General features: G+C 42.3%; 3 protein-coding genes across 8 annotated transcripts; all 3 read left to right on the forward strand.

Annotated features, from left to right (window-relative positions):
* Nucleotides 1-131,598: 131,598 nt before the first annotated feature.
* HPSE2 (heparanase 2 (inactive)) lies at nucleotides 131,599-391,901 on the forward strand. Its single transcript, XM_037050907.1, has 10 exons — nucleotides 131,599-131,695; nucleotides 134,950-135,123; nucleotides 158,143-158,314; nucleotides 188,724-188,771; nucleotides 238,261-238,354; nucleotides 252,493-252,599; nucleotides 257,703-257,817; nucleotides 360,449-360,594; nucleotides 367,582-367,728; nucleotides 389,325-391,901. Exons 1-10 carry the CDS (start codon nucleotides 131,599-131,601, stop codon nucleotides 389,488-389,490), a joined length of 1,266 nt encoding a protein of 421 aa, XP_036906802.1. The 3' UTR covers nucleotides 389,491-391,901.
* A 5,965-nt stretch (nucleotides 391,902-397,866) lies between these two features.
* Nucleotides 397,867-420,659, forward strand: HPS1 (HPS1 biogenesis of lysosomal organelles complex 3 subunit 1). Of its 6 annotated transcripts, none has more exons than XM_037050780.1 (20): nucleotides 397,867-397,913; nucleotides 399,346-399,461; nucleotides 400,445-400,561; nucleotides 405,644-405,781; nucleotides 405,936-406,078; nucleotides 406,491-406,599; nucleotides 407,329-407,489; nucleotides 407,929-408,040; nucleotides 408,685-408,780; nucleotides 408,901-408,976; nucleotides 411,096-411,151; nucleotides 412,274-412,441; nucleotides 412,532-412,711; nucleotides 413,755-413,816; nucleotides 414,280-414,414; nucleotides 414,502-414,567; nucleotides 415,594-415,738; nucleotides 417,751-417,864; nucleotides 419,336-419,418; nucleotides 419,875-420,659. In XM_037050780.1, exons 3-20 carry the CDS (start codon nucleotides 400,445-400,447, stop codon nucleotides 420,035-420,037), a joined length of 2,124 nt encoding a protein of 707 aa, XP_036906675.1. In that variant the 5' UTR covers nucleotides 397,867-397,913; nucleotides 399,346-399,461; the 3' UTR covers nucleotides 420,038-420,659. The 6 variants fall into 6 exon arrangements, with proteins under 6 accessions (XP_036906675.1, XP_036906674.1, XP_036906673.1 ...); XM_037050779.1 differs by lacking the exon at nucleotides 397,867-397,913 and adding an exon at nucleotides 397,920-398,141; XM_037050778.1 differs by lacking the exon at nucleotides 397,867-397,913 and adding an exon at nucleotides 397,920-398,130.
* Nucleotides 420,660-421,841: 1,182 nt separating this feature from the next.
* On the forward strand, nucleotides 421,842-444,899 carry PYROXD2 (pyridine nucleotide-disulphide oxidoreductase domain 2). The gene is made up of 16 exons (XM_037050785.1): nucleotides 421,842-422,644; nucleotides 426,189-426,208; nucleotides 428,195-428,288; nucleotides 428,374-428,447; nucleotides 430,374-430,529; nucleotides 432,381-432,534; nucleotides 434,498-434,559; nucleotides 434,659-434,756; nucleotides 436,790-436,931; nucleotides 437,288-437,422; nucleotides 438,751-438,823; nucleotides 439,077-439,233; nucleotides 441,363-441,517; nucleotides 442,234-442,340; nucleotides 443,781-443,901; nucleotides 444,628-444,899. Exons 1-16 carry the CDS (start codon nucleotides 422,530-422,532, stop codon nucleotides 444,696-444,698), a joined length of 1,734 nt encoding a protein of 577 aa, XP_036906680.1. The 5' UTR covers nucleotides 421,842-422,529; the 3' UTR covers nucleotides 444,699-444,899.
* Nucleotides 444,900-532,388: the final 87,489 nt, after the last annotated feature.

Genomic DNA, 532,388 nt, shown 5'->3' on the forward strand with positions numbered 1-532,388 from the left:
TTATTGATCTTGTTCATGCTAATCTATTTTGCTTGAACGACCTGCAGTATTACCTTACACCTATTCTGATTCTACTAGCCCTCCAATATTCATCTTTATCTCAAGGTACCTTTGTTTCTGGGAATTTTCACATCCTATTGCTTATGCCTAATTTACTGTGTTTTCAGAATCCTACTCTTTTGATCATCTCTGATCTGGAGAAGTGTAAGACTTGCCTTTTAAACGGACTGCATAAAAGGACATTATTCTGCCCCCAGGTTTTCCAGAATCCCTCACAGTAGCTTCCTATAAGTAATAATAGTTTACTTTCTTAAAGGTAATATAACATTCAGAAAAAAATTTATTCTGTTCAACAAAAATAACGGGATCCTAGATTTGATTGATAAGAGGAGCCTCAGGCAATCGTTTGTTTTTCTGAATGCAAAAAAGGTATCATTATCTCTTTCTGACACAGACAGTAACAGGGGCTGCAAGAGATTCTATGATTTGTCAAACTCTATGTACTCTAGTCATTCTTTTCTCTGGGTTAAGAAAAATTAAGCAAGTCCTTTCATCTTCTCATATTCTAACATAGTATAAAGTATGTATACACACAGAAGCAGTAATTTAGACCTTAGTTTTATTTTTTTAATTTTACTATTTTTTGTTTAATTATTTTTCAAGTTCAGTGTTCTGTCTTTTACTCCCATCCCAGCCCACTCCCCCGTGCTCCCCACCTCCCTCCCATTTTCACCCCCCTTAGTTGTTGTCCATGTGTCCTTTATACTAGTTCCTCTACATCCCTCCCCTTTTCCCCCTGAAATTCCCTTCCCTCTTCCCTGTGGTCACTGTCCCCTTGTTAGTTTTAGAGTCAGAAAGAACTGGCTTTGAGTCATTACTTCATCATTTCCTGGCTGTGTAACTCTATACAAGTTACTTTATCTTTGAAAGCCTTAATTTCTTTGTCTGTAAAATGGGCATAATAATAGTACTACCTCATAGCATTGTTGTGAGAATTAAATATGTAAATAAGGTATATGGCATGCTTATTTAACACAATAAATTGAAAATCATTGTTATTACAAATATTAAATGGCTAAACTACCTTCATTATTAAGTTGTAATATTCTGCACTTTTAATTATTGGCAAATGTTTAATCTATATACTCTATACAAAATTTTTACTCTGTATTCTTAAACTGTCAGTTTTCTCTCTTCGCCTGTATCTGAAATAATTCCAATTCTTTGACTTTTCCTCTGACGTTCCTTTGGCACCTCTCTGACTCTGACTCCTCAGGTTTTCTGCAGCTTATTTAGTTGTCAAGTACCGAGTTGAACATCATAACTGAGCAAGAACCTGATCGGCTGCTAGTGTCCTGGGTTACCTAGAGACCCATGATGTTCCTAATATCAGAATGTCTTCACAATGAAACTGCGTGGCAGTGTTTCAGTATCTCCTTGGCTTTCTGGTTTGGTTTTCCAGAAAGTGATTCTGAGGTAGAGATTAGCACAGAGGGAGTTTTTGTGGGGAGTGCTCTCAGGATCAACACTGAGAAGGAAAGAGGTAGAACTGGGCAAAGGGGGAAGTGGATTGTGGATACATTCCAAACAAGGGCTCAGGAAATTCAGCCAAAGCTCTGGAGCTGGGATGGCCTTTCAGAGTGGAGACGAGGGAGTCAGTCCTTCATACCCTGACATCAACCAGTTATTGGATGCAGGCTGCATGACTTTGGAAGAAGCAGCCCGTTTCAGCCAGCGGCAATTCCTGGAGGCGGCTGTCAGCTGAGGGTTGTCAACTTGTGGCACTCCCGGCAGCTGGGTCATCTAACCCTGAAGGGGGATCTGGTAGGTGCAACACTGCATTCACTACACTTATTTTGTGCAGTTGTTTCTCCTAATCCCAAACGGCATTATATTCCATTTTCTCTGTTGACTAACTTCCTTTTAGTTTCCAATTATGTCCTTCTGGTCTTGCCGCAGAATTTAGACAGTGCATCTGAATACAACAAAGGGTTTGTCAATCCAGGACCAGTAATTCTTAACCTATTCCTTTCCAGCCTTTATTGAATAGTACCATGTTGGTGCTGTTTATAGCAACTCATGAAAAAATATTTATAACCATTAGAAATATTTAATGCTAATCTGGAAGGGAGGGTTGCCAAAATGCAATGGGTAATAATTACATATATTGTAATTACTATATATATACATGCCTCCATACCTATCAACTGGCTGCATAGGAGTCATTGGGGCATGAACAGTTAAGTATTTCTCCTAAAATGCCTCCCTTCTCCTAAGGTTAGTTTAGTTTTCTCCCCTTCTCATCTTTCACTTCTAGGCTCCAATCAGAAGTACTTGTTGGTAACCATATAAGTATTATGTAAGAATAAATGCAAACATATAGCCATATATATGATTGATGTTATTTGTGATCTTTATTTTACTCCTGTCTTTTATTATGCCCAAATAGTGAGAACTGGCAGTGATGTATTAGACATTAAAGATTTTTCAAAAATATCTTAAAATTATATGTCATTAAGATTGAAATATATGTATACATGCCCCTGGCCAAGTAGGTCAGTTGGTTAGGCCATCATCCTGATATGCCAAGGTTGCAGGTTCGATCTCCAGTCAGGGCACATACAAGAAGCAACCAATGAATGCATAAGTAAGTGGAACAACAAATCAATGTTTCTCTCTCTCTCCCTCCTTCCCCCCTTCCCTCATTCTCTAAAATCAATCAATTAAGAATGAAATAATAATTATATGCATACAGGAGTTGGAAATTGAAATGTTGAATATCAAATAGTACTATTAACTTTTCTGTTATATTGAGTATTATCTGAGGGTATAATTTAAATTGTTTGCCTATTTCTAATATAGATAATCAGTCTGTAGAGCCACCTTTTACAATTAATTATTTTTATTTCTTGAGTTTATATCATTTATTGATTAACTTGTTTTTCTAGCTCATAATTTCCTTGATGGTTTTTTTTGAAGATACAGAAGGGTAGGAAATATGCACATAATCCCCAATTTTTTTCTAAAGCCATTATTGTACAGATAAGTAAATCTTAAACCAACTAGAAAACATGCTGTTGTGTATGCCTGTGTGTGTAGCTGCATAGATCCTCATTTGCGGGAGATTTGAACTACAGTAAAACTTCTTGTTTAAATTATTCAGGGAGAGGTTATGAGATAACTTCACTTTCACCTTTTATTTTTTTAAAATATTTTATTTATTTATTTCTAGAGAGAGGGGACAGGAAGGAGAAAGAGTGGGAGAGAAACATCAATGTGTGGTTGCCTCTCATGTGTACCCTACTGGGGACCTGGCCTGCAACCCAGGCATGTGCCCTGACTGGGAATTGAACCAGCGACCCTTTGCTCCACAGGCCCTTGCTCAATCCACTGAGCTACACCTCCCAGGGCCACTGTCACCTTTTAAAAGAAAGTGCATATGATTGATAAGAGTACAGCAAGCTTATAGCTCTCACTAAAATCCCTCCTCACCTTCAAAGCTCTTCCTTCAGTACCATGTTTTCTACCACACCTGTGCTCCATTCAAGCTCACTATCCTGTTGGCCTTTGTCTATTCCAGCTGTGATCTAACACTTCTTCCATGTTACTCTCCATCTCCTCCGTCAGTCTTGAAATCATTACATTTCAGGCTGTTTTCTTTTCTTCCAGAAACTATTAAAATTCCATCTGTTACTCTCAGTTACAAGAAAAAATATTGTATTTATTATTTTTTCAGATCTTAGGCCACATTACTAATTTTATTCTCACTAATTTACAAAGAAAGTAGGTAAACAATTATTTCTAAAATATTGATATGCCACAGTGTACTATAATACACAGTTTACAAAATAGTTTCATGTTATGTTTTCACTTATTATAATAACCCAGTGGGTGGCATTTTTTCTATTTTACAGTTTCAAAACTGGGATTCATGGTAATTAAATTACATGTTCAAGATCACAAAGCTATTAAACCTACTTTATTTAACCCATGTTTTCTGAGTCTAAATCTAATGACAAAACGTTTTCTCTCTGTGTGACTGAACAAATGTGAGGGTTCAGCTGCCTGTTGCCACAAAAGACAAACTCATGAGACAGTTGCAGATGCAAAAGGAAGGAGGTTTTATTCGGGTGCAGCGCAACCTGGGAGACTGGTGGACTCTGGTCTCAAAGACCATCTCTTCTTCCTGCCATGGAAAAAGTCCAACCATGTCCTTGGTGAGGCCAAGACAGAAGCCAATGTCCAGAGTTCCTGCCTCATTTGAAAGTACAGTCCTTTGGAGCCTGCAGGTGGCTGCTAAGTGGTCTTAGTCCTCATCCTGGTAGCTTAGCTTGGTCCTGGCTGCTGTCCATTTCAGATCCCGTGGAGGCCATGGGCCATGTGGCTGCTAAGGCCATGGAGAGAACAGGCGAGTGCACTGTGTGAGTACAGGTTATGAATAAGAGAGAGAGAGAGTTGGCTCCTTTGTCCCCTGGGATTATATTTGCTTGGGCATGGGATGGACCAGGTGCTTCCTCAGAATGACCAATGAACTTCCCAAACGTTGGTGTACTTTCCCAATCATTCCCTTCTTTCCTCTGGCTAAACTGACACATACCTTTTTGATACAGCACCTCCACCATTTTGGCTTTTATCATGCATGTGCCTGCCTTCCCCTGGTCCTACCCCCAATCTGGTACTAGGAGGGGATGGGGAAAGGGTTTTTTTTCTATCCAGTTATCTTGTTAGCTTTTCACATGCTCAGTGTAGGAACCACTCCCTGCTGCCACCATCTTGACCAATGGGAGAGACTTTCCAGTGCTCCAGCTGACTGTTCTGTGATAACATTAGCAGTTTTGGTACCATACTCCAGTTATGGTACGTGATCATTTCTGTTTTAATTATGTGTTGATGTACCTGCCTCCCTTAAACTTTTTGAGGGCAAGCATCAAGTCTCACTTGACTTTATACCTTAGTTGCTTCATAGAGTGTCTGACATGACATAATTACTTTATAAATTTGTCAAGGATAGTCTCACAAATTATTGTAGTCCAAGAACACAGGTGAAATAAGACTCCAAAAGAAAATTTGAGGAGCAGCTTTCCAGGAATATGTAAGAAAATTTTAAATGACTTTAAAGCAAGAGACAAGAAAAAGAGTCAGTGAAACAACTTCTTGATCATAGTAGAAAAGAGGCATGGGGTGGAGAAGAGACTGGAGAAAGATGGACATTTTTTTACTTGATTTTTAATTTTTTAACAGTTTTATTAAGGTATAAGTCACATACTATACAATTTACCCACTTAAACTGTTCAATTAAGTGACTTTTAGTATAATTATAAAGATGTACGTCTATAACCACAATTAATTTTAGAACACTTTTGCTACCCAAAAAGAAAACCTGCACTCATTAGTCATCACTTCCAAATCCTTATCACTTTTACCCCTAGGGAACTACAAACCTACTTTCTGTCTGTCTAGACTTACTGATTCTGGACACTTCATATAAATGGAATTGTACAATAGACTTCTAAATGACTGTCATTTGTTTACTCAGCCCAGTGTGTTCAAGTTATCCATGTTGTAGCATGTATCAATACTTCATTTCTTTTTATGGCTGAATACTGTTCCATTGTATGGCTACACCACTGTGTTTTCCACATAGCTCATCACTTGATGAACACTTACGTTTTCCACCCTTTGGCTACTGTGAATAATCCTCTTATGGACATTTTGTTCAAGTTTTTATATGGGCACATGTTTTTACTTGCCGAACATTTGTTATTGTCATCTTTTTATTAGCCTTGTTTTTTATGTAAAGGAGGGACTAAGGGACTTGCCGAAAATATTAGGGAAAAGAATCTTCCTATGTGCTGGGGTAGGGGGTGTATAGGATCAATGTTTTTTGAATATGTAAGAAGAAAAAGAAAGGCTGTAGAATATTTTTTCTGATATTTAAATAATTTCTTAATTGCTGTTTTCTTCAACATTTTATTATGAAAATTTCAAATGTGCAGCCACATTGACAGAATTTTATATTGAACACATATACTCACCAGATAGATTCTACCATTAACATTTTTGTATAGTTGCTTTATCACCTTTCTATCCATCTACCCACCCTTTATTCATCTTATTCTGGTACATTTGAACATAAATTGCAGAAATCAGTATACCTTATTTCTAAATGTTGTAGCATGTACAACATTAATTAAAGTTTATTATTTGCATATAGTGTTTACTCATTTCACGTAAAATTTACATACAATGAAATGCACAAATAATATTTTAATGATTTTATTTATTTATTTTAGAGAGCTGGGGAAGGGAGGGGGAAAGAGAGGGAGTGAAACATCAATGTGTGGTTGCCTCTAGCACATCCCCTACTGGGGACCTGGCCTGCAACTCAGGCATGTGCCCTGACTAGGAATCAAACGGGCAGTGCTTTGGTTCGCAGGCCTGTGCTCAATCCACCAAGCTACACCAGCCAGGCTCGTATTTACTGAGTTTTAACAAATAAATATATACACATGTAGCTCAGGTTATAGGGTTTTAAGTTACAAAAGATCTCGAAAGTCATTAGGCTCCTCCCTCCCATTTTACAGATAGGAAAACCTGATACCCAGAGAAGAAAAGTAACTTGTTCAAAATCAAGAGAATAGAACATCAGCTTAGCATACTTTTACTCACATTGTCATCCAGACCTTAGGTATTGAGGTTCTTGTGATTCATAGACAGCCCCCTAACATGGCAATAATCTTAGGCTTTAATTCATGCTTATTGCACATAGGCTTAAATGAAGCAGGACTTTACATGTCAAGTAATAAAGTTTCCTCTGAGAGAACTTAATGAAAAAAAATAATACACTGAAAACTCCAGTCAAGATCATAAGTTAGATTCTCACTTCTTTCTTCAAACACACCTTTATTCATATACTTCCTAGTTTGCAAAATCATATTCAACTACAACAAAATCATATTCAAAAACACTATTCCACCTCTCTTTTCTTTATCTTATCCCCTTATTATTTGTTTCATGTAATTATTAACTCTTAATTCAGTGTTTTGTGATTGTGAATTGAGATCCTAAGGTATCTTTAATGATGAAAGAACTAATGGGTGATTGTGTGGGTTATGATATACATTAATAAATTGTAGCATTTTAAGGCAACCTAGATGCCAAGTTCTCTGGAATAAACATCTTAGAGACTGAGGTGCCCAGTGTTGATTAGCCTGGCTACGAGAAATGAAGAAAGCTGGTAATAATAACTGAGGATGTGCCATAAGTGAAGCATTATGTGAAGTGCTTTACATGCATTATCTCCTTAATTCTCATAATCCTCAAAGTGCTAGTATTATGAATATTTAACAGCTGAGGAAACTGAGGCCTAGAGAGGTTAAGTAACAAGATCACTCAGAAATGATATGTCTAGAATTAAATTCCAGACCTGTCAGAGTCCGGAGTGCATGTTACAACTCTGCTATACTGTATCCAAAATAGGTATCTTTGAATATTCAAAGGCTGTCAAGAGAGATTATATTTTAGGGCAGCTGCTGAGGTCAGAATTTGTGCCAAATATGGCCATTAGAGGGAAGTATATTTTGACACAGCATAGGGAGTTTTTCTGACAGCCTGAGAAGTAGACAAGGCAGCCTTGTATTAGCAGTAAGCTTCAGACATGAGAAACATTTGGATAGGTCTAGGTGAGTGCTATAGAGAAGATACCTGAATACAGGTGGAGGTTGTATTTGTTCAGAGATTTCCCCAATAATGGAATTGGAGGATTTTTTTCCAAATCGACTTTATTGAAGTAAACTTAACATACAATAAGGTGTATCCATTTTAACTTCACACTACTGACAAATTTATACAACCATATAACCAGCACCAAAATTAAGATATAAAACATTTCAGTAAGCCTCCAGTGTGCCCTTGTGCTCCTCCCAAGTGAAGGCCCCCTTCATCCCCAGCCTCAGCAAACACTAATCTGTTTCTCTTACCATAGATTATTAGATGTGTCTTTTCTGGAGTTTAATATGAATAGAATCATACTGGATATTAGTTTGGCTTTCTTTGCTCAGCATAGTGTTTCTGAGAGTCATTCATGTTGTAGCATGTATCAGCAGCTCATTCCTTTCTGTTGCTAAGTAGTATTCTTTTGTATGAGTATACCGTAATTTATTTATTCATTCACCTGTTGATTGATGTTTGAGTTGTTTTCAGTTTTGGGCTACTATGAAAAAAACTCCTATGAATACTTATGTCCATATTTTACACAGACATACATTTTTATTGCTCTTTACTTAATACCCGAAAGGGGAATTCATGGGCTGTATAGTAAATATAAGAAATTGCCAAACTGTTTTCCAAGGTGGTTGTGCCATTTTATATTCTCACCGGTAATGTATGAGAGTTCTCCTTATTCCACATCTTCACCAGCATTTGGTGTTGTCAGTCTGTTAATTTTACTTATTTTGGTGGACATGTGGTAATACTTCATTGTATGTGTGTGTTTTTTTTAAGCTTTGTTGGAATTTAGTTGACAATCAATGAACTGCACCCATTTGAAGTATTCAACTTGATATATTTTGACACATATGTACACTTTTAAAACCATCATCAAAACCAGGATATATCCATCATCCTGAAAAATTGTCTCATGCTCTTTTGCAACTTCTACCTTTTTCCTTCCTGCCTTCCATGCTGTTCCCAGGTAACATCGATCATCCTTTAATTATTGTGGGTTATTTTCATTTTCTAGAATTGCATTTAAATAGAATACTACAGTATGCATTCTTTTTGGCTTCTGTTACTCAACATAATTATTTTCATATGGATTCATGTTGTACTATTCTTATTTATTGCCAATGGTATTCCATTGTAGGGCTCTACCATAGCCTATTTATCTTTTTGTCTGTTGATGGACATTGGCTTTTTTCTAGTTTTTTTACTATTACAAATAAAACTTCTATGAATATATTTTTGTACATGTCTTTATTGGACATGTGCTTTTATTCCTTTTGGGTAAATACCTAGGAGTTGAATGTTTAGATCACATGGTAAATTTATGTTTAACTTTTTAAGAAACTGCCAAAATGTATTCCAAATGCAGTTCTTTCGCTTCTTTTGCCGTTTTTATTCTTAAGTGTTTCAATATTTGAGGGCATTGTAGATTGTATTTTTAAATTTTAAATTTCTTATTTTACATTGCTAGTATATAGAAATACTATTGATTGTTGTGTACATAACTTATATCTTGCAACCTAGTACCTTTTCTTTGTAGATTTAATTGGATTTTCTATGTAAATAATTATGTCATCTAAGAAAAAAGAGTGTTTCTTTTCTAATCTGAATGCCGTCTTTTCTTGGTCCATTGACTGGCTGGTCCCTCCAGAACAATGTTGGAGCTAGTGGTAAGAATGGACAACCTTTTCTTGCTTAGGGCGAAAGCACTTACGGTTTACCATTAAGCATGATATTTGTATGATTACTTATAGATACTTTTTATCAAATTGAGAATGTTTCTATTGCTATTTTGCTAGGAGTGTTTATCATGAATGGGTGTTGAATCTCGTTAAGGTATTTCTGCAATTACTGACTTTATGGTTTTGTTCTTGATCTGTTGATATATTTAAATACATTTGATTTTCAAATATTGAAACAACCTTGTACTCCTGGAATATACCTCATTTGGTTGTGATGTATTACAGTTTTGTATATTGCTGGGACTTCCCTTGTAACTTTTAAATTCTAAATGAACTTAATATATATATATATATATATATATATATATATATATATATAGGGAGTTCTTCAGATTTCTTATTTCTTCTTGAGTAGCTTTTGATAATTTTTTCAAAGAATTTTACATTTCATCCAAATTGTCAAATTGATTGTCATAAAATTATTTATAATATACCCTGCTTACCCTTTTTTAATGTCTACAATATTTTGATTCTTTTATTTCTGATGGCTACATGTATCTTTTTTCTTTTTTAGGGTTAGTCTATTTAAAAATTTTATTGATTTATATTTTCAATGGACTAAATTTTGGTTTAATTAATACATTTATGTTTTTCTCTTTTTAAAAATTTTGTTCATTTCTGCTGTTATTTTGATTTCTAGCCTCCTTATAGCTTAATTTGCTCTCTTCTTTTTAGAATCTTAAGATACAGCCTTTTATCATTGATTTTATACCTTTTTCCTTTTCTCATAAAAGCATTTAAAGCTATAAATTTCTCTTAACGACCACCCTAGCTGCATGTTCTGTTTTCTTTTACATTCAGTGCAAAATATTTTCTAATTGTGCTTTCCTTTTCTTTCATCCAAAAATTATTTAGAAGTATGTTGTTTAATTTCCATATCAGTTGAGAATTTCCCAGATATTATACTACTGCTGGTATGTAGGTTTAACACAATTGCTCCCAAAATCTCAGCAAGGTAAAAAAAATATTTTGTTTTCTAAAAATGTATTTGTTGAGGCAGAGAACAGAGAATAGTTACCCATTTTGAAAAGAATAAATGGAAGGGAATTAGCCTACCTATCTTAGTTTTATTATGTCACTACAGTAATCAAGAATGTGTACGTTGACAGAAGGATAGACACATAGATCAGTGGGACATAATAGGTAACCCAGAAATAGAGTTACATGAATATGACCAAATGATGTTATTTTTTTGCTTCGAATTTTGGACAAATTTTAGACTTATAAGTAAGTCTAAAGCTGCAAAAATAATACAGAGAATTTTGAATACCCCTCACCCAGCTTCCTCTTATTTTAACATCTTACAAAACCAGAGTACAATTATCAAAAGCAAGAAATTAACTTTTATACAGTTCAAATTTTACCAGTATTTCTATCAATGTTATTTTTCTGTTCCACAGTCCTATCCAGGATTCAACATTATATTTATTTATTTATTCTTCTTCATCTCCATTAGTTTGTAAAGTCTGAATTTTTCCTTGTTTTCCATAGCATGAACACATTTCTTAAAAATAAACTTTTTGATTTAGACAATTTTAGATTTACAGAAAAATTGCAAAGATAGTACTGAGAATTTCTATATGTCATACCCTGTTTCTCTTACTAGTAATATTTTACATTAGTATAATATATTTGTTACAATTAATGAATTAATACTGATAGATTATTATACTATTAGTTAAGGTCCATGCTTTGTTCAGATTTCCTTAGGTTTTACCTAGTGTTCTTTTTTTGTCCGAGAATTCCAGCCAAGAGACCACAGCACCACAATGCATTTTGTTGTCATGTTTCCTGGCTCTTGGCTAGAACTTCCTCAGACTTTCCTTGTTTTTGATGACCTTAGCAGCAGTCAAGTATTTTGGAGAATGTCCTTCATTTGGGATCCATTTGATATTTTTCTCATGATTAGACTGGAGTTACTTGTTTTTGACAAGAAACCCGTAAAAGTAAAGTGCCATTTTCATTACATAATATCAAGGATATATACTATCAGTATGACTTATCCCTTTTTTTATTTTGATCACCTTGCTGAGAAACCTAACATTTGTCAGATTTCTCCTCTGTAAAATTACTACCTTCCCCCCACCTTGCTCATATTGTGCTCTTTGGAACGAAGTTACTCTTTTTTAGCCCACGTTTAAATAGTGAAGAGTTAACACTCTACCTCCGTGAGGATGGAATATCTCTATACATTATGTGGAATTCTTCTGAAGAAGAGATCTGTCTCTTCTCCATATTTATTATTTATTCAATCATTTGTATCAGTGTGGACTTTTGGATATTTATTGTGTACAATGTATAAAGTGATACGTTCAATATCACTTTATTTCACTGCTCAGTATGGATCATATATTTAAATATAAAATGCTATACTATACAGCTTCATAATCTTATCATACAATTCAGCAATTATACTTATAGGCATTTACCCAATTGATATGACCTTTTCTGTCCACAATAAACCCCCCTGCATATGAATTTTTAAAAAGATTTTATTCATTTCTAGAGAGAGGGGAGGGAAAGGAGAAAGAGCGGGAGAGAAACATCAATGTGTGGTTGCCTCTTGTGCACCCACTACTGGGGACCTGGCCCACAACCCAGGCATGTGCCCTGAGTGGGAATCGAATTGGTGACCCCTCAGTTAGCAGGCTTGTGCTCAATCCACTGAGCCACACAAGCCAGGGCTGCATGTGAATGTGTATAGCAGCTTTATTCATAATTGCTTAAAACTGAAAGCAACCAAGATACCCTCCAGTAGGTTAATGTGTAAACAAATATGACACACCCATACAACAGAATGTTATTCAGTGATAAAGTAAATGTTATTAAGCCACAAAAGACATGGATGCATCTTGAATGTATATTGTTAAGTGAAAGCCAGTCTGGAAACACTATATGATCTGTATGATTTCAAATCTCTAGATTCCCTAATTTCTACCATCTTTGATTTCCCTTACTTTCTTGCCAGCTCAGTAGTTTTACAAGATATTTTATATTTTACTCAGATTTAATTTTTTATGCAAGTTAAGTAATGCTCAAGGTATGTATTGTAATTTGCCGTCTGATTAGAAGTGCAGTTAAAGCATTTTCTTTTAATATTTGGTATTCTAGTGCATGTCTTTCCTGTAATTTGACTCCATATGGAGATGTTTGCATTGAATACATACCCTTTTTATTTCAGGAAAAAGGAATATCTTTAATAACTTGTAACTGTCTAGCAATTACTTAATCTTTTTAACTCTCATTCTATACATTAGTGTGATAATGATACCCACTCCATAGTATAGTTTGCAAGAATTAAATAAGACAGTGTATATAAAGCACTTAGACCAGTGTATGGCGTTTGGTAAGTACTCAGGTTAGCCACTCACCTCTTCCCTGCTTCAGGAGAGATGACAGCTGTACAAGGCTTACCAACAAGAATAAAAGTGTTAATGGCATTTTCAACAATGTACTTCCCACTTCTGTCACAGAAATTAGCCACAATTCTTGGCTACAGGGATAATTAAAATCATTCAGGGGGAACAAGAGACTTGTCATAAAGCAATTTATTTTCATTGTGAGTTAAGTGGTTGATGAATTAGTTTGTGGTTTTTGGAAGTTGGGACTGAAACTCAACTCAGTTGTGAATATCTTGTTTTTTCCTATATTGATCTGCAAAGGGTAGTAGAGGGGTTTTTGTTGTTGTTGTTCAAGAAACATCTGAGAGTTCATAAATTGGGAATATAAGAGAAAGTTTCATATTTGTTTATTTCTGGTAGATTTTCTGTATTCCCATGCCTTGTACATTGTAAGCACTTAGTAAATATTTGCCAAATTAAGTAAAAGATGGATTTAGTGGTATCAGGATATATTGAACAATTTTATTCCAGATTTATTGCAAAATTCAGTTAGGATCTTTGGACTTGTAATAGGGCCTGGATTGTAATATTAGGTTGTGACCTTTGACAGTCAAGGATGTGGACAATGCAACAGAGATACAGTGTGCCTAATCCTGGGGGGGGGGGTCCTTTCATCTTCTGATAACATTTGTTTAAGTTTTTCTTCTTTTCTTTTCACTTAGTTTTGAGAAGAATATTTTTCAACTTTTGGCTCATCTTTATTTTATGTTTTCCATCCCTAGTTTTATGTCTGAAAGATTTGTGACCAAATGCCAGAAGTATAAAAAATTTTCCCATACTCCTGATTTAAGAATGTAAAAACTATTGCCCTAGCTAGTGTGACTTAGTTGGTAGGAGTGTTGCTCCATAACCAAAAGGTTACGGTTTTGATTCCCTGTCAAGGCACATACCTCGGTGGTGGGTTTGATCCCTGGTCCGGGCATGTACTACCCCCTTCCAGGCACATATGGGAGACAACCGATTGATGTTCCTGCCTCACATCAATGTTTCTCTCTCTCCTTTCCTCTCTCTCTAAAAGCAGTGAAAATATGTCTTGGGTGAGGATAAAAATGAAGATTAAATTATTTTTTTGGTTTAGGTTTTTTTCACGTTTTTTTATTGTTGTTCAAGTCCAGCTGTCTCCATTTTCTCTTATATAACCCTTGTATACATGTATGCACATTTTTGTGCAGTTGAAGTCATACTGAACAAGCAATTTGGATCATGCTTCTTCACTTAACATTATTCATATATATTTTTTCCATAGTATCATCTACCTGTTATAATAATGTCAATGGCTTCTTAATTTTGTTAGGTTTTTTACTTTTCACTTGTTGAATGTTTGGATTTTTTTGCATTTTTCTACTACAGTTAGTAATTCCTTAAATCATCTCATAAAACACCTTTTTTCTTTTTCACAATTATTTCTTAAGGATAAATCCTCAGATGTAAGGTTATGGGGTCAATTCATTATTAAAAATAATAGTGCCAGGTTGTGATTGGGGAAGGTCTTTACCTGAATTTACTTTAATCTTTACAAAAACCCCATCAGATAGCTGCATTATTATCTTTATTTTACACAACGGATAACTGCATTAAAAAACCTAAATGGGCATTGAAACCTTGACAGTCTGAAACTAGAGGCTGCAACTCTGAACCACTTATGTGAGTCTCATGTTCTGAATGCATTTATTAATTTCTAAGCAGTTCTCCACCCTGTCCTGTCCACCCACCCAAGCTGTGACCCTTAGAAAAGGTTAGGCATGCCTCTCTCACTCTCCTTGCTGCACCCTCTTCTCAGCTTTGTTAATTTAATAAAAGCAAAAGGCACCCCACAGTTAATCTAAAATTTTGGGAGCTGGGCGGGAACTCCTGGAATTGTTTTATTGATTATCAAAGTGAGATTCAAAGGAATGAAGCAATTTGTCCAAGACTGACTTGGGATACTTGATTCCCTGGGCAAGTGCCTTCGCTGCCATCCAGCTGTTTGTGTCTTCCTCTTGTGTTCCCTTTCTTGTTTTCAACTAGTCCTTGCCTGCAGATGCCAATAATGCTGCAGAGCGGACCCAAGAATAAAAATGTGAAAACAAAGACACATCCAATTATGTGACTGAGACAGCCTCATTTCCAGTTCATTTTTATTGGGGAAGGGGCAAGAAAAAAAATCTGAGACAAAAAGCCTTGCTGTTTCAGAAGAGAAAGTGATTGATATAACACTGGTATCACTGGCAAGATAACTAATTCTGAGGATGTGGCTTCAAATGATAAGTGTTCACATATCTTTTAAACAGTTCCAGATCAAAAGAAGTATCAAATTTAATTGGCATCCCACAATTCCTTGTTTTTGTTGAAGAAATGCCTTGTTCATAGTTAACAAGAGGTTTACTTACGCCTCATGGATTGTAGAGAAACAATCCATTTGATTGTTTCAGTGTGTTTATGCCAGTCAGATTGAGGAGGAGAAAAGGAGAGGATAACTGAGCACTTAATATGTGCCCAATTTGTGTTTAACATACCTTCACTTATATAAGCCTCAAACAGAGGATGTTATTATTCCTCTTTTATAGGTGAGGAAACTGGAGCTCAGAGAAGTTTACTACTTACTCAAGGTCACGACAGATAATTAAGAGGTGAGATGCCTGGCAGGTGTAGCTCAGTGGATTGAGCTCGGGCCTGCGAACCACATGATCATGGTTCGATTCCCAGTTAGGGCACATGCCTGGGTTGCAGGGGACTCACGAGAGGCAACCATACATTGATATTTCTCTCCTTCTCTCCTTCCCTTCCCCTCTAAAGATAAATAAATAAAATCTTTTAAAAAAAAATTTTAAAAAGAGGTGAGATGGTATCTGTCTGAGTTCCATGATGTGGACCCCAGCTTGTGGGGTCGGCCACATTGTGGATGAGGCATGAGAAATTCACACGGACTACCCAGTCCTGTGGAGGAAAAGGGAGAGCATGGCTTTTCTCTCAAGGTGAGAAAAAGCTGTGGATTCCAACATGACAGGCCTTTATTTCTTTTTTCTTGGACATTACATGAGGTCCTCATTTACTATGCACAGGTTTGCTTTAGGTAGTTACCTTTTACAGATAACAAAGGAGGTGATGCCCGCTAATCACATCACAGAAGAAGGATATTTGCAAATGAAAAGGGAAAAGTGGTTGAACCAGTTACACTCATCCTTGGAAGGTTTAGCTTGGATTTAGGACGTTACTTCCGTTACTTCGCAGTAAATGTTTGCTGCCTCAATTCAGGGGTAAGGGAGTTTAGGAAAAGCAAGTCTCAAAGAGGCCTAGGTACATTGCAGGTCTGGTTCCCCATGGGAGAACCTATCCATGGGCGTGGGTCCTGTGCATCAGACCTTGCTTTCCACTGGGAGCTGGGCTCACGCCACTCTAGAATGGTCCCCTACATTTCCACTATGGTTTCTTCTGTCATTGAAGATCACTGATATTTTTTCCAAATTCCTAGTGCAAAAATTGGGATAGTCAATTACCATTTTTAAGTTAGTAGACAAAAACATGTGTTAATTCTGACTTTAGAAAAGGTGATTTCCGAATAGTGACTCTTAAGAGTTATTGTGAAACAATTTTCTTAACTATGAGGATATAAGTGATCAGACTCCACCAAAAGACTTCAATGGGGGAATACATGTAGAGATAATAGAAGGATGAACCTATTTATTAAATTTCAGGGCTGATTATCATGCACTACTGGGCTTTCTTTGGAACTTATCTTAATGTTCATGTGTTTGTGTGTGCTTATATGCATGTGCGTTTAAAGGCCTGTCTCTATTAATTTCTGCAACTAGTCTTTTTTGTGTGTTCACATTTTCCTTTTTATATTCCTTTAATTATATTTTCCTGGTATCATATTGTTTTCACCAACGCTTACATTTCCTGTTTCCCAAAGGATATATTTGCACCAAGGTTGGCAAATGCTTGTCCTTTATTTCCCCTCCATGAGATTTCTCTTACTCTTCCTTTGGTAGGTTTTCCTTTTAGGTGTTCAGGATTGCATACTTTATGCCCCTCCTCCCTTTTTTACTTTTTTTGTTCATTTCTGGTTTGCTGAATTGTTTTTCTTTAAACTCATCCCTGTGACTATTTCTGTATTAATCCTAATTTGCTTTTGAACTCCTGCCACACCTCAGATGCTTTCTTTCCTGACCCTGTGGCTTTCATAATGCCTCTCTGTCTGTCTGTTCTTCCTGATCCCATTTATTAGACTCACTGGTCCTGTGTTGTCCACATGGTTTGCATTTTTAAACCAGAAACATCTGCATGGGGAGGAGATGCTAATAATAAATAATTAAGTTTAGCACTTTCCATGTCTTAGACCTCTTTATCCATGTTATTTAGTGTTTTCACACAACAACTGAGCTAGTGGGCTCAGTTCTGCAATATCGTTTTTTTTTTTTTCTATTGCAGAAACAGAGTGGGCTAACGACTTGAAGAAGTTGAGATAAATTGAGATCCAGCCCTGGAATTCATGCAGTATTAAAGCTATCATTATGTTTCCTAGTTTTGACTAAAAAAATTAACTTATACTGTATGTTTGTGTTCTATAGAGCATTATCAGAGGTTATTTTGTATACTTTGTGACATAGGAAAACTCATTTAGCATAGTAATCATTTGAAATTTGTGACTTTTTTGATAGCCAGTACTGAGGCATTCCTTTATGTTATCACTATAAATTTACAGAGAACTCCAAACCGTAGTGACTGCTTTGCCCTCTTTGGAAAATAGAAGATTAAGAAGGATTTGACCATATTGTTTGTTTTATATAAATATGAGTAATTGTAAATTAGACCCATTCAGATTTGGAAACTGTTTTTAAGCAGCTGATTATATAATTATATCTTCTAAAATTCATGATTAAGTCTATCATTCCCCTGCTTTAAAAAAATGGCTTCCCATTCTCTGCTGAATTAAGGAAGTGTTCTACCAGCTATACCTGGCTGGTTCTTCCTTAAATATCCATCTTGTGCTTTTCTGATCCTTTCAACCAGTTTCTTCTTCCAAATCTCCATTCTTAATAAATGCACTCATCAGGCCATTCCAGTATCTAGCACTAAACTGGGGTTAAGAACTCATGTTCATTCAACTCTTTGTTGCATGGATGAATCTCAAAAACGTACCTTTTATCTCTCTCTTTTGAACCTGAACTCTGCAGGAGCTTCCCTACAGTGCTTTTCTTCTCTTAGTTGGCTTTGTATCTGCGTCATTAGCATGCATTACTTCTGTCCCCTACTAGAGCTTTCACTGCCTCTGGCTAGAAATTATGTATTTCTCCATGTTAAAGCATTATGCATAATAGATGCTCTATAAATTTATATGGAGTTGGGGATGTGTGAAAGTGATAAATCTTTATTAAATATATCCTAAATTAGATTGTCATGCCTTTTGTTTAGTCCAAGCAAATGAAGTTTTTTTGTACTGTCTTTTTCTTTTAAATATATTTTATTGATTATGCCATTACAGTTGTCCTATTTCCCCCCTTCATTCCCCTCCACCCTGCACACCCCTCCCCCACCATCCCCCCCTTTAGTTTATGTCCATGTGTCACAGTTCTTTAGATTCTACATTTCCCATACTATTCTTGCCCTACCCCCTGTCTATTTTCTACCAACTGTCTATGCTACTTATTCTTTGTACCTTCTACCCCCTTCTCCTCCTCCCACTCCCCTGTTGCTAACCCTCCATGTGATCTCCATTTCTATGGTTCCACGCCTGATCTAGCTGTCCTCTTAGATTGCTTTTGTTTTAGGTGTGGTTGTTAATGACTGTGAGTTTGCTGTCCTTTCACTGTTCATATTTTTTATCTTCTTTTTCTTAGATAAGTCCCTTTAACATTTCATATAATAAGGGCTTGGTGATGATGAACTCCTTGAACTTGACCTTATCTGAGAAGCACTTTATCTGTCTTTTCATTCTAAATGAAAGCTTTGCTGGATAGAGCAATCTTGGATATAAGTCTTTGGATTTCATGACTTGGAATACTTCTTTCCAGCCCCTTCTTGCCTGTAAGGTGTCTTTTGAGAAATCAGCTGACAGTCTGATGGGAACTTCTTTGTAGGTGACTGTCCCCTTATCTCTTGTTGCTTTAGGATTCTCTCCTTCATTTTAATCTTGGCTAATGTAATTATGATGTGCCTTGGTGTATTCCTTCTTGGGTCCAACTTCTTTGAGACTCTCTGAGCTTCCTGGATTTCCTGGAAGTCTATTTCCTTTGCCAGACTGGGGAAGTTCTCCTTTATTGTTTGTTCAAATAAGTTTTCCACTTGTTGCTGTTCCTCTTCCCCTTCTGGTACCCCTATAATTCAGATGTTGGAACGTTTAAAGATGTTCTGGAGGTTCCTAAGCCTCTCCTCATCTTTTTTGAATTCTTGTTTCTTCATTGTTTTCTGTTTGGTCATTTTTTTCTTTCTTCTGGTCCACTCCATTGATCTGAGTCCCAGTTTCCTTTCCATCACTATTGGATCCCTATGCATTTCCCTTCATTTCAATTAGTTTAGCCTTCATATGTTCCTCTAATTTGTGACTTTGTTCCTCTAATTTGTGACTAAAATCAACCAGCTCTGTGAGCATCCTGATCACCAGTATTTTGAACTATGCATCTGATAGGTTGGCTATCCCTTGGTTGCTTAGAAGTATTGGCTCTGGGGCTTTGAGCTATCCTTCTTGAGCCATAATGTTTTAGTCTGTTCGTGCCTGTTATGTATGAGGGGCGGAGCCTTAGGTGTTCACCAGGTCAGGGCGACCTAGTCGCTGGGTTGTGACCTTGTATGTGGGGGCGGGGTCAGAGAGGGGCAATGGCGTTTGTTCAGTTCTCTTGGATTTCGGTCCCCTCTGCTGCTTCCCGCAAGCAAACCTGGCCCCACTGGTGCCGGCTCCTGGATGTGTGGGCCTGTGCATCTTCCAGGACTCTGTGGGTCTCTCCCACAAACTTTCTGTGAGCCTGGGAGCTTCTCCTGGCACCTCAACCCTGGAAGTTTTTCCAACACTGGGGCCCTAGCCTGCACGTTGTATCTCACTGCTCGCTCCTTCACCTGGTTTATCTGCGCATAAATGTGTGACTGCGGTCAGCCAGCTGCCTTACGCCCTCACTGGGTCTGCCCGTTGCCTCCCCATGCCTGGGATCTGCCAACCACTGCCTGTGCTGCTGGGTTGGTCTGGCTGATTTTTCCTGCGCAACCCTGCTATGCCAGCCGCTGACTCAGGCCCTCTTACCAGTCTGGATTAATGGTTTGTTGTTGTCGGACTTCCATACATTCAATTTTCTGTGGTTGCATTTTTGTTACTAAAACTTTGTTGTCTTTAGACTCGGTTGTGCGAGGAGGCACAGTGTTTCCACCTAGGCCTCCATCTTGGCTGGAAGTCTAGTCCAAGCAAATAAAGATTTGACTTAGGTGTTTTGCATGTATTTGTGTATACAATTATGTATAGAATATATAGATATTTACAATATTTCTTCCTCAGTCTTGTTTTTGAAAAATCATGAGGCAGGAGATTTATGATCAAGAAATATAATTTGTGACAAAAATAATCTTAGAAGGAATAAACTCATCTATAAATGTTTATATAAAATTCTTTATTTTTTATATTTTAATATCTATACCTCAAAAGAAACTTTTCAGATTCTTTTTATCATAAAATTTTAACAAGACAGTCATAAATTAATTATCCTTTTTTATTATACTTTTTTTCACATAAGAGGATGTTTATTTTTCTATAGTGGATCTTTCATCTAAACTTTCAACACCTTTCAGGTTGTATGCTCTGTCTTCAGGTTTCACCATGATCCCAGAGGTTTAAATAATTTTGATACTTTAAATGGAAGCACAAAAACAAAAATTAAAAAACTACATATAGCTTTAAATTAGTAAACTCTGTGGAACTGACTAGGCATTTCCAGCTTTTCTCGGCCTTGTTCTCTCCATACCAAAGCATACTTTTTTAGCCTCTATGTATTTTAGCTTCTTTTCCCCTAACAAACTGAGCAAACAGTTTCTAAGTCCTTAATTTACCTTCTATTGTTTTCTTTACGTACTTTGATAAAACATAGCAAAAATTCCTGCTTCTGCTCTGTCAACATGTGTACTTCTTAAAAATTCCCAATACCATCCTTCTTTTTCTGACATACCCCCAAGTCAGCTGTTCATCATTTGTATCTCTGAATAATTATGGATGTAGGATATAGCACCTATTGAAACCTTTCTCATCATCTCTCACTTTCTTTAAAGCACCAGCAGAAATGTACTTTGTTGCACATTTTCTCAAGAAGCAGAGGAGAGAGTTTCTATCATTCACTCCACAGCTAACTCCTTCAAAAGACCTGTTAGATATTCCTATTCTTTAAAGTTTCTTGTTAGCCTTGCAACTGTCAAGAGTTTTCTTCCCTTATTTTCTCTGCAGGTACTACTCAGCTTTTTTCGCTCCTTTATCTACTAGGTTTTCTATGAGAAATTCTCCATTTCTCATAACTTACTATACAAAGTTATTGAGGTTAGGTCTATCACCTACTTGCAAACTTATATATCTAAATCCATCACAGGGCTCAGTAAAACAAAAAAGGAAACAAACAAACAAACAAACGAAAACACCAAAGGATCCTTAGTAGTAGGATCTATATTCCGTAGGAGGCATGATCTTCTTTATTATTTGAGGGGTCTTACTCCAAACTCTAACCATATAGAATATTATTTCAATTAAGTACTGTGCTGTCCCTAAAAGAAGCTGACTTATCATTTTCTAAGAGAATAAACAATTCTCTATATTGTTGTCATATCTCATCTCCAAGAGGATTGGCTTACATTGAACATATTTTGGATTATATTCATTGGAAGAGGAAAGATACACAAAACTCTTCTAGAATTTTGTCCAAAGTAGGTGTTTTGGAAGAATTCCTGTTAGGAGTATTAAATAAGAAAACAGATATTAGGATAATGTCTGGCTATTCTTATTTTTATTTATTATTCTTGTAAATTTTATTAGATACTAAACTAAAATGATACACAAAAATCTTTTAAAAACAAATACATTAGAACTTTAAAGACCAAATGAGTTTTAATTCCTTTAAAGTGGTTCTTATTAGATGTCAGACACATATTATAGCAGTATTTTTTTATCATGATGAACATTTTCTTACAAGGAATTAGCTTTTAGGCAGTTATGTTAAGGCCTCATCAGAAGAAAATTGATTTCACTCTAATGTACTTGCTTTCTTTATTCCAAAAGTAATTAGGTAGTTTAGTCATAAACTTTCTTTACTAACTTGGTTCCAAATTGCTTTTGATTTATCACCAGTAAGAGTATTTATTTAGAATAATGTGCAACAATAAAAAATAAAGAAAAAATAAAATAATAACACCACAGGCTCAGAAGTCCAAGGAGAATCAATGGTAGCAAATTTGGACTAAATATACCATTTTCTAAATACTTGTGTGTTCTTAGGAAAGTCGTTTTTTTTTCTTCTTGACCTCAATTTCCTTCTTTAGTGTATTGAGGGGGTACTGTCAATGAACACAGTAGAAAATCAATGGCGTATGAAAGTCAGGAGCTGAAGCAACTTGGTTGGAGCTTCAAAACAGGGAAAAGAAGTATGAGTTTATGATATACTCTTGCTTGTTTTTTAATCTATACAGTTCAATTTTAACTCTTCAGATTTGGAAAAAATGCTTCTTGCAACTGTTATTTTTTTAGGAGAGGTAGGTCTAAATTGTATAGCCAAAAATAGGTATTGTGTTATATAAAAGGCTGTCAGAAAGGAATGAACTATCCAGTGAAGAAATGGTTAATTGTGAATTTGAATGAACCTAAAGAAAACAAAGGAATCCAGTATTGTCTTTTTTTGTTACATTGTCTTTCAGTGATCGGAACCCAAAGTTGAATGTATAATTTAATTGGCAACCAAGGCAGCTGAGATGCTCTCATAGAAGATAGGAGCTGTCTCTCAGAATACCTATTAAGCAGGAGTCAAGGCTGAAGCCATAGTGTCCCTGAAAACCTCTCAGAAGAAATGAATAGTTGTGGAGAAAGTACAAAAGTACAGGTTTTAGAGTCTGATATGATCTAGGTTTACATCTTGGCACTAATACTCAGTTTGGTGACCTTAGGAAAATGATCTCACTTCTTTCAACCACAGCTTCCACCTCTGTGTGATAGGAACAATTCTACCTACTTTGTAATCTTGTTGTCACAGTGAAGTGTATGTAAAGTATAGATCCTTAGTAAATGAGATTTTGATTATATACCTGGGTTATGTTTTGGGTCTCATGGAAATCCAGTTCTAATCTATGCACCCCCAGTAGTGGTTAAGAACAGGTGAAACCTAACCCTGTTGGTATAACCTCAGCATTGTTGTTAAGGAAAGCAGTTAGGAGCTATATGAGGTCCTTTACTCTCTCACAGCAGGATTAGACAGAGCCAGATACTTGTCTTCCCTACATTCACATCAGTGTTGGTATCACTGGGTCTTGGTCTTCAAAGAAGAAACAGAAAACCCTGAGCATTTTAGTTAAAGTAACTTAGATTCTTAGATATGTTGAAATAATTTAATAGTATATAATATTATTTATAATTTAATGATATCTAACAGCAAATATTTCAATATTAAGATAATTATACTATATAATTGCATTCTTATTTAAGATCAATTATTCATTGATTAAAGAAATACTTATTAAATTTATGCTGAAAACATGCTGAAATCAACATCTTGAAGGAAGGATATAGACATGCAGATTTAGTAAGGCAGGCCGGGCCATTCCAAGCAGGAAAACAGCCTGAGCAACAGATTCCAGAAAACTGGCTGCTGTCTACAAGCAGGTAAAATGTTGCCTATCTTCGGTAGAGTTGATACCTCTTTGAGCAGTAATCCACTGTGTGTTATTAGAAAATTAGAGACTATTTTTATTTTGAAAATAACCTCAGCTATGGAAGTTGAAAACCTGACAATTAGATAGGAACTTATTGAAGATGCAAAATGGCAAATGCAAAAAAAAAATCTACCAGTCTGCTTCTCTGTCTTTATTCTCCTACCTATATGCAGGAGAGAAAAATTAAAAATCTAAGATGAATTCTTTTTCTCTTCTATCTACTGTTATATCAACTACTTAAGCATTTCATTTAGGTTCTTTCCTATTGGCCAAGAATTAAAAACTATTTAGGAAAAAAAGTATATGCAGCCTGGATGTCAAGGAAGAACTGTTTTTTCTAGAGGTTTTCTTCCCCACTGAGAAATGAAATGCAATCAGATTCCTCTAAAAGTACTGAAATGACAAGGTTATCTTGCTTTACTCTATGTCCAATCCTATGCGTAGAATATCTGCTTTTCCTTTCTTTTATGGAGAGATTACTAAACCCACTTCTGGGGGTCAACACGGTCAACGTGAGATACACAATACCAGTATTAGCCTGAGCAAGAGTTTCCCAAACTTCAGTCATTTATACCATCTTACATGATTTTGGCCATAATTACTCACCATCTGTTCAATTGTTGACTTCATTTTTCTTTCTAGCAGCTTACACTTTTTATGTAAATACTTACATTTACCTCACCTAAGGTGCTAGTTATATTTTTAAATTCAAATAAAATTTAAAAGTTTGCCTGTTTACCACCCAGAATCTTCTCATGAATCATCAACACGATGCATACATTTTTAGCAGTGATGATTTCAAGTCACCACTGTGCCTTGACACTGCTGACTGGAATATTTAAGAAAATGGTTTCAGAAAAGTACCAAGAAAACTACAACAAGTTGTTGGTATTATTTATTAGCATGCTAGAGTATGCAGCTGTCTTGTGCATCACTGTCACCCTGTTTCTGCCATGTGACAGATTTTCAATAAACTTTTGTGAGTGAACTTATGGATAATTGAAGACTCAAGGATATGTTTGCCTCTTGTTCTTTTACCCAGAAAATTTCAAACCATGGCTTCCATTGAAGGGACACCAAGCAGGATCTGCTTGTTCCATGTAGATTAACCAAAAACTGTTAACTTAACCACACTTACTTTTCTTAGTGGCATCACAGTCAAAGGAGTCCCTATCTAACCTCACTTAATCCTGGAGTTTTGTTTACTAAAATATAGGACAATTTTAGGTGGTATATGAGTTGATTTAACATGATTTATGGACATGGAATTGAATAGAATTTGAATCATGTAGTAAGGAAGTTATTCTAGTTTCAAGCTTTTTAAAATTCTGTTTACCCAAGTACACTTCCTTAGTTTAGCACTAGCAGAATATCTCAAATACTTCAAAAGCCAATGGTATGTAATTCGAATTTAATAGCATTGTTTTGTTTTCCATTTGTATCTGTGTTTACAGAGAAGTGTATTATAGTGGTTAGGCGACAGGCTTTGGGATTACTCAGCCTGGATTAATAGGCCTGCTACCTACTAGCTTTGAGGTCTTGGATAAACATAGGTTCTTTCCCCCATGTTTATTTGCTTTTAACTGTAAAAGGAACTAATGGTAATAACTTCATGGGGTTCATGTGAAGATCGAAAGAGCTTATACATGTAAAGCATTTAACATAGTGCCACATACTAGCAAATACTCAATAAGTATTAGCTACTGTATTTATTTTTGACAAGTGATAATAATTTTCATTACAGTAAGAAATTAAATTTATATTAAAATAAAATTTGAGAATTAAAAAAATGGTCGACATATTAAAATATTAAGTAAATACTAGCATGGATAATAGGAAGCTTTAGCTAAAATCATAAAGGTAGATAACTAAACTATGAAAAGTACTACGCTGGGATATTAATTACAAGTACATTAACCAGTTTTTACAGAACCACCAAGAGGCAGTTTTCCCCAAATCAAATGTTTCATAAAACTACTCTGAAGATTATTTGTGACCAGTGGATTTAGCACATAGCCTGGCACACAGCAAGCACTCACAAATATTTGATTTGTGTAACAAATATAAATATCTGTTGTAATGAATGAATGCAGATAACTGGTACATAGACTAATAAAATTTCCTTGGCTAAAACTTACCTTTTCTGTTTTATTTTTGGAGGAAAATGTTAAGCCTCTTTTCAGCCACTCTGTAGCCCATTTCTAAGCAGATTTAAGGTGGATTTTTCTAGCTATTTTCATAATACATTGGCAACTTTGTCATCTGTATATTAATATTCAAAGCATATGGATTTTCTTTTTTTAAGATGTTATTTATTTATCTTTAGAGGGGAAGGGAAGGAGAGAGGGAGAGAAATATCAGTGTAAGGTTGCCTCTCCCACGCCCCATACTGGGGACCTGGTCTGCAACCCAGACCAGGCTGATTGGGAATCGAACTGTGATCTCTCGTTCACAGGCCCACACTCAATCCACTGAGCTACACCAGCCAGGGCTGCATATGGATTTTCTTGCAAGCAGCAGCAATAAAATATCTTCATTTCAGACTCTCACTGGAGAGCTTTTCCTGCAATGTCACTCGCACAGATGTTGCCACAATCTTAGCTGAGCTCACTAAGAATTGAAGAAGGTGGACAAAGGAATGCTCTCTACCTTTCTGTGATTCCAAGTTTAATTCTCACACCAGATAAAACAACAGATGAATATTTATCTGCATTTTATTACTTCTTATTTTGCATATATACTTTTATTGAGTTTTTTATGTTATACCTCTGGAATTAATTGGACATGGTTTTATTATAGGGAATGCTATTGAATATTTTATAAAACCATCCTCAAAATCATCGTTTATTGTGAAATACTGGGCTGGCCAAAAAGTTCAATTGGTTTTTTCCATAATATGGCTCTAGTTAGTACTTAGTTGTCTTTAATTTTACTTGAAACAATTTTGTTAGATTATATTGTTGTGGCAGCTGTCATATCAGCCTGCATTTTATAAACATCATACTTGGTGAATTTTTGTGTAGCTATTTTAATATTGAAAGAGAGAAAATATGCAAGATTTCTAGTATATTATGCTTTATTATTTCAAAAAAGGTAAAAATGCAACTGAAATGCAAAAAAAGATTTGTGCATTGTATGAAAAAGGTAACTGTGACTGTTTGAACATTTCAAAAGTAGTTTGTGAAGTTTCATGCTGGAGATTTCTCTCTGGACAATTTGAGAAATCAGTTGGGTAGACCCTTTGAAGTTGATTTTGATCACATCAAGACATTAATTGAGAATAATGTTACACCCTGCAGGAGATAGCTGATATACTCAAAATAGCCAAATCAGTAATGTTATTGATGAAAATGAAAAATGTATTTTTATTTTATGGAAAAACCATATGGAATTTTTGGCCAATCCAATATCTATTATGTAAGAACTTATTGCCTACATTCCTTTTAGAAGATGAACTAACATCCTTTCTTTTATTATAAAATAAAATTTATTTGTTTGACTCATTGAATCCCTTATATTCCTAAGTGATGGGAAGCTTGGAACTAAAATTAATGATCTTTTACAGGAATATATATTAACCTAAATTTTAAAGAAAATATGGGCTTTAAATCACTCTTTTATTTTAAATTTCTGTTTTAATGAAATGTTTTGTATAGGTCTTCTATTTCAAGCCATCTATAGTCCCATTTGGAAGTAGAAAGTACTAAACAGCAGTTTAGGCTGTGATAAAATACACATGCTCACACTGTGTTCAGATCCTGGCTCCATTGTGTACCAGCTCTGTTATATTGATATTTCACCTAATATTTCTGTACCTCACTTTTCTCACCAATTGAATGGGAATAATAATAGACATCATCTCATAGGTTGGATGAAATAAGTTAATGCTTAGCATAGTGGCTGCAAATCATAACAAAATAAATGCTAAATTGTTTTTTTAAAGTAGACAATGTGATAAATAAGTAGGATTTAATTATTTTGAAGAATAAACTGATAAAGAATTGAAATAGTTAAAAGTTAAATGTGAATATTTTCACTTCCAAAATCAGTGAACCAGTTATTTATAGGATTGATTTGCCAAGGCCTATGTCCTACTTTGGGCTACCCATATCTGGATAACAGATATGCAACGAGTGAGGATATTTCGGGGCAATTTTCATTGAACTTCTAAGTTGTTCAATGTCTGTATGTTCCTGTGTTGCTCTGGGCTCTGGGGATTCAGGGATATTTAGAAATAAACAAAATAAAGTCCTGGCTCAATGGAAATTAGCATGTGGGTTTAAGTGGGTATCAAGGGGGAAAGGCTAACTAGCTTCAGGGAGGAAATAGAATCTAAACCACAGAGAATGCTAATATATAGAAATTACAAAGTAAAGTATGTGAATTTTAGTCTTGAAAACTGACCTGAAATGTTCACCTCCAGCCAAAAGGGAATAACAGAAACCAGAATTGTGCTCTTGACTTAAACAACTAAAAAGTTGGATAAACTGTAGATAGGTTTCAGATCTTGGACAATAGGCAGCACAGAAATGTGATCACTGAGAAAAGGGAAACAAACAGCTCTAATTCGTTTTCTGGAAGTAGTTCCTAGATCATAGACCATGTACAGGATGCTATAGGAGTGTGTAGTTAAGGGATCTAATTTTTTTCTGGGAATCATAGAAAGCTTCATTGAGGAAATGGTATTTATACTAAGACCTAAAATATTCACTTATTAATTCAACCCATATTTGTTGAGCATCTAACATATGCATATGTTGTTTTAGGCAGTAAAGTGGCAAAGCTGAACAAGACAGAGAAGGTAGGAAACTGGCTGTTGTGGACTTTTTTCCTGGTGGATAAATATGAGATAAGCAGGCCAAGGTAGTTGAGAGTGATCAGATGTTCCAGACTGAGGAAAGAGAAGGTTCAATGACCCAGAAGTGGGAGATACTAGTATGTACAATTGATTAAACATTTAGTTTGATCAGAATGGAAATAGAGGGACTTGGCATGTTAGGGGCTGTGATGAAGCTGGAGAATGCTGCAGAGACCAGGAAATGGGGGGGGATGGTAGGCCATGTTAAGATTATGATGCTTCATCCCAGTAGTAATGGGAAACCATGGATGCTTTTTAAGCAAAGAAGAGATTGAATTAATTTGTGTTATTAAAAGATCATTCTGACTCCAAGTCAAGAATGAATTGGAATGGCAGGAGGCAGGGTGTTCAGTTAGGCTAATGCAGATGCCCCAGTGGGTGGTTGTAGAGACTGGATTAGACTATGACAATGCAATAGAAAGAAGTAGATGTGTGAGATAGATTGAGTGGTAGATTAAATATCTGGGGAGGAGGGGAAAAAGGGGAGAGAAGTGAAGGATGACCTCCCTGTTTCTGTGTTCAGCAACTGGGAGAATGTTGCTCTTTACTGAGGAGGCAGTTCAAGAAAGGAACATATTTGGGAGAAGACAAACTAAGTTCTACTTTGGACACATTGCATTGAGATGCTATTAAATACCCATGTGAAGTTGTCAAGATAGTGAATACACAGGTCTATACCACAGGTGAGAGTGCCAGCAAGATTTGGGAGGCTTCACCATGTAGATGGTAATAGAAGCTACAGATATTGGTAAAAGTATCCAAGTCACCCGGATAGAAGTAACAAAGCTGAAATGCTGGAGTTACTTCTCTGTATGTTTAGTAGACGTTTCAAGTAGGTGTTTCACACATCTGTATTCTGTAAAAGATGCTTTTGGCCTTTGATTTCTTTTAGAGTACTTCTGCTTCTTCCAAGCTTCTGGTGTAAACTTCTGTAAAAAGTGCATGCACCATAAACATTGCTGACAGAGATATCAAGAAGCATTATTCTGGTGACTGGTAAGGACCCACTTTTCTCTCTAACAGGTAAATCATTCCATATCTGAGGCAATAGATTTCTTAGGAATTACAGGAATTTTGAAGGATTTTTCTTCCACCATAATGTGTATCCTGGCAAAATAAACATGCATTCTCTTATTGGATCAGGCAGCCAGGAATGTGGGGCTCTGGGAAATCCCTGAAGTAATGAGTTCTGCAGTGTAAAGACCCATGTGAATTATTTTCAGGCACAAGTTGATTGAGCTTGTCCCCAAAGTGGCAATGGTTTTATGGAGCAAACATCTGTGGCCTTGGTGGACCTCAAGGAAATAGACTTATAGCTGATAGTTATTGAGTTAATACTGGGGAACAACTGTAGTTCTTGTTCTCTCTCTCTCTCTCTCTCACTCTCTCTCTCTCTCTCTCTCTCTGTGTGTGTGTGTGTGTGTGTGTGTGTGTGTGTGTGTAAGATGCATTTCTGCAGAATTCTATTCCAACAGGGAACATGAGTTTTACATTATGATTGTTTGCCTCTCTGTACATGACTTTGCCTTCAGTCTTTCTCTTGCAAAAGCTGCAGTGCTGGTCTACTCTGATGTTTCTTCAGTGCAGCTGGAGACATGTCTTTTGGCAAAGTTCTGTGTTTATTTTAATCTCTGTGATGTGCAAAAGTAAATTTCTTCTTTAACTTTCTTTTTAAATACTTAGAATTATGAATGTGGCTTTAATTAAAGATTTCAAATTGAAACATTTCCTTTTTCTTAGGACAGTTTTCAGTTAGAATATTTTAGGGTTTTGAGAAATACCAGATCCCCTACTCACAAAGTGCAAAAAGAGAAATCATCAGTCACTCTTTTAAGCTGCCATGGTGTGGCTAATGTTGTAGGGCATGAATTTGGGTCCCAGTTACAACCAAACAACTCTTTATTGCCCCTTTAAATGGCTACAGTCTATTTACAGATTTGGAAAATTTTCCCTAAATAATATGGTGGCTGTTTTTCCTTTATGTAAACTCATGCCTGTTATGCTTAGGTCTTACTCCAGTCCTGGCTTTTCAGATCAGATACTGACTTTTCCTCTTAATAGACTTAAGACTTTATCAAATCAATTAGCCTTTGTGAACCTCAGGAACTTCATATGTGTAACTCAGATGTTCTACTCTTTCCAGGTATAAAATGGACGTTCAAAATTAAATGAGTTTATGTGCTCTGCTTCCTTTTGATTATTAAATGCTATGTGTATAAATATGCTTGTAATTACATGGAAATAACTCTGCAAAACTATGACAGAGTCTGAGTAACAATTGTTGCCTCTAAGGATTGGCCAGAGGCAAGAGGGAGACTTATTTTTCACTATATAGCCTTTTATGATTAAAATTTTTCCATGTTCAAATATTACCTTTAAAAAACCAGCAAGCTTCTGTCTTGTGAATTGTGGGAAATGTTTTCTATTCTTGGCATTTGTCTTTTCAGATATTCCTAAGATTGCCTTCCTAGTCTAAGCAGTCAATGTTTACTGTCAATGAAAACTCTGTCATTCCAGCCAAAGATGTGTACCCCACTGCTAGTGCTGCTCTTTCTACCCATAGCATTGCTCCTTTATTCAGGGACGGCTTGGCAGGACCCATTAGTTCCTGCCCAGAAGCAGAGCTCTTTTTGCTTCCAGATTTGGCCCTCCATCCTCCTCTCCCCTACAGACTCATGGCCTCAACACAGGCTGCAAGCAGCTGCTCAGGAAGAACACGGAAAGAATGAACTTAGAGAACTTTCAGGGCTTTCAGGAGGCCTACTTTTGCCGAAAGCAGTCAGCTCTGTTTTTATGGGTAGGTATTCCACAGCTTCTCTGGGTAGATATTGTCCAGTTGAATCCTTTCCTTCTATGTTATCAGTGAAACATTTTTCTCAATGACTTGGATGAAGATAGAGTGTACATGTATGACACAAAGGTGATAAAATCAGGGCCCCAAAATATCTGACTAGGCTGCAACTAAATTAAATGTAACAAGATGGACTTCATTATACATACAGCTAAATGATCTTTCACTTAATGGGAAGTAATGTTTAAGCACCAGTCTGCATGGAATAAAGGGCTGATTTTAGGTGAGAGTAATGGACTACCAAAATTTTTAATGCTTACGTCATTTTAAAATAAGAAAAAATACCTAGAATGAGAACTATGATAATCTTACCGAGTCAGACCATATATAACCATTGCTTTCTGTATCAGCGTCTATTTTTGAGAAGTATAGTAACAATGGACATTTATAGGAGAGTAACAGAAATAGAGAAGGACCTTAATTATTGTTTAATTATGATAGCTAGAATTTGCTTACCAATTTCTATGTACCAAACATTCTGTTGAGAGCTTGTGCTAGTTTTTGCTGCATAACAGTGGTGTATTAGATTATCATTTAGTTAAATATTCACTCCTCCCTCACCCCAAATCTATTAGAATAGTAAAATTGTCCATCCTATTAACGTTGAGCATGGCTGTGTGATTGCTTTGGACTCAAGGTCTACAGAGTTTACTTCTCCTACTCTCGATTTTGGACTTGGGCACATAATTGTCTTTGACTAATGGTTAGCAAGTTGATGTGACAGACAAAAGCACAGCTTGTGCTCTTTGTAGTTTTTTTCCGTTGGGTTTGCCCTCTTACACTCTTCCTGTTCACTATAAGATGAATATGTCTTGGATAGCTTCTGGTCTGAGGAGGGTAGGACATATTAGGAGCAGATCCAGACCCCATCTTCAGCTTTTGGAGTGAATCATAGCCCAGACCAACATAAATCTGCTGAACTCCAGTCAGCCTGGCAAGAGAGCTAGAGCTAAGTGTTTATTGTTATATACTGAGTTGAGGGGTATTTAACTATTGCTGCATCATTGTGGCAATAGTTAACAACCTTGAAGTCTCAATGGCTTACAACAAAAAACTTTTTCTCAAAAGTCTGTGTATCAGTTTTGGCTCTATTGGACTTGAGATAGGCTAAGCTTGTCTTCAGAAGGCAGATTGGGTTTAAATTGACTTTGTGTGGTCACTCCTTGAGGGCATATTCTGATCCAAATTCATCACAGCACATGCCAGCATGTTTAAAGTCTGTGATTATATCACTGCTGCTAATGTTACATTGACTAAAGCCAGTCATTTGTCTAAACCCACCATCAGTGGGACAGAAAAGTATGTCCACCCATAGTAGCTCTGCAGACATGGCAAAGAGCATGAATGTATACTTCTAATACAGGGAGGATTTGAAAAATTGGTGACAGTGGTCATCCTGTCTACCCCAATGCCCCACAAATAATTTATTTTACTCTTTACAACAATGTATGGAATTGGTACATTACTATTTCTTTTTGGTAGATGAGGGAAACGGAGATACAGAGAAGATATTCACCATCCGAATACAACAGTGAGCAAGTTGTGGTTATGGGATTTGAACCTTCAGAGTGTGACGCCAAAGACTGTACTCTTTACCAGTATGATTTCCCTTCTCCCAAACATATCATATGAACAATGTCTAAAGGAAACAGAACTGCTTTGTCTGGAGAGGAGAAACCATATGTTCACCATCCTTATAGCTCTGAAGGGCTATCATATGGAAGAGGGAGATAAGATATGTTTTATGTGTTGTCAAAATGTAGTACCCTTGGTAGGGGTAATGGATAGAGAGATCAAAGGGATATACATTTTGGCACAATTAAAGAAAATCTTTTTCACGTTTGAAAGTTCTCAAAGATGGAATATATCCAAACAGATACCCAAGTGACCATGGGCATGGCTGTTATAGAGAAGATTCTAATATCGTATAGAGAATTCGGTTAGCTTGAAAGAGAACTGAAACTTTAAGAATCCTTCCAGCCCAAAACCTGTAGTATATGAAAATGTAAATTGTTCTAAAAGTGGATATTCATTCTCAGTTAATAAAAACTTTACCAGCAGTAATAAATCAGAATTTTCCAATGTTTAAAATGGCTAGAAATTTTAGCACTTGCTAATAATTAAGAATCTTATGTCATGCTCTGAGTCAGCTGTGTCTCATTCTGTAATATTCCAGATGTGTGCAACAGATAACTTAGACGTGGGTTATTTATGACAGGGACATATAAAGATAATTCATTGAACTTTAATTCACTAAAGTTACTAACTTATGTCCTTGTCCCACTCTGGAGCTGTTTTCCTGTCATGTAAAATGGGTGATTTTAGGTTAGATACTCCCTAAAGACTTTCAACCTGACTCTGATAGTCTGTGATTTTATATGTTAAATATGAAGAATTTAAAGATTTATTGGGTGCTTATCTTTAAAAGTAATTTCATGCGTCCAAAATTTACACTTAAAAAAAAAAACTTTCTATACCCAGGCATCTAGGAGAACATCAGGTATGCAAAACAAGGTGTGATTGTGTGTCTTTCTAGGTAATATGTAGGAATCTTTCTCCCTCTTTTCTTTTCCTTTGCTCATTATCTTCTTCATTGGATTTTGTGTCAGACCTTTAAGTTTAAAGTTGAAAATTAATGTAAAAACTGATAATAAAGACAGCATTCCAAGTTCCAACTACCCACTTCAATTCTAAAGAATACTTTTTAACATAAAAACATGCTCAAATATGTATCTGATAGCATATTCTGCATTCTCATGAGTTCTTTCTTACCCAGCAGAATATAGCTTTTTAGAATGTTCTGTGATGTGATGAACTGGAATTAGTTAACAGGGTCACATGTGAATGTCCTCCCAGGTTTATACCACTTGACTTTCTACAATTTCAGTCTCTTATGTAACACAAGCTTTCAGCTAAAAGTCAGAGAATTTCACAAGACAAAAAAGGATTCTAGGTGGTACAAAAGCACCATCCTACACTTCATATTTTTCAGGAGAGAGTCAAGAGACCAGCCAGTGCAGTGATATTTGAACCTTCTGTTTCTGCTGAGTGTGTTGCTAGAGTAGAAATATAACTGTCTTTGAGCCAGTGTGTCTTGCTATGGTTAAGTGGCATGGTCTGTCCCAAAAATGTACTTGTTACAACAGATTATAAGAGGGATAGCTTCCTGAAGACTTCATAGTTTTTAAATCATGTAATTAATGATGTATGTTCTCATAGAAATGAATGTGAAGCTTTGTAATCAAGATAGAAAAATTTTGACTTTAATGATGCTTTTGTTCTCTTTATCACAACATCACAACATGAAATAACTCAGGAGAAATTGCCCTTTTGTAAATTAGCATCATGACAAACTGTGGTGGCTGTCTAGCATTCTTCATGGCATTTTATCAGATCTAATGTTCTTGAGTATACTTGTAAACATGAGTTCTACTACTGAGTGAGTGATGGGACCACATTGTTATTAGCAAAAATTATATTTTAAATTGCAAGGATGGCCACTGTTAAAATAACTGCACAGTAGTTACCAAAACATCTCACCCAAATTTTAATATACAGAAATAGTATAGTTCTCATCTTACTTGGTCTATCTGCTTATCAGCTTAAATGGTACCACTAATAGGCAAATATAAACTGTTTATAATTCACTTGGCCTGCCAAGTGTGAAATTGTATTTTTTTAATTTTCTACCCAAATTTTGCACACAAATTGCAGCTTTATTTCTTTTTTATTTATTATTTTAAAATTACAGTCGACATACAATATTATATTACTTTCAGGTGTACAACCACATAATTAGACATTTATGTAACTTACAAAGTGATCACCCTAATAAATCTAGTGTCCATCTGATACCATACATAGTTGTTACAATATTATTGATTGTATTCCCTATGCTGTACTTTATATCCCTATGACTCTTCTATAATTACCAATTAGTACTTATAATTCCCTTCACTTTTTTGTCTATTCCCAACCTCCCTCCTATTTGGCAACCTTCGAATTGTTCTCTGTATCTATAAGTCTGTTTTTCTTCTGCTTGTTTGTTTATTTTTTTAAATATTCCACATATAAAGGAAATCATTGGATATTTGTCTTTCTCTGTCTGACCTATTTCACTTAGCATAATAACCTCTAGGTCCATCCATGTTGCTGCAGTTGGCAAGATTTCAATCTTTTTTTATGGCTGAGTCATATTCTATTGCATGTATGTACCACTTCTCCTTCATCCATTCATCTGTTGATGATAGACACTTTGATTGCTTTCATATCTTGGCTATTGTAAATAATGCTGCAATAAAAATATGTCTTTTTGGTTGAGTATTTTGGGTTTCTTCAAATAAAAACCCAGAAGTAGAGTTGATGGGTCCTTCTTTGTCTCTTGTTATGGCCTTTGTTTTAAAGTCTATTTTTTCTGGTTTAAGTATAGCTGCCCCAGCTTTATTTTGTTTCCATGTTTATGAAATATCTTTTTTCCATCCCTTTACTTTCAGTCTGTGTTTCTTTTGACCTGAAGCGAGTCTCTCTTTTAGAGCATATGTAAGGTTCTTGTTTTGTTATTCATTCAGTCACCATGTGTCTTTTGATTGGAACATTTAATCCATTTGCATTCCAAGTAATTATTTATTGCCATTTTAGTATTCAAAATTTTTAATCTTTTTTTCTTCATAAAGCAGATCCTTTAATATTTCTTGTAATACTGGTTTGTGGTGATGAACTTCTTCAGCTTTTACTTGTCTGGGAAATTCTTTATCTGACCTTTGATTCAAAATGATAGCTTTGGTGGGTAGCGTAATCTCTCCTTGATTTTTATCACCTTGAGTATTTTATGTGTCTTTTCTAGCCTACAGAGTTTCTACTGAGAAATCAGTGGACAGTCTTATGGGAGCTCCCCCATAGGTAACTAACTGCTTTTCTGCTGCTTTTAAGATTTTCTCTTTGTCTTTAATTTTTGCCATTTTAATTGTGATGTGTCTTGGTATGGTCCTCTTTGGGTTCATCTTGTGTAGGACCCTCTGCACTTGCTGGGCTTGTATATCTATTTCTTTCATCAGGTTGGGGAAGTTTTCTGTCACTATTTTGAAGTAGCTTTTTAATTTCTTGCTTTTTCTCTTCTCTGTCCAGCACCACCAAGATGCAAATGTTATGCCTGACATTGCACCAGAGTCTCCTTACCATGTCCTCATTTTGTTTTTGTTGTTGTTGTTGTTGGTTTTTTTCTGTTCTCATTGGCCTTTTCTGCTGCCTTATATTCCAAATAACTGGTTTGATCCTCTGCTTCATCTATTCTACTTGTGATTCCCTGTAATGTATTCTTCATTTCAGCTAGTGTATTATTCATTGGTGGCTGGTTGTTTTTATGGTTTCCATGTCCTTTTTTATGCTGTTGAAGTTCTTACTAAGTTCCTTGAGCATCCTTTTAACCATTGTTTTGAACTTTGTATCTAGTCATTTGCTCACCTTGATTTCATTTAGTTCTGTTTCTTGGGATTCCTCTTGTTCTTTCATTTGGGCTGCTTCATTTTGGGTGCTTCCGTGTGTTCATTTCTATGTATTAGGTAGAGCTACATTTCCTGGTCTTGGTAGAATGGTCTTATGTAGTAGATGTCCTATATGGCCCAGTGGCATAGCCTCCACAGTCACTGGAGTTGGGTGCTCCAGATACACCTCTGTATGGTCTTTGTGCACTATCCTCTTGTAGTTGAGCCTTGATTGCTGTTCACACATCACTGGGAGGGATTGACCCCCAGGTCAACCAGCTGTGAGGACCAGTTGTGACTACAGCTGAGTAGCTGCTATGCAAGAGCTAACTCCACAGAACAGGACTTGCTTCAGCAGGGCTTTGGTGCCACCAAGTTCACCCCTTGAGTGTGTCTCTTGTAGAGGTGGCTGTGTTGTAATCAGCCTGGTCTGAAGCTATCTTCTGGGTGCACTGGTTCTGGGGCCTACTGGGAGGTGCAGAACAAGGACAGTCACTGCTTGTTCTGTGACCAGAACCACCTGGCATGAGCAACAGAGTGATCTGAAAATGGCTGGTACTTGTGCTGGGCTTGGAGCTGCCTGGGAGAGACCAAGCTGTGGACCAAGTCTGGCTGCCACTGGTGCTGGGCTTGAGTCCACTTAGCAAGAGGTATCAGTTATTCAGAGGCCAGATGTCACTTGTTTGAGAATTTTTAGGAAAGTCCAAAGCAAGAGTTAAGAGAGGCTGTTTGTATGGAAGTCATTGGAAACAGTTTGGGTGGGCCTGCAAGTTGGGTGGAGCAGATTCTCAGGGAGTCACCAGGGTGAGGTAAACAGTATATATACCAGATTTATGAAGACTCAGATGTGGTTCCTGTTTCTGTGAGGGGAGGAGGGCTCAGCAAAGTAAAAATGGCCTCTGCCAGCACTTTTGTCTGGAGAGAGCTGCCCCTCCAGCCCTTGCCCAGAAGTAAAACAATTCAGTCCTTCCCCTTGTGTCCCTGGTGCCTTTTGAGCTGCTTCCCTAGTGCTGGAGCTCAGCGCCAGTGAGTCTGATTAATTTTATGTGTGGGTCCTTTAGGAGGAATGCCTTCCTAGGAACCCTCTGTTTCACTTAACTACAATTTGTTGTTGTTATTTTAAAATCCTCACCCACATAGCTGCCCAGTTCTCCCAACACCATTTGTTGAAGAGGCTATCTTTACCCCAATTTTATGTTAAAATAAAATGGGGTAAAGCCCCATTGTCGAATATTAATTGACTATAGAGAGTTGGGTTTATTTCTGGGTTCTCTGTTCTGTTCCATTGGTCTATGTGCCTGTTTTTATGCCAGTAACAGGCTGTTTTGATTACAGTGGCCTTGTAATACAGTTTGATATCAGGTATTATGATCTCTCCTACTTTGTTCTTCTTTCTCAACATTGCAGCTGCTATTCAAGGTCGTTTATGGTTCCATATAAATTTTTGAAGTGTTTGTTCTATGTCTGTGAAATATGCCATTGATACTTTAATAGGTATTGCATTGAATCTGTAAATTGCTTTGGGTAATATGGACATTTTGATGATGTTAATTCTTCCAATCCATGAACACGGTATATGTTTCCATTTGTTTGTGTCCTCCTTGATTTCTTTCTTCAGTGTTGTGTAGTTTTCTGTATACAGGTCTTTTACCTCATTGGTTAGGTCTATTCCTAGGTATTTTATTTTTGTTTTTGCTATATCAAATGGGATTTTTTTTTGATTTCTGCTTCTGAAAGCAAATTGCCAATATCATTTATGAAAATGGGGCATTCCAACAAAAATTAAATAAATATTGTAAACATCTGTATACCACTAAATTCACAATGTAGATTAAATGGGCAGCTATTTTGAAATAAAACTGAGACAGAAATATGAAAAAATAATAAAATCATCACCCAACAATATGCAGATATATTCATTGATTTTAGAGAGGGAGGAAGGGAAGGGATGGAGAGAAAGAGAAATGGAGAGATAGAGAGATAAACATTGATGTGAGAAAAGAACATCACTTAATTGCCTCCTGTATTTGCCCTGACCAGGGATCGAGCCTGCAACTTAGGTATGTGCTCTGCATGGGAATCGAACCCTAAACATTTTAGTGTATGGAACAACACTCCAACAGAGACATTCAGTCAGGGCAAAATTTCATTCTTTTTTATAGCTGAGTAATATTTCATTTTATATCTATACCACATCTTCTTTATTAACTTGTCCATTTATGGGCACTTGGGGGGTTTTCATATGTTAGCTATTGTAAATAATGCTGCATTGAGCATGAGGGTGCATATATGCTTACAAATGAGTGTTTTGGATTTCTTCAGATATATACCCAGAATATATATCTGGGTATATATATTCCCAGAGCATGGTTGGTAGGGTACATGAATGTCTTACACATGATGGACAGCAATTTGAACATTTCATGTGAAATGTTATATTGTGTGCTTGAGAGTGATATTGTTATGTTACAGAAATACATGCTTATGATTTTGTAATAAAAGACTTTTACATAATAATAAAGGGGTGTTATTTGTGCTGCACCTTGTATATTGACAAGAGAAATGTTCAAGATTTTATTGCCTATGTTTTCTTCTAGGAGTTTTATGGTGTCAGGTCTTACATTTAAGTCTTTAATGATTTTGAGTTTATATTTATATGTGATGGCCCAGTTTCATTTTTTTCATGTATCTGCCTGATACCATTTATTGAACAAACTATCTGTACCCCATTGTATGTTCTTGCTTCCTTTGTCATAGATTAATTGACCATATAGGCATGCTTTTATTTCTGGGCTCTCTATTCCTTTGATCTATGTGTCTGTTTTTATGCTATTACCATACTGTTTGATTACTGTAGCCTTGATATCAGGTAGTATGATACCTCCTACTTTGTTCTTCTTTTTCAAAATTGCTGTAGCTATTTGGGGTCTTTTGTGTTTCCATACAAGTTTTTGGATTATTTGTTGTAGTTCTGTTAAAATAGCCATTGGAGTCTTGATAGGAATTGCATTGAATCTGTAGATTGTTTTGGGTAGTATAGATATTTTAATGATGTTAATTCTTCCAATCCTTAAGCACAGTATGTGCTTTCATTTATTGGTATATTCTTCTGTTTCCTTCTTCAGTGTCATACTTTTTAAAGTAAAGGTCTTTTAGCTTCTTGGTTAAATTAATTCCTGGGTATTTTTTATGTAAATGAGATTATTTTCTTAGCTTCCCTGATAGTTCTTCTAATAGTTCCTTATTAGTGTATAAAAATGCAACCAATTTTTGAATATTTATTTTGTATCCTACTACTTTACTGAATTCATTTATCAGCTCTAGTAGTTTTTTGGTGGAACCTTCAGTGTTCTCTATATTCACCTTTATTGTTCAAAAGACATTTTTGCAGTGATAGAATTCCAAGTAGACAGGGTTGATGGTCTTTATTTTTTAAAATTATTTTTAAGTACTTCAAAAGTGTTGCTCCTGTCTTCTCACTTGCATTGGTTTCAGTGAGACATCTGACATTTTAATTGTCTTTACTCTTCTGTACATAGCATGTATTTTTCTTCCTTTGGTTGTTTTTTTTTCCCCCTTTTTTATTTAATTATTTTTCAAGTACAGTTTTCTGTCTATTACTCCCATCCCATCCCACCCCCCATACTCCTCCCTCCCTCCCATTTCCACCCTTCTCAGTTGTTGTCCATGTATCCTTTATATATGTTCCTCTAAATCCCTCCCCTATTTCCCCTGAAATTCCCTCCCCTCTCCCCTCTGGTCACTGTCAGCCTGTTCTCTATTTCAGTGTCTTTGGTTATATTTTGCTTGCTTGTTTGTTTTGTTGTTTAGCTTCCTGTTAAAAGTGAGATCACATGGTATTTGTCCTTCAACACCTGGCTTATTTCACTCAGCATAATGCTTTCCAGTTCCATCCATGATGTTGCAAAAGGTAGGAGCTCCTTCTTTCTTTCTGCGGCATAGAATTCCATTGTGTATATGTACCATAGTTTTTTCCTTCATTCATTTACTGACGGGCACCTAGGTTGCTTCCAACTCTTGACTATTGTAAATTGTGCTGCTATGAACATTGGGGTGCATATGTTCTTTGGGATTGGTGTTTTAGGATTCTTAGGATACAATCCTAGCAGTGGAATTGCTGGGTCAAAAGGCAGGTCCAATTTTAGTTTTCTGAGAAAATTCCATACTGTTTTCCATAATGGTTGTACCAGTCTGCAATCCCACCAACAGTGGACCAGAATCCCCTTTTCCTTTGGTTATTTGTAAAATTTTCACTTTATTATTTATTTCGAGCTATTTAATCATAAGATTACTTCTTCTTTTTATGCTTGTTGGCATTCTTTGAACTTCTTGGATCTGTTTTTTTAGTATGGTTTTTATCAAATTTGGAAAGTTTTAATAATATTTCATTATTTTCAAATGTTGTTTATATCATCTCTCTCTGCCACTTTAATTCTCTCTCTCTCTGTTTTCCTCTTTCTGGAAACTAGCTTGCTGCCTCTTTTCTTGCATTCTTGTGTTATGGGTCTGATCTCCAATACTCTTGGAACTGTGGTACCAGAGGACAAAAGATGTCACCTAACTCCATACAGTGGTATATATATTGGAGTCTTAACTTCATCCCCGCTAGTATCCTTGTTGTAAAATCAAATGAAATCCTTTCTTGATATATCTGGTAACCAGTATTTAATTAGGAGCACATAATTAATTTTTTCAGTTTCAGCAAGGATTTTCACCTTGATATCATACTAGACAACTCATTATCTCTGTAAATACTGTATTTCAAAGTTCCACTCCTTCTAGGTGATATTTAAGTCATGAGACAGTTTGGAGTCATAAGCAACAATACCACATTCCTTACCACTGGTGAGACCTGGGTCAGCTTCTGCAATGTTGAGATGTGGCCCTCTGAGTCCTTTTTATCTGCATCCCTCTCTTGATAGTGTACAGGCTTATGATCTTTTGATTGTGCAGTAACCCTCTGATATGGCTGCAGTCTAACATGATTATTTTGAACTTGTGGGCATAGGAAATCTGGGAGCAAGGCTTTATGAAGAAGATGGCATTTGAATTGACTTAAGAATTGGAAGGGCTTTCAAAAGTTGCAAAAGAAATATAGCTTTGTGGTTAGTGGATAAATTGCACAATACCCAAGTTTGTTCTAGATTGCCAAGGTTTTGGCCCTGGCACTTATTAAGAGTGTTACTTGCAGCAAGTTATTTTAATTTTTCTTGGTCTCAGTTTTTTCATCTGAGTATGGGCATAGATGGGCATATTAATAGCAACTGTTTCATCTAGTTGTTGTGAGAATTAAATAGAACAATGCATGTAAAAATACTTAAAATATATTGAAAATGCTCAATTTTGTTAACTCACAAATGTTAGCTATTTTTATCATTTTTGTTGGGGGAAGTATATTCCAATTGGACTGGATAGCACAAACAAAGGTATTTAAAAGTATTACTTTGAAAGATTTGCTTTGATATTCACTGCTTCCATGTTGGAATACCACTGGCATTCTCAGAAGATCTCTAGGCATAGACTTGGGGATGCTGTTAACACTACAGCATAACCACATTTTAAATCAGGGGTGTCAAACTCATTTTCACTGGGAGCCACATCAGCCTCACAGTTGCCTTCAAAGGGCTGAAATAATTTTAGGACTGTATAAATGTAACTACTACGTAATTGTTGAGGAGCTGAAATTACATTTAGTCCTTTGAAGGAAACCTCGAGGCCCATGTGGCCCCCTGTGAAAGTGAGTTAGAAACCCCTGTTTTAAATGATATACTTTTCACTAGCTAGTCTGGGAGTGTAATAACAATTTGTAATGAAGACTGGCAAATTTCTTTTGTAGAGGGCCACATCGTGTGTGTGCCTGTGTTTTAGGCTTTGCGAGCCATATGGTCTCTGTCTCAAGTCTTCTATGTGAAAGCAGCCATAGACAATACATAAACAAATGAGTGTGGCTGTATTCCAGTAAAACTTTATCTGTGGACACTGAAAATTGAATCTCATGTAATTTTCATGTATCATGAAATGTTAGTCATCTTTTATTTTTTTCAACCTTTTAAAAATGTGAAAACCGTTCTTAGCTTGTGGGCCATACAAAAACAGGTGGTGGGCTGGATTTAGCTTGAGGGCCATAGTGCTGATCCCAGATTTGGGACAGTGGTCCCTTGGTGAAATGAATTCTGCATTCTAAACAATTGGCTTAGAAACAGACTTTTGTAAAACAACCTGTGACTAAGGTAGGGGCTAGGTAGCCTCTACTGTATATTCTTTTAGCAGCTCCCTCTGCTGGTTGATTTCATGCATAAATACACTATGAATTCTCAGGAATTCATTCCCTTTGCAAATAATTTGTAATACCAACTCACATTTACTGGTAACATTGAGTTTGGCATTCTTCCATACAATTCCAAAGAGGCTTTTTAAGCAAATTTTCTGTCTTTAGCTTTCAGTCTCTGGTACAGACCACTGTTCCTTCTCCAAACTTACTGTTCTCTAACTTCCTGCCGATTTATTAATGAAGGCTGTGGATTTAAGAGCGTGGAAGTCAGCCTACCAAGAACAGGAATGGAATTTCTACTGTCAGATTTGGTTTTCTATTAGTTCCCCTAAAATATCTTAGACATTTAAAATTGCCAAGGAGTCAAAGCTTAATAATCATGTGTCACATTTTGTTTTGTTTTTTATAGCTGTATCCAACAAGCATTGTAGCACTGGGCAAACCACTTAAACTTCTGAGCCTGTTAGCTTGTCTATGAAACAGGAAGAATAGCTATTGTGAAGGATTGTTAAGGATTGGATGAAATGATGTATATGATATCTTATAACTATTAATAGTTGTGATTATTATTTTCTGGCTATTATTATTTTTCTTTAAGACCAGTATTGTGTTTTTTGTAAACTGTCTCTTTCTCAAATAGTTCGGTCTCCATAATTTTTGGAGTTTTGGGAAATCATCTTATGTTACATTTTGTCATCATTACTTTGACATCTACTAATCTAGAAGAGATTCTGTATTCCACAAATGTAAAGGTTCCACTCTGCATTTCCTGTTTCAGATGATGCATAAAAATGCTAAATAAAACTATCCTAGGTAGGATCTCTGGGCAACTTCATTATTAAGACATCTTTACTAAAAGTCATGTACATTTAACTCTCATATTTGCTTCTGGTCATTAATATAATTCTCTTTCTAGTGTAAGACATACCTCTATTGAAATCTATGCTATAAATTTGCATGTCTTTGAATCTTGATTTGGTGTGTGTGTGTGTGTTCACTGATCTGTATTTCAGAACTTCTTTTCTGTTGTAAATATTGTGCTTCTACTAATATACTTTGGAGAATGACTTAAATTTATGATGTTTAGTGTTTTTAACCAATAAAGAAATATCTGTTGCTCCAAAAAGATTATACTGTTCCCTTTCCAGCTAACAATTGGAGGGCTGAATTGCCTTCACATTGTAGTGAGCTGTTTTTTAGCTTATACAAAGATATAAACATTTGACTTTTCTAGTACATATATGTCGAGCTACAAAATACAGATATGAAATCCTCTCTATCTGTGCAAGTAAAGTACTCAAAGGGGACTGTAAGTAAGAGACTGTAAGTAATTATCAACATAATTAGGTGAATAGAAGGCCCAAGAGCAAGAGGATGAATGAGTACAGGGTCCCAAAACGGAGCTGACTGCATATATGTGGTTTGATATCTCCTGAGAGATGATATGTTTGAGTGAGTCTACTAATTATAACATTTTGTGGTCAAGACTTGATGGACATTGCCTGGAGGTAAGAGTTAGCTGAATGTGAAGAAGTGATAGAGAGAGGAAGGAGACATTATCTATGTGTACTGTGGAAAAGCTAGACTACCTGCTGGGTCACTAAGTCATGGCCATACTTGGCTTCCTTAAGTAGCAAGGGTTCTCTTGTGAGAATAATACTAAAGTAGTTCCTAATACAATATTTCTGATTTTTACTGGAGATGAGAAATAGGTACATGTGGGATGACTGTGTGCTTGCTTAGTGGGAAAGGCAGGGAGTTCATTCTATGTTGTCCAGGTTCAGACAGCAAATAGATATTGTGTCCCTAGATCTCAGGGGTGGGCCATTCTTATCAGTGATTCTGCCTCACCTGGATGATAGAGAATCTGTGATGGTCTGAACTCAAGTCTGTTTCCTGCCTCACCCAAAGGTGTAATGGGTTCTTTTCTAATCCCATCCCTCAATTGCAGTTGGTTTTCAACTGTGCCCTGAGAGTGATAGGGTATGCTTCCAATCCTTTAGCAGTTTGGAGATTTTGTACCTTAGAGGAGGTAGGGAAGAAGGACCTTGACAGGCTTTCTGCCTTTTCCAGAAAGACTCCCCACTCCTCCCCTCTTCCAGGCGTGAACCACCAAGTGGAGTGCTCCTGGTCTCCTGCCCCACCCTCCTTGCCATCACACCCAGTCAATTTAATGCATGCCCAATGAGTTCCAGAAAGAACAGCCTGCAAGTGGATGCCAAGCTTCCTTTGCATCTTTGTACCTCAGACTCCCGGGGGTTCTATGCTTTCATGCTAGTCCACACTCTGCCTTTTGCAGTTTGTTGAAATTTTTGTGAGTGCTTACTCTCTTGCTCTGCCCCAGGTAAGCAAATACAGGCATCCCATCCCTCCTTGAAAGTGCCTTTCCTTAGAATTCAGGCTAGTTGGTTGCCCTGAGATTATTTAACTGTCTGACAGGTTCAAGAAATAATTTTGTAGACTATCTGTTTTTTTCTTGCTGTTAGGGTGGAAGTGGAGCTTCTCGTATTACAACAAGACATCAAAAGTCCAGAGAGTTGACACTAGAATTTGTAAAGATGTTCAATAGATCAATTTCTCTCTATTTGTTAGCTTCATTGGTTGTAATAAGTGAATGTTATCTATTAAGAACCTAGTGGTTTAGAACAGAAAGCTTAGTTTTCTTGTCCCTCACTAGTAGTAGGTGACCCTTTCTTGTCAGTGCCTATGAACTCTAGTTTTCATGTTACTCAGTTTGTTTCTTACATGTTGTGTATTCTTCCCTTTTTTACCTATTAGAGTTTCAGCTCCCTGAGGGCAGCAGTTATATCCGTTATTCATATTTGTTCTTCTCCACCTCCCATAGCATGCTGCCTATATGTAGCAGTAGGTTTATACATGTTTGCTAAATACAAATTAAAGAAGTTATTTAATTTAATGAGCTCTATTATAGAGCATTAGACTACTTGGTTTTTAGAATCATTTCATTCCTTGAATGGAAAGTTGAAATGTCATGAGTTGGCCTTGACAAGCAAAGAAATACTGTCATCGATACCTAATGATACATTAAAACAAAACAAAAAGGAGTAGGTTTCAGTCTTCTCTGTATGAGCAGTACATTTAGCAATTCATAATTGAATTTCTTGTAAGTGAACCTTGAGACAGTTCTCTCTGCTTGATTACACAGAAAACCATTTCTTATAAAAGAATCATCAACTCATAAAATAGCCATTATGATGCAAATTGTGCATGAAACGTGCAATATAAGGAAATCAGTCTAAAGGAAATTAACAGAAAGAGCAGAGAACATCAAGAAACTTTCAGTTTTAAATCTTCATTTTTGCCTTTAAGCTTTCAATTCACAGAGTAAAGAAAGGGGGAAACTTTTTCTTGTTGTATTATTTCACATTTTAATATATTTTTAAAAATTATTGACATACACAAGTCCTGCTTATTGTCTTGATTTTTATTAGCCTATTTAGAATTAGAGAAGAAGGAAATAATAACACTCCCTTTCCCTTGTCTAACCCTTTACAGTTGACAAAGCAACCTTACATACCTCGTGTGTGAGACGGTTAGGACCTTTAGTTCTGTTTCACAGAGAAAGTAACTGAAGTTCAGAGCAGAAACATGAATGGCCCAAAGTCATGCAGTGAGTGAGAAATAGAGAGTTGAATCATCTCTTCTGGCTTAACATCAAAAATTGCCTCTTTCTAATTGCTCTGTTTTTGTTAAGATTCATGTATATATTCATATGTATATTCATGAATGGAATAGCTGGTGCTGAGGAAGAGATTATTGTAGGTGGGTGGAGCAAATGGGGGAGACAGCATTTTTACATTTTTTTGGCCATTTTACTCTAAACCATGCCATCTCGATATGCTAAAACACTTTTCCTAATGATATGCATGGACAGGGGATTAAAATAAAGACATAAATGAGAAGACGAGACAAGAAATGAGAGGGAAAAAGTGAATGAAAAAAAGGTAAAGATAGGAAGCTCTATTTTTCTTTCTGCCTACTGTCGATACCAAAGCAGTAACATTGACTGGGAGAACTTGGATTAGCTGTAATCTTGGGGAGTTTTGGTTGCTGAAGCACCTTGTTTCTTGGGAGAGGGATGGAAGAAATTGCCTTTGTGCATTATTTAGTTTATGGAAGACATGAGAGGGAAAGCATCTCCCCTTTGTGTGTGTGTGTGTGTTTAAAAGCTCTCTATAAATCTCAGAACTTTTAAGGTAAATTTTACTATTCCTCCTCATTTAGCTGTGAGAATAAAATGGTTTAGCCTTTCATAAACTGCCTATTGCATAAGAATTTTTTAAAGAAGATTAATGACAAGGATATTTATGAAAATGTCTCTGTGACTTTCATTTGTAACTATTCAGATATGTGGCTTTTGCCATTTGTATTTAATTTACATTTTAAAGCTTGTTTTGGAGCTCAGCCAGACAATATATAGCCCAGCAGAGGGCCTTGAAACTGTGTAAACAAATAAATAAGTGATCCAATGAATGTTATATGCATATAGGAAACTTTTCATCTCTTGTTCAAGGAAGTCAACAGCTCTCTAGTGGCAGGTAAGGAGAAAAGCCCATCTTAATGTTTCCCCTTCTTTCTTCAGTTTCTTCATTCAGTTTATATATTGTTACATGAGATGCTGAGTTATAAATTTTGTGAAATCTTTCTCTAAAGAGGATTAGTTCTCAAATATAAGTGAAAGTGGGAGCTACTATAGTTGGACAGTCTTGCTGACATTGTGGGTTCATGATACACCCTAAGTTTTGAGTCATTTTAGTCTCCGTTTCTAGTTTACCTTCTTATTTCAGCATCTATTGTCAAAGTATATGTATATTAATTATGCAGCCCATGGTGAAGCTTAACAGGGAGAGAAACCTATGTTATATACTACAAGGTTGATTTGGACAATTCACCTAATCTCTTTGGGCTTCAATTTCTTCATTTATAAGTGGAGATAATAATTCCCTATCCTGCGTGAGAATATTCTTTATAAAGTGCTATGAAACTATAATGGATTATAGATTGTGGGGCCTTGAAATGGCAGAGAGTGAATCTGATTCACTTGTGTAAAGTCAATGTATTAGAATATAGCAGGCCCTCAACAATGTCTTGTGAGAGTAATGAAAGGAGAGAGTGTAGAGGGGAGGGAAGGGCATCAAGGGGCAGGGACAGAAGGGAACACGGGAAAGGGGGAGGGTGGAGCAAAAGCGCGTTTGGTACTTTGTAGTCCTGGTGGAGTCTAGCAGGAGAGATTGTGTTGCCGCTAGAGGAACACTAACAGCTTTACTTCCGTGCCATTGGTTTAGGACACTCTCCCGTTTCCATGGCCTCTGAAATGTATGTTCCCTTCTTTGTACCCGTCCTCAAGGTTTACTTTGGCCCATCTGTTTTAGTGCAGTGATAAAAATGACCAAAACAGAGGCAGTAAGTAAATAATCCTTTCTCTGTAGTAAGACCTGGCTTTTATGGGTTTCCAGCTTTGATCTGATTCTTTTTTTGTCTAATCTTGTTGCTCTTTGGCCTTTCTTAGGTTTTAATCTCTTTGCTCACTCCCACTAAATCTGTTTTCTTTTTTACTCTCAATCCTGAATTAACTTCCTTGGCTGTGGACAAGTCTGCTTCACCTTAGTCTTCATCTTTTTAAGACTATTTTTCACCTGAATTATTTTATGAATGACATGAACAGAAAACATCTAGCTAGTGCATAAAGGGTTGTTAACAACTGACAGTGACCTCAGGGGAGGAGGGGGATAGTAGAGAGAGAAGGGGAAGGGGCAAACCAAGGAACACGAATAGAGGACTCATGGGCACAGACAAAGCGGGCGAGGGGGGATGACTGTGGGAGTGAAGGGGGTAGGGCAGGGGAGAGCAGTTTGGAAAAACATGGTACAACTGTAACTGAACTACAGCAAAAAAAATAGATTTGCTGATTCCTATTGTTCTGTCAGCCCAGTTGAACCATCAGTTTTTTATGGGAAACTCAAGACTGGTTCCTGTTACTCACAAATAATGCAGTGACCATACTGCCTGGATATTTTAATACAGTACTAATTAAGGAAGTTCTGTTTAGTTGACAGTCCAACTATTCTGGCAAAATATGGCCACATAGACATGACATAAGCTGGTCTATAGAACAGATCACACATTATATGTAGGGAGAGTAATATTTCATAGAGGAAGTATTTATTACCTAGGGCAGAGTTGGCAGAGAATTGAGTATATGTCACAGCTACCACTTTTCATCCCTTACACATAGCAGACATCAATAAACGATCACAATTCTTTTTCCCACTGAGGTCACAGTTTGCCTAAGAATCCAGGACTGTATTTCTAATTCAAGCAAATTGGCATATAAAGTGAAATCCAATAGCCGCACTTGGATTAGTGGTTAAAGCCACAGGCTTTAGTGCTTAGGCAAATTTGGGTTCACTCTAAGCTCAAACATTTATTAGCTGTGTAACCTCTTTTGGCCTCAATTTGCTCAATGGGGATAATAAAAAAATTGCCTCCTGGGGTTGTTGTAAGTATTAAATGAGATACTATGAAGAACTACAAATGCCGGGATACATAATAAGTGTTTAATAAATGGTAGCTGCCATTACGATTAGAATTAAGAGTTACCAAATACATTTTGGTGAGTAGTATGACCCATCTCTGACTGAAAGACCAGGGGAGATCGATTCTACTCTTAAAATATTTTCTAAATAGCTCTGAGAAACCTCTTAATGATTTGGAGTTTGTGTTTCCTGTCAGATGTTGTTAATTAACCTGCAGGTGAATGGTGAACTAAAGAAATGATTGTTCCAGACTGGCAAGGACATACTTGAGATAACCTCAGCCATCAGTATTCTTCCTCTGTGCTTTATACTTGCTTGAAATTTCTCTGGGTTTCTTTGTATTGTAGGTGCACACTCCTTAGCCCTCATAGAATATTGTGGAATTCATCTCCCACACTCCTCAGTGTGAACTCGGTCATTAAAAAACAATGTGCCATTACAGCAGTGTAGTAGCAGCCTCAGGGAAGCTCATTTTAAAACAGCATTTGTTTATTTGTTGTTTTAATCTGTTTCTTTCCTTGTTGGCTTGAGTTTTAGTAAGTTTTATGTTTTTCAGATTTTACTTAAACCTTTTTCCTTAATGATTAAGATGCTTGAATTTTGCATCAGTTATCCCAGACATATCTCCAACAGCTGCTGCCCCATTCCTGGTTTCCTAGACAACAAGGAAAAAATGTGTGCAGGAGTTATGTAGCAAGGCATGTCTCCGGGCTCAGCATACTCACATACAGCCTCGTGCTATATTTTCAGGTTCCTTTTCACCTAATCATGTATTTCAAAATGCAGGTCATGATAAAGAAGAAATATAATCAAGTGTAGCAAGTAGCAAAACATAACTAACAGATCTAGGAGCTTTGGATCCTAAAAGTATATTCAGTATTTAATGCTGTGTTTGAAAGCAAAAAGTATATCATCCCATAAATAAAAATTATAGAAACTAAAATTCAAAAACTCTCCATGGTTGGTAGAACATATGTTAAAGACATTAAAAAGCAAAACTTTACAGTTATCTCATACCTTTTCTATATTTATTTGCCATATAAGAGATGCTGGGATTTGTTAAAACTGGCATGTTCAAATGTGAATATAACACAATTTCTGGTCTCTAGGAGCTAATTAATAGACAGTAATACCCTTCTTTGTTACCTTTACTTTCTAGTCTCTGCTCCTTGAACCCTTAAAAGTATTTAAAAAGTATTTTTTGTTAATTTTAAGGCATTCTTTTAAAGTAATATATCTACTGCCATTTCAAAGTTTTTAAAGACTATCCCTTAAAATAATGCTTTATGTCTTTTTTTATTCGAAATACCAAAACATGAAATCTGAAAATAAAATACCAGTCACATCTTTAAATTTCTAATGCCAAAGAATGTTTTCTTTGAAAGGGATGGAAAGTCTTAATTCAATTTTTCTTAGTATAACTATGAAAAGAAAACTTAGCTCAGGCTGGTGTGGCTTGGTGGATTGAGTGCCAGCCTGCAAACCAAAGGGTCGCCAGTTTGATTAGTAGTCAGGGCAAATGTCTGGGTTGTGGGGCCAGGTGCCCAGTTGGGAGTGTACGAGAAGCAACCACACATTGATGTTTCTCTCCTTCTCCTCCTTCCCTTCCCCTCTCTCTAAAAATAAATAAATAATTTTTAAAAAAAGAAAAGAAAGCTTAAAATAATTCATATATTACCATGTTCAATAAAGCCATTAAGTTTAATTTTCTTCACAGTTTAGTAATCATATATTGGATCAAAACAGAACACTTTACTTTTAAAAGCACTTTCAGATAAATAGATATGTATAGTTATTCTAGGAGGTAGGCATCCAGGGATTATATAGCCATTAAAAACTTCAACTTCAACTTGCTTCTTTTTTAAAATTCTCAAAAGGTGATACAGGCTTTTTAAGTCAGCTTATTTTTTGTTAAGCTGTATAAAGACAAAATAAAAATTGTCTTAGTAAGTTTATAATAATATATTTCTCTGCAGAATCAGCCATTACAAAGCCCCATGCAGTAAAGAGAATCTGTAAAGTTATCTCACTTGATAGGAAACAGAAATCCTGCACCACATGCCAGACCCATGGCCCTTTATTTTGCATCTGTTCAAGGGGGAAATACTTGGAATGGAAAAGCATTCCTATTAGTTGGGATACACACTACTGGTAATTAAAGTCTCTGATTCCTTTACTGAGCAGTCCCAAGACAATCAGTAGGAGCTTGTGCGCTGAAGACTCCAGCTGCCTTCAGCCTGCAAATGACCCAGTTCCCAATCTATGTGAGTCCACGACACACCTGTGCACTGGCCAGGACACACTGGAGAGTAGACGGGAAGTCCCTCGTCCAGCCTGCTTGCAGCCACATCAGAGACACACACCAGGTGTGACTGGAAAGTAATGAGGCTCACTCAGAAACAAAACATGACAACTGGACCAAGAACAGGATTTATGCGTCCAATTGAGGATTGTTCCTCAAAGTGCATGGAAAACATAAAGTGCTGCCATTGCTCATAACACTTTTAGAATGTCTCCTTGAGAAGGCCTATAGAGACTGATCTTCTCAAGAAATTTGTTCATTTCTTAATACTCACAGGTTGGTCTTTTAACCAAAAACTTTGTGATTTGCTGTATAGATCTGGTACTCAGAATAGAGGTCTACAGTAGGTAAATGCCACCATTGCCACTAACCACCCATTAGAAATGGAAAAAGGAGATAAGAAATGATGTCGAAAGTCATCTTTAGGCTACTCACCCAGTTTCCAGCACTGCAACATTGATTTCAGTGCAGTGAGTGCTCTCCTGCCCTGACCTCATGCTCCTGACTTTGACAAATTTCCCTTTTATTTTTCCCTTTCTCCAAATTTTGTTCATTCCTGCCTAGCTTGGAGGCAGCTCCCTTGTTCCTGTTTCTTCCTACCTTTTCCATCCCAACTACAAATTCAGGAGTTATTTCTATTTCATTTATGTCCCACCCAGCAGTGCCTTCAGCCAGGAAATTAAAATTTTAATGGTATTTTAAAACTACCTTGCCTTGCACATAATAGGAATTTCTTTTTTAAATTTTTTATTTTTTATTGATTTGAGAGAGAGAGAATGACGAGAGAGAGATGAGAGAGAGACAGACAGACAGACAGACAGAGAAAGAAACTGGTTTGTTGTTCTACCTATTTATGCTTTCATTGGTTATTTCTTGTATTTGCCCTGACTGACAATTTAACCTACAACCTTGATGTATTGAGATGCCTCTCAAACCAACTGAGCTACCTGGCCCGGACAATAGATATGGTCTTGATTTGATGTAATTTGCTAATGGAGAAGTGCACTGGAAGGAAGTTGGGTTTTCAGTTGGGAGGCCAGGGTGAGAATCTTGGTGTTCTCAAGTTATGTTACCACTCTGTCTTTAAGATTCCTCATCAGTACCATGGTAATATTAATACCTGCTTTTCAGGATTTGTTAAGTATTAGACATATATATCTAATGTAAACCTACATATGCCTACAACATCACACACACACACACGCACACATGCACACACGCACACACACACACACACTAGCCATTACTAAAACTAAATGCTAAGGTTCTCAGAGACTAAGTGACTTTTCCAAGGTCACATGGTTGAATGAGGTCCTGGTGTGTTGAATCTGTGATTATAGCTAATCCATGGTTCTGACTTTTCATTTCACAATATTAATATTTCTCTTTGTCCCCCAAACCTTACTGTATACAGGTCAAAACTTGACAAAGGTCTAATTTTTTTTAGTTTTATTTATTTGCTTATTTAATTGTTGTTCAAGTACAGTTGTCTCCATTTTCCTGCCACCACTTTCTCTCATGCTTAATCCTACCCTTAATCTACTGTCTAGTTCTACCGAAATGACTTGAATATACTGATATCATTTAAATAATGATCACAACCACATAAGAATATGAATAGATTAATATTATAAATTCAAGCGTAGCCCACAGCCCCAAAGTGTAAGCAGTTCTAAATGAAGATTCTTACAGTCTAGAGACTGATCACCTCATCTGTTCTTACTGGAAGCTTTAACCTTGCAGAAGCCTTCTGGGGAGTTCCTCTCCCCTTCTTTTATATTTAGCAGCCCAGAAAACATCAGAGATAAAAGAGACCTCAGCAATAATCTAGTTCCCTTTCTCAGTTTACAGATGAGAGAATTTGTGCCCAGAGAGGGAAAATGACTTGTCTAGCATCACATAACTTAGAAATAGAATAGATCAATTAATGTGTAATTTAAATGAGCTCCTGTTATCAATAACTCCTTAGAAGCAAGAAGGAATTCCAGTCTTCCAATGAAATTACAGTCTTAGGGATGAAAAAGAGTCTGTATTTAGATAGAATTATAATTTAGGTAATAACGTTTTCTGAAAATAGAAAATATATATATATCTAAAACTACATCAGGAGACTCAGGATTTTATTCACATTTACTCACCAGGCACTAAACACATTATTTGGAGGCTTTAGAACCAAACCATTTGAAGACAATTTCCCAACCTGGGGAAGGAGTAATGCACAAAATAAATGTTTGGTAAGAAAGGAAGGTTTATTATTTGTACATTTGTCATAAAATGTTAGTTTTTCACGAGAGGTAATGTTATGTTAACTTTCAGTAGTGAAAATGGGGATGGAATAACTTTAACAGTAGGTTAGGGAATTTGAAGGGCTTCTCATTTCTTTTTCCATTGGTCTTTATGTTATGGTTTAATTTGAGTATTTAAACTTTATATAGTACAGTTCCAAAACCTTTTTATATTCAAACATAGATGTCAAAATCTAAAGCTAGATACAAATAACTTTTAAAGTAGCTATATTATAATTTAACTTCAGTTTGTCATAAATGAGAATGTGTTGTGTTCTCTATTGGACTCTCCTTTCTAGTACCAACTGTTTCTTTATATTCCAACATAGAATTTTAAATACTTTGGATTCTATAAATTTTATATAAGAGATGTTAAATCCCAGTGAAGCCAACTTAGCATCAATGACATGACTATAAAATAATGAGGCAAATAGTTTGACAAACTCAGTCAGAACCAGTTCATCCAGATGGATGCTATCCCTTATATTATTAGACTCATGGAGGCAGATACCATAACCATGATGAACTTGGAGTCTCCGTTTGTTGTTGCAACTAAGTAAGAATATATGGAGATAGTATTTCAATTGATTTGCTCTGTCTTTAGACCAATGTCCTTGTATATTAGATCCCATACTTCAATGTATACAAGTAAATATTTTTAAGTATCTATTATGAGTCAAGCAAGGAGATGCAGCAGTAAATGAGGAAGGCTAATCCCCGCCCAAAAATAACATGAATTTTACATTCTACTGGGGGAAGATGATGTACTTTTTGTCATATTCTTAACAACTGTCTTGTTAGTATATTGCATGGGAATTATTGAAAAAGAGCCCTTATGGAGAACATGCTAAGGGGAAGTACTTGTGCCCCTATTTCACTTGCAGTTACAATTCTGGGGGCAAGACTGAATGTGATTCCACAGATGACATTGTAGCTACATAGAAGTAAGGATCTTTGCAATACTATTGAGTGAAAAGTATGTTACAGAAGATTAGTTACAGCATGAGTGTAAAAAGTCATGGTATCGGACTTCCAGTCAAGATGACAGTGTAGATAAACATACTTGCCTTCTCTCACAACCACACTAAAATGACAACTAAACTGCAGAAAAACCATAATTCAGAACCATGAGAAATCAAGCTGAATAGAAGTCCTACAACTATGGAGTTAAAAAAGAAACCACATTGAGACTGGTAGGAGGGATGAAGATGTGAAACAGATGGCCTGAGGGAGTGGTGGCTGGGTGAAGGCAGGCGAAGAGGGAGAAATTGAGACGACTGCAATGGCATAAACAATAACATATAACTTTAAAAATTTATGGGCTCTTTTTTTAAGCTAAATGCAACTAAAACTAGAAATACTTTTTAGTGCTCTATATCTATCTATCTATCTATCTATCTATCTATATTCAACATATATATAGTAAAGCTAAGGGAAGTATAAACAAAAGATTAAGGTAGTAGTTACCTCAGAGTAACTATTGTCTGAGAGGTGGAGGGAAGGCATAGGGAAGGAACACATAGGTGAGTGTATGTTTTTATCAGTATTACTCTTCTTGTTTTAGGTGTCAAGTTCATATGTGTTAATATTAGTTAACTAAACAATAATCAGAGTGCGTCATGAATGAAAAATTATGATTAACTCAATCCTGTGTACAGTAGATTAAAATAATGTTTCATCTTAAACTGACAGACCTTTAAATAGACGTGGCTGTCATGACTTCCTTTCATTTTCTTAGACTAGGCTGAACATGTTAATTTCTTTAACCATTTTCACATATCTCAGTATGATTCAGTGTTGACCTTTCTTTTTCCTAAACATTTTTTCCTCTGGATTTCGTGATTCTGTTGATGACAATATCCTCCTCTGAGTCACTCAGGCTTGAATATTTGGAGTAATCTTTGAAGCCTATTTTTTCTTTGTCTATTCCCCAATCTAATCAATGTCAAGCCCTGTAGAGTCTGTCCTTGCCCTCCTATTCTCTATTTCTGACATCATTCTAGCCCCAAGCCCTTATTATGTCTCTCCTACAATATTGAATAAACTACCAACTATTGCCTGTTTATAGTCTGTTACTTCTCCCATCCATTTTCAGTGTGCTCTCAGATGTGTTCTCCTTTCATACTTTCATATTTCATGGTACTCTGTTGCTCAGAACTTTTTAACATCTAAGGGTAAAGCTCTCAGTCAATAGCTTTCTCTTTTAGATCTGCTCCTACCTATTTTCAATCATATTTTTTATTTTTCTCCTTTACCCATTATATAATTCATCAGCTGAACTATAAATTCACTTTTCTATAAATGGTTTCCCACCCTATCCTGGCAGTCAGGAGGTTTTCTTGATTAAGGGATAACTTGTTTACTGGGATAAACAACATACATAAAGTGAGATAACTTGAGTTTACATTCACTAGCTATAGGATCTTGGACAAGTCACTGCATTTCTCCTAAGTCCCAATGTCCTTATGTGCAAAAAGTGAAATACATATGAAGATTGTCCTAAGGTTTAAATAAGAATACATGATCTTAAATGTGACTGTATATTTTTAAGATGCTTTGTGAAATATTTTTAAATGTTATTAGTTCTTCCCATTTTTGCTTTCCAAAGATGACCTTAAATGCCACTCTTGGAAATTTTAATTTAACATCATCACCTCTTTCTTTAACTGAAAGTAAGTCCTCCCTTTTATGGGACCCAGTAGCACTTTCACCATACCTACTTGGGTCACTTTTAATGTATACCTTTTATTATATTTATGTGTATGTTCCATCTCTTCTACTAAACTGAAAGGATCTGAAGGACTGGGTTCCTGATCACTTATTTCATCTTTGTATGCACCTCCTCGAACTTAGTATGGTGTTTGAACATTGTGGATGTTCTATTATACTTAATGGACGAATGATGGATTTGAATTCACGATTACGAAATTACCACTCATCTTTTAATAATTCATTTATTTTCCTAATCTCCATCTTATCTTTCAAGCACAGAGTGCTGGTGAGGTTTCAGGAAGGGTTTGTATCTGATAAGAGTTTAGAACTTCATAACTGATATCAAATGCAACAGCAGTGTTATCTCAATTGAGTTTCCAGACATCGTCAATAACACGAGAATATTATCTCTCCTCGCTTCTGCATTCAAATTGTCAGTCTTAATGTCACATGTCTTTGGCTTGGCCTTTAATTTATAAATTTTCTGTATTTTAATTATCTCGAGATGAATGAAATGAATGTTCTTTTTATGGCTCATTACCTACGTTAGTAGAGACATACTCTAGTAAAATGTGAATCACATATATTTTACTGGCTTATTTCTAGAAATGATCTATTACAGTTTTATATCAACATCTCTAGGTAGTTTATGAATTTTAAATATAGACTTGATTATAAATTTCCGAACTCCTGTAGCTGGGTGAAGACTATAGAGAGGATCCACAGAGGTGCCCCTTTATTATTAGGAGAGCTCTGCCTCACAGGAGGTCAGCTAGAGCTTAGGAGCACAGGACAGAATGTATACCTTCCCGCATTTTTCATAATTGTTTGAACACCCAGACCTTTTCTAGGTGCTGTGACAAACATAAAAATGCATCAGGCATGGGTCCTTCTCTAAAAGAGAGGATGAAAATGTAAAAATAGAATTATATTACAAGGTAGACAGCAGTAATACCATAAATTCAGCTTGTATGTGACAGGCTCTATGCACATTATTTTATTTTAATTTATATAATATTTATAATAAAAGGGTGAGATACACATTATTATCTCTGCTTTACAGATGAGAAAACTGAAGCTCAAAGGAGTACAGTAATTTGTGTGTGGTCACTGAACTCGTAAGCTATGGAGCTGCGATTTAAACCCAGGTCTATCTAACTGGAAAGTCAATTACAATAGGAGTTGAACCATAGGTGAGAAGTACAAACTACTGTGGGAGATTAGAGAGAAAAAAAAACCTTACAACTTGCAATTTTAGGGATCATTTCAATTATTTTTTATTCTCAGGCATTTGTCTGAATATATAATATACTTTTCTGATGTTTTTAAAAATTATGAAATAGTTCAAGCATACAGGATAACATAGAGAATAATACAATGAATATCTATGTATTTACTACCAAGATTTGTCACATATTAGTATTTTATGAAATTTGTTTCAGGCTTTTTTAAGCAAAACCTTATATATCCTTTCCTAGATCCAGTTTCTTCTCTCTCATGAGGTGACAGCCATCCTGATAGTGATATTTCTTATTCTTATGCATAGAAAATAAGAAACAGTACTAAAGGCAAGGAGTGGCTTTGCACTAGTATTCTCTCATCACTTTTTGGTACTTGCCCCATTCTTTGAAATAGACAATTATAATTTCCCTACCTTTTGTAAAGTACCATGCAAGTGGGGTTTAAGTTTTTATTCTAACTAGCCTCTAGGCCTGTTAACACAAAAATTCTTGAGTCTAGACTGACTGAAACTAATGTATACATTTCAAGATGTAAATGGGCCAAACTATGTACCCAGCTTTTAATTAAACACTAAATTAGGAGTTGCTGTGAAAATATTTTGTAGATGTGATTAAAGTTCATAATCAGTTGACTTTATTTAAGGGAGATTATCCTAGATAATCATTGTGGACCTGATTCAATCAGATGAAAGTCTTTAAAAAAGCAGGGCTGAGACTTCCTGAGAGAAGAAAATATTCTGCTCACAGACAGCAGCTTTAGGTGGTGCATGTAAGTTTCAGCCTGTCCTTACTGTGCTTTTCCTATACATTTCAGACTTGCTAGCCAGACCCCACAATTGCATAGACCTTTTTAATAATTACCTATAAATCAATCAATCAAGCTATCTATCTATCTACCATCATCTATCTATCTCCCACTGGTTCTGCTTCTGTAGTGGAACCCTGACTGATATGTACAGGGCCCGGCACAAATAACACTCCTTTTTTACTACATAAAAATCTTTTATTACAAAATTATAAGAATGTAATTCTGTAACATGACCATATCACACTCAAGCATGCCATATGACATTTTAGGTGAAATGTTCCAATTGCTATTCATCTCATGTGAGACACTTATGTACCCCACCAACCATACTCAATGGCATTACTTCTGCTGGACCCTGTGTATTATATTGAAAAAATATTATGTTAGGGTTTGCTTGCTTCCTTCCTTCCTCCTCTCGCTTCCTTTTTTATGTTAGTATGTTATTATTGTTCAATCATTCAGAAGTTATTATTTTGAGTTCTCTATTGCCTCTCTCATTTTGAGGATATTTTTATCTTCCATTATTTAATAGTGTATTTCACATAATAGGTACACAATACATTTGCTGAATTGATGGCTTATAGCCATCATTCTCCATTTCTAAATTGACAGTTCTAACATACTATAAATATATAAAGCAGACAAGGAAAGATTTTAGAAAAGTGCATGAGGTAAGAGTAGATAGGCTCTAAGTGGGTTGGAGGAACAGAATAAATGGCACAGGTCCCTGTGCATCTGGCTCAGATATCTGTGAATTCTTATAGGAAGCCACTTTGACGTTTGTCAGATCTAATGTACTTGGTTTGTGAGAACCCGGTTTGTGCCCATCTAGTTTGAAGAGGCAGATAGATTGTAAATGGATAGAGACAGCAAAGCATTCCAGGTTCTGTGTTAGAGATTTGCATGGGTTACTTCAAGAGTCTGAAGGAGGCAGGAGATCACTTTATAACTCAGGCTACCGACTAAACACATGAAACACTATGCACTGTATAACAACATTCAGTTAATGACAGACTGCATACATACAATGCTCGTTTCATAAGATTATAATGGAGCTGAAAAATTCCTATTGCCTGGCGACACTGTAGTCCTTGTAATGTCATAGCGTAATGTATTATACATGTGTTTGTGGTGATGCTGGTCTAGACAAATTTAATGCGCTGCTAGATATATAAAAGTAATACACTTAGGCACAGTACATAATACTTGATAATTATAATAAGTGACTGTTACCGGTTTATGTATTTACTATACTTTGTATTATTATTTTAGAGTGTACTCTCCTACTTATAAAAAAATTGTTATAAAACAGTATGTTGTGTTACTCCAGCAGCAGCCTCATGCATCTCCTGTTTACCACATCTCTTGATCGCATCATTTTCTCTTGAAGTTGATTTATAGTGTTGTTTTATAAATTTGGTCTAGCCTAAGTGTACAGTGTTTATAAAATCTACAGTAATGTACAGTAATGTCCTAGGCTTTCACATTCACTCACAACTCACTGAGTAACCCAGAACAACCTTGGTCCTGCAAACTCCATTCATGGTAAGTGCCCTATAGAGGTCTACCATTTTTTAAACTTTTTATACTGTATTTTTTTCTATATTCAGACACACAAATACCTACCATTGTGTTACAGTTGCTTAGAGTGGTCAGTGCAGTAACATGCTGTGCAGGTTTTTAGAGTAGGAGCAGCAGGCTGTGCCATAGGGCCTAGGTGTGTAGTAGGCCATATACCATCAAGGTTTGTGTAAGTGCATTCTGTGATGCTTGTACAATGACAGAATTGCCTCACAATGCATTTCTCAGAATGTATCCCAGTTGTTAAGTGGCGGGTGACTGTACTTCATTTTCAAAGATGGTTGGAGATTCTAAAGAAAAGGTGTTGAGAACCCGTGATTAGAGTTACAGACACAAGGACTTTAGAAGCATATAGCTAATATCTAATCTTCTTTTAAATATGTGGTTGAAGACTGATCTTTTCGAGTTATGGCACATCCATCAGTATGACAAAATGATTAAGCAGGTAGGCTTTCCACCCACTCTTGCATTGGAAAGGATTAAGTGCAGTGGAGACTTACCATATCTTATTAATTCTAAGATGTACTCTTTAGAGCTTGATGAGTGATTTTAAGGCTAAAACCTTTATAACCACCACTGAGGTCAAGAATTAAAACTTTTTTAGCTATCCGAAATCCCTTAGTGTGCCCCACTGTGACTAACCCTGCCAATCTCTCCAAAGTAACTGCTATAGGAATCAATTTCTTGTGTTTCTGCATACTTTTATCATTCAAGTGTGTATCCCAAACACTGCAGTTTGGTCTTGCCCATTTTTAAAAAATTCACGTTTTCAAAGTCTCTTTTATTAAATTCTTGCTTCATTCTTTTTTGCTCCTTACAGTTTGTGGAAGAATCTGGGACATTTGACCTATAGATTTTCCCACAGTCTGAGTAGTGCTGATGACATACTTATGTTGCAGTTCAACATGTTCCTCTGTCCTCTGTATTTCCTAAGAATTGTCAGCTGTGTTAGAGGCTTGATCAGACTCAGGTTCAAGCTTTCTGGCAACACTAATAGTTCACAAACATTTTAATTTCAGAATTTCTTTATTTCTTAAAAGTTTTTGAAGGCCCCCCCATCAAAAGCTTTTGCTTTAGCCATGTTTATCAGTATTTTCCAAATTAGAAATTAAATCTGAGAAATTTAGAAATATTTGTGTAAAATTTATTTAAAATTAGCCCAGTACATGTTAACATAAATAACATTTTAAATCATAAGTAACTATATTTTACAAAATGAAAAAGTGTCTACTCAGAAGAATGACATTGTTTTGCATTTTTTTGCAAATCCCTTTAATGTCTGGTTTACTAAGAGACGACTGGATTATCATATCTGCTTTTGCATTCAGTCTGTCACATTATGTTGTTTTATTTGAAGTGCATGACGAAAACCTGCCCTCACACACATTTGTAGTTGGAAATATAAGGACCTCACAGATGCCCTGAAAGGGTTCCATGGCTTTTATACTATACTGTAAGGATCTCGGGGCAAATTGATAGGTGGTTTGAGGTTTTTCATGGAGAGGGACATGATGTTAGTTGCCCCTTTTGTGCCCAAATTCACGAAATTAAATCACTGGAGGTTGCAAAAATGGTGATATTCTGTCTTTTACTTTTAACTTATTGCTTGGAATACTTTTGTAAAAATCTGCTCCCCACATCTGCGGTTATTCAATGGTACAGTTTGTATAGGAAAGGTAGGATAAGTGTTTTTTCCCTTATTTACCATTTTTCAAGATAATTTAGTTCTCTGTCAACTTTCAAAGGTGACCAATTGGTTTTTAAAATATCACTATGGATTAGTGACATAAATATATTTTTGTGTTCCAATCAATTATAATTACTACCATTTTTGAAGCTTGTATCGCTCCATCCTATTTGGAGCCTCTTGAAATTGCCTCCTGAGTCCTGATTGTGAGGAAGCGAAGCCCTGTCATTTTTTCACAATCAACTTCTCTGAAATAAGAATGTGCCCTACAATGAGTTGGGTGTCACTGTTTACTTGGTAACTTTTTTCTTTCTTAGTGATATATCTGATCATATATCCAATTACATATAATATAATATGTAATATCTAGGATCACCAGTAGCATCTTAGATTTGTTGAAGTACTTTAACACAACTAAGGTTTATTTCTTGCTTAAGGTATGACAGAGGCATGTTAAGCACCCTTGTCCATCTTGTTATATTATCTGAAACATTGGCCTCTAAGCTTACTGTGGCAGGGTTATAAAAATCTGAGGATTGTACCAGATGCTTTAAAGGTTTAGGCCCCAGATTGGTAGCTAACACTTCTACCCACATTCCTCATTGGCTGAATTTAATCACATGGTTGCAATTTAATTTTAAGGGATGCTAAACACTGGGAAATGTAGTCTTCCTTTGTGCTTAGGAAAAAGTGATATGAACACTGCAGTGCTTCTGTAATATCAGGTAACTTGCTTACCATCTGGGTCTCAGTTTCCTTATCTACAATGTAAGGATAATAACACAACCTCCTTTATAGGGTTATGTTCGGGATTAAATAAGTTATTATATATAAAATATTTCATATAGTACCTGGCATACAATAAATGCTCAATAAATGTTACCTATTAATAGCAATGTTTTTCAATAGCAACGTCTTCAAACAAATGCCTAATATGTTCCAGAAGCATGGTTATTCCTTAAAAGGTATTTTAAGAACATGTTCAGACTCAAGAAGCAGAGAAAGTTTTGGCAGATATATTCATGCTCTAAACCAGTCCCCTAATGCAGCCATCTTTTTTGAATTCACCTTGAATTGTCAGGTCAAAGAATAAAGATCTCCAGGAAGAAAACTAGTTGGTAGTCATGGCTTGAGTTTTGCTTCTTCCCTAAGGGATCTGGTTCCATTTTCATCTAAGAGCCTTGTGGATTGTTAGGTGTTTGGAGAGCTGTCTGCCTTTTGACTATTTGAGTTTGCTTTTAAAAGATTCCAGAAAGTGCTGTTTGTTGATAAATCAGAAAAATCAGAAAGAAGAGTATTAGTGAAACTGTAAAAGTAGGAACAAGGTTTTATGCAGTGGTGCCAGCTGTCATCCCACTTAGGAACACACATCATAGATTTCAGTGCTTTTCAGACATCTGCTCTCTTAGCCATATAAAACAGTCATCCTGTCAGCAAAAGTCCTGGCAAAATAGCTCCATTATTTCAGGAATCACATTCACAGGCCTGGTGCCTTCATCTCCATAGTTATGGGTATAGAGAAATCTCATAATATTCTCTTGCAAAATTAACCCATGACCTAGTACTTGTATACACATTTTCTTAACCCATGGCTGGAATTCAAGCTTCTTTCTACATTATCTAAATATGAAGCCCTAGATCAGTGTTATCTGGGCACCCTCTCTTCTTGTAATCTGAAAAGAGTAGCCCCCATCTAATCCTGTTCCACATGGATCATGACCACAAGTTGTCTCTAATCATCTGGTGCAGATTCTCAGCTACCTCACCTAGACTTTTAGAATCCTCCAAGCTGAACTCATTCCTCATGACAATTATCTAAACCCTTAACATTTTGAGATTGAACCCAGATCTTGCAGTTTATTTCAAGCTGTTTGTCAGCTTTCAGTTGAACCTAGAAACCATTGTTGTCATTTGAACTCTTTACCATCTGACGATTGAAACCAGACCCCAAGCTGGTCTTTCAGGCTTTTTAATGACAAGAGATTGAATGCAGACTTCACTCCTGACATCCAAAACTCTTACCATTTGAGGATTAAATTCATCCCCAAACATTGTCCAAGCTCCATGCCATTTGGGGACCAAACCTTAGGTCTTAGGACTTTTATCTAAGTTCTTTAGTTTCTGGATTTAACCCATGAAGCTCCACTGTGTCGACTGAAGATTGACTGCACACCACAAGGCGGACAGCCAAGCTCTTTAGCAGTTAGATATTGAACCCAGACCTCACTGAGGATTGTCTTCCCAGTTTTGTGCCAGCTGGATTTTGAGCCCAGTCTGTGGCCGCCTTCCAACCCCCTATTGATGGAGGAGAAACAGAGGTCCCAAAACCATTTTAAGCATTCTATCCTGAGGGATCAGACCTATCTATGGTAATTATCCAACCTCTATACCAGCTGTGGATTGGACTCGGCTGTCAAAAACCAAGCAGAAAGATTGTTTGAAAGCTCTATTTTTCTTTTTCAGCTGCTAAAGATCTTGAATGATGATATTAGTAGCTCCAAGGAGCAGTACTTCTGAAAATGTGGTTTCCCACCACCTGCATCAGAATCACCTGAGGATGCTTATTGCAAAGGCATATATCTGGGTCTTATCCAAGTTCTTCTGGCTCAGAATCCTTAGGCCTGTGACCACAGAATCTGCATTTTCAGAAAACACTCTAGCTGATTCCCATGCACACTAAATTTGAGAACCACTGCCCTTGAGCAAGGGTCTCCCTTATCTGTTGGAGAACAATCCCAGGTCTCCCAGCTGCCATCCAGCTGCTCACCAGCTGGGTCTAAAATGCAGGTTCTTATTAATATATTCTATCAGTACATTACTTTATTTGCTTGGATGTATAAGCCAAGATTTTCCTGTTATTCAGTTGTGCTAGTTGATAGGATGGGACTCATTCCCCTGGTTCAATAAATTGGGAGGAGGGAAGTAAGTCGAGTTGTGGTATAGCTCAGCCAACTCTTCACAGGGGTTTTATTTCCCACTCCAAAAGGACCACCAATATAGTACCTTGCCTTGGGGGAAGCATACCATCAGCCCCGAAAATGTACATTCTTTAGCACCACACCATCCTGCAAATACAGAAAGGCCAGTATAGCTTCTGTGAAGGTATAAACAGGTCCTTCCCAGCTTCTCTTTGGCAGTCAGGCATAACAGGTGAGATTCTAAATTTCTTGCCCAGCCTGCTTCTCTCTGCTTTCTTGTGTACCCCACAACACTTCCCATATAAAATTCAGAACATTAACAAATGTACTGTTTTATAAGGAAATGCAGAGGGGTGGAGAATGAAAAACAAACAATCTAGATGTTAACATCTGGAGCAGACCAAATTAAGACATAAGAGCTCATTACTGTACCAATTACTTACTAAGTCTGGGAAACTTAAACTTAAATCTGGGTTGAAATTTTTCAAGCATGCCTTAATATAAAAATAACTTGGGAAAAAATCTTCATGGACTATTGTGAATCAAATTGAATTTTATGTCCACTACTGAAAATGCATGGCCCTGCTTTCCCATTGATTCTGAGGGGAGAATAATGCTCTCTAGGGCTGAAATGTGTATTTGCTTTAAACCAAAGGATGTTAAGTTAAAGAGTATTTGAAACCATCAAGTCTTTTTCCCCCACACATGAAAGGGCTGTTTATTTTTTAAACTGCTTGGTTAAAGTGAAAAAGTTCTCATAATGTTAGAAGTTTTGTTAGTAAGTGTCTATGTGAGCACTTTTAATATAGAGCTAGATTTAGGAAGTGTTGAAAATAATTTTTGTAAATCCTCCCTTTCCCCAGTAGGGTGTAGCCCCTGAGGTTCAAGGTTGTCATTGAATCTACTATTTTCAGACTGTAAGTCTTTTGTATCACAGGTGCCTTTTGCTCATTTGCCCATTAAGTAGAGGAAAGCATGATCCTGGGAGTAGTGAGAGGTAAAAATAGTCTCTTCATTAAGTCCTATTCCTTACCCTGATTTTTTTCTTTTTCTTTACGTTCCCTTCCTCCTCTTAATTCTCCTCCATCTCCTTTCCCACTTCTCCATTACACTTATTATTATTGTTTTCTGTCTTCCCCACTAGAATGTAATTTCCATTAGGAGAGGAACTACATCTGCCTCATTCACTAAAGTTTCCTCTGTACCTGGTATATAGTAGAAAGTAATATTTATTGACTAGCTGAAAGACTGCCTAATTAAGTGAATGAATGAGAATAGCCAGAAAGAGGTAACTTAAAATTCTCTGTGATATTGGATCGTGAAAATTTCACAATTCAAGGTAGTTATTGAAAATCACTTTGAAATGCAAGGCAAGCCCTTATATCTTAGGCTGAATGGCATTTGAGGGGGTTGGATATTCACTTTTTTAGAATTTATTTTTAACTGTGGCAAATATACATAATCTAAAATTTACCATTTTAATCACCTAAGTGTACAGTTCAATTGCAGTAAATACATTCACATTGTTGTGCAACCATCACCACCATCCATTTCCAGAACTTTTTTCATCTTGCAAAACTGAAATCTATACTCATTAACAATAACACCTGGCTGATGTAGCTCAGTGGATTGAGCACGGGCCTGTGAAGGAAAGGGTCGCCAGTTTGATTCCCAGTCAGGGCACATGCCTGGATTGTAGGCCAGGTCCCCAGTGTGGGGCATGCAAGAGGCAATGACACATTGATGTTTCTCTCCCTCTCTTTCTCCTTCCCTTCCCCTCACTCTAAAAATAAATAAAATATTTAAAAAAACAATAACACCTTCCTCCTAGCTCCTAACAACCACCATTCATTCTTCTTTCTGTCCTTATGAACTTGACTAAGTACCTCATATAGTATTTGACCTTTGTGACTGGTTTATTTCATTTTAAAATAATGTCCTAAAATTTTATTCATGTTATTACATTCATTAGAATGCTCTTCCTTTGTATGTATGCATATACCACATTTTGTTTATCCATTAATCTGTTGATGGACACTTAGGTTGCTTTTACCTTTTGGCTATTGTGAATAATGCTGCTGTGAATATGGGTATGCAAATATGTGTCTCAGCTTTTAATTCCTTTGGGTATATATCCAGAAGTAGAATGCTGGGTCATATGATAATTCTTATTTTTAAGCTCTTGAGGAACCTCCATACTGTTTTCCATAATGGCTATACCATTTTACATTCCCACCAGCTCTGCATAGGGTGCCAATTTGTCCACATTCTTGCCAACAGTTATCTCTCTCTTTTTTTTATAATGGCCATCTAATGGGTAGGAAGTGATATCTTACTGAGCTTTTCACTTGCATTCCCTAATGATTAGTGATGTTGAACATCTTTTCAGGTGCTTATTAGTCATTTTTATATCCTCTTTGGAGAAATGCCTATTCAAATCCTTTGCCCATTCTTGAATTGCACTGTTTGTTTTTGTGTGTGTTGAATTGTAGGAGTACATGAAGTTTTCTTCATCACAATGTCTCAAAGTTCAAAAAGAGGGCAGGATGATATAGCACCAATAATCTGTACCAAGAATCAGACGATTATGAGTTCTAACCCAGGCTCTAACACTTAGCAGACTTGAAACTTTGTTCCAAATTATTTATTCTTTCCAAGCTTCAGCATCCTTAAAAATTTCACTCTTCTTACCTTTCAAGTGTGTGGGCATTCAAAATAAAGTGCATATGAATGTTTTTGAACACTACAAAGCTTTATGAAAGGGGGAACATTGTGTATTTTTTAGGGTTCTTCAGAGAAAAAGAACCAGTGGGATGTGTGTGTGTGTGTGTGTGTGTGTGTGTGTGTGTGTGTGTGTGGAGAAAGAGAGAGACAGAGACACAGAGGGGGGAGAGACAAAGAGATGGAGAGAATTTTAGGAAATTGGCTCCTATGCTTGTGGAAGTTGGTTAGTCCATAATCTGCAGGATAGGCTGGCAGGCTAAAGACCCGTGGAAAAGTTCCAGTTCAAGTCCAAAGGTAGACTACAGGCAGAATTTCTTTTCCTCTAGGGGGGTCTGTCTTTTTTTCCTTTTAAGGCCTTCAAATGATTGGATGAGGCCCACACACATTATAAAAGGCAATCTGTTTTACTCAAAGCCTACTCATTTAAATGTGAACCTTATCTAAAAATATCTTTACAGAAACATATGTAGTAATCCTGACTGGTATGGCTTAGTTGGTTGGGCATCATTCCACAAGCTGAAAGGTCGCCAGCTCGATTCCTGGTCAGGGTTGCAGTTTCGGTCTATAGTTGGGACATGTAAGGAAGGCAGCCAATTGATGTTTCTCTCCCTCTCTCACTCCCTGCCCCTCTTTCTAAAATTAAAAATAAAAATAATTAAAAAATAGAAACATGTAGAACAATATTTGACCTAATATCTGGGTGCCATGGCCAAGCAAAGTTGACACATAAAATTAATCAACACATAGTGATACAGTGGGGAGATATATTCCTTGGTAACACCACTGCCCTAACAACTTAAAGCAGCTTTTAACTATTATTTTTTACCACATAATAAAATATGTAATTCATTCAATCTTTCATTTCCTCTCCTTTAACTTCCATGCTTATAACTACCATTATTGTTTTATCATTGTAACCAAATTCAAGCTGCTCTTATCTAAGTATCTTTTTTCTTTTTTCTTTTCTCTTTTTTTAGAGAGAGAAAAGGGTCCGGGGGGTGGAGAGAGAGAGGAGGGAGGAGGGAAGAATCTTTTTTCTTTTTTACTGTTGAAGGCTATTATAGTTATCTATTGCTTTATAACAATAGACCACTCCCAAAACTAGTGGGTTGCAACAATTATTATTTAAGTTTTCAGTTTGTTTGGTGCTTGGCAGAGAATGCTAGTTTCTGCTTCGCATGGTATCAGCCAGCTGGCCAGCTTGTTCTGAGGGTTGGTGGATCCACTTCCAATACTGCTGATTCACATGGCTAGTAAGTTGGAGCTAGCACAATGCCTGCTGGATCTGAGGGCTAGGGGTCTCAGTTCCTCTACACATGCATCTTCTCAGGGGCTGTTTGTCTTTCTCAGGGGCTGTTTGTACTTAGAGAAAGCAGTCTAAGGGACAAGAGGTGGAGCTGCCAGTTTCCTAAGAGACCTGGTCCAAAGAACTCATACCTTATCACTTCTGGAGCATTCTTTTGGTCAAATAGTCAGAGTCCAGATTCGAGGACAGGTGGACATAGAGTCCACCTTTCAGCAGAAGGGGTGTCAAAGAACTTGTGGCCAAGTTTAAAATCTGCCAGAAAGATACTTCCATAAATCTCATTGTTGTGTCTTCGCCTTCTTTTAAGATTTGCTAGTTTGAATTTAAAAATTTAAAGTACAATAAAATGAGTATTAAAAATATTAGAAATAGGGTCAGTTTGGTTCTTTTGCTCCTGTACAGCACAGACACTTAACATCTTTCAGAGTGTTCTCATGTATTCATTCAACAGATATTTACTGAGCATCTACTATGTATTTGGCACTATTCTGAACACTTGGAACACAATGGTGAACAAGAGAAACAAGATCTTTGCCTTCTTTGGCATATACATTTTAGTGGGGAAACAAATACATGATAATCTAATGATTTTAGATAATATTCAGAGAATTGAACTGCAATTATGTGATAGCAACTAAAAATGAAGTTTTCAGCTGCAAGTAACAGCTGCAATTAATTAAGAGCAGTTTAAATAGTGAGTCTGGAAGTAGGGTGGTTCTGGCTGGTTAATTTAGGGGTCAGAGACAACATCAAGAACCCAGGTGCTTTCCATCTTTCCCCTCTCACAGTCATAAAGTGACTGCAGCTGTTCTGGCATCACATGCATTCATGACTATGTCCCATAACAGAGAGATAAAAAGAAGGGATGTGTATGCACATCTTCTCTCTTTTTCTTGCTCATAAGTGAGGGAAATTTTCCTAGAGGTAGATTTCCTTCATGTCTTGTTGGCTAGAGTTGTTATGTCACATGCTCATGCTTAAACCAATCCTAGTAATGGCAATGAGACCACCATAACTGACTTAGATAATAGGGTTCATCCCCTGGGGATGGTGCCTCTCTCCCCACAAGCACTTTCTGCTCAAGGGAAGGGTAAATAAAATTTGAGTTTTATTAGCAAAGAAGAAGGAATTGGCTTTAACTTTAGCAACTAAATTTTGGTTTAGGAGGTTAGGAAAGTCATTTCTTGAATAGATGACATTGAAGCTGAAATCTGAATGACAGGAAGGAGCCAGCCTTGCTTGAGGAAAAGGAAACTCTTAAGGAACTATGTAATTGGCCTTTTGATAATTCTCCAGCCTTTTCTTAGGTAATTATGCCCATATCCATTTCAGCCCTTGCTTATGACCTTCCCAGTGGCTGTATGCTTTCCTTTCTTTCATCGTAGTAATATAGTACTATTTTTCTTTTATTTTTAAATTTTTTATTAAATATTTTATTGCTTATGCTATTACAGTTGTCCCAATTTTTCTCTTTGCCCTCCTGTACCCAGTCCACCCCCAACTCCCACAGTCAGTCACCATACCATTGTCCCTGGGTCGTTTATATATGTCCTTTGACTAATCCCTTCACCTTTCAATTAGTGCCTCCTCTCCACTTCCCCATCTCCCTCAGAGTTTTTCAGTATATTCTAGTTTCTATGACTATGGTTCTACTTTTCTTGTTAGTTTATTTTATTCATTAAATTTCATTTATAAGTGAAATCATATGGTATATGTCTTTCTCTGACTGGATTATTTCACTTAGCATAATAGTCTCAAGTTTCATCTATGCTGTTGCAAAAGGTAAGAATTCCTTTGTGTTTACCGTTGAATGGTATTCCATTGTGTAAATGTACCACATTTTTTTGATCCACTCATCTACTGATGGGCGCTTAAGTTGTTTCCAGATCTTGGCTACTGTAAACAGTGCTGCTATGAACATAGTGATGCATAACTTCTTTTTGGTTGGTGTTTTGATATTCTTAGGGTATCCCAGCAGTGGAATTGCTGGGTCAAAAGGCTGCCACATTTTTAATTTTTTGAGGAAATTTCATAGTGTTTTCCACAGTGGCTATACCAGTCTGCATTCCCACCAACACTGCATTCCCACCAACAATGCACTAGGGTTCCCTTTCCTTCACATCTTCAAGAGCACTTGTTGTTTGTTGGTATGTTAATTATATGCATTCTGGCAAGTGTGAGGTGACATCTCACTGTGGTTTTAATTTGCATCTCTCCGATTGGTAGTAACATTGAGCATCTTTTCATATGTCTATGGGCCATCTGTATATCCTTCTTGAAGAAGTGTCTAATCAGGTCCTTTGCCCATTTTTTTAATTGTTGTTCAAGTACATTTGTATGCATTGTCACCCCACCAGGCCCTCCCACCCCACCCATCTCTGCCTCCTGCCCTCAAACCACCCCCTTTGGCTCTGTCCATGTGTCCTTCATACATGTTCCTCCCCTCCTTATCCCTTATTATCCCTCTCCCTCCTCCTTTCTGGTTACTGTCAGTTTGTTCTTTATTTCAATGTCTCTGGTTGTATTTTGCTTGCTTTCTTTTGTTGATTAGATTCCACTTACAGGTGAGATCAGGTGATATTTCTCTTTCACCACCTGGCTTATTTCATTTAGTATAATGCTCTTCAGTTCCATTCATGCTGTCATAAAGGGTAGCAGTTCCTTCTTTCCTTCCTTCCTTCCTTCCTTCCTTCCTTCCTTCCTTCCTTCCTTCCTTCCTTCCTTCCTTCCTTCCTTCCTTCTTTCTCTCTTTCTCTCTTTCTCTCTTTCTCTCTCTTTCTTTCTTTTCTTTCTTTCTTTCTGCTGTGTAGTATTCTATTGTGTCAGCGTACCACAGTTTTTTGATCTACTCATTTACTAATGGGCACTTAGATTGTTTCCAGCACTTGGCTATTGTAAATGGTGCTGCTATGAACATGGGGGTGTATAGGTTCTTTTGGATTAGTGTCTCAGAATCCTTAGGGTATATCCCAACAGTGGTGTTGTTGGGTCCAGAAGCAGTTCCACTTTTAGTTTTCTGAGGAAATTCCATACCGTTTTCCACAGTGGCTTCACCAGTCTGCATTCACACCAAGAATGCACTAAGGTTCCCTTTTTTCCACCACCTCTTCAATACTTTTTGATTTGTGTAGATAGCCATTTTGACTGGTGTGAAGTGGTATCTCATTGAGGTTTTAATTTACATCTCTCTGATCTCTTGCCCATTTTTTAATTGGATTGTTTGTCTTCCTGGTATTGAGTCATATAAGTTCCTTATATATTTTGGATTTTGAACCCTTGTTCAGTGTATTATTGGCAAATATGTTCATCCATACAGTTTCATTTTGATGATGGTTTCTTCATCTGTGCAAAAGCATTTTAATTTGATATAGTCCCATTTGTTTGTTTTTTCCTTTATTTCCCTTGCCCTAGAAGATATATCAGCAAAAACACTGCTACGTGAGATATCTGGATTTTTTCTGCCTATGTTTTCCTCTAGGCATCATGACTTGTATTTAAGTCTTTTATCCATTTTGAGTTTTTTCTGCTGTATGGTGTAAAGTGGTGGTCTAGTTTCTTTCCTTCTTTTTTTTTTTTTGCATGTACTAGTCCTGTTCTCCCATCACCATTTTTTTTGAAGTGACTGTCTTTACTCCATTGTATACTCTTGCCTCCTTTGTCTAATATAAATTGATCATAAAGACATGGGCAGACAATTATTTTTTTCTTTAGGAAAACTCAGCTCAAGTATTGCTGAAGGTTTCAGGAAAACTTTTTTTGCCTCTCCTCATGTCACATACATCCAAAAACAATAGAATGTTCTTGAATTGATAAAGTGTAGAGAACCATGCATTTTTGTAAGATACTTGTATCTCTGTTTTGTGTAATTATTACAGCAGACATTTTGAGTATAGTAACTTGAGTAGTGTGTGGGACATGTACCATAACTTTGAAGAGGATGTCAGAACACAGACATCATACTCATTATTCTCAATATTATATTCCTAATATAATATTGTGGCTCAGTGCCTGACACATAATGTTCCATAATGTTTGTTGAATGAATGAAATGGTATGGAAGGAATTCCTACTCTTAAGAAACATACAGGCTACTAAGGAAGATGGAGAAATAAATCAACAATTTCAATGCAGCCTGCTAAAAGCTATACTAGAAGTAAGATATTAAAAGGGTTTTAAGAGAAAAAACAGTAATAACTAACTTTGCCTGAAGGATTTTCTTGAAAACATAACTGAGTCATGAAGTGGTTTTGATATTCTAGGTCAATACCCACCACTTAATTCTGTATTCACATGCCCAACTGAATAGCTTAAGGGAGTAAAATAATTTTAGTGTGAGAATCAGACCATGGCTGAATCTTTTTGCCTAGTTTATAGAACCATAAAAGATCAGAAATGAGGTGGACATTTGAAGTCATCTAATGACTAACTCTTTTATTTTAAACATCACTTTGTTAACCTAGTCTGGTCTCTGTGATGGTTAAGAGACATTGGCACACACACAAAATCTTTAAGTACACCAGAAATTAAAAATGATGGAATATATTTTGAGGTATTTTAAATAAAATTTTCTTGAATTAAAACATACATGCAGAAAAGTGCACACAGCATTAGTGAATAGCTAGATGCTTTTTTACAGTGAGCACACTGAATAACGACCACCCAGGTCAAGAAGTAGATCTTTACTAGCACTGAGCCGATCTCACCATGGCCACTCTCCTTAACCTTAATCTTTTTGAAGATAATGGCTGTTCTAACTTTAAACATCATAAGTTGGTTTTGCCTGGTTTTGAACTTTATATATATGGAAACAGAGTATATACTGTTTTATGTTTGGCTTATTTCACTTAGCATTATTTTTGTGACTTCACATTCCATGTAGCTATAGTTTGTTCATTATCATTGCTACATAGTATTCTATTATTTGTATATACCAGGCTTATTTAATATGCCTATTATTGATGAACATTTATGTTTCACCAGTTTGGGGCTATTAAAAATAGTATTGGGTATATGTCTAAGAGTGAAATTGGTAGGTTATCAGATAATGTATTGCCCAATAGTTTTCCAAAGTGGTTACACACCCATTAGCTATTCCAGTTTTCCTATGTTAGTATTGACGATCTTTCATTTTAGCCATTCTGGTGGGTACATAGTGTTATCTCATTGCATTTTCTGGATGACTAATGAAGTTAAGCACCTTTGCAAATGTTTATTAACTATTGGTAATCCTGTTTTATGCAATGCCTTTTTCAAGTGTACCCATTTTCTATTAACTGTCTTTTTCTCATTGAATAAGTATTCTATCTTTATGTATTCTGAATATATATATTGATTATATATATTACATATTATATATATTACATCTTTTATTACAAATATCCTCACCCACTCTGTATTCTGTTCACTGGCTTAGTGGTGTTGTAGCTCAATTTATCAATCTTTTTCTTTTCTGGTAGTGATATTTTATTCAAGAAATTACTGCTTACTCCATGTAATGAAGATATTCTCCTGTGCTATTTTAGAGAATTTTTATTGTTTTACCCTTTACATTTAGACTTGCAATACACACTGAATTGATTATCTTATAGATGAGGTGGGAATAGAGGGGTGGGTTAAAATTTTTTCTGTTTGCATATCCAATTGACCAAGCATCATTTTTTTTGAAAAGATTATCCTTTCCTTGCTTTTCTGCAGTGTAGCTTTTATTATAAAGCAAGATCCAGAAAGGATAGGCATTAGGTATGCTTCTGGACTCTCTGTTCTGTTTTATTGGCCTATTGTCTATCCTTATACCAATACCACACATTCTTAATTACTGTAGATTTATAAATCTTGATATCTGATGGAATAAATTTTCCAATTTTGTTCTTCTTCATTGCCTTAGCAGTCGATGGTCTTCACATTACCATATAAATTTTAGCATTGGCTAATCAACTTTTACAAAAGTTGCTTGTGATTGATTGAGAATGTATTTAATCTATAAACCAGTTAGGGAAAAGTAATATAGGGTTTTCTAGTCATGAAGACAATATATCCACTCATTTCTTCATCTCTTACTTTAAGCAATATGTCATAGATGTCTAGGTAGATGCCTAATACATCTTTAAATTTACTCAAAGTTATTCAGAGCAACGTGGCTTCATATGCAATATGCTATTTGAGATACTCTCATGTTTCTTTAACTTGATTTTTTATTGTTTGTTGGTGAAATACAGAAACACAATTAATTTTTTTGTATGTTGGCATGTATCTAGTGACCCTGCTTAATTTACTTATTCACACTAAAATTTTATCTGCAGATTTCTGGTATTTAAAAAAATTGAAGTATATTTTATTCATTATTTTATTATAGTTATCTTATTTTTTCTCGCCTTTATCTTCCTCTACCCTGTACCCCACCTCTGTCTAGCATTCCCCACCCCCTTAGTTCATGTTCATGGGTCATACATATAAGGTTTTTGGCTTCTTCATTTCCTATACTATTCTTAACCTCCCCCTGTCTATTTTATGCCTATCAATTATAATTCTTATTTGCTGTACATTTCTCCTCCATTCTCTCCTTCCCCTCCCCACTGATAACCCTCCATGTGATGTCCATCTTTCCATGATTATGTTCCTATTCTAATTGTTTGCTTAGTTTTTGCTTTTGTTTTTTAGGTTCAGTTGTTAAAAGTTGTAAGTTTGTTGTCATTTTACTATTCATAGTTTTTGATGTTCTTTTTCTTAGAAAAAGTCCCTTTATCTTGTTGTATGATAAGGGCTTGGTGATGATGAACTCCTTTAACTTTATCTTGTCTGGCATTTTAAAGATAAGCATTTTATATGCCCTTCCATCCTAAATGATAGCTTTGCTGGATAGAGTAATCTTGGATGTAGATCCTTGTTTGTCTTGACTTTGAATACCTCTTTCCAGCTCCTTCTTGCCTGCAAGGTTTCTTTTGAGAAATCAGCTGGTAGTCTTGTGGGAACATATTTGTAGGCAACTGTTCTCCTTTTCTCTTGCTACTTTTAAGGTTCTCTCCTTAGCTTTCATCTTGGTTAATTTAATTTTAATGTGTCTTGTTATGTTTCTTCTTGAATCCAACTTCTCTAGGACTCTGAGCATCCTGGACTTGCATGTCTAGTTCCTTCACCAGGAAGTTTTCTTTCATTATTTGTTCAAATAACTTTTCAATTTCTTGCTATTCCTCTTCTCCTTCTGGCACCCCTATGATTCAGATGTTGGAATGTTTAAATTTGTCAAAAAGGTTCTTCAGCCTAACCTCACTTTTTAAAAATTCTCGTTTCTTCACTCTGTTCTGGCTGAATGTTTATTTCTTTCTTTTGCTCCAGATCGTTGATTTGAGTCCTGGCTTCCTTCCCTTCACTATTGGTTCCTATATTTCACTTTGTATAGCTCTTATTTCTTCCTTTTCTTGCAACCATACTCTCAATCATTTCTGTGAGCATCCTGCTTACAGGATGAACTTGGCATCTGATAGAGGTTAGCTATCTCCTTGTCACTTAGTTGTTTTTCTGTAGTTTTGATTTGTTCTTTCATTTGGACCAGATTTCTTTGTCTTGGTACACCTATTATGTTGTAAGGGGTAGAGTCTTATGCATTTGTCAGGGTGAGGCAACCCACTTTGCTGCGTTTTGGTGCTGTATATGGGGGAGGGGTCAAAGAGGGAATAATGCTGCTGGCTCAGCTCTCATCCCACTTTCCCTCACTTCCCACAAGTGGATTGAGCCCTTTCAGGTGCTGATTCCCAGGTAGGTGGGCTTGTGTAAGTTATAGGATCCTGTGGACCTCTCCAATGGACTGTCCTGTGAGACTGGCAGTTCTCCTGCCACTACAACCCCCACAGGTTTTTACAGCCAGAGGTTTGGAGGCTTTATTTCCCTGTGCTGGAACATTGGATTACATGGTTTATCTCACCCCCTAGGTCCTCCTAGCTGGGTCTGCCATCTGCTGCCTCACCGGCTTGGTCTACCAGCCACAGCCTTGTTACACATACTCTCTGCCTCAGCTTCTGGTCTCTGCTCCTCCTACCAGTCTGGATGAATGTTTCTTCTTTAACTCCTTGGTTGTTGGACTTCCAAACAGTTTGATTTTCTTGCAATTCTTGTGTTTTTTTGTTTTTAAATTGGTTGTCATCCTTTTGGTTGTGTGAGGAGGTGAAGTGTATCTACCTATGCCTTCATCTTGTCCAGAACTCAATTTTTGGTATTTTTAATGTATATAATCATGCCATCTATAACAATGACAATCTTATTACTTCCTTTCCATATCTTATGCCTTAATTTTTAATTGGCTTATTAGTGGATGAGGACTTCCAGTACAAAGTTGAAAAAAAGAAGTGGTGCTAATGGGCATCCTTGTCTCATTACTAATATTAGAGAGAAACCTTTCGCTTTTCTATCATTATGAAGTATGAATTTTGTTGTAGATATTTGTTGATAGCTGTTATTATATTAAGGATATTTCTTTTAATCCTATTTGTTCAGAATTTTTACTGTAAATGGGTTTTAACTTTTATCTAGTGCTTTGCTGTAATCAATTCAGATGATCATATGATTTTTTCCTACATGGTAAATTACATTTATTTATTTTTGAATGTTAAACTAACTTGGTTAGTTTAACCAAGTTAAACTAATTCAGTTTGGTTTTGATGTATTATACTTTTAATATATTGCTAGATTTTGTTGGCTAAATTGTACTTAGGATTTGTACATACATGTGTTTGCCAACAATACATCAGAAATTAGTTTAATCTCCAAAATATATAAAGAACTTATACAAATCAACACCAGGAAGGCAAACAATCCAATTAAAAAATGAGCAAAGTACCTGATTAGATACTTCTTCAAGGAGGATATACATACAGATGACCCCAAGACATGAAAAAATGTCAAGGTCACTAACCACCAGAGAGATGCAAATTAAAACCACAGTGAGTGGAAAACAGTATGGAATTTCCTTAGAAAACTAAAAATGGACCTGCCTTTTGACCCAGCAGTCCCACTCCTGGGATTATACCCTAAGAATCCTGAAACACCAATTCAAAAGAACCTATGCAGTCCAATGTTCATAGCAGCACCATTTATAATAGCCAAGTGCTGGAAGCAACCTAAGTGCCCATCAGTAAATGTGTGGGTCAAAAAATTGGGATGCATTTACACAATGGAATACTACTCAGCAGAAAGAAAAAAGGAGGTCCTTCATGACACTATGGATGGGACTGGAGAGCATTATGCTAAGTGAAATAAGCCAGGTGGTGAAAGAGAAATACCACCTGATCTCACCTGTAAGTAGAACCTAATCAACAAAACAAACAAGTAAGCAAAATACAACTAGAGACATTGAAATAAAGAACAAACTGACAGTACCAGAGAGGAGAGGAGAGAAAGATAATAGGAGAAAATAGTGGGAAACCATCAAGGAACGTGTATAAAGAGCATATGGACAAAGCCAAAGAGGGTAGGTTCGAGGGTGGGAGGTGAGAATGGATGGGATGGGAGGGGGTGGTGGGGTGAAAATGGAGACAAGTGTACTTGATCGACAATTTAAAAAATGCTTAATTGAAAATAAAATAAAATTATATTTTCTTCCTGGAAAAAAAATTTAAGATAAAGGTGGACTGGCTGTGGTCCATGAACCAAACCTGGCCCATGAGAGAGGTGCTTTTTCCATTTGTAAAGAGTTGAAAAATAAAAAGAAAAATAATGTTTCATGTATTAAATGTAACATTATTTGCAGTTCAAATTCCAGAACGCACACTCACACACACACACACACACACACACACACAACCACAGTGAGATATCATCTCACACCTGCTGAAATGGCTATTAATAAATCAACAAACAAGTGCTGGTGAGGATGTAGAGAAAAGGGAACCCTAGTGCAGTGTTGGTGGGAATGCAGACTGGTATAGCCACTGTGGAAAGCAGTATGGAATTTCCTCAGAAAATTAAAAGTGGAACTGCCTTTTGACCCAGCAATTCCACTTCTAGGAATACAAGGTCTGTCCAGAATGTATCCAGACATGTAATATGAAAAGTATAGACATTTACTGAAGAAGTTACAAGATACAAAAACACTGTACATAGGACAATGTTGCTTCAATCCCCTTCAAAGTAAGCACCTTGGGACCTCACTCAGTTCTCCCAACCACCATCAGCTGCCCCATCATATTTTCCTGAATTATTCTTTTTAAAAAATTTTCCTGAATCTTATCAACAGGCTAAAATTTCTTCCCTTTCAAAGGTAATTTTAGTTTTGGGAAAAGCCGGAAGTCACAGGATGCCAAATCTAAGCTGTAGTGGGGCTGAGTCACCTGGATGATTTGATGTGTCACCAGAAAACTGCACAAGATGTGATGCATGAGCAGGCTCATTGTCATGATGAAGCTGCCAATCACCAGTTGCCCATAGCTGAGGCCTTTTGAATCATCTGAATATGTTTCCATGGAGAAATGTTCAAGCTTAATGCAAAATCTGATACAGATTCATTGCTCTGCTCACTCAGTCATTTTGAATCTGACAGCCACACGGTACACATGTTTGCTCAGCTAGTCACCTTTTAATTGTCGATAATAACTTTGATCATAAAAAAATCCTTCGGGGATAATGGCTGTTGCTTATCTCCTTCCTTTCAGATCTTCCATACATTCCTTTTTTTGGCCACCTCTAATCCAGAACTATATGGGGAAGAGGTTTGGGGCAGAGTTCCCAACTTCACCAAGTTAACAACACAAACCATCACATGCTAGGTGTCATTTTCCTCCAGAAAATATTTACTTTTGTTTTTGTTAGACAGAATAGGGAGCCAATTACTTTAATCCACTTAGGACTGAGCTGATTTAAATTTTGTTTCAGTCTTTGTGGACTTCTATTTCTGGTTTGTTCTAACTCTTAGCGTACATCCTTTCAGCGTCCCAACAGAAAGCTTGGGACAAATGTTATATCCCAGCACTGTGAGACTATTGGAAGCTGTGCTCAGTGTCTCAGTCCTTTAGACAGTTTCCTCCTTGACCGTGCAGCTTCTGGGCTCCGCACTGCATATGAACCAGCAAATGTTTTGAGAAGGAGATCATGCAAACATATTCAGTTAACCAGTAAGGTATCCTTTTTTTCTTAAATCTGCCTCTTATGTCCTACCTGTCTTAGTGATTCTCTGATGCCTCCAAACTGATTTTTAAAATTCAGTTTTTCTATCAACAGGAAGGTAATCTTACGCAACATGACTTCATAAACAAGAATGGAAATCTCAGAGTTATTTTAAAATTCATCAGCCACAAATATATAACAATAAAAAGTTATATTGAGTGATAAACAGGAAGGGGCAAAGACAACATTAGGAAACAATAATGGCTATTTTACTGGTTGACTTCCCTATTGCTGAGAAAGTTGCTTATCATAGTTAAGTAAATAAATCTCTGCTGCTTCTCACTATGGAGCATCATAATACATAGAGTTGCCCAAATGAAAAGCAAGTTGTAAATTATGGCTTGATATTTCCCCTATTAATATGTTCCTTAATTGGTTGTTTCTGGTATTTTAATCTCTCCCTTTGGTCGTTCTTGAGTAGACTGTTAGCCAATCACAAGTCATGGCCTCTAAATTTATAGACATCTATGTGGTTATTTTCACTTAATTTAGAACAAAGTAGTAAACATATAGTTATGTTTGTATTGATTAGATCTGTATAATGTACAAAAATGCAGGTAGTACTAAGTGATTTAGATTTTTAGGCTATTTAGTCAATATACAAAAAATCAGTTATATTTCTCCATACTCGTCACCAACAACTGGGAAATAAAACTTCTAAAAATACCACTTGTAATGGCATCAGAAAGTACTTAGTAACAAATTTGATAAATTGTATCTGTGAAAATTTACATAAAACATTTTAATAACATGTATGAGGCTTTTGGGATTAGACAAATTCAAACCCTGGCTCTATCAATTACTAACAGAGAAAACTTAGACAATAACTAGCCTCTCTAGACTCTGTTTCCTCCTTTTCTTTGAAATTAGGATAGTAAGAATTACCTTAAGGAGTTGAAATGCTAATATATAAGCAGGTGCTTAGTAAATTAGTAATCTCTTCTTTGCGTAACAAAGTGCAGGGACCATGTTCTACCTATGAATTTAAAATGCTTTATTTCATACATGGCCAAATCAACTACCTTAACTTTTTCAGACACTTCTTGGTTGATTAAAGCAAACAAATATTGAAATAAGAAATACCATTAAAAATGTAATGAGCATAGTCATTTGTTAATAATCAATTCACAAAATAAAGGCCAGGGAAGTGTCCTATGAAAAAATACTACCTTATAAATTTTGCTGATAGCAACAAAGAAGGTTATTTATGGAGAGATAATAATTTAGAACTCACAAGATAAAGTAAAGGATTTTCTATTTTAATAATGATACCTGATACAATTGATGTTCTGGTCATGAGTCTTTGATCTAGGTTTGTGTTTAAGTGGTTCAAGTCTTATGGAGAGTGACACTTGTTGTTAGTTGTTTACCTCTCATTAGGAATGATAGATCAAAAAGCAACTTTTCTGGGAGGAAGAAAGTGAGGTCATTGAACATGATAGAAATATCCTTGAGGTAAGGAAAAGTAAATAGACTTTACTTTTTACTTTTGGAGAGGCTGGAGAAAACCAGGATTGACCACCAATTCTTTCATATTCTGAGATCTCTTTTTCATGTGTTTGTCCTCATCTGTTTGTCCTCATTCTCAGAGAATATTTGCTCTGAGAGTCCACATGAGCTATGGTCCATGCTCTGTTGCTTTGAGTCCCAAACTTCCCTGATAATAAAAATCACCCAAAGTGGTACACATTCTTGGGTTTCCCCACCCAAACTTACTGAATTAAAGTTTTTGAGGGAGAACTTATTAAGTTATATATTTAACAAACCTTCAAAGAAAAAAGTATAGAAAATTCAAGGTGACTGTCCTCATCCAAGAAATTGAGAAACAGTGCTTTAAATCTGTGCTGTTTCATACACCAGCTACATATGGCTATTGAGTACTTGAAATGTGGTCAGTACTGTATGTCAGAATGATAATATTTTGGGTGTATGGGGCTAAAATTAATTTTATCTGCTTTTTTCTTGTTTTAATAGGTCTACCAAAAACTTTTAAATTACATATTGGTTTATATGACATTTGTTTTTCTGGAAAGTACTGCTTTATGGAGCGCAGAATAGATGAGTATTTCTCAAGTATGGTTCATGGGCCACCTGTATCAGACTCATCTGCATAAAATGAAAATTTTTATGGCTGATTAAAATGACAGATTCTTGGGTACTAGGTCATGAATCTCAGAGGGTGGATCATAATTATCTGTATTTTTAATAGGTGTTCATAGGTGATTCCTGGAGAAGTCCTTTATTATTTTTTTCCATTTCCAAATCATAGGAGTTAGGACAATTCAGATTATTGCCAGGTAATCTCCTATGGCCAACTAAATCCTTCCTGAATAATATTCCTTGTGGGTTAAGGATGGAACAAGAGTTACCCTTAAGAAAATTGTCTGATATTAATGTAGCATTTTCCTTGGTTAGTGCAGGTCTGTGAGAAAGAGTCACAGTAATCAACCGAAAGCTGGAATTGCTTTGTTGAAAACAGACAAAGTAGACTCAGAAAAACAAATATTGTCAAAGGTAAAGAGGAATACTATATAATGATAAAAGAGTTATTCGTCAAAAAGACAGAACAACCCTAAATATGTATACATATAACAACAGAGATTCAACATATATAAAGCCAAACCAGAACAAATTGAAAGGAGAAATAGACAAATTCACATTTCTACTTGGTGACTTCAATACTCTTTTTACAATGACTAAGTGGACAGAAAATCAATGAGGGTGTGAAAGACCTGACAACAGTATTGCCCAGCTTTACTTGATTGACATTTATGGAACACTCAAACCAACAACAGCAAAATCATATTCTTTTCAAGTGTACAGAGAATATTTACCAAGATCGGCCATATTCTGGCCATAAATCCAGGCCAAATCTTAATAAACTTAAAATGTCTGAAATCTGCAAACAGTGACAGTTTTGTTTCCTCCCTTCCGATTTGGATGCCTTTTATTTCCTTTTCTTGTCTGATCACTGTGGCTAAAACTTCCAATACTATATTGAATAGAAGTGGTGAAAGTGGACAACCTTGTCTTGTTCCTGATCTTAGTGGAAAAGATTTTAGTTTTTGCCCATTGAGTATGATGTTGGCTTTAGGTCTTTCATATTTGGCCTTTATTATATTGAGGAATGCTCCCTCTATTCCCACTTTGCTAAGTGTTTTTATCATAAATGGGTGCTGTACCTTATCAAAAGCTTCTTTCGAAATTATTGATATGATCATGTGGTTTTTGTCTTTGCTTTTGTTTATATGATGTATTACATTTACTGATTTGTGAATATTGAACCATCCTTGCATCCCTGGAGTGAATCCCACTTGGTCATGGTGAATGATCTTTTTAATGTATTGTTGGATGCGGTTTGCCAATATTTTGTTGAGGATTTTAGCGTCTATGCTCATCAGTGATATTGGCCTGAAGTTTTCTTCCTTTGTTGTATCTTTATCTGGTTTTGGGATTAGGATGATGCTGGATGGAACTGGAAAGCATTATGCTGAGTGAAATAAACCAGGCGTTGAAAGACAAATACCGTATGATCTCACCTTTAACAGGAAACTAAACAATAAAACAAACAAGCAAGCAAAATAAAAACAAAGACACTGAAATGGAGAACAGGGGGACAGTGACCAGAGGGGAGAGGGAAGGAAATTTCAGGGGAAAAGGGGGAAGGATTTACAGGAATTAGTATAAAGAACACATGGACAACAACTAAGGGGGTTGGAAATGGGAAGGAGGTGGGGAGCACTGGGGTGGGGGGTGGGCTGGGATGGGAGTAAGACAGAAAACTGTACTTGAACAATAATTAAATTAAAAAAATTTAAAAATGTTTGAAATCAAATAAATTATGTTCTCTGACTAGAATGGAATTAAACTAGAAACCAATAACAAAAAGATATCTGGAAAATTCTCCTAATATTTCAAAGTTTCTCAAACATTTGTAAATTAAACCACACATATCTAAATAATCCACAGGTCAAAAAGGAAGTCACAAAGGAAATTTTAAAATATTTAAAATAGAATAAATATGAAAATGTGCCATATTAAGATTTGTGGGATACAGATAACACAGTGCTTTGAGGGAAATTTGTAGCATTAAATGTTTATGTAAGCATCAATGATCTAAGCTTCAACATTTTGAAAGTATAAAAAACAAGACAAATTTAAATTCAAAGCAAGTAGAAGGAAGGAAATAATAAAGATGAGAACAGACATCAGTGAAATTGAAAACAGAATAGCAGTAGAGAAAATCAATGAAACAAAAGCTGGTTCTTTGAAAAGATCAATGCAGTTGATAAACCTCTAGCCAGATTGACCAAGAAAAAATAAATAAATTATAAGCCCAAATTCAAGAACTTAGATGAAATAGACAAGTTCCTTGAAAGACCTCAGCTACCAAAATTCACTCAAGAAAAAAATAGATCCTTTAATCTCATATTATTGCATTGGTAAATTCTGCCAAACACATAAGGAAGAAATAATACCAATTACATACCAAGTCTTCAAGAAAATAGAGGAAGAGGAAATACTTCCCAACTCATTTAATGAAGCTAATATTAACCTGATATCAAAATCAGACAAAGCCATTAAAAAAAACTACAGACCAATATCCCTCATGAACAGAGAATCAGAAATCCCTATCAAAATGTTAAACTGAATCCAACTACATGAAAAAAGGATCAAGTGATATTTATCCTGAGAATGCAAGACTGGTTCTACATTCAGAAAACAATGTTCCTCAGACTAAAATCAGAAAAACTATATGGTCATCTCAATACATTCAGAAAAAGCATTTGACAAAATTCAATATCCATTAATGATGAAAACTCTCAGTGAGCTAGGAATATAAGGGAATTTTTTCAACCTCATAAAGAGCATCTGCAAAATCCACTGTAATGCTTAATGCTGGAAGACTAAATATTTTTTCCTAAATAAAGAACACAGCAAGGATGTCTACTTTAACTACTTGTATTCAGCAAGACAATAAGCAAAAAAGAGAAATAAAAGGCATTGAGATTAGAAAGGAATAAGTAAAACTGTCTTTATTCACAGACAAAATGGTTGTATAGAAAATTTTAAAGAATATGGAAAAGTACCACTGGAATTAATAAGTGTGTTTAGCAGGTTTGCAAGATACAAGGTTAACATATAATTTGTATTTCTGTATCCTAATGAAGAACAATTGGAAATTTATATTTTAAAAATAGTATTTTTTGGCAGTAGCATTTCACACCATGTAACAATTGGGTATAGCTCTAACAAAATATGTGCAAGATCTGTATGTTTGCAAACTGCAAAACACTGATAAGTCAAATAGTACTTGAATAAATGAAGATACTTCCAGTGTTCATGGTTTGCACTACTTACTGCTAAGACATCAATATGATCTTTGAGTGATTTATAGAGTGAAAGCAATCCCAATTGAAATCCAGCAGGACTTTTTGTAGACTTTAACAAGCTTATTCTAATATCTACTTACTTATTAGGTTGTTCTGATGATAAGATAACTATGTATAAAAAGTTTACTACAAACTCTTGCATACAGTAATTAAAAAATATTAGCTACTCTTATGCATTGCTTCCTTTGGCCACTGCATTTCCTTTAATATATACCCAGAGTTGTATCCTCTTTGGCATTCATCCTCATTCATTCATTTCTTCATTCACTCTACAAATAAGTATTGGGCACCTACTCTGTACACAGTGTTGAGGTAAACTGAGGAAACAATAAATAAATAAATGAACACACTGACCCCTATTTTCAGGTTTTCATCCCAGTAGCAAAATAGGTACTAAATTACTTTTTTGGTAAAATTATGTAATTACAGTTGTCAAAAGTGTTTTTGAAGACGTAGGGAATACTATGTGAGATAACTTGGGGATTTAACCAAGAATAAAAGTCTTCCTTGACAAAGTGTCATTTGAACTGACATACGGGGTAGGAAGAGGGGGCTAGACAGAGGGAACTGCCTATGGGCATGGCAGGTCCTGAGGTTGTGACAGAAGGCCAGTGTATACAGTGAAAAAGAGAAATTCAAGAGGTCATTAGAGAAGAAGGCAAGGGGTAGATTATGCAGTAGTCTTTCTCATTTTAAGAGTAATGGGAAGCCATTGAAGGGTTTATAACAGGGACTTAGTAAAAGGAGGATTAATCCATCCATTCCTGCTTTCATGCACCACAGCCATATTTGAAGACCATATTTGTAACCTATATGTGACATACACGTATGTTACATATCTGTAACATACTAAGTTGATTGCTGAGACTTCAGCAATGAAGAAGCCAGGCATAGATTTATGGTGAAGCTAATGAAGTTTGTTTGGATTTTAGGTCTTGCCGTTTGCACAGGCCGTATGAGTACTCATAGTGAGAAAGGAAAGCCAGGTTGCAATACATTCCTATTGTAAGCATTTCTAGTAAACTGCCTAAAGAAGTCTCAGAAAAGAAAGATTTTAATCTTTAAAGCTTCAGTAATCTGTTGTGATTTATTTTCTCTTTACAAATAAAATACATGTTTATACTCAATTTTGTATGTATAATTTATATTTTTTAAAAGAAGACTTCCTATGTTGTCTTAGTTTCAGGTCCCACAAAACCTGGATCTACCCCTGATTGCAGCCCTCTTACAGTCTTACAGGGAAATCAGATAAGTAAGCAATTCCACTATAATATGACAAGTGCTGTGCTAGGAGAAGGCACCAGACCCAGACATGGGTGCAGAGGTAGTGAAAGGCAGGGAAACTAGTACCTGAATGTCATAAGAATTAGTAGGTCAAGGATTATGCTGAGTGAAATAAGCCAGGCGGTGAAAGACAAATACCATATGATCTCACCTTTAACAGGAACCTAAACAACAAAACAAACAAGCAAGCAAAATATGACCAAAGACACTGAAATAGAGAGCAGGCTGACAGGGGCCAGAGGGGAGAGGGGAGGGAATTTCAGGGGGGAAAGGGGAAGAAGGGTTTATAGGAACAAGTATAAAAAATACATGGACAAAAACTAAGGGGGGTGGAAATGGGAGGGAGGTGGGGAGCACTGGGGGGGATGAGCCGGGATGGGAGTAAAAAACAGAAAACTGTACTTGAACAACAATTAAAATAAATATTTTTTTAAAAGGAGAGGAGCAGATTCCATAGTACAAATAAGGAACTAGTAGGAGTGTCTTTGCGTAAAGCAGAAAGTTAATAGCTACTGGTTGCCATGGAAACACAAATTGTGATCATGCTTTTGAAGAAAATTATGAATTTGGATCAGACTAAAGGACAAGAAAATCTTTTGCGGCTTTCCTCCATCTGTTCTGCCTAAAAGAATTGCCTTAAACCTTGCCTGGATATAACAGAAGGCAGTCCCAGATAAGGTTGGTAGGAAATGTCAGTGCCTTGAGAGCATAGTAGGTCAGATAAATGGATTTTACTTTCAGTTTGCTTTGAAGTGTAGATGGATTTTTTAGTAGTTAATACCTCCAAGAGAATACAGCCTCCAGGTCTCTAAGGATTTTAGTTGTTAATATTACTATTTTCTTTATTTTTTAAATTTACAGTTGCTGGTAAAACTTCAAACCTTTTTGCATTATATAGAGCACAACATGTTCATCCACTCCTATCCCTCCTAATTCCCAGAATTAGCTATCAGTTTGGTGGGTCTCTGTCCAGCCCTTTATCTCCGGATATGCAAATATGTACATTCATAAACACACAGAGCTTTCAAAACTCCCAAATGAAGCCATACTATCCTTACTGTTGTAGTTCTTCACTTAACAGCACATCACAGTCCATTTCTTTGAGTACAGAGAGATCAATATTAATTGTTTCTGGTTACTTATTACAGGGTTGGCAAAAGTAGGTTCATAGTTGTGGTACATGAAACAGTTTATTTTTGTGTTATTTCTTGATTATTGTATTATTTTCCATAAGAACAATTGTAAACCTATTTTCCCCACCCTGTATTCATAGTGGGTATGTACCTTAATTTTTTTTAATATATTTTATTGATTATACCATTACAGTTGTTCTATTCCCCTCTTCATTCCCCTCCACCCACACACTCCCTCCTCCACCATTCTCCCCCCCTTAGTTTATAACCACGTGTCTCAAGTTCTTTAGATTCTACATTTCCCCCACTATTCTCGCCCTCCCCCCTATCTATTTTCTACCTACCATCTATGCTATTTTCTGTGCCTTCTCCCCCCTTCTCCCCCTCCCACCCCCCTGTTTCTAACCCTCTATGTGTTCTTCATTTCTATGGTTCCACTCCTGATCTAGCTGTCCTCTTGGTTTGCTTTTGTTTTAGGTGTGGTTGTTAATAACTGTGTGTTTGCTGTCCTTTCACTGTTAATATTTTTCATCTTCTTTTTCTTATATAAGTCCCTTTAGCATTTCATATAATAAGGGCTTGGTGATGATGAACTCCTTGAACTTGACCTTATCTGAGAAGCACTTTATCTGTCCTTCCATTCTAAATGAAAGTTTTGCTGGATAAAGCAATCTTGGCTGTAGGTCTTTGGATTTCATGACTTGGAATACTTCTTTCCAGCCCCTTCTTGCCTGTAAGGTCTCTTTTGAGAAATCCGCTGACAGTCTGATGGGTACTCCTTTGTAGGTGACTGTCCCCTTATCCCTTGCTGCTTCTAGGATTCTCTCCTTCATTTTAGTCTTGGCTAATGTAATTATGATGTGCCTTGGTGTGTTCCTTCTTGGGTCCAACTTCTTTGGCACTCTCTGAGCTTCCTGGATTTCCTGGAAGTCTATTTCCTTTGCCAGACTGGGGAAGTTCTCCTTTATTATTTGTTCAAATACGTTTTCCACTCGTGGCTGTTTCTTTCCCCCTTCTGGTACCCCTATAATCCGGATGTTGGAACGTTTAAAGATGTCCTGGAGGTTCCTAAGCCTCTCCTCATTTTTTTGAATTCTCATTTCTTCATTCCTTTCTGGTGGGATGTTTTGTTCTTCCTTCTGGTCCATTCCATTGATTTGAGTCCCAGTTTCCTTTCCATCACTATTGGTTTCCTGTGCATCTCCCTTCATTTCAATTAGTTTAGCCTTCATATGTTCCTCTAATTTGTGACTATGTTCCTCTAATTTGTGACTATAATCTACCAGTTCTGTGAGCATCCTGATAAATAGTGTCCTGAATTGTGCTTCTGAGAGGCTGGCAATCTGTTGGTCGCTTAGAGTTATTGGCTCTGGGACTTTGAGTTCTTCTTGCACCATCTTTTGGGCTGTTCGTGCCTGTTCTGTAGCAGGATCAGAGCCCTAAAGTGTCACTAGAACAGGGCAACTAAGTCGCTGGGTTGTGACGTTGTATGTGGGGGTGGGGTCAAGAAGGACAATGGCTTCCCGTCTGCCGCCTGCCGCTGCGGCCCCGGTGCCGCAGTACCTTAATTTTTTTAAATTTATGGAAAAAGTTTAAATGTATGAAAAAAGAAGTGAGAATTGTATAATGAACCTATCACTTGATTTCAGGAATTAACAACTCATGGCAGTTGTGTTTTATCTCTGCACTCACCCACTCTCCTACCTGCTTATGAGTAGACACTAAGGTTATAGCTAACATTTTACTAAACAATGAAACTATAGTGAATGTATTTGTAAATGTATCTGTGCATGCACATTACCAAAACTTTGAGCTCTGGAGTGAGTGTCAATTAGAGTATATTCTGATGGAAGAGTAACAAAGGAAAGTAAATGTCTGGACTCTACTAAATTGCAAAAGAGAAACTAAAAAGAAAACTAAAATCTGGAAGTTAGCTGTTTTGTGTAGTCGGGGACTTGGCATGAAAACTAGTCATTAGAGATAAATGTTCTCAGTTAAGATAAGCTCTAGCTTACAGGTTAAAGTAGTAAACTGGAACTTCAGAGCCATGTAGCTAGGGCACTAATTGGAGGCTATTAAGGCTGGAACTTTACGGCACTTTTGAAGGGCTCTCTAAATGTAATAATGGGAGTATAAGTTTTTATATAGAGACTATAAAATTAGGGAAATGTGAGCTGTATTTGAAAGGGCCCAGATTGTACTCAGATTTTGTTGGTGTGATTTCTCTGAAGATTATCAGATGTTTGCATTATTCAGGCCTAGTTATAAAATAACATGCTTTACCAATAAAGAGAACTTTGGTTTTTTTCTGGCTCAGAAAAAAAGATTTATGTCTTTTTAAACTCTCCTAAGTGTTAGTCGAAGGAATGCTGAGGCATGACTCTCACAATTCCTAAAACAGTTCAAAATTCTGGGTTTTTTAATTAAGCATTATGTGCTAGAAGTTATATTTTTTGACCATATTAGCTATCGCATTAATTAGGTTGTGCAATTGTAATGCCCCCAATTAGTGGAGTTGGGAAAAGAGTAGAGCAAATAAGAGAGATTTCTAAGGAGGAGTCACTCTTCTTTGGAGTTGAATTGGGTATAGGAGATAAAGATTTAAAAATGTAAGGATGAGGCTCTAGCTTAAGACAGAAAGACCAGGAGGTTGATGGTACCATCAATAGAAACAGGTTTCTGGGAGGGGAAAAGAGTTCAGGGGAATGATGATGCATTCAGAAGATTCTTGGAGTCAGAGTATTATGGGCTGGAGATGTTTATTTTAGAGTAGCTCATGTAGAGATGTAGGCTGAGGTCATGTAAATGAATTGTCTATTAGAGTTTGTTTAAAAAAAAAGTCAAGGCTGAGGACTAGGTCTTAGAGTATCTTCTCATTTAGTGCAGAAGGCTAGATTGGGGCTGAGGAGAATCTGTAAGAGAGATGAGACAGCCTAATAAGAACAGTAACCAAGGAGAAGGTAGGCAGTGCTTTCCTGTCCTTCACATGACTCAAAGTCAAAACTGGTTTTGTTTTTCCCAGCAATACACTTGAATAAGTGGCTGCAATGAGTTGAGAAACTCCTCACTTAGGTTACTGGAGTTTATTTTATTTTTTATCATTAGATACTATCACAAAGATATAGAGAATTTCTTCATTACTTTTCTACAAGACCATTATCATATTGGAAACTTAATTAGGTTTATACGCCCACCTAGATAAGGTACAAGAGAACAATGAAGAAATGTCAAGAAAATACTTTAAGTAAAACTTGAGAGTCATCACATCAGTGAAATTGAATTCATTGTGTTATCAGCACAGCTTCTCTGGGAACAGTCAGAACACGTGAATGGTGCTGGCAGTAAGCTAACGGTTATTGAGTACCTGCTATGTGGTATTACAGTGTATTTTTAAATATTTACAGCAGCTTTGAGAGAGAGGTGTTATGATTCTTGTGAACGGGGAACTGAGGATTTAGAGCAAAAAATGTTGCATGTGAATTTGGATGGAAATTGAAGTGTTAGCTGTGTGATTTAATAAGTGAGATTATCATAATCATGGAGTGGATAGGTGGGGAGTGGGTGGAGATTTAGATGAACTAAGAATGGGAGGCACAAGAGGTGAATGTATTTGATACCACCAAGCTGTACACTTAAGAATGGTTAAAATTTTAAAGTTTGTCATGTGCATTTTACCACAATAAAAAATAAGAATGGAGCCCTGGCTGGTGTAGCTCAGTGGATTGAGCGCGGGCCTGCAAACCACACAATTGTGGTTCGATTCCCAGTCAGGGCACATGCCTGGGTTGCAGGCCGGTTCCCTGCAGGCCAACTCCCAGCAGGGGACACACCAGAGGCAACCATACATCGATATTTCTCTCCCTCTCTCCTTCCCTTCCCCTCTAAAGATAAATAAATAAAATATTTTAAAAAAATAAGAATGGCAGAATTTTTGAAAATACCAAAGCTGGGTAAAAAGTACATGACAATTTGTTATATTCTGTTAGTATGTTTGAATTTTTTCACAATCAAATAAAAATTAAGATTCTTTAAAGTCAAATTTAAATGTATGCATCATCTTTTCTGAAGCATGAGAATTGGGTATATAAACTACCTGTTAATAGAACATCCATATAATGGTCTATTGAAAAATACTTGAGAAATATTGTATCTGTTTAACCAAATTGTGACTATAAGATCCTCATCAAAATGATACATCCTAATAGTTTTAATATTAATTGCTTTTTTACAAAGCACTTTTGTATTGCATATATAACAATTTTTATGAGGTGGGCCATGTCATTACATTTTTACAGAGTTACAGTGATTGCTCGTGGTCTCATAAGAGGCAGGCCTACAATTTTAATTACAGGTTTTCTGACCACAAGTCCAGTGCTCTGTTCCCTGTGTTCTCTGGGTGGTGTTATTTGCTAGTGATACTTCTGTGACATCTTTACCAGTGTTCTGGGCCTCCAAGCCCGAACTGTCGGATCACTAGGAGTAACACTGTAGGGTGACTTTGGCAAGCCAGTTAACTTTAATTACTTCATTTTTCTAAATGACACTCTTGGTTCTTTTTTTTTCAGAGTAGCATTATTCATAATAGACAAAAGTGCAAATAACCCATATGTCCAGAAACTGAAGAACAGAGTTTTATTTTTTAATGTCATAAAACTTTCTTTTTTCTTTATTTTTGGAGTTAATATTTTTTATTGTTGTTCAACTACAGTTGTCTCCTTTTTCCTGCCACCATTCCTTCCCCACCCTGCCCATCCCCACCTCCCACCCTTGACCCTACCCACCTTTGGCTTTGTCTATGTGTCCTTTATACATGTTCTTTGATGACCCTTCCCCTGTTCCCTGTTCCCTGCTTCCCCCTCCCCTCTGGCTACTGCCAGAAAGCAAAATATAACCAGAGACATTGAAATAAAGAACAAACTGACAGTAATCAGTCTTGGTTCTTTATCTTAAATTATGACTAATACAGGTATAGGAATAAAAAAAAAGAAGCAGCCATCCTGTTGGATGTGCTGGGTTGTATGTAGTTTCAATTTGATTTCCAGATACCATATTTGAAGACAGGCTTTGATTTTAAAAAAATGTAACCAGGAACAACCATAGTCCATGCCCTCAAGGCCCTTATGATCCAGTGGTCTGGTTAATTCATATTACAGAACTTCTTGCTCCATCTCTATCCACTCTCATTCTTTATATTTTCTGTATAGACTTTGGATTTCGGGGTTGATTCCTTCTTTACTATCCCCAGTGACAAAATTTCCAACTACATGTTTTATGGGTTTTTTTCCTCACACTTAGCTAATATTTGTGGCAAAATTAGCTATACTACACGACAGTTGAAGAAATGTTTCACTGCAGTGGAGACCCATGTGATTGCCCACTGGGTGTCTAAACTAATTCCACTTCATAAATGCTCAACAATTCCTTTTTCAATGTAAAGACAACTTATTTATTTACCTAAATATTTAGTTTATTTAATTTAAACCATGTAGATTTATATTCAAAATGTCAGTTATTTATATTTATTGGAAGTTTATAAATATATCTGTCTTATTAATAACTCACCTTTGTTATCCATCTCTTGCTTCCTTAATTTTTTAGTGACCCCTCAGATTTTTCTAAAGTCCTATCTATACTCAGTTTGAGTAAGTAATGAAAGTCTTCTATGTATGCATTTAATTCATAGGAATTTGTCCATATTATACTTCTGTTTTTAGAATTAACATTACATTTTGCTCCCATCTAAACCATAAACATACATTGATCTCTATCTATCAAAACATATTGGGTTAGCTAAAAAGTTCACTTAGTTATTCTATAAAATAAAAGATACATTTAAAATTTTCACCAATAACTTTATTGATTTGGATATTTTGAGATGTTGGCTATCTCTTGCTTTTAGTGGGTAGAGGTCAGGGGTGCTGCTAAACATCTTCCAATGCATAAGACATCCTCACAGCAAAGAACTTTCAATAGTGCCAAGAAACTTTGCAAACCAGTTTTGACATGTTTAATCAGTCAGAGCATCTTCTGCATACACTACACAAATCTTTATTTTTTGGGGTTTTCAGTTGTGTTTTTACCTTTCTTGAAGTAATAAAGTATACTATGCTAAAAATGCTGCTTATTTTCTTCTACCTTTTATATTAAAATGGCTACACAAAAATTCACCAATTTTGATGAGCTTTTTTAAAATGCATGCTGATATACCAGCTGTCACAATACAATCTAACAAAAGTGTTTTGAATGAAGTTAAAGATACTTAAACATTACTAGAGCCATCGTACAGAAAAAAACTAAAATTTTTTGGCCAACCCAATACATATTTTTTCTTTCTATCCTTCCTGGCTTATTAGTAATGGAACAAACTAATATAATATACCTTCTGATACTCTAAATTGAAAATTATAAACTTTTCATAGCCTGTATAACCTGAATCTAATCTCAAGGAGACATCAGACAAACCCCAATTTAATGATGTATTACAAAACAAATGGTCAGTACTTCAAAAAAGAAAAGTTAATATTGTAAAAGATAAAGAATAAAGGACAGTTCCAGAATAAAGGAGGTTAAAGAGGTACAAAAATTAAATGCAATGTCTGATGCTGGGTTGGAATAATAAAATTTCTATAAAGGACATTTTAAAAAATCTTTAAACATTTTAAGATATATTACAAATTAATATTTTAAATTGAGATGTAATTATAATAATGTTTTAATATTGTGTTCTGATTTTGATAATTATACTGTGGTTATATTAGTGAAAATTTTCTAATTTTGATCATTGTACTTTCATAACTTTCCTTGATCTTAGGAAAAATACACTAACATATTTAGGAGTTTTAAGAAATCTTCAGTCCTTTAGATCCCCATGTATAACATCTGCATAATTTAGCAGACCCTGCCTACCTCTTGCATCTCTTGGTATTCATGCCCTTCTATTTCTTTTCATTAGAATTCAATAGCCTTGGCCTTCTTTAGTTCCTCAGACATTTTGAGCTTGGTCTGCTTTGCAACCTTTTGTGCTTTCTGTTTTCTGAGTCTACAGCTTTCTGCTTCCAGTTATGTGCATAGCTGGCTTCTTGTCATTGTTGGGCTCTGGCTCAAATGCAGCCCTTTAGCACCTCATCTCAGGGCAGCAGTCTCTGACCACAGAAATAGTCCTCCACACAATTACTGAGCTGTTTTCTTGTCTTCTTGGAGTTAGCATATCTGAATTTATCTGGTTTATTCTTTGTCTGTTGCTCCCTCACTTCCACTCTTCCTTTCTTCCATAGTTAGAATACAGATTCATAAAAGCAGGGACCTATCTTCATGACTGCTCATAAGCCCATTGTCTAGAATAATACCCAGCACATGCACATACTCAGCTACATTTGTTGAAGGATGAATGCATTTATGTATACAAAGACTAGCGATAGACAGCAGAAGGAAAAATCAGTTGTAATGATGTTATAGATAACTAGAAAATTATGTTCAACTGCATGAATTAGTTGATTTCATGGTAGAAAGTGCCTATGACTCCCAAAGGGTTAACACCTACAGCTGTCTGCTGTAATGGCAGTGACTGATTACTCTCTACCTAGAGCCAGGGCCTGAGGGAATTGGACGCGGTTTAAAGATTAGGGAGAACAGAGTTTCCAAACTTAACTGGTATGAAAATTAGATGAGATCATCTGAGATGCAAACTATCTTGGACTGTTCATGGAAGAGTGGGTATGTCCCTGAGAGAGGAGTGGTTGCCATGCTGGGGGAAATAGGGCATTCATACATTTTGAGAACAACCCATCGTGCTGAGGGCCCATCCTAATGAAAAATTTCACATTCTAAGTTACGTTTTTGCCTGTGAATGGGCATGCTATTTGCCACATTTTGAGATGTGCCGGAGAAGAGCTGAGGCAGGCATTTGTTTAATAATGGCCCTAAGTAACAACATTCCTCATTTCATCTTCTTCCGACCCTTTCAAAGCCCTTCTTCAAAGCTGTTCTCTTTGAGGCTCTGTTTACTCCATATTAAATGTCTCTCTGAGTAAATTCTTTGGGTAAGGGCCAGTCTTCATGGTGTTCTTGCTAATGCAATCTATAAATGACAGGTCTCCTTTGCACAGTTGGTTAGAGCAATAACCACTGCTCTGACCCCTGGGTGGCGGGCACCATTTCTCATTCTTCATTTTTTGTAGGAATTTGTAAGGAGCTGGGCTTCATTAGACTCTTTAAAATGCATACAAATGCCAACCACACTTTGCAGACATGATGTTTTCAGACACTTGTAAGTTCAAAAATACGCTTTATTCTTTCCCACTCAGTAAGAAGGCTGTTCCCATGGAGGCCTAGCCACAAAGTAAGTTTGAAGTTTTCTTTGGTTTGGCTTATATGGAGTTGTGGGTGAACTAACTATACAAGTCCCTCTACCCTTTTTTCTGTATTTGGGGTGGAGAAGAAACAAAGTTAAAGTTGTCTTAATTTTACTCTTTCTTTGTGTCTAAAGAGATCAAAAATATGTTTATGCAATTAGACACCAATACTGTTTTTACCTTGATAAAGAAAAATAAAAATAAATGGCTGATAAATGATTCACTGGATCAATGATTCAGCGATTTATTGGATGATTTATTCATCCAATAAATGATTGGATTTATTGGTTGAAAAGAAAACTGTTTTGATTGTGTAGTGAGACTGTATTCTAGCAGAAGTACCCATACACCTGAAACAATAGGCACAAATCTTAGCTCTTCAATGATATATTAATTTGTAAGCTTTTCTTTTAAGTTCTTCTCAAGGTTATACTTGATTTTGTAAGAAGCAGAGGCAATAATGAACATATTTTTCCGTACTATTCTGGAGACAGGTAACTTTTAACTGTTTCATATCTGAGATATCATGAAAAATATTCAAAACAGTATAATTTCAAAGCACCATTGTCATTTTATGCATGCTAGAAAAATAAAATTAGGTAGGTGGAAAATTTGGGCTAGAAGTTAAGTGGCAGGAAGAATAATTTGATAGAAAGGGTGTGGAATTAAGCTTCAGAAAACTTTGGCCCATGACTGTTTCTGTCTATCTGCATAATGTCAGGCAAATCTTGTGATCATTCTAGACCTAGATTCAAACATTCACTCTATAGTCAGTATAATATGAGAAATAGGTATGATATATTTTGAAAAGAAATAAGTGCTATGCTATTGGGGCACTAAAGGGGTTATTTAATGGTTATTTAATTAAGTAGAAGTACCTCTGAAAGACAATTGCATTTGTTTTGTAGAGATATTTTTTTGTGAGGTCAACTTCCATTTAATAGGCATTTTGGTCAAATATTTGAAACAGGAATAAGGCACACAAGTCCTTATTTGGGAAGGGATGTCTTACAAGGAAAAAGTTCACCTGGTAACCCTCCTGTCTTACACAGCACATGTGCCAAACACATAGTCTGTGTACTTCCTCAGCACATTTTCATTTCTCCATACTAGGCAGTCTGACTTTCATTTCCAACAGTAGTAGTTTTCTTGAAGCTCATGCATCATCAACCAATGGCCAAATTCAATAGCCTCTCGTTTAGTCTTTGTACTAAGTATCTGCAGTAGCACTACATTTGCTCCCTCCTCCAAGTTCTAATGCCCGCCCCATGCCACAATCAGTTCCAACATTCACTATGTCTTCATATTCTAAAAAGAAACCAATCATAAGCTGTGGGAAAATGATAGAACAAGAAGCACAATGCTATATGTAACAACATAAGATACTCTCTTTGTTCTATGACAATAAAAAATGTACAGAATGTTTATTGATAGAAACTCAGAAAAAAAAGAGGAACTATGAGTGCCATCTTATGGCAAGGCATTCCCTACCACGTTTAAATTTGACATACCTCACAGGCATTTCCTTTCCCAGCTCTCCCTCCTCTCAATATTTTAACTGTGCTCTGTGTCATTCGACACTGGAGTCCATCAATCTTTTGAAGCTTTTTTTATCCCTAGTCTCTGAGTCACTGCAGTAATTCTCAGTCTTTATCTTCTTCACTTTCCAAGGCTCATTTATTTCACCTTATTTAAAAAATCACCTCCATCATTGGATCTCATTGCTATTATTTCATCTTGGATTTTGGGTCATTTTATGACTTCCTTTTATCTCTTCCTGACAATTCTACTTCTTTTCTGATGACTGTGGCTTTATTCTAAGACTTGGCTCTTAGTAAAATTACCAGATAAAATACAGGATACCCATTTAAATTTGAATTTCAAATAAACAACAAATAGAATCATTTGTATTTATTAAGCCTACCATTAGCCTCTCTTCTTCCCTCATTTGTGGTACATATGGAGATGTAGTGCTCAGATTTCCCTTCAAGTAAGGGGTTGCCCAGCAGTGGGGATAGAGGTCAGCAGATGGCCTCCAGCTATCAGCTCCTTCAGGAGTTTTCTTATCCAAAGTCAGCCCTTCTCAGTCAATGACTGAATGAAGTAGGGGGTACCGGCCCCAACCATTTTGATCTGATGCAGGGCAACTCTGTCAGGCAGTATTTGTTTCAGAGCTCCCCATCAGATTGGCCAAGGCAATTTTTAGCCTGCATTGCAGTTTGACTTCTTCCTTTGTCCAATCCACTTCCTCCCCTTTTTTCAAAGGTATTGGTCCTTAATAAACATCCAGATTTTGTCCCAGCTTCTGCTTTAGAAGAATCCAACCTGAAGAACTCATCCTCTGATAGAAGTCATTTCTGTGACTATTACCCTTCTAACTATGCTAATGTGTCCCAAACATGTGTCCCTTATACTTCAATTCACCACTGCTAATAGGACTTCTCCACTTGAGGGTCTGAATGTTTTCCAGACAGAACTAAAATTATATTTTTATTCATTCATCTCAGATATATTTTTCCCTTAACTGAGAACATTTTTTTCCATTTTTTTTAGAGAGAGAGGAAGGGAAAGAACCATCCATGCAAGAGTGAAGCACCAATCAGTTGCTTCCCTTATGCACCCAGCCCAGGGATCATAGATGCCTGGACTAGGGATCAAACCCACCACCTAAGTATGTACCCTGATTAGGAACTGAACCCACAGCCTTTCTGTTATGGGGAAACGCTCCCATCAACTGAGCCACACTGGCCAGGGCCCCACAAATATCTTCTGAGTGACTACTCAGTTTCAAGCACTATATCACTGGGGTTACAACAATGAATGGAATACACACAAATCTCTTGACCATATGGAGGACAGTCTATTGGGGAAGACAGATAATAAACAAGACAAATAAATGAAATGCATAAGTTATACAGTGACAAGCACTAAAAAAAAGAGCAAGAAACAAGTGTAGGAACTGTGTATTTGGGTTTTTTGTGGGACAATATGGCAGAGGAAATGTTGGATATGGTGGTCCAGGAAAGTTTATTAATCAAAATTAGCAATGATATGCCATAGTAATAAATCTAGATATCAATGGTTTAGCCCAACAAAATTTTATCTTTTATTCATAAGAAGTCTGATATAGGTAATTCATTGCTCCATCCAGCAATCAGGATTTCAGGCTTCTTCCATGTTTTGATGGTGCTGCATTGATATAAAGTTTCTAAGGGAAGAGAGAGCTGGGGATAGATAAGTAGCCAATAGGTACCTTGGCCTGGAAGTAACACATCACTCCTGCCCACATTTCCATTGGCCAAAACTAACTCACATGCTCCCACACTAACTACAAGGAAATCCAGGAAATGCTCTCCTGTCTGCATAGGGAAAGGAAATGGCGCAGTGATGGTACCATTTTTGCTTCCTGCCACAAAGGCTTCACCAAAAAAGTGACACTTGAATAAGACCTGAAGGAATTTTCTCAGAATTTTTGCTCTATTTTAAGATTTATTTGTTTCAAATACATTGCCACTCACAATTCCTTGCCATTTAAAAATATGTGGTTATCTTGTGTTCTTTTATCTTCTCTAACTAATCAGAAGTCTAACTCTTGTCTATAGTATTGCAATAATCTCATATAGTCTGTTTCTATATTTAGCCCTTTCCCACTCTCCAGCCCCCGATTCATCTTTCATGACACAACTAAAGTGAAAGTTCTAAAGAAAAATCCTGTTGATATATGCTTTTCCCCTTAAAAATATTTTAATGAAAGAAGAAATCCAGTTGTAACCATGCATCTGTGATTTTCCCACTAATTACTATTATTTACTTGTCTTAAAAATTATAACAAAGAATAAGTTTAAAAAACACTTCAATACAACTGACTATACTAATAAAAATCTAGCTAATTATTCATCATTACCAATTCGATAAAAAAAATTTCTGCAAATTAGAGATTTTCTGTTTTGTGTTTGACTATGTTTCCATTTTTAAAATCAGTAGTTTGCAAGTTTCCCTCAGCTCTTAAACTCTGTGCCTGTGATTTATCAGAGAAGCGTCACTTTGTAAATAGCTCTCAGAGCCTTCTTTCCAATTCTGCCTTCCCGCACACACCATCTTCTCTCTCTCACTCTCCCTCCCTTTCCTACTTTTGTTCTTACAGAGGAAATATTTTTCCTTATTGATATAAATTATTTAATAAACAAATAATTGGGAGTGGGTAGACAAATCTTCCATGAATAACTCCACACAAGGAGTATTGAGAGACAGGAAAGCCAGCTTTATAATAGAGAAAACTAATACTATAGAAGAAATAATTTTAATTAAATGTAATTTTTAAAAAATTTACTCAGAGAATTCCAGCTTGAAGAAGAAAAAAATATATATTATGGAGATACCCATTCTTGCAACCAGTGTTTGGCTCTCTAGCAAATGTCTTCCAAATGAAGCAAGTCCTTACCCTTTGATGTCAGTTTCTTGATAAAAACCTTTAGAGTTAACTACAATGGTTTGGACCTGAAGATAGTGTCCTTAAAGACATTGACAGGATTAGGATTGGTTTCTGGTTTGTGAGGTTTTCGAGATTAGGGACTCTGTCTTATTTATTTTGTATTCTCTTAACTTCACTCAGTATATGGCATGACTAGGTAGTCAATAAATGTTGAATGAATTAATGAATGAATACTAGAATCTTCTAGAAGATTCTTGCTAGTTTGCTTCTGAACCTAAAAGCACATTTTAAAATAAAAGGTTTTGACAATACATATTAATTTTTCAGTTCTCCAGATCATTCCTGATTAGGGCTTGATTGAGTAGAGCAGAGCCCATGGTGTGTGTAAACATCAGCTTTTTTAAGTGTTATTTCTTGCATGAAGTTTCACCCTGAATAAAAGAGTGGAATTGTGAAAAGCAGTGCCTTCCCTCATTTGTATTTTCACTGCCCATGTTGAGTGGGTGAATAATACTGGAGTGCTTCTTTTTAAAAAAAAAATTATTGACTATGCTGTTACAGTTGTCCCATTTTCCCCCCTCCACTCCCCTCCACCCTGCTCACCCCTCCCACCCACATTCCCCTGCTTTAGTTCATGTCCACAGGTCTCACATGTAAGTTCTTTGGCTTCTACATTTCCCATACTATTCTTACCCTCTCCCTGTTTATTTTCTACCCTCCATCTATGCTACTTTTATTCTCTGTAACTTTTCCCCCTCTCTCCCTCTCCCCTGTTGGTAACCCTCCTCCAATGTTATTATAGTTGATTTCCCCCCACCTAGGTTCAGTTTCAGTGTGTGGAAGGAGCTCTGAGTCTTTTGGAAGAAAGAGAGAGGGAGAGATTGAATAATTTCAAGGCATTCCTCTGTTAGTGATTTCAGAAGCTGGTCTTCCTTAGAGCTTTTTATGACTTATTTCTGCATCTCACAGATGAAGGAAAACAAGACACTAAAAAACTAATATTTCTTCTTCATGGGATACATTCACATAAGCACATTTGCATAGACTCTCTGCCCCGATCCAGTTTTCTGCCTGGTAACGAAACGGAGCTAAATCTTATTCTGCAGCCTAAAATTAACGTCTCACTTAACATCTGTCTCACCATATTATTTAAATTTTCATATGTAATTTGATATAAATCTCACAGATGACACATTTTAGATTTTGGTTACATCATCAGTGAAGTCCGTTAAACTTGAAACTTTATCCTTTATTTGACTTTCACAACTTCTTTGAGATGATTTCTCATAGAAGGAAAACTTCTTCTGTACCAGAATTTATTATACAAGTTCCCTTCTGATTTCTCTATAGAGCAACTTCATGGATTCATGAACAGTTATAACAGAAACAGGTAGACATCAGAGAGTACCTGATTTAACTGCCTCCTTTTATAGATGAGCAAACTGAGGCTCAGTGAGGGTGAGAGAATAACCTTAGCAGGAAGCAGAATTCCACTTAGAAGCAGAATCCTGGTCTCCTGACTCCCTCTATGTTTAGACTTGGTCTTTGTTGTTCTTATGTTTGATGTGCTTACGATGGACATGCCTGTGGTATGAAGGAGCACATCATATTTCCCTTGACTTAGACCACCACCAAGGTGTCCTGGTGGTATGAGAAAACCTGTACTTCAAGGAAGCACAAGAGTTCCACATGGCTGTAGCACAGGGAGTAAAAAGGGGTCGTGACAAGGAAAGAGGAAGAACAGGGAGACAGGGACTCCTATTCTAAATGCAACAATGATATTATCAGGGCTTGACATGGGGTTTTAAATTTTTGTTTTACTTTGTTTTAGAGCAAAAGAAAACTATAATATAGTGGACAAACAACAAATTAGTAATACTGTTAGGAGAAAAACAAAGATTCAACCATCCTGTTTTTAAAAGGTTAGCATGTTGCCCTAGCCAGTGGGGTTTAGTTGGTTGGAGCATGTATGGTAGCCGAAAGGTTGTGGGAGTCATGTATGTCATGTATGGGAGGCAACTAATCTGTTTCTCTCACATTGGTGTTTTTCTCTCCCCCATCCTCTCCCCTTTCCTCTCTCTTCTAAAAGCAATGAAAAAAATACCCTCGGGTATAGATTAAAAAAAGATTAACATGTTTACTCTTTGCAAACTTCCAGTATCATGTAATATGCACTTTATTGGTTTGACAGTTATAAAAATTCTAGGACGTAATTCAGTTTGGTTTTCTCTTGCTTTCTTCATCTTTAAGTGAATCTAAGTATCTCATTTAGTTAGTAGAAAATTTGCTTGTAATTGTTTTTTATGTCCTTTTGTGTAAAAGAAAATGGCTGGCTAAATTCCAATTTCTCTGTTGAACTACGTAGCCACTCCACTTCTATACATAGCTTTTAAGTCCACTGTTAACCAGTATTTGGGAATCAAGCCTGCCTGAGAGCTGGGGATAAGAGTAAATGGCTTTGCTAATTCAACCTTAATATTCTACTTACTGTTTTTTTTAACTCCAAGAAGTTCAGATTGTTTTTGTAAGATGGGAGATGTCCTCTGGTGGTGACTGACTGCTCTTGTTCATTTTTTTTCTCTATAGCTTTTTACTCTGAAAAGTGTAAAACTCAAAGGAAAACTGAAAGTAGTAACACGTCAGTTGTTTACATTTTGAACACTTACTTTCTTTTTTGTCATCTATCTCCCTATGTAACTTTTGGCTGAATCATTTGAGAAGAAGTTGCAGACATCATGACATTCCACTTCTAAATACCTTAAGCTCCATCTCTAGGTCCAAGAGCTTGCTCCTGTGCAACCACAACACCATTACGATACCTAAGAAATTAGATGTTTATTGATTCAGTACCATCTAATACACAGTTCATATCCTAACTTTTCCTAATTATACCAGTAATGTCCACAGTAGCTATTTTCATCTCCTCCCCTCAATACTGGATCCAAAAAAGGATCATATTTACATGTAGTTTTCTTTCTTTTTAATCTTTTAAAATCTAGAACAGTTCCCCAATTATATTTTGTCCCTTGTGACATTGACATTTTTGGAGAGTGCAGGCCAGACTTCTTGTAGAATGCACCTAAATGGGAATTTGTCTGATTGTTTCCGTATGGTTAGATTCTATTTAAATATGTTTGGCAAGAATACTACATGGGTGATATGTAGTTTCTCCTCTTTAGAAAGCTCTCTGGGCTGTAGTGTGGAGACAGGATTGGAGGGAGCTCCATGGGGGGGCGGGGGAGACTGTGGCAGTTATTTGGTTGAAAGATATGGTGGCCTTGATTAGAGTAGAGGTGGTGGGGACTGAGGGCAGGAAAATTGGACAAAGGTTTAGAAGATGGACTTGACAAGCTTTGGTTGTGCTAGGTGATAAAGAGGGAGGAACCTAGGATAATTCTCAGGGTTACTGAGTAATGAATTTGTCATTCATCAGTCCAGGGAATATAAGAAAAAATTTAATTGGGGTGGCTGATGAGTTTATTTGTCACATGTACCATTTCAGATGCTTGTGCATTGGTATGAACTGTGGTTCAGAAGACAAACTCTGGACCAGAGATTTAAATTGGGGACTAAAATATTAGCATATAGTTAGGGACAAAGCAATGGAGGCAGATCAGATTGCCTAGACAGAGTATTAGATGAAGAGTGATGGGGTGATAGAGCACTCTTAGTTAAGATTTAGCCATAGCTCCTAGTCCAGTGCTCTTTCCCTGGAGTTCTTGTTTAGTTTTTCAGCATTTTAAGTTTTCAAATTGTTCTACTGATTTGGTCTTTAGCCACCAACTAAATTCAGAATTGTTGGCTCTCATCACAGATTGCATTTGTCCCAATAGACTAGAGAATCACTGGTACTGACCCCACACTCAAAATGATCCATGTTTCATCCAGATACCCTGGGTAGGTGTGGGGCTGTCTTTCCCAAAGCAGCCACACCCTAATTAAGATGGGGCTGTAGTGCAGAGATAGGATTGAGGGGAGGCCCCCCATAGTTGCTTGGTTCAACTCAAGTAACAATGTGCTGAGGCACATTATGCAGATCAACCAAACACAATAAAGACTATCATACATCAGCTGTGCATGTGCACATGTACATTTCTGCAATCTGGATTGCAATTTTGTGGTGGAATAGTTCCAGACTGACCTAGCAGAAGAAAAAGAAAGGAGACCTGAAGAATGTTTTCCCAGCTCCATGTAATACTTTGACTTTATCAAATGTGTGTGCTGTGTTTCTGCCTGTAGCTCTCAGCAAATGGAGAAAAGAGAGTCAGTCTTTCCTCCCCATTCCTCCAGGAAATCTTTTATACTTCCCCCCACAGGTAGAAGCCTGAGTCACCAATAACACTAGATAGTGCCTTATTGAAACTGTGATATTACATTACCAGAAACCTTCCCATTCCCAGCATGCTTAGACTCATGTCAGGTGAATATCTACAAAATGGAAACTCTTATTCAATGGCCTCTAAAGAGGAGATGAAGGAGCTTAACAATGTAAGAGGAAAAGGGAAGGCTGAGTATTCAGTTGCCAATACCTGTTCCTCAAGGACTGACATTTTCCAGAACTCATGTCAGGGAAGGCAACACCTGATTTCACTTAAAGCTGCAGCATCTGCCCTACTTCTTTCCCCTGACCAGGCCCACACCTCACTAGCCAGAACCAAGACGGCTAAAGAAAGGAGGAGGCAATTAGTGGTGAGTGGGGGTTGGGATGAGTGGGAAACTCTTGAGAGTTCTGATCTGACTGTGCAGCTGCCTTAGGAGGTTTCTCCTTCACACTAACACGCATTAATAATATAGTCAAGTACCAAGAAGCAAGAGAGAGAGAGCTGACCCAATCACTTTAACATTAATGCGATATTTTGTTGTGGTTGTTTTAGGTATTGCTGGTTTAATTGTCTTTTTAATGGTTCTATAGTAGCTCTCTAGCTTCTGATTTACTTAATCACAAAGATTGCTCAGTATATGAGGCAGAGAGTTATTTTTTAAATATTTTGTTAGCCTTGCCAAGGACAACTCTAAAAGTTTATCAGGATACTCATGTTAAATTATTTTGGCTTTTTTTTATTTTTATCTTTAATGTCTTCTTTGCCTTCCCTGAAATTTTCTGTGTACATAGATACATACATCATATGTGTATACCCAAAATAGATACAATGAAGACAGAGAAGACATTAGGATCAGAATAGACTATGTATGTGCATGTATGTACAGGGGTGGGGAAAGTAGTTATACAGTTGTTTGCATGGAAAATAATATAATAAATAAATAATATGAGAATAAACTCTGCATTTCATGCACTCACAACTGTAAACCTACTTATGTGGATGGGGGTGGGCAAAAGTAGGTTTATAGTTGTGAGTGTGTGTGTGTATGTGTGTATACATATCTTCAAAAGATGATCTAATTTCCTAATGTTAATTTTAATGTTAAAGTTCACCATTAAGGCCAGAATGAGACAAATGGTCAAAATTACAGCCAATGCAGAAAACTTTAAAGCACAGAAATATTAGTTTAGTGATTTTTTAAAGATTTTTATTTTATTTATTTTATTTTTAGACAGAGGGGAAGGGAGGGAGAAAAAGAGGGAGAGAAACATCAATGTGTGGTTGCCTCTCACATGCTCTGTACTGGGGACTTGGCCTGCAACCCAAGGATGTGCTCTGACTGGGAATCGAACCTGTGACCCTTGGGTTTGCAGGCCAGTGCTCAATCATTGAGCCATACCAGCCAGGCCTGCTTAGTGATTTTTTAAACATTGAAGGTCTATTTATTGTCTTGAAGCCTACTATTTTCACTTAGCAATATATTAATATTTTTTCATGTCAAAAATATTTTTCTGTAGTGTATTTATTGAATCCATGTTATGGATTTATATATTTACTTCCCTACTGTTGGAATTTTTTTTCTCTTTCTCACTCTCTCTTTCTTCCCAACCCCTACCCTCACCATTAAATAAAGCTATGATGAACATTCTATGTACTTTTGCATCCAGTTCTGTATATTCCCTCAGAGGAAATTTTTAGAAGTAGAGTTTTTGAGTCCAAGGGAATATGCACTTTAAAGTTTTAGTATCTTTTGCCAAAATGTTTCTTTCCAGAGGAGCTTTTAAAGTTTTATAAGGGTTGTATAATCTGAAATTTCCATAAACAGATTGAGGTTTAGAGAGGGGATTACACATTACAAGGGAGGTCATTACTGTATATTCTGAAAGTACCTCATCCAAAATAATTGGGATAGTTGTCATTGAAACTATGCAAGAGTCTCATAAAAAATCCAAAAATATATAAGGAGATGATATTTTAGTAGAAAAATAAACTGTAAAAGAATAGATACTTTCTGTGTTCACTGAATTAAGTAATTCTGATGTACAGAATACCCTTGACTACTGGCTGCATGTTCACATACATCTGGCTAGGACCTTGGACACAGGCCGTCATAAGTAAGCTTTCCAATGGAGAGCAGGCAAAGTAGGAGTTAGGGGCCTTCACAAAAAGAGAAGGTAGATCTTTGTTGATCTCATTAGTTTACTGCAGCCTAATGGCAGAAATGTTTTTACAGCTCCTCCCTAGAAACCTCTCTTGTTTAATAAATTTCTCTTCAGAGTTCCAGTCTCTAAGCAGCAATTCTCGTAGTCAACACTTTTTGCTATTGATATTTTTGTCTCTAGAATTTATACATGGAAGATTATTTTCTATAGCTATATCCAAGGGATAGAACATTGTTTCTTATTTTCCATACCCATTCTGGCAGTAAATCAAATCAGTCAATAAATAGTAGACATCAGAAAACTGTACTTGAAAAATAATTTTAAAAAAAAAGATCAGAGAATGCCAGAATTAGGGGAGAGGAAGGGATGGTATAGCACAAAGGTTTTTAGGGCAGTGAAACTATTCTATAATGGTGGATACATGTCATTATACAATTCTCAAAATCTGCAGAACATACACCACCAAGAATGAACACTGATGTAAATTATGAACTTTGGGGGATAATGATATGTCAGTGTAGTTTCCTTTACTGTAATAAATGTACCACTCTGATATAAGATGTTGATAGTGGGGGAGGCTATATGCATGTGTGGGGGGTAGGGGGTAAATTGAGACTCTCTGTACTTTCTACTCAATTGTGCTGTGGATCTCAAACTTCCCTCTAATATAAAATCTATATTAATGGATTAACAAAAACAAAACAAAAAAACAACCACCCCAACAGGTTAGGCAAATGAAAGGAAACAGAAAAATGGTAGTCCTAAAAAAAATAGTAGACATCTAATCTGCATTAGCCATAGTTCTGGGACTCTGTTTATTATATGACATTTTAATTTTCACTCTAGTATGAAGGTCATACTGACACTTTGGCTCTCCAGGTATCATTTTTGCCCCCACTTCTAATGCTAAATACTTCTCAAAATATCTGGATGTTCCCTTTTCCTGGGTGTAAAATCCCTGAGTGAGTAACTATAGGACCTTTTAGGGAATGAGAATTATTGTACTATATAATGCTTCAGTGTTCCTCCTAAAGACCTGGCCATGGCTTTTGTCACTGGGTTCTGGGTTTGAAAATTGGCTCAGGACCAAGAACTAGCAAGGGATTATGCCTTTTCTTTGGAACAACTAGTCTCAACCTCCTGCTTATCTATTTTTGTCTTTCTGTGGTTGTAGATATCAAGTAACACTCTTGTAGATGCCAATCTGCTTGCCCTAAGGGTGTCATGCTCCATTAACCATCTCCACAACTGCCATCTCCTGCTGGTCAAGCCCCCTTGGCCACCCCTCTGATCTTGTTGTTCATTATGGTAATTGCAACCTTCTGGTTTATCAGAGTTAAGCATTGCCACTGGGATCTATTGCTTTGGCCCCTATCATCCCATCCTGGTGGTTATTGACCAGCCCAAACCTGGCTGCAGATTAGAGCCACCACTGAACTTCTTACCAATGCAGTGACCCTGTCACGAGAACAGTCTAAATGGCCTTTGTGGAATGGTGTCATTTGGGTTCTTCCCTGGACCATAACCCTCTGGTGAGTTTTCTGACCTTATTCATATAGCCATTTTTAGCACGACCACTTCCCTTAGTCTCTTTTATTCCTCCCTCTACTATCTTCCAGTGCAATTTCTACTTTGTTCAGCATGGCCATTACTTTTTCTAGTATTCTAAATGTCATTCTAGCAGTGAGTTTGCCCCATCCCCTGGGACCCTTGCCAGGATGTGAAATCCCACCCTAAGTCAATGAATTCTTTATTATCTAATTTTACATCCTGGCCTCCTTGATCAGGCACCTTCAAAATCCGATTCCAGAGTTCTCTCCCTGGCCTCTATGAATACATGCTAGCTACTTCTCGCAATGCCTTGACTTTATTGATTGAGCATTGAAATGTCCCTGGAACCCTGTAACTGTCAGATCTTCAGTCTTCTGCTTACTTGAGTGTGTTCTTCTACTACAGGATATAAGGGCACCTTTACAAATGACCAGAGAAGTCCTCCGGATCTCACACTTAGTCATAGTTAATGACCCTCAATTTCTCATTATTCTTCAGAGCCTCAATACACTTTTTGCAATAATCTGCAGCTATGCTGTCTTTGTAGAATACCCTCATCCCCATGTCTTTTAAATTTTTGCAGCTGCATCCCTATACCTGGCTGTTTTCTCAAGTCACCACCAGTGAAATCTTCAGGACCCACATATCCCACTCAAGATGGTATCTTTTTTGCCCACTGGGTGGAAAGTGAACCAGTCCCAGGTCTTCATTTTACTGCCTGCTTTCTGGAACCATTCTCCCTATCATTTATGGTAGTTTAAGTATGCCAAGAAGCAGACACAAAGATAGGGTTAGATGTGCCAGAGATTGACTGGAGCTGGTGGAGCTGGCAAAGGTGAAGAAAGACTTCAGACTAGTCTAATGTCTGTGGAGAGAGGAAATAAATAATAAGTTAGGAGGAGTCTTAGACTACAGAACGGTTCCAAAAAGCTTATTTCAGGTTGATAGGGAGTCTTCAAGCCAAAGTTGTCTGTCAGAGTCCTGAGACTTACTGGACTGGACTTACCTTAGGACCTTTGACCACTGGCTGGGAACAGCTCATGGGAAGTGTGTCCTCAGCATGAACACTGTGGTGAATGCAGAAGGGCAGCAGCTAGAGCCAATAATCAGCTACACTTCCTACAGCAGGATTTCTGTGTAGCATATTTCATAGCACACGTGTACATGCACATACAGAGTCATTGCTTAAGATCAGTAAATCTTCATGTTCAGTACTAGCACATGAGAGTGTCTGAGGGGCTATATCCAGGGGAATGGGATTCTGGCATCTCCAATTCCAATTGAAAAATACGCAAATACATACACATGCATAGCATACTTAGGAGTCAGACTCTACCATGCCATTAGTATTATAATTTCTTATTTAGAATGGGTTTGTACAAAGTTTCTTGGCCAGTGTAAAGAAATGACCCCCACCCACGTCTTTGTTTCAATGTGACAATATGTACCACATTTCCCGCAGCTGACTGATAAGTCTTTGGAACACAACAGAATTATAAACTGAGAACTCCATGTAGACGTGAGGGGCCACTTGGACTCCTAGGTACTTTGTGATATAAAACACCAAGTATGTGTTTGACCGCTATTTCAGTGATTTTGACAAAGCGGCTTCTCTATCCATGACCTTTCTGGACAGACATTTTTCAAGCTGAGCAACATTTTACTTTTGCATCCAAAAGAAAAATAATGTCATCTGAAAGCATGGTTTTTGTATGTGACTATCATGACTAGTGCGTATGTTTCTGTCTCATTATTCTGTCCTTGGTTGATAATCTGCTGGTTGTATCCAAGTTACTATATCTTAGCCTATAAATTCCTTGAAAGCAAGGACCATGCCTCATCTTTGATTACACTCAAAACCAAGTGACTAATGCAGCGCCAATGAGTATTTGATGACTTATTTTCTTAATCCTCTCCTGCCTTCCCTGGACCAGCTCCTTATTGTTCCCCATTATAATCACAATCATAGAGGGATGTCCCATATCTCTGTAAAATCATTTCTCCTCTTTGCATTATTTAGTACCCACCAGCCTCACTCATGGGAGAACTGGGTCTCTGCTAGAGCCAAAATAGTTTTAAGTCAAGAATGAAATGTTATATGTCTTACTGCTGTACAGTAAGATTTATCACTGTCTCAATGGGACCTTTGCCAAAAAAACGGTTAGTGTGTCATCATGGCATCTTAAGGAATTTCTTTCTAAGAAGATGTCTTTATGACTAAAGAAGCTAGTTCCATAATGTCCCTAACCAAAATATAATAATCACTATTCCCACTGCCACCCCAGCAGAGCAACAAACCATATCCAGAGACTTCAAGACACATATTTGGATGTAAGATTTTTTTAATGGTTACTGACAGGTCCTGGAAAAGGATAGACTGTGGATGCTATTGAGGTGGTAGTTTTGTTTTCTTTTTTTTACTTTACGTTGCTTGGGATTCACAGAGCACCTTGAATCTGTTAAGTTTATTATTTCTTTTATTTTATGAAATTCAGAGGTTTTAAACTATTGTTTCTTCAAATATTTTTTCTATACTTTTTCTTTCTGGTTTTGGGATGTCAGTGACATGAATGTTGGAAGCTTTGACATGGTCTCATAATTGCCCGATACTATGTCTACATGTTAAGTTTTTGCTCTTGGTCTTTATATTGTATATTTCTTTGTTTTATCTTCAAATTAATTTACTCTTTACTCTCATTCCCATTCTGCTATTGGGTCCATCAAATGAATTTTTAATTTTGGATATTTTTTCTGAGCTAGAATTTTTATTGGGTTCTTTTTTATATTTTCTATTTCTCTACTTAGAACTTGTCTTTTTGTATGGTTCAGGCATGCTCATCATTACCTTATGGGTGATGGCTATAATAGCTGCATTCAAGTCTCTCTAATGATTTCAGCGTCTGGGGCATGTCAGGATTGCCATCTGTTGATTGTCTTTTCTCTTGAGAATTGGTCAGATTTTTTCTTTTTTTTGTTTGATTTTTAGTGGATTTTTTTCATATTAGATTAATTTAAAATGTATTCTGGACATTTTGAACATAATATTGTGAGACCCTGGGTCCTGTTTTTCTGTTCTGCTTTGTTTGGCATGTAGTCAACTTGGTTGTTTCAGACTAATTTTTACCTTATCTTCCATGAGTAGTGGTTTTAATGTCAGTTCAGTTTTCAAAGCTGTTGTTATGCTATTTGGGTCTGCCTAGAGCATCTGCTATTAAGGATTATTTTGGACTTGAACCATGATTTCTATCATATTTTATTCTTAAATACTTGACTATGCTTCTTTGGGCCTCTTTGGCAGATGTGCAACTCAAGGGTAATCCTGGGACTAGGTGTATCTCTCTCTTCAACTCTCTCCTCTCTGGGAATCCCAACACACTCATGTACATGATGTAAGAGATTCTTTTCTCCAGTCCTTTTATCCCAAATAATGTTTTTCCCCCCTCAGGGTTTTATCCTCCCATATTTTCATGAAGTTTTGTGACACTGGGGCCACCATAGGGACAAACTGGTAAGAAAGAAGGTGAAAAAAATACCAGAGAATTCCTCTACATTATTGGGGGCAATGGGGACCTATTTCCCAATTCTTTGTCAAGAGAGGTGAATCTTGTCAGGGTTTTAAGTCCTTGTGTCATCACAGCCACATCCCTGAAAGTCTCCATGGGCTAGTCCTACAAATTGGGCTGGGGGAGAAAAGAGAATGAAGGAAAATGCTAAAAGAAATGAGTGGTTGTCCACACACTGTAGTCTTACCAGAACCTCTTTTCCAGGTTCTGGGGCTAGAAGCAATGTTTTGTTTCTGAGAAGTTTTGCTTTTGACATCCATGCCATAGTTCTGCCAGCTGGGTCTTCCCTCAGTCAAAGCCTGGAGGTAAAGGAGGAAAATAGGACCATAAAATTCAACTTCATTACAGATCGTTGTCCAGATTTTAAATTCAGTCCACTGTCTGCTTGCTAAGATTTACTTTTCAGAGCGCTTAGGTGGTTGTCTTTGTATTCTATCCAGAGATTTTAATTGTAATCATTGTGACAGATATGCTTTTACTGTAGTTTTTACTCTATCTTAGTTTGAGACAGATGAAGTCTTCAAAGTATTATCCTTATTTTTTGAGGGTATTTTCTTCTAGGTAAATAATTTTATATTGAAAGTTTTTACTTTCAGAACTTTAAAATGCTATTAATTGACAGCTAACTTACATAGTTGTTTTGTATTTATTGGGCTGTTATTTGTTAATAAAATTATATAGGTTTCAGATGTACAACTTGCGGTGGTGAACACATACTTTCTGTTTGAAAGTGAGCTGCCAATCATATTATTGACTTTGAAGATCATGTGCCTTTCCCTCACTGTGATTGCCCTTTTAAGTTGTTCCCTTAGCTTTGCTTTTTAGTAGCTTAGTTGTGATCTTTCTAGATTTTCTTTGTATGTTTTTAACATGGGGTTTTCTGGACTTCTTAAATATTTGAATTTATTTTTTTCATCAAGTTTGGAAAATTCTTGGCTATTGTCTCTTCACATATTGCTTGCTCCCTATTCTCTTTCTCCTCTCTTCTGAGACTCAGTTATGCATATGTTAGACCTTTAGATTCTCAGGTTAATCCAGAATTGACAAATGGTACCACAAAAAACATGGGTATCAATCATCAGCTAACCTCAGGTGGGCCTCCTACTCCATGAAATTCTTTGTTTTACTCTTCCATATTAATTTTAAAATCACTTTGTCAGGTTCTATGATACCTTTGGTGAATGTTTTGCTAGAATTACATAATATGTTAATAAAAGGAGAACTGGCATTTTTTAAAAATCAATACTTCTTACCCCCAAATAAGACATAATTATCTATTTTAAGCCTTCTTTTATGTCTGTCAATAACATTTTATAACTTTCTCCATAAGGGTAATGAACATTTTTGTTATGTACATGCCTGCATATCCCACAGATTTTATATATTATAACATTTTCAGAATATGCCCTTTTTATAAATGGTAAGATTTTTGTTTTGTTTTTTTTTTGCATTTTTCTAATTAGTTATTGCTGACATGTAAAATTGCCCATTTCAATTTCAGTGGCATATTGCTGTTTATATGTATTGTCAGTGTATAAAACACTTCCTTTAATAGATATATTGCTTTTTTCTTTGCTAAAATTATTTTCTATACTTTTTCTCCATTTTTTCTTTTTCTTCTCTCTCTTTTTATCTATCTTGTTACAAATTTAATTCTTTTATTAACTTTTCAAAGAATAAGTTTATGGTATAGTGTACTTTTCTTTTTTTTTAATCTTTCAAAATTTATCTTCTTTTGATCAGATAATGTGCATATCTTTTCATTTATTTACTTAACAACTTTAGCTCTATTAACTTTTGCTAAGAAAGATGAGGATTTAGCTCACATAATTGACTTCTTTCTCCTCTTTTTCTCCATATCTATTTATGATATAAATATATTGATAACTTATAGGCATTATATTCATATTTGTAAGATATTCACTTATAATTATTGATAGATGTATTTAAATATATGAATATTTTAGAATATCTGTATTATAATTGTGACTTTAATACATTTCAACTTCCACTTTTTGTTGTGTCAACTTTTGACAGTATTTCTTGGTGCTCTGCTCTATAAAATGAAGATATTAATACTGCTACCTTTTTATCTACTTCCTCTTTTAAGACTGTCATTTTCAATAACATATTTACTTTTACCTTATCATTGGTGTTACTGATATTTTGTTCTGCAATCTGAACTGAGTCCTCTATGCTTTACTATGGAAAATATCTAAATGTTGAAAAACAATAAAGGGGATTTGCATAATTATGACATATAAAAGTCTTTACTGTTGTGACAAGATCTAGGCTAGAGTAATATTTTCTACTTTAATATCACAACTCATGTGTCACTCAAGGAAGAATTTTCTTACTGTTAAGGTTAAACAGTTTTTCCTTTACACTACTTTATTTGCTTATAACCATGTTACATTTCAGATTACTTCATATTTGGACTTGACTTTCATATTCACCTCTTTTGTTTCCAAGTTTTTAAATTTCTGCATCACTTTCATACAGTTTTTTAAAGTTTTTCATCTAATGTAAGCTCTTTCCCTTCTAGGTCTTCTGCATACATCTCAATCTTGGACTTTTCATTCTTATTCTCTGAGTTTGATGTACTTTCTCTGGGTCCTGTGGCTTCCTTTTCTGTTTGACTGAATTGGAACCTTAAGGAATTCTGTTAGGAGGCTGGGTACATGGAAATCACAGTTTCTGAGTTCCTGGGTGAGGACTTGTTTTTAATATCCAGGCATTTAATGGATACTCCACGTAAAAGCAGTTGCAATTTTGCTTATTCACTGATTGATAAAATTAATAACAGGAAGTTATTATGAATTCAGTATGCTTTAAAAAATAATTTGTTTTCTGTTATTACTTGTTTTGAGTGTTATACTATTCAAAAAGTATCAGTAAATATGTATATGACATATGTGATTTATTCATCCTAGAAATCAAATAATGTCTGTAAGTTGTCCATGCCCCTCAATTTGGAAACTCAGTGTATGATAAGAATGATTATTACATTTTTAAAGTGTTGTTTAAAAAAAGAAGAAGAGGAAAAGTATGTGAAAGAGATGGTATATGGCCCATAAACCTAAAATATTTACTATATTGCCCTTTACAGAAGAAGTTTGCAAACCCCTGTTCTAAAATACAGGAAGATGTCATAGAAGAAGACCAGGTAATAGCTTACTGGACAGCAAAGGAAGAGAACATTTCAGGCTGAGGAAACTGGATAAGTAAAAGCCTAGAGGACCGAGTATAACTGTTAGTGAAATTCATTGGAGATTGAGGCAGTGCTATATTGTAAAGACTCTACAAGTGATATGATTCTTATCTAAACTTTCATAAGTCTAAATAAGAATAGTCCACGTGTTCTTTGTTTCACTACAGACAAGTGCTAGGTCATATTGTTTCCTAGCAGTGACTAGGGAACCTTTTAATGCTGGAATTCATGGGAACTACACTCAGAAATATTAGGGATTATATTTTTTAAAACATAGTTTATATAGAAAATTGGAGCATGGCACTGAAGACTTAACAGAGCGAACTCTTAAATTATATAGTAAATATCATATATTAAATATTTTAAAATCATCTTCTCTTTCTTTTAATATAGAAAGGTACAGGAGAGAACCATAGTTCCCTGCCTATGTAAGGCTTGTTTGTGGAAAAAAAGCAGACTTCCTGAAAACTGAAAAATAAAAGTCTCACTCCTATCTCTAACTTTCACTTTTCCCTCTTCCAAAATTACCAGTCTTAACATTTTGCTTCCTTATAACAACCTGGTTATTCATATGCCCAAATATGTAGTATATAGTATAATCATATACCAATATATAGTACATTATACTATATGTATGGTTACATATGGGTGCATATATGTATACATGAATATATCACTTGGAAAGGATCATATTATACTGTTCCGGTTATTGCTTCTTTCCTACTTTTTAAAAATAAAATTTGTATATTGATATTCTTTTCATATAAATATATACAGATCTACTTTGTTCCTTTTAAAACATTTTATATTGAATTTTAGGCTTATGGAAAAGTTCATCAAATTTTATGAACTCATAATTTATATATATATTTCATAGAGTTTTATATACTCTTCATTCAGCTTCCCCTAAGTTAACATTTGATATAACTATAGTACAATTATAGAAATAAGAATATTAACATTGAGGAAAAAGATGTCAGCAGAGTAGACGGAAGCTATGTCCACTTGCTCATGCCCCCAGTTTGGATTTGCAGCTGAACTTTCCAACAATCAACCTAAACAATCAACTGAAACCCAACTGGTAGGGAATTTTGAAGCCAAGGAGTACTGAAGTTCTTCATAGAGACTGGTAAGAAGGTTTAAATGTGGACTGGGAAACATGTGGACCCATGGTTTCTGTTACAGCTGAGACCAGATTGAAATCATGGCTCCAGAGCTCCCTTCCCTTAGGAGCGAGGGTCCTTACCCCACACAGGGATCCCCAACCCACAGCAGTAGAAATGGGAAGAGGAGACTGTGTGGTGTTGGTGGTGGGAATCACTGGGGGTGCACTGAGCCTGTGAGACTCAGGGTGCACACTTTTGGTGGCATGAAATACTCCCATTGTTGCAACACCAGCCTGGAGAGCTCAGGATAGGGGCATAGCCTGTTAGAGAAACCCCACTGCTACACTCAGGTCCTGTGGACATGCCTGCACAGAGCAGCAATAAAAGTGAGGGGCCTTCTAATTTCCAGGGAGGTTTTGTACAGAGACCCAGACAGGGACTTAGCTGTGTGGCATGGATGCTCCATTGACACTGGTAAGAGGGGCTGAATTGTGGACAGGAAAGGACTTCATGCACAGCAGCTGCACCAGCTTAGAGATCAGATAGAAATAATGGATGTGGAGTTCCCACCTCTTAGGAACAAGGGGCCTTATTCCCATCATGCAGGAATACCCAACCCACAGCAACAGAGATGGAAAGAGGAGAGTGTGTGGCATCTGATAGTGGAAATCAGTGGGGTTCTACCTGCCTGTGAGACTCAGAGTGCACACTTTTATTGTGAAGTGCTTCTATTGTAACACCAGCCTGGAGAGTTCACAATATTGGCTTAAACAGACACCATACTGCTGCCCTTGGGTCACTGAGGGCTACGACCAACAGTGTCTCAAAGGGGCTTCTCTATGCTGGAGAGGAATAACTAAGTGGCTTGAGAAGGAGGACCAGTCTCCCCATTCCCAAGCATACAGATGGCACCCCACCCCCATCTTTGGGCCACTGTTCCTGCTGAGTGCAGAGGTGCAGAGAAGCCAAGCAGAACTGGGAATTTTGGGCCCTCCTTGCTTTTTCACAGTCATGCCACACTGTGCTGAGACATCAAGTCCTCCCCTGCTGACACCAGCTATGCAGAGAGATCAGAGCGTGGCACAAGGAGAAGACTTTGGGTTCTGCTCAGCTCATTATGGCAATGAGCTGAGTGATGCACAGAGCTGAGAATTTCACACTGTGTCTCCTGGGAAGGATACTGTCTGCAAGTTAGACTGGCAAGGGCTGAACCGCTTGGATACTTTGCAGGGAGGCATACCCTGTCTCAGCCCACATTACACCAGAACAGGAGGGAGTGCCCACCCCTATCCTCCAGTGGGAACTGTGTAGATCAGCCCTGCCAAGTGCTGGATTCTCCCACTGGTTGTACTTCCATGAGGTAAAAGAAGAGGAGCTCAGTACCGGCACATTCAAAGTAAGGGCACCTCAGAGGCTATTTCCTGGGAGTGAGACAGAGAGCTTAACCTCCTCTTGAGGTTTTGGAGCTCAGGTGTTAGGAAAGATTATGTCACTGACACCAAAAAGACAACTTCATCATAAAACCATGAAAGCAAACTTGGGAGCCATAACACACCTACATAGACCTCAAATGGGGTGACAAAGAAAAGTGTCCCAAACCAAAGGACAACAGAAAACCCTACAAAAATAATGAAAAGAAATAGTTGAAAGGGAAGTAACCCAAGTACCACATACAGAGTTTAAAATAAAGATGCTCAAGGACCTTAGCAGAAGAATGGATGATCTCAGTGAGAACTTAAATAGATAGTAAATATTAAAAAGGATCTAAAAACCATAAACAAGAACCAGTCAGAAATTAAGATTACAATACCTGAAATGAATGTAAATGAAGGAATGAACAGCAGATTAGATGAAGTAAGGGACTGAATCAATGATTAGAAGACAAGATAACAACATCCACCCAAAGAAAAAATGAAAAAGGAAAGAGACTTAAGAGAAACAAGGAAAGTCTTAGGGACCTTTGAGACAACATCGAGCACAACAACATCTGCATCATAGGAGTTCCAGAAGGAGAAGAGAATGAGCAAGGGATAGAGAACCTGTTTGGAGATATAATAGCAGAAAACTTCCCTAGGAAGGGAAGTTCAGAAAGCACAGAGAGTCCCAGTCAAAATGATATGAAAGACACCTACACAAAGACACACCATAATTAAAATGGTAAAGGCCAAGACAAAGAGAATATTAAAGGCAGCAAGAGAGAGAGTTAGTTATATACAAGGGAGTAACCATAAGGCTGTCATCTGATTTCTCAAGAAAAACACTTCAGGCCAGGAGGAATGGGCAGGAAGTATTCAAAGTGGTAGAACTTAAGAATATGCAACTGAGATTAACCTATCCAGCAAGGCTATCATTTAAAATTGAAGGCCAAAAGAAAAGCTTCCCAGACAAAAAAAGAGGGGATGGGCTAAAGCAGTTTATGACCACCAAAGCAGCACTGCAAGAAATGTTAAAGGACATTCTTGAAGAAGAAGAAATACACAGAAAGGAAAATATAGGTACAATTTAAAATATGGCAATAAATAAGTACCTGTCTATAATAACCTTAAATGTAAATGGAGTAAATGCTCCAATCAAAAGACATAGGATAGCTGAATGGATAAGAAAACATGATCCATATGAATGGTGTCTACAAGACACCCATCTCAGAACAAAAGACTTCCACAGGCTGAGAGTAAAGAGATATAGGGAAATATTCTATACAAATGGAGAAGAAGAAAAAACTGGGGTAGCAATACTTACATCAGACAAAATAGACTTCAAAACAAAAGCCATAACAAGAGACAAAGGAGGTCACTACATAATGTTATCAACAACATGATCAATCATAACATCACTACATAACGGGATCAATCTGACAGGCAAATATAACCCTTGTAAACATGTATGCATCCAATACAGGAGCACCTAAATATATTTAAAAATCTTGCTGGTTCTTTAAAGAAGAGATTGACAACAATGCTGTCATAAAAGAGGATTTTAACACCTCACTGTCATCAATGGATAGATCTTCCAGACAAAAAATTAATGAGGAAATAGTGACAGCAAATGACATACTGGATCAAATGGATTTAATTGATATTTACAGGACATTTTATCCCAAAGTAGCAGAGTATACATTCTTCTCAAGTGCCTGGATCATTCTCAAAGATAGACCACATGTTAGGTCACAAAACAAGTTTTAAAAAACTCAAGATAATTGTAATCATATCAAGCATTCTCTCAGAGCACAATGGCAAGAAATTAGAAGCCAACCTCAATAAAAAGGCTCAAAAACACTCAAATACATGGAGCTAAATAGCATATTATTAAATAATTAATGGGTTATCAATGAGACCAAGGAATAAATAAAAAATTACCTGGAAAGAAATGAAAATGAACACACAACAACCCCCAATCTATGGGACATAGTGAAAGCAGTCCTGAGAGGGAAGTTCATAGCAATACAGGCCTATCTAAAGAAGACAGCAAAATCTCAAATAAACACTCTAACCCTACACTTAAAAGAACTAGAAAATCAACAAACAAAGCCCAGAGCAAGTACAAGGAAGGAAATAATCAAGATCAGATCAGAAATAATTGACAGAGACTTAAAAAAATACAGAAGATCAATGAAACCAGGAGCTGGTTCTTTGAAAGGATAAACAAGATTGACTAGCCTTTAACCAGACTCATCAAAAACAAAAACAAAAGAAAAGAGTACCCAAATAAATAAATTTGGAAATGAAAGAGGTGAAGTAACAACTAATAATTACAGAAATAAGAGAGATTTTAAGAAACTACTATGAACAATTACACACCAAGAAATTGGGCAAAATGGATAAATTTCTTGAAACATACAACCTTTTAAAACTGAAGAGGAAGAATCAGAAAGCCTGAATAGACTGACAACAACTAATGAAGTTGAAGCCACATTAAAAAAACTCCCAGCAAACAAAAGTTCTGGGCCAGATAGCTTCACAGGCAAATTTTGCCAATCATTCAAAGAACTAACACCTATTCTTCTCAAACCATTCCAAAAACTTCAAGAAGAGGGAAAACTTTCAAGCTCTTTTAACAAGGCCAGCATTATATTAATTTTAAAACCAGATAAAGATACAACAAAGAAAAGTATAGGCCAGTATACCTGATGAACATAGATACTAAAATCCTCAACAAAATATTAGCAAACCAGATACAGCTATACATTAAAAAGATAACACACCATGATCAAGTTGGATTTATCCCAGGAATGCAATGTTGGTACAATATTCACATATCAACAAATATGATTCATCACATGATTGTATTAATGAATTCAGAAAAAGCACTTGATAAAATCCAGCACCCATTTATGATAAAAAACTCTTAGCAAAGTGGGAATAGAGAGATTATACTGCAACATAATAAAGGCCATATATGGAAATCCTACAAGTAATATCCTTATTTTTTAATATATTTTATTCATTATTCCATTACAGTTGTCCCATTTCCCCCCCTTCATTCCCCTCCACCCTGAACACCCCTCCCCCCACAATCCCCCCTTTAGTTTATGTCCACGTGTCTCAATTCTTTAGGTTCTATATTTCCCATACTATTCTTGCCCTTCCCCCTATTTTCTACCTACCATCTATGCTACATATTCTCTGTACCTTCTCCCCGCTTCTCCTCCTCCCACTCCCCTGTTGCTAACCCTCCATGTGATCTTCATTTCTATGGTTCTGCTCCTGATCTAGCTGTCCTCTTGGATTGCTTTTATTTTAGGTGTGGTTGTTAATAAATGTGAGTTTGCTGTCTTTTCATTGTTCATATTTTTTATCTTCTTTTTCTTAGATAAGTACCTTTAACATTTCATATAATAAGGGCTTGGTGATGATGAACTCCTTGAATGTGACCTTATCTGAGAAGCACTTTATCTGTCCTTCCATTCTAAATGAAAGCTTTGCTGGATAGAGCAATCTTGGATATAGGTCTTTGGATTTCATGACTTGGAATACTTCTTTCCAGCCCCTTCTTGCCTGGAAGGTCTCTTTTGAGAAATCAGCTGACAGTCTTATGGGAACTCCTTTGTAGGTGACTGCCCCCTTATCCCTTGCTGCTTCTAGGATTCTCTCCTTCATTTTAGTCTTGGCTAATGTAATTATGATGTGCCTTGGTGTGTTCCTTCTTGGGTCCGACTTCTTTGAGACTCTCTGAGCTTCCTGGATTTCCTGGAAGTCTATTTCCTTTTCCAGATTGGGGAAGTTCTCCTTTATTATTTGTTCAGATAAGTTTTCCACTTGTTGCTGTCCCTCTTCCCCTTCTGGTATCTCTATAATTCGGATGTTGGGATGTTTAAAGATGTCCTGGAGGTTACTAAGCCTCTTCTCTCTTTTTTTTTTTTTGAATTCTTGTTTCTTCATTCTTTTCTGTTTGGTTGTTTCTTACTTCCTTATAGTCCACTCCATTGATTTGAGTCCCAGTTTCCTGTCCATCCCTATTGGTTTCCTGTGTATTTCCCTTCATTTCAATTAGTTTAGCCTACATTTGTTCCTCTAATTTGTGACTAAAATCAACCAGTTCTGTGAGCATTCTGATCACCGGTATTTTGAACTGTACATCTGATAAGTTGGTTATCTCTTGGTCGCTTAGAGTTATCGGCTCTGGGGCTTTGAGTTCTTCTTGAGCCATGTTTTGTCTGTTTGCACCTGTTATTTATGAGGAGCAGAGCCCTAGGTGTTCACCAGGGTGGGGCAACTCAGTCACTAGGTTGTGACTCAGGGTGGGGTCAAAGAGGGGCAATGGCAGTCCCCTCTGCTGCTTCCCGATACTGGGGCCTGCGCAGTCCATCTCACTGCTTGCTCCTTCGCCTGGTTTATCTGCATGCGAAAGTATGACCATGGTCAGGCTGCCACCTTACGCCCTCACTGGGTCTGCCCGTCGCAACCCCATGCCTAGGATCTGCCAACTGCCCCCCATGCACTTGTGTCAGTCTAGCTGAGTTTTCCTGTGAGACCCCGCTTTGACCCAGCTCCACCAGTCGCTGGTTCTGCCCCTCTTACCGGTCTGGCTAAATGGTTTATTGTTGTCGACTTCCATATAGTTCAATTTTCTGTGTTTTGGTTACCTTTTTGCTACTAAAACTTTGTTGTCTTTAAACTTGGTTGTGCGAGGAGGCACAGTGTTTCCACCTACGACTCCATCTTGACAGGAAGTCCCAATATCCTTCTCAGTAAGCAAAAACTGAAAGCATTTCCCTTAAGATCAGGAACAAGACAGGGAGTCTGCTTTCACCACCATTATTCAACATAGTTCTGGAAGTCTTAGCCACAGCATCAGACAACAAAAAGAAGTAAAAGGCAACCAAATTGGAAAGGAGGAAGTAAAACTGTCATTATTCACAGATGACATGATTTTGTACATACAAAACCTTAAAGACTCCACTAAAAACCTATTAGACATAATAAATGAATTTTGCAAAGTAGGAGTATACAAAATCAATATGTAGTGATTGATGGCATTTTATATGACAACGAACTATCAAAAATAGAATAGAATCTAAAAATAATATCCCATTTCCTATTGCAACAACAGAAAAATAAGGTGCCTAGGAATAAATTTAATGAAAGGTGTAAAAAACCTATACTAGGGAAAGGACGTTGAAGAAAGACATTGATGAAGATACAAATAAGTGGAAGCACATAGTATGTTCATGGATTAGAAGAATTAACATCATGAAAATGTCCATACTATCCAAAGTAATCTGTATATTCAACACAATAAAAGACCAATGGCATATTTCACAGATCTAGAACAGATATTCCAAAAATTTATATGGAACCAAAAAAGACCCTGAATAGCCTCAGTAATCCTGAGAAAGAACAAAGTTGCAGGTATCACAATACCTGACATCAAACTGTACTATAAGGCCACTGTAATCAAAACACCATGGTACTGGCACAAGAACAGACATATAGATCAATGGAACAGAATGAAGAGTCCAGAAATAAACCCACACCTTTATGGTTAATTCATATTTGACAAAGGAAGCAAGAGCATGCAATAGAACAAAGGCAATCTCTTCAATAAATGGTGTTGGGCAAACTGGACTGGTACATGCGAGAAAATGAAAGTAGACTGCTAACTTACACCATACAAAAGAATAAATTCAAAATGGATAAAAGACTTAAATATAAGTCAAGAAACCATAAAAATCCTAGAAGAAAACACAAGTAGTAAAATTTTAGGTATCTCGCGTTGCAATATTTTTACCAATGTATTTCCTAGAATTAAGGAAACAAAGGAGAAAATAAATGGGACTGCATCAAATTAAAAAGTTTCTGCATAGCTAAAGAAACCATCAGCAAGATGAAAAAGGAACCCACTGTGTGGGAGAACATATTTGCCAATGATACATCTGATAAGGGTTTAATCACCAAAATATACAAAGACCTAATACAACTCGACACCAGAAAGACATACAATCCAATTAAAAAATGGGCAAAGGACCTAAATAGACACTTCTTCAAGGGGGACATACAGATGGCCCAAAGACATATGAAAAAATGCTCAACATCACTAATCACCAGAGAGATGCAAGTTAAAACTATGATGAGGTATCACTTCACATCTGTCAGAATGACTAGCATCAATAAATCAACACATAGCAAGTGTTGGTGAAGATGTGCAGAAAAGGGAACCCTAGTGCATTACTGCTGGTAATGCCAGCTGGTGTGGCCAATGTGGAAAACAGTGTGGAGTATCTTGAAAAATTAAAATGGGCCTCTTTTTTGAGCCAGTGATTTTACTTCTGGTAATATGTCCTAAGAATCATGAAACACCAATACCAAAAATATATATGCAACCTTGTATTTCTAGCAGCACTATTTATAATAGGCAAAATTGGAAACAGCATTAAGTGCCCATCAGTAGATGAGTGAATAAAAAAGCTGTGGTGCATTTATACAATGTAGTACTATGCAGCAGTAAAAGACAAGGAACTGCTACCTTTTGCAACGGCATGGATGGACCTGGAGAATATTATGCTAAGTGAAATAAGCCCGTCCAAGAAAGACAAATACCGCATGACTTCACTTGAATGTGGAATCTAATGAACACAATAAACTAACAAACAAAATAGAAGCAGAAGCATGGATACATGAAACAGACTGACAGCTGCCAGAGGGGTGGGAGAGACTGGATGAAAGATGGTGAAGGGAGTAGCCAAAGAACATTTGTGCATGATCCATGGACTTGTACAACAGTATGGGGATTGACTGAGGGAGGGGAAAGGGTGGGGCTGTGTGGAGGTGGACCAAAGGAGAAAAAGCAGGGACAACTGTAATAGCATAAACATTAAAAATAAAATTATTTTTCAAAGAAAATTAACATTGATAGTATACTGTTAACCAATAGGGCTTTTTAAAATTTGGCCAATTTCCCCACTATTGTCCTTTTTCCGTTCTACGATTCCACTTAGTATACTACATTAATTGCATTTAATTGTCACGTTTCCTTCAATCTGTGATTGTTCCTAAGTCTTTTATTCCTTTTTATGACCTGTACACTTTTGAAGGGTCCAGACTAGTTATTTTATAGACTGTCCCTTAAATTGAGTTTGTCTGATGTTTTCTAATAATTAAATTGAAGTTTTACATATTCCATCAAAATGCCACACAAATGATGCTGGACTTTCTTCAGGGCTTCATACAGTTACCTTATGTTAATATGTAACTGTTAAATTACTAAGGTTAATTAAAAAAATTTTTTAATTAAATTTACTGGAGTGACATTGGTTAATAATATTACGTAGGTCTCAAGTGTACAATTCTGTGATACCATTTCATCTTTATATTACATTGTGTGCCCACCATCCAAAGTTGAATCTTCTTGCATTGCCATTTGACCCCCTTTGTCCTTTATTACCCCCACACATGGATGGGTCTTGAAAATGTCGTGCTAAGTAAAACTAAGGTTAATTATGGTAACAAGAATAAAATGGTGCCTGCCAGGTTTCTTCTCTGTAAAGTTTCTGTTTTTGTCTTTGTAACTAATGAATATCTTTCGGGCGATAATTTGAGGTGATCCAAATATCTTTTTCTGTTATCATCCTCTCACATAATAATTTTAGCATCCATCAGTGGTCTTGACTACAATTACTACTGAGGTGTTGCCTAATGGCAATTTTCTATGTCTATTCTTCTACATTTACAAATTGTTATTCTGTGAGGAATAGGCTGTTCCTTCTCTTCCTTTGATTCATTTAGGCAATTATTTGTTTATACAAGATGACTTTTGGATATTTATTTTATTCTGTGGGTTATAATCCAGTGCTTTGTTTTCTTCTTCAAATTGTCTCAGCTTTATCTATTGGAAGTTCCTTTAGGTTGGCTCCTATGTCCTCCTGACATGCCTCTATAATTTTTTAGCACTTCCTTACTTTCTGGTACCAGATATTCTGGGCTCATCCTGTGTTTTTTTCTGATCTACCTGTGGCATCAACCATTTCTCCAGAGAATGCTGATCCTTTTTATTAAATATTGGTATTTAGAAACCAAGATCTGGGTGCTCATTGATACTGGAATGCCATTACTTCCAGGCCTGCTCAGTAGACAGACAGTATTATATTTATATCTATAGATGTATATCACCCATATATACAAGTATATTTCTATATCCATCCATCTGTACATATATTTTCAAATGTGAGTTATATTAATACCTCCAATTCTAATCCAGTTCCACAGGGTTTATTCCAGCTTCTCTCTTTTCTTATTGGAATCTCTTTCTGTAGCATAGATTCTTTATTATTTCTTTAACCAATCCCCATTTGATAGGCATTTGGTTTGCTTTTAGTTATTGGCTGTTAAAAATAGTGTTGCAGTGATAATGTTTGTACATATATCTTAGAGAGATTTTTGAAGTATATGCATAGGAAAAATTTCTGTCAGTGGGTTTCCTTAGTCTAAGGAAATGAACATTTAAATTTTTATAGATATTTCCAAACTATCTTCTAGAATACTGTTCACATCTTTTAAATTATTTTTTTAAGGGCACATTTCTTGAAAACCATCCTGGCCTGTTTGCTAATGTCATTATCTCTTTTACTCTTTTTCTGTCACCAGTAAGATGGACTTCTGATGGGATCCAGAGGTCCCACTATACTCACTGGCATTTAGTTTTCCCTTTAATCTAGTTACATTGATTAATGAAGTCATTAGTCTCTAGCCCAGAGTCTTCCAATAGTGTTGTAATTTTTATTCATAGACATTTCTCAAATCTCATTATCTTTCAGCAGCTTTAGTCAAATTGTAGACATTTATGCTGATTTCTTTATAACCTAGTTAAAGTTTCATTGCCCTGACTGAACTGGAGATATTTCTTGTTATATTAAAATGTGCTCTTAGCTTAGAGATATGTTCACTCTTTGCAAAATGGCTGTGTTTTCCTCCTAGGCAATTTTTAAATTGTTCTTGTTAATAGCTACAATTAAAATGCCCCTCCCCTTATTGGTTGTACTCAGTAATTCAAATGGTTCCCCACTAACTGATGATCATTTCTCTCTGAATTACAAGAGGCTGAGTTGGTTCAGAGTTAACTTTACTCTATTTCACTCTTAACATTTCTTTTCTGGCTTCTACTAGATATTCCTCTGTTTTTCTAGTTTCTTTTGGATAGAAATTTATCTCTCCCCTGTATTATTAATTCTAAATTGAACACTTAAAGCAATGAGGATATTATTTGAATGTATGTAACAGCATCGAGTAATAAACATAATCTATAGGGAATTTGTTACAATAAATAATGATAATTGAGGATAGTGTTTAGGGTACAGACAGATTATAAGTGGCAGTGAATGGGCCTAAATAACACCTACAGAATTAAACATTTCTCAAAGCTTATTGTATATCAGACACTGAAATGGATGCTAAAGAAGCAGACATGGTACCTTCTCTTTGGTAATTGCTCCAGTCTGCCATTAGAGCAGGAGGCAGAGCTGAACAATGATAGCCTGGTTGGCTCTTGCTGTTACAGGAGCTGATTAATAGCTGGGAGAGACCAGAGAAGGGAGATCCCCAGTGTCTTTACCTTAAGAGGTCATTGAAGATCTCATAGAGAAGGCCATTGATCTAAGCTGTGAAGAATGAAGAGAGGAGGAAGAAGAGTATTCTAGGCAAAGATTAAAAGCTCAAAGTAATGGAGCCATGGAATAATGTGGTTGTCAAGGAATAATGGGGAGCTCTAATGTGGCCCAAAGTTGATCAGGCTACCTTTTTAGAAATGACCAAGGATAAGCAGGTCAAGAGTTTGACCTGTTTATACAAATACACAGAAAACATGGTGTATTTGTTTTAGGGATTCAGTCTGATTTTACTGATTTCTAAACTGGCAAAAAAAAAAGACTACATGTGACTCTTGTGACTATTGTTCTTTTTTTTTTTCCCAGAGAAAGTACTTTTTTACTGTGTGGCTAAGAACTTAAGACATATGATCCTTACCCTTAGCTCTTGGAGGACACTACTGGTGACTCCAAATAGGGAAATCGGTGCTGAGTTTAATCTAACTGTGAGCACATGAGAATATTAGCAAATTATAAATCACATGAACAACAAAATGTAGAGATTAGTCATACTTGAGCAGAGCTCAGTTACTCCTGTGGTGTCAGTCTTCTGAGACAGCTGCCCCGGCCCCCAACCCAAGGGAGCAAAATGTAATGGAAAGGGGCTGGTTTGGGGGAGACTGAATAATGGGGTGACTCCTGGGTATCCAGTTATGAAAAAGTTTTGATGACTTATCTTGATAGAACCCTGGGGAAGCATAAGTATGAGCCAAAATTACTCAACAAATCAGTGTTTAATGTCCAAGTGACATTTACTGATGCCATAATTTATATAGAAGAGGAACTTAGAAGGGCTAACAGTTTGGAAAGTGAGGAATCAGGCCATGTCTATAAGCTTTTTTGTATAGCACTTTAGGTAAGATTAAGAAAATGTCAGTTGTCCTCATTAAAAAATGAGGGGCAGGGTAATCACTACTTTGGAGGAAATACACAAAAATAGGATGAAAGAGGGAGATGCTAATCCTGGAGAAGGAGTCAAAGAAAGTGAGAATCAAAAATGTGTAGGTGCTAAGCAGCAAAGGGAGCAGGAGGAGGGCTGGATAGGCTGCCTTGAACACAGTGGTATCTGTAAACCAGAAGAAAATCCTGTGGCAGTTCCACTCTCCCTCCTTTACAGCTCTGTATCTCTCCCGGCCTTTCAAAATGTTTTACTGGAACTATATCTTCAGATGATAGCTCTCCCTTGACTGCATATATATATATTCTGTCCATTCAGATTCTTATGTGTCTTGTATGTCATTTCAAGCTTAACATGCCCCAAATCAAATTCTGATCTTTGCCTTCTCCTTCCTTTCCCACTCCTTCCATGCTTCACTCTTCAACATCAAGTTCATCTTTCTGTTCCTCAGACTAAAAACTTTGCCCTTTTTTTCTGTCCACATCCAACCCTTCACCAAATCCTGTCAGCTCTACCTTTTTTAAACGTCCTAGAAACCCAGCCACTCTACCACTCTGCTGCTACTATCCTGGTCCACATTCTTATGATCCTTTGCCTGAATTATTACTATAGACTTCTACCTGCTTTCCTTACTTTCACCTTTGCCCTCTATTTCCCTTGTCTCTTTTTAGCTCAGTAGCCAGAGGGATGCTTTTAAAAAGTGAATTGGGTCATATTCAAAACCACCCAGTGATTTCCTATGAAATTCAGGGTAAAAGCCAAAGTCCGTCCAGTGGCCAGTAAGGCCCTATGTAATCTGGGGGGCCCTGTGACCCCTCTGACCCCCTCTTCCAACTGCTCTCCCTTTGCTCATTCTGGGACAGCCACACTGGCCCCATTGCTATTCTTCACATGCATCAGTCTCAGGTTTGTCTTGGGCCTTTGCCTTTATTGTGTATTCTGTACCTGGATATTTTCCATGGCTATCCACTGATTTCTCTCTACCTCCCTCTGCTCAAATGTTACCTTATCAGTGAGGCTTATTTAAAAAAGCATACCACAACCAGTGGTTCTATTATCCTCTACCCTGCTTTACCTCCCCAATTGGCCCCCACCAATTACGCTAAACATAAACTTCATGGGGCTAGGATCTGCTTTCCATTTTGTTCATTGCTGTAACCTTGGAGTGTATAATATTGCCTAGCATATAGTAGGTGCTTAGTAAATATTTGTTGTAAATGGATGAACTTTCCTAGAAATTCTAGTGTTTAATTAAGGAGAGTCCTTTTTTTGTCTGTTGGATTGTTGTTTTTTTATTTTATTTTTAAAATGCCAAGTAGATAGGAAACTAAGGAAAATGACTGTCATTCATATTTTAGTGTGCATTCAGTGGTATTACCTATTTGTAATCTAAAGCTGAGATTAGTCTCATTGAAAAAAATTTTTTTGACAAAACAAAGTTTTGGATCTTGATTTTTTTATTTGTTGATTTTAGAGAGAAAGAGGAAAGGACAGAGAGAGAGAGACCAACCAATTTGTTGTTCCAGCCATTTACCCTTTCATTAGTTGATTCTTGCATGTGCCCTGACCAGAGATCAAATCTGCAACCTTGAAGTGTTGGGACAAGACTCTTAACCAACTGAACTATCCAACCAGGGCAGATCTTGATTTTTTGAAAATTTGTCTTTGGTGTTTCTCTTGTTTGTCTTTGTTTCTTTTCTTCCTGTTATTGCAGAGCTTCAACAAGTTAAGTTGAATGTGCCAGAGTCTGTTTTTTTTCCTCTACCACTCATTGTCTAAGTTCACACCCTGACCTTAAATCTAGTTTCTAAACTCACTTTTTATTAACTGTAATGGCTTTTTTCTTTGACCTTTTTCACCTCAATTTCTCACCAACACCTGCTTTCATTGACCAGCATCTCCTTGAAACTCTTTTCCTTACGACTACATTTCTATGTTCTCCTTCTCTGTGACCTCTTTTCATTTATCCTGACATTTATTTGTAGAGATTTCTTAAGGTTTGTCCTTAAGATGCCTCAAGAATTTTTACAGCATCAACTGTCAGCACAACATACTGTACAGGGTGTGGCAGAAGTAGGTTTACAGTTGTTTGTACAGATACTAATACAATAATTAATAAATAATAATACAAGAATAGACTCTGTGTTTCACATACTCACAGCTGTGAACCCACTTTTGCCCCACCCTGTACATGACTCTCAAGCCTGTTCTCTCCTACATCTCAAGCATCAGCTCTTCATCTTCAGCTGCTCCTTAGACAAGGCTCCTTAAAATCATATTCAAATGAGGTGCCCGGGAACCTGACTATAGGACATAGAGGCATTGGCACCCTCTGGTGGAGAGAGTAGAAAGCCATCTTGAAGTATCTGCTTGCTTAAAGATGGGACCTGACAGTAGATGTTGCAACAAAGATGCATTTGTTGAGCATCTACTAAATGTTCTCTGTTCAAACATATGCAATTTTCTCATAAACTCTACAGTACATCTCTTGAGCTAGCAATACTATTAGATCTCTCTTTGGGACCTTTCAATTTCTTATTAGACCACTTATTTGCAACTAAAAGGATTTGGGTTGTTAGAACTCTTCAACCTGATATTAAGGCAGGAAATCGCTCTCTGGTAGGTGTTGTAAAGGATATAATGAGATACAGAATTAGCCTTAAGGAACTTAACAGTGGAACTGGGAAACAAGCCATGCACTCTGAGAAAGTGACTACATTAAGAGGTAAATCTCAAGGTATGACAATGTCATAGGAGATGTCACTAGGCACTCAGATTTCAATAAATTGTACAGATCCTGAGTGTAGAAAAGGTTGAAGTCACTGTGGGGAGGTTGACATATTCAGGAATGATTCCATGAAGAAGGCAGGACCTCAATTTATCCTTAGCAAAGTATTTCCAAAATTTCTAGAACTCTAATTCTCATTTTTGCCATGTTAAGAAAACCATTTATATCATTTCTTCACACTTTACATTGACAGTTTTTTTCATAAATGCATTTTTGTTTCAGAATGGACTCATGGGGGTTTTCTATGTACTATAGTTCTTTGTCTGTTGCCCTTAGGAACTGTGGCTCTCAATGCAAGAGTTTGCTAAAAAGGAAAGGAAATATTTATTTAAAAGTTATACACATTTAGGGTAATGACAGAATGTTGCTGTCAAAAATTCCTAAGTCCCTTAAAACACCCACAAACACACACAGTCCTTCCTTCCCTCTTGGCCCTGGCAGGCCAGTCTCAGAACCTGCCAATCAGAAGTACTGTCCTCCAGAAGAAAAAGAACAGAAGTCCTCAGCTCACTCCTCCTGGTTCATCTCAGTAATCTGCGCTTGGCTAGGCAGGTTTTCCGAAGTCCCCAGCACCATCAACTGAGTTGCTATAATCTCCAGTCTTAATCCAAAACCATGTGGCACCTTCCCATGTCCCACTAGCAAGAGTCCTTTCAGCCTTTTCCTTCCCTGCAAGGTTTCACATTGTCCTCTCTCATTGTCCTGCATTGTCTCTTGTCTATAGTCCTGCATTATCTCTCCCTCCCTCATTGTGTCCCACCTTTAGTTTTAAATACCAACCCGGAACCTCCTCTGTAACACCATTTCCAACTCCTCCCACAATCAGCTACACCTGCTAGCACTCCTGCAGTTTTCAATATTTCTGGGCTGCCATAGTTAGTCCTGGCAGGCATGGACCCATGGCAGGGATGGAACCGCATCTAAGCTCTCATGCAGGGGCTATAACCAGGGGGAACTGCCTCCCAGTTACATCACTCCCATCTCCCTTGTTCAAAGCATGACCACAGCTACTTAACATCTCCATGAAGCTAGCCAGCTGTTACATACATGTAAAATAACCATTTTTGCATATCATCTGTGGAGCTGGCCAACTGTTGATATGCAAAATAACTTTCAATGGCCCTGCTTCCTGTGTCCCATCCTCTAGTGCAGACTTGGGGGGGTATCCTATATTTTTACATTTCCTGGATACCCCAGCTTCTGGACCCCATTTCAAATCCTTCATTTGGGGGCCCCTGGCTGCACCCTGTTACATTTAGCCTTGTCTAAATCAGGTATGTCCAACCATTTGGCATCTCTGGGACACACTGGAAGATTAAGAGTTGTCCTGGGTCACACATTTAATACACAAACACTAATGAAAACTGATGAGCCAAAAAAAAAAGTTTTAACTAAATTTGTGATTTTTGTCTTGGGCTGCATGCATATCCATCTTGGGCCATGTGCAGCCTGTGGGCTGTGGGTTGGACATCCCTGTCTCAATCCAGCAAATCATAGGCTTGATGTGCTTTTGTGTTAGCTATATATTTGTTTTTCCAATATACAGGAAACAAACAAAGGAAATCCTCATTCTATGGAGTTGATTACAGTATGTCCTCACTTAATCATTGGTAGGGTCTGTGACTTAAAGAGAAACTGTGTATAATGAAACCAGTCTTACCATATGCTAATTTATATAAACAAGAGTTAAGTAGCTAAGGCATCTCATCAATGTTGTAATAAAATGACATTGAACAAAATAATGTTATTGATGGGAAAACCACATAAAGGAAATCAATCTACCTAAAAAGAGTACATTTATATTAATTTTAGATGTAAAAGTTTGAGTATGATTTTAGTTTGCATATGAAGCTAAAAATTATTACAATAAGTATTTTATTGTATATTGTTGCAGCTGAACAATTTGAATGAACAAAATATTTAATTGAATAGTTTGTATTTTTTGATAAAATAATTTAACTTTAATGGCACAATCATAAATATTAAAAGACTTCAAAATAGACCTCTCTTGACCTTTTAATATTCAAATTATTTTGTGAGCAACCTATTTAGTTATCATCCTTGTGAGTTTTCTCTTGTTAAGTTAGCTAATTCTTTTAAATTCTAGAGAGCATCCTAGAGACATCTTGTGGATCTACCCCCTAGTGTCCCACAGAGCTATGTTCGAGAAATCCTACTCTAAGGACTCGGATAATGTGAACCTCTGTGCATAATTATTAACCTACATTTTTTCCATCTGAATACCACTTAAATTCATGTCACTCATACCTTGAGAAATACTGCCTAAAGGACAAGTAAGGAAAGAGGGCATGCTAAATGAGGGGGATAATTAGAGCAAAGGCCAGTGGGGTAGGGGATTCTCTATTAAGTAGAACTGGCTGGCACCAACAAAGAACTCATTGACACCATGGAGGCCTGGATTTGGGGGAGGGAAATAATGGAAGAAAATAGTCTTGAATATCCACTAAGGTTTTGAGGGGTGAGTGAAACAGATGAAATTGACTGAAGGAAGATGAATCCAGCAGGATGGAAGGAATCTAGATATAGACATGCAAGTACAGATATTATGGCAATTTATGCAAGTGGAAATAAGAGCCAGAACTAGAATAGTGGTAGCAGAAATGAAGAAATGGGATGCGTATGGGACACACAGCAAGTGGAGTCGATAGTATTTGGGATCAGCCTGACAATGAGCATATCTCTACTAATGGTTATGGGACTTCCATTCTTAGAGATACTAAAAATGTGGAATTGGGTGATTTTTTTTAAAGTGCTGCTGGGCTGAGCTATTTTCCAAGACTCAGCAGCCAGCCCTGTCCTGGTCTTGTCCTCTGACACTGTTCCTATCATTTTATAAAGGAATATAGACCTAATAGTGTCAGATCTTTTGAGAAGCTAGAAATCTAGCTACTTTATGAGATCTTTCCATTTTAAGTGTTAGCAACTCAGTGTTTGGTTATCAAATAAAACATACTGTGGACTAGAATTGCTGCTGCTTTGCAGCCTCTGTCTGCAGTTGTGTGTGTTGCTGTCCACAGTCACCTTGAAATGTACCCTGAACCAAAAGGTAATGGCCACTTTGAGAAACCCCTCTGTGTAATTACTATTAGGAAGCCCATAGAAGGGCTTTTGTAGTAGCTAATATTTTCCTTTTGTTGGAATGTTGATTTGAAAGTTACAAGCCTTTCTCTGCTTCTTCCCAGCCAGGTCTCTAGACAAACTTTACAACTTTGCTGATTGCTCTGGACTCCACCTGATATTTGCTCTAAATGCACTGCGTCGCAATCCCAATAACTCCTGGAACAGTTCTAGTGCCTTGAGTCTGTTGAAGTACAGCGCCAGCAAAAAGTACAACATTTCTTGGGAACTGGGCAATGGTAAGTAAGATGTTACTTCCTCTAATTGACAAGATTAAGGGGGAAATGCTAGTGTGGGATATAGTCACAATCAGTCCGTCTCTAGAGTACTAGCTAGGAAAACACCTGGAGTGTTTGGCCACTGAGTTGATTTTTCAAATAGTAAAAGATCAAATAGTGAAGAGCGGTAGATTTAGTGAATCCACACCATTTGCATCTGTACTTATAGTTATCTCTAGTTACCTGATTTCCCAATATGAGGAAAACATTACATGTGATTTGTAACTAACAAATTGATGCTAAACCAGATACTCCCAGTCTGCACGGCTAGTGCTGCGTTTTACAGTGTGTGGCACATTCGTCCTACAAGATGCCGTTTATAATAATTCAAAAGAGCTTAGTCACATATGTTTGGGGACTTTGCTACCATATGCACCACTTGGAGATTCACCATTCACATTAGCCTAGAAAAGGGTGTGAGAAGTCCTGCTGCAATGAAACTGTATAGCATGTTTAACCCAGCGTTCCCTAAGCCATTTAACTAGGATTTCTCTCAGGGCTGCACAGCCTGTACAACCACACAGTCCCATGCTGAGAACAGACCCTTGCTTGGTTCAACACTGTGCCCTTGCTGTCTTGAAATTCTTTTTTTTAAAATTTTTTTAAATTTAATTATTTTTCAAGTACAGTTTTCTGTCTATTATTCCCATCTCATCCCACCCCCGCCCCGTGCTTCCCCCTCCCTCCCATTTCCACCCTTCTTAGTTGTTGACCATGTATCCTTTATATTTGTTCCTCTAAATCCCTCCCCTATTTCCCCTGAAATTCCCTCCCCTCCCCCCTCTGGTCACTGTCCCTCTGTTCTCTATGAAATTCTTAATTTTTAAATAAAGAGACCCACATTTTCATTTTTCACAGGGCTCAGTCTTATTTAGTCACTGAAGTGTGTGTGTGTGTGTGTGTGTGTGTGACTTCTTCTCATCCCATGCAATAATATTCCATGTAACACACTTTAGAGAAATATTGCCTAAATTCCACTATTCTTTCTAATGATATATATGTATGTTGAGATACAGATGATATTCTGTAGATTCCATGACTCTAATATTATCGAGGCAATTAATATGGGTTTTAGCTAAAATTATGCATAGTATCAATTTGAAAATGTTCTGATTCTCCAATTAAAAGACATTTTGATAAACCTTAGAATGAGACAATTGAGTCAAACAAACCGAGTTCTCTTAAAATTACTGTTACAAACTGATATCAGAACTTTTGTCCATGGCCTTACGTATCCATAGCTACCCTGTGTGTGTCTGGAGTGTACACACATACATATGCATGTGCAAATTTATTGTACACCAGAAGTTGAAGTCCTCATAATAAGATAAGAAGAATGAGGGCCTTATAAGAATGTGCCCTGTTTTCTTATCTGTTGCCATTAACTGGAATGTAGCTCTTGTATTCTTCTTTTCTCTCTTCCTCCCCTGGAGTAGGAGAAATTTGGGAAGACTTAGGGGATAGATGGAGACCCATTGAACTGAACTGAAGATGCTTTTGTGGTTGGGTGAAGTACTGAGGTAGCTGGAGGCTTCTCATCTTCCCAACCTGCCTGGGTATTTATCATACATTCTGTGACAGAAGCAAGAGTGATGTGGTCAGCTTTAACCAGGGAAATACGATGTAGTAGGCAAAATCCTTTGCTGATCTCTCCCCTTCCCATATTCTACTTCGTACTCCTTGACATCCTTTGGTGTTTTATGATGTCTACTCATGACTATTCACCTAACCTTGCCCAGCTGCAATATCATACTCCACACAGCTCAGCTCTGTTCCCAAGAGCAAACTATTCTTTAAATATTGCATTTCCCAAACAGCTCATTACAATGGTCATGAAGAACCAATGACAAATAATACTTAAAATGGGTGAGTATATGACAGTAAGGAGTGGTGGGTCCTCTCCCATGAGAGTAGGACAGTAAGGAGTGGTGAGCTGTAGAATACATGCTCTGCTTAAATAAAGCCTTACTTACTTGCTGTCTTTTTAAAATATTGTGCTACTGAAATAAAATGGGTTTCTAAAAAATCTCAGCAAGTTGTAGATAAACCAAAGCAGTTAAAACTTACTTACAAGTGATTGATGGCCATAATCCCTCTAGGGTTTTGGGGAGCTTGCTAAAATAAATTAGCATTGTCCCTTTAGTTGGAATAGCTGCCGTGATTTGGTGGTAGGGGCGGGTCGGTAAAGAGAGTATATGCATCTTTCTGCATATACCCATCTATTCCAGACAACTGAGGGCCCCCCTTCCCATCCACCTTCTTCCCTCAAATTATATTACTTTGGAGATGCAGCTGATTACATTTTTAAATGTTATTTAGTCACTTTAGCCACACGATTAATGATTCCCACCATCACCTTTTTAAATGCCTCCTAAGCGTTCGACAAAAACAAAGAATCATTTATGAGGAGAAAAGACACACAAAAAGATAAGGAAATAAATAAGTATATAGTTAAGAATGGGTAGGAGAATAAGCAAATTTATAAATTTTAAAATTCAATAAAATGGAAAATATCTGGTAATCTTTTTATGAACATTTCTATCTAGGTCGACATACGTGGTTTCGAGTCTCTAACTAAGGCTAGACTTGGTCCTCCCGCAACTCCCTTTCCTTTTATTTTAAAAACTGCATTTCTGTATTTTTTATATGACTAATAAATAGTCTGCCAAACTCAATATACCTTTTAGAGTCTGAGGAGATTTATTTTACTGCTTCTTCTAATTAATTTTATTTTTTATCTTTATTATATTTTGCCATTACTGTTTAGTCCCCTCACACTCCCTACCCCAACAATCACCAAAACTACTGATAGTTTTTCATGTGCTAGAATTATATCTCTTGAGATATCTTGTGTATTCTGCTCACAACTATTGTGTTTTACATTCAGACTTCTGTCTCAAAAATTGTCTGCGTTGTCATCCTCCTGGCTTAGACTTGTCTCTCCAAACTTTTATCTGTTTTCTTCTTTGTAACCTTATCTTTGCGGGATAGAGGTAATAGTTTAACCTTCATGCCCAAATTAGGGAAGGACAGTAGAACTGGCTAGTCCTTTTATCACTCATCCTCCCATGTACCCTCATCCTGTTAACAAGTATTTTATCTTGAGAGCAAATCTAGCACAGGAAAAGCTGAAGTAGACATTTCTTTGGTTATTTCTCTGAAAAGTAGAAAGACTTCAAGTGGCTAGCTTACTGTTTTCCCCTTTTAAAAAAAATCAATGTGTAGTGTACACTGTAGACCATAAGCGTAAGATATCCCTGTGGCAGGAGGTAAAAATTACAAAAGTTTAGCTGTCAAAATCTGTGAAAGGATGACTTTTCAATACAAATTTTTTAACTACATTCTGAAGATATAAGATGCTTCCTTAAGAGTCATTAATTGTAAACTTTGTATTTGCTTAATGCTAGGTGAATATTGTAATTATTTGCATTTCTATTAATCATTGGTGAATCAAAATTAAGAAAGAACTGGGGGAATTTGGAAGCTAGAAATCAAACTGGAAGTGCACTTTGGTCCAACATTGCTCCTGGGACATGGTGTTTGTTGTTTAGGTTATTCTTAACAAAAATCCTCTGAAAATAATGCGGCATCTCTCACTGAGCTGTACATATATATTGCTCCCCAAATTAAGTGCATTCTCTAAGTAAATCTGCCCACTCCTGTCAGCAAATAAAAGCTACTGTAATTACGTAGTGTCATATAGTCATCTGACCTACTATATACTTACCAATTATTCTTTTATGATTTTAGTTTTGTGATTCAGTTCCCTGGAATCTGATGTCTACTGAATGAGTTCATAAAATCAAATTTCTGATCTTACAAAATTTAATCCCTTAGACATAATGATTCTGGAATTCCAGCTTTATTTGGTCATTTATTCATTCAGTAATTATTAAGCTTTTATTCTGTGGTTATGTGGATTAATATCTGATGTACTTATGAATAGCCGTTTATACATTTCAGTTGTATATATTTGTGTATATCTAACACTTAAAACCTTGGGAAGGCCAAACATAGAGTTGAGCCACTGTCTTCAAACATGTTGCCAATTGTTTATGACACTGTCACAGCCCAGAGCTTTAGAGAACTATATCTTCACAGGATAGAGTCTTGATGGTTAGGGAAGGAAAGGAGCAGGAAAGAGGAGAGAGAATGATGAAAAGCTATATGTATTCATAGTTTCTTTACCTGCTTACTTTTCTCCTTTTCTTCTCCCTGTCCTCATCTCCCCTTCATCACCTTCACCTTATCAGTTCTTTCTCTACATGTACCCATCCACATACACACTTTTTTGCTATTTATTCACTCTTGTGTTTAATATGTGTGTACTATTGAGCACCTGCTATGCAAAATATGCCAAGTACTGGAGTAGGAATTATAGGACATCCTTGAAGTCCTTCTCTGCCCACTATGGTATCTTTTGATAGAACTGATTGTGGTGGAGAGTAGATACACACAACAAAGAATTCATATGCTATAGGAGCTTATTATCTAAAGGCAGGATAAAGTTAACACTATTGAATAGTTAAACACTCACATATTTGAATTCAAAGAACTCTTTAGAGTTAGAAAGGGGTATAGAATAAATCAGAGAAGTTGCTACACCAACAAATAATGTAGGAAAAAATAAATAATACACAAAGGTGTTGATAAATTCATAGCTTACATTTGTAGGCACTTATTGTGTTATTTAATTATTAAGGAATGTAGTGAACTTTAAATTATATCAATTCTTTATTTCTGTTCATTGTCATAGTGGAGAATCATGTTATCTCATCAACATGGTTTAGTGTTACAGTTTACAGTGTTTAACTGCTTGTTGGTACAGTTGGATAGTTGGAGAAAGAATTTATGGGGTAGCAGTTACGTGTGTGGATGTGGGATGAATCATTGATAGGACGAAGATCATTTATTTTTTGTTATCACTGGTATGATCCACTTTGAGGTACAACTGACTCTTTAAGAAACAGAGTAAATAATTATCACTTTCTACACCTTCTACTCATTTCTTAAATATTTAACTTTGTTTAGGTCAGGATGCTACAAAAAAGAACAATCTAACTGACCTGGTCCTATCTATCTCTTCTTGCCTGCTGTTCTTACTTTAAATCCCTTCTGTAACTTGTGAAAGCTAAAGTGGAGTCTGTTGTTCTGACTCATTGACACACAAGTGACTTTCCTGTTCATATTAGGTAGACATGGGGGAGAAGAAACCTGCTCTGGTCATTTTTGGGCTATGGGTATAGGGCATGCACCACCAGTGACTGTTCACAGCATGTGAGACCAAATCCATGGCTCATTTAAGACACCGTGAGCCACAATTCCAACTACATGCCATTCTGGCAAAGGTAGAGCTATAGAGAGTGAACAGATCAGTGGTTTTCAGGAGTTGGGGGATGGAGAAAAGGATGAATAGATGGAATATAAGATTTTGAAGGAAGAGCTTCTTCTGTATCATACTGTAATGATGGATAAATGATATTATGCATTTATCAAAACCCATACAGCCTTGGAACACAAAGAGTAAATCTTAATGTAAACCATAGACTTGAATTATAACAACATATCATTATTGGCTCTTTCGTTGTAACAAATGTGCCACACCAAGGCAAGGTGTTCATAATGGGGGAGATTGTGTGTATGGAGGGGGACGATAGAGTATACAGGAACTGTTGGTACTACCCATGCAATTTTCTGTAAACTGAAAATTGCTCTAAAAGATAAAAATAAAGTCTATTAATTACAAAAAAAGACTATGAGCCACAGTTTAGATCTACTTCTTAGAACCCTGGATTTGACTTGTATTGCTTCACTTCACACTAAGGACAACACAAGGATCAGTTAAATAATCTATTTGGGCAAAGGATTTCCAAAAGAAGAAATATAAAATGTAATTAAACACATGAAAAGATGCTCAATATCATTAGCCATCAAGGAAACACAAATCAAAACCAGAATGAAATAGTGCTTCACCTCTACTGGGATGGCCATAATAATATAAAAGGAAAAGAACAACTCTTGGCAAAGATGTAGAAGAATTGGACTCATACACTGCTGGCAGGAACATAAAATGGTATAGCCATTTTGGAAAACAATTTGGCACTTCTTCAAAAAGTTAAATATAGAATTACAGTTAAATACAACCTAGCAATTCCACTCCTAGGTTTATGGCTATGAGAAACATATGCCCACACAAAAACTTGTATGCAACCCTGGCTGGTGTAGCTTAGTGGGTTGAGCCGGGCCTGTGAACCAAACGATCTGGGTTTGATTCCCAGTCAGGGCACATGCCTGGGTTGCAGGCCAGTTCCCAGAAGGGGATGCGTGAGAGGCAACCATACTTTGATATTTCTCTCCCTCTCTGCTTCCCTTCCCCTCTAAAGATAAATAAATAAAATCTTTTTAAAAACTTGTATACAAATATTCATAGCAGCATTATCCATAATAGCAAATAAATAAATAAATAAATAAACAAATAAATACAGAAACAACCCAATGTCCATCAACTGATGAATGAATAAATAAAATGAGTTCTAGCCATACAATGGAATATTGTTTGTCCATAGGAAGAAATGGAGTTTTGATATATGCTACAATGTGCATGAGCCTTGACAAGATAATGCTACATGAAGAAACCAGTTGCAAAAAACATACAGTATAATTCTCTTTATGTGAAATGTCCAGAATGGGCAAGTCTAATAAGCAGAAGGTAGATTAATTGTTATCCCTAGGGTTTATTTTGGGGATGAGCAGTAACTGCTAAAAAGCATGAAATTTCTTTTCCAGTTAGTGAAAATGTTCTAAAATTTGGTGCAATGATGCAGTGATGGTTGCACAACTCTGTGGATATCCTTAAAACCACTGAATTATAGACATTAACTTGGTGAATTGTATAATATGTAAACTTATCTTAAATTGTTTACTATGTAAGCAGTATCTTAATATTGCTGTTACCAAAAAATGAGAATATACTATGTTTATCTTTTTTATTTTAAAGGCAATGCATATTCCCTGCCACTGGTTGGTGATGAAATAGTTCCTTAGGAGCCTTACATTTGTAATTGGTAATAATATTGTCATCCAATATTTGCATATTATGTAGTTTACATAGCACTTTCTAACACTCCTCTTTGGGCCCCAAAATGCTAAATAAGTAAATGTTCTGCAGGTGAAGAAACCTATTGGAAAGGTCAAGCAAACTGCCAAATGCAGCAGTAAGTGCTACATCTGTCAGGAACTTGGGACTTCTGAGTGAAAGGGAGGTTCTTTTTTTACTACCCTCTGTATTCTTTGACCTTTTAATTCAAACTAAAGTACTAAACTTGACCTTAAGCTTTTCTGACAAGGAATTAATGTACTCCTCCCTCTCTCCCTTCCCCTATTCCTCCCTTTCTCCTTGTTCATTTTGCAATTCACTGATTCTTAGTGAATTTTTCAATTTGTACAACAATCTTCACACTCCAATTTAAATACATTTTCTTTTTTTTACATATTTTGAAAATTTATTTTATTGATTATGCCATTACAGTTGTCCCATTCCCCCCTTCATTCCCCTCCACCCTGAACACCCCCTCCCCCACCATTCCCCCCCTTTAGTTTATGTCCACATGTCACAAGTTCTTTAGATTCTGTATTTCCCATACTATTTTTGCCCTTCCCCTTGTCTATTTTCTACCTACCATCTATGCTACTTATTCTCTGTACCTTCTCCCCACTTCTCCTCCTCTCACTCCCCTGTTGCTAACCCTCCATGTGATCTTCATTTCTATGGTTCCACTCCTGATCTAGCTGTCTTCTTGGTTTGCTTTTGTTTTAGGTGTGGTTGTTAATAACTGTGTGTTTGCTGTCCTTTCACTGTTCATATTTTTCATCTTCTTTTTCTTATATAAGTCCCTTTAGCATTTCATATAATAAGGGCTTGGTGATGATGAACTCCTTGAACTTGACCTTATCTGAGAAGCACTTTATCTGTCCTTCCATTCTAAATGAAAGTTTTGCTGGATAAAGCAATCTTGGCTGTAGGTCTTTGGATTTCATGACTTGGAATACTTCTTCCCAGCCCTTTCTTGCCTGGAAGGTCTCTTTTGAGAAATCCGCTGACAGTCTGATGGGTACTCCTTTGTAGGTGACTGTCCCCTTATCTCTTGCTGCTTCTAGGATTCTCTCCTTCATTTTGATCTTGGCTAATGTAATTATGATGTGCCTTGGTGTGTTCCTTCTTGGGTCCAACTTCTTTGAGACTCCCTGAGCTTCCTGGATTTCCTGGAAGTCTATTTCCTTTTCCAGATTGGGGAAGTTCTCCTATATTATTTGTTCAGATAAGTTTTCCACTTGTTGCTGTCCCTCTTCCCCTTCTGGTATCTCTATAATTCATATGTTGGAATGTTTAAAGATGTCCTGGAGGTTACTAAGCCTCTCCTCATTTTTTTTTTAAATTCTTGTTTCTTCATTCTTTTCTGTTTGGTTGTTTCTTACTTCCTTCTGGTCCACTCCATTGATTTGAGTCCCAGTTTCCTTTCCATCCCTATTGGTTTCCTGTGTATTTCCCTTCATTTCAATTAGTTTAGCCTTCATTTATTCCTCTAATTTGTGACTATAATCTACCAGTTCTGTGAGCATCCTGATCACCAGTATTTTGAACTGTGCATCTGATAGGTTGGCTGTCTCTTGGTCGCTTAGAAGTATTGGCTCTGGGGCTTTGAGCTATTCTGCTTGAGCCATAATGTTTTGGTCAGGTAGCGCCAGTTACATATGAGGGGCGAATCCTTAGGTGTTCACCAGGGCGGGGCAACCCAGTCACTGGGTTGTGACCTTGTATGTGGGGGCGGGGTCAGAGAGGGGCAATTGCACTTGTTCCACACTCTCTTGGATTTCGGTCCCCTCTGCTACTTCTTGCAAGCAAATTGGGCCCTTCTGGTGCTGGTTCCCAGATGTGTGGGCTTTTGCACTCTCCCGGACCCTGTGGGTCTCTCCAGCGAACTCTCTGTGAGCCTGGGAACCTCTCCCGGCACCTCAACCCTGAAAGTTTTTCCAATTGGTGCTTTTAGGCTTTAATTTCTGGCACTGGGGCCCTGGTTTGTGCAGTCTGTCTCACTGCTCATTTTTTTGCCTGATTTATCTGCGTGTGAATGTGTGACCACGGTCAGCCAGCCACCTTGTGCCCTCACTGGGTCTGCCCATTGCCACCCCACGCCTGGCATCTGCCAGCCGCTGCCTGTTCACCTTTGTAGGTCTGGCCACTTTTTCCTGTGCGACCCTGCTCTGCCAGCCACTGGCTCTGCCCTTCTTACCAGTCTGGTTGAATGGTTCATTGTTGTCAGACTTCCGTACAGCTCAATTTTCTGTGTTTTGGTTGCATTTCTGTTACTAAAAGTTTGTTGTATTTAAACTTGGTTGTGCCAGGAGGCACAGTGTTTCCACCTACACCTCCATCTTGGCTGGAATTCTAAATACATTTTCATCACTCAAAAAAGATCCCCCATGCCAGTTTTTAGTCAATTCCTATAATCATTCCCAGGCCCAGGAAACACTAATCTGCTTTGTCTTTATAAATTTTTCTTTTCTGACGTTTCATAAAACTGAAAACATACAATGCATATTCTTTTATATCTGACTTATTTCACTTAGCATGTTTTCAGGTTTATCCATGTTGTAGAATGTAAAATAGTTCTTTTTTTATTGATAAATAATGTTCCAATGAATGAATGTAATACATGTCACATTTTGCCTTTCCATTCACCAGATGATAGACATTTGTATTGTTTCTGCTTTTTGACCATGATAAATAATGGTTTCATTTGTCTTAGGGAGATACCTTGAAGGTGAATGCAGTTATGAGTTTGTATAGTAAATTTACGTTTCTTTTTAACGAACTTCCAAACTGTTTTCCAAAGTAGCTATACTATTTCACATCGTCATCAGTAATGATATAAAATAGTTTCTGTTTTGTTATATCTTTGGAAATACTTTATAATGACTTTCTTTTTTACATTTATTTTTATTTAAGTATAGTTGGTATATAATCTTTTTTAAAGGGGATTTTGAGGTTTTTTGATATTTATTTTTTTTAGAGAGGGGGTAGGGAGGGAGAAAGAGAAGGAGAGAAACATCAATGTGCAGTTGCCTCTCACATGCCTCCAGATAAGGACCTGGCCTGAAACCCAGGCATGTGCCCTGACTGGGAATCGAACCAGCCACCTTTTGGTTCACAGGCTGGCACTCAATCCACTGGGCCACACCAGCCAGGCCTAGTAGATAATCTTGTATTGGTTATATTAGTTTCAGGTGTACAGCATCATATTTTGACATTTTTATACCTTACAATGTGATTACACTACTAATTCTAGTAATCATCTATCACCATGTAAACTTATCACAATAGTATTGACTACATTTCTCTTCCCCTTTCCACTCATCCCATCATCCCCTGCTCCAGTAACCATCCCTTTGGTCTCTGTTTCTATGAGTCTGTTTTTTATTTTTAGGTAGCCATTGTAGTGTGTTCAAAGTAATATTTTAATATGGCTTTAATTAGCACTTCATTAAAAATAATGATGTTGAGCATCTTTTTATGTGCTTATCAGCCATTCTTACAGCTTCTTTGGTGAATGTCTACTGAAATATTTTGCCCTTTTAATTGGGCTATCTTATTATTGAGTTGTAAGAGTTTTAAATATATTTTGAATACAAACTCTTTCTCAAGTGATTTGCAAATATATTCTTTTAGTCTATAGCTTATCTTTTCACTTTCTTGGTGTCATCTTTTGACGTACCAAGTTTTGAACTTTGTTAACATTCAATTTATCAATTTTATACGGATCTTGCTTTTGGTGTTATATGTTTGCCTAACCCAAGGTCACAAAGTTTTTTCCCTATATTTCCTTCTAAAGTTTTTATAGTTTTTGTTCTTACATTTAGGCATAAGATTCAAAATGAGTTAATTTTTAGTACATCATGAAATAGGGGTCTAAATTCATCTTTTTGAAATGTGAAGCTAAACTTGTTCAGCACTGCTTATTTAAAAGACTGTCCTTTCCCTATTGAATGCTCTTTTTTTTTATTACTTAATATACATTTAATAAAAATTGCATTCATTCTTAAACTCTAGCTTACCCACTCTTTTCCCCTCTCACCTGGGCTGCCTCAGCTTTCTTTTTTTTTTTAAATATAGTTTATTGATTATACCATTACAGTTGTTCTATTCCTCCCTTCATTCCCCTCCACCCGCACACTCCCTCCCCCACCCTTCTCCCCCCCTTAGTTTATAACCACGTGTCTCAAGTTCTTTAGATTCTACATTTCCCCCACTATTCTCGCCCTCCCCCCTATCTATTTTCTACCTACCATCTATGCTATTTTCTGTGCCTTCTCCCCCCTTCTCCTCCTCCCACCCCCCTGTTTCTATCCCTCCATGTGTTCTTCATTTCTATGGTTCCACTCCTGATCTAGCTGTCCTCTTGGTTTGCTTTTGTTTTAGGTGTGGTTGTTAATAACTGTGTGTTTGCTGTCCTTTCACTGTTCATATTTTTCATCTTCTTTTTCTTATATAAGTCCCTTTAGCATTTCATATAATAAGGGCTTGGTGATGATGAACTCCTTGAACTTGACCTTATCTGAGAAGCACTTTATCTGTCCTTCCATTCTAAATGAAAGTTTTGCTGGATAAAGCAATCTTGGCTGTAGGTCTTTGGATTTCATGACTTGGAATACTTCTTTCCAGCCCCTTCTTGCCTGTAAGGTCTCTTTTGAGAAATCCGCTGACAGTCTGATGGGTACTCCTTTGTAGGTGACTGTCCCCTTATCCCTTGCTGCTTCTAGGATTCTCTCCTTCATTTTAGTCTTGGCTAATGTAATTATGATGTGCCTTGGTGTGTTCCTTCTTGGGTCCAACTTCTTTGGGACTCTCTGAGCTTCCTGGATTTCCTGGAAGTCTATTTCCTTTGCCAGACTGGGGAAGTTCTCCTTTATTATTTGTTCAAATAAGTTTTCCACTCGTGGCTGTTTCTTTCCCCCTTCTGGTACCCCTATAATCCGGATGTTGGAACGTTTAAAGATGTCCTGGAGGTTCCTAAGCCTCTCCTCATTTTTTTGAATTCTTGTTTCTTTACTATTTTCTGGTTGGATGTTTCGTTCTTCCTTCTGGTCCACTCCCTTGATTTGAGTCCCATTTTCCTTTCCATCGCTATTGGTTTCCTGGACATCTCCCTTCATTTCAATTAGTTTAGCCTTCATATGTTCCTCTAATTTGTGACTAAGTTCCTCTAATTTGTGACTGTACTCTACCAATTCTGTGAGCATCCTGATAAATAGTGTTTTAAATTGGGCTTCTGAGAGGCTGGCAATCTGTTGGTCGCTTAGAGTTATTGGCTCTGGGACTTTGAGTTCTTGCACCATCTTTTGGGCTGTTTGTGCCTGTTAAGTAGCAGGATCGGAGCCCTAGGTTTTCACCAGAGCAGGGCAACTAAGTCACTGGGTTGTGACGTTGTATGTGGGGGTGGGGTCAAAGAGGGACAATGGCTTCCCTCTGGTGCCCGCCTCCGCGACCCCCACCAGCACCGCAGCCACCACTGTCACCAGGGCCACGCACCCCGCTCCACTGCACACGAGTGTGCCACGGCTGTCAGCCCTCCACCACTGGGTTCGCCCCCTGGGGCCTGCGTGGTCCGTCTCACTGCGCGTGAATGTGCGACCTTGGTCAGTCTGCCCCGCAACCCGACTAGGTCCGGGCTGCCTGCGCTCCTAGGTCTGTCCTTCCCGACCCTGCTCCGCTGCTGGCTCTGCCTCTCTTACCATCCCCATTGAATGGTTCGTAGCTGTTGGACTTCCGTATAATTCGGTTTTCTGGTCTCTGGGTGTGTCTTAGTTCTCCAAAACTTTTGTTGTATCCAAACTTGGTTGTGGGAGAAGGCACAGTGTTTCCACCTATGCCTCCATCTTGGTGGAAGTCTCCTATTGAATGCTCTTGACACGTTAGTCAAAAAGCAATTGACCATAATTGGGTTATTCTGGACTTTTAATTCTGTTTCACTGACCCATATATCTTCTTCTGTACTAGGACTACACTATCTTGATTATTATAGCTCTATACTAATGTTTTGAAATTGAAAAGTATAAATCCTCCAACCCTTTTATTCAAAATTGTTTTGGCTGTTTGCATTTCTATGTAAATTTTAGGCTTATCTTATAATTCCCTCAATAAAGCTTGGGGAATTTTAATAGAAATAGCATTAAATCTATATATTAGTTTGGGGAGAATTGTCACTTTAGCAATACTGAGTCTTCCTATTCATAAGCATAGATTATCACCCCATTTATTTAATTTTTCTGAAGATGTTTTTGTAGTTTTCAGTGTACAAGTTTGGCAATCTTTTGTTAAGGTTATTCTTAATTATTTTAGTCTTGATGCAGTTGTAAATGGAGTTATTTTAATTTCATATTTGTATTGTGCATTGCTAGCATTAAAATATAATTGATTTTATATTTTGATCTCTTATTGTCAGGCTTTGCTTAACTTGTTTATTTAGATCTTGTATTTTCTTCTTTGTGTGTGAATTCTTTAGGATGTTCTGTATACAGATTAGGTTGTCTAAGAATAAAGATAGTTTTACTTCTTCCTTTCTAATTTAGATGCTTTTTATTTTTTTTTCTTGCATGATTACACTGGTTAGAACCTCTAATACAACTGTTGAATATAAGTGGTAAGAACACACATTCTTGCCTTGTTCCCAATCTTAGGGGGGAAACATTAAATATTTCACCATTAAGTATGATCTTTTACCATAAATCATTCAGTGTATTGCCATTAAGTATGTAGGTTTTTCTTAGGTTTTTTTTTTAATACAAGATTGAGGAACTTCCTTTCTATTCACTAAGTTGTGTAAATCATTGGCATAATGTTAATAATCATCATATCTTTTTTATTAGGGTGAGATCCTTAGTGATGTTCAGTCTTTCATTCCTAATTTTTTAATCTCTAACTTCTCTCTTTTTTCTTGGTCAGTCAGGCTAAAGGTATTTCAATTTTGTTGATCTTTTCAAAGAACCAACTTCTGTTTTCATTGATTTAATCTATTTTTTATATCACTGATTTCCAATCAAATTTTTAAATTTCCTTTCTTTTTCTTGCTTTGTGTTCAGTTTTCTCTTCTTTTTCTCCTTCCTTTTTTTAATCCTCGCCTTAGGATATATTTATTGATTTAGAAGGAGAGGAAAGGAGGGGGTGAGGGGGATGTGAGAAAGAAACATCAATCAGTTGCCTCTTATACATGCCCCTACCATGGATCAAACCTGCAGTCTAGGTACGTGTCCTGACTGGGAACCAAACCCACAACTTCTTGGTGCACAGGATGCTGCTCCAACCAACTGAGTCTCCCAGCCAGGGCTTCTTTTTCTCCTTTCTTAAGATAGAAGCTTAGATTACCAATTTGAGACCTTTCTTTCCTAATATAGGAATCTAAGTGTAAATTTCTCTACAAGTGTTGCTTTTTCCCTCTAAACAACAAACCTTTATTTTCTCACTGTTCTGGAGGTGAGAAGCCCAGGATCAGGGTATTAACAGATCTGGTTTCTCCTGAGGCTTCTACTGTTGGCTTCCAGATGTCCATTTTCTCACTATGTCTTCTCATGTCCTCTCATGGCCTCTGTGTGTGAAAGCCTAATGTTTCTATGTACATCCAAATTTCCTTATTTTTAAAAATATTTTAGAGGAATTTTAGGTGAACAGCTGTACATTTGTTACAATTGATGAACCTGAATTAATACATCATAATTACTCAAAATCCATAGCTTACATTATGGTCCACCTTTCGTGTGCACATACCATAGGTTTGGACAAATGTATAATGTCACGTAGCTATCATTACAGTGTCATATAGAGTACTTTTCACTGCCTTAGGCTCCATTTATTCACCCTCCCTCCTCTTCCCAACCCTGGAAACCACTGATCTTTTTACTATCTCCATAGTTTTGCCTTTTCTACAATGTCATATGGTTGGAATCATAGTGTGTAGCCTTTTCAAATTGGCTTATTTTACTTAGTAATAGGGATTTAAGGTTCCTCTGTATTTTTTTTTTGTGGCTTGATAGCTCATTTATTTTTAGTGCTGAATACTATTCTACAGTTTATTTAACTATTTACTTACTAAAAGACATCTTTGTTGCCTACAAGTTTTGGCAATTATGAATACAGCTGTTATAAATCCATGTGCAGACTAAAGTGTGGATGTAAGTTTTCAACCCCTTTAGGTAAATAACAAAGAGCATGATTGTTGGATCTTATGTAAGCATATGTTTTGTTTTGTAAGAAACCACCAGTGTTGTCATTGTTACATGTTTTGACCATTCTAATAGGTATTACTGATGATTCATTGTTGTTATAATTTGCATTACATCTTTCTTATGATGTATGATGTGCAGAATCTTTTCATATACTTATTTGCCATCTGTATATTCTCTTTAGTGAAATGTCCTTTAGGTCATTGGCTCATTTTTCCATCAGATTGTTATGTTTGAGTTTTATGTATATTTTATATGTGTCTTCTGCAAGTAGACACATTTCTCCCAATCTGTGACTTGTCTTCTCATTCACCTAATCTTGTCTTTTGCAGACCAGAAGTTTTTAAATTTAATGAAGTCCAGATTATTAATTCTTTAGTTTTCATCCCATTAAAAGTAGTTTCTAATTCCAATTGTGATTTCTTTGTTGACTCATGGATTATTTAAGTTCCAAATATTTACAGATTTCTCCAATTTTTTTGTTGTTGAATTATAGTTTAATTCTGTTGCAGTCAGGGCACATATATTACACAATTTATCCCTTTAAATATATGAGACTTATTTTATAGCCTACCATATGGTCTGTCCTGAAGAATGTTATATATGTACTAGAAAAGAATGTGTACCCTGCTGTTGTTGGGTGGAGTGTCCTGTAGATATCAATCAGGTCAAGTTAGCTGACGCTGTTGGTCAAGTTTTCTGTATTCTTACTGATTTCCTGTCTAGTTATTCTATCCATTATTGAGAGTGTAGTGTTAAAATCACTTTCTATTATTGTTGAATTCTCTACTTTCTCTTCAAAGTTTTCAATTTTATTTCATGTATTTTGATATTCTGTTGTTGGTATGCATATATTTATAATTGTTATAGCCTCATAAATTGACTCTTATCATTATAAAAATTCCTCACATTGTCTCTAGTAACATGTGTGTTTTAAAGACTGCTTTGTTTGATATTAGTAGAGTCATTCCAGCTCTCTTATGATTACTGTTTGCACAGTATATCTTTCTTCATTCTTTAACTTTCCACTTATTTATGGCTTTAATTCCATACTTTTAAAGAGTGTCTCTCTAGTTGGATCTTATTTTTTTTAGCCTGACAATTTCTGTTTGTAGTTGGAATGTTTAATCCATTTATATTTAATGTACTTTTGGATATATTGTAGTTGAATATTTCTGTCAGCTTGCTGTTTTCCTTTTATTTATTTATTTTTTGATTTTCTGTTTTTCCTTTATGGTCTTTTTACACAAAACATATTGTTTAAGATATTGTTTTAATTTCTTTGTTTTGTTTTAGTTGTTTTCTTAGTAGTTTCATATAGTGCATTTTCTTTTCTTTCTTTCTTTTTTACAATGCAAACTATAAGATTTTTGAAAGGGAGTTCTGGAAAGCACATTTTTTAAAAGATTATATTTATTTATCTTTAGAGGGGAAGGGAAGGAGAGAGGGAGAGAAATATTAATGTATGGCTGCCTCTTGTGTGTCCCCTGCTGGCCTGCAACCCAGGCTTGTGCCCTAACTGGGAATCAAACCATGATCCTTTGGTTCACAGGCCTGCGCTCAATCCACTGAACTATACCAGCCAGGTCTGGGAAGCACAATTTAAAAAAAAATAAGCAGAATTTCCCAGCTCTTTCTGAGAATTTAACAAACAGATACAATGATTTTCAAGGTTTCTACAAACCCCCAAAGTTCATAATTGAGTTTTTGAATCATTGGAATTTTGGAATTCTTGGAAGTTTCATATGATGCAAAATGTCATTGTTAAAATATTTTCAGAAGACTGGTTGCCCTGGACGGTGTGGTTCAATTGGTTGCATTGTCATCCTGTAAACTGAAAGGATGTGGCTTTGATTCCCAGTCAGGGCACATACCTAGGTTGTGGGTTCAGTTCCCACTCAAGGTGCTTAGGAGAGTCAACCAGTTGATGTTTCTCTGTCACATTGATGTTTTTCTCTCTCTCTCTCCCTTCATCATTAATGTTTATGTGCTGAATCACATTTATTGATAGACAAATGTTGTACCAACCTTGAATTCCCATAATAAATCTCACTTGATCATGGTGTATGATCTTTTTGATTGCTGTATTGCTGTATTCGGTTTGCTAATATTTTGTTGAGGATTTTAGCATCTATGTTCATCAGAGATGAACATAGGCCTATAATTTTCTTTCTTTGTAGCATCTTTACCTGGTTTTTGAATTAGGATAATGCTGGCCTTATAAAATGAGTTTGGGAGCTTTCTGCCCTCTTGAATTTTATGAATTACTTTGAGAAAGAGATGTTAGTTCTTCCCAGAATGATTGGTAGAATTCATCTGTGAAGCCATCTGTTCCAGGACTTTTGTTTATTGGGAGTTTTTAAATTACTGCTTCAATTTCAGTATGTGTAGCCTGTCTATGCAGATTCTCTGATTCTTCCTGATTTAGTTTTGGAAGATTGCATATTTCTAGGAATTTGTCCATTTTGTCCAGATTGTCCAGTCTCTTGGAATGTAGTTGTTCATAATATTTTCTTACAATATTTTGTATTTCTTTGATGGCAGCTGTTATTTGTCTTCTTTCATTTTTTATTTTATTTATTTGGGTCCCTTTTCTTTCTTTCTTTTTTTTCTTGATGAGCTTGGTTAAAGATTCATCAATCTTGTTCATTTTTTCAAAGGACCACTTTGGATTCATTGATCTTTCGTATCATTTTTAAGACTCTATTTCATTTATTTTGTTCTAATCTTAATTATTTCCTTCCTTCTACTAACTCTGAACTTTGTTGTTCTTTATCAAGTTCCTATAAGTGTGAATTTTGATAGTTTATTTGAGCTTTTTCTTATTTTTCGATATAGTTGTGTAATGTTATGAATTTCCCTCTTTGGATTGCTTTCCCAGTGTCCCACAGATTTTGGATTGTTGTGTCCTCGTTTTCATTTGTTTCAGGGTATCTTTTGATTTCTTCCTTGATCTTGTTGTTGACCCATTAATTGTTAAATAATGTTATTTAGCTTCCATGTCTTTGTGTGTTTTTCAGTGTTCATCTTGTGATTGATTTCTAGTTTTATAGAATTATGGTCAGAAAAGATTCTTGATGTGATTTCAGTATTCTTAAATTTATTGAGATGTGTTTTGTGTCCTAACATGTGGTCTATCCTAGAAAATGCTCCATGTGCACTTGAAAAGCCATGTATATTTTGCTGCTTTGGGATGACATGCTCTGAAGATACCAATTAAACCCATTTGATCTAGTGTGTCATTTAAGACTGCTGTCTCCTTGTTGATTTTCTGCAAGAAATATCTACCTGTTGAGTCAATGGGATGTTACAATCTTTGACTATGACTGTATTTCTGTCAATCTCCCTGTGTGTCCATCAAGGTTGGCTTCACGTACTCAGGTGCTCCCATGTGGGGTGCATAAATGTTTACTAGGGCTATACCCTCTTGTTGGATGGTTCCCTTTATCATTATGTACTGTCCTTCTTTGTCTCTTACTGTAGCCTTGGTTTTAAAGTCTATTTTGTCAGATATAAGTACTGTATCTCCTGATATTTTTCCTTTCCATTTGCATGAAATATCTTTTCCCATCCCTTTACTTTTAGTTTGTATCTATCTTTCAGTCTGAGATGGGTCTCTTGGAGGCATCATTTATATGAGTCTTGCTTTCTTATCCATTCAGCTACCCTTGGTTGGAGGATTTAAGCCATTTACATTTAAGGTGATTATTGACAGATACATATTTAGTGCCGTTTTATTCTTACATTATTTTTCTCTATTTTCTTCCTTTTTCTTTCTTCTTTTTCATAAAGCAGGCCCTTTAATATTTGTTGCAATACTAGTTTGGTGTTAACAAACTTTGTTAGCTTTTTTTTTTTGTCTGGGAAGCTCCTTGTTTCTCCTTCAATTTTAAATGATAGCCTTTGCTGGGTAAAGTACCTTCCATTGTTGCTCCTTGCTTTTCATCACCTTGAATATTTCACACCATTCCTTTTTGGCCTGAGATGTTGCTGTTGAGAAATCAGATGAGTCTAATTGGTGCTGCCTTGTAGGCAACTACTTTTTCTCTTGTGGCTTTTAGGAGTCTCTCCTTGTCTTTAAGCCTTGTCATTTTAATTATGATGTGTCTCAGTATAGGCCTCTAGGCCCAACTTGTTTGGGACTCTCTGAGCTTCCTGGACTTATATGTCTTTTTCCTTCACCAGATTAGGAAAGTTTTCAGTCTTTATTTCTTCAAATAGGTTCTCAATCCATTGCTTGCTCTCTTTTCCTTCTGGTATTCTCATGATGCAGATGTTCTTATGCTTCATGTTGTCCAAAATGTTTCTTAAGCTCTCCTGATTTTTTAAAATTATTTTTTCATTGCTCTTCTGCCTGGGTGTTTTTTTCTACATTGCCTTTCAAATCACTGATGTAATTCTCTGCTTCATCTCTTTTTTAAAGATTTTATTTATATATCTTTAGAGGGGAAGGGAAGGAGAGAAGGACAGAAGGAGAGAAATGTCAATGTATGGTTGCCTCTTTTGGGTCCCCTGCTGGGAACTGGCCTGCAACCCAGGCATGTGCCCTGACTGAGAATTGAACCATGATCCTTTGGTCCACAGGCCTGTGCTCAACCCACTGAGCTACACCAGCCAGGTCCTCTGCTTTATCTTACCTACTATTTATTCCTTCCAGTGTTTTATTTATTTCAGATATTGCATTCTTTATTTCTGACTGGTCCTTTTTTATGGTTTCTATATCTTTTTTCATGCTTTAGAATATCCTTATAGTCATTACACTAAACTCTCATCTGATAAATTGCCTGCCTCTATTTCATCTAGTTCCTCTGGAGAATTCTGTGATTCTTTCATTTAGGGTCTATTTCTTTGTTTTCCAATTTAGGCTGCATCTTTTTATTTTCTACTTTAGTTGTTAAAGTAATCAATGACATAGCCTCAAGCTGTAATCAGGAGCCAGGTTTAAGTACCACAGGGTGGGGCAGAGTGATTCCTGAATGCAGCGTATTGCTTCCCCTCAGGCTCTTATCACTTTTAGTGGAGTGTTCTGCCTGAGAAAGATGGCTTCTGCAGTATGAGGAATGACTGAGCATAGGTATCCTGGCAGCTGTTCCTTCAGTTCTCTCTGCAGAGCCACCAACCCTAGACTCTTCTCAATCGTCTCTAGTTCACTCTGCCCTTCCTCTGCCAGAGCCCAGGGTCAGTGTCTGTAAATGCAATTTTGTGCAAAGGCCCGTAAAGAGGCTTTCTTCATCTCCAGCCATCTCTCTCTGGCAGACAGAAACCCTTCTGCTTTTCGCAGCTGGGTGTTCTCTTGGTTCCTTCCCAGCTCTGGTGCTATAGGCTTGGGAGCACACCTTGGGGTTTAGACCTTACACTTCTCAAGGGGAACTCCCTAGCTGACAACATATCCCTCCAGAACTTCAGCTGCCACCTGTGGGAGCCCAACCAGCCTTTTCTTGCCTCCTCCGTACTTTCTACCAGTCTCATTGTAGTGAAGTGGCTCCTCTGTCTGTCCTTGGTTATAAGGCTTCTCTCCAGCTAGTGTTTAGTTGGTTATTCAAGATGATTTCTCTACAATTTAGTTGTAATTCCAGATTGGTCCTGGGAGGAGGTTAGTGTAGCTTCTGTTTACTCCTCTATCATCTTAGAAATGTCTCCTTTAACATTTTAAATATATCATCCCACTATCTTCTGGTGTCCATTAATTAGGGTAAAAATTCTGCTGTTAATTTCACTGTGCTTGTATGTATGTAAGGAATCATTTCAGTACCAAGATTTCCATTTGCTCATTTTTTATAATTGCTATCTCTATATTTGACCCATTAATAAATTTATACTGTTTTAAAATTTTTATTGTTTCCTTTAGTTTTCTGAACATATTTATAATAATAGTTTTTTATTTTTATTTGTAATTTATTTTAATCTTCAGAAGAAAACTTTCTTGCTAATACTTCATTTTTATCCAAAAAGAAGAAAGGCTAGTTTCTACCAGCTGTGTTGCTCTGCAAAGAACCATTTAATGAGATAAGAAATTTCCACAAACTAATAGCAGTTTTTAGTCCTTATCTGTGAAGTCAAACATTTGAACCCCCTGAGAGAGAGTTCCTATTTACTGCTTTTTTTCTTGTTTATGGTCACACTTCTCTATTTCTTTGTATGTCATAACTTTTTGTTATTTTTGAAAATTATACATTTTAGATATGTTGAAGCAACCCTGAATTTCAAATCCTCCATCTCAGAGGTTATTTTTGTTATGGGTTTTTGTTGTTGTTGTTGTTTATTTGTTTGGACTAATTCTGTAGTCTCTCTCTTAAGTTTTTTTTTTCTCAACCACTTTTTAACTTGGCCAACTTCCTAGGGGTTGTCCTGAGTCAACATAGCTCAATGGTGAGACAGTGATTGATCAGAGGTGGTACTTACATTAAGCCAGAACGGCTCCTACCCTTTGCTGGTGGGTCTGTAGGTAAGTTGGGGAATACATTAAAATTTAGGCAGTTTACAAGTCTGACTGACTTTTACTATCAGACGTGTCTTCTTCATCAGTGTACTAGGTTTCACATTGCACTCTGGGAGTGCATAGATAGCTAGTGCCTTCTCCAGTGTCTCCTTGAGCATGCACACAGCCTTCCAGACTACAAGGAGTATATATGAGCTTATCAAGGCCCACTGTGGCTGTCTTATTCCCCAGATCTCCCTGTTAAATTTCTTGCAAGTATGCTGGTCTTTTTCTTGCCCCCCGAATTATCAAAACCTCAAGCTAACCTATATATCTTTGGTAGCATGTGCTTCATTCCGTATCAAATTAGCCCTCTTTAGCAGTGGAGCTACTGGTATTTAGGACTTTTCTTGCCCTTTAGAGCTACTAAGTTAAGAAAAACTGGAAGAGGGGATTTTACTGTTAATTATTTTACTCAGCTATTTTGTTATTATTAAACATTAAGTTTTTATAACTTTTTGGTAGAATGACCGTATTTATGAAGAGACAATAAATATGGTCTTTTAACACTGTGTTAGGTTATTTGCCTGTCATAACAAATTTCCATGAGGTTGGTATTATAAAACAACAGAAATTCATTCTCTCACAGTTCAAGAGACTAGAAGTCTGAAATCAAAATCTTCCTCAGAGCCTGCTTCTGGAGGCTCTGAGGAAGAATCTATTCCATGCCTTTCTCCTAGCCTCTGGAGGCTGCCAGCAGTCCTTGGCCCAGCAGCATCCCTTCAATCTTTACTTCCACTGACACATGGCCTAAGAAGGCCCTGTGTGTTTGTGTACCTGAATGTCCCTCTCCTTTCTCTTATAAAGGCATTGGTTATGGGATTTAAGGCACACCCTAATTCCATTTCCCTTCATCTTAATTAATTATGTCTTCTTAGACCCTATTTCCAAATAAGGTCACATTCTGAAGTTTCAAGTAGACATAAATTTGGGGGGATACTATTCAACCCAGTATTTCACTCATTATAAAGTATTACCCGAAAATCAACACGTCCTTTCTGTTGTGGGCTAGATGATCTTTTGTGAAGATTGGTTTGAAATGAATAGAATGATAGGATGGCATTGACTTTTTTTCTGGTGCTTGTTTCTCAAGTTAATCCAGCTCATACCCTCTTTTGGTTATTTTACTCACATTGTTAGGAAAAAAAGGTAGAGACTCTGTGGACAGGAAAGGGTTGGCAGAGCTTTACCCTTCTCAACTTTGATTTGCATGTCTTCTTTTAATCTAGAGCCAAATAACTATCGGACCATGCATGGCCGGGCAGTAAATGGCAGCCAGTTGGGAAAGGATTACATCCAGCTGAAGAGGCTATTGCAGCCCATCCGGATTTACTCCAGAGCCAGCTTATATGGCCCTAATATTGGGCGTCCCAGGAAGAATGTCATCGCCCTCCTAGATGGGTAGGTCAGATTATTTAGCAGTTCTTAAAACATTGTTCATTAACTGTAATGAATTAATGCATTTGGTTTTTCCCCTGGTTATTTTGTTATTTAGAAAGACAGAGAGACTTTTTCCATGTCAATTTCCCTCACCCTAAATCAGCAATTCTCCATCCAACAGTAGAAAAACCTTTTGTCTCTCCAGACCTTCCATAGTCACCAGAAGGTGGTGGGTTTGGGGATGTACATCACAATTTCCAGGACAGGTTGAAAGGTAGGCAATGTTTTTAAAAGCACATTTAATATTGCAGCATTTTATAGCATCATTATATACATATTTTAAAATATTATCTATTCTTGCATCCTTTTACAGAAAGTAAAGCTTAACAAAATCTTGGCTAGTGGAGCTGGGTGAAAAACACTACAAATGCTTGCAGATTAAAGCAAAACTTAACCAATAGATAGCAGGTATCCTGGAGAATTGCTTTCATGTGACTTATTTAATTTTGACTGAATCTAATAATCATTTTAAAGCATTGGTTATGAGGCTCTATGTTACATGCTCTCTGCCCCAGTCTTGCTGGTATGCCAGGCTTAGATCGAATAGTGAGCATAACCCATCTGTGCTAGTTTGCTCCAGTTATGCAAGGCCAGAGAAAATGGCAGAGGGTATGGCACAAGGAATCCTGAAGGTGTATGTTGAGTTCAAGACCCAAAGTAAAGATGTAACTGGAGCTGGAAGGGTGGGAACGATGAAGTTGGGAGAGTCAGGACTTCAGCTGAAATAGAGTATGCACCAAGGCACACTTTTTATGTGGCATCTTGTTATATTCTTGGATAGGTATAGTTATTCCTGCTAACTCAAAGATAGGTAAGACATTTTCCAGTGAAGTGAACAGCTCATGTTAGGTTAGATAAATGCCATGTGATTACAAATGGAGATATCTGAGGAGAGAGAAACCTTTGGCCAGCCTTTCAGATGGGCCTTGTGACTGTTTGAATGCTCTTGTGGTTCTCTTTGTTCCATTTTGTGATGGCTTAGTCTTGATCTAAGCTAAATAGTATGGCAGATATTACTAGGGTGTGGGAAGGCAGAAAAATTTACCCTGTAACATTAACAACCTGAAATTTAGTTTTACACATTTTCCTCTTTGCAAAGAATCCCAAAGCCCTTAGTTCAACTCCTATCCTTTTCCTACCCTTCTGTTTTCTCTCAGGAGCAAATTCCCTTTTAACTTGCAGAACAGTTGTGTGACCTTGGCTCCTGCCTAAAAATATAGCTCTGTACCTCCCTTTGCATACTTTCACTGAACTTTGGAATGACAGTGTGTATGTATGTGTTTGTGTATGTGTGTGGGGGTGAAGAATTTAGTTTCATTTTACATGTTTTAATTAGTGGATAAAAATCACATGTGTAGAACTTTATCCTCAGTTCATAAGACATAATCAAGCAAAGCCAATGACTCTATCATTTACATCCATGTAGTTATGCTTTGGGATTTTCTTTTCTCTTTCATGATTTGATTAAGGTATTCTGATGGGGCTAACAGTGTCCTCTCAGCAGCATGACCCTGTATCAATTTTTCATTCATTCTGAAAATGTTTCTTGAGTAACTGATACGTGCTGAGTACTTCCTTGGCCTTCGTGAAGTATATAATATGGCAGGAGAGACATTAATCAACTGATCTCAAAACTAGCACAATACCAAATAAAGGTGCATGGTACTATGAATGACCCAAAGGGCTGGGATTTGATTGAGCATGAGGTCATGGAAGGATTTCCTTCCTGAAATGTAAGAGGAAGAGAGATATTTTAAGTGTAATCTAAATGAAAAGTAGGTGTTAACTAGATAAAGTGGAAGGTGGACAATATCAGTGTTCTTGGCAGAAAGAAAAGCATGTGCAAAGACACTGATGACGAAAAAGATCCAGGTTGGCTAAAGAAAGGTATAGCTAGAGAAGTAATTAGATGTCATATTATATAGGGACTTACAGGCATAGTGAAGGACTTAGAATTTCTTCTAAGTACAGTGGGAAATATAGTGAAAGCTGAGGAGAAAAATAATTTGATTTATTATACAAAAAATAGGCTGTGTCTACTCTATGGAAGATAGATTGGAGAGGAAGCAGTGAATAGGCTGCTGTAACAGAGAAAGACTGGTGGGGGCTTGGACTAAAATGGCAGTAATGGAATTATTGTTGGAGATAGAATCCAAAAGTCTTGACATGTTGGATAAGTGTGTGGTGATGTGACACAGGGATATGAAGCAACTGGGTATGTGGTATTTCCATTTACAGAGAAGGGAAGACTGGAGGAGTAACTGGTCCAGGAAGAAAATCATCACTTTAGTGTTCATGTTATATTTATTATGTCTGAATCTAAATGAAAATGTCAAGTATATCATAGAATCAGTCAAGGGATCAAGATATCAACTAGAGATATTAATTTGAGGGTCATTAGCATGCAAATAGGATTTAAGGCTACAGGAATAGTGGAGATCGTTTAGAGAGGATGTGGAAGGAGAAGAGACAGAGGCTTAGGAGAGAGCCAGAAGAACTCTCATATTTAGAAGGGGAAAAAGTAATGGCCTAAGAAGTAAGAGAAAAAGGAGAGATTGAGGTGTTACAGGAGCCAAGAAAAGAGGGTTCTAAGTAAAAAGAAGTGCTGCTAGGAGGCCAGGAAGTCAAGTAACAGGAAGATAGAAAAGTGCCATTGGATTTGACAATATGCACTTTGTTGGTGGCTTTGAATAACACAGTTCAGTGGAGTGATGGGAACAGAAGGCATGTCACAGTAGTTTGAAGAGTGAATGGAGGTTGAGAGACTGGAAATGATAATATGGAAAAAATCCTTCATGAATTTCTACTGTGAAGGGGAGCAGAAAAACTAAGGGAGGTGTGGCATTCAAGGAGAGTGATGGCATTTTTCTTCTGGGAGACACTAGAACAGGTTTGTATGTTGATGAGACTTATCTGGGAGAGAAGAGCTAGATGATTCAAGAGATTGAAGATATAACCAAAGTGAGGAGTTCTTTAAGTTTAGAAGAAATGGCATCCAGAGAGATCGGCCTTTATTAAATGGAGGGGTAATTCCAGAAGGTAAGAAACAAATATTTCTTCATGTCAGAGATTAAAAAGTCACTTTGAAGAGACACTGGTACCCAGTACACAGGTGTAGTTAGGGCATCCCAGTGTGTGTACATGCTGTAAATGTGAGCACACAGTTGCTGGTTTGTAATGAAAAAATCAAGAAACTTGGATACAATAGAAAGTGACAGATAAAAGAAATGAGCATGTAACTGAATGCTATGGTAGCATGTCCTGGGGTTTACTTCCCTGTACATCCAAAAACTAACAGGACTCAAGAGACTGGAGAAGATCACTTAGGGCAAGGAAAGTTGCTGGTGAGCACTTTTTTTCTTTTATATACCAGGAAGTGGAGATTTATCTTTCTTAATGTATATGTACTAAGTATACAGTGACATATAACTTGAAACACATAAGCATTCCCAGCAACTCAACCAACAATAACAAAAATGTCAGCACTCTAAGTGACCAGCTCTCTAGTTTTTTCCAATTCTCCTGGTTACATAGATATAATTTTACATAGCTGTAACCATTGTGTTTGTATCATTTTGAGATCTGTGTGTTTCACCCATTGCTTCATATTGCCCTTTCTTTATTTCTACATAGTTTTTATGTTTGTCTTTCTTAATAGCATTAAAACATTCCATTGCATTAATGTACCAAAGCCTTCCCTTGCTGTCGGGCATTTGGACTGTTTGCAGTTGTTCTCTGTAATATATAGCACAGCTATAAACATCTTTATACAAGTAGGTTTTTTATTTCTTTTGAATTACATCCTTGGGCTATATTCCAAAAAGTTGGGTTTCTGGGACAAAGTATGTATATGATGATTTTTATGGCTGATATAGTTGTTGCCAGATTTCTTTTCAGAACAATTGTACTAGATTGCAGGGCAGCAATATGTTTAGTGAGTTCTTTCCCCCAATACCCCACAGCAATGAGTATTGTCATTTTTATTAATTTACTCTATTTTAATTGATGCAAGATTCCCTTTGGTTGTTTAAATTTGAATTCTGTTAACTATGAAAAGAACTGAACATTTCCCAAGTCCTTCTGTTGTCTCCTTTCTCTCATCCCCGGTTTGGTTAATGATACAATGCAATTTTGCCTAACGCGCAGATGAAGAGGCCACTTTAGATTCATTCCTCTCCTTTGTTCACATACTCTACCAGTTACTTACTAAGTTCTATTATTTCTGACATCTTAATATCACTCATATTCTGTCTCCTTTCATTTTTATTTTAAGCCTTATCATTTTTCCTCGTAAATGATTTCTCTATATCTAGTTTCAGACTCTAATAACTGGTTCATACAGATTTCTGAGTGTTTTTTTAAAAAAATGTAACATGTGATCAAATCACTCTTGTTTGAAATCCAAGTCCTTTCACATGCACACCAGGGCTTTAAGGTCAGGTGTCTGCCTCATTTTGCAGCTAGTATACAGCTACATCCCCTTGTACACCCTGCCCTTAGCTATCAGAGTATATGTAAATTTTGGAAGATGCCATATATTTTTTACCTTTGAATCTTTTTATTTGATGACATTTTCATTGAAATACCATCCTCTCCCCTAATTTTTTTCTTGCTAGTAGATCTTCTCTGACATTTTTAGGCAGGTTGTCTTATTATTTCTTTTGTCCTTGTATGGCACTTTGTTTATTCTTCTGCTATAGCCCTTAGCAAAGTGATGATAACATTTATTTACATACCTTGCCTCCTCTAATAGACTGTAGGCTAGCATCAGGACCCAGCCTATGTTTTATTCACTCTGTAGCTTCAGAACCGAGGAATACAATAAGTGTCTTACTCCACAACTGGTTCTAATTTCATCTGACCCAAAAATGGTGTGCATAAATGTGATTGTGAAGCATTTTAAAGCATTGTATAAATAATGATTTAAATAAATTAAAATGATTTATATAAATCATAATGTTTAGCTTTAGTTTTATAGAGGCAAACTAATTTTTAAGTTCTCATATTTAGGTAGCTGCAAGACTAAACAGGACTAACTTTCAAGTTAGGATACAAACGCCACTGGGACAGAGATAGAATCTTCACATTTGTATCTTCATGGACCAGTGTGTTGTCTGGAATATGGGAAGTACTTAATAAAATGCTTGTTTTATTATTTTCATTTCCTCATTCTGGAACTGGCTAGTCCTAGTAATTGATTTTTATCTAAAGGCATAAAGAATTGTTCTTTAGGGTTATATCAATTTCCTCTGTTTTTCTTCTGTAAACTTTTATACATCATCTATATAGTGACAATTTTGTCTTAATCTATTGCTTTTATATTACTTTGAAACCTGTTTTTGTTGTTTTTGAAGTTTATTTTTATTATAATTATTCCTGTCTACTTTTTATTGACAGCCTTTTCTGTTTCTTTCCTTCCAGAGTTTAAGATAAAGTTACTATTTTCTTTTCATCTAGACTTTTTTACTGTTTTAATTTTAATGTTAAGTTCTTTTAACTTATTTGAAGTTTATTGCTATATCTGCTATAGGCTAGACATAGCAATAGGCTTCAAATAGGCTAGAGTAGACCTAGCCTATTTTTTGTGATACAAGTGTCAAGACAAGCAGATATCTGTTGAAAGCATATTTACTAAGGCTCCCTTTAAGGTTTTTAAAGAGGCCTAAATCACAGGGCAGTAAGTACTAAATTCCTTTTCAATAAATATTTATTGAATACCTATTTGTGTTGGTCCTTGCTTAATTCTGGGTATATGTGATGAGTAAGGTCAAGAGAGAGTCACAGTACACGAGAAAAATAAATGATTACAAATTGTGTGTAATTCTGTGAAGAAAATGATCAGGATACCTGGGGTTAGGGGAGTTATTTAAACAAGATGATCAGAGAACACTCTTCTGAGGAACAGTTTACTTCAGCTTAGAACAAAAGAATGAAAGAGTCAGCTGTTCAAAGAGTACAAGGAAGAAACTTCTAGATTGAGATTCTAAGCTGTGCTTGTCAATGTCCCGAATTAGAAACAAGTTTAAGGCATTTGAGGAAGAGAAAGACAGGCAGTATTGTGAGCAAAAGGAGAGTGGTAGGAAATAAGGATGGACAGACAGGCCAGAACCAGACTGTTACTGGACCATGCGTACTGCAGTAAAGGACAGTGTATTTTATTCTATGAACAATGAGAAGCCATTACAGGGTTCTTATAAGGGCGGTCTATTACCCTATTCTGTCTGCCAAGTAGATTTCGAGGTCACAAGTAAGAAATCAAAAGAGCTTGATAAGAAGTCTGTTTCACTATGAGATGATGATGGATTGGGTTAAGATAAATGGCAAAGGAGATGGTGAGAAGTTAGGGTAGTTGATGGATATCTCAGCAAAGTGAGAGTGAGAGAGTGGGGAGAATTAATGAAGGATGACTTCCATCTTTTGAATAGTCAGCATCCCTCTTTCAAGTGCCATCACATGCAGAAAAAAAAAGCTTTTCAAAAGGAAGTTACACCAAAACAAACACACATTTATACTCATGGTATAATACCTCTGGAGCAACAAAAGATGGCTTTAAAATATAATGGCTGTGCTTCAAGCCCAGGATAGTGATCTGAGCCCTAGCCCCTCCATTTCCTCATGAAACCACCATTTCAACTCCTGTTAAAAACTGATAAAGAAAAAATCTATAATAATAAACACACAGAAGAGGGATCATCAGCAGATGAGAGATTTTTAACAGATTTCTATAAGACAGTTAAAAAGATGGGAGCTTGTCAATAAATTAAGCAGAGTAAGGAAATGGCAACTCAGAGAAATGGGCTCTGGGAAAAGATAGTCAATCTGCCTAGCAGATAGGTTCAGAGTCAGGAGGAGTGGGAGGAGAAAAGGGGACCAAGCCAAGGTGATTATATGAAACTCTGTCTGCAGAGGGACTACACCCACAGCTCAACTCTTCCTCCATCATTTTAAGTGCCCTACCCCACCCGTATAGAACAAAGACAGCTCAGTCTCTTAGCTCCAAGTAAATGCCAAATCAAATCTTAGGAGCCTTCACCAAAGAAACCAAAGGAATAGCTGGGGATGAACTAGTGTTGCTAAGATGGAGTTGCTTTTGCATGGTAAATAAATCACTGAATAAAGCATTGTGGGATGCCCATGCCAAAGGCTGTGTGTGTGTGCTCCCCCTCCTCCTTCTCTAAAGTGAAATGTATTGGTCCACAAGCTCTGCCCACAAAGTAGATATTCCAGTGAAAAGAGAGACTTACCTAAAAAGCCTACATATTCAGTAGCTGAGAAAAATATGCACCTGCTGCTTAGAAGAATCCACTTAGCCCTCAATTTTTAAATACGAATTGCTAGTCAAAGATCACAAGACATAAAAAGGAAACCAGTAGCATGGAAGAGAAAAACCAAGATAAAATTTTAAAATTGACCAAAGAAGGTTATAACTGTAGGTCAGAACTTTAAAAATAAAAATGAGGAACTGGAATCCTTATAAGGATATAGTAAGATATTATACTTCTACAGTAAAAACATATCTCTTTGAAAAAAGATACAATTAGAACAAAAAGACATTTTAAAACTAAACATGTAATCGCTGAAATTATGTTCAATAAAGGTTAGACAATGATTTCTTAGCTACAACACTGAAAGCTTAAGTGATAAAAGAAAATATTGATTCACTGGACCTCATTAGAGTTAAGAAATTTTATACATTGAATGCCATCATCAGGAATGTGAAGATCCTTCCTGAGTAGCTCCGTTGGTTAGAGCACTGTCCAGATACACCAAGGTTGCAGATTCAATCAACCATCAGGACACATACAAGAATCAACCAACAAACTGATGTCTGTCAGTCTGTCTGTCTGTATCCAATCAATCAATAATTTTTTTAAAAAGAATGTGAACAGGCACACAGAATAGGAAAAATGTTTGCAAGTCATAAAACTGATAAAGGACTTGTATCCAGAATATATATATAAAGAATTCTTACAACTCAGCAATAAAAAGACAGTCTATTTTTAAAATGAGCAAAAGGGAATTGAGCAGACATTTTTCCAAAGAAGATATACATATGGCCCGTCTGCACATGAATACATGCTCAATATCATTTGTTATTGGGGAAACATAAATCAAAATCACAAGATACCACTTCATATTCACTAGGATGGCTATAATCAAAACAACATACTACAACAGTATTGAAGAGGATGTGGAGAAACTGGAGCCCTCACACACTGCTGGTACAACAGCTTTAGAAAACTCCAGCAGTTACTCAAAATTTTAAACATAGAGTTACTATGTGAATCAGCAATTCCACTGCTAGGTGTATACCCAAGATAAATAAAAACATATACCCGTATAAAATCTTGTATGCCAGTGTTCATAGTGGCATCATTCATAATAGCTAAAAAGAAGAGACAACTCAAATGCCCCTTAATTGATGAATGGTTAAATAAAACATGTGGTGTACCCATACAATGGAATATTATTTGACAATAAAAATAAATTAAATACCAATACATGCTTGGTATTTAATTTCAAGGTTCACAATGGATGAACCTTGAAAACATTGTGCTTACTGAAAGAAGGCCAAATATTTTATGATTCCCTTTATATGAAATGTCCAGAATAGGCTAATCTATGGGGACAAAAAATAGATTAGTGGTTGCTGAGGGTTAGTGGAGATTGTGGGGAAATAGAGAGTGGCTACTCATGGATACGGGATTTATTTTTGAAAGTAAATATTCTAGAATTAGTATATCAATGGTTTTACAACTCTGTAAGTGTAATAAAAACCTATTGAATTGTACACTTAAATGGGTAGATTATATGGTATTAAATTATATCTCCAAAATGCTTTTAAAAGAAAAAGTCTAACAAGGAGTCAGAGGATAAAATCAAGGAAATCAACCATACACAGAGCTTAGGCAGAGAGAGAAAATTTGAGATAAAATATTACTGATATAGAGAATTAATTCAGAATACCCAGCAGATTCAGATCCAGAAATAAGGGAGAAAATTATGGTTACAGAAAAGAGTAAAAATTTTATCAACCTTTATAATGTAAAAATAAAAGAACAGTTGACAGAAAGTAGATTGTAGAAATGAAGAGAAGAAATAAGACATACAAAGGCTGATATCCTCATGTAATATACGTGAAGTCAGAAGATATTGTCTAAATCATTGAAATAATAGACAGGTGGAGAAGAGGAAGCTCAGTAAACCAGGCATATGGAGTTAACTCTTGGTTAGAATGACTTATGGTAGCATTTCTCTAAATGTACTCTGGAAAACATCAGTTCTGCAGAACATTAATATTATGCAAAGGAGAAAAATAAAAGTATCCAGGTAATTTTGAGAAATACTGGGATACACAAATTTACTGTAACACTTCCCCAAACCTTTACTACATTAATTTACATTCTGAATTGCTAAGTAAGAAGGGGATTTAGAATGCAATTTTTTTAGTTTTATTGATTTTTTTGAGAGAGAGAAACATTGATTTTTTGTTTCATTTATTTATGGATTCATTGGTTGATTCTTGTATGCACCCTGACCAAGGATTGACCCCACAACCTTGGTGTATTGTGATGATGCTCTAACCAACTGAGCTACCTGGCCAGGACAGGATGTTGAATTTCTTAAGTTTATTTGACCAGAGACCATCTGGAAGAACTGTTGTTTCACTAACATGTTTGGATCATTTTGACTTGGAATATGAGCCCTGTTTTAGGTGAGGGATGACAGCAGAGCAGACAAGACAACAACAAAGAATTACAGGTTGGAGAACTCAGAACCTGGACCACTAGCCTCATTACGGGTTTTTTCCTTTTGTTTTGGGGTTTGTTTTTTTTTGCTTCCACTCTTGTCCTTGTGAATCTACTTGCCACTCAGTTGCCAGAAAATCTTTTATAAACATAATTTACTTGATGTCAGTCACTGCTAAATACTTTTTAATAACTTTTCATTGCTCTTAGAATAAAATTTAATCTCCTTACTCACATCTGACAAGGCTTCACAATGAATGATCTGATCTGGCTGCTGCCCAGCTCTTCATTCTTATCTTCTCCAGTTTTTCCTTTTTCCTTCCTCACTCAGGGCTTCATTGGCCTGACATGTGCTAAGCTTCTCTGTATTTGAGGGTGGGAGCATTAACATATGCTCTTTCTACCCAGAGTGTTCTCGACGCTTGCCACATGCCAGATTTCTCTTCATCCATCAGGCCTTGCTTGGCTAACCTAGCTAAGTAATTTTCTATCACCTCATCCTCTCAGTCCTCCTGACAGCATTTATCACATTCATAACTACGTATTTATTATTCATTTGTTGGAAAATATGTATTTTGTATTAAGTAATGTATATGCAGTCCTGGCAAAAAGCCTAGTACATAGTAGGTGCTCAATTTTTTTGAGTGAAAGAAGGGAATTATCATAACATTCTACAGAGTTGCTAGTGGAATATTCTAAACTGAAACTGTGTTAGAACAAAAAGCTAGACAGGGCCTTTAGCTCCCATGATGGCCCAGAGAGCTATGAAAAACATTCTAATTTTGGCAAAGAGGATAAAAGCAGAAGGGAATTAGAAAGCAAACAATGGCCTTTTCCATCCCAGCAGATCACATGATGTGTTATGCTATACATTCAATCATCTAAAAACCAGAAACAGAAAAAATGTCTTTTTACATCCAGAATTTCTATCTTCAGTTGTTTCTAATTACCGGTACTTCTACTAAATGCCTAATGCTGATTTATAGACTCCACTTACACCTAAAACATTGATAATAACGAAGGTTAGATGGGTGGATAAGGATCAAAACTTCCTTATGTTCCTACACACAGGCTCTCATGACTTCTGTGGGCCATAGGCATTTTTTTTACTTCATAGGTCTCTTCCTCCATAAAGACATTTAAGAACAACAGCCTTCTGTTTTCTACTGTAGTGAGTCAATATAGGATTGGGGGAGAAAAAAAGTAGGGTGGTAAAGAGCAGGCACTTTGGAAATAGATGAAACCCAGGTTTGCCACTAGCTAGGTCATCATGAGGAATTATGTAATCTCTTTGAAACCTCACCTGTAAAATGGTACTAATGAAACTACCTATTTCTTAGACTTGTTGAAGTTAAATAAGATAATGAATTTAAAGAACACAAATCCTGCTATAGTTGACACATAAAGAAATGTCAGCCACAATTGTTAAGAGTAACCAATGTATGTCAAAGATGAAAAGACAGATTGATTTTTCTGACTGCTTTTTTGAGTATGACTCGATATAATTCTAAGCAGATCAGAGAACTGAGGATGGGAAGTAGAAAGATAATTACCTGTAAGCTGTAATTACGCGCCGGTATAATGGGTGTGATCATAACTCTACCTCCTGCCTAAAAACTTGCTTACACCACATTCTAGTTTGTAGGGGGAAAATGTACACTGGGAAAATTTTGATGCACAGAATAATTATTACAATATTTTACCTAATAATTGTTCTGTTTTGTGTCAACTGTGAAAATAATATGACTTGGCCAAACTATAGGAGAAGAGAACAATTTATTCCTTTCAGTTCCTAAGTAGAGAGTTTTCATGTCTGCCTCTAGAGAGGCAAGGTCTCCCAGCAGCTATTCAGTGCTCATTAAGAAAGAAGCACTGGCTACTGGAAAGGTCTGCTTTCTCTCTGAGAATTGTGTTAATGACTACTTACCTCTAAACTTGCTTTCATTTGTGTTTTTTTCCCATGGAAAGGACTCCTTTCTTAATTGGAGAAACAGCCTAATTCCTTACCCAAACCTAAGGTTCCCAGTTATTGCCATTATGATTAAGGATGTTTCTTTCCTCCTCTAATGTCAAGAGAAGTTACATGGGGGTTAGAGGATGAGAAAAAGCCCTGGAGAAGGAGACTGGAGTCCTGGAACATAGACTAAGATTTAACACAGATGGTCTTGGGAAATACTCTTCCTCACTTATTTTCTTCCATTTTTTCCTTCCTTTCCTTTTCCACTTCCCCTTAGAACCCTACTTTCTCCTCTAGGAATGGCCTATTCTAACAGGTGTTGCTAAGATCAGAATCTGTCAAAGGTGTAGTCATGATCCCCCTGCATTAAAAACACTTGGAGAGCTTCTTAACATGCAGCTTGATTCTTCGACTGCAGTCCAGACTTACTAAACCAGAATGGGTGGAAATGGGACCTAGATATTGGCATTTTGAACAGAGACCCCCAAGAGATTCTTTGCACATCCAAGTATGAGAATCACTGCCCTGTAATAGAGGCAGAGCAGGGTTTTGTTTGTTTGTTTTTATTTTGTTATTGTATTTTAATATTTTATTGTTTATGCTATTAGTTGTCCCACTTTTTCCTCCTTTGCCCCTCCTCTGCCAGTCCACCCCCCACCCCCACTGCCATAATCAGTCCCCACACAGTTGTCCATGTCCATGGGTCTTTCATATATGTCCTTTGACTAATCCCTTCACCTTCTTTCTGTCAGTCCTCATCTCCTTCCTCTCCTCTTCCAGCTGTGGTCTATTCCATGATTCTATGCCTCTGGTTCTATTTTGCTCATTATTTTGTTCATTAGATTCCTCTTATAAGTGAGATCATATGTTATCTGTCTTTCACCAATTGACGTATTTCACTTAGCATAAGAGTCTCCAGTTCCATGCATGCTGTCACAAAAGGTAGGAATTTCTTTTTTGTTCTCTTGCATAGTATTCCACTGTGTAAATCTACAACAGGTTTTTTTTTAAATCATTTATCTACTGATGGGCAATTAGGCTGTTTCCAAATCTTGCCTATTGTAAATATTGCTGCTATAAACATGGGGGTGCATAAATTCTTTTCAGTTGGTGTTTCAGGATTCTTAGGGTTATTCCTAGCAATGGAAACACTAAGTCAAAGGCAGTTCTATTTTTAATTTTTTGAGGAAATTCCATTCTGTTTTCCACAGTGGCTGCACCACTCTGCATTACCACCAATGGTGCAATAGGGTTCCCTTTTCTCCATATCCTTGCCAGCACTAGTTTGTTGATTTATTAATGATGGATATTTTGGCAGGTGTGAAGTGATGTCTCATTGTGGTTTTAATTTGTTTCCCTCTGATGGCTAGTGATGTTGAATACCTTTTCGTATGTCCATGGACCGTCTGTATATCCTCCTTGGAGAAGTGTCTAATTCATATCCTTTGCCCATTTTTAATTATATTTGTCTTCCTGGTGTTGAGTCATGTAAGTTCTTTATATATTGTGGAGATTAAACCCTTAACCAAAGTATCATTGGCAAATATATTCTTCCATACAGTTGGTTTCATTTTGATGGTGGTTTCTTTAGCTCCGTGGAAGTTTTTTAATTTCATGTACTCCCATTTGTTTATTTTTTCTTTATTTCCTTTGCCCTAGGAGATATAGCAGCAAAAATATTGTTATGCAAAATATCTTAAATTTTACAAGTTATGTTTTTCTCTAGGATTGTTATGGTATCATGACTTATATTTGTCTTTTATTTATTTTTAGTTTATTCTAGTGTATGGTGTAAGATGGTGGTCTAGTTTCTTTCTTTCTTTTTTTGCATGTACCAGTCCAGTTCTCCCAACACCGTTTATTGAAGAGACTGTTTTTTTCTCCATTTTATGCTCTTGCCTCCTTTGTCGAATATTAACAGACTATGAAGACTGGTTTATTTCTGGACTCTCTATTCTGTTCCATTGATCTATGTGTCTGTTCTTATGCCAGTACCATACTGTTTTGATTACCGTGGCCTTATAGTATAGTTTGATATCAGGTATTGTGATATTTCCAACTTTATTCTTCTTTCTCAACATTGCTGAGGCTATTCAGTCTTTTTTGTTCCATATAAATTTTTGGAATATTTGTTCTAGATCTGTGAAATATAAAATTATATTGGCATCCTAATAGGAATGTATTGAATCTCTAGATTTCTTTGGGTAGTGTGGATCTTTTAATGATATTAATTCTTCCTACCCATGAACATATATGCTTCCACTTATTTGTATCTTCCTCAATTTCTTTCTTCAGTGTCCTATAGTTTTCTGAGTAAGGGTCTTTTACCTCCTTGGTTAAATTTATTTTTAGGTAGTCTTATTTTTTTTATTACAATAGTAAGTGGGATTATTTTTTAGGGTTTTTTATAGTTTATTCTTGGTGTATGAAAACGATATCAATCAATTTCTGAATATTCACTTTGTATCTTGCTACTTTGCCAAAATAATTTTTTAGTTCTAGTAGTTTTTTTTGGTGGAGGCTTTAGGGTTTTCTATGTACAATATCATGTCATCTGCAGATAATGACAGTTTTACTTCCAATTTCCAATTTGAATGCCTTTTATTTCTTCTTGTCTGATTGCTGTGTCTAGGGCTTCCAATACTATGCTGAATAAGAGTGATGAAAACACACACCCCTGTCTTGTTCCTGACCTTAAGGGAAATGCTTTTAGTTTTTGACCATTGAGTATGGTGTTGCCCATTGAGTAGGTTTTTCATGTATGGCCTTTATTATGTTGAGGTATGATCCTCTATTCCCACTTTAGTGAGTGTTTTTATCATAAATGGGTGCAGGATTTCATCAAATGCTTTTTCTGCATCTATTGATATGATCATGTATTTTTGTCTTACATTTTTTCTATGTGAAGTATCACATTTATAATTTGTGAATATTGTAATATCCTTGCATCCATGGAATAAATTCCATTTGATCATGGTATATGATATTTTTAATGTATTGCTGGATCTGGCTTGCATATATTTTGTGTTTTTGTTGAGTTTAGCATCTATGTTCATCAGAGATATTGGCCTATAATTTTGCTTCTTTATTGTGTTTTTACCTAGTTTTGGAATTGGGATAATACTGGCCTCTTAAAAAAATCTTGGAAGTCTTCCCTCTTTTTGAATTTTTTGGAATAGTTTGAGTGTAGGTGTTAGTTTTTCTTTTAATGATGGTAAAATTCACCTGGGAAGCCATCTGTTCCAGTGCTTTTGTGTGCTGGGAGGTTTTTGAGTACTGCTTAAATTTTGCTAGTTGTTATCAGTATGTTCAGGTTTTGTACTTCTTTCTGATTCAGTTTTGAAGATTGTATGTTTCTAGAAATTTAGCCATTTCACTTAGGTTGTTCAAATTCTTGGCATAGAGTTATTCATAATTTCTTACAATCCCTTCTTTTTCTGTGGTATCAGTTTTTACTTCTCTTTCATTTCTGATTTTATTTGGATCCTCTCTCTTTTTTTCTTGATGAGTTTGATTAAAGGTTCGTCTATTTTGTTTATCTTTTCAAAGAACCAGCTCCTGGATTCATTGATCTTTGGAATTATTTATTTAGTCTCTATGTCATTTATTTCTGCTCTAATCTTTATTATTTCCTTCCTTCTACTTACTCTGGGCTTTGTTTGTGTTGTATTCTAGTTCTTTTAGGTATAGAATTAAGTTGTTTGTTTGAGATTTTTCTATCTTCTTTAGGGAGGCTTGTAATGCTATGAACTCTCTCAGGACTGCTTTTGCTATGTCCCATAGGTTTTGGGTTATTATGTGTTTTCATTTATTTCCAGGTACTTTCTGATTTCTTCCTTAATCTCCTTGTTAACCCACTCATTACTAAGAAACATGTTATTTAGCCTAAATGTATTTGAATATTTTTGTGTTTTTTTCTTGAGGTTGATTTCTACTTTTAACCCACTGTGATCCGAGAATATGCTTGATATGATTTCTTGAATTTGTGAAGATTTATTTTGTGTCCTACCATGTGGTCTATCTTTGAGAATTATCTATGTGTGATGAAATGTTCTGTAAATATCAATTAAATCCTTTCGATCTAATGTGTCATCAATACTACTATATCCTTGTTAATTTTTTAACTGGAAGATCTGTCCATTGTTGACAGTGGGGTGTTAAAATCACCTACACTGAGTATATTGCTGTAGACTTTCTTTCCATTTTTAGGTGCTCCTATATCGGGTGCATATATATTTACAGAGATTATATCCTCTTGTTGGACTGACCCTTTAAGTATTATGTAGTGACCTTATTTGTCTCTTGTTATGGTCTTCATTTTAAAGTCTATTTTGTCAGGTAGACTTTTGTCAGTCTATTTAGTCTATTTTGTCAATATTGCTACCCTAGCTGTTCTTTTGCCTCCATTTGTGTGAAATATTTTTTCCATCCCTTCACTTTTCAGCCTGTTGTGGATCTCTTGTAGACAACCTATATGTGAAGGTTGTGTTTTCTTACCCATTTGGATACTTCTGTCTTTTGACTGGAACATTTAATCTATTTACATTTAAGGTTATTACTGATAGATACTTACTCATTGCCATTTTTTTCTTTGTACCTGTGTTCCACCCCACCCCCTCTATTTCATCTTCTTAAAATAGTCCCTTTAGCATCACTTGCATTGCCAGTTTTTGTGAAAATGTACTCCTTTAGCCTTTTTTTTTTTTTTTTGTCTGTGAAGTTCTTTAATTCACCTTCCATTTTAAATGAGAGCCTTGCTGGTTGGAGTAGTCTTGATCATAGATCCTTCCTTTTCATTACTTGGAATATTTTATGCCAGTCCCTTCTGATCTGTAATGTTTCTTTTGAGAAATCAGCTTACAGCCTTACTGGAGGTCCCTCATAAGTAACTGTTTTCTCATTATGGTTTTAAGATTCTCTCTTTGTCTTTAAGCTTTACCATTTCAATTGTGACGTGTCTTGGTGTGGGCCTCTTTGGGTTCATCTTGGTTGGGATTCTCTATGCTTCCTGAACCTTTGTGACTCATTCCTACACTAAGTTAGGGAAGTTTTCTATCATTATTTCTTCAAATTAGCTTTCTGTCCCTTGCCCCCTTTCTTTTCTTTCTGGTATCCTGTGACGTGAATATTGTTACATTTCATGTTGTCCCAAAGATCTCTTAGACTATTCTCATTCTTTTTAAGTCTTTTTTCATTCTGTTGCTCTTGAGTGGGTGTTTTTCCTCACCTTGTTTTCCAAATCACTGATTTGATCCTCTGCTTCATGTAGTCTGCTTTTAATTCCTTCTGGTGTATTCTTCATTTCAGATATTGCATTCTTCTTTTCCAACTGGTTCTAATTCATAGTTTCTATGTCCTTTTTCATGATATAGTTCTCATTAAGTTCCTTGAGCATCCTTATAACCATTACTTTGAACTCTATGTCTGATCATTTGTTTGCCTCAATTTCATTTAGCTCTTTTTCTGGGGATTCTTTCTTCTTTTTAGTTGGGAGGTTGTTTCTTTGTGTACCCATTTTAGCTGTCTCTTCTTTGTTTGTTTGTATGTATTAGATAGATCATCTTTGACTCCTTGTCTAGTGGGGTGGGCTTATGTGGTAGGAATCCTGTGCTACCCAGTGGTACAGACTCCTTGATCTCCTGGTGGATGCTCTAGGAGTGCCCTTTGTGTGGGTTATTTGGGTTCCCTTGTTGTATTTTGGCCCTGAATGTTGTTGGCCTGTTTGTTCTTGGAATCTCCCCCCCCCATCTGGCTGACTGAGAGGCTCAACCCCTACCACATCTTATATGCTGTTATACAGGTGATGACAAAACAAAACAAAATTATAAAGTGGAAAGATAAATTGAATGTAAAGGAAAGGGAAGGAAAAGAAAAGAACAAGAGAACACCAAAGGACAGAAAAGTGATTATGAGGGGATAAAAGGGAAGAGAACTAATACAAATAATGAACTGAAGGAGGAAAGATGGAGACAAGGACATCAAAATAGAAGAAAAACAAATTTAAGAAAAGGAAAGAAGGGAACAATGAGATAATCAAAGGTAAAAATAAGATGAGATATGAAAGAAAAAATTAAGCAACAAAAATAAAAGAAAAATAGAAAAAATAAAACTGTATGAAAAAGAAAAAATAACAAAAATAATGATAAAGAACAAAGTGGAATTCATCTCAGCAGAATTTAGTGCTTGCCTGCTATGTTATTCCTTTAGTCAATATTGTCTCCCTTTACAGTTTGGATATTGTCTGAGGCTGATGTAAGTCAATATCAGGTGCTGACCACATCTAGCCCTTGGCAACCTATTTGAAGCTATGGGAGATCCACAGTTTGTGGCTTATTCCTTTGGGCTTGGCTGTGCCCAGGATGGACCCAGCTGCTCTGCAAAGCTGGGCTTTAGAAGCACTGGGCCCAGGGGCATGTCCTCAAATGACCTCAGTCACCACAGGATTTGCCTCTGCCTGTCTTTGCCTGCTGGCCTGCGTTCAGTCTTAGGCTAGTCACAGACCCAGCTGTTTCTGAGAGGGCTTCTGGTGGAATCAAGGGCCAAGGGGGGACTCCTGCATCTCTCATGGCATGTATGTTTCAGACTCCAGGGAAGATTGTGGGTATGAACCCCTAACCCCAGGCCAATAGTCTGAGTCTGCCATGGAGTATATCCCTGTACTCAGCAGGATGGGGCCCCTAGTAGACTAATGAGTGAGGTCTCCAGAGCCCAGATTTTGGGTCTTCCAGAAACCAGGAGGGTGTTTCTATGATTCTGCCACAAGGAGGAAGCTCTGGTCTGTTTCCGGGTAAGTATATGCAATGCCAGTGCCCTACAGCCCATCTCTGACACCCTTGTGTCTGCATAGGTTGCTGTCTCTTCAGCAGGTGTTAAGATGCAGAAATGGAGAAAAGAAAGAAGAAAAGAAAAAAACTAAATAAAACAAAACAAAAAACAGAACAGAACAAAACAAAAAGAAAAACATGCAGGCTTCCAGTCAAGATGGTGACTTAGGCAGACATGGCTGACCTTTTCACACAACTGCATCAAAATTATAGCTAAAATATAGAACAACCATCACTCAGAAATGTCAGAAGTAAGTCATCGGAAATCTTGACAACTACAAAATCAAGTTGAATGGAAGCCTGACATCTATGGAATTGAAGAAACCATATCCATCGAGACTGATACGAGGGACACAGACATGGAATGGGCTGACCCCACATCCATGTGGAAAAAATTCAAGAGGGATAGCTTGGAAGCAAGGAGTCCTAGCCCCACATTAAGACCCCAAGGCCAGGAGTCCAGTACCAGAAATATAAAGCCTCATAACTTCTAGCTGCAAAACCAGTGTGGATTGATTCAGTTGAGGAGGCTCCTGGAGCCAAAAACAGTTCCTCTTGAGGAACCCACACACACACTCAACTACTCAGACTTGCTTCCTCAGAGCTCCAGCACCAGGGTGGCAGCTAGAAGGGCACAAGTGGTTTACAGGGGAAGACGGAAGTATCTGGCATCAGGATGAGCAGAAACCATTGACCCTTTCCTAAGCCCTCCCCTCCACAGAGCCAGTAGTCTGGTGCCATATCTGAGACTCCATCAACCTGGCTAACACTGTGTGATCTACCTTGGAGACCCACAGAGACTCTACCCCACCCAACATATGGATCCACCCAAGCTGTTTTCTGTAAGAATGGATGATCTTGGCTCCTAAATCCTATCAAACAAACAACAGCTTTAGCTTTAGTGAGCCCTAGATGCAGCCAGTTTAGAGTCACAGCTTGGTTTCACCTTGGAATCTCCAAGCCCAGCACAAGTAGCAACCATCTTAGATTGCTTTACAGCTGAGGCAGGGTGCCCTGAGCAAAACACAGATGGGGGCTAACCTTGGCCTATACCACCTGGGAAACCCCAGGGCCAACATACCTAGTGGACAGCTACAGACATGTTAGAGTACCACCAGCCTGCCCCTGCACATCTGATCCTCCACAGAGGGTGAATGTTGGTAGCAGTGGTCACAGCCAGTCCTTGTAGCTGACTGGCCTGGGTAAGTCCCTTCCATTTATCTCCCAACATCAACCAAGACTCAACTATAAGAGGAGGGTGTACTTACCCCACATGAAGGACACATCTTTTTTTTATCAGTTAAGAAACATTTATTCTTTCCCACAAGAAAGTAAAATTGCAGTTGAAACAAACTAAGAACCCTTTGTTTTACAAGGTAATTTGCTATATGACTATGACTTTGAAGTGTTAGACAAGAAAATTATTAAAGGCCTTGTAAGTTCTGAATTTTGCAATTCTGATACAATCTCGGCATTTTACATGTCTGAATGACTGCCTTCATTTTTTTATATTTCCTTTACATTTTAGTCTGTTCTTATTACAGAAGAAAACATTTAACATACCATTACAGAAATAGCAGGTTTAAATAGAGATTTGAAGTAACTTCAAAATACATTTGCACTGAAGTGTACAGAGAGAATAGTTGCTGAGTCAGGGAACACATTCACAGCCTCAATTATTCCGTTAATTATGGAAAACAAATATGAACCAAGTAACATTTGTCTTACAAGGTAACTGAATTCTATTAACTTTTTAACTGGGGACATGTAAAACAGTTCCACATTTACACACTACTAATTTCAAAACAGGGTTTTCACTTCTGAGAATGAAAGTTCTCAGTGACAAGCTTTAGATGTGCCACTTAGCCCAGTGGGTATCAAATTTGCGAAGGACACATCTTGAGTACCCAGCTTGGGTAATAGTGGAGGCTGTGCCACTGGACCCTACAGGACACCTACTACATTAGGCCACACTACCAAGACACAGAATCAAAGCAGTTCTACCTAATACACAGAAACAACCACAAGGAAACTGCCAAAATGAACAGACAAAGAAACATGGCCCAAAAGAAAGAATAGATCAAAAATCCATAAAAAGAGCTAAACAAAATTGAGATAAGCAATCTATCAGAGACAGAGTTCAAAACATTGTTTATATTAATGCTCAAGGAACTTAGTGAGGACCTCAGCAGCATAAAAAAGACCCAGTCAGAAACGAAGTATACACTAATTGAAATAAAGAACAATTTACAGGGGAACAGTGATAGAGTGGATGAAGCCAAGAATCAAATCAATGATTGGAACATAAGGGAGCAAAAAGCAACCACACAACAATGAGAAGAAAAAGAAATTTAAAAAATGAGGATATTATAAACAGCCTATGGGACAAATGTAGGAGGTCCTACATTCACCTTATAGGTGTCCCAGAAGGAGAAGAGAAAGAGTAAGAAATTAGAAATCTATTTGAAAAAATAGTAAAAGAAAACTTCCCTAATTTGGTGAAGGAACTAAACATGCAAGTCCAGAAGGAAGCACAGAGAGTCCCAATTATGCATGTAAAGAGGCCCACTCCAAAACACATTATAATTAAAATGCTAAAGATTAAAGAGAAAGAGAGATTCTTAAAAGCAAGAAAAGTTAGTCACCAGACGGTTGCCAGATGGGAGGAGGGTAGGGGATAGTGGGAGTAGAGGTGAGGGGACAAAAAAGTACAAATAGGTGGTTACAGAATAGCCATGGGGATGTAAAGTATGGTACAGGACATGGAGTAGCCAAAGAACTTATACACATGACCCATGGACATAAACAATGCTTGGGTGATTGCCTGAGGGAGTAGGGGACACTGAGTGGAGGTAGGCAAAAGGAGACAAATCAGAATAACTGTAATAGCATATTCAATAAAATATAATTTTAAAAAATGCAGGTGGGGTGAGCAGGAATACAGAGGGTGAGGTGAGCAGTGTCTCACAGGAAAAGGTAATTGTTTTTTCCCTGGGAGGGCCTGCTCTTCTCCAGAAAGATGGCTGCTGTGGAATCCAGGTGTATCTCAGCACAGAAAGCCGCCTCACTCCCTAGTGCCTCCCACTCCAAACTGTCCTCACCCAACTCCAGTCCACGCTGCCCTCCCTTCACAGGGGCTCGGCGTGAGTGTTTGAAAACACAAAATCTGTGTTTTGGCTCCTTTAAGAATTAAAAAAAAAACAATGGCTTTGTTTCCAGCCATTATTTTCCAGAGAAAAACCCTGTGGCCTTTTGCCTCTGGATGCTGTGTGGTCATCTGATCTCGGCACTGGTGCTCTGTGCTTGGGAGCCCAGTTTGTGGTCCTGGTCTTTTCAAGGGGAAGCTCCCACAGCTGGGCCGCCTCAGTCCACTGCCTGTGTAAACCTGGCCAGCCCCTTTAACAACTGCACCCTTGCTTCTGATCTCATGGTGGTTTTTGCCTGTTCTGGTTAACAGCCTCTTTCTTCAGGTAGTCTTCAGTTTATTTCAAGTAACTATTCCCCTCTTTCGTTTTATTTCCAGTTTGGTTCTGGGAGAAGGTATGCAATACATCCTCCTACTCCACTGCCATCTTGCAACCCCCAGAGCAGGTTTTATTATCTTTATTTTACAGATCAAGAAATGGAGGTGCACAGATGTTAAATTATTTACCAAGGTTACATTTATTGAGTACCAACAGTATACCAGAAAGTACCATTGTCCCTTCATGTATGTTATCTTGTTAATCTTCACAAAACATTTGGGAAATAGTTGCTGTTCTATTTGAAATGGTTCAGGGAGGTTAAACAACTTACTCAAGGTCACATGGCTAATAAGCCGTGGTACCAGGTCTTAAATTAGATATCTGTCTGACTCCTGAGGCCATGTGGCACTCCTTTCCTGAATCTTCATCCTTGAACAAAGCCACACAGTCTAGTATACTAGAAAAATAGAACCCTTCACCTTAGTTCCACAGTGTTCACTCTCTTTGATGCAACTTCATTCCAGGGCTGGAGCTTTTGGAAAGTTTGCTTTTTCATGTGAAATTCATCATAACATCTTGATGCATTTTTCCTTCTTCTTACCAGGCTCCACAGCCAGGGCAAATCATATTAGATCAGTTATAGCCTTCTTTGCTTACATCCAAGTCTTTATGACTGTCTCAGCAGCTGTCAAGAGATGTCTGTCAAAATATTCCCCTAACCAGTACCTTCCAGCCTCAGCCACAGCCTTCCAGATCTGTTTCAACATCTTCTCTCATCATCTCCCACATCCTTGCCATTTGTCTTCATTCTATTCAAGCAAACCTCTTTTGTCCTTTACGTATTATTGTCTCACATCTGCCTCCACTTAGTTCCAGACATTGTCCTATATAGCCTCCTTCCTCCTAAACACCTCCCATTAGCAGCAAACAGGCTTCATCTTGGGGGCCAGTTCCAGGTAAAAGAGAAAGATCTTGGGCCAATTTGGAGTATTACGAATATCTACTATGGGTTTAGAAAAGAGGAGCAGCACCACACGCATCACAGATTTGCTGTCTGTGTGGTTTAAACAAGCACTTTAACATCAGATTGGGTTTGAACCTCAGCTCTGCAACTTATTCCCTGGGTAATCTTGAACACAGTTTCTTTATCTATACAATGAAAATGATACCAACCTTAGAGGATTTTATATTACATAAGCTACTTACCAAATGTTTGTCAATCAGTAAAAGTAGCTTAATTTATTTTTTCTTTCTTTGTTCAAGAACCTACTTAAATTAAACTTGATGAGTATAACTTATTGGCAAGAGAGATTGAAGAGTTTTGCCCATCTCTAGTCACTGTACATTAATAACTCTAAAAATCTATAAAATTAAGGGAATTTTAAGCTATAAGGGAAGCTTATCAACTTACTGTCAGTAGACTGTCATATTTAAATAGGAGCAGGGAGAGAAAAGGAAGGGGAGAGCCAGGGAGAAAGGAAGCAAGGCTTGAAAGGAGGGAGAGGCAGAGAAAGAGAAAGAGAGAAAGATGTCCATCTATTTGTTTGGTGCAGTAGCTAGTATAGCTCAAGATAAAATTAGCCATGGAAAAGTAACTGGCTTTGGACCAAATGGAAGATGCCTGCTTTGCTGAAACTCAAAATGAATAATTTCCTCACAAGTTTTTTCCTAGGCTTTTGTATGGAATGACTGCCACATCTTATTCATGTTAGTTGCATAACCAAAGATTCTCTTTGTAGACAAAGGAAGAAAGACCAGGCTGCCCACTTTTACTGAAGTTTATACTCATTTAGATATCCAGCTCCCTGTGAAGGATTTATCCTCTTTCCTGGGAGAAAAATTTAGAATCCAGTTTTCAGGGTTGCACTCTGTGGTCCAGAAAGTAGAAATCAAACCCCAAAGACCATGAATAAAGATGTGCCTTATTATAAGAGAGAGCTGTGATATGCCCTGGGAGAGAAGGCTCAACAATATTTTAGATACGTCATATGTGCAGGTGGATAACAAAGGAAAGAAATTCTCCCAGATTTGCGGTCCCTTGAGGGAGGAAAGGAACTCTCACAATGAAAGGGGATATTTTGTTTTTTTCCATAGCAGCACATTGGCTCCAATGGGAAAGAGCTCCCAATACTGAAAGGTCGGCCTGGCACTGGCCAGTTTTCTTTATACAGGTCCCTGTTCCTTCTGTCCCTTATCCTTCTTTGCATGACTGGATGTCAGCATGAGGGCTCCTGTTCTCTCAGATAATCATCCAGAACTTCTGTCTTCACACTTCAGGTATGGAGAGATCCAACCTTGGAAAACCAACATCTTTCCCTCCTGTCATTATTCATATCCTAGGTCATTTTTTATTTATATATTCGCAGACCTAAATCTAGGGATTAGAATAGAAGTGGATGGTGGAAAATTCTTGGATAATACCAGACGCTAAACGGAATTTCACTTTCCCAGTGGTATTTCACTCCTGACAGCACTAGTCTGTGAGCATGTTATTCCACCTCTAATATTACTGCTGCTGAGCATTATGCAGCTGTGTTGAAGTTATTCATTTATGTGGTTTGGGCCAGTGTCTGAGAAACAGGGAGAACTAGAGAGCAGAAGAATCCATCAGTGTTAGAGGTGAACAAAGAAAATTATGATCTTTTTGGACTTGTCCTCCACAATACCAATACAGATATAAAAACACCTGAAACTAATGTAATATTGTATGCTAACCACACCTTAATTAAATTTAAAAAACAGAATAGGAAAAATGTAGATGCAGGTAAATAGAGAGAGCCCTAATTCTTTAGAAAGGAGAATGGGGAGCGGGAGAACTCCCCGGACTCTTTGGCTGTAATAGCCATTCCTTAGACTTTCTCCTAATGTTTCTTTTATGTCTTATTTCTGTGGGTGGTTTTTGTATTTCTAGGCTATTTAAAATATTATTCAAAGACATCTGAAAACAAAACATTTGCTCCATTTTAGATGACTTTACACATCTCAGAAAAACAAGGGTATGTTTGGTCATCCCGGTAGTATTTGGAAATACATATTTTGTTTGACATTATTTGCAAATTAGATTTTTTCTTCCTCAAAATAAGTGTAGAAATGCTTCCATATGTTTAAAGTTGGTTTTATCACTTTGCTAAGAGGGAAAAAGAAAAAAGACAGTTCATAGCAATTTTTATGTGAACATATCAAATGGTGTTTTCTCAAAGTTAGCAAAAGTAGCTAACTTCTTCAATATATACTAAAGTTGAGGAGATAATATCATTTGTTTAAAAATGTTAAATTGTGATTGACATAATTTTCTAAATGTAATGAAACTGAACTATATTTTACTATTTTGATTTCTTATACAAAATAAGATATTAGGGGAGAATCTGACTTTTATTTGTTTTTCCAATAATCAGAAATCCATATTAAAAATGCTTTGGATTTTTGTATACTAAATTTTTTCTCATAATAAATTCTTAAACATAAATTTAGAAAAAATTTATTCCATGTATCTTCTTACTGATTTCTGACCTAAAAATGTTTTAATCATTGCAACTTTTAGGGTATATTTTAATAGATAGTAGATTCAGTAAATGTTTCTTCATTATTCTAGTCTTTCAGAATTTTCTCGGCTTCTCAGATGAATGTTAGAATGATTTTGTAAAGTTTCAAAAATGCCTGCTGAGTTTTTTTGTTAGAATTCTATTAAAGCCATAAATTAAAGAAAAATAATTGATCTTTTTCCTTTCTGGGATTATTTTAATTTTAAAATATTTCTTTTTAGACTATATAATATTTGATACATGGGCCTACTAAATTTTATTTTTAATTATGGATATTACAGATTTTCTTTGAGGGGTGTGGGGTAAGGGTATAGGGAGAAAACATTAGCGTTACTTTAAATGTTCCTAACTCTACCTTTTCCATTCCTTTCCCCATCTTTGTTGAGTTTATTGGGGTGACACTGGTTAACAAAATTATACAGGTTTCAGGTGCACAGTTCTACAACATGTCATCACCACCCCAAGTCAAATTTGCTTCCGTCAACATTTATCCTCCCTATACCCTCTCCCACTGCCCCCCCAGCAATCACCACACTGCTGTCTGTGTCCATGGTTTTTTTTTCTCTTTTTTCATTTTTGCTCAATCCCTCCACCCTCTCAATCCCCTTGACTGCCTCCCACCCTAAACAGCTGTCAGCCTGTTCTCTGAGTCTGTCCCTATTTTGTTTGTTAGTTCATTTTGTTCATTACATTCTGAATTTTTCTGTTCATTTTATCATGCTACATTTGCGAATGGAAATTATTTAAGGACTTAATTATCAACCTATAGCAGAACAAACTATCCAATGTATATGAGGATTTCAGGTTATAGTACCGTGAAGAAGCATTTCCAACTTCTAAGATGCCAGATTAGTCCTGGCTTGTGTGGCTCAGTGGATTCAGTGCTGGTCTGTGAACCAAAAGGTACCTGGTTTGATTCCCAGTAAGGGTACATGCCTGGGTTGCAAGCCAGGTACACAGAAGGTGAAGCGTGAGAGGCAATCAAATTGATGTGTCTTTCACATATCAGTGTTTCTCTCCCTCTCTTTCTCCCTCCCTTCCCCTCTATCTAAAAGTAAATAAATAAAATCTTTTAAAAATAAAATGCTAAATTAGATGTAGTCTTAATTGCCTTCCCAGAGCCTTTTAGCCAAACAAGGCATTGATTATTATGTTTTTCTCCTAATTTTCTGTGAATGCATAACTTATCACCAATAACTACTTCAAGTTCTTTGTGGCATATACAGGAGTATTAGAATACATTCACCAACATCAGCTTCAAAAGTCTGTTCTTGGGTTGCCCATATAGGTGATGACACTATTGCAATTAAAACTCAGGGTCTGGCTGCTAGAGAGGAGAGGGGTTGGGGGACTGGGTGAAAAAGATGAAGGCTTAAGAAGTACAAATTGGTAGTCACAGTCACAGCATAGGAAATTTAGTAGATAATATTGTAATAAATATGTACAGTACCAGGCAGGTACTGACAATATTGGAAGAAGATTTTATAAAGTATATGATTGTTTACTATGCTATACATCTGAAAGTAATATAAAGTCATAACAAATCTAAACTGTAATTGAAGTATTTAAAAAATGTTTTTTTGAAAATGCAGGGTCCTTTCTTGTACACTGTCCCCTGAAACGCACCTGCCCAGTCCCGCTGAGTGCTCCAGCAGCGTTTCTTGGTTGTGTTGCTTTCCGTCCTGGGTTTCAAAGTCTCCCAGCTTCTATACCCATCTCCTGCCAGTCTGTCCATGCCAATACCTTTCACCTTCACCATAGCCAGGGGAGCTTCCTAACACTCAAATCTGATCTCGATACTCTCTGGTTTAAACACAGGAGAAATCCAATAAATATACATGAAGGACAAACTAGCTGTATTTCATAATATGTTGAGTACTAGTCATACACAGGCAAATAGGGCATGGACTTGTACTTTGTTGTTACAGAATAAAAGCCAGATATGTTAGCATCCCATGCGGTCTGACCTGCCACTCCCTTACCTGTCCTCTGACATCCAGCCACACTGGACTCTTGAGAACACTCACCTTGATTCTTCCTTGCTTTACTCAAACTGTTTCTATGAGCTGCCTGTGTTTCATGGTGAAATCCTACCCTTCGTTCAATGCCAGATGGACCGTCATGTGCAATGAGAAGCTTTTCTCACTGGTTATCCCTCTTCTAACACCAGAGAAGGTGGAGCTGACTGCTGCCTCGACTGCTGTCCCACAGCAGGCAGCTAGTACCAGCAGTGTGCACGCCGAGACTCTGATGGCTAATTGTCTCAGTGTCTGTCTTTTCAACTTTACTGTGGTTGTCTTATAGCAGAGACTCTGAATTAGTCGCCTTTTGATACCTGCTTTAGTGCCTTGTCTGACAAATGGCACAGAAATCCTCAAATCTGCGAGAGGAAGCCAGCAAGCAAAGACGGTGCTCAGGCCTTCTTGCTTTTCCTGATAAATATGGCGGTATTTTCTCAAGGCAAAAGTTCAACTTATTTTTTGTATCTAGGAGTTGCACTGTACTTCTTGTTCTCAGTGAAAACAACTTAGAGGGAGTATAGGATCCTAGAAGGAGGGCAGGCTTTGGAATCAGAGAACCTGGGTTTAGTCCATACTAGTTCTATGAGTTTGAGCAAGTCATATAACTCTGAGACTTAGCCTCCTCCACTATAAATTAGGAATATCTGCCAACCAGGGTTATGTTCAAAGTTATGTGAAATTATACACATAAGAAGCTAAAATTTTTTAAAAATGAGAAAGCACTATAAATGTCAGTGTTGTTTTTATTATGGTTATTTTATATGTAAATGGGGATAGTTTTACATAAAATAGGATTTGTTTCAGAAATTTTTAGAAATTATTTTGGAGGAGTAAAGCCCATGTAAATATATTTTAAGTACTTTATTTATTTTTTTAATGATACTTGTATCTAAGTTTTTCTAGGTTTTAGCATTTTAAAATGTCCTGGCAGTGCCCTGGCCAGGTTGATCAGTTTAGTGGAGCATCATCTCATACACCAAAAGTCTGCATCTTTAATTCTTGGTCAGGGCATATACCCAAGCTGTAGGTTTGAACCCTAGTACAGGAGGCAACTGATGGATGTTTCTGTCTTCTACCCTCCTCTACCCACCCCTTCTCTTCTTTCTCTCTCCCCCTTCCTCTCTCTCTCTCCTTTTGTCTCTCTCTAAAATCAATAAACATATCTTCAGGTAAGTAATAAAAAAATAAAATATCCTAAGAAAGAGTGCATAAGTCCCTCTCTCCCTCTTTGCTTTTGGGCGATATTACTTATAAGATTATTATCAGATCTCCACTGTTTAGCCTATATCTGTGCCAGGAATAGTGTTTTGGATGCTAATCCGCATTTATTCTCCCTGTATTTTTCCATTTTTCTCCTCTCTGATCAAGCATGTAGCTGATTGCATGCTTATTGACTCAGAGTAGCACATGGCAGGGTGGAAAAGAGAATATACAAGCCTTTCCTCCTCCTCATGCTCCTCCCCTCCTCTTCCCCTCCCCTCCTCCCCTCCTCTTCCCCACCCTTTCTCCTCTCCTGTTCCCCCCCTCCTCCTCCCCTTCCCTCTCACCATCCCAGTCCTGGGCAGTCTCCTCTACTTCCTCTTCATCTTGTTTTATGAACTTCACTCTGATGCTAAGCTGCAGTCCTGGCATCCTCTCTCTACCTCTCTCCTAGTCCTATAGAAGCTCAGTCCTCTTTTACCATCATGGCAAAGCAGAACCTCTGTTTGGGCAATGCACAACAACCTCTTTGCCCCTGTGTTCACCTGGCAAGGTAATGCTGGAGCAGGGATAGGGCCTTCCTGACAAAACACTGTCTCACTTCCTAGTGAAAGAGTTCTTTAATTATGAAGTACTGAGTGAAGATGGTTTCTATCTGAAGGGAAGTTCTCCTTCAGGGTCTCAGAGCTGAAAGGAACATCTTAACAAGCTGAGATGTTCCTTTGGATTTCCTGTGCCTGGGTGGTAATTCTCTCAATTAATAACCACAGCCATGTCAGCACAGGTTCTCAGAACATGTGGATGGGAAGAAAGGGTCAGATAGGTAAAAAAGTGATTCTCAGACTTAAGTTTACGACACCCTGTGGCATCTGGGAGGCCTCAGATGCTTCCTCCTGATCCTGTGGCTCTGGTGGAGCCTCCAGTAGCACAGGAGGGCAGGGAATTTGTCAAGACTTTTCAGAGTGTGTGCTTTTCAGAGAAACAGGTCTGGTTTGTCCTTCGAGGTGAGCATGCTTGTCGGGTGACACTCATACTTAGCTGCTCCAAAAATGGTTAGATTTCTCTGTATAGTGCTCAGCTTTCTACATTCAGACAGGCGTAACTGCCCATCTTTGGGATATATTTGATAGTGCTGTATGCTTGTGTAAGAAATTAGGTTTTCCCATGCTCTCTTTAAAGGAGAGGTCTGAGGTTTCTTCAAAGGCATCTGTTATGTTGTCGTCCTTGGGAAATGTTATCTAGGTTGTTTTCTAGGGGACCTCAGCATCCTTAGAGAACATGAAATGGGACAGATAAGTTTTGATCATAGGGAAAGCAATTTGGGAGCTACCAGGCATGAGCTGAGGAAAATAGACATAGGTAGAATGTGCTTTTGGGTCTTGAGTTCCAGATGGCGAAGTATGTATAGAGAGCTGAAAGCATAATTACCTTCACATTCTGTACAGTTTAACTTCCAATAGTTGTGGATTGGCCATGTTTGTGCCTGTTGGCCCTCCCCAAAAGCACAGCTGCCCAGGGAATGGCTTGATCTGTGCCTCAGCTTATTTCGTTTTAACCCTGGAGATATGGTTTACTTCAAGGTGCAATATCTTTGTTCTTTATCTTCCTCACAGATTCATGAAGGTGGCAGGGAGCACAGTGGATGCAGTTACCTGGCAACAGTAGGTATTCACCATTTTTGCTCTTATTATCAGCTGCTGTGAAATGAAAGTTATTAGTTATCATGAAGTTTATAGCTGACATTTAATAATCTATTCTTCATCCTCTAGTAAAAAAGTTGAAACTATGTTTAGAGTTGTTCTTATGACACATACTACCTCATAGTAATACAATTTAAAAGCAACAACAACACTGACACATTTGGGAAAGCTCAGCTATTATGTACTCTTTTACGTCAATCTGCCATCAGTCAGCAGGTGATGGAAATCCGAACATGTCACCATTTCCCCATAAGCTTTTGCTTAGGAATAAACTTCCTTAAGGGGAAATATTGTTGATTACTCAATATATCATGTGAAAATAGAAACACTTCATTATATTAATGGCAGGGGTCTTAATTAGTGCCAAGAGAGTTACTAATATGAAGCAAGTTAAAAAAAAAAGAATATGAAGGGAATGAAGCAGCTTCAACAGAAAATAAACCCCAACATTCCAGGAAGAAGCTTACAATGGCAAAGATATATTGCCCAAAGGGAGATTGACTTGTAAAGATAATTATCTGATACATAAATTTACACTTTCTCTAAGTTTCCTTATGGCATTTGGGCTGGAAGTTCCAACATCTTACAACGTCTCACAATTTTACACTGGAATCCTGCTTTTCCTTTCTGTAAGCAGTCTGCACCACAGCATATTCCAGATCACCTCTCATCTAATGTGGTCCTCATAGCCCAGAAATTGGCTCTAGTCTGTGCCCTCATAGCTGTCACCTCTGGCCATCTTTCTGTTACTCGAACTTTTCCTCCCTAGCTCATAACTCTTGTCTTCTTCTGTTTTAAGAGGTCCCAGTATTCCTTACATACTCATGAAACGTGTGGAAAAAAGCAAAGTGAATGAAATATTTATTAAGTGTCCCAAAAGTGTTTGGGGGTTATTGACGATCAACTTCAATCATAATGGAAATATTTTATTCTACATGTATACTTTTAGTTTCTCTAAACACATTCCAAATATTTTCAGACATTCTTATCCTTCAAATTGTTTTTATAAGTGATGGATTCAGTAAGTGTGAAAATTTAGTCATTCTTTTGCTTAAAGCCCTTCAGTGTCTTCCCTTTGCACTTAGACCAAAAGCCAAACTTTCTGCCCTGGCCAATGAGGCCCTTTGTGTTCAGCCTCTGCCACCTCTGAGGGCATCTGGTGCCACTCTACCCTTACTCATTCTATCCCAACAAACTGGTAGTCTTTTGGTTCATAGAAAGTTCACGTGCATGTCTGCCTCAGGACCTTTGCACATGATATTCTTCTGCCTGTAATACTGTTCTCCCCATTTTTTGTGTGACTGGCTCCTCCTCACCTCTTAAGATTCAGCTTACATGTCATCTATATCAAGAGGCCTTCCCTATCTAAACCAGGTTTCTCACTGATTCTCTTTCTTGGCTCTTTTATTATAGTGTTTATTATAACTTACAATGACTATTTTTTCTTATAACTTGTTTTTGTAATTTGTTTTTCTCTCCCATCAAAATAGCACTCATTTAATTCAACAAGTGCTTATTTAGGCAATTGTTGTTTTAAGACAATACTTTCATTTTATTAATTATTTAAATTAAAAGTGGTGTATTAGAACCAGACACCCATGTGGTTTAGTGTTTGAATACATGGGCATCATTGTCAGAAGGTCTGGGTTTGAATCACAGTCCTTTTGAGTATTATTATGTCTATAAGCTTTGTAAATCTTTATAAAACTCAGTTTCCAATTTTGTTAAAAATTTATTTTTCTATTGCAGTTGACATTCAGTGTTACTTTATGTTCATTTTAGATGTAGAGCATAGTGATTAGACAATCATATAATTTAAGAAGTGATCCCACTGATATTTAAAGTATCTACCTGGCACCATACTTAGTTATTACATTATTATTGACTATATTTCCAATGTTGTACTTTACACCCCATGACTATTTTGTAACTATCAATTTGTATTTCTTAATCCCGTCACCATTTTCACCCGTGCCCCTATTTAGACAATTGTTTATTGCACATTTACTTTGGAGGGAAATAACAACAATGATAATAAGAATAAGAATATGGCAGAAACTGTCACAAACTTTTATATGCCTTACCATGTCTGATGCTCACAACAACCAAATGAGGTAGGGACTATTTTTATCTCTGTTTATCTATAACTTAGAGAAAGTTGTAGAAAATCTAAAGACTGTACAGAAAGGAAGTGTGGGTCTGTCTCACTCTAAGAACTATTCTCTTAACTATTATTGCTTTGGTTACTAGAAATGATCCTTTATTGAAAGTATTACATTCTAGTGGGGGATTTCAGCTCCTCTTCAGTGTCCTCACCAAAGGACACTGTCTGGATAATGTAGCATAAAGAGTGAAGCTCCACAAATTTATAGTGTTGTAAGTAGAAATAATGAGTGTACAAATACTACGGGGTAGGAATGTAAGTCTTGCTCGATTATCATGGCGGAAAGGGAAGGATCAGAAAAAGCTTTTATTCCCTAGTGAAGCACTCTTTATAGTGCAAATGGAATGAAGCAAAACAGTATTTTTATAATGGAAAAATACATTGTTTTATAAATATGTTTTGTTTATTAGCTACTTAGAAATATTGGTTAATGTCTCAAGATAAGATCATATGTTTGAAAATATTCTAAAAATACCCCCAAAGCAGAGAACAGGTTTTGGTTTTGACTCCAGGATTAGTGCTCATTTGAGGACAACAAGTAGCCCCTGGAACTGACCCTTTACTCCTTCCAGGTATAGTTTCCAGTCAAGACTTGGAATAGTCATGGAACAATTCCAGAAAAGCCTGGCCAGGAGGACTCTCTAACCCTAAGAAATGCGGAGGCAAAAATTTCTTAATAATGTAAAGAAAATCAAGAATCATTGTCAGGAAAAAGTGAATTAAGATAGAATTGTCAACATGAGGAGGACCCCAGAAAAGCAGAATTATCTTCTGGAGGGCAGACCCTTGTAGTACAGGCTTCCCCCACTAAGTGAGTGTTCTAGGGACCCATCTGTATCAGTGAACCAGCTGGCATTGTTGCAAGAGGCTGTGTTCAGCTTCACTGAACTTTTTTTGAAGATTCAGCCCATTTACCCGTTTGATGATGGCTGATTTACAAACCCACTTGCTCATACTGCACTGAGTATTCTGCAGTTTTTGACCCAAAACAACATGACCTCCATGCCCCACCCTCCCATTTCACCTGATCTTTCCCTGCAGAACTTATTTTTTTTTTTGTTTCCCTCGATGAAAATAGTCCTCAAAGGAAAATGTTTTACCAATGTGGGAAGGGAATAGTGAAACAAAAAACAGCAGAAGCACTAAAAGGCATCAAAGTTAATGAGTTCAAAAACTACTTTGAGCAGTGGAAAACAATATTTCAATAGATATATTGGGTCAAATAAAGAATACTTTAAAGGTGACTGAATTTTAAACATATTAGAATAAATACACAATTTTTATAAATAAATTCTGGGTTTTCAGGTCCTCCTCATAAATACCTATATACAAGTATGCAAAAGAATGAATTCAGTATTGGGGTGCTGATCCTAGAGACTGAACAACCAGAACTCTGAGTCTAAACTCATAAATAAACATATCTAAATAGTTAGACTATTTTTATTTGAAAATTCAGGCTCTTAAATTTTGAAGACCAAGATACATGACTTAGTGATTGGTACTGCCCACCAAACTATGCAGAAAAACCAGTAAGAGCTAGTGAAACAAAGTTGCAATTCCAGAAATAGTGGAGCACCTTCCATAAGGCATCAGTGAAAAATCTGGACAAAATACTGAAGAGTGACCAAAAGGAAGCAAAAACTAGAAGTTATTCAGTCCTTGAAAGAAGTGAATGGTACTGGTGAGACCTGTGGTTATATAACAAAACATGCAATGTGAGGTGACTAGAACCCAGATGAAATACATGGTTATGTTGGTCTGACGTTTCAGAAGAAGGAGTGAAAAGATGGAAATCTCAGAAAGAAGGAGCCATGAGGCAAAATGCCAAATGTGTATATGAATTTGCCTCAAATCTTTTCCTGATCCTCGAAATGTGCATTTTCAATGGAGACTCAAAGAAGTCTGGTAAAAAGCAACAGCTGAAAGCCTGAAAAAGTTACACAGAGATTTCAGTTGTTGTCACAGGAGGGACTGAGATTGCATTTTGAATCTTACCAATTAAGAGGGGCTGATAAACACCTTGTGCTCCCAAATGAAAACCAAAAGAGTTGTGCCTCAGGAATATAGTCTGTGTCTCAGGACCAAGGATTTGCTAAGTGTGATGTGTAACCAAAACAGGCTTCCCCTGAAAATGTGTAGACTGAAGCTGCCCCAGGAAAAAGATGATGAGCCATTCACCCCACCTCCTGCTAGATCTGAAATCCACACTTTTCTGTCTCTACAGCACGTCATCCACAGTTCCACTATATAGTTAAAAGGTTGTAAGACATGCAAAGAAAACAGGAAAATGTGACCCTTGGCCAAGAGAATGAGCAATAAATAGAAACTCTGTGATGACCCAGATAATGGAATTGGCTGATAAGGATTAAGGATTTTTAAACAAGCTATTGCAAATATATTCAAATAATTAAGGGGAAAATGCCTATATTGGGTGACTACATGGGAAATAGCAGCAGTGAAATGAAAACAACATATGTTTAAAAAAAGAACCAAATGAAACTCTTAAAGAAATAAAAAGAGTAAGTGAAAAGAAAAACTCACTGGATAGGCTTAACAGGAGATTAGAAACTGTAGAAAAAAGGGTTGGTGAACTTGCATACAGATCCATAAAAATTATACAATTTAGAATAGAGGAAAAATACTGGGCAAAAATGAGGTTTCGGCAACCTCATTGCCAGTATCAAATGGTCTGATATGTGTGTAGTAAGAGGCCAGAGGACAAGATAGAGAAAATGGAGCAACATAATTTTTTTTAAGAAACAAAAGCTGAACTTCTTCCAAATTTGGTCAAAAATATTAATTTACAGAACCAAGAAGTTAGGAAAACCCTAGGAAAGATAAATATAAGGAAAATCATACCTGGGCATATCATAGTCAAACTTCTGAGGAAAGAAGTTAAGGAGTAATTCTTCCAAGTGTTCAGACAAAAATGACACTCAGAACAAAGACACAGAGGATGGCTAACTTGCCTTCACAAGTAATGGAGAACTGAAGATAATGGGACATCTTTAAAGTACTAAACAAAAAAGTCAAGCCAGAATTCTATTTCTAGCAAAAATGTTTTTTTTAAATGAAGTAGAAATAAACACGTTTTTGATAATGAAAGCCAGTAGACCTGTGCTACAAGAAATACTAAAGGAAGTCTTCAGACAGAAAGGCAGTAACATCAGAAGGAAACTTGAATCTAAAAAAAAAAAAAGAAAGAAAAGTATAGGGAATGGTAAACTTGTGGGTGAACTTGCATACAGACCCATAAAGGACTATGTTTTTCCTCTTAATTTCTTTAAAAGTAATTGACTCTAATGCAAAACCATAGCATTGTATTATGGAGTTTATAACATATATAGATGTAAAAATACATGGCAGTAATACCACAGAGGATGAGGAAAAGATGAGGCAGTAAATGGAATTATACTGTTGCAAGATTCTTTCATGTGAAGTAGTATAATATTTAAGAAGATTGTGATAAGTAAGGGTGCAAAATGTAGTCCTAGAGCAATCACTTGAAAGATAATCAAAGTTGTAGCTAAAAAGCTGTATTGGAATTAAAATGGAATACTAAGAAATACTGAATTAATTTCAAAAAATAAGAAGAACAGAGGAACAAAAACTAAATTGGAAACAGAAATCAAATAGCAAAATGGCAGACCTAACCACAACCATATCAATAATTATATTAAGGGTAATTGTTCTAAATAATATAATTAAATGTAAAGATTGTCAGTCTAGGTTATATAGAATACCCACTTATACTCTGCCTATAACAAACAAACCTCAAATGTAAAGACATAGATAAATTGAAAATAAAAGGATAGGTGTGACATACTATGTAAGCAGTTATCATAAAAAGTTGGTGAAGCTACCTTAAAATCAGACAAAGTAGACTTCAAAACAAGGAATATCACAAGAGCAAATTAATGATACAGTCTGCAAATGAATGCATCTCAAAATCATTATGCTCAGTGCAAAAAAACACCTTCTATTAAAAAAAGCACACTTGCATTATTCCAATTACATGAAGTTCTGGAATAGATTTTTAAAATTAGAGCATTGACTGTGTCCCTTTTGGTGTAGGGGATAGAGATATGGATTGAGAGGGAAAGGTGAATGAAGGGATATTCTGAAGTGATTATGATGTGGAGTACACCTGAGTATACACTTGTCAAAATTCACCAAATGATATAATTACCATTGGTGCACATCATAGTACATAAAACTTAAGAAAGATAACCATAAAGAGACACTGAGCTCTAGTTAATAGTATGCCTGATGAACTTATTAGGGTGAAGTGTACCAAGTCTGCCATGTGGTGGCAACTTTTCTCGCAAGTCCGCCCGTGTGCCACACATGAGAGTAAACATGACTGAGACATGATCTGCTTGGGGAGGAGAGGTGGCCAGTTTCCCAGAGGAAAAAGGCCTTGAGCAGTAGCCAGTTTCTCAGGGGAAAAAGGTGTTGAGCCCCTTCCTCTAAAGGCTTTTATTGGGTTATAATACACAGGAATACAGGGCAGTAAAGATCAAACAATAGATAACATTTTAAAGAAATCTGAGGACTTAGTCAGAGTCAATGTCTGTCAGGAACTGAGGTTGCAGAAACTTTGGGAGACATACTCATTTCCTGCTTAGACCCTTAACATATGAGTGGAAGCACTCTTAGCAGAGCAGATTTCACAGGTTTTTCAGGAAGTCTGTGATGCCAGATTTTTCCCCAGGACACGCTCTAGCGGTACAAGGAGCTGCACCCCTCCCCATCAGGTATTCAGTCTTAAGGGGATTAGAACCAGGAAGCTCTTCTCCCAGAGGACATGGGGACTCGGGCTTTGTCAAAGCTGGGGGGTGAGAGTCCATTGCTCTTTGTTGCAGCCCCCTGAGTTCTTCCATGATGGCCTCCCAAGTGATCGTGTCTGGCCTAGGTTACCCCTCCTCTGAGGGGTCTTACCCGTAAAGGACTTTCGACCATGCTTTGGGGGCAGGGAGGAAACTGAGGCAGCATTTGCTACCAGAGACAAGCTTTGTCTCCTGTGGCTCGCATTCCAGAGGCTGTGGCTTGCTCATCCTTAGCCATAGGGGGTAGAGTTACAATTCCTGAAACCAGACAGAGCGGTCCACTGCACTGTGATTTGCTTTGAAGTGCCTCAACACATTAAACAGATCTATGAATAGATAGAGGGATAGATAGGTTGATAAATGTGTGATAGAGGATGTATATAGCAAAGTAGTAATTGCAGAACCATGTTGGTAAGTGTATGGTTTTTACTACATGATTCTTTCTGCTTGTCTGTGTTTGACATTTTTCAAAACAAAATATTAAGAAATGGGCCTGAACTGTTACACCTAAGTAAATAATATTATTCATTATGAAGTAATACATTGCTGCGAAAATATTTATGAAAAGCGTAATAAATGCAAAAATACTTTTGTCATGTGAATAAAGTAAAATATAAAATATACAAGTCATACCTCAATAATACAAATTGGCATAAACTCAAAGAAAAGGCAGTAATAGAATCATAGTGTTAACCTTTAGAAGTAAAAGGGACTCTTTTATTCTCATTTTTACTTTTTTGTACTTTCTAATATTTCTGGAATAAGCATATAATGCATTTTTTAAAATAATAGAAACCATCAGTACCCAACTCCACCCTTCCCATCTCTAATTCCCCCTCTCCAGAAGCAGTCATCACAATTTTAACCATTTCTGATGTTTGTTTTCATATTTCTAAATAATAGGCTATTGCTACTGTTTCTTGATTTTCTCCCAATTCAAATATTATCTATTAATTTCCTACTACGGAAGATGATGAGGATTTAGCTCTCTTATTTCTCTAGCTCCTCACACAGTGAATTGTACTTACCTTTGCCTGTCCTCCAATATTTTATATCTTAGTATTGGTGAGATCAGAACTCAGTGCTCACATTTTTATTAGTATATAAATATGATTCCTGGCAGAGAATGTGGTGTGCTATGATTACATTTTCTTCCTTTCACAACTTTTTGCTTTCCCTGGAATTAATACCTGTCTTTTCATTTTCCTAGTTCCCATTAATCTATCCCTAACTCTGTACCACAAGAGTAGATCTCTCTCTATGCAAACACCCCAGATAGCCATCAGTTTGTCCTGTCCTTGGAGATTCTCCTGGAGCAGGCCCTCTCTGGTCCCATCTGGACTGGTTGATCTCTGTCCTTCCTGCACAGCTGTTGTCCTGGGATCTCCCTTCACCATCATCCTGGGGATTCCTTTGACTCTCTTATTTGTTGGATCCATGCCCTTTTTCTTTCTTTCTTTCTTTTTTTGAGGTTTACTCCCTCATTTTGGTGGAAAATTTTTTGGAGGAAATACTTAAGAAAAGATAAATGAGAGGTAAATATGTTGAGACCTTGTAATAGAGTTTGATTTATATTTTGGATACATAAAGATTTCTGTTTTATTCTAGCTTTTATTCTAGCTTTATTCTAGCTTTCCTTCTAATTATTGAGAAATCCAATGCCTTTTTAATTTCCAGTCCTTTTATTTGCCCTGTTTTATCTATCTTGGTGCTTTTAATATCTTGTCCTAGTGATCCTTTATGTGATTCTCTTATTATTCTGTTCAGTAGGTATGTGGTAGGCCCTGTCAATCTGAAATTCATCCCCTTCAGTTTAGAAAATTTTTTCTGAATATTTTTTCTTGGACAACTTTCTTCTTTTTATTTTTTGTGCTCTCTCTTTCTGAAACTTCTATTAGTCAGATATCAGAATTCCACAAACAGTACTCTAATTTTTATGTATTTTCTCTCCCTTATTTTTTCTCCTGTTTTCTCATAAATTCCCTTAGTGATCTATTTTCTATTGAAATTTTCATTTCTGTTATCATATTTCTAATTTCTGAAAGCTCTTTTTATTCCTCAAAAGTTCTTTTTTTATGGCTTCTTATAGCTTCTTTTCTTCGTTCTCTGAGGAATCAATTTTAATTATTTAGTTAATTTTTTTGGTCTTTTCTCTCACCTCCCTCGTTCTCTCTCTCTGTTTTCTTACAGTTTCTGAATTACACATTTTACCTTCCATGTCATTCCTTCCTTTCCCATTTCTTTACTTTGGTTTATGTCTTTCACACTAAAGATAGCACATAATTTTAAAATGTGTCTATTATCATTACTGACTTAATTAGAAAGTCTTTAAATTTTAGGAAGCTGACAAGCTCTCAGTAACAGATACGAGTATACAAAAATACTAATTTTCAAGATAAAGACAGAGTAGTTTTGGACTTCTGGTTAAGATGGTGGCATAGGTAAACACAGCTTGCCTCCTTACATAACCATGTCAAAATTACAATTAAGCTATAGGACAACCATCATTCAGAACCGTCAGAAATCAAGCTGAATGGAAGTCCTACAACTACAGAATTAAAGAAGAAACACATAGAGACTGGTAGGAGGGGTAAAGGTGAGGAATGGGTTGGGCCACACCCATGTGTGGTGGATAAAAATCAGAAGCAGTATCTGAGGAACAAGGGGTCCCAGCCCCATACCAGGCCCCCAAGCCCAGGGCTTCAGTGCCATGAAAAGAAGTCCCCATAGCTTCTGGCTGTAAAAACCATCAGGGATGGAGACCATGAGAGACAGAAACTTCCAGAATCTCAGGCAGCCCTCTTAAAGGGCCCTTGCACAAACTTATTTAGACTCCCCCACTCTGAGTTCCATCATGGGGGCAGCACATTGAATGGCATCAAATACATATGGGGAGGAACTGAATTATCCAGCATAAGGGTGAGAGCTGGGGGGCAGCTTTCTCCCAGTCAGAATTACTGGCCAAGGCCATAGTCCTTTTTTTGAGCTCCCCCTACAGACCCACAGAGCCAATAGGCAGGCACCATATTTGAGACTCTATCAACCTGGCTCATTCTGTTTGCCCCTCAGGAGATGCCTGGCCCTGCCCAACTTTCAGACCCACCCAAACTGTTCCCAGTGGCTTTTCCATATGAATATCTTCTCTTGGCCCATGCTTCAGATTTTCCTAAATTCTCTCAAATAAGGAGCATCTTGCTTCAGTGAGGCCCATACCTCTCACTAAGTTGCCCTAGCCTAGCACCAGCCTCAGTCAATCTTGGTCTATGATTTAGCCTCACCTAGGCACTGCCAAGCCATGTACAAGCTGCAGGTATCTGCAGATTGCTTTGTAGCTTGTGCTGTGTGAGCCCAGACAGTGGCTGACCTCGGACTTCCCGACAACAATCAATGCTCAACTACAACAGGAAGGTGTACACAGCCCACATGTTGGGTGGACCTTGAGTACCCAGCTTTGGTAATGGGGGGTGGGGTTGTGCCACTGGACTTTACAGGACAACCTACTATAGTAGTCCTCTCTACCAAGCCTGGGAGACATAACAGCTCTGTTGAGTACATATAAACAAACACAGGGAGGCTGCCAAAATGAAGAAGCAAAGAAACATGGCCCAAATGAAAGAACAAAACAAAATTCCAGAAAGTAACTAAAGAAAATGGAGATAAACAAACTATCAGATGCAGAGTTCAAAACACTGTTTATAGAGATGCTCAAGGAACTTACTGAGGGCCTCAGCAGCATAAAAAAATACCCAATCAGAAAAGAAGAATACACTAATTGAGATAAAGAAGAATTTACAGGGAAACAACAGTAGAGTGGATAAAGCTGAGGATCAAATCAATCATTTGGAACATAAAGAAGCAAAAAACAACTAATCAGAAAAACAATAAGAAAAAAGAATCCAAAAAATGAGGATGGTATGAGGAGCTTCTCTGGGACAACTTCAAGCACACTGACATTTGTATCATAGAGGTGGCAAAAGGAGAAGAGAGCACTTTTAAATTGGGAACCTATTTGAAAAAATAATGACAGAAAATGTCCCTAACTTGATGAAGGAAATGAACATACAAGTCCAGGAAGTGGAAAGAGTCCCAAACAAGATGAACACAGAGAGGCCCATACCAAGACACATCATAATTAAAATGCCAAAGGTTAAAGAAAAAGAGAAAAATCTTAAAAGCAGCAACAGAAGAGCAGTTAGTTACCTACAAAGGAGTTCCCATTAGATTATCAACTGATTTTTCAAAAGAAATTTTACAAGCTAAAGGGGAGTGGCAAGAAATATTCAAAGTGCTCAAAAGCACAGACCTACAACTAAGATTACTTTACTCAGCAAAGGACATTTAGCATCAAAGGACAGATAAAGAGCTTCCCAGACAAGAAAAAGCTAGAGGAGTTTATCACTGTCAAACCAGTATTATATGAAATGTTAAAGGGTTTTCTTTGAAAAGAAGAAGATCAAAAATATGAACAATAATGACAATAAATGTTATCAATCAGTAATTGATTCTAAAAAACAAAATAAACAAGCAGAATAGAAACAGAATCATAGAAACAGAGAATATTTTGATGGTTGCTAGATGGAAGCAGGGTTTGGGGGAATGTCTTAGGAAGTGAAAGGATTAAGAAGTACAGATAGGTAGTTACAGAATAGTCACGAGGATATAAAATACAGCATAGGGAATAGAGTAGCCAAAGAACATATATGTATGACCCATGGATATGGATAATGGTGTTGGGATTGCCTGAGGGAGTGGGCAGTGCAGAGTGGAGGCAGATGAAGAGGGAAAAATTGTGACAATTATTGTAGCATAAACCAAATTATAAAATAAAATCCTCATTTCTACTTAAGAGTTCAAAATATACAATCAGTAACAAGTCTCTCAGTTGTTTTCCTTGAAATGACAGCCTTACTTTGTTCATTTTTTAGAAAAAATGTCTTTTAATTATCCAAATCAGAATTATCACAATTTGTCTGTCAGTCATTATTTCAAGTGAAAATGTCATTTCATAAAAAAATGACTATTTCAGTTTGCAGCTCTAATAGTCATACAAGTGTTTGTCCTGAAATTAACCATCATACTTTGCAGTGGAGGTGAAGTCTTTTATGCATATTTTTCATTAGTCATACACTTTTTAAATCTATGCTCGGAGATTAAAATTTAAACTAATAATTTTTATTACTTTATCAGAAGAATTATTAAATAAAACTGGCATTTTTGTTTTACTGCAAATGTGTGACAGTGATCACAAGTACAGTCCAATGCTCCTGGTTTGACATGTACTACTAAGCTGCCAGCAGTTTTACCCACTGTTGCGTTCGTACCATCAGTCCAAATGTCAGCATGGTTTTCCAGCACAATCTGTGAGAGCCAAATCAATTATTTAACACTTTATATATCACATCATCATTTGTGTTTAGTGCCAATACACCAAGTTATTTTAGTGTCATTTACACAAACAATCTTTATCAATTCTTAATTGGTATTAGTGTCAGATGGATGCAAGAAAAAAGATCTATAGATTTATTCAGATATTAATATACTGAAATATTAACACTGTCTTCATGTTTGTAGCTAAAGCTTTAACTTAACAAGTTCCTGTATTTGGGGCAGTGGCACTGGAGTGATGGGTTACTAACTTTGCTGAGTTTCCATCTGGCAGTCATCAACAGTGTCAACAGTGGAAGACTCTGTCAGTCTCTCAGCTGCCTCGTGCATCTGTCTAACCAATGCAGTATGGTAACCTACTCTTTTAGGTACAGTAGCCTTCAAAATAATTTTAAAATGTTATTGCAAAATAAGATAACGGAATGTTCTTATTTCCACATAGGCATAAGAAAAACATTAGAATTTCAAAATACATTATTGGATAATTATGGTGTTACACAGATTATAGCAGATATAATAGAAAAAATCTTGACAACTGAGTTAACCTTTGAAATCTCACATATTTTACTCCAAAGCCATACCTTATAAAAGTCTAGAAAACAAGAATTTATGAGCCTACATTCCATTAATTGACAGCAATGACATTGTCACATGTCATATGGGCTCTGGAAAACCCCACTGTACACTTGTGAGAGAATGAGAGTCAAGATGGCAAGTAAGTGTCTTAGTGTAATAGTGAAAATAGTTTTGATCTCATGGGCCGATCAAAATGTCCTGAGGATCTGTGTCAGCCCACCTCTTCACCCCATTCTCAAAGGCATCTGGTGCTTCCAGCTCCACAGCAAGAAGCATGCTGCCTGTTTTTAGGCTTCCCTAAAATAATCCACAGATGTAGAATACAGCCTCCTCTGGTCAGCAAAACCAGTTACCACTCACTCTTCCTACTGTTTTCTAGTGTCAACACTTGTGTTATAGTGTTTTCTTGTCCTATTCTCTTAGACCTTGTAAATTAATACCTTTTATTTTGGTTCATTACCATTGTTTTGGTGGGTTTTGGGAAGGAGCTTGGTAAAGGCCTATTTATAAACCACTATGTTTAATCTGAAATCCTGCTGTTTGCTTTTTTTATTCTTCTAGTATTATTTTTAATAAGACAAAGTTTAAAAATTACTTTGTAAAAATATGAAATTCATTTTTAACATTTTTCAAGTTAGGCAAACCCAGGTGTTCCCAGTGGCTGGGCCCCACCAGAGACCAGCAGAATAAAAACTACATGTGGCCCAAGCATGACTATTTTTAAGAAATTTGTTAGGTGATTCTGACATTTAGTGAGGATTGAGAGCTACTGCCCTACAGCCTTCTGCTGACCATCAGTAACCCCTGGGCACTTAAACTCCAAAGAGCACACTCAGCCTGTGGCTTTTATTTATTTATTTATTTTTAAATAATTTTTTAATTTAATTCTTGTTCAAGTACAGCTTTCTGTCTTATATTCCCAACCCTGCCCATCCCCCACCCTTAGTTATTGTCCATGTGTCCTTTATACTTGTTCATGTGAGTCCATCTCCTTTTCCCCTATGATTTATGATCTCACCGTTAACAGGAATCTAAACAAAACAAACAAGCAAGCAAAATATGACCAATAACACTCAAATACGGAACAGGCTGACAGGGTCCAGAGGGAAGAGGGGAGAGAATCATAGCCTGTGGTTTTTAGACCAGCAGCAGCAACAGCATCACCTGGAAGTTTTTAGAAATGCAAAATCTCAAGCCCCATCGCAGACTTACTGAGTCAGGACCCAACAATCTGAGTCAGGAACCAAAAACTGGTTCTAACACTCCCTCCTGGTGATTCTGATGCACTCTACAGCTGGAGAACCACAGCCATAGAAGATGACTGCCCGGATCTCATTTCTAAGAATACACTCATCACCACATTTTTTGGCATAAAACTTTCTTCAGTAGCTTTTTTTTGTTGACATGTAGATGGGAGAAGATTTAAGGAAAATTGTCCTGGGAATTGTCCTTCAGAAAATTCCTTGCTCTTTGTAATCAGAGTCAAAGCTTCAAGTCATCTAATTTTCAATAAGTTTTTCTCATACAAAAGTCAGCACTTTTCTCTCTTTGGCCTTAGTCTGCACTTATATATATCATTCCTCACTTCTCTTGTTGTAGAAAAATGAAATACTGTGCTATATACTACAGCCATAGACTTAAAGAGATCGATTTTATAATTTAGAATTGTAGCTACATTTGAAAGCATAAAAATGAACATTTTTAAAAAGTCACTGCAAGAGCAACTATGGATTTGCCTGTAATATAAGTAAATGTGAGCAAATGACTCTGAGAAGAGCATCTGTTGGAAATTCATGAACATTGCCAAGGGTAATGGGACATTGGAATGACTCGTTAAGCAGAGATTCTGCTTAAAAGGAAAAGCTGAAGGAATTCATCATATAGATACTCGATTTTAGAGAAAAGAGTTCAAGTAAAATGTGGACCTTATTTATAGAAAAATTGGAAATATGATTTAACAATGGAAGTAATTCATTAGAGTGATAAAATATTTAAAACACTATCTGGGAAGCAGAGAACCTATAGAGCTGTGCGTTATGGTTTGGTAGAAAGAAAGAGGGCTTTGAAGTCAAACGTGCCTGGACAGAATTCCTCCTTAGCAGATGTGGGGCCTTGGGGGAAAAGTGAGTCCTTCAGTAATGCCCTACTTTGTGGGGTTAATGCCTATCTCACAGAACTGTTGTGAAGACTTAAATGAGGTAATTCACAAGGAGCACTTTGCACAGTACTACATGCAGTATATTGGGTCCTCACAAACCGTGTTTGCTTCTTCTTTCCCCTTCTGTCTCTCTGTGATCCTTCCAAGTCTCTCTGTTTATGAAAGGGTCTCACTGTGGAATAAACAGATGTTTAGCACATATTCCATTACTGAACATTTTTATAGTAATCTGCAGATGCTCTAAGGCTTTTGCTTATGGTCCTTTCAGCCAAAGGAGGACACTGGATGGTTCATTGGGATAACCCTGTTGTGTTTTACTTATTAATTCACTCAAAGGTTATTTATTGAGCACCAATAAATATGTCCAGGTGTTGTGCTAGATGTTAGAGAGAGACTAGTTAGAAAAAAAGAGACAAGATTCTTTCTGGGAAACTCAGTGGGCTTCTAGTTAACAAGGAATTTATCCCTCTGGTGATCATGTCTGCAAGCCATGCTTAGTCTCCTCCTTCCCAAAGAGAAGGTAGAAATGAAGGGGTGCTCCTGGCGGAGGAAGTAAGGTTCACAGTAAGAAGAAACCTTGTGGGCCCCCAAGCGAGCCATGCCTGTATCTGCTGTAGAGGATTTAAAAGGGAAAGGATAAGGAGGGAAGGAAGCCATAAGTGACACATGGAGCTTGACTGCAAAAAAAAACAAGGAGGAAAGAAGAATAAAACTTTCTAAAAGTAGAAGAATCAAAGAGCTCTTCAAGAAAGAGAAGACTATCTACACCCGCCTATATGTGTATATATGTATTATCCATATTTTAACTGAGCATGTTCTTGGATCAAGCTCTGTGCTAAGTTCTTTATAGAAGTTATCCAGTCTTTCTCTCTGATAGACTGAGTTTAAGTCTTCAACACATACTGTCTGTGTAACCTTATGCAAGTTGCTGACACCTCATGGACCTTCAATGCCTTCTTTTGTGACACAGATGGTAGGCTCCTTACCATTGGCCCAAGAGGTGCTTGTAGCTCTCCTCTCAGCCTGACTATTCTGGAAGGCTGCATAATCTCCATTACTAGCTGCTTTTCCCTCATTCATTCCCATGTATGAGGAATTGTCTGTCTTCCACTGACTTGGGTGAAAGAGAGTGAATAACTCCCCATTTTACAGAGTATATGCACACATAAAACCCCAAAGAAGGCTCAATCTGGCATTGCCTCCAGATTTCCACAGGCATCTCCTCTGCCTAAGGAAGGAAAGTTTGAGAAACACTGGTCCAGGGCCTTATACATAGCCAGTAACATCTGCCATTACTTGAAGTTGCTCAAGCATATTATATACATTATATGAAGGGCATCTGACAAATAAATGTATGGATATTAAAGGGGCAGCTTTTAGAGACTTGCTACACTTGAAATCCTAAGATCATGCCATATCCCAACTATCCTGGTTTTAATTACCCTGGAGCCCACCCTGGAGAGGTGTTGGTTGATTATATTTATCCATCTTATTACTTCATGAGATATCAAAGTGTCTGGATGCCAGCCTAGACTTAGAAATTCCTAACCTTCACCTTCTTTACTCCTCTGTGAAACAAGTATTGCAGTAGTCTGGTGTGAGACTAGTCATCTGGTTTTGAATTCTGGCTCTAATGCTTACTAAATTTGTACAGGTCAGTTCGCTGCACTGAATCTCAGCTTTTGCATCTGTAGAATAGGTATTCATATACCTAATAGGTATATATTAGGTATCCATAATATATTAATGGAGTGTCTACTCTGTGACAAGCACTGTTCCAGGTGCTTCCAGGGTAGATTAGTAAATAAAACAGACAAAAATCCCTGCCTGCATGGAGCTTACATTCTGGGAGAGTGTGGTGAGGTTTGGTGCGAAGGAGAAGGGTGGGTAAAGACAATAAACGATAAATATAATAAGAAAATTACATGTGAGAAAGTCAAAAGTTGGAATAAAGGAAATGTTGAGTGGAGGAGGGCAGACTGCAGAATTAAATGGAGTTATCTTTGAAAAGGTGAAATTTGAGCCAAGATGCAACTAGGAGGCGAGGGACTTAGCTAAGCAAACATCTTGAGCCAGTGTGTTACAGGCAGAGGAGCAGGTAGATCAAAGGCTCCAAGACAGGAGTGGGTCTTAGGTGTCATACTGGTTCCCACCACATAGCATTGTGAGGCTAAAGGAGATCATGGTGCATATAAAGCATTGAGCATAGTACTTGATATTCATAAGCATTTAGTAAGCTTTGGTTATGATTACTATCATTTTTACAGATGACACATTTCTACATGTTCAGTTTGCTGTAGAATCATTCAAGGAGATCCACACAGCACATAAATGGAATGAGGCCTTTTTGAAATTGCTGTTTTCCTTCATACGTATTCATGACTTTTATACTTACTACCTTGAGATGAAAAAAATACATTTATTATCTCTGAATACTTTTCTTACTTGGCAAGAATTATGAAAAAGATGTAAACTGTGTTATATTAAAAAAATTTTGAGGCTAAATTGGAGATGTGACCACTGTCCCCAGGTCTTCAGTTGCTTTATCAGTCTCTCGGTGGTTATCACCTAAATGGCTACTACAATTAAAAGCATAGCCACCACCAGGGAAGACTTACTTTCCAATATTCCAATGTAACAATTTTCCTTTCTATGTTTCTTTTCAGTTTTGAAGAAAAGAGTAGGGAATTTTATATTATTTAAATTCAATTTTGGCTTTCTTAATTGCCAATCCTTGGGGGATTTGAGGTACTTTATACATAGTCAGTGTTCAGTGTAATGTATTGTGTGAAAGCTCTACACTCACCAAATCCATTGTAGCTACTTTACATAATATTAAATCCTTGAAAGACCTGACTACTGCGCTGCACACGTATGGACCAGACCAGCAGCAGCAGCACTGCCTGGGAATTACTAGAAATGCAGATCTTGGGCCTTGCCCTAGACTGGTCACTGCATCAGAATCTGCATTCTAACAAGATCCCAGGTGTTTCATATGCACATTGAAGTTTGAGAAGTACTGCCCTGAGAAAACAAATATTATTAATATCATCTACCTCTGATGAGGAAAGTCAGCTTCAGAGAGAGCAAGTAACTTGTGTAATTACTCACAGCTATGAGTGGTGATCCTGGATTTAACTGAGATCTGTGCACAGAAACAAGTGCATACTCTTTCCATACACTATTTCCCTAACAGTTTTTTTAACAGACATATTTAATAATATGTTTTATAGAGAAAAAAGAAATAGGTCAGCTTCCACTTGAATGTACTTTGAAAGCATTTGCCCAGACAGGCTGAGTGTAAACACCTTGTCCGAAGGAGCAGGTCGAGAAGATGATACTTGAATTTGTGTGTGGCTGTGGGTGGACGTCATGCTCCCTGTTCTTCTGAAGTAACCTGCCTTTCTGATGAATTAGGGAATCCAAGTGTAATTGTTGGTGGGATTCTCCCCAAATCTTACTCTGAGGAGCAGAACACAAGAATGAATGGGTAACAGCAGACGATGGCCGGAGGAGATAAACAGTCTGGTGTACAAGTCAGGGAATGTCTATTTTTATGAGTAAAGAAGTATTTTTATGGTTTGCCTTGAGCAAATAGCCTCTGATGTTGGGAAAACAGACTGGGAACAGCTGGACCACACTTTGGATCAGTTGGAAAACAACTTGATACATTTGTCTCGGGTGTCATTTGATCCCTTGGAGAGCTGTATTATCTCAATGTGGATGTTTGACTTTCAGGCTTTCTTTGTGCAGTGAGCACTGTTTGATTGTGTTCCTCAAATTACGTGGAATGTTTATTATATTCATTTGGGAGTTTGGATTCTAGGATTACAGAACATGGAACCTCACAGATGACTGGATCCTAGGATCTCATAGACCCACCATTATACTTACCACCGTCAGAATTCTGGTTTCCAGGGCTAAACCATCCTTGATAGCATCTGAGAAAACTACAGATATTCAAAGTCATCTTCGATTTTCAATTTCTGGCAGTGTATTCCACATTATCATCTCAGGTAGTCTTTGTGAATAACACTTTTCAAACTTGATCTCAGTACAAAATATATTGTTTTTATTATTCAGTATTATTTTTTTTCTTGAAAAAAATGAAGCAAGAGACATCATTTGAAAGTTTGCAAAATAAAGTTGAATACACTTGTGTGGTTTCAAAAGCAACTAAATGTTTCATCTTAGAAGTTTAGAATACCTAAAGCAATCTATATATTCAATGCAATTCCTATGAAGATACCAATGGCATATTTTACATACTAGAACAAAAATTTATATGGATATAAAAGACCCTGAATAGCCACAGCAATCTTGAGAAAAAAGAATGAAGTTGCAGGAATCATACTACCTGATTCAAAGTATACTACAAGGCCATAGTAATCAAAACAGCAGAGTACTGGCATAAAGACAGATACAGGGATCAATAGAAAAAGAATAGAGAGAAAAAAAGCCATACCTTTATGGTTAATTAATATTTGACAAAGGAGGCAAGAATGTACAATAGGTTAAAGAGAATCTATTTTTTAAATGGTGTTGGGAAAATTGAAGAGATAGGTGTAAAAAAATTAAACTATACCACCTTCTTACACCATACACAAGAATAAACTGAAAATGGATTAAAGACTTAAATGTTAGACTTGAAACCATAAAAATCCTAGGAGAAAATATAGGAAGTAAAATCTTGGACATTTCTCCTAGCAGTGTGTTTTCTGATATAGCTCCTCAGTCAAGGGAAACAAACAAACAAACAAAAAAAAATGTGACCACATCAAACTAAAAAGTCTTTGCACAGCAAAGGAAACAATCAACAAAATGAAATACAACCTACTGCATGGGAGAACATATTCACCAATGATACTTCTGATAAGGGATTAATTTCTAAAATTTATAAGGAACTTAAAAAACTCGACACCAAAAAACCCACAGATAATCCAATTAAACAATGGGCAAAGGGCCTGATTCTCCAAAGAGGACACACCTATGCCTAATAGTTGTATGAAAGATGTTCAATGTCATTAATTATCAAAGAAATGAAAATTAAACCACAGTGAGATAGCACTTGACACCTGTCAGAAATGGCCATCCTCAATAAATCAGCAAACAAGTGTTGATGAGGATGTGGAGAAAAGGGAACCCTTGTGCACTGTTGGGGGAAATTCAGATTGGTGCAGCCACTGTGGAAAGTAGTGTGGAGTTTCACCAAAAAATTAAAAATAGAACTTCCTTATGACCCAGGATTTCCACCTCTGAGAATTTATCTGAAGAAACCCAAAACAGTAATTCAAAAGAATATTTGCGCCCCTGTGTTTACTGCAGCATTATTTACAATAGCCAAGACTTGGAAGCAGCCCAAGTGCCTCTTAGTAGGTGAGTAAGTAAGGAACATGTATAAAGGACCCATGGACAAAACAAAGGGAGATAGATGGGAAGTGGGGTGTGTTGGGTGAGGGAGAGTGGTAGGGGGAAAATGTAGACAACTATACTTGAACAACAATAAAAAGGATAACAATTATTATTTTCTTCATATATAAAGATTATGTTGAATGTTATAAATTAAAGACATCATATTCCCAGGCAATTCATGAATAATTTAACAAAAGACAAAAAACAAGCTGTGGTATATTTACACAATGGAATACTACTTAGCCATTAAAAAGAAGAAAATCTTACTTTGGGGGGCAGCATGGGTGGATCTGGACAGTATTAAGCTAAGTGAGGTAAGCCAGTCAGAGAAAGACAAATACCATATGATTTCACTTACATGAGGTGGGAAACCTAGAGAACCTGGAATCATCTTCTAGAGTGTGGTCCTCTTATAGTACAGGCTTCCCCTACTAGGGGAGTGTTCTAGGAACCCATCTGTATGGGTACCTGAGTGTACTAGCTGGCACTGTTGTGAGAGGCTGCACTCAGCTTCAGTGAAATCTTTCTGAAGATTCTTTCAACTCATTTGCCCATTTCATGATGGGTGATTTACGAGCACAACTACCCACACCATGCTGAGTGTTCAACAATTTTGAACCCAAAACGGGATTACCCCCTGCCCCAACTTCCCTATTCACCCAGTCTCACCCCAAGTGACTTTTTTTTGTTTCCCCTGAATGAAAAAAGTCCTGAAAGGGAAGCCTTTCGCCAATGTGGAAGAGGTGAAATAAAAAACGGCAGAAGCACTAAAAGGCATCAAAATCAACAAGTTCAAAACTGGCTTTGAGCAGTGGAAAAGCATCTTGATACGTGTATTGCATCAAAAGGGGAATGCTTTGAAGGTGATTGAAGTTTAAACATGAGAATAAATACACATTTTATAAATAAATTCTGGGTTTGGGGGGGATCCCCTTTTGTATGTGGAATCTAATGAACAAAATACACCAACAAACACAAACAAACACAAAACCTTCATAAAAACAGCATGGTCACTACCAGAGGGAAATGAGGATGGGAAGGCAGGAGAAGGTAGCGGGGGGATAAGTGGTGATGGAAAGAGACAAGACTTGGGTGGTGAACACAATAAAATATACAGATGATATATTATAGAATAATACATCTTAAACCTATATAATTTTGTTAACCAATGTAACCCCAATAAATTCAACTAAAAATGACTTGTCTTTTAATGACAGATTGAGAGAGAACCCAACAACTGCCACATGATAAAAGGCTGAATACTCTGGATGATTTACCTTGACAGACATTTGTCCTCCTTTGTAAAGGTGGCTTTCTCCTGTCTTTGATATGAAATGATCAGGCACTCTTCTCCCAGTCCCCAAATTTGTGGCAGCCGAAACTGGAGGCCCTGTTAAATTTACATTGCCATGCCTGTCCCCACCCCATCATCGCCACCACTACCAGCTTCTCTGAAAGTCATAGTTGGGTTCCTTTCTAAGGAACAAAATCGTGGGAATTCGAGAAAGCAAAGGGAAGTAAAAGGTGTGTCGCTGGAAGCTATGGAGGATGATTTTGAGCATGTGCAGGATGTAATTTCATTATTGTCTAGAGTTACATGGCTGTTTCCTAAACAGAATATATTGTTGTTATATGGTAGCATAACTGTGGTTTTCACTGGCATTTGGTGCGGAGGTGGATAGCTGTTTCCTGTCATTCCTCCCCACCCCCCTTTTTTTCTCTCTTCCCACTTCATTTTGTATAAATAAAAGGAAACAAAGTTAAGGGTAACAAAAGAACCACCACCCATGAACACTTAAGTTGTATACTTGGCCTATAGAAATCAAGAAATTCAAATTTTCTATACTTTTAAAAATTCACTTACATTGTAATTAGTATAGTTTTCAATATTTGTTGAACTTCTACATAAGATGCTTTAATGTGAATCATATGAAAAATGTGGTTGAAATTTATGAGCGCTTTAACATTTGCATTTCCTGTTCTGTGGGAGTATTTCATAAATTTGATGTTAGCCTAACAGGCTGGGAGGGGGACAAAGAGAGTGGGAAAATGCCCTTCCTTTTTGAATACTTGCTATTCCTTCAGTAAAAGGATGGTGATTTCCCAGTGGCATCGGGGGCATTTTTATTTCACGAAGAGCCAAGTTTTGCCCTAAGGAGATCAGGGAGCATTCATTTCAGACAGGGAAAAAATGGTAGCATCACCAGCAGCAACAATAGTTCACTGCTTGAGAAGACTAGCCTAGTGAGTGCGCAGACTCTGTTGCTGGGACTCAGAATTCCCGAAAGGACCTCCAGGTCTTAAGAGATTTCGCAGATCCTTATCTACTTACCACAGGAGCCAAATATTCACCGCTATTTCTTTGGATTTAAGGCACTTCTTTAAAATAATCGATTCTTTTTCTAATTCTGATGAAAATGATGTTTCTTAGAAAAATGCATGTGTATATGCAGAAATATACACACACACAATTTTGCATAAAAGTTCAAGGTTTTTATGGATCTCCTAGAGCCCATCCACAGACCTCATGAGGAATCCTGAGACCCTGTGTTAAGAACTAGATTTGAGCATTGCTTCCTCCTGCCCTAGTAACCGCACAACTAGCTCCCATGCCCCCAAGTCCTCTTTTAAAATGCCTTTGAAGTAGAATATATAAAGTTCCAAAAATCGTAATGTAAATTAAATTATTCTTGTGTAACAAGAGACAGGGGGTAACAAGAGAAAGAAGTCTTTCTTAGTCTCCCCTTCATTTCTACCCTTGATGTTTTATACATAAGATTAGTGTTCATTAAACCACTGTAGAGGGAAGCAGAGATGACACACACAGAGAAGATACATATGATTATCTGAAGACACTATTTTTATCTTATTTTTCCTGACCTGGTATTTGCCAGAGTTTTGGTGTAAGAGAAAAACAAGGGAGTGAAATGTTTGTGTAATACCAAGATCCACGTAGTTTTAATGAATTCCTCCCTCATAGATTCATGGAATAATGCTAATTGGTATACTCTTCCCAGCACTTCTTGCAACATCTGTAATGACAAGCATTTTTACTACAATTGTCCTAAGAATTATAATCAACACAAAATAATGCACAACCAGTATATTAGATATTCAGTGAACAGATTGCAAAAAGCTGCTGATTATTCAAGTACATCATTTTCTGGAAACTATTCAATTAACAATTGCTTTCTGCTCACATGTGGGAGACAGTCAATGAATGTTGAATCTGAATCTGTTTCAGTTGAGGCAGAAGTGAAACAATGATCATTACAAGGTTGCTTTTCAGATGCCTTCCCAGATCAGGCCGTAAAATGCATATTCTGTTCCTGAAGAACACTCTTAACTGTGCTGTGGGGAAATAACTCAGGTCTGTTCTGCATCTCAACCTGCCCCTGAAGATACAGTCCAAAAAGTCTCAAGATCACAGTGCCAGAAAACAAGATGGTTTTTAGGCCCTCCAGAAAAGAATAGTCTTAAATACAGTACTTTTTAACCCTCCAACGGTCTTACCAAAGTTATCTTGTTATTTAATTAATAAAAATTATGTTAGAGCACATGTATTAATAGCATTGTTCCTGGAACTGTGACTTGCATGAAAACATTATTCTATTTTGCAGATGATGAAAGAGAGGTTGAGAAAGGTCAAATAATTTAATCAACTTACCTTTATGATAGTACAGTAATTAGACAATTAATATAGTTAATATGACTAATTATAATGTTTTTCCTAAAAGAGATTTTCTATTTTTTAACACTTGCCAGGAGGATAGTTAAAGGGAGGTAAAAACAAACTTAAAATGTGACCATTTTCCCAAGGGTGGGCTTGCCTTTAGAATGCATATTAGGAGATACTGGATTTGGGGAGAAACAGCCACTTCCCTCAGATTAGTTAGAAATGCACCCACCTCAAGTGGTCCAAAATAAAAGTTTTATATGTCCTAAAGAGTTTTTTAAATTACATCAGTGGGTTATTTTCTGTCTTCAAGTGGTAATTTAATTAGCGAAAATGTAAAAAATCAAAGAAGCAGGAAATGACTATATTTCACTAGACTTCAGAAGCAGTTAGTTAGTGCCAACCTTGAAATGTCAATTGGCCATCAATTTTCATTTCAGTGCCAAATGGCCCTGTGACTAGCTTCTCTCTGTCATGTATCTCAAGACCCTCTGTACCTTCACAGTTAATTGACATGCCCTCAGATACTCATTGCCAAGGGCAGACCCATGCTTGTACTTTTGGAGCATTAAGACATGGACTTCACCACTTGAATGCCAATGAAGTTTATTCTTTGCAGGGCTGGCTTTATGGTTGTGTGACCTGTGCAGTAGTAACACAGGGCTCCATGCTCAGAAGGACCTTGTACTTGGTTTAATGCTCTGCTGTCACCATCTTGAAATTCTTAATGATTTTTAAACAGGGGCTTTTGCACTCTTGCACTGGACATTATGGAGCCAGTCCTGATTCATTATAATCACTTTTAGGCTTTTTTCTATTTTAAGATTTTCATGAAAATGCTTGACTTTGTTGAGAAGATTATCAAATACCTATCTAACTTGGTGCAGTAAGGAGCATGAAGGAATTAGAAGTGAATAGTATGATTCAGTGTGATTCTGCTGTGCTTGCAAAATGTCAAATGCTAACATTCCCCTTTCTGGCTGTTACCTCAGGCTAACTGGTCCCAAGTCCTTTTCACTACAGAAGTAGCCCTTCACTGCTCCGTGACGGAATCCATAGCTCTATGTGCCACACACTTATTTTGTGCCTTGTACTTTATGTTCACTACCTCATCTAATCCTCACAGCAGCTGTGGAAAGTTGGTGTTGTCCTACCTTTTTTTACTGTGAGGAAGGCAAGGTCAGAGGGCTTCACTAATTTGCTTAGAACTTCGGGCGAGGTCTGTTATTTTGTGTCTGTTTGTTTGCATCACCAGCATCCATTCCCCACTTATACAAAGAATCCTTCTTAATGTAAGACCAGTATTTAGTTCCACTTGAGTTTTCTCTAAATCCTTATTTTAAAAAAATTAATTGACTTTATTGAGGTGACATCGGTTAATGAGATTACATAGGTTTCAAGTGTACAATTCCATGGTACATCATCTGCATATTGCATTGTGTGCCTACCCCCTAAAGTCAGATCATCTTCTGTCACCGTCTATTTGACCCCCTTTATCCTTTATTATCCCCCCACCCCCTTTTCTCTGGTAACTACTCTACAGTTGCCTGTGTCTATGAGTTTTTGTTTGTTTGGTCATTTGTTGGTTTCAGTTTTATATCTCACATGTGAGTGGAAATAATATGTTGCTTAATTTATTCTGTCTGACATTTTGTTTAGCATGCTCTCCTCAAGATCAATCCGTGTTGTCACAAATGGCAGTATTTCATCTTTTCTAATGGCTGAGTAGTATCCCATTGTATGTGTGTACCACATCTTCTGTACCCAATCATCCGTTGAAGGACACTTCCTCTTTCGTTTCCTCTATCTTCATCTCCTCTCTTCTCCCAAGCTCTCATTCCTTTTTCCCTCAGTTCTTACTCCTTCCAGACCTGGACTTCCCTTTATCATCCATCTGGTAGCCCTGTTGAAAATTCTGTTTTGTTGTAAATAATTTCCCCCATGTCGTTAACCTTTTCACGAATAACCCCTTTGCCTTTTACAATGTTGTGACTTTGATATCATCTTGTAAATGAAAATTTTGTAAACCAGCCATCACTGCAGAAACACAGTAACTATTTTATTTGCATGATAGAAAGTATTCCCCCAAAATAAATCAGTCAGTTATAGCAATTTTGTTATCATTTTCATTACATAGTGATTGGCCTCTCAGAAAACAAAGCACATTAGATAATGTAGAATCAATTAATACCCTTTCCACATTAATTTTACAAATATTTATTGAATACCCCTCCATGCTAATATTTTTAAGAAAACATAGTTGTTGTTATTATCATTCAGTTATTTAAATTTTATTTAACCAAGTTCCTACTGATTGTAATAAAGGCCACTGTAGACCATTGTAGACCTATTTAGTCTCACCTAGAACGCCAGTAATCAGCTGAGGCCTCCCTGCCTCTTGTTATCTCAGTTCTCAGTCTGTCTCATCACTCTCACCAGTTATTTTTCTTAAACTCATGTCTGATTATATCCTTCTCCTGTCTAAAAACAATGATTCATTCAGTAGTTATTGACTGTATCCCTACTGTGTGCCAAGCATGTAATAGACACCAGGAATACAATGAAGAAAAAGATAGTCGCAAGGACTTGTTGTCATGGTGATTACAGTCTAGAGGTACTTCCCATTTTTCCCCTCGGTAGTAGCAGTACTTTAGAACAACATGGAGGGCTTATCATAATCGGCATGGCACTTACTGTTCTGGTTTTAGCCCTGTTCATTCTGCCTCCCTCACCCCTGGGCGTGCTGTGCTCCCACTGAGAGTTCTGTTTCCAACGCATGCACTTTCAGGTGGCGCTCTTTCTTCTGCCCGCAATGCCTTTCTTTCCTTTCTCTGACTTAAAAAATTTTACCTCTTCTTTAAAGTTGAGCTTCCACGTCAGACTTTCAACTTCTTCACTAAGCCTCTCTTAACCAACCTACCTACCTCAGCATAGCAACTACTGAATAAGAATTTCCTTCCTCTTTCTTTTCCTTTTCTGGCTCTTTGAAACTGGGTGTCTTATGCAAGTAAGTTTACAAGTAAAGTAAAATAAGTAGCAGGGAATGAAGAACTGCAAAATCCATTAGCAAACTGAATACAGCACTGAAATTCAGCTAGGGCCATTGTTTAACTACTGCTTATAAATACTGGATAATAAGTAGGGATAATATGCCTAATAGACAAGGCCCCAGCATCCAAGGGATTTACAGTGTAGTGGGGAAGATACAGTTCTTTACATGAAACTACTATAATCAATACAAAAGAGTAGATGATGGAGTGCTATTTTCGAAGCATAGACTAAACCAAATTTATAGATCAAGTGAAGGTACTTAATAGACCATTTGACTTGTCCCCCCTAACTCCAAACAAGAAGTTAATGACCCCATTTTACGGATAGGTAGGTAAGGCCCAAAGAGGTTACATGCCTTGCTCAAAGTCACATAACCAAATAGTTGCAAGAGAGACCAGAGCCCAGGATTTTTCCTGAGCAGAACTGTCTTCCCTGCACTACTATCAGGCAACCCATCAGCAAATCCTGTTAATTCTATCTTCAGAATATATCCAGATTCACCCTGACTGGTGTGGCTCAGTGGGTTGGGCGTCATCCTGCAAAGGGAAAGGTTATCAGTTCAATTCTTGGTCAGGGCACATGCCTGGGTTGTGGGTTCTGTTCCTGGTTGTGGCATGTAGGAGAGGCAACCAATCAATGTTTCTCTCTCACATAGATGTTTCTCTCCCTCTCTTTCTCCCTCCCTGCCCCCCTCTCTAAAAATAAATAAAATCATATATCCAGATTCCAAACATTCTAACAATTTTCACTGCTGCCATCACAATTCAGAACAGTTTTTATTTCTTCCTCAGATTGTTGCAATATCCTCCTAACTGATGTCCTTGCTCCCACCTATAGCCTATTTTCAACAGACAACTAGAGTGGTTCTGTCATTCCTCTGCTCAAAATCCTTCAAATCTCTTCATCTGACTTAAAATAAGAACCTAAGCTGTAATATTGGCCAGTGAGGCCCTACATCAACTGGCTCTCTGAGTTCATCTCCTGTTACTGCCCTCTTACCTCCTATCCAACTCTACTCCTGCCTGCTTGCTGTTTCCTGAACATGACCTTGGCATTTGCTTTCCCCTTTTCCTAGAATATTGTTCCTTCAGAAATATGCATGACTCTTGTTTTTATTAGGACTCTACTCTAATGTCACCTAATCAAAATGGCCTTTTCTGGTCACCTTTTGTAAAAAAGTGATTTCTCCCAGCTTTGTAACCACTTCATTCTGCTTTATTTTTTTCTTCACAGCATTTATCCCCAATCTGACACATTTATTAGTTTATTTTTTCTCATTCCTAGTATATAAATTCCATTAGAGCAGAGGCATTGTCAGGCTTATTCTCTGCTGTATTTTCAGTAACTAAAATGACATCTGGTACATAGTAGGTGCTCAATTATGAATTGTTGAATGAGAGAAATAAAGGATTATTAGTAAAGACTAGAGGCCTAATCAAACTGGCTTCCATTATACCTGGGATATAACTTGTGTTTTCTTGATTCTTGGAACATCTGACCCTCACACCTCTGCCATTGAATCTGTTCATTCTTTATGATACACATTAAATCTCACTTCCTCTCTAAATTTTAAGTGTTCTAAGGAACATTAATTTCATAGTATGTTAACAATTGGTCCTGTATCAGGTTCTCCAGAGAAACAGAACCAATAGGATCTGTATATATACAGAAAGAGATTTATTATAAGCAATTGACTCGTGATTATGGAGACTGGCAAGTACAAATCTGCAGTGTGTGCCAGCAGGCTCCAGACCCAGCAGAGCTGATGGTGCAGATGAAATCCAAAGGCATCTCCTGGACTGCGTCTTGCCCTGTGGGGAAGCCAGTCTTTTTGTTCTAGTCATGCTTTCAACTGATTTGTTGAAGCCCACCCACATTATGGAGGGCAGTCTGCTTAGTCAGAGTTTACAGATTTGAATGTTAATCTCATCCAAATATACTCTTCAAGTTGACACATAAAATTAGTCATCACAATATCTAAAAAAAGACCCCATTATTAAATAATTTTGTGAAACCCTGGATTGATTAGTGTTTGTTCACAGTGGTCTTTTTAAAGTCTTATATGTACTATCAGTTTCCAGGGTGTGCATCCTTTGGGACTAGTGTTCTATGCATATGCATTGGGAAAATGCTAGACCAAAAGGTCATTAAGATTCTTTCTATTTTGAAAAGGTCAGAATCCTAACTGACTTGCCCAAAGTTCATGGCTGCATTCATTGCATTAGAGCTTAGACTTAAACTCAGTTTTCTTACACGTCCATTATACAAAGTTATTTATTACAACTTTAAAATAGCAAAAAATTGAAAACCTCCTAATGGTTTATTAAGATAGAGGTAGTTAAACAAAATTTGTGGTGTATGCACATGAAAGAATACTGTGCAGCTTTAAAAAGAAAGAGGAGGCTTTTTGTGTACTAATATGATACAATCTCCAAAATAAGTTATTTAGGTGTAAAAAAAAAAGTCAAGAACAATGTGTTGTATATTACCTTTTATGTAAAAATGTGTGTTGAGAGGGGATATATGCCTCGATTATATGTTCTTAAAGTCGTTATTAGCATGTTTTGCCTCCAAGGAGGAGAATAGAGCCACTAGGTCAGAGAGGTGGGAGGGAGACTTTTCGCTATATATTGTTTCTTTTGATTCCTGAACCTTGTGGATCTGCTACTTATTCACAAACAAGAAGTAAAGAAATAAAAAAAACAATATAAGGTAACTCTAATGAATCAGGGAGTTGGAAAACACTGGACTTTGTGTTGTCCTCCTAGACCAGAATCCTCTGAAACTTTATTAGTGTGCGTTGTGCCCCATGCTACCTCCAGTGATTTCCCTTATGCGTCCTTTGAAAGAGATAATCACGCCCCTCTCCCCCTCCCCTTTCCCTTCTTCTGCCTGTCCAGCTTCTCAGCCCTAATACAGGTTTGTGATTCCCAGAGGAGCACCAGTTACAGTTATTCTGTGTCTGCTAAGCTTATTGCAACCTGAGAGGAAGGCTGTATCAGGGCAAGGAGGGGCCAAGGAATGGCCAGCAGCCCAGACCCAAGATGAACGTCCTGAGATGAGCCCTGGGCTCTGGTGCCAATTTAGCATACTCCCTCCTTCCATTTCAGCTTTCTTCTTTGGAAAACAAGGATAATTTACTTGTATTGGGGAGGTTTTGAGGCTCAAATGAGATTATAGATGAAAACATACTTGGCAAATGCAATGGGTTCCATATATGTGGAAGAGAGGGATTTGCTGTTGGAAAGCAAATTGCTCCAGGTGCATCCACTAAAATGAGAACGAAGTAGCATTGTTCCTGGTCACCACACCGCCATCCTTCATAAAGGAAGAACAAAGGGGCCATGTCTCCTTCAAGCTCTGGAACCTCACCCTGAGTGTATAAGAGACATTATGGAGAAGCTGAACTTCAGAGCCAGAAATTACCTTCCTTGTCCAAATGGGCTCACTCGCCAGCCAGGTTCTTTCCTGTGACCAAGAGAGGTTATGGTGTGTAAAGGGTGCCTTTTAAAACCTGCCTTTTTTATTCAGAATGGAATAATTTTAGAAGTAGAACATGGAATTATTTTCAGAGGCATTGGAAGGAGGCCAGTAGTGAGTTGCGTGACCTTGGACCAATGATTTCACCTATCTGGGTCTCAGTTTCCGAGTCAGTAAATGAAAAGGTTCTTAGGACCCTAGCCCCTTCCAATTCTAAAGTAAGAAAACTACCCAAAAACGCTGGAAAAAGAAAAATAGAAATCCCAGGCATTTGTGTAATTCCGCATTCAAATTATCATCAAATTTAGACCATAAATTTGCAGTGAGAACCACTGCAGATCAGCATTCTTGTTCGTTAGCACACGACCTCTCGTGTGTACTTCAGTTTGATCTGCCCTGCCAGCAGCACTTCCTCTCTCCCTTCAGACAAACAAATAAATAACGAGCCTAGTAGCCAATAATGAAATTAGTAGCAGGTGGAACAGCTTAGTTTTAATGATGGTGCAACCAAATTTTAATTGAACAAAGACTCATAACTTTTCTGTTAGCCCATTAATGTTTCACAAGTACTCAATGATGTTGGCCACACCTAGCTCCCAGGGGGGGAAATACTAACACTCTTAGCATCCATTGTCAGCTCTCCTTTCCACCTCCAGAAACAGACCCATTTTCCTGTAAAATTTCAGTTTCACTTACGCCTGGATTTTGTTCATTTTATCTTTTAAAGTTGTTTGCATTTCAGTTACTCACAGGACTCGGTTCTTTTCCTGAGGGGAAAGGGTGAGTCAGTGTGTGTGTTGCTGTGTATTGGGGTACAGTTCCGAGGGAGCCCTCAGAGTGCCAGTGTGTTCTCTGTGCTTTCCAGATGCCGCCTTCTTCCTGAACACCAGGCCAGGTGGGCACCTGAGCAGGGGACCTCAGGTGACTTAATTTAGTTAGCCACTACCTATTCTTTCAAGCAAATGGGTTTTTTGTTCTTGAAGAAACTCATGGAAGGGCATGTTTCTTATTAGAGGTTCACATACTAATTTTTAAAAATTTCCTTAATGTGACTCATGCTAAGTAATTCTGAAGATATCCTGCCCCACTCCGAGTGTTGTCACACAAAGGCTATGAAGTTGGAACAGGCAAGTCCTGAGTATGAAAGCTTTAATTTATCTCCCTCATTTATTTTTTATTTTTGTCTCTTTTCCTATTTTATGACCACTGAAAGTGTTCCTAGTCCCCGTCTTAAACCTAGGAGTTGATGTATTGGTAGGAGCAGCTGGACGCTCAAGATGTTTTTTAATCCCCTTTTCTGTGTATGTAATATTAGGCAAACAATAAATGTGGCTTTTAACAGTTAAAAGAGGAAGAAGGAAAGACCCTAATTTCTTCATGGAAGAGTCTTTCCCCCTCAATGTGGAAATGTAGATCAAGAATATCAAAAGTTGGTCTCTGAGTGATTGCATCTGACTTTAGGATCCAGAAACATTTTTTGTTTTTGCCAAGTTGTGCCATTCTTCCCGGGAGTGTCAGTGAACACAATGATAGTATCTGTTCACACTGTGCAGTGGGTGCTGTTCCTGAGGACACGCCAGAGCTTTGCTTCCTGTTGCGCCTTGGGAATGTATGGTGTATGGAGACAACCCTGCAGCTGAACCTGCTGATGCTGGCTGTTAGAGAATACATTTTGAATATTTTGTTTCAAACACAAAAAACAAAAAGAACTACCCATAGGACCTTCCCAGTGTCTTGTTTTATAAAAGATCAAAAATGGCAACAGAGAGAATTATATGAAGACATTCATGTATCCAACTCATAATTCATATTAATTTTTTAAGTTTTGCTTATATTTTATATAAAACAAAACATCATTGATATAAAATTGAAGTCTACCAGTTTTTTCATGTAGTCCCATTATTTTTCAGAGATAACCACTTATATAACTTAAGATTGCATACTTCTGTCTATATTTATTTTTATATTTTTACTAAAGCCATGAGAATCTATAAAGTAGCTATTGTATTGCTTTGTATGCTTTAAACATTTACATAAATTACATAATTGAAAATTATATAAAACTACATAAAGTAGAATGATAACACTCATATTCTACAAAATCACTTTCTTATACTCAACATGTTGTTAAGATCTGTATATATTGTTAAATATAAATTTGTTTTATTTATTTATCTTTGATATATAGTATAATGAAAAACATTTCCTATGTAAAATAAAAGCATAAAAATATTCTCCTGTTTTAAACTTTTTAAAAATACTTAAGTCTTGTCCCATCTGAAATATATTTTTGTTTATGAATGTGAATTAGAAATCTGATTTTATAATTTTCTTCCTATAGTCCCTGCACACTTGGATAGATTTATTCCCAAGAATCTTATAGGTTTGCAAAGTCATCTTTTTAATACAGTCTCTTACTAGTTGTTTTTAGTGTTTGGGAACACTATAGATTTTATATGTTCATCTTTTAAGTAACTACCATAAGTTTTTTAACCTGTTCTCAAAAATTTTTCTGTAGTTCTTTTAGCTTTTCTATAGATCATTACATTGCTTGCAAATAATGATAAATTAGGTTTGTTCTAATAATTATGTGCTGTTAATTTTTTTTTAACTATTGAGGATCTTCAGTACAGTATTTAATGCTAAGGGTGATGGAAGGCATTTTTGTTTATTCTTGACCTGAATGGGAATGACTTAACTTTCACCATAAGGTCTGATGTTTTCTCTGGGGTATTGGCAGATAGCCTTTATCAGGTTAAGAAGATCATATCTTCTGGCCTCTTAAAGATTAGTTTTATTATTTTTTTAAGGAATTGAATGTATCTGTTTTTATCCAACTTCTTTTCTGTATCTATCAAAATGATCATTTGGCTTTTTTCCTTTAATGTTAAGATAGTGTATTACATAGGCAGAGTTTTTTTATATTGAACAGTCCTTCCATTTATGGGATAAACCCTGTCTAGGCTGTAGTATTTTTTAATACACTGCTGGATTCTATTCACTAGTATTTTAAGATTTTTGTTTCCATATATATAGGTGAGATGATTCTATAATTTTGTTTTCTTGTGCTATTTTTTACTGCCAGTAGAATAGGGGTTCTACTATCATCATGAAATGATTTGAATAGTTTTCCCTCTCTGTCTATTGTTTGCGACAAAGTGTTTAATGTAGATATTATTCATTAAATTTGTTTGTAGAGATCTTCTAGTCTGGTCATGATAGAGTAGTTTGTACCTGACCGATCCTCCAACAAAAAACAACTCTAAAAGCTGATCAAACAATAAAGTAACCTTTTTAAGGCATTGGAATATAACCAACACAGGGAGAGTTGAGGAGCTAGGATTCTTGAAAGAAGAAAAATTCGTGAAGTGAACCCCATATAAACATCATCCCTAGATTATTTTCTTGAGGCTATTTTCCAGATTTCAGCCTAGGGGAATAGAGTTTAAGCAGACATAATGTTCTTACTGGGCTACAGCAACAGAGTAAGAATTGGGGGCTGCCAAAGTGGCTGGTATTAAAGGATAAAATTTAGAGAAAAGCAAAGCACAACGAAGAAGCAGCAGGAATACAAATTTCTCACAAGTCGTTGGCCAAATCCGCCATTTTGTATACAAGTCATTAGACCCCTAGAAACCAAGCAGTAAAAAGCAGCAGAGAGACTGAAGTGCTGCACAAGGATCTCAGCAAACAGATGGTAGGAGAGAGATAGAGACTAGCACACAGGTCCTGGTAATGTGTGGGTGCTTTCATAAACTCTCCTGGTTTTCAGTTGAGATTCTGAAAGGCTCAGACCCTAGAAGTAATGACCATGCTCTAGAAGTAAGGACAGTGTTTCAGGAGTAGGGACAAATTTGAAATAGACCAAACCTCCCACTGCCTTAAACCAAGCTTTAGGAGAATGAAGGTGATCTCTTGGTATCCTGTATTCTTTCGAAAAGAAAACATAACCATCTTTGGAGAATGGCAAATTAGCCATAGCCTTTAAAATTTTTCATTCACAATGTCCAAATCCACTTAAAATTTATGAAGCATACTAAAAAATAGAACTAAGTGGCCCGGAGCTAAGAAAGGACAAATACATACACACACACACATGCACACTCAGGTGATTCTGCCATTGGAGTTATCAGACAAGGAATTTTATTTTTTATGCCCTTATTCCCTCAACAATTTGTTGTTCAATAAATGCTAATGGCTGATGATATAATAGCATTTTGTGAATTTCATTTTCTCCACTTCTCTCCTCTGGGAAGGTACATAAACAGTTTGCTTTCAATGATTCTGTCTTTGTTTTAGTCCATTCAACTTTCTGTGAAAGCTACTTTTGCCTTCAGGGTGATTCTCTAACCACTTAACCCTTAGTGCCCCAAATCAGGGCTTTCTAACCAGTGCAATACAGTGCACCTTGATGGGCAACCAGGGTGCCTGGCGAGGCCTCCTTCAACCTGTAGCCCGACAAGTAGGGTCTCAGGGTTGCAAGGGCTCCCAGGTCCCAGTAGCTAAAGCAGTTGCTTTCCTCTGCCCCAGGGCTCTGTCGTATATTGTTACTGTCTGCATGCACCGTGAAATACGGAACCAGAAATACATGAAATACAGATTGGGAAGAAATAAAAATCACCATTTAGTTCTAAACAACTAAAAGTGTTATTTAAATCTTATGTGTATCTTTTTACATCTTAAAAATGTACAGAAATGTTAGCTGCATGATTTTTTTGCCTCAGACAAGGAATTTTATTTTATTTTATTTTTTTTTTTTTTTTAGTTTTTTTTTTATTTAATTATTTTTCAAGTACAGTTTTNAAATCACCATTTAGTTCTAAACAACTAAAAGTGTTATTTAAATCTTATGTGTATCTTTTTACATCTTAAAAATGTACAGAAATGTTAGCTGCATGATTTTTTTGCCTCAGACAAGGAATTTTAAATTACTCTGATATGTGCCTTCAGGAGAATGTGAATTAAAGGTGAAAAATAGAGGATTTTAACAGAGAATTGGAGTCTATTTTACAAAAATTAAATGGACAGTCTAGAAGTACAAACAATATTGCTTGATGTATTTAACAGCAGACAAGATATAGCAAAAAATTAGATTAACTGACTCACAGACAAGTTAATAGGAAATACCCAGAATGAAGCATAGGGGCAGGGGAAGAACGAGTACATGGAACATGTGGAATACAGGCGGCTTTTGCTGTCCCTAGAACTGGAGCACCAAAAAGGGAGGAGAGAATGCAACAAAAACATTTTTTTCAAGACAGAATGGCCATGAAAATGTCACAAATTCATGAAGCTCACATCCTCATAAAGTTAAACATAGAATTACCATGTGACCCAGCAATTCTCCTCCTAGCTATATATCCCAAAGAATTGAAACAGGTATCCTTTAAGTTGTAAATGGCCATTCTTAAAAACAAATACTTGAACTTGAATGTTCATAGCAGCACTATTGACAATAGCTGAAAGGGGGAAGCAGTTCAAATGTGCGTGAATGAATGAATGTATAAACAAAATGTGGTCTATCTCTGCAATGAAATAAATATTGGTATGTGACGTAATGTGGATGGACTTCAAAAACATTCTTCTAAGTAAAAGAAGCCAATCACAAGGGACCATGTATTATATTTTTTCATTTGTATAGAGTGCCCAGGGTAGATAAATTTACAGGGACAAACGATTAGTGACTTCCGGGGTTTGGCAGAGGGCGGAATGGGGAAAGACTGCTTAGTGAGTATAGGGTTCCATTTGGGGGTATTTCAGAATTAGCATGCTAGTTGCACAATGTTGTGAATAAAGTAAATGCCACTGGATTGTGAACTTTAAAATGGTTTATTTTATGTTATGCAGTTTTCCCTCAAATGAAAAACATGTAGAAAAGAAGCTCAGCAAATTACAATAAGGATACATACAAAGAAAACCACACCTAGATAAATCATTGTCATACTGCTAGAAAACAAAATCAGCAGTTGAACAAATGTAATTTTATTATCTACTAGCTTCCATAGTTTTTGTTGGTAAGTCAAATATAAGAAATGTGGTCACTCCTTGAGGCAAAGTCTTTTTTTCTTTGGCTGCTTTTAGATACTCTCTTGATCTGTACCTTACACCATAAAGGAAAATGTTAATTCAAGACAGATCACAGGCCTAAATGTGAAAGGTAAAACCAAAAAACTTCAGAAGAAGACATAGTGTGTTCTCATGACCTGGAAGTAGGCAAATATTTCTTAAATAGGACATAAAAATCACTAACCCTGAAAAAAATTGATTAATTGTACTTCATTTCAATTAACAATACCTGTTCATTAAATGTTAAAAAAAATCCATAAAGGGTGGGAAATCACAAACTGAGAGAGGATATAGGCTTATGTGAGTATATACAACGAAAGGTTTTCATCCAGAATATATAAAACATTCCTGCTAGTCAGTAAGAAAAGACAGAATTTTATCTTAACAAGGATAAAAAAAATGACAGTGCACTTCACAAAATGCCTTTTTTCATATAGGAGCAGCCCTCTGAGATTTGTGGTGTAAATTGCATCTCCTAGTTGCCATTCTGATTTTGAATCTCTATTTTTTTCTGCTATCTGGAGATTCACCTTCATTTCAAGTTTAACTAATATTCTTTCTTTTATTTGTGCAGCATTTCTCTAGGTCTAAGATTGGATGGGGGATTCCTAGCATCTACTCAGTCATGTGTGTTTATTTAAGTCCAAATTCCATTTTTATGAAGTCGGTTTAGATTAGAGTGGGTGATATGGCCCTGGATTGTTTCTGGATTCATGACTTTAAATTACTGTAAATCATTGCGGGCACAGTAGGTTAGAAGAGTTCACAGAGAAGGAAGCTATTTAGTCTAGGAAGAGGGAACAGAAGAATCTGGAGATTTATACAATTGTTGGAAACCAGTGTTGGAAGACCTAGCGTACTTTTAGCACCTTCTTTTCTGTGGAACTCTTTTTGAGCACTTGTTCTTTGTCTCTGGTGACCTGGTGGGCTTGTTTGTTTGTTTTGTATAAGCAGGGGATCTAATAATGTGCAGTAATTCACTGATCCTCAAAGTCTGGATCTACACACAAATCATATTACCTGAGATACCGATTAAAAATGTGGATTTAAGGGCTTCACCCAGGGTCAGGGAATTGACATTTAACATACTTTCTATCATGGTAATTCATATACTTAAGTGGGAAGTTATTACAGACAGATACCGGAGATAGGTATATTCACCCTACCAGTGGTGGTTGTATCAGTCGTGGAATTAATTGTTGGAATCTTGCTAATAATGCTTAATTCAATGGAGATAGCTTGTACTTTTCCAGCTGTAGAGAATTTAATTGTCCAGTGTGGCAGGTACTAGCAACTTATGCTCTGCAGGCCAAACCCAGCCTATCATGGGTTTTTGTATGGCTGGCAAACCTACAAAATGTTACTTGCATCTGTAAACAGCTAGGGAAAAAATCAAAAGAATAATACTTTGTGATGTGAAAATTTTATGAAATTCCATAAAAAAGGTTTTATTAGAATACAACCATGCTTATCAATTTATATTGTCTATGACTGTTTTTGCATTACAATAGCAGAGTTAAGAAGTTGCAACAGTGACCACATAGCCCCCAGTCATAAATGTTTGCTGACCACTGGGCAAGGCTACAGACCTTTTCCTTAGTGTGGACCTATCAATCTCCCCATGGCACCAAGGCTGCCTCCACTTCTTTACCTGTCCCTCACACTCAATGTGCTCTCGCTCTCTCTCTCTCATTGAATGTCCTACAGTGGAGCCCTGGACTACTGTTTTTCATTATGAAATAAGAAAGCAAAATTGCCCTGTTCTCATTCAGAAAGATCCTTTAAGTTTATCTGTGAAGTACTGTGATCTTTGAGGAAATATATTCTGGAAATATCAGGTAGCCCTGGTTATATTAATTCAATCCTTACCAACTCTTGGTGCCACTTAGGAGAACCAATTCTAGCCCCAGGAAAACATAAAAATGTCTACAAATTTTTAGGAGAGGATATCTATTTATGACAAACTAAAGGTTAATAGATTCATAATCCAACCTCAAACTATTGTTTCAAATGAAACATTTGATCTGACAAAGAAAAGAGTGTTTTTAAACTTTGTAAGAGAATATGACTTATTGAAACTTTCCCAAATATTTAATAAAACAAAAGATTGATATTGGAGAAAAGAAAATAAAGCAGGAAATAAGACTAAGGGGCTTTGCTTTGCTTTGTATCTAGAGAGAGCTAATTATATAGTTTGTGAATTATTGAGTGCCTTTTTTTTCACAGTTTCTCTCAGCCTTCCTTCTGGCCACTTTTCTATCCAGTAGCAAAATGATGAAAAAAGATGAGTGCGAGAGTAAGAGTAAATGGAAAATGGTGTTAGAAGAACAATAAAGCAGTGAGAAAGGTTAACACTAAAATGTTTATGAACTTGTTTTATTCTCTTGTTAGAGATGGACTATAAATTTCATTCTGTTTTCAAGTAACCAAAGTAAAGCGGAAAACAAAAATCTAGTGTCCATAAGTCAAAAACAAGAGTAATTTTTATGAGAAACATCATTTTTCTGATTATAAGCTTTGAGATAAATTTTTCTGAAATTTGTCCTCTGAAAAGTCTACTAGGTGCTAACATGGATGCTGTTTCACATACACACATAATGTAATATAGACAGTTTTTGCCTACCCTGTTCTTTCAAAGACATAGATGCAAAACCCACATTATGGAAAAGGTATAGCATACAGACTGAGGAAGTACAAAATAGAAGTAATTTCTCAATCTCATATATAAATGATGGTGTGGAAAATAAAACTCAATAGGAAACTTACAAGAGACTTTTGGGCAAGTCATTTTGTTTTGCTTTTCTCTTTGTATATATTCCTGTGTGCATCTGTTGGATGACATCATATGCAAAAGCAATGTAATTAGTACCAAATGAAATACAGGATTCTCACATGTGTTTAGGGGACACCCAATGGTATCGTCTGATTCTGTGTCAAAGAGGAGAACTTGAGCATTGGATCTGGAAGGGGCCTTCAAATCATCTTAGTCAAAAATAGCAAATATGTGGCACATGTGCCTTCATTCCTTACTCTCCTTACCATGGCAGACATTACTAACTGATCACACTAGCACATTAACTGGCAATGCACTTTGGAGATAAGGCTATTTCTCAACACAGTGCTTAACGCAAGTATTGCCAAAAGATCAGTGCTAGCATGCATAAGAATTCTTTTGATGGACTTCTGGTTTTAGCCACAATGTGTAAAGAGCTGGTGAGTTGTTATTCTTATTCACTCAACACAAACAAGGTGAACAGTTTGGAAATGAACAACTTTTCTTGGAGAATTATGATTGTAGGGCAAACCAACACCCTGAAATCTAGAAAGACAGGTTAATCCAGTCTCGCCACCAAAATTTGCTTACTTGAAACAGAAAATACTGAAACCATAACTGGTAGGAACACTTAAGTGGTATTTTTAATGACTTTCTAGAGAGACACTAAGTGTGGACTGACTTGAAAATAAGGAACTCCTGGAGGCTTCAGTCTTAGCCCCTCACCCTCCACTTTTGTGGAATCCAAGAAAAACACCATAGGGGCTCTGGCCAGGGGAGAGTAAGAGTTATCCTTATGGGATATAATCAGAGCATTCTCTGTAACAAATGTCAGCTCTCTAAGGGAAAAGTTATAACCAGAGCCTTATCCCTTTTATGGAAAGGCATTCCTCTCACTCTAACTCCTCTATCCTTCCTGTCTCACCTAAGAAAGAATAGCTTAAAAAGTGACATTTATAGCCCAGAGATACAGACCCAATAAAAGACTGAGACTGAATCATAAAATTAGGGAACAGTTTCCTTCTTCTATACTCAGCAACCATATCAACAGGGTGCTAATATAATAACAATGAATTCTAGCTAGAAAAAAAAAACAAAAAACCCTGTAACACACATACTCCCCCTGAGGAGGAGTAATTAGGGAAGCCTAAAGTCAAGAGATGAGTCACAAACAAGGACATCAGAGGAATCTGAAGCCTCTGGTACCTACAACTACAATAAACACATAACGTAGCACAACTTGTAGCCTAAATCCTCACAGGTCTACTTATCTCGGTTTCTGTTTCCCAATTCAGCATGTTGGCTTTCAACAAAAAATTACAAAGTATACCAAAAAGCAAGAAAAAACACACAGTCTGAACAAACAAAAAAAACCCCACAAGTCTCAGAACTAGACTATATATGACAGATGTTGGAATTATTAGACAGGGATTTAAAAATACTGTATTCTGCCATGTATAATTCATTCCTGTGTATAATGTGCACCCACATTTTTAGCCCAAATTTTCAGAAAAAAATCTTGCATTTTAATTTTTTAATTGTATTTATTTATTTATATTTGGAAACAAAACCAATTATCATATTTTAGGGTATTATTTTGCATATGGATATTATTATTGCTTTCTAGGGTTCTACTTTTAATGCATAAGTATAAATAAAATAATTTAAAACATTTATATAGATACAGGATTATTACTCCCCATGTACAATGCACATCCTTATTTTTCCCTCAGAAATTTGGGGGGAAAAAGTGTGCATTATACACAGCAAAATATGATAACTATGATTAATATGTTAAGGGCTCTAATAGAAGAAGTACACAATATATAAGAATGGATGGATAATGTAAGCAGAGAGATGGAAATGCTACAAAGTGATCAAAAGCAAGTACTAGAAATAAAAAACACTGTAACAGAAATGAAGAATGCCTTTGATGGGCTCATTAGGAGACCAGACACATCTTAGGAATCAGCAAGCTTGAGAATAGGTCAACAGAAATTTTTCAGACTAAAATGAAAAGTGAAAAACAAAAGAACAACAGAACATTCAATAACATGGGACATTTTCAAAGTGTGTAACATACATCATTGGAACATGAATACATGGAGGAAAAAAAGAACACAGAAGAAGAACAGTGAAGTAATAATGGCTTGAAGTAATTCAGTAATAATGGCTGAAAAGTTTCCAAAAATTAATGAAAGGCAAAATACTGTACATAGATCCAGGAAGCTCATAGGTACCAAGTATTATAAATACTAAGAAACTACACCAAGAAATATTACGTTCAAACCGCCAAAACCCAAAGAAAAAAGAAAACTTTGAAAGAAGTCAGGGGAAAACAACACTTCACCTACTGGGGACAAGATGGGAAGTACAGTCATGCACCATTAACAACAGGGAATTGTGTCATTAGGCGATTTCATGATTAGGTGAACATCACAGAGTGCATTTACACAAACCTAGATGGTATAGCCTACTACACACCTACACTATATGGTATATCCTATCACTCCTTGGCTATAAATCTCTATAGCATGTTACTCACTGTACAAAACAAAAGTAGATTAAATCAAGCACAAGAGAAAATGGTGCAATCAAGGAACTAGATAAACATGAAATGTGAGGGGCTGCTGCCAGAGTTATGTAGCATACTGTTATATACTGTTTTACAGTAAACTATTTTGTAAGTAGAAAGAGTATGCCCTAAAATAATGATAAAAGTGTAGAATAGTATAGTATAATAAATACATAAATTGGTAACATAGTCATTTATTATTATTAAGTGTTATGTACTGTACATAATTGTGTGTGCTATACTTTTATAAGACTGAGAGTGCGGTAGGTTTGTGTTATACGAGCATCACAACAAACACATGAATACTATAATGTGCTGTAATGTTACAGCTGGCTAAAGTAGGAGATACACTAGGTGACAAGAATTTTTCAGCTTTATTATAATCTTATGGGACCACTGTCATATATAGGCTCCATTGACCAAAATGTCATTATGGGGAACATGACTATATTTGCTCATATTTTTGCCCTTTTCTGAGGAGCATAATGAAATCAGGAAGTACCTCTTGAGATTACTCAGAGGGCAGACTTTTTTCCAGACATCTGCCTCATTTTGGAAGCTGGCTGCCCTAGCTAGGAGTTAAAGGCATAGGGGCAGATGCTATTAGGAAGCATTGTTATGTAAGCATTTGCGGTAAATTGCACGAAGAGCTCTGAGAAAACAAAATGGATGGGAGATGATTCTGGGAGTTTGTTGTGATTTATTTTGTCATTCTAAATAAATACTTTTGTAACTAATCTTGTGTTTTGTACTTTTGATTCCTTTTTCTTAAAGAATGTACCACAATTTGTTTTAAATTTCAGCCCCAAAACACACAGACCCACTCTTGTCCCTACTTTGGATTCTATCACTTGCTAAGACTGAAAATTCCCAGAGGTGCCCTCTCAGAGTCCACTCCATTTGCTGGAGTTGCAGGTGGCTTTTCTACCTCTGTCTTTAGGGGCTGCTTGTAGATCCCTCTTCAGCACTGCAACAAGGGCCAGCTGTTTGAACCTCTGCCAGGAGACAGTCTCTCCACTTACACTGGGTTCGTGGGGGAGAATGACCTGGTCTCAGGACCAAAAGTGTGCGAAGAATTAGGAGAGAAAAATGATCAAGAAAATGGCGCTCTTAGAACAGCTCTTAAGCCTCAGGGCCACCCTTTGGGCTCACTGTGGGTTGGATTATACAAGTAGTCATGGTTTCATTAAATATAGTTTTTGAGCCCACATTATGTGCCTCTGGAATTGCCCACAAACCTGACCTCTACTTTTACCATTTTTCAATGATAACATCTTTTCAAAGTACCAACTCTTAGAAATTCCTGGACCTCAACCTTGTAATCAGCTGGGTGACTCCTGTGTAGATTTATAGGAACTGGTTTAAGAAGTTCAGAGAAACACCTATATTCAGTAGGATCTTTATTTTTAAAAGTTTTTGTAATAATTTTCATTTCATCCAAGCTTCACTTGCCTGAAGTAGCTCTTGAGCACAAGATAGGAGGGTTGACCCATTGCGAAGATGAAGAATAATGTAGCCTCAGAAAGAAAACCTAAGGGCGAGTCTGAAGAATGTGCTCAGCAAGAAGCCACAGTGAGGTCCTTTGGAGGAGGAACGAATACAATTTACAGAGCTTCAGACAGACTCAAGTCAGCCTCTCCAGTGTTTGGCTTCAAGGTGTCAGAATAGGTTTTATAGGTCAACAGGGTTGTTCTAATGATTATCCGAGCTTTTCCCCCTTCAGTGGGGAAGGCCCCAGTTTTATGGAATTACCTGCCCAGTCAGCAGGCGGGGTGTTAGAATTCTGAGCAGACTGCCCCTCCTCCCTAAAAGCAGCAGGCAGCAAAATAGGTCCGGAAATTCCTGAGCATTGGGAAGCCGGCACTAATGCAATTACCTGAAATAAAAGAAGGGGTCAGATAATAAGGGGCAAAGGTTTTTCCTTTTAAAGTAAAGAGCCAGGTAAACAAAACCAGCTGCCACTGGAGCCAACAAACTCTCCTCATTAAATGTTTTAAGAGGCTAATGGCATAAGTGGCTAATTGTAGTACAATTCTGAGGACTGAATCTAGGGACCTGGAGAAGGGGGGAAGGGGAACCAGGGTTAAAACCTGGCTGGCAGAGACAGAAAGGGGATGAGACCTGCCCCTGGCAGAGGATCCCTAAATGGACAGAGTGGAATTAAAGCCAGAGTGTGATGACTTGAAGCCCAAAGTCTCCAATGGTTCCGTCAGTTTCCCAGTAAGGTGAGCTTGGGAGTCTAGTCTGGGACAGTTTTAAGTTTATATGCTCGGAGAATAGACTAGGATCTGGAATAGGTTATTAAAATGACTAATTATGGAAAATTTTATGTGTATTTACTATGAAAAACTCCAAAAGGGTGTACAGCAAAAGGTTAACAGTGGGTCTCCCTCTCAGTGTTGGGCTTATCAGTGATTTTTCATTCTTATATTTTAATGTCATTTATGTACATTTTCTTTTTTTAAGTTTTTTATTGTTTATGCTATTGTTATCCCAATTTTACCCTTTTGCCCCTAGTCCCCCTTTTCCCAAGTCAATCCCCACATCCTTGTCCATATAAAGGGCAAAACTTTAAATAAGATGAAGTATATTAAACTGGAAATAAAATTTAAAACTAAGGAGGGCAAGAGAGTTGGTGAATGAATTGATAGGTGGTTTTATTTACTTTGAATATTCTGTCATCTTTGCTCCTTCTCCAGATATGTGCTTGGTATTATCTGCCAATCTACAGACCAGTAGAAAAAGGGGTGAAGGTTGCTGGTATTGAGCCAATTTGTCTCCACAGAAAGGTTTCAACATTTCAGCACAGTCTCTCCTGGTTTCAAGTTTTAGTTGAATAGCTCAGCCACTATGGTGTGATCCTAAGAGATGCTGAAAGTTCAAGAGAGCCTGGAGGAGGACTATGATTTACCTAAATGTATCAGTCTTAGTGCTTCTAGAACCACCTGTTCTGCCAGGGTTCATGTGGAAGTACCTCTAAATGATTAATTTCCTTTCTCCCTTCTTTCTTCCTTTCCCTCCATCCTTCCTTTCCTCTCTGATTTATTTAGATTACTGACACCTTTGTAGCCATTACTAAATGAATTAGCTCTTGTGGAGAGACTGGTTGGTAGCTAAGAATCAGTTTTATCATTCCCAGTGAGCAAGGCGGAGAAAAGCAGAGTTGCCCCTGGTCCCTGGACGGTCAGTCAGTTGGAATCCAATTCTACTTCTTTCACCTAGTCTTAATGAGAAATCACCATCATCCTCATTTTTAACAGTTAACTCTTACCAAGTGGTTACCTCGGGCTACTCACCCCCTCCATATCCAAATAATCTAAATGATATGCTGGGCCCTTCACTACAGGCAGCCACTATCAGAGAAAGAAAGCTCTGTAACAAGCAGGAATTTTTAAAATAACCACAGATTGTTGATGTTGAATGTTTTCTAAGCAGCTTCTGAAGATTAAGTACAGAAAGCTACCTGTTTAAAGGTTACCAAGAAAAGAGCTTAGGTATTTATCAGATTCATAACTGTGGTTAAATTATCCCCTCATAAAATTGATACAGAATTCTGGGGGACCAAAGTTCCTGTTTCCATAGTACAATGAAAGGTTGCAAATGAAAGTTGCTGAAAATTCTCAGTATAACATGGGGGCTTCCTTTGACACCCAAATGTGAATTTGACTCAGACTGAGGTTATTAAAAAGACACCGCATTGGTCCAGTTGCAGAAGGAACAGATTCTTAACTGGGCCAAATGTAGAGGCAATGTCCAGGGCCATGGTTGAGAAGCATTTTAGAGGGTGCCTGATAGCTCTGTCAAAGTCTCTTCTTCTCTTGGAGAGCTCATCTGTAGCCATGGCTGTATTTATTATCTATAAACTGAAAAAGACACCCAAGTCACCATTACCTGTCTCAACTTTTCTCTGTACCTCCTCCTTATATCTCCAACTACCTGTTGTATCTTTCCTCTTTGATGTCCTCTGCATCCTTGATATTTCAAGCAGAATCATTCATCCCCTTTGACAAGCCTACAACCTAGTCTGACTGGCCTGTGTATCCTTGGCAGCAGGGTTCTCTGCAACATTCTCTCTCATAAGCTCATAGTCATCCCCTTCCTCTCTTTCTTACACTCCACAGGGCTTTATTTAATTTTAGTTCTTCACAGACTCTCACTTTTACTTCTTTCCATGACCTCCCTTACTGGACCCAGATTCCTTCTTACCTACACTGTTGAGATAAGATAACCTTGTCACACTTGTTTCCTGCCTGGAGCTCTCCCCTGTTCCAGTATAATTCACAGCCCACAGAAATAGCCTGAGACCAACTGAGAATGATTGAATCCAGCTTATTAGGTTAAATGTGGGGCCAAGAATAGGCTCTAAAAAGCTTAAGCCAAAGATTTTATGGGAATTCTTCCTCTACATGTTAAGGGAAGGAACAATTGGACTATTTCTTGGGTCTAAGAAAACAGCTATTGAGTGGACAGTAAGAGGGAGCAAATTTTAGACCCGTGTTAAAGAGCCTTTTGTGGCTTCAAGCTGCCGTCCAGTGGAAGAGCACTAGCAGTAGATGAAAGTGGATTCCCTGTCCTAAATGGTCACTTCTCAGGGACGGCGAAGCAAGCTCACATGCTTGACCATACACGTCTTTTCAAGCTCCCTATTTTTGCAACACAGTCACAGCCCTCTCCATCCCTCCTCTGCTTCCCTACTGGTAATATCTGTTCTGGCTGCTTCCTGCTTCCATCATTCCCAGTCCTACAGTGGGTGAACGTTCTCTCCTTCCCCAGGCAGGTGCTCCCCTGCTCACTCCATCCGATGGCTTTTCCATCCAGGTTAGTGCCACCTTGGGCTCTTAAGTTACCTGGAGGCTGGATTTGGTTATTGATTCCTTTTATGTGCTAGGTACTGAGCCCAGATGTTTTTTTCTGATTTGGTTGGTAGAGTAACCCTGTGAAATACTATAGTTTCTTTTTAATTCAATTTAAAATAAGGGGAAATGCAATTATGGTATAAATAATGAGTGTCAAAGCTGGGGTTGAACCAAGGTTTTCTAACTCCAAGGTCTGTATATTTGAGAAAAGAAACAAAAGGAAGGGGGTAGGTAAGAGTAAAGGGGCCCTCAACCCTGGACCAGGGATTTGTGAGACAGGGAGGGTGTTCATAGGGAATACTACAAACTGAAAAAGTACAGCTGGCATTTTTTATCTCAGTAAGTATTTAACTACATGTGTTGCCAGCAAAATTTGTAAACTCAGATGTTTGAAATAGTTACTGGGAGATAACTGAGAAAAGAGGAAACGATAATATATTTGATTAAAACATAACAGAACACTAATTACAGTGCACTTTTATCATATGCCTAGTCATTATGTAAAATAGTAACAAGTGTTCAAGCATTTTCAATGTGTGTCAGATTAACATTCATAAATTATTTTAGATTTTATCACCATGTTTTAATACGCCTAGCTTTCATGTAGTATGCTGTCTAATTACAACTTTTTAAAAAATCAGAATGCTAATAGTGAAGTACTAATAGCAGGTAATGGACATGGACATGCCTAGCCCTCTGTGTTGTGCATAATAAATGTTTATTGGATCTCAGTTTAGCATTTGCACCAAGAATGAGGTGAAAGGTCATGTCATTTTATTTTATTCCCTAATATAAGTAACCATGAAAATTTTTGAAAGCATATACCCTTTGATATGATTCCACTTCTAGAATTCTGTACTCACACTAATTTAATCAGTCCCATGTCGTTTATGACCCCATCTTTGTGAGCTGAAAATTAGAGAAGTTAGAAAAAACACTAATGAGTTACTACTATGTGCCAAACACTTTAGGTTTATGTGCTTAAACTTTAGTTAATACTGAGAAGTAGGTATGTTACCTCTCTTTTAATAATAAGAAAACTAAGGCTGCTGGAGGCCAACTATTCCAACTATCTTGTACAAGATCACATCGATAGGAAATACCTGATTTGGAGTTTCAACTCACAAATCTCTGGCTGCAAACCCCATACTCTTTCCAACACACCAATAGTTGATTCCATGGAGATGTCTGAGGTGGTGAGGGAGGCCAAAGAGAAGGCTGAATGGTGGAGTGCGTCTCCCACCCTCACTGCAACCAGGTCACCTGCTTTACAATCTAAAAAAATTAACCATTCTGCTATATCATGTATTGGTATGGGAATTTGACATTAAAAAATAATTTTCACATGGTTCTATAATGTGTACTGATAGATTCATGTCATTAAAAATGAAATAATCTATCATTAGCCTTCAGCCAGTCAGAGCTGAGTGAGTTGGAAAAGACACCTGGAAGTCATAAGCATTGATTTAAATTGATTTAATTTGGAATTTTGCAAAGTTGGGGCTGGGGAGAGTTGAGTCACCTAACCCTGGGCCAGAATCAGCTTAGATTTTAGAGTAAGAGTTCACAAAGAGGGTCCTTATAAAGTGGATGGAACTCTTCAAGTTAAATGTTCGCAACACAGTATCAGCACAACTTGATGCTTCACTGAAGCTGCCTAACAAAACCTATTCACCAACGTACCCACAAGTGCCTTCTTAATATTTTAGGAGAAGGCTCCTGGACTTTGATCTATCCGACTGATTTGTTTATCTATTCATTCACCACTCATTTACTTTGGAGGTAGTATAAGAAGGTTGACCACAAGGTACTTTGCCCAGGCAGGTGAGCTGAAGCTGAAATCTTTGAGACTCACTCACTACACTAAATCAAGTTTTTATGGTTGGTATTTGCTTTCTTGTTTGAAGGTGTGGAAACCTATAAAAATGTTTAAGTATTCTTTCAAACTTCTCACATACCTTTATTACTCTAAGGTCTGGATAGGGATGGCATTGAATGGGTGTTAATTTTTTCCCTAGGAGCAAAAATGTAAGCTTTTCTCCATTACCCAATTTGTGTATGAATTCCTATTTATTCCTAGAGAGCAAGAAATGTAGTTTCATGGGACAAAGATTGAAAGAAACACATAGACCACAAATAAAGATAGAAGGAGATTGAACTTTGGGTGGTGAATGCACACTGAAATATGCAGATAATTATTACAAAATCGTACACCTGAAACCTATGTACTTTTGTTAACCAATGTCACCCCAATGAATTTAATAAAATTTTAAGAAGGAAATAAAGCTTATTATTTATTTGAAAACTACCCAAGGTCAAACTTTTTAGGATATAAGAACCTAAGTGAATCCTGGGCTGCTTTCTCAGGCAACAAAGACCTTTGGCTAGTGAAGTATATGTAGTCTCCTGCTTGAGATTTTGTCTGATTTTTATTTTATTTTTATTCCAGTTGCTACATTGATGGCCGGGTGGTCAAGGTGATGGACTTCCTGAAAACTCGCCTGTTAGATACACTCTCTGACCAGATTAGGAAAATTCAGAAAGTGAGTAAAAGCCTCCTGGGAAGAAGAGGAGACAGTTTGGGGGTAAGGCAAGGCAAAGGTCACAGGGGCCCAGCTGGACATCAGCACTGCGGGAACCAGGGTGGAAAAGTAGCATAGTCTAGATTTGCACGGTCTAGAGCTACCTCTCATAGTTGATGATTGTTTATTGTTTTTCAAATTGAAAAATTTTTGAATATAACATACCAAGGTTTAATCACTTTCATTGTTATTCTATTACAGCTGTCCCAATTTTCCCCCTTTGCCCTCCTCCACCCATCCCACCCCCCTCTCCCACAGTCACTTCCCACACTGTTGTCCATGTCAGTAGACATGTTCTTTGTAACAAATATTTTGTGATAGTTTGCTTCTAAACTGTGAGTTTCTTAAGGATAAGTTTACTGTGGTTTCTTTTTTGCAGGGGTTGATTTGGGGTTAGTTTAAGAAAAAAATGATTACATTTACTCAGTGAAATTTTGACCTGGGGAATTGGCCATCATAAGCCATATTTACACTATTTCTAAATGTCTTAGAATCAGCCAAGTAACAACTAGAGATGTGAGTAAAGCCATACTAGTCCAGTAAAGTCCTGCATTAGGACCTAGTAACAAGACACTTTTGGTCAACAGTTCTCACTCTTGAGCACAGTCAAAGTCACCAGAGATGGCTCACAGAGTTTCTACCCTCACTTCTGATACTCTGATTTAGTGTGTCCAGAGTGGCTGCCAGACATCTCTGTACTGAATAGTCACCTGTTAAGTGACTCTACCCAGTGCAGATCACATTTTGAAATATATCGGATTCGTTAATTCTGAATCCTGAGGATCCTATGTCTACAATTTCCATCTGCTTCTACACAATGGTGATTTCAATCTTTTGTTGCCTAGTCAGGCTTTTCTTCAGGAAATGGGGACCTTTTCAACATGTAACTATCTCTTGAGCATATTAAACAAATTTTTGCAGAAAAATAACAATAGGTAGGCACCCATTAATATGGGATGAATAAATAAGTGAATGGACAAAAGAATGAATGGCTCATGTAGAAAATTAGCTGTGAAGTAAAATCCCATTTAGAGCAATCATAGAAAAGCACTTCTGGTTGTCAAAGTGGAAATCTGTACCCTTTTGTGCATTCATACGAATGTCATGCTCGGGTTATGAATACCCTTTGGAGTCCTCTTATTACCAAAGGGTTACAGAGACTGGTAAGCCTCAGGACCTCTGGACCTTATGTCCCAGACTGATCTCTCTCAGAGGATCGGGTGTATTGGCCAGCACCCTCAGCTGTCACTGCCATCTGCTGGCAAAGCCTAAGGAGAGAACCAAGTGACTTGTCAGTGTTTAGAATTCATTTAGTGTTTGATATTTAAATATTCAATATTTACAGAGTGCTTAGCAAGTACCAGACAAAGTATCAGGTGCTGGGATACAAAATGGAAAAAGACACAGTGCCTACCCTCTAGGAACTCACGCTTTTAAGGTTTAACCCTTACTTTGAGGGGTTGAGAAAAATACTGCCTAATGCTATACACTGTCAAACCACTGAACACTATAGTTGTCTGTGCACATTATGCTAATCCAATGTTAAGTATTGCTTTGTAAATGAAGGGGGGGATTTCTCTCATTTATTTATTCATTCATTCTCCCATTCAATAGATATTTATTGAGTGATTACTATGTTCCAGGCACTATCCCAGGTGTTTGCATTGCAACATTGTACAGGTCCCTGTATTTTTTACTTTCCTGGTTTTGACCTGATCAGAGTGGAGCTAAAATGATTCACCGGTATTGTAGCACAGTGAAGGTTCTAGCTGTGGTCATGTAATTTTTAAAATAGAACAAAAAGCTCTAAGTCATAACTAAGCCATAAAAAAGGTGTCGGGAGTTACGTTTCTTTCCTTTCTCCCCACAACTCATTACCCTCCAACACTGCATACTCCTTAACCATGAGGGAGGGTTCAAAGACTGAAATTAATAAGCTAAGCTTACCTCCTAGTTTGTGTAGTAGGCAGGGCCAAAGAAACTTAAGAAAAAAGGCTCAAACTCTGTGCACAATTGAGATTCAGACCTTTAAAAGCATGTCTCTTGAATGAAGAGGGCCAAGTGCAGTTGCAGGGAGGAAGAGTGGAACCTCTAAGAGAAATGACCTACATGCAGAAGGCACCTAATAGGGGACAACTGGAATTAGCATTAGGGCGTGGAGTTACCTTTTAGCAATTTCAAATAGAATGTGCCCAGAAGTCTTCTCAGGCCTGAGTTCCTGATCTGATTATGTTTTGCTGCATAACAAATTACCCCCAAACTTAGTGCCTTAAAGCAACCACTTACTGTGCCTACAGATTATGTGGGTAAGGAATTCCCACAGGAAACTGTGGGATGACTTGTTTTTCTTCCAAAATGTCTGAAACTTTCGCTGGAAGATTCAAAGACTGTGGTGACTCAAAAGCTGGCCACCGGAATCGTCGAAAGGCTCGTTGACTCTTGTGCGTGGCAGGTAGTTGATGCTAGCTGTTGACTAGCACCTTTGTGGGACTAACTGGAATACCTACATCTGAGCTCTTTCTGTTGCCCGGGCTTCCTCCCAAAGTTCTAAAGCCGGGAACCCAAGAGAGAGCCAGGTGGAAACTGTATCACTTTTTTTAACCTACCCTCAGAAGTCACAGGGCATCGCTTCAACTATAATTTATTGAGGCACTGAACAAGACTGGTAGAGATTCAAGGGGAAAGGAAATAAACTCCGCTCGATGGGGGTGGGGGAGTGGATGGCAAGATTCAGGAAGAGTGTATAGGACCAGAAATATTTTTGCAGTTATTTTTGGAAAATGCTGTCTGCCAAAGTTCTATCATCCATGTTTCACTTAGTATCCCATCAGTTATTTCCCTCACTCGTTTTCTTTTTCCAGCTCTCTTTACAAAGCTGCTGCCAGATATTGCCTTACATGGGTATCTGCTGGAGGTGTTACAGGATTGCAGATTCCCTGAGACTTGATGCTTGGGGTAGGCTCTCCACTGACTGCAGCAGCCTAAACCCAGTTGTTAGGGCCTTCAGGCTGAGTCTCTCTCACCACAGCCCAGAATGTGCTAGGTACTGGCCTGCCCTGGGGCTACGAGGGCTGGGAGAAGACCAGAGAAGGATCACCAAGCTTTGTCAGTTGAAAAGTTGCTTTTCCTCTTCCTGAAGTCCCCTGTGGGCAGGAAGGGGATATAGGAATGTAGAGTCCAAGGTGCAAACTGAGGCAGCGTGGCCAAACTGCTTTCTTGCGAGCCTTCAAAGTCAGTTCAGAGATGAGCCAAGTCAGATTTTAGTATGTTTATACCTGGAACCCACATCCAAAGCTAGGAATGAAATCTTTGCTTTTTTCTGTACTTTGGGAAGTTCAGAGAAGTCCTAATAGCATCCCTCCCCACCTTCCCCTAGGCTCACAGTGGTAGAAAACGGGTAGATTTCCCACCAAAATGGATTTGTATGGGATTGGTTAGATAAATCAGTGGTGAGACTGTGTAAATAAGAAATAGGATACAGGATTTGAAGTCTGATGGCTTGGGCTGGAGTTCAGGCTTGGTTGTGTGACCTTGGAACATTGCTTTATTTCTCTGATTCTGTTTCATTATCTGTAAAATGAAGATGCTATCTTCATTTTACAGATAATGAAGAAGAATGTTATCTTCCTTCCCACTTGGGAAGATTAGGAAGGTCATGTAAAGCCCTGTTTTGTTCATTGCCATTGAATGCTAGTTCTTAATGCCATAATTATTGTGGTTTCAATTATTGTAGTTATTTCTAATAAATTATGTAAGTGAAGAAGATTCATGCTACCTTTATTCTCAACTTTTTTGCTTTTTTCCTCTTTCCTCTTCCTTTGAACCCTGGAGAGTATGATAGGTAATATTTTTGGCACCTGAAATGCAGTAACTCAATTGCTAAAAACAGCTGTGGTTTCCAAATTTGGACTGCCACTTACAAGAATTGTCAGTTTTCTGAGAAGTGGGCAAATTCCTATAATATGAAAATCTGCATGATGCTTTTGAAAGCTAAACAGAGACAGTGTTTGGACAACCCGCTTCTTTGGCTGAACCACGCTCTCTCTCCCTGACATTAGAATGAGGATAATCATCTGTACTTTGGGAGATCAGTCGAGGGAAAACAGTTGAGAATCTAACAATGCAGGCAATAGTCAGATGAGAAAGGAAGAGATGTTTAGGATACCGTACAGATGGTATAGTGTGGATAGCTGGGCTGACTCCAAAACAGTGACGTAAGGACCAAGAAGAACCACTTTGGCTTAAGTCACTTGGACTCAATGATTTGTGTCTTAATCTCCTAGAGGAATCAGAGGAGGAAATAACACTTTTTGTTATTATTTTCAGGAATTCAATAAGCACAGGAAAGAGCTGGTGAAATCCCAGTCATAAGGGAAGTATTTCCAAGAATACTGTCTGTATGATTGCATCTTAAATACTAAATAAACTGACAATTGGCTTCCCTAATAGTTGAAAATTTCCTTCTTCCTCTGTCCTTCTTTCTCTTTTCTCTTTTCTTCCTTCATTTATTAGTTGGTTATAACATTCTTAGTATTTTGCAGACCTTGAGGATAAAATGGAAGCAAGACTGATATGGTAGTTGTCTTCATGGACCCACGGCCTACTGGGAAAATAGTTAACAAAACAAACAATGATAATAAGATGAAATGTCTCCTATAATAGGGACAAGGTACTATAGGTGCCCATAGTGGGAAACATCTACCTTCTAAAGGAAGAGAAAGATAAGAAGCCCTCCCAGAGGGAGTAACATTCAGGCTAACACCTGCAGGACAGACAGGCTCTTATTTATGCTGTTCTTCTCAAGGTGTGAGCAGAGGACTCCTGGTTATAGATGTGTATGGTAGAAGGTGTGGTTTATATGGTTCATGATGTAACCATGATCAATGCTAATATTATCATTGCTTTTGATTGCTGATAATATTTAATAAAGATTAACTCTTGAAATTTCAATGAATACAGTAATCTTATATCACTTTTCCAATATATGCTAGTTGCAGGATCATGGAACTAGGTAAGGCAAAAGAATACTTAATTCTTTTAAAGTAATTAATAGTTCAAAAAAGAAACTTTTGTTCTCAACCAACCTTCTGATTTACCTACTTATTTGAGCCTATTAGTATATCAAGAAAGAAAAGTGTAAAAGGATAACAGTTGTTCTTCAGGATCATGAAATAACTAGAATCACAATGAAAAATGAAGACAACGATATTGTTAACCTTCTCTAATGAAGAAAACTGCAAAAATGAAAACACATTACTAGGTTAAGAACAGTAGTATCACTACAAAAATCAATATTTGATTCATTCATTCATTCACTCATTCATTCATTCAATCATGTTGATGCTTATTTCAAGGTCCAGTACCTACCAGAGTGCTTATCACTTGGCAGGTGCTCAGTGAATGTTAGAGGGAGGAAGGCAGGTGGGAAGGGAAGGTGAATGAGCAGAATCAAATCATGGAAGTGTAGCAGAAGTAAACTAACGTCTTTGTCTCGTTCACATTTGGATCTAGAATGTCATCTGCTGCTAACCTTGTAGCATAGTGTTGAATGGACCGAAGTTGACTTAGGCAGCCGTAAGTGGACTGTGGCTACACACATGCATAGTAGGAGATTGTCTTCTGGGCATGAGTTTAGGAGTGAAGGAAAGATCTCTTTGTGACTGAGAATAACATTGCATTCTGTTTGCTAACGCTGGATATTTCATTTTACAAAAGTAATCTTTCATTTTACCATAGAATAAGGATATAAAAATGTAAATATCCCAAGAAGAAGTAAACGACACAGGTTTAAAGTCAGGCTGTGCTGCTAATATCAAATAGAAGGTCTTTTCCCAAGACAGATTTTGGTTGAGGAGAAGAGAAACACAGCCCAAGAAAGTACTCAGGAGAGGCAGGGGATCCTAAATACAAACTGTGTAGTTTGTTTGCATGCCGCTCTAATATCTTGGGCACCATCCCTGCATGATTCTGAATTTTAAGTGGCCAGAAGCTTATACAATGAGGAGCTCTTTAAGAAAAAGAAACAAAATGAATTTTCACATTTTAAAAATACACATCTGACCCAATTGACACATGACTAGGGCCTGCCTAGGATGTTAGTAGAGGCCTGTCAAAGTGCAGAGCCGGAAGGGTAAGCTTCAAGAACATCCCAGTAAATCAGCCTCTGTGGCTCCACTTGGCTGTGCCTCTGCAAATGGGAGAAAATGACCCACGAGGAACTGTGGCTCTGCTCTTTCGTATGTGAGACACTAATGGCAAATGGAACTCTAACTGGAAAGGTATGTTTACCACGAAAGAGCTCCAAAGTTGAGGTTATTGTCATTGCATAAACAATATTTTCTTGATTCTTAAACACAATTATAAAATATACCATCAGCTGGGGGGGAGAGTAAACAGTTGATAAGTTTCTTTTGATAATGATTACAAAAAAATTCTGATTTCAAAACCATTAAAATATGAAAAATGCATCATTAACCTTCAAAAATATAATTGTATTACCTTTTAGATGATAAATGATATTTATTAAGTGCATCGTATATTACTAACCCATTGAAGAAACCAGTGATTTGCTCAAGGTCACACTTGCTAAGTAGTAAAATTAGAATTCAGACCCAGGCCCACGTAACTCCAGAACCCACACTCTTATCCAGTACGCTATCTGTATCTCCCTACTGGTTCACCATTTATTTTATAGTACACGTAATATGTATATTCCTAACCACCCAACATTAGAAATGCTTTTAAGGAAGAATACTGAATTGTCCTGCTGAAAGAACATCATTTTAATCCCCAGATCAGTTGATACAGTCTGAGGTGGGTATCCTAAAATCAGGGTTGAATGAAAGTTGGAACCACAGTATTAGCTGATATCTAATGTTACCACAAAATTAGATATTGGAAGAGGACAAGGCTTTACAGGGAGTGATTTGCATTCTTTCACTGGAGTCTATTTATATATTTCATGGGCATAGGCTTTTGGTTCTGTTACGTGCAAGGCAGTGACAACGTGGAGCTGTGTGCTGCCCATGGACGTTGGAGGAATGGCCCTGGGAACAAAGTTCTGGCTGGGGCAGAAAGCTTCTTCAGAAGGAAGATGCGACTTGGGATGATTTACCAATGTTTCCCGTGGACATGGGGAGATTATAGGGTTTGTCCTAAGTGAGAGAAAATTACCTCTGAGACTAGTGGAACTGTCATTTGTCAGTAGGTAGACTGTCCAGGAAGAGCAAGGAGTTGGTTAGTCACAGAAAAGGCTGGGAAAGGAAGATGACTGATTTACATGCAAGTAGCTGCTGTCCAGTCTCTTCTTCCACCAACATTTACCCTTGAACATGCTTTGGGACTCGGTGAAGCTTTCTTCTTTATTTTTCTGCATATGCTCATAATTTCCTTTTCTCCCCAGGGATGTTTCTATCTATGTCTTATTTTAATTTTATGTATTTTTGCAGTTATATTCAATTGCTTTTTTGTGGTCTGAGATATCAGGAGCAGAGAATGCAATTTTAGACGAGATCGGGCGCGTTCAGGGTGGTATGGCCGTAGACCAGAGAATGCAATTTTAAATCCTAAAAACAACACAGAAGCCACAAATTAAAAATTGATCTAATACCAAAAGAAAATGGGCAAATCTGGCACTCCGGAACAGGGAAATGATAAAAAGAAATTATACAGAAAAAAATTAATGAAACTGACAGAAAGTACATTAGACAGAAGAAATAAATCAAGAAGAATGTGATGAGGTACAGAATGCCTGGGCTCAGAATAGCCCAGCTTGTTTAACCTAAGAAGGACATTAAATGCGGAAGCTGTTTAGTCAACCAGAAGCTTCTAGGTCTCCTCAAACAGAAAAATTCAATTAGAAAAATGGACAGAGCCCTCAACTGCAACTGTAAGGTTTTGTTGTTTGCTATTATGGTTTTGAGGCTATTTCTCTAAAACTCAGACTTTTCATCAATAAAATGTTATCTCATTTATTAACACATGTTATTTCATGATCTCATTATTTTATAAGTGTTCAATAAGCATTCTATAAGATATGTGAAGAGGGAAAAATGTGGCTTTCTCAAGCTGTGTATAGTAGAGGAGGGAAAACAAATAGGCAAACAGAAAATTTTAACTCAGTATAATAAGGTCAAGGTCAGAGACAGGGTCAAAGAGCTCTGGGGCCCAGAGGAGGGAAATAATTTTCTGAAAGTTTGAGGAAAGTTTCACAGAGGAGATAACATGAATTAAGCCATGGGGAGAAAATCAGACAATGTAGGTGAGGAGTGGATGGGGAGAAGGTGATCGGTAGGTACCTAAAAGAAGATTGTGTAGCTGAAAATGATTAGTCCATTTTGTGTTCTAAACTGCAGGTACTTTGGGGAGGGATGGCTGAAGAGGTAGCTAAGGGGCTTATGAAAGATCTTAGGTGCCAAGTTAATTAAAGCAGTTCATATCATATTCCAATGGGTCAGTGGTTCTTATCATCATTTCATGTTGACTAACATACTCCCATGGAAAAATGGATAAAATAGACCATGGGTTATATGTAGTTATTGGCTACATAGTGTTTTTCTCAGTTAAAGAAACATTTCATAATTCTGGCAAATGAAGATAATGTTACTGTGTAAAATCATTCCCCAGGTTTTAAATTCATTAGAAACAAGTGACTCATAGCACATCTCCTAAATAATTGCACAGACCTCTCTCTGTGACCACACACAACAGTGCAGAGGGCGGACTAGAGGAGAATGAACTTGGCAGGAAGACCAGAGGAAAAATGGTAGGGTCTGGCACTCAGCAAGGGGCAGTGGGGAAGGGGACGGCAGCATGGAACGATCCCTGTTCTCCGAGTGCAGAAGGTGGCTTGGAGTGAAACACACACTGGGGCAGGAGAAGGTGGTGGCAGGCAAATGGAGACAACTGTACCTGTACAAAAATAAAAAGAAAACAGCAAGAAGGATGGAAAGAAACATGGGAACGTTACTGAACTCTAACCAGGCCCTCTTATAAGCATAATACGGAACAGAGAGGCAGAGGCACTCTGTGCTTAGGTGCAGTTTAAGAAGCTTCCTGAAGCTTTGAACCAGTGATACAGAGGACCGATTCTAGTCTTAAAGAGCTACTACTCTTCTTGAGGTCCTGGGTAAAGTTGATTTCCAAGGAGATGAGATGCTGGAATTAATGGACTCCAGCTTCTTTTGGAGGTGGGCCTCCTGCCAGGGCTGATTAGCCCAGCTGGCCTGTCCACTGTTCCTGTTTTATTGCTTCCTCTCTCATTAAGGAAGGTGTTGGGTTTGGATAACCATAAACAACATGTCTGCTGCAACAAGGCTACCATCTCTTGCACAGCCAGTGGCTGAGACCAGGCTCTCAGGGAGCCTTTTTTAAAGACTTGGGTCACAGTTTTGGAGAAACAGGAAAAGGAAGTCCAGTTTTGAAAATGTGCCATGTAAATGGTAATTTTTCTATTTTTACTGTTTTTCCTTTTAAAAAAATTCGAAGTGGTAGAGAAAATAAAACTTGAAAAAATCAGTTATGTTTTTTTTAAACTTCTCTCTTCCCTCTCACCCCTCCTCCTTCAGCACAGCCCCATGAACTCGTGTCCTGACTCCCTCAACAGGGATATGTGAGGGCACAGAGCTGGGTTTCCCTTCACACCACCCTGCCCCCTGCAGGCCCAAGGATTCTGATCAGCGTGGGTGACTCAGAACTCCCTTGTCTACATGAGCCCCATGGGCCTCTATATAGAACAAAGAACTGCTGGGCTAAAGAGCTAGCCACTGGGCCTGCGTCTACCCTCCATTAGTAATCTCAGCATTTGTACTTCTCCCTTCAGCAGACAGAGTGTTCCTTAAAATAACCTTCATTGGCACATCATTTCTCACCAGGAACGGACCCTGGTTTTTTCTAGTCCTGTAATTTTCTCTCTTCCAGCACAGGGAGAATCATATTTATGCAGAAAACCACAGGGTTGAACTATAGCCCTCAGTTTCTTAGTGTTTCACTTTCTAAGGGAATTTTGCAGGTGGTTCCATCTGGTTTTCCTGATTTTTTTCCTCTCCTATTCTGCCCATTCCGACTCCCTCCTCAGTCCCGGCCAGCACCCGGCCTCAGTGCCTCGCAACCATATCACCATCACGGTCTCCTCTGCTCACAGTAGACAGACCGCTCACCAGGCCTCTGGCCTGTTGCCTACCACTACAAGTGTTGTGTCCATAAGAAAAGCAACCAGTTCTAACGTTAGATTGATCCAAACATAATCGTATTTGCTATGGATAAGGAGAATGGTCTAGGGCAGTGGTCTCCAGCCTTTTTGGCACTAGGGACCAGTTTTGTGGAAGACAGTTTTTCCATGGACCAAGGTGAAGGGAATGGTTTCTGGATGATTCAATCACATCACATTCAAGTTCACCTGCTGCTGTGTGGCCTGGTTCCTAAGAGGCCTGGGCTGGTACCGGTCCTTGGCCTGGAGGTTGGGGACCCCTGGTCTAGGTAGTTTTGATTTACACCTCAAGAGCTCACCATATACCAGACACTTTTGTAAATGCTTTATAATTATTAGGTAATTCAAGTATCAAAAAACACATACACACAACTTTGTTGAGATATAATTTACATACCGTAAGATTCACCCTTTAAAAGTATGCCATTCAGTGACTTTCACTATATTCACAGAATTGTGAAACCGTCACCACTCTTTAATTTCAGAACATGTTCATCATCCCCCAGAGAAACTGCACAGCTGCTTGTAGGCCCTCCCCGCCCTCCCTGCTTGCCACGTCCGAGCATGGGGAGGATGACTTCAAAAACGCTTGGCGGACGTGGCTTGAATGGATATGTGGTGTTGATCTTAATCTTGTCTCTTGGTGTTCTAACCTCTACCTTTCTGATAATTTGGAATCTCCTAGAAATGCTGACCATTCTCAGAGCTGAACAGCAACTAGGTCAGGCTGAGAACAATATCACCTTGGCCTTTCCCCAGAATAACACCTCCTTCCCTGACCCGATTAAACAACTGTAGGATATAATGATATCAGCTAGTAGGGGGCCTGGAATACCCAAGGCAGCCCCCTTAAGTAAGTCCCGAGGCAAATCCCCTCTAATGAAATCGCCCCTGAATGTTTAAAGTTGTTAGAATAACAGTCCCTCCTTTACCTTGAATAGGGATATATATCTATGGTGAAAATAACTTTTGTTTAATATAATTGAAACTATGGGAACTTTTGTATGTTTCCTAATTACCTTTATATTGATTTTTTGTTTAACTAATTATACTATGCACCTGTAAATGTTAATCACTCTCAGAAATGAAAATATAAAAAACCTGCTTGTACTTGCAATAAACGGAACAGTGCTTCACCTGCCTTTGAGCTGTGGCGTTGCCTGTTACCCATCGCCGACGCCTATCCTCACCTTGAGGGACCCCTGGACCCTGCTGCGGCCGGACCGCGGCACCTGCTCTCCACTTCCCCCTCTCCTCCTCCAGCCCAGGAAACCGCCCATCTGCATTCTGTCTCTATGGACTTGTCTGTTCTGGGTATTTCACACAAATGGAATCATATATGTGGCCTTTTGTGTCTGGCTTTTTCCAATTAGTTTAATGATTTCAAGGTTCATCATACTCTAGTATTTACCTTTTTGTTTTGTTTAACCAACCCCCTTTTCTCTAACTGCCTTATTTCAATATCTGTCTTCGAGCAAAAATTAAATTCTCAATATCCTGGAAGCCAAAGACAAAATGAAAAACACCATTATACTACTCAGCTCTGGTTAGTCATAAAAGAAGTGCAAAGCTAACGAAAGGCACAGGTTTTCCTCTAGCACAGGTGTATTTTAATGAGAATCATTGATGTCGTCCTTCGGTTTCACCCTATGGCTCTGTCTTCGGATTATTTCAGGTGTTTTTCTGGCTTTCTTAGTTATACCGCTTTCAAGCCCACTCGGGCTAGGCCCTGTGGGTGGTGTTGAGCGCGGGGACCGGACTGCCTGTGGGCCTCGGCGACCCTTCCCCTTCTGGGTGCACGGGGGACTCTCGTTTGACCTCCAGTACCATCCGACCTCCACCATTAGTTCCCAGGGGCTTTCTTCCCTTCCTGATTGCTATCTTAATTTCGTCTGAAATTTTTGAAATACTTTTACATTTTTATTCCTGAAAGGATCAAGCAATTTGCCAAATCTGACTTTAAAATAGGTCTCAGGTAACATGAATTCTCTAGTAAATGGCAGAAAGGGCAGGGAGCTGTACCTCGGAAGAAATAAAATAAGTGATCTGCTGATGTCTGCCCATGGGCTTGGGAGAAGGAAAGGTCTGACATCTATGCTACACCATGTATACTTGTGTTTTTTAGCTGAGGTGCAGAGAATTAATTAAAATTATATTCCTGAATTGCAGCAAGCCATTATCATCAGTTCACACAAAGACCTGCTTTGTTTTAATGTTCACCTTCATCTCTGATCCCCACTCACATGCACCTCTCTCATATACAAAATACATGTCTTCCTTATGTATTCGATTACGTCTTTAAGAGAGATATCTTTACACACTTTTTAGTGTTATTGGGTGTGAATGAGTAATTACATAAATAACATTGTGCCGTAAATCTTGTTCCGTTGCTGTTTTTTTAACTTACCACTAAACCTTTAAAACCTGTTCATGTTACTGGCTTTACATTAAATTTATCACTCTAACTGCTGTATAATATTTTATGGTATGTATCCACCACATTTCACTTTCTGTTCCTCTGCGATGGACATCTGCTACAAACAGTGACATAGTGAACATCCTGATACTTGTCTCCTTAGAGACCTAAGGGAAAATTGCTTTGGTCTACATGCACAGGAGAGGAATTGGCGAGTCATAGGACCTACTTAAATACACTGTTGTATTTATCCAGTGCCTCTTGTGCATAACCAGCATCCTCTCAGTCCCACCTGCTGCTCTGGCCATCTCTGCAGAGACCAGAGCTAGGCAGCCGTACAGGCCGCAACCCGTGTGGTGCAATAGGGCCTCACCCTGCATTTCCTGTTCAGGGGCTTCTCTAAGGCAAAGATACGGAACACAGGGAACCAGCTCAGCACTCATGCCTGGACAATGAAATGGGGTCCTGGGGGAAGGGGGTTAACACTCACAGGGCTGCTCTTGACCTTTGGAGAATACAAGCCAAGGGATAAATACTCCCCCTTGTTCCCTTTTAGGTGACAGTTTTGAGACACAGTTCATAATGCTCCTACCAAGATCCGTGTAGGAGTGAGTACAAGTTGCCAGCACTTGTCGCCAACGTAAAAATGCTTCCTGTGCTGGTTTTCCCTTCTTCCCTGTTTTTGTCCCCGGTTCCTCATTCCTGCCGTTATTACTTCCCAGATGAACTACCTGTAGACAGGCCTTTGTGTCAGGCTCTGCTTTCAGAGTAGTGTACAGCACTGTCCCTAGGCACTGCCAGATTGCTTTCCGAAGGCTCTGAGCTCTGACCGGGACAGTCTGACCAATCTCCAGCGTGTGGGTCAGAAGAAACTGGGCCACTTCAAAACTTCAGAGGGCCACCTTTTGACACGAGGCTTTGCTTTGGCTTCGAAGGCTGTTCTCTGTGTAGGATCTTTCACCTGTGGGTCAGTGATTTTTCTTCTTACACTCACTGCAGTTATTTCCAAATGGGGTTGTAACATGTGTACATGCCCTGGTAAGTATAAGATACCTTCCCTGAACATCGATCTCTGCCCCCTCGTGATCTGTGACCTGTAATGCGTGGGTGGCGGGCTCATCCGTACGTGCGCTGAAAGCATGTTAAGAAAATTTGCTTTTCAGTACTTTTTAATATGGAAATATCATAGGTTTATATTTTCCTATAAAGGATGTTGCAGTCAGTTGATGTCCTGGAATATGCACTTGTTCTCTTGTCACATTGGATTTACTTAGGAAAAAATGCTTATTTCTTTGAATGGACATGTATCAAGATTAACGCTTGTGTGTGGGGTGCACCAACATCAGAAAAGCACAGATCATTGCCACCTGGGAGCAAGGGATTAGAGGACTTTCCTTAAGGGAATACATATTTTTCCTCGTTTGGGAACATCTTTTAAAACTCTCACCATCCCCCTCTGCTTTTGTTGTGTGGCAGGTGGTTAACACATACACCCCAGGAAAGAAGATTTGGCTGGAAGGTGTGGTAACCACGTCCGCGGGAGGCACAAACAACCTGTCGGACTCCTATGCTGCAGGCTTCTTGTGAGTAACGCTTGCACTTTCACGCCCAGACACTGAGGAAGGACAGGGAGACTGGGATGGTTGCTCAGTATTCTGCTCGTGAGGGGCGGGGATGGGGGGTGGGGTTCATTCTCACTGGAAATTCTTCATCCATTTATTTGTGGATGCATTTTACCATTAACTAGACAGTGCTTAGGGACTTCTTTAGATATTAAAATGTCAGACACAAATGTCAGAACAAAATAGTAGCAGCAGTAGTAGTAAAAGTACTAAGAACTTTATTTGCTGTCTCCAATGCAAACCATAGTGCTGACAACATACGCTGTCTCATCTAATTTTCACTGTACTCTATGGGAGATAGGGAGGAGCATCACAGGATTTTTGCCCTCCAAAATCTGAACGTTGCAGGAAGGGTCACAGGAAGTAAATAAGTGAAGTCATAGAAGATAAATGCCATAATGATACTAATTTTAACTCTACAGTGCTTACAAGGTACCAAGCACCATCTAAAGTGCTTTAAATATAGTTAATAATTTAACAGCCAGTGAAATAGACACTATTGCTTTATAACAACCCAGTGAGATAAATGCTCTTATTAGTGAGTTGCTGAGATTGGACCCGAGCCCTGGCAGCCGGCTCCAGAGTCCAGCCTCCATGCCACTACATCACAGCACCTTTCTTTCTGCTTCCCAGGGTCTGTCTATAAAAGAAAAGTGATAGACATGCAAAGGAATCAGAATTCCTCTCACGGGGGGGATCAGACAGGGCTTCATGGAGAAGGTGGCATTTCAGTGGGACCTAGAGAGATTGCTTGTTTCTGTTGGTGACGAGCAGCGGTGATGGGATGGGGAGCATTCTCAATTGGAAGAATGGGGGCACGGGACAAGTGTGAGGAAAGCCTCAGCATCTGTGGGGATGTGGGAGGGCTGAGGCTAGGGATGGGGTTTACAGTCAAATCATGAAAGGCCTTAAAAACCTGGCAGTGGAAACGAGGCCTTCTTCTATACTCGGTGGCAAGCCAGTGAAGATTTTAGGGGAAGAGAAAGACACTTCTGACCTGTATTTTAAAATGTTGGCTTTGGCAATAGTACACTCAAGTATTTGGAGAGGCAAGGGGTAGGAAAATGATTTTGAAGGCTACTGCAGTTGTCTGAAGAGCAATTTAAGCCAGAAGAATAAGGGCGCTTCACTGGCCTGTCAGTGTTAAGTAGCAGGGACAAGCCCCTCAGGACCACAGACTAATCTGGTCTAGTCTAGTCCCAAGATTCTGGCTTGAGTAAGATCTCCTAAGCTTCTTTGATACATTTGTGGAGGACAAATTGGGCCAGGCAAGTAGATTGCCTTTACAGGTGGAATCCTGCCAGTGCAGATGAAGATAAGGAGTTAATGTTAATACACTGTGATGCCTTGGGTCTTCCATTCACGTGTTCTTGGCGCCTAACACTGAGTGGCACAAAACAGTTGTTAATGAGCATGGTTCAGATGAGTGAAATGAAGTGAATCAGCATTTGATACAGTGTTGCCCAGAGTCTCCTTTCAACAATACACTCCCACTGGGTTTCACTGTGAGCCCCAGGGCAAGGGGAAGGAGCCAGATTGGCAGTCAGTACTACAGGGGACCTCTTGGAATCAGCAGTGGAATGGCTTTTGCAGAGCTTTGCAAAAGAACTGCTGCAGGGCCCAGCAAGCAGCCCAGTTGCACAGTGTTTTTATGAGCATTGTTCCTTTCAGGGGTTGATGTGAAAAGAGAAATACCACAGACTTCCATGGAGGGAGCTAGAGAGACACCTGTCTTTTCATGAGCATCCTTGATACCAGAGATGTGTAGATCTCTGTAGTCATTTTGCAGAACACAGATCAATGGAGTTGTTTAGATTTGGGTTGTATTTCAGATACCCATTGCTTAATCAGCACAGATCATATGGAAAGTAGCTTGTTCTGCTCATGGTCTTCTTTCCTACACTATTATCTCCCATTTGCTCTTAATTCTACTGGCAACTACCCAGCTTTGTGCCCTTTGAGTTCACTTCTCTTCAGGGGTATAATTGCTTTCTAGGAAAAAAAAGTAAAGCATGATAGGAAGTTCCAGAAAGCAAGAAATTGGAAAAAAGGCATTTTTATCCTTTTTTCAATATACGGCATAACTGTGAGCTTACTTAGAACACATACCTGTGCAATCATGAATTGGAATTCTTTAAAGCCAAGTATTCAAGGGTAATTTTCCCATCACCACTTTGAGACTCTTTGGTGCACTACATAGACCCCTGGCATGCTTCTGAGTCTCCAGCTTCTAGCAGTGCCTGGCACGTTGCAGGTATTCAGTAAACTCTTGGGGAATGGAAAATAATGGCTGCAGTAGCATCCCTGGTGCGATATTTCTATCAGCTCAGCACCTTTCTCTGCTTGAGCAGAAAAGGGAGACTTGGAACATCATTTACTTCCCCTTCTCAGGGCTTATTATTGCAGGAAGAAGATGGAGATAACTGCATTACTAACCATCCACTCTGAAAAATGGGGGTTCTGGTCATAGTCATTTTTGAATGCTGCAGGGCTGTGTGTCCCATATAGGATGGGGGCTTGGAGTGGAGGGTGGCGCATGGCCTTCCTTTCACATGAGAGTTCCTTCAAAAACTCCCTATGTACTAGCAAAAAAATCAAATTTATTAATTGACATTTTATTTGTTAATTAGTCATATATATTTTATATGTACACATATACGCAGTCTCTGCAGGTGCCTGTGCTAGGCTCTGGAGAGGTAACAAGCAGGAGTGGGATGCCATCCCTGTAAATGCATACCAGCCCTGTTCATATGTACAGGCTATTTACAGACCCAGTGCTTTTTACAAATGACTTACATGGTCACACAAGCATGTTTTTAAATCTATCCTCCATGCTGAGAACAAGGCCTGGCATTCACAGTTGATTAATTAATACTCTTGAATGAAGAATAAATGAACAAGCAGGATCTTTTTATATATAAAAATGCCAAAATAAGGTCTTCTTTTGACATCCAGATACTGCTTGGTAAAAGGACTCCCATATATGTGATTGTATATTTACTCACCAGTCTGTTTCTTCATTCTTCCAACAAAGATAGGGATAGAAAGGAGAAGAAGACACATTGTTTTTATAGATAGAAACTTGTTAGAATAGACTGTATTGTATGTTTGCTGTTTTCTCATTGAAAGAACACTGCTTTAGGAGGTCTCTGCCCAAAATGCACATTATGGTTCTACCCCAAGGCCTTTAGTACTGTGTCTCCAAGGAAAAGCCAAACCTGTTATCCTGATTGCACAAGGCTGCTAAGTCAACAACAATAATAAAGGCAAGCAGCTTAACCATGTGATATTCCAAAAGAAATTTTAACTCCCTGGGCTACGACTTCCCTATAGAACAACAGGGAAGCTTCTATCATATTATCATTACATTTTCTTTTTCATTTAAAACTTTTGTTTCTGTGGTTTGTTTTGTTTTATGTTTGGAGCTCTAATTATCATCAAAGGTTTGCTAGTTTTTATGAGAATAACATATAATTGTCAATGTGAAAAATATTTGAAAATATCAATGATATGCATTCATAATATAAAAATTAGCAATGCTTGTTATTTCAGTAAGAGAACATCTTAATTCTATAGGTCACTGGTTTGGAGTTCCATATGGTTTGAGTTTGGGGAAATCATAACTATGCATAATTTGTCCCTAGTATGCTGAATGGTGATTCTTAAAGTTCCTAGAATCTAATTTGATCCAGATCAATTTCAACGTGATAAAGAGGATTGAATATCTACAGTGTACTGGGAACTCTGGTGGGATGTTTTGGGGACAAAGCTAACACATATGTCTGTTCCTGGTGAGTTTATAACCAACTGGGAGATGGCAGAGAAGTAAACAACCAATGACCATTTAGTGAGCTGGCAGAGGGTATGCATAAGAGTTCTGGCAAATACAGAGGAGGGAGGTATTACTGTTGATCAGGGCAGCAGACATTCGAAGGAAAAGACACTTAATTTGGAGATTAACAGATGGAGAGAAATTTGCCAAGTGAGGTGGGTTAGAGGAAGACAGAAAGTGAATACTGAGCAGAAGTTAAAACATATATAAAGCCTCAGGTAAGCATGTGAAAGCATGGTACATTTGGGCAGCCACGAGCACTTCTATGTGGCTGAGAGCCTAGGGAATGGAGTTTAGGGTAAGAGAAGGGGAAAGAAGAGGCGAAAGATGAAGCTAGACACATGCTCAGGAAAGACTGTGAAATGCCTTATTTTCTACACTGAAATGACTGAAGTTCTTCTTACATATATATTATTACAATTGGAAGTTTCCCTAAGTTTCAGAAGTAGAAATACAAAGAGAAAAAGTAAATTAATTCATGAATGAATGAATGAATGGAATTTGTAAACAATGAAGGCAGAGTTAGCATGGGTGTTGGAAGAACCAAGATAACAGTATTTTTGAAGTCTGGCATGACCTGGAAAGTGGGTGTTGGGCGCAGTGAGGTACCTGATAAGTGTTGGAGCAATGCAGGTCCTCCACTCTGATTCGTATGTGATAGTAGCATACTCGAATCCCTGTATATTTAGTTACAGTACCAAGGACAATTATTATTGCACTGACTGCTGATGGTAATATACGAGCAATAGAAATGACTGGACCACTGTTGCACAGGCCAAAGGAATGTTTGGGTTAGGGACGCACAAAAGGTGTGTGCACAGTGATAGGATATAAGCAGAGTTTAAGTGATGGAAAGGATAGTGTGTGTGCTTCTGTGATTGTGCATCCTGTGACCAGGGGGCAATAGTAAGGCTTACAAGTCGATAGGGTGTTTGTTTTATTTTTGAATATTACAGGAGTAAGATATAAGTCACTATCAACAAGCTACTTTATGATCAAGGGCAATTCATTTTACTCTCCTAGACTTCTGTTTCTTTTCCTATAAATTGGGAGGTTAGATTTGATAATCTCTAAAATCACTTCCAGCTGTTTATTCGATGCTTAAAATAATCTTCTTCTTTAAAGTATGAGGTAAATTTGGTGGTGGGGGTTATTGTGTTAGCCAGTCTCTGTAGAGCTTGTTAAATGCCATTATAAATATATTGATGTAGCTTTTTCCCCCTGCTTTTTAGATGGTTGAACACTTTAGGAATGCTGGCCAATCAGGGCATTGATGTTGTGATACGGCACTCATTTTTTGACCATGGATACAATCACCTCGTGGACCAGAATTTTAACCCATTACCAGTAAGTGTGAGATAAAGATTCCCAGCTCTTTTCCCGTGTCATTCAGTTCTTTTGATCGTACCTTGTTCCACACTGAGGGAATTTTTCTTCTTCTGTTATCAGTTAATTTTATAAATTGGACAGAAGCATTCTTGACCCATTGCACAGACTTTCAGTTTCCCCACCCACCACCCCCACACACCTCTATATGTGCACGTATGCATACATGTAACACACACATATATACATTTATATATAGCATATTTGTGTATTTATTTACTACCATAATTTTAAGAAGCCTTGTGCAATTGAGATTCCACATCTACTTGTGGCCTGTTTGAACTCTGCCAGAGAGTGAATTTTTCCAGATTGGTTTCTTTAATGCTAATAGGAGACATTAGTTAATGTCAGCTGCAACATGTTGAAAGCAGATGGGAGAGTGCTTTCCAAGATCGGATACAGTAGGAGCCCGTCTCTTGGAGAGTGGCTGAGTGAAGCGCACTTAGAGTCAGATGTTGATCCCTGTGTGAGAATGAGGGGATTTGCCCAGAGCACCAGCTTCTCTGGCAAAGCAAAGGAGATAGAGAGGGGAGAAGAACAGCAAAAGCAGAGGTCTGGGTTTGTCTGGGGACAGGATGTTAGAGAAATCCCACTCTGTCCAGAAAAGCGGTGCTTATCAGAAATATTCCATGGCCCATCCTTTTCACAGACATCTTGGTCATGATGCAATGTCAGACTCCTCTCATTAACCCATGGAATGCCGGATTTAGGATCTCCCTTCAAGGTGATCTAGTTCCACCTCAAGTAACAGAGGGACTGATAGCTTGGCGGGGCGGGGTGGGGGGAGCAGAAATACGCAGGTAGAACCAGCTCTGGAACTTGTCCCGTGCCCTGGCCCAGTGCTCTTTCTGCAGAAGTGCTGTTCCCCGGGGTCCACAGTAAACAAACCTATTGGAACCAGTGTTTCTGCCATTTGCTTCCCTCCGCCTATTCCCAGGCCTGAACCAGGGGGTCTCCAAGCATAGAACAGAGAACAGCTTGCCACCCATTTCCATGTCTCAAAACAATCCCTCTAGTCAGAGTTCTGAATAACTATTGTATCAGTGGTAGCGCCTCGCTTTAATTAAATCGCAACACTGAAACTGACCGACGCAGTTGCTGTTTTTCACAGGGCCAGGATACCTCTCTCAGAGTGTTTCGGGGCTGGGTATGGAGGGGCAGGATGCTGTTTGGAATCTTAGGGTTTGGTGTTTGTTTTGAGCTCATAAACTTGTGGAGGAAAACAAAATAAGTAGAATAAATATCTGAAACAAATATAATGCTACATGAAACCACTTCCTAATCACCAGGCAGTGAGGAGGAGATCAGTAACGGGAAAGCAGACACGTAACAGAGAGAGCGCACTGGGGCAGGGGTCGGGAGTCTCCTTTTGAGTGCACATGGAAGGAAGGCTGGCTTCTCTGAGGCGGCATTCAAGGGTAAGATTCCAGTGACAAGAAGGGGCCAGCCATGCAGATTCAGCAGGAGAGTTTGCAGGGAGGGGACGAGGCTAGCACGAAGGCCTCACGAGGGCCTATTTGAGGAATCCCAAGAACAGTGAAGTGATGGGAGCCTGGCAGGGAAGTGGAGTCAGGTCACATAGGGCTGCTTGTTTTTTGTATTAAGTTTTATTTATTTTTATTTTTATTTTTTATTGTTGTTCAATTAAGGTTGTCCCCATTTCCCCCCATTACTGTCCCCTACCCTACCCACCCCTAACTCCTACATTTAATCCTCACTCCCCTCCCATAGTCTTTGTCCATGGGTCAGGAGTTTGACTTCTATGGTAAGTAGTATGAAAGCCACTGGACAGTTTTATGCACAGAAATAACATTTAGAAAAATCATCCTGGCATAATTAATGCATCAAATGTGAGTAATAATTTCTTTAATATTGTGGATAATATTTAATGTACAGAGCACTTTCATATATGGTACATCAATAATGTTCTGAGCACTCTGTCCTCCCTCCCCTTTCCTTTTTCCTTCCTTTCCTTTCTTTCCTTCTTACTTTATTTCTTACTTCACTCATTCAAATCTTATTCACTCTTCTTGATCGTGTGCAATGGGCCACTGTGATGAACCAAAGGGATAAGGAACTCTTGGAGCTTATACTCTAGTGAGGTATACTGAGAAATGGGAAATAAATAAACATGCAAATAAAATAATTACACTGTCATAGTTGCTCTGAAGAGAGTCTGGTAGTATGACTATACTTATTTTGCTAAAGAGAAACTACAGTTATTAAGTGACTTATCTAAGGTCAGAGAGTAAGAGCTGGAAGTCTCAGAGTTTCTCACTTCCAATCCTATTTTTGCCTCATGCTGCACTACTTCATGCCATATTCTCTATTGCATCTGTGCTACAGTTTGAGGTCAATGTTCACCTCAGAATTGGGTCTGGAGATGGAAAACACACATTTTACAGAATTTGAGAGAAGAAAACCTAGAAAAAGATGGCCTTTGGGTGACCACACAGGCTTGATTTCTAGAAGTGGGCGAACCTGGGTTCCAAAGCAGGACCCTGTATAGGTTAAAGTGGCAAGTCTTCCTGGCTTTGTTTTTTCAAATGAGCATTGCTGCAGGTGACTTCCTTTGAAAGCATGGCGCAAGAAACCTGCGCTGGTGGTGGCTGTAGCAGAGCTCGCAGGAGTTCCTAGGAAGCTAAAGTACATCCCACTGATTTAGCGCAAATGAGCTGGGCAGCTGTGTTTCTGGAAACACCGAGCTCCAATAAAGAAACCGTGTGTAAAAGCACTTAAAAAGGTAGCAGCCTTTCTTTTTATCTTTCTTTGCACTAATAAATTCTGCACCTTATAAGTGGAGAACTTGGCAGCTGCAGAGTGTGTCCTAAGTCCCCTGGAAAAAATGTCCTAGGCCAGACCAGGGCACCAACCTAACAGTGTTTGCCAGCAGTCCCTGGAGTGTGTAGTGGAGGTAGTCCTGGGAATTGCACAGGGTGCCCCTTTGAGGGCTGTACAGCTGATAACCAAACACTGCCAATAAAAACTTGCAGATTTTATATTGTGATTAAATCTTCGGGAGAATTTGTTAAGAGCTTAAGGGATTACGGAGTTGTGTTTTGGTTGCCTCCCAGAAAAATCAGTATTTTCTGTTCCAGCTCCTTCAAACCTAGCTCAACATAGTTCAGGAAAGGTTTTTTATTAGAAAACACCATTTTGGTTTTGCTTTTTTAATGTTCTAAGGTAAATTTTGTAAACGTTAGAATCATGGCCTAATGGCTCCTCACTCCGGCCACTGACTCAGTCAGCTTTGACCCCAGTCTGTAGGATTCCAGCTGAGCTCTGGCAAGGCCATTTCCCAGTCTAAGGTAAGAGAAAAAAACTTGTCTTCAGAAAAGATCTTTCTCAATGATATCCATGTTCTTTATGGTTCTTCCCCCAGAAAAGTGCCAACTCTCGTCCTTCTGGGAGATTTTCCTTCTCCTGGGAAGAAGAGAACATTTAGTTCAGCAGTGCTTCGTCAGTCAACTCCCACCCTTTTCCCCTGACCCCCGTGCCATTGGGAAAGAGGGAACATGTGAGCCTCCCCAGCCAGCCCGCCAGTCCTGGGCTCCCGTGGGAGTAAGTGATGTTTGTGCCTAAGGGAGCTGCACATTCAGTGGACATAGTCCAGACCCCACCAGTCGTGGACATTCTCCTAAGAGAGGGTTTGGGAATTTAGCTTGCTGCTTTTTTTTTAAGAGCTCGATTTACAGAACTCTCAGGGAAAGGAATGGTGAATTACTAATCAACATCTTCTTCACTCCCACGCCAGCCTAGCAAATATAATTCAATTACAGAAACATTAACACTTCAAATGTGTCTGGTTCTGTGCTGGGTATTCTTGGGACATTCAGACAAATAAGATACAGTTCCCTCATCCACAGAGCAAACAATCTGGTGTGTGTATTTGGAGGGTTACAATTTAGTTCTCTGTTTAGAATGAAATAGAAAACAAGTCCACATTGGATTGACTTTTCTATATTGAGCACAGTGGTGGAATATTTATATTTGCTGTCAGCATTCTTTGTTGCTGACTGCTCCTACTGAATAACAAGGAACATTCAATTAAACCCAGTGCATACTTATTGAAGTGACCAGCCTGGTGGCCTTACAGGTCACCAGCCTGTGCCCTGTACACTTGCTGTGTACATTGTTCTGGAATACAGTCAAGGGGTCATGGATTGTAGTACAATTTACTAGTCTTATGTGGGATTAAACCTATGGCTTTGGTTCCCGTAGCAACAGCATCTGAGCCACGCCACTGCTGATCAGATGTCATTTGGCCATTGGAAAGAAATTGAATCATAATGGTGCCTGCCTAGCTTCAGTAGTCAGCCTATCACAAGATTAAGGTCCTAGGTGCTCCATTCTTGCTCCCCTTCAAAAGATTAGACAGTGCCCCCCATGCACTGCACAACCGTGATATGGGCACAGGATCAACTTAAATCTGTCCCTTTCCTGAGGAAGCACAGCCAGTTACAAACCCATGTCCTACTGATGCTAGATGGATGCACATTTTTTTCCTGATACACCCCTCATTAGGGGGCCTCATGGGAAGCAGCAGGAGCCTGGTATAATGAAAAGATTCAAGATTCTAGTCCTGGCTCTGCCGTTCGTTAGATATGTATCTTTAGATTCCAATGTTCTCATCATGTAAATTGTGATGAAGATGTCTGCTCTATCTGCCTCCAGAAGATATTGTCACAGTCCCTGAGAAAGTTAGATATGACAGTAGGATTCTGATTTTGTGTACACGTGCACACATAGAAAATTGCTGGAAGAGACTACCTCTAAATGTTGAAAGTGGCTTTCTTTGGGTAGTGGGATTAAGGATAGCTTTTCTTTCTTTCTTTCTTTCTTTCTTTCTTTGTGGATGTTTTTTGTATGTAAAATTTTACTACAATAAGCATTACTACTTTTTTTTTTTATTTATCTTCAGAGGGGAAAGGAAGGAGAGAGGAAGGAAACATCAATGTATGGTTGCTTCTCATGCATCCCCTGCAGGGAACTGGCCCCTGCCGGAAACTGGCTTGCAACCCAAGCATGTGCCCTGACTGGGAATCGAACCCCGATCATCTGGTTTGCAGGCCCGCGCTCAATCCACTGAGCGACACCAGCCAGGGCGCATTACTACTTTTTAATCTGAAAAAAATAAAGGCTATTTTTTAAAGTAAAAATAGAGAATTTGGAAAAGATTAAGTGCTTTAAATAACTGAGCAAATATTATACTTGTCTAATTCATTTATCATTCATTGATTAGTTCATCATAAACACTGTGCTACATGCTAGATAGATACTATGCTGGACACTGGAGGCACGGCCTTGCCCTCAAGGAGCTTATGATGTAGAAGGGAGACAGATGAGTCAGCAGGAACTGTGGCAGAAGCACTTCGTCAGGACAGAAGAGGAGCAGAAGCCAGCCTGCTTTGGCAGACATGAGGCATCAAGAAAGTTTTTCTGGAGGAGACAACATCTGAGCTGGATCTCGAAGGGGAAGAGCAAGTTAATCAAAGTATAGTTTGGGGTCTGGGGAAGATCTTCCAGAGAGAGGCAATAGCATTTGCAAAATTACAGAGGTGTTAATTTTTCAGAGTTATGGTGGGTGAATTATGCAAAATTACTTAGGCTGAGTGGCCACACAGGCTGAGTGAAAATTAAAAAATTTCAAAGCTGAAGGTAGTGAAGCAGAGGAGGTACAAAACTCAGCCAAACCAGCCTGTGACCTGTTTCTTGCTGTAGCTTCCTTTCTCTTTCTTTTCTTTCCCGTGGGAGCCATCAGGAAGATGAAAGAAGCAGAGTGTACCTGTTTAGGGGTAGCTGTGATGTGAAACCCAATCCTCTCATTAGAGGCCCTGACAAAACCTTCCCCATGCACAGCCTCCCTTTGTGGAAACCTGCAGCTGCTGAGAGAAAGGCATCCTGGGCTGCAGGATCAATCACTGGGACTCTGTGGGCTCCACATTAGTGGCTGGAGTGCCTGGGCTGCATGCCCAGGGGGCATGACTTGCTCCTTTCCTCCTCTGTGCCTCCTCCAAACCCTGCTCCTCCGATCACAGCCTGCGCCTCCTGCATTGTCTGACAAGGCGGGCAGCTCTTTGGCTCCTGATGCTTTAAATAGAAGGCCCTCTGATTTTTCCTACAGCACTCATCCTTTGCTTGTTTGTCAGCCTGAGAGGTATGAATGGGATGTCAGCGGCATACAGAAAGAGCTGTGCACCTGAAATCAGAAGATGCAGGCTCAAAGTGCAGCACCACAAGGTTTCAGCTGCTTGAGTCTGAATTTCCAGTTCTGTAAAATGGGGCTCACTCTGCTGGGGTTGGGCCTGGGGAATATTTTAATGTCGTGCTTAAAAGCAGTATTGGCTGTGAAATCAGACTGGCCTGAGTTTCCAATCTAGCTCTACCAATTGCAAGCTCTGTATCCCTGAGCAGATTTCTAAACCTCAATAAACTTCAGTTTCCCTCCTTAAAATGGAGACAATAATGGTGCCCATCTAAGAGGGTAGCTGGAGAGGATTACCCCAGCCCATGCGTGTGTAGCTTTTACTACCTGGTAAGTACTCAACAAAGGCTAGCTGCCAAAAGTCACGTTGTAAGAATGTAAAATCCTGTAGTCACAGTAATAATTATTAGTAGTAATGTGAACTTAACTGTGGTGAGATAATATCCATTTGAAAATCTATACAGATACCTGGAAATCAATTCAAATTACATCTAATGTATGAAAAGCAGTTATTTTTTGTAAAAACTCTTATTACCAGAAAATTAGAAGAAAGAAAAGCTGTAATTCCTGCACTCGAGAGGAATTGACAAAAAATGGTTAAAGACAAACTTAAAATCACATTTTATTTTCCTCCAGGGAAGATGCTGCCAGCCTTTCCTAGGGAAGGTAATTAAGGCAGTAACCACACTGTAGTACTAGTGCTAATACCTTCATTCGGTATTTACAAGTGGCCCAGTGAGCCCCGGAAACCGTGATATGTCACATCTGAGTGCTAATGATAGTGCATTACCCGAACCACTGAGAAGCAACAATTGAAGTTCTTACTCTGCCATCAACCATTTGTATCATTCCCAGAAAATCAACTGAGGGATTAAAGCTACAGCTAATTGTGCGGCAAGCTAGATAAATGAAGGAGAAGAAGCAATTACAGCCTCACTGCATTGAATTCAGGGTTCTTGAAGCACCTACAGATGCTGGAGGGGCAAGGCCAGCTCTGGAAGTGAGAAGCTTCACCTCCCCTAACCTCATCAGCTCACCTGAAAACAACAGAAAATAATCTAAAAATAATCTGGAATGCTCTGGAGGGGGGAGTGGAAAGATCTTTTATAAGTGCCACAATATGACAAACTTACGGTTTTTTTCTTTTCAAATATTTTATTTGCAAATACTAAGGGCACAATGATGTCTGGTTATGATGGTTAGGAACTAACAAATGGGCCTCTCATAGAAGTGAACATGAGAGCCAAAGAGAATACATTGTGTTTTGTCTAACTGAATTTCTTTTTGTTGTTTTTTAAAATAAAAGCAGAATATTTTAAAATAGAAATAGAAGAAATAAAGTTATTTTGTTTGTTTGCATTTATATTAATTTAGGGTTTTTTAATAACTTTGTCAAGATAAAATTGATCTACCACAAAATTTATTCCTTAAAAGTATACAGTTTGCTTGTTTTTAGTATATTCATAGAGTCGTGCAGCCATCACCACAATTTATCTTAGAATACCACTTGAATGGGGCCTCATTAAATTAAAAAGCTTCACATGGTTAAAGAAAACAGCATTAAAATGAAAAGAGAACCAACTATATGGGAAAACATATTTGCCAATGATACCTCGGACAAGGGTTTGATTTCCAAAATATATAAAGAACTCACACAACTCTACTCCAGGAAGACAAAAAAACAATTAAAAAATGGGCAAAAGACTTGAACAGACATTTCTCCAAGGAGGACATACAGAGGGCCCAGAGACATATGAAAGGATGCTCAGCATCACTAGTCATCAAAGAGATGCAAATTAAAACCACAGTGAGATGCCACTTCACACTGGTCAGAAAGGCCATCATAAACAAAGCAACAGACAAGTATTAGAGAGGATGTGTAGAACAGGGATACTTCTTTCCAGCCCCTTCTTGCCTGGAAGGTCTCTTTTGAGAAATCAGCTGACAGTCTGATGGGATCCAAAGACCTACATCCAAGATTGCTCTATCCAGCAAAGCTTTAATTTAGAATGGAAAGGCAGATAAAGTGCTTCTCAGATAAGGTCAAATTCAAGGACTTTGTCATCACCAAGCCCTTATTATAGGAAATGTTAAAGGGACTTATCTAAGAAAAAGAAGATAAAAAATATCAACAGTGAAAGGACAGCAAACTCACAGTTATTAACAACCACACCTAAAACAAAAGCAAACCAAGAGGACAGCTAGATAAGGATCGGAACCATAGGAATGGAGATCACATGGAGGGTTAGCAACAGGGGAGTGGGAGGAGGAGAAGGGGGGAGAAGGCACAGAGAATAAGTAGCATAGACAGTAGGTAGAAAATAGACAGGGGGGGAGGGCAAGAATACTATGGGAAATACAGAATCTAAAGAACTTGTGACACATGGACATAAATGAAAGGGAGGGATGGTAGGGGAGGGGGTGTTCAGGGTGGAGGGGAATGAAGGGGGGGAATAGGACAACTGTAATGGCATAATCAATAAAATATTTTTAAAAAAATAAAAGGGAACCCTAGTGCAGACCTGTTGGTGGGGATGCAGACTGGTGTAGCCACTGTGGAAAACAGTACAGAGTTTCCTCAGAAAACTAAAAATGGAATTGCCTTTTGACCCAGCAATTCCACTGCTGGGATTATACCCTAAGAATCCTGAAACACCAATCCAAAAGAACCTATGCAACCCCATGATCATAGCAGCACCATTTACAATAGCCAAATGCTGGAAACAACCTAAGTGTCCATCAGCAAATGAGTGGATCAAACAACTATGGTACATTTACACAGTGGAATAGTATGCAGCAGAGAGAAAGAAGGAGCTCCTACACTTTGTGACAGTGTGGATGGAACTGGAAAAGCATTATGCTAAGTGAAATAAGTTATGTGGTGAAGGACAAATACTGTATGATCTCACCTTTAACTGGAACCTAAGCAACAAAACGAACAAGCAAGCAAAATATAACCAGAGACATTGAAATTAAGAACAATCTGACAGTAACCAGAGGGGAAGGGAGAGGGGGCAATGGAGGGAAGGGTTTTCAGAAACTACTATAAAGGGCACATGGACAAAACCAAGGGGAAGGGTGGAACCAAGGGAGGGAGGTGGGTTTGGCTGGGGTGTGGGGAAGTGGTGTGGAGAAAATGCAGACAACTGTAATTGAACAAAAATAAAATAATTCTTCAAAAAAAGTAAAAAAGTATATGTCAAATTGTATAGGAAAAAATATATATATATTTCCTTTACCTAAGAGGTAAAGGAAAATCCTATACCTCTTAGCATAGGTATATATCTCTTTTCCTTTGCTTCCAGCCCCTGGAAACCATGGGTCTATTTTCCATCTCTGTAGATTTGCTTGCTCTGGATATTTCATAATATGGAATCACACAATATGTGGTCTTTCCTGACTGGCTTTGTTCACTTAGCATGTTTTCAAGACTCATCTGTATTTTAATCTGTATTAATACTTCATTCTCTTCTATTGCTGAAAAATTCAATATTCCATAATTTAGATATACCACACTCTATTCATAAACTGGTAGGTATTACAGCTCTTTCTACTTTTTGGCTATTATGAAAAATGCCACTCATAAGCATTTATGTAAAGGTTTTTATGTGATACATGTTTTCATCTCTCTTGGATATATACCTTGGAGAGGAATTGCTGGGCCATGTGTTTAACTTTTTGAAGAATTGCCAAGTTGTTTTCCATAGTGACTTCATCATTTTATATTTCCAACAGCAACATATGAAGATTTCAATTTCTCCGCATCCTCACCAATGCTTGTTATTTTCTGTCTTTTGGTGATAGCCATCCTAGTGGATGTGAAGTGGTATCTCATTATGGTTTGGGTTTGCATTTCCCTAATAATGCTGAGCATTTTTTCTTGTGCTTATTTGCTATTTGTGAATCCTCTTTGGGGGAATGTTTATTTAAATTCGTGGCCGTGTTGAAAGGGGACCTATTTGTCTTTTTATTGTTTAGTTGTAAGGGGTTTTTATAATACAAATCCTTTTATCAGATACACGATTTGCAAACATATTCTCCAGTTTTTGTGTTTTGTCTTTTCATTATCTTAATGGTATCTTTTAAGCACAAAAGTTTTTAATTTTGATAAAATCCAGTTTATTTTTTTTTTGTCAGTTGGGCTTTCTATATCTAATCTGAGGCCACAAAGACTCATGCCTATGTTTTTTTCTAAGAGTTTTCTAGTTAGCTCTTACATGTATATTTCTGGTCCATTTTGAGCTAACACTGTATATGATGTGAGGTAGGGATACAATTTCATTCTTTTGCATGTGACTGGAACAGTCTTTTGTAACTGGAATGGTTACAATTGTTCCAGTATCATCTGTGGAAAAAACTTTTTGTTTCCTCATTAAATTGTTTCTGCATCATTGTTGAAAATCAACTGACCATAAATGTAAGGGTTTATTTCTGCTTTCTCAATCCTATTCCATTGATCTATATGTTTGTCTTTATGTCAGTAACATACCATCTTGACTAATGTAGCTTGGTTGTAAATTTTGAAGTTTGGAGGTGTAAGTCCCAAAAAGAAAATGTTATTTATTTTTTAAGATTATGTTAGCACTACTTTCAGTTTGGGGTGGTGTGGCAGCTGTTCATAGCTCAATAAGTAAATTTCCAAATGTTTGCAGCTACTCAAAGTGCCTAATCATGTGTCCATTGGCTCAGTAACAACAGCCATGCTGACTTTAGGTTGGGGGTCACAGGGCTTGCTGCCCAATTGTAATGATAATATCCTTTTCCTCACCCAAATGGGGAGCGTGTACAACAGTCAAGGTACCATTTCGTGTGGCTTGTTTCAATCCTGCTCCTCACTGCTCATCCTCTAATAGTAAATCAACTTTTGTTCATTAATACCCAGTACATTAGGGGACCCTTACTAGCAAACCTCACCCACTGTTTGGGTGAGAGCACTCACTGCTTGATCCTGGGAAATCTTTGTATATCCCTAAGCCTGGCCTGCAAAGCCCTGCCCTTCCTTATCCAGAAAGTCATGTCACTGTCAGCATCCCACCCTTTATCACGAAAGCTGTCAAGAACTGTGGAGGGCCTGAGATTTTACCCTACTTGCAAGCCAGTATGTTAGTTTCTGCTGCTTCGTAGATGTAGACCAAAGATACAAGACTCCTGGGTCAGAGACAAAAGACTTTAGATATCCATGCCCAGCAAGTAGAATGAACCTTAGCATATTTCCATGGGTTCTTCTGAAGGCCAAGTTGCACTGGAGCAATGCAGTGGGCCCAGATGAATGCTACACAGACAACCGGTTTGAGTTGCAGCTGAGAAGAAGTTCAGCACTTTTTAAGCAAGCAGCAAGCATTGTAGCACGCAGCAAACAAACTAGTCTTGCTCCCCCCAGGGGTGAGCAGTGAAATGGTAGTCTCACTGTGGTCACTTTGACCTACTTAGTTGCCTGTGTGAGTAACTATATAAACTGCCTTTGAGCAGAAAATAGACAAGCCTTGTGGTCTGGCGCACTCACGAAGAACATGCAGGAACAATCAGAACTGGGGGCCTGCTGCCTTTCCCAACAATCTACCCTTTGGCTCTACATGTTCTTGGCGGAACTCATGTTTATATCTGAGTGTACCAGTGTGCCACTCTGTCAACCACTCTGATGACTCTGACTGAGTCTGGGACCAGATTTGTTTCATTTGTCTCATACAGCATAGTGGTTAATTATATGTGTCAATTAGGCCAGGCCATGGTACCCGGTACTTAGTTAAACAATATTTTTTATATTTAAATGAAAGTATTTTTTAAAGATTAGATTAACATTTAAATCAGTAGTTGAGTAAACAGATCATCCTCCATCATACTGGTGGGCTTCCACCAGCTGAAGACTTGAATCGAAACAAGATTGACCCCTGAGCTAGAAGGAATTCTGCCAGCAGTCCCTACCTTTAGACTCCAACAGCAACTAGCTCTTCCCTGGGTCTCTGGTATGCTGGCCAGCCCTGCTGATTTTGGGCTTGCTAGCCTCTATAATGAGGAGAGCCAGTTACTGCAAATCATGCAAATAGGTAGGTAGATAGATAGGGATAGAGATAGAGATGGAGATGGAGATGGAGATGGAGATGGAGATGGAGATGGAGATAGAGATATAAACACACATATCCTATTGATGATCGATTCTGTTTTTCTAAAGGACCTTAACTAATACATACAACATTTAATAAGGCTATTATCTACAGGACCTTTACAAAATACTGACCATATTGTAGTGTGATTAATCTGTTTATCTCTCTTTTTCCTCCTCTCCCATGAGCAGGAGAAGCACTTGAGTTGAAAGTGACTATGAAACCTTGGGTGATGAAACTTTATTTTAATGAACTCTGTCCTCCGCAAACATAGGAGGCATTCAGTAAAGGTTTGTTGAATGAGAGAGGAGCTGAGTGTGTGAGTGCGTGATGGAATTTCTTCAGTTCCCCATAGTTGCCTTCCTTAATATCTCCCTTCAACAACAACAACAACAACAAAAAAAAACCCTACTTATCTTTCACACACATTGACTCTTTCTTACAATTTTTCTTCAGTTTTCTTAAGATAATGTTTTTTTCTCCAGCTTCCAAACTTCATTAACATTGAACCTGTATTCTTTTATGCATTTAGTATGTATGGTGTTATCTATAGATATTTTTAGTCTTTTGCAAACTGGTTATATTTCCCTTCCTAGACTCTAAGTTCCTTGAGTGTAGGGACTTAATATAATGATCCCCATATCTCCTCTCGTACCAAGTACAGAGTCAGTACCTAATAGACACTAAAAAATTGTCTCCTAAATTGGGCTATCTCAAGTTAGGGTAGGGGGTCGCTGGTGCAAATGTGCTAATTACCCACAGCTGGTCTTAAAGGTGTTTCTGATTATTAGTTAGCAGTTTGGATTCCCTTTAGGAAGCATGGCTTTTTTGTTAATGACCACTTTAACTACCATACTTCTCTGCAATGATTGGTTGCCTTTAAAATGAGCCCATAACTAGATGTTTAGAAGAGCGTATGTGTGAAAGACCTGTGAGTAGAATAACAAAATGTTCAGAGACCCAAATTACATGGGTGTTGAATTGTTCTAGATATCCTAGTTTATACACCTTATTATCACCTTCATCTTTTAGCTACAATCGAATGAGAGCCTGCTATATACCAGGAACTAAGTCATTTCACACCACATCTTTTAATCCTTAAACAACTGGAGATACTATGTTTAATCTACTCTTGAGGAAAAGGAGGCCCAGAGAGTTTAGGTAATTTACCCAGAGATCACTTGCAACCTACCTCATCTTCATATCTTGTTCATCTCTCAGCCCTTCAAATTCTATCTCAGCAATTGTCATTACTCTAGTCTCTGTAATCACATGGAGCCTCTTGAGCTCTTGTCTGAGCATCACTGTGACCTCCGATAAATCCTCCCCAGTATCAATCAGAGACATGGTCATGTCGCTCCCCTTCTTCAAAAACCCCATTGCCTATATAATTCCCCTGACTCCTAACCCTGCATTCCAGGTCTTTCATAATTTGGATTTTTTTTTTGCCTTTCTAAGTCCTATTTCTAGCCAGTCACTTGCAGATTGCATGAATTCCACTGAAATCACTGACCCTTTCTTACCGCAATTCCAGACTTTGCTCCAAAGCCCATCTCTAGTGCCACCTTCTCTAATGTTCCCAATAGAAATCTCTCACTCTGGTTCTCTCGCCACACTCTGATTGTATGTTGCACTTGGTTCACACTATGCAATGATGTCTATCATATTTATAAATACACAGCTCAAGCTCTCCTTTTAGAAAATGAGAAAATTGAAAGCAGGGCATATTATGACTTATGCCTACCTAGCACATAAGAGGTACATAAGGAAAGTTTATGAAGTTGGCTGGGATTATATTGAAATGAGCTTGAGTTTTGGGTGACTTGGCATAGGAAGCCATACCCCACCCTGAGGAATAGTTCCTGCCTGAAGAGACACTGATTGTAAATTCTTTAATCACTCTCTATACTGGACACACAATTCAGGCAGTTGTTTATCAGCTACAGCACCAATACAGTGGAATCTCAGATATATTCGGGACTGTTTTTCTAAGTGTTTTGCCAGCTCTGAAAAGCACCTGGTGCAGTGGTTCCATACCAGCTCAAATAAGACTTGAGAGGGGATTTGAAGGGTGCGGGAGAGGTAGCTTGCCAAATGAAATGTTTTAGAAACACTAATTTAATGGCTTACATATAAATTAATCATAAACATGTGGATTAAATTTCCCCAGAAAAGGCATGTTTTGGCTCTCCATGGACCACAAATGATTGAAAAATGATTGGAGATATTTCCTGAGCCCAAAAACTAAGAAGGAGCAGGTTTATACTTCTTTAACTGCAAATATTAGTGCAATAGATAAATTATTCAGGGGGTCTGGGGAGGTTAGAAATATGGACAGGAAATAAGAAAATAAGATTCAGCTTGAAAGTATACTCCAGGTACATCTGGGGCAAAATAATCAAAAACAGAGAGATTTTGTTTTAGAGAGAACCCCGGAAAGTTAGGAAGACTACAAGACATTAAGGGCTATTTCCAGTTGACCTGGCCCACGCGATAGAAGGCTGGTCAGCTGGTCATTCTTATTCCTGCAATGCAAAAGAAAAGGCCCTGGATTATTGAATATGAAATGCCACTTGTTGCCCACAGAATGCAAGCAAAGCCTTTACTTTCGGTTAAATCAAAATTTACCTGGTAGAAGAAGGGTTTGGCTAAAATTAACCTAACTTTTCCAGATAACTTAAGAAAATAAATGACCAAAGTCAAGACTGTAGTCTTTGAGCACAGAGTCCAGAGTCTGAATTCTGAAGCAAGAGACACTGACACCCAAGCCCAGATGGATACCTTCCCTAAGGAAGAGCACAATCTTTGTTTGAAGTCATAAGTGCATTATGGGCAATCCACAGAAGGCCTTCCTAGAGGTGTATTATACTCCCTTGTCATTGGAAAATACTTTTTGAAGAGGTCAGACAGCCCTCTGAATAGGCCACACTAGAGCACAGTCATTATAGACAACTTCTGACCTTGGGAACTAGACCATGTTTTGCAGTATTATCAAGTGCATTGCTATGAAGACCAAATGCCCTAATTCCAAGGAAATAAAAAGAGGTTTTCTTTGAGTCTAGAAAAGAGAATTAAAGAAAATAACCTAATATTCCCTAAGAGGTAGAATATCTTGATATTATAATTGTCATTACTGGGTGCTCAGTGAAGTGTGAGAAAACTAATAATGGTCAATGACAATAACAATCTTTTACATTTGTATAGTGTTTTGCCATTTACATGGTGCTCTAGATAAATTAAATTCTTCCATAAACTTCCCAGTAACTCCCAGGCAATGTCACTGTCTCATTTTTACAGATGAAGAAAATGAAGTAAAGATATGGCAAATAATTTGGAGCAACAGTGTCAGGGACACTGTTGAGTCATGTTCTTTTGATCCTTAATTCAGCATTCCTCTTATATCCAAGTGGTTTTATGGCTTCTTAGTACAACTCTGTAGGGAAGAAGGTGACCATGGCTTATTGAGAGTCTCTTTACACAATGCAAATCCCTTGTTGATTGGGTTGATTGTATGGCCTAAGCATTTTACTGTGTTCACTCATTTAATGTTCACAGCACTGATATACACCTCATTATTACCCTCACTTTAAGGTAAAAGAAACAGGTTCAGAGACAAGTCATTAACTGACCTGTCTCTTGGCTAGTTGGTGAAGTGGCTAGAACTCAAAACCAGGCCGTCTATCTCCAGAACTCGTTCTCCAGCCACTACATTGAACTCTATTTAGAAACTGCTTTATCATACATATAGTTTCCTCTGGTGAGAGGAAACCTATTTCAGGATAAAGTTGGCATCTAATCCCGGGTGTGTCTAAACCTGGGATACAGATTTTAATGCACTGAATGTTTTTATGCTGGAGAAAAGCTGAGGTGGCATACCTATCAGCAGGTGGCACACTGCAGCTCCGGCCTAGATACATAACTCTTCTCTCAGCCACGATGTCACTGCTGAATCCTGAATATATAGGAGAATTCCAAAGTGAAAGAACAAGGAGTGATATTTAAACAGTATAATTTTTCAATGATATGAGCCCTAGAAGCATAAGCAGAGATTCCCATTGGCAGGATGGGTGCTTCTTCTTAATGGGACGCGTGAAGAATGAAAAGTTATCTTTTTTGATTAGTAGGAAGGACAGTGGGCTTTGGGTTTGCTGTTGGTACAAGCTGACAGGCCCGCCTATAGTTTTCTCTTATTTTTACTGTGTTATAGAGAAGTAATAACGAGGGGGCTTGGACTCAAGCCCCTCACATTTTAATTCAGCTCATTTTTGTTTAAATCTACTAACTTCATGGAGAAAAGGCAGAAAAAAAATGTGAACATTTAAATAGTTGAGTCACAGCTGCCAGAGGCCTTTTTCTGATAGGCTGTAGTAATGCTGTAATTGCTACAGCATTTTCTAAATGCTGTAGTAATTCCATAAGGAGTTTGAGTCAAAAATTAGAATTCAAAGGGAATGAAAAGAGTCATCCTGATCAAGGCTGAGGATAAAATTGAAGTCTTACCAAGCAGCGGAGTGCTGCATGTGGGATGGGTGTGAAGGGAAAGTAGACCACTTACAAATGCTTCTGAGGAGAGCAATCTGGGTGGGGAAGGGACGGAATTGAAGACATAGGTATGGGTTGAAAGTCCTGGGGAATTTAGGCTAAAGAAGGGCAAACTCATAGTTGAGCCGAAGGTTGTCTGACATGTGGGAGGCTATCATTTATAGAAGAGTTTAGATTCCTTCTATAGGGCATAGATTTCTTCTAAGGCCCAGAACTGCATCCTGGGTGGAAACTAAAAGGGGGACGACTGTAATTCCTGTGAAAAGTGACGAGCCCAGGTTCAAAGCCAAATTCTGACTCAAGAGCACTTCATCTTAACCACTAGGTTACTTTTCAGGAGAGTTTAAATTTATACTCCACAGCTCAGATATTTAAAAAACAAACTTAACTCATCACTCTGAGCCCCCAACCGTACTCGAGAATAACAAAACATAACAACAAAAAGCAACTTGCCATTTAAAGGAAACTGAATCTTTTCTCCTGATAATTTTGCAGGCTTTTCTGAGTTTCTATCTCTTTCTCCTTTTCTTCCTTCTAGATGCCATCTGGGTACAAGGGGATGCTGATCTCATGCACTGGTAATGGGGAGAGACATGTTCCTTCATCTGGGTACTCACTGACCTTCACTCGGTCATTCCTCCTAATTACTTGGTGCACCACCCTGGTGTTTACTCAGGGGCAGCTGGTGCAGCCAGGTCCTTGGGTTTTATGTTGGCACCTTCTGTTGGGCATGGGAATTGCTATTGCTCCACATAAGCTCCCATACTCTGGGACTTCCTTGTACTTTCACCAAGGTTCTTCCAAAACAGCAGCTGTCTCTGGGCTCACAGAGCACGTGGGAACTTGTGGATCTCCTTCAGGAAAGCAAAGGCCCTGGCAGCTGGGAAGCACTGGCTCAGACTCTCCCTTTGGGGAATCACACCAAGCAGCCACCGTTTCTGTGCCACTGTAGGTGCCCTTGGTTGGTGTGCGATGTCTCCCCTCACCCCAAGTTTCATATGAAGAGTGGGACACATACACTCTTCCTTCCATTCTTTCCATTGCTCCTTCTTCCTGGGACAAGGGGCATGAATACTGCATCTCTTTTCTGTGATCCAGGTAACTCCCTAACCCTGGTCTTACTCCCTCCAGACCTTCCCTCTGTCAGTCCTATCCTCAGTCCTCCCTGCAGTCAGGCTTCCGGTGCAACTTGATGTTCAGACCTCTTAGCATTGCTATGTTAAGAAAAGCTTTAAGAACTGTGAGGGGGTACTTAATAAAATGTGCTTTCTAAAATTTGCCTCACTAAGTTTATTGAGGCCAATTTGAAACTCAAAGCTGAGCCTTAATCCTTCTGTTGTAAGTGGTTTCTGATCTTCTGAAGAAGCTTGAATGTATTTTATTCAATATATAAAGAGTTGAAGGGCAATAGATTCACAGAGAATGAAAGGTAAATTGGCTATTTTATATATTCTTTTGTTTCAGTGAATTTTTAAAAATTTTTATTGTTGTTCAATTACAGTTGTCCCCATTCCCCATCACTCTCCCCTACCCTACCCCCCCAATCTTCCACCCCACATTGTCTTTGTCCGTGGGTCCTTTATGCATGTTCCTTGACTTGATCCTTCCCATTTCAGTGAAATGTTTTATAATTTTTTAAAATTTAAATACATTCATTTTAGATCTCAAAATATATTCTTAGTATACTTTACTGCCCTCTGTGAAGAAAATCAACCAGCGTGCATAGCATAATCTTTTATTTGAAAATGCCAGGAGAAAGAAGGTTCCAAAGAAGTGTTCTAACTTGGGGAAGGAGGGCAGAAGCTTTTAACGGGACGTTAGCAGGAGAGGTTAGCCGGAGTTCAGCTAGTTTCGGGAATAATTGGATGAAGACAGTTCTCAGAAGAGGGAGGAATTGTGCTTGTGAATTACCAGCCCCTGTTTGGGCAATTCAAATTTTATTAAGAGTAGAGAAGAACAGCTGTGGGAGCAAGGATGTGCTAAGGCCATAGTGGAAAATTCTCTGGCCTTGAATGTCTCTTAATTTATAAAGTGGAAAAATACTCCAGGGTCTCTGTTCAGCATGCGATAGACTGTTTTCTGAGCAACTATGGCTCAAAAACCTTTGACTACAGTAGGCTTTCAATCAGTGTCTGCTTTGCTGGGCTGACGAGAGACTGAGTCATCAAAAAACTCACCAAAGAACAGGTAAGACAGGCGTAAACAGATTATTCTATCAAAGATTATTCTATAGTACTTTGAAGTACTATAAAATTCAAGGGGGGAAAGTGGCATTTTTGCAGAGTCTTAACATTCAGTTCACACATTGAAGGATGGTAATAATGATGGTAAACATAATACTAATATAAGCTCCTATTTACTAAGACCTCTCATGTCCTAGCCACTTTATATACACAGTATCTTGAGTCCTCAAAATATCCCACTTAGTCCCTTTGGCCTGCTGTAACAAAAATACTGTAGATTAGGTAGCTTATAAACAACAGAAATTTGATTCTCATAGTTCTGGAAGCTGGGGGGTCGAAGACCAAGGTGCCAGCAAATCAGTTTCTGGGGACGTCCCTCTGCCTGTTGATAGTTGGCTGTCTGGTCTCTGTGTCCTCACCTGGTGAAAGGATTGAGGGATCTCTCCACAGTCTCTTGTAAGGGCCCTGATTCCACTAGAGAGAGCTTCAACCAACCTCACAAAGGCCCCACTTCCTACTACCCTCACCCTGGGGTTGGTTTCAACATACAGATTGGGGGAGACATAAACTTTCAGTCCACAGCATCCACGGGGATAGGTCTTAGTTACTTTAGGAGAAGTGACAAGTGGAGCTCACAGAGGTTCAGTGACCTGTCCAAAGCCAAATTTATAAATGGCAGAGCTCAGATTTGAGCCTGGAACAATCTGGCCCCAAAGCCCACTATCGTTCTCCTGCACCAGTGTTCCCAAAGTGTGGGACCAGCACCACTTCCACACTCCCGTGGGGAGAGGACCCTGGGTGTGCTGTGGATGAGATTAGGAGACACATGACATGGCATTACGTCACAAAGAACCCCATAGTGGGGGAATTACTGCCGTTTCAGTTTTCTGTTCAAGTATGAGAGGAGGTTTCCGTGGGATGGAATGTGTTCTCACACATCTTCAGTCTTGCCACTCTCCCATTTTACAAAGAGCCCCGGGCTCAGAGCACTTGCCAGCATTCTCGCTAGGATTTAATCATGCAGTTTTTATGGTACTTGTTTTAATGGCTAACTTTATAATTATGGAAAAAAGGTGCTTTTTAAATTTTTACATAATTTTAGGGATTGGCCGGGTGGCTCCTTTAGTTAGAGCATGGTCCCTATACACCAAGGCTGTGGATTTGATCCCTGGTCAGGGCACATACAAGAATCAACCAGCGAATGCATCAGTAAGTGAGATAACAAATCGATGTCTCTCTCTCTCTCTCTCTCTCTCTGTGTCCCTTCCTCTCTCTGAAATCAATCAATCAATTCATTTTTATAAAATTAAAATTTACATAATTTGATATGAAGTTTCCAGTTTATACACTTCTTTAAGTTAAAAAGCATTTTTTTAATATTGGGAAAATATTAGTGGAGATAGCTGATGAATACTCCATAGGCCCATGTGAGTGGCCTGTGGGACGTAAGGGCTCTGCAACTTCACTGGATAGGATCTCACTAGCCAAACAGTGACAGGGGGAAAGCGCTTCAAGGAGAGGAAGTGACTCATAAAATGAGAAGTTTATCAAAATGTGCTGCATCTGGAAACAGTGAACTGTTTGGGGAGCATAGATATGCATGGGGCATACTGAGGCGTGAAACTGGCAGTGTTGTTATTATAAATGACTCCTTTACCTTATAATTTATAATAGAGATGAGAGCGATATTAAATAGTATCCTTGTCTCTTTTGTTGTCCATTGTGAACTCTTGTTCCTTTTTCATAAGAAAGTACCATAACCTTGATTAAAAACTAGAAAAGCTTCATTCTGTATAAGTAGGCAAGAGAAGATGAAGGGAATCAGAATAGGCCACCCCCAAATATGCCACTTTGGCATAAGGATTGTTTGAAGACAGTTAAGAGGCAGCAAATAAATGCAAGAAGAATAATGTGTTGGCCTCAAAGCAGAACATAAATTTCCTTCTGTAAAGTCTTCCCCCTCACATTTCCTATACCAGGAGGAGGAAAAACAATGATTGTCACTGGAAGCAGAAAGTCAGCATCCAGATGGGTATGCATAGCCCTGGCTGGTGTGGCTCAGTGGATTGAGTGCCAGCCTGTGAACCAAAGGGTTGTCCCTTCCATTCCCAGTCTAGGGCCCATGCCGAGGTTGTGAGCCAACTCCCCAGTAGGGGGCGTGTGAGAGACAACCACACATGATGTTTCTCTCCCTCTCTTCCTCCCTTCCCTTCTCTCTAAATAAGTAAATAAATAAATAAAATCTTTTTTAAAAAGGTGGGTGTGCATAAACAACCCTTACTAAAATATCGCCTATTTTCTATTAGATGCATTAGTTTCCCCTACATACCTCGGATTTAAGTTACCACAGCTTACTGCTTCTGGAAGCCCAATATCCTTTTCCTGAGTCTTGCCACTTCTCTTCTCCACAAAATAATACAAAATCTGAGTCTACTTGCCACTTCTCCTTTGTCAAAATAATGCAAAATCTGAGTCTAACTGCTTCTTTGGGTCTTCTTTTCTATGAAGAACTCTATGTATGTAAAAGTTAAATAAAAGCTAACATCAAATAAAATTTGTATGCCTTTCTTCTGTTAATCTGTCCTTTGTCAGTCTAATTCACAAACCCCAGATGCCATGCCAAATCTAGGAGGGTAAAATTTTTCCTCCCCTACAAATGCCTGTTAAGCAAAAGCCTATCATACATTTTTCAGAATGGAATGTGGGCAAATAAGGAGGCTGTTTTTTAGGTTGCAAAATATGCTTCCATAAGTCAGGTAGGCCCACCTCCTTAAAGAAATGTAGTTTCAGGAAAATTTCTGACTTTTTCCAGTCCTCTACCTTTGGTTATTTCAAGTAAAATAAAGATATGATTATTTACATACAAAGAAAATTATACTCATTCTAACTAAATAAGTTAAATAATTTTTGAGAAAGCCAAAAAACGAGTTTGATGACAGTTAGACCTGCTTATGTAGAAAGCACAGCCTGAGAGACCACTGTGCTCCCTGAAGCCAACTGCCTGCCCTCTTTTCACTTTCTCCTGCTCTCTCGTCTATGATTTGTACAGAAAAGAAGGAGGATTTTTAAAGTGGGGAGGTGGGAAAGAGAATTGAGACCTTCTTATGGTTTAATTCAAACACCTTAAGTGAGGTGAATAAAGAAACACAAGAAAATCCATAAATAATGATACTCATCATGCTATTACTGAGCCAACCATGAGGGTGAAGACAAAAAAAGAAAAAAGAAATAAAGCTCAAGACAGATGTATGTGTCTATCCCAGGGTGGTGGCAGCTTCTGCCTTTCTCCTTTAATCATTAACAAATTGTCACTTGTGAAAAATATACCTCTTTAATGTAAAACATCCAACATCAAATAAGTATCAGCTAATTGTTCCTTTCAAAAGATGCTGCTTTAGAACAACTTCTAAAAATAAAGAAGTGCTTACAGTAAATGTGGCATATTTCTTGCTGATGGTAACTTTCCATATAGCAACTAACCCAAAATCCAGGGCAAACCATGTGACTTAAGGCACTCCAGCCATGGCTTTGTCACACTGCCACCACCTGGCAGTGTCAGACCAAACCAAAAGTTGTTCTTTGTTTGTTTGTGTTTGTTTTTTGAGTTATTGAGCCATTAACTTATTGGAAACCTCTAAGACAACTTGCATTCTTATAGAAAATTTAAATTTTGTTTTCTGTCTTTGCTTTTCTCGTTTTACTACCACAGTATTTTGTAACATATTTAACACTCTCCTTAGTAGTGCAGGAGCCTCTTACCACTCATTCCAAGGCGGGTCTGACCTTTCAGGTAGAAAGGTTAGACACCTGTCTACATGTGTGCTTAGGGTTTCTGGCTTCCTTCCACAAATATCCCCTGTTGCATGCGAACTTCCCAGAATATCTGCAAAGCCAGGTGGAGGAGTTTGAGGTAAAGGGTTCAAAGGAGTCTTGGGGTATAAACTGTTGTTTCCTGTTTTCTATGGGCGGTTGATGAGTCTTCCAGACATGGAATGCACAATTAAATTATTTCCAACTCCTGTCATTTCTGGACAAGAACTTCTTGGATTAGTAACGTTACATTGATGAAAATAGTGAAGCAGTAACATTAGGTTACTGCAGCCAGCAAGCTGTGGAGGTATCAATAGTTTCAGTTCTCAGCACCCAACCACACGGAGTCCTTATTTCTTCTGCCCTTGTGTGGTTGAAGATCCATTCCAGTGAAGGTTTCTTGGCTTTCGGGGTAGCACTGTGATAACCGCCCGGGTCTTACAGCGGGTGTAGTCTGCATAGCACAGTGCTCAGAAATGTCCCTTCCCTTCCCCTTCCTTTCCTCTTCCTGCTTTCAGAGGCTTTTGTTAAGATGTTGAGAAATTGGAACCTTTATACCTTACTGATAGGAATGTTAAATGGTGCAACTGCTTTGGAAAACAGTTTTAGAGTTTTGCAAAGTGTTACACAGAGTTACCATATGCCCCAGCATTTTAACTCCTAGGTATCTACCCAAGAGAAGTAAAAACATGTCCACACAAAAGCTTGTACATGGATGTTCATAGCAGCACTGGTCTCACAATATCTGAAAAGTGGAAATAGCCATCAGCTGATGAATGGATGCATAAAATGTGACACTTCCATGAAATGTAATATTATTAGGCAATAAAAGGAACAAATGATTGTACATGCTACAACATGAATGAAATTGAAAACATTAGGCTAAGTGGAAGAAACCAGTCAAAAAGACCATACAAATATTATATGAGTGCATTTATATGAAATACCCAGAATAGGCAAACCCATAGAAACAGAAAGTAGATCAGTCTGCTTTCTGATCCATCTACTTTCAGAATGAGGAGTGACTACTAATCATCACAGAGGGATGGAAATGTTCTAAAATTGATTGGATGATGGTTGCATAACTCTGTGAATATATTAAAAACCATTAGATTATATACTTTCAGGGGTGTCCAAACTTTGGGAGTCTTTGGGCCACACTGGAAGAAGAGTTGTCTTGGGCCACATATTTAATACACTGGGACAAATAATAACAAAAAAATCTCATGTCTTTAAATTTATAATGTTGTGTTGGGCTACATTCATAGTCATATTGGGCCATGTGTGGCCCACAGGCTGCAGGTTGGACACCCCTGCATGGATGACTTGTGTGATATGTGAATTACAACTCAATAAAACCACTAAAAAAAGCCCTGGTTGGTGTGGCTCAGTTGCTTGGAGAGTCATCCCGTAACCAGAAGTTTGCCGGTTTGATTCCCGGACAAGGCACTGGTCAGGTTGCAGTCTTGATCCCCAACTGGGGTTGGTGTTTCTCTCTAGCATCAGTGTTTTTCTCTCTCTCTTTCCCTCTCTCTCTCCCCAATAAAATAAGCCTTTTTAAAAAATGTTCCCATAAAATGTAAATACTCTTTAGTGAGGGTCAAGCTATAAAAGAATCCATTAACCGATTGCTGAGAGCAAAACTTCAGAAAAGGAATCTTGGCTTGATGAACAATGGATTGGGACTGAGAAGGAACAGGCCCTGAAGGAGGAAGTGTTTGCGGAGCAGATGAACTGGCATAACCGGCCTTGCCTGGTTCAGACCTGCCTGCGCTGGCCCTAGCGGCTGGGTCACACAGGGGCCTGTTCAGTGCACCGGGGGTCATTTTTAACGCCCCTACTCTTCAATGTGACAGCTGTTTGTAGTGATAATCAGCAATAAAATTATTGTCTTGATTCCTTTTTTTGTATTAAACAGTTGAGAAACTTAAAAAGTAAATACATTTCTATTTGAAGAGATTGTTCAAATTCAGTAAATGATTTTAGTAGAAACTAAAATCTCATTTGTCAAATAAGAACAGTACTCCTCACAGCTCTTTTTTAATGTTTAAATTTTAAGCACCAAATCTTCAAGTGGCCACATAAAATGACAGAATTGAAGCAGCACTCATTCTGTTTTCTTCATCTTTAAGATCACCGAGCAGTCACTGTTTCTTTAGAAGCTCTGGCTTAAATTTAGGAACGTGTGTTGCCTCGGGATGGAGATGGAAGTGCGGGCTGGATGGCTCGCTCCGCACCGGGCGAGCTTGCCCCGCCCCGCACAGCTCGCACTGGTGCGGAGCTCTTCCCAAAGGGGCACTCGTTGCCAGCTCCATGCGGGTAGGGGACTCACTGAATAACTCAGTTCTCTGAATTAACTTCCATGTAGAACACAATGTTTACAAACAAACAAATTATTAAAATGGACTAATTTTAAGCTTACTTATATATAATTAAAACTCAACAGTAACTACTGCAGTTCATTTCAAAGTTAGACCAACAAAAGACTTTTTCAGGGAGGAGTATTCTATCACCGGCAAAGGTTGAAATTGCTGGCACATGGTGATAATGAAAAGCAGACTAACTTGTAGTCGGTTTCATTATTGTTCTTGAAATCTTTACATGAAGCACGCACTGTCGATGCCTGCACCTAAGGTGGGCTCCCTCACCACCCTACATGTGAAACTCACTGATGTTAATTTGCATAATCATGGTAAATGGTGGCTTATATATTCTAACAACTATAGTTACTGTGAATAAAATACATTAACCTAAGAGTCAAAAATTACATCATTTAAATATAAATTTGCTGTGAGTCTATTATATAATCCTAGCACTGAAATTACAAAACCTCTGAAACTATACCCTAAAACTCATACCGTTGTAATGGATTAAAATGAGTTTTTCAAGGCAAAAGTCAGTTCTCTTCATTAAGAAGAAAAGGCTGGCTTTTACAAATTACTTATTGCCACATGTTGTGATCTTGGAGTACCCAACACACATTTTGTTTTTAAATGTTGAAACTCTTAATATTAAAAAGGACATGAAAATAGAATAATAATAAGCAAATAATTATAACAATACTAAATAAAAAACATTTAAAACTACAACTTGTCATATTGTCTAGATTTACCCCATTTTCAACAGAAAGATGGTATAAAATATAAGAGAAGTATATTGAACATATAAGGAAAAAGCCAATTGAGCCTATAACCTGAGTCACTAAGAACTCTAGAGACTTCCTATAAAATCTGCTCACATACTTGAGATCTAAAGTTTGGAGAACCAAAATACTGCATCATTCTATCCATCCATTCTTTTTCCTTCCTGCCTGCATGGCTCTCTGCCCTCTTTACTTCCCATTGTTTTAATTCTTCATTTATTCAGTTCCTCTTCTATCCCAAGTACTATGTAATTTGTAATTTGTGGATTGCAAAGATGAACGTTACCATTTCTGCCCTCAAAAATCTCTCAGTCTGGTGGCAAAGACAGACCCATGAACAACTTATTATAATGCAGTGTGGGATGCTGCAGTGTAAGAACGCCCAGAGAGCTGCAGGAGCATCAAGGAAGAGGAGTTAGCTCTGTGTGGGCAGAGAGAATTTCTGTCCAGGAGGGGCCATCAAACTGAGCTTTACGGGCTGGGAAGGGGTTCTCCCAGCAGTGGTGTGTGTGAGTGGGCCAGGAGGTGGTGGTGGAGCAGAGGGGAGACCTTCTACAGTCAGAGTCTAAGATTTGTTTTACTTTTTTCTTCTAGTGTTCCTTAATTTAATTTGAAGTAATTTAAAAACTTACCTTCAATATTTCACTGAGTACCTCATACATGCAGCATTCAGCTAATGGGGATTCCTACATTATTGACCACTTACACATCATTAATTGATTTTATAGAATGGGTTCTCAAGCTCACTTAAATAGGACCTTCACAAACTTGAATTCTTACCCTAAAACCTCCTTTTCAACTCTATACAAGAGTGTGTTTTGGACAAGCAGTACTTTATAATTTTTTCCTGTTTCCATCTTTCAGATTTAAGGAGTCCTATGAAATCTAATAGCCCATAACTTGGAGTATAAAACATGCTTACCCTGGTTGTTTGTCTGAGAACAGGGTTAGGGAAGCCCGCCCCCAAAGCACTCCGATCCTGCAGGCCTATCCCTTGCATTTCCTTTCCTCAGAAAGCTGTCTCAGAGTGGGGAGAGGTCTGCTCAGCCTCACTGGGAGAAGCACTGTCAGGCCCATCCAAAGGCCGCCGTGCCAGCCCCGAAGTTCCCAAAGACAGCAAAATCAGACAGTTGAGAAAAGAAGAGCTGCTGCTTCTCAGAGGCAGAGCTACTCCCTCTTGGACTTAAATAAATAAATTCACTCAACCAAAACCCTAGAAACATACTTGCGCCTTGTTTTCTAAAACTACCACAACTGCTTCTTCCATTCCATACACTCTTCTTCCATTGTGACCTGACACTCCTCCCGTGAAGGAGAAAGGGCCGTGTTCCCTCTCCTTGAATCTGGGGCATAGCACCGTGACTGCATCCAGTAATAGAGTACAGAATATACACCATGCGACTTCCAGGACTAGTTCATTAAAATATTGGGCAATCCGCCTTGTTATCTCAGGATAATTACTCTTGTGTCCCAACCTCCATACAGTGAGGAAGCACAAACTAGCCTCTACAGAAAGACCACACAGAGAGCTTTCAAGTAAATTCTTTTCTTCATGTCTTCCCTGTTCACAGCTGGGGGGGGGGGGCAGGGGGAACTAGTGTAGCCGTTCTGCCCCCTCCTGAGATTGTAATGCTTTCATCATGGCTGGGAGTCTTTGAGCTGCAAATGGAATCTAATATGAATGATTTAAGGTAACCCCACCTGACAGACTGTCACCCAGGGTTTGAATTGGACACTCTTCTCCACCTCCCACTTTCTGACTCTACCAAGCAGGACATGTGGTCCTGCCTGGCTACAACATAACCAAGAAGTCTCCTATCATTCTATTTTTCCTGTTGGTCCTCCTAGGAAAGTGGCCCAATATATACAAGTTTCAAGAGCTTAGAAGAGAGAAAAATTGGCACTTGTGTATTGTGCAAATATAACAACATACCTCAGATTTGTGCACCTTTCACTGTTTCACGTGCTGTGTACTGCTGATGGGCTGCAGAGGAAGGACCGCTCACACACCGAAACTGCAGAGCCACACTGGAAAAACAGTCCGGCAGTCTCTTGAAAATGAAATGCACACCCTACAAACCAGCAGTCATACTTTTGTCTACAAAAAGACATGTACACTATTAATCACTGAAGCTTCATCAGTAATAATTAACAATGTGTTAACAACCAAAACATCTCTCAACAGGTGAACAGTTAAACTGTGGCACACTCATGCAGTGAAATATTACTCAGCAATAAAAAGAAATGAACAACTGACACATACAACTTGGATAAATTTCAAGGACAGTACGCTGAGTAAGAAAAGCCAGAAAGTCAAGTAACATATGATTCTATTTGCATAACATTCTTGAAATAACAAAATGATAGAGATGGAGAATAGGTTTATAGTTATCAGGGATTTGAAATGGTGGGGGCTTGTGGGGTGGCATGACCATGAGAGGTCAACCTGAGGGAGATCTTTGTGATGAGTGGTTCTGCGCCTTGATTGTGGTGGTGTTTGCACAAGTGCACCTGGGAGAAATCAGCATATGGCTGCACGCACATTATGCCTATGTCAAATGCCTGGTTTTGACATTGCATTACAAGTTGGTTAAGGTGTAACCACTAGTGGAAACTTGGGGAAGGATACATGAGACTAATCTATACAGTCTTTGCAACTACTTAAGAATCTCTAAAATTTCAAAATATGAAAAACAAAACTAGTTTTGTTTTATCACTGCCTTAAAGATCTTGTTAGACATGTAAGCATTTGATATTTATCCCCATTTTACAAAGAAGAAACAGTCTCAGAATAGGTTTCAATTTGACTAAAGCCACATGGCTAAGATGATTCTGGAACTGGGTCTCCTCCAATTCCAGGGCTGTTGCATTGGGGCTTTAGTAAAACTAAGTTAGCTGTACAGGTCAGAAGCTTAAACTTTCTGTTCTTATTTCACTAATGTGTCATCAGGTGAATTTTCACATGGTTTATTCAATTGACCTTGCTAACCACCCGAATTTCTAGATAGTATATCATTTTATGAAATGACCTTTTTAGCTTGTAAAATTAATTCTTTATTTACATGAATAAAATGGTATAAAACCAAAATAACATGAATTATCTATTTAGGCACTAATACTGAACTCAGGATTTTTTTTTAAAGCCTATATTAGTTATATGTAGAGCTTTAGGGCCTAAAAACTTGAAAGTCTCAAAATATTTTGGCATTCTGTTTTGAAAATGTCTGGTCAAAGTATATTTGCCTATCATCTTTGTAATTTGAGTAGTTATACAACTGAAAAAATATATAAAAGTTGATAATATAAAATGTATATAACTCCTTTTGACCTTTTCCAGTTCTGTTTTCTTTAAAGTAGAGCCACATTTTAAAATACTTGAGAAAAATCTGAGACCAGCATTCTTATATAGTTTTATATTTTCTTCAGTTCTTGTCTACATCTAAATCAACAGCAATTTCCTTTTCAGTGGACCTTTCCTGTATCGAGTCTTTCCAAAACATTCAACTCAGTTTTTATAGAAATAATACCTCTCTTCACATTTCATTAGTTTTCATACCTACATGAAAATCAACCACCACTAGCATAACAGATTTGAGAGAAAAACATCTCTTCTTGATTGGTATCTAACTTGACTGGTGGAAGTAGGATTGTGAGCAAACCAGTGAGTGGTCTAGTAGCCGTGAGCACGCAGGAAGTCCTGAGCACCAATACTGTGTTTCTCAGATGGGAGGGAGTGTGTCCAGTAAGTGGCTGATGGAAGTCAGCTCAGGTAGTGTCTACTGTATTACTTTGAAAACCAGAACAGCAGGCTATATTATTATATTCTAAAAGGGGAATGATTAAGAAATAAAGACCTTTTGGAAATTAAAAATATTATTTCCAAAAATGACATTTTATTGAAAAATAAAGTAGAGGAGTCGCCAAAATTAGAAAAGAAAGAAAAACAAAGAGATGAAATATAAGCTAAGGTTTATCAAGTAGAGAAAATTAGAAGGAACCACAGTTTCACTAGTAAAGTTCCTAGAAAAGAAAACAAAGCAAATGGAAGAGAGAAACTAGTCAAGGAAATAATACAAAGAAACGTCTCAGAACTGAGTATGTTCCAGGACTGAAGGGAGATAAAAGTTTTGATATTTTTAAGGGCCTAGCAAATTCTGAGCAGAATGAAAGAAAAATAATCTACACCTATCCACATCATTGTAAGATTTCAAAAAAAAATCAGTAGAAGGTACTAAAAACGTCCAGAGAGAAAGGGTAACAAGGGTCAGATTGCCATCAAATTTCTCTTCAACAACAAGGGAGGCTAAAATACAAAGGGGCGATGTCTTCAAAGGTTAAGAAAAGGTAGTTTTAATGCAGAAATCTATACCTCAGCCAACTTCCAATCAAATTCAAAAATTTTTACACGTGAAAATTCAAAAAGCCCCAGTTTGGCAGCACATTTATAGAGCACACAGCCCAGACTGGAACAGGAAGACATTTCAAGAGAGAAAAATGGCAATTTGATAATAACAGGAAGTATTGGAGATTTTAAGAAAAACAGTGTCATAAAGATAGAGTTCAAGAATTTTTTTTAAAAAAGGCCTTTTACAAACTCTGAGGTGGAGGAGAAGAGGGAGAATGGGGAAGAAAACCAAATAGAAAATCATGATTCAAATGAGAGCAAATGAAAGTTGATAAGACTTTCAGCCCGTGTTTTTCAGTATTTAAAATACACCTTTAAATAGATCATAAAAGATAACCATGGTTATAGAACAGACCATAAATACTGTCAGCCTTGGAAAAGTATAAAAGCAAGGGCACCCTGACAGAAATTGGGGACGGGGCGGCGGGGGGGGGGGGGGGGGGGGGCNACCCTGACAGAAATTGGGGACGGGGGGGGGGGGGGGCAGGTGAGAGGAGAGGTGCAGGAAAAGATGGGAGAAGTAAAGACCTTCTTTTACACAGTGCAGTTGAGTGTCCTGAAAATACCACCCAAATGGCCTTGTTAACAGGCCAGAGGTAAGTGTTATCACTTACTGCTCGAGGGAGAGCACTGCCTTGGCAAATCTTAGTCTATTTTTGTTCTCAGCCTCTTAAAATATACAGTGAGGTATTGATGGTCTGCCAATAGGACTCTTGCCCATTTTAGATTTTCCTTGCATATTAAATCCCCTGTTTCTGGCTTAAGGCCATTCACAGAAAATGAGGAGAGAGCAGAGTCCCCTCTGCCTCAGGATCTGTTCAGAATGCTCTCTAAGGGTGTTAAAATGCTCATCATCAAGTCTGTTGTAGACTCATTCTTTCTTCCTTATAGGACTAAATAGGAGCTTCTGATGTAATTCTGGGTACTGTAAGAGATTCTCAGGGTCTTCCCTGTCTGCCTTCTTTACCCAATCATCTGCACCTGAGGTTCCCACTAAGCTATGAACTAAGGGGTGTGGATTTGGGAGCCCTGGATTATGCACAACTATTCTAAAACTATTCTAAATTTCTCTGCAAATTTCACTATATCTTGTCTAGGCTTTGGAAAGACTTCTTTTCAATGGCCCTCAGCTCAGGTTGAAACCAAGATGTAAAAGCCCTGTTCCAAAGGGGGTTTAACTGTAAGAGGTAGCTGGGCATTGAGAGTTTCTGGCAGCTAGGACAGAAAGGGAGTGGGTGAGAAGAGATAGAAGCAGAGCGAAATGGAGAACATAGGATGGGAGAAGTGAAATAGTAAGGTGAGGGCCATTTGTTTCAAGCTGTGAATTGTGGGGGTACCTAAAAGACAATTTTAACTATTTCACATTTTTCTGTTGGCTTGGCCAAGGAATTGCTTAAGGAAACAATTTTGGAATTTAAATTTCTCTTAGATGTTCTTCATACCAATCAAAAAATGCAGACCATTTGATATTTACTTACTTTTCATTTTTTTTAAGTTTTTTTTTTAAGATTTTATTTATTTATTTATTTTTAGAGGGGAAGGAGAGAGGGAGAGAAACATCAATGTATGGTTGCCTTTTGTGCATCCCCTGCTGGTAGTTAGCCTGCAAGGAACCGGCCTGCAACCCAGGCATGTGCCCTGACTGGGAATCGAACCGCGATCGTCTGGTTCGCAGGCCCGCGCTCAATCCACTACTTACTTTTCATTTGAAGGTGTTTCTCATATGAACATTTTTTGTCGTGTAAAAATTCTGTAATTCTAAATTATCCATGGTATAATTGTGCTATTTAGAAAGTAAGTTAATGAATTTGGACTTTGTATAAGTACATGTAAGAAGCAGGAGAATAGCCCAGAAAGTTGAATCATGGGATTTAGATGGAGACAAACCCCTGAGAAGCTAGAAATGGTTGAGAGTGTCACTGTGTACCTCATAACTTAGGTCCCCATCCAAATGGCTGGGCTGTCGCCATTGGAAAACTTGGGTTTCCCATGGGACAGAAAGTTTGGAGAGGAGAACTCTCCCAAGAATCAGTGTGACAGACGAAACAGCAAGAGTGAGACAAGTTTTCATATGGTTCTGAAAACTTACCTGAGCCAGCTCTCCAAAGGATGCTGCTCAAGAAGAAACAGACAGGATTTAGGACATACTGCCCCCAAATATGGTACCTTGACATATTTAATATTTTAAGCTGAAGGAGTTTGAGACAACATCAAAAGTCTACTTCCCCACCCCCACCCTTTTATCCTGAAGCAGGAAGCCAAACAAATGGGCCTTCCTAAAGTTCCTTCATTTAGTACACTTACCTCATGCTCTTTGACCCCTCCTATTTCTCCACAACTGTCCATTCTTTATCAAACCTACATAAAAATACTAAGATTTCCACATTGCTTTGGGTCTTCATTCCTTTTTAAAGGTTCCTGTGTTGCTGTGTATTAGTGTAAAAACATTAATAAATTTGTTTGTTTTTTCCCCCAGTTAATCTGTCTTAGTTTAACTTTCAGCCAGGGACCATAGAAGGTTGAAGAATATTTTCCTCCCTGATAAAATCTCCTGAAATTCTTAGACCTTGGGGCCAGCTTGAGGAACAGGCTCTGAGTCTTTGTCTTCTCTCCTTCACATTTTTATACTAAAGATGCACAATAAGAAATGGGAAAGACAGTCAGAAATAAATAGTAGTGTTTTCACTAATCAAAGGATTCCTAAAATGGGTTTCTTAATCCTGGGACACAAAATAATCTCAGCATTTGAGGAGCTCAAGAAAGCAAAATAGAAAATAAAGTAGAGCCAGGCCCAATGCAGCACTTGCAAACTCCAATGTCAGTGTCAGGGGGATCCCAGCAGGAGGCCAAGGAACTCTGGGGAGCATTTGTTTCGAACTGAGAGCCTTGGGTCCTGATGGTGAAGAGGTCTCAACCAGATCTCAGTGGGATCGCTAAATCTCTTGAATGCCATCCCCAAAATACCACCAAATAACTTGTTGATAAAGCAAAACTGAGTTTATTGCTTCCTATAGCCTGAGAAAATAACCATTACCACATCTTAGTAACATCTCAGAATGGCAAAGACAAAATAAGGATGTTTATGAGGCTTTATTTGAAGTCTGATTTAAAGTAGGTCTTTCAGTTTATGGGCATAATTAGTATTGGGTAAGTAAAATATGCTATAATTTTGAGTTTTGAGGGGAGGGTTTGTTGACTGCAAACAAAAAGTTGCCCAGGTATTCCTTCAGCAAAAAGGATTTATTTGGGCATAAAGAACAGATTGCAATAAGGTGTGTGCAGCCATGTTGAGCCATGTGCAAGTCCAGCAACACAAAAAAGAGGAAGTATTTTATAGACAGGAAGAGGAAGTGTGGGGGGTGTTTCCTGGAGGGCTTTCCTGACCAATACAGAGTATGAGAGCTCAGCCTACAGGCCCTCCCATTCTGTCTTAGTGAAAGTCTCAGTCATTAATTTTGACAGTTTCAAAGAGTCTTGGAGAGTAAACAGTTATTTGATGCTATCTGTAGAAAACTTGAGCAGTCTGATGTTATTTAAATGGATTTTCAGGAAGTTCCTAAAACAAACAGTAAATTTATTTTCAAGTCGTAGCTTTCTGGTCAAGAACTTCCTGAGATAGAAAAATCATGTTGATGAAGACAATGAAATAATAAAGACAGTAGCTGCTTTCCTTTCTCAGTGGGATATCACTAAGTAGTAACCATGTGTGGTTGCAACATAAGACTTAATGGTTTAAATATGTTGTTTGAAATTACAGAGGGGAACCGTAGAGGCAGCTAGAGTATAATTGAATCCTACTGGGAGAAGGAATAGAGGATCCGGGCTTTCAAAGAGCTAAATCCTCGTTCTACATATCAGAAAATCAGGGATAACTCTAAAATTGATCGTTAAGATATAGTAGTATGTTTGGTGGGAGAGGCAGCATGCTTTATTGTATTACATCCCTTTTGGTATTATTTTTAACCATGTGAATATATGTTACTTTGGTAATTTAAAAAAGAATAAAGAAGGAAGGGCTAATTAGTAATTGAAAGCTTGATAGAAATACTTGAGAGAATAAGGGCTTTGTTAGAGAAGGAGTATTTGATCATCTCCAAGTTATCTCTAAGGGGAGACCACAGCGGAGGGGGAGAAATTGCTAAAGCAGTGTTCTAGAAGTGTAGGTAGGCATCAGGAAAACAGAAGTAGGGTAGCGGAGGAGGGCACTGGGTGAGTCTGAAGGAAGTCTGGCAGTGACAGGTGCGGAGGTGCCTGGGACCCTGCGGACCACCCTCCTTTCTCTCCCTCCGGTCACTCCTTCACTGCTTTTTTTCCTCTTTCACTGGCTGTGACATGGGCCTGGAGTAATTTTTATTACAATTTTCAGTGTATTTATTGACTACAGTTTTATGTTTCCTGTTCATAATTGAAAAAGCAGATGAGTTAAACATTTTCTGTGTCTCATGAAAAAATATTAAACCAAATTGAGTTGCTTTTTATTTCTCTGTGGTCTTCAGTTGACTTCATTCTGTGGGTGAGTGGTCTTCAATCACTTGCCCCTCCCCCCTCCTAGCCTACACTATTCCCTTGGGTAAATGTAATCCTCCTTCTCATATGCCAGAATTTTTATTGTTTCCCTGGTGATTTGTGCTCTGCTAGGACACCTTTGATAATTTTAACCTGCACTGGGTTTTATCTGTGATATAGGTTGGTCACTTTGTAGCTTAGTTTATAATATTCATATTACTCTGAATTCATTTTTGATCTCTACATATATTTCTTCCACTAAAAAGTGGAGCAGGGATTTCATTTCACTTAGAAACTGAAGAGTCAATTTCAATTTTTAGGTAAACAGTGAAAATAAACACTTAGTGTGTCAGCATATGAAAATACTAACTGGAGATTCACACAGGATTAGCAAACTCCTAGTGAGTAATTATTTACTAAAATAATCTCTTATCCTTACCAGATGAATTTAGCTCATAGATACAATTTAAAATAGTAGCCTGTCTTAAATTTGGAAGCTATAGGGAGTTAAAGATTTCTGTGGCTATAGGAGGCCTAGGGCAAGAACATAAAGAACTGGCAGCGTGGTGTGGTTGTAACGTTAGGCTGGAATCAAAAGCCACGAGGTGGAGTTCTAGCCTCTGACTAACCACTTGATATGAAGCAAATTTCTTAATCTCTCTGACATCCTATTTTGTTAACCATAAAATAGGGATAATGATAAAATCTACAGCATAAGGCTATTGTAAGAATTAATTGAAATAATAAATGAAATGCTTAGAATAGTGCTTGTCACGTAATAACCACTTAAACCTAGATAGTAACTGTTTTATCTTCAGTGTTCCTATGACTGTTGCTACCCAAATTCTCCATTACAAAGTGACTACCTGTTTGGGCATGTCAGAACAAAAGAGTTCTATCTTATCTCTGTTATCTCCAATCAGCTTTCTTCCAGCTAAGATCGGCTAGGGATCATCACAGCTGTGTGATGACCTGTATTTCCCTCCATAGGTACAGTTGACATTCCTTCTATGGTTATTATATAAGCAAATTCATTTATACTTAGGTATTAAGAAATATCAGAGTCTGATAAAAATGAACCTAAATTCTTCTCACAATCCATAATTTGTTGCTAAACTCAAGACACTTTCTGCTGTCTTTTCCTTTTCAAGGCTGCTCAGCCTGTCTTCTAAGGGACCTTCCCCCTCAATGACTGGCTGCAGAATTCTCTGGCCTACCCTCCCTCTTTCCTTCTATCCCAGAAAACAGTAAGGGCAGGAAGAACAGAAACCAAAAAACTAGTCTGTGGAGACACTGATCTGTGTGAAGTCTGCTGGGGTTGAAGTCGTTTCCAAGGTTCTAGAAGTCAGATCCTGTTCTTGGTGTAACTATCCTGGGTAATGTATTGTAGTTGCTACCTCCCCTGTATTTCCAGATCTTGACAGTCAGTGTTGGCAGCCCCAGTCGTCCACATCTCTTTAAATTAGTAGGAAACTCAGGACAACTTGGCATTGTCCCCTGGTGGAAGTGAACTTGTTTCTAACTCCCATGCACAGAGGGGATCATCCCTTTCTGGTCTTTGCTTTGGGCCTGAATCTCACCTAAAGAACTTGTCTTCGTGTTGGGTCAGTTGGGTGGGCCTGTGATGCCCTACAAGCTCATGTCTAAAAAGCTTCAAGTTCTTCAAGAGGTGTCAAGGCACCTAATACTTCCTGTCTAGCTTCCTTCAGTAGGGGCTTTCCAAGGAAAACTCTTGCTTCTCTTTATCATTTCTGATGTGCTTTTCTTCAGTCTTTCTTTTCTTTGCTTTTTGGTTTCCAAGGATTCTATCATCATATCCACCAGCTCAGAGACTTTTTTTCCTCAGTCGTGTCCAGTCTTCTATTAAGCCCATCAAAGGCATTTTTCATTTTTGTAGTGTTTTTTTCATCTTTAGCATTTCTTTTTGGTTCTTTCTTAGGATTTCCACCTCACTGTTTACATTGCCTATTTTTGCATTGTCTACTTTATCCATTAGAGTGCATTATACTTAGGTGTTTTAAATTCCCAGACTGGTAATTCCAACATCCTTGCCATGTCTGGTTCAGGTGCTTGCTCTGTCTCTTCAGATTGTGTTTTGTTTTGGTTTGGTTTGGTTTTGAGTTTTAGTATGCTTTGTAATATTTCCTTGCTGCATGGACATGAGGTACTAGGTAAAAGAAACTCTCACAAACAGGCCTTTAGTAATGCCGTGGTGGGGTGTAGGGGGAGGAGAGGAGTCCTGTAGTCCTGTGGTTACATCTCAGTCTTTCAGTGAGCCTGTGCCTCTCCACTGTGAACCCAAATACACAAATTGTGTCTCAGTTCTTTTCTCCTCCACTTATGTGGGACAGGATGGCCAGAATGAGCTGGAGTTGGGTGTTTTTCTTCCTCAGTTCAGTTGGGCACTGATAAAACCCTAGCAGGTTAAGATTTAGCTAACAAGTTTCCTCTCAGGACAGTTCTAGTTGAAGAACAGAGTGCCCTGGTGCCCTTTTCCCTCCCCTGCCAGCAGCTCAAGGGTATTTTTCTCTGATATCTACTGTGGGAACCTGATCAAGCTCCTAGAGGTATATTACCGGGAATACCTATGAATGGACCTCCCTGGAGTTTTTAATTTAATTACAGCTCACGTTTCCCACCTAGGAACTGGTCCCCATAGCTGTTTCTGATCCCAGGTTTTTGCTTCTGTGAATGGTGATGACCTGTATTGACCTGTCTGACTCTCCAATCCTGGGGCCAGTGGTTTGCACTGCATCCTTCCTTCTCTTATGGATCCAAGGACAATTGTTGATTTTTCAAGTCTGTTCAGGTTTTTACTTACTGGTAGGATGAAATGGCTACTTCCACGCTTCTTACATGCAGAACTGGAAACTGAAGTCTCATGTTCTCTTTTTAATCAATTTTAAAATTTTAACTAGTGCATGAATAAATTATCCTTGAACAAATTAACATATTCCAAATAAAGAGACGCCCCTTTGTATTCTGTCCATAGTGTTATTCCTCTCTCCCACTACCTGGCCAATCTCAGGTAAGCCCTGCACAGGCGAACTAAAGCAGAGGGTCCTTGGAATACATTTCTACCAACATGTCCTAGAAACCAGCTGTGTGCTGAGCACCCACATGGGGTGGCAAACAAGACAGAAATTAATGAATAAGGCCTCTGAACTCAGGTAGCCCTCAGGTTGTTAGTGTGATATTCAAGGCTAACATACATAGAAGACAGCATGATGCAGCAGAAAGGGCACTGGTTTGGGAGCAACAGATCTGTATGACCTTGGGCTAGTTATTGTACTTAACCTTATTTTTCTCAGTTATAAAAGGACATACACCTTTCTTATAGTGGTTCTTGTGAGGATTTATTAATGCAAGTGGCTAGGCATTCAATAAACGGTGATTAATTATTTGCTGTTATTATTTCTTAATACAATAGCAGCATTTACTATTAGAGCCCTAGAGCCAGGAATACAAAATCTGAAACTCACCTCTGTTGTAGAGAAGTCTTCAGAGAAGCCTTTAGTTCAGAGAAGAAAGGAATTGTTCCAGCTCACTGGTGAGCCTTACCTCTGAGGCCAGCATATGGAACTTCTTTCTACTCCCAAGAAAGGGGCCCATTTTTTACCATGAAGCAACTGGAGGACTCTTTGGAGACCCCACTCTGGGCAGTGTTCATCACTCAGGCCCACAGGTGTAAAGGAGGACATTGAGTTTGCTGCCCTCCGTTCTAGAGCCACAGTGAAATGGGGTGAGAGCACCCCATTTCTCACTTGACTCCTGCTCTGAGGACAGATGATGGAAACCACCAGGGACTCTGCACTGTTCACTGTTTTCCACAAAGGTTACAGGTCACATAGGTCATGGCTCAAATCTAAAAGAAACTTCAACTGCTAGAGAAACTAGGCTTGTCACAGAATATGCTACCTGTGTAGATGAGGAACTGAGGTTAAAAACCACCAGTGCTGTTAAGTAGTTCCTAGAGATGACCTTTAATTTAATTAGTTCCAATGAAGTCAACCTAAGATTATTACTGTGTTTCTTTTTCTTTTATACAGCTTTGTTGAGATACAGTTCATGTATCATACAATTCATACAATTCATCCATTATATGTACAATTAAATGGCTTTTAGTACATTCACAGAATTGTGCATCCATCACCACAGTCAATTGTAGAATATTTTCTTACTCTAAAAAGAAACCCTGTACCCCTCAGTCATCACCCCCCAACACTATTTTCCCCTTCTATCCCCAGCACAGGAAACCACTAATCTACCTTCTGTCTCTATAGATTTGGCTATTTTGGACATTTCATATAAATGGGATCATACAATGTGTGATCCTTTGTGACTGGCTTCTTTCATTTAGCACAACTATATTTCTTGAAGACAGGTATCTTCAGTGTTTGTTAAAGGGGAATGGCTAAATAAAGTTGAGTGCAGTCAAGCTGTGGATTACAACACTTAAAAAGTTAGGTAGATGTACATATATTCATAAAGGTCTCTAATATGTGCATACAAATACATGCAAATCTGGAAGAATACACGTCAAAATGATAAAAGTGGAGGCCTGAGGTGTCTGAGCTGCCTGTGGTGGGTTCACACAGGAGGCCATGTGGAGCCTCTGACTAACTCCAAGGTGGGGATTTTCTTTTTGAAAAGAGGATGTAAGGAAGAGTCTAAAGGGAAATATTAGGGAATTAAAATCTGTGGAATCAGTGTGAAGGCTGCTTAAGGATTGCATTAGTCACAGAAGGTGAATTCACTCTCAGGAAAGCAGAAATGTGGAGAGTTGGGGAGGGCGCAGTTGGCAGGATACAAATGATAGGTGCGAGAGTTAACAAAGTACCTTCAGAAGGAAGAAACCCAACTCCAGTCATCCTAATGCACGTGAGCATGTGTGGATCAGATCAGGAAGGAGAGAAAGTTAGAGCAGTGGCCAAAGCAGAAAGAAGCACATGGAGACATGGTTATGTGGTCATAGAAACAAGCAAACTGGCCTCTGGAACACCCAGACACTATCTACACACACACACACAATAGGTCATCAACTATAGCATCTTGCCTCAATGGAAGGGAGGTACTATATTTAGAAAGCAATTTTGTTTTGAAATTAGAAGTAAAGCCAGAAACAAATAGAAAGGAAATAAGGGAATTCTCTTCCTCTGCATTAGAACTCCAGGAATTGGAGGCCAGTGTGAAAAAACAGAAGTCCCCATGAGATGGACAGCTATGAAAATGAGTTCGTTTCAACTGCCAGTGCCTGATATGAATCAGCCTGGGCCTAAAGATCCTAGCAATTATTTTGTGTGGGATTTGTATGGAACTTCATTCTCAAGGAATCCTTGAATGCATGTGTTTCTTGCTCCTTGAATGTTCTCCATTCTGCTCCCTATTTCTTCATCTCCTGGCATTTCTTATTTCATGGAATAAGTCAGCAGTCCATGACCAGTGCAATTTCAAACTGGAGTCCAGTCTCTAGAGCAGGTAAATCTTGAATTCAGTCCTAGGTCTACTATAGACACATTGGGAGACCTGAGTCAGTTATTCATTTTTCTGTTCTTTAGTTTTTCTGTTTGTAATGAAGATAATGTAGTTTTATTGGTCAGTTACTTCAGGATAAATACTTTTTAAAGCATAAAATTGTTTTACTCCTTTGAAACCCATTCAACAATATTCTATTAAACATGGGTCTCCTTTGTATAGGTACAGGCTAGAGTCTGTACAACGTGATCCCTGTGGTTAATCCACAGGATTATTGCACCGGGCAACACATGGACCAAGTACTGACATGCATTAGGTCTTTCCTACTTTCTCTTCTAGAAATATCTCTCCTGGAATCCGACTCTGAAATTGCCTGACTTTTCCAAGTTTAGATAATAAATCTTCCATTGCACTAGTATAACTTAATGCCTTTATTTGCCTGAATTATATTTTAAAAAGAAAGTTGTGCAGCCCACTGCCCTCAGTGAGGCCACAATAAGCATATTTCATTAGATTTATGCACCCGTGATTTTACACTGTGCAGTACTAGAACTTTAAACATACAATAATTAACACTATGCAGTTGAAAACAGAATCTGGGAAATCTGTTTCAGAATCTGAAACATTGCACATGGTAGATTATTTCAAGCCTCAAGCTTGGAGTCAGAAAATGCAAGGTGCAGTTTGAAAGAAGGGATTCTAGTGAAGTTATCCTAGTTGGTTTTTCACCCCTGGATCCCTCACCTGTGGCCACGGGGTCACATTGTACAAGGGGATGCTCCTGGGGTAACCATCTGTTGGCTCTGCTTTACATGAAAAAGCTAAGGGAATTGATAAATACATGCTGAGCAGACAGAACAATGAGTCCAACTACCAGATCACCACTACCTGCGGATTGGCCTATTCTGACCAGGTCAAATACTAAAAAAAAAAAAACAGTTCCCACATGGATGGTTAATAGTTAATTAATTAATTAACAGTTTATTGTTAAAAACAAAACAAACTTCCTCATAGTCCAGAGTGAGAACTCCAAAGTAGCCAGGAGGTTCTTTTTAAAGAACAAAAGTCAAGTCAGCAAATGAATTCATTTGAGTACCTACTGGGTACATTATATTGTACTGTGCAGTGGGGGCATACAGTAATAGAAGCCATGCCTGCAGATAATACCAGTAAGTGCAAAAGAATAGCCTGTAAGGAAGAAAAATTAGGTAATTGCAGAATAGGCTCCTCAGGGGAAACCTGCCTTCAAGGAGGTGGAGGTTTAGGACTGGCTTTGGAAAGAGGTAAGGGACAAGGAAGGAGCAGCTAGGGGAGAGGATTCCCTGCCGGGAAGAACCTTGCAGAGACAGAGAGCATGTGGGCATGTTGACAGGTGGCAGGAGATGCCAGTGAGACATAAAACAGCTGGTCCATAGAAGGCTGTTTAGCACTTAGATGGACAGACTCAATATGCAAGTGGGACCATGTTGGGTTCTTAGGAGAGGAAAATAAATGGAGCTGGCATGTGAGGAAGTTTCTTTTGTGCAGTGCTTGGGGGTGTCAGTGGAATAGGAGGATCCAGGGGGCAGGAAGGTCACTGGGGTGTCATTCCTGGTCTGAGTCAGAGATTGGGGGGCTCTCCCAGAAGAGGTGAATGGGAGAGACATCTGGGTGAAAGAGTCCCCAAGAATGGTCCTGTCAGTATGCTCCTTCACCTCCTCATTTCTGCACCTTGGAGTTTGGTTCCATGAAGAATGGACAGGAGTAACTAAGCACCAGTTTGATGATGGTTAGAGGGGAGACTTGCTGGTGGGGCTTTGTAGGATAAATCTGGAAAGATGAGTAGAATTTCGACATGTACGAAATTCCTTGAAAAGTAAAGAGAGAGAATGAGAAGGAATGTAGATTTCCAGTAGAGGTCTTATTTAATCTTGATTCATAATGCTATATGGTATTGTTATAGCTCTTTATAGTTTAATTGAATTTATAGTTTGTAATTTTAATTTATAATTAAATGATAATTTATATTTCAATTAAAACTAGAGAAGGTAAAAGAATGGAAATCTTACTAGTCTAACCTATTTTTATAACAGCTTTAATGAGCTATAGTAACTCACATACCATAAAATTCACCCATTTAAAGTATACAATTCAGTGGTTTTTAGTATAGTCACAGTTGTGCAACTATCAACACCCTCTGATTTTAGAACGTTTTCATCACCCTCAAAATAAACCTATTTTTAATTTTGAACTCACAAATACAATGAGAATGGAGGCTCTGACTGCCAAGAATTCTTTGCCTGTCTTAGCTGGGTAGAAACCTTGAATGGCTCTCATTAATCTTCAAGTTCCATGTCACTGTTGCGCTACAGAAAAACATCCTGGTGTGGCTAGGTTTCAGGGGGTGAGTCCCAGAAAGGAATGATTTATAAGAGAACCTCAAGGAGGAAGAAGGAAGCTGCTGGGCTCCGAGGAAAAGGGAAACCAACCAGGGCCAGGGTTGTGGAGCAGATACACAGGCAGCACTTCTCCCAGCAACCCCAGCAATAGGAGACTCCTATGGGACAATCGTGCAACTGCTCCATCCCACACACCCTCGGGGCTGACTGAACAGGAAGTTATTTCCCTTCTCCTATCCATTCTCCCTGCAGCGATTGAGCATGCTCATCTCTCCTTCCCTGCAGCGGTGCTGCTGGGTGCCCCACCCTGACCTGGGGACATTCTCTGTTATCCACAGAGATACTTTCATCTCCCCTGATGGGGTGGGTATGGCTAGCACTCTTTCTTTTAAACATGGGTTGCAAATTTATTAAAACACTTCCAAATATTTAACAAAAATGACAAGCCTAATATATGAGTTCTAAAAATGTTTTAACATCTTAGGAAAGGCACATACAAAACATGAGAATCACTACAGCTAATTCTTTTTTTTATTATATAATTTTTTTTTGTTCAATCAAAGCTAATTCTGAAAGCACGTTTTTAGGTTTTGTCTAGATTGTTTCTCATTCTTTTTTTAATGTGTCTTTTTATTTACTGTTGTCTATCATCATTGCTACATGTCTAAATTCATGTAGATTCTTTTTTAAAAAATTATTTAATTATTTTTCAACTACAGTTTTCTCTCTATTACTCCCATCCCATCCTACCCCCTGTACTCCCCGCCTCCCTCCCATTTCCACCCTTCTCAATTGTTGTCCATGTATCCTTTATATGTGTTCCTCTAAATCCCTCCCCTATTTCCCCTGAAATTCCCTCCCCTCTCCTCTCTGGTCACTGTCAGCCTGTTCTCTATTTCAGTGTCTTTGGTTATATTTTGCTCGCTTGTTTGTTTTGTTGTTTAGCTTCCTGTTAAACGTGAGATCATATGGTATTTGTCCTTCAACACCTGGCTTATTTCACTCAGCATAATGCTTTCCAGTTCCATTCATGTTGTTGCAAAAGGTAGGAGCTCCTTCTTTCTTTCTGCAGCATAGAATTCCATTGTGTATATGTACCATAGTTTTTTGATCCATTCATTTACTGACGGGCACCTAGGTTGCTTCCAACTCTTGGCTATTGTAAATTGTGCTGCTATGAACATTGGGGTGCATAGGTTCTTTGGGATTGGTGTTTTAGGGTTCTTAGGATACAATCCTAGCAGTGGAATTGGTGGGTCAAAAGGCAGGTCCAATTTTAGTTTTCTGAGAAAATTCTATACTGTTTTCCATAATGATTGTACCAGTCTTCAATCCCATCAACAGTGGACCAGAGTCCCCTTTTCCCCACACCCTCTCCAAGCATTTGTTGTTTATTGCTTTGTGTTTTTTTTTAACATTTCAGTGGCATTTAATATATACACAGTGCTGGGCAACCACAATCCCTATCTGGTCCTCAAACATTTCTATTACTCCAGCATATTACTCTGTACTTGTGAAGTAGTTCCTCCTACATTGCCTGTCCTGCACCAGACTTGACAAAGACCTATCTGCTTTTATTCCCAATGGACATACTTATCTGGGATATTTCATATAAATGGAATCATACAGTATGTGACCTTTTGTATCTATCTACATTTATTGCTTTGTTTATGATAGCCATTCTCACTGGTGTAAAGTGGTATCTCGTGGTTTTAATTTGCATCTCTGATAGCAAGCCATATTGAGCATCTCTTCATGTGTCTCTGGATCCTCTGTATGTCCTCCTTGGAGAAGTGTCTGTTCAAGTCCTTTCCCCATTTTTAAATTGGGTTAGTTGTCTTCTTAGAGTGAAGTCATGTGAGTTCTCTGTATATTTTGGAGATTAAACCTTTGTCTGAAGTATCATTGGCAAATATGTTTTCCCATACAGTTGGTTGTCTTTTTATTTTAATGCTGTTTTCTTTAGCCATGCAGAAGCTTTTTATTTTGATGAGATCCCATTTGTTTATTCTTTCCTTTATATTTCTTGCTCTAGAAAAGGAAATAAAAGGCATTCAAATTGGAAAGGAGGAAACAAAACTGTCATTGTTTGCAGATGGCATGATAGTGTACATGGAAAATCCTATAGACTGTACCAAAAAACTGCTCAAACTAATAAATGAATTTGGCAAAACAGCAGGTTACAAAGTCAATATCCAGAAATCATTCTCTCTTAAGCATGCTCTCAGCACCCCACAGAGATCAGCCTGCCCACCAGGTCTTTGGAAAGTCAGCTCTGGACCAGGCACCTCAGGAGGGCCTGGTGCTGCCACAGTGAGGCTGGCCTGCCCCAGCCTAGAGATTAACAAACTAAAGCTCATAGAGTTGAAGTAACTTGCTTGGGCTCAAACACCCAGTTCAGCCTGAGTTGACTTCAAACCCAAGACTCCAGCAAGGACTCATTTAGCTTCTAGGTCTCTACTGTCACTGCCTCAGTGGGATCAACACCCTGCTGTATCCTTCCTGACACCCCAGGACAGAGGACCAAGGCACTAGAATAAGTCTCCTAACCAAGTTGCACTATGGTGAGCAAGGTCATGAAAATCTGTGAATCCTCACTAATGGTTTTGAAAGCAATGTGGTCTTCCCAGGAGGGTCTTTTCTATGTCAGCCCTTTGCACATCTGGCACACTAGATCCCAGATGTGTGATTCTCATTCCTATCCAGTGGGGCCACAGTACCGGGGATCCTGCTGGTTCAGCTATACTCAAGAAGGCCTGTTTCTTTGACGGGGCCTGCAGGAGGTGGCTAGTGGGGGTTTTGTAGCCCCTGATTTATTGCTGTCTCTAGTCAGGGACAAGTGCTACACAATTTGGTACACACACACACACACACACACACACCATCCATTTGCAGAGGAACACGTAGAAGGAAACATTCACAAGACATCACCATTGATTTCTCTTTTCTCCCAGCTCAACTGGTCTAACTTCTCCCTGTTGCCTCCTTTGCCTGTGGTCTGTCAGCTGGAGGTGATGACAAGGAATATTTCAGACTCTTTCCCCATCTGCTCCAAACACCAGGAAGCTGCAGGCTTGCTTCCCTCTAGGCCAGCTTAGAAATCCTGGTGTCAGGATAGAGCAGGCTTCCAAACACCAACCACAGAACATTTAATACCTGTGCAAACCCCGCGTAGAATTCATATGCCACGGGGTCATGGCTTTATGAGTGTTTCCATGACATGGTATTATTACACCCCAGATCTCTCACCTCATATGTCACTCAAGCATTCTCTGTCAGGAAACCGAGGAATAAACATCCAAAAAGAAGATTAATATTAGAGAGACTAAAAGAGTAAAGTTCACGCAAACCATATGGTTCAGCTCAGAAAGGATGTGTCAGCCCTTCTCTCTATCCCTTTACCCTTGCTTCCTCTGCACTCGTGTCTCACACCCCAAGCCGGAATTTCTTTACAGCAGTGTTGCTTGGGCTACCTGGGTCAGAGTCAGCAAGGGAACTTGTTAAAAGTACAGATTCCTGGGATCAGAATTATGGGATATGACCTAGGAACCTGCATTCTACACACTCTCCAATAGGTTTTTCTGAACGGCAGGCTTCCTTGTGACTGCCCCAAGAAGCAAACTATCTAACCCTGTGTGCGTACCTTTTGTCATATAGAACCTACTACTTCCTGAGCAGCTAAGTCTAATGTAAGATCATTGTAATGGCAGGAAAGAACTCTTATATTCGGCTGAATTTGACCTTCTATAATTCTCATCCACTTTTCCTCCCATTTTTCCTCTTCCCTCTGGAGCCACAGGGACTAAGTCGTCTCCCTGCCACTGGAGATCCTCTAGTTCAGACCCCTGTGTGTCCTTCCTTGGGAGGCAGTGAATCTGCCCACTGCACTGGTCTGGCTGGTCAGGGAGGGCACTGAGGTAAAAGGTTTGGACCTGCCAGGGTCATGCAGAAGACCTGCTGCTGTGTGTTTTGAGTACAAGCCCAGCCTCTGGTCTCCTACTGAGCCAGGTTCTGGCTGTACACCCTTTGGCAAGGTGCTCCCTCTCTCTGTGATTCAGTTCTCCATCTGCAAAACGAGGATCATAATGATGACGATGATGATATAAGTTTTTGTGGAGATTAAATAGAATTATACATATAAAGCATTCGCAAGAGTGCCTGGTGCATGTTAAGTTCTCTGTAAGTACCATCATTGTCACTGGCATCACCATCACAGCGGGAAGAGGGCAACGACAGTTCTTAAAGTTTGCCTTCAAGTTTTGGCTTTCTGATTCTTTTGTTTCCATTCCGCCAATTAACAAAGAAGTAAAAGCTGAAGAATATAAAGTTGTTACAGAGATGGTGAAAGCCCATTGTTCTTCTCCAGCGAATACGACGTGGGCAGTGCTCACAACAGCAAGGGCTGCCATTAGTGGGGTGACAGTATGTCCCAACAGGCGCCCAAAATTGCCTCACTTTGTTCCCGTGGTAATTATTAATACTCTTAAAAATGTCCCAGTTTGGATAATAAATTGTTGAGTCGCCCCAGACATTAGATTTTCAGATGACTTCCAATGTGAGTTGGAAGCATTAAGACAGGTTTCTAAGAGAGCTTGTGAAATCTCTCCTTTGGAAATATTTAAAACATGCCCATCTGGCGGGGATGATGTAGAACAACTGCAAATAAGGACTCATTTATAAGCCTCTAAAATGCTTTGTTTGGTTTGGTTTAACTAAACTGCCTTGCCCTGCCTCCAGGAGGTACGTAGGTAGTAAAACTAATGGAAACAACATTTCAAACTACTCAGTTTGCCAAACAAAAATTGCTTTGTGCTGTGGGCTAGTGGATATGGATGAGCAACCATTGTGAATTTAGAGCCAGTACACTATGACTCAGATGGCAGAGAAGAATTGCTGCAGGTTTGGAAGTTGAGAATTACTGGGCAACTAAAAGTTTGAAATAAGAACGTAGACTAGTAATTGGGTAAGAACATTGTAACAACAGTTAACAGTGTGCCAGGTACTGTACAGATATTAATAACACATCCCATCCTGAAAAAAAAAACCTACGAATTTAGTACTGAAGAAAACTGGGTGACAGAAAGTTAGGAAACTTGCTCAAGTTAATGACAGAGTCACGATTTCTCCCAGGCTGATTGGATCCAGAACCTGTGCTTCCACCACTCTGGTAGATGCTCGGCCTACCACCACCCCCTCCCTGACCCCAGGAGAGAACATTGAGTTTGATTGAGGTGGGGACAATAGCACCAGCTGGTTTCTTGTTTATCTGAGCTGGCTACTGGTGAGAGCAGACTGTCCTGCAACTGAGGGAAACAAACTGATCCTCACTGAGGACTAAATGAAGAAAACTAGTATTTGTAGAACTTTGTGTTCAATCCTTGTGACTCCCATGGAAAGTAGGTGTCATCCTGTTCCTTTCACTGTTTAAGGGAAGTGAGGGCTTAGAGAAGTTAAGGAGTTTGCTCATGGTAAGTCAGGGCCAAAAGCCAGATTCTGGCTCAGGACCCCTGGCTGACCCTGGGACCCCTGTTCTTAGCACCCGTGGAGTGTGTCTGAGGTTACTATCAAGACAAACATGCAGGCTACAAACCTGAATTTAAAAAATGAATCAACATGCATTTGTTCCTAATTTTTTCATTGCCAAATGATATTCATTACATTGATAAACCACATTTTATTTATCCATCTATCAGTTGATGAACACTTGAGTAGTGTCTACTTTTTGGCTATTGTGATTATTCATGTACAAGTTTTTGTGTGCATAAATTTTTATTTCTCGTAGGTATATACCTAGGAGTGGAGGTGCTGGGTCATGTGCTAACTCTATGTGTAACCTTTTGGGGAACACGTATAACTTTTTTAAAGGTTTTTTAACCCATGGACCCAGGAACCACTTACATAATAGTTGGAACAGGAAAGTTTATCTTAAAATTAAATGGTGCATGTCAAGCCTCTTCTAACTTCAAATCATCCAAATAAGAAAGAGAAACATAGAAAAAATAAGACACTGATCCTCAGGAGAGATCGATATGTACATTTGTCTGTTCATACCACAAATATTTTTGAGTGCCATATGTAGAGCACAGGACCTGTGGATTTGAAATCGGAAGAGCTAATCACTGCCCTTCCAGGCTCTCTAAGGGTGTCTGTGAGGCTCCAATGGAATCAAGTGTGTTATACACTTAATTGGCTGTTCAATTTTGTGAGTTGTAGTAGGAGTGATCAGGGAAGCAAAGTCCTCCTGAGGTGAACCAATAAATTAAAGGCCGAAGTACACTATATACAGGACAAGTGGAGAAGCAGAGAGGAAGGTGGGGCCTGCAGGGGGACAGAACTAGGCTTTGGTTCCAGGCTGCTCAGGGTTCAACAGTAAACCACAAAGGGAGGGCAAGGCCCAGGGCCATTCGGGAGGTGCCTCTCAGGGCACAGACAAGCTTCCTCCACTTGCTGTTTGTCTCAACTAAATCTGGTTGGGAGAAGCAGGCAGCACAGGCAGTTACAGTTTAAGGAAAGGAATTAGGGAGAAAGAAGTAGGTTGTGACCATCTTTCCCAGCACCTAAGATTACTGTGGTGGTTAGGAGAGATTTTTCAAGGAAATTCAGGGATGCGATTGGCAGTCATGAAAGGTAGAGCTTAATGAGGAGGCCCAGGGATCTAGAGAGGATGGGAGAGTGAGCATAGATGAAACTGATTCTTTATAACGCCAGCTCTGCACTCCATTTTTCAAAACCATCCAAAAGCCTGTACTGTCTATAAAATGAAGTCCATAGTGAGGCATCCATGGCCCTCCATGGTCTGGTCCTAGCTTAATTTTCCAATCTTATTTTCCACTGCTCCCCTTCATAACATCCAGCCACAGTGAAGTATTTACTTTCTCCCAAATAGAACCAGAATCTGGCCCATGTCTGGATTTACTTTCTTTATTCTGTGTATCCAAATCACTACCACTTCTTCAAAGCCCAGCTTACAACCCACTTCTTCCACAAGGACTCTCCAGAACCCCCACACCTTCCTTTCCATATAGAATAACTCTCAGACTTGCCAAAATACATGTAATTCTTTACCTGGATAGCGACTCTTACAGGTTGTCTTTACCTCTCAGAGTGCAGACTTTTCAGAGGCAAGACTGTCCCTTAACTCACCTACCTCTGACATAGAGTCTGGTACATAATAGGTATTCAGTAAATGTTTGTTGAATCAGTGGGTGGATGAATTAATGGACTAGAGATGTATAAAGGGGAGGGGAAATTGAGGGATGTGAGAACAAACATAATCAGATTGCCAGTGCAGACCAGGAGAGAAGGCTTCGAGTAAGATGACTAAAGACGTGCTATGGTACAGTCGGATGGGAGTGGAGATTGGTGGTGGGGAGCAAGGGTGGGCAGAGGGGAAGGGCGTGTACAAGACAAAGAGTGAGCTCTATCCTGGGGACTCGGAGATGGGCTAAGGAATCAATAGACAGATTCCTGTGGGGCTAGATAGGGAGGGTCAGTGAGTGATGTGTGAAGGGACTAATGTGTATCTTCTGAAGGCTCAAGCCTCTTCTCAGCTCCCGTGGATTCTTGGATGTGAGCCGTCATAGATGGGTCTTGAAATGTTTTTAAGAAAAATTCATAAATATGTATTTTTTGGTAAAATCTCCCATTTGTGAAGTTTTAGAAAGTAACTGGGTTTTTAAAACTCTTTATTGAAACATAATGTATGTGCTGGCCTGGTAGTTCAGTTGGGTAGAGCATTGTCCCAACACACCAAGGCTGCAGGTTTGATCTCCAGTCAGGGCACATACAAGAAGCAAGCAATGAATGCATACATAAGTGAAAGAACAAATCATCTCTCTCTCAAATCAATTTAAAAAGTAAAGTATAATACATACAGAAATGTACACATATTGTAAGTGAATTTTCACAAGCTGAACACATCCATGCAACCAGTACCTTGATCAAGTACCAGAATATTGTCAATTCAGAAGCAACACCCCATATACTCCCTTCCACTTCTTACTATCTCAATAGTAAGCACTATCCACTATCTTGACTTCTAATACCATAAAACAAGTGTGCCAGTTGTATAGTCTATATAAGTGGAACCATGTAGTGTTTAATTTTGGTGTGTCTGGGTTTTCTCACTCAACATTATGCTTGTGAGAACATCCATATTGTTGGATGTGGTTGTCGATTGCTCGTTCTCATCACTGTGTATACCCCACTGTGTGAATATACCAATATTTATATGTCTGTTCTACTGATGAAAGACATGTAGTTTCAGTATTTTAACTATTACATCTTTTGGGGAACATATGTGCACATTTCTGCTGAGTATACAAGTCTACCTAGGAATGAAGAAACAGGATTGTGAAATATGTATATGTGCAGCTTTACTAGGCACCACCGGTGTGTTGGTACAGACTTACATTCCCACCAGCAGTGTATGGAAGTTCCAGGTTCTCCACAACCTTGCCAACACTGATTTTTTTTTCACTTTAGCCATTCTCATAGATGTGTATTGGTGCTGCATTGTAGTTTTGATTTATATTGTCCTGGTGAATGATGTTGTTGTTCATTGGCTTACATTCATTGACCATTTAAGTATCCTCTTTTATGAAGTGGGGAATTATTTTCTCACTTTTCTATTGTGTTGTATCCTTTTCTTTATATATTCTAGATATGAATTCTTTAAAAGGTACATGTACTGTGAATATCTTCTTCCACTCAGGCACCTGCCTTTTCACTCCTTTAATGGTGTCCTTTGATAAATACGAGTTCTTAACCTCAACACTGTCCAATTTATCAAGTTTCTCTTTCTGATCAACATTCTGTGTCATGTTTTAAAAATATTTGCATACTCCACTGTCACAAAGATGTTCTTGAATGTTTCCTCTAAAAGCTTTATTGTTTTACCTTTCATATTTAGCTCTGCAGTCCATCTGGAACTGTTTTATCATGTGGTAGAAGGTAGGATCAGTAAACATCTTTCCATATGGAGATCCAATTGTCCCAGCACCATTTATTGAAAAAGATTATCCTCTCCCCAGTGCTCTGCAGTGTTGCCTTTGTCACAAAGCAGGTTATCATACATGTGAGGATCTGTTTGTGGACGCTGACTTACATTTTACTTGTTAGTTTGTCTATTCTTGCACCAAAATGTCAGCATTACTATAGCTTTATAATAAGTATTCATATCTGGTGGTATAAGTCTCTTCCAGCTTTGGGTTTTTTCTTCAAGATTACATTGGCTATTTTTGCTGTTTTGTATTTCCATATGAATTTTAGAACCAGCTTTATAATTTCTGCAAAAGAATCTACTGCAATTTTGATAGAGATTGCACATTAAATATTTACTGTAAGTCAGGGAGAATTAACATCTTTACAACAGACAGGCTCCCATTCTATGAATATGGTAAATCTCTTCATGTACTTCAACTTCTCAGTTTTTCTGAATAATGTTTTATGGTTTTCAGGGTAGAGGTCTTACCCAATTTTCTCTAAATATATTCCTAGGTATTTGATATTTGTTGAAGTTGTAACTTTTTAAAATTTTCTTTCCTTTTTTAAATATATTTTATTGATTATGCTATTACAGTTGTCCCATTTACCCCACTTTATTCCCCTCTACCCTGCACACCCCCTCCCACCCACACTTCACCCCCCACTTTAGTTCATGTCCATGGATCATACATACAAGATCTTTGGCTTCTACATTTCCAATACTATTCTTACTCTCCCCCTGTCTATTTTCTACCTACCATCTATACTACTTATTCTCTGTACCTTCGCCCCCCTCCCCTTCCCACTCCTCTATTGCTAACCCTCCATGTGATCTCCGTTTCTGTGGTTCTGTTCCTGTTCTAGTTGTTTGCTGAGTTTGCTTTTGTTTTTGTTTTAAGTGTGGTTGTTAATAACTGTGAGTTTGCTGTCCTTTCACTATTTGTATGTTTTATCTTCTTTTTCTTAGATAAGTCTCTTTAACATTTCATATAATAAAGGCTTGCACCCTGGCTGGTGTAACTCAGTGGATTGAGCACGGGCCTGCAAGCCAGACAATCCCGGTTCAATTCCCAGTCAGGACACATGCCTGGGTTGCAGGACAGTTACTGGCAGGGGACACACCAGAGGCAACCATATATTGATATTTCTCTCCCTCTCTCCTTCCCTTCCCTCTAAAGATAAATAAATAAAAGCTTTTAAAAAAACGTTTTATATAATAAGGGCTTGGTAATGATGAACTCCTTTAACTCAACCTTATCTGAGAAGCACTTTATCTGTCCTTCCATTCTAAATGAAAGCTTTGCTGGATAGAGCAATCTTGGATGTAGGTCCTTGCCTTGCATGACTTGGAATACTTCTTTCCAGCCCCTTTTTACTGTAAGGTCTCATTTGAGAAGTCAGTTGACAGTCTGATGGGAGCTCCTTTGTAGATGACTGTCCCCTTATCTCTTGCTGCTTCTAGGATTCTCTCCTTCATTTTTATCTTGGCTAATGTAATTATGATTTGCCTTGGTGTGTTTCTTCTTGGGTCCAACTTCTTTGGGACTCTCTGAGCTTCCTGGATTTCCTGGAAGTCTATTTCCTTTTCCAGATTGGGGAAGTTCTCCTTTATTATTTGTTCAAATAAGTTTTCCACTTGTTGCTCTTCCTCTTCCTCTCTGGTACCCCTATAATTCGGATGTTGGAATGTTTAAAGATGTCCTGGAGGTTCCTAAGCCTCTCCTCATTTTTTTAAATTCTTGTTTCTTCATTCTTTTCTGGTTGAATGTTCCTTTCTTCCTTCTGGTCCACACCATTAACTTGAGCCCCAGTTTCCTTCCCATCACTATTGGTTCCCTGTACATTTTTCTTTATTTCACTTAGCAGAGCCTTCATTTTTTCATCTAATTTGTGACCAAATTCAACCACTTCTGTGAGCATGTTGATCATCAGTATTTTGAACTGTGCATCTAATAGGTTGGCTATCTGTTCGTCGCTTAGTTGTATTTTTTTCTGGAGCTTTGATCTGTTCTTTCATTTGGGCCATTTTTTTTTTTCTTAGCACGTCTGTTATGTAATAAAGGGTGGAGTCTTAGGTGTTCACCAGGGTGGGGTAACCCACGTCACTGAGTTGTGACACTTGAATCTGAGAAAAGGGGTCTGAGAGGGAGCAATGGCACTAGCTCCACTCTGCGCCAGATTTCAGTCACTTCCCCCACTACCCATAAGAAAGAACTCTCCTGTGATGCTGGGAGTTTCTTCTCCTGCTGCTCCCTCAACCCCTACAGGTGTTTTCAATTGGTGGTTTGAGGCTTTGTTTTCCCACACTGGGACCCTGGGTTGCACAGTCTGTTTTGCTCCCCAGTTGTTCCTCCCAGTTTATCTGCACATGAATGTGGGACTGCTCGCTCCACCAGCTGCTGCTTCACCCAGTCCACCAGCCACCACCTTGCTGTGTGTCCTCACTGCTCAGCTGCCCGTCTCCACCCCTCCTACCGGTCTGGATGAATGTGTCTTCTTTAACTCCTTTTTTGTCAGACTTCCATACAGTTCAATTTTCTGTCAGTTCTGGTTGTTTTTGTTTTTAAATTCTTGTGTGAGGAGGCACAGTGTGTCTACTTATGCGTGCATCTTGGCCAGAAGTCCTTTATTCTCTATGTATGTTGACCTTATATCCAGGGATCTTGCTAAATTCACTTAATTCTAATAGTTCGGGGGATTCTTTTGGATTTTCTACGTACACATAATATTGTCAGTCAATAATAACAGTTTTATTTTTCCTATTCTGATTATTACTCATCTTTGATTGGGGCCATCTATTTACTGAAGAAGTATGTCCATCATGGTGATCTACTGTTTCTGTTGGGATTTATTATTCATACCTCCTTCCACTGAGTTCATACTTCCTGGCTCTGGAAGTATGCACCTTCCTCTGCATCCAGGGAGAGACTCTCTGTTACTTTCTGGTGCACTTTCTCCTCCCACTATTACCACCAGTATCTTCTGACTACAGGTGCACATGATAAACAATAAAAGTGAGAGGTCAACGTGATTTCTTATTCAATTCAATCTTTTCTGTGGTAGGCAGGTAAGTCTCTAATGGGAATAGTCTCTACTTCTCTGGTATTCTACCTACGCCCTTAGATTTCACAGTGTTAACAAAGAGTAGCTTTCAGAAGTGTGGCTCTTTATTCTACCTCAAGCAAGCAAGCATGATGCTTGGTCAGGGTGCTAATTACGAAGTATGCTGCTAATTATAGTATGTTGTAGTTGTTTCCTTATTTCACTGATCATGGGCCTTCTTAATGCTGCTTTCCATTCTTTTTGTTTTTGTCAATGGGTTTTGAAGGAGGAGAATGAAGTTAAAATTATTTTATTGTATCATTTGCAACCAGATGTCTCCTTTACATTTTTGAAAGCTAAAATGGGGGGGGGGGTTATTACAAATTTTATACATTCTTATTGTAGAAGTATAGAACATAAATTGAAGTGCACAGAAAAAATTGTTAATAGAATAGTGTGGACTTATTTGCTCGAGGCAAGAGCAGCAAAGACTTGGGTATAACTGCAAGACAAGAGGTGTTAATGGACAAAAGAATTCCTTAGGGAGTCGGGTTGTGCCAAAATATACAGCCCTCAAAGGGAAGTTTAGTTAGACAAGCCCACAAGGCAAGCCGAGTGTGCAAACATAAACAGCCCTCAGAGGGGAGATCTGGGCAGGCAAACACAGACGAGGCCCTGAAGGAAAGCAGCGGCTGCAGAAAAGGCAGAATGTGCAAACAGCACCACTCAGAAGGGAGGCATAAAGAGGGTGGAATCCCAGGCATCAGAGGTGCTGGAAGGCTTATTAAGTTACACTTCATTCCCTGGGGCTAGTGCTAAATCATTCCCAGTTAAAGATTCATTTAATGCATTTTGCTAAATGGCTCAAGAGGGAACATGACTTCCCCAGAGAAGATGGAGCTGTTATTGCTAGAAGGGACCTTAGGAGAGTCTGTGCCAATACCTCCCAAAGCACGGTCCCTCTGCCACTATGGGCATAGGCAGATAGTACATAGATTGTTTTACTGTAGTCATTACATTTATTTTATTTTGTGTTAGAAAAGAATTATAGCTAATACATTGAAACCATAATTTCACAGATATCCATTTTTAGGATAAGGCTAAACTTGGTAGTAGTGTTAAGCCTTGGTTGATTTAAAGGAAACTAATATGCATATAAAGCACAGGTATTGTGCAGATTTTATACACACACAAAAAAATGATTTGGGACATACTGATCTAGAGCACCCTCGTCATCTCAACTAAGAAGAAACTAAGGCAGGGAAGTAAGATGACCCACCTCCAGCAGAACCAAGACAAATGCCCTTAATTCACAGACTAGTGTGCTTTCCTCGATAAGACTCCCTGGTTAACTTGAGCGAATTCAAAATTAGGAGAGTCTCTAGGTATTCAGCTTATCCCTTTGGCTGCCTACTTTATGATAGTTGTGTAACTGCAAACAAATTTTCTGACTTGATGCAGTCATTCATTCAGTAAACATCACAAAGCATTGTGGGGAATGATATAAAGAATACTGAGATAAGAAGAAGGGATCCCTGACCACAGAGAACTTAAGTTTTATGAGGAATTATATGTTAACATACAAATAATTATTCAAGACACAATAAAGTATATGTAGGTACAACAATACAAGGAAAGGCTTGTTTGAGGGGAAGAAACAACTATTTCCAGGTACAGACTGAGAGACTTTATGAAGAAGGTGCCACTTGAGTTAGGCTTGGATGAATGCATAGGATTTTAGTGGGCAAAGAAGGAGAGAGAGGGTCTCAAAAAGATGTTTGTATACCCATGTTCATAGCAGCATTATTCACAATAGCAAATGTAGGGGCAACTGAAGTGAATGAATGAATGAAGTGTGGTGTATGCATAGTATGGGCTACTATTCAGCCTTAGAAAGGAAGGAAATTCTCACACATCCTAAGTGAAGCCATCCAGTCATATAAAGTCAAATACTGTATGAATCCACTTATATGAGGTACTTTGAGAAGTCAAAAGCTTAGAGTCAGAAAGTAGACAGTGGTTGTCAGGGGCTGGGGGTGGGGGGTGATAAGGAGTTATTATCATAATAAAAGAAGTTGGAGGAAAAAAGAAAGAAAGAAAGAACATTTCAGGCTCAGATAACAGCAAGAAGAAAGGCTGATAGATGCCTGAGCACACAATGAGTTTGGATAACAGCAAAGAGCCTGATCTGGCTGGAGGCCTAGGAAGTGGAGGCAGTGAGTGAGGCGTTCTGAGAGTTAAGGCTTCAAGGGCAGGAAAGTCTGAGTCTTGGGGGGCATTGGAGGTAGTGCCAATAAATTTGAATTTTACTTTCTAGATGATGGAAAAAGGTAAATGGGACTGAGGAATCACCTTTCCCAGAGTGACTATCACATAGTTATATCTGTTTACTTAACACTAAGAGTACTCTGAGTCCTCAGTGAGCTCCAAGGAGGAGAGAGGACTAATGAACAAGATAGTGATGCCAGATGGTACTATAAAAATTAACAGGGGTTACAGTGTTGTGGGTGAGATACGCAAGACAAATTCACATGGACTATCGATTCCTATGAAGCAACAGGGACAGCATGGCCACTCTCTCAAGGGGAGAGTACCTTGGAGCGGTTCCACCACTCTGTCAAGAGGAGAGCACCCCAACCTTTGCCTTAACAGGCTTTTATTGGCTTTCTAATAGTATATATCAAAGAAGATTTTCATTCATTATACTTAGGTTTGCTTTAGATAATTACTTTTTACAGATAGCAATGGAAAGGATGTCACCGATTACTTCTTACAGATTAACAAGGAAAAAAATGTTGCAAATGCAAGGGAATGAGAAGAGTAATAGGTCTGGTTATACTTCAGTCCTTGGGAGAATTAGCACAGACTTCAGGAAGTTACTTTAAAGATATGTGGTAAGCATTTGCTGCCTCAACTCAGGGTGAAGGAGTTTTAACAAGAGTAAGTCTCAAAGCACCCTAGGTATAATGCAGGCCTGATTTCCCATGGGAGAACCACTTTGTGGATTTGGCTCCTGCATGCCACAATGCACCTATTGAGCTTTTCAATAGGGCTGAGTGACAATGGCCATTGCCAGGCAGATCAGTTCCCTATATTAGAGGGTTGACAAGACAGAGACAGAAGCCACTAGCCTTCTGGAGAAAAGGAGTCCCAGTGGGAATAAAAAGCAACTCCTCAAGCAGCACAGGAAGAGCAATAGAGAAGAGAGAAACCAAGTAGCAATCATTGGTGAGGACAACTAAGTTTCTCTTTCCTATTGTGACACTGCAGAGGTTTCAGCAACCTGCGGCCTTGGAAAAGAGGGAAAGCTAATGACTTTATGTGATCTGAGGACCAGACATTAAGAGGTGAAATTAGGGTTTGAGCAATGGATGGCAGGGCTAGAAGTGGTAGAGAGAAGGGTGGCGGAAAGATCAGCTGGGGCAAACCAAGAGAGTTATCTGGCCGTTACCACGGTGGTATCCTTTGTACAAAGGGTAGGCTTCAGGAAGAGGTGAGCTCTTTACCTGAATAAGGATGCATGTCTGAGCATGTGGTTAACCCTGAGGATCCTGGGACGCTGACCACACAGGTAAGGGCCACCCAAAATCATATATGTCAACAGGAAAAGGAATAAATCTTCATTAACATGTACAAGGAACAGACAATACAAACAGATAACTCAAAAAGATTAAGCATCTACTACAATTCCATAGTTTATTCCTAATTAATATGTATGTGAATATTGTTCTCTGTTCTCAATATAACTTTTAAGTATTCCCATGAATGCCAGGAACATGTTTTCTTGAAATAGCTCATGCAATCAATTCCACAGGAATTCATGTGGAAGTGATCACATGAATTCATGTCACATGGAATTCATATGACAGATGCTTTGAATCAGGTGTAATGTTAGTAATCTGAAAACAAGTGTGTGTTTATACATGTCAAATTAACAAAGGGATGGGAACAGTGATGCGGCTAATTGCAAAATATCAGAAATTCTAAAAATTGATATCCTGCTTTGGAATCCAATTTAATTCAAAAATTTTTTATCAATGTCCTTCTGTGGGCAGAACTGTTCAGTGTGTTATTAGAGAAACAAAGAGGAGAATCAGGGGCTTTCGTGACCTTTGAGAACTTTGCAATGTAGTGGTTGACAGACATCACTCATATAGGCAGGCTAATAAATGTTATAGGCGAAGCTTATGTAGGATGTCTTGGAGATTCAAAGAAAAGAGATCACACTTCTCATATCATCAAATCTAAGATACTATCTTTTATTTTATGTGACACTAAGGGAAAAAGAACTGGGATAATTAAACTGTGACATGTCATTGATTATAAGAAGTACCATGTTCTAGAGATGTTTAAAATGTGAAAAAAATCTAGAATTGATGAAATGTGGTCATTGAAGAATTTTGACAGGTTGAAATAAGAGGAAAAGCCCACCAAGCAGGGGTTCTTCTGTTTTTTATATACTACACACTTTCTTTGATCATTCACAGGACTTCAATCATTCCCTCTAGGATCATAACTCATAAATCTTTATTTCCTGCCAGAATTTCTCCCCTTAAATTCAAACCTTTCTATTCAACTTTATTTCATTCATTTATTTACACTTTCATTCATTTATTTAACTTTATTTCTTTCATTTATGTAACACTTATATAACTATCATGTACCAGGCAACATTCTGTTTTATATTAAGTGTCATAAAAACCCTGTGAATAAGCATCATCATCTTCTTTTTCTTTGCCATTATATATAGAAGTTAAGTGAATTGTCCAGGACGTACAGTTTCTAAGTAGCAAAACTAGAAAACATGGGCATGAAACATTGCAAATCTATAGGACTTGAATCTACAATGCTTGACAACTAAGTGGGGATGGAATGGAGAGAAGGAAGGTTTTCAAAGACAGGACAAATCATTGTGTTTGTGCTGGCTGCTATAACAAAATATCACAGACTGGGTGGCTTAAATAACGGGAATTTATTTCTCACAGTTCCGGAAGCTGAGAAGTCCAGTGTCAAGGTTGCAGCACATTTGGTTTTTAGTGAGAACCCTCTTCCTGGCTTATACATAGCTACCTTCTCACTGTGTCCTCACATAATGGAGAGAGACAGACCTCTGATCTCTCTTTCTCTTCTTGTATGGAGATTAATCCCATTAAAGGGCCCACCCTTGTGACCTCATCTAGACCTAATTACCTCCAAAGGGCCACACATTCAAATACCATCACATTGAGGGACTGGGGCTTCAACATATTGATTTGAGGGGCACACAAACATTCAGTCTGTAACAAACACCAACAGCAATTTAAAAAAAGTAAAGAAAAGAAAATTTCCTTTGGAAGGAAAATATTTAAACTTGGACAAGTTGATTTTTTAAGCACAGGTGCAAATATCCTGCATTCAGTTGGAAACACTAGTGTGTAGATTGGGGCAGATCCTGAGGTCAGGAATATTGATTTGGGAGTCAGATGCAGAGCTGGATTGTGGGAGCAGTTGATACTACTGAGGAAGGGATCTAGTAAAAGCAAGCTAAGGACAACTTAAGAAAACCCACTGTCTAACAGAGATAGAGGAGATGGCTCAGTCTGAGGTAGGAAGACTTAGAGTGTGGAGGGTCACAGGAAGCAGAGAGCAACTTCCGGCCAAGATGGAGGTGTAGGTAGACACACTGTGCCTCCTCACACAACCAAAATAAGGACAACAACAATTTAGAAACCTGGTAGACCCTGGGCATAGGGTGGCAACAGGCAGATCCAGTGAGGAAGGGATTGTGAAGTGGCGCACAGAGCACAAGGCAGGTGGCTGACAGGGTGGTCCCACATTTGCACACAGATAAACCAGGCAAAGCTGGGGAGCGAGATAGACCTTGCAACCCAGGGCCCCAGCATGGGGAAATAAAGCCTCAAAGCTCTGACTGAAAACACGTGTGAGGGTTGAGGTGCTGGGAGAGACTCCCAGCCCCACAGGAGAGTTTGTTGGAGAGATGGACAGGGTCCTAGAATGTACACAAACCCTTCCACCCGGGAATCAGCACCAGAAGGGCCCAGTTTGCTTGGGGGAAGCAGCAGAAAGGACTGAAATCCAACAGAGAGCAGAGCAAGCGCCACTGTTCCCTCCTGGACCCCTCCCCAACATACAGCATCACAACCCAGCAACGGGGGTTACCCTACCCTGGTGAACACCTAAGGCTCTGCCTCCCATACGTAACAGGCCCAACAAGACAAAAAATAATGACCTAAATGAAAGAACATATCAAAGCTCCAGAAAAAATACAACTAAGTGACAAAGAGATAGCCAACCTATCAGACGCACAGTTCAAAGCACTGGTGATCAGGATGCTCACAGAAGTGGTTGAATTGGTTTCAAGTTAGATGGAAAAAATGAAGGCTACACTAAGTGAAATGAAGGAAAATGTGCAGGGAACCAATAGTGATGGGAAGAAAACTGGAACTCAAATCAATGGAGTGGATCAGAAAGAAGTAAGAAACAATCAAACAGAAAAGAATGAAGAAACAAGAATTCAAAAAAATGAGGAGAGGCTTAGGAACCTCCAGGACATCTTTAAACGTTCCAACATCCAAATTATAGGAATACCAGAAGGGGGAGAGGAAGAGCAACAAGTGGAAAACTTACTTGAACAAATAATAAAGGAGAACTTCACTAATCTGGCAAAGGAAATAGACTTCTAGGAAATCCAGGAAGTGCAGAGAGTCCCAAAGAAATTGGACCCAAGGAGAAACACACCAAGGCACGTCATAATTACATTAGCCAAGATAAAAATGAAGGAGAGAATCCTAGAAGCAGCAAGAGATAAGGAGACAGTCACCTACAAAGGAGTTCCCATGAGACTGTCAGCTGATTTCTCAAAGGAGACCTTACAGGCAAAAAGGGGCTGGAAAGAAGTATTCCAAGTCATGAAAGGCAAGGACTTACATCCAAGATTGCTCTATCCAGCAAAGCTTTCATTTAGAATGGAAGGACAGATAAAGTGCTTCTCAGGTAAGGTTGAGTTAAAGGAGTTCATCATCACCAAGCCCAATTATATTATTCCTATAATAAATATGAAATGTTAAAGGAGCTCATCTAAGAAAAAGAAGATAAAAACATGTATAGTAAAATGACAGCAGACTCACAATTATTAACAACTATATCTAAAACAAAAACAAAAGCAAACTAAGCAAACAACTAGAACAGGAACAGAACCACAGAAATGGAGATTGCATGGGGGTTTAGCTACAGGGGAATGGACGGAGGAGAGGTGGGGAAAAGGTACAGAGAATAAGTAGCGTAGATGGTAGGTAGAAAATAGACATGGGGGAAGGCAAGAATAGTATGGGAAATGTAGAAGCTAAAGATCTTATGACACATAGACATGAACGAAAGGGGGGAATGTAGGTGGGAGAGAGTGTGCAGGGTGGAAGGAAATGAAAGGAAAATGAGATGACTGTAATAGCATAATCAATAAAATATATATTTTTAAAATTTTTAAAAAAGAAAGAAAGCAGAGAGCTTCAAGGAGGATGTTTTTGGTCAATTTAAATTGCCAGTGTTAAGTGCAGAAGCAGAGAAGAAAAATGACTAAGTAAAACCCTCACATTCAGTAATTAGATGCTCACTGGTGATGATATAAAACACTTGAATCACATTGATTAGGAGAAAATAGCAGGTAGGTGATTTTGAAAGAAAGCAGGAGTTGCAGATGTTTTTTCAAGGTTGGCTGTTCTTTGAGGAAGAGACACAGGAACGGGGAAATAGATTTTTTAAATAGAATTTTGAAGTAGTGATGGTGGAGACTAAGTGTAAATAAGTCAGGATATAAGATGTAGATAATCAAAGGAGTTGGCTTCTGAAGGAAACCAGAAGAAAGAGGGATCCTTAACAAGTAGGACACTTCACTCTCTGCAAAGGAAGGATAATAGTAATAGCAGTTTTGTTGTTTTGGTCTTTTGCTAAGTATCAGGAACTATTCTAAATAGTTTATGTGTTTAATTTAATCTTATCAAAATTCTGTAAACTAGGTGCTATTGTTTTTCTCATTTTACAAACAAAAAAAATGAGGCCCACAATTTTCAACAGCTTGAGATCTATAAGCCAGTAAGTTGTGTAAGCAAGATTTAATTCTAAGTAACTTGATTCTAAAATTTCCACTCTAAACCAATTCACACTGTAAGATTATAAAGATTTGCATGTTACTATAACAGGAGTTTAGGGTATGTGTGTCAGATGACCTAACACTACGATAAAATAGAATTTTTGGTCATCTGCTGCAAGTGGGCAAAAGAAGGTACAGTTGGGGGCTCTGTGGGAACAGGGATGATTTGGGAATCTACTGTAAGAAATTCAACAGGGATCTAGTAAGGAGTGAGTCAAAAGACCCATATTCTTCTTACCTGCCACAGTGGGAGAAATATGAGCATCACAGTAAGATTAATTTTGTGCTTATTTTTCTTGACCCTTTCAAGATGGATCCAAATGTTGAACTACTTGATTGTAGAATTATGGGGTGGGGGAGTAGGCCTAATATCTCAACTTTGATTCCTACAATGGTATGCCTATGCCAGTATTCAAAGGAGCCATGTACTCCCTCACCTAAATCTCTGAAATCATACAGGAAGATAAAGGGGAAAGGGAATTTGTCCACCCCTTGTCAGCAATATGTTTTTGTCAACACCATGCACTAAGTCATCAGAAAATCATGATTATGGCCAAAGTTTCATAAGAGCTTTTAGACAGGACCCTAGCCTGGTAGCTCAGTTGGTGAGAGCATCCCGTTATGCCAAAGTTGTAGGTTTGATCTCCAGCCAGTGCGCACACAAGAATCAGCCAGTGAATGTGTAAATAAGTGGAACAACAGATTGATATCTCTCTCTGTTTCTCTTTCTCCTTTCTTCTCTCTAAAATCAGTAAATAGTAGATGGTGTGGGGAAAAGGGGACTCTGGTCCACTGTTGGTGGGATTGAAGACTGGTACAACCATTATGAAAAACAGTATAGAATTTTCTCAGAAAACTAAAATTGGACCTGCCTTTTGACCCACCAATTCCACTGCTAGGATTGTATCCTAAGAACCCTAAAACACCAGTCCAAAAGAACATGTGCACCCCAATGTCCATAGCAGCACCATTTACAATAGCCAAGAGTTGGAAGCAACCTAGGTGTCCATCAGTAAATGAATCGATCAAAAAACTATGGTACATATACACAATGGAATTCTATGCTGCAGAAAGAAAGAAGGAACTCCTACCTTTTGCAACATCATGGATGGAACTGGAAAGCATTATACTGAGTGAAATAAGCCAGGTGTTGAAGGACAAATACCATATGATCTCACTTTTAACAGGAAGCTAAACAACAAAACAAACAAGCGAGCAAAATATAACCAAAGACACTGAAATAGAGAACAGGCTGACAGTGACCAGAGGGAAGAGGGGAGGGAATTTCAGGGGAAATAGGGGAGGGATTTAGAGGAACATATATAAAGGATACATGAACAACAACCGAGAAGGGTGGAAATGGGAGGGAGGCGGGGAGCACTGGGGGTGGGATGGGATGGGAGTAATAGACAGAAAACTGTACTTGAAAAATAATTAAATTTAAAAAATTTTTTAAAAATAAATAAAGAAAATCAATAAGTAAAAATTAAAAAATAAAGCTATTAGATGTGAGTGATACATTTTTGTCCTCTTATGAAATATGTAAATTTATTTATATTCTAGTTATCTGTGGGTGTTTTTGTCCCCTCTGAGACCATCAGTTTGGAAGGCAGGGACTGTATATTATTTATATTTGTATTTCCAGAGCTGGAATTCCTTGAGTGCATAATAAGTCTTTAAATTGAATTATTGTTAAGAGAGAAAATAGACCTCTTGCCAACCTGGAAATTATGTTTAGTTCAAGTAATTCTGAATTTAAATGAATACTTTCACATGGACAAGCCAGTTCCAGTATCCTTACTTTAGTTTTTGTTTAGCTAATTTGTAGAGACCATTGCAATATTTTAATAAATATAATGCTTCTGTGTGGTTCAGAATTTGATGCATGTAACACATTGCAAGGAAGTAAAGTTTAACTCTGAAACAATTAAATTTCAAAAATTAAACTCTGATGTAGAAAACTGTTTTCCAACTACAATGACTGTAAACATTTCTTCCACACTAAATTATTATATTAAAGCCCTGGTTTTTTAAATTATGTAAAGATAATTGATTAAAACTTCTCTGTCTAATGAGTCATCTGAGTTCTAAATGAAGGTTACTCCTAAAAGTAAAGCTATTCTTCTTCTTCACATTTTCTTGCTTCCTCTTTATAATTTGACACAGTTTATATTATAGTCCTTAAGTCTCTACAACCTTAAATTTAGTTATCCTTACTTTTTAAAATTTTTTTTTACATCTAGAATCTAATTATATCATGGTAGATGCATTTGAACTGGCTGTGTATTTCAAACTTGCTGTTTCCTAACTGGATTGTGAGTCCTTAAATGTGCTATGATTTAGTTGCTTTTGCTTATTTAATTTTCTTGCTGTTTAAATTTCCCTCAGTCTTGCAAACTGTATTTTCAGAGAGCATTATCTATTTAAGCTATGCTTTTGAAGGAGTTTATGTTTTATGTCTTCGGTTTATTGCTCTAAGATCCTGTAGACTCTGTTCTCTATTTTTAAGAAATGTTTCTTTTACTTCCGTCATATGTGCTTGATTTCCTCAAAAATGTGTTTAAGGCACACTTTTAAATGGTTTTAGAGACTGGTCGAACCAACACAATTGCATTTGGCCAGTACATCTTCATGGTCTCACCACGACAAAGTCACAAGCCTTTTACCACATGGGTCAGTTTATGTTGCATTGTTTACAGATCACAGACCTTGCTCATGACCTTGTTCAGAATTCACATAAATGTGTATTTTTAGGCACAAGAGAAACTAGGGAGAAACATGTACAAATAAATCCAACTCCAACTCTACTGCTAAAAAAATTGTTCAGTATGTGTGCTCTACCTTTGATGGCATATTCAAGCCACATTTATTCATTTATTCAACAACAAATTATTGACTTCTTCCTATGTTGCATGTACTCTTTTGGAATTTTCATTATTATAGATCTCCATCTCCATCACTGATAATGAACATGATAAATGAGTAAGAGATAAACACCAAGGACTTTTTGAAAAAGCAAGTAAGGTAGTTGGGAAGTATTAGAGAGAAAGGTAAAGTTTTAAATAGAGTGGCATCTCTCAAATATCTTTTGGGCACCTGCTGTGTTCCATGCACATGGTGGAAACGCAGACACACTTCCTGCCTTCAGAGAGCTCACAGTTCAGCAGGGAAGACAGGTATTGAACAGGCAAATGCCAGTTCAATCAGTGTCCTTAAATCTCCTTGAATAAATGGCATTTAAGATGAGGCATAATGGATGAGGAGATAGCTAGGTAACAATGAGAGGCAGTATTTCAAGCGAATCAATAAGGTCACATTGAGAAGCCCAAAGTTATAGAATCACAGAAGTTAAGGAGGCCCCTTAGACATTACTCTTTCCGAGTTCTTTTCACATGTGGGAAAACTAAGCCCTGGGAAGATCAAATGATTTACCCAGTTACACAATGAGTCCGAGACAAGATTAGGGCTAGAACCCAGAAGGAAAGCTCCACAAGAAACACATTTTCATCTGTTTTCTTTACCACTGTATTCCCATGCCTAGAACAGTAAACATTTGTTGAATCAAAGAATGAATGAATTGTCCGATTGGCTCTTCAGGGTTTTTTCCTACTCTATCATAAAGCTAATACAGAATACTGTACTGGGCCCCCAGGACTGAGTGTGATGTGTGAAGGAAAACAGACACATTCCCTGTCCTCCAATAGCTTGTTGTATAAGACCAGCAGGTCTCAAACTTATGGTCTCAGATCCCCTGTACACTCTTTAAAATTACTGGAGAAACCAAAGTTATGTGGGTTATATCTATCAATATTTACCTCATCGAAATTAAAACAGAAAAAAATTACATATTTATGTATTAATTTATTTAAAATGATAAACCCCATTTACGTTAATATAAGTAACATATCTTATGAAAAATAACTCTATTTTCCAAAACAAGAAAGCAATTGAGAAGAGCGGCATTGGTTTATAGTTTCACACTTCTCTTTCGTGTTTACTTTAACAGAAGATAGCTGAATTTTCATGTTTCTGCATTCAATTTATTGCAATATGTTGTTTTGGTTGAAATATATGAAGAAAGTTGGTACTTATACAGACATGTAGTTGGAAAAGGGAGGAATATTTTGAAATCTGCTGAATTAGACAATCCATAGTTCTTCCAGAGCCTTTGTATCAATAATTCTATAAAACTGAAATTCTCAATTTTTATTTACTATTTTAATCTTTTTATTCATGATAACATTTCTGGTTGGCACTCAGATTAGTGCTTTACTGTCTCTCATTGAGACTTTCCACGCACATGTCTATACTCCTTACTGTGTGACATTTGCCTCACACCGGTCACTGTTGGTGTGATTAAAATTAGTATGACCTCCAACCAACCCTTTCAGATTTCTTTCATACTGACCCTTAGTGCTATTTGCTCATTCCCATTTGTCTTAACTCAGCCTTAAAAATGTAGGACCTTCAAATTATGAAAATGGATTTTCCAAAGCAAAGCCAGACCTGATAGAGGCAAAACAAAAATGGGGCAGAATTTTGGAGGAGGTAGCGGTCTCCTTATGCCCGCCACTGGCAGAGAAAGTGGACCTGGCCACTGTTCCCTTGTCACATGTTCTGACTGCACTGACCTGGAATTGGATCCTGATATTGGAATTTTTAAAAAAGCTTTCAGATGACTCTTCCCTATGCAGTTAGGGTTTGAGAACAACTGATTCAAACAAACTTTATTTTCAGATGAGGAAACTTGAGGCTTTCAGTGTTTAAGTGGCTTATTCAGGTAATACAATTGTTGGAGTGGAGGCTGAAGTCCAGGTTTCAAACTTCTCCATTCAAGGGCTTTTCTCCCATAATACCTTTTCTTAAAGATGTAGGAAGACTGTTTAAGGATACAGGAAGAATTGTGGGAGACAAAACTAAGAAGGGTGTGCTTAACAGTGGGTGAAACCAGGAATTAATACGAACATTCAAAGAGAAAAAAAGAGTCAAAGCAAGTAGGGCAGTTTGCCAAGAAACTGCAAGAGGCAGCTCTGTGGGAGGTAGAAAAGAAGAGAATGAAATAGAAGAGAAGAGTGAGGAAGGGAGGTGTGGGGGCGGGGCAGAGAGAGCCAGCAACGAAGAAAGAAGTGCAGAGGTGTCAGGAAAGATGTAGGTGGGAAAGCTGCTGAAGTAGAATGCCACCCACACTCTTCCAAAACCACCAGTAAAATGTTTATAGTAGGATCACAAACAGCTATGTTAACATACCTTTTAAGGAAGGGTAAGCATCATGCTTTGCAGTTACCAGGCTGTTAAATATTGTGGAGTTGATTTGTTGATGAAATGGTTTGACAGAGAGGGCCAAAAACAGATTTCTAACTCTTCACCACTTCTGAGCCTAATATTAAGCAATAATCTATTGTTTGCCTGACTCAATGGGTCAGTAATTCTGGAGAATGATACTCTAGTTCTCTCTTTGGTGCTACTAAAGAAAGCAGGCTCTGATGCCAGCCAATGATGGGCAATTTAGACAAGATTTATCAAAGTACCTGGCAATATATAAGAAACCGTCTGCTGTGACCTCTCCAATGCCTTCACTATCCTCACAGATGGGCATACTCACTGCATCCGTTTGTATTCCTCAAGAGCATGCTCAAACTTTTCACTTCTTCCATTAAGTTAAACCAGGCAGTTCTCTAGAGATGAATGTATGTCTTTTTTTAGGAAACACAGATACAAGATCAGAAGCCATCTTAATTAAGGTCAGTTGTTCTCAATCTTGGCTACACATTTAGAATCACTTGGGGAGCTTTTTAAAAGTTCAGTTCTTAGGCAACATTCTAGAGCAATTAAATCAGAGTTTGGGGGAGATAGGACCCATTTATCAGTATTTTTAAAGCTCCCCAGATGATTCCAGTGTACAGCCAAAGTTCAGAACAATTGACCCAGGCCTTCGTAATGAGATGTGTTGAGGGACATTACAGAGTCCTAGAGAATAAATAATCTGTCTGTTCTCTCCCAGCTGCCCTAAGAAATGAATGTAAATCAGTAATAAATATATTATCAAATTTGCTAGTAACATTAGGTAAACCAAATTTCAGGAAGCTGGATAACTGTCAGGAACATAGGATGATGAAGAAAGCCCCATGAAAGGAAGAGGCTGATAGAAGCTTGGCTTTAAGACACCACTCTTCATTTGAGACACTTAATTTCCCCTTGCCCAGTTCTTCCTCTACCCGTCCTATAAATATTAATATTTGTTTAGGATTCTGTCCTAGGCTTATCTCTTTTCTTATTCTACATATACCCTGTATAAGCTCATCCACTCACATATCTGTCATTCATAAGTGCACATATTTATCCCATTTCTCTCTTGACTTTGAGCTTCCTACTAAATATATCTGACTGGGTGATTCATAGACATGACTAAATGTAAACTCAACATCTCAATGTCCAATCTCGTCTACTCCCTTGCCATAAGTTGGAATGTCCTCTTGTGCCATATTTAAGTGAATGGCACCACCACCCACACAACTGCCTGAGCTACAAACTTTGCCTTACCTCTTCACCTCCATCCTGCCTCCTTGATTTATCCCTGCCCTTCTTCCATGCCTTTCCTCAGTCTGTTTTCTATACTAAAGCCAAAGTGATTTTCTAAAATACAACGCTTGTTAACACCTGCTTAAAATCCTTAGTTTATTGCCTCCGGACTAAAATTCAGATTCATTAAAATGGTGCCCGGGGCACATGATTTGGTCTCTGCCTGCACCCCCAGCTCCTGCCACATTTCTACTTGCATTCTGTGCTTCAGCCAAATTGAATTTCTTTATCACCTTGAAGGTGGTTTTTTCTTCCTTATCTCTGGGTGAACTCCGTTGCACTCATTGCTGCAGCCCCAGCCCCTACCACAGTTCCTGGCACAGAGTAAGGACCCAAGCAGCACTATGGCCTGTGAGTGTGTGTGCAGGAGAGACTGAATGTTTTCAGGCACTCAAAGTCTTAAAGGTTCCCCTCCCTCATAATGAGCTAATTCACCAGCACTAATCTATTGATTCAGGATCATTCTTCTCTTGCCCTACCTGACTCTGATCTTTTGGGGGCAGGAGGTGGTGTGTGTGTGTGTGTGTGTGTGTGTGTGTGTGTTTAACTCTTGCCTCTTATGCTCTTGGCCTTACTTCCTGATGTTTCCCCACCAACTGTGACCTTCCCCTTTCTTCTCCCTCTCTGGTAACCAGATCCATCTCTACTTAACTCTGCCTCAACAGTTCAGTAGGAAGGACATCAATATTCACTGCTCACATCAGAAACACTCTCTCTTTCCAGGATCACCTCAATGATTTCCCCCAGACCTGCTTCTGTAGCAGTTTGGTTTGGGTTCTTCACCAACCCAAAATAATACAATAAATACTTATGTGTGGATTATTTTTTAATGATTAACTAAGAATATCCTTTCATTCACTTTGATTCTCATTGAACCTTTGCTTTTATAACAAATTGGACATGTCTTTGTCCATTTCAACTGTGGTCCCGAAGCTAGAGTCAATGGGTATAAAGTGCCACACATCTAAAGAGGGTCAAGTTGTACCATCTATGCAAGACTTCCCAAATAAGTTCTGGACCTGAACCAAATGGGATCTTCTGCCCATTTCCTGTCTACATACAAGAGTGCCCTGGGAGGTTAATGAAGGGAAGACCGTGTTGGTGTCTGAAGAGATTTTTATCAACCCAGCAGTAAGGACAAGAAGAAGGTTTTTCCTCTCTGCCCCAAACTGTTTTTGCAGATTTACTGGTGCTTAAAACTCAAGAGCCTAGGAACCATGCCCTAGGTAAAGGCCTACCTTCTGTGTTGCATGTTTCACAATATTGAATTATTTCTTGGCTATTTCCCCAAACAAGTTGCATATCATAAAAGTGAATCTTAATTTATATTAAGCCAGAGTAAAAATGGCCTTCATTTCAAGCACCAAAGAAATATATTTTCAATCACCACCATGATTATATCATCTTTTATTAAAACTATATCAATACCTAGAGGGTATTTATTTAAAAGTATAATGCCACTTCTCTGATTTCATTACTGGTCTGTCACATATGTGAGCAGTGTTGGTGCAATGCAGAAACAAAGAGGTCACTTTTCTGGGACAGGGTTTTAATGGTACCATAGGTGGCTGTCCATCTCATTGTACATTTTAGCCCATTTACCTTTATAAATTATACCATAGACCTTTCAGTACTTACATACATTTAAACTGAGAATAAATATGCACTAGAGAAAAGCATGTTGAATTGGTTTTATGCATTTAAAACAGCTCCATATTTCATAATTATTTTACATCAAAGGCTAGCAACCTTTGAGAAAGTTTTCATATAAATATACAAATTGAGCATAGTTTTAGGAAACATTAAAAAGAGCTATGCAAATTTCAGTGTGTCCTCCCATAAGCAAATCAAATAATCTCTACTCCCTAGAAAGAAAAAAGAGTAGCTAGCCATGAGTTCTTAAGATATGTTTTAGAGAAAATGCAAGAATCACTATCACTGGCATTTTTGACCAGGTACAATAGTTGAGCTTTATGTCTGACTCTGTTGTTCTGTGATTTGCTCCAATTATGTTATTTTCTATTCAGCTGTTCTTGTCAATGTTAATTCTCTACCCACTGAATATCAGCATTCACGTTAAACTTTAAAATAGCTCCTGGTAGCATCCAGAGTATATGTCAGGAACTCCTGAAAGTCACGGCTGCTTTCTTCCCAAATATGACAACCTTTAGCTTTATTAGTAACCACTAAGATGACAACTGAGGAATTTGGAGGTGGATGGTGGCTTTCAGTGAACATACATAGGCTGGAACATCAGGAGAGGTTACTCCACGTGGTTAGCAGTGCTCAGTTCTTGGTTTTCTTAAGATAGTGAGCCCACATGGACTTGCCTAACTTCTTGGTCATTTTAAAATACACCCAGGGGGGCAGGGCTGAGATAGTAAGAGAATGGACCAGGTATCCATTAGTTCGGGATTGCAAGTCCACTGTTTTAATTGCTGACTTCATAAACACCTCTGGCTTCTCAGCCCCATAAGCACTAGAGGTGGGGGGGCACAAGGAGGGTCCTTGGGAGGACTTGACACGAGTCCCACCAGAGAAGGATCCATGATTTGGGCATCTCCCTCAGAGGGTGCACCAAAGCCAGACTGCAGTAACACCAGTCAGTAAAGCATTTTTGCCCCCAGTTACCTTTATTCTTTCCCTCCATACCTTCAGGAACTTGGGAAAAGAGGATTAAATAAAAAACAAACAAGTGAACAAAAATATTTATCCCCTTCTCTCACTAGTTTTCTGATTCGAATATCAAGCCTAAACTGGTCAATGTGAATGGAGCTGGATGAAAAACTGAAGTTTGGATAGAAGATTGTTTTGGACTTTTTAATACCTGACAATGAAAACTTTCATTAATATCCAAAAGTTAAGAAATCAGCTTTGAGGTGACATTTAGGAAAGTAGGTTTGAAAGCCAGTGGTAAAAAAGGAAACTGTCAAATTTTCTATGGGCACCCCACCAAGTTGAACCCTTCCAATAAACCATTATATCTTCATTAACAAACATCTAATGTAGTGGGAAGGGAGCAAGGAACCACCTCACATATAAAGTAGGCTTAGAAGATAACAGGCTAAGTTTTTTCAAACCTTCCAGAAATTACATACCCAAATGAAGAGATCACTCTTCAGAGATAGTCACTTCACAAGGCTCTGCATTCCTTTACTGATATTGTCCTTGCTCAAAATATATGTGAAACAACTGAGTTTCTGGCACATTCTTTAATATCTTATCCATGCCTGATCTTTATCCTTGGTGATGGCTTGGATTTTCTGAAATAACTGGGGTTTTTTTCGAGCCAAGACTGAAGAATAAAGTGGATCATTTAACTGAGAAATTTCACTTGGGGTGAAAAAAAAATCTCAGGTTATGACTATGAAGTGGATTTCTTCCATGAATTTTACTGGCTCAAAAGGCAACACAATTCAGATATCCAAATGGTTGTGAGTCATGGCAGTGTTATTTGAAGCACCACCTGACCAGGTGGGTGTCCAGCTTTAAGGATCAAATTGTTTTCAGTCTCTTGGTCAGACAAAACAGGAGGTGGTTTGGGCATCAGAACAGATGCCACCCACCAGTCAGTATCATGGTTTTCCAATACTACTTGTGACATCTAGCCATATGTCTAACCCTTATTTCTGTTACTTTTTAAACTGTAAATTTCTTCTTGTCCGGAAAAGCTAAGTCACCTCCCAGCCTCCTTTTCTAGAGACAAAACAACACACACAGTTGTTGGACACCAACAGAAAATCTGGTTAATTGCTCTCTGAGGACCGAGTGAAACTGTTTCACATCATTAGAAAAAAATGAAAATGGTCATTTTGAAATTCACAATAATTATTAGTGACCAACAAAATCAGTATGTTCACCATCTGCATTTAAAGTCCCCCTGAAAGGCTTCTCACATTGGCTTCCATTGTTCTTTCCAATTTTGAAATTTCCATATCCTACCAAAGTCTGCCGGACAGCTTCCTAATTCCTTCCATTTCCCAGAGTGAGCTGTAGCTGCTGAGCTATCCCAGGCCTTCAGGCTTGGCTTCGGGAGTATCTTTCCAGTTCCTCCGCTGACCCTGTTGCAGGAGTGATCTAAGAATTTCTCCCCATCTTGAATACCAATCAGAACCACCTCTGAAAAATGGGACCTTAATTTCATCAAAGAGTTAACTGGTGTTTGGAACCATACAGGTCTATTCAATTTAAAAAACATATGTTTAAAATTGACATTTGGACCAATTTTTGCATCCATTAGATCCCAGATTTAGGAGAATTGCATGTGATTAACATTACGAAACATAAACACTGTGTTCCAGTGACTCAAAAGAAAGCCAGGAAATTTTGTATTAAGGCATTATTATATCTTCAAAATGTCCCATTGTGACTCCCATAAATACCTCTCAAAACCTACCTTCTTCTATAAAATTCTACTTTATATTGTTTGAGCCTCAAATTATGGCAATGCTTCTTGACATCACAGCTGCTCTTTTGCAGTCTAAGCCCATTGGCTGAGGTCTTTGTTGCCTGCACTGCCCTGGATGCATCTGGCTTTGTAGCAGTCAGAGCCAAACATCCACTGAAAAGAGGGTACCAGGAGAAATCTGCAGACTCACTGAACAGTGGAATTAGAAGGGACCTTAGAGATCATCCAGTTCCTGCAACTGAGAATATTGAGGCTCCACAAATGGGCCAGACCTGCTCCTAGGTCCTCAGTGGATATCAAGATACCAAAGGATTAGAGTAAGTCCAGAGCATCTGCAGACATGAAAATGGACTCAGGCCCCTGAAAGAGAAAGAACCAGGTCAGTCCTTGTCCTTGAAAATCAATAAGGCCAGAAGAAATAGAGGTCAAAACAGACAGACAAAGGGGAGCTTTCCCAGTGTCTGTAGTCTGTTCTTTGAATCCTTGAGAGAGAAAGCTATTGTTCCACCCCTTTAAAGGTAAAATGATAGGCTAAAATCGGGTGATTCGACTTAGGAAGAATCTCTAAAATCAGAGATTTCTGGGAGCTTGTCAGGCAGTGAAATCAAGCCTCTGGACTGCGCACTGACAATAGGGATGGGTGCTCTCCTACGTGATGTCATGTTGCGTGCCTAGGGACACCTGTGCAGGGAGAAAGAGGCTCAGGGGTACTCCACTAAAGCAGGGACTCCCCACATAGAGTCCCAGACCATCAGCTTCATCTGGGAACTTGTTAGAAATGTGTGTTCTCGGGCCCATTCCAGCCTCACTGAATCAGAATCTCTGGGGCAGCGGCCCAGGAATCAGGATTCTCACAAGCCTTCCAGGTGATTCCTTATGCACACTAATGTTTGATAACTGCTAGACTCTAAAGGCCTCTAGGTGAGGGATAGAACACAAGCAAACCAAAATAAGTCTGGTTGGACTTGGCACCTTTAAGCAGGAGAGAGAAAATACTTCACCCCACTCAGTATGCACGCCCCTGCATTGTTATGTCTGTCTGTAAATACAAATGAAGCAGCCAGAAGGAGCCAGTGGGCACCAGTTTGGTCTTGTACATTTTTCAAAGATAAAGCCCTGGCAATCGGTGAGGAGTGAGGAGAGTTGACCTAGAGCACTCGGGATTGAGTCTGATCACCTAGCACTTTGTAACTAAAAGCACCTCCATCTTATTACTGTTAGTAGAAGAGCAATGGGCATGTTACCTGGTTTGTGGTATTTAAATCATAAAGTGTTACTAAGAGATTAAATTTACTCTGGTAGATTAAGCTTCTAGCTGCCCATACTGAGCTTCTTCAAGTTCAAAGTCACCTAGTTCCTGTCCAGTTAAATACAGACCTCTTGCTCTGCGTACAAGGTCCTCCCTGATCTGGTTACAAATTCAAGTTTTCTAACTCTCACATTGAATGCAGTTCTTTGTAGCCGGCTTGAGTTATTTCTTTGGCACAAAGCACAGCATGTCTCCATCAATTATTGAAAACCGTTACTTACACATCTGCCCTCTACCCTGGTGAGTTCTAGCGAGCAAGGCCTAGTAGCCCTTGCGGCAGGGGAATGACATCTGGTTAAGTTTTTGTTAAAGTATCTTTATATTTTTATTTTAAAAAGTTTTTTAATTATAACAGTAACATAATTATGGTAAGAAATTCAAGCTGTATTGGAGGACATAAAGGATTCCCTCTAAACAGAAATATCAGCTCCTCATTTAACAGTTAGTTATATGCTAGTTTTAGAAATTTTGCGTGCATTTGCCATAATATATTTATGTGTGGCATAAACTTTTTTAAATACCATATTCTGCAGTTTTACTTTTTTCACTTATTATATCTCAGAGAAATTTCTGTCTCTGTGAAAATTGTTCTACTTGTTTATATTCTCAGGTTATGTTGTCATTTGTATAACCTTTTACTTATTAACAGATATCTAAGTTGTTTATATATTTGCTTTAATAACAATGCCATAACTAACATTCTTGTATTCAGTCATATACTCAAATATTCATCAATACTTACCGACCACTCTGTGTGTGAAGGGCCAGGTGTACGTATCTGAACACTATCCTTTGCCTTGTGGAGCTTACGGTCTGGCAGCTGTTATAATATAATTAGGAGTTGTGATCATTGCTGTAAGGGGAATAAAGTGTGCTAATGTAAAGTTAACAGGGAACACTTACCTGAACAGCAGAGCCAGGAAGGACTTTCTGAGAAGTTGACATTTAAATTGAGACCCAGAAATGACAGAACATTGCAAGCACATGGACGAGCATTACAAATCCCTGGATAGAAAGGACTTGGCATTTCCAAGGAATTGAAAAGAAGCCAGCATGGCTGTAAGGTGATGGATGAGAAAGAGAGGCATGAAATAACACTGGAGAGGTAAGCAGAGACCTCTCGTAATCTATTTGAAATTCTGAAATGTCCTGGGAAGCCACTAGAGAATTTTATCCAGGGGAGCATCATGGTTAGTTGTAGATACAGATGACAGGTATAGATGTAGATATTTACATATGTAGATACAAATATAGTTATAGATACAGCTCTGTAAAAGACTTCCCAGATGCTCTGTGGAGAATAGATTGTAATGGGATAAGGATGAGACCAAAAAGGATGCTATTTCAGTAGTACAGGCAAGAGGACAATGGATGGTTTGGATCAGGCTAGTGACTACAGAGATAGTGAAATTCAAGATATATTTAAAAGGTAGAACTGACATATATAACAGGGATAGATGTAGGGCTTGAAGAAGAAAAACCTGGACAGCTAATGAGTAGTGGAGCCATTCACTTCATGAGGAAGACTAGGGGAAAAATAAGTTTGTAGAGGAAAGAAGAATCAAGTGTATACTTTGAATATGTTACTTTTTGGAGCTTGGGAGACATCCAGGTGGAGTATCTAGTATGCAGATTAGTCACAAGTCTGGAGCTCAAAGGAGATATTTGAACTGAAGATATAAATGACTGAAGATATAAATTTGTCAGTGTATTTAAAGCCAGGTGAAAGTATGAGGACTGACTGTGCAGGGGAGAAACAGGCTGAAAGATAGTGCAGACTAACCTTCTCTGACTAGCACCTCTGACATACATAGAAAGACGGTGTAGGACACAGAGGAAGCCATGCAGAGACTGGGTGATTGGAAGAAAAGGCTCTTCCAAACCATGGCTTCTAGTATTGCTCAAAGCATAAGGCAGTGTCATTAACTGAGAGGGAGCGAGGTGAATGGAGATGAAGATTTGAGTAGAAGGCAAATGTACAATATAATTATCTCAGAGAATAGCAAAGCAAGCTTGATGAACAAGATAGAGAAGCATCATAGGATTACACCAGAGGTAACACTAGAGCACATCTGAGGCACAGGATCACATTGAAAGTGGCCTGTCTGTTGTGTGCTTTTCTCCAGCTACATTCAGCTGCTTGGGTACAAAACTGGAGGAAGTGAGTGGTTCTGCGAGTCTTTGTCTATTGTTGTAAGTCTGCACTAAACACACCTAGAAGTAAAATTACTGGTTCAAGGGTATCAAGTGTTGATAGATACAATGTTCTATCACTGTATTGCTGATTTTGCTGGAAACTGTTTTAAAACACTGTTTTCATCCCTGTTAGTCTCTTTTAACACAACAAAAACAAAAGCACTAACTGAATGATAGTGTTATTAAAACCAGTAACTCAGAAGTTTCAAAACATGAAAGTCTACTGCAATCTAAGAAGAGAAACAAAGTATTGACTTGCACAATTCATCTTGTGTTGTACAAGGTTGTTGCCTCATGTGTGTGTATTGATTGAGTAATGGTTTGGGGGGAAGTGTGTGTGTGTTTAAAAAATGGAGGGTGACCTACCTTGCCCTGCACAGACCCAAAGACATTATAACTGAGCCCAGTATGTGCCATAAGAGGTTTGTGGCTATTACCACTTATTTTTCACAATGTCTTCCCACTGTTCAAGTCTGTCAGGGAAATAGAGTGGTTTGGCTGGAGATGATGGGGATTTGCTGAGAGGGGTGGAGCTGTCAGATTTATATGGCTTTTTCTCTTAAAAATATATGGCTTTCCTTTTTCATTTGCAGTAACTGTAAAGCTCATTTGGGGCTATTGCTTCCCAATCACTGGCTCCCTGAGTCCTAATGAACGCACAGCACATCACTCAGAGGGTCTGCACTTCCGGCCGACACATCAGATGGGAAACTCAGAGTGGTTTGGTCCCAAAAATTCCTTCTGGGTGTCCACATTTCCATAGGTCTCTCCTTTCACTTACCAGTCAAAGGTTATTATAACTAATTGGGTGTCTGTCCTCCGCTGGCTCTCACAGTTTGATCTGCACACACTTGGGCCCACTGATGGAATCACCATGTGGCTTGGGGAATGGCGCTGATCAAAGCATCCTTCATCCTCTTGCTCTCTGACTCTTTTTTCCTCCAAATTCCAGCTGTGCCTCTGGAAATGCCCTCTAAAACTTGCATCATATGCTTTTTTGATAAAATGACATGACTCAGAGAATGTAAGTATCTGGAATTATATCTCATAAACTCAGCTTTCAAAACTTAAGCATGTTGAATCGAAGCCAGTCGAATGAACTAAAGCTGGCTGGGGGAGTCGCACCCGGGAGAGTGATGAGTGACTCTGGGCTGAACAGAGGAGCGCCTGCCGTGAGGCTGTCGGGGATAAGGAACCATTTGATTGTTGTCTCTCTCATCATCCCTCTTGATCTAGAAGGCAGATGTTAAAGCCACCGTAATGAGGATGTAGGTGATGCTAAGTCGGAGGCATTCTCTGAGGCATTTTCTATATACTTTGGAAAATATAGGTGGGAAGTGCACAAAAGAAAGATGATGGTTTTTTCAAAGCCACCACCGCTATAACAGAAGGTTCAGAGGTTCAGGGAGCACCTGACCACACCTGACACTCCTCTCTCCCACTCCTGAAGGGCCTCAGATAAGCAACTTGGGTGCTGGCAAATATGGTTAATTTTACTGTGAAGGTACATTCCTCAGCTCTGTGGCTGCAGTTACCTTCCCCAGGAATGACCATAGATTCAGAGGTGCAGTGTTAAAATGTGCTGGGCCTGGCAGTGTCTTGTGACAGGAGACAGGCTTGATCACTCAGTACATATTTATTGAGCACCAGCCTCGCATTAACATTGTGTCAGGCTCTGGGAATGCGGCCATGTGAAACAGGTGTGGCCTCTTGCTCTCAAAAAACCCAGAGTCTGTCTAGGGGAGAGACAAACAATAAGTAACTCGATAAATAAGATAATTACAGATTATGAGAAATGCACTAAAAGTTTGGAAAGATCTGGTGAAGGAGACCTGAAAGATGAGAATAAGATGGCCTCCAGCAGAGCCAAGAGAAGAAATTTGGCACAGGGGCCTTTGAGGGGAGAGGGTCTGTAGGATTCACAGAACAGAGAGGAGAGGTAGGAGTAGTGTGCTAGGAGAGGAGTGATGTGAAATTGAGTTGGAGAGCTAAGCAGGGACCAGATCATGCCGAGGGGTGCAGATCACTACAAGGAGCTTGGATTGTAGTCTAAGAGCCATGGGCAGCCGGTGAAGGGATTTAACAAGGAACTGATAGGCTCTGACGTGAGTTTTAGGAGAACGACTGTAATTGCTCTGTGGAAAATGGATTGTAAAGAGTGAAAGCAGCGAGCCTAGAGAGAAAGATGTTGCAGAGAAGATGAGAAACAGTGATGGCTCAGAGCAGGGTAATGGCAATGAAGAGGGCAAAGGTGACAGCTGAGAGGTATAGTAGGAGGGGGAAATGAAAGGATACACTGGTGGGCTGGATAGGAAGGAGTACAGGTAAGAGAGAAACCATTTTTTTAAATATTCTAAATCCTAAATCACATCAGCACTGTACAAACTCCCAAGTGGATTTGAGTGCTCTGAGCAAGGGTGGACTGGCTGAAAATCTTTGCAAGGGACATGCATTGATATTAGCATAGTTTGATGCTAGGTCTTCTTCCAGAGTGCTGGACCCCAGGAATTTCTACCAGCTTTATATCCCCATACCCAGTAAGCGATGATCCTAATCTAGTCATGACCCCAGAAGGGCGGTCCTTTACCATCATTCACTTCTATGATGAAGATTTTCTCTCCAGGCCTCTACCCTGCGTTTATTCCTCTTTGGAATAAAGGGGAATAAAGGAATAAAGGAATTCCTAACCCGCTCTTCTTTCCAATAGTGTCATCTGCTAACTTAATGATGACCATGTTCTGTGTTAGCATCCAGGTCCTTTAGAAACAGTGTTCTCTGTATTTATTTTGAAGTTGTGAGCAGATGGTCATGCTGCATGACCAGAGGCACTGAAATTTGAACCAAGGAAATGTGATTTTGGAATGAGACTGGTTCCCCATAACTAGTGCTAAACTTCATACCATAGAGTTTAATTTAACATTGGAGTTAGTGTTGTAATCAAAATAAGACATCAGAGCTGATCTGATACATGTGATTGTTATTATGCTGTGAGTGAAATGACATTTGTGTAAATGACTTATGCACATTTCTATTTCACAGCCACACCAAAGCTGTAGTGTTCTTTTTAAGACTTGTCAATAATTTTCTCCATTATTCATTCAAACAACTCACAATAAAAGGCCAAGATTCTGTCTAGACCTTATTCTGATCATCATACTCACAGAGTTGTCATTTCCCTTGCTGCCCCATGTCTTCTCCTCTGCCTCTCTCCCACCCCCTGGTCCTCAAGTAGTATACTTCTAACTAGAAGGCCAGAAATAGCAGGAGTTCTAGCTTCTGAGACCGTGGACTTTTTGCCTGAGGTATGATGGCAAATATCATATACCTGTTCTGTGGGGTGACTGGGGGTGCGTAAGGTTGGAAGATTACACCTTAGACAACACATTCTTAGACAAATCTTCATACAATTTTTCTTTGCATTCATAGGAACGTCGAACCTGAAATATAAATACTCTTACTGGAGGGTTACATCAAAATTTTTTGTTGAAATATTATTCATGGTCAGTGTCAAAAGCTGCCAGCACTGCTGCCCTCATGCTGCCAAATACCCACATTCTTTTATGGAGATAGAATGCTGACAAGTCTTTCTACCAATCTGGCCTTTCTGAGTTCACACGCTCCCAAACCACCTCACCCCCGTTTCTCTTCCCCCTCTTCTGAGATCCGGAGGCCGCAGAGGTAAGATGTTCGTTGCAACAGCAGCCCACAGCCTGCTTTGCTTTCTCGGAAACTTGTGGGCCTCACCCACCAAACTCAGTTTTTACCAGAAAAAGTTCCTTCTACTTCCCTCAGCTAGTAGCAGCCATCTCTTCTCTCCTTCTCCAGCTTCTCCTTCCACAGTCAGAAAGCCGCCTGGGTCTCCCTTGGGACTGGCTTCCCAGCGCGTCTCTCTTGTGGATTTTGGATTCCCACTCTAACTGGTGGGACCTGCCGGTGAAACGTATAACAAGAAGGGGATATTTTAACTCTGTAGACTTGTTAAGATAGGTAAGGACTGATCATGCCACATACACAATTTGTAAGGCCCCAACAAAATGAAAATAAGGGTCTTCACCTTCAGAAAAGTGGCATTAAATCTAGGCATGTTATGGAACTCTGCACCTGAAACTGGTATAATTTTGTTAACTAGCACCATCCCAATAAATTCAGTAAAAATTAGATAAATGGATAAATAGGCCAACGAATTAGGAAATGATTTTTTAATGGTATAAAATGTAAAACTTTTCCCTTTTTAGCAGTCTCTCTCGACTTATGACACTTTTTATTTGCGATTTAATGTTGTTCTAAGGAAAGAAAAAGTAAAATGTTAAATATTTAGCATGAATTTTGCCATCCATCCTTATTTTGTCCATGTGAGATTTAAATGCTAATATAAGACCATTTAACTTTTATGCAAATTACCCAAAAATCATATACAATTTGCATTTCATAGCTTTGATTATGCATATGCATTTGGTCTTACCAGAACAATGGAAACACTGCACATAACTCAGCTATTTTTATTTCACTCTTGACATGTGCCCTTTCTAACAACGCTCTTTACCTTCAGGTTACTGACTACCAAGTAAGGACTGAAAGAAAAAGGAACAGTGGGTTTCCCTGCCTTTCCCTTTCCTCCAGTTACCATTTTCACCAAAGCGGTTGTCTAATACAGGAGTTATAGGAGTAAGAAAAGATACAATAGCGTTCTTTTCCATGTTTTGGAATGCTATTGCTCTCTTCCTGTGTTCAAAACAAGTTCCAGTGTGGACAGAAAGTGTGACCTCTTAAGGCCTCTTCAGCCCCTCCACTCCCCACTCACACACACTCACCCCGCACTCACTTGGAGCCTCACTGAGCTCCCCCACAGCATGGATCCACCAGAACCCTGTACCTGTGGGCACCACAAGCACTGTGTGCTGTTTGGAGAGCAGGAAGCTACAGCCCTGCACATTGTACATGTCTCCTCTGGTTGGCACATGCTCCACTGTCTCTAGACTTCAATTACTAAGCACAAGTTCAACAATAAAATTATTAAGAATTTCAAGATGGCAACAGTAGAGCATTCAGCCAAGTGCAGGGCCCTTCTGAGCACCAGACCCAGTGCAGTCTCACAGGTTGCATGCCCACAAAGCCCACCCTGGCGCTGGAAAAGGGTATAGGATCAGGCAGTTGGGAAAAAGCAGGTAGAAGAGAATCATGACCCTGCCAAAAGAAATCCCTTATTATGTTATGAAAGGCCCCAAACCTATTGGGCTTTCTGGTCCAGTTTCTGTCAAGAACATCTGAAATTTTTGTTTATATCTTCAGCTAAGGATGCAGAGAAGCTAGAAAGAAGCACTGCCAATTTTTCATTCTAGTTGACAAGGCAGCTGAGAGAACAGGTAGTGAACCTATATATAGGACAGAAAACCCATTCCTAACGGTAAGGGAAATTTTAAATGCATTCTCAGTGTGCTGAGAGAACAGGTAGTGAACCTATATATAGGACAGAAAACCCATTCCTAACAGTAAGGGAAATTTTAAATGCATTCTCAATGTCCCACCTACACTTTTAAAGCAACCACCACAGTCACTTAAAACTAAAGAACAGTGAGCAGAGAAAAATTAGGGTAAAATTTTCTATCCACTCTCCTTTGTGTGGAGAATTTGACTTTGTACAAATCAAGACTTATGTCAATGTGCTTTTGCAAATAACATAATTATCAAATTATGTAATAAGATTTATAATGTCTTCATTTGGGATGCAATAAGCTATTTTCCAGCTGGCAGTTTTCTGATAATGAACTTTACTCTGAATTTTGAAAATTTGTATACATTTCAAAGAGTCTATATTCTATTTCATACCGAATTTCTGTACTAATGTTGCTGTTCTTTCCAGCTTCTCCATCAATTAATATTTTCTTATGCAAAGTCTATAAAACCCCATAAATGAAGCTCTTCAGATTTGTAATGATTGATTTCCAATATGTGGGAATTGTGTATGAAAGTATCAAAGCCATTTCTGAGTCTGTACTGTGGCCTCCCATCTGCACTTATTAAGAATAATAACACAATACTGGCAAAGTACCTGCTCCAAAGTGTTCCTGTCACTCACCCTCAATTACTCTCTAAATAGAAAGGATGAGGTAATGGCTAAAAAAGACAGACTTTTTCCAGTGGTTCGGTGCTGTACCCAACCAAGAGAACTGCATGTTGCCCTGGCCGTAGGGCAGCATCCGCATAGGAAAGATTGAGCCACAAGCCAGAAAAATCCTGTTGTATGAATGAGTACTTTGGTTAATTTTGTTTCTCATATAGTTTCTTTTGGAATTACTCAGTTTGACATTGTGGGTTTGCCAGTTAATTGTCAGTCCTTCTCTTCACTTGGTGTCAACAGAAATAGTCACCATAAGGAGAGCGACTCAAGGCACATGTGAGATGGCAGGAAGGTCCTCTGCCGTGTCTCTCTACTGCCTCTGTCTCCCCCTCTGGAGCTCCCTGCTGGAGGTGGGCTTTATTCCAGCACAAGACCTATTTCCTCACACCCTAGAAGTGCCTCACACACCTCATATACTTCTGTGTTTTTACAAACAGCCAAGTCCAATACCTGCCAGCTTCCACTACAGGATATGAAGGGGGACAGATAACGCCCCAGCTTGATTCGTTGCAGGCATGCCCTGGCTTCGAGATACATTGGTTGTAAAGTCAACTATACTTTGAAAATCACAAAAAGCCTGATGTCAATGAACATGTCCTAAAAGTCACTATACGTACAGCTCCTTCTTAAAGGATGAATCTGACCTTGCATCTTGAACCCCCTTTCCTGGGAGGCCTGGATCCGTTGCATGTGGGCCTTGTAGAGCAGGGTTAGGAGTCCAGACAACCTTAAGGGCCCCCCAAAAAGCACTGACAGCATGTTCTATATTCTATACTTAAAACAGTAAAATGTGAGGTTATTTGGGACTGTTTCCTGAAAACCAAATTTTAAATTCTCTCTGTACATGGTTCTAGGGTCTATTACTTGTGTCCTGCCCAGAAATTTTAAGTTCTGCTCAGAACCAAGGAGAGAGATGGAGAGACTAACCTATTTATCTGCAGCCAGCATTTCTTTTCTTCAGGCAAGATCCTGAAGTTAAGTACCCGAAGCACAGAAAACCCCTTTCCAGTGTTCAGGAAAAGTGAGTGGAGCTCTCCCCTTCTCCTAACCTCGGTTGCATTCTGGGTGAGTTTGTCCTGCAGAGGGTGGATTGATAGACAAACTGTGTTGGTCCTGCTTTCCCGCCAGTTACATATTATAGCCATTTCAGGTTCAGCCATGTGATCCAGATTGAATTAAATGCTTTTTTAAAGCCTCCAAAGCAGGAAAACAGCACTTGGCTGAATGCTCTACTGTTGCCATCTTGAAATTCTTAATAATTTTATTGTTGAACTTGTGCTTAGTAATTGAAGTCTAGAGACAGTGGAGCATGTGCCAACCAGAGGAGACATGTACAATGTGCAGGGCTGTAGCTTCCTGCTCTCCAAACAGCACACAGTGCTTGTGGTGCCCACAGGTACAGGGTTCTGGTGGATCCATGCTGTGGGGGAGCTCAGTGAGGCTCCAAGTGAGTGCGGGGTGAGTGTGTGTGAGTGGGGAGTGGAGGGGCTGAAGAGGCTTAAGAGGTCACACTTTCTGTCCACACTGGAACTTGTTTTGAACACAGGAAGAGAGCAATAGCATTCCAAAACATGGAAAAGAACGCTATTGTATCTTTTCTTACTCCTATAACTCCTGTATTAGACAACCGCTTTGGTGAAAATGGTAACTGGAGGAAAGGGAAAGGCAGGGAAACCCACTGTTCCTTTTTCTTTCAGTCCTTACTTGGTAGTCAGTAACCCGAAGGTAAAGAGCGTTGTTAGAAAGGGCACATGTCAAGAGTGAAATAAAAATAGCTGAGTTATGTGCAGTGTTTCCATTGTTCTGGTAAGACCAAATGCATATGCATAATCAAAGCTATGAAATGCAAATTGTATATGATTTTGGGGTAATTTGCATAAAAGTTAAATGGTCTTATATTAGCATTTAAATCTCACATGAACAGTATAAGGATGGGTGACAAAATTCATGCTAAATAGTAACGTTTTAGTTTTACCCTGGCCGGATGGCTCAGTTACTTGGAGTGCCATGCCATATACCAACAGGTTTCAGTTCAGTTCCCAATCAGGGCACAGGCCTAGTTTTGATCCCCAGTGAGGGCACGTACATAAGCAACCAACTGATGCTTCTCTTTCATATCAATGTTTCTCCCTTTCTCCCCGCCTCGCTCTCTAAAATCACTAAACATATCCTCCAGTGAGGATTGAAAAATAAAAAGCTGTGGTACATTTACACAAAGGAATGTTACTTGGCCATAAAAGATAAGGAAATCTTACCTTTTGCAACAGCATGGATGGACCTGGAGAATATTATGCTAAAAGAAATAGACCAGTCAGTGAAAGACAAATAACATTTGTCTTAGATTTCACTTATATGTGGAATCTAATGAGCAAAATAAACTAATAAAATAGAAACAGACTCATAGATACAGAGAATAGACTGGCAGCTGTCAGAGGGGAGGAGGTTGGAGGGCTTGGTGCAGAAGGTGAAGAGATTAAGCAAAAAACCCCACAAAACCCTAAACAACTCATACATACAGACAAGTGTGCGGTGATTTTCAGAGGGAAAAGGGTGTGGGGGGAGGTAGGAGAGGGTAAAGGAAGGATAAACGGTGATGGAAGGAGACTTGATTTGGGGTGGTGAACACACAATACAATATACAGATGGTATATTATAGAAATGTACACCTGAAACTTACACAATTTTATTAACCAATGTAACTCCAATAAATTCAATTAAAAAAATAAAATACAATAGAAAGCCCCCAAAGCAGGAAAACATCTTTCTCCGACTGGTATTTTTTTTACATATTTTCTAATGAATGTCTGCACAATAAAGATGTGGTCTGTAGCTAGTTTTCCAAGGAGAAATCCAATTTGGCTCTCATGGATGTTGCTGCTGCTCAGATACAGTTTAATTCTTTAATTGAAGCAGCTGCAAAATAGCTTGTGGGCAATGCAATGTTCCCCAGGCTTTCTTGGAGCAGTCTGGGTGGGGACCACCTTCACTTTTGTGTTCCAGATCCCTTGAGCTCATCCCAGAGGCTGTCGAGAAAATGTCTCCTCTGGGGTTCTTTGACCTTGCCATTGGCCTGTTAAAGCTGTGGTTGTCTGTGGCTGACTTTACAGACTCAATTCTTTGTAGTCAGAGAGTTGCTAGCATTTTGCCACCATGAACAAAGGAATAAATCAATTTCTCTCCAAAAGCCCTTCCAGAAATCTCTCCACTAGCCCGGCTTCTATAGTTTGCCCAGAAAGACACTGTTAGAAGGCCTGTTCTCTAAGTAGCTCATGTTCACTTAACTTTCGTGATTTACATACATACATTTCCTACAGGAAAGCTTTGGTAAAGAGGGCAAATTTGGGGAGAAAAAGGATCTACTCAAACCTACAGGGGCTTATACCCCTCTGCCTACCAACACCCAAAGGATGTGTCAATTAAGGAAGAGGATGTGGGACCTCAGAGTTAACTCAAGAGCTCTACTGAGAGACAATACTGGGTTTTGGCCAACCGAACTATGACCTTTTAAAAGTGTGAGACTGTGTCTTAGTTATTTCTGTTTGCTCAGTGCATCACAGGTGCTGAGCAAATGCTGACTTACGGCAATGATGATAGGTAGACAAGAAGGCCTTCTACAATCCATTCATTTCTAGTGAAGGCAGGGCCCTTCTCTGTCCTTGTCCCTGGCTCGACTCTCTAAGACTTTGTAGCACCCACGTAATTGCCCTCAGCTTTTACATCCAAGTACCACTGTCCACTTCCAACTTTTATCCTTTTTGCCTACTTTCTGTTTCTACTTTATCCCTGCATTTTTCCCATATATAGTTTATCCTCTGCTTATTCTCTTTTGATTGCTTATTGTTTGAGGTCTGTCTTATCTGCCTTAGACCTTGTCTTCCTTATCATTCATCCTTTTTGAATGTACTCACATACAATACATGGAAGTGCAGACATTTACGGAAGAGGATGATTAATGCTAACACCAGCTGATATTTCTCCATGTCTGCTGCTTACCAGGCACTGCCTGACCCCTTTCCTTTATTGTGAATTGTCACAACTCACGAGGTAGGCACAAGTATTATCCAATTTTATAGATGACAGTCCAGAGGCTCGTGGTGAAAGTAATGCCCATGATGGTGGTCTCGTCCAGGCAGTGGCGAAGGGTCCGTGGAACCTGTCTAACTTCCTTTACTGCCATCCACACTTGCAAAGTGGCATTCAAGAGGCGTCCTGAGTGAAATGAAACCCCTGCACCCGCAGCCCTCTGAGGCCGCAGTCCCTCAGCCTGTGAGGCCTCTCCCTGACAGAGCTCCGCCCCCTCAAGCCCAGACCTTCCTCACTGCCTGCCAGGTTGCTTCCAACCAACTCCAGGGGAAAGCTGGGAGCGCCACTCGAGATCCTTCCCTGACGATTGCAGNTCCTCTGCTTATTCTCTTTTGATTGCTTATTGTTTGAGGTCTGTCTTATCTGCCTTAGACCTTGTCTTCCTTATCATTCATCCTTTTTGAATGTACTCACATACAATACATGGAAGTGCAGACATTTACGGAAGAGGATGATTAATGCTAACACCAGCTGATATTTCTCCATGTCTGCTGCTTACCAGGCACTGCCTGACCCCTTTCCTTTTTTGTGAATTGTCACAACTCACAAGGTAGGCACAAGTATTATCCAATTTTATAGATGACAGTCCAGAGGCTCGTGGTGAAAGTAATGCCCATGATGGTGGTCTCGCCCAGGCAGTGGCGAAGGGTCGTGGAACCTGTCTAACTTCCTTTACTAGTAATCAAGTAACAAAGGAAAAAAAAACTTTCGTCAGCAGCAACTGGTTCCACCTGCCAGGGTTGGCTGGGCCAGGCATTTTACCCGCCTCGTCTCCTTTCATGTTCACCATAGTCAAGCAAGGAATGTTGTTACGGTTGAGGAACTTGCAGCTTAGGGTGGTTGTCTAACTTGCAATGAACACAGATAAATGAGTTTTAACTGGAATTCCAATCCAGGGTGTCTAACTCCAAAACCCATGCTTTTCCACCTCTGCTAGGAGCACACACAAGTGTCCAGAAATCCAAAATGATCCAAGGAGCTGGCTCCATTGAAAGGCAAAGATTATAATACAAGTGTCCCATGCTCAGAAACATTCATCGACTGCGGTGACTGGAAGGAAATTTTTTAATCATCACTAACAAGATGTTAGACATTCTGGCATAGCACTATCAAGCACAGAATGTTACATTAGTGGGATACTGTTTACTTCCACCTCACACAAAGAACAAAACATGTGTGTCCACATGTACGTTTATAAGATACTCTGTGAAGTGTGGAAGAGTGACGCACCATTTTTTTGCCACTTTCCACACTCTAGGTCAGCGGTTTGTCAAACAAGGAGAAGTGATTTTGACCCCCTGGGGAGATTTGACCATGCCTGGAGACATCGCCATTCATCATGACTGGAGGAAAGGAGCTACTGGCGTCTGGTAGTTGCAGGCTAGAGAAGAGGCTAAATGTCCTATGATGCACAGGAGAGCCTAGGACAGGGTCAGCTTCCAATACTGCCGAGGCTGAAAGGCCCTGCTCAAGGTTTAAGAATCAGGGAAATGATTCGCTTTTTTGTAGGTTCCTGGGATTCTAGAGAAGGAGTTGTTCCTAGTATATTTATTTCCCTGCATCCTGGACACAAAAGTAAAGGTGCCTGAAAGCAGGAATCTGCCTAAGAAAAACTCACTGTTACTCTCATAGTGCCACCACACTCACAACGCTTCCAACACCCGATGTGTCGGTTTTTTCCTTCCCAACCAATTCTCCAACACCAGCTGGCTGTCCTACAATTCAGTTTAGTTCTGAATCTAACCGCCTGGAGTTAGTGTCAGATCCCACCTCTTAAGGGCTCCGTCCCACAACACTGCCCTCACTTGTCTTTGGAACTTCCCACCAGCAGCCTGCTGTGAATCAGGGCTCCTGTGAGTCCCTCCTTAGGTTTGATAATTCACTGGAGCAGCTCAAAGAACCCAGGGAAGCATTACTTGTGTTAATTTTTTTTATTATATAACGAAGGACATGAAAAAGGATACAGATTGAACAGCCAGGTGAAAAGATGCAGAGGGCGGGGTCCAGAGGAGTCCTGAGCGCAGGAGCTTCTGTCCCTGTGGGGTTGGGGTGCACCATGCCCCTGGCGCGAGGTTGTGCTCACCACGCCCAACGCTCTCTGAATCCTGTACTCGCGGGAGTTTTATGGAGGCTGTATCATGTAGCCACAATCGACTGTTAACTTCCAGGGCCTTTCCCCTCTTTAGAGAATGGGGAGGGAGGTACTGAAAGTTCCGAGCTCCTGATCATGCTTTGTCTTTGTGAGGACCAGTCCTGATCCAAGGACCCAACAGAAGTGGCCTCAGGAGCGAAAGCTGCCCCTATCACCCAGGAAATTCCAAGGGATTTAGAAGGTCCGCGTCAGGAACTGGGGTCAACCCAAATGTAAACAGGAACTGAGGATAGAGACAAATGGATATATCTGTATCCATATACATACACATACATATAAATGTATATACATACATATAAATATATACATAGATATATAAAATTGAATCTCTCAGAGAATCAGGGAGAAACCAGTGAATTTTTCTCCACCAAAAACTGAGATTGTGGCTGCTTGTTTCTTTGCTTTTCACTGCAGTGCTCAATTGATTATTACATTTGTCCCAGGTTTGTTCTTCATATTCTAGGACCTTTCTCACAGCATGAAGGTCTGGACAGTGACCTTCACGCTTGGACCTTGGGTTCTTCTCAGGCCTTCGAAGTGCAGCAAAGAGGGGTACAGGGCATCCAGGCAGTTCAGGCGAAGAGAAGCATGTTCACCTCTTGCCTTTCCCTGCATCTAATCCAGCCAGTGAAGTGTGGTCCGTATTTCACTAATTCTCACAGGAGCATTTGGTGGAATGGAGGGAATGGGACAGATTTTTATCTCCAGGCAGCGGTGGCTCTGAATTTTTATGGCATCTTCACCGTGAATTCACTCATCAGTGAGATAAGATGTGTACCCCTTTTGACTGCACACTGAAATGTTACCCATATGATCAGGCTGGCCCTTTTAATTCTAGCAACACTTCTAAATTACAGACGCAGAGAACTGCAATAGTGAGATTTATCTACACAATTGTAGTCCATTCACTAACTCAACAAATATTTATTAAGCACCTACTATACACTTAGGCACCGTGCTAGGTGCTAGAGCTTCAGCTGCATCGCTCAGGTACACCTTTTAGCTTCCGTTTCTCACCTGTAAAAAGAGAAAATAATAGTGCTTCCTCCCAGAATTGTTTCATGAATTCAGTGAGGTGACACATGTGAAGTACGTAGTAAACACTCGAGAAGAGTTTGTTCCTCAACATTGTTGTGAACCAACATGGGCCCTGGTCTCACTGAAGGGTCCTGTGGTGAACACATACACGTAAACAGGCAATTAGCGCACAGTGTGAAAACTGCTCTGAGAGAGGAACCGTAGGTCCACGAGCTCTCATGCAAGAGAAGCCCTAACCTGGACTAGGGTCTTCAGGAGGCTTCTTAGAGCAAGTTTCACCTGGGCAGAAACCCAAAGAACAAGCGTTAACCAGGCAGAGCATGGGTGGGAGAAGTAGCAGAGCGTGTCTGCTACTCCAGACAAAGGGAGCAGCACTTCTAAGGGCCCAGAGGTTTGGGAGAAGGGGCCTTTCGAGGACCTGGGAGGGGAGCCGTACTGCTCGGAGGTAACTCCCGCTATCGTTTAGGGTTATATCCTTCAAGTTTCCCGGCACAGAGAGACACTTACCTCCCTTTAAAAATGAGCTCACCCAACTTTAGAGGCTGCCCTTTTTCTATACACCATAATGAACATCTTTTGACATCATTAAATATTCCTCTCAAATATGAGTTCTCATGATTGCAAAATTTTCATAGTTGGTCTACCATAATTTCTTTATCCATTAATTTATTCAATGGGCATTAGTTGTTTGGGGTTTTTGCCCATTAAAAGTAATGCTGTGATCACCATTGAACCAATTACAGTTCTTTGGTCGTATGGAGGGAAGGAACCAAAAGGACTTAGGTGGAGAAGAAGTGGGGTCCTTGGAAGCCGAAGCACCAGCTTGGGCAGGATGGGATTCGGGCCACATGGGCTCCAGGTGCAGCACCAATGACTTTAGTCTCTTTAAGGGGCTATGCTGTAGAATAAATCCACTGCAAACATTCCGAGTGGGCTTGAGCACACTGCTCAGTTTCCAGCTTCCCCGGGAAAAAGTTCGGTTAGCCTAACGTGATCATTGACTTGTCTCAAGGGAGCTCAGGGGATCTTGAAAAACAGTAAACAGTCATGGCTGGATCGTTCCCCACAGAAAACCCAGGTGCTGTAACCAGAGGAGGACGCACTGATGCAAGGGCACAAAACCAGCCACAGGCACCTCACAGACACGTCTTTGCACATACCTGTCCACGGTCATTTCCAGAGTATGCAGCAATTTAAGGCTTTTGATGCATATTGCCAAATTATTCTCAAGAAAGTTTATTTCTGGTGATTCATTCCTTCTTTATTGTGGTAAAATATACATAACATAAAGTTTGCCAACTCAACCACTTTTAAGTGTATAGTTCGGTGTCATGATGCACATACACAGTGCTGGGCAGCCATCATCACTGTCTGTTTCCAAATTTGTTATCCCTCCATAGAAACACTGTGTCTGTCCATTAAGCAATAACTACCTTCCAGCCTCTGGTAACCTCTATTCTCCTTTCTGTCTCTATATCACATAAGTGAAATCATACAATATTTGTCCTCTTATGTCTGGCTTATTTCACTGATCACAATGATTTTAAAGTTCATCCATGTAGTAGCGTATATCGAACTTTATTCTTTTTTGTGGCTGAATACTATTCCATTGTATGCACAGACCACATTTTGTTCACCCATTCATCTGTGGATGGACACCCGGATTGTATCTTCCTTTTGGCTATTGTGAATAATGCCCTAATGCTGTTTGCACTTCTGTGTTCAGTTCTTTAGGGTATATGCCAGGAGTGGAATTGCTGGATCACGTGGTGATTCTGGTTAACTTTGCAAGGAACTGCCAAACTTTCCCACAGTCAATGCACCATCTGGCAATTCATTCTTGATACTAAACACTAGAAAATGTTTCATTGGCATGTGAGACCATCATGATCTAACTATCCAAATTATTAAACTAAGAATAGTTCAAATGCATTTTTTCCAAAAATAATCTCATGAAAATCACATAGTATGGCTTTTTTTTTTACAACAAACTTATCAGTTCTGCCCCCAGCATTTTGAGGCCAGACAATATCACTGTCTCAGTGAGCAGATGAAGAATGCTTTATAAATTCTTTGTGTAAGCTTGTGGTTGCTTTCACTTGCAATGTGCCTGGAATTCTGACCACACACCCCAGTGTTTCTGGCGTCTCTGTTGTGATGACCCTTTGGCCTGCATTTCTGGCTTGGAGGCTTCCCGGGCATCATCCCGCTGTGTTGGGCTGGAGGTTCCTCAGTGGCTGCTCCACGGAGCCCCAGCTGAGCCAGTGCCCCTCACCCTTACTTAGGTCTGAGATCGATGGGGCTGAGTACAGAAAAATATCTGTCATTTTGTTCCAAGTAGATCACCCGAAGTCCATCTAGAGATGGGAAAGGGAAACAAGGGGCGGGGGCCCAACCAAGGGGAAAACAGGCGCTGTGTTGGACTCTGGGAATACGGCAGTGAGAAAACGCAGTCCAGTCACCATGAAACTCATGGTCTTGAAGGGAAGAGACATATGAATCAGAAGTTCTACCAAAAAATGTGCAAATGCAAACTGAATCAAGTGTCCTAGGAGAAAGAAATAGTTCTCTGAGAACTCAAAACACAGAAATGTGGTTTAGCTCAGGCAGGGGCTGGGGTGGTCCAGGAAGCCTTCTGTGGGAACAGGACCCTAAAGCTAGTGTCCAAGAGTTAACTCTGTGTGTGTGCATGTGTATGCGTTGGAGAGGTGTGTGTGGGATGGGAGTGGGAGGTAATTACAGAGACAAGAAGGCCCTGCCCATGTGGGAGGGGAAAGTGTCCTGGAGCGTGAAAGGCAAGACACTGAGGGCCCAATTTGTATTAAAACCACTGGTCTCATTCTCTCACTTGTGAGCAATAGGAAGCCATTTGAAATTTTAAGAACGGTGGTCAAACCATGGGATGGAGGGATTTCATTCCCTCTAGAAAGGGCAGCAGGGAAAATTGTAGCTTTTAGTTGTCTGAAGTTGCTGCAGTCCCCTGGGACCTTCTGGGTGGGCCCTGCAGCACACCGTCCTCTCTGCGGAGGAGGTCGGAGCAGCGGGGCCCTCTCCCTCCCACGTGAGCTCGGGCACACCAGCACATCGGGTGCAGAAATCCAGGGTGACGTTCCTCTTCATTTCTTCTCAGCTCTCGAAGGCCAGTTGTCTAGGTGAAGAGTGGCGACTGGTGTCGTGTCTGTACAGCATCTAAGACATGAGTCAACGGGGTGTTTGTAACTTTGGAAGTCAGACAGGAGGCTCTATGAAGGAAAAATATTTGTATTTTTGCTGACACACTTCAGAATTTGTATACTTCCCAGAAGTTGAAAATAAGCAAGTTTAGGCACTGACAGCAAGGCCTACCAATGCTCAAGAAAACCATGACCTTCCAAAGTTACCATTTCACTTTCAGTCAGCCCTGGAGGCCCTTCCATCAACATCGGGAGGTGAATCCTTGTTGCATAATTCATTCAATCAAAGAACACTTCCTGAATACCAACATTTCCATTCACAGGCCCTAGGGATGCAAAGGTAAGCCCTGATCTTGAGGAGCTTCCTTCCAGCCACCGTTAAACTTTCCAAAGCACACACGCACAAGTACAGACCAGTTAAGTTTATGTTTGGGGGCAACTTGAACCATAACTGTGTACATACTACAACGTAACTGTCTTCTTAAGGTCAAAAAAGACCTTTCAAGGAATAAAAAGAAGAATAAGCAACATTTATTAAATACGTTTATCTATCAGGCATTATGATAGATGTTTCCAGGTGTACTATCTCATTAAACCCCTGTGAAGAAACTGAGGTTTGGGTATAATAAATAACTTTCCAGGCTTTGAGTATATATCTTTCAACTGTAAGCAAATTATTTCTCCACTTTTGTTTCTGTGAAGCATTCCCCAAGTCCCCAGTCATAATTAATTGTTTCCTCTTCCAAATTCCCAGAGTACAAGTGGTTCCTGCTCATGTGGTGTTTACTTTAGTGAGCCTCACTGTAGAGTTGTTTACATGTATCTTGGCCCCTAAGTTCCTTGAGGACAGGAAGATGCCTTGGTCATCTTTGTATCACCCAGGCTGAACAGAATACCTTGCATACTATCAATATGTGCTCGTGAAATGCTTGTAGAATGAAAGAATGTATTCACAGTTCTCACTGGGCTGATCAGAGCCTCGGGCCCCAGCCCAACACTCCCTTCTCAGCCCCTAGTTCTATAGTGTATCATCAAGGGTCTTATGGTCACGTGGAAAACCTAGCCAGCAAGCACAAACCCAGGTCACACCTCCAGAAATAGCTTCCCCTTGCCACCTTTCTGGCATAGTGGTGCAAATTCTCAGGAAGTCAGACTCCAGGTTGAGGTCCATGCAGGTTCTGGAAACAAGCAAAGGACTATCTGAGCATAGAATTCTGGGATCGGGGGACTCACAACATGATCTGCAAAGAGGCATGGGCCCTTGACTCTGAGGACATCTTACCCCCATGGGGAGGGGTGCAGCTGAAGGTGGACCAGAGCCTAGCTTCCAGAACAAGGGCCCCCTTGCCAAGCTCTACACTAATAGAAATAGCAAACGCAAGAAATAATGAGTCAAGTGGATAAAGACAAAACATTTCAAAAATATGCACTGGATTCATGTGCACTAAAAATGACAAAACAAACTTCAGAACTAAAGTTCAGGGGCACATTAGGAAAGATTTAACTGGTGCACATTTGTTAGTTATTACTGTTACGCTGTTTGATTCTGTGTTCTTCTAGGTCTGTTCTTTACTTCTCCCTGGCTGAGTTTGATCCCACTGAGCTTTCATGGGCTGGGGTTGCAGTGGGAGGAGGTGGTGTTGAGCAGAGAATCGAAGTACAACTCTTGTTGCTGGGCTGCCAGGAGCCCTCCCATCCTCTGCAAGTAAAGATTTGAGCATTTAAAAAGCTACGAATCCTGCTTAATGCTCATTTTCTATATCCAATTAATCACCACATCCAATCAATTTTATCTCCTAAATATTTCTCATATCCCTCATCTTCTCCCTAATTTAATTTCCTCACCTTAAACGATCGTCATCTTTCTTCTAACTAACCTCTTAAGTGGTTTCCTTCGATCCATTTTCTGCACAGCTGTGAAAGTCAACTCGCTAAATGTAAATTGAATAATGTCACTTATCTCTTAAATTCTGCAGTGGCTTCCCATTTATTTTAAGACAGATTCTAAAATCCTGAAGTCTATTATCAACCTGGACCTACTGTCCTCATCTGGTATTTACTTGCTGAGCTCCAAGCTGAATTGGTCTCCTTTCAGATTCTCAAACTTTCCAAACTCCTTCCCAAGCCAGAGCTCTCTCTTTTGCCCAAGGCACTTCCTATCCCCTCCCCTCTCTTCCTCAAATCTTGTCAAAATGTCACTCCATGACAGACTCCTTCCCTGACTGCTTCCTACCCCCACACTGGGCCACGTATTCTATTATACAGTCTCATAGATTCCTTCGTTACCATTAGTATCATTAAAATTAATTCACTGCCTAACTCATTGGCTTAAGGACTTTCTTTCTTGCTAGATTATAAACTTCATGACAGCGGGAACTGTATGTGCCTTATTCACTACTGTGTCCCTAATGCCTAGCACAGAGCCTTAAACGTGATCCACATTCCATCATCGAATCCTAGCACCTCCTGTAGGCCAGGCGCTCGGCTCGGCGTGGACTGGGAGAATGGGTAAACCACCTTCAACCTGGAGGAACACATGGTTCAGGGATTAATCCAGTAAATTCTGCAACCCTCTGTCAGTTTCTTTCTCCTTTCCCATCGATTTTGGTTCAACTTACTCCATATACTTCATTGTCGAGCTTTCAGACAATTGACTTTTTGACAAATACTTGAGAAAAAGAAAAGATTTAAGGCCTCTGTCTTTTCAGTGTCATCTGTTATTAGTTTTCCCTTTCCAACTAATAAATGGACACTGTTTTCTTCAGTCTCCTCTCATGTCTGATACATTTAAAGAATGTCTGTTTGTGTCTCTCTTTGTCCCTTGAAAATTGCAATGCATTCCTTGCTGTGGATTTTTTTATTGTTGACATAAAAAGCCAATATATTTGCCTTCCTTCTTGATGGCTTTTATTGTCTGAAAACTTCTCATTATATTCCATCTTTCTTACAGTGTTCTTTTTTGTTGTTGTTAGAGATGTGTGTGCATTCTTTTTTCTTTCCTATCTGTTTTTTCATAAAGATAGTTTTTTCTGCTTTTTCGTGTCATTCTCTAAGAGATATTTAGAGATTGCATTTATTTATTTTGTTTATGATTATATAAATGCCATATATTCATAGTAAAATAAAAGAAAGAAAGTGAAAATGGAAAAAAAGAGGGAGGGACAAAGGCAGAGAGGGAAGAAGGAAGGAAGGAAATACAATCTGAGTCAGCTAAGAGTTAGTTTACAAAGGGGAGAGACAAGGAGAGTGAGAGAGCGGGTGGAGACTGTAAGAAGGAGAAGGGAAAAAGATAAATAGGGAACTGAGAAAAGAATACAGGTGGGAGAGGAGACTAAAAAGGATGTGTGGCACTGAGTATAAGTGAAAATTTCACATTCACCTGGGCTGTTATCCTACCATCAGCTGACTCTGCAACCCATTCCCCGGAGGGAAGAGATGATAAACTCAGAGCAAGTCACCATGACCCGTCTCCCTTTGGGTGACACAGTTCAGAGATGTCAGCCTGTGGGAGGGTCACGATGTCATCTTCAGACAGGAAGCTCTGGTTAAGAAGTGCAGCAGTAATTATTCTTTACTATCTTTTTAATATATTATATGACACATTCAGAAGAATACCCATACCTGCATGTTACTTTTAAAGCAAACTAATACAATCAGCGCCTGTGAATCCACCACCCAACCCCAAAACTAAAACATTGCTGATAATGCTCATCAAAATATAAGTTCTCTCATATCCCATTTTCCTGATTTCTTCTTTCTCTACTTAAGGTAGCTGTTATCCCAAATGTTGTGTTTATCAACCTATTGCTTGTACACCTATACTCACAATTTTTATTACAAATATATATGGGTTTAAACAACATATATGACTTAAATGTGAACAGATATTTTTTAAAAAACAAAAAGCAAAAAAAATCCAAAGTGACATCATACAATCAACACACAGCTATTGCCTTTACCTGGGCATACTATCCTTGAATTTTGGGAGGTGAAGTGGGGTGGAAGCAGGAAAATGAAGGCTTCTGCCCATTGATACACACTTTTGGAAGTGAAAGCAAAGACATCCATTGCAAATAGTTTTCATACAATACCAAAAGGATACAGGCAGGGAGAAAATGAATGTAGAGGCACTTTGAAAGTGCTTTATCTAGAAATGGAAAATCAGTGAATCTGCCAGTAAAGCACATTTGGGGCCTGACACTGGATTCTTTTTACTGCTTTGCTTACTACTCAGTGGTGAATAGAAAACTTCTAAAAATAAAATGTGTTCTGATTTCAGTCTCTGAATTGAAAAGTGTTCCATATTTTCTTCTTCTCTCCAGATTTGCTTTTATTATAAATAAAAGATTTTATTTATTAGGATACTTTCTTAATAGAAAAATATAGATGATTATGAACTTTCACTTTCAAAGGAAAGAAGGAAAGAAAGGAAGGAGGGAGAAAGGGGAGGAAGGAGGGAGAGAAGAAAGAGGTCTTTTTCTGTTCTTTTCGTATTTATTGATAAGAAGACTCAATATTATAAAAATATAAATTCTCTTCATTTAATCTATAAATTCAATGAAGTTCCAAGGTCACAGGAAATTTTATGTAGATACTTGATAATCAGACTCTGAAATGTCTATTACTGAGTAAAGGCCCAAGGTTAGCAAAGCCATTATTGAAGAACAAGGCAGGAGGATTTGCTCCACCAGATTTCAAGTTACATATAAAACCACAGTAATTAAAACTGTGCAGCATTGGTGCAGGACAGAAAAATGGAACAGAACAAAGAGCCAGAAACAAACCCACGAGTATATGGAACTTTGATGTACGACCAGAGGGTGTTGCAGATCACTAACGAAAGGAGGAACCATTGAATAAATGATGTGGCGTAATTGACTATTCATAAGGAAAATATGAAACTAGATACTTACCTCACACCATACTCCAGATCAGTTCTAAATCTATTAAAGCCATAACTCTGAAAAAAAACATTAAAAGTTTTAAAAGAAAAAATAAAATATTTTTATGAACTAGGCATGAGGAAGAACTTACTAAAATACAAAAAAGCCAAACATTATATGCCCACTAGGTTGGCAAAAATGAAAAAGTCTGAAAATCACAAGTGTTGGCAAGGATATGAATCAAAAGGAAATCAAACAGACACTGCTTGAAGGAAGTATAAACTGGAATAATTGAAATCACTTTGGAAAAATAATTTGGCATCGTCCTATAAAGCTGAATATTTGTGCACCTGTGTAGGACACAGCAATTCTGCCCTTAGGTATTACTCTGAATGCTGCTACGGTGCTGCTTTAACTTTAATGAGCAGCAGAATTACCTGGGCAACCATGCAGTCTGATGGCCCCACCTCTGGAGATTCTGACTCAATAGGTCTGGGATAAAGCCTGTAAATTTGTGTTTCTACAAAGCACACACGTGAGGAGGCTGCTGCTAGTTTCCAATCACAGTTGCAGTCATACTTGTCCAGATTTTTTCATCTGTGTCTTAGGAAACAGGAACGAGAACGTTGAAAGCCACATTGTTCATAATAGGAAAAATCTGGACACAACCCAGATATCCATCAGCAGGAGAATGGATAAATCAGTTGTAGTATGTTCACACAATGGATTATACAACATTGAAAATGAATGAACTTTAAGTAGGAGTAACAACCTGGATGAATCCTAGAAGCGTGATGTGAAAAAAAGTAAGAGAAAATTACATACAGCATGATACCACTTTTCAAGCATGTTAGCTTAAAAAGCTAACAAATTGCATAATATATTGCTTAGGATAAAGTTAAAATATGAAACAGGAATGAAAAGCACAAAAATGAGAAAAGGAAGAATCATACAACTGGATGCAACAGTATGGGTATTATTGTAGCTTTTAAGGTGGATGATGGGTTCTCTGTGCTTTAGAACTGCCAGTAAGATACATATGTTCTCCTGTACATGGAAAATACATACAATACTACACACAGTACACATAAAATGGGAAAAATATGAAATGAGTGCCAATCAGGTAGGGTAAACGAGACAAGATGATGAGATTGTAAGGAAACTAAAACTGTAATAAATGAGAAAAGATCCCAGAGAAAATAGATATGCAGTGTGCAGGACAAACTTGAGACCTCTTCTTGCAGAGAGAAAGCAGAAAGATTTAAAAATGGACAAAGGGGTGGCACTGGTGCAGAATTGAGGAGGGAGGTGGGCAGGCTCCTGGCACAGGGACTGGAGCTCATAGAAGGAAAGGCCATCCAGGCTGTGTCTCAAGAGCGCTCGCACAGGTTGGAGAGCGACCTCAGTCTGTCTTCTCAAAGGCATTCCCAAATACCAGCACATTAATGCAGAAACCCTGGTTGACACATTCCTGGTAAAAGTCCAAATATCAAGGATAAAACATGACTCCCACAAGCATAGTGGAAGAATACAAAGATAGAAAATAAACAGGCTAACCAAACCTAGAATGAAATCCATGCCAGCCTCAAACTTTTCTGGAACAACAAACAGTATAAAAAGTAATTTGGGGGTTTGCTTGGGAAGGTAAATGGATATGACTAATTAGGAAAGTTTGAATAAAGCGAGAAAAATTATAATGAATAGACTTGAACCTGTGGATATTAACATGTAAATTTTTAATCATTAAAATGATATGAAACTGATAGGGAAATGGAGAATTCAGTGGAAGAGAATAGAAAATCCAGATGCAGAATTATATATAACATTTCTTACCAGTATGTCATGACATATAGTTCACAAAATACCATATATATGACATATTCCTACATTTACATATATTTAATTTGTATTATACATGTATTATAATATGTGTAAATTTAATATATTAAATATATCATATATGATGCAGTGTATAAAATATAATTATTAATGTGCAGAGTAATCCTATATAATACAATACTACTTATATTTCTACATAGTTACATGTATGCAGAACTTCATATGTAATGAAGATGGACTTAGGGATAGATTATTCACTATATGATGGTACAACAACCAGTCAATTATTCAGAAAGTAATAAGGCTACTATCATACACCAAAATATTTTCCAATAATCTAAAAGGTTAAATTTTAAAATGATAATATAATAAGAACAGAAAAACATAAGTGAAAGTTTATATGATCCTTGTGTGAGGAAGGACTTTTTAAGACTAAAAGAAATTGAGAGAACAGATTGGCCTATTTTCCTGTAAAAGTTTTTAAAATTCTTTGTATCAGAGAAAGCATAAAAATAACCGGGACAGAACACTTGCTCACATACAATCAAAAGGATTCCTATTACCAACGTTAAAAGGTCTGTTACAAATCGGTGAGTGAAAGGTGGACCTCTCAATGGGAACATGGGTGACTGTGGTAACCACAGCACAGAGTAACAATCAGCAGTACAGAATCGGGAATCAGAGAGAGCAAACTGAACCAGTGAGATTTTGTATCTGTATGACTGACAATGATGAAATATTTTCCATCTTAAATGAAAGGAAACTATATTTAATAGTCATCCTAAGGCCACTTACAGTTAATTCAGGTAGATGGTCTGGCAAGGTTTAGAGCCCACTATTGAGGGCCAGTTTGGATTTATTCTGAAAGTCTTTGAAAACTTGCAGACATTTTAAAGCAGAGAATGTTATAGATGGCTACACAAGAAAAGACGAAAAAGATCATTAGGAGGCTTCTGCCTGGGAAGGTGGTGGCGAGATGTGGTTGATGTCTGGGAGGCTTTGAGTGGCCGGCACCGCACAGCAGGTTCCCTCAGTGACAGAACTGAAGTGGTGGGGGAAGCCCTGGGTCACAGGCGCTGAAGTCGTTACCCCAGGACAGGTGATAGCACTTACACAATTCAAATGCAAGTTTATGTCTGTATCAAATACAAAAACAAAACATGCTAATAGCAAAGATCATACAAATTCAGTTGTTGATGAATAGGCTTTTGTAAGTTCAAATACATGTGTGGGTTACAAATTGAATATTTATCTATCAGTTCAAGATGGACCCTTAGTTTACAATTAGCCTTTTTATTTTGGAATTTTTGAAGATGACCCAGAATTAGCACCATGGTTTGCGAACATTCTTTCGTTTTTGTTTCTGACCCTGGAATCAAAGACTCTGGTCTCCTACCTGGGGAACCTTCATCCCTCACACCTCACTAGTTGTCTTCAGTGACCGTATTTGAAGAATGATATTTTAGATTTTCATATTGGTGACAACTCTAACGTTGGAAGCTTTCTATTCTACAATGAAACAGGAGCCATAAACCAATATAAAACTATAGTCCTAGGAAAATAAAATTGAAAATGTAAGGCCCCAACCAGTTGCTACTTCATGTGAAACTGTTGTTTCAAATGGAACTTTGATTCATTTGTCTGTACGCAGCTCTGAGTCACCTCCATTTACATTCCTCCATTTAGGCCAGTTGAAAGGCCACTTTAGGTAGTGCTGGCTTTACTATCAACCGGGGTGAGCGCTCCCTTGGGGAGACCATGCTTAGAGGGTCGGTCACACTGGTCAGGATTTACTCCTGCTAAAGAAGGACTTTCCGGCCTGTGTGTTTGTCACATGTACTCAGTAGCCCTGAACACGTGCCTTCCCCTGACTCTCCATCTCCGTTCTCCCCAGGACTACTGGCTCTCTCTCCTGTACAAGCGCTTGATTGGCCCCAAAGTCTTGGCCGTGCACGTGGCTGGGCTCCAGCGGAAGCCGCGGCCAGGCCGAGTGATCCGGGACAAACTGAGGATTTACGCTCACTGCACAAACCACCACAAGTAAGTCTTCAGGACACGCCACAGAAAGCCACCTGAGGGGCTTCAGGCTTTGGGCTCCTCTTGGAATTCCATGCTGTTTGGGATGACTAACTGAAAACTGCCTCTGGAATTACTCACTCTCCTTGCTCTTTGTGGATTTCAAATTATCGCTGATAAATCATTTTTCTCCAAGTAAACCCCTTTTCCACACTTAGAGGATTTATTCATAAAATGTTCATAAAAACACATGCCATCTGTTCATTTGCTTTTTCATCCAAAAAAAATTTTATTGAGCTTTTTCTTTGCGCCAGTGGATGTAATGCCCAAGGCATTTTTGGATGCCTCTGGCTACACCAAGGCGAGCTGTAACACCCGTTCCTGTGACCCACCAGCGGAGCCTGAGGAGGCCAGTTGACGTTTCTGACACGTGCTGGAGAGCTAGAGCTGAAAACAGCCCCAGCCCAGTGCGTCCCAAACCAGGGGCCCCCAGGATGGCGGAATGTGTGCCCAAAGGAGTCATGTCAGCTTTGGAGCCATTTTCAATATTTCAGAAGTCTTTCTGGCTACTTCCAGGGTTAAGAGGTTGAACAAAATTCATTTTAGGGGGCTGGACCTACAACAGCTCAGCCAGGTGGTGTGCACTTATCTCCTCTCTGTTATCAGAAGCACTCCTTGTCATTAGAGTTGTCTTTAAAACAAGCATGGAAAATAGTTATCAATAAATAAAGTTTGGCAGAGAAGATATTTTGAAGTGTGAGGACCATAAGGTAAAAAGTGAAAACTGATCCTAAAGCAAAACCCCTCAGACCATAAATGGCTTTCTTACATCATTTCCTGTTGAAGGAGCAGAGTAGGCAGCGCTGGGAAAGAGAATTCCTTCTCTTATTGCGGAGAAAAGAGGGTGTGGGGTGGGGGGCAGTGTCTCCAGCCAGGCCTTGGTTCCAGCGGGCCCATGGAGGGCTGATCACGGGCAGCAGACAGCACAAAGGGCCCCCGGTGGTCAGGTTACAGCAGACGCTCCTTCCCCTTCCTTGATGAGAGAGGAGCCACGCCAATTCATTTCTCATGATAAGATTTTTCAAAGAATCACTCTGAACAGAGGCGGCCAGGGGCCAGTTGTCTTGTTTTTAGATACAAGTACCTATTGTGGATGAGTGGAGGCTGGTTTGGGCAGAGGCCAAGGGTTTTCAACATCCCTTTTGCTCAACAGGAAGCTCAGTCCAATACCTGACAGAGAGTGACTGCTCTGTGGCCTAGGCCTGGAGTTATCTGATCACTACACAAGGGAACATTGTACTCCTTGTCTCCACCCTAAAGTAACCACCCAAAAGGTGGACCCCCAGCTTCAAGAGGGAAAAATTATTTTTGGCACCTCTTGTCTCTTTTGTGAACACATCAGTTTGTGGCCTTTATACTGTCTGTCTGAGGACTTGGGGGGAAATGGCAGAAGCTCGGCTTAGCAGGACTAGAGTGTCTTCACAGCGGACCCCTCACCTAGCCTCTTCCCAGCATTCATCCTGACCTTCTTTTATGTCCTCACAGAAGTAGTCACTAATATTCTGGGTGTACCGTGAACTCAGGGCCAGTGTCCCATTTGTTTTTGTTCTTGTTGTCTAATACAGTGACCAGCCTAAAGAAGTTCTCACAGTAAATATTTAATGAATAAATGAATGAATGAAGAAATAAGGCATTAAGACATTACTTCTGACTTAAAGAGTTCTAATTCCCTTCCACTTTGATATCACAACATCAGCCAGAGGGAGAAGGTGTGGTAGAGTGTCTAAGAATTCTACATTCACTAGCATGAGGCCTCCAAGTTACCAAGATCATCTAGAGTCAAAATTCTCTCCATATCACCAGCTCTCCTGTACTCTCTGCGGGGAGTCAGTCACTCCAGAACTTCTCTGGGGAAATGGTGCCACTGTGCTTTGGTCGGGGCCGTTCCTCCTTCTCCCCATTGAAAGAAGGCAGTGAAGGAGGAAGGAGAGAGGAGAAAAGGAAGGAAAGAAGGAAGGGCTTTACTAGTCCATTGCACACATGACCCTAATGATAATAATTGGGGTAGTGAAGGTCTGTTTGATCCTGTAGAAAAGAAAACCCTCCGTGGATGCACTGCATGGGCTGCAGTTACGGGTCTCGTCCACGTCAGTGGGTGTCAGGCACCCCAGGTAGGTAGGTGCAAGGAAAGAGCTCTTCTCTGTGCTCCATCTCTTTAGGAAGCCACATGCCCTGTCTGTACCCCCTCATCCTCCACAACAGTCATAGAAAACACTATCGATCCACTTAATTTATTTGTTGCCAATGAGGCCCAGGTCACAGAAATGTCCCAGAGTCAGCATGTTGGCTTCACACTATTCAGTCTTGACCAGTACTCTGAAAATATCTCACATGTCCTTGGTCAAGGATTGGGTGAGAAAGTATAAACTTACCTTAGAACAACCCAAAGAAAGTGTCTATCAACAGAACTCCTGCACTCCAATGTGTATTGAAGTGGCACTTGCTATGAGCCAACCATCTTGCCAGTAATTTGTACTTATTATTATATTAGTAATATTGTAATATTACAAATGCCAGTAATTTATAATATTATATTGAACTCCACAGTTCCTTAGCATCACCCTTGTATTCAAATAATGCATATACAATGTGTTAATAACGCAAACACTTTAAACAGTTGGAAAGAACCCTTAGAGATCCTTTGGCCCCCAGTGTCGTGTCCAACACAGCAACTCCTTTTACACTCCCCTGATGGTTATGCAACCTCGACTTGAGTACCTCACTGTCTCTCATGGCAGTCTCTTGCACTGTGGGTCATTTCTGACCTTGGAGAGCATTGTCTTTTATGATAAACTTAGGAACAAAAGTCAGATGCTCATACCAGCACCAGCAGGTGCTCTTCCGCTTTCTGTTTTGGAGTTAACACATTAGGACACAGGCAGCATGGGAGTTCTCACCTTAGGTCTTCTTGTTCAGAGAACAAATACATTTTGACTGGGAAAAACCATTTTCTAAACCATTCTGTGAGACAATGTATGTTTCTGGGGAGGCTCTGAGGTCCTTAGCCAAGTTTAGAACCAATTGGAACCTGGTGGATATTGAAGCAAAACTGAGCCTTTTTGGGTTCAAGTTCATTTATTATTGGCAAAACAAGACTTCCTGTTTTTCAGAAGAAGGGTTTTTTTTTTCAAGACTCATAAAAAAGGTTCCTGAGGCTTCTTGGACATCAAATGGCTCTTACAAAACAATATTTTGATGAGTTAAGTGTAAATGAATCAGAAACATGTGGATTAAATTTCCCTTAAAATACACAGGGGCTTTGAAATTAGGGGGAAAAATGTTTGGCAAAACATGGCCTGACTTTTGCCGAACCCAGAAACTTTGAATTAGATTTGGAGACAATGGACCAACCCAGTTTTCAAGCATATTGACTTTCCCTGAGAATGACCGTGTTTCCAAAGGGTCATCCTCCCTTTCCTAGTCTCCCAGCTTCAGCAGAGACATTTCTAGAACAGCGACTGTTTTTTATCTGGAAGTCAAGACGCACCTCCCCATAGGACATTCCCCACCTCTTACGTCCAAGATACTCTGATTCCAGCCTCCCTTCTCTGACTCACTTCCTCCTCCTCCCATGGCAACACAGAGATGTCAGGCAGCAGAAAGATGAAGTCCAGATACATGGATCCTCTGCTGGTGGTAAAAATGTCACCGTGAGTGAGACATGGAGCAAGACAGATGTTCTACCAGACAAAAAGGGACGGACATTCATTAAGAAAACCCAAAACCACCTGGACTAATTGCCTTCAATCAGACCCCATTTTCTTAGGGAACAGATACTGTTCCAAGATTATTTTTCTGTGGGCAGAGAATACACATCCTTCAGGAATCTGGATTTGCAACACAGTACTTTCAGGTTGGTGCTGTACTCTCCAGCCAAAAATGTGTCTTCAAAGCCAGAAGACCCCTGCTTAATGCCCCTGCCCCTCAGCCAAGCAGGAAAGGTCTGGCAGAGGCCCTTGTCAAGCCAGTTCCTACCTGAGAAGGTTCCAGGAGTTCAGTGAGAGCCTCTGCGCCTTGGTCTGTGGGCTGGTTTTCAGTACTGGTTTGTCTCCCTCCGGGGAACTGTGTAAATGGAAATCAGGCCATTGCCAAGCAGCCTGAAAAGACAGCTTTCCCTGGAGCCATGCTGTGATTTCAGGTCTCCCTCCCACCTACCACTTCCCACCTCCCACCCTCTGCTCTCCAGTCTCTGAGGCCTCATTATGCCCCAACGCTGCAGAGGAAAAACTCATAAATGCATGCACAAGGTGCTCTCTCCTCCTCCACTGCTGGCCTTTGAGAAGGTTGTCTGATGATTGTTAACAGAAGGGATTACCATAGTTGGCAAAGTCGGTACCCATGCATGCCTACTTTCATTCACACTCTGGAGCCCAGAGGAGTGGCAGTTAATGGTGTCTTCCTCAGTTCTGCACACAGCTAAGTTAAGCTTAAAGCTCACCAAAGGAATATGGTTGGTGTCCTTTAATGATGGTAAATGCTGACACAGGCTAGCAGCGTCTCTCTTCAGAGCTCTGGTGACACAAGTCTGCTCAAATAAGTTGGCATTATCTTCTGACCGAACTCATTTGGCTCCAAAAGCTAGCTCACATGTTTCAGGGGATTGAGAAGAAGGACCAGAGGAGGAGAGACCAGGTGGAAGAGTCACTTAATAATTTGTCAGGATATCATGTAGGCATACGGAAAGCTTGGAACACAGCACTGTGCCCCCTACACATGCAAGAAAAATCATGGCACAGCCCGGTGGGATATACCGTGGTAATCCTTCTCATGACCTTAGTGGGTTGCTCTAGCCGATGGCTCCCAAACACACCTCATCTGCCAAATATCCCAGGAAGATTTTTTTTAAATATCAGATATCCAGGCCCCAGTCACAAATGGATTGAATCAAAAAATCCAGGGGTTAGTCCTGGAAACTATATTATGAAAAAACAAATAACCCGAGTTATCACATTGACCTGCCCTTGGTCACTCAGCTCTTAATTATCGCCTTTAGAAGCAGAGATGAGTGACCCAGAGGCCGAGGGGCTGTTTCTGCAAGGAATGATATTTTCCTCTGGGCAGAGTTGACGCCGAGTTTCTCTGAGCTCCTCCTTTGAAGGCTGGATCAGGTCATTTTTTCTGTTTCCTCTCATTAACCCATCCAGATGGGGCCTTAAGGGACCCCTTAGAAACAAAATCTTTTTTCCTACAAGGGAGAAGGAAATCATTATAGTTTTGTTGATACTGAAAGGCCATGTAGGCATATAGTTCTCCCAGGCTTCTGAACATCCTGTACTGGTTTAAAAGGACCCCAAAGTGGTAAACAGTTTTCTAATCTAGGGGTAGGTAAAACAGCTAAAGCAGAAATCAAAGAGATCAATAAATTTGACTACATAAAAGTTTTGTGTTTGGGGGTTGGGGGCCAAGGTGGGGTGAAAATGGAGGCAACTATATTTGAACAATGATAAAATTTTTTAACTTGTATATATCAAATACAATGTTAAATGAATTGGTCAAAGAAAAATGGGGAAATTTTGTAATATACATGTAGGAAAAAGGCTCACTATCTCTAATAAATAGATAGTTTTTATAAACCAGTAGAAAATTGGCAAAGGACATGGTCAGTTTAGAAAAGAAGAAACGAAATGGCCAACTAGCAAATGAAAAAAATGCTGCACCTCAGTATGAATTTTTTAAAATACAAATTAATACAACTTTGAAATCCTATTATCACCTCTTGGGTTGAGAAAGGCTAATATCCAGTGTTGTTAAGAATATGAGAAAATGGGCGTTCTTATACACAGCCAATCAGGGCAAGTTGGCACAAATTCTCTAGAGACTTAATCACAATATTATCAAAATATGTGTGTCAGCCAGAATCGGTGAAATTATGCTCGATAACAAAGGCCTCCACACGTCCGTGGCTTTCAATAAGAAATGGATTCCTCATTCACACTGCTTGTCTGTCGTGGCTCAGCCCTAGCTCTGCTCAACTTGTCTCCATCCCAGGATACGGGTCGACAGGGCCCCACACCCGCGGTCAAGAGCATTGCTGGTCTTCCAGCAGAGAGGAAAGGGGCAACACGGGGGGCTGGCTCTCAAACCTCCTGGCCAGAGGTTTTAACATACCCACCCACATTTCATTGGTTTCAACAGGGCAGGGACATAAAATGTTCCTCGGGGAGGGGCACCACTGGGAGAGGACCAGATCTGATGAGGAATCGTACAGTGTTCATTTCCTGACCTGATGTTTTCAACTGCAAAGGCTCCATCCATCAGAAATGATCGCGATGTGCGAAAAGTTTATGTACAATGAAGCGTCTCATCACGTAATTTATAATGGCAAGCAATTGAAAACAACCTAAGCCCCCAAAAGTAAGGTATTAGTTAAATAAATTATGTTACATTTCTATGGTTGAAGAATTTAGCATTCTTTCATAAGTAGAATATATCATGTAGCAACATGGGAACATGTTTAAGATGTTCATGAACTGAAAAACTGTGCAAACAGTGTGATCCCAATTATGTAAAAACTGAAATATGTCACATACTCAGTAAATATTTGTCAAATTAATAAACTAAGAAAACTGGAAGGATGTTTATGAAAATGTTATTATATCTTAACATACTTGGGTTATGGGAATTTTCTTTTTCTTTTTGTGTTTTTCTATATTATTTATTTATTTAATTTGGCAATCAGCATGTTTTACTCCCATACTCAGAGAAAGATATTCTGCTTTCTCAAATCATCACAATGCACTTAAACAAGAACAAAGGGAGCGCGGTGAGAAGTGAGTATCTTCTCTGCAGGAAACCACAAAAACAAGGCCTTCCTGTCTTTGAAGGCGGCCAAGGGCCATAAAATAAGTGCCCTTTCCTGGCGCAGTCCCGCTTCCTACCATCTGTAAATTATTTAGAAGCGTCTAACTGACCACTTTGTTTCCATCTTTTCCTTCTCTCTCTCTGCATCAGCCACAACTACGTTCGGGGGTCCATCACACTTTTCATCATCAACCTGCACAGATCAAGAAAGAAAATCAAACTGGCTGGGACTCTCAGGGACAAGCTTGTGCACCAGTACCTGCTGCAGCCCTACGGACAGGAGGGCCTGAAGTCCAAGTAAGAGCGGACCAGGAAATGGCGGAGGTGCAAGGGCAGCAGACGCTGGGTGGGGAGGGAGCTAGAGCCGTCCTTTTGCTGAGGTCACCAGCGGTGCAGCTAATGAACCCAGGGGCTCAGTGGGATGGAGTCAGGAGACCACTGACTCCCCCGGCACCCTAGTCAGTCATCACCCTGTCTCTGGGCTTGGATCCCTCAATTGTGTTATAAAACACTGGACAAAATATTTCCCAACAAGGTCACTCTTGGCATCTGGGCAAGACAATTCTTCATTATGCAGGATGATCCCATTTCAAGCTGCTTAGCATCCTTGGCCCCTGCCCACCAAATGTCAATAGCACCCATTAGTCATGTGACAACCTAAAACACTGCTAGTGGAGAACCATGTCCCTTCCAGCTATAACATTCTGTAAGGCTATAAGCCCGTTTGTCATCATTTACAAACCTCGTGGGGCTTTGAGGAAGGAGCACGGAACAAAGGATCAGAAGTCTAGACATCAGAGGCAGTTCTGCCCTTACCCTGGTCACTTTCGGCACATCACCTGTCTGGATCTCAATTTTCTTTTTTGAACAACAGGAAAGAAATTATATTCTGGGGGCTTTGTGGTCCCTTCAAACTCCAGAAATACGTGATTTTGTGATACTCCTTACCTCCCTCAGTTTTTACTAGAGACTGTTGACAACACTGACTGTTATCAACAGAAAGCAGCTCTAGGCCAGGGTGACAAGGGCCTGGTCAAGGGCAAAGCCACCTCAGTTCCCCAAAAGAGGCCTCCCAGGAAGGGTATGGGACACTGTACAGACTGGGAGCGTTCCCACTCCATTTCTAATGTTTACCAAGTTTAACAAAGCTGTAAACTTGGAGCAGGTGGCTTGCACTCCCACAGCTGCCCACAACTATTTGTGCTTTAATTATTCGCTGTTGCACTGCAACCTTGGTGGCTTGCATTTGGCTTCCAACTGTATGTGCGATGGGAACAAAACACAATCTGGGAAGTCACTTACGGAGTTTTTTTAGCCCACCCTAGATCTGTGCTTTCAGTCTTGGTTCGCATTCTGGCTCTGTTTTCTGACCACATGTACATTGCTTCTACTTTTCTTTCCTCTCAGTTTTACCTATATCAGCAGAGCTCTCTTGAGTGTTTTATTCCCTTTCTCTCGACTTCCCAGTAGTTCGTGACTGGTGTGCTGAATTCCTGGTCTTCATCCTAGATGGGAGGCTTGGTTCTGGTTTACTAAAGAATCATAAAACCTGGGCAAATCCTTTAATCCTAATCCCTAGGACTCAATTTCCTTATCTGCAAAATTCAAGGATTACTATATTTTTGCTAAAATCCCTTCTAGCTCTAAAATTCTCATACTTGGTCCTATTTTCTGAAGGCCATGAATTTAAGTCTCCCATTGCCATTTATTTTTTTTACATTGCTAGTTCTTTATTTTTTAATTACATTTTATTGATTATGCTCTTACAGTTGTCCCAATTTTTCCTCCTTTGCCCCTCTCCACCAAGCACCCCCCATTCCCTCAGGCAATCTCCACACCCATGTCCAGGGGTCATGGGTATAAGTTCTTTGGTTACTCCATTTCCTGTACTGTACTTTATATCCCCATAGCTATTCTGTAACTACCTATTTATATTTCTTAATCCCCTCACCTCTTTACCCATGTTCCCCTTTCATCAAGCAACCTTCAAAAGGCTCTCTGTATCCATGATTCTGTCTCTGTTCTTCTTGTTTGTTTAGTTTGGTTTTTTAATTCAATTGTTGATATGTATTTGTTGCCATTTTATTGTTCATAGTTTTGATCTTTTCTTTTTGCTTAAATAAGTCTCTTCAATATTTCATATAATAGTAGTTTGGTGTTGATGAACTCTAGTTTTTTTCTTGTCTAGGAAGCTGTTTATCTGTCCTTTAATTCTAAATGATAGCTTTGCTGGGTAGAGGAACTTGGATGTAGGTCCCTGCTTTTTGTGACTTTGAACGTTTCTTGCCAATCTTTTCTAGCCTGCAAAGTTTCTTTTGAAAAATCACCTGACAGTCTTATGGGAACTTCATGTAATTAACTAACTACTTTTCTCTTTATGCTTTTAAGAGTCTCTCTTTATCTTTAAACTTTGGCATTTTAATTATGACATGTCTTGGTGTGGTCCTCTTTGGGTCCAACTTGACTTGTTTAGGACTCTCTGTTCTTCTTGGACTTACATGTCTATTTCCTTCACCACATTAGAGAAGTTTTCTTTCATTATTTTTTTCAAAAAGTTTTCAATTTCTTGCTCTTGTTCTTCTTCTGGCTCACCTGTGAGGTGAATATTGACCCTCTTAAAGTTGTCCCAGAGGCTGCTTACATTATCCTCATTTTTTAAAATTCTTTTTTCCTTTTCTTGTTCTGATTGGTTGTTTTTTGCTTCCTTATGTTCCAAATCATTAATCTGATTCTCAGCTTCATCCACTCTACCATTGTTTCTCTGTAAATTGTTTTTTATTTCAATTAGTTTATCCTTTGTTTATGACTTGATTTTTTTATGCTGTTGAGGTCCTCACTAAGTGCCTTGAGCATCCTTATAACCAGTGTTTTGAACTCTGCATGTTGTAGATTGCTTATCTCCATTTTGTTTAGCTCTTTTCCTGGAGTTTTGATCTGTTCTTTCATTTTGGTGATATTTCTTCATCTGCTCACTTTGGAAACCTTCCTGTGTTTGTTTCTATGTATTAGGTACAGCTGCTATGACTCCCTGTCTTGGTAGCATGGCCTAATGTAGTAGGTGTCCTGTAGGGTCCAATGGCATAGCCTCCCCTATCACCCAAGTTAGGTACTTGAGGTATGCTCTTGTTTGGGTTGCATATACCCTCCTCTTTCAGTTGAGCCTTGGTTGCTCTTGTCAGGTCAATGGGAGGGATTTACCCAGGCTGGTCAGCTGCAAGGATTGTCTGTGACCACTGACCACCAACTTCCACCCCTGTGGAGGCTCCATTGTGCAGAGACAGGGTGTTGGTGCTTCAAGGTGGTCTGCAACTATCCATGGGGCAAGCAGGCCCTAGATTTTTCTAGGTTGCAGAAGTCAAGGTCAACCCCCACCTGTGTTTTGTCTGGGGTCACCCTCTATGAGTTATAAAGCAATCTTAAGATGGCCACTACTTGTGCTGGCCTTAGAGATCCCCAGGAAAGGCCATACTGTGAATCTGGGCCAGCTGCTGCTAGTGCCATGCCTGGAGCCATGTAAAGAGATATGGGGGCTGGGAGCTCACTGAGGCCAGCTGCTGCTTGTTTGATAGGATTTAGGAAGTTGTGAAGCATGATCCAAGACCACCATTCATATGGAAAAGCCACTGTTAACAACTGTAATTGGGTGGGATAGAGCTTCAAGAGACCTCCAGGGTGGGGCAAACAGTGTTAGCCAGGTTGATGGAGTCTCAGAGATGGCCCCTGCCTACCAGCACTGTGGCTCTGTGAGGGGAGGGTGCAGAAAAAGGACAATGGCCTTTGCCTGCCTTTCTGTTTGGGAGAAAGCTCTCCACCAGTGCTCACCTTGATGCCAGATACTTCAGTTCCTCCCTGTATGACACTGGTCCCTTCAAGCTGCTACCCTGGTGCTGGAGCTCAGAGGGAGTGAGTCTGGGTAAGTCTGTGTGTCGATTCTTTAAGAGGAACTGCTTGGGACTCCAGGAGTTTCTTCCATCGACTCTCTCTGCTTGTTTTTGCAGCCAGAAAATATGGGGACTTATCTTCCTGGCACTAGGACCCTGGTCTGGGGGGGTCAATGCGGGGCCAGGACTCTTCACTCACAAGATATCCCTCCCAAATGTTTATCCACCGCAATGTAGGTGTAGAACCAGCCCATTCTGCATCTCTGCCCCTCCTACCAGTCTGGATGGATGTAGTTTCTTTAGTTGCATAGTTGTCAGACTTCCATTCAACACAATTTCTGATGGGTCTGAGTGATAGTTGTTCTATAATTTTGTTGTAATTTTGATGTGGTTGTGTGCGGAGGCGAGCCATGTTTACCTATGCCACCATACTGACCAGAAGGCTTCTCCCACTGCCATTAAATAATGGCCTAAAAGTCATGTCTGACAGAGGGGCTGACTCTTCAGCAGTGACGTGGCAGTTCTGGGTCTTCTGGAACCAAAGAGATTAGGAGCTGAGCCTGGCCAACGTCAGGAAGACCATGTGTACCACGTGGAAGGAACTGACCAAATGTTTAGTCATCCCACAGGGGTCCTGAAGAGGGATTTGGTAATACCTACTAAGATCAGATAACAATGTCACACAATTGGAAGCAGAGGGAACTGGAATCAGAGGGGCTCTGAATCCAGTTGCTACCATTTACATGTGTAGCCAAACCTTAGCTCCCTGGCCGGTCAGATGGTGTTATTGTGAGAATCAAATTAGAACAATCAAGTGAAATGAAGCCTCCTACAAATGAAAATTTTACATATGTTATACTTACCAGAGTTTTTCAGGATTCCATCTGGAACCCTGAATCTGCTCCAGTGTGGAATTTCTAGCCCTTTGTTCACTTCTCTAAACTTGTTTCTCTCCTGTAGACCACTGCTACTTCAACACCTCTCCCACCTAGACCTTGGTGCCTGTGACCTTAAACTACGCCCTTTTGGACTGTAGGCTGCCAGATAGGGACTGCCACGTACACGTTCAGTGCCACATCCAGCGCTCTGCTCAGTAACTACTAACAGCAAGAGCCCTCAGCGGTGCTGGGCTGGGGGTCTCACAGGAAGGGCGTGGTTTCGGTGCAGCAGGCTCCGCAGGAAAGGATGAAAGGAAATGCTAGGAAGTGATTTCAGCCTTCGGTGTCTCCTGCTCTCTTTTATAAGCCTCTGGGGCCAGATTCTGTGTTCTGTGTCTGCTAATTCCTAGCGGCAGCCTGAAGCCATATTAGCTCAGAATCAGATGGAAAGCTCCTGGGGCAGGAGAACCTGTACTTGGTCCTGTCTGGAGGAACCTGGAAGAGGATATGGAGCAAGTCGGTGAGCCACTCAGGCCACCAGTGGGGCATTCTGGCCTGAGGTTTCAGCAGGAGGGAGACATTGGCAAACTTTTTTGATTAGTAGAGAACATGTGGTAATTTGCCTTCTCTTAAAATTGCCATCAGGGCTAGAAATATTTGACATCTCTGAAAGGGTTTCCCCATGTGAACTCAGGACGCAAGTATGTCAGGTGTTACTGCACAGGAAGCACCTTTGAGGTCAATAGTCAGGCAGAGTCCAAGCATCCAGGTCCACAGTGAAGGTTCCTGTTTCTCATCCCAGTGAGTGGACCAGTCCTAAGACCCACCACTCAAGTCTCATAAAAGACAGTTCTCATTCTAGGAACCAGGCAAAAGGTGGGTGCTCTCTACCCCCCAAGTTAGGAAAAGTGAAGCTTCTACAAAACTTTGGTGTATACAAGGGAAGAGTATCCAGTTTCTGGAATACATATTCTTCAAGGATGGCTGAGGGAAATGGGCAGATTTAATTCAGAGAAGGCGAAGAAGGTAAGTCACAAGAACTTGCTTCAGATAATCAAAGGACTGCTAACTGAAGGAAAACAGATTTGGCTTAGAGTCCTCTAAAATGACAGAAAACCAGCCAGTGCAATTGAAAAGAGAAAGATTTCACCACAAAATGAGCTCATTTTCCCAAGGCTTGCCTGGTGCAACCAAGAACAGGGCAGGCTTTTTCAGGAGGCAGCGCTGAGTAGCCATGGCCAACACAGAGGTGCTCCGAGACTCCTCACTCAGTGGGAGGGCGAGGAAAACGAGTAGTGCTTCCCACCAAACTCGGAGGTTCTGTTCTTCTCTTCCACTGCCCTTCCCCACCCGCTTCAGGGGCCTGCTGTCTCTGTGCGCACCAGCTGAGTGGCTTCTTCAAGCCCCTCAACGGCCACACGAGGAGACTGCGCAACAGGAGGGAGTGGTGCTCTTATAAGGCTAGTTTCTCTCCAAAAAATCTCCAACATCAGGGCCCTTTCTGTCACGTTCTTGGTTTCTCACCCTTCTGTGAGGAAGACTGACCCTTCACACCCAAGACAACAATAGTCCCCTTCTAGATCAGAGAGCACCACTGGGGGCAGCTCCACCGTCTACACAGGAGAGGGTCCGTCCACTGCTTCGCACAACCACAAATCAGTAAACACTGTCCTCTAGGACAGGCAGGGAGTTTATTCTTCCCCAGACATAAATATCTCCGATGTCTTAACAGAGAAGCAATGGGAGGCCAGGCCAAACAAGTCAACCTACATCAGGAAGCAGGAGGACCCGTTTTGGGGGGAAGTCAAACCTAGAGCAGGCGTTTGTTTAGATCCAGGTATTCTTCTCTATGTGTCTGGGTTGTTTCCATTTGGAGGGAAAACCATCCAAAAATTAGAAAAAAAGAAAACAGCTTTTATCACATTGGCTATTTTATTCCGACACACGGACCTGAGGGAGTCAGCAGACGCTAGGGATCCTGGAGTGAAGTGACGTTTCGAGGTGTCCCAGTTCATTCCCCTGCCTGCAGACAGCCTGTGGCTAGAACATCTGGACCAGAAGATGTTCTGTGTTTAGAGACCTCTGGGGAAGGAGTGCCCACAGTTTCTGTTCAGTCTGAGTTGCATAAGAACTCCTCATTATGTAAGAACATGGGGGCCTGCTGTGCCTGTGGCTGGGACTTTATAGGTAATAAAGAGCTTTAATAGACATTATCTCATTTAACCTCTGAACAGTACTCTGAAGCAAGTAGAACAGTTCGTCTCTCTCCCCTCTTGGAGTTGAAGAAACTGAGTCTTAGAGCAGTATGTGACTTGCGCCAGAGTCACACAACTATGAGATGACAGAGCTGGGAAATACCTAGCATTCAGCCCTCCTGACCCCGGATGCAGTGTACTGTCCTCAACACTGTCCTGCCCCAAGAGCCCAGTAATAGAACGTTATAATGACACAGTGACAAATATACAGCATGGATGACTGAACTCTGTCATGATGCCGTCTGGATTAATTTCATCTTAGGCTCTTTACATAATGAATACATATTTTTTAAGATTTTACTTATTTATTTTTAGACAGAGGGGAAGGGTGGGAGAAAGAGAGGGAGAGAAACATCAATGTGTGGTTGCCTGTCATGCACCCCCTACTGGGGGACCTGGCCTGCAACCCAGGCATGTGCCCTGACAGGGGAGCGAACTGACAACCCTTTGGTTCAAAGGCTGGTGCTCAATTCACTGAGCCACACCAGCCAGGACAGAATATATTTTTAAAATAGTACTTTACTCAGCAATGTTCTCTCCTTTAGGCTAAACTCATCCCAGTTCCATTAAATATTCTTCACAAGTCCTAATTTTAAATCCTTAAAAGTGCTTCTCTGAGCTGCTTCTAAGATTCTGCTTCCCAGTCACAGAATTTTAGTAAGAGCAATTCTTTTTCTTAGCAAAATTGAGTGATTTCTTTCTATTTTTTGTGTGCTTTTCTCAAAGGGGCAATTAAATACCAGGAGTGACTGTAAATTGGTTTAATCTGAGGTCCCTAAACATCAGTCTCAGCGTGTCCTATTTTGACCCCACACCCAGACACTGCCAGCTGCCCCACCTCACGGTGCCTCCCTCAGAGACCCGCCTCTGAGGGAAGGTGCTGGCCGGGAGGGTTTCCCAGGGAAACGGGAGAGTATATGTCTTCAACCATTGAGGTCATGCTCTGTACTAGACAGAGCTTTTTCCTCTTTAGCAGGCCAACTTGCAGGGGCAATTAAACTGGCTAAAATGTTAAATGAACTGTGGTCCCATATCGATACCCTTGCATATAAGAACTCAGGAATCCCAAGTAGGACAACTTAGGGGAAAAGTCAGAATATGAAGTCGAATGTGAATACTTCAGATCAGAACGTCTCTCGATCGACTTAATGACAGGCCATGTCAGCACCTGGCCTTCAAAAGCTATTTAACGCCTGGGGGCAGCGGTGATGTTCAGGTCTCTGCCCTGAAGGAGCTGGTCTCTGTTATTAGAAACAAACAACTAGCAGGAGGCAGCCTGTGGGTGGTGCCATGAGACAGGTGCAGAGTTCCTCTGCCTTGGGGTGTCACGGGTTCCATATTACCTGTTCGAATTTCACATCTGCGTGAGGCTCTCCTTCAGCTGCCATGGTATTAGATGAAAAAAACATTCTCAAGGATGCTATGAACCAAGAATCTTACTGACTATTCTGGAAAGAAATGAATATCTCTCCCTCCCCTTACTCCTTTCTCTCCAGCCCCCTCCCCACCCATCTCTCTGGGATAAATTTTTGCTTTGATTTTATCCCCACTAAATTCTATATCAAAGAAAAAAGTTGGCATCTAGCTGCATGCCTTTTGAGAGGTGTCATTTAATGTTAGCCAAACAGAATGGTTCTGAAAATACTGAAGTAACACTCAGGTGCTGAGACTGTAAAAATAACTTCATGTCCATGTTGAAACAGGCCCCCTTCTGAGAGTGAATTTCCAGACTCAGAGCTTGGCTTATGCAAAAAGTCCCGAGGGCTGAACTGACCCTGCCTGACCCACCACAATCTCTCTGATGATAACTGGAAGCACCACATTTATTTTGGAATATGCACAGATATGGCAAGAGGAGCTTTGGGGAAAACCTCAACCCTAAAAATTCTATAACAAGACTTCTTACTCACTCAACAGCAAAATCTGAAGACCTGTTTTCTGGGACCAAAGGGCCATTACTCCACTGATCTCAGCAGACTCAAGACACCTACGTGTTTCACTTCTGTACTGCTCATGTTAGTTGGTGCCTGGAGTTTTTGAACTCCGGTCGACCAGAGGTACTCCTTGCAGGTCCCATTATCTTCATTTGTCCGGGATCATTTAAATTAGTTTCATTTTTAAATAAACCACTCTATGAAAGTTCTGCACTGATTAAAAGATGACTTTATATAGGAAAAAACTGGAAGTCCCCTTAGAAACAAATGCGTGTTTTTTCTATAACAACCCAGACAGAAAGCCTGTCGGCTTCTGCTTGATGGGGAGGTTCGCCCCCTGCGCCGGCGCACTCCAGGACTAGATGGTTCTGACTGCAGAAAAGATCCTCTTATGTGTGGCCGAAGGGTGTTTTCTTCCCGTTTCTTCCCTTGCTCAAAAATAAAGCAGAGTAAATGTATACCTTCTTTACGACTTTTCAGTATGTCTCCCCTTAGGATGCTAGTCTCCAAGCTAAACACGCTCGTTGCTTTCAACCGCTCTTCAAGTGGCCTGGTGTGGAGATTGCTCACCATCCTCTTGGGATCCACTGAGTTTTAGACTCTTATCTCATCTGATTAATTATGTCACAGTGCAGTTTTCTTACCTCAGACAAGCTTAGTTTTACCAGTGTAAGAAGTAAGAAATGTGAATATTTTGTTTCTACCTCATCAACACAGAATAGGAATTTTTTAAATCTTTGCCAAATTCATAGTGAAAAATACTATTCTTACTTAATGTGTATTCTTTGAGTTAATACTGTATATTCTGTGAGGTTGAATTTTTTATTTTTATTAGTACTGTGTACTTGTCATGAATTTTCTGTGTCCTTTGCTTAGTTTTCCTGCTGGGGTGTTATCTGTTTTAATAATGATTTGTAAGTTTTTTTCTAATATAAGGCAATTTCTCTTCTGCTATCTATTATATGTGTTGAAATATTTTCTCCAGTATTTTATTTGCTATTTTCCAACTATTTCATTTTTAGGGTATTATCTTGACATACAGAAGTATTCCCTTTCTATATAGTTAAATCTATTTATCTTTTGTTCAGTGGCTTCCATTCCACTTACTTTTTTATGTATTTATATTTCTAAAAGAAGATAAATATGTATCTTTATTTTCTTCCTAGTTTCTTTTTTGTTTTGTTTTTATAACAGCGTTTTTAATGCATTTGGAATTTGTTTTGAAGTCTTCTAAGAGGTAGAGAACATCAAGAGTTGTGCCCTTCAAGCTGAGAGAGTGTAAAGAAATCTGGCAACTCATGGAGGGTTTCAGGTGCCGGTTAAAAATGTCGTTTTTAAAAAGTAAGGGTTCCAGTACAGGCCCCTTCCCTGGAAGACAGGACCCTACTGGCGCGGATGCAGCCACAACATCTGCGGCCCTCCGGACGGGCCGCTCGGAGCCCAGAGGATGCCAGGTCAGCTGCGGAGGCTGGGGGAGTAAGTGGCAGGAAAGTAAGTGTCTGCAAGAGGGAAGACTCGGAGCTGCCGCAGGTGAACAAGGGTCAGTACTTCCTCTAACCAGCAGCAGCCCGGTTCGTGTTCCAGTTCGGAACGTCTGAAACAGACACTGTAAAGGTAGAAGTTAAATATACATGAGACTACCGGTTTAGAAGAGTACTTAGACATAAGGCTCTGAGTCAGTCTACAGGAAAAAGAAAGAGAAGTAAATACATAGTGAGAGAAATGAGTCTTACAAGCTTTAGTCAGTATAAGCTTCCTCACCGAACCTTAGGGGAGGTGAACCTCGTGTGGCTAAGAAGTAAGTTATAACAAATATATATAGTACTGTCTAAGTAAATAATTACATATATATCTAGAAAATGTAATGAGGGTGCTGGATGTGGTACTTAACCCCCTCAGTTCCTCTTGCCCAAAGAGCTTGCAGCACTCTGTAGGGAGTGCTCTGGACACAGCTTGAGAGAAGTCTACACGACTGTACAGAACTTGCACTTCAAGAAAAGGATGGAGCTTTCCCCTTCAGTGCTAAAGAAACGCCCGAGTTCGTTATCTGTGCAAATGCATCATCTGATTCCACTCTTACTCCACCCTTTACAGGGGTGTGCATTGCACACACACTGCCCTGGCTGGTGCTGAGGAGCAAAGCTCATCTCACTAGTGATACAGGAGAGACATTGAGAGAGCAATTCTATCGAAGTGGTAAAAATGCTCATTTCAGACTTTCAACAAAAAGCATGCCTTTTCAAAGTTCACATCTTCCTCTTATGTTAAAAAATGTGACCTACTGACATAGTACTCTAAAAGTTAAGTTAAAAAAATGTGTTTTCTTCCAAATAAATTCAGAACAGCATGGTTAACAAGCTGCCTGATTCCCCTCTACCCCTAGCTGCAAACACACCCCCACTCTTTCTTACCCCTGGTGCTCAGTGGTGCTGCACTTTGAATCACTGGGGAGTTTTAAAAACCCCAATGCCGCACCTCACCTCAGACCAATTAAACTGAAGTCTCTGGGCTTGGACCCAGGCACCAGTATTTTTTAAAGCCCTCCAGGTGATTCAAATATGTGGCCAAGGGAGAGAACCATTGTCCCTCTAGAAAATGCAGGACCAAGACCCCTGCTGATTTGCATCTTTGATTTCACCCAGATTCTGTTCTTCATTCAGTCACTAAGCTGTTTGCCAAAGGTGTGAACATGCCGTGAGCACCCCCCACCTTGTGAGTTCTTTTCGACCCAGTGTACGACTCCCCAAAGGTTTTCTCGTTTGTTTCAACTCCCTGATTAGTCGTGGACAGATCATCGTGCAGATTAGAGCATTATAAAATGCTTTTCTATTTTACATCTCGACTTATACTTTACATGTTAAACCAAGATGTTTAGGATTCCAGAGTTTTCACTTTTTATTTTCTGAGAATTTTTCTCTTGTTTTCGGCTACAGAATACATTTTCTTCCAGCTTATCCCAGCAGCTGGCATCTCTCTGCATAGCTGTCCGTCAAGGCTGTGCTCTCCCCTCCCCTCACTTGGGGACCCTTGTTGCAGAGATTTCCATTCTGCTCCACGTGACTCAGATGAAACACTGGTAAATGCACACTTTAGAGTAAAGCTAACCTGTTTCCAAGCAGCTGATTTTTAATTGAGAATCAAGTGAATTGAATGAATTGAAAGGAGAAGACAGGGCCACGCTGAAAAGAAGTGGCCTTTGCCCTCTGTCTCCACTGCCTCTGGAGGCTGTGGTTGGGCGATGGGCAGACGTAAGGCCCAGGGAACTGCCAGGACCTAACCCACCTCATCCCTAGAGCAGGACCCGGGTGTGGTTCTTTCCAGACGAGCGGCTGCAGGGCCAGACTGTGCACCAGCTCCCAAACACCAGCAGCCACTTAGCAGACCACCCCCTCTCCTGCTCATCTTCATGAGAATGATTCCAAGTCACCACACTTCACGCTTTGACATCTGTGGACCCTGGAACATAACCTGTACCACTTGGGACATCGTATTTTCTCTCACTGAGGGCACACCAATGCACTCCATATTATAGGGAACACTCAAAATCCAATAAAACTGAGATATTTATCCCTTTGATTTAATGTATTTGAATAGGTGTCCAGGGAGCCATGACCTTACAGTAATGGAACAAATTTTGGGCATGGCTGATGGACTCTATCTCATCCTGTTACATACGGAAAACCTGCCTCTGCACATATGCGCCACGTACACACACACCCACATGCACCCCTGCCCTCTCCCCTGACTCTTCACCTCCCCTGCAGACTGCCTGTAGAGGGATGCACCTGGCCCACCCCCAGCCACCTGACCGCCTCTTCCAGCTTCTCACAGTTAGGGCTGGGGATCCTGGTTCCTCCCCACAGGGGTACTTTAAGACAAGACAGACTACAAGAGGGTAAAGACAGGAGAGTGGCAGTGTAAGGAAGTGAGAAGTGAATTCTGACCTGGGAACCTGGGAAACCAGTGGGGCTGAGGGCCATCAAGCAGGAGGAGCTGGATGGATGAGACATAGGTCTCGGAAATGCTGGAGGGAAGGCGAGCTTAGTAAAGGTTTGGGGATACAAAAGTTCAAAGGCCACTTTGCTTGGGGGTATCGCACGTCACCTCACAGGACTGGGATGTAAGATGCTTTGTGGGGTGAAGGGAAAGGCCACAAAAATAAGTTAGTGCCAGACCCCAGAAGGCCTGGAAATCCTGGCCAAGAAGCTGGGTTTCCTGCTGTCTCCCCTTGTGTAATATGCTCGTTACAGTGTGTCTGACCGCACGTCTGCGTGTTCCTGTGCTTCCCGCCCGGGTTGGGTGAGCACTGCATCTGTTGTCATTAACTCTGTATAGCACGAAGAACAGTGGGAATATGAGTGATGCCTCTTACACGGTGTTTGTGAATGTCGGGGATCGCGGTAGTGAATCCTCACAGTGGGGCGGGGGGACGAGTAAAGCACGTACTCAAGCCTCCACAGTGCTACAGCCGGTTCGCATCGTGTCCTGTGGTATGGGTGTGATGTGCCTATGACGTGGGCCTTTCAGATGGTCACAGAGTCAAATATTCTTCCCAGACTGCCCCCAGATGACTCCCTCCTCTATTGGGAGTTAATATCAGCACAAGTTCAGGTTCTTAGCTGGCTCTCATCTTGTCTGCCAAATGTGCTAAGTTATTTTAAGCCATCAGAAGCACATGGTAGAATTTCATTGGGACTTGGACAATTACTAGGCAGACTGGGACAGGACACAGGTCAAATCAGGACCCCCAAACCTAAATGCAAATAGGAGAAGCCTATATTCCTAACAACTCGCCCGTAAACGCGCCGGCTCTGCTCACATAAAGGAGTCCTAGTATCTTCTCTGTGGCACAGGAGCTCCGTCATGCTCCCCTCGCGCCGATAGCCCTGGGAGAGTGGGACAAAGGGTGACGGCTCTCATCAGCCCCCCAGTGTCTCCGTGGCCCGGAACCTAACATGATATGAGCTCGTGGAGGGATAAGGGGAACAAAAAGCATTTCTCTCTGTTTTTTCTCTTTCCCCTCCCCTCTCTTTAACAACAGAGGAAGGGTTGGAGTGTCTAACCCACCACTTGAGAACCCCTAGAGAGGTTGAGTAGAACTCGACAAGCGTTAATTTGAACGACTGTCATAATCGAGAAGGCACTGAACCGGTGGGACTGAAAATGAAGATATGAAACAGTTCCGTTCAGCAGGCCGATCGGCTCCTGCACATGGATGAAACAAAGCTGAGAAGGGTGCATGCTCACGGAGGGGTGGGGAGCGGGCGGGGGCAGGGAAGTGCCTCTCTTCCAGCTGGGGCTCTCAGATAAGGCCCCGGGGGAGGAGGCTGCATCCGATGGGGCCTGGAGGGAAGAGTGTGCTTTTTGACAGATTGTACCAGATTGCAGACGGAGCACAAAGCACATGGGAGAAAAACTGCAGGGCACGCTTGGGAGGAAGTAATCCTCCCCACGACCCCTGAGGAGTAGGAGCGCCCCAGAGAGGGTCATAAACATACAGCCTCTGCTCCAGCTGGGCACGTGGGACCCGGGACACCAGGCTGCGGCGGCCACTCCTCAGCCGCCCTCTCGGTGGAGTCGCCATCACTCATGGCTATTTCAAAGGAACTCCCTCTCTGAGCGACCCCAGATGCACAGTCCCTCGCAGAGCAGGGAGGGGAGCAGGGTCTCTCCTCAAACCTGACAGCGATCCCTGCGACTCTAACCTGCCCCTGACCTGGAAAAGGGCAGGGAAGCTGCACATACCAGCTTTCCAACGCAGCCAGGGGCCTCGGCGGGACAACTCGGGCCGCCGGGCCCTGTAAAATGCACACAGGTGCGCAGCTGGCGAGTGGGCCTGGGCGCCTGGGATCCGGGACTGGAGAGCCCAGCGCCGCGTTGCGCAGGCACCGCCAGCCCCGCACCTGCGCTGACCCCCCTCTCCGCACACTGGCCTGAAATCCCGAACCCCGGGCAGGAATCTCAGTCAGACTTTGCACGTTTGCTTAATATCAGCCTCATTCCATGTGGATCCCCTACCAACTGGGCCACAACAAATTTTTTGTTGGGACTGGATTGAGTCTGTGATTTGATCATCCTGGAGACCAAGCGCAGGGCTCCTCTCCCGGCCTGCCTCTCCGGCACCGCCGTTGGCTCCCAGGAAGCTGACCCAGGAGCTCCTGCTTCCTCGGAGCCACCACCCTGTCTAGCTCTCCGGCACTGTTGTGTGGAATAAGAGTGACCTCTAGTGGCTCATGGGAAACATGGGAATAATATCGGAATTAGGAGGTGGGTGGGTTATTGGGGAGAAAAGGAACCTGATACCCACTTCACCCCACACCAATAGGCTCCCTACCCACCCCATCCTCCCCACCCCAGTCCCCCCACCCCCGCTCATGCACACACTCAGACTCTTATTCATTCTCTTTTCTCTCTCTCTCTCCCCCAACCCCCATTCTCTTCCTTCCCTCCCACCCCTCTGCCTTATCATTTAGCAATCGGGTAGCTGAGACTCCAGAGGATATATCTAGGCCTGCACTTGTCATGTGCAGACTCTGGACTAAAATTCCAACCTCTGGCTTCCAATCCGGCACCTTTTTTGCTGCCCGCATACTTATCCCCAGTCCTTTTATCGAGAATCGACTTTGTGGGTCGGTGGACAGGGGCGAGCTGGGTGAGTCCGACAAAAACACGATCTTTCCATCGAATGGCTGGACTGACGAGCAGTCTTGGGCAGCCCCAGTGCGGGGCGGTGCACACCGACGTGCTGAGACCCAGGGAGTACTGGGCGTGTAGGGGCACTTGGAGGGACCTGGCCTGCAGGACAAGAAGGAGTTAGCCAGGAAAAGGAACCCGGAAGGGTGGGGAGAGCGTGGAGAAGGTTTTACGCAGAGAGAACAGGTACAAAACCTGTGAGATTAGAGAGGTTCTGGTTGGAGACACTACAGCACAGAATGGAAGGAGGTGGTGGACGGTGGGGAGCCAGAATGGGCAGGGGCCACTGGGAGCCTCTAAGGGGCTGGAGGAGCATGTAGAGGCCTTGCTCATGGGGTCTTGTAAGGACATTTGGACAATGTTCGAAGGTTAGGTAGGTGGGTGGCATGATTAGATTTCTGCTTGTGTGGGATCAGTCTGAATTTGACATTAGGCTCTGCCTCGGGCCAGCTGTCAGGCTATGGCCAGCTGCCTGAAAAGTGTTCGAGCCAGAAGGAACGTTAGGGTCCAGCTAGTCTATCTTTCAGGGTGAGAAGCCCCATCTGAGAGAAGGGGAATCACTTTCTCAAAGTGGGTGAGGCGGCCTGGTTGTCCCTGAGCCCTTTCCCCTCCTACTCGAGGCCCCGGGTATGCCAGCCTGAACCAGACGCCAGGTCCCACGGCTGCTCCCCGTGATGCACAGACTTCCCCTGTCCCTGCCCCGACAAAAGCCCACCTGGGGCCAGGACAGAGTCCAGCAAATTGTCTTCGAGACTGTCAAGAGTTGTGCTCATGGGACCTGCTTTTGGGACCTCAGAAGAGTTGAGAGCTTGCTTCAGTGACCATTGCCAGCAAGAACCATGGTCAGACACGAAAACCAGTGAGCAGGGCCATCAAGGTGGAGGGGCGTAGAAAGGTCAGGGGAGCGGCGGGTGGGGCGCTGGGAGGATGGCCAGGCCAGCAGACTCCCTTAGAGACCTGGGGAGCGGAGAGCTCAACTCCAAACTGAGACATTGAATCCCATTTCAAATACCATGGACAATAAAGAAATCAACTTTAGGAGTTGCAAGTAACCCAGACTTAGTAAAAACAGATGCTGATAAAACCCAGTTGTTCTAATATTTGGATAATTTAAGTGCCCTCAACAGCTAGGGAATTAAGAGAAATAGCTCAACATGGGCTGGGTCACTTGGCGTCTGGTTGGAAAAGTCATGGGCAGTCTGGAGGCCCCAGCATATGACGAGAATGTGATAAGAATGGGCTTCAAAGAAGGAAACACGATCCGGCGAGTGGCCTCTGGAACTGAAGAAAAACATGAAATAGTAGAAAAAGGTCGTCAGGAGGCCTGAATTCAAGACCGAGCGTAGCTACCTATTAGTGCATGACCTGGCCCAGACCACTTCACCTCTCACCTCGTCTCCGCAGTAAAGTTACAATAATAATAACAGTACTTGCCCGATGTACTTCACAGGGCTCCTTAGCAATCACGAGGAAGGCCAGGTGGGGCGGTGGTTCCGGGCAGTAGTGGGGTCTCAGCCCCACACTCCCTGGCTGTGTGACTTGGGTGAGTTTTAGCCCCTCTAGGCTTTGGGCTTCTCGTCTGAAACAGGATGCAAAGACCTGCCTCAGCTGGTAGTTGTAGGGAGAAATGCGATGGTCCAAGTAAATCATAGTGTGGTGCCTTTTGCACGGACAGTGCTCACTAGTGAGCGATTCTTATCATTAGCATGATTGTGTTTTCAAATTTGCGAATTGCTCAATACATAAAATGACATGTTATATATTTAGCATGATATGATGTCACTGAATAACAGGATAAATACTAAAAGGAAAACAGAATGGAGGTCGTTAGGCCCACAGGCCACCTTTGTAATGGAGAGACCTTCTAGGCCAGGACATACTAGACTCGCGGTCTCACAAAGCTGACTTGTGTTGTCAGCTTAGTAAGAAATGGTCATTTAAGATCTTTCCCAAGGATGAGAAATGCTAACGGTGACCCATGGTTTTGTTTCAGGTCGGAATGAGGTTATCTAGTGAGTGACTGAGAATCAGGGCTTATCTGCTGTCTTGGGGCCGCCAAGAGCCAGAGGGATTGGGATGTCAGCACAGTGATGTTCACATGCGATACCTGACGCCTTAGTCGGGGGCACTGACCTTTCTTTCCCTTAGAGCGCAAGTGGCAAACGCAAGGCCTGAGGGCTGCATCTGGCCCTCCACCTTGCTCTATCCAGCCCTCCACCTTGTTTTATCCTGCCCGCACCTTTTTTCTACCCAGAGGCAGCACTGCTTAACGGTTCAGGGTAGTTATATTCATACAGTCCTAAAATTACATTCGGCCCTTTGAAGGCAACTGTGAGGCTGATGTCCCCCGCCCCCGCCACCCCCCACCCTCCTCCTGGTGAGAATGAGTTCAACACCTCTGCCTTAGATTGTCAAATAAAAAGTGAAAACAGCCAACACAGCAGTAGCTGTCCAGTGTGAATGAACCAAAGTTGTACCTATATTTTGTCAGATTGGCAAAAAATATAGTTTTGGTGTGCCACTGAATTTTAGTAATTAGTTTACGTGCCATGAGATGAAAAAGGTTGAGAATCACTGTGTGAATGAAACCTGTTAAGGACACTGAGCGAGCCCCCAGGGAGCCTTCATAGAAGTGGGATATTCAACCCAGGAAGACCAGAAATAATGCAAAAGAGCCTCAAAAATGCATCCACTTGTTCAGAAAATATTTTGTCCCTACTCTACGCCAAGCATCTTGTTAGGCACCAAAGATTTAAGGACAAAAGAGACAGTCCCTCTTAGCCCCAAGTTTACCATCCAGTGAGGGATAGAGCAAGTAAATCACAACCCAGTGAGGTGGGAACAGGTAAATTTGGGGTACAAGAGAGCCCAGAGGGGGGACTCCCATTGCAGGGGTCAGAGAAGGTTCCCCAGAGGGGACAACACCCGAGCAAGCTCTACAATTACCCAAGGAGTTCATCGGACACAGAGTGTCCCTGGGCAGCTGAACTGCAAGGCATTGCATCGGACCCTGCCGGGGACGGGCACAGGATCTTTGGATAGTGGGAGTCTTCCTTTGTGATGCAACATTGTAGTAATTGTCCTTTTAAAACTTGTGTTTGAACAAAAAGCGCAGGATGCCCTCACCCTTGAGAAAGCCCTGTTGGGAATTTCATCACAGTTTTAAGTCAACTTGTTTCTTATTAATTCCAACAGCGTCTACTGGCATTCACATCTGAAAGATACTTACTATACTTCTAAGTGAACTTGTGTATTTTAATCCCAACAGTACCTACTGACATTTTCACTTGAGAAATATTGTCTCATCTATGTGAAAAACTTACTAGTTTTTCATTGCAAAACAGTCTTTGTTCATGCACATATTGAGGAAATTGTTGCAGTAACTGCCAGAGCAGCGCCCCCACACCCGCAGAGGTCCGTGATCCACAGTCAGTGATCATTGGAGCAAGGGTGCTGGCATGATCTGGGACTGGAGAGGTGGCTGATGCTGGGCTTCGGTGTCCAAATGCAAATAGAAGGGATGGGGAGTTCCTGGGGAGCTTGAAGCAGTGACAGCAATGGGTCACTAGGTCAACGATGTGGCAAGTGTGGGGGCGGGGACTGAACTGAAATACTAGTTGATGGAGAGTAAGGGGCAGAATTGAAAAACATTAAAAGGCAGAATCGATTAGACTTAAGGACCCTGGATATAGGAACTGGGACAGAAATGTCAGGTGATGCCCAGCTTTCTGGCTTGGGCAGTCGGACAGGTGGTGGTGGTCCCAGCACAAAGATAACAAGGCAGAGAAAAGGGTTCGAGTAGGTTTTTACTTTGGACCTGGTGACTCGGAAGTTCCTGTGGGACAGCCAAGTGGAGATGTGTGTGTTAGAGGGGTCTGGGCTACAGAGGCAGGTTTGGGAAGCATCGATGTGGGGATTGCAAAGTCCCGGGTGTGGGTAATAGCACGAGGAGTACGCAGTGCCGAGAAAGAAGAGGTCCAAGGACAAAGACCAGGAACCCTGCCATCTGAGAGGCAGGTAGAAGAGAACAGTCCCCCTGAAAAGGAAATGAAGGATGAACAGAGAGAGAGGGAGAGAACAAGCACATGGAAGACGAGGGGAGAGAAGGCAAGGAGCCGTGAAAGTGGGTCGGTGCCACAGAGCAGTCAGGTATAAGGACCAAACAGTGTGGGTGCCCATGATGGCAAAGAAAAGAATAACAAAAACACCATTTCCCACTTATATAGCTCATTATGCTTTCAAAGCACTTTCATAGTTTTGGTTCGTTGCATTTACACTGCAGCCTATGTAGCATTCTCACAGGTGCAAAAACTGCAGGAAGTCAGGGGAAGAGACACGCCAGAGCCATCTAAGCAAGTTAGGAGTCTGGCTCCTGGAGTTAGCGATCAGTCCAGAATCTTGACCACACTCCCTGTTTCAACCCACTCTGAGATGGCTTTCTTTCAAGCCTGTAAGGAAGCCAGAGTGGGGCCTGTTTCAGAAAAACGGCTCATTATCAGCATAGAAATAACACACTTGGTTCTGCGTTGCCTAGAAGTCAAAGATGCCAGCACCCTGGGAACATCTGAATGTAAAAGGGCAACACCCAAATCCTCTAGGTGAGGGCTTGCATCCAAGTTTGTATGTAACAGGGACATTGAAGGTTTTCAAGTAGAGAGTGATACACGTTGGAGTATGCTTTGGAAAGATCAATCAATATTGTTGAACTTGTATCTGACAGGGCCTAGGTCTGGTTGCTGGATAGTCACACCGCCTGAAACAAGATAAGGAAAACACACTGTGAAAACCTGTCTGGGTTTTGGGGGATTTTAGTTTCGGTTTGGTTTTTGCAGTCTCTTCAGCCTGCCCCCCATTCCAATGAGTAGCCTGTCTTCACCAGAGAGAATCACCCCAATTTGGAGCAGGAGCTCCCCGAGTATTTGATGAGGTCAACACCTACCTTCAGATCTTGTTTACCCCACCCCCTTCCAGAGGCAGGGCTGGCTCTCCACACAGGAGTCTGGTCCTTTCTCATTCATTCCTTAGTCATACCAACAAGAGAAGGGGGGCTGCCCCCGCCGGCCTGTCAGATCTGGACGGGGTCCCAGCTGATTCATGTGGGGCCCGGCCGGGACCTGCTACCCTGCCTCCTTCTCCATTGGGAGCAATTTACAGCACACTTATCTCTGGGAATTCACTGCTCCGTTGGGCATGGGTTTGATTATCTCTCTCTAAACCTGTCTATCATTCACAGCACAGAAGGAACACTAAACATAGACCTTTACATCAATTACTAACATTTTATTCTCTTTACAGCTCAGATGATATCACCGCAATGTTATCACTTGGGAGCTTGGGCCAGTCCCAGAAACAGTCATCACAATGCAATGCTGATTTTCTGAGGGTAGCTCACAGCCGTGTTTCCAGCTGGTGGCCTGGTTCTGGCCTTTTCTACTGACCCATGAAACTGAGCTTCAGCCGGGGTGCATGGCTATCCATCCAGGAACAGCTGGGAGCTGTCTGGATTCTGCACCACGGGCCAGGGACGGATGGTCTGGCCCCTCCGCTCTCTAAGAGCACCACGTCTGGGGCCCCTTCTCAGGGATGAAGACGGCTGCCGCACAGGAGGAATAAGAGCAGGCTAGATGGGGGAATCAGGATCCCGAACGCCTACTTTTATCTCCTTATACCCCATTGTGTTGCTAAAAATGGAAACATTCATTAAATATTAGATATGAATGCTCATTCTTAGATTTAAAAAGGAGAATTGTTAGCTATATCTCTGTCCTTCAGAACAATCCTGTGCAAGCAAATGATGTCAATTCTCTAAGCTGTCAAATATAGTAATGAGAATTTTGAGTTTAATCGGAGATTTCTGCAATCATTTTAAGCCTCTGCTTCATTCCACAGGTCTAACTAAAGTGTTCTTGTGTTTTTTTTTAAATGTAAGTGTGAGGTACTGTTCAGCTTTTGCATCACAGAGACTTGTCACTTGTCTAGGTGAGGTGTCTGTGGGACGAGGTAACATTCAAACCCTGTCCCCAGACCTACGGGCTGTGTGATCCCGAGCCAGTCACTCAACCACTGCAGGTGGCATGGCAACAGTGACCGTTTCTTCCTCAGAGCGTTGCCGAGATGCGTAAATGTGTCATTAAAATAAAGCCCTAGGGAGAGCCTGGGCGTGGCAAGTGGAAGTGATGGCCATGCGCACATCTTCTGCCAGGCAGCAGAACGCACTATTGACGAGCTCCATGCTGTCTTTCCTCCCCACAGGTCAGTGCAGCTGAACGGCCAGCCCTTGGTGATGGTGGACGATGGGACCCTCCCCGAATTGAAGCCCCGCCCCCTGCGGGCCGGTCGGACATTGGTCATCCCTCCAGTCACCATGGGCTTTTATGTGGTCAAGAATGTCAATGCTTTGGCCTGCCGCTACCGATGAAGCGCCCTTGCATCACACAGCGCCCACAGGTCTGCTGGACCACTTTCCACTCTTCTGCCCCAATAGCACCCTCATTTTTTCAGACATCTTAGCAACAAACCAGTCTCTGCTGCCCCGTCCTGCTGGAATCAACATAGACTCGCTCTGCCAAGGTAGCCTGAGTGTAGCCCACGTAGGTCACATCCACCCCGAGGGGAAATGTGGGCACCACCTGCACCTATAAAGAATGAAGGTCTGCGTGTAGAGCTGTATGTATCCTTGTACGTGTACCATGAAACCAAGCTGAAGCACGCTCTCCGGACCAGTGACCCCACACCCCTCAACTCTGGTCTCACAGCCAGGGCACTACAGACTAGCCTGCGCACCTCCCCTCAGCAGAAATGAGCAAGGAAAGAACCTGGCGGACATTTGAGAGGCCCATCCTCCTCCAGCTCCTTCCCCTTGTCTGATCCCTGCTGTGGCCCTGGGTTTCCTGTCAGCTCTCTTCCCAGAGGGGAGCCAGTGGGTGAGGCAGCCCGGCCTGCTGGGTGAGCTGTTTGTGCAATTTCCCGGCTGATGTATGAGTGTGTGCATCTGGGCTTCTGACAGCAGCATCAATCACTGGCTATTCCTCTGGGAAGCGGGTGCTTCAAAAGTAAAATTGTAGTCATAATTGTAGTCGCAGGTTTTATAAGAAGGTTCTATTCCTCTGTGAGTCCGCATCCCCCCAGGGCTGGAATGGGAGTCAGGTAACAACGTGCACTGAGTGGAGAGCCATACACGAGGCACCGTGTGGCTGTGAGGGAGGGAGTTTTCGTACACGGGGCCGGCACACCAAACCACACCCACACATGCACACGCAACTACCACCACAACTGAACAAAGCAAATAATCAGATCTGCCTCGAACTTGAAAGAATATTTAGTAAGGGCAAGTCCTTAGTGATTTGGTTGACCAAAACCATTTTTTAAAAAAAGAGGTATAAATCAAAGGTCCTCACTGTTCAGACACAGCTGGCTGTAATCTTTCTGCCTCTTCACAAAACTAGGTCATCTTCGATGACCAGGTCTGCCTTGGCCTGGACCAGCTTATTTAAGCAGCGAACAAAGTTTTCAGTGAGCCACTCTGGGAAGGCTGCGTCTGGAGACAGGACTGCTGGGGAAACTGTGGCACCGGAGGCGGGAGCTGCCAGTGGGACGGGGGCAAGTGGAGGGAGTTGACATTCATCATGAGGACCTTCTGGGTGGGCTGTGGGGTCTTTGCAAACAATCTGCACCTGAAACGACCTTCTTTTCTGTGGATGTGATTTTCTTTCTCAGGATAAATGACACGAATGATGCCTTTTAAAAGGAGGAGGCAGTTGACAGCGTCACAGGGTTCCAGCTGAAGGCATGATACCCCTTCTGCTGTAGTGAGGAAAGGACAGGAGGTGGGGGGAGGGGCAGGAGTGCAGAGGCCAGCTGCCAGGGGGACTGCAGAAGGTGCCCGAGGAGTCGAGTAGGGACTGGGGCCCAGTCTGCGAAGTGAGGTGAGGCAAGAGGCGGGAGGAAGAGGAAACAGGAGAGAAAGTAGAGGGTTCTCAGCTTGGAGAGCAGGGAGTTGGAGCGAGGGAAGCTGACAGCTCAGTTTATGTTTAAGGAAGAGCGTGGACACAGTTTTGACGGGCTTATTATTAGTACAGAAGGAAGAGCACACGGGACATGCAGCAAGAAAGGGGAGACGGGACTGGCTGGCCCCAGTTAGGGGGAGGCTGAGCCTGGACGCTGGGAGAGAGAGGGAGTGGCAGGCCCTGGTCAGCAGCCTCAAGGCTCCTCCGTGGCTCCTCCTCTTCCCAGGAGCAGGCACCTCCCACTGAGGCTCAGCCCTGAAAGGGTGGAGAGAGAAAGGACAGGAAAGAAGTGACAGAGGACAGGCCCAAGTGGTAAAGACAAATGAGAGATGAAGTGGTGGTTTCCCCAAACTTTAAAAATTTTGTGCACATATCAAAATCTCTTCTACATACTGATGCAGGCATTGCTGCAGGGCCCCTGATAATACCCAGAGCAACCCAAGGTCCCACAGGCCTGGCCCTCAGCTTGTCTGCTTTACATACCCAGCAGCCCCTGTTTCTCCTGTAAGGCATGCAGAGGTCCAGAGCTTTTCCAGGGTCGCCCAGGGTAATGGGTTGCAGAGCTCAGGATAACGAGAGCCTGTTCATTTAACCACCATGCCCAGTGACTGCCCAGCTCAGACTCGCCCCTTCACCTCCTCATAGGTCCTAACTCAGTACAGCACGGCCTGAAAGCTCCTCTCAGACACTTTCTGTAAGTGCTGATTCTTCACCAAGCCTCTACGTGTGCAGAACATAGGCAGTTCCTGCTCCTTCTGCCTTAGTACTAAATGCTGCTAAGAGGTTTGTTTTGCTTTTTAGTTAATAAAAAGGGAGAAGAGGATCACTGAGGTTTATCTTTGGAGTCTTGCAATTCTAACTTTGCAAACTCTCATGGAAGAAGTATTTGCATTGTTCAAAGGAAACCAAGAAGCTCAGTATGAAAATCACATCCCATAGAGATTTTAGTATAGAGCATCTATCCTGGACTTCTCATCTTGGGTAGGGGCGATGACTAAATCAGTGGGGACAAGTCTTTATAATGGAATCCCCTATTTCACTTCCCGCAAAAGATACCCTGTGGCGAAAGTCAGCATCACCATCCACTTCATCAGGGAAGCAGCTTGGCGGGCTGGGCCCTGGGACAAAAGATCTCATCCACCAGCCTCCCAGACCAGGTACTTCCTCCTAAAACATGACACGGCTGAAGCCATCTAAGACGTAAGAACCACTCTATTCTGAACCAGAGAATGGGCTTCTAAAGTGCTTATTTGAAAGCCTGATAATGTGTAATGAGAAGTCTGTCTTCTGTTGAGATGATTTTCTGCTCTTTCTGCCTCTAGGAATGATTTTCTTTCTCCTTTCTTATCACAAAGGCTCAGAACAAATTCTCATTGTTATTGGGCGAGAATGTCCCAATTCTTCCAGTGCCCTGAAAAAGCTGCAGCTGTGAGATACTAGCATTATCTGCAGATGAAGGAAAGCTTGAAAATACCAGAACTGAGCTACTGCGAGACACAGGCCAGGGACCCGCAGAACCACAGTTCTCAGAGGCCCGCTTGCCCTCTGCAGTCCCAGCCTCTTCCCAGGCAGATGGGCCCAGGTCCCACACCTATTACTTGGCACTGGTTGTTGGTGGAATCTGGCTGAGAAGCCTCACCAGCTCTCTGGGGCCTCCTGGGGTAAAGCAGCGAGGAGGGGGACCCGGCAGGACCGTGAACTCCCGAGCTGCCAGTGGTCCAGGCCAGGCCCAGCCTCTGCAGGTGTGCTCCACCACATGCCCTCCAGGTCCCTGTGTCGGGGTGGATGCAGCTGCAGGATTCACCTTGGAAATCCACCGAGAGCAGTTTTATTTCTAAAAACAAAAGGGAAGTGTTTAATCTCTGTAGATGCAAAGGTGAACCAGGTGGATAAAACATTGGAACAGGGAAGGACTTCAAAAATGTGAAATATCAATAAAGCAACCAAAAATAGTAGAGATATGGCTCGGAGAAGGCAAGGGAGGGATGGGCATACACATTCATATAGCACAGCTGTCTCTGCTTTCCCATCTCCCCAACCTCGGCACCACTGCCCCAGCCTGGGCGTGGCTGGTTGCTCTCTTCTACTCACTCTCCTGTTCCACAGCCTCACCTCTGCCAGCCACTCTGTCCTCCACCTGGAGCCCAGGGAAATCTGCTGTACTAAGAGGGAATTAAGTTTTCATTGTAGAAACAGTTATTATAAGGCCCAAGGAACGAAAGCACTTCAATTACTGCCTCTTGGTTCCACTAACAGGAATACAAAAGCTTCTGTAACTGCCTTGCTGTCTCATTCCTGGGTAGTGAGTATGTGGGGAGGACCAGAGAAGCAATTTATCCAAGGCCATCCAGATGAACAGAGTGGCGGGCCTGGGACTTGAACCAAGGGCTGTTGGATTCCAAAGCCTGCTCTCATTGCATTATACTCCCTCTCCCGTTGGACTGGTTATGGCCAACTTATTCACTTTCCTGTAATGTCCACAGTTAGCTTCCTCAATGTCCTGTGTGTGTGTCTACCGATAACCCTAATAGTATCTTCACCCAGGACAGTTGATCTCGGGTTTGGGGAAGCCAATTGACAACTCCAATGGGTAGTGTGTCTGGCTATGACCAGCCTTGGCTGTAGAGTTTTGAATCGAGGATCATCTTGGCCCACCAGTGACCCTCCTGGTCTGCCCCTCTCCCTCTATGGTTTTCTGTAGAACACTCTAAAAGGCCACTCCCGCCATGAGCGCCCACCGCAGGTGGCGAGTCTCGATATTCTAACTACTGGAGCTAAGGGGCCCAGCCAGTTAGCTCCCACACATGGCACTGCCCCCGCTGGCACTGCCCCGCCTCCTGCCACCACCCAGGGTTAGGAAGTTTCTCTTTACCGCCCAGACTAATTTAAAAAGTCCACTAATCATTGCTACTTGAGTAGTAGTTGCAAACATCACTCTAAAATGAGAAAGCCGAAATATCAAAAGACAGTAAATCAAATGCTTTGGCGCCTACTTTCTTCCAAACACCAGAGCAGCCCCTGGGAACCCTGGGAGTGTTGGGGAGGAACCGACCAAGTTCCAAATGACTGGCTTGTGAATAAATCCCACTGTCCCATGCACCCAGCAGAGAAAAGGGGGCCCTTCCTTGCAGCCTACATCACTAATGTTACTCTAACTATTATTCATGAGAGTTTTCTAGGAGTCTTGTTGAGTTGTAAATGTTATGTGATAAATTATATTTTTAGGAGAAGCAAAATAAACCTTAGTTTTATTGATCGGAAGTTGGCAAAGTGAGTGCAGAAACACCCCCCAGGGAAAGCTGCTTCTCTGTGAGGGGACTTGACCATTGTGAGTGTTTCCTTCCAGAGAACTGATTATACTAAGGCTTATGCAGGCCCGATCATGGCAAACAGTTTGGTTCAGGAGGTAGTTTGTATGTTGAGGTGATATTCTGTAAGTAATAAAATGTGAATGCTCTAACTTTCTGTTCTCAGGGTGCTCTGTGGGGAGAGGGAGGCGACCGTTGTCCCTGCTCTGCCGCTACCTGGAGACTGACTGCCTGACAAACTAACACATGCGAGGGCCTTGATTTCTTGGAGAGCCACCCTCTGCTCCCCTCTCCCCACAAGCTTTGCCTCGAGTACTCTAAATGGAAATTAAATTTCATTATTCAAGTTAGATGTCATTGTCTATCTTAGTTAAAGTAATTATGATCTGCAATAACAGGTAAGCCCCAGAATCTCAATGGCATAACATAATTTAAGTTCATTTCTTGCTCACAGATCATGTAAAATTCAGTTGGTGGTAATGGGGCTAATGTGGGCAGTGGTTCTGTTCCACGTAGTCCTTTAGGGATCTCGACTGATGCGTGTTCTCTGCCAGCCTCAGCACTTGACCTCTAAGACTACTATGGGCACCACTAAGACTATATTCTAGGCCACCAGTACATTTAAAAGGATTCAAGTCACACAAAGCATATTCTCTGACCAAATTGAATTGAAATAGAAATCTGTAGATACTTGGAAAACCTCCAAATATTTGGAAATTAATACACATTTATAAATAACCCATGCTCCAAAAAAATCAAAAGGAATGTTAGAAAGCATTGTGAACTAATTAAAAATTAAAATACAAGATATCAAAAGTTGTAGGTGCTGATAAATCAGTACCTTGAGGGAAATTTATAGCAGTAAAATGTCATTGTTAAAAAAAGACAAAAGTTCTCAAATTGGGTCCATTTCTACTTTGAGGAATTATAAAAAAGAAGAGCAAGTTAAATCCAAAATAAACAGAACAAAGGAAATAGTAAATATCAGTAAAGAAATTGGTGAACCGAAAAAAAAGAAATTGGTGAACCAAAAACTAATGAAAATTGATGACACCAAAAGCTGTTTGAGAAAAAAATCAATAAATTCCTTAATGTGACCTGAACCCTTCCAAATTTATTGAACAGAACAGAGAGTCCAGAAGTAGATCCACACATACAGTTGACTGATTTGAGATAATTGTGTCAAACTAACTCAGAGGAAAAAGGGTATTTTATCAAGAGATGGAGCTAGAAAAGTTAAACCTCTATATGCAAAACAATGAACCCTTCTCTCACACCATCTACAAAAATCAACTTGAAATGGGTCATAGAGATAAATGCAAAACCTAAAACTATAAAACTTCTGGAATAAAACACAGAAGAAACTCTTTGTGGCCCTGACATAGGCAAAGATATTTTAGACAGTACACAAAAAAGCACAATGGTTTCTATTCTTTGAAAAATCACTGTAAAGAAAATTAAAAAACAAAGCTGTTGGCTGGAAAAAAGTGCAAAACAGACATCTGATAAAAGATTTTTTTATCCAAATATATTTTAAAAATCATATAAATAATAAGCAAAACAATCCAATTTTAAAATGGTCAAATGATTTGAATACTTTATCAGAAAAGATATAAATGACATATAAGCACATGAAAAGAAGTTTAACATTATTAGTCACCAGGAAAATGGAAATTAAAACCACAATGAGAGACATACATAAAAACTACTACATACCTACTAGAATGGCTAAAGTGAGAAAACAGATAATAGCAAATGCTAAGGAGGCTGCAGAGCAACTAAAACTCTCAGTATTTATTGCAAGGGGGCATGTAAAATGGTCAAGCACTTTGGAAAGCAGTTCGACAGCTTGACATAAACTTACACATACACTTTGCATATAGCCTGGCCATCCCACCTCCAGGTACTTACACAAGTGACATAAAAACACATTGACATAAAAAACTGGACATAACCACAGATAGACAAATCAGATTACATCAAATTGAAAACATTTGTGCTACAAATGATAAGTGAAAAGACAAAACAGACAATGGGGGAAGTTTTTTGCAAATCGAATATCTAATAAGGGACTTGTATCCAGAATACATGAAGAACTCTTATAATTCAATAATTAAAAAGATAATTCACTTAATTTTAAAATAGGCAGCAGATTTGAATGGACATTTCTCCAAAGAAGATATGCAAATGGCTGCAAAGCAAATGAAAATATGCTGAACACCATTAGTCATTAGAGAAATGCAAATCAAAATCAGGAGATACCGCTTCACACCCACGAGGATGTCTAAGTTAAAACAGACACCAACAAGCGTTGGTGAAAATACGGAGAAATCGGGACCATCATACATTGCTGATGGGACACGAACTAGTGGGGGGAGGGGGGCGAATAGCGGCATACTCATTTGATGGAATTTCGCAACCACTGAAATTCATGCTTATGAGGAATGTGACAGAAGAGAGAAACGTGGTGAGTGGAAATAGCAGGATAAAGAGTGCATGGCCAGAAGATCTCAGCTATGGGTAAAAGAGAGAGCCGCCTGCGGTGGGGCTAAGTGCTATAGATGGGGAGCTGGAAGGTTTGGGCACCAAGGTGGGCTGCGAGGGTTGGGCGGTGATTGCGGGAAGGAGAGGGGGAGTGATGCTTGCTTGTCTGCAGGTGAGGCATTAATTCTGGGCCCCTGCTTCCCTGGGGGTGGCAAGTGGGGCAGTGCTCCTCCTCTGCTGTATCCCAGACAGTCCCCGAAAGGGCTGTGCTCAAGGCTCCCAGGAGACTCCAAGGCACTGCGGGGTGACTCGGATGGGGATTTAGTCACTTCCATGACCTTCATCAGCTCTCCCACCTTCAGCCACTACAAATACACACCCCGTTTAAAAAAATGTTGCAAACGCGGGTTCAAAACAAAGCCTCTAACGTGCAACTGTACTGCCCGCCGCCTCCCCCCCCCCCCCACCCCGCCCCACACACACACAGTGGATTGAGAACACAGCGCCGGCACTCCTGGGGCAACTGGGGCCCCGCCCCAGGCCGTCTCCTCCCCAGGAGGCCCGTGAAGCCCGCAGCCCTTGCCCCAGAGCTGCAGTTCAGCAAGTGAAACCAGTGAGAAAGAGCCCAGCCTAGAACCAGGAGACCTGGGTGTTCAACCTAATGGTGCCTCCTCAGCAAGTTATTTCTTCTCGTTGGGCCTCAGTTTCCTCTTCTGTAAAATGGGGCTAAATGGGGATGGCCCTAGTGCCTCACTGGGGAATCACTTCAACTAAGGCAAGGGGAAGCCCTAGCACACAGCTGTGGGCGAGGTCTCCAACCCTTTGGACCTCGGCGCCTCCCTGACGAAAAGGAAGGTGATGAAAGGGCAACAAGAGAACCAGTTCTCTGAACCAGGCAGCAGAGCCAGAGTCGCTGCACCGCCCTCAGAGATGGCTGGGGCGAGGCTTGGCGGGGGCGGGGGGGTCACGTGGGGGAGTCACGTGCCCCCACCCGGAAGCGCGCCTGGGGGTGGGGGGACCGGGACCAGCTAGTCCGCGATCCCGTACGTGGACCTTCAAGACTGTTCGCGGGTGCCCCCTGCACGGGCGGCAGAGCTTCCTCCGGTACCCAGCCCGGCTCTCGGGGCAGTGGGGGAACAGGCTCCACCCCCAGCCTCACCCGCCTGCCTTTGTCGTCCTGGCCCGCGCTTCACTTTTTGGAACCAAAGTTTCTGCAGCTACAAGTGGGGTGGCTTCCGTGAGCCGGGCCTTCTTCCCCTGGTACCTATGAGGTTGGAGGGGGTTTGGGGAAGAAATTGCCATGTAAGCTGAGGGGTGCGGGGCGAACCAGAAGACTGTCGTGGGTAGGGAGCCCTGCGGCGGCGAGCTGCTCCTTGCACCCCGCCCATGGTCCCTCCTGGGTCCCCCAGTCCAGCGGCGGCCAGGCCGAGGTCGGAGCGCGTGGGCCTCAGACGGAGCTGCCGGGAGGCAGGAACGGCGAAGGGCAGCAGGGGCGGTTTGCTGGGCAGGGTGGTGAAAAGGGGCGCCGTCCCCCGCCCCCCCTCCCCCGGCGGCGCCGAGGGGTCCCGTGTTCCCCCCTGAGCGCAGGATAGAGAGAATGAAGAATAACACCAATGAACTTCTCTCATTGGCCTTTTGGAACAAGAAAAGTAGAACCTAATGTTTACGAAGAAGCATTTCCATTTTCCTCAGAATATGGCATTAAGGCCAGTCACACCGGTGATGTAGCAAGTCTCAATAACATTGCAAAAAAACGCAGAACTCCTAAAAGCCTTTTCTTGCCTCTAGTTTGCTTACAATGTTTGGTTTCCTAATTAAGCGAAAGCTTTACATTATTCCTGTCTTTTATCATCAAAATGGAATGATCTGGAACCAGTTTAGTTCACCCTGTGATTTGACCGAAGGGCACTGGGAAATAAGAATCAAGACCACTGCCCCACCCCCCCCACCCCTGCCGCTCCAACACACACACACATACACACACATCTGTATAGGAAAGCAGTTTGCTAAGGGCAGTCCTGCCTGGTTACTCCCTGACTCTCACTATAACCTTATAGGGAGGTGGAGCAGGAGATTGCCCCTCCCTTTCCCAGCAGAAGTTTGAGGCCCAGAGTTTATGTGCCTTGGCAAAGCCAAAAGTAGAACAAGGTGTCAGCCTCTTTCATCGGGTTCTCCCATGACACCTGCTCTCCTCCAGGTCTTCTTCCCTGTCCGTCTGAATATGCCATGCTGTTGGACAGCCAATCATAGCCCCTTCCCCGGGGCTACTCCGGACAGGTTTACTGACCACACCATGGCTATGAGTGACCTGCAGTGACATGACAGTGCTAAGGAGGACACAGTACATGGGGATTAATGTTTCCAGGCACCTGCTGTATCCATATGGCTGTGTCGGCTGGGTTCTTGTCCTAATGGTTTGAGAGTGGGGGCAGGAGCAGTCGGAACTGCTTGCCCTCATGACCTCTCTGTTTTAAGCATTTGCAGGACGCAGGATGCTATGCTGCTCTCCATGAGTTGGTTCCCACGTCTGTCCACTGCAGCCCTTTCTGGACCTCTGGCTATCTGGAAGCTCTGCTGTGCTCCTTGCCAAGGTAGATGATGATTCTGCCCTACCTGGGGCAGACGGAGGCAGGCAGCACCCACTCTGGAACTGCGGGAGGTGGACATGGGGGGGTGGGGGTGGGCAGGCCACGGACTGAGCTCTCCCTGGCTCTGCGGAGCCCTCTTCCTACCCCCTGCCCAGTTCTGTATCCTGATGTTATCCTTGCCTGCTCGCCTTCCTCCCTTGCATCCAGGTAGTCATCAAGGCCTGCTGTGGTGGTGAGGTGCTGTGTCTCTAAGCTACACTTTTTCTCTGGCCTCCACCAAGGAGTGGAGTGTGGGCCCTCATGTCCCGCATGAGGAGGACCTACCTCCATAACCTAACCTCCTCCATCTGTGGCCACACCCTCACCAGCCTACAGGGGCTTCATGCCATTGACCGCAGCCTCCATTCCATAGCCCACCATGCCCCAACCCCACACTCCTTTCCCATCAGGCTGGGTTCCTCAAGTCCCTAACTGAGTCACTCTCACCTGGGAGTCCCAGAGCCTGCTCCAGGTCCCTGTCCTCATCCAGCAACCTCTTCACACTCCACTGCTCGCCCAGTCTCTGCCTTGTGCTTAGCAAGGCCGCAAAAATAGGCCACATTCTCTTTTTCACTGTGCTGGAAGCACCATGAGGAGAGTTAGTGAACCAAATGGCGATTTGGAGGGAATTCAATAAGTACCAATGAACTGGTCTTACAGGGGGCCCTAAAGAGTGTGAATGAGTCTGAGGCCTCGAAACACTGTCAGGGAATGGACCTCACTCCCTGGCCTCCCCGGGCTGTGCTGCCTCGTGCTTTGCAAAATGGACGGAACTGAGGTCCCTGTCTTACCAGGTTGCTGTGAGGGGGTGGCAGAATAAGGCCAGGAGGCCCTGTGCTGGTGCCTGGCACTCGGTGAGGACCAGGGAGGTGTTCCTCTTTGTCACTCCGGCCAGACTTCAGGCTGTGGGGGCTGGGAGGTGACCTGACCTTGCTTCTCCCTGGCAGATGAAGTGCGTCTTGGTGGCCACGGAGGGCGCAGAGGTCCTCTTTTACTGGACAGACGAGGAGTTTGAAGACAGTCTGCGGCTGAAGTTTGGGCAGCCAGGAAATGACGGGGAAGCGGTGAGTGTGGGGCCGGAGGGCTGGGCAGGGAGCCAGAGAACCTGTCCACCTGCTCCTGCCCAGCCCGAGGAATTACCAGGGCAGTGTGTGTGGTGCCCCTGCCCCCACCCCAGTCCTCAAAGGCTGGCCTCTGGATGTTCTGGAGTGCGGTGCAGAGGAGCGCGGTGCGGAGTGCCGTGACCTCGCCCCATGCTGCCCCAAGGGCTCACCGGGCTGAAGGAGGGCAGAGGAGGTTTGGATTGGCCAAGCGTCCATTATGTTTTGTGTAAAATAAAAGACACATGTTTCATTTTCACCAATAAGTTTATTGATTTGGATGTTTTGAGTATGTCAGCTATGTCCTGTTATTGGCTTCTACTGACTAGAGGCCAGGGCTGCTGCTAAACACCTTCCAATGCCCGAGACAGCCCGGCAGCAAAGAGTTATTTGGCCAAAATATCAATAGTACCAAGAAACTTCGCAAAGCACTTCTGACACATTCGATCAGTCACAGCACCTTCTCCATACACCATACAAATCTATTTTTGTGTTTGAGGTGTATTTTTATTTTTCTTAAAATAATAAAATATAATACGCCAAAATGTTGCATATCTTTTTCCATCTTCAATATTAAAATGGCTGTGCAAAATTCACCAATTTAGATAAGTTTTATTTTAAATGCACACTGATATGATAGCTGTCACAATACAATTTCACGAAATGTTTCAAATGAGTTTTAAAGACAGCTAAACACTGCTGGAGCCATCCTACAGAAAAAAACTAAACGACCTTTTTGGCCAACCACATACAATTTTAATCACACAGCAGAGGAAGGTGATGTCACCCATTTCTTTACCTAACAAGTTTAGCATGAGCTTAACACGTTACTTGTTATAGCAGCCGTATTAAGGAATAACTGACATACTAAACCTGAATGTGCTCAAAGCAAGCAATCCGATATGCTTTAATGTGTGTGTGTACCTGCAGCTCCATCACTGTCAGAAAGATGGATGTACTCCCCATCCCCCAAATCTGTGATCCTCCTTCATCTCCCCCACCTCACCCCGGGCAACCACAGCTCTGCTTTCTGTCACAAGAGACGAGTTTGTGTTTTTCAGACTTATCTATGATGAAATCACACAGTAGGTACTGATTGGTTTTGGTTTTGGTTGGGTCGGGTTGCTTTCACACAGCCCAGTTGGGCTTCATCCCTCTTGCACTGTGGGTCAGTACTTCATGCCCTTGCACTGCTGAGCAGTAGACTCTTTAAGAGTACGCCTTGATTTGTCCGTCCACTACTTACTATTAATGGCAACAACATCCGGTTGTTTCCGGTTTTTACACACGAAGCAGCTGTGAACATCCCCTGCGGGCCTTTCTCTGTATGGACATCGGCTCTCCCTTTTCAGGGACATCCCTAGGGCAGCGTGGCTGGGCCATGCCAGTGTGTGTTAACCTTGGTAAGAAACTGCCCAGCTTTTCCAAAGAGCTCGTATCACTTTGTATTCCCCCAGTGGAATGTGAGACTTCCATTTCCTCAGTGGCCTGGCTAGCACTGGCTGTGGTCAGGCTTATAAGTTCAGTCATTCTGGTAGGTGGCTAACGGAAGGCGACTTTCCTATCAACATAATTTGTTCATGACAGAATCTCGTTGTATTTCAATTTTTTTTTTTAATTCTTAGATTATTTATTTATTTATCTTTAGAGGGGAAGGGAAGGAGAGAGGGAGAGAAACATCAATGTGTGGTTGCCTTTCGTGGGTCCCCTGCTGGGAGTTGGCCTGCAGGGAACCAGCCTGCAACCCAGGCATGTGCCCTGACTGGGAATCGAACCGTGATCCTCTGGTTCACAGGCTCGTGCTCAATCCACTGAGCTACGCCAGCCAGGTCAATTTTCAGTTCCTTAATAACTAATGATTTTGAGCATCTTTTCATGTGCTTATTTGCCGTTCTTATATCTTCTTTAATGAAGTGTCTGTTCAAATCTTTTGCCAATTTATTGTTGCTTATTTTTAATGGGTTTCGAGAGTTTCTTAAGTATTTTGGTTAGAGGTCCAAGGAGACACATGTTTTTTTTTAAGTATTTTCTTCAAGTCTGTGGCTTGTCTTTGCATCCACCTAACAGCATCTTTCAAAGAGCACAAGTTTTTAATTTTAATAACTTCAATTTATCCTTTTTTTTGCTTTTATAGAGTATGCTTTTGATTCCATTTCTAAGAAATCTTTGAGTTGGGGTCCAAGGTCACAGAGTTCTCCCCGTATTTTCTTGAAATTTTATAGTCCTGGGTTTATATTAGGTCTAATGCTCCATTTTGAATTTTCTATGTGGTGTCAGGTGTGAGTTAAAGTTATTTATTTGTTTGTTTGTTTGTTTATTTTTGGCGAGTCCACGTCCGCATGACCAGTTGTCCCTCAGGGCCCCTCCCAGTAACTCTTGTTACAGCCTCTAGGATAAAGCAAAGTGCCCAAGGTCACGGGCGTTTAACTGGCTTTCCTGAAACGGAAAAGCAGATCTGTCTGCCAGGCTTTTCTATTTTTCAGCAGTCAACACACCGAATTTTTAAGTATTTTAGTTTTTAAGCTGTATTTCAACTAGCTCTCCAGTACTGTTTCTCTTCCTCTTTAATGAAAACCGAGAAAAGGAACAAACTGATAAACTCCTGATTTTTCAGTTTCTACATGGCTAGTATAAAAAGAAGAGTCTTTAAAGTTTTGTTTTTTTTATGTGTACAGCATACTTTTTGGATCCTGTAGATAATGTGATTAACTGTAGGAAATTTGGGAACAGAGAGAAGTCGTTTCTAAATAACCCATAATTTTGCTACCCATAGCTATTAGCTTTTTAGCATACGTTTTTTGGGTCTTTCATTTTTATACATAGTTGGGATCGTGCCATATTTAAAGATCTGTTTCCTGTTTTTTTTTCAGTTGCCATTATGGCTGAAATGCTGTTCCGTTTTGTTAAATATTCTTAGAAGCGTGTACGTTCGAGGACACGCACGCCTGTGTGTGAATCAGCGTGTCCAGGCATCGCCCCGTCGCCTTGACACAGGGGTGGGGGGCGGCACGGCCGGCTTTCTGTGACCGTTGCTGCAGGAAGCGTTTGTGCTTGGCTTTTACCCCCCCCCCCCCCGGCTCACTGTTTCCTTAGGATAAATCCCTCAAAATAGAACCATCGATTCAAAAGCCATTCCAGGACACTGTACCATGGTCCCACCAGCTGGCAAACAAGACTACCTCTTTACACTCTGCCTACACCAGGAATTTCGTCTCCTCTCCCCCAAAACACCCTTGCTATACCTGCAGAAAAAGCCATTACTTGTACAGTGAGTTGCTGTACACAATCAAGATTTTTAAGTGACTTTTCTATTAATATAATTCATTCATGCCAGTTCCAGAAAATAGTGGTATGTGAATAATTCAACAAATGTGTGCCTGTCCGGAGGGGTATGCAGTCAACAAAGATGAATTGAGAACCCACTATGTGCCAGTCTCAGGGGTAAAGCAGTGAGTAGGACTCTACTCTCATGGAATTAGAGGCGAAGGAGGGATGACGTACAGTGAACCAAGGAAACACCATGAGGTTGGAGAACAATAACTCGGGTGTGACGGGGGCAGGGTGGCCTGAGGGTGGACAGGGGAGGGGCTGCCTGAGCTGGGACCTGAGTGTGATTAGGAGCCAGTGCTTCAGCCTCACTGGCCACACGTGGGCCTTGGCCCCCGAATGTTGGGAATGTTGGAAGAACGCCCACTGTGTGCTGCTGTGCCGGCTCATGTTTTCAACGCTGCCCATGGCTGCTGGCCCATTGCTTCGCTTTTTAGGGCAGGGTTCTGCTCAGCTCTTCGTGCTGAGACAGGTTGCAGCAGCCCAGCGCAGGAGCTTCGTTTTCTTCCTAGTTCAGGCGAGTCTCCCGAAATCCACTTGGAGAAGGTCGGCTGTTTGCCTCCTTTCTTCGCATCCCAGGACTGTGAGTCTGGGCTCTGACCTTTCTGCGGGCTTCATCCTGTGTTGTGCACTGACTTTCAACTCATCTATCCAGTCTCATTTTGCTTTTACTTGTTTTGTTCCTTATTCTGGAAGGCAGAGAGGGTAGATGGGGGGCAGGCTTGTAAAAGGAAAAAAATATGCTTGTTATGGAAGTGGGGAAAGGGCAGAAATATATAAAAAGTAGGAGGGAAAATCTCTCACACTCAGTCTGTCCAGAAGTAATAAATTTAACCACGTTGGCTTTCCTAATATTTCTCCGTGCTTTTTATGCAGTTCCGAGTCAGAGCATTCTCACCGTGTTTTAGAAACAGCACTGTCAGAGGCATGTTCCGTGTCATTGAAACATTCCATTCCTGCATCATGGACTGTTATTTCTTTAACTGTCCCCCTGGGGCTAGGCATCGACATTTTTCCCAGCTGCTTGCTACCATAAATGATGCTACAGTGCAGCGGTCCCCAGCCTTCCTGGCACCTGGGACCAGTTTTGTGGAAGACCGTTTTTCCACAGCTGAGCTGGTCGGGGGAATGGGAAGTGGACTAGGAGGACAGGAGGTGGAGGTGGTGATGCCAGCAAAGCTCTGCTCGCTCATTCGCTCACCCACCGCTCATCTCCTGGCCTGCTGCTCCTCTCCTGCTGTGCGGCCCTGTTCCTAATGGCCCCAGGCGGGTGCGGGTCCTCAGCCCCGGGGTTGGGGACCCCTGCTGTAGTGAACATCTTTGTACATGTGTCATCGCCCCTCTCGGGTCATCTTTCTTGGGATGCACCCCCCACAGTAGACCTTCTGCTGCAAAGGGCTCGGACCTTGGTGCACACAGTGGAAGTTCTTCCGGTCGGCCAGCTCTCCCATTAAACGCCCCAAGCATCCCACAGTAGAAATGTGGCCTCATTGCTTATTTCCTTCTACGCTCAGAGCTTGGACAGCACGGTTAGTGGCCCAGCCCTTCCCAGTGTCCAGAGACAATGTCTTTCTTCCCCCTCTCTGTCAGAACAGTGACATCGTCCCAGGCAGATCTAAAGCTATGGAGACCCTTAGCGGCAAGGCCTGGGTCTTGTCTGTTTCTTTGTCTGCAGTGTCTGGCACACTGAAGCAGTGTTATTTCCCTCCCCTCTTGCAGTTTCCTGCCCTGGAGGACCAGCTGAGCACCCTCCTGGCCCCGGTCATCATCTCCTCCATGACGATGCTGGAGAAGCTCTCAGACACATACACCTGCTTCTCCACAGAAAATGGCCGCTACCTCTATGTCCTTCACCTGGTGAGTGTGTGGTGCTGGGGCCCCGCACTCCTCCCTCTGTGAGTCTGTCCGCTTGCCTCTCCCTCATCTGGAGTTCAGACTCCTTTAGGAGGCAGAAGCTGAGGCTTATGGCAATCCCCTGGGACCGGCTGACGTCAGCCCGCTGTGCCCACAGTTTGGGGAATGCCTGTTCATTGCCATCAACGGAGACCACACAGAGGGTGAGGGGGAGCTGCGGCAGAAGCTGCGTGTGCTCAAGTACCTGTTCGAGTTGCACTTCGGGCTGGTCACCGTGGACAACCAGCTCATCCGAAAGGAGTGAGTCTGTGTGGCTGGTCCCCTGCGGATCTTTGCTAAGCACCTTCTTGAGGCCGGGAGTGTGTACCCAGCCTCCCGGAAGCTGCCCATCCATCCTGTGCCCCCGCTTCTTCCTGGCACCTCCCTGGGTCCCTAGCTGGCTTCCTATCACATATTCTCATGTGACAGAGACTGAGAATGGCAACCATCTTCTCAGTGGCCTGGCTCCCGTTCCCCACCCATCTCCGCTGGTCAGCCAAGATCAGCCCGAACTCGGGCCCCTCTGTGCTTTATGGGCCACCCCCCCACCCACCCCATATTTGGTCGGGTCACATGAGCTCTCCTGGACCTAACGGGGACCTAGGACTGTGCTCTGTTGGTTGAAGTTGGGCACAACCAGCTTTTTCACGGCTCTCTCCCGCTCTTCCCCCAGGCTGCGGCCCCCAGACCTGGCGCAGCGCGTCCAGGTCTGGGAGCGCTTCCAGAGCCTGCTGTGGACCTACGGCCGCCTGCGGGAGCAGGAGCAGTGTTTCGCTGTGGAGGTGACTGCTGGGCGCGAGAGCCCTCGGGCCCCACGAGTGTCAGCTCAGAAGGGCTTTGAGACCAGGCTTTGGGCCCTGTAATGAGTGAGGGCACAGGAAGACCCCAAACTCATGCATTTAGAGGGTTATTCTTCTGACCACATGATTTTCTGACCACAGGGTTGGGTTCTTTGATGGGCCTTTCTATGACAAAACAGCTAGCTCCTGCATAAAAAAAGACTTTTTAATGCAGTTTTGGGGCTCACCGTAAATTATAGAAATCTCTAAAGATGGCCCCTTCAACTCTGACCCCCTCAAAATTGTTCTGAGCTGAAAGTAGAGTGGAAAGCAGAGAAAAATAGGCAGCACCAAACAAGCAGACAGCAGAGCCCAGCTCTCAGGAGCAGCCGTGACCTCTGCCGGCAGCTGTCCCTGACCCCTGTGTCGACAGACAGCTTCTCTCTGGATCAGGGGTCCACACACCCCGGTGTGTATCTGAATCATCCCCGATTTCTAGCAGCACTCTGTCTTTTTCCCTGCATGTTGTGTGACTCACCCGCTGGATTCTAGTGGGCAGACCGCAAGCCCCAGGAAAGCAGAGAAGGTGCTGGCCAGAGTCTCCCTGTTCCCAGGTGTCTAGCACACAGTCTGTGCTCAGCGTGGACTGGGTGAACGTACCCACCAGCTGGGGCCCAGAGCAGGAGAGGTGGTGGGTGACGTGGGTGCCTCTCCTTGCCTGCATGTGGCCAGGCTGTGGAGCGGCTGATTCACCCTCGGGTCTGTGAGCTGTGCATAGAGGCGCTGGAGCGGCACGTCGTCCAGGCTGTCAACTCCAGCCCCGCCCGGGCCGGCGAGGAGGCCCTGCACGCCTTCCTGCTCGTGCACTGCAAGCTGCTGGCCTTCTACTCCAGGTGAGCCCGAGGTCCCCCGGCCCCACACTCACACCCCGTCTGAGAAGCCACACTTCCCTGGCCAGAAAACCTTCAAGACCCCCTTCTTCCATGAGCCTTCTCAGATTCTTAGTTCTTCAACCCCTCTCAGCTCACTCCCTTCTCTGAATTATTTTTCCCAGCAATACCCTGGGTCTGAATTTTGGACTTCTTGACATGCTATACCAGTCCCTGGTGGTTTCCCATTGGTAATTTTTCTAAACACAACCAAGTGTTTAACAATCAATGTGTGAGTTTTATTTATATCTTGCTTTTCTCCAGAAAGGATGAAATCAGCGGGCACATTTGTAAAAGCCTTGAGGGCAGGGACCATACTCCAGACCTGGCTTAACCAACTGTCCCCGCCCACTGCCGCCCAGGACGCTGGGCGGTGCCTACCAGCTGCCTGTTCTCTCTGCAGCCACAGCGCCAGCCCCCTGCGCCCAGCTGACCTCCTCGCCCTCATCCTCCTGGTCCAAGACCTCTGCCCCAGCGAGAGCGCAACAGAGGACAATGGCGCCGATGACACTCAGGTCTCCGTCTACTCTCTGGGCTGCAGAAGGACATCAGGGCTACGGCCCAGGAAACGGCCCAGGAAACAGCCCGGTGGTGCGGGGCAGGCTGCTGGGGAGGCCGTGGCTCCTGGGTCACGGGCACGTGGCTGGGCGTGGCACACTTCCTGCTGCTTTCAGATAGGGGAGGACTCTAGAGGGCGCCTGGTTAAAAGTGCGGGCATTTGCAGTCAGGCAGCCCCTGCATCACCACGTAGCAGCGGGAGCCGCCCAAGTACTTGCCCCTGTGAGCCTCAATTGCCTCATCTGTGCAGTGGGACAGTGATGGCATCTACCTCTCAGGGTTGTTTGGAGGAATAAAGGAGGCAGTTTCATGGAGCCCAGCAGTGCCTGGGGGTAAGGAACCTTCAGTTAGTGCTGGTCACCACCGTAGTCACCTTCATGGTCTTCAGTGGTGGTTGGATATCAGTGAGATGGAATTTCAGTGGCTGTGGGGAAAGACCAGACTACCTAGAACTAAAACAGCCCTGGAAAGTGAGGGCACGCACCAGGCTTCATGCCTGCGCCTCTGCTCCCAGGACTGTGCTGGGAAGTACTGAGAAGTGGAGGGCTGGTGGGGAGGAGCAGGTCAGGCACCTCTGACTGGTCTCCGGTGCCTGTTGCAGCCTTCCCTGCGGAGGCTGCAGAGCAGCCAGAACATCCCCTTGCAGCAGCCCTGGAGCCCTCGGTCCTCCGCCCCCACCAGGAATTCCGCAGGGACTGTATGTGCTGTGTGCCCAGAGGGAGGGGAGATGAGTGTGGGGAGGGGAGGGTCTGCCCCCGCTGGGACAGCAGGGACCAGGGGGGGAGCCCTCAGCGCATGCGGCCCCTTCTCCCCACAGGAGACAGACAGCTTCTCCCTCCCTGAGGAGTACTTCACCCCAGCTCCTTCCCCTGGGGAGCAGAGTTCAGGTTCAGGTGAGACCTGGGGGTGGGGGGAGCAGGGGCGTGAGGGGAGGGAAGGAGACAGATGCCGAGTGGCAGTCTGTCTTAGGGTGCAGTGGGCTCCCTGCCTTGTGAGGGCCCAGGAGCAGACCCCCAATTTCTAGAGCACAGCGCACGGCCTGCAGCCACCCTCCACTTGCATGGCCAGCTCCAGCCTGGGTTCCAGGACCACAAGGGCCACTCAGGCGGTTGCTGAGAATTTTTGACAATCAGTTCCATTTAAAAATTCATCTCTTGAATGTGTATTCTCTGCCTTCTCTTTCCTTTTGGTAACTAATAAGTAATCAGGTAGTTAAAATTAAGTAGTAATCATTTGATTTCAAGTACAGTTGTGTAAAATACAACTGTGGGTAAACAACAAAAATAAACTAGACATATTGTAAACACTTTAACAAAGCCACAGAGGCAACGTTGCTTAGAGAAATGGGTAAGGCGGCATCTGGACTAGCGACACCACGACCAGGAATCACATTTCTCTCCAAAGTTCTTGAGAAAAGGGCACCCTAACATCATCCGACCGAGGGACAAGGCCAGGGTTTCAGGAGGAGAAACTCCTCAGGGACTCAGCTCCGGAAGGAAGGTGCCGTGTGCCTTCCTTAGACCGAGGGTCCGTGGCCCTGGCTGTGCCGTGGAACAGCCCGGGCAGCTTCAGCCAGACCGCGTAAGCTGGAGTCCCGGGCCTGGAGTCCTGGTGTGAGTACTTCTAGAAGTTTCCCTGTGAGGCCAGTGAGCCGAGGGGGAGAGCCACGACTGTGCACAGATTTGGGTTAGAGCATTGGTTCTCACCCTGGCAGCACGGTGGGCTTCCTGGGGGCCTTTAGAAACTACTGGGGCTGGGCCTGTGCCAGAGACTCTGACGGGATTGGCCTGGGGTGTGGCCTGAGCATCAGGATTTTTTTTGAGAGAGAGAGAAAGGAAGGGGGAGAGAGAAACATCGATTTGTTCTACTTATTTATACATTCATTGGTTGATTCTCATATGTGCCCTGACCAGGAATTGAACCCTCAGCCTTGGGGCCACGCTCTAACCAACTGAGCTACCTGTCCAGGGCCTCAACATCAGGACTTTTAAAAGGTCTCATGTGCAGCGACAGTTAAAAACCATTGGGTTAGAAGTCCTTGGATGGACTGCCAGAGCCCGGGCCCCCTGAGGTCGCGTGCCAGTTCATGGACACCTGTGCATTTCCCTGAGGCTAGAGCCCATAGCTGCTCTCTAAGCTTCTACACAAGCCCAAAACATGGAGAAGCGCTGTTTGGGGTGATCGCTGAGGTTCCCTTTTCTTCTTACTGCTCCCCTCCCTCATTCATCACAACCCCCACCCCCGCCCTTGCACCTTTCTCTCAGTGGTTAGTTCTTTATGTCTTAGAGGTATAAATAATGCCATTCCACAGTGCAGAGGACTCACAGCTTATAAATAAATGGTTTGAGTTGCACTCATCCATTGGTAAATCAGGTATTTGAGACATAGGAACAGACTTTCCCCAGAGAAGCATGGTTATAAATGATAGTTGTTTGCAATAAACCATGAGAGAACACTATTATTACAATCATATAGCATTTGCAACAGGAAATGGGCTCTGTAGGTTTTTGTGAGCTATGCTAGGAAGGGAAACCTAGCTCAGTTCCCAGCACACAGTAGGTGCTCAGTAGAAGTCTGTTGATTGGCTAACAACTGGGGAAATGCAGACCGAGTGCTGCCTCCTGTGGAAGAGGCACTGTGATCACCAGGTGGGGGCCTGACAGGGGTGAGAGGGCAGAAACGAGGAGGGGACTCAGGGTGCGGAGAGGGCTGAGGCGCGTGCCCCTACATTGCCAGGCACATCCTCAGGCACACGCTCCCAGCACCGGGCTCTGGGAACCGCTCTAACCCTGGTATCGTGGTGACTGCCTGCACTTTGCCAGCCTGTGATAGGACAGGAAGGGCGCTGCTGCTCCCACCGTGCCAAGTGCTCGCCCCTGCCAGCTGCTGCGAGGAGATGGGGCCTCTGTTCCACCGTCCCCCTCTGTTCCACCATCCCCCTCTAACTTTATTGGGCCGTTATTTATACTTTCCAATTACGTATGTTGTTATTTTATCACCGGTGGCCTGCAGGCAGCACCGTCTGGCTGGATGGAGGTACCCCACCCAGCGATGCTTCCCAGATCCAGGTGAGTGTGGGGGGTGGGGAGAATGTGTGGCTATGCCAGGCACCAGCTCAGCGGAGATACTGAAGTGGGTGCTGGGGACTCCGAGGTCTCTCCTTCGAGTCACTTCTGCCACCGCAGGGCTGGCAGAGCAGGGGACAGCTCACTCAGCCCAGAGGCAGGGGCCAGGGTGGGGGGTGAGCAGTGACCCCTGCTCCTGAGAAATCCCTACAGTCCTCACTGGTCTTAGGAGTGAAAGTCCAGCTTAATTTTTCATATTTTTCTTTCCAAAATGAAGATATAAATATATTCATGGTAGAAAAATTGGGAAATACAAAAATAAACCATGGAAAAGGAATAAAAACCTCTCTTTATACACACACACACACACACACTACATATATGTTTTTTCTTTTATCAAATTTGAATCCTAATGCATTTTCCCTGTGCCTGGGCACTCCTCACTCCTCAGTGGTGTGGTTAGTGACTGCCCAAGAGTGCATCACCTGCGTGCGGATGCTTATGTGAAAACCCCCAGAGTAGCTGGTACATTGCATCCAGCTTTCTGCTTTTATCATAAGACTGCAGTGACTTCCTCACAGAGAAGTCTCGGTGGCATCTCTGTGAGCTCTTTAATCCTCTCCTTTTGCCCACTAAAGGCTTTCTTAGCGCCTTCGTAAGACTGGGGTCTTGCTCATTCAGTCATTTTATGCCTCAGTTTCTCCTGTTACAATGGCTGTCATGATGCTCTGAGGGTGGCTGGAATGACGGAATGTTCCTTAAGATGCTTTCATTTAGGTTGACAGCGTGGGGAGGGAGCTTCTCCTGCTCACCCCACCCACCTGCTTTTCTTGCCTTTTGGTCTCCTCTCTACCGCCCACTGCCCTTCCCTGCATGGCATCCAGTCCTGCCTCTGCGGGGAAGCCCAGAAGTAGCTGAGAGGGAGATAGACGTTGGAACTGGAGCTGCAAGAGCAGGGCCCGCAGAGCGTGGGGACTGAAGCACCGGGATTTCTTGGAGCTAAAATGTTTGCTCCCGTGGTTCATAGCGTGGATGGCAAATGGGCAGCTGTGGGTGGATCCAGCGTGGGGAGAAGGCCAGACGGGCCCCCCACCTCCTCCCGTGACAGCACCTCTTCCTCCACAGATAGCTGAAGACACCCTCCAAACCCTGATCCCCGACTCCCCAGCACCTCCCTGCCCCCGAAGGATTTTCCTGGATGCGAGTGTGAAAGACAGCTACTGCCCCATGGTGCCCCACACCATGTACTGCCTGCCCCTGTGGCCGGGCATCAGCATGGTGCTCCTGACCAAGGTATGAGCCCCCCACCTGCCCCGGCGACGCCATGGCTGGCACACTCTCCTCACTGTTGCCTGGTCCTCTGCCCTCTGCTTCCTCCCTTAGAGCCCCAGTGCATCCATGGCCCCCGTCCTGTACCAGCTGCTGGATGGGTTTTCCCTGCTGGAGAAGAAGCTGAAGGAGGGGCAGGAGGCCCGGAGCTTCCTTCGGTCCCACGCGCTCGTGGGGGACCTGCGCCAGAGGATGGACAAGTTCGTCAAGAATCACAAGGGGCAAGAGATTCAGGTGAGGCTCAGATCCCCAATATGCCCACCTTGGGGGGAGGAGGCAGGGCCTGTTCAGCCCACACCAGTCACGGCCACGGGCTGTGGAGCCCGCCACTGCCCCCCATTAGGAAATTGTAATAAAAACTTACAACGGCACCTAACATTTTCAGATCATTTTTTTGTAAGTTTGGCAGAACACACTATCTAATTCCCATTGTTTTGGGGGGAAACTGGGACTCAGATTGCGACTTGGCTGGGACCACTCAGGGAGCCAGAGCCTGACCCCAGGACTCAGTAAAGGCCATCAGCTGCCCCTGCCACCCCTCACAGCACAACGGGTCTCACAGAGAGCCCACCTCCATCCCCAGGGGGCTTCGAGCCCTGGTGGGAGACAAGGCAAACAGACGAGGGACACCACCCAGGGATGGGCAGGAGTAGCAGGGCCTAGTGGGGTCGGGAGCCTAGAAGGAAGGAGGGACACAGGGCTTGGGATACGCAGCTGGTAGTGCCCAGTCTACTGAGGAGCCAAGTGAGAGTCGCTGTGGCCACCGTGCACTTGGCCTGAACACGAACTGAAGGATTGGAGGGGGCAGAGCGAGCCAGGCAAGGCCAGACCCAAACAGACCCAAACAGACCCAGGGTCTCGGCCCAGAGCAGCCGAAGGCTGTGTTTCAGGGCTTCTCAGCAGTGGTGTTTTGAATGCCAAGTTCTCCTCGAAGAGGTGTCCCGGGGCTCCTGCTTAGCACCCAATGGCTGCCCCATGTCCACCCTCCCTCGAGTCACTTACTTGTCACCAATGGCATTCGTTCACGGGTCTGTGCCAGCCAGGCAATGAGACCAGTACCTGGCACACAGACACTGCTTTTCAAAGAGACACCTGCCAAGAGAGTAGAACCCAGTGGACAGCAGATGCAGAGGTCTGAGGGGACCTGCTGAGATCGCCACTCTGGCTGTTTGAGCGCACCTGTGTGCCGGGCCTGACTACACCTTCAGGAGGCTGACATCCAGGCCTCACTGTGGGTGCATCGTCAGGAAGCTGAGCTGTCCCCTGTCCTCCTGCAGAGCACCTGGCAGGAGTTCAAGACCAAGGCCTTCTCCAGAAGTGAACCCGGATCGTCCTGGGAGTGAGTGGTGGGCTCACTACAGGAGGGGGGTGCGGTGGACAAGTTGCCTCCAGGCCGAGAGGGAGAGGATGTTCAGGAAGGCGCTTCTGAGGGGAGAGGGGTCCTGGCAGAGTGGGGTCCAGCTGGAGGACACAGGAGGGAGGTTGGGAAGCAGAGAGGCCAGAGGCTGAGAAGCAGGGCTGTGAGGACCAGCACTGGGACAGACTGCTCGGGTCCTGCCCAGCTTCTGCGCTGATTCAGGGTGGCTTGGAACACACAGCTCCCCCCATTTATTAGTAAAAATAAACCATGGAGTTGGACAGGATCCCACGAACTTCATTCAAGTGCATGGAGCACTGTGTTGGGGAAGAAAACGGGAAAGCTGCATCCTGGGTCACTGCAAGGGCAGGGGTGACCCCCACAGGGGACGGGGCGCTCTCCTAGGGCCCTGCCTGCTCCAACACTCTCCTCTCGTGCTGCCCAGGCTGCTGCAGGTGTGCGGGAAGCTGAAGCGGCAGCTCTGTGCCATCTACCGCCTGAGCTTCCTGACCACAGCTCCAGGCCGCGGGGGCCCCCAGCTGCCCCAGCACCTGCAGGACCAGGTCCAGTCGTTCATGCAGTGAGTATGGGGGTAACCGAGCCCCGATGGCCAGGGTGGGGTGGGGCATGCCTCCCCATTCCCCAGCTTCCCCCGGTTTCCCGGCAGAGAAAAGCTGATGTACTGGAAGGACTTTTTGTTAGTGAAGAGCAGGAGGAACGGCACCATGGTGTCATATCCTACCGTCTGAGCCCCTCGCGTCCGCCCGTCCCTCCACCTGCCCTCTCTGAAGGACTGCAGCTCTGGGGTGGGACAATACGTACTCCGCCGCCTCAGCTGCTTTTCTCTGAGCAGCAATGATAGGAAATTATGGCCTCGGTGCTTCTTTGTAGGAACGCTCCAGGGAGGAATTCAGAAGCCCCTGGCGCCCCAAAGTTATTCTGTAAAAGCCTTAGAATCCATTCACATTGGTGTTGTCCAGCCAGCAAGTTGCTGATGGGCATTCCAGGAGGAGCGGGGGTCCTAGGTTCGGTGGGTCTGAGAGCCACATCAGCCTGCTCCAAGGTCATAGTTCACAGCAGAACGTGAAGGCTCTGAAAAGGCCTGCACGAAACACCTCCGTCCCTGTTTAAGAAACCATGCCCCAGACTTGTAAGGCCCTGTTGTTAAGGAACACAGATTTTATCAAACACTGATTTCCCCCAGAACTTCCAATGAAGAAGCTTTGCCTATGCCATGTCTCTGAAGGGTCTGGCGTCCAGTCCCCTGAAAGCTCTGTCTGCAGTGTGCAGGCGAAAGGGGTGACAGAGCCACCTGCCACTGCCCTCCATGGGCGACTGTTCCCAGCCTCCCAACCTCTCGGGGGAGGTGTGGCGATGAACAAAGTCTCAGTCAGGCACTGAGTGGTCGGCCCGGCTCACTGGTGTCCTGTGTGGCTCCCCTGTCCACCAGCCTTGCACCCCTGAGAGAAATCATACAATAGGAACCCGTGTTCCTGTTTCATCCAGAACTCTGCGTGTTACATGTGCTAGGGTCAGGGATTCAGTGTACTTGCATGTTAGAATTTCTCAGGGTTGGGGTTCGGAAGTAAAGGGAGATCGGGGAGAGAGACCCGAAGGGCCAGCTGAGACAGTAACCTTCGGGGGAGAGGTGGGCGTGGCAGGCCCAGCCTCTGGCCCCACTGCTGAGCCTTGTAGGTCAGGGACAGAGAGGCACCCTCCCTGGTTCCTGGCCTACGAGCACCTTAACTCAGACCTTAACCTACCTGGAAGACTTCCCGGGCCTGGTGCACTTCATCCACGTGGACCGCACGACTGGCCAGATGGTGGCCCCTTCTCTCAGCAGCAGTGAAAGGGCCTCATCGGAGCTGGGCAAGGGGCCCCTGGCCGCCTTTATCAGAACCAAGGTAACTGCTGCCCAGCCTACACCCTCTTCACCACCCGCAGGCAGACCAGGGATGCTGCCCGACCCCTGCCTGGGAGGGGCTGACCCCGTGCTCTCAGGGCTCCGGGAGGTTCTGAAGCACCACCCCCCACACCCCTGCCGTTCCTCCATTGGTATCTGCTCCAAAGGAGAGCAGCTTGTCCCTGTCACCCTAGGGCCCAGGTCAGCATCCAGGGACACATGGGCCTCGGTCAGTGCCCGGGCGTTTGCTAATGCCCTGGATTAGCAGAGCCTGGGCAGCAAGGTCAGAGGGAGGAATGGCCAGAGCCCACCGTAGTGCCTGGCAGCAATAAAGGCCTCATAAATGTTTGTTGAATTAAATAGAACAGAAAGAAGAAACACAGCTTAACTTGACTACCGAACTTCACACTAGGTCATTTCTACCAAGGACGCCTTCTCTGGGGAATTCTTTTTTTCTCTTTGACTGACTCTTCTTCCTGGAAAACTAGTATTTTGACAAGAATGGAGGACCCTCGGCCACATTCTAAACTCCATGTACACACACAGACACACACAACCGCTGTTTTTGCAAGCCAATGAAGTGTGTCCAAGAGGCTGGAACCAGACGGGCGACGGAGAGACTGTCGGAAGCCCACACTGGCTCCCACCGGCCCTGTGGCTGGGGTGTCACTTAGTGTAAATTCAGTTTCCTCGTCTGTGAAAGAGGATGGTGACACTGGTGACAGCCTGGAGTCCCCGCAGGGGTCACAGATGCGCGGAGCGGTGCATGCAGAGCATTTAGCGCCGCATGTGGCACCACCTAGAGGTGGGAATTACTGAGCACTCACGCCCTCCTCCTCCATCGCGTCCCTCTTTCCGGAGACCGTCCGCTTCTCTGGCACCTTCCTCTCATCGTCCTTCGGGGCGTGTCATTGATTCTTTATAAACATGATTTTTAACAGTGCCACGAAGGTCTGTCTTGTGACTGCAACATAATTTACTCAGCCGTCTCCCCGGTGTTGAGCACGGAGATCATTGCCTGGCTTTCGCTATTGTAAATAATTGCACGGCACACACCTGTGCGCATCTGTCTTTGTCCTCGTCTCCGATTGTTTTTCTCACTGTGTGCTCCCAGAAATGGAATTACTAAGTCAAATGGGAGGAATGTTTTTAAGGTTATTGATACGTCTTGTCAAATTGCTTTCCTGAGAACATAGCGAATCCTTGTATTTGTTTGCAGATGTAATTAGACATTACGTTGTGGGCAGGTTTGGAGTGAATCATGTCTGCCTTCCACTCTGCTTCTCGGCGAGAGGGCTCATCAGGCCTTTCCCCAGGCCGGGGGTGGGGCAGCCGAGCCGTCCCCGCTGCCTGCCCCCAGACAGTGCAGGGGCAGCACCAGGAAGCCCTTGACCAAGGCCAGAGAGCGTGGCAGAGGGCATCTCAGTCACGCAGTCCTCGAGCACCGTGCTTCCATCAGGCCCCTTGGTGAGCCTCGTTTGGGCCTGGCCCCTGCAGCAGAGGGCGCGCTGGGATCAGGGGGCCCTGCGTATTCACCCACCTCACCAGCACCTTCCCGACCTAGAACCTGTGTGTGCCAGAGGGTCCCAGCCAGGAGGGGACTGGTGAGTGGTTGGCCCCCAGTGACAGGAGGGGTTTCTAGGTGGCCACCCTTCATCTCCTACTGTATTACCATTGTCTTTGGCTGCTTTCTGACCTGAAGGATGAGTTTGCCAATTTGTAGTTGGTGTGTAGAGCAAAGATATGAAGTGTTTTTACGTATGTTTATTGTCATTGTAACTGCAGGGGTAGCGCCCTCATCCACCCAGCATGGATCTGTGACGGAGCTCCTGCCTGAGCCAAGGCGGCACCTGGGGGCTCAGGAGGCCAAGAGTGGCCAAGCCCTGGCCTCCACGGAGCTCTTCCCTGGAGTGCCGCTCTGCCCAGGCAGGGAGGCGAGAGCCTGAGCTCTGCCCCTGCCGTGGGGAAGGGCTGACCTGTCTGGGTGCTGAGCGCTCTCTCCTCCTTGCGCAGATCTGGTCTCTGATCCGGCTGGCACGCCGATACCTGCAGAAGGGCTACACCACACTGCTCTTCCAGGAGGGCGACTTCTACTGCTCCTACTTCCTGTGGTTCCAGAACGAGATGGTGGGTGTAGCTTTCCTTTCCTGCATCTCGTAGCTGCTTCCTGTGGACTGTGTTCGGTCTGCCTCTTCGTCTCTTCTTGTCCCTCCCTGGTGGAGCCGACAGATAAGCCAGGCTGGTTGGGACCCAGGACCCAGAGGTCCCGCTTTCACACCGGCTTTACAACCCTCCCACCTGGTGGTCTGGAAACCTCACGCTGCCGTTCGAGGCGGTGTGCAGGCACCGTGTGGACTGAGGGACGCAGGCCCATGTGAGGAAGGCTGCTCAGAGCACGAGCTTCCTCAGAGGGGCCACTACACTTAGGAAGTGTGGCACCCTCGTTCCCATGGTAAAGCCGGGTAAACCGAGGCCCAGAGCAGCCCACCAGCCTGCATCAGGTGAAGTTGCGAGTGGGGCTCTAGGTCTCACTGGTACTGCGGGGCCCGCCCATGGCCTGGGAAGTCACTGTCTGCACCGTCCCCATGCCTGTTTCTCTCACTCTCTCTTCCCTCCTCTTTCATTTGCTCTCCTTTTCTGTTTCTCCCTGTTTTCTTTTCATGTGGCACCGCCGCGTTAGTCCTTATCCCAGCCCTCTAAGGGTCGCTTCTTCTACCCCTTACATGCCCCTGGTCCCCGCTCTCTTGTTCCCCCACCCCATGCCTACTCTCTCTCAGCTCGTGGCGAGAGGGGACCCTGAAGTGATGACCCATCCCTTTCCACAGTGCAGGCACTGGAGCCTCTCGCCACTGTCCTCATGACCCCACATCCACACAGCCCCACCCAATGGCTGGGGCGGGTATCACTGACCCCACTCCACACCCTGGAGACACTGGTGATCTGGAGTTCAGACATCACAGCCAGGGTTACTGAAGTCATGGGCTCAGTTCTTTGGGCCTGCAGGCTGCTGCTATCTTTGCTCTGTGTCCTCCGGACTCCTAGAGCGAGACTCGGCTTTCTGTTTGGTTGGCCCCATAGGGTAACGGGCTAAAGTGAAGCTGCCCCTGCACCATCATGAGTGGCCACTCATCACTGCCCAGTGCACCTGCTCACCTGCAGGGGGCGCCACACAGTCTCATGTGAGCTTTCTGAGGAGCCTTATGACGGGGCCTGGCCCACAGTGGGGCCTGTGGATCTTGATTCCCTCTCTTCCAGACCCCACCCTGGGAGTTCCCCATGTTTTCAAAGAGAGACGGGCCTTTTGATGACGCTTTGCTCTTCGTGACACCTCCCCGGGCCCCCTCCTTGTGGAGGGGGACATGCTGACCCAGGTCCATCCATCCACGGCAGTGAGGGCTACCGCGTGCCAGGCACAGTGCTCAGAACTCACACACATTGTCTCTGACGTTCACTGGGGATTACTGTTACCCCCAATTCACAGGATAGAAAGTGAGGGGAAAGGGCCACAGGCTTCCCCAGCACCACACACACTGGGCGGGGTGGCGCCAGCCCGAATCTGGGGCGTCTGACCCACCACACCCACCGCCTCCTTCCTTAGGGGTACAAGCTCCAGATAATCGAGGTGCCTGTTCTTTCCGATGACTCGGTTCCCGTGGGCATGCTGGGAGGAGACTACTACAGGTGACGCTCATTCGGAAGGCTGTTGGGGCAGTGGGTGCACAGGTGCTGGGTGACCAGTGGCAGCTCCTCCTTCAGGACCCCCCCCCCGACTCAAATAAGCTAGAAATCCGTCTCACAGCCGGCCGGCCTCCCAGGAGAGGGTAGGGGTACAGCACGTTTGGGCTTCTCCCACCGTGCCGTTGGCACCCTCTGGGCAGTGCCGCAGCCTCTGCAGCGTCCTGTCTGGAACACCACCGTCAGCACGCCCCACACAGGACTGAGAACCCACAGGGGTGGACCGTGGCAGCCCGGGGCTGAGCCTCATGCGGTTAGGTCAGCAGGGGCTGGGTGGGCTCACTGGCCCTGGTGCTGGGAGCCGGCAGGGTGATAGTGCTTGCAAGGCGCGGAAGAGGTCGCTGGCCGTGGGGGAGGCCATGGCCTCGCTCCTGAATCCTGTCCTCCCTTTTCTCCCCACAGGAAGCTCCTGCGCTACTATAGCAAGGGCCACCCCGCCGAGACTGTCAAGTGTCACGAGCTGCTGGCCCTCCACCTATCAGTCATCCCCACAGACATGCTGGTGCAGCAGGCGGGCGAGCTGGCTCGGCGCCTGTGGGAGGCCTCCCGCATGCCCCTGCTGTAGGCCCGGTGGACTGCCCACTGCAGGGGGCCTGTGCACCCTGGTTCTGCACCCCCACCCCCACTTGCAGACATTCCCAGCAAGAGCCTTTCTGTCCAAGGAGGCCACCTGAGGATGGGATCGTCACCAGGGCGGCCCCAGGATTTCTTTTCTTTTTTTTCTTTGATTTCTTCTGTTCCCTCCCGATACGATTTCTTAAAGAAGCTTCACCCAGTACAGCTGCACTCCAGGCAGTGACCAAACCCCCAGACTCTTCTGTCCTGCAGAGGAGGGCAGGAAGGAGGCTCCTTTGGTCTCCTTAAAACAACGGCAGCTGTGAGACTCAGGGCTGCCTCTCCGTCTGGCCCCAGGAGGCAGGTCCCCAGTGCCTGCCGTGTCTGAAGACACCTGCCCTGTGCCTTCCTTGGAGGGAGAAAGAGCTCCCCCCCGGAAGCCATTTCCTCCCCACACGGAAGGTGCTCCACTGGCTGGGGTTGAATTCCGACTGCAGCTTCCTGTCTGCAGCTCTGGGTGGGTCTCCCAAACCCAGCCTGTCTCCCCACGTGCAGAGTGGCAGCGCCTCCCTTTCCAGGTGTTGCAAGGGCTGCTGGACACGGAACAGGGGCTCAATAAATGCTGGCGAGGATATGGGTATTGTCCAAGTCACACACGCCTGGGCCCCTGGGCACTCTTGGTGCCCCATGCGGTTATCCCTTCCTGCCTAAGCCCCTCCCAGAGATCCATGTCCTCCAGCTGTGGATCCCAGGCCACCCTGGTGTGCCCAGGATTAAGATCCGCTGCCCGAGGGGTGCAGCCTCCAACCTAGGAGCCCCCCACCCCAGGAGACACAGGACAGGCCGTTGGAGCGCTGGGCCTGGGGAGCGGCGCAGTGGGCTCAGTCATGACTGCAGATAGCCCCCGGGCCTTCCGTGTCCATGGTCTGCAGCCAAAACTCAGGCCAGTAAGGCTGTTCTTTCCCATTAAGGGAAAACGCTGGTTGGGGGACAGAGGTACTAAAGGAACTAGGACCTCACCTCAGGCTCAGAAGGGGACAGAGTCACCTGAGGGAATGGGGACCGCACTCCATACTGTGATGTGATGGACAGAAATGTAAAACATCGATTGTGGCAAATATGGAAAAGCACAAAGGGGAAACAGTCTGGAACCCCCCTACCCCCGCTGTTTAGGATCCCCACTTTTGTCCCCTTAAATTTTAGCAGCTGCATGAGGTACATTCTCGGTTTAACTTTCAAAATTCTAGTAACACCGGGGGAGCGTCCTGAGTGGGGTGTCAGCAGCGGGGGTGGTGGTTTAAGGGTGTGTGGAGGGAGTTCAGGAGAAGGTCCTCGGGCACCCTCTTACTCAGAAGCACTTTTTCCACATACTGTCCCAATTTGTAGGTGAGTTTCCAACCGCAGGTTTCTGGAAAGTCGCCTAGCCCCTGGGGCGCTTTGTTCCTACGGGGGAGTGGCCTGCTAATGAACGGGCTAAGGACAAAGGCACTCTCAAGTCAAGGCAGGCCAGGGGGGAAATAAGAAGGCGTGGTAGCTTAAGATATTTACAGAGGTGATCTTTAATCCCTGAGGATTCTTGGGAAAGATGCCAGGAGACAGAAAAAGTCCAGGCCATCAAAAGAAAAATGTAGCCCTGACTGGTGTGGCTCAGTGGGTTGGACGTCGTGCCCACAAGCCTAAAGCTCTCCAGTTTGGTTCCTGGTCAGGGCACGTGCCTAGGTTGTGGGCCAGGTCCCCAGCTGGGGGCGTGCAACAGGCAATTGTTGGATGTTTCTTTCCTTCTCTCCCTCCACTCCCCTCTCTGAAAATAAATAAATAAAAACCTTTTTTTAAGAAAAAGGTGAACCCCAAGAATTTCAGATGAGTGAACTGGACCCCGGCCCCTCAGGCCCCTGCAGCAGCCTGTTGAGCTCATGGAGGTTAGGCATTTGGGGGAGACAATGTGCTGCTCTCTAGGGCCCAGGGAGACGTGGCCCTCCCCCCAGTTTTGCTGAGGCCCTGAGCTCCCTGCGGGGTCCCCCACCCTACAGGCCAGCAGCACAGGGAGTGGGAGCAGAGTTGGACTCGGGTCTCAGATTTCCCGCTCAGCACACCCCAGGTGCTTAACTCCTTAATGAGAAGCAGGACAGCACAGTGGACACTTAGGCTGCACTTCCTCCTCTGAGCCTCGGTGTCCCTTGTCTGTACAATGGGAGGCCCGGAGCCCACACAGCACCTGGCACACATGGGCCCTGGAGAACCATCAGCACAGAGGTTACACTCCAGAGGCCTGGAGGCGGCACCACTTCTGACGGCATCGTAGGCGACCTCCCACAGCTCTGTCCTGTGTGGACTCTGGGGGCATGTGCAGCTCGGCCTGCTCTGTTTAGACATGGCCCAAGGCCAAGAATGGCTGCAGGACTGCAGCTCCTCCCCTTGTCCTACGCTGGCTCTGCTCCTCCCCCAGCTTGAGGAGGACAAACGCTGATTGCAAGCAAATTCCTCGTCCAGTTCTGGGCAGAAATGGCGGCAAGTGGCCGGGGCCTCAGCAGGGCCCTGAGTGTCCCTCGGAGGCAAGCTCACTGGGAAGCCAAGGCACGCCTGAAGCCTGAGTACGACGCGGTGGTGATAGGAGCAGGTAAAGCGGGCTGAGGGCTGGGAGGGCAGCCCACTCAGAGGCCTGGAGGGCCCCCTTCCCAACCTTCCCTGTGTTCTGGGCACAAGCCGGCCAGGAATTGGGGCGAGTGACAGCGGGGGCTACAGTGGAAAGCACACCGGTCTGCAAGCAGGCACTGGGGCTCTGAGGTCGCCTGGGCTGTCGACTTGCTGTGTGGTCTGGTGAAGACTCTTGCCCTCTCTGGGCTTGCGCCTCACCATCTAGAATGATGAGGGGGGACTAGGTCATTCCACCTCCTGTGAAATGTGCTGGTTGCCATATTCTTGAAAAGTATATGGTGTGTGACGGTTAGAAATTAACAGCCCTGAGGCAACAGGCCAGTGAAATCCAGCCACCCAAGTGCCCTGAGTTCTGGCCACCACAGTCTCATCTCTAAGGCCACCCATCCCCAGAGGAAAGTGGAATTGTTTGCTAGGAGGCAGTTAGGAAGACGTGGAAATGAGTCCCAGAGACCGGTGTGCGTGTCTGCAGAGAGTAAGCCCCGCCGCCCTGCACGCATGGGAGGGTGGAATCTGCAACAGTGGTCCCGCTGCAGTCCGTGGACCCGGGCTGCAGAGGCCCTGTTCTCCCCCGTGACCGTGCGGCTGCAGGTCAGGACCAGGCTGCGCTTCCCCAGGGCAGGCCATTCACACTCATGAAGGGCCTGAGTCCCAGCTGTTGACATTATTTCCAGCTGGGTTATACAGAGACAATGACAGAACTGAGCGGAGGAGGCATCCCTCAGACAGCTGGGAAGGGGTGTGCGTGCGCGCGCCCGCAGCCGTGTGCTGGCCGGCTCGATGGAAAGCGGCGCGGCGCACCGTTTTGGAGGTAAAACGATGGCGCTCTAAGTCCCAGGCGACTGGTTGATTCTCGCCGAAACTCTCTGTCTTTTGCCAAACTCAACCTATGGTCACAACCGACAAATGCGGATGGTTTTCCCCAAAATGTCTGATACTTTCATTCTCCTGAAAGAGTAGAACGAGCGTGAAAGAAGTGGAACAACGAGGACTCACCCCCGAACTCCATGCCTCCTTCAGCAACAGGGCACTCTCCTTGCTCAGGTGAGAGTGTCTGAATTCTGGAAGAGCACTCCCTCCATTCTCTGCGCCGTTCACCACGGTTCAGCTGCTGGCACAACACGCCGATGAGTCATCCCGAAGTCACCCCAGCACCTGGGAGCCGCCCGGAAGATGACACTTAGTCACCTAAGAATGTGCCTAAGAGTGACCCAGGAGCTTGTGAAACTGCGGTTTCCTGGGCCCTGAACCCGCGATTGGGATTCTCAAGACTGCAGGTGACCCCGGGGGTCAGCGTGTGTTCCCAGCCCTGTGAGTGGATCCCCTAAAGGCCGCTGCAGCGTGAACGCTCAGGAGCCCTTGTTCAGATCCTCCTCTGAGGAAAGCTTCTCCAGGGGGCCCTGGTGCTGGTGCCTGACGACCCCGGGGTCAGGCCGGGAGATTAGCTGGGCCTGCAGCTTCAGGCCACTTCCAAGGGCAGGGAGAGGCCACCAAATGCCACAGGAGAGTTCAGCCAGGACTTGGGGAAGGAGGGGGGAGGAAGGAGAGATTCTCGACCTTTGTCATTTGAAGTGTGTTTGTGCATTTGAGGGCTTATCTGGGATGATTGAACTGGAACCCACTTGCCTGGAAGCCTTTATTAGTTTTCCAAGACTTATAATCAACAGTAATTAAAGGACCAATAGCTACCGTTTATTGTGGGGCTGCTAAGGGCCAGGGCTTTACATATATTATTGGTTACTCTCTCTGCGGACACCGCAAGGTCCCCAGCATCCTCTCAGTTTTACAAGCGAAGAAGCTCGAGGCTCCTGGCCTTTAAGCGGACTCTCGCAGGGTCGTGCCTGGTGAGCAGCCCAAGTCGTCGGGCTGAGCTCCGCACCGGCCCCGAGGTTGGATGTGTCCAAGACCAGGGCCCATTCACAAGTCCCACCCAGAAATATTTTTCAAAGCTTCCTAGGAGAATTTTCAAGTGTGTAAAAATAGTATGTCCTCCAGCATTTTAAAAAATAAGATATTATTAAATAGACCATCACCTGCTGATCACATGACACGAGTTAATATCAGTTTTGTTATGTGAAACTTTTGTTTCTGTGAAGCACACACGCGTGTGGGGGCTGTGCTGGCTGCAGAGCAGAGTGTTTCCCCCCGTGGGTCATGTGGGAGGGGTTTGGGAACTCCACGCTCGAGATCCCTCAGGTGGATGAGAGGCTCAATGACCTCCAAAACCCTGGGGCTTTCTCTGTGGAAAATTTAATGCAAAATCATCTCAGCTGTGAAGAAATCCATCACATGGGTCGTTGCTGTTCCCCTATCTATGGTTGTCAGCTGAGCATTTTTATTTGAGTCAACACAGTCTTCAGGTGGGCCCTGAGAGAACACAGCCATCTCCTGCCCACTGTGAAGACACAGGGCGACCTCTTATCTCCAAGGACAGGCACCTGCTGAGTGGCCCAGATCGAGCCCCGCCTCCTTCCCTGAAAATGACAGGGGCCTATTCTCGCCGCCCCCCCCCCCCCCCGGAGGATTCTCCCCGGCAGCTGCACCTTCTCCTGAAAGTAAGGAAAGAGGAGGCCGCTCAGCCCCGGGGGCCCCCTGCATCAGATGACCTAGGGACCTGGGAGAACAGGCCCCGCCAACAGCCTGCTGGGGAGACCCTGGGAGGGGTCTGGGAGACTCCGCACTTGCAAGAGTCCCCAGGTGACCTTGAAGTTTCTCAAAGCTGGAGAGGCACTTGCCAGCAGCAGTGGGCTTCGTGCGGAACAGGGGTCCCAGGCCAAGTCCAGGGCTCCTAACCCAAAAGCAGCCCCCTAAGCTTTTTGGAAAGAAACTTTGTATGTAAGATAGCTGAGTTTGCCAAGTGTGCTGGCACCCTTGCACTGCACTAGCCTCTCTAGTGCGCATGGAAACTGCATGTCTGTGACTTCCTTTTGGACTGTGCTTATTTTGTTTGGGGGGCACTGGGACTGACAGAGACAAATCCATGCGCCCGTCGCCTGCCAGGGCACTACTGTGAGCCATACTTGGCAACAAAGCCAGGCTTGACAGCGGCAGCCGTCCACACAACCCACACTTCACGGGGCGGCCACTGACTCCATGCAGACAGAAACCTGCAGCCCCAGTGAACCAGCCACGTTCCCTTCTCTTCCCTGCCAAGTAAACTGTGACACTGCCCCCGGCAGTCACCCACTCATCCCCAAGTGACGGAAGCTTGGTTGGCTTCCAGCTGCTGACCGCAGATCCCCCCTTGCCCCTCACTGGACCAGGACATCTTTCAAGGTGGGGAAGAACCAGGGTTTTCTGACCCTGAAAGACCAGGTGTTTTAAGGCATCAAGCCAGAGGCCGTGCTAACATCCAGGTACAAATTTAGGGGTCCCCCAAGCTTCTGCTTCCTCTCCAGCATGTTCACAGGCATGGGGACAGGGATGCGTGACCCCAGTACTCAAGGAATGTGTCTGTCTGTCCACTGACCGGTGTTGCTTCCTCCCCTCTCCCTGTGTCATTGCAGGTCACAACGGGCTGGTGGCGGTGAGTACCACCCCCCCTGTCCCACTTCACTGGCCCCAAGCGTGTTGCTCTGGGTGGTCTCCGGAGAGAAGAAAAGGCAGGCTAGCGCCCTCTGCCTGGTGCTCACCAGCGGCTGGCTGGGACGGACCTCTGCGATAGTTAAAGAGGACATCAGCGACTCCCTTCTCTCTCCCCTCCCTCCTTAATGCACGTGGAGCTGGGGAAGTGCGGGACTGGCACAGCCTGGGAGACGTGTCTGAGCTGGGCAGCCAGGTGTCTAGAGCTGGTGGGGGGGGGGCTCTGCTCCAGGTTCAGGGCAGTTCTGTGTACACAGCCCTGTGCACCTGCCAGGTCTAGGCCCAGCTGGAGCCACAGCAGCCACGTGGCCCCAGGTGCATCCTGGAGACAGCGAGGAAGCCAGCGCAGCAGAGGAGGTGCCACTCCAAGCTGGGCCAGGGCCACCCTGTGGCTGTGCCTCTCAGCCCTGAGTCCGTGTACAAGTGGGAGGCCACAGGTGCCAGTGGGGGTTCAGGACACGAGGCGAACGTGGAACGTCTGGAAGCATCGGCAGCTGTAGAAGAGCAACCTGGGGCCTCAGCAACGTCTGGGGGGACACGATGGGCGTTAAATCTCAGTGAAAGCACTGCTTTCCCTGACATATCAATTTTGCGTGAACATTTTACTGATTTTCCAATTTGCACTTTGGTTGGATGATTTGAGGGGGATTCTAGGAAGGAGGTGTTTGCTCCTGAGGGGCACTGCCAGAAAGTGGGACCACTCTGACCAGGCACCCCGATAAATCTGGTCTGCAGGGAGCGGGGAGGAGAGCGGGAGCTGGAGACGCAGCAGCAGTCACGCGGCCCAGACAGATGCCTTTGGTGTTTCCAGTGGCCCAGAGCCCCGTTTATGTCTGTGCTTAGAACTGCAGAGGGGCTTGCTCTGTCTGTCTCTATGCCCTCACGCTCCCCTGGTCACAGGTGTCCTTCTGACAGAGCCGTGCGGCTCTCCACCGAGCGCCAGGCCGGCTTCCCGAGGTCAGCGCTGCTCTTTCTCCCTTCTCACTGGGATGTGCAGAGGGTGCAGCCCTGGGTCCAGAGTGGCTGCGTCCAATTCCCAGCTCCTGTGCCCATCGGCCCCATGAGCCTAAGGGGAGTGATTCAACTCACTGAGCCTCGGTTTCCTCATCCGTGGAATGGGGAGAATTATACTCCCACCTCGAGGGTGCTGGGTTGAACAAGATGATCCGGTCCAATGTCTGGCACCTCGTAGTCGCCAAATAAACCATTTTTTAAGTCCGAGTTCTGAGCTACACCATCCGTGTTGTCACCTTGGTGATAGTGAAAGACCAGCATAGACCCAAAGCCCGATGAATTCTAATTAGCAGATATTTATTGATTTCCAACTAAGTGCTAGAGAAAAATGAGTAACCCCTCCATCATTTGTTCCTCCAAATAAAGCTGTACTGGAGACCTAGCTTCATTCATCGGGCACGATCTGTGTACCAGGGCCCAGCTCAGTGACCGCCCAGTGGCCTACGGACCAGGTGCTGTGGGCGCTGCCATCACTGGCCCCACCTTTGCACAGGAGGAAACAGAGGCCCGGGGGGTTGGGTGTCAAGGGGCCCCAGCAGAAAGAGAGAGGACTAGAAGCCGGAGAGGCAAAGCTGGCCCAGCATCCTTGGTCAAGGTTGCTGTGCTGCCTCTCGGGGCCTGTGAAGAGGGCTGAGCTCACACCCACCCGGAGGAGAGGGGCCTGAGTTCATGGAGGCACTGGGGCCTGGCAGGAGGGGAGGTGACCTTCAGCTGGGAACTAGAGAGGCAGAAGCCATCATGTCTGATCTTAGAAGACATTTGGGAAAGTACAAGTTTACAGGGGACACAAGGGAATGGGTTTCCTAGAGATGAGAACAGCAGGAGCCGAGGGGTGGCAGGCTGGCCCAGTAGTGAGGACCCTGAGACTGCAGGCTCGTCCCCAGTGGTGAAGGAGGGCCCTGTGTGTCCCCCCCAGGCGGCCTACCTGCAGAGACTGGGGGTGAACACAGCCGTCTTTGAGAGGCGCCATGTGATCGGGGGCGCGGCCGTCACGGAGGAGATCGTGCCAGGTGAGCCCCAAGAGCTGGTGCGGGGCTGAGGGCAGGAGGCTCATTGGTGGCCACTGGTAATGGTCTTCATCTGATTTGGTTTCAGGGTTCAAGTTCTCTCGAGCATCCTACCTGCTCAGCCTTCTGAGGCCACAGATTTACACTGACCTGGAGCTGAAGGTAGAGGCCCTGTAGCCTGACCAGGGCCGGGAGAGGGGTCAGTTCCGGCTTCCCTCTGGGGCGAAGGCTGCCCATCCTGTGCCCACCCCGGGGCACAGGGAGGATGATTCTGTGCACCCCAAGTCTCTCTTCCACCTGAGGGCTTGTCCATTCCACACAGTCTCCTTGGTACATTCCTAGAGATGGGTTTTGTCCAGCCCAGCCAGTGTCTTAAAAGTCAGGAAATTTCACATATGAAACTTTCTTTGATGAACAAATTTGGCAACATCAGCCCTATGTTCCTACGTGCAGCACCCTGACACCCTACGTGGACCAGGACCCCACCCCCTTCCCTGCCCATCACTTTCTGGCATCTAGTCTGGCCCTCACTGGGAACCGACTTGAACCCTTGAGACTCTGAGCTTGCAGAGCTGTCTTAGGACATGAGGCTGATTGAACTTGAGATCCTGCTACCATCCGCAGCAGCCTGAGCAGGAAGTCAGAGGGACCCGCACCCTTTGTAGCCCCTGGGCTGTTGTGAGAGCGTCTGAGACCTCTCAGTCCGCCCCTGCTGACTTTCCACAGCTTGACTTTGGTCCACAGGCTTAGCCAACGCTGCCCCCAGCCTTTCAGATTCCGTCTGCCTCTTTTATAAACTGGCGCCTCACCCCTGAGCCTGCTGGCTTCCACATGCTTGGTGCCCCTGTCACCCAAGAGGAAAAGGTCCTTTGCCATCTGTACAGGAAGCTGCCGTGATGTTAGCATTGACTTGGCTATAATTGAAAGTTTGGAGCTAATAAGATGTTGAGCCACTGTTCACAGCAATTTGGCTGCTTGAACAGTTTCACAAAGAGGAGTTCTCTGAACTAAGTAACTACAGAAACCCATTAACAAATTACTCTTCGAGCTCCTAAGAGAAAGAGAGGCAAAAACAGAGAGGAAGAGAGAGAGAAAGAGAGAGAGAAGAGGTGGGAGAGAATGAGCCTGTTACCAACCAGGACAGGATGAAATCTAGCCAAGGCCTGCGCAAGGGTCTCTGGTCCTCAGTCCCTCACACACTCCAGCCGAAGGCAGCTTGCAAATGCACCACTTACACCAGTAGCAGGTGTGGTGGTGGGTATGTGGGTAGACCCTTCTTTTGGAAAATCTAGCTTCTGAAAACTAAGAATCACAGAATAGAAATTTTCTCATGATTATTCACTTTATTTTTATTTATTTATTTTTTAAATATTTTATTTATTTATCTTTAGAGGGGAAGGGGAGAGGAAGAGAAACATCAATGTATGGTTGCTTTTTTTTATTCAAAAAAAAATAAAAGTTTTTGATGTGAATAATCTATCTACCTTGTAAATACGGATTTTCACATGATTGTTGCTTTATTGTATCTTTCTAAGTTTTAATTATTTATCTCTGGGAGGGGGGGAGCCAGACGAGTGCTGAGAGTGAGCCAGGGCGCTCGAGTCACAGATGTGTGGTTTGCAAACCCGACCTACCTCCCAGCGCGACCTTGCGCAAGTCAGTTAACTTCTCTGAGCCTCGTTGTTGCGTTTGTACAGTGAAGGTGACAGGGAGTTGCTGCGTGTGAGGAAGTCACTGTACACCCTGGTGCAGCTCCTGGCACAGGGTGGTAGGGTTTTGCGTGGTGTACTGTGACATCCCATGGTGTGGTGTGGCATTGTGTGGTATGGTGAGACGTGGTGTGTATGACACATGGTGTGGCACAGTATAGTATAGTGTGGTTTGTCATGGTGTGGTGTGGTGTGATCTGAACTGCCACAGGGTACCTGGACAAGAGGGCTTATTATACACTTATATTAAAAAATAGGAATCAGCACCTTGGGAACCTGCATGCAGATACGTACATGGTCGTAAACACGATCAGAGAAGGGTCGAGGGCAGAGGCCACACTTTTCTTCTTAGGTCGCGTGTCTGGTCTGTGTTCTGCAGAAACATGGGCTGAAGCTGCACCTTCGGAACCCCTACTCCTTCACCCCCATGCTGGAAGAAGGCACAGGAAGCAAGAGGCCCAGGTCCCTACTTCTGGGCACCGACATGGCGGAAAACCAGAAGCAGATCGCCCAGTTCTCACAGAAGGATGCCCAGGTAGGGAAGGGGGCCAGTGATCGATCTCTTCCTCCCTCTCCAGCCTACAGGCAGCTCGTGAGAGGAATGGGCTCTCGTGGTCCCTTGAGAGCACGTGTCCAAGGGTCACAGAGGCCTGGACAGGCCACACCCCCAGCCCTAGGAGGGTGTCAGCCTGTGCCAGCCTTTGATCCTGGGCACTGGGAGGAGAAGGGGGTAGAAGCGAGTGGTTAAAACCTGGGGACCCGGGGCCCCCAAACCTGTGTGTGTTCAGTGGCCTCTGCCAGCTGAGTTTTGATGGGGGAACCCACGGCTCCACACTCACACTGCACGGGCCCCTCTCTCTCCTGCTTCCTGGCAGAACTGTAAGCGGTTATCAGTATTAAAGCACAGGAAGGCCCAAAAGAAGGATTAAGCATGGATCAGACACAATTAAGGATAGAATGAACCGAATCAGGAATTTAGGACGAGAGAGTTGTAATAAATGTTCATTCGATCTGGCATCAATCCCCTGGCAGCCCAAGGCCAGAAACCGTCCGTGCTGGCAGACAGGTCTGCTGAAGGGAGCGCCCAGGTCTGTCGGGGGCACACTTTTCCCTCAGGAGTGCATTATGAGGGGTTTGTGGGCTGCTATGTCTAAAGAGTCGTTGGATGCAGTGGGCCTGGTGCTATTGGTTTTGCAGATATTAAACGATTCCTTGAATGGCTGTGTTTTGTACTAAGCCTAGATATAAGCTGACGGCATAGCATATGAGTTAACTCATATCTTGGTGGAGACATTATTATGAGAAGAACCTAGGTTCATACAGTCGATGTGTGTTGCTTTTTGCTGTGTTGATCTAGTACTGACCTGGCTGACAGTCAGAATCACTGAGGGAGCGTTGCTTGTTTTCAAAGCGATTCCTCCATGCAGCAGGTCCGGGACCCCTCCCTACCTACACGCTGTTCTCCAAACCCTGCCCGTCTGAGGCGAACTAGAGAGGACTCTGGGCAAGGCTGGGTCCCTGAGCCTATTGGATAGTGGCTGTGGCCTTGAGTGTTATCGGCCACGGGGGCGCAAGGCAGGGGCGCGAGGCAGGGGCACATCCCAGTGTAGAAAGTACAGGGCTTGGATTGTGGCTTTGTCTCTGTCCGCTGTCGTATCAAAGGGCCACTGCGGAGAGAGCTGTTTAACCTCACGTTCACCAAGACTTCTCAAATGTCCTTCAGCACAGGACTTTCCTCATGTGACGATTATTAAAATTCCGTGGGTGTATCTGTGGGTCTAGATGAAACGGAAATTAAAGGCTCTGGGCAGAAAACGAAGATAAGGCCTCCGGTGACACAGTGAGGGGGGCTGGGTGTCGAGCAGACTCCGTCGGGGGAGCTGCTGGGGCGAATGGAAGAGACTACTGTTCCTGCTTGTGGGGAGAGAACGTGGGAGATTTGCAGACCAGGGAAACGCAGTCGTCATGCAGGGATTTGGGGAAAGAGAGCTCACTTTTATCAGCAACATGTGGACAGACAGGAGAGAAAGAAGAAACTTTTCAGTGGTTTTTGGTTTGTCACAGAGACCACACCCTAGGTACTTGCCAGTTTTCTGTGGCTGATAACTGGTCTCGGCCAGCATGAGCCCCTTGCTCCTGCCACCACCCAAGGGCTCTCCCACTGCCCAGGCTCTCTGTCATCTCCCCTGGTGTCAACAGCAGCACACAGACCCAGAACAGCGAGTAACTCGGCACAGCCATGCTCAGAAGGCCCAGCGTCAGGCCCGAGGAACCACAGAAGCTCAGCAGAGGGGCAGCAGGCCGCACAGGGGCACCATGGAGGGCCAGGCACGGGGGACCATGTCCCTTCTAGGCAATGGGGCCTTGACTTGGGGCTCTGTTCTAGGCTTTTCCCCAATATGAGGACTTCATCAATCGCTTGGCATTAGCCATTGACCCTCTGCTGGATGCAGCCCCCGTGGACATGGAGGCCTTCCAGCAGGGCTCCCTGCTGCAGAGGCTCAAGTCGCTGACCACCCTTACACCCCTGCTGCAGGCAGGTGAGTCCAAAGGGCTGGCGTGAGGGCAGGATGCGTGACCTTCAGGGAGCAGAGCCCCTTTTCTCCACGATCCTCCATACACCTGAGCCTCCATGGCAGCCTGCCTGCCGCCGTCTGTTTATAGGGACGGCCTAGAGCACCTCTGTGAGGAGGAGGGCTTACACCACAGCCAGCTAGAATAAAAGATAGGGGCCAAGAGAGTTTGAAGAGATGCCCCATACAAAGAGGATGCTGGATTTGGGCTCAGCGAGAAAAAAATTCTGTGATCAATTAGTAATGTCTGCCATGACCATGTGAAGGGAAGTTTGACTAAGCATGCTACTCTTTTCTACTACTCTAGGTTATAAAGACCAATTTGGCTTCTGTGTTTTAGAAGAATACTGAAATAGCTAGCTATGATCACAAAATTGCTGCATAAAACTATAAAACTCCAATAACATTAAAAATAAAAATGTGCTTCTCACGAATCTCACCATCAGCATGGTTTAGTTGATCCATCTGGGCTCAACTGATCTGGTCTGGTTTCACGCATATGTTTGTGGTTGAGGCAGAGCTCTGCTCCAGGTGCCTCTCAGCCTCCTCTTAGAAGCTGCAGGCTCGTCCAGACATGGCCTCTGACAGCAGTGGCAGAAGCGCAGATGGAAGCCCTGACGTCCAGGCCAATTTCAAGCTGCTGTTTGCATCACGTCTTCAAACACTTCATTGGCCAAGCAAACCATGTGGATGAGTGCAGAATCAAGGAGTCGGGCAGGAGCAATCCAGCTGGGATGGGAGGCACTGCAGAGTTACACAGACAAGTGTGTGGATGTGGGAGGGAAGAAGGATTAGAGGCAGTAATATCTATCACACACACCAAAAGTAGACACTGTCTCTCAGATTACCATCCAAAGAGGTTTGTGCTGAAATGTTCATGTAATGAACATTTATTGAGCAACTACTTTGTGCCAGCTAAGCTAGGCACAGGGGCTACAATAGCTGGAGATTAAGATCCCTGACCTCACCGCCTTACTACCCACTCACTCTCCAAGATACTCTGAATCAGTATCTGTGGAGTAGACTAGCCAAGCTAGCTACCACAGGCCTTACAGAAGTCAACATATGGGAATAAGGTACAAGTTACAAAGGAGTTCCCATAAAACTATGACCTAATCTCTCAAAAGAAACCTTATAGGTAAGAATGAGCTGGAAAGAAGTATTTGAAGTCATGAAATACAAGGACCTACATCCAAGTTAACTCTACCCAGCAAAGCTGTCATTTAGAATGGAAGGGCAGATAAAGTGCTTCTCAGATAAGGTCAAGTTAAAGGAGTTCATCATCACCCACCCCTTATTATGTGAAATGTTAAAGGGATTTATCTAAGGAAAAGAAGATGATCAAAAGTATGAACAGTAAAATGACAACAAACATAACTATCAACAACTGAACCTGAAAAACAAAAACTAAGCAAACTGCTAGAACAGGAACAGAATCAGAGAAATGGAGATCACATGGAGGGTTATCAGTGGCGAGAGGGAGGGAGGAGAATGGGGGAAAGGTATAGAGAATAAGTAGCATAAATGGTAGGTAGAAAATAGACAGGGGGAGGTCAAGAATAATGTAGGAAATAGAGAAGCCAAAGAATGTATATGTACAGCCCATGGACATGAACTAAAGTAGGGGATGCTGGTGGGAGAGGAGGTGCAAGGCAGAGGGGAATAAAGAGGAGGACAAAAATGGGACAACTCTCATAGCATAATCCATAAAATATATTAAAATAAAATCTTCCCAAAATAATTCCAGCAGCTAAAATGTATTAAGTGCCTGTGAAGCAAACATTTTACACCTTTGTTGAATCCTCGCAACCGGTCTCAGGTGTGTGATATGTTACTCCCACTTCACAGGCCAAGGAGCAGGTGATATTGCAGATCAGAGCATTTCCTTCTTGCCTGTCTCAGTTTCTGTTTCCTGGGTTTCCTCTTCCAGGCCGCATCCTGGGAGCCCGGCTGCCCCAGTACTACCAGGTGCTCACAGCTCCCATGACCAAGGTGAGGGGCTCCCTGACCTCAGGTTGGGCCTCAAAGTGAGGTGCTCGCTCCTCCCGAGGCCCCTGAGCCCTCCCTGCTCCCTGCCGTTTGCTGCCCCAGGTGCTGGACCAGTGGTTTGAGTCCGAGCCTCTAAAAGCCAGTCTAGCAACGGATGCTGTGATCGGGGCCATGACAAGTCCCCGCACTCCGGGGAGTGGGTGAGTGCAGGAGGCGAGGTGGGGCTGCAGGCGAGGAGCGGGCTCCCCCAAAGGAGCGATACCAGCCATCCTTCCCCAAGCTCACCCGTGAACCAGGCACGAAGCCACGCACTTCATACACAATCCATCTAACCCTCGTGTTAACATCTGAGAGCCATGGCTCAAGAAGGGGAATGTGTTGCCCGCAGATACACGGCCAGGGAGCGGCAGAGCCGGTCCGCAGCCCAAGTTACCTGACCTCCTCCCCCAGCTCTTCTTTCTTAGCCACTGCTCTCTGCTCTTCGGTGAGAAAACCCACTCGTCGCCTCCCATGGGACAGCTCACATGAGCATATCTTCTTCCCACTTTTCTCCTCCCCTCTCGCTATCTCCTCCCCTCCCAAGAAGCCTGATGGCCCCACCATCTCCCACTGATCTTCTCCCCGTGTCCCAGGACACGCTCTCACACAGGCACCTTTGTGAGGGCAGGAAGCTGCCTGTGGCTCTGCTGGCACCCTGGTCTCAGAGGAGGCAGTCAGACACTGGGGTCGCTAGCGACTCAATGGGCCCCGTAGGAGCAGGAAGGGAGGGTGTGTGTGTGTGTGTGTGTGTGTCGGGATGAAGGATGCTGCCAGGTGTTGGGCCACATCCAATGTGCCAGAAGATGCAGACAGAAGCTGTCAATGTGGCTTTTCTCTCAAGGGAGGAGAGCACCCTTTGGAAGCGATTTTCAGCGTGCATTAGGCCAGCCCCAGGTTCCCCAGGGGCCATGGAAAAGGGGGCTTGGCAGCAGCCGCCACACCTTGGCCAAGCTCTGTGATCAAACAGCCAATTGGGATCTTTCAGCTGAGGCCTCCTATCCTTTTTCTGTGGGTCTCCAGGAGGATTAGCTACCACCCAGGTTGTAAAATGTGCCTTGAAGTAATTTGTTTCTTCATTAATTCTTTCAATAAATATTGATGGAGCACTTGCCTATGCTAGGTGCTGGGGCTACAGCGGTAAATGGAGCTGAAACCCTGAAGGAGAGGCAGACACGGAGCCAGTAACGATAGCGGAGCTCGAGAGCGCTGTGATAGGAAACGGAGCAGGAAAGCCTCGTGCTCCGGAGTTAGGCCCGCCAGGAGAAAGAGATGTTTAATCTGAGACTCTAAGGAGAGGAGGCATTTGTTAAGAGAAAGATGAGGGAGGGAGGGGGCTCTGGGCTGTGAGAACAGTATGTGCAGAGGTTGGGAGTTGAGAAACCATGTGGTCTATTCAAGAAACTGGAAGAGGTGCGGTTTGGTAGGGGTGCGGCAGGAGCACGCTGAGGGATGAGGCTGACCTGCAGGCAGGAGCCTGGGAAATTGTTTTCAGGACCTGGCCATGACCCTAAGAGCAACAATGAGCCAGAGAAGGCTTGAAAGGAGGGAAGAGACAGGAACATTACTGGGTGCTGAGATCAGGCTCTAAGTTCTGTGTTGAGAGAGGTCTGCAGGGAAGAAAGAACAGGAGAAAGTGGTCCGATCAGGAAGAACTTACTGCCGTGGTTGATGGAAGAGAAGAGAGTGGCCTGGACCAGGGAGCAGGGGCGTGGGAACGCTCTTGAAGAGGCTTGACAGCCTGTGATTGGATGTAGGTGGTGAGAGAGTAGCAGGAGGTGAGATTGACACCAGGTTCCTTTTGGAAGCTGAAGATGCCGTTCACTGGGATGGGGAAGATGGAAGGAGGAATAGGCTGGGGCGTGTGGGGAAGAAGCAGGTTTGAGATGCCTGCCAAGAAACCATCCAAACGGAGATATCTGTGGACAGACAGGCTGGAGCCTGGGAGAGAGCTGGGGCTGGGCTTGGGGCAGCATCACCTCAGTTACCAAAGCTGCTTGCAGACACATTTTCAAGGGGAGAGAATGTGAGATGGGGAAGCAAAGGCCTCTGACAGGAGCCTAGAGCTCCTTGAAAGGACAGGGTTGGGTGGGGAATGGAGAGGTTGAAGGTACAAGACAGGATGAAATATTTGCACCTTGAACTCGGGGAGATTAAATCCCAACTCCAGCCACTGATTCGGATGATCCGCCCTCAGGTATGTGCTGCTGCATCACGTGATGGGGGGCCTGGAGGGGATGCAGGGGGCCTGGGGCTACGTCCAGGGTGGCATGGGCGCCCTCTCCGATGCCATCGCCAGCTCGGCCACTGCACATGGAGCAAGTATCTTCACCGAAAAGGTGAATGGCCCCTATGCTCCCTACTCTGATTATTGGCTAGAGTCCCAAGATTGAACAAAATCTCAGATTTGGAAGTTCCCTCGTTTTACCAATGGACGAGGGGCTCAGGTTACACAGCTTGTTAGTAGCTGAGCAGCCGTCAACCGGATCCCACCTCTTCTGCTGCCCCTTCGAATTGCCCACCGCCAACCCTAGACTGAGCCTTCCAGTTGGAGGGGCTACAGAGCTCGGCAGGGTGGGCTCCGGACGGGGAGGCTGTGAACAACTAGGAGCAGCAGAGAGGATGGGAACCCTGGAAGATCTAACCTAGCTGTCCTTCCTGGGCATTCCTGGGGCCCCATCCCTGTGGGGTCCAGCCGGTGGTGAAGGTGCAGGTGAGCAGTGGAGGAGGCATTCAAGGAGTCGTGCTGCAAGACGGCTCGGAGGTGAGGAGCAGAGTGGTGCTGTCCAACGCTTCGCCGCAGATCACCTTCCTGAAGCTGACACCACAGGTGAGGTCTGGGGTAGAGGTTAAGGTGCCTGACGCAACAGGGGCTGAAAAGCGGGGCGATCAAGGGAGCCAGGTCTGCATGGGGGTCGGGGGGCAGGTGCCAAGCCTGTCCACCCTGGGGGAAGCCGGTCCTCCTCTTTCTCACCTAGCAGGCAGGGAGCGACAGGAAAGAAGCCGCACAGGTGAGGGAAGGGGACCAGAGAGGCCAGGTGCCCTAGGCCATGCAGGTGGCAAGGGACAGAGTGAGAGCTGGGGCCCCAGGTCTGACGGTCAATCCAGAGTTATTTACACACTTTTCTGCTATACTGAATTCTCCTTCCTAACCAGCCCTAATTCTACTGTCTGGAGCGGTTATCCATTTTCATTGGAAGGCCACATAATCAACCACCACACGACTTCTGGGCATGTGACAAGAAATACTGATTTTTAGCACAAAGAGCTGGAGAATTCCACTGATCTTGGTTGAGTTCAGCAGATTTGGGCTTGCTCATACATCTGCCCTCAGCTCCGAGTCAACCAGTGGGCCCCGCTGACCTTGGCTGGGCCTGCTTCTGTGCCAGGGGGCGGCGGGCTGCGGCTGGGGCAGCACGGTTTCTGCCGGAGCGACGGGGAGGGGTGACCTGGCTCTGCTCCACCTGTCGTTCATCTCTAGCATATTCCCAGCCCCTGGCAGGAGGCAAAAGCAAGCAATCTCAACCTTGCAAGGGCTTTTTGGGCGTCTGTTTGCATCCTGTTTAGCAACACTGGTCTAGTCTCGTGGCCAGCCCTGGAGTCAGAACAGGAGGACATTACAAAGGGGCGTGCATACACAGAGGGCGGGGGTTTGGAGTAATTTTTGCAACTGGCCACGCTCCCTAGAATTGATGACAATACATGTATGGGCACAGAGCTCCCAACCGTTCTTGGGACTGCTCCTGGGGGCAGACGCCACTTCTTCTGAGTGATTCTAATGATAAAATCCAACAAACATTAGTCAGAAAAGCATCTTATTAAGGCACTTCTGAGATCATCAAGCTTCCCAGGAGTTTATGGGCCAGAGGAGAAAGAGGCCCGCAGACCACCAGCCAAATCTAAAGCAGGAGTTAGTGTGGGCCCCTCGCAGCCAGGAGTTAGTGTGGGCCCCTCGCAGCCAGGACGCTGGCAGGTCACAGGGGAGGAGTGGTTAGGAGAGGGGCCTTACATGAGAAGGTGGTTTGGCTGGCCTCTGAAAGGAGGAGAGGACTTCTGGAAGTAGACAGGGGGCAGGAGACCAGTCTGAGCAAAGGAAGAAGGCAGCCACTTTGGGGCCTCAGCCGCCCCAAGGCCTGTAATGGAAACTTCTGCTTCCAGGAGTGGCTTCCTAAAGAGTTCGTGGAGAGAATCTCTCAGCTGGACACCCAGTCACCTGTTACCAAGATCAACGGTAAGAGGCCCCCCCATTGGGGAGCTGCCTCTTTGACGTGATCACAGTGAGCCATGTCTGGGTTCTGGGGAAAACTGACCTACGTCATCGTTTCTATCCCCGACCTCTTGTCTGCCTCCCAGTTTAAAAGCAAAACACTTGTTCATACTTTCTCTTCCTAGTCTAACACTGGGTGATGGGTACAGGAGGATCCTGGGGCCGCTGAGGACACAGGCCTTTGGGCCCTGACCCCTCCCCGACTTTGGTTTCTCAGTGGCTGTCAACAGGCTGCCTGACTTCCTGGCAGCCCCTAATGCTCCCGGGGGCCAGCCACTGCCCCATCACCAGTGCTCCATCCACCTGAACTGTGAAGACACTCACCTGCTCCATCAAGCCTTTGAGGATGCAGTGGATGGCCGGCCCTCCCAGAGGTGGGTGGTCCCGGGCTTTGCATCCCCCGGGGTGTTCTCACACAGGGTCCTGGTGAGGTGGGGGGAGTGTCCAGAAGGGATTGGCTCTTCTACCTGGTGTTAAATACTCACAATGATGTAGGATCTGCCTAAATCTGTATGTAGATACTAAGGCTAGGAAAGGCATCCCAGGCCAGAAAGCTGTGGGCCCGGGCAGGTAAGAGGTGAAGAGTTGAACACATTCGGCCAAGTGTCACAGGTTAGCAGAAGGAACAAAGGACTGCAGAGGGGCCAGTGCTAGCATTTGAGAAGAATCAGAGAAAATGCTTTCTGGGAGGGAGGAGGCGTATTCTAGTTCAGCAGCCCACCCAAAGGCACACACTCAGCTGATTCTACAGCTTCTCTTACCTCTCACAATCTGCCCTGGTCCAAACTTTGTAAAAGCACTTCCCACCTCCCTCCGCACCCCAGCTGTGTCTCCGTCCTTCTAGGAACAGGCAGGGACACTGCAGGAGCAAGCATCTTTCCCTACTGTCAACCCTCCACCAAAACAATATTCTGTTGACAATATTCTGTGCCAGTTGCTGTATAGGCACTGGTGGGCGGGTGGGGGACCAGGTGGGGGTGTGGCACAGACGCGGAGTTATAAGGCAGGCCCACAGCTATGTGTAGCATGAGGTAAGGAAGACGTGTTCCCTGAGAGAAGGGTAGGGGGCAAAGTCCACTTACCATCCATGAATATTTTGGGGCTCCGACTCTGTGCCAGGCTTATTCCAGGGACCCAGGCACAAAGGAGCAAGAAGAGTCAGCAAGGCCTCTGCCCTCGGCTCACTGACATTTTGTGGTGGGAGACAAGACAGGCAACAAACATGCACGGATGATATGGAGAAAAGTAGGTCAGGGGATGGGAGAGGGTGTTAGTCTTTATCAGGAGGTCAGAAGAAGCTTCTCTGATAACATGAGACTGAGCAGAGACCTGAAGGAAGTGAGAATGCAGGTGTTGTGGGTATCTAAAGAAGAACAGCCAGGCAGAGGAAAAGGCAGGTGCAGAGGCCCTGGGGCAGGAGGGTGGTACTTTGCTGGAGGCACAGGGATGAGGCCAGAGTGGCTGGAGAAAGAGAATCTGTGGGTGAAGGGTAGGAGGGGGGGCTGAGCCACAGCTGCTGCATCTGCTGGGCCATGTCAGCCACTATTGGATTTTTATTCCAGGGAAGTTTGTGCAAAGCCTGACTTACATTTCAGAAGGACCACTGTGGCCACTGTGGGGAGAAAAGGGGCAGCTGTTGCAACTTGTCACTATTACAGAATCCAAGGGAGAAAGGATGGTGGCCTGGACCCCAGTAGGGGAAGTAGAAGTGGTGAGAAGTGGCCACATACTGGGTATTTGAAAGTAAAGCTTCCAGGATTTGCTGGAAGCAAATCTTCCTGAACAGGAAGTAGGGTGTGAATGAGAAAGAGGAGCCACAGGAAGATGGTGTTTCCCTTTGATGAAAACGGGAAAGTGATGCGTTCAGGGAGGAGCAGAATACCAGGCCCTCGGGCTTGGACAAGTTACTCTGGAGATATCTGGTGGACGTCCAAGTTCAGAGGAAACACTGCAAGTGAGTGGGGTGTAGGGAGAGGGGCATTTCATGTGGCCACCTTGAGGACAGTCATGGTTGGAGACCAGAAGAAGAATGTGCTTCAGGTGGAACAGGTTTGTAAACAGGGAGGGGCAGGAAGCAGGCTCTGCCGCTTCTGGGCATCAGGCTGCCCGAGCAGCTCGGCTCTGCTTGGCCTACTCGGGAAAGGTCACAACCAGGCAGCGGTGAGCTTGGTGGAAATCTGGCTGCCGGGGCACCTGCTGTCTTCTGTCTGGACCCTGGGGACATTTGAGACCCTGATTGTTCTACAGGCTGTGAGGTGGAGGAAGGCAGGGACAGGCCACACCTTCGGGGCTGGGCGAGCTCCTCAGGTAGTCCAGACTCTCCTAGTGGCCACTGATACCATGACGGTGACCAGCCACCATGGCCTTACAGTGACAATGGGCCTGGCCGTGGTGTCATCTGGTCCTAACCTCCATTTTGTCCCCTGTTGCCTCAGAGAGGCCCCCAGCCCCTTTTTGGGGGGCAGCTGCCCTTCTGATCCATCCGTCTCTCCTCCCGTCACAGGCCAATGATTGAGCTCTGCATACCCTCCTCGCTGGACCCCACCCTGGCTCCCCCCGGCTGCCACGTCCTCTCCCTCTTCACTCAGTACACGCCCTACACCCTGGCTGGAGGCAAAGTCTGGGATGAGCAGGAGAGAAATGCGTATGCAGACAAAGGTAAGGGGGACCAGCCTGTCCCGTCTCGAGGGCCAGCTGGCTTTGTGCTCTGAGTGGACCCCTCTCCTTCTGACTACCCCATTCGGGACTGACACCTTCAGGCTCTATCCCAAGGTGGAGAGAAGTCTCCAAGGGAACCTAAGTCTACAAAGCGAGTGCCTTCTAGGGTTAGGTACTGGGCTAAGAAAGTCCAAAAGTCAGTTGCTGCCCTCAGGTTGCTCACGGGCTGAGTAATGAATGGACACCTCACAGCACAAGGGACCATGTGAACCCAAGGAGGAAGTGGTGAGCCAGAGAGACAGAGAGAGCTTCCCAAAGGGGGGACATTTGAGCTGGGCCTTAAAGGATGAATAGGAGTGAGTGCAGTGGCAAAGCGCATTCCAAGCAAAAGAAACAGCTGAGCAAAGCAGTGAGGCGAAGAAAGCTTGGCATAGTCAGAGGGAGACAAATACCTTTGTGTTCAGGGTTGGGGTAAGGAGGTGAGAAAGAGTGGAGGCTGGACCAGCCTGAGACCCATAGGCCTTTGTGCTGAATTATTTATTTGCCTAAGGACTGTGTTTTTGTTTTGCTTATTGAGATATAATTTGCATATGCTAAACTAGACCCATTTAAAGTGTATAGCTTAATGATGTATATAGTAAGTTTATCAAGGTGTGAACCGTAACACTTCCTCCTCCTCCCCCAACACCATCCTGTGTCCGGCTGTCGGGCACCAGTGTTCGACTGTGTCGAGGCCTACGCCCCTGGCTTCAAGGGCTCCGTGGTGGGCAGAGATGTCCTCACGCCACCTGATTTGGAGAGAATCTTTGGGCTTCCTGGAGGGGTAAGAATATGCCTGGCGGGGGTCCCTCATCACATTCTTCTCTCTGCAACCCTGCTGCACACACAGCCCTCCTCGGAAGGGAGGACAGTGACAGAGACCATGGTGACAGAGGAGGGGGCAGGTCTAGGGAGCAGGGGAAGAGTAGAGAGGCAGAGCGGAGAGATGGCACCTGCTGAGAAGGTCACCGGGATGGTGGCCCTTGCGACTAGACGTCCATGTCAGCCTGTCCTGTTTGAATTTATTTGGAGGGAGCTCCCTCCCTTAAGGCAGCGTGTCCTTGGACTTCAGGTCAGTGCCTGTAAAGCCTACTGAGACCGGGGGCCAGGAGACCAGCTAAGAGCCCAGTTCCAGCACAGCAGCCACCAGCCTCCTGCAGCTGTTGATGGCGTCGGTGTGTTTGGGCCAAAATGGATGCCGGTGTAAAGGGCACACCCAATCACACATACTTAGTGTGAGAAGAGTGTAAAGTGTCTCATTAAAAATCATTATACTGATCCCATACTGAGATGGCAATATTTTGGATCTCCTGAGTTAAATGAAATATGTATTGACATCTATTTCACCAGTCCCTTTCTAAAGTCTTAACATGGTTACTAGAACATAAAGCCCATATCTGTGGATCATGTTATGCTTCTATTGGGCCACAGTGGTCCAGCTGTAGAATAAAGGAGGCCAGGCAGTGGGAAGGGAAGGAATGATGGGTGTGGAGAAGGCACGGGGGGTGGGCAGGAGTTAGAAGTCGTGGTGACAATGTGCACAGAGAGGCCAGGGGCAGGTGATGTGGAGGACCCAGCCTGGAGGCCAAGGAGAAGAAGGTGGTGTCACCCACTGAGGCAGGGAAGACGGGAGAAAGCAGACTTGCAGGCAAGAAGGAGCTCAGTTTGGGACATGTTGAGAGCATTGTTTGGAAGGACGTCCCGTGGCGGCGTCCTGCAGATGTTGCCCTGCTTGTCCAGACAGGCCACACGAGGCTGACCCTCCGCTTGGCAGATCCGACCCAGGCCGAGCTCTGATCCCCACGCCCTTTGTCTACCACTTACTGTGCTTGGCTGGAGCGTGGCCCTGGGGCCCAGGCTCAGATGTGTGTCTTGGTCAAAGAAACACGTGCCAGCAGCTAAACACGTCAGATTCCTCTGTGTCCAAACAGTGGGCGGGGGTCCCAGTCCACAGCACCAATCTGAGAATCCCCCTCCAAAATACCCCACTCGGTTTCCTCGCGCTCTGAAACTGGTCCCCACCCTTCTTCCTGCCTGACAAGGTGCCCCCAGCCCTAGGACACGCGCCCGTTCCCTCTCTGCCCCTCCTCTTCCTGCATCCTAAGAACCAAGGAAACAGCATGAAGGAGACCCTTTCTCAGAGAACTGGGGAGGGGGAGAGGCCTGCAAAGGTGGCGAAGACCACAGCGCCCCTCAGTTCACAACTGTGGCCCTGCCTCTGCAGAACATATTCCACGGCGCCATGACGCTGGACCAGCTCTACTTTGCCCGCCCCCTGCCCCTGCATGCCAACTACCGCTGCCCTCTCCGGGGCCTGTACCTCTGCGGAAGCGGGGCCCATCCTGGTGAGTGACCCGCGGTCCCCCTGCCTGTATAGATGCGAGGGCTGGCCAGACATCAGAGGCATGCAGAGGGGGACCAGGAGAAATAGTGAGGGCCACAGGGAGGGAGGGAGGGGGCACCCGACTCCCACAAGAACAAGCCATCCCCATATTCAGAATTCACAGAATTCTCGGGGAAACATGACGGCCTCTGCCCGGCTGGCTGCAGGCTGCAGGTCAGCTAGCTCCCACTGCCGCCCCGTGAGGTTTGAGGGTGTGTCCCAGGCACACCTCTCCAAGTTCCGGTTTAGGACTGAGAGACCCAGGTCCCTACACGCCCCCTCCAGGGTTTAGACCAGTAAGGATCTCGTCAAGTTTCTCAGTGCACAAGTCTTCCCTGCATGTTTCCCAGGCTTTCCTGACCTCGCTGAGGTCACTTCGTTTTGATGCTTTCTCCGCACTGTGTGGGTTTCGACCTCCCAGAAAGGCTCAGTTCTTCCACATCTTCCCCTCCAGCCCTCAGTCTCTCACGTGCTGAGTGAGAGTTTTGTCATCTAGCACCTCCGCCCTCAAACTGAGAGGGGACACCTGCGTGCCCCGCCCCTCCCCAGAGCTCTGAGGCAAGAAACCTGCAGGGGGGCCCAGAATCTGTCTTCAAGGTCATCAGGGTGGTTCTGGTGCCCTGGCCCTGCCCCATCCCGGGTGTTGGGGGACAAGGGCAGCTTTGGTTCACGGGAAATTCCCTTCCAGGAGGAGGTGTCATGGGAGCTGCTGGACGCAATGCAGCCCACGTCGTCTTCAGGGACCTCAAGAGCATGTGACCCTGAGTCAGGAATCCGCCCTTGAGCTTTTAGGTCTGCACTGGGTCCTCTTCCCGGGCTGTGGCCTGAGGGAGACAAGTCCTCAAGGCTGAAACTACTATTGTAGAAAAAACATTCAAGTTGCATTTGGTACTAACTAACCTTGTAGCCATACCTTCATGAATGAATTGCTTTTGTTTTTATTAAAAATAATGTTTTAGACCTGGCTGGTATGGCTCAGTGCCATATGGTTCACATGGCTGGATTGAGTGCCAGCCTGTGAACCAAAGGGTCCTCGGTTCGATTCCCAGTCAGTGCACATGCCTGGGTTATGGGCCAGGTCCCCAGTAGGGGGGGCATGAGAGGCAACCACACATTGATGTTTCTCCCTCTCCCTCTGTCTAAAACTAAATAAATATTCTTAAAAAAATTAAAACTAAAAAATAAAAATATTTTATACAGAGTTTGTGTTGGTCTCTCTCTAGAACATTGGTAGAACAGGTAGTGTGGAATTGCATGTCTGTGTGCAATAGGCAGAATATACTCTTCTGGAACACTGAGTATTCTTGAAACATCAGCTCCAAACAGCCCATTTGGCCAGCAAGCATCCCCATCTCACGACTGAGGCCCAATCTACTGCTCTCACGGTCCTGGCAGATATGACCCAGCTGCCCAGGGACCCACCGAGTCATTCATGGGGACCACAGGCCTAAACAATGCTTGGCCTCTCAAACGGTCAAAATTGCTAGTCAGGCAAACAGCTATCGAGGGTGAGTAAAAGGTAGGCACAGCTTTGGGCCCGTTGGGGGCCCACATTCCTGACTCTAGAGCATTCCGCCTCTCAGTTCCAATGAGTGAGACATACTTGTCACATCACTAAAGTCTCCCCACATAGACTTAGGTTATTATAGAGTGGGCTGTCACTCTTGCTCAGAAAGATTCATACAAATGTGTCTGTGGTAATATACCCTCCCAGCCAGCTTCTCCAATCCCAGACCAAGGCTGCAGGTCCAGCAGGCCCCATGGGCAGGGGAGGTGGGAGCTTCTCTGGGGCATCTCCCCTCTCCTTTCCCTGGGCAAGTTTATACAGATTGAGATGTACCCACCTCATGCCTTAACCTCCGTGAACTCAGGCTTCTCATCCATAAAGACGCTGTGGCTTTAAAGATCAAGTAAGATGGCAGGTCGTGCTTTTAGTCCAGTTCCTGGCACATGGTAAGCGTTCAGTACGGGGTGGTGGCCCTGCTGCCACTCCTGTTGGTGAAGATGTCACTCTCATTTCCGTGCCCTGCAGACGTCAGGGCGGGGAACGGAGCATGTAAAGTGTGGGTGGCGCTGGCTGACATCTGCAGTGAGACGTGTCTTCACTCTCCATGGAGCTGCCTCGCCCTCCTTGCCCTGGGGTTCACCCCTGGGGTTCACGGCCGACCCCTTTCTGACTCTCGAGTAAAGAGGACAGACTCGAATAACAAATGCAAACTTGTAAAGTCTTCAGAGGCCTGGGGCGGGTCATCTCAGACTTGGTCTTTCAAAATATTAACAGTTGGGGGTTTTCTGGTAAAGAAAAGCAGAAGTCTTTAAGAAATGTTAAAAGTATAATGAGGAAGGACATAAAGATCAAACATAATCTTATCTGCAGAAATAATCATAGTTACCATTTTACAATATTTCCAGCTAGTCTTTTATACAATTTGGATCCCATTCCATATTCTATACATGAGTTTTATATTTTTCTTTCATTTTAGTTTATGTCCTGGGCATTGTTCAGTGTTAGAAAAATTCTTTGAAAACAGTATTTTTAATAACTGCCTGATATTCTCTTGTAAGGTGTAGCATCATTTATGCTGGGACATTGAGTTCGGCCTTGGCCTTGATTGCTGATTAGCACCAGCTGAAGGCTGGAAAGCTACTCCTTCACCACGTCTACTCCCACTTAATGACTCACCATCATGTCCACCAGGATACAGCTGCTGTGCAGGCAAACATTCCCTCCAAAGGGGCAGGAACTCGGAGAAGGCCAGGGAGAGGCCAGAGAGCAGTTTCGGCAGTGAGAGGAGGAATCCCCCACTGCTCGGTGGCTTCCTGCCTGTGTCTCAGGGCTCCGGAAGATGCATCTGGTTCACCGTCGGGCTTTTGCCCTGGGGGGCGCCTTGGCTCCGGTCAGCCCTCAGCTGGTGCCCACCAGCTGAGAAAGGGGGATTGGCCACAGATCAGGCAACGGGTCCCTGGCTGACTCCAGAACATAAAGCTCTTCTAGGGATAAATATGTCAGCACCGTGTTGTTACCTGATTTACACTTGTCCATTTCCCAAAAGCAGTGGGGAATCCCCTCCTCTGAGGCACCTGACATGTGCGTGAACTTCACCTGGTGAAGTTGTTAGATGTCACCCGCCAGCCCTGGGTGACAGTGTCCGGAGTCTGGGTGAGGTGCGAGGTTTACAGTTCTGGGGGGACTTCAGGCATCTAGTTGGAGGGATGACAAATGTGGCTGGCTGAGCCACCTGCAGGCCTGTGAGTGTGCATTTTCCTGATGCACGTTCTGCTTGCAAAGCATTTGACAGCACTGAGACCTCCTGTGGGATATTAATGTTACCCCCGTGGACACGGAAGGGAAGCAGCAAAGACAGAGGACTTACCCAAGCACAGGGGGGCATTCTGTGGGGAGGGAGAAATGTGAAATAAGTAGTAACGCAAAATGCAAAATAATTCACTGAAGCCAAATGCAGGAAAAAAATGCAAAATAAGGAGGAACAAATGGACAGCAAACTTGGGGGGGGGGAACCTTAACCTCGCCAGTAATCAAGGAAATTCAACTAAAACCAAACTCTCATGTTCTACCTATAAAATTAAGAAAAATCTTTTGTAATGGAAAATTACCAGTGTGGGCAGGAAAAGCTATTCTCATCTGCTATTGGCAGTGGCGTAGATTTGTATCTGGTGATGAGAATCAAAGGACAACATCCAAAAGCCACCCCACTGGGCGGATTATTCAACAGCTTGTCATTCAGCCTGAGGAAAATATCAGCTGTCCCCAAGGCAAGCATATGTACACAGTGTTATTCGAAAACAGCTGAAATATCTCAAAATAGAGAATTAGTTCAATTAATCCTGGTGGTACTGCTTGGGATGGACTATCAAATGGCAGTTTCTTTTAAAAGTCACATTTTGAAATCACTTTTTCTAATAACATGGAAAAAGGATGATGAAAAGTAAGACAGTAGGCATCCTGATTTCGTTTATAAAGATAAAATGTGCATCTTTCTGTCTCTCTGGTACAGATACATATGTATGTATTTTTTATATTAGAGATACATGTGTAATACACATACCATACATACGCAGACTGTCATGAGACAGAAGGACAGACATGGAGAACAGAGAGACAGATGGGAAAGAAACGAGTGCACCCAATGTCAGCAGTAGCTCCAAGTCTTCCTGCCACCTGACAGTAGTTGGGAAAATGTCTCTCACTGCCTTCATGTGGTAACCTATTTTAACCTAAGAACAAAACCCCAAAGTAAATGGATAGGCCTTGGAAACTGTTTAAATGATGGTCTAGGCCTGGTCCAAATAATTTGTTTATTACTTGTGCCTGAATGTATTGATCCCAAGTCAGTGAATTTCCAACACACTTGGGTCTCAGATTTCCTCAGTGGAGGGGGGTCTCTGTCATCATCACAGAGGGGCGCTGCACTGTGGGTGTCCAACCGCCCAACAGAAACCCTGTGCTCTAGTAGGGAGGGACCCCTAGCTACAGAGGTGGCCCCAACCCTGACCTTTCTTTCAATTTATCTGCACTTACATCTGCTCTGTTATGCTTGTTGTCAGATCAACAGCTCTGTGGTGAGGTGTGTCTTTGACCAATAAAGAAATTGCAAAGATAAATTAAATGATACGGAGCAAAGGACATTGGCTTGGTGCTGGATATGCAGACATCCTCTGAAACAGTGGGTCTCTTAAGAGAAAGTGGGAAAGAGTGTTGTCAATAGTGAAAAAGCACCGGAGCCAGACCCACCCCCCTCACTGGTGAGACGGCCCTGCCTCCTGCAGGGCCCTGAGGAAAGTCTGGGCCCAGCTCCGTCCAATGCTGCCTCGCCCCCGGGGCCCGAGGACACCCTCCTCATGGAGGAGATGTGAGGAACGGGTCTCATGATTTCAATTCAAGCTGTGCTCCTGGATTTCAAAGTATTTCCATCTAAAATGACCCTGTGAGCTGGACACCTCTTCCATGATGGCCGGCCACTTGTCCCCCAGCAGGGCCAAGCCCGGAGTCAGCCATCACTGAGGTCGTCAGGCAGACACACTGGGGTTTGGATGCTGGCCCACTTAACCTTGGGAAAGTTCTGTAACTTGTCTGTGTCTCAGTAGCTTTTGACTAATGGGGGTAGCAAGTTTTTACCTGGCCTGAGGCACACCGCAAAGACTAGCTTTCTCCCTCCCTTACAAACTGACATGTTACTGCATTCAGAGGGTTCAGGCAGGACGAGAGGCTCTCTGGGCCATTCTGGGCTCACACGAAGCCGGGGAATGAAATTCAAGCCACCACACAAAGATACGGAAGAAGGTTCCTTTCAGTTTTTGTTTGAAGATCTTTCAGAGAGAAGGAGCTCCCAGCTGGGAGCTTCCACCCTGGGACAGCGGCAGCCTCACACACCTCTACAGTCAACCGCACCAACTCACCCACGCGCAGATCGATATGTCAGGGCAAGAAAGCAAGGAGCAAGCAGGGCGGGTTGCCAAAGCCGGAACCTGTGTGTGGGCTGGTGAGCTGCATTTCTGGCCCAATAAATCAATCTGCCTTGAAAGAGTTCCTCCAACTCCGTGACTGTAATTGGAGCTCCCTTCCTCCCTGGCAGTTTGTTACGTTCAAGGTCAGGTGACAAGCACAGGTTTTCAGAGTTGTACTCACTCGCTCTTCACCTGCCTCTGGGAAAAGCTCTGTAATACCTGAAGAATCTGCTAAAGACTAGTCTGTCTGCAGGGTGTTGAAAAATTGGGAGAATTGGACTGGGTTAAGCTTTGATTGTTCTCCTTGCTGGATTTCCATAACTCACTTCAACATTCTCTCTAGGATGCCTCTCCTAAAACCAATGTCTCCATTAATTTGCTACGTGTTGAGTCTTGCTGCAGCAGAGGTGCCTGGGCACAGGCCCAAAACAGACTCAGGTAGTAATAATAACAGCTGCTGTTTATTGAGTCCTGACTCTGTGCCAAGCACGGCACCAACCGAGCATTGCATTGTATTACTTCACTTTAAATCCACAACAAACCCAAGAACCATCTATACCGAGCGTGGTTCACAGACAAGCCCATTGAAGTTAAACAGCTCCACCTAAACAGAGGCCCCAGAGCGGGAGTAGACACAGTCAAGGTCTGCACTGAGGTCGTTCTGACACCAAAGGTCAGGTGCAGAATCTGCCCTCTGGATCCAACTAGTAGGCAAGTGGTTGCATCGCCACAAGTCCCACTAATCGTCGACCTCTTCGTGTCTGGGCTGTATACAAGCGTGCAGTGATCCGTGGTCCCCGGCCTCAAAGCATCTGCAGTCTGGTGGGAGGAATAGAAAGCACGCACACATGAATTATTAACACCTCTAGTGCCATATGAGTCTGCACCAAGCACAGCATGGAATCTGATGGGGAGACGAGCAGCCTGTGGATGGGTAGAATCGGGGAGTAGCACTTCCAGCAAGGGAACTTGAGCTAGAATGAGATCACTCTAGACTCAGTGGGTGAAAAGACGTGACGAGTGAACAGGATGAGGGGGGCATTCTAGTTCCTCCAGTGGGGGGCCATGTGGAAAAGGCCAGGAGGTGGACATTGGTGGAGACATCGGGAGCACACAGATGGACGGAAAGGCCATTTTTGAAAAGCAATGATGAGAAACAGGTGGGACAAAAGGTTTGCACCACTGAGAACCCTAATGCCTGGCCAGCGGCGGACTTCATTCTATAGCCAATGTGGAGCGTGAGAAGATGCTGGGAATTTTACACAAGGTGGAGGATGTCAGTTCCTCACCTTGCTTAAGTGGTCAGTGCGCAGTGTTGGATGAGATCGCGCAAGGCAAGCTTTCTTTCAGGAGGCCGTCACCCCTCTTAGCTCTCTCCCAAGGCACAGAAATGCGTCATTCAGGACTGTGAGTTAGGAATGGGACGTTGTCCCCAGGAGGCTAAAGCCAGATCATCAGACCATCACACCCCACTATCAGTCCCGGCCAGGAGCTCACTGTGGGGGTGTCCCAGGAGGGCAGCGTGGCTCCGTCTGGCCTCGGCAGAAGAGCCCTGTCACCAGCAGCCACGCTGCCAGTGGCTCCTTGTTCACCCTTGCCGCAAGCAGGGAGAGAGACCCAGGCCACAGGATCTGGACACAGGAAGTTCAGTTGGCATTCTCTGCTTTCTGTCCAAGGCGTCTATAAAATGTTTTAAGTTATGGCCCCTAGAGCCTTTTGTTCCGACAACAGCTCGGAAACCTCTTCCTCGAGCACCTTCTTTGGGACGGTACAGCCGACCTGCATTTCATCCGGGATGGAGGCAGGTGAGGACCCGGGACTGTGCTTCCAGGAAAGAAGCCAGAGACTCATCAGCTGCATGAATGAACCGCAGCAGCCCAGACTCGGAGCTGGGGAGACGTTTAATAATAGTAAACAAACTTCCTTGGAAAGGGTTGGCCTAAGGGGAACTGGCCATTAGGAAGAGAAAAAAAAGAAAGAAACACCACTACTGCTTTAATAGTAACCCTGCTCAGTCTGTAATGAGAAAACCTCTCTCCGGTATAAATGACCTTCTAAAGTAAGTCACCCAAGCCCCAGCTCCCAGCCCTTAGCCCAGGAAGCAGGAGCACAATGGAGCAGTCAGGTGTAAATTATAGGAGCCCGCCAGGGCAGGAAGCAAGGAGAGTTATAATAGAAGAGTAAATTAATTTCACATAAGTGGGATTAGCAGTAAAATAAATAGCAGCCCCACCACTAACCCTGTCTGGAATGCTGAGTGTCTGCCCCCTGCCAAGGGGACAGACAAACCTGATGACTGAGCAGGAATCAGGTCACGACATAGTTGCCTACCCACTCTTAAAAACAATGTCTCTGGAAATATAAGGCAGAAAAATGTTTGCCTTCACCCACTGAGGACTCAAAAGGAGATGACATGTGGCGGGGACTGCCTTCCGTTGATGGCTAGGCCACCTTTTTGGTGGCCACGATACCACATTAGCAAACGAAGCCCTAAATGGCCCCTGACCAGCTGGAGAAGGGCTGCCCAGGGTTTGCGGTAAACTGGGGGCAAAGAGTTCTGAGGATGGACCCATCGGAAGCTTCCGTTCCAGGCTGAGTATGTGTTGGTTTTATTTTTAAATTGCCAGCCTCTCATGTGTTTGTGCTTTTTAAGGCTTCTGCCCCTTTTCCAGTTTGAAGGCAACCTCTGTTCAGGTGAGCGGAGCGCTGGGTCCTCTGGGACCTCAGAGGCCTTGGGGCGTGGCGGGGAGATGAGGGGTGAGCACAGGCAGGCCCCAGAGGCCAGCTTGAAGCTGATACACAAAGCAGGACCCGTCTTCCCTCCCAGAGCTGTTGTGAGGACTACATTTAACCAGATCAAAAGCCGAAAGCCCCCCGTCCAAGTCCTGACCGGCTGAAGATGAATGTGCGAGGAAATGGCAGCTCTCTGCCCCCCTTCCTGGAAAACGGTGGAGCCTAATGACAGAATCCGTATTGGACTCTATTCAGAGGGGGCTGTCTCAACATCACAATCTCCCTAAGATGAGCAGAATTACCCACCCTTTAGAGTTCCCACTCCCAGTGAGGAACTCCAGGGTGCTTCACGAGGCTGTGATTCTCACTCTCTGCGTTTGTTTAGAATCTTGTCTAAGTCCAGAAGGCGGACTTGTAACCCTACGCTGCAGGGGGCAGCTGGGAGGAGCCACATTCTTCAGAATCCTTGAACCAGGGATTCTCAAACTTTTCTGACTACAGCCACTTGAGTAAGGCCAAAGAACACCCACATCCGGTCTTCCCCACACCTCTCCTGAGTGGGATCCCAAAGGGGATGGGGCGTAAAGGAAGGGCGGGAGGACCACAGAGGACACTGCATGTGAGCCTGCAAAACACACGGCAGTCCCCGTATGTTAGAAGAGAAGATCTTCACACTGTACCCTTGATTTCACATTAGAAACGAATGGCCCGTGGCCTCGAAAATAACCTTATAATTTTATTACACTCATCTTTCTTGTCACACGAAAGTTATTAGAATAGCCCAGGCAAGCAAGCCGCCAATAAAATGCCCCTAAATTGTGTGGAGACCATTCGCGCCAGGTTGCCCAGACTCTCCTGGTTTTAGCACCGAAAGTTCTGCATCCTGGCAAAACCCTCGGTTCTGAGCAAACCAGTACCACTGCTCACTCTGCCACCCGTGCAGGCTGCAGGGGTGGGTCCTAGAGCGGTAGGAACGTGTTGGGTGGCTGCTTACCGAACAGCAATTTGCTTACACATAACATGGAGAGTGGGCAATTCGTAGGGCAAAAATGCCCACTCTGGACAAACAAACTCTCTCAGCAGACTAAAATGGATAATGAGTGCACAAAACCAATAGCAATTTATAAATAAAAAGTATGAATAACAGCAATCAGAAACCACAACAGCTCATAACAACTCCTGAAGACCTAACTAAAAACACCCTCCCAAAAATCGGAGAAGAACCCACCTCTGTGAAGTAGGGGTGGAATAACAAAACTGAGTCCTTAGTAAACCGTGGGGACACTAATTTTAGTTTCTGAAGACCAGATTTCTGTGGGTTGCTGGCAAGGAGCCTTTAAAGCGAAGAGGAAGGTCCCTGGGACAGGCGTGAGTCACCTGCAGGGACGAGGGAAAGCCCGCATTCCCCGGTCAGTTCCCAGTCCTCAGTGCGACACCTGGTTTTCACCGGGGTGTCCGGGCCAGCCCACGAAGGCCGCTGCACTAGCTCACGTAGTAAATGGGAAAACCAGGGCCTGGGGATGTTAAAGACTTTAACAAAGCTATAGTTGTGAGGGAGGCCCCCCAAAGATTTTTCAGTGTTGTAGAGGTATGTTAGGAGGGAAAGTTGCAGGATTTTTAGATATTCAGTCTGTCCTGTTCAGTCACCCACTCCAGGTACCTCTGTAGCAATGAAAGAGGATTGGTTCCGTTGGACCCCAAACAGTAGGTTGAGGTTCCTACCCCCAGCATCCTCCAATGTGACCTTATTGGGGCATAGAGTCTTTGCTGATATAACCAAGGTATAATGAGGTCATTAGGATGGGCCCTAAGCCAGTGGCTGGGGTCCTTATAAGAGGGAAACACACACACACACACACACACACACACACACATGAACACCACATAAACACACAAACACAGAGGGAAGATGGCCATGTGGAGGTGAAGGCGGGGATCTGAGCTATGGAACCACAAGCCGAGGAACCGCTGGGGCCCCCAGAAGCTGGAAGAGACCTAGACCGGTCCTCCCTTGAAGGCTTTGGAGTGAGCAGAACCCTGCTCACCCCTTGATTCTGGACTTCGAGCTTTTAGAATTGCGAGAGAATGAATTTTTGTGATTTTAAGCCACCAGGTTGTAAAACTTAGTTCCAACAGGGCCAGGGAACTACTACAGGACGCCAGAGTGGCTCACAGTCCCCGGATGTTCCAGGGTCTTCCTTCTCACACTCCCCTCCCCGCTGCTGGTTGGGAACAAGAGCAAAGGGCAGTCCCTCCTCAGCATCTTCACGTGTGTCTTTCCCGTCTCTTCGGTAGCAGCATCAGCAAGCTCGGGGCCTCCCTCCCCTGGATGGGCACACAGCGTAGGCATGGAGGGGGGGCCATGGCCTCAGTGCCTTCTGTCTGGGCACCAGGTAGGCCGGGCAGCCCTGGTGGGCACCCCTCCCTTCCCCCCCGAGGATGACGTTCCAGCAGGACCACTTGACATTTCCCTCTCCACACTCCATTTGGCAAAGGGCGACAGGTTCGGTGAGCTGCCCTGCCCTTCACCATTGTTTTCTAGGACGGAAGCACGGAGCTCATCGGCTGCCGGAGAAGGACCGCTCTGCAGAGAGGGGGAAGGCTGCACATCATCTTGCTGTTGTGTTTAAAGTCTTCTTATAGATGCCACACACAGACCTGCTCAAGTCACAGACTACTCTGAGGTGTGACTGCCCATGAACTTCCCCCCTGGAGGACAGAGTAAGCTCCCCCACGGCCCCATGGCGCCAGCCCGGGCAAGGCCGGTGCTTAGAATATGATGCTCATTTTGTNAATGAACTTTTGTGATTTTAAGCCACCGGGTTGTAAAACTTAGTTCCAACAGGCCCAGGGAACTACTACAGGACGCCAGAGTGGCTCACAGTCCCCGGATGTTCCAGGGTCTTTCTTCTCACACTCCCCTCCCCGCTGCTGGTTGGGAACAAGAGCAAAGGGCAGTCCCTCCTCAGCATCTTCACGTGTGTCTTTCCTGTCTCTTCGGTAGCAGCATCAGCAAGCTCGGGGCCTCCCTCCCCTGGATGGGCACACAGCGTAGGCATGGAGGGGGGGCCATGGCCTCAGTGCCCTCTGTCTGGGCACCAGGTAGGCCGGGCAGCCCTGGTGGGCACCCCTCCCTTCCCCCCCGAGGATGACGTTCCAGCAGGACCACTTGACATTTCCCTCTCCACACTCCATTTGGCAAAGGGCGAGAGGTTCGGTGAGCTGCCCTGCCCTTCACCATTGTTTTCTAGGACGGAAGCACGGAGCTCATCGGCTGCCGGAGAAGGACCGCTCTGCAGAGAGGGGGAAGGCCGCACGTCATCTTGCTGTTGTGTTTAAAGTCTTCTTATAGATGCCACACACAGTCCTGCTCAAGTCACAGACTACTCTGAGGTGTGACTGCCCATGAACTTCCCCCCCCCCCCGGAGGACAGAGTAAGCTCCCCCACGGCCCCACGGCGCCAGCCCGGGCAAGGCCGGTGCTTAGAATATGATGCTCATTTTGTAAAATAAGTGGACTTGCGTGTCTATGAAAATATCTGGAAGGATATCACCAAAATGTTTTCTATCGGGGTAAAATTGGAATTGTTTTTATTTTACTGCATTTTTTCTTCTCTAATGATGCTACATTAAACAAGAAGGGATGATGTAATAAAACTAACCAAAAAACACCCTGATTACAGCTCTTGAGTACAAATACTGCTAATGTTCTGATGCTAATCAGTAGATTAAAACACCAAGAGGGCTATAACGACAGAACTATATAGTGTGTGCAACATGGACCCTTTCTTACCTCAAAGAGAAACAAACAGGGCTTTTTTTCAGCGAAGAACTTTTTTTCTAGTTGCCATCACCCTGAGTTTACAAAACTAAGGCCTCCCTGGCAGCCATAACAAGCGTTTCCGTGCGATGCCCCGAGCCCTGCGTTTCTAACAACCGCAACCGCGGACAGGTGCGGAACAGGCCGCTCGGAACACAAACCTTCGTTTACTCAGTCCTCACGATTGGGCATCTTGGTTTCAGGTTGCAGATTTTAAATTAGGGATTTCGCATTTCGCTGCTAGCACTGAAATTCAGAGAGCCAGGTAACTCTCATGTTCTGTTTTCTCTTTTTATCCCATGGGTTTGATTTTACTAATGAGCAATAACCTGTTTTGTAACTCTGTAAGACACACGTGTCTCTATGCGTCATCAGAGTGTTGCCTGCTTTTCTTTGAATTACAGTGTTTTAAATTAGAATTTAAAAACTTGCCTCATCCCAGTCAGGCACGAGCAACACTATTTTTCCCGTGGCTACCAGCCTTGCTGGACTGAAGGAGGCCTCGAGTTCCGATTGACACCGAGTAAAAGAACGCTGCTCCTGCCCCCAGGTCTCCCATCCTAAATCCCTGTGCTGCTTGGAACTTAAGCCCTGCCCTCCCCGCATCCATAGGACACCCCGGCCTCTCTGCGAGCAGGCAGACATGTGCCCTATGCCACGCCGCCCTTCACCCCTTGCCTGAGGCCAAATCACCACACGGTGGCTGCATTTTTCCCAGCGAAGCCCGGACACAGCCCGGAATGGAATGGCCCCAGAGACAGAAAATGGTGCCTTCCCAGCTCAGTGATGCTGCGCGTCCTTCTAACCCTGATGTTCTGTGAGCCTTCACTCACATCCTTCTGCCGCCACCTTTTCAATTTAAACTCTAGATTGTGTAGAGCTGCAAACAGGACCTAAGACATCTGCGCCAGACACAGACCCTGGGGGGAGGAGTCCTGGGGACGAGCGCCCAGTGCGGGGCCAGAACGTCCGGGAAGCGGAGTAAGAGGATGCCCAGCCGCATGAATGATGCATCCAAACCAGATGATACCAGAGCCACCTCCTGAGCCACACTGGGCGGAGGGTTTCCACCAGTCCTTGGTGCGGAGTGACTGGAAATTATTCTCAGAATCCTGCTGTGGATCTGTGGTTCGCGGTGTATAATTATGCCTGAGATTTCTTTCCAGGCAGCCGCCTTCCATTCTCACTCCGCAGTGCAGGCCCCGGGGCCTCGGACGGCTCTCCTGTTGTTTCCCGAAGGCCTGCAGCACACGCGCGCCTGGGAATTATCACGCAGAGTCCGGCACAGATAGCACCCCTTTTTCACTACAGAACCGTAAGCATGTCATTGGGTATCATAACAATATCACACTCGAGCACACCATATGACATTTTACGTGAAATGTTCTAAGTAAAACTATAAATTATTACACCCGCATTATTCCCCAACCAACCACGCTCAAGCAGGCGTTACTTCTGCTGGACCCTGTACTGTAAATCTGTCCTGGCGGGTTCCTCAAGTGACTGTAGCAAAAAAGATTGTAATTCCCCAAGTGAGGAGGCCAGAGGAACAAAGGTCTTTCCAGCCGCTTAATAATCCGCTACTCGGTTTTGAGGGGCTTGCTACATATTACAGCAGCCTTGGAGGGTTCATGCATGCAGCCATCCGTTCACGTCACAAGTGTTCACTGAGCACCTACAGTGAGTAGGCACTGTGCTCGGTGCTCGGGATGCTGCAGAAAATGAAACAGAGCCCAGGCTGGTGTAGCTCAGTGGATTGAGTGTGGGCCTGCGAACCAAAGGGGTACAGGTTCAATCCCCAGTCATGGCACATGCCTGGGTTGTGAACCAGGTCCCCCGTAGGGGGTGTGCAAGAGGCAACCACACACATTGATATTTCTGTTCTTTTCTCCATCCCTTCCTCTTTCTCTAAAAATAAATGAATAAAATCTTAAAAAAAAAAAAGAGTCCATAACCTCAAGGAAGCTCCAGGAAGTAAATAAGCAATAAAGGCATGAGTGGAAAGCAGGTTGTAAGAAGAGAAGGTCTGGAATAATCACTAAGGATCAAGGACGAGGAAGGCAATGAGGAATTAGTAAAAAGACTGATAGAATGCCACATTGTGACAGTCCCACTCCTTGGGACCCGTGTGAGCCGTTGAGAATAAAGACATGAGAAGGCGGGTCTTTCTATTTCATGTTCCAGGAGCATAAACAGCTCAAATAATGAGATTCCGGAGGATGTGGGTGGTTTTGGACATCGAGATGTCAGGTGGCAATTGCCCTGTAGTGGGTGCAGATGGCTTGAAGCGGGGCCTGTGAGCGGGGAGAGGCGGAGCGCTGAGCGAGTGCTGACTGAAATGCTCCCCTTGGAGCACAGCTGCAGGAAGGGCGGCCAAGGAGATGCAGGCAGGGGAGGGAGAGGATGCGTTTCGTCAGGCTCCATCCTTGCATGATGCCAACGCATGAAAGGCCAAGAGGGGAAGCTTGGAGGCAACCCAGCTTTGTTAACACTCGGCCTCAAGGAGCTTACTTGCCAGGAAGGGTTTAGGGGTTGGGTTCTCAGTAAAGGCGATAAAGCTTAAATCAGAGCTTTGAAAATTACTGGTGGAATTTACGACTCTGCCCTCGGGCCATTTGGCCTAGGGATGTGTGATGAAATCTGAAGGAGCCTCTTCTATTCACAAGGCCTGAAGCTGAGAAGAATCTGAAAGCCCAGAGGATTGCACTCCCCAGGCTCCCATCCTCTGCTCCTCCAACCTCCACTCTGTCCCTGGGGTTTGCAGCTGCTTTTCCTGCCTCCACCTGCTCATTCCGGGCAGCCCGGCCTCACTTGACACTAATGAAAATTATAGCGATGCCTCCCTGTATCTGTGTATAACCTACAGCTTACTGACATTTTTATTTCGTTTGCTAGAATGACATGGAGACAGAAACGAAATACGGACACGGGACAATCTTCCCATTTTACAGCCCAACAAACGGAGTTTCAGAGAATGGATGGGTATTTTCTCAAAGTCTTATGTGGTAAATGGATCTAGAAAAGGAACTCTTAGTTTAAGAGTTAGGCCAAATGTGGTCATAAATCACTTATAGTTACATCATACTTTTTTTGGCATAGCTCTTATTTTATTCCTAGGACAGTCCAGTTGGACTCAACCTGGAGCATCCCGCCTCTGCCCTAGTCCAGGTTGGGTGGCCAGAATCGTAGTCCCCCAAAGCTAGACAGTTCTGACATAGCAGCAATAGGCCCTGTGGGCACTCAGCCTCCGTTTCCCCTTCCTTGGCTAACAGCGTTTGGAGAGTTAGAAGTCCCTCTCCCACCGTGGGTCGTCTCTTCTCTCCCGAGGCTCAGGCGCACCCCAGAGGCCACAGTGCCACCAATCGGTCTTTCTTCTGGGACTCCAGCAGCTGCAGAGTGAGACAGAAACTGCTGGAGCCCATTTTTTTAGGGGCACAGCCCCAAGAAAGCTGTTAATTAGTTTCCCCTGCCAGGTCTTAGAACACCCCGGTGCTCCTGACCCTTCCCAAGCCCTGTTCTCCGACATCCCACTGGATTCTGAAGGCCACCCGTGCTTTGCCATCCAAGCCAGCCAGAATCAGCTTCCGCTGCCTGGAACAAGAGAATACTTGATCAACACCCTTTCCCTTCTGTTCCCTGTGTCCTCTTTCTCCTCTGTCGCCCTCTGAAGGGATGCTGAACCGCCTGAAGCAAAGAGCCTCGGAATCAGAGCTAAAAACCTGAGTCTGAATCCAGTCTCTACCAAGGCCTCAACTGAACAGCAAGTTAACAGTGAGTTACACGCAACCGGGACGTGTGTAACGCTGCTTTTATCAATAGATCATGAGATGTCAGGTCACTTAAAAAAACAACAACTTCTCAGATAAGAATAAGGAAGATATTCATAAAGCTGAGGGTAGAGTTGTTTATCCTGGGGGAAGAAAGTGGAACTAGAACAGGCTCCCAGTTCCCCCTTGATCTGTGAGAAGACCTTTGTCCTCGATACTTTGTGAGGCAAGAGGACAGGCCCAGAAATGTTCCCCACAAAGGAGAGTAAACACGCTGGCACCCTGGGCACCAAGCAAGACAACCGTCCCCTTTCATCGGGGATAAAGAGGGCAGTGAGTTTGCGAACACGCTGAGGGTGGGTTAAGGTGAAGGCGGAAATTCCGGCTACGTCAAGCTGGCTCCGAGTCAGGTGCTGTGTTTGGGGCCGAACAGCCCTTTCCTGTTGTTCCTCTGTCTCCTGTTTCACCCCGTGTGTGGCAAGAGGGGTCATCGGGGCTGCGTGCAGGCCTCAGCGTGCTGCCCAGAGGGACCTGTTGGTCCCTGAGCTGTAATTAGGCTTCAAGAAGTCAACCAGGGGCTAAAGGATCAGGGCCTGACTCAGGCTTTTGAAACGTGGAGGCCGAGCCCCAGGGCTGCTCTGGAGGCGCCCCTGCCCGGTTTGGACGCTGTGACCGGTTCCTGCTCTGTGCTCTTCACTCTGCCTCCTGAGTCTGAGTCTATTTCCACTGAATTTGAAAATAGCATTTTTCAAAAACTTCTTGTTCTTTGGCTTGACTCCACGCAGCTTCCCATCATCCCCTAAGGCAGGATGGCAGAAGTTCCACAGGGACCCTAACCTGTTCCTCCTTTGCTCGGAGCCAGAATCCTCTTCGGATCCCCATTCCATTGAGTGATCTGGGTTACTGTCCAGGTGCATGGTGCCCCCTGAGTGCCACAGTATGGGGCCTCCCACCCCCACCAGCTGTCTGGGATGTTATACTACATGAGGGCCATCTGACCTAGGCCTTCTGTGTGGCCCATCCCGGGTCATGTCTTTAACCTAGCACTTCCAATTTTGTTTTTAAAAAAACTTGTCTGAAAGTATGAAAAAGAGTTCTGGTGAACTGAGCCCTCAGAGAGCAAAGCCTGGCTTTCCACAGAGGCAAGAGAAAAGAGGTCCTCAGACACCCCTTAGCTGAGACCATCAGCTCTGGGATGCTGGTCCCAAAGGACACATTTCTTCTGTCCCCCGCACCTATTTCTCTCCCCCCCACCCCCCTGCTGAAGCACAGACAGCAATGGGCGCCAGCGGAAATCACTGCCAGGGACCAGTGTCTGCTGGGAGAGAGGCTGTGCCCTTTAAGGTGAGGAGCGGGGACCACTCTGGGAGTGTCATTCGGGGGCTTGATTCAGGAGGACTTCTGTGTGGTTTATGACACATTCTCACTGTGATTAACGTACATTTTTCTCAGAGGGGCAGTTCCTACCCAGAGCTCCAGGGACACAGGTTTGAGTCTCTCTCCATATTGCTAACTTTGTGGGCAGGCAACTCAGTGTCTCCGAGTGATGCCTCCCCATCCTTAAGTGGCGACACCAGCCTCTGACATGGTCCCTGGCATTTCATAGGTGCTTAATAAGTGTTGCTTCCCTTTCTGTAGTTGCCTGATGGCACTAACAGGCTCAGTTCGTTCCCTGTCTTCACTCCCTGTGGAAGCGTCCCTCCACACTGGCTCTGAGCTTGGCCACAGACAGTAGCAAACATGGCAAGACTTGGGAACTGCTTGCATGTTGGGGTTTGCCCTCCGGCTGCTCCTGGGTTCCTGCCGCTGTGTGAGCAAGCCCGTGCTAGCCTGGTGGAGGATGAGAGACCATGGGGAGGTGCCAGAGGTGGTTCAGCGGTCAGCAGCCAGCCCCAGCTGCCACAGGCAAAAGTCGTTAGACAGTGTACCTCAAACTGTCCGTGATCCCCCAACTGTGCAGCGTCGAAGGGTAAGTCTCTCATTGGCCCAAAGCTTTGTCCACATTCAAAGCCTTCAAAACAACAAGGTGACTGGCTTAATATTTAAACTTTTACTCAGTTGTCTCATATCCCGTAGATTTGCTTCTCAGATGCCTCGACATCATGGCAAAAAGTAAAGTTTTGAAGGAAACCTTTTGGGAAATCCGTTTAAATTCGTGCTCCAGAACAACTAACTGGAGCACGGAGAGGAAAGTCCCCGATGTCTAGTTTGCCAAGCAAATACCACGGGGCCCAGCCCAAGACAGAGAGACTGGGCCAAATGAGGCAGCTGCCCAGGGCAAAAATGAAAGCCCCAGCCAAGAGGGAGGTTCAGGGTACACATTTAAGTCACAGTGATCATGCTAGGGCTGCTGGGGCAAGAGAAGGCCAGGGAAACAGGGAAAGCAGGGAAACAGGCCATCAGGTCAAAGTGGGAAAGTCAGAAACACGAGGGAATTAAGAAAGCCAGGCAGATCACAGTAAACAGTTTCAGGACAAGACCTATGGATACTGAGTGAACTGGCCTCTTTTCCAACAGCATGGCCTTGGAGGATTTGGTCTCTGGCTTTCAAATCACCAGAGACCCCCTCAGGGACTGGCTGAACGTGAGCTCAGCAGATGGATCAGTGGGCATTAATTAAGTGGCCACTATAACCCGAGCTTGCGCTAGGCACTCTGAAGGCTGTAAGATCAGGCTAAGACCCCTGCCCTGAAGTGGCTTACAAGTAACCTCCTGGGAGCTGTGCTAACCAGATCCAGAAAAGTACATTCAGAGCAATTAGTGGAGAAATAAATGGGAGTTGAAAGGTTCTGTATGGATTTCTGGAGAAGGAAAAACTTAACTTAGACCATAAGGATTGACTATAATTTAACAACAAAAAACTTTTTGACCTGGGATGAAGACAGGTCAATATGAAAGAGTGCTGTGATTGATTAGTGATGTCTGCATGAACACAGAAATAGCAGCATCTTGCCCTGTGTTTGTCGTCTCTGGCGCAGACGATATTTAAAGTCCCTTTACTAAGGTGCAGCCATGGCACCCACAGTCCGTTTTACTTAGGGTGGTCAGAGGGAAGGGAGACCAGTATAATATTTTTCCTGTCAGAATTTCTCATCCAAAAACATGAGACATTGGTTAGTCTGGTCTAGAATCCTCCCAGCTGCAAATGTGTTGGCCAAGATGGGCAAATGAGCCAACAAACAGAAAGCTTGGAAGACAGTGGATGGAAAGAAAACTAAGAATGATTAACATAAAATTCAGGATTTCCTTTTGGCAGAGGGAGGGGAATTCCACTGGGAAGGGCATTCAAGAGTAATATTCTATTTTTTTAAACTGGCTGATGAGTACTTGGGTATATGGTATGTGAATATTTTTAGTATTAATTGATAGACATTTGGGGTGTTTCCACATTTGGGTTATTATGAATAATGCTGTTAGAAACATTCATGTAAATACTTTTGTGTTGACCTGTTTTTATTTCTCTTGGATGTATGCCAACGAGTGGGATTGCTGGGTCATATGGTAACTCTATGTTTAACATTTTAAGAACTGCCAGACTACTTCTCAGAGTAGCTGCACCATTTTACATTCCCACCAGCAGTGTGGTACCAGGGCTCCGGTTTCTCTGCACCCACCCCCACACTGGCTGCCACCCATCTTTTTTTATTCTAGCCATCCGAGTGGGTGTGAGCTGGTACCTCATGGTTTTGATTTGCAGTCCCTCATCACCAGTGATGTGAGGCATCTTTTCTTGTGTTTACTGACCATTTGGATATCTCCTTTGGAAAAATGTCTATTCAGATCCTTTGTCCATTTTTTTCAGTTGGATTATTTGTCTTTCTATTATTGAGTTGTGGAAGTCTTTAAAAATATATTCTAAACACAATGCCCTTATCAAATATCACTGGCAAAATTTTCTCTCATTCTGTGGCTTTTCTTCTCCTTTTCTTGATCAACTTGGGTCTCTAGATACAAACATCTTAATTTTGATGACATCCAGATTATCTATGTTTTCATTTGCTCTTTGTGCTTTTGGTAACATACTTAACATACATTGCCTAATTTGAGGTCACAAAGATTTTTTCTCTGTTGTCCTCTAAGAATTTTATGGTTCTAGCCCTTATATTCAGGTCTTTGATACATTTGGAGTAAATTCTTGCACTGGGTGTGTGATAAGGACCCAACTTCGCTCGTTGCATGTATACACAGTGGATATGATAACCTAGTCTCGTGAATGACTTCCCCCTGTTTCTCCATATTGTATTGGCCATGCAGACCAATCCTGCTATGACACAGGGAGGGGACGGCACATCCCCTTCTGGTCGTGAAGACCAGGATAATCACGGCATCATCCTGGAAGCTGGTTACCACACCACAGACTTTTGACATTCACAAATCAGGGAAACTCCTTGACAGGCCATTACTGAGTAACAAAAGGAGATCACAAACTATCCCCTCATCTGTAAGTGGTAAATAATTTATTCCTCTGTTATTGATTCACTTTCCTGTGCATCCTGGTAATAAGATCTATCATTTCTTGAGCAACTACTTGGTTCCTGGCACACAGCCAGTTTTCCTACTCATTATTTCTAATTCCCACTTGTTGGGAATTAGGAGCAAGAAATTTTTATACCGATGTATTGATAAAGAAACCAAGGAGAAGTTAAATTTCATGTCCAAGGCCACCCAACCAGGAAGCAGTAATCACATTCCAAAGCCTCGGCTCCTTGGCCTTCAGGGTCTTTCCTTTCCCCCTTCAACAAACTACTGTCCGAAGGTCTCCTGGGCTTGCAAGTCAGGGCGGGGCTTCTCGGCTTCTCTGCTTCTCTGCTCTCTCCATGACACATCGACCTGGTGATTCTTTGAATCAGCCTCCTCAAAACACTCAGAAATGGACACACTGAGGAACTATCAGTGTTCCTTTGCATTGGGTCAAGCTGCAGGGCTTGGGGCGTGGGTGTCATGGGGACTGATCGGCCCCGTGGTGTCTGCTCTTGTTGCTACAGCAGCTCTCTGAGGTATTGTGCCAAAATTCAAAATAGTATCCAAGTACATTTGTATTTGCACTTTAAAGTCTATTTGGAATAGCTGAGCTCCTTAATAATTATCCAGAGTGTATTATTTTCTTTTAAAAACATACTGTAATGTGTTTCACTGCATTCAAAATGATTTTATTACATCTTGGGATCAAAATGTTTTCTAAAATGAATGTCTAATTTTATGACTCAAGACTATCAGAAAATAAACCTAGTTACACATTCAAAAATTACATTAATGGATACTTTTATGCATACCCATTCCAAAAGAGGGTGGGACCGTCTCCTCCCACCCCACACACATTCAGAAGACTCAGAGACTTAACTAATGGGAAAAGACAACGAGAATATTTTGGGTCCCCCCCAAAAAAATTTAAAATCATTTTCAAACATTAAGTTCCTTGTACTTTTTTGGAAAGAGTAGATATTGCAATCTGGGCCTTTTCACCATTTAAGGGTTTACCCTGAAAAACAGCTGTTGTTTTTCTCCTCTGGAACAAACACCAAACCACAGGCCAGGTTCTCCCTGTGCTCCAGTTACTTCCATCCCACCGCCCAACCTCGGGGGATTTTGTGTTTCTCGGGAGGGGCACACATTGGAAATCCAATTCACCTAGCAAAGCTTCAAGCAGACGCAGAATAAGCAAACACATCTATAAAACTGGCTCATTTATTTTGCTGTATTTAGTTGCTTCCTGGCCCTCCGGTGGTTCTCAAGTTCCTCCAGGTCACAACAACAAGCCCAAGGCTTCAGAGAGATGCCTGCGCTCCAGGGGGGCCTCCTGCAAATGCAAATACAAAGGCACCCCTTGTCTCCCAGAGACGCTGGTGAGGCTGCAAGGCAGCATCTCCCTTGGCCTCTGCAGGAGCCTCCTAACTGGCCTTCCTGCCTCCGGGTCTCCCTGCCTCTCCCCCACTCACTCCACGGAGAGTCCTTTCTGAAATGCCCAGCAGCACTTCCCTCCCCAGCTTATCACCCTTATGGCAGGAACGGAGGTGACTGGGCATTGTGAACCTCTTGTCATGGTCTCAAAATAAAGGAACAAAAGGAAAGAATCAAACTCGAATCTAATGACATCTCCGGCTCTCCCAGTTTGTAAGAAACACACAGAGAGAGCCCCCTGTTACCTGACACCACGGCCACGCAGCCTGCAAAATACAGACTGGCGAACACTACCAGACGGATTTCTTCAACAAGAAAATTGCAAGGGAAAAAAGAGATGAAATGGGAGCCTGTGAGTTAGAAAAGATTAAAAGGGCTTTAAATGGCTCCTGAATCGAATAAGCAAACTTAAAAAAAAAACCAAACAAACACAGGGAAATAGGAACACCTAACTGGACATTAGATGGTATTAAGGAAATATCAAATATTTTAGATGACTTAATGGTATTGTGCTTATGTTAACATTTTTTGAAGGAGTCTTTATCTGTTAGGAACACACACTGAATATTTATGATTGAAGAAATATGACGTCTGGGATTAGTGTCAAATTAATCCAGGAGAGTGAGAAGAGGTACAGGTACAGCTGAAACGGGAGCAGCCACGAGCTGGTCAGGGTTGAAGGCGGAGCATGGAGCCACTGTGTTATTCCCCCCACTTCTGGTATGTTTGGAAAATCTCTATAACAAATGATGTTTTTAATTGAAAAAATATTTGGATGGGTACCCCATGGTCCCTATCAGCAGGGATGTCTCTAGATCTCGTTGAGATCCTGATGAAATACATAAACAACCCTCTTTGAAAATGCTGTATACTCAGATATTCCATGCAATCTGGGAGATAACACAGAGCCCTGACACCTCGGGCCTCAGGTTCTAGCGTTAACCACCACACTTGATGGTCTGGCCCCACACCCTCTCTGGCTACTCTGCACCACCTGTCCCAGGCTCTGCCCAGGCCCAGGCCTCCAGGCCTCCACTCACGAGGCCCCCTGTCTGGAGACTGTTTCCTAAGAAGGCCCACATCAAATCTTCCCTCCTCGCTGACATCCTCCGCAGCAGCAGCACACCAGCTGCCCTGGCCCCCGACCCTTCGAAATGAGTTCTCCAGCCCCCTTGCCCTCCCGCATGCCGCTCACTCGCCAGCCTGTGTGCCGCCCTGCTCTGACGGCCTGGGCTCACAGATTTGTTCCTGTCGTGAGCTCCCTGAGCTCACCCTTTTTTTTCCTACGCTGAGCCCAGAGCTTTGCACACAGCCAATAAATGTTGGTTAAAATAAATTCAGTGGAAAACATAAAGCTCCAGGGTCAGAGGAGAGCTAATGGGATCTTACAGTTCAAATACTATGTCAGAGGTGGCGGAGCAGGCAGCAGAACTCGGAGCTCACTGCTGGCAGGTCTTAGCCACACGTGTCAGCCGAGGGGTCTGCGCCCCAGGGTGGCAGGGCTGCAACTGGGGGGCTTGGCCAGGTCTGGTGGCCAGAACAGCTTCTCCCGCAGGGATTCTACCCTCAGTCTCAGCTGAAAGGTGACAGCCATCAAAGACAGGGTCCCAGCTGAGTCTCACATTCTGTTCTTCATCCTTTCCCCTGAGATCCTGGGGAGACTGCCTGTGAGGTGAGTGGGGGCTCCACTTGGGTGAGGAGCAATCACACTTCCCCCGAAGGTATGCACTCGCCTGCAGACCTGGCAACTGCATATCCACCACCAGGCCCTACCCAGAGCCCTCCGTCCCTCACACCTTCTGTTCTCCTGTGCTGCAAATATATTCCTGAGCTAAGCCTCAGTGTAAATTAGTGCCAACTACTAGGCTGGGGTTAGGTGGAGGACTTGGGACATCTAGGACTGCAAAAGTGGGACAATGGAGAAGAGTTCAGAAGGGGAAAGCTTCAACCAGAAGGAATGGGCGAATGTTAAATGCGGGACAAACAGAGCAGGTGACACTAGGAAAGAAGCCACCAGGCCCCAGAAGAGCAAACACAGGGTTGGGTCAGGAACAGACGGGCCGGAGGCAGGCAATGTCATTCCCATCTTGTACCTGAGAAAACTGAGATTCGGCAAGTCAGCTGAGTAGTTAAGTGCCTTTCCAGGAAGACATGGTTAGCAGGTCATGGACCTGGGATCAGAAGCCAGGTGTGAGTGGCTTGGAAATCCAGGGACTGTCACAACCATGGTTTACCATGTTTCATGTTTCCTGCCAGTCTTCAGGGAACTTCCTTGTACCTTGAACCACTCCATTAGCTTTCACCACGAAAAGTACAGCCCTGGTAGTAATAAAGTCCTTGCAGGTGTAACGGGGTATGGATGGGGGTCTGGACTTCTGGCTGCAAGGGGAGCAGTGGAGCAGTGGAGGGGGGTGTGGGTCACGCCCACCCTGCAGGCCGGCCAGTGCGTGCTCCCTCGCCGGCTCTCTTCCTCTCCTGAGGATGAGGCACCACTGCTGGGGGAAAGTTCTTTAAGAGCCTATCTGTCCCAGAAATGGTCCTTCCCCTCCAGGGCTTATGTTCTTGGATCCCCCATTTCCCTCTCTGTCAGTGGCACCCTAGAGGGAACCCCCAAATCACGTCGGAGCCTCAGTCATAGCCATGTTTCCTGACAGATCTGGAAATTGCTGTTATTAACCTCTCATTATCTCATTAGCGCGTTGGTTTTTACTCGCCCGCTTCGTCCTCCAAAGCCCTAGGCCACCCCTGCCACCGTCCGAGGGAGCGATGAAGGATGTGTTGCAGGAAGACCTGGAGTTGCTTCCTCCTTCTCCCTTTCTTGTCTGCAGAGCTGTAATTCTCGTATTCAGTCTCCCCTTTCTTCTTTAATCATAGATCTCCATCGCCTGACAGGCGTACTTGCCGTTTCTCGGTCCTTGCTCTCTGCATACTTCCGTGGGCACTTCTGAGTCCCCTCTGCCGTTCAGCGCTCCTCCCCGTTCATATCTTCACTGCTGTTCCCCTTGCTGTGACGTCCACTCTCACACAGCAACTCCAGGCTTCCAGAGCTTGGTTCTCGCTGCTTCCCTCTCCCAGAGAAAGGCCTCCAACGCCAAAACCCCGCTTTTCCGCATGTCATACTCGAAGCATCAACTGACGTTTGAGAGGTGAGTGACAGTGTTCAAAGCCTGTCCCTGTGTCACCCTCCCGGCAACCCCACGACCATCTCACGGCAGGTGAAACGCGGGGGGGGGGGGGGGGGGGGGGGGGGCGGGGCGGCGGGGCTCGGACTCTCCAAAGGGGCAGTGCGGGGGAGGGGCATCGCGGGGCGTGCCAAGCAGGCGCCTGCAATTCAAAAGTGTTTGCCCCTGCACCTTATCACCAGCACAAGCCCAGGACCGTAAGACATGCTCTCACTCCATGAGGCTCTACTTGTGGACATGTGTGGATTTGCCCAACTGAACTCCAAACGGCTACTCCCTGCTCCCCACCACGGTGCGTGAGAGTGTCTCCTCACACGCTCAGCAACCTGGCCTGGGGGGCATCCTGGGACCCCATTATCTGCTCTTTTCTGTCCTCCGTGCCCGGGCTCCAGGCCTTCTCTGCTTTCTGAGAGAAAAACAAGGGGAAAGACGGAGGCCAGAGCCCTCTGTGTGTCTGTCGCCGAGGTCCCCCACTCCAGGTGGGCTTCCCCTGGCAGCTGCCCCACACCCCTCCAGCTGATGAAAGCCCAGAGGGGTCTTCCAGGCAGGTGGCCTCTGCCCCTGAATGTACAGGCGGCCACGGAGAGCCCACCCTTTTCTTTCTGAACCCCTCTACGCTCCGTGCCAGGCCCACATGGAGTTCCGCTCACGTCTGCCTCGTGCATGAGCGCCCTCAGCAGCCTGGCTGTTGCCGTCCACCTCCCCTCTCCCTCCTGAGCTTACACCTGGCTCAGGTCTCCTAACTCTCTGGGCTCCAGCCCCAGCTCTTATCGCCAACACTTGGAATTTGTCAGCATTTTCAGTTCTTCGTGATTAACGATGCCCTTCTCAACTGGAACAGACATGGACATTTTCCCATCCTCAATGTAACAGAATTCCATGGCTCCGCTGGCCACATCTTTCAGAGAAAGAATTCTTTTCTGGACCTGTGCTTAAGAGTTTGGCCCATGCCCGTAATCCTCAGCCTGTGGCCCCAACCACAGAACTTGCCCAGTTCATTTTGGCTGCTACCATGAAATTACCATAGACGGGGTAGCTTGAAGAGCCAGCCTTTATTCCTCACGGTTCTGAAGGGCAGATGCCGGATCAAGAGTAGGTGTCAAGGGAGGACCTACTTCTCGGTTGGCAAGAGGACCCATTCCTTGTCTTCACATGGTGGAAGGGGCGAGGGAACTCTCTGGGGTCCCTTTTATATGGTTTTCGTGTCTCCATCACACAGTCAGCTATGCTGCACATCCTCGGAGCCTGGGTCAGGCGGCCCCTTTGAGTCTGAGTCTGTTGACTGCTGGGCTGTGCTGGGCACTTTGGACCCAGGAACTGAGCCTAGGTCTATCACCCTTGCATCTATCTACCTTGCCTGATTTCTTCACCAAAACATGATGCTCTTTTGGTTCACACTAACAGACATTTAGTGTAGGAAGTGGATCGTAACAGATAATAGAAGAACACACAATTCAAGGAGAAGTCTGAACTATCAACCCTAAACAAGACAATGAATTTGAAGAACAAAATTGAGCAAGAAGATTTTCTCTAGGATAGCAAGGTAGGGCAAAGCTAAGAAGAGGAATGATCCAGAGGCTTAAAGAAAAGGACGAGCCCTGGCTGGTGTAGCCAGGGCTACAGTGGATTGAGCACGGGCCTGTGAACCACACAATCTCAGTTCGATTCCCAGTCAGGGCACATGCCTGGGTTGCAGGCCAGTTCCCAGCAGGGGACTCATGAGAGGCAACCATACATTGATATTTCTCTCCTTCTCTCCTTCCTTTCCTCTCTAAAGATAAATAAATAAATCTTAAAAAAAAAAAAGAAAGAAAGAAAAGGACGAGCCATGAGTCTCTGAGGCAGAGAGGGGAGAGCTGCAGTGTCTGTGAGCCCGGGCAGGGGCTGCAGATACACACAGGCTCACAAGTTTCAACCTCTTCCCCACCCCTGCAGCAGCGATGCTGTTCAGACCATGCTCTTGGGCTGCTTGTCCAACGCCTGCCTCAACTGCTCCACTATGAAAAAGAACTTTCCTTGCAGCATCCTTGGCCTTGGAGATATCAAGGGTGGATGCTGTGTTCCAGCCCTACTGTCTAACCAGGCAAAACCAATGGAGGCCATGACCTGTGAGCAATCCCAGTGTGCTGGGCCTCACAGTGAAAAGTGAGGTTTGTTTTAGCTCATCAGGTACCAATTTATGGATGGGTTCATCGTACACTTCACAGTATCGATTCATGGGCTCACAGTGCAGACTTAACAGATTCGTGGCACACGCACTCATGGATGGTTAGTGTGGATATGAATTCCCACACATGAACTTACAGATTTACCCTGTCCTAACCAGACTGTACGCTTCCATCCTTCACTGGCATAACCACACTGAAACTTCCTTTTCTAGAACATTAAATCCCCATGGGACTCGGTTGGAGCATTGTTCTGTGCACCGAAAGGCTGCAGACTGGATTCTTGGTAAGGCACATGACTGGGTTGAGAGTTTGATCCCCAGTTGGGGTGCATGTGGGAGGCAACCAATCATTGTTTCTCTCATATTGATCTCTGTCTCTCTCTCTTTCCCTTCCACTCTCTCTAAAAATCCATGGAAACATGTCTGTGAGTATGGATTTTTAGAAAATCCCACACTATTTGCCATCCTAGAGCCACTCAGTGAATCCCCTCTGCTGTGCAAGTCCCCTCCCAGGGCAGGCAGGTCACCTCCTCTCTTGTTTAGTTCATCCCCATTGTGGCCTTTGTTTTCCCTGTGACAATTTCTTTCTCTCTTGCTCAGGAAATCACTTCAAACTGTGAGTGAGATGATGATGTTTATTACGGAGAAATCTCAGATGTGTGTCCCCTCTCTTCACAGTGTGGTTGCCTTGCCTTCGGTGAGTTGTAACGCATCACACTTTATGATGACACCGTGGCTGAGAACCGACAGCTCCCACCGTTGATCCTGCAGGCGGCATCGTGTGCTGTATTTTTTAAGCCAAACGCAAGGGCGTCGGAGACTCTGGCAAGCTGACTGTGGTCAGATCTCTGTGCAGCCAGTGAGTGTGGCTGCTGGCAGAACATCCCTAATTCTGAAATGCCTTAAGGTGGTTTCCACTTGGCAAGCAAGATGACTGCCGTTCAGTGAGATGGAGCTTTTGGAAGTGGCTTAGTGTGGCCATTACTTATGCTTAACTTCTTTCCCTTCTTTTTTATGACTGTGAGGTTTTATAGTTACGTGCTAATCACATTTTCTGCTTCCTTCTCCACTAAACTCAGCCCAGGCAGTGATATGTTTAAGAGCCCCCTCTCAGCACGAGGCAAGGATGCTGGAATTCTTAGCTGACAGCAGCTTGCAGACTTGGAAGGTTTTTCTCTGTTATCTTGAAGAATGTGGGCTTGTTTGAGGTCAGGATGCGGGAAGTGTCTGTGTTGGCCAGACCTGCCGGGTCCCCGGGGAGCCATACTTCAACAACGAGGAAAATGTATGGTTCTTACTCTCAGTCTCGAGTCCAGATGTGCACACTCTGAAGAAACAGCATGCTGAGAAGTGTGCAAGGCGAACACTCAGGGCAGTCCCTTGCAGAAGCAAGGCCTGTAATTTGGCACCAAGGACCATCTCCCACTGCTTGTCTGGAATTGACATTGATGTCACTGTTGAGGGTGTTTTGAGAGAAGCTATAAATCTCTCCCCGAGTCTAGTTGGATCTAACAAACTGCCGAGGCTCCTGGGAGAGCAGGGGTGGGGGCGGGGGGGTTGGCTCCTTGTGGGGCTCCAGCCATCCTCCAGCGGGCAGGCTCAGGAACGAATTAGAGTCCTGGACCATGATCACTGCTTGGAAATTCTGCACATGGAGTCGTCGCCTGTGTCTGCAGGTCTCAGCAGGGCAGGAGGACCTAAGTGTTCCAGCAGAGTTCTTGGATGTAAGTGTTAGAGGCCCAAGAGAGGCTGGCATTTTGTCGATGATAAATCCAAAACACAACTGTCAAACAAGTGAAACTTCAAGGTCAAAGTCCAGATGAGGCAGCCTTTCTAGGGTTTATGTTATAGCTGTTGGTTTTTTTCCTTCCAAGTGCTTTCACTAAGAGAGGTTCTTACCTGGAGATGATAGTTTCTTCCACTAAATCGAACACTTTCTAAGTTAAATGTTACTGTGTATCAGACACCCAACATAAGACTTCTCACTTAATCCCCACCACAGTATCCTCATCTGATTAACGGCCACACTGAGGCTTGGAGAGAAAAAAATCGTGTGCCCACGGCCCTTCAGCCAGTAGTGGCAGAACGGAGGCTCAGGTCATGCCTGCTTCTTGAAGTTACTTTACAAAAAAGGTGTACTAATCTGTAAGAAGGCGTATTGATCTGCTTGGTCTGCTCTAAAAAACTACCCCAGACAGGTGACTTTATCACAGACTGGGTGATTTATTTCTCACAGTTCTGGAAGGTGGGAAATGCAAGACCAAGGTGTTGGCGGATTCGGTTTCTCACAGAGACACTCTTCCCGGCTTATCAGGTCGTGGTGCACCCTCACGACCTCATTTAACCTGACTTTCTTCTGCGGAGGCCCGGTATCCAAATAGGGCCGTCCTTGACACATGAATTTGGGGGCGGGGCACAGACACGTTACCCATGGCAGAGCCTACCAGTCCCCACCCGGCAGGGGGGTGTCGAGGACGTGCATGAAAAGCGCTGTTACCCAGCTCAGCATGAGGCAAACTGTTGTTTGTACGGAAGGAGAACAGGCGGCGAACTCTACCTGGGCAGGTGTGATAAAAAGGGGTGACTAAAAGGGGTGACGAAGAATTGGGGTGGCTGGAGTTGAAAGCGAGGCCCACACCATGTGCCCTGTGAGAGGTGGGGTCTGGCTGCAGAAAGAGCATGTGACCTCTGGTTGTCCTGAGATGCTGCGAGTCACATATGAGGTTGCCCAAGGGGCGCCGGGATCAGGGAGAGAAAGGATCCACAAAGAAGCAAAACGGCGGGGGTCCCCATTTCTTCCTCTGCTCTCCCTTCCCCCCTCCCTTTCTGAACCTTCTTCCTGTTATTTTATATTAATTACTTGGTTTGGACTTTAGCTCTAGAGCCCTACAGGCAGGGCCAGATGAAGGCCATCTTACATCTTGTCTAGTATTGTAGTAACTCATCCACCTACAACATTCGTGCCACAAATCCATCCAGCCTCTTCTTGAATACCTCCCCTGACAAGAAACTCACACCTCCTGAGCCAGCCTGTCTCAAATATCTTTTTTTAATATAATTTTTATTTAATTCTTGTTCACGTACAGGTTTCTGTCTTATATTCCCAACCCTGCCCGCCCCCCGCCCCATGCTCCCCGCCTCCCTCCCCTTTCCACCCCCCACCCTTAGTTATTGTCCATGTGTCCTTTATACTTGTTCAAATATCTTTAACTGAAACAAACCCCGTGTCTCTGCAGGTCCTGCTCCTACCTCTGGAGCCACATGGATGGTGTTGGCCCTTTAGAAGACATGGGCAACCAACTTTTTCTACTCAAAATTCACAGTCCCCTACCCTGTTCATGCTCAGTGCTGCTGTCCGTATTTCCATTTCTAAGATGGACTGGTCACCTTCTAAGATCTATTTTATTTCTACACCAGCATCGACTTCTGGTTAGATAAGCATGCATTCGGCGGACTTACGCCCACTTTAACCGCCACCTACATTGCAGGTCGTCCACTCCCAAACTCCTCGGTGAGCCTCGTCTCCAGGCAAAGCTCTGCGTTAGACGGTCAGAACCCCTACCTTCACTGAGCTTGGAGTCTGATAGGGGGAGACCAGTTATCAGCAGGCAAATAAGAACATCGGGTTGGAAATGTCACAAAACAGTGACACTTCCTTTCACAATCAAACCACAGTTTAAAGTCTAGCGAGCGCTTGGTGTGAGCAGGGCCTTCTGCTCATTATGGAACTAGCGATCTTGGGTGGAAGTACAGGGTCTTTTAAACAAGTGTCATAGAGTTCGTACTCTTGGAGCCTCACAAGCACCTTGTGAAACAGACAGGATGCGCGTCGTTTTCATTTCTAAGCCCGTTTGCACACGAGGAAAGGGAGGCTGATTCTAGCAGCAACACAGCCGCTGGTGGGTGTGTGAGAACTCACACCACACTCTCCTCACGGTATCTGGCTGCCACAGATTAGTGGGTTTGCTGATAGCTTGTCCTTGTCTCCCAAGCCAGCTCTAATTCAGTCATTAGCCGTACTGTATGCTAGTATTTGACAAATGCATGGGTCCACATATTTATGCGGTGCCTTTGGTGGTTTGGAAAATACATCTCGCATCTCACTGTCATCATTAGTCTTTGTAGGGAGGACATTAACGCGGGGAGCCAGGAAGAGGCTCGCCGGGATCAAGAGACTTCACCGCGGAGGAGGAGGCCAGTTTCCCCGTCCGGAAGTTCAAGGTGAGACATCTGGGGGAGGTCAGGCGGCCGCTCATTCAATAGGGCAGGACTCCGGGGCAGGTCGGAAGCCCCACGCAGGCCGGTCACGGGTGCACAGCTGCAGGGGGACAATCGAGCTGGGGCAGCAGTTCGCAGAGGCCACAGAGGACCGCGGAATGAAATGTCTCCCAGCGACCGAGGAGGCAGCTGCGTTTGGAGGTCGGCTAAATGACGGGTCAAAACGGGCTTCCGGCCGCCTCGGGCCGCAGTCTGCCTGCCCTGGGGGGACCTTCGGCCTCTCCTTCCTCCTCTGCTCCCTCAAGAAGGGACAACCCAAAACAGAAAGCACCCATCTTTCTTTGGCGTTCTCATTATTAATGTTTTTTAATACCTACACAGGACAGGTTTTATTTGTTCTGGTTGGTTCTTTAATAAAATTCTGCCAAGTGATCTCTCTATGGATCAATATCAAATCCCTGGAGCTGGTACCAGTCAGGGAGCTAGACCAGGCCCCCAACAGGGAAGCTCACCTGACTGTGCCACTGAGGTGTCAAAGACGAGCTAAAATGAAGGGGTGGCATGTCATGGGCTGTGCCCAGACACCAGAGAGAATCAAAAGAAATTTAACTTGGACTCGAGAGAGTATGAGGACGCTCAGGACACAAGGGGTCAGAGGCTGTTCATCTTTCCCCATCCCACCTTGACCAACAGAACCCTGAGCCTGCAGAAGGCCATCCTTCCGAAACAGCCTGGCCATCACTGCAGGGTACCAGGGGTAAGTGTGATTGTCGGGAAGACGTCAGGTTCACCCCACCCTTGGGAGTCAGGCCCATTGTCCTGTACTGAGCAGCCTGAGTTGTCCCTAACTGTGCGTGAGGAGAAAGCGAAATGCCAGCCAGAGGAGTAAAGAACAAAGGAAAGTTGAAATCGGGAGAGTCCAATCCGGACAACCTTCGATGGGTCTGATGGCATGGGACTGAATCTCCCTGAGCCCATTTTTTAGTCCGGAACGGGACAGGAACAGGTTGTGTGAACTCCAAGATCCCTTCAAGCTTGGAGATACTGGGTCCCTGTGAATAAAACTGCAGAAGGAAAGAGAAGGCAAAAGAACACTTGTAAGGGACTCTTCAAGAGGATGAAGGGATTAAGAAGTACAAATTGGCAGTTACAAAGCAGTCAAGGGGCCCTGGCTGGATGGCTCAGTTGGTAGATGCGTCATCCCGCACAAAAGGTTACAGGTTTGACTTCGGTCAGGGCACACAGTTGTGGGTTTGAGGCCAAGTCACAGGGCACATGGGAAGCCACCAACTGGTGGCTTACATCTCACACTGATGTTTCTCTCTCTCTCTCTCTCTCTCTCTCTCTCTCTCTCCTCTCCTTCCTTTCTCTCTAAAACCAATAAACATATTCTTGAGTGAAGGTTAAAAAAATAGTCAAGGGAATGTACAGCACAGCGTAGGGAATATTGTCAACAGCTGTATACAGTGTCGGGGGTACCAGAATTATGGGGGATCACGTCATAAGTCATCTAAATGTTTTACCACTGTGCCGTATGCCTGAAACTAATATAATATAGAATGTCAACAGTAATTGAAAAATTTTAAAAATTGCTTAAATAAATTTTTTAAAAAGAATTCTTCAAGGACATGAGATGTTTTCAAATCTTGCTAATTTATCTTCCCTGCACCACATTTCACAGTTTACGGTGTTACCACATATATTAGCTCCCTCATTAAGTCCTCACAGTGACAGCGTTGCCTCATTTCCCCCGCGATGCTGCAGCTCTGTGTGTGGAATTAAATGAGTCATCCAGAGTGACGCGTGTCACAGAACCAGGAGGCAAACCCAGGGCATCTGACGTGGCCACCCTCATTTGTCACTGTCTGGCTCTTGAACCTGTCGCATCGCCCTACTTTGTTCTCCCTCCGTCACCTGTTGGTCCCCACATGTACTCTCAACCTCTCGCCTCAACTCCTGCCTATGGCTCATGTTCATCCCCTGTGCACGTGGGACTGGAATCATCTTCCTCTTACCCCCTCGGGGCTCCCTTCCCACCACAACCCTTCCTCCATCATGCACACACTGGTTTTGTTGATCCAGGCGGACCCTGAGACTCACCCTGGTGTGAGAAAGGGATTCAACAACAGCTGCACGAAAGAATTATGCGTAAAAAGCAAGAGGGTCTTTCTGCCATTTCTCTGAACAGGAAAATCAATTCAGCAAATATTTATTGAGCACTTACTCTGTGTAAGGCATGGTCTGTATATTAAAAAGAAAAATGGCATGGCCTTGAGGTGGAGGAAAAATAAAAACCTGGTTCAGCCGATTTGTAATGGTCTAAGAGTCTACAGGGAACAAGGAAGGCTCCGTAAGGCGCTTGTCCAATCAAACGGATATCTCTATTCATCCCAGAACAAGAATGATGACATCTTGAAGGATATGCCACCTCTTTGAACAGCAGTGTGACTTCTGTTCCAGAAGCCAAACAATGGGAGAAGTGGCTCTGTGCCTGCGGGGAGCAGCCCCGCGACCAGGAAGCGCCACTGGGCGGCACCGCTGGGCTGGAGTTGCAGCCCAGGATGAAGGCAAAGCGCAGTGGGGCGCCTGTGCTGTTTGCTTCTCCCTGGTCTCCTTTCCCAGAGTCCCTTCCCCTTTCCACTTCCAGTACCCGGCTTGGCTTCACACGCATCCTGTGCATTCTTTTTATGGCGTAGAAGGACCCTTTCCACACCTGGCACATGAAAACTAACACTGCTAGGAATGTATTTGTCTAGCAGAAAGTGGAGAAAGCAATGAAAAAAGCAGACAGTGACGAGGACCCCTGGAGAATATCCCCTTAGCAGTCAGGCTCAAAAAAATGTGCCTTCTGGGGCATCCCATGGAGTCGAACTGCAGGGAGAGGTGACATGTGAGTCCTGGACACCACTTCCAGCAGAGGTCCCCAGCCTCAGCCCTGCACTGGCCTTCGCTGCCATGCTGGCGGATCAGGATCTTCGCCTTCTCGGCAGCTCTGCTCGTTAGCACGCTCTCTCTGGAGTTCAGTTTCTCCATCACGCCCAACCCACAATAGCTTCTGTCCCCTGAGTCGATAACAAATGAGCATCATCCCTAGAATTTTCAGTGTCTGGGAATCTCATGCAAGATTAAGAGCTCCTAGAGTGTAGGGACCAAGTTAAATGTTGAGATCCTTTTAAAATTATGAAAGAAATGCAGCCCGCCGTATAAAATTTTCAAAGCATATAGTAAAAACATGCAGGTCTTCCCCCGCGCCCTTCACCAGGGATACCCACTATGAACGGTTTGCCGGCTCTTCTTCCAGTCTTTCTATTATGCATTTCCATCAATCAAGAGTGTGGTTCCACATTTTAAAAGCTTCTGGGTGGAAAGCAGACCACCACCGGAGGAGCCTCGGGAGGAAACAGAAGTCCTCTCAGGGGATAGGACGAATAATGGTCGCCGCACAAATGCAGCGACTCAGGAGATGGAGCCAAGAGGGCAGGTCCCATGTATTTCAGGGCGGTCAGACCAGCAAATAATTGTTGAGTGACTCACCGAACCAACGTCTGAGGTGACCTTCCTTTCGCTACACTCCCCTTTTGTCCCCCTTTCTCCCTGGGAACAGTCAGAAAACCAGAGAGCTCTAAAAATAGACCCCATCTCCCCGTGACCTGCCATCTAAACACTGTCCCTGGATAGAGGAACACACGACAGGACCAGGGACCGTCACCACGAGACGCGGAGGAGACTTTTCCGTTTAAATCCCTATTTTTAAACACTGAGTGCTCACTAGGAAGTGACCCTCCAACGTGCACGTATATTTATTTCTTGACGGTTTCCAACCTCCAGGGTGGAATTGGAAAAGGCCGGATGTTTGGAAAAATAACTCACACTACCTTTTGAATTGCCCCAGATTTATTCCTGGGGTGTGAGCCTATTTGCCAATTTCTTTTCTCTTCCCACTTGTTTTTAAATTGCTGAACTGTCCCTATACATAGCCAGGGAAGGGCCTGGCTCTGCCACGAAAATAGCTGCTTAGAGAAACAGAGCAATTTGGAATAAGCAAAAATAGCTCTTTGCGGTAACTTGAGTGTCTCATTTTCGATATTGATTTCCGAGCCCTCTGGAGCGTGGTTTTCTGACACCACGCGTGGGGCACCACCCTTGTTTGTTCCCGGGTCCACACAACGCACGACAGCTGTCCGGTCGCAGGGGTTGAGAAGGCGGAAATGAACGCGGGGAACGGACCCATTTTAACACATGGTCACAGAACCTGCGGGGGCCACGTCATTCGTGATGGCCCACGGACATCTGAACGATGGATTTCAGCCTCCACAGAGCAGCTCACCTTTTCTGTGAAACGTGATTCTTACCACCGTGTGCTGTCTGCATCATCTTCCTTTTGCTTTAGCGTCCACTGCCCAGGGGACTTCTGGAAATCGGTGGCATTGCTTTAGAAAAGTGGTTTTCCACCACGCCAGTGGGCAGACCTATGAAGGCTTGGGGTGGTGTCTGGGCACCTGGGATGGGAAAGGCTGCCTCGTGTGGCCCCTGCAGGTCCTGCTGCTTTTCAACCATCAGCGCTTGCATGCTCCTGGGACACAGGAAGCGGCTGAGCCCTTAAAATGCAAGTGCTGGAAACCCCGGGCAGCTGCACTCTGTGCCTGCAAACCCCAGCTGAGGCCTTGGGCAAGCTCTCCCCTGGCCCGTGTCTCTCGCTTGGAAACACATTGTCAACCGCTTGTGAGAGAAAAGGACGTCCTCAAAAAAAAACAAGCCAATAATAGACTGGATGAATCTCAAAATAACTACGCTGAGTAAAAGGAGTCAGACAAAGAAAAAAAACAAGTGCATATGGTAGGATTTTATTTATGAAAATTCTAGAAAATGCAAACTCTAGTGAAAGAAAGCCGGTCAGCCTTTGCTCCGGGACAGGGAGGAAGGGGAGGGATGAATTCTGTAAGGTCACAAAGAAACTTTCTGGGCTGATGGATGCGGTCGTTATCTTGATTGGGGTGATTGTTTAGCGAATTGGACACTTTACGTATGTGCAGTTTATTGTGTATTCCTAATACTTTTGAAAAGCTGGGGGAAAGTGGGAATACTGCAAAAGAATTGGACATGCTGCATTATTCCTGAGCCGTAGGAAGAACACTAGACTATGCTAATAGCTCACATTACCCCCTGCTAAGCTTTTACTTGCATTATCTCACGTGGTTCTCAAAACAGCCCTGGGAGGAAAGTGAGGTGCAGGGACAACAAGGAATTTGCTCAGATGCCCAGTGAGGAGTTTGCTGGGGTCGGACCCATGTCAGAATGACTCCACAGCCGCAGCCTTAAGTCCAAAGAAGTGTTTAGTCCTGACTCTGCTGCTGAACCGTCCTGTGACTGAGCGGGGCCGCGCGGTTGTTTGATGCTCACATGTCCCCTTTGAAGGCCTGAGCACCCTTTAGGCAATATCTCTCCATAATTAGACTTTCTTTTCGAGAGATCACCAAATTACCACCCAAATGGGTCAAAGTCTTACCTAAAAAGCTGCCTGATGTCATTTAATTATAATGTGGCCGAGTGAATGTAGGAGTCACTACATCTGAAACGTGAATAAGCACCTGATTTTCAGCTCTCTACTTTTAAAGGATGGTGGGTTACTTGGGCCCCTTGGTAAGAGTCCCTGGAGGACATCTCTGTGGGGCTGCAGAGGTAACAGGCTGTCCACACAATCGGCGTTGTTGATGGTGACCTCTGAGCCCACAGACAGAGAGCTGCTCCTTTCCTTAACAGAGGAGGACGTACCAGAATCCCAGGGCCCTTAGCGCCCCGCCCCCCAGGTGCTCCGCCCTGCCTGGAATGCCTGGAAGAGGGCTGAGGAGCTTTCTTTTCTCTCTCCCTGGGTCTCAGGCTTGTTTCACCCATTCCTTATAAGTCCCCACGGGTTCTCCAAGTCTCATCTTTCCCCACTGAGTGGAAAAAGAACCAATTTCCTGTGAAGCTAAAGAGGTTTCCCATCATAATGCCATGACCTTGAGCAAGTCATTGCAGTCTTCCTTACACCAGTTTCGTCAGGTGCAATCAGAAGCAGCAATTAACCAGTTAAAGGACATTGGGCACATCATCTGTAAAATGGGAATACAAAGAGTCACTTTATGGTCAGATGACTGATGTAAGGGTTGGAAGAAATGATGGAAGCAGAGCAGCCACAGCAGTCTGGTGCACAGTGCGCCCCTGCTCGTTCTGTTTGAAGGGTCGTTGTTCCTCTGCCGCTTACAAAGAGCTCTAGGTTAATTTTGCACCCATGTTACAGAGGGGCCCGATGTTCAGGAAAGTTGAGTAACTTGCCTAGCTGGTGAGTGCAAGCTAGAACCTGCACCAGGAACTGAGCAGATGATAAAAAGGCCTTCATACTCTAACTCTAGGTGGCTTTTCTTCTTTTTGGCATTGGTAATGTTAAATCTGCAGTATCCTTCTTACAAGGTTTCCCAAATCAGTCAATGCTTAGATTGTCATGGAGGAATGGAGGAAGAGGAGAGCGGACAGGAGGGACCTCCACTGTAGTACACTGCCCCCTGTTGGCAAGGAAATGAAGGTGGGGTGGGCGGGAGGAACACCTCCCCACTTCAATACACTGGCCCCTCTTGGCCAGTGGGCTAAACCTGAGGAGCTTTCTTAATTTGTAGTTTCCTTCTGTTTACTGAGGGTCTACTGCTTCCTGCAAAAAGGGTTAATTTTCCAGCTCTGGCTGGTGTAGCTCAGTGGATTGAGCGCAGGCCTGCAAACCAGATGATCGCGGTTCGATTCCCAGTCAGGGCACATTCCTGGGTTGCAGGCCAGTTCCCGGCAGGGGCCAGTCCCAGCAGGGGATGCACGAGAAGCAACCATACATTGATGTTTCTCTTCCTCTCTCTTGCCCTTCCCCTCTAAAGATAAATAAATAAATATATTTTTAAAAAGGGTTAATTTTCCACTTCCAAAAGTATCTTCTGCTAGTGAGGCCAAAAGCTTTTTTCTGATCTGAACCCTGAAGCTATTTGAAACTGGATATAAAGCAGGCCCAGTAATCTTGAATCAGCTGCAACCCTGAAGGACACCCAGACACTTGATTTAGAAGGCATCTTTGTGAACCAGACTAAAAATTTGGGACAGCAATGTCAAAACTATAATTTCTGATTCTTCTTTATTTACTGCTGCAAATCCCAAATCTTATCTGGCAATTCAGTGGTCTAGTTAAGAGGGACATTTTTCATGGACAAAAATGTTGCACTGAGTTTGCCTTCAAAACTGAAAGAAGAAAAATCAGCTAGTGTTTGTCGGTACCTTAATACTCAGACTTCTGGCTTCTTGGTACAAGAAGCAAAAAGCCACTTGGGCTAATTTCAATAAAACACTTATGGAAAGAGTAAGGGGCATCTAAAGGCCACAGATTTATGTACTCATACCCATACTATTTTTCTTAAAGAATTTATTGTTCAAGTGGCATAAGCTTCGGACCCTGAAAAAGCTGGACCCATTTCTGTGCTCCATGCCTCAGTCCCCTCTGCTGACCTGCACACCTGGGGGCAGTGGCTAAAGTGGTGGCCTCAGGCTGGTGTCTATGTGTCATTTAGCACAAGGCCCAGTCTCATCAGCTAGAGTCTCTGCCACCTTCAGCTCAAGTCCTGGAAAGAAAGAATCTCCCCAGTTATTGCCCAGCCAATGGCTTGACTCTTTCCCATCCAATCATTTGGAAGAGTGGAGGGGATGGGAATCCTTTGGTAGAAAAATACATTCATCTCTTTAGCACAGCCTCTAAGTGACAATGATTCCCAAAGAAGGTAGCTTCTGACTGTGTTAACTACAGAAGGAAAACCCTCAAGAAAATGACCAAGTCCTCAATTCCTCTTCTTCCTCTTTCTCTCTCCTTTCTTCCCTTGGAGGTGGCAGTGTGGCCAAGGGCTGAGAGGCAACAGGGTCAAGGAGGCGGTGCGTGGCCCAGGGCCCAGGAAGTTGCCGTGGGCTGAGATGGTGGCCGCAGGGCAAGAAACCCAGAGGCCGCAGGCATCGCCAGGAGCTTTGCTACGTAAGAGGGAGCGAGTGAAGCAGTGAATGTGTTGAGGCTAGCAGGAACCAGGTGTTTCACTGTTGAAGACGGGATTTACAAATATGGATGAGGGAAAGATAGAAAGAATTCTGAAGCTATTGACTGTAGGTAGAAGTACTGATGTAAACTTGCAGATAGATAGATAGATGGAGAGACAGACAAGTAAATCAGAAGAGGAAGCTCTTCGTTACCACAGGAGGTCAACAACCAAACGTAGAAGGAACAATGGAAATCAGGTATCACTGTTTGGCAGCCGTCAAAGGGGTTGTTGACAGGGGTGTCCACAGACGCTAAGACTGAGTAGAGGTGATATCGGAGTAGAATATCTGCCCACGAAATGCGTAGCAATCACAAAGGGGAAAATGGTGCGTGTACAGCACAGAAGCCTGGCAGACACCACCTGGACCAGACAGGTGACTGAGGATCCAGCACAATGGCGTGAGGGGCAGCATCTCGAGACCCAGCGAGGTGCATGGAGAAGAGCCCAGGCTCATGTCTGTGGGTTTCCTGTCAAACTGCATAGCCTGAGGAACTTCAGGAAAACCCAGTGAAAGAACTGTACTATCTACTCACTGTCCAGGTCAAGAAAGACAGGGAAAAGACTGAGCCAATGTCCCACATTGAAGGAAATAAAGGTGACAACCAAAAGCAACACGTGATCTCAGATTGGTCCTAGACCAGAAAACAAGAAGAAATGTTGCTGGGACGGTTGGCCAATTCTGAGTGAGATCTGTGTAACAAGGTCACTTCTGGACTCAGGGGATGTGTGGTTGTCATGCAGGACAGTGTCCTTGACTCAGGGAAGTGCATACTGAAGCGTGCAGGGGCATGAGGGATCCTGTCTGCAACTTGTTCTCATATAGTTCAGAACAAGCAATAGTGAGAATGGGGAGACATCTATATACAGAGAGAGGGAAGGTATGGAGCAAATGGGGAACCTGTAAACAAATGGGGAATTGAAGCCAAGGGACATCGGAAATTTTTTGTATTCTTCTCGCAATATTCCTGTACGTTTGCAAGTGCTTCAAAATAAATTATAAAAACATGCTCCCAAAAGGAGCCCTGAAATTGCAATCCGTGTCCCCCAGGCCCCCGATAAAGGAAAGGAGCGTTCTGGGGCGAGCAGAGCCTCCTAAAGCGCTCCGGCCTTTCTCCACCGAGGTGAGGCAAGTGCAATCGCCTCTCCTGCTGGCCACTGCAAAACACCAAAGCGAACTAGAACGAATTTAAAGAGCTCTCACGAGAGTAAATAAAAACCAGGACTGCTTTGGTAAGACACTCTGAAGTGACCCTTTGTTTACCATCTCAGAAGCAAACAACTGACTCATGCCAGAAATAGAGAGCATTTACATTTTTAAAAATAAGTACCTCTGACAAACAGCTGGAGCTGATCAGGGCCAAAGCAAAGCGTTGTCCTGAATATCTCCATCTACTTTTGTCGTATTATAAACAAAGTGTTGACAGTGAAGGAGACCGTATGGCAGGGCACTAAGAGTTCATGCTCAGGAGTCAGATGCGGCTGCGTTCAAATTCACACTCCTCTGCTTTCCAGCTGCGTGTCTTCAGGCAAGTGAGTCAGCCCTTCTGAACCTGGTCCCTTCACCTGTCGAGGGCGGATAACAACAGCTACCTGCTACGGTTGTGGTGAGGCTTAATGATGTATCCTGCTTTTGCAAGACCCTCAATAAATACCTGTTTCCTCGCTCTCTGTGAAACACGTGGAAAACCCCGAGGCCCTCCAGGACCCCGGGCCATACATGAAGAACAATTTCCACAGCCACTGAGGCACTTTGCCAGTTTCATTCATGTCCCTTCAAGCCTGGGACCCCTGCAGCCAGTGATTTCTTGCCTTCACCCTAGTGGCATTTTTTTCCAGCTGATCTTTATTTCGACCCAAAACCCCTTCATCTCACAGCACGATGTCCAGGCAACACTTGGACATGACCAGATTTATTCTTTCCCCTTGAAGACATTTTCCTTCACTGGCATGGCTTCATGATCAAGGGGAACCAAGAGGGAAAATGTTCATCTATCTTACCCGTCTGCAAAGAGAAGCAACACAGTAAGAAATTGGACTGAGATGGATTTCAAAGGGTTGAGCCTAATAGCAAAAGGCCAAATAAATCTCAAGGAGTGTGTCCGCAAGACCCAGGGGCACTGTTTTGGTCCTTGTCTCTTAGAAGCTGGTTTATTCTGAGAACTAGTCATCCTTTAAAAGCTGCCCTGACATCAGGGTCAGCAGCTGCGACACTTGTTCTCGCTTCCCATTGTTTTTCATGTCCAGGAAGGTGCATCACCCATTAGCTGCAACTTCAGGACAAGCCTCATAATCATCTCCCACCTACTCCTGGAGCTTCGGGCTCTCACACAAGTTGCTTCAAACCCGGGAGGGACAAAAAGGAGTGTGGGTGGGGGAGTGGTGTACAAATGGCTGAGAGAAACTGATTCTATTAAGCTCCAGCTCACTATCCTGAAGCCAGGGAAAGCCTGTTCCAAATATGCCCTTTAGAAAACATCCCAGTGCTAGGAATGGTCCTCTAGTTTCTTCCAGAAATAGTACTGTTTGGGGAAAAAATGCTTTTCCTCTTTTTTTCTTCTTACTGAAGAAATAGTCATGGCTTCCAGTCAGAATGGTAACATAGACAGACATGGCCCACCTCTCTGCACAACTACATCAAAATTACAACTAAAATATAGAACAACCATTACTCAGGAATGTCAGAAATCGAGTTGACTGGAAGTCTGACAACTAAGGAATTGAAGAAACCACATCCATCCATCCAGACTGGTAGGAGGGGCGCAGATGCAGAACAGGCTGGCCATACACCCACAGAGATAAAAGTTCATGGGAATATCTCAGGAGCAAGCAGTCCCAGACCCACACCAGGCCTCACAGACCTGGGTTCCAGTGCCAGGAAGATAATTCCCCACAACTTCTGGCTGCAAAAACCAGCAGGGATTGAGTTGATGGAAGAAACTTCTGGAGCCCCAAGCAGTTCCTCTTAAAGAACCTACATATGGACTCACCTGCTCAGACTCGTTCCCTCTGAGCTCCAGGACCAGGGTAGCATCTTGAAAGGCACCAGTGGTACACAGGGAAAGACCAAAGTATCTGGCATTGGGGTGAGCAGAGGCCATTGTTCCTTTGCTAAGCCCTCCCCTCCACAGAGCCAGTAGGCTGGTGCCATATCTGAGACTCCATCAACCTGGCTAACACTGCGTGGCCCACCTTGGAGACCCACAGAGACTCTACCCCACCCAACATATGGATCCACCCAAGCTGTTTTCCATAAGAATGGCTGGTTTGGGCTCCTAAATCCTAACAAACAAGCAACAGCTGGCTTCAGTGAGCCCTAGCTGCAGCCAGAGTAGAGTCACAGCTTGGCTTCACCTGGAAATCTCCAAGCCCATCGCAAGTAGCAGCCATCTCAGATTGCTTGATAGCTCAGGCAGGGTGCCCGGGGCAAAACACAGTTGGGGGCTGACCTTGGCCTGCACCACCCAGGAAACCTCAGGGCCAAGACACCCAGTGGACAGCTCTAGACCACGTTTGAGCACCACCACCCTGCCCCTGCGCAGCCGATCCTCCATGGAAGGAGGAGAGCTGACTGTCCTGTGTAAATCCCTCCCATTGACTTGCCAATGACAACCAAGGCTCAGGTACAAGAGAAGGATGTACTCAGCCCACACAAAGGGCACCCGTTGAGTACCCAGTTGGGTGATAGGGGAGGCTGTGCCACTGGACCCTACAGGACACCTACTACATTAGGCCACACTACAAAGACATGAAGTCAAAGCAGCTCTCCCTAATACACAGAAGCAAACATAAGGAGACTGCCAAAATGAGGAGACAAAGAAACATGGCCCAAACAAAAGAATAGATCAAAACTCCAGAAAAAGAGCTAAATAAAATAGAGATAAGCAATCTATCAGATGCAGAGTTCAAAACACTGGTTATAAGGATGCTCAAGGAACTTAGTGAGGACCTTAACAGCACGAAAAAGATCCAGTCAGAAATGAAGGATACACTAAGAACAATTTACAGGGAAACAACAGTAGAGTGGATGAAGCCAAGAATCAAATCAATGATTTGGAACATAAAAAAGCAAAAAACAATGACTCAGAACAACAAGAAGAAAAAATAATCCAAAAAAAATGAGGACAGTATAAACAGCCTCTGGGACAAACTTAAGAGGTCCAACATTCATGTCACAGGGGTGCCAGAAGGAGAAGAGAAAGAGCAAGAAACTGGAAATCTATCTGAAAAAATAGTGAAAGAAAACTTCCCTAATTTGGTGAAGGAAATAGACATGCAAGTCCAGGAAGCAGAGGGTCTCAATTACGATGGATGCAAAGAAGCTCACTCCAAGACACATCATAATTCAAAGGCCAAAGGTTAAAGAGAAAGAGAGACTCTTAAAAGCAAGAGAAAAGACGTTAGTTACCAGAAGGTTGCCAGATGGGAGTGGGGAGGGGGAGAATGGGAGAAGAGGCGAGGGGGATTAGGAAGTACAAATAGGTAGTTAACATAATAGCCATGGGGATGTGAAGTACAGTACAGAAAATGGAGTAGCGTGAGAACTTATACATACGACCCATGGACATGACCAATGGTGGGGGGATTGCCTGAGAGTGTCGGGGGGGTAAGGGGGGGAAATCAGGACAACTGTGATAGCATAATCAATAACACATAATTTAAAAATTGAAATATTCATAATAGAAATACTAGTAAATACAGAGAAGCCAAAAATAAGGGACTGGGGGAATTATCTATAACCCTATGTTTTTAAAGATTTTATTTATTTATCTTCAGAGGGGAAGGGAAGGAGAGAGGGAGAGAAACATCAATGTATGATTGCCTCTCGTGTGTCCCCTGCTGAGAACTGGCCTGCAACCCAGGCATGTGTCCTGACTGGGAATCGAACCTCGATACTCTGGTTCGCAGGCCCGTGCTCAATCCACTGAGCTACACCAGCCAGGGCTATCTATAACCCTATTGATACATACAACCTTTCCTTTTTCAAAACTACAGTGGTCCTATACATGATCTTTCACTACCCGAGTTTTTCATTTAACAGTGTATCACAAAGCATTGGCCCTTGCCATTCAGAATACTTCCAAGCTATTCTTTGTGATGGTTGAGTCATGCTCCTTAAGATCACAATTTATTTAATTCAATCTTTAATGGAGAATATTTAGGTTGTTCCCTACATTTTATCACTTGTAGCCATGATTATTTCCTGAGAATACATTTCTACAGGTAAAATTAGCGCAGCAATCGTACGCAGATTTTTAAGACTTTCACCATGCATTGCCACTTTTCTTACCAGGGAAGTTTTACCAACGAAATAACACATTCTGACTTTCAGGGGATTGCAGCTACCAGTTCTTTCATTATCTTCTTTGCCCCATTGTAAAACTAAGGCTCATGATTTACATACATGATTTAAAAGCATGGAGTTAGGTTAGTAGCTTGTGAGAGAAGCAGAAGCAGGAATGAGCAGCCATAGCTCTGACAGTGCTTGTTCCCACCCACTCGGAAAAGTGTCTGTTCAAGAAAACACGATTGTGGCTGTGGTTTCTCTCCACAATATAAAGACCTCAAAAAGCAGGACTTTGCCAATGGTACATCTGATAAGAGGTTAATATCCAATACTTATGAAGAACTCATACAATTTAACACCAAAACAACAAACAATCCAATTAAAATACGAGCAGAGGACCCAAACAGACATTTCTCCAAAGAGGACATACAGATGGCCAATAGACACGGGAAGAGATGCTCAACATCACTAATCATCAGAGAAATGCAAACTAAAACCACCATGAGGCATCACCTCACACCTGCCAGAGGGATACCATCAAAAATTCATCAAACAACAAGTGTTGGAGAGGATGTGGAGGAAAGGGAACCCTAGTGCACTGTTGGGGGAATGCAGACTGGTGCAGCCACTGTGGAAAGCAGGATGGAGGTTCCTCAAACAACTAAAAATAGAATTACTTTATGACTCAGAAATCCTATTTCTGGGTATTTATCTGAAGAAATCCAAACCCTAATTTGAAAAGATATGCCACCCCTATGTTCACTGCAGCATTATCTACAGTAGCCAAGATATGAAAGCAACCCAAGTGCCTATCAGTAGATAAGTGGATAAAAAAGCTGTGGTGCAGCCCTGACTGACGTAACTCAGTGGGTTGAGCATGGTCCTGTGAACCGAAAGGTCACCAGTTGGATTCCAGGTCAGGGCACAGGTCTGGGTTGCCAGCCAGGTCCCCAGATGGGGGCATGTGGGAGGCAACCAGTCGATTGCTGTCTCTCTCACACGCCAATGTTTCTCTCCCCCTCTTTCTCCCTCCTTTCCTCTCTCTCTCTAAAAATAAACAAAATATTTTTTTTAAACTGTGGTACATGTACACAATGGACTATTGCTTGGTCATAAAAAAAAGAGTGAAACCCTACCGTTTGCAAAAGTATGAATAGACATAGAGGGTATCGTGCTAAGTGAAATAAGTCAGACAGAAAAAACAAATACCATATGATTTCACTTATTAGTGGCATCTAAAGAGCAAAATAAACAAGAAACACTGAAACAGACTTCTAAATACAAAGAACAGACTGACCAGAGGGGAGGGGTTTGGGAGCCAGGAGAAAGAAGGTGAAGGGATTAAGAACCTCAAATTGGTAGTTACAAAATAGCCATGGGGATTTAAAGTACAGCTTAGGGAACACAGTCAATAATATTGTAACAGCGATGTATGGTGCCAGGTGGGTACTACAATTACAGGGGGGTCACTCTGCAAATTATTGGAATGTTTAACCACTGTGCTGTATACCTGAAACTAATATAAAAAACTTAATGTCATCTATAATTGACAAATAAAAATAAATTAATGTAAAAAAGACAACTCAGAAGAAAAAAATCAGGATTTACAAAAGAAACCTTTTTTCTTTTATCCATGTCTTTATAAAAGTTAACAAGCTCCATCTGAAATGTTCGAAAAGGAAAGAAAATTATTTTAAAGAAAAAGAATGCTCTGAATTTTCACAGCCCAAGCTTAGCACCACGAACATTTCAGCGGGTTTCCTTTGAGCCTGTTTTCCTTCTTCGTGTTTTGTGTGTGTGCGTGACAACACATTCCATTTCATAGTCTGATTTTTTATGTTTTGCTCTCTACCGAGGAGCTTTTCTGACCTTCCCACACTCAGGAGGAAGCTACCTTGCTTATCTCCCACACTTTGGGGGGGACCAGGGGCTGCCAGTGGGGAGTGCTTTCCCGCAGGGCCTGCGGGAGGAGAGCCGCACATCCTTCCCCAGCCTTTGACCTCTGGCTCTGGCCCTGGGCTTCTACACACTCTTAACTGGACCTTCCTCTGCTACAATCTATAAGCCATTAGCTGGGGCAATATTAAATCTACAAGGGTTCATCCCTGAGACCTCAGCTTTTATCTGGGGTCGATATAATAAACGACCCTCTGAAGGATGGTTCTGCATCCCCCATAGAAGTCTTTGAAGGGAGCGTTTGTTATGTTCCTCGCTGTCCTTATTTGAGATTCTCGTGATAAATTTGCGCTCACAATGAGTGTCAGGGAAAAGTTTGCCTCTCCTGACAAATGGCTGTACTTCCTTTACCCAATAACTCATCACATTTCCCCTTTCGCTTTAGCTCAATTTAATGCGCAATTGCGGTAACTGTCTTCCGCTAGGTTTCTGGTTTAATCATTTCCTCCCTTCATCCATGTGACTTTGGATATTTCATCTTTAATCTCACTGACCTGGGGCCTCTATTTTCAGTAGTTAGTCATCTCAAATTTGTTTGGAAGTTAGTAGGAACACAAATCATAAACAAACAATCATCTGGACCCCCAGGCCGTTGCTTTAAAGGCATCATATCTGCCTTTGTAATTAATAATTCCCTTCATTAGTTCCAAAGTCCTTCCTAGTATTTCCAGGCAACTGCACCCATAGAGCTATTAGAAGCAGCAGTTTGGATACATTAAGCCTGACTGAGAAGAATAGGACTTTTTGGAAATGAGGTGTTATATATCGGTGCCACTTAGTCATTTTTCTGTATAACTAGGCCCTGGTAAGCCACCTGAATAAATGCAGCCTCTCACTGGTCCAACAGCAGGATATTTCCCTGCAAGGATGACAGCCACTCTGCTCTCGTGCCAGCTGCCTTGGCGACTGACAAAGCAAAATGGAGGGAGGCTTTGGGTGCCCTGGGATGATGTGACAGGACACTATTGTTTCCATCCGAACCAGTTCTGTCACTTAGCATTTCTCACCCCTAAGCCCCACCATGGACCTCCTTTTGTGTGTGTCTCCCCATTTTGAAGTATGTCACCTGTCTCCTAAAACCCTTCCTCCCCCCAGACAGACCTGCTCTTTAAGTGAAATTCTTCACCCCTCCTTGCACCTATGCCCTTGCCATGGTCTTGGCATGAGCACAGTGCACTTCCCCACTCCTTGACCTTGGGCTTCGCTCGGCGACTTGCTTTGGTCAATACCATGGGCAGAAACGTGGACCTAAGCCTTAAGAGGCCTGATGAGCTTCCACTTGCTCCGTGTGCTTCTGTTGTAGCCATGAAAACAGTTTCCTTCAGCCTGGAACCCGTACAAGGCAGAGCGTCCCCAGGTGAACAAAATGAATGTTATTTTCGCCACTGAGATGTTGTGGTTGTTTGTTATGCAGAAAAAGCTGACAGATACATTTTATAATAGGTCTTTCTGGGAAGATCTGTTTTTTTTATCTTGTTTTCTTGGCCTTGATTCTTCAGACCATTCAGTTCATTCTCAAGTGCCCTGGAAATTAGTTTTCACTCCTGTGATCGTTCTCAGCCTGTCCCGAGCGCCTCAGCTCAGTGCAGAGTCCCGGGGCTCCTGCTTGTCTTGAAGGATTCTCCAGGATGTCCTAATTGTGAGTAGATATAGAATGTGTGCACCTTAGTCCCTGGAATTTGGGTTCTAAAAATAGCCAACTCTTACTGAACCTACATGCGTTATTTCAGATATTCCTCAGAATTCTGTGACGGGGATTATTATCTTTGTTCTATACACAAGGAGACCAATGCACGTAGGGGAAAGTCACTTGCCCAAGTCTCAGAGCCATGTGGAGAGAGAGCTCAAACCCACTGATGCCTAACTCCAGACCCCACATCATGTTCTTGCCTTCTTTTTCATCTAAATTGTGTGAATTACTCTGTGCCCCCACCTAGGTTGGCAGAGAAACAATCTCAATCATGCTTAGGGCCAGAAAGCCCAGTGAGGGGCCAGGTCCTGGATTTGGGTAGCTGCCATCCTCGCCATTACTCCCTCCCCCAATGCCAACCCTCCCCGCCGATGGCAGATGGTCCCTTAGCTGGGAATTGTGGCAGAGGCCTGCGGAGCTCCTTATAGGACGCCCTGTGCCGTGTCCTGCCGAGCAGTACCGGGGCTTGGGGAGCCATTCTGTGGCCAGAGGAGGCTGGAGAACTCGAGAAACGAGAGAATGAATGGTTGGTAGTCAGGGAGGCGTGCCAGAAGCTGCAGCGAAGAGCTCCAGGGGGCTTATGAGAAATTGGGATCATACTAGCTCTTCCAAGGCAATGCCTGAAAATCAACACAGCAAGGCTGAGCTGGAAACAGCCCTAGAAAACTTCGGTCACCAACAGGGCAAGTGCGTCCCGTGTCTCTACAGAGCAGTTCCTCACTCCTCACTCCCCAGCAGCACCAGCGAGAATTACACTGTCACGGCGGCACAACCGTCCCCTTGAGAGGACTCATTATAAGCCTTTGCCTTTAACTCGAGATTATATCCCTTAATCCTAATGCTGCCTCTTGCACGTGTATTACTATCAGTGTGTCAATCGTTCAACTGAGGCTTGAACAGTCTGCAAAGCAGACGCCCCTCTGGGCCCTGCACGACTGAAGGTTTCATGTTTTCCTTAGTTGTTCCAGTTTAACCGGGTGGGTGTATTTACACCATGAAAACCTGCGCTCTCCCCACTCCGCAGGCTCCGGGACAGCTGGACTCGATCCTCCCTCGGTCTCTCAGGGTGGGGATGGGTTGCTGAGCACCTGGCGCCGATGTCCTCCTGAAGCGAAGGGGCTCTTCCCTACTCTGCCTGTTTTCCACGTCCTCACAAGTCTGCTCCCGGCCTCGTGATGAGGTGCCTCACCTGAGAGACGATGCTCTCTTCCTGAGAGACTCACCCCTCGGAATGGAGACCAAGGGTGGGCTCTGTTTCCGGTTGAGAACGCTTCATCTATCTTTAATCGATTTCCTGGGAGTGAGGAGGAGAGAGGCTCACTTCGTTCACACCTTTACCCCTCGCACCCTACATCCATCCTTCCCACTCAGAGGAGGAGGCCCGAGATCTACTCAGCCACGTCCCAGAGGCCAGTGCCCAGCTGTCTCCAGCGGGGACTGTGTGTCCTTACTGCCCTTCCATAGGTCTGCCTGAGATGACAGCCCGCAGTCCTCTGGCTGTGGCTTTCAGAGCCTCCCGGTGCCTCTCTCGCCCCTCCTCTGACGGGTGTAAATTGGTTCACAAATCCTGCAATTCGTTTAGTTCATGCTCTGCTGAGTTTCCTCCGTGATTTTCTGGTTTATTGCCCGTTGCCTGGTTGCTAAGAGTCCTTGTAAATCGCACTGCCCTCTGCTCTGCTCTGCCATTTGTCCAGGCTCAGCGTGGAAGCTGTTGCCCTGGCATTTGCCGTGTGCTGGCCGTGAATCGCTCTGAAGAAACAGCCCTGCTGCAGGCGGGCCTGCCACCTGAATGGCAAGGAGGCCGCAAGGGGGGACAAGGCCTCAAGGGCACACGGCTAGTTCATGCCACCAGGCAGGACCCGTCTTTCTTGCCTGTCTCCTTCCAGAGGAGGAATCAATATATCGAGGTGGTGGGGTCACTCCAAGCTCTCAAAACGTCTCTTGACGCCACCCTGACGTGCCCTGGGGACTGCAGCCTACTGACAGACAGACAGATGGCCCTCTACAAGCACTACCAAGACAGACAAACAAGATGTGACTGGGAAGAGGCCAAGAGGACAGGCTCTAGTCAGACGATCTAGGTTGAAATGCAAGCTCTGTCCCTTCCTGGCCGTGTGACCTTGGAAAGTTAGTTAAGCTGTCCGTGCTTCGATTGCTCTTCTATAAAATAAAGATGACAAGAGCCCCAGTGTGGCCTGGGTTGCTGTGAGGTTTAAATGAGATAAAGTGTGTAAAGCATAGTCTCTGGCTTATAGCAAGTGCTCAATAAATGTTAACTATTACCACTATTGTCAACAGCGACGTCACTGTCCCAAAGCAGCACACCCGAAGTCGGGGAACACTGCTCCTTCGCGTCCCTCCACCCGCTGGTTTGTCTCTACCCCGCAACACCATTGCCCTTCTTCAGCTTCTTTCTCAATCTTCCTGTTACGTTGACACATGATATTACATTAGTTTCAGGTGTACCACATCGTGATCAGACAATTGCATACCTTGCAGAGTGGCCACTCCAAGAAATCCAGTACCCATCTGACACCACGCACAGTTATTGCACTGCCTGTATTCCCTGTGCTGCGCTTTGCATCCCATGACTGTTATTATTGTCAGCCCCCAACCCCCTCTCGTCTAGTGACCATCGATTTGTTCTCTGTGGCTATGAGCTTGTTTATGTTTTGTTTGGTTGGTTATTTTGCTCGTTAGGTCCACATATAAGTGAAATCACCCAGCATTTGTCTTGCTCTGTCAGACTTATTTCACTTAGCATAATACCCTCTACGTCCATCCATTTGTTGCTAATGGCAAGATTTTATGTTGTATGGCTTAGTGATATTCCATTATGTACATGTATCACATCTTCTTTGTTCATTCATTTATTGATAGACACTCAGGTTGCTTCCCTACCTTGGCTATTGTAAATAATGTGCAATTAATGGATTAAAGATTTAAATGTAAGATCTGAAACCATAAAACTCCTAGAAAAAAACATAGGCAATAAACTCTTTGATACTGCTCTTAGCAATACAGTTTTGGATGTGACTACTCAGGCAAACAAAAGAAAAAGTTAAACAAATGGACTATATCAAACTACAAAGGTTTTTGTGCAGCAAAGGAAACCATCAAAAAACTGAAAAGACAACCTACTGAATGGGAAAAGATATTTGCCAATGATACATTTGATAAGGCTTTAATATCCAAAACATATAAACAGGAACTCATACGACTTAACACTAAAAAGAGAAAAAAATTCTGATTAAACAGCGGGCAGAGGACTGAATGGACGTTTTCCCAAAGAGGACATACAGATGGCCAACAAATATGTGAAAAGATGTGCAACGTCACTAATCATCAGGGAAATGCAGATTCAAACCACAATGAGATACCGCCTCACACCTGTCACAATGGCCGTCGCCAATAAATCCCAAACAACAAGTGCTGATGAGGAAGTCGGGAAAGGGAACCTTCGCACCCTGTTGGTGGAATAGTCCATTGGTGCAGCCTCTATAGAGAACGATATGGAGGTTCCTCAAAAAATAAAACTATGACCCAGCAATTCCTCTTCTGGGTATTTATCTAAAGAAATTCAAAACACTAATTTGAAAAGCTACAGGCACCCTATGTTCGCTCACTGCAGCCCTGTTACTCTGAGCACCTCTTTGACTTGATGCTTCTTCTTACTTCCCTTCCTTGTCTGCCTTCCTCTCCAGCCCCCTCTGGTTAGCGCAGTGGCTTCATTTTCCCTTGTGCCCTTTAATTGGCGGAGATGAGCCACCCATCATAATGAACAGGGAGATGTTCTCCCACATCTTCAGAGCAGAATTATAAACTACACATTTCTGTAGATGTCACATAGTTGTGTACATTACAGGCAATATTTTTATAACACGTACATATGAGTCTATATAGTTAAAATATGTACATAGGCCCCTATAGAAAAGTAACGTACATTCTCCTGGCATAGACATTCTCTTGAATGTCCTTGGCGGGCACCAGAGCCCAATGTGACTGATGGAGCTCTGTCCCATACTGACCTACCTGTTGGCTGTCTTTATAAAAAGAGCATTGCAGACCCCTGGGGCTTAGAAGCCGCTTTGTGGAGCCCTTCACAGGAACTCAGAGGTGGAAAGCACCTTGGAAGTCACTGAACCCAAACTTGTCCCGCCCCCAGAAATCCCTTTTCTAGCAACCGCTGGTCTAGGCGTCTATAGATCTCCACAGAGGAAGAGCCTGGCCCATCACTCCGCGCCCGTCACTGCGCGCCCGTCACTGCACAGGCAGTTCAGGATGTTAGACAACTATTTCCTAAGTTGAACTGAGATTCGTCCCGTTCCTCACCTGGCACCCTCTCGGACAGCACTGGAAAAGACCAATCCTCTTTAACACAGCAGCCTTTTCCACCCTTCGAATCTGCCATCACGTCTTTCCTTAGCTTCTCTTTTCCAGGCCAAAGAGCCCAAATTCCCTCAAGCATTCCAGTCTCATTTTCCTGGCTCTGGCCACACCTTGGTCTATTAATATGCTGCTTAGAATGCAAAGCCCGGCAGGAAAGCCTTCTCCTCAATGTGGTCTGACCAGCCCAGCAGCGCTCCTGTCCTTTATACCCTGATGCCACAATGAATTGAGACTTCTCCCGAAATATAAAATTTGAATTCGCTTTTCAGCTGCACCTTTGGCAACTAAAACCTCTTCAGATCCTCTTCACTGGGACTGACGCTGAGCCGTGGCTCCCCTAACCTGCTCTTGCAAAACTGTTTTTTTTTTAACATAAAAGTGGAACTTCACATGTGTGCCTTGCGATCTTTGCCTCAGCATCTTCATCCTTCTACAAGCAAGGACACGCGAAAAGGGAGTGAAGGAACTCAACCGTTCCAGCACCAGAGAAGCTGGAGTCTCTATCCTGACTCTGCATCATTTATTTCTTTTTCANCCTGTCCTTTATACCCTGATGCCACAATGAATTGAGACTTCTCCCGAAATATAAAATTTGAATTCGCTTTTCAGCTGCACCTTTGGCAACTAAAACCTCTTCAGATCCTCTTCACTGGGACTGACGCTGAGCCGTGGCTCCCCTAACCTGCTCTTGCAAAACTGTTTTTTTTTTTAACGTAAAAGTGGAACTTCACATGTGTGTCTTGCGATCTTTGCCTCAGCATCTTCATCCTTCTACAAGCAAGGACACGCGAAAAGGGAGTGAAGGAACTCAACCGTTCCAGCACCCGAGAAGCTGGAGTCTCTATCCTGACTCTGCGTCATTTACTTCTCTTTCACCAGCATCTATCACGGAGCTACATATGCATTAGGCGCTAATAGCTGACCTGCATCCAACCTGCTGTGTCACCCTCCAAAACTGTACGGAAGTCAAAAACCTAAGGCTGTTTTTCTGTATCTCCATAGTAGCTGAAATGATGCCTTTTACATAGCTGGTGCTCCCTAGAAGTTGTTGGCTGAACTCAATCAAAGGAGCATGCCCAGCATCTTAGACGCAGACTTAGAAGAACATCCAAATATGACACAATCTGACTGCGGTGTGATGGGAGAGGAGGGCACAGCATGAAGAGGGAAAGGAAGATGAAAAGTTGGAGGAATGTGGAACCTAAAGGCATCATCTCCCAATGTTTGTACAACCAGATCAGTTATTGCTGCGTAACTAGCCATTCCATGGCTAAATGACTCAAAAGCAACAAGCATTTATTTCTCTCTCGTGAGACTACCATTCAGCTGGGCGGATCGAAACCAGGCTTGGCTGACTTTGACTGGGCTCAGTCTTGCATCTGTGATCAGCTGGAGGGTCAGCGGGAGGTTGGCTGGCTGTTGGCTGGGGCGACGGGCGGACTGGGCCATGCATCACTCATCACGTAGCAAGCCAGTTCACGCATATCCACTGGAGAGCTCCACAGAGTCCCAAGGGAAACAGCAGAAGTACACAAGATATCTTGAAACCTTGGTTTGGAACGGGCACACTGTCATTTCCACTGCATTCCACTGGCCAAGGCAAGCAACAAGGCTAGCCCAGATTTAAGGAATGGGGAAGAAAAAACCTCTGCCTCTTCATGTAAAGATCTGAAAAGTCACGTTGCAAAAGGTGGGGCTATAGGGAGGTATGAAGAACTGGGAACATTTTCATAATCAACTCCTTCCTCCCTTCCTTCCTTCCTTCCTTCCTTCCTTCCTTCCTTCCTTCCTTCTTTCCTTCCATTCACCCAGTCATTCTTCCATCCATCACACACTGACTGGATACCTACAACAGCACAGGATCGTGCTAGGCGTTGGAGGCACGGCTGAGGACGTGTATGTTGGTGACATAGGCCTGAGACTTTGGAAGGCTGTTCCAGCCAGAAGAGACATACTACTGGGGCAGATTAGACAGAGGGCTGCTGGTAGGCACAGAGTCTCTCTCATGGCATGAGTAGCTTCTGTCTCACCGTGGCCATAGCAGGATGGTCCCCATGCAGATGATCCGCCTGTGGCCATTTGCTTGTTTGACCAAACTAAACCCGGATGCCCACCCAGCATGGCTGCTGCTCCTGCCAGAATCCTGAACAATTTACAAGTTCAATTCATCACTGTACACATTGTCTCACCGCATGCTAATCTGGCCCTAGTAAGGACGTAAACAACCTGATGGGCCTCTTGAGGCCCGGAGAAGACTGGCAGCTTTAATTGGCTGCAGAACTCTCCCAGGGTGACTTGGGACAAGCCTGGGACCGCCAGGCCAGGTGCAGCCCAGGATAGAGTGCCCATGCAGAGCTCTTGGCAGAACAGTGTTATAGCTCAGTTTTATGAGCTCTTAAATCTTAGCATTTACTAAAATGAGGGAGCCCAGCAGGAAGATTAAGCATTGCTGGGCCCTTTAAATCACCAGCACCAGCCATCCTGGGGGCTAGATTTGTTTTAGGCCCTGGCGTGATTTCTGTTTCAAAGGCCCAGGGAAATGAGCAGTGGCTAAGAGCTTGGTTGCTTGCCAATTTCTACCACTTACCAGCTGTGTGACCTTGAGCAGGAGACATGACTGCTCTGTGCCTCAGTTTCCTGTTTTGTAAATGGGGTTATAAAGACTTGAAAGAGATGCCTCAGGAAGTTCAGGGCATTCAAGTTATAGGATCCAATGACTGGGGGGCTCTTGATGGCTTTCAGCTCCAGGAAGAACCCCTCTGCTCCCACCTCGCCCCACAATGGCTTCCCTGGGTCCAAGCGTAGACAGCCCAGACTCTGGTAAACTCGACAACTGTTCAGAGTACCCTGGGCCCAGGCGATAGATGAGCCAAGGTTGTGAGCGTGCCCCCAATTTACCGAGTCACTCTAGATGAGTCATCTAACCTCTCCGAGCCACTGAGAAGCATCGCAATGCTCCTGGGAATCTGGTGGAATAGGACACCAGATATGAAAAGCCTTTAGAAGTTGTAAATATCTGTGCCACCATTCATTTGTTTACATTTACTGAACACCACAAAGCAAGCACTCTGGGGAGAGACACGTGGACCCTGGAGGGAGAAAGCTGAGCATGCCTCCACCCTCTCCAGGTGCTCCTAGCTGTGTGGAGAAGCAGGCAGTCTGCAAGCTCCGGCAGCCCGAGGAGAGTAGCAGGTGTGCCTGAGTGCCAGGAAGGCTTCATGGAGGAGGCACGAGCAGTGAAGGCATGATGACTAGAAGGGGTGAGCCAGGACCAGACCCGAGAGGCCTGGAGGCAAGTGCTGCAGCGGAAAGAGCAACAGGGCAAGAAGGAGGGCAAAGTGATGATGGGCAACTGCAAACTGACTGGCCAGGGCCCGGGCCTGAATCAGCTGTGAGGAGATTAGGATGGGGAGAGGATATGGTGAGCCCTGGGGGGCCTTGTGGGCCACGCTGAGGGGCAGGCTTCTAACCTGAAGGTCATGGTTAAAAGAGCAATAGCAGCATGGGCTCTTGTAGGAGCTATCTGTGCTCATGGGAAGAGCAGCAGTGTTAACAGCCCGATGTGGTGGGCATGGGGTTACTATACTTTCTCCCAAGCAGTCACCCTAGAAGGAAGGTAGGGCAGTTCTTATCTGCATCTTGCAGATGAGGTGACCGTGTACCTCATCAGAGGCCACCCAGTGACCCAGAAGCAGAGCTGGCTCCAAGCCCGAGCTCCTCACCATGATGCTTGATCACCCCCCTGGCAGACCGAGCAAAGTGCAGCCTCTTTTTCCGGGGCCCCACAAGGAGTGTCTGTCCCCTTGGGCCCCCAGCACTGCCTTGCCCATCCCCACCTGCCCGGAGTCCCAGCTCCTTTGCAGGCAGCGTGCCACCCGAATTCAACCGCCCCCCACCCACCCAGGGCCTAGCCTGGCACCTGCCAGGAAATCCCGTCCCAGGAGAGGCCCTTTGAAATCCTCTTCATTAGACTCCTAATGTGGGAAATTAAAACTATGAGCTTGAAGTTTTTCAAGGCAGCAAATAATATTTACGGTAACACCGTTTTAGAACATCAAATATTTATAATAGGGTAGACTCCACTAGGCCAGCGTTGTCTGAGCTTCTGGGGCTGCAGCAGCTGCATTATGAATGGGCCCTCTCATTAAAATGCTCTCAAAACCATTTGTGCTCCTGGTGGCTCCTCTCCAAGGGGCAAGGTTTGGCCCAGGGTGACAAACGCTTCCCAGGGGCGCGGTCAGCCCGGGTTCCATCTCTACGAGTGACCATGGCGATGCTCCTGCTCCAACAGTCGGGGGGAGGTGCCCCTCCTTTGTTCGGGTGCCGGTCTTCCATCAGGACCCTTCTCATCATACGGCACATGTTGTGATTACACCCTTCTTTCTGAATTCCCCACCAAAGGGCTCATTCCTCAAAGGGCAGACAGAGTCTGTCTTCGGCACGGCTCCTTCCCCAGGGCCTAGCACAGGGCCCAACGCATGGTAGGGACGGAACGCATGATGGCTGAATGAATAACATGCCCCAAACTCGCAATGTTTTTAAGACCCAGTTGTAAATCCACCAAAGAAGGATTTTTCTCTCCTCCCCCATTTTCTGTGTACGCTTTCTTGTAATATATTCCATTTTACAAAAAAAAAAATTTGTTTGTTTGTTTTATTTGAATACATCCTTTCCAGGTCTAAAATATATGCCTTGTTTGCTTGTAATATTGTTAGAAAAATTTTATTATTATTTTATGCTCTAATTATTTTTATTTCTCCTTCTTGTCCCAAATCAACCCCCCCTTGGCCTTCTGGAAATTTCTCTGAACTGCTTCTGATTTGGGGGTGACCAGTGACCAGGATGCACGCCACACCCCGCTGTGGCTCATCCACGGCTGCGTTCAGACGCTTTCTGGCAGGAGGCCAGGCAACACCCAGGGGTTTCATTTGATAACTCAGTGGGATGCAAGTCAGGTCAGGGGACAAAGGCCCTGACCCCAAGATACTTGTTTCTCAGAAGGTGCTTTCCCAGTCATCTGAGAGGTAGGTGCATGGCCTCTGGGGCCTGGGATCAACATCTGTGGTGTGGCTTTGAAACATTTAGCATGCATTTGCACGGACAGGCTAGGACAGACAAGTCTGCGCGTGGCCAGGAAGGAATGAGACTGTTTGGCTCATGCAGAAATGAAGCTGACTTTCTGGCTTGTTTCTCAAGGCCAAAAGAGGTCGTCAGGAGTGTTTCCTATCAATTCTATTAGATATGACATCTAATCAAATACTTCTGAAGAATTTAAATAAATTACATTTATCAGTTTGCTTGTACCTGATATGGTTCCCACCTCCCAGAATGCTACTGGGTTAGTGACAAATGGCTCCTTTCAAACGTCCTGTTTACTTACGTGTTCGATGATTTCACCCTTATTATAGATCAGCGGTTCTCAAACTTGTCCATGCGGCTGAGCACCTGGAAGTGATGGGGCTTTTTGCGGAACACCATGAAATACTGATGTACTTAATGCCATTCTGTGTGCCAGCAACAATTTTACTAGCAGAAAATATGACTATATTAATGTGTGCAATATAATATCGTAACCACAAACATGCATGTCCTAAAAGGAGAAAAAAGGGCTGCCGAGTTGAGGTCGGCTGCATGTACAGTTTCTCTTTTGTGTCCATATGCTGCCTGTTTTCCACGCAATTATCACCCGTACTTAGGGAGCAGCAGGTACCAAAGCTTTAAGGGGAAAAAAAAATCAAGGATCAGGGGTGAGAAGACTGAGCAGTTTTGCGCAGGAATCCGGCCCACAAGGTTCAGAAAGCCCCTTCCCGCTGCCCGCCCCCGCGGCTCTGCCCCAGATTCACCCGGACTCGGCAGCCCCAGCACTGAGCGGCTGGGACATCTGGCGGAAGCACCGCATCCCAGTGCCAGGTGGCTGCTGCGGGGACCATATCCCTGCCACCTCGTGTTCTCACGCATTCGTAAGTCACCAGAGCCATTCTCATCCCTGTGGCCGTGACAAGCCAGATGGAAGGATGGAGAAGCAGGAGTCAAAGGGAAGTCACCACCTGACCATCCGTGTCACCCGGGAGAGGTCCCGCCCAGACGACCGAGGATGTCCCACCCTGAGCCTGAGCTTGCGCTGCCGAGGAAGAGGACAGACGCTCTCCTTCTCTAGTCCCATCTTCCCCGCAGCAACCCCTGCCCCCGGGGCCTGCAGCCCCTAAAGTTCCTCTCAGTTGGGAGCCATAGTCCTCACGGGCTCCTGCCCTCAATCCACGTCCTCACCATCGTGTGCTCTACCCGCGGAACCAGTTTCCTAGGGCTGCCAGAACACAGTCCTGGAGGCCAGGGGTCTAAACTAAGTGTCACAGGGTCAAAATCAAGGTGTCGGCAGGGCTGTGCTCCCTCCAAAGGCTCCTCCAGCTTCTGGTGGCTGTAAGCGTCCTTGGGTTGTGGTTGGCACGGCTCCACCGTCCACCTCTGTGTTCACACTGTCTTCTTCTCTTCCATCTCCTTTAAAGATTTAGGACCCTCCCCCCACCCCCCACTGATAATCCAGGATGGTTCCACCTCAAGATCCTTAATTCAGTCTCATCTGCAAAGACCCGTTTTCCAAATAAGGTCACATTCACAGGTTCTGGGGGGTTAAGATGCAGACATTCAGCGGAGGGGGACATCATTCAGCCCGCCCGCCCTGGGAAACCTAGTCGCCAGGCAGGATGCTAGTCCACCTATACACCCCTCCTCTGTGGAGTCCCTTGCCCCTGGTCTGCTTCTTCCTATCTCGCTTGCCCCCAGCCTCAGCTTAACATGATTGTAGGGTCCAGACCGCCTGGACTCTGCAGCAGCCCCCCCAGCACACGCCGGGTCCTGCCAGCAGGCAGGCTACCCAGACAGGCACACTATGCTTCAGCCCCATCACAGCCCCTGACCTCCTAGAAGGAAGTTGATTTTCCATATAGGTTGTGCTTTATTCCAAAATAATACATTATTTTTAAATAATGAAAAAAATTTTAAGCTAGGTAGAAATTGACCATAAATTTAAAACTTTAGTTTTTACAGTTTTATTTATTTAGTTTTTACAGTCAGGACTGGAAAGTACAATTATTACAGGTGTGATTAAAGCTGAGCACTTACAGGAAATATCCTTAACGTTTTGAATATATTAAAGCAGGTGATACTTGAAAACAGAGTTTGACCTCTGCATGATTCTTCCAGGTACTGCAAAATGGGCAAATGAAGTCCCCACCAGCCCAAACAGCTGCCCAGACACCACCCAAGAGGAACCCCACTAGGCAGGGAAGTGAGGGTCCTCGGGTTCACCCCACTAATACTTCCTTGCTTCATCGCTTCCGAAACGCTTCTTCTCTATGCGCAGATTATCATCTCATGTGCTGCTTGCACCAGGCCATTAAGCTTCCTGCTCTTCTATATTCATTTTGGCCATTTGAATTTTCCGTCTCATTGTCTTTTGTCTGCAGGGCAGAATGGTGAAGAAGCCTGTGCGTTGCTCTTCAATCCCTACCCGGTTTCTCTCCCCTTTCAGGTGGTGAAAGTGAACAAGGACCAAGTGGCGAGGTCCCAGGTCCTGGAACCCCCACCCGCACGGGCTCAGCTTGCAGGGAGTGCTTGCAGACGGACAGACCCACCTCTGGAGCAAGGCACAGAAGATGAGCTCAGTGCGTTTCGTAGAGAACAGGGCGGCAGGAAATCCCCACACCACTGCTTGGTGGAACTCGGCATCACTTCCTGGCTCGAGTCGTTAGGGAAGTATGTTTCTTTTATTGTCTCTGCCTCACCAGACTGTGAACTCCCAAGGACAGATATAATAATAGCACTAATAGCCACCATTTATTCAGCTCTTTCTATGTGCCACGCACTGTTCCAAGTATTTCATATACATAACCTCATCTAATCCTCATTCCAGCTCAGTGAGCTGGGGGCTCCCCTGCCCGCATCGTGGGGACTAGGGTGCTGCACAGAGGCTAGGTGACCAGCCCGGGTCTGGGGCTGGAATTTCAGTTCAGTCCGACGAGCTCCAAAACCCCTATTCATAACCCCAGCACCAACGGCGGTGCCTGTCACACAGCAGGTGTCTAGTAAGTGTGGTGAATGGAGCCAGTGGATGAATGAATGTCTTCCCCCTGCTTCTCCCGCTTGGGCCGGGCTCAGCCTGTGTGAGCATCCCTCCCACTCCATCAGCTCTTCCCAGCAGAGGGACCCTGCGCCCTGGCTCTTCCAGCCGTGCCTCAGATCCGTGCCCTGATTTCTGCTCGGAGGACCTGGGCCTGGTGGCTTCTGTGTTGTTATGCAGTACCAGTGAGAGCATGTGGTTCTGGGGGAGAAGAGCTGGCTGTGGCCCTGCACAGTGAAATGTCCAGAGGACGAGAGGAAGGAGAAGCCCGTGTTCTCTGAGGAGACTAGGGGTGTGGCCATCACACATGGAAGGTGGGTTGCTTTACCCCATCGACACTCTTCCCCCTTTATGGTTACCCCCTGACCTGCCTTTTTTTTTTTTCACTAGCTGCCCTTGGTTCTGGCTGCTGAGGAAACACAAGGTCGATGTGAGCAAGTCCTGGTCCCCCAGTGGCTCCCCTGAGAAGGATACAGCATGCCTGGATCTTTCAAGGAATCAGACCCTCAGGGAGCAAAGGGCCCCCACGAGTGACCAAGGTCAGCTTTGGAGTCGGGCAGGCCTGGCACTTCCTCCCTAGCCAAGTGGCCTTGGACAGGTCCCTAAATTCTCACAGCTTGCATTTCCTCACCTGTAAAAGCAGGACAGCTGACTCCCTTAATTGTGAGAAATAATAAAACGTGAGGGGGTAAACCTGGTTCTCCCCGGGCCTGGCCTAGGAACCGGCCCTCGCCACTCCCCTTCAGCCCTGCCAGCGGGTCTGAAACAGCAGCAGCACCCAGAATGGTGGTCGAACGCACAGGCCCCAGAGGCAGGTGGGGGCTCAGCTCTGAAGACGACCGGCCGTGTGCCTGCACAGCCTTTCTCTGGGACTCAGTTTCCCCAGCTATAAAATGAGGTACTCTGTTGCCCCTCCATCACAATTGTTACGAGGGTGAAATGAGGTAGAGGGCCCCATAAATGACCCTGTTTTTAGCAATGTCACAGAAGCACTCACAGTGGTGCCTTGATTATGATCCCCACATTGTCACCAGGAGACAGGGAAGTACTGTCACCTGCAGGGGCCAGTAAGAAGGCCTCTGCTTCTTCCCTACTCCTCCCTCTGCGGGCACCTGACATAAAAGACCCCCAGACAGAATTTGGAACACTCAGAACCCCCTGCACTCCCTCAGAGTGTCCGAGTCCCCCTCCCCCCCACCACCCAGGAAAGCATGTCTGCCCTGGCACGGACTCAGGAATGGAGGCCTGGGGCTCTGCAGAGACAGACCTAGGTGGGGCCCCCAGACCTGTTACAGGTAACCCTAAGCTAGTTACTTAGTCTCTCTGGGCCTCAGTTTCCTCATCTGCAAAATGGGAGAATTGTAGCACCCTGTCTCTTGGGTTGTTGCGAGACTTCAGTGAAATGAAGCGTGCAACTCAAGCAGAGCAGACCCGGGCGAACAGTGAGCATTCTGTGAAGTGTGGCCACAGCCCTCTCCACTTGTGGGGAGCTGTACTGTCTCTAAATCATTTTCACATGCATTATCTCCTCTTGACAATCCAATCACTACGGCATACCCCAGGGGAACTTCTAGCCCATCACGCACTAGACATCCCAAGGTAGGAATGATCCCGGTTTGGCAAAAGAACCCGAGGCTCAGACAGATCACATGACAGGCCCCAAGCAGGGCCAAGCCTGTGTAACGCTAGAGAGCATCCTTTAATGGCGGTGCCAGGCTATTTCCCAAACGAGGAAAAATGTCACCACGCCCATGAAGGCATTTAATTTAGTTACAGCCCTGGGGATCTAAGTCACTTCTCTGCACAGGCTCCACTGGGTAAACAGCTCTGCTGCGTGTCACCTCCATGAAGAGGCCGCTGGTCTGAGGCCAAGGCTCGGATGCCAACCTGCTGGAGGCAGTTGCCCACCCATTTGCATCCTGCAGACGAACCCTCGGAGTCTGGCCGGGGCCGGATGACCTCAGCGCAGATGAAAGCAGAGCCCTGCTGAGCACAGCCCCCCTGCTGCGGGCCATGGCCCTTCTCGGTTGTTTTCTAGTACATTCCGCCTATTATAATGCAGACTGCATCAGTCCCCTGTTGGAAACTGTGTCCTTGCATATGTAATGAAAGCTGTCACCTTACTCATGTCCCCCAAACACTTGTCTGCTGACCCAAGGGATCCCTCTGGCTAAAAGGATCAAAGGCCTGAGTAATCCCCCAATGTCAAAAGACACCCTTTTAAGAAAGCAGCCAAAGCTAAACCCCAGCATTGGTAGACACACCTTCTACCCCAAACAGCAAGGCGTGAGAAACACCTGATAGTCCCAAGTACAGAGCCTTCCGGTTTATCATAAAAAAACAAATGTGTTCTTTAGCCTCCCAGGCCCACCCCAAATCTGCCCCAGGCCGCTGGGCCCCAGAGCGTGCTCCATGGAATATTCTAAAGATGTTAATAGTCCTCCAGGGACAAGAGGGCATTGGGAGAGGGGAAAGGGCTTCATCATCAGATAGCTTTGGAAAAGTCTGGAAGAAAGAAAGCTAAGCCACAGGGTCTTTCCTACTCAAGCCTTTAGAACTGCTGAGACGATGAGCCACAGGAGAAGGGTCCAGATCACAGGGCTTCCCAACCGTGTTCGAAGACCATCACCAGAGGGTCTCTATGCTCCACACCCAAGGGGTGAAGTCATCCAAGGTGGTGAGGCCAGAGTTTCCCCGTCCCCATCTGGATGATTCCATGATAGCAGGGATCGGCCTCCATCATCTCTGCTTCCCCCAAAGCGCCTGGCACAACACCTGGCCCATGCAAGGCAGTAATAAAAGTTTGTTGAGTTTAATTGAATTTGAAGGCCCCTTAATTCCAAAGCTGTTTGTCAGCAACTTTCCAAGGTCTTTGTCCTTGGAATTCTCCAAATGGGTTTTAATGCTCCCAAGTGTCCCTGGTAACTTGGAAAGGTCTCTGCTTTTTTCTCAATTAAATGTAGCTTATGTCCCTACCCAGGATGCTATGGGCTCCTGAGACCTTCCCCACACCTGGAAACCCTCACCCTCAGAGGCCACACAAGGTCAAGAGCCAGCTCCTCCCTTCCCTGATGGGTGGCCTTGGGCAAGGCACAGACTCCTTTCTCTGAAACATGAACTGATAACCTCCGAGGTTCACGCTGAAGACTTTTAAGCAAATGAAAGCAATGTATCCAGCACATAGTAGGCCTTCCTCCATACTCATTTCTTTCCTTGTCACATTCTAAAAGCTTACCTAAGTTCTAGAGACAAGTTCAGCCTAAAAGGTTGGGAAGGACCCTTGCGGCGGGGAAGGAGGCAAACATTCAACTGACAATTATTACAAATGCCAAGGAAGAGCTTGGAAATGTTGACTTCGCAAACAGTGAAGTTATACATATCTCCAGCCCCAAGAGTGGATTCCCGGCTGAGCTGGCCCAGCTTCCAGACACCCTCTACCTGAGGGAAGGCATTTACACTTAGTCAAAACCACAGAATGCCTGGTACTTAGCCTGAGCTTTAAGCAAATAATTTACAACCCCCATCACCAAACTTGGTTTCCCGTTCAGAGCCTTTAAGCACATGCTATGCAGTCTGCAGCTCATAGCCAGCAAACAGGGGTGGACACGCCTGACCCAGGGACCCCACTCAGCCATTTAGTAGCTGTGTGGTCTTCGAGGCTCAGTGTTCCCACCTATAAAATGGGAATGATGATGCTAACCTCCCCAAAGTGTTACCAAAAGGATGAAGTGAGCTAGAGCAAGATGGAGGACTATAAACGACAGTGTCCTGCCATTCATGGGGAAGCTGTTGGGATTTCTTAGAAGAAGCCCAGTGGCATGCCCAGGGCCCCTGATGAGTCACACATACTGCCCAGTGGGAAGAGTCACCTCTTTGGATCCTGCAACAAAGGCGGTGCAGGAAGTGGAAGGAGGGAGGAGCAGGCACACAGCCTTTGGCATCACTAACTCTGCCTCCTACCTGTGAGCAAGCAGCCCACAGGGTGCGGGGAGGCGAGCGCTGCCCTGCATGTGGCCACACCTACATCCCACTTGTACGGTCTTCGCCCACAGCTTAGGACTCAGGGGAACTTACATACAGCTTGGTTCGCTGGTTCGCACCTATTGTCCCCATGTATTTATAAATAAATCTCCCCATTACTCTCAACAGTTGGGATGACAGCTCCCAACCCCACTTCTCATAGAAAAATGATGGCATGTCAGCCAGAGATTCCTGCTAAACAAAAAGCTGCTCACTGCTGGCACTCCAGTGAAGGAGCGTGGGGCCCCAGGGCTCACCTTTCACTCGTCTGTGCCCCCGTTAAGTCATCAATAAATGAGGGTGTTTGCCAGACCATTCAAACCCCTTGATGTTCTGACTCACCACGTCCCTGCCGGGGGCTGGTCAGTGCTCCCCTCTTGTGGGCAGAACTTGAGGGCCACCACACGAGATGGAGCCAAGACTGTCCCTCCCTTCTGAGCAGAGCTGGTGGATGGGTCTCTCATGGCCAGCTGTGCCTCCTTGGCAAGACATGCATGTGCAGTAAAGGACACAGACCCGATAAATGTGCCTGGTGGGACCCAAATGTTCTCAGTAGACTTGGGGGGCCTTTTTGAGGACTCCGAAGGGGGGAGGGAGGCCAGGGACCAGACAGGCAGTCCCAGGTCACTTGCATGGAACACAGGCCCTTTCTCTGTTCCCTGTACCCGCTCCTGGCCACCCTCAAGCGGCAGCTCACCTGGGACCTCTTCCTTGTCCATTTTGCTGACTCCCAGCCCAGCACCTCTACCACCTGGGTATGTTCCCTTCCCTCCTTGAACACAAGCGACTGTTATGGACCATACATGACACACCGACAGCAGCTACACTCCCTCCCATCCTCACACAGCCCAGTGGGTTACAAAACTGCGTCTCCAGGTCACGATCAGGGGGACTGAGACTCTGAGACCACATCGGGGAAAGGGACAGAGGAAAACGAAGAGAAGTAGTCAGTTTTCACCAGGAAGCGGGGCGTGGTCAATTACCACTTGGTGAGAGAACAGAAACAAAGATCAGATGGGAAATTGCCGTGGAAGGGAAAGAGGAGGGAAGAGAGACGGAACCGTTTAAGCTCTCAAATGCCTGACTCTGCTAAGCTCTGACTGCCACGTCACCGATCCTGGTGGGGTAAGTTGTGGTGTCTTCCTTTATCTTGGAGAAAACGGAGGATCAGAGGCGTGATTTGCCCAAAGTCACACAGCTCGGTTGCCAAAGCTGGAACTCAAACCAGAGTCCCCTGCTTCTGAGCCCAGGGCACTGTCATCCTCGGCACTGCCTGCCTTTCCACTGAGCAGGTGCCGGCAGCACCTGGGCCCTTGGCAGCTGTGTCTGGTGGGAACACAACCAGACGGGCTTCATGGGAATATTCTTTCGGAGCGGTATCTTCTGAAATGGCAGCAGTGGGGAATGGAAAAACAGGTCAGGAGAAGGGAGACCTCCACCCGACTCCACCAAGGCCTAGAGGGGTGTCAGTGTGGTCTGCTCTATTCCAGGGTTCATTACAGAGCCCCCCAAAAACCACTCTCTGAGACACACCCCCCAGAGCCTGAGTGGGGGAGCTAGTCATGGCCCTGCCTTGGCAACAAAGGCTTGCCCAGAAAGCCTCAGATATTCCCTGGTATGCTGAGAAATCCTGACTCTGAACTTCTCACAGTCCAGCCTAGGCACGTGCCGGTTCCCCCACGGAGCAACCTTCCCTTTCACGGCCAGATCCACGAGGGCTAGGTGAGCATCTGCTGTGTACGAGGCAACTGGCCAGGCGTCAGGATAACCAGCACTCAGCCGCTGCCTCTTCGGAGCCCTGTTCCAATTGAGGGGACGCGGCAAACGCACTTTGCAGAGGACTACAATGCCAAGCAGGGGAGGAAACACGCCCAGGACGTCATTTTTAAAAAAGAAGCGTCCACAGGCACAAACTCATCCTCCAAAATCACCCATTTGGCTATGTACGTATTTGCTCATTTGTCTCTGTGATTTGTAAGTGTTTTGAAGCACAATTTTTTTCAAATAAAATTTTTCCAGGAGCCTCAAAGTATTACAATGACAACAGGAATGAAAACAAGGCCGTGGAAAAGATAAAAGCAGATTTTCTGCGACTGGATGAGCTGTCGGTTGTCACCCCTCGGATGCTCCTCAGACAGAGGACTTTCAGACAGAGGACTCTCCATCTACGTGACGACGCATCTTGCCGCCAGTGAACTCTCATCATAAGGATCAGGCAGCAACAGAAGAGAATGATGATGAAAAACCAGATGCGAGTCATGGAGCTTCAGGTTGATTTTAACATCAATTAATTGTCTCATAATGGAGGCTGGGAGGGGAGGGAGCACGTGTCCACTGTTTGGGGACTGCAGTGACAGCGGGATCTCCCAGCTGGGATTGGAGGTGCTGGGGGCAGGAGCCAGCGTTTGCGGGTAAAGGGACTAACTGAGCAGAGATCTGGGACTGTCAAGCACAGAGGGTTAAGTGGAGCACAGAGGATGAGGAGGGAAATTGGGAGGAAGGAGACAGAAGGAACCAGAGCTGAGAAGAGCTTGCCCACCACTGGGTGTTCTTCTCTGACTTCAGGCAGTGGGCAGCTGTGTTTCTGGGGGGCCGGGGGTGACACATGCTGCTGACTGTGTTCCCCAGATGGTCCCTTGGGGAAGGTATTCCCCCAGCTCGCCTCTCTGAGGGTGGATATGAGCGCACGCATGCTCTCTCTCTTCCCCCCTCTCTGAGCCCTGGCCCTGGACACCCATGCCAGGGTCACTGCAAAGTCCAGACCTCAAAGGCCCTCGGGGCTTGGGGAGAGCGGCAGCAGAGGCTGGTTCAGGGGCGGCCATAAGAGGGCAGGAGAGGGCTGGTTTTGGGCCTGAATGGCAGCCTCAGCCAGGTGCTGGCCTGGCCTGCATCAGGGGCTCTGGAGCCCTGGGAAGCAGAGGGGGGAGGGAAGAGCAGCAAGGCTAACGCTACCCTCTGGGTACAACACCTTGACAAGGACAGGCCTGTGTCAGTCAGGCCCAAACCACTTCCTGGCTGTGTGGGATTAGATGAGTTAACTGACTTCTCCGTGCCTTGAGTCCTCTTTTGGCAAATTGGGAGACATCACTAGCAAAGTTACATAAAACAAGGTGAGGGACAGTCCACCTCAATCCTCAGGTGACGGCCAATGCTTGTAGACCTATGTGCATGGACTGAAGTTCAAGCGTGGTCAGGGAGGGGGCCTCTCTCCCCTTCAGCGGGAGGAAGTCTGTGGGGGCCATGTGCTCACAGAGACCTGCTGCCAGTGAACACCCCTCACACTCTCTGTCTCTCCCTCTACCCTGTGGTCCTGTTTCAAGCTGCACCTCCTTCTCCTGTCTTTTTGTGCCCGCCTCCCCCCCCCCAGCTCCTGCTGGGACATGGTCACTCCTTAGCATGTCAGCAAGAGGGGCTTCAAAGCACCCAAAATACAGGCTTTCCAAAGAAGCCCTGGGGGCTGGGCAGGTGCCTGAGGGAGCACCTGTGTGGGGTAGGGGTGGAAAGGAGCCCAGGGTCCCTCCTCCATTGCAACTAGAGAGGCTCAGCCATGCACCTGTTTCATGCAACGGAATCCCGTGCACGCTTCTGTCTGAACCAAGGCTTCTTCCTGAGTGTAAGAAGGCCACCTCGCCCAACAAGCGGGATGAAACCCTTAGCAGGGTCTGCTCTCTGTCCAGGCCTCCAGTCTTCACGTTGTACCCACTGAGACGGATTCCATCCTCTCCCGATTGTCACCTTGCTGGTATTTATAGCACAAACGGATCCACCAGAGAGCGTAACGGGCTTTTTAGGCTAAACCAATTAAACTCTCCTCCCATAGGTCACGTCTCCTGGCTGGCTTCTGCTGCCCTTCTCTGAACTTGTTTTATCTTCATTATCTCAGCTCTTCATGGCAGGGAGGGCACGGCCCGGGGGTTTGCACACTGGTTTCTGGGGGACGTCTGCCCCTCTTCCCAGCTCTGCCTGCATCCTTGTGCCCCAACCACACTTCTTCCCCAGTTGTGTAGCTAGGCTGCAGGCCTGGGCAACGCAGTCAAGTCAACCCCTTGTAAAGGGAGAAGCAGAATATACCCAAGGAGGATGCTGTGGCCAGTGTGGCTCAGTGGGTTGGAGCATTGTCCCATAAGCTGAAAGGTCGCAGGTTTGACTCCCAGTCAGGGCACATGCCTAGGTTGTGGGTTCAGTCTCCGGTCAGGGTGCTTCCAAGAAGCAACCAGTTGATGTTTCCTCTGGTACCAGTATTTCTCTTCCTCTCACTCCCTACCTTGCTCTCTCTCTACAAAAATCAATGAACATGTCCTCAGGTGAGGATTAAAAGAATACACTCAAAGAGAGGTCGTTGATCATCCCTTTCTTTTCTTCTGTGCTTCCTCCAGTACAAATACCAAGCATCTAAGCCCATGGGAAACACCCTGGGCCAGCACCCCTACAAGACGCAGAGGTGATGGGCTTCTGGGATGCGCCACAGGCCCTACAGCCTGGTGGCCCAGTGTGAAGTGTGTCCTAAGGGCTGGAGGTGCTCTCTAGGGCTCAGGCATGTAGCGCAGGACATCACAAGCTTACAGGAAATGATGCTATGCTCCCATTCCTTTTCTAAATCAATAATAAAATACTTTTTAAGTAAATATTTTTACTTTTTAGGAGGGATGGTGTGAGTTCTCTGCAGTCATACCACAAGAGCGCGCCCACCCTGCGTCAGCTGAGATCGGATGTTGGCCCGTGACTTGGTCTCCAGCCCGCAGGCTTGTCACTCAGCCCATCAACAAAAACCGTCCTGGCGGCTTTCACGGTCACCGGTGCTAAATTCCTTCCACGTTTAGTCACACGCAGTTGAACCCACACCCAGTACGGACCATCGGTCTAAGACAAGAGGCATAAGGAACTCTGAGATGGAAATACAGTATCAAGTTAAGGAGGAACATCAAAAAAAGACACACACAGTAATTCTCGAAACTTTCCTCACACTCCATAAACCAGTGCTAAAAAGGGAAAACACACAGACAATTCGGCTTTCTGTTGGCTAAGAATAGCGATGATCCGCTCCTGTAAGGTGTCTTTGAGGAGGGCTGGCAAACAGAGGTTTCAAACTTTCTCTTTAATCTCAACATCCAGAAAAAAATGACCATTCACATGAAAAAGACTAGATGATTTTTCAAAACAAAAAAAATTTAATAATTCCAAATAAAAGGACCTAAAGAACGTTTTGATGCTACAACTTATAATTACACCTGCATTTCAAAATATATTTGGTCCCCAGTTGAAACATATCAAATTAAAATTTGGCAACAAATTAGCTTTTGGACTAATTAATTTAAAGTAAATTAAGCAACGCTTATTATATATTCAATAGAGGAAATGCCCAAATTCATCTTTAAACATTACGAAATAATTATCAAGTGGTTAAAATAAACTTCACGATATTATCCTTAATAATACACTGATCCAAACTTATGAAATTACCTTTAAAAATCACTCTCTTATATACCACAGAAAAATTATAAAACTATTTTAAAAATTCTTTAGTGTTCTCCTCTAAATTTTTTTGGTTTTTGTCTTTCTGGGTGCACTGGCAGGTTTGCATTTTCCAGGCCCCTGTAGTTGGATGAGGCTCTGTGCCTACTTCCAGCCAATGAGTCGGAAGTGGAGGATCTGGACCCTCTGAAACCCCTTTTCTCTTGGGCACAGTGACTTGTGATGTTGAGACAGTGGCTGTCCCGTCAGCCTGGCCCTCTGGGGCACCATGAGGAGCATGGCACTTCTCTTAGCCTGTAATAGACATTTTGGCTGAGCAAGAAAGAAAACTGAGTTAATCCCCTGAGATTTGGGGTTTACTCGTCACTGTATCTGAACCAAGCCTGTCCTGACTGACACAGTTTCTAAGTGGGAATACGTGAGATTATCTATCGCCAGGAATATAGAGCAGTGGGTGGACACAGCGCCTTGAGAACAAGTGCTCTGAGTCCTGGACTAGCCACTTACTAGCTGTGTGGCTTGGGCAAGTTACTTAATCTCTCTGACTTTAGTTTCCTAAACTTCAAAAATAGGTGCACAATACCCATCTTAATTGGCTATTAAAAAGATTAGAAATAGCACATGGAAATTGTCTTGCACTAAGTCTAACACATAGACACTTTAGAAATAGAAGCCATCATAAGATATTTTAGTAAACTTCCTTTAGCTTAACTGCCCAGCACCCCTTTTTCGCATCCCCCTTTTTTTGGGCAAACTCCTCCTCCTCTCTAATCATGTGACTCTAGTGAGGCTGCCAATCACAATGGCCTGTGGCCTGGCTGAAAAAAAATCAGCATGTAACCAAAGACTCATAATTGCCCTCCTCCTTCACAGTGATTGGTTGGAAGGCTGGGCATGTGACCCAAGCAAGGCCAATCAGGATGCTTCCATGGGATTTGATATAAAAACAATAGGAGAGAGGTTTTACCCTCCATGATAGTGACCAATGATGTGATAAGCCTGGAGGTGATGGTGTTCATATTCCCTACCACACAGGAAAAAAACTCTTCAAAAGGGAGTGAGGTCCTGATATAGAGGAAAGAGCCAAGAGACGGGAGTGCTAGGGAGGAAGGAGGGAAGAAATGAAAGAGTTAGGAAAGGAGGGAGACAGAGCATGAGAAATGATAGAGACAGAAACAGATGAAGCAATAGAGATGGAGACCATGCAGTGTGCTGGTGCTCAAGCTCCAGCCTTGACTGCTTGCCCCGCAGCCCCCCTTCCCCACGACTGGGGCCTGTCCTGCTCTCATCACTTACCCTGTGCAAACCCAACTCCCAAGAGATGCTGATTGGGCAGGTCTGGGGTTCCAAGTGTGTAGAAGACCGTGGAGGTTTCAGAACCCCGGGTGCAAGGCTGGTGCCTCTTTCTCCTGGCTTCCCTCCCCAGGCCTGACCCCCGCTTGCTGGCTCACCTGCTTTGCCCTCCTGCCAGATGCTCAAACATGGACTAGCTGCCCAGAGTCCCCAATTCCCTAGACTCCAGGCATCTGAGGCACATCTGCCTGGTCCGTGCTCCCAATTGTTTCTTATGGGATATGCTCCCAGTGCTGAACATCTATCTGAGCCACCAAGACCTAGCTTTCATTGTTTTCCTCCCCAGAGTCCGGGTTTGTCAACTTCACTCATTGCAGCCAGGGATTTATAACCTATAAGCAGGTCTAGTCCCCACATGGCCCTATGGCCGAGCACGTGGGCTTTATGGCAGGACACACCTGCAGTTGAATCCCGGCATTGTCACAGACCAGCTCTGTGGCTTCGGGCACATTTCTCACTCTCCGTGAGCATCCGCTTCCTGTCTGGAACATAGAGCTAATAATAGCTATCTTACACTTTTGCTATGAGGATTAAAGGCAATGATACATTTAACAGCACACAGTATATAGCTGGCACTCAATAAATGTTAGCTGCTGTTGCTATTATTACCATGATTACAATTATTATTCTTGGCTAGGTATGATTTGCTTGACAACCAAGTTTTCATTCTTTTACATGATGACAGGAGCCCTCCTCCCGACATGAGCTCCTTCTCCCTTGCTGCCTGTCCCTGAGGGAGAACACTGGTGCAGGCACTGTCCTGGGTGGTTCGTGAGGAGGGAATGGAGGGACGCAAATGTCCCAGCAACCACTGTCCTCTCCCCCAGGATGGCCTGGGCTGAATTCTCAGGGAGGAAAAGGAAGGTCTGAGCCCCTGTCCCCTCCCCCCATATCTGATGCTCTGGCTGGAGTCTATTTTTATCAGCGTGGTACCCCCCTGAGCTGAGATGTTTGGCTGCAGGGGATAGGTTTTCCAGTGGGAAAAACAAAAAACCAAGCCTCCATGCCTCTTTCAGAAATCAACTGCACAAGTGGTTCTGCTGTTCCGCAGCCTTTGTCTGCTCCAGCTGGGGGACCAGCTGCCTGGGAGCTGGGAGAGGAATGCATTTTCCTCCAACCCAACTGCTTGGGGGTGGCCCGAGAGCTCCATGGACCAGGCCAAGATGGACACAAACCCACATGTGAACTCTTACCTGGCACCTACAAGACATGTCAGGAAGTGAGCTGCCCAGAACCACACCTATTGGAGTTGGCCAGGACCTCAGAGACCATCTCTTCCAAGCCCTCCACTGAATAGCTGGGAACTAAGGCCCACAGGGGGTAGGTACTCGGAGTTCAAGTAGGCAAAGCCACAGCACCTGGCCTCACGGTGCCCTCCCTGGGGGACTTGCCGGCTGGGCTGCTTAGCTGGGTCATCTGTTGCCCAGAGTAACAGTTCCACACCTGGCTGGACCCGCACTGCTCTCCAGCCAGCTGGTTGGCCCCTGGTCCCACTGTGCTTACTGCCAGTATTGCCTTTCTGTTTGTTTTCTTACGGAAAGAGCCAGAGGGGCCAGGCAGGGCCACAGGCACTGAATGGCCCTTCTGAGTAGCAGACTGTTGTTCCAGCAGCTCTGGAATGTCGGGAAGGATGAAATGAAACTGCTGTTTGCGAGGCAGGGAGTGATCTGGCTAGCTTCAGCTCTGTGTATATTATGGGCCAGAGTTTTTAAACTACACCAAATCCCAGATTTCAAAGCATGCGTGCGTCATTTTCCTGCCTGTGCTTCCCAATGCCCCTGGGAGGTTAAGGTCAACGGCCTTTACAGCCACCACAGTCTACAGCTGATCAGCTGAGGTTCGACCGGTCAAGTGAGCAGCCCAGTCCAGGGCTCCAAGTCTTCCTCCACCGAACTGAATGTCTAGAAACCAGTTTAGTCCCATGTTCCTGGGGCCAGGCACACCTGGTAGAATAAGACTTACTAGATGTGTGATGCACACATAGCAAAAAAAACCTTTTAAAATTTACGGGTTTTCCAAACAGGGCTACTCCAGCCTACACATGCTTGTGGAAAGCACAAAAAGTTTCTCCTCTACAATGCATTTTACTGCCAATTGTTGAACAAAATGTTGTACTATATTTTGTTAGCACAAGATGCCTGAGTGGCAGGAAGCTGTCATAATTCACTTACAGGTCTGCAAGGTACACGACGTGAACAGGGCTCCACCGCAGTCTGGCGTGTCACCTGCATGACAGTCTACAGCGGCTCGGGCTGACAGCGCTGCTCCGGCTGACGGCGCTGCTCCACTCTCATCCCAGATCCTCCAAAACGGGCACATCGAGGCCTTTGATTGTCCCCTTCTGTTCCCAGAACAGAGATAGGTTGGCTCCTACCTGTGCCCTGGGGCCTCCGGCCATTTCTTGTGCTGAGGATGGTGGAGGACGCACTTGGGTCCCAGCCCGGTCCTTACCGACCTGCTCTCCGGTCCCCATGGACTGTCCATGCCAGGCTGAGCCCACTGTCCGGGGAATAGAAGGGGACAATCAAAGGCCTTGATGTGCCCGTTTTGGAGGATCTGGGATGAGAGCGGAGCAGTGCCGTCAGCCGGAGCCACTGTAGACTGTCATGCAGNAATTGTTGAACAAAATGTTGTACTATATTTTGTTAGTACAAGATGCCTGAATGGCAGGAAGCTGTCATAATTCACTTACAGGTCTGCAAGGTACACGACGTGAACAGGGCTCCACTGCAGTCTGGTGTGTCACCTGCATGACAGTCTACAGCGGCTCCGGCTGACGGCGCTGCTCCACTCTCATCCCAGATCCTCCAAAATGGGCACATCGAGGCCTTTGATTGTCCCCTTCTGTTCCCAGAACAGAGATAGGTTGGCTCCTACCTGTGCCCTGGGGCCTCCGGCCATTTCTTGTGCTGAGGATGGTGGAGGATGCACTTGGGTCCCAGCCCGGTTCTTACTGACCTGCTCTCCGGTCCCCATGGACTGTCCATGCCAGGCTGAGCCCACTGTCCCGGGAATGGAAGGGGACAATCAAAGGCCTCGATGTGCCCATTTTGGAGGATCTGGGATGAGAGTGGAGCAGCGCCGTCAGCCGGAGCCGCTGTAGACTGTCATGCAGGTGACACACCAGACTGCAGTGGAGCCCTGTTCACGTCGTGTACCTTGCAGACCTGTAAGTGAATTATGACAGCTTCCTGCCATTCAGGCATCTTGTACTAACAAAATATAGTACAACATTTTGTTCAACAATTGGCAGTAAAATGCATTGTAGAAGGGGAAACTTTCTGCTTGGAAGGGAAGGGGTGGGGCGGGAGGCTGGACGCTGCTTCCGGCAGTATAGACAAGGGCTACTGACAGGGGTACAGGGATGGAAGCCAGCACAGGGGTCTTTAGGGGGAGCAAGAGATAGGGACACAATGCCAAACGTATCCAGAAAGCAGTGAGACCTTCCCACAGGGACTCCCCCTAAGCTGGGAAAGGAGACCCCTCAGGAGTCTCCAGAGGGGGAGCCTGCGAGGGGGCTGCCGGAAGCGCAGGCTCCCGGGGCTTGTTCTCCTACACAGTCTGGGGACAGGACTATTAAGCTCCTAGTTAGTTTCCAACAAAATCTCTCAAAATGGGAGAAGACAAAAATCAGACCCTGGGGATTTTGGATTCCTTTTCACCTTCCTTCAAGAGCCAGAGAAACAGCTTAGCTCACCTCCCCTCACTCACCCCACACGTCCCTCCATCTGGGCCCTCATCCTGGTCACTGCCTCTAGGCCCATTATCTGCCCAGTGATATTCAGAAGGATTTCATTAACGTCATCGCAAATGCAGTCATGAAGAACTTATTAAGGAAGTTTGAACTGGCCAGTGCTTCCCACAAAGAGCCAACTTAAATACCAAGCAAAAGATCCACTTACAGTGTCAAAGAACACCCCGACGGCCTACGGGCAGAGAGAAGATCGTTGCCGTGGTGCCGGCTGCGGGGGAAATCAGCCTCACCTAGTTTAGGGAGATACGGATTCGAAGTAAACAGCCGCGGTGGAGGGCAGACACACGATGGGAGCACAAGTGTGAAAGGCAAGTGCAAAGATGTGGAGTCGCAAGTTTCAAGCCTGAATGATCAAGCTCTATTTGTTCCCTGTACGGCTCGTGATTTTAACCTGTTATTGTGTGAAGCAGCCAGTTTGGTTCCACACGGATAAAGGAGGTTTTTCATGATTAACAGGTCATATTTGCCAGTTACTTCATCTGTGAAAAGGTAGACTGGCTCGAAAGAGATTGTTTAAGTTATTTTCAACTTGTGGGACACGGAGACAAGCGCTCCAGAAGTCAGCAAGCTCTCCCAAAAGCCTGTGCTGAGAAAAACTGGCGGTGGGCTAGGGGAGCGCGGAAGACGAGGCAGAATGGCCCCCAGGGTCCCAGGGAAGAAACCTTCCCTGCGTGTGCCAGCAGTGAACAGCCTGCCCCATCCAGAGGTTCAAGACAGGGGCTGAGCTACCCGGCAGGAGGAGGGTTTAGTTTAAGCCTTTGAGGCTCCTTGGGAGCTCTCCAGGGTCCTGACAGCTCTGCTCCAAGCATTTTGCAACCTAGTGGGCCCCCGGGCCTAGAGCTGGGTCTGCCGCCCAGGCCTTTCCAGACTTTGCCCTCTGGGTACCAACAACACCTAATGTGAACAGCCTGCCAGCATCTCCATCCTCCTCAGTCTTACACTACATGAAAAGGCAGCGTGGTGTAGCGGAAAGAGGCTAGATTTTCAAGTCTCACAGACATGGGTTCAAATCTCAGTCCTACCACTCATTCCACAACTTGAGAGAGTTATCTCTTCTCCTGATCTGCAGCTTCCTCCTTTGTGAGATGAGATAATAATGTGCTTTTGGGGGTTCTTGTAAAGATTTTTAAAGTGGGTGATTGACTATAAAACACTTACCTCGTGCCTGGCACATAGCAGGTGCTCAGTAGCAAATACATTACCATCCGTGTTCCACTCGGTGCTGGGCTTAGGCCGCTCTGCCAAGTCAGCCCCTGGGGTGGTAACCCCTTTCCCTTTCATAAGTGAGGACTCAGTGGCCACAAGGAACAAAAAGGGGGCATGGACTTATGTGAAACCAAAGGGGGGTTGCATTACGAGGACATGGTGGTGTGTAACAGAAGCCAAAACCCCGAGTCCGCGGCCCCTCGGCAGGCTTGTAAACTGGGCACAGAGAGATCGCCAGCGCTTTCATCATCTCCCATCTCCTCTCCTGTCTGGCGCCTCCGCATCCCATCTGGAGGGCAGCACACACCTCTGCAGCTAATGCGTATTCATGCTGTAGGTCTAAAATAGATAGTGCACCAGGCCGGCTCCATTTCTCAGTCCCAGTTCCAGTTTATTGGAGAGAAAATATGGTGGGCGCTGTTTGGAATTCCTCGTTTGGAATACAAACGGGGGCAGGTCTGGGAGAGCCATTCCCAGGGCAGACAAGGTGAACACACAACCAGTAGAGCCACTTGGAGTTCCAGTGCAGACCACTTTCAGATGCTGGTTGATGCATAGAGATTAAATTGTTGCACCATAAACAATAGGTAGATGATGAGAGAGAGAGAGAGAACTTTAGACATGATAAAGGCAAAGGTTCTTCAGAACCTAGTTTTCAAATGTATTTTTCTTGTTATTAGACTCATGCAGAATAAAAGTGAGGGGTCCCTGTCAAAGTGGAACCCACCAATGCTGTCCGACACGTTTCACTGTGGGGACCAGAGTAGGAAACGCTGTGGATGTCACGTTTGCACTGAATCCTCGGAGGTGCACACAGTCCCAGAGTTATCTTCTGTCCTTGGCAGGGGAGGGAGTCAGAGTGACTGGGCCTTCTGGTTTCTCATTCTGTGCACCAGAGGTAGTGTGACCCTGAAGAAGACCCTCCTGGCCCAGGACAGGCCACACATCAAGAAAGGAGGCTCGAATCCATCCCCACAGACTTTTCCAGGACCAATTCTCAGCCTCCAAGGGCTTAACTGCATCATCTTCCTGCCCGTGCTCTGCAGACCCTCCTTCATCTCTGACAGCTGAGCGCAGCCTCCGTTACCTGTCTAGGCGATGCTTCTCAACTTGGCTGAACATCAGAAGCATTTAGAGTGTTTAAAATACTAAGAATCCTTAAGACCCACCCACCCACCCCCCCTTTCTGGAACTGTTTTGAAAGCTCAGGAGTGGGTGCAGGAACTTATTTTTTAAACAGCTTCCTCTGTGAGTTGAATTTACATCATAAAGCTCTGAACTAGGGTAAAGTCTCCCAGCACAAACATCGGTTGAGTCTCCATTGTGCCGTGCCTGGGGGTACAGACACTTGGTGTGATTTCTAAGACCAGCTTCTGCTTCACTGGGCTTTCCTTCTGCACTGGCAAGCTCACCAGAACCCACTGTCTTGGGAGCACTCCAGGCTGTTCCACAGAGGATTGTGTCTGGATTCTTAAGGGTGTTTCCCCATCTTCCCCAGAGCCCTCGGGAGAGCCACAGGCCTGCAATTGGAGGATAGCAGTGTTTTACTGAAAGACAGCTAAATCAGTGCCCGTGGGGCAATGAGGCAGGGTGTACCTGTGATTATAGGACTATACCCTGCAGAAGCCACTGTTTACATAAGCCAGCAGCCAGGGCTAATTGCTAAGGGTTCATTGGTAATGAGCAAGTGAGAGCCCTCAGCCCCCCTGTAAGAGGGGCAACAAGGCTTTGGAGATGGGAGGCAGAGGGCAGTTGGAATCAGCAGAGAAACAGGGGAGCCGGACCAAAAATAGACAGTAAGAGAGAGCTGTGGAGGATAGAGAAGCTTAGAGAAAACTCAGGGCTAAGCCACAGGAAGCAGAGAATTAGGTGGAAAATGCTAAGGATACCAGGCAGAGAGACCTCAGCTGGCCTGCAGAGACTTGTAGCCCGAGTGATCTCAGTGTAGCTCACGAAATAGCTCAGAGCTTCGAGACAGAGAATTTGGCCTTAGCCAGAACTTGCCTCTAACAAGCTGTGTGACCTTGGACAAGTTGCCTAACCTCTCTGAGTCTTGGTTTATCCATCAGTAAAATGTCAGGGTGGGAGCAGTTGGTATCCAGGTTGTCTTCCAACTCTAGACTGTGGACAACATTGTCACAGTCTAGGGAATGCTCAGCCCCAGCTGCAGTGTGTGCTGGAATCCCCTCATTTCCTGTCTAGGCACTTTATGCTCAGAGACCCCACCATGAATAAAGAAGACAGTCGGGCACCAAGGGAGAGTGGCAACCTGGGTAGAGCCACAGAAGTTGGGAGCCAGGAGGGTATCAGAACCACCTGGGGAGCAGAGGGGTCTGCAAGCACATGGAAACCCAAGGCCAGATACAGGTTCCCATGTGGTCTTCTCGCCCCACGCCTCCCCTAGGGATCTTAAGGAACCCTGCAAAGAAGTCTCACTGCTACTCAAGACAAGCAGGAAACTATAGCTCTGTTCATGATCAGGTCACGCGGCCTAATCATGGTCTCGGGTTTTGTTTTTGTTTTTGTTTTTGTTTTGCCTGAGGCTAGAATGGCCTCAGTGCAGTGCAGTGTGGCAACTGGGTAAGCTGGCAGCCACCCACGCCTTTGATGGATGAAAACCACATGGTGAATTACAGCTTCCCTGTGAAGTCTGTTTGGCAGCTATGGGGTCTGTATCTGTCAGTGTCTGGTTCGGAAAACAGAAACCACGGCAGTTACTTTAACAGAGAGAATTTAATCTAGAGAATTGGTTAAACGGGCATTGGGTGACTGAAGAGGGAAAACACACACACACACACACACACACAGAGGTGGGGGACACACCGAAAAAAACAGTGGATAAAGCAAGAGCGCTGCCACTCCCAAGGCAGGAACAAAGGAAGGGTTGGGGTTGTTAGAATCCAGAGCTGGAGGAGGGACTGCAGGGGGTGCTGCTGGGACTGTGGCTTCTGAGGGGGAGGGGTGCTGCTGAGCTGGTGTGTCTGAGTGGCCACAATGCACAGTGAAGCTCCTTCTAGAAGTGTTCGAGAAAAGCTAGAAACCAGAAGTGACTTCTGCTGCCATGATGAAGAACCATTCTTGGAGTGAGCTTGACAGAACAAGAACCAAATCTGGAAGGAAGTCCCAGCTCCCTCCTCCTCTGGCCTCCCCAAGGCAGAACCTACCAGGGGCCGGCTGGCAGACGGGACCTACGGTTTGCAGACTCCCAGCCTGGGCACCACAAAGCCTCACATGGAAGAACAGGGTCAGACTGGGAGACTGCATCTGGCGGTCTGTTCAGCAGCCACGAGGTCCAGGCAGGTGGGGGAGAATTACAGAGGCCCAGGGGAGCAGTGCAAAGTGTAAACTGAAGTTTGCTTTGAAGTGATGCTCTGGGACCCGTGGAGCTGCAAGGGCTCCAGCAACCAGATTTGGGGTGAGACCCGAGCTTACAGTGGCACTTGGCTCCCAGGGGGAGCCCCACTAAACTGGTTGTTTAGTTCAAGGCTAAACAACCCCACTCTGGAGACAGGAAACTAAGAAATGGTTGGCTTGCAGGCTCATCACTTTCAGCCTCAGTATTTTCTCGCCTTCTTTCCTTTCTTGTGGGGGGAGGGGGAACGAATTGTGAGGAACAAGCTCTGCAATGCAGATGTGGGGGGAGAAGACCATCGCCCTCATTCCAGGCATATTCCCCCAGAACCCACCCCCAGGCACTGCCTTCGCCTCCGTGGACATTATCCTTGCTGATCAAAACTACCCCCTGGGCTAGAAGGAGAAAGGGTAGGGGCTCTTCCCTGCGCTCCAGACATCCACCGCGCAGGGGGCAGGACGAAGGGGAGGCGGTGAGGCACATGTAAAACAACAGGGGCCCGTTTTCGCTAAGCACCATGCATCGCTGCGGGAGTGTCGCTTCCGGGAAGCGCCTGTCTGCACAGACTGGGGCAGAAATGGAGCCCAGGCCACTGCGCGCCCGGCCACTGTCCCTCAGCCTTGGCCACCTCAGAGCTGGGGACCCAACCTCCCACTGTCTCCATACACGGAATGAGGGAATTCGAAACCTTCATCAGTGCCTGATGGGGTACAGCACCCCAATTTTCTTGTTCCCAGGTGGGCTAAGTCTGAGTTGCAGGTTCCATGCTATTTCTAAGCCGAATCAAACTCCAGACGCCCTCTGCAGTAACGCACATGGTGACCCTCTCCTACTGTCCAGGCCGCCTATGCACTCCCACGGCAGCCTTTCCAGGACCCACTCTGCATCTCAGCTCGCGTGTCTGAGGCACTAAGACACCCAGGGGACAAGGGAGAGGGACCTCATGTGCAGACAGGAGCCGGCCCCAGGGGCAGACCCAGTCGGGAGGAGCGGTGGGCTCGGGCCCGCCCTCTGCAGGAGTCTGAGGAGGGCCCCCCAGGAAGCGCCTGCAGCCGCTGCCTCCGGCATCGGGCCTGCGGCGAAGGCTGAGGTCCCTGAGGGAGGCCCGGCCGCAGCACTCCGGGCGTTTGTTTTCCCTGCCCCCCGTCACACCCATATCTACAGGACACCTGGGCCTTTGAGCTCCGCGCATACTTTTGAAAAGGGAAAATCTGGGTCAGGCCGTCACCATCCAAGGGAGGTTTCAAAGGACTTTCCATTCCCCAAGCCCTTCCCTTTGAACTTGGCCAAAACTTTCCTCCCAGGCTGATATTTCTTCCCCAGAATGATAGCCCAAAGGTGAAAAATGCAGGGCAGCGTTCACCACAAGTGGGTGGGGTTGTTTTTGAGCCCGATGAGTAAGCGAGGAAAAGTACTGGCAGCCGCGGGCAGCGGCCCCTGTCCCGTCTGGGATCACCAGGCGCAGTGCCCAGGCCTGGCCAGTCACTCGTGCTGTGAGTTGCCACTCAGAGAACCGCCTCTTGGAACCACACCACGGCTGGTTAAAGCCACCAGCCGTTTTCTCCTCATGCTTTCTGATACGGCCCTGTGGTAAGGGGGTCATCCGCAGAACTCCAGCCTCAGGAATGTGTCCCAGACCAGACAGGGCCGGAGGGCACTGTCAACACCGGTGTCATCACCCTGGAGCTCTCCCGGGGATCCTCGGCTCATCCCTGCCTGTGTGCCCTGGGCTTCTGGCTCAGCTGGCCAGCCCAGGTTTCTTCTGTTCCAGGGGACGTTTCCAGTAGCAGGTGAAATGACTGAAAGTTGGTCTCTCTGCCCTCCCCCCGTCAGTGCGGAAGGAGAGGGGAACTCAATGACCAGAAATAAAAACCACGTCCAAGAGTGAGTTACATGATGGGCCAGGGTGACTGTGAGCCACCTGGGCTCCCCCACAAACACCAGGTGTGTTTAAGATGAAAACACCTCAGGCTGAGGTTTCTGGGGCACCTCAGCAGAACTGGGTCTTAGCCTGGACTTCACCGTGTGCCTGTGGGCAGGCTTCTTGGCCTCTCTGAACCTCAATTACTGGAGTTGATTCCTGCAGGTTTGACAAGGATGTTTCCATTGTGACAAGGTCGGGCTTTGTGGTTAGCACTGGGACGGCATAAGAGCTTAGGTCCTGCTAAGGTGTGGCTGACCTCCGAGCCATGCTGGGGGAAGGACCCCTCCTGAAACACTGAGGAAAAGTTGCTTTGTAGCCCTGCAGAACCCATGCTTCACAACCAAGAAGTCTCTAGTGCAATGGGAAGACTTAGGAGCCCGAGAATGGATCTGGTCCAGAGGAGAGAAATCCATCTGGCAAAAGTGGATAGAATTGTGGTTGTGCCTAAACCTGCTCTCTGGGTCACCCCTGGCCCTGCCCTTCCTCACCTTCCCGGGTTTGGAGCCCTACAGTCAAAGCCTCCACTCCCTGACTCGACAGGAGTTCCCAAAGCAAAAGTTTGAGAGTTTGGACTTGAACCAGGGAGACCTAGTTCAAAGCTGAGCCACTTTCCAGCTGGGCGACCATGAACAAGTTACTCAACTCTACTGGCCTCACTTTCCTTGTCTGCAAAGCGGGTAATGAGAGTGTCACCCCCTGAGGCCGTTCTGGGGATCAAATGAGGCAACACCTGTGTGACCCTTAGAGTTGTATTGTCAGGGATGGTTAGTTTTTTTGTTACTTGGTTGTTGTTGTTACTTTTTCAACTACAAAGAAGGATGCTGGACCACAGATCTCTAAACTCTCACTCAGCCCCTGTGTTCAGTAAAACAGAGTGCTGCCTGCCTAACCCACTGTAGAAATTTCAAGTCGTGCAAAAGTGATTTACTGGAAACAGGGCCTGTTCCAGAAAAAGGGCCGGTTGGGCTCGGTTTTTACCCCTGAGCCCAATCTGACTCGGAGTCACTTCTGTTGGTTGCAGAAGGCCAGCAGTTCTCCGGCTCCTCAGCGCTGGTGGGAAAAGTCACGCCAGAGAGGGCAGAGGCCCGGGTCGAGGGGGCCACACCCAGATTTTTCTCTCCCTCTCTTTCTTCCTTCCCCGGAAAACCTTGAAATAGTAAAAGAAATGAAGACCAGGAGTCTGCGACTTCAAGCTCGAGCACGAGAGCTGAGCTGGGCCACAAGTGGTGGTGGTTAAGGACGGTGTGTGTCCCAGCGGAGGCTGCCTGTGAAGGAAGGGTCTCCCCACACAGAGCTTCTCCAGCCCTCCCACCGCTGAAGGGGGAGTCATAGCTGGTGCTCAGTTATCCAGCGAGGCTGGTGGCTGATTACCTGTCCTCGGAGCTGAGGGAGCAGAGGCAGTTTTATAGAGCTGCCACGAACGTGCTTCCAGGAACCACTGGGAAACTAGTTGACATGCGTGAAGTCTGGGGCTCACCCTGACATCCTACTTCAGTAGGGCTGGGATGGGGCCTAGGAACCTGCATTTTGACTGGCTTCTTGGTCATTCTGGTGCACACAAGATTTGAGAAACCTGGCAATGGGGGTCCTTCTCCATCCTGGCCAAGCAGTACAGGCCACTGCTGTTTCCCCACAAAACAGTGTGGGCACCCCTCCCACCCATTCTGTAACTGTCCTTCCTTCCCTGCAGATAATCCCTGTCCATCACCAGCTGTGATCTCTCTATATCTTTTCAACAATGTGTTTGCATACTCATGTAAAATTTGAAGGTCTTGTATAAATGCCATCATTCTAATACATTGGGGTGGATCTTGCTTTCTTCACCATACAAGATGCCAGGCAATGACTCCACGCTCGTGCGTGCAGATCTGCCTCATTCCTTCTCTCTCCTGAATCTTATTTCATAACCTCGGTGTGCCTCGGGTTCTTTAATCACTCCCCCACTGAGGAGCGCCTGAATCCCCCCTCCCATTTTTCCCTCTGATTACTAACCCCGTTTCTCTGCCTAAGTCCTTGGGCTCATTCACAGTCTGTTTATGGGCACTGCCCCAGGCCTAGGCAAGGAAGGAAGCAGATGGCCCCCGGGGTTGCTCCTGGCAGGGTAGGTGGCATTCTGCTGGGCCTCCACACTTCCCTGGAAAGACTTCCGATAATTACCTGGCCATTCACTGGAACACTAGCTTCCCTCACTCACTCACCTCTACTTGGACTGAGGATCACTGCATCCTGAGATAGGTTTCCAGTCCCCCACCCCAACTCCCCACCACTCCCTGTCCCCAGTTTGTGCCACCAGACCGCTTGTCCTCACCCACCATGGGATGGGTCATCCCCCTACCGAATCCAAAGCCCCAGGCAGCCACCTGCCGCAGGTGTGCCCTTCAATCCAGTACTAGGGCCTGCCTTTCCAGCGTGACCCTCTTCGGGCCCTGCCACCGACCTTATGCTCCAACAGGCTGGGGTCTCCGTTCTCCGAGCCCAGGTTGGAGACTTTTCCAGATGCTTTCCCTCCCAGTGCGCATCCCTGTGGACAGCCCACCTGCTCCTCCAACGCCACACAGGGCTCACGCCTCCGTGAGAACCTCTCTGGGCTTACCCTCTCTCCTTTGTGAACACTCACATGTCCCCCTCCTCTGCCAAATTCTCCATTCCAAGTAGGATTACACCTCCCTCCTGTGTGCAGAACTCCTCTTCCCAGTGGGACTGCCCTGGGGCAGTGGACATCAGAGGCCGTTCTCCAATTCAGCAAACCAGCATGGCCACCCGTCCTTCCTCTCACCCAGCTGCAGGCCCTGGAAGCTTTCCAGTTCTGGGCCCGGCTGAGCCCTTCTTGGCTGCGGTACTGCCGGTTTTCACCTGCTGCATCAGCCGCACCCAGGTGCTCAGCTCACCCAGAACAATCCATCAACAAATGAGGAGGCACTCACTCCCCCACAGAAGTGGAGCTTGGCTTCTCTGTGCAGGACAGTCTCATAGCACAGATGTTGGGCCCCCGCCCCTCCACCCCCCAGAGTTTCTGATTCAGAAGGTGGCAATTCTGGTAAGTTTCCAGGTGACAAGGCCTGGGGACTACCTTAGAGAGCTGCTGCCTTCCAGGGTTTGAAAGTGGTTCCTGCTACCTGAATTTGAGGTGAGATGAGCCTGGAGCAAATCCTCAGTTACTTCACACCCACCTTCAAATCCTGTCCTTATCTTCTGCAGCTGATTTCACGCTGCTGGTGGGGAATTTACCCAGCAGGGCTGGTGGCTGGGCTGCCTGGCGGCTGAGCGAAGGGCAGGAGGGCTCCAAGGACCCGAGAGACCGTGGAGTCAGAATCGCCGTAATGCCAATCCCTGCTCCCCTGCCCTTGCTCACGCCCTTCTTCACTTTTATTTCCGTGTTTTGTGTCCTCTGGAGGGTCACAGGCCGCTCTGAGAGTCAGATGAAAGCAAAGGATTGGTGTCCCTAAAAAAGCATATATACAGTTTTGTGTACAAGGCCAGGGGACACCACAGGTCCCCACAAATTCCACCACGGACCTCAGGCCGAGGACCCTTCTGTAACTCAGTGGTTCTCAACCCTCACTGTACGATACCCTGTCCGTAGGAGACAGATGCCCAGAAGGCTCCCACGGTCACCGCAGCGCTCGGGAGGACCTGGACGTGGGTGGTGTTCTGATGAGCAGTCAGGCTGCCTCCCGGCTTTGACCGAGCCCTTCTTCCCTTCTCCATGCTGCCTGGTCCTCAGGTGTCTCAGGCCCTTCTGCTCAGTGGGGCTGCTGGCCAGTCCTGAGCCTGCTGTGATAATTATGGGTGAAGGAGGTGGTACAGGGCCTGCCAGGGTGACCGTTCCCCAATTGCCCCCCTCACAAGGGTTCACAGCCGGTCTCTACGCCGCATCCCGTGTCTTCCCGCAGAGGGCATCTGGAGCGGCCAACCCCGTCCTTCCCACCTGGGCACAGCCGTTCGCCCCATTAACGAGGCCGCTCCTGCCCACTTAGACCCAGATTAGCAATAGAAGGAGTGCTGTCTCCTGAAACAATTAAGAGGAAAAAGCGTCTCAAGCAGCCACACGGAAAGACTGGCTTCCGCGCAGGGTGCTCACATGCCAGGGAGGATCACGGCAGCAGCGCGGCAGCCGCCCCAGAGGGAGCTTTAAGAATTCCGGAACATGGGACTCTGAAATCAATACGTGGAGGCAGCATCGGCCAGTGTAACTGATTAAGGGAAGTGCTTAAATAGAACGATCACAGTCTAATTATCACTGGTCGCTGACTCAAGCTATCCTCTAAAGTTGTAAAAAACAATCTGTGGCTTTTCCCAGCTCCTTCTGAGGCCCTGAGCAGGAAGAAGTAGAGATTGAGGGGGCGGGGGGAGGCGGGGCATGAAGAGGGGCCGTCAAGGCAATTTCCCATCCGGACAGCTGGGGCTCCTGTCTGCTCCGGGTCCTTTCACTTTCCCTTTGAGGAACTAGCAGTCCTTACTCACGATGTCCCGGCAGGGCTGTCAAAGTGCCCCCTTCCTGCGCCCACTGCCTTGCTCCTGAGTCACGCCTGGCACAGAACATCATCTTCCCCAACCAGACCTCCTCTGGTTGAATCTAAACTTGAGTGAGATGACCTGAGGGTCACTCCACTGGCAGCTACTTGGACCAATGCCCTTTAGTTCCGGCTAATAAACAGTGCTTAGGCTGCCTTTAATCAGGCTGGATTTTTCAGCTTTTTCTGTATCCTTCCAATACATTCCATTTTTGTTTAAATTAGTTTGTATCTATTTTTTTTGTCCCAAGCAGCACAAGCTAACTGATCCACGTCACCCAAGTTCCCTGCTGAGAAAGCTCCGGGAAAGACAGATAAGAGGCTGTTCCGCCTGCTTTCTGTTAGGGCAGGGCCCCGGGAGACTAAGCCACTTCAGGGCTAGCCGCAGTGCAGGGACCGTGCAGGTCAAGGCCATATTATGTGGGTTCCAAGACCAAAGGTGTGGCCAAGTTCAGGGGTATAGGAGTGAGGTCCATGAGGGCCACAGACTGCAGTGGGGCCACTTCCCAGCACAAGGGGCGACACAGAAACGGGGCAGCTGCTCCACCTTTCAGTCTGTGGCCCATGTGCCAACTTCCTCTGGTTGCCTTATCAAACTGCTACAAATGAGGTGGCTTCAAACAGCAGAAATTTATTCTCTGGCCTAGAGGCCAGCGCGTCAACAATCCAGGGGTCAGCAGGGCTGTACTCCCTCTGAACGCTCCCGGGGGAACGCTTCTGTGCCTCTTCCAGCCTCTGGTGGCCCTGGCAGTTCCTCCACTGGTGGCAGCATGACTCCAATCTCCTATTTTGTTTTTAAGTGGCCTTCCCCGCTGTGTGCGTAGGTCTCAGATCTCCCTGTCTTTGCACTTACAAAGACACCAGTCATTGGATTTAAGCCCTGTCCTAACTCCAGGATGATTTCATCTCTAGATTTTTAACTTAACTGCATCTGCCGAGACCCTTTTTTCCAAGTGAGGTCACTTCCGTAGATTCCAGGAGTTAGGATTTGGATACCCCCTACTTGGGACCACTGTTTGACACACTACGGCTGATGTCTGGGAATGGAACCCAGCCCCTACCTATCCCTGCCCACCCACACCCTCCATCAGAGCAGGGCAGGACATCAACAGGCCAGGAAGTAGGCTGCATCTCATGAGAGAGAGCCAGCTCGTGAGGAAGGCTGCTTGACTAAGGCCAGCAGAGTTCGAATGAGGGGAGGAGCCACCTCAGCCCAGTGACGGGGGCGTGCCACAACAAGGTCAAAATATACTGTATGTCGAAGACTGTGGGTCTGGCTGTCAGCACACCCAGATCCCACACTCCCTGCAGGGCGGTAGAGCAGACGCTTCTGCACCCCTCCATCTTCCCCAGGGGTGGTGAATACCCCAAAGACAACCTCACCATAGAGGACATAGCTGGAGAAAGAGCTGGGAAATTAAAGTCCCAGCCTCTCATCTTTTGGGCGTGGAATTCTGAGGTGTATCCCTTCAAAGGTCCCCAGGAGATAGAGCCCCAGTTACTGGCTGTGGTAAACAGCTTAATAATGCATCTCCAGTTGGCTTTTTCCCCTTGCCTGCATCGTTTTTCTTGGTCCTTTACTTCTGTTTTCTGGGATCACCTCCTGTGGAAGCAATGAGCCTCCTGGCCCCTGGTCCAGGAACTGCTTTCCGGGGGAGCCCCAGCCAGTTCCACGGGCACCGAAAGTGGACGCGTAAGCTGGGTTCCGGAACTAGGTCGCTTCTCAGCTCACACAGCCGAGGGACAGCACCGACGGTGGTGACTGGGTGGTAAAAGCCTTCGGCGTGCTGCAGCTCACAAATATGAAGGCTCTTGCCAGTGGTGTATTGGGGTAACACACAGACGGAAGGGAAAACGCCGGCTCACACAGTGACCCTGGCCCTTGAATGTGTGGGGGCAGTGAAGATACTAAAGATTATGGGAAAGGATGACTTTTGTATATTGTCCTCGAAATCTCAAAGAAAGAGAGCAAGAGGCTCAGTCAACTAGCAACTCAGAGCATGCGGTGGAGGCCAGGGGCCCCGCTGGCAGCCTTTGAAGAGGCCTGCAGCGTCTGCAGCCATGTGGCCACTGCT

This window comes from Sturnira hondurensis, unplaced genomic scaffold (assembly GCF_014824575.4).
Source record: "Sturnira hondurensis isolate 20B ecotype Veracruz unplaced genomic scaffold, ASM1482457v3 Scaffold0006849, whole genome shotgun sequence".
NCBI classification, from domain to species: Eukaryota; Metazoa; Chordata; class Mammalia; order Chiroptera; family Phyllostomidae; genus Sturnira; species Sturnira hondurensis.

Excerpts from the sequence above, each read along its gene's own strand:
- HPS1 (XM_037050780.1), top strand. The coding sequence starts at position 400,445 with ATGAAGTGCGTCTTGGTGGCCACGGAGGGCGCAGAGGTCCTCTTTTAC. Across the intron at positions 400,562-405,643 it reads CAGGAAATGACGGGGAAGCG|TTTCCTGCCCTGGAGGACCA; the intron begins GTGAGTGTGGGG and ends CCCCTCTTGCAG. Across the intron at positions 405,782-405,935 it reads ACCTCTATGTCCTTCACCTG|TTTGGGGAATGCCTGTTCAT; the intron begins GTGAGTGTGTGG and ends CTGTGCCCACAG.
- HPSE2 (XM_037050907.1), top strand. The coding sequence starts at position 131,599 with ATGAGATACAGAATTAGCCTTAAGGAACTTAACAGTGGAACTGGGAAA. Across the intron at positions 238,355-252,492 it reads AGATTAGGAAAATTCAGAAA|GTGGTTAACACATACACCCC; the intron begins GTGAGTAAAAGC and ends GTTGTGTGGCAG. Across the intron at positions 367,729-389,324 it reads CAGGAGGGCCTGAAGTCCAA|GTCAGTGCAGCTGAACGGCC; the intron begins GTAAGAGCGGAC and ends TCCTCCCCACAG.
- PYROXD2 (XM_037050785.1), top strand. The coding sequence starts at position 422,530 with ATGGCGGCAAGTGGCCGGGGCCTCAGCAGGGCCCTGAGTGTCCCTCGG. Across the intron at positions 437,423-438,750 it reads TCCTGAAGCTGACACCACAG|GAGTGGCTTCCTAAAGAGTT; the intron begins GTGAGGTCTGGG and ends TTCTGCTTCCAG. Across the intron at positions 442,341-443,780 it reads TCTTTGGGCTTCCTGGAGGG|AACATATTCCACGGCGCCAT; the intron begins GTAAGAATATGC and ends CTGCCTCTGCAG.